We start from the raw sequence: 571837 nt of genomic DNA on the forward strand, positions 1-571837 counted from the left end.
ACAACAACTGACAACCAAATCACATCATAATAACAAACCTTATACAATGGTTATTATGAATTGTTATGCCATAAGGCTCATCAGGTTCATAAGTTAAATAAATATGTGTTGCTAATTAGTGAATATAGTCAATAGACTATTCTGTAATACTACTTTGTAGAGTGGCCTGTACTGTGTATTGAGTTTGCCTATAGGATGCTTCTTTGTCCTTCATGCCTCTCTGGGCCCATTAGATAACTGAAATGATATGTGTGTACCAGGGAATGTCGATGACTGAACTGAGGCTGTTCTCCTTGCTGGGGGCAATGCAGACTGGGTATTGTGATAGAGAGGTACCATAGTGACATGTCATACACTCATTAAGTTCAATATCTCCAAACTTGCCCTAGAAAGTATATCAAACCCTATACTGTTCAATGAATGCCGTTAAATAATACCCTAAAGGTGTCATATTATGTTGTTTTAATAATGAAATTATTTTCCCTGAGGTGAACTTATGATGTAAGTAAAGTTTTTTTTTCCTAGGACCATTTTTCACTCTTTCTCTTACTTAAAACAGTCAATTTTATAAGCAAAAATCCACATTTTACTTATGTTGACATATAATTTTAAATATAGCATCAACTCAAAACTTTCACTTTAATAATAAAATAAAACTAGAAACATCATGCCTGAACAGACAGGAAGAGTATATATATATATATATATATATATATACATATATATATATACATATACATATGTATATATATATATATACACTGTGTGTTTCTGACTTGTCATTCAGTCGAGGTACAGGCTTAGCATCCAATATCTCCAAAGAAGAAGGGGGTTGGAAAGTGATTGTGCGACAATTTACAGCAAAGATGCCAGAACATCAACTTTATTTCCTTTGATTGGGCAGCCTTTCTTTTCACAGCAATCTGGAGCTTCAGTTTCAATGTGGAGCAAATTTAATGCTCTATTTGTGTCATTTTCCCAGGGGCCATTCAATAGTGAGCAGGCTGCGTATCACCCTTCGTTATGGTCGCAGCAAAGATCACAAACCAATTTGTAAAGTTTTTACAAACTCTATCATGACGATCTTTTCTATGTAATAAGTGTGAATGTTTTTAAGAAGGAGGCCAAGTAAAGCCCATAGGAACATATTATAGTGACTTGGTTTTGTAGCAATTAGAATAAAGTGGGATAAAAAGCACATTATTTGTATTTTATATACACACACACACACACACACAGATATATATATATATATATATATATATATATATATATATATATATATATATCCCCCTCTAATGTCCCATGTAAGTACAATAATAGAGAATATATGTACACTGACTTTCTGAACGGAGTACTTCAGTCATAATGACTGGAGCTTAATCCCTTCATAACTGTCCTGACATCGCTATGGATTTGCTCTGGGTCACTTAATCCATGGAGGAGAACGCTAAAGCTCATTGTAATTCTGGGCTGGCTTGAGCATAGAATTGAAAGTGGAGTACATTTTGGCAGCAACGTAACATTAAAGGACAGCCTGTCACCATAATTCACGACTGCGTGCTGTAGAATATAAAGATGTAAATACTCTGTCAATATCACTGAGGAAAGTGGTCATTGTTGCTATGAAGTTAGTAGCTATTATACTCTACGTCTTTGGTTTGAAACACTGGTGCTTTGTTTGGTGATGTGGGGCAGGGGGTGATTAGGAGATTTACTTATGTTACTCATTGTAGGAGTAAATATCTATCATCATAACCAGGACACCATCCGGGTAAAGAACACAGATGACACAGATGAGTGTCATCCAATTGTTTTTGCTGAATCGCCAGAGTGTCTCATTGGACAGATCCGAATATCTTGCAGGAGGGGAAACCCCTGTGCCCCTGCACCAATGGTCTCCTGACCCGTTTTCAGCTCTTCACAACACTGTCCGAAGATCAAAACCGAACCCCAAAATCAGTCCAACTGCATTTTGTCATTATTCTGTTTCGCCACAAAGTCACGTGTTGTGACATTGTGTTCACATGACTCCATCTTCTAGCCAATCGGATGCCACCTTTCAATCTGAGTTAACCAAGAGGATAGGGAAAAAATTATTTTCCCTTTGCCTGTCATTCGGTTTTTATTAATCTTTTCGCAAACGTCGAAAGTGGTGGCCATCTGCTTCCAGTAGCACCAAAGGTAAAGCCTGTTTTCAAGCTTCTATATTTAGGGTTTTCTGAGGTTGTTTTAGTATGATGTTTTGTTTTGAATGTTTATTATGATATGCAATCAAAATTTGAAATAAAATGGAAATTGATAATATGTAACCTACAAATTATGATATTTTTTCTCAGGGTATTTTTGCATTCATTTTGATTGAAAACAAACACACAAATGTTGACATTATACTTAATTTTCACTTATCTTACTATAAATAGCATCACAAAATTATCAAGATGTTGGTTTAAAACACCTTTACCGTATACGCTTTGGAACTAGTTTTGTTTTCTAGGCCGACCGTAGGTCAAACACATCATTAATTCATGAATCGCTACAACTATTGTTTAAACCTTGCTGGACATTGTTCGGAAATGGCTGGATATGATTCATGAGGACATTCCTAAATGAGTCAATACACCTAATTAAACAAATACAAAAGAGCAATATATGTTTGAGAAAAGTGTGGCTATCTCTTGGGAGAACTGGTCAATTAGATGTCCTTTATTTCTTCCTCACTGCTGCCTGAACAACAATATGTACATTTAACTAAGCTTTTGTAGGATAATTTAATTACAGGGTAATTACCACGAGACTTGTCTATGGATATCTGCACCGCCTTTGTATGTGACAGATAGTTGAGGTGGCATTGTGCCGGAATTGACTTTGATCAGAACTGAAAATATCAGGGAAAAAAAGAACTGTACAGCCATTATACAGATTATCATCATCATAAAATGGCTATATCAATTCATTCACTTGGTTTTCTGGGTGATTCACAATCTGATTTAAACCTTAAAGTCATTTTTGGCTATCCATGAGTATGCAACATTTATGCAACATAAAACAATTAAACTAAATAAGTAAGTTAATGCTAAAAGATGTCTTTATGTCTTATATCAGAACCTCCTTAGCAATATTTGCTTAATAGTGCCTATATAGCAGGTAGACAACTACAAAAATCATAATCTGTGAACACTAAATGTTTCCATTATTTTACACAGTTAGAAGCTATCAAACTGAGTGAATGCTTTACAGAGACAGTGACAATGTAAGTAGAACTGCTATCATTCAAGAAAATGTTATGTTTCGTATTTCTTGGATGGATCACAAGTTTCAGAAAATAATTTTGTTTTCTTATTACTGTTCCTGAATTCTAACTAATTAGTTGGTTTATTAAATATAAAACCACCTTTCTAAATGTTGTCTCAGTGTAATTGTGAGTTTGTGTTCAATCAGTAATTACTTGTGTCTTCCTTTGAAGTTCAGTTTACTAAATAATATCTGTTCCCACAGTGGATGGGACAATATTATAAAATGATATGACAATAATATATAAAAATATATATATTATGGCACAATAAATCCCAGAAATCATTCCCCTTCATGCATGTTGCAAGATGACCAAGTTACGATTACAGTTAAAAGTTACAATTAAGGACATTGCATATAATAAAAATAAAGTCTGATTACAGTGGTCTCTTTTTAATGTTTTTCATTGTTAATATCTCCTTCCTGTATTTAATGCAGTTCATGCCTCGGTAGGTTTAAATAAGAGACGTCATTCTTTATTGGAACTAAAACCGTAGTCACATTGCAGAGAGGGAAGACCCTCTTCTACAATACTTTTTTTTTTCTACATTGAACGCAATGCAGAGATGCGCAATGGAAACAGGGGGAGCTTTTTCTGAGCATTGCTCAGCCATGCACAAAGCGTGCTTAATTTAATAGCCGCTACAGAGGAAGAGGCCAGAAGCTCTTTAGTAGAAAGCTTGACCCACTTTCCCAATCAGATGTCATGAGCAGTGCTGCTCTTACAATGCTATATGCACAGGACAAAATCACTGATGGTGCTTCTGAAAATAGTGGGGGTTCTCTGATAGTTAAACTATGTAAGCCATGGTACTTAAGTAGACTGTGAGGTTGAATTTTTAATACGTAATTACTCTACATTCAGCGGTATAATGTCATTACTTGATAAATTGTGCAATAGTATTTAAAAAAAATATTATACAGACATGATATTGCTGTCTTAATATAAAAAAGGATGAAAACCATGAAAAAAAAAAGAATGGTTGAATCAAGCCAGACTTGATTTTTGGGTTGGGTGTAACTAAAATACAAAGTGCCAGTGAAAAACAAAAGAAATGGCCAAGAAGATTGTATAGAAAGAAGCAGTAGAATGTATTTTAAAGAGGAAGATAGTTCTAAGGGCAGCTTATATAATTTTTAATATCAAAACATACTAAATGATTTTCGCCTTTGTTTATTTAAAAAAAAACGATTTAAATAGTACATTTATTGATAGTTTAAATCTAATATATATATTATAATAATTTCATGAATTAATAAGCCTCTGCACATACTGTAAACACAGCAAGAGATAGCAGGTGTCTGCAATCCCTGATACAGAGTCAGCTTTTGCATTTCACTAATCGTTAAGGTTTGGATTTAGCTCTGTGAAACTTTTCTCAGACCAGCAGTTACAGACAACTTTATCCTGGAGCAATAATCGAAAACAATAGGCAGTGAAAACTTCCACCATCAATTATCTATGTGCAAGCTGAGGTCATAAGTGTATGTTGTTGGCATTAAAGCATGCCTTATTTACAACAGCAAATAAGGAAACTGATTTGGAAAATGATTGTGGTGTGTGCGTTAGCTAGTCAGTGAAATCTGCTATGCTAATATATTATTACAACTGTTTTCGCTGAGGGTGATCCTACATCTTTTGATAGTGTTTAGCACCCTCAAGCATTCTGGTAGAACCAGACTGGCTGCATAATGCTGCTTATTTACAATTTAAGTGTGAGTGCTAATGTCTAACTTACTAATAAAAGAAAACAAGAAAGCTGGATTCTGTTTTTTAGTGCATAGACTTTTTCATCAGTGTGTTCATGTGTAGAAACGATGAAATTATGAGTTTGAAAAACAGAATGAGTTTGCTAATTTGAAGCAAACATGCCTCAAATGGTGCCATATGTGGCCATTTTGTTTCTGCACAACCTCATCACATCAGACAGAAGTGAAACTCTAATTAGATAACAATGCAAAAACAAAGCTCCTACACTCTCTTTAGTAGGTGCCTTCCTCAGATGCATTATGCACCCAAAAGTATTTCAGAATCAAAACTGATTCATCTATGATCCCCTTTGCACAAAACAATGCCATCTGTTTTGGCCTGATTGGCCCTTATGAAAGTGTGTTGTGTATAATGCTCACTCATGATTAATGGCTCATCCTACTGTGATTAAAAAAAAAAAATCTTAAAAAAATGTATAATGTTCAACATGCTCTTGAGCTTTCAATATTTGAAATCATCAAGATGTGAATTGTCTCTATGACACGCAACCTCTTTTTTATAACTCAGGAAGTTTATTTGCCATTCGCTTCTAGTCTTCAGGCCTGGCACAGATCGTAGTGGATTTCTGTAGATTATTTTTGCTGTTAAGAGGGACTGGATACCAACCGCTGGATGTTGTTAATCTGGATTAAAGTCTTTGCATAATCTGCCATCCTGTGGGAGATTGGAGGACATCTGGCTAGATCTCATCCATCTCTATCTGTCCCTCTATCTGTCCCTACCACTGCCTGCTGGTCTGAGATGTGCAAAGCATCATTCTCAACATTCTCAATTTGAGACTTGTAGCTTATTTAGATGAATGTCTCTTGTTTTCCGAAAAGCTTTTCTTTTTTATACAGTCTATACTCTATTGTTTGAACTATAAAACGTACTCGGTTACCTAATGTAACCTCGGTTCTCTCTAGAAGAGGGAACGAGTATTGCGTAAGTTGCTTACGCTACGGGAAAGTCTTCTTTCTTCGAGATCTGAAGCCAAAAATTATCCTTAATTTTGTATTCATTGTCAACGCAGTGCGGCAGCCGGCAGACCAAGGCAGGCTGTATAAGCGTGCTCATTGGCTGCTCGGCGGCAACTGCTTAAGCCTATCAGTGAGCCTCGTGAAACGTGGCCTCCAATGAGGGCGCTTCGCGCCCTCCACACCCTTCTAACCGTCAAGATGGGTGTGGCCAGTGTGTATATAACGAGGGCTCACAGGCTGAATATCTGGTTTTCGTAGTCTGAAGCGCAAAAGCTCGTGGCGCGACACGGCAGGTTACGCAATACTCGTTCCCTCTTCTAGAGAGAACCGAGGTTACATTAGGTAACCGAGTACGTTCTCTTACGAGAGGTTCTCTCGTATTGCGTAAGTTGCTTACGCTACGGGAACCCCTTGTCAATGCCGTGCGTGCCGAGCATCCAGCAAATGAATCCCAGGGAGACCGGGGAAAAACATTCTGCTGGAACAGGTGGCCGGTCGGAGAGACGGGCCAACACAGTACAAAGCACTTCACTCAGTGTATAAAATAGAGCGGCGCGGCCGGTCTATAAGTATATATCAGTGCAAAACAGTGGGGCCGGCAGCGCGAGCCCACACAGTACATAAGCACACATTAGGGTAAGAAAAGAGCTACATCATCTGTCTTTTACGAAGAGAATAACCCCCCGCGCAACAGAGTGGAAGACGGGCGGCCAGCAGTGCGGGCCAGCACCGGTAAACAGCACGTAACGGGGAATGAGAAACAGAGCGGCCCAGCCGGTCTGAGTATAAAACACTTCACCCTAAGTACCATACCAGAAATAACGCCAGCATGTGAACGTAGTCTGCACATAAGCGACTGGGCATCCATGTCACTTATACTGACAGCAATTTAGTCTGTAAGGCGGGAACTTCCAGGTTATAAAACCTCACGAATGTCGATGGGGAGGCCCAGCCCGCCGCCATACAAATATTGTGGATAGAAATTCCACTGGACCAGGCCCACGAAGAGGCCATGCCTCTAGTAGAGTGGGCTCTGATACCCAGAGGGCACTGCAGGTGTTTGGAGGCATAAGCTGCTGCAATCGCGTCCACTATCCACCTGGACAGGCTCTGTTTCGAGGCGGCGAGACCCTTGGTGCGTCCGCCGAAGGAAACAAAGAGCTGCTCGGAACGCCTGAAAGTGGCGGAGCGCGTGATGTAAACTCTCAGCGCCCTGACAGGGCATAGGAGGTTATCACTGTCCCCATTATCGGATGCTGGCAGAGCCGAAAGGGAAATGATTTGTGCCCTAAAAGGGGTTCCAATCGCTTTGGGGATGTAACCGTGTCTCGGTCTGAGAATGACTTTCAAGTCGTTCGTTCCGAACTCAAGACATGCAGGGCTAACAGATAGCGCGTGCAAATCCCCCACGCGTTTTACTGAAGACAGAGCTATCAGAAAAACGGTGTTGAGCGACAGGTACTTTAAATCCACGGATTCAAGCGGTTCAAAGGGAAAAGCCTTCAGGGCCTCCAGGACCAAGGACAGATCCCAAATAGGAACCGAGGGGGACCGCGGGGATTCATCCGTCTAGCTCCTCTGAGGAAGCGGATAATAAGCTCGTTCCTTCATATTGCCTGGCCGCGCGTCGTCTCAGCGAACGCTGCAATAGCCGCCACATACACTTTGAGCGTGGAAGGGGACCTGCCCTTGTCCAACAGCTCTTGTAGGAAGGAGAGCACCCGTGGGACCCCACATGCACGTGGATCCAAGCTCTTAGTAGCGCACCATTTAGAAAACACCGACCATTTAGACGCGTAGAGCCGTCTCGTGGAGGGAGCTCTAGACTGCGTGATCGTGTTCACGACCCCTTCTGGCAGGTCAACGGGTATCCGTTGATTACCCATGCATGCAGAGACCATCGTTCTGGATGGGGATGCCAGATCGATCCACCGGCTTGAGAGAGGAGATCCTTTCTCACCGGGATCGGCCATGGGGATGAGTGCGACAGCCTCACTAGCTCTGGGTACCAGGTTTGGTTCTCCCAACGCGGGGCTATAAGAAGCACTGGGTGGTGCGTTTCCCTGATCCTCGTAATGACCTGTGGTAACAGGGAGATCGGGGGAAAAGCGTACAGCGGGAGGCTGGGCCATGTCTGGGACAGCGCGTCCTCGCTTTTCGAGAAAAATTTCGGGCAGTGAGCGTTGTCTCTCGACGCAAAGAGGTCGACCTCCGCTCTGCCGAATAGGCGCCAGAGAAACTGGACTGTCTGGGGGTGCAGGGACCATTCTCCCGGGGGAATGATGTCTCTGGACAGTCTGTCTGGACCGACATTCAGGTGGCCCGGCACGTGCGCGGCTCTCAGCGAGCGCAACGAGCGGTGAGCCCACACGAGAAGGCGTTCTGCTTGCACAGGTTCCTGGATCTGACACCGCCCTGTCGGTTCACATAGGATACCACGGACATGTTGTCCGAGCGAACTAGCACATGGTGATCCTGTATGAATGGGAGGAAGCGCTTGAGCGCGTTCTCGACCGCTATCATCTCCAAACAGTTTATGTGGAGGCATTTCTCCTGGTCTGACCACAGGCCAAAGACCGGTTTGCCCTCGAAAAGAGCGCCCCAACCTGAGGTGGAAGCGTCCGTCGAGATAACTTTGCGGTGTGAGATGGCTCCCATTGTCACTCCCCACTGGTACCAGTCGGCCGCTAACCAGGGCTTCAGTGCTGAAACGCAGCTCTGAGTCACTCTGATTCGAATGCCGCCGGAAGCCCAGGCTCTGTGAGGCACTCGGGCATTCAGCCAGCGTTGTAGCGGGCGCATACGTAACAGACCCAGCTGAAGCACTGCTGCAGCTGAAGCCATACAACCCAGCATCCTCTGAAATGTCTTGAGAGGTGCGGTGCTGCCCGGCTGGAAGGACGCGGCCAGGTGTCGAATGCAGCGCGCGCTGTGTCGACAGGCGGGCCGTCATTGCCACAGTGTCCAGATCCAAACCCAGAAAAGAGGTTGATTGACTGGGCACTAATGAGCTCTTGGTCCAGTTGACCGTGAGCCCCAGGATGTCCAGGTGGCTTAGAAGCACTGTTCTGTGGGCGATGAGTTCGGCCTCTGACTGTGCTAGAATTAGCCAATTGTCCAAGTAGTTCAGAATTCGCATTCCCCGACCCCTCAGGGGAGCGAGAGCCGTGTCCATGCACTTCGTAAATGTACGGGGTGCCAACGACAGGCCGAAAGGCAGGACGGTGTACTGATATACCTGACCGTCGAAGGCGAATCTCAAGAATGGCCTGTGACGGGGTATTATCTGGATCTGAAAGTACGCGTCTTTTAAATCGAGAGATATAAACCAGTCCCTCGGGCGAATTTGCGTGAGAATTTGCCTGGTTGTGAGCATTTTAAACGGTCTTCTCATAAGAGCCTTGTTCAAACGTCTAGATCCAAAATTGGTCTGAGAGCTCCGTCCTTCTTGGGAACGAGGAAATAACGGCTGTAAAAGCCAGACTCGCTCATAGAAGGGGAAACCGGTTCTATAGCCCCTTTGCACAGAAGTGTAGCTATTTCTGCTCGAAGTAGATGTGCTACTTCTCCATTCACTCTCGTCTCGGTACGTGCCTGAAAGCGCAGGGGGCGGCGAGCGAACTGCAGAGTATAGCCCTTTTTTACTGTGCTTAGCACCCATTCTGATGCGCCTGGAATAGCTTCCCACGCTATTGAGTGTGAAGCCAGGGGCAGAATGGCCTCCGGGCTCTGATCGCCGCGCGTCGCGGGCTCAAGAGCTCGAAACGGAGGGGTGGGCGCAGCGCGCGCGCTCTTGGTGCTTAGATACGGCGGATCGCACGCAGCGATAGCTGGCCGTTTTACACACAGTGTCCCGGTGGCTTGGACGGGGAACATATAGTGTGAGGCGCGAGGGCGGCGTCGGGGGCGAAATGTTCGTTAGTATGTGTGAGCGCTCGAGGGCGGGCACAGGACTTACATTTAAAACATGACCGGTCGTGAGAGGCCGTGTGACAGAGCGGGCAGTGAGTAGGTGTGGGCACGGTGAGGTGGACACGTGACCTACTTTTAACACTCGAGCGGCTTCTGCCTGCTTTATGAGAGTGGGCTCTGTGAGAGACACGGGATTTATAGTGCTTGTGTGCAGGGGTGAACACGGAAACGTGGGCACATTCACTGTATTTGAAAACACATACGGCGTGAGCCGTGCAACCAGACATTATGCTCATTTGAGATTTCTCTGGGTCGCCGTGAGAACGGTGGTTGCGCGCAGGCGAGCGGGTAGGTATATCGGCTCGTTGACTGCGAGGTAAACATCTGCAGTAGCCGTGGCAACGGGGACTGACAGAGCGTGAAGCTTTGACAGTGGTCCAGCCGCAGCGGGACTTAACCGTCTTTTCTTCCCTCGTGTTTAGACGCTCATAAATACTCGAGCACCATGAGTAGGAGTGGTACGAGAGGCGGGTTCGTTTTCTGTATGTAAGAAAAACTGGCCGCGAGCTCGGAGAAGCGAACAGCATAAATTTTTATCTGCCGCGAGAGCCGGGATCGAACACAGGTCTCTGTGTTCGATCCCGGATTTCTTGCGCGAAAGCCTATGATTCTGCCACTGAACCACAGGGGAGAACACATTACCTTTTAGTTAGCGTGAGGATATAAGAGAGCGACCTCATGTTTGTTTGCAGGCGTGCGTGTATAAAAACAGGCTCGTTTACTGCAATAGTAATATTTCCAGCCGCCTGAACTTAAGAGGGGACTGAGAAATGTGTGAGAATTGGATAAAACACTCTCTCTCCTCTTTTCGCCGGTGAGTGAGGCGCGCGCTGAACGTTGCTCGTGACCGTCCGCTCTGTTATCCCTTGTGAACGGCGCAATCTGCGCGGCCCAACAAGGGGGAGAGCGGGTTCGCTTTCTGTATGTAAGAAAAGCTGGCCGCGAGCTCGGAGAAGCGAACAGCATAAATTTTTAACTGCCGCGAGAGCCGGGATCGAACACGGGTCTCTGGCGCGAAAGGCTAAGATTCCACCTCTGAGCCACAGGGGAGAATACAATTATAAGAGAGCGTCATCATGTCTTGTGACGGCGTTTGCTTGCAGGCGTGCGTGTATTTATAACAGGCTCGTATACTGCGATATGAACAATTCCAGTCGCCTGAACTTAAGAGGGGACTGAGAAATGTGTGAGAAATGGAGGTAGGTCCGGCCACAGCGGGACGAAAACACTCTGTTCTCCTTTTCGTCGGTGAGTTTCGCGCGAGGACGGAGTAGCTTTCTTGTAACGTAAAGAGAGCTCCAAGACCGCCCGCTTCTGCCATCCCTTGTGAGCGGCGCAGTTTGCGCGGCTCGAACAGAGGGAGAGGAAGCTCGCTCCGAGACCGTCCGCTTCTGCCATCCCTTGTGAGCGGCGCAGTAGCGCGGCTCGAACAGAGGGAGGGTGTCTATCTCATTCGCCTCATCCCCTGACGCGGCGACGGCGCGGGCGAGAGCCGGCGGTTGAGCGGACGGGAGGGGGGGAGGGGGGGAGGGGGGGAGGGGGGGAGGGGGGGGCGGAGGGGGGGCGGAGAGGGCGAGAGAGAAACTCGAGGGAGAGGTTCCGGCGAGCTCCTCAGTCACATCAGTCTCCGGTGGTCTCTGCGAGCGGCGCTTCTTCTTGCGCGGCCCGGCAGGGACAGGCGGAGCGACAGCTTGGTCGACATTGAAAGTTCTTCGCACTCGGGGCAGTCACACTATTCTCACTATTCCTTTTCCCCATTAAAAATAATGTGCCATTCAGCCCTGTGTGATCCACTCTCAATCTTGTCATAACAATTTCCTCACGCCTGTTCTTTTCCATGTAATTCTTTATACTGACATTTTTTTGTATTTTATAAAATCTCCTACCTTTCCTGTCTTCCTCCCATCGTTTCTGCCATATTTCAAGACCTTTCCTTTTAACCACTGCTTTGCCTTCACCTTTTCCTAGTGGAATTGTAATTAGAATTACTTTTAGCAGTGCCTCTTTGGCCAGTTTATCTGCCATCTCGTTCCCTTTAACCCCCTCATGTGCTGGCACCCAACAAAACTGAATATCTATACCACCCCGATGTAATCTAAATAAACTGTTAAAAAGTTCTATTAGTAGATCCTCTCTTATTGATGTTACTGCCTGAATACTTTTAATTACGAATCAGATATTCAGCCTGTGAGCCCTCGTTATATACACACTGGCCACACCCATCTTGACGGTTGGAAGGGTGTGGAGGGCGCAAAGCGCCCTCATTGGAGGCCACGTTTCACGAGGCTCACTGATAGGCTTAAGCAGTTGCCGCCGAGCAGCCAATGAGCACGCTTATACAGCCTGCCTTGGTCTGCCGCACTGCGTTGACAATGAATACAAAATTAAGGATAATTTTTGGCTTCAGATCTCGAAGAAAGAAGACTTTCCCGTAGCGTAAGCAACTTATGCAATACGAGAGAACCTCTCGTAAGAGAACAACATTTTATTTGATACACATATTACCTTTTATTTCATTCAGCCACCTGAGCCATGAAATGATGCAGCCACAAGAAAATGATGTCCTGCTGATAAACTTGGCTAATGGCATACAAAACACACACAATTCCTTAATTAGCGACTATCCTAATCTGTAAGATCAAAGGCTGCTGTAGTAATACTATATCATTATTTCATGATATTAATAGCTTTGCAAAATACATATTTGTGATTTATACATTGTTTGCAAGAAAATTTACAACGCATTACTTTATATTTATGGACATATTTAGTGATTTAGCTTTCACCAGGCACACTCTGAAAAATAAAAGGTTCTAAAAGGAAGTTCTTCACCATCAATGTGTCACAATTATGTTCAGGTAGTTTCACTTTCATGGACTTTTAGGTTGTTTATTGTCTTTTTCCTGTCCCCTTTGTTCTAGTTTTTCTGCCAGTCATTTGTCACTATGGATATTCCTTTAATTATCACAGCTGATCATTATTGAGTTCGTTATCATTGAGTATTTAAGTTCCTCATTTGTTTTCTGTCTTTGTTTGGTATTTGCTATGCATGCTGTCGCAAGTTGTTTGCATCTGTTAATAAACCTTGTTACTATTTTGAAACTTTTAACCTGCCTTCATCATCATCATCATCATCTTTGGCATCTAAACATTACAGAATACCAGACCTAAAAAGGATTATGGCTCAAGCCAAACAGTTTATTGCCCTTGCCCGTGCTGGGCTTCCATTGTTTGAATTTTCACTTTTGCCAGATCACCGAACGGACTTTGATAATGGCACTTTAAAGTCTCTTTTCTTGATTGGGGATCTGATCTGAAGGAGGAAACATGGAGAGAAGCAGTTCTCCAGTGTCTGCAGTGTGCCTACCCCGAACCCAAAGCCCACCACGCAGCCAAGCCCAGAGCCCAGCCAGCCACCCTCCATGCCGCAAACAGATTACAAGCTAGAGCCCATCGCAGATGGGGAGCTTATGTCCGCCACAGACCCTGGGCCAGAGCCAATGCCCACTAAGGAGCCTTGGCCTGCAACCACATCTTCTGTGGAGCCAGAGCCCCAAAGTAAGTCTGACCAGGTGTGTGACAACATCCGTGACAGAGGGGACATTGGTGGAGCTGAACACTGACGAGTGCTTGATAGACTGGGAAATGGAGGTACTGCTTTCCACCCTGCCCTGTTTTATAACTTCTGAATCTTTATCATCGCTGCTGGTCCTGCCCAGCATAATGCCTTTTTCATTGTCTTGTATTGAGATGGAGTTATCATCGCTGATCCTGCCCAGCCTCCCTCTCCCACCTCCACTGCATTATTCAGCAAGTCCGTTGGTTCCCTTCAGCCCATCGACTTCTCCCCTAACACCATCCCATTGTGTGGTTATGCCTCAGGTCTTCCGGTCACCAACTTCATCCAAGCAAGTGGATCCCCTGGCTCCGTCTCCAGCCGCTAATCCTGTCACTCCATCTTGGTCCGCAGTCCTGTCGGTTCCACCTTGGCTCCTCCCTCCCTCGGCTCTTCCAGAGACTGTCGTCCATACGGCTCCACCTTGGTCAGATGTCACCCTGCCTGCGCCACGGACTTTCAAGCCATCTGCTGTGCTCCATCTCTCCACCCCTTCGCCTTCAGCGGACTCTGCCTTCCCTCCGGGTATGCAGCGGCTCCACCTCAGTCTCCTGGACCATCGTGAGTCACGGCCATCCATCCCGATCTTACGGCAATTCGTACAAATTTTACGAGGTGACTAATTCGTACGAATTCATACGACCTCACTCGTACGATTTTTGCTAAATCATAAATATTTTACGTGTTGCCCAATTCGGATGAATTCATACAAATGACCTACCCCTAACCCCGCCCCTAAACCTACCCATCACGTGGGTTTAGACAAATCGTACAAGTGAGGTCATACGAATTCGTACAAATTAGCCACCTTTTATCACTTGTACGAATTGGTCGTGAGATAGTGTTGGGCCATTCCCATCTGCTCTCCGTCTGCACCCTGGACTCCACTTCCTATGGCTTCATCTCTGTTAGTAGTCCCCCGGGTGTCGTCAGCCAAAGCTCCACCATGGCTCCTCCCCCCGTTGATTCCACCTTGGGCAATCGTCCTGGGATGCGTTTCCCGAAAGCATCGTTAGCCAATTATGGTCGCAAGTTTCGTCGTTATCAACATAGTTCAACGAGTCGTGTTTCCCGAAACCATCGTTCTAACGAACATTCACAAACAGCATTGCAAAGTTGTGTGGTTGGAACAACAGCTCTCGATCTGTGGTTAGAAGCATAGTTTCTTGTTTTCATGACATGTGGACTCAATAAATCCTTATCTTGAGCAAAATATGCAAGCTGACATTCAGTGCAATCTGTATCTTTTATTTAGAATACATACAAATGTAATTTGTCGTTTAGTTTGTCAAGAGATTTAAAGCACCGTTTTTGAAGAGTGTGCATGTGCGAACGTGTATGATTCACTATGATTGAATCTGGAAATAAAGCAAAATAACAGAAAAATGAGAGTCCTCAGATGCCATGTCTGTAATTTATAGCAAAACATCTAGCATTAATTCGATCTCAGACAGATTCATTAAAAGAAGTTATTACTCCACCACCTGCATGACATCATTAACCAATGTGGTTGAATGACCAATTTGCGACAATACGGTTTCGGGAAACAGTCGTGACTAGCTACTTGATTTCTTCAATGATGCATCGTACTATGGTAGTTAAGCAGCGAATTACGTTGTTGTATGGGAAACGCACCCCTGGCTGTGCTCTGGTGTACCACCGGGCCACTCCTCCCATACTCACCTCCCTGTGGAGGTCTCAACCCTTGTTCCTTCGAGGAAGGCGTTCAGTCAAGATTTTTTTTCAGTTAGCTTTACTTCATGGACTTTTAATTTGTTTATCGTCTGTTTCCTGTCTCCTTTGTTCTAGTTTTCCTGCCCGTCATCTGTTACCATGGATATTCATTTAATTATCAAAGCTGATCATTGAGTTCCTTATGTGAGCTCCTGTGAAAGTCAGGAAGAAGAGTGGCAGACAAAAAGCACCTTGGAGAAACTCAACAGCAGTGCAAAATATGAGAAGACAATGCAGAAAAGCAGAGCGCATGTGGCGGAAGACAAAACTTGTAGTCCATTATAACATCTACAAAGACAGCATCCATGCTTTCAATATGGAACTAGGCAAAGCTAGACAGACTTTCTTCTCAAATATTATAAACAGCAATTTAAACACACGCACACTTTTTGCTACTGTAGAGAGACTGAGTGAAATGAGAGACTCCCAGTGAAATGCTCTTAGACAGCAAGTGCAGTGAGTTTGCTTCTTTCTTCTCTGAGAAAATCAATAATATCAGAAAGGTGATCAGCACATCCTTGAGTTGCGCTTGGGTCAGACAGATCAGACCACCTGAGAAAGTAGTTACTTTGTCTGATTTCAAAGAAATTGATGGCAAAATTTTGGAAGAAACCGTACAGCACCTTAAAACATCAACCTGCGCTCTTGACACACTTCCCACATCTATTTTCAAAAGTGTGTTAAACAGTTTAGAAGCAGATCTTCTAGAAGTGGTAAATACCTCACTTCTCTCTGGGAGTTTTCCAAACTCCCTGAAAACTGCAGTTGTCAAGCCCCTCCTGAAAAATAGCAATCTGGATAAGACCATATTAAGCAACTATAGACTGATCTCAAATCTTCCTTTCATAGGCAAGATCGTTGAAAAAGTTGTCTTCAATCAGCTGAACAAATTCTTAAGCTCGAATGGATACTTTGACAATTTTCAGTCTGGTTTCCGACCGCACCACAGCACAGAGACAGCACTCATAAAGATAATAAATTATATTTGCTTAAATACTGATACAGGCAAATTATCAGTGCTGGTACTACTCGACCTCAGTGCTGCATTTGACACTGTCGATCACAACATACTTCTTAACAGGCTGGAAAACTGGGTCGGGCTTTCTGGGATAGTCCTAAAATGATTCACGTCATACTTCGGAGGGAGAGGATATTATGTGAGTATAGGAGACCATAAGTCTGAGTGGACATCCATGACATGCGGAGTCCCTCAAGGCTCAATTCTTGCACCACTCCTGAGTCCTGTTCAACCTGTATATGCTCCCAATGAGCCAAATAATGAAAAAGAACAAAATTGCTTACCACAGCTATGCAGACGACACACAGCTCTACTTAGCCCTATCGCCTAATGATTACAGCCCCATTGACTCCCTGTGCCAATGCATCGATGAAGTCAACAGTTGGATGTGCCAAAACTTTCTTCAGTTAAACAAAGACAAAACTGAAGTCATTGCGTTTGGAAACAAAGATGACGTTCTCAAGGTGAACGCATACCTTCACTCTAGGGGTCAAACAACTAAAAATCAAGTCAGGAATCTTGGTGTGTTACTAGAGTCAGACCTTAGTTTCAGTAGTCATGTCAAAGCAATAACTAAATCAGCATACTATCATCTGAAAAATATTGCAAGAATTAGATGCTTTGTTTCCAGACAAGACTTAGAGAAACTTGTTCATGCTTTCATCACCAGCAGGGTGGATTATTGTAATGGACTCCTCACTGGCCTTCCCAAAAAGACCATAAGACAGTTGCAGCTCATACAGAACGCTGCCGCCAGGATTCTGAGCAGAACCAGAAAATATGAACATATCACACCAGTCCTCAGGTCTTTACACTGGCTCCCAGTTAGATTTAGGATTGATTTTAAAGTATTATTACTGGTATATAAATCATTCAATGGCCTAGGACCTCAATACATTGCAGATATGCTCACTGAATATAAACCCAACAGATCACTCAGATCATTAGGATCACATCAGCTAGAAATACCAAGGGTTCACTCTAAGTATGGCGAGTCTGCTTTTAGCTATTATGCCAGCCGCAGCTGGAACCAGCTTCCAAAAGAGATCAGATGCGCTCCTACAATAGTCACATTCAAATCCAGACACAAAACACATCTGTTTAGCTGTGCATTTAATGAATGAGCACTGTGCCACTGTTCGTCCGACTGATTGTACTGTACTGTATTTTATTTTATTTTTCTAAACTGTTTTAATTATTCTTATTTCTTTTTATTATTTTAATTTATTCTATGTAAAGCACTTTGAATTGCCATTGTGTATGAAATGTGCTATATAAATAAACTTGCCTTGCCTTGCCTTATCATTGAGTATTTAAATTTCTCATTTCCTTTTTGCCTTTGTCCGGTATTGTTGGTGTTTGCTATGCACTCTGTCTCGAGTTGTTCATTTCTGTCAATAAACCTTTTTACTATTTTGAAACTCTTGACCTGCCTTCTTCATCTCTGGAATCCAAACGTGACACAGTGCCAATAAAGGACATTTACTTTTAAGAGTGTATTATAAACTCCACTGATGTTAACCAACCAAAACTTGGCCCTGCACTCTTCCATTTTTGGTTCCCCAAAGAACCTTTCAGTTCTAAAATAAAATAACCATTTTCCACTATAAAGAATCTTATGTGCAATGGAAAATGAATGATAAAGGTTCTTCATGGAACCACTAATGCCAGGAAAGCACCTTTATTTTTAAGAAAAATAACATGGGATTTCCCATTTATACATGGGAAGATGTATAAAAATTGACATGACTCAGATGTTACTCTTTTTACTCCATAAAATGCTTGTTTCTCTGATTTCTAATAATACATTTTAATCTGCTTTTGTTTCAAGATGAAAATATTAAAAATGAGCATTTAAGGTTTTGTTTGTGTGTTTGCTTCTTTTGAACTTTTAGGTGACTGTGTGGTGACCACTGGCCCCTGCATTTTTTAACTGCTCCTGTAAGATCCTAAGTCATTCACCCAATCCTAAATCCTCACCATGGAGCCCAACAAAGTGCAGTCTGAAGGAGGGCTCAATGTCACTCTAACTATTAGGCTCCTAATGCACGGCAAGGTAAAAGAACAACATGCACCTAATCTAAAATTTCGATATACAAAATGTACTGCTTCATGTTAATACATCTTCCAGTGATAAAGAACAGATTGTGGACACAGTATGTTTTGTAAGAGGACGAAAAGGCCTTAATATATAGATCTAGATCAAAAATCTGATATGATCTTTGCAATCACAGGAACCTTTTTTAGGGCTCTTTGGTTTTACATATGTGTTTTATGCTCCCCATACATGTGTTAGTTAGGCTGCACAATAATTGGATTGTAAGTTCGTAATTACCAAACACATTCTCTTTTTATCTTGCAGGAGGTTGGCAGCATCATAGGCAAGGTAAATTGCTACATTCAGCAACCAAGTCAATGCTTGCAAACCCTTGAGTTTGTATCATTCAGTTATTAAATTAATGAATGGATTTTAACATGTATTTAGCAAAAATGTCGATTTGTATAATCATTAACAGTCTGTGTTTTATCAATGCATTAAACAATACAACGCACAATTAAACAATGCATTCTTTTCAGAAAGGGGAAACTGTGAAGAAGATGCGTGAGGAAGTAAGTAATGATACAAATAATTTTATGTGCTGTGATAAGTGCAACATGGTTATTAAAAAACTATACAATCTGTTTCTACAGAGTAGTGCACGCATAAATATTTCAGAGGGGAACTGCCCAGAGAGGATAGTTACCATCACAGGACCCACAGATGCCATATTCAAGGCCTTCGCCATGATCGCATACAAGTTTGAAGAAGTATCAGACATCATTTTTGAATTAAAATGTTATATTTACAATTAAAGCCCCAAAATAAGTTAATAAAAACTGTAACAGTAATGGTAACTGATATTTTGGTTGTACCCAGGATATCATTAACTCTATGAGCAACAGCCAGGCCACAAGTAAGCCTCCAGTGACCTTGCGCTTAGTGGTGCCGGCCAGTCAGTGTGGCTCTCTAATTGGGAAGGGGGGATCCAAGATCAAAGAGATGAGGGAGGTATGTTTAAACTTATAACTTCTCTATTATCCACACATTTTATAAAGTGCATTTTATTACAATGCATCCAGTGGTATATCCAAACAATGCCATCATTCTTCAACAACTACAACTTCAAAATTCTAAATGTTACCATGCCTTAGATATACAGGAACGAGTACAGTATGGTACTTTCTGTGTGCTAGGGGTCTCTATCCTGGCTGATTGTGCTGTGCTTTTCTCCAGTCTACAGGGGCTCAGGTGCAAGTGGCTGGAGACATGCTGCCCAATTCCACTGAACGGGCAGTCACGATCTCAGGTGCTCCAGAGGCCATTATCCAGTGTGTGAAGCAGATCTGTGTGGTCATGTTGGAGGTAAGGAAAATACCAATTACAGTGGTTTTGAGGTAGAAGGAATAGTTCACTCAACTCTCGTTGTCATTCCAAACTTGTATGGCTTTCTGTTTTCTGTGGAATACAAAACAAGATATTTTTAAGAATGTTTCAGATGGTTTTGTCAATGGGGTACAAAACTTTCATGCTACAAAAATGAGATAAAAGTACAGTAGTGTGAACATATCGAAATGTAACTCTTATTCATTCTCAAATCAGATCCAAACATTGATCAGTGCACACATAAACAGACTGAATTAAATATTGTGACAGAAAAATCAACTAATGCCAAACCTTATTGGTTCTTGGCCATCATGTTGCCAGACATCATGGAATGCAAGAATCAAAGAGGTTTGATGTTGATGTATGGATTCATTTCACGGTACGGTACATTTCACGATTCATTTCACGGTACTCATCTGTACGGCCTTTTTTGGAATTTGAAAGGTTTGGACCCCATTAACTCCCATAGTATAGACAAAAAAGCTGAAACATTCTTCAGAATAGCTTATTTTGTGTTTTGTGGGGAAAAAAAATCATTAAGGTTTATCGCAACATGAGGGTGAGGAACTGATGACATATTTTTTCATTTTTGGGTGAATTATTCCTCTACAATAGGGAATCTTTTTAGTTTTTTGACACAGATTTACAGTAGATGTTCAGATTGATATTTCAGCATCAAAGAGAGAGTTAATTCATAGTCTCATTTTGGTAACCATGTAGTCTTGTATTACAAATATTCCACTACTTTTTTATCAGCCAAACCCCTTAGATGTAAAAATAAAAATTGACGGACCCCGAGATTATTATTATTATTTTTTTATTTTTTTTCCGAGATATTTCAATAATTTAACAACACATTTGCATGTTTACTGTTTTCTGACATTTGATATAATTAATTATTAGCATTTCAGAAACTCACAAACCCTCTGCAGTTCCCTGAACCCCCTGTTTGGGAATCCCTGATCTATTACATTTCTATTAAACTCTACCCTCACTTTTCTTTTTTCTCAATTTCCATCTTTATTTAACCTCCCCAATCCATGCCAGTCCCCACCCAAAGGTGCTACAATTCCATACAGGCCGAAGCCTGCCACTGCACCAGTCATTTTCTCTGGGGGCCAGGTAAGAGCAGACACACTGACAGCTCCAGCCACAGCCAACCTCAGCTTGTTACTGCAGCATCAGCCTCTGCCTGTAAGTATGGTCAGAATATACACTACGACTACAGACAATTCCAAATTCGTGAGCTTAGAATTATAAGGTTCTATCTCCGTTTAGGGTAGTTCCGAGATATTGAGCATCAAAGTTTTTACATCCCAGCTGGCAAAACTGAGATGGAACCTTTTTATTTTATTAATAACTACTAACAAAATATTTTTTTACAAAAATAACACCACACAGGCATTAATAAACACCTAATGGATCAGATTATGTCAAAAACTCAATTTCGACCAAAAGTGGAGATAGAACCTTATAATTCTAAACTCACGAATTGTAAATAATTCCAAGTTGTAAACAAGTATTCATATTCCTATGGGGCAACAAATGTAACCTGGCAATTGGATTAAATTAAACACTTAAAGAAATTCTGACAAAATACTGTTACATTTTAATGCAATTTGTACACAGAAAGACAAAATCCATGTAGTTGGATTTAATCAACAGATGAAATGTAATGTGAACACTTTTTTGTGCACAAAATCCTAAATCTTCCTTGCATTTCATGTACATAAGTCAAGCCAAGTTATTTATTTATAGTGCTTTATACAATACAGATTGTTTCAAAGCAGCTTCACATTAATAAACTAGAAAATAACAAGTGTTAATGTTGTAAAATTCATTAATTATGAAACAAAATCAAGCTGTAAAACATTCACCCTTCTGTGCACAAAATGGAAGGAACTAAATCCATTGATGACTTCATGACGACTTTATATTTTCAATGCAGACAAAATGTATTAAATTGTAACTTTTTTTGTTATGAAATTTTATATTTCATGTCACATAGTTCATTCAGTCCATGAAATTAATTGCCCCATGCATGTGTTCCACTCATAATATTTAATTATCATTGAACATATAACAAATAATAAAAAAAGTGTATGTTCATTTGTCTATGTACATTGATAATGTTTGAAAATTCTCTTTCCTTTCCATTTCCGTCTAAGACCTACACCATTCAGGGCCAATACGCCATTCCACACCCAGACGTGAGTAAAATGTACCTTCTAATCCTTCATCCCTCTTTAGCGTAACATTCTTGTTACCTTTGCTTTTTCTTTTTCATGACCTGCTTTATTAAAATTCATACAATTGATAGGTCAATTTTTATGTGTTTTCAATAGAAGGCAGTCATACGTGAGATTTCTCACAGCTTCCCCTTGTTAGTTTCTAGATGAGTTTGTAAAGGTCCAAACAGGACTCCTTTATTTAATGATAACTTCTTAGGTGTACTACTGACCCTCCTCCCTCCCCCCGCAGTTGACAAAGCTCCATCAGCTGGCTATGCAGCAAACCCCCTTTACCTCCCTCGGACAGACCACCCCCGCTTTCCCTGGTACGTACCCAACCCTCCCGCTACACACCCTTCACTATATACCTGTAGGTCTTTCATTCACTTTCTTGTTTTTCACTCTTCTCCCCCTGGATGGGTAACTTGACAATCCATCATATACTTTTCATTGCATTTAAGATTTAAATTTACTTAAAGGTACACTATGTAACTTTTTTACAAAAAATTATTTCATAATTTTAATATTTAAATAATGAGTAAATACATCATCAATCCCTTCCAAAACGTGTTTTTGTCTTACCCTGATTCACTATGGTAAGCCTATTATAAGTGTTTATACTTTAGACCTGTCGGGGTGCACTTGCCCGTGCATTTCTCGTCACATCTCTAATAAAAGACATGTTGCTCTAGCTACTTTGACTCAAAGACTTTACATAAACAAAGATGGTGCACTCATTTTACTTTTGAAAGGAAGAAAGTGCAACACACAATATTGCGGAATAAGTCCCGCCTTCTATCTAAAAGAGCCAATTGCCGATCTGTAAAGTCATCGCATCACTGCAGCTGCCAGCTCCAGTCAGTATAGAATCATGCTGCGTCCCAATTTGCCTACTTATACTAGGGTGAACTCAAGTTGATTGGTTGATTGGTTGACAGGTTGACCCAATCAACCTGAATTCACCCCTACGCCCTAAAAGTATGTAGTTTTTGTAAAGAAAAAGTACATACTTTTGAGTGTGTAGTAGTATAGACAAGCTTTGGGACATACTGCTCGTTATAATTGCGTCTTTAACGTATAGCTCTGTCACTTAGTTACGTGCATCCTGTCACTGTGTAAACTGCCCTGTCAATCATCTTGACACAGTTAAAGTCCTCCACATTTAATTTAATTTAATCTCCTATCATTTTGGAGAGAAATGTAGTAGCACAGTGATCTGCCAATCGTGAGTCTTTCATGTGGAGAACTCTCGTCATGTGTTTGCAATTTGCATAATGATGCATTTAAAAGTTAATGACCAAATGTATCTTTACAAACGTTCACAATGCTGTTGCCGATGAAATATAATGTGGATAACATAAATATCTTTTCATCAGGTTAGATACTGATTAATAATCACTCAAACACATTTTTGTAAACCTCTACTTAACAGTCGGACTCACACAATCACCATGTTTGTAGTTTTAATCGAATACTCATCTAATGTGCAATGGGTTGTGGGCAATATTAGCCCTTAGAGTGTGCATGGATCTGCATTTCAGGTTCTAACTGGAAAAAGTAGACCATCTAGGTATCCTTGGAATACTCATTTCAAAATACTACAATTTAAGACACACAAATTCTAATTTCGAATACTATTTAGGACGGATAGTATGCCAATTAGAATACAGAATCAGTGTTCTGAGAAGCGCGTTTAAGACTGCACACACGCATTGGCTAGTCTAGCCCAAAAAATATGCTTATGCTGTCTGAGCATAAGAAACGTCTCGGTTACGTATGTAACCCTCGTTCCCTGAGTAGGGAACGGAGACGTTACGTCGGATGACGACGAATGGGGTTTCGTTTAGAAAGCCTATCACCTTCGAGTATATAAAACGAGCCAATGGCAATGAAATGCCATGGGTCTGCGGAATTTACATAGCTTAACTCCGCCCCACCCTGGGGGTATATAAGGAAGTACGCTGGCAACATGCAGATATGTTTCTTCGCTGAGGAGCCGAGACTGAACTCAGGCGTTCCCAGTGGTACAGCGGAAGTGGCAAGGAGACGTAACGTCTCCGTTCCCTACTCAGGGAACGAGGGTTACATATGTAACCGAGACATTCCCTTTCATGGTCACTCCGAGTTATTTCGGATGACGACGAATGGGGTCCCCAGTCTAATCACGCCACGTCGGCTGTCTTCCAGTGCCCTGGGTAAGTCTGAGCTCCCTGTCATGAGACTAACACGGACGAAGGATTCCTACTTAACAAAGGAATACCAAGGTACACTGGGAAGCACATCTCAGAGGAAATATGCAATTATGCCCAGCCCAAGGGAGGGGGGGGGGGGGTTGGAATACACATATGACCCAGAGGGGCTGCATATGAAGTAACACTGGGGTGTCCAGCCGCAGGTGGAATATTTCAACCCCAGGGGTGGCAAGGTAGCTTGCCGAGGGAAAGACACATGCTCAGAGAGGCTTACAGTGGAAATACACATGTGGGGGTCGCCCAGAGGGGGAACCATGCACATGGAGGCACCTAGACAAGCGCAAAAGCTGCCAGTGGCATAACTCTGGCGTTGACGTAGACAGTGCTGGAGGAGACTCAGGGCTTATTAGGCTCACCTGAGGAAATATCGCACGTATCCCGTCCGTGGAGAGGAATGGCGAGCAAGCGAAGACACCTGAGCAGAATCTAGTACCGGCTAGTTGAAGCGAGTACATGAGAAGAAACTGGCTCCACTCGGAGATTATAGAATCTCGCGAATGTGATGGGTGTCGCCCAGCCTGCAGCTCTATAAATGTCTGTTAGCGAGGCGCCATGCGCTAGAGCCCAAGAGGATGCCACACTCCGGGTGGAGTGGGCTGTCACACCAAGGGGGCATTGTCAACCTTGCTGCTGGTATGCCAAAGCAATGGCGTCCACTATCCAGTGAGACAACCTTTGCTTGGAGAGAGCCTTTCCCTTCAGCTTCCCACCATAACAGACAAAGAGCTGGTCTGAGGTCCTGAAACACCGCGTTCTGTCTACGTAAGCATGGAGGGCGCGTACTGGACAGAGCAGTGCCAAGGCTGGGTCTGCCTCCTCCAAGGGCAGCGCTTGCAGGTTCACCATCTGGTCTCGAAAGGGTGTGGTGGGAACCTTGGGCACATATCCAGGACGGGGTCTCAGGATCACGTGAGAGTTAGCCGGCCCGAATTCCAGGCATGCTTCATCAACCGAAAATGCCTGCAGGTCCCCTACCCTCTTGATGGAGGCCAATGCAACCAGGAGCGCTGTCTTAATTGACAGGAACTTAAGCTCCACTGATTGCAGAGGCTCAAAGGGAGCACTCTGCAGGGCAGTTAAAACCACTGAGAGGTCCCAAGAGGGTACGAGGGGAGGACGAGGAGGATTCAGTCTCCTCGCTCCCCTCAGGAACCTGATGATCAGGTCGTGCTTTCCCAGAGACTTACCATCAACTGCATCGTGATGTGCGGCAATGGCGGCAACATACACTTTCAGGGTGGAGGGAGACAGCCTTCGCTCCAACCCTTCTTGCAGGAAGGAAAGCACGACACTGATCGAGCATTTCGTGGGTTCTTGATGTTTAGAAGAACACCAGTTGACGAAGAGGTTCCACTTCAACGCGTAGGCATGTCTCGTGGACGATGCTCTAGCGGAAGTGATGGTAGCCACCACCGCTGGTGGTAGGGTACACAAACCTGCCTCGTCCCGTCCAGGAGCCACACGTGGAGGTTCCAAAGATCGGGACGAGGGTGCCATAGGGTGCCCCGTCCCTGAGAAAGCAGGTCCTTCCTCAGGGGAATTGGCCAGGGAGGTGCTGTCGCGAGGAGTACTAGTTCTGAGAACCAGGTCCGGTTGTGCCAATACGGGGCAACCAAAATGACCTGCTCCTCGTCCTCCCTGATCTTGCGCAAGGTCTGCGCAAGAAGGCTCACTGGGGGAAACGCATACTTGCGTAGGCCCCGCGGCCAGCTGTGCGCCAGTGCATCCGTGCCGAGCGTGCCCTCGGTCAGGGAATAATACAGGTCGCAGTGGGACGAGTCATGGGAAGCAAACAGATCTACCTGTGCGTCCCCGAACTGATCCCAAATAAGCTGGACCGTCTGGGGATGGAGTCTCCATTCTCCAGCGAGAGGTCGAAGCCGAGACAGCTCGTCGGCCGCAAGGTTCAGGTCTCCTGGGATATAAATGGCTTCGAAGCGACCTCAGATGCTTCTGACTCCATATGAGGAGGTGGCGAGCGAGTTGCGACATACGGCGGGAGCGTAGACCACCTTGATGGTTGATGTACGCTATTGTCGCGGTATTGTCTGATCGGACTAGTACGTGCTGACCCTTGAGCAACGCACGGAAGCGGTGCAGGGCGAGACGTACAGTCAGCAACTCGAGGCAATTGACATGCCAAAGGCGCTGGGGTCCTGTCCAGGAGCCCGCGGCAGCATGTCCATTGCACATGGCGCCCCAGCCCGTGGTGGAGGCATCTGTTGATACAACAAAATGCCGGGAAACTCGTTCTAAGGGCACTCCGGCCCGTAGAAAACTGAGGTTCATCCACAGGGTGAAGGTCTGACGGCAGGCTGGAGTCACTGGGACTTGGAGCGTGCCGTGTTGCCATGCCCACCTCGGACTCGATCGCGATCACCAACGGGGGTCAGCGGCCGCACCCAAAAACAAATCGTCCGTGGACTGTGGACGAATCGGCGGTTTGTTCCACACCGTCACCCTCAGGTCACCCTGGCCACCAGCCGAAGTACAGCCTCTCGGGGAGACCGTAGATCAGGGTGTGGATGAGGGGACTCTCACTCGAATGAGCTCATTGAGTCTCGACCGTAGCGCGGAGATGGTCATGTTCCCACAGTGAGAACATGAGTCATCCACAAGCGCTGCTTTAGTTTATCAATGCCCAAACACACAAACCAGCGATTGTGCCCATCAGAAGAGGAAACATTGCGACCGCAACCAGAAGTGCATGGGCCAGGCATCTTTAAAAAGACGTGCCGCGTGCAATGCTCTTTTGTGAGAGGAAAAACTCCGCGGATGTTGAAGCAACCAGGGAGAAACACACTATCTGTCAGATCACTGACCAGATCAGCAGGGTAATGTGCACTCGCTGGAGATCGCCGTTACACCAACACCGGAGAGTTCGCTCGTCTTGAAGATGAAGAGATATCTCAGGAATCAGGCTTCTATGGAGTGAAGAATAGCTCTCGGCTCCGAAGCGAAAACTTATCTGCATGTTGCCAGCGTACTTCCTTATATACCCCCAGGGTGGGGCGGAGTTACGCTATGCAAATTCCGCAGACCCATGGCATTTCATTGCCATTGGCTCGTTTTATATACTCGAAGGTGATAGGCTTTCTAAGCGAAACCCCATTCGTCGTCATCCGACGTAACTCGGAGTGACCACGAAAGGGAACAACACTTATGAGCCAGTTTCATTGGTGATTTCAAATATGTAATTTAATCGAAAGCTTGGTGAACAGCTTTGGAGAAATAGATTTTTCCCCTTTCAAAGAGATAGGAGTTGTACTTGCATGACTAAAATAGCTGCCCGAGAGGCATTTCAAAGATGGCCACCGAGGGAAATAAACAGAGAGTATGCTGGCAAAAAGAGAAAGCGACAGAGCTCGTAATAAAACGAGAATCAACATTGGCTTGGCATTTCGGAGATGGCGAGAATTGAGGGATTTGAAATGTGTAAAAGTGGAAGTATGCGATTTTGGATGCAGCCATTGTTTTACAATGAACTTTGTTAGAGAGCTACATATCTGTAGTATCGTAATTGTACGTGATGTAGCCTTGTAGATCAGACTAGTGTGGGTGCGCATTTAGAGTGCACACTTTCACTGCGTGATTTAGTCTTTATTTATAATTTATTAATAAATATCACAAGAGTGCAGTTTTTCTCCAAATATAAAAAATGGCTTTATAAAGGTAAAAATGCCTATATTAGGTAAAAATCAATTGAAACATATTGGAAAAAATTATTTCTGTCACTGCTGTGAACTGACCACCACACAGAGTATGAAGAATATCAAAAACTTTAGGAGTCGGCTGTCCACAACAGTCCTAAACCTGCCAAAGTACCCACACAAAAAAACACTCAGCAAAATATTGTCTAATAATCGTTATCGAGAAAATCCCAGAAAATAGATATATATATTTTTTGTCAATATCGCACACCCCTACATGTGAGTAATGTATTTTATTGAACAGATATGTAGCTCTCTAACAAAGTTCATTGTAAAACAATGGCTGCATCCAAAATCGCATACTTCCCTACTGTATATAGTAGGCCAAAAACAGTATGTGAAAAAAAGAAGTATGGCCAAAATTCACAGTACTCATAAAAGAGTAGGCAAAAGTACCCGGATGACCTACTTCTTCCGGCGAGATTTTGAGGTGTGCATAAGATGGATACTCTACAATCCCATGAGGCCACGGGAGAGGATTTATGAATGGCAGTGAAATGAAACAACTGATGCTGGTAGGTCACATCATGGCGAATGTAGTATGTCCAGATTTCATTCATACTGCACACATTCATACTATATAGAACATACTTTTTTATCAGTCGTGAAGTAATTACTTAGTATTTAGGTATTACTAAGTACCTACTCAAGATAGAATGCTATGGCGCAGCCATTATCTATTGTGAAGGGTCGAATTCATCTGCAGTCACGCAGAGCCAAAGCACAACCAAAACAATGTTCTCACGCAAAATGCATGTGGTTTTCTTTATTTATCCATTAGAGGGCCAAAAGTTACATAGTGAACCTTTAAGAAAACTGTGAACAGGCATTACTGCATCCTATAGAGTGGCACTTCTCTTCTCCATAGAGCAAACATCCGTTGGATGAATAGGCAAGTCATTTAACAACATAAGGTAAAACATAAAACCCTAATGTACATAACTGATAAGAAAAAACTGATGAAATGAAAAACCATCATGTGAAGTGTCACTCAGGAAATTGAATGTCAATTTATGGGTTTTCACTGTAAATTATAAGATATGACTTGATTTTTTCCACTACCAAAACTCACGTTAAGTTCCCTTACTATACGGTGATACTATACGGTATTTTTGATACTATACTATACGGTGATACTATACGGTATTTTTCCCACTACCAAAACTCACGTTAAGTTCCCTTACTATACGGGGAAAAATACCGTTAATACTTACCGTTAACCAATTAACAGGTTTTAATCAGTGTGTACGGTTTTAACATGGTTAAGTGCATAAAATGTTCTTTGTGTTTCTCAGTTCTCCCACTCTCTTTCTGTTTCTAGGTGTGGATGCCAGTTCACAGGCCAGTACTCATGAACTCACCATTCCAAATGATGTGAGCATAATTCTTTGTCTTCAGGAACCCCCTCATTGGACAATCGTATCAAAGAAGAATGTAAGGAAGAGTCCTTGACTAGCCAAACTGATTTTAATCTATCTGCTTTATGTTTGCAGCTAATAGGCTGCATAATCGGACGTCAGGGCACCAAAATTAATGAAATCCGTCAGATGTCTGGGGCTCAGATCAAAATAGCTAATGCCATGGAGGGGTCATCAGACCGTCAGATCACCATTACGGGAACACCTGCCAACATCAGCCTGGCACAGTACCTTATAAATGCCAGGTGAGTTTCAAAGCAAGCAATAACATGTAACTAGTAAAAACAGATGAACAAGTTTTTCATTTCTTAATTAGAAAAGAAAAAATAGACAAGAAAAAATATTGTCTGCATACTGAAGTTACAGCTCCATACAATATATATTGTGTATGTATATATATATATATATATATATGTGTATGTATGTATACAGTATATATAAATATGTATATATGAACACTGCAATGTTATTACAGTTTAAAATAACTGTTTTATGTTTTCATTTTACAATTTAATTTTTTTCCTGAAATGGCAAAACTACCATTACTTCAGCCTTCAGTATTACATGATCCGTAAGAAATTATTCTAATATGCTGATTTAATATTCAAGAAATCATTCTTATTATTATAATATGAAAATGCTTGTGGTGCTTAATGAAATGTGGAAGTGTGAAAGAGTTTTTTTTTTAGTTTTTTTTATATAGAAATATTTTGTTGTCTTTACTGTTATTTTTTTATTTAATGTATCCTTGCTGAAAAAAAGTATACATCAGATCATGGCAAGACGAAATGGCGGCCACAAATCCTCTGAAAGTAGCAGGACGTGTGCCTGCTGACAGATTTTCCTGCAGAAACTACAGCACTGAAACAATCTGGCAGTGGACTGGGTCTGCATAATGTATAGTACACCACCTTTCAAAGACGCAGAACTTAAGGGTGAAATGCAGCCATCAATTCGAGGCAATTGATGTGCCAATCGAGATGACGGCCTCTCCTGACCCCTTGGGCTGGACAGCCATCTAAGATCGCACCCCAGCCCGTCAGGGAAGCGTCTGTCGTTTACATCCTGCAACGACAACACGCACCTAGAGTGGGACCCAAGGTGAGGAACAGCGATCTGAGCCACATAGAAAGGGTACGAAGCCCGCTGCGCGTAACCCTTACCATACAGTAAGCTTCGCTCCCAAAAGAAAACCTCAGGAACTTCCTGTGTTGTGGCAGAATTTCTATATGAAAATATGTGTCCATGAGGTCAATTGTGACAAACCAATCTTTGTGTTGAATTTGAGACACAATCATTTTGATTTTCAACATTTTAAACTTGAGTGTTCTGAGGTTCTTGAGTGTTCTTGAGTGAACTTGCAGCACGGGTATAAATACGGAAGTGGAGGCACGCACAACTAGTTTTTCGCTGAGGAGCCAAGCGGAGCCCGGAGTCAGCGGTGGTCCAGCAATAGTGGCGAGGGGACTACGTCTCCGTTCCCTCCTTCAGGGAACAAGGGTTACAGACGTAACCGAGATGTTCCCTTTCAGTCGCTCACGTTCAACGTAATCAATGTGTCGACTGATTGGGATCCCTATTAAAACGCCACTAGTGCTACCACCTTCCAGTGCCTAGACAAAAGCCTCCTGATCCCCCCGCATTATTGAGGCGGAGATAGGACAGGGCTTAGGCCAGGGAAATCACTGCTGTTCCGCAAGACCCACTCAGTCAGACTTGTTAACACTGGGAAAGCGTGCCCTTTTGTTGGAAGGAATACGCTGCGTGAATATAAAGGCAACACACATTTTGAGGGCGGAGGGAGACAGCCCTCGCTCCGACCCATCTTGCAGGAAAGAAAGCACAGAAGTGATCGAACACCTTCGAGGGGGGTCTCCTCTGTGAGAAGAACACCACTCAACGAACAGGTTCCACTTCAGGTGTAAGCAATTCTCATTTCTTTAGAGGGTGCTCTCGCAGAAGTGATGGTATCTACGATCATTTTTGAGGTAGATCACCTAGAACCTCCGCTTTGGAACCAGACATGGAGTTTCCAGTGGTCTGGCGCGGGTGCCAACAGTGCCACGTCCCTGAGATGTCTCAGATGAATGTGTCAGGAAGGGGCTGTCGAGAGGAGCATAAGTTCGAGGGAACTAGGTCCGGTTGGGCCATTATGGGGCAACTCAGGAGACCTGCTCCTTCTCCTTCCTGACTTAGCACAGTGTTGTGCAAGAAGGCTTACTGGGGAAACGCAACTTTGCGTAAGCCCCGGGGCCAGCTGTGTACCAGTGTCTCCGTGCCGAGGGTTTTCCGCTCGGACAGGGAGTAAACAACTGGCAAAGGGACAAGTTCGGAGAGGCAAACAGATGTAACTGTGCAGCCCCGAAGTGATCCCAGAACAGCTGGACCGCCTGGGGATGGAGTCTCCACTCTCCTGGGCCACAGGCTGTCGTGAGGCCTCATCGGCGGCACGGTTGAGCAGGCCAGAAAATTAAGTGGATGAAGCGACCTCAGAAGCTTCTGACTCCATAGGAGGAGGTGGCGGGCAAGTTGTGACATGCGAGGGAAGCGTAGCGCAATGGTCGCAATGTTGTCTGTACAGACCAGTACGGGCTTGCTGAGCAGCAGCGTCTCAAAGCAAGGTGTACTGCTAGCAACTCGAGGCAATTGATGCCAATGCAGTTGGAGGCCCGCCCAGACCCCCGCTACTGCATGCCAGTTGTACGTGGCCCCTCAGCCGGTAATGGTGGACATTTGTTCTAGGGGCGGCTGGCCCGGAGAAACAAAAGGTCTGATCACGGGCTGAGGATTTGGCGGCAGGCCAGGGTGATTGTCACACGGAGCGTGCCGCTCGTCCACGGCCACCTCGGGACTCGGCCCTGAAGCCAGTGCTGAAGCGGTCTTCATATGGAGGAAGCCGTTCTATTGCGGCTGCGTCTGCCATATGCCCCAGGAGCCTCTGAAAAGTTTCAGTGGGACCCTTTCTCACTTCTTAACAGCACCGACCAAAGGGTCAGGAGACGCGTTGGACCGAATCCATCTCCAGACCGGAAAATAGATCCTCATCCCGTGGACGAGTTTACTCTTTTCCCAGTTGGACCTGAAGACCCAACTGGCTATGTAGCACTCGAAGGGTTGGACTTTGTACTGAGACTTCGACCCCTCGAACGCAAGAACACAGGCATGGCCATGACCAATCTCGGGGACAGAGCATTCGAAAAATGCGTTTCTACGTTTACAACTTGAACGGAAGCTTGTAAAGGGCCCGACTTAAGAGACGCAGGTTCAAGATGGCCGTAACTCACCACGTTTTTTGGGTACAATGAAGTACAGGCTTTTTTAGAAGCCGGTCTTCATATCGGCTGGAGGGACCGGCTCAATCGCATCCTTTGCTAGTAGGACTGCGATGACTGTGCACGACAGACGCACATTCGCTGAACACCAAAGTGTAACGAATAGCGCTGAACTTGGGTGGACACCGGCCATAATGAATCGTATAGCCGAGTCTGCTGGTACGGAGGAGCCGCTGGATCGGTTGGGAGCACTTTCTAGGAACCGGCCCAGGGGGACCAACGGTACAGATGTACCCGGGGTGAGGCAGCGAGGTAGAGGTCAGGGATCCGGCTAAAAAAGGCCTGAAGGCGGCCCAAAGCGGGGTCTGAGTGTGTAGTGCAAAACTTACCTGTCTCCATGGGTCGGCAGGGGGGTGCGTGAGAAGGCGTTTGATCAGGTCCTCGAACCGCACCCAGCTGCCGGCTGGCGATACAAGAGGGGGCTGAGGGGTACAAGGATTTACAGGGTCGCACACCACCAGTTTGCCCCTCTTGGAACCCAGGAACAGAGGAATTTGCTCTTTCTTTGACAATTTGGGTACCACTGGACTCCGGGGAGCCAGCGGCGGAATGGTAACCATCTGAAGAGCTTGTTTCCCCATCCCTGGGTGGCCTGTCTCAGGGACGCTAGGTCCGACGCTTGCCACCTGGTTTGGCAGCGCCCAAGATGGGCTGGGCGGCCTGCTTGCGGCCGGCTCCACGCTGAGGCCTGGTTGGAGGCTGCTGCGGTTAGTGGAAGCGGAGGCGGCAGGGGGATGCTCTCGGCGACGAGCAGGCGGAGGATCTGCCACCGGCGGCGGCGTGGAGGCAGCAGCGTTCCGCCGGGGCAGGATGTGCCGGATGGCCTCCGTCTGCACCTGGGCGGCAGAGAACTGTTGGGCGCAGTTCTCTACCGCGTCACCGATCAGCCCAACCTGGGAAATAGGGGAACCGATTTAGGGGATCAATAGTAGTGAGGGGGGGAGGAGCTACTGAGGCAGTTTACGGCAAGTTCCGTCCACGACCTGGTAAGCTCTCCATGCACTTAAGGAAAGAAAGGTATTGGTGCGTCGGGCTGAGAACCACCGCACTCCGATGCTGCAATTGGCATCCTGTCCTCTGGAGGGGCCCCGAAAGAAATGGCTGGTCGATCCATTACAGAGGGACCAGCGCGCTCAACGGGGGGCTCCACCGGCTGCGGTGTGATAGAGGAGTGAGGGGCCCACAGGGATTGGATACCGGGCAGGGAAGCCATAGCTATGATCCTCTGATCACCCATCCCACATGGCACCCTAGGGTGGGGAGTGGTAATGGGGACTCCACCTTTGTGGACAAAGGCGAGTCTCGATCAAAAACACCGCGATAGTCATGTTCTCGCAATGAGTTATCCACAAAAGCTGCTTCAGCATACTGTAATCCCAAATACGTGATGCAACTAATGTGACCGTCAGAGGGGGACAGGGAACGACCGGATCCAGAAACGCACAGGTGGAATGACATCTTGAAAAAACGCAAATGCACCCGTGTTGCTCTTTCAGGAAATGAAAAACTTTCACCAATGCCGGAGCACACAGGGGAATGATCGCGGCAACACTGACAGGGATGGTACAGCCTGTACCAGTGAAGCCCTCAACTGGTCGTCAGACAAACAAACACAAAAAGGAATGCTGTTAAAACAGCAGTTGAGTGCTCAGAAGGCTCGCGACCACCGCTGCACTGGCGCTGTAGAACCACCAGCACCAGGAGAGACTTCCAGAAGAACGTCACGTTGGGGAGAAGTGGAGGAAAGGTAGCCTTAGCCTAGTATTAGAACTATGGAGAATGAGTGGAGAGTTGGTGAAGTGTCCTGGTGAGCTATCATTTAGCAATGCAGCAATGAGCACTGGAGCTAGTCTACGAGCAGCAGTGCACAATAACAACACTTTTTTTTTTTTTACTGTCATTGAATAGCACCGAGTGAAAAATCAATGTTTTCTTTATATCTAGTGGCAGTGATCATGACGTTAGTTCAGATTAGTACCGGTAACCTTTGTCATATTGTCGTAGTACTGGTAAACTTTGTCTTTGTCATCTAGAAATAGAAGGCATCATGCTAGCTATATGGGCGTTTCTAAGCGTTTATCTCTTCCTCCGGTGAAAATGTTGTTGCAAATGTAGCCGCCGCGTGTCTGTCGCTGTGTTTGGCAGGTGCTTGTGTGGGCGGTGCCGTCCCATGGAAACTGCGTTGGAAAGCTTGTGCTGTAGGGAAGTGAGTGCGTTTTGGTCGCTGCTCACCCCGCGACCAGATGTGACGTGCCTCACTCAGCATCCAGGATTTGAGGCATGCTGCCTGAATCCGTTTGTGCTGAAGATAGCATACACCCATATTTCTATCTATTTATCTATCTAGCTGCTAGCTATCTATACTAACGTTATGCTATCTGGCTGTCTGCCTATCTCTCTCTATACTAGCCTATCTATCTATATCTATCTATCTATCTATCTGTCTGTCTATCTATCTATATATCTAGTCTATCTATCTATCTATATCTGTGTATTTATCTATTTATCTATAATCTGCGCTATCTGAATACTCTCGTGTCTCGTCTACTACTCGTCTCTCTAGTTACTCTCAATGCTCTCAAGGCGGGCTTTGGTAAATTCTCTCCCCAAGGTGACGTAATGCAATGCATTGTGGGGGAAAGGAGAATCGTTGCAAACCGCTGTAAGATAGTACCTACTTTTTCGTATTATATTCCGTTTTGTGATACCCAACAACATAAAATACAATGGATAACAGTTTAAATGTTTATTACCAACAAGCAAATTGCACAAATTCGTTGAAAAATTAACCCTGCAACACGGCCTTTAATCAGTAACCATGGAAACAAACTAGTAACAAGATCTTAGGAAAACAGTGACAGGGAACAATGAAAACGAAACCAAAACAGAACATGACTGTGAAAATAGAACCCCGTTGAGCCTTTTTTTTTTTCTTTTTTTTTTAAGTGTGATTACATATTGTTGTTATACTCTCTGCAGGTTCAGAGATGTGGCAGCCATGTGGACTGACCCTTCAACCATGACAACCTCCTGAAGTCACATTATGCCCTGTTTACTCTGGTCTTGAACTGTTTTTGGGCCTCATCAGTTTTCTTAAAACCTGGGAATTATATAGTTTGTTCTTCAGGATTTTTGAATTGCATTTAGTGTAATTCAGACAGTCAATTCAATAATTCTAGAAGAAAAAAAAAGCTTCACCCGAAAGGAGCCTGTTTTTATTGTCTACACTGAAAGTTCTCTTCAGTCTAAAATATTATAATAAGCAACATGTATTTAGGTAATTTTGGAACTGTGTTTGTGTACAATAATATGATGCATTGTCTTATTAACTAGATATAGTTTAGAGTTTTAGCACTGAAACTTAGCATGCTGAATGTCTAGCAGTTGTTATTGCTCTTATTTATTTAAATTAACTGCTTTCTCAATATTTTACGGTATATTAAAAATTGATTCAAGTTATCATACATGTAATGTGAGCAATAAATTGTATTAAAATGCGCTTTATTTAATTTAACTTCCATAAGTGGCAAAACAGGCTGTCATAAATGTTGTGATTTTAGAAAAAGAGAAAACTGATTTCCAATTCATTTTAATTATGAAACAAAACTGTTTTACAGTGAGGATGACACCAGCGTAAATTCATTGTCAGTTTATAATTTATAACACACAATATATTTCACACAGAGTGTGATATCCAATGATTTTTTTGGTGTCACTTTACAACAAGGTTTAATTTGTTAACATTAGTTAACTACATTGGTAGTTACGCAAACTAACAATGAACAATACTACAGCCTTTATTAATCTTATTTAATGTTAACCTCAGCATTTACTAATACATTCAATATAAAAAGTTGTATCTGTTAAAGGGTTCGTTCACCCATAAATTATAAACTTAAGGTTGAGCCACTGTAGTCACTTGGACTATTTTAACGTCTTTAATAGCTTTTCTTGACCGGCAGAATGAAATTGCCTAGAAGCCTATGAAGTAGTGATCCAGCTCTCAGATTTAATCAAAAATATCTTAATTTGTGGTCCGAAGATGAACGGAAGTCTTATGGGGTTGGAACAACATGAGGTTGAGTAATTACTGACAGAATTCTCATTTTTGGGTGAACTAACCCTTTAACATTAATGCACTGTGGACCACCGTGAAAATTTTTACAGTATTAAAACGGTTAATAAATGTGGGGGAAAAAATAAGTGTAACCGAATATATTGTTCATTGTTGGTTCATGTTAGTTAATGCATTAACTAAAATTACCAAATGAGAACTTATTGTAAAGTTTTATCCATTTTTTTTTCTTCTGGTCCTGAAAAAAATGGTCTATTCACCATTTCTTCAATTACAAACCAGGTGAGCTAGTCATGTGTGGTTTAATGATATTGGAGCCTTTTCGAAAATACTGATTGTTTAACTTTTGACATTTTACTTAGCTAAACTTTATTGATGTTGACTGTGCTTCAAGTAATTTTAATAGTTTATGAAGCAATGTACTATTTACATCCTTATTTAATGCTGTGTTGTGCACTGCAATAATGTGAATAATTGAAAGTGTGACACTGTCACATTAATCCAGACAAGACATAGTTAATAAAGTTTAACTAAATCATCAGTGTACCACATCTTCAAGAATCAACACTTTTTGGCAATGCAATTGTGATCATACAGTGAGGGAGCAAGTAATAGAAGTTGATTTGAATGTAATGATGTTTCTTTTTAACAGGTAATTTGCTGTTTAGCTTGTCAAATGCACACCCAGCTCCAGACAGATGTACATACATTTACTCAAGGTCTTTAGGTTTTCTTTTCAACCTTGTTTCAGTAGATAGTGATTACATTGTGAGTTGGATTCATAAGTTGTATCTACTTTATGCTCTATTTTAACAGTTCTCTGTTCAGAATGTTTATTATTTATATCAAAGAAATGGGCTTTGATGAGTTAAAATGTAATGTATAATTATTCCATGTATGCATTTTGGTGTTGACTTGTATTTAAGACTTTGTGATAATTATTATGTGACATAAAATCTAATTTTATTGCATTGCAAGAGTTCTTAATAGGAAGCCAATAAGTTCATGTATGTGAATATGTAACTGTTTCTGTCATTTCTAGTTGCCATATAGACCATTAATTGTGCCACAGTGACACACTGACTTTTGTATATTCATTCCCATATGGTCTGGATTTACAAGCATTGCTATTCTGAATGTCTTGACACTCTTGGCAGTCTTTCTATACAGTATAACATCTGACATAACAGGTTATGACACTGGGCTTTTTTATTTATTTATTTATTTCATTTTATTTTATTTTTTTATTTTTTTTATTTTATGGGGTTTTAAAAACAAGGAAAGTTTTCCATGCTGACTACAGTCTAATATTTCCAACAAAGAAACTTAGGTTTATATGTTTGCTGCTGAATGACTCATGGTTTGACTTGCAGAATGCTTTCATTTGCATATTCTTTTTTTTTTTTTTTAAATAAACTCTCTTGATCTCGCATGAGTGCTGTTTATTTTCTTTGATAGTAATCATTTTTCAATACTATTTAGGTTATTCAGACATTTGTCATAATTAAGTTTACCTAAAAGTCATGCTACAAACTGATGTACAGTAAACCATGTCAAGTGTTCTATAAGATGTTTTCTCACATTAATTATTAATTTCTCAGGGCTTTAGTCACTGTGTATAGTGTGTGATTTAAAGAAAAACTGATATCCGATAATCAAAGTAAAATTGTCAAGAACATCTGTTGTCAGACTCAGGTTAAATCAGTAACAGTATCATATTTGGTTGTTTTAATTTGTGTTTTCACAGAGCATTCGAATGAGAAGTGGAGCATGCGTATGTGACAGCTGTGCAAGGGGAAGCACTCTGTGCTGAACATCACCACCCTGTATCTCATATGATCAGATCCATAACTCACTAGAGAACATTAAATCTTTTATCAACTCCCTTAGCAGTTCTTTACACCATAATATTTTAACATAATAGGGAATACACACTAACAAGAAAAATGCTAACAGCACACTGAATTCAATCCAGACTAAAAAAGTAGCATTTTTTTATATAAACTGTGTAAGGCAAACAGAACCACATGATCTCCTGAGATATGGACAACACAAACGCATACTGCCATTTGTATCCATACCCCATAGAGTGAAGTTGCGGGAAAACTTATTTCCCTCCTGTCCTTCCTTAACATTTGTTCCTTCTCCCCCCACTTCCTTCGCTTTACACATTCTTCTCTTCACTCAGTTCACTTAGAAAGATTATATAAAAATTATAATGTTCTATGTCAATTCAAGTGAATTAACAGTCATGTTTGGTATCATTTAAAATGTCTCAGTGCGACTGGTACAATGGTCTCATCTCCACAGAAGTAAACCAAATGGTAATAATGGTTTAGAGATACTTTGCTTACTGAGTGTGCACCTTTTCCCAGGGTCCTTCATCCAAACTACCTCCAGTTCCTCGACAAGGTGTGAAGTTGAACTCACTGTGTCTATAACTCTAGTCAATGCAAATTCCTATTGTAAGTTCATTCCCCACATTGGGGGATGTTTTAACTTTTGTCTTGGTCTGAGTACTTAAAGAAGTGCCACAAGAGGCTCTGGGCGATTCTGTAGCCAGATCAGCCCGTAATGCTGAATGTCCAGACACTCAGAATTATGTATTTTTCTAATGTCAGGTAGCTTATACATCTTTTCTCTTTATCTCTGAGCATTTGATGTTATTGTATTGATTATCTTTTAATTGATTATGTAATTGGCATGATACATACAACCGGCACATCCGGGAACTTAACTGTCAATTTCGTAACCGCCCCTTTTTAGGGGAAAACAAGCCAGACTTCCCATAGACTTCAATACAAAATAGCGGCACAAAACAACGTCTGTACACAGCCGGCAGACATGTATAACTTCAGAAATCACTTAGATGAAATATGTCGAGCAATTATATGTCCACCCTGCCTTCCATAGAGCGTGAACGATACATTTATTAACTTAATTTGGGCAACTTAAAAACATGTCCCTTTCATTCTACCAGCGTCAAATTGGTCTAACAACCCCACCCATTGGCCAGAAGTGTATTACCCGGACATTTACTCGTACCTCATCGAGTCACCAGGTAGCCAGTGAATGATTTTACTTCGGTTTTAAGAAGTAAACATCTTTAAATGTATAATATTATGTCTTTATATTTAGAGTAGCTACTGAATGCACTTTTCTGTCCAGCCATACAACTAGCCTGATTTAGCTTTCGATAGCATCATCCATAATTCATGATATTTCCATAACAGCAAGATATTGATGATGATGGCAGGCAGAGATGGGCATAAATACATGGAAATGTATTTAAAATAAAATAAAAATACAAAATACTGTGTGGAAATTTTTAATTAAATACAAATACATAATAGGGGTAACGTTAGCCTACTGTGTGAAAAAAAGTTTAAAGGGGAGGTGAAATGCTCATTTTCACTCAATCTCCTGTTAATCTTGAGTACCTATAGAGTAGTATTGCATCCTTCATATCTCCAAAAAGTCTTTAGTTTTATTATATTTATAAAAGAAAGATAGGCTGTACCGAGTCGTTCCGGAAAAAAACGAGCGTCTGGAGGCGGGCCGTGTGGGCGGTGTGCTAAAGCTGTGCTTACGTTACCCGCCGAGCAGAGACATTTGAAGCAGTTTTACTCACCGCCTGCGACCGCAAACCTTTATCATTGTGACTGCTCCATCCTTAAGCATTAGACGATCTGCAAATCCGTCGATCTGGGCTTTGTTTATAAAACAATCATCGTCGAAATGCAGGAAACAAACAGTCTTACACAGCTCCGTTGATGATGCTCTGAAAAAACAAACTCCATCCACTGGTCCCTTAACGCTGGGTTCTTTGGGAATCTGTGCAGGGTTGTCTTGCCCTGGCAACCAAAAACCCACTTCTTTGGTGACATTGACTTCCCAAATTAAGCCGAGCAGAGCGCTTTGATGAGGTACTGCTTTCGCTCTCTTCTCTCTCTGGTCTACGAGTGCGCGCGCGCCCGCGGTCTTCCGGCAGAAGTGCCCTTAGGACCCATATAAGGAAATTCCGCCCATCTCTGCCCATCGACGCCTGCTCTGGGCTCGGACCGCAGCCTGCCGTCCAAGCCCTGCAGGTTCACTGCTCATCAGGCTGACAAGGCATACGGAGCGGCAGGAGAAGCAGTGTCAGCCCTCCACGCGATGGCTGTTCTCCAGGTCCTCCAAGCTAAACTGCTTAAGTCCCTCTGACGCCGCCTCAGTCGACGCTGGCGTCATCCGAGACCTCCGCTCGGCGACGGACCTCGCCCTGATGGCGACCAAACGCTCCGCCCAGGCTGTCGGCCGCGCTATGGGTTTTCTCGTGGTCCTCCACAGACACCTGTGGCTCACCCTCTCCGATGTAAAGGAAGCGGACAGGAAGACGCTGTTAAACGCGCCGATCACCCAGGCCGGCCTTTTCGGGGACGCCGTGGAAAAGGTGACAGAGCGCTACTCGGAGACCCCAAAAGCGCGCGAAGGCCATGAGCCACGTCATCCCGCGCAGGGCAGCGCCGCCTCAGCACCGCTCCCGCTCATCGTCTGCCTCGCGTCGCCCACAGCCCTCAGCCAGTCAGCCAGCGGCACCCCGCGCCGAACCAGATGCTCGCGCGGGACGGAGCGGGCAGTGGCAGGGGCCCGGGAGGAAGAGGCTGAACCAGCGGAGGAGTCCGCGCAGAGGGAAAGTCAACGCGCCCCCCTCGGCTCCCAAGCAGTCGTCCTGACAACCCGGGCAAGAGGGAGAGAGAGTGCCAGGGAGGGCCCTCCCCCAAGCGCCGTGCTCTCATGTTCAACGTCCCTCAGAGTTCTTCGCTGAGCGACGAATGTGTAAATGTTGTGAGTGTTGTTTTCAAACGGAAAATGTTCAATAAAGCATGCTACCACTTCACAAAAAGAGCTCTTTCCCCCTCTTACACCTCACACCGTGTTTCCCGTCCTGCCCGCGAGCAGCACAGGGTCGCGGTTCATACCTATAAGGCCACCTCGCGGATGCGAGGGGTCCCCAATCGTTCACAGCCCACCGGCAGCGGCGATGACCGCAGATCTAGACACGGCCCCGTTGAGTCACTTTCAAGCCACGTGGGCGGCTATTCCGGGCATTTCGCCGTGGGTAATGAACATAATTCGGCACGGGTATACGCTTCAGTTCAAACGCAGACCACCCCGCTTCTGCGGCGTGATTCCGTCATTGACTTTGCCCCAAAACGCCCATGTCCTGAGACAGGAAGTTCGCGGCTTGCTCGAGAAAGGAGCGATAGAACCGGTCCCCCCGAGCGAGAGGGAAAGCGGTTTCTACAGCCGCTACTTTGTGGTGCCGAAGAAAGGAGGAGGTCTCCGTCCTATACTCGATCTGAGACCCGTCAACATAGCGCTCCACAAACGCGCGTTCAGGATGACGACGCTGAAGCAGATCCTGGCACAGGTTCGTCCCGGGGATTGGTTCGCTTCAGTAGACTTAAAGGATGCATACTTTCACATCCAATAGTGAAGCGTCACAGACGCTTCCTAAGATTCGCGTTCGAGAACATGGCTTACCAGTATTCGGTGCTTCCGTTTGGACTGGCTCTAGCCCCCCGCACATTTTTCGAAATGTGTAGATGCGGCGCTTTCTCCCCTCAGGTCGAGCGGAATGCGCATTCTAAACTACCTGGACGACTGGCTGATTCTAGCTCACTCGAAAGAAACGCTGATCGGTCATGTGGAAGCCCTGCTTCACCATCTGAGTACGCTTGGGATGCGGGTAAACGTCCAGAAGAGTGTGCTCACGCCGAGTCAAACCACTACATTTCTGGGGGTGTGTTTCGATTCGGTGAGGATGCGGGCCCGTCTCTCCCCGGAGCGAGTCGAGGCTCTAAGATCATCTCTGGGTCTCTTCAGACTGGGCAGGTCGGTCCCGCTGAAAGATTTTCAGAGACTACTGGGACGGATGGCAGCGGCTTCCTCAGTTTGTCACCTGGGTCTGCTGCATATGAGACCGCTTCAACTCTGGCTGAAAGATCGAGTCCCTCCGAGTGCGTGGTCCTCCGGCCACAAGCGTATCACGGTTACCCACAGCTGCGTTCGCGCTCTGGCGCCATGGAAAAACACGGAGTTATTCAGCTCAGGAGTTCCCCTGGGCATCGTGACGCGAAGCATAGAGGTTTTGACGGATGCGTCGACCTCAGGCTGGGGAGCGGTCTGCCTGGGCGAGCCCGCTTCGGGTCAGTGGTCAGAACTGCAGGAGAAGTGGCACATAAACCGCTTGGAGCTCATGGCGGTTTCCCTAGCCCTCAGAGCTTTTCGGTCTCAGTTGGAACAACGGCACGTGCTGATCCGGACTGACAACACGTCCGTGGTTTCCTATATAAATCGCCAAGGCGGAGTGCATTCCAAAGCCCTTTTCAAGCAGGCGGAGGCTCTCCTGCTATGGGCAGACAGGCACTTTCTCTCCGTGAGAGCAGCGCACATCCCCGGTGTCCTGAACCGCGGGGCGGATATGCTGTCGAGGGACGGGATTCCTCAAGGAGAGTGGAGGCTTCACCCGGGGACGGTCAAACTGATTTGGAACCGTTTCGGCAGAGCAGAGATCGACCTCTTTGCCACGGTCGAGAACACGCACTGTCAGGCGTTCTTCTCGCTGACTCGTTCCCCGCTGGGCAACGCGTTGACTTCGCGCTGGCCGAAGACCAGACTCTATGCCTTTCCTCCGGTGAAAATTCTGCCCACGGTGTTGTGTTGTGATCAGGGAGGAAAAAGCGTCAGTGATCCTTGTAGCTCCCAACTGGCCAAACCAGCCTTGGTTTGCGGACATGAAGGAATTACTAGCGGGAACGCCATGGGAAATTCCTCTCAGGAGGGACCTTTTGTCCCAGGCGAGCGGCACGATCTGGCATCCCAACCCTGGGCTGTGGAACCTCCACGTGTGGCCGCTGCGGGCTCGCTGAGTGGACAGGACGCGCTGCACTCGCGGGTTTTGAACACCATTGCCGAGGCGCGGGCGCCGTCTACCAGACGTTTGTATGCTCTGAAATGGGGTGTTTTCTCTAAATGGTGCCAGGATGTCGACATCGACCCGGGGAACTGTTCCGTGTCAGATGTCCTGCGCTTCCTTCAGCACAGGATGGATAACGGGAGTTCACCGTCCACTCTGAAGGTGTATGTGGCCGCTATTGCAGCGTTTCGCTCCCCGGTCGACGGACGGTCGATCGGTAAGCATGCATCTGTGATCGGTTTCCTTAAGGGAGTTAGGAGATTATTTCCCGCGCGACTGCCTTCGGTACCGCCGTGGGATTTGTCTCTGGTTTTGAAGGCTTTGTCTCTTCCGCCGTTCGAGCCCCTAGCCTCGGTAGCGATCAAGGAACTCTCCATAAAAACGGCTCTTCTTCTAGCTCTCGCTTCGGCGAAGCGGGTCGGAGACTTACAGGCATTCTCGATAAACGACGACTGCATTCGCTTTGGACCGGGAGACTGTAATGTTACGCTTAGACCGAGACCTGGGTATGTCCCTAAGTTGCTCAATACCCCGTTCAGAGCGCAGATTGTTTCCCTGCCTGCCTTATCTGCTGAGCCGTCAGCCTTGGGTGACGCTGATGCTCAGAGTCCTGTTTGCCCGGTCAGAGCGTTACGGACGTACATTGCTCGCTCGGCCGCTTTTCGGCAATCGGACCAGCTGTTTGTGTGCTTTGGCGGGTGTAACAAAGGTCGGGGGGTTTCGAAGCAGAGGCTTGCTCACTGGATTGTAGACGCTATTGCTTTGGCTTACGATCGCATGGGGGAGAAATGCCCCCTTAGCATCAAGGCCCATTCGACGAGAGCGGTTGCCTCTTCATGGGCTTGGGCCAAGGGTATGTCTATTCAGGATTTATGCCTTGCGGCTGGCTGGTCTTCTCACAATACGTTCGCCAGATTTTACAAGTTGGATATACCCTCTGTAGCATCTCAAGTGCTTTCGGTGAGTTAAGATTCCCCTTACACAGTTACAGTTGTTCTACTCTGCGCATTGCTCATGAGTCATCTGTGTTTTACTGTGTTATGCTTAGTGCACTGTCGCCGCTATGCGTTGACTTGTTCTCTATTGAGTTGTGTTGCCCTGAATAACTGTCAGTGCATCCTCCTCCTTATTATTTTGCCTGGGATATGCAAATTCTAGCAAGGTCCAGATGAGCTTGCTATTGGCCAGTTTCGGCCTATCAGGGTAAGGGGCTTGCTATTGGGCAGTCTCGCCCTATCAGATGATCGCATTCCCAGAAGGGCGGTTATTGGTTGTGGGTTCTGTCAGTCTCAAGTGGTATGTTATGCTCCACGGCGGGATTCTATACAGTTCCCATATACGACATCCGTAATGTCGAAGTTCCGCCTTGATAGGGAACGTCTCCGGTTACTTTCGTAACCTCGGTTCCCTGAAAGGCAGGGAACGAGACATTACGCTAGCCGCCGTGTTCGCTTCAGATTTTAGCGTTTTTCGTTATTCTGATGCAATTGGCGCATTTATGCAATTTATACTGCCAGGTGTCTTGTCAGTATTTGCATATTTTGCGTCAATTGGCCAGCTGTGTCAGCTGGCGTTAGCCTATAAGATTTCAGCAGATGTGAAGAAGGAGGGAGTTCCCATATACGACATCCGTAATGTCTCGTTCCCTGCCTTTCAGGGAACCGAGGTTACGAAAGTAACCGGAGACGTTCCCTATCAAGGCGGAACTTCGACATTCGGAGACGTTTTTCAACCACGGAAAGAGGTCAATATAACAGCAGGAGAACAATTATGTCACATAACGTTACATTTACCTCAGGAAAGCCATTTAACGACCATAGCATGTTAATTAAATAGAAAAAATATCTAGAGAGGAGATTTTGCTGAGCACTATATTACATATTTATTATATTTTTACTTATGTCATTAAATAATTGTTATTATAACAAAAACTGCATTATATTTAATTTAATATTATTTTTAACCTTTAATAATACCAGCAGATTGGGCCCTCTATGTTTACAGCATTAGGTGAGATTATTTTTTTAAATAAAATTTAAAATAAACATGTATCCAAAATAGTCAATATTGAATCAAAATCGGAATCAAATCACAAGAATGGAATTGAAATCTTGAAATTTTTGTCAAGCAATAATAAAAACTGTATCCTATACCAGTCATTGTACAATGTAAACTTCATAAAATTCTATTTAGTTACCAAATGTTTTGACAATCACAATTACACTTATTGTGATGCAATATTTGTTTTTACATACCCCCCCCCCCCCCCCACTCGTCAAAAAAAAAAAATCTCACTCCAAGCTAACTCAAAAGTTGGCAGCCCTGAAATTGTTACATTTGGATTTATTCTGACTTACTCTGAAATGATTAACTCTTGCCGATTACGTTAAGTCCATAACACCACAATTCTACGATAAGGTTAGTAAATGGACTGAAATCCAGCTTAGGTGAAGCAGAGGAGCACACCGACTGAAATTTCAGAGATCCGACTAACACATCAGCATTAGTCAATGTATATACTTACTGTAGAGGCTAATAATGGGTTTTCCGTTTAGAACAACAAAGGGCCCTATTTTAACGATCTAAACGCATGGTCTAAAGCGCACGGCGCAAGTGCACTTAAGGTGTGTCTGAATCCACTTTTGCTAGTTTAACGACAGGAAAAATGGTCAGTGCGCCAGGTGCATGGTCTAAAAGGATTGTCCTTACTCTCTTAATGAGTAGTGGGTGTGTTTTGGGCTTTACGTGCAATAAACCAATCAGGGTCTCATCTCCCATTCCCTTTAAATGCCAGTTGCGCTCGTGCCATGGTGGATTCGCTTTTTACATGACGGATTTTGATAGTGGAAAGACTGAATGCATCTCCAGAGAGGAAATGGATCTGCTCATGCGCGAGGTTAAAGCGCGCAAGCAGACCATCAACGGGACAAGCCGGATTCCACCATATCTTTATGTACACAATAATAATCTTTTACATTGTAATCCTTTTATTTTAATATTTGGCTGGTTTGTGTGCTGCTGCGCATCCCTGTGTGTGTAATAAGCAGAGTGTACGCACGTGTTGGACCCGCCTATAGACGCACATTACTAACACGCTTTAATCTTTAAATAACCAAAAAAAATATTGCAGTTGCCTCAAAATAGTAACATTACTAACGCGTATCTTTAAATGACAAAAAAAATATTGCAGTTGCCTCAAAATAGTAACGCGCCAACAATGCGCCTGAACACACCTCGTTTTCAGACCAGCAGGACGTGGTGCAGGACGTGAAAATAATAACTGCGTCGGGCTGAAACTAGCAAAAAACACTTGCGTCGCACCTGGTACTGCATTGGGCCAGGTGTATGATAGGGCCCAGAGTGTTGTTAGACTAATCTAAATAGGGTGAGCCTCAACCTCAAATTATTGTACAGTATTATTCTACGTGGGAAACCACGGCATGATTATTCAAAGTTACCATTATAAGTAGTTAAGTTGGTCAGCTTGGTTCTATGGTAATGGTCGTGGCCTCTGCTTAGATATAATCTTACCTTAATTACGTGTGTTCAGATCTATGGAGACTAAATAATATGTTCTAGAATGAGCAAAATGGAGTACGGCCGTCTAGGATATTAGTCAATCGCCTCTGTCTAATGACCGAGTCTGACGAGTTTGTGATTATGAGATCGTATACCCAGCCGGTGCGAGACTCGAAGTGTTATAGGAATCCGGATGAATGGGGGTAATTTCAATAAAGAGTTAAATATAATAATCAAACATTCACCTAAAGTTAATGATTAACAAATATCACTTAAACCTTTTTAATTTTTGGAGTCAGGTGGAAGAAAGAGGTAATTAAATTAATTTGCCAAGCTGAAAAGACAGTAACGCGCAGAAACCTTCACCCGCTTATCAGGAAACTGTTGTTGGACCGATTGGGCAGTCCTTACAACTGCATAGTCCAAAAAGTGCAATGTGCATGTGAATTAAAAGCTAGACAATCACAAGCAGACGTTGCTTACTTCAGTGCTCACATTACAACATTCACCTTTTCATTGTAGATGACCAATTAGGGACAATAAGCTGAATTCAATTAGCAGCGGAAGGCAAAAACCCGTCCTGGAGTCAGGCATCATTCAGCCGGTTCTGCAGGGTTTCATGGACGACCTAACAATAACAATTGTGACGCATGTCCAAGCGAGATGGATACTGGAAACCCTGGACAACGTAGCCACTTGGGCAAGGTTGTCATTCAAGGCCAGGAAGTCCAGAAGGCTGGTGATCAGGACGGGCAGGGTCATGAGTAAGTTTAGACTCCAAGTTCAAGTCGAGGTCATTCCATCCATTGAGGACAGCCCCATGAAGTGCTTGGGAAAGTGGTTCAATGCATCACTGAAAGATGGTGGCAATGTTGCAGACAGTGTGAAGCAAACTGAAGAATGGTTGAAGAAGATCGACAGGTCTGGACTCCCCGGAAAATTTAAAACCTGGTTGTACCAGCATGGCCTTCTGCCCAGGCTTATTTGGCTCCTCACAGTCTATGAGTTCCCCCATAACAATTGTAGAAGGCATCGAGAGGAATACCAACAAGCACCTCTCAATACCCAGGAACTTCATGTCAGACAAAGAATGTTTGACAAACTTTAAGTGATGATAAATTGGAGATGTGACATCCTGTCTCCACTTGTATGTTGATTCTTGTGTGTAATACACGTGTGGCTTTGCCAACAAATAGCAGTGAACATGAACAAATGATAATATATAAATCACATACTATATGTACTCTCGCAAGTAATTAATTATCCAACCTTGTATGTTTTCAATGTACGAGGATGTGTAAATGATACCGTAAAACATACCGCTGCATGGCGTGATTGACCCAATCAGAATCAAGTATTCCACAGAGCCGTGTGATAACATCAGTTAACTACATTAGTTAACATGAACTAATAATAAACTGCACTTCTAGCATATATTAATCTTTGTTAATGTTAATTTCAGCATTTACTAATACATAAAATCAAAAATTGTATTTGTTAACACTGTGAATTAACAAGAACAAACAGTAAACAGCTGTATTTTTATACAGTAACAAATTTATTGATCATAGTTATTTCATGTTACTTAATACATTAACTAATGTTAACAAATTAAACCTTATTGTAATAATTTTTGTGACTGACAATTACTTTATATGTTCAAAGAGGCAGCTGAGATCACAACAAACTACAAATGTCTCATACTCACTATGGAACTTATAATATGACAAAATTATTTGAATTTGAATTGTGTAAATTTGAATTATTGACAAGTGTAATCTAACAAAATTGAATATTGGAATTTTAAATAGTTCTGAATTTGATTTATTTAAACAAATATTGAACATTTGAAATTTAAATAACTGAAATTATTTCATGGCTGAATTTTAGACATGTATTTTCAAACAGCTATTTTTTTTGTTCTGAATTCTAAGACTGCAAATATCCAGACAAATTCACTTATGGCTAACTCATGTAAGAGAAATATAGGCTAGGCTATTATAAGTGTTTCTTTCATAAATATGAATGTACCTCGCATCTCCCGGACACAAACCATTACTATTACACAAACCATTCTTTGGCCTATTTTGTTTAACTGGCCAACTCAAAATCTGTGTGGAAAAGCTGCGGGATGCACTGGACAGCGCGGGAGACCATGCAGGCTATGACAGCTGTCATTTAGCCTACCCTGCAGCTGATGCAAAGCGTAGGTGAATTTATATCTAAATAGAAGAAAGCCCTGTCTAGGCTCTTCCCCGGTACGGGTTGTGTCGAGCCATTGGTTAGTCTGGTTGTTTGATGAGAAAAAGATGAAATGTATATACATTTTACTACGTAGTTGCAATAAACGCGTTAAGAATCCGTGCAACTGCAGCAGCGGAGGACTATTATTAGAATATTAGAAATCTAATATTCTAGCTGTTTTCTCATTTTTCCAATCTTAATATTAAATCAAAAAACGACTGAACGAATGATACACAGATTATCTTGAACCACCACCACGTTTGTGGCAGAAAACGACACTCGGTTACTAACGTAACCTCGGTTCTCTCTAGAGAGGGAACGAGTGTTGCTTAAGTTTAGCTTGCGCTACGGGAAAACTCCTTTTCTCGAGAATACTGAAGCAAAAAAATTATCCTTAATTTTTGGAATGTAAAACGCATTTGCTGCAGCAGGCAGACCTAGGCGAGACAGCTCGCGCGCCTATTGGCTGCTCTGCGGCAACTGCTGCAACCTATCAGTGCTTCCAGGTTATAGAACCATGTAGACAGTGAGGCCCAGCCTGCTGCCATACAAATGTCATGAGAGAGACCCCACTTGTCCAGGCCCATGACGAGGCCATGCCTTGGACGCATAAGCTGACGCAATAGCGTCTACTATCCATCTGGACAGGGTCTGTTTCGAGATGGCTAGCCCTTTGACGCGACCACCGAACGAAACGAAAAGCTGCTCTGTTTGCCTAAAGGCAGCAGAGCACTCCACATAAATCCTTAAAGCCCTTACTGGGCAAAGGAAGTTAACCCCAGCCTCACTGTCAGACGCAGGGAGGGCCGAAAGGGAAATAACTTGCGCTCTAAAAGGGGTCGCAAGCACCTTTGGGACGTAACCATGCCTTGGTTTGAGGATGACCTTAGAGTCATTAGGCCCAAATTCCAGGCACGTAGCGCTCACCGAGAGCGCGTGTAGGTCGCCCACCCGTTTTACTGAGGCTAGTGCCAACAGAAAAGCGGTTTTGAAGGACAGGTACTTTAGCTCCACCGCGTGTAATGGTTCGAATGGTCCACCTTTCATGGCCTCTAGGACCGTGGAAAAGTCCCAAGCTGGAACCGAGGGTGGCCGAGGAGGATTCAGCCTCCTTGCTCCCCTGAGGAAACGGATTATGAGGTCATTCTTTCCCAGCGACTGGCCATTCACAGGCTTCGTAAAAGCCGTTATAGCCGCCACATATACCTTGAGCGTGGATGGGGTTCTCCCGCTGTCCAACAGCTCTTGTATAAAAGAAAGCACCACCATTACCTCACAATCTAGCGGGTTTAAGTCATGAGCTGAGCACCATTCAGCGAACACTGACCATTTAGACGCATAGAGCCAGTTGCGTGTTTTTAAATCGCAGTTGAAAACACATCTGTTCAGACAAGCTTTTAACACGTAACCTCTGACTCTGACTGATATTTGTGTTTTATTTTCTGTTGTCTATTGATGCTTTTACTGGAAAGCACCTTGTGCACCTTTTGGCTGTTGTAAGGCGCTATAAAAATAAAATTAGATTGATTGATTGATAGAGCCATCTAGTAGACGGAGCTCTAGCCTCTGTGATCGTGTTCAGCACTCCCTCCGGGAGGTGAAATGATGATAGTTGATCGCCCACACATGTAGGGCCCTCAGCTCAGGGTATGGGTGCCAAATTGCACCCTGGGCCTGGGACAACAGGTCCTTCCTCAGCGGAATCGGCCATGGAGCTGTGTTCCCCAGTTCCATCAGTTCTGGGAACCAGACTTGATTCTCCCATAGCGGGGCTACCAGGAGTATCGAGCATTTGCTCTCCCTGACTCGCTTGATTACCTGTGGTAACAAGGCGACCGGGGGAAACGCATAGAGAGGACGCCTGGGCCAGTTTAGGGCCAGCACGTCTCTTTCTTTTGAAAAGAACATTGGGCAGTGAGTGTTGGTTTGCGACGCGAACAGGTCTACCTCTGCTCTGCCGAAAATGTCCCAGATGTTTTGCACCGTCAGGGGATGCAGGGACCACCCCCTGGGGAAAGTTTTGCCCTGGATAGCATATCTGGGCCCACGTTCAGGATGCCCGGCACATGAGCCGCTCTCAGTGAGCACAGATTGTGCTGGCCCCATATGAGGAGGCGATTTGCTATTGCAAGAAGGCTCCGGGACCTGAGGCCGCCCTGGCGATTTATATAGGACACCACCGACGTGTTGTCCGTTCTGACCAGAACGTGGTGGTTCCTTAACGCAGGGAAGAAATACTGAAGGGCATTTTCGACCGCTTTCATCTCTAGACAGTTTATGTGTAGACGCTTCTCCGCGTCTGACCACAGGCCCATAGAAGGTCCCTTCGTATAGGGCGCCACAACCCGTGTTGGAAGCATCTGTCGAGACTACTTTGATTCGTGAGGCGATGCCCAGGTTCACGCCGGACTGGTACCAGCCGGCTTTCATCCACGGTTTCAGAGCTGCTGCACATGTCTGATTCACCGTGAGACGAAGCAAACCTGATGTCCACACTCGCGCTGGCACATGCCTCCTCAGCCACAGCTGAAAAGGGCGCATGTGTAGCAGACCCAGCCGCAGCACCGTTGAGGCTGAAGCCATGAGACCCATCATCCTCTGAAACACTCTGAGGGGGAGATTCCCTACAGTGAATGTCGCTGCTAGGTGCTGGATCGCTGCCGCGCGTTCTCACGTCAGGCGCGCCACCATAGATCTGGAGTCCAACTCTATCCCCAGAAAGGATATTTCCTGGCTGGGGGATAGAATACTTTTGGCCCAGTTGATTCTGAGACCCAACTGTTCCAGATGGGCCAGCAGTAATGCTTTGTGTAACACAAGTTCCTCCTTTGACTGTGCTATAATTAGCCAGTTGTCCAGATAGTTCAGGACTCTCACGCCCCTTCGTCTGAGGGGCGCGAGCGCCGTGTCCAGGGTGCGATTTGCCGGGGGGGATGCGTGGGATTTCCCCCTTTCTGGTCAATGTATCCCTGCCTCTGCTTAATTATTTTTATCAAATTATAAAATTTATCCCCCCCCTCAAAGTGATCAGTGCTACTACACTAGTGGCGATGCGGATCACAAAACTTATCACGGATCCGTGGTTTGATTAAAGTCCATTTTATTTTAAAATGCGCTACTTTGACTGGCTCCGCAGCCTCTCTGTAATCACCACTCTCTGCAGACTTGCTCAATGTCCCGCCCACAGCGCTATATGATTGGTTACACCTAACGAGTAATAGCCTATCAACACTTGCGAGACGGTTGCAGGTCTTTTTTACGCCGCATATTCAAGTGGGAATAAACATCACAATCTGATTATCTGTTTCTATGATGACAAGCAGAGTTAGTGTCCCAGTCACACCACTGAGAATGGCCGAAGTTACACATACGGTGTTTTACTCAACTGAGGCTAAAGCAAAGGTTTTTTGATTACTCACTCACTCTTGAGTGTCTGGCGCGAGTGATTTCAGTGTTAAGTCAATGTAAAGACGCGTTTACGTGCGTCTAGAGGTCCTGCGGCGCGAAGGCGTTTCGCGCGGCGCGGTAGATGCGAAGCCCGAGGCGAATTGACTTTGTCGGCCCGGCCCAAACACATTAACTAATTATGAGCCCGATTTAAACCCGACCATTTTTTAATACGTGGGCCGTTATAACCAGGGGTGGCGCCAGGGAAGTTGAGATGAAGCAAAGATGAAGTTGACGATCGCCATCTCCGTAGTGAATGTGCATATATGGAGAAATGCATGGATTGCATCAGAGAAATTCACTTTAAAGAAAGGCTTTTCTACAAAACAAAACTTAATGAAGTGGTCAAAATCATGTCTGACCCACTCCAAGTCTCCCGATATACTGGACATCCTATCTTACTCGTGCTGTTCACTTTTCATAAATCAACATAGATGGAAAAAAATAACATTATAATATTTTAACAAATATGAAACTAAATGAGCTTATTTAATGGCTACAACACATACAGAATCTCTGTACAAATTTCTGCACATTCATTTACTGAATTTTTGAATTTTCTGAATTTTGCACACATAAGTTGAAAGGCATTTGTTTGTGCATAGTAAAACATATCTGCAACATTTATCAAGTTCACGGATAATTGTGCGTGCATTTATTAATTATTATCTTAATGAATAATGCAACAAGGACAAATCATGTAAACTGCCTTGTTTGTTTATTCAGAATGAAATGGATCGCAAATGGATCCGAATGAAGAAACGTAAAAATAAAAAAAATAAAAAAACGTGAACAATGATGAACACAGAAAATGAACTTTGGAAGAACTTTGGATGGCCTATGAGGAGTAGGCCTAGTAGGCTACAACTCTAATTTAATTCAACAAGGTTTTAGAATATAGAATTTAAAAAAAAAATATATATATTTTTAAAGTTTATTATCCCGGGCCCGGTGTGATGCGTGCGAGCGGAGGAGACGCTGAGCATGACACGTGACATGTTGCATTTTGTAACACAAGTGCTCGATCAAGGGCCCGGCCCGGGTCGGGTCAAGTTCGGGCTCGGGCAGAGAATCTAAGCTCTGATTTATCTGATCCTGTCCATTAGCTTTGATCCATGTACGGCTTTTCAGAATGTCACCAAGTACAAATATTTATGTATTTTTTCAGCGCGAAAACTCTAGCTAGTTAGCTGGGAACAATGAAAAGGGTCCAGAGCAGCAAATGCAGTGAATGAAGTTCATGTTCTCATGATTTATTTTTATGAATAAAAATGTTTCAAAACATCCCCCCCTCTGTTTTTTTCACGAATCGCACCCTGGCCGTGTCCATGCACTTCGTAATGTACGAGGTGCTAAAGACAGGCCGAATGGAAGGACGGTGTACTGATAAGCCTGGCCCTCGAAGTCGAATCTCAAGAATGGCCTGTGACGGGCTGCTATTTGGATCTGAAAATAGGCGTCTTTCAGATCCACTGATATAAACCAGTCCCCCGGTCGAATTCGAGCGAGGATTTGTCTGGTTGTGATCATTTTGAACGAGCGTGTCATCAGCGCTTTGTTCAAACATCTGAGATCTAGTATAGGGCGGAGCCCGCCATCCTTCTTTGGTACTAAGAAGTAACGGCTGTAAAACCCCGACTCGCTCTCGGCCAAGGGGACGGTCTCCACCACCCCTTTTCTCAGCAAATTCGCTATCTCGGTGCGAAGTAGGTGTGCTACTTCCTGATTCACCGAAGTTTCGACCCGGGCTGTGAAGTGCGGCGGTCTGCGAGCGAATTGTAGCAAGTAGCCCTGTTTTACTGTCTTTAGCACCCATTTTGAGACCCCTGGGATCAATTCCCATGCTTTCGCGTGAATGGCCAGGGGTAGAATGAAATCTGGGCTCCGGTCGCTCGGATTCGGGGACCCGGAAACCCAGCCATGATGACGTACTTCGTTCACCACGCTCATTTCGAATGGGGCAGACGGCACTTCGTGCGGTGGCTCTGTAACTGGCACCCCGCCCATAGAAATGGGGAGATGCTTTATTACAGACACAGCTGTGGGGGCTTGCGGGGCGACGCACAGAGTGCTTTTCACAAAGTGTGTGCGCTGAGAGGCGGACACGTGATCTGCACTCGAAACACTGCCAGCTCGAGCTGGGTTCATACGCTGAGGCGTTATGTGTGTGCGTAGCGCAGATACAGTCGTTTTCATAGGCAGGGGTGAGCGCTGTACAGCGGGCACATTTCCTACACTTAAAACATGAACGGCATGAGCCGGTTTGACTGATATGGACCCTGTGGTGGTGTGAGACACTGCGTGGGTAGTGCTTGTGTGTAGGGGTGAACACTGGGGAGTGGGCACTTTTCCTACACTTAGCGGTCGAGCGGCCTGAGCCAGCTTTATTGTTTTCGACCCTGGATGAGTTTGACACACAGAGAGGGTAGTGTTTGTGTGCAGGGGTGGGCACTGGGCAGTCAGCACCTTTCCTACATTTAAAACACCTTCGGCCTGAGCTGGAATATGACCAGACATAATGCTCTTTTCGAGATTTATGTGGGTCGCCGTAAAAACGGCGTTTGTGTGCAGGCGAGCGAGTTGAGTAACTGGCTCGTTGGCTGCTGAATACACTCTTCGAGTCGCCTCTGTTGAGGGAACTGAGAGAGCGGGTCGAGCTGATTTCGATGGCGGTCCGGCCGCAGTGGGACTTAACCATCGGCGCTTTCCTAGGCGCGAGCTTGGGCCTGGGTCCCCGGGAAGGAGGCAGTCTGCGGCGGCTAGTAGAGCGCGAGCGCTGACGTGCATCCCGAGCCTGGCGATGTTGCTGGGCGGGCGGAGGAGACGGTGGGGGCGCTGTTCTTCGAGCGGGCGGCTGCTTCTTAGCGCGGCCTGCTGTAGAGCCGGAGTGCCGCGGCAAAAAGTGTCTCATAGCTTGAGACGTTTTCTGCACCGTAAATCGGTTTTCTGCACCAGTATCGCTCCGTAAAGCCCTTCACCAAGGGACCAAAGAGACCGGCTGGTGAAACAGGAGTGTCTAGAAAGGTGGCACGGTCAGACTCAGACATGTCGGACAGCGTTAGCCACAGGTGACGCTCTGTGACGGTGAGGGAGGCCACGTTGTGGCCAATGGCCTGGGCAGCGGCTTTAGTAGCTCTGAGAGCTAAGTCCGTCGCGCTCCTTAAGTCCGTCACACACTCCTTTGTTGGTCCAGCCTCGTCCAGTGAACGGAGAAGGTTGGCCTGGTAAATTTGCAAAACAGCCATGGTGTGGAGAGCAGATGCGGCTTGACCAGCGGCCGCGTAGGCAGAAAACAGCCATCCAACCTGTTGGCCGTGGGCTCCTCGGGCATAGTCCAGTCAAGGCCGAGGTCCTCCACGGCCTTCGTGAGGAGGTGGAGAAGCTCAGCGTCGACAGAGGCCCTTACGCTGGACTCCTGTGTTTGGCCGGGCGGGGTCAGGGAAGGAACCCGACCATTCCTCACTCCCGGACGTGAGGAGAGAGCAGCTGTCGTCCTCCACAACATCCCACTCCATCCCCTCGGCCGCCGCGGGGCGCTGGCCGTCAGGGAAGGAGACGGGGGACTCCGAGAAGGAGGCTTGCGGGGACGCCGCCGGCGAGTGCTCCTTCACCGAAGCTTCTGGTGGCCTTTGTGAGCGGCGCTTCTTACGGTGCGGCCCGACAGAAGGCATGGGAGAGGCGGACTTGATGGCGAACAAAGCCTGTCGAGGCCGCAGGGTCGAAAGAGGCAATGACTCGCATTCACGGCAGCCGCCGTCGGCGAGCACATGGTCCGCGTGTTCTTTACCCAGGCAGGAAGCGCACAGCACGTGGCGGTCCCCGTCGCTGAGGACGGCTCTGCACGAGCTGCAGAACATGGGAGGCATTTAGAAATGCCCGGCTATTTTAGAGAGAAACGTGTGTGTCGCAGCGGCGAACACACACAGAGCAGTGAAAGGATATAGGCGCCGGATAGCGCAGCAGGTACGGCGAGTGAGGGTGGTGAATATCCATCCTCAGAATAATATCCTCAGAACTCGAGCTCATCCCGCTGAAAGTGCTGTTCGACGGCGTAGCTTCTTCTCTCAGAGATCCAGCGAAGTGTAGTCACTCGCTGAAAGGAGACGAAATCATTGTGCAACCTGGGCGATGGGTATTTATAGGCTAAGGCCACACCCATCTTGGCGGGCCATGACAACAGCGTGAGGCGAGCCTCTCATTGGCGCTGACGTCATGTCTGACGCACTGATAGGTTGCAGCAGTTGCCGCAGAGCAGCCAATAGGCGCGCGAGCTGTCTCGCCTAGGTCTGCCTGCTGCAGCAAATGCGTTTTACATTCTAAAAATTAAGGATAATTTTTTTGCTTCAGTATTCTCGAGAAAAGGAGTTTTCCCGTAGCGTAAGCTAAACTTACGCAACACGAGAGTACTCTCGTAAGAGAACTACAGTGCAGTCAAAATGCTCCGTTTGGCGTTCGACTTTTCTGAGATCCTCTACTCTTCCCTGTGGATGACCTGTGACCTACTCTCTGTACGATCTGAATTTTCTGCAGTTTGAATTTTGGAAAACTGAATTTGAAGTTCCGAATTTCTTCTTCATCTTGAAAACTTGAATCTGTATTTTTTAAAACTGAATATTTGCAGTCTAAGAATTCAGAACAAAAAAATAGCTGTTTAAAAATACATATGTCTATAAAATTCAGCCATATTTCAATTTGTTAAATTTCAAATGTTCAATATTCATTTAAAGTAATCAAATTCAGAACTATTTAAAATTCCACATAATATTCAATTTTGTTAGATTACACTTGTCAATAATTCAAATTTACACAATTCAAATTCAAATCATTTTGTCATATTATAAGCTCCATAGTCCTTATTCACGGCAGCGCCATGTTTGATTTTTAATGGGAATGAAAGTGAGGCTGTGAGGGACAAACATGCATCTCTTCAATGGGCTGTACTGTTATTTAATGTGTTTTTGGATTGTTCTGCTCATGAAACACTGGAAAAATATATTTCCAAGAAATTTCAGTTGACAAAAAACTCCCGCCAATATAAGCTGTGGAAAATTGTAAGTAATCTAGGAGTTTTATACAGCTTTTTACAGCAGATGCCATCCCTCACAGCCTCACTTTCATACCTGCCATGGCGCTGCTCTGAATAAGGTCTATATACTCACTGCTTGGTCCATATTTCACAAGTCATTTGTTGATGGCCTCTTTTTCTGTTTCTCGTAGTCTTTATCAACACCAGTCTATGATCAACACCCAATTGCACCACCTACTGGTTGTGTTTGTAGCAGCATGTGGAGATTGAGGGGACTGCTTTTCCTGCTATTTCAAGCGAATGGTACTAAAGTCATTTCAGGTTTCTAAAAACATAATATTTTGAATGTGAATATTTATTATTGAATTAAATGCTAAAATTATGTGTGATTTTTTTATTGAAATATTTACTGGTTAAATGTGCAAATGTGTGAAATTGCCTTTACAAATAATAAGTAGGATAGTATTTATCGAGATATAACCATTCACCTTATTATTATTATATTATATTATTATAGTTATGAGATATTCATGCGATAAGGACCTTATTTTGACGAATATTATCTACCCATGCTGGTTTTAGCGTTCCTCTCCTGAATCAGCCAATGAAAACAATTAATATAGGCACCGGTCGTGACTGACCAATAGGAATAAGCTAAAATGATTTGCCATTAAAATGATTGGCTGAATTCATTTGAGCCATGTTCACCGTACGTCAGTACGCTACACCAGCGCTGCACGATGGGTGGAATTAAAGAGCTAGTGTTTCTTATTCTATCTTTTTTGTATTTGACATTTGTGAATGGTACTGATGATATTTTGGTAGGCTGTGGGGGTTTTGTCAAGTCAGGCGTGGAAATTAATTACTCTGTCATTGAGGTAAGAAAGACTTGAGATTTAGGGTTAAGAATGGTTAGCTGGCTAGCTAACGCATGCAGTTCCGGAACTGAACTGATTATCTGATCTATATGTCATCTGCTTTCCTAAGAAGTAATGCCTGTAGGTTGTAGATCGCATAATCTGTTGATCCGTCTGTCGTGAATGTAGCAGGTTGCATGACAGCTAACGTTACCTACCTGTCAAGCAATGTCAGCAATTGTTCAAGCATTATTGTTATCACAGATCTGTCTCGGTTAATTCGATTTGCCTTACTCAGGTTAATCACTGAAACTGTCTGAATTAACTGCATATAGGTAGTCAAGCAATCCATGTTGTTCTCAGTATTAGCAAGTGTTTCAGTTTTTTTAAGATTAAGTATGATAGTGTATATTACAATTTTGACGAAAATTGACTGAGATATGTAAATGCAATGGCATTGTAAAAAGTAAAATGAATTTAAAATGAGTTTATGGCCAACCTTGACTATTTATGTGTTCTTTACAGATAAAGTTGTACACTAAGCAGGGCTCTCTGAAATATCAGACTGACTGTGCACCAATCAATGGTTACTTCATGGTCCCCCTCTATGACAAGGTACTGTAACTCTTTAGAATGTCTTGTATTCTGAATCTTTTTCTTGAACATTCAGATTGCCTCACCTAGTAGGGCTACACTATATCTTTCTAGATTTTAAGCCATAAAAAACTGACATCTCCAACATGCATGTTTCCTGTTCATTCTATTTAAAGAACTAAGTAAAAATGACCCTCTTTAAAAAGTGTCATCTAGCATTAATGGAAATAATATGCTTATTTTACATTATGTACTTGTGCAAAATGACATCTACAACATCAATATAAGCAAATTATGTGGAGAGTGGAGCTTTAATTTATTTAACTATTAATTTCTTCTTTACGCTTTTTCTAATTGCATAAATATTTCTTCATATTGCTTATTTATAATTGTTTCAAATTCATTTTAAAAAGTAGGCTTTATGGTTGCAACTAAAACACTTTTGATTAGGCTATAAGATTCAGTACATGTTTAGATTATTTCTGTTAAATCAATTTATCAGATTTTATTTTCTGTACTTCACTGACAAAACGTTTTTCATATCTATCTATGTGTTCTTCTCTAAACAATGCAGAAATTAAAGGCTATAAAAACAAACAAATGTATGAATGCATTCTATACATTGTCTGCAGAAATTAGGCCAAATGTTTGGAAGCTAATTTGGCAGCAAGACTATTTTAAATAACTAAATGATGAATAATATTAAAGAAAAATTATATTTAGTTAACTTATAATTTTTCATATAGCCTATATTTAAGGAAATATTTATTATAGTATTATAAAGATACTTTGGGCAAGCTGAAGTTGCATGACTTTATATTCATTATTCAAATAAGAATATAACAGGAAAATGTAAGTGCACTGGAGGAAAACACCTTGCTACCTTGAAGATAGATGACAGCATCAGGCCAGTTCCCTTGACAGTCCAGCTATCATATGTTAGGGTTAGTTGCAGGTTCTTTACCTGACACGTGCATCACTGCTGCCGCTCAATGCACATAATACCAGAAAACGGGTGCATTTCTAGATGTTTCTCTGCTCTTTTCATCTCCATAACTTTCCGGATTGATGCAGCAAAATCAAATTGCAATGCATATGCAACCCTTATGAGTTAATTTGTAATGCATCATGAATTTCAATATATTGTGCAGCCCTGATCTGCAGAATGGTAAAGTTTCCCAGTGGAATTTAAACTAATCACGTATTGTCATAGGACTCACAAATTGCTGCAAGTTTCTCTAATGGTGTAAATTGGGGCAAAATTCATTTTTGACATGCCCGTCTATTTTTAACTGGAACAGGAGTTGAGCAGGCTGAGGGACCGCCTGCCAGGCTCTTACAATGCAGTATTTCATCCTTATATCTGCAGCTTCATCTTAATTCACACCATCAGAGAAGCAGTTTCCTGTAGAGCTGCACAATTAATCGTTAAAAGATCACGATCCCCATTCAAACACCCACGAGGTCTTATTCCTAAATGACAACGATTCGCCTGTGTCTATTCGCCTGTGTCACAAAATCACACTGGAACATTCAAATCTGTGTTGGCGCTGCCGCTGAGCCAGAGAGCAGTTGTCATAGGTATAGTCATAGGTTTCAACATCACAGTATCGTTATAAATATTCATATTATCTCAGAAAAACTGGGATAAAAGTTTATAGTTCGTATATAAACAAACACTGACGTCTTGTCTTCCGAAGCGATCAAAAGGGAGTAAATCACCTTTTGAAAGTAACATGGTGCTTGTAATAAGTGTGACTGTAACAAGTCCCCCAGTGGTGAAAATCAAGTTTTTAAATGTTGTTTATATGTCTATGTGGTGTTTTTAATGTGCTTTAAGACAAACCATGTGTAAATTCATAAGTCAGCAGCACCATTGCAGAGTATTTTCTCCTTAAAACTGCAGTGAACCTGTAAGGCCTGCCCAATCTGTGCAACGACAGTTCCCGATAAGCGGGTGAAGGTTTACTGCATGTTACTGTCTTTTCCGCGTGGCAAAGTAATTTGATTCCAATTAAGCTTTTAGCTGACTCCATTTTACCACAACCTCAAATTTAAGTTGGAATGCCAATTTGTTATTGGTCATTTACTGTATATAATAGTTTAGCAATACATTTGATTGTTCTATTTAACTCTTTACTCTTATTAATCGTTCATTCGGGTGCCAAAGTCGCACAGGGTCCTCGCACCCGCCGTTAATATATTATGTGGGCCCATGATCACAAACTCGCCAGCTTCGAGTCACTAAACAGAGGTAATTGGCTAATATCTTAGACGGTCGCATTCACGCTTACACAATCAAAGATATTTTTGTATAGCCCCCTCAGTTGTATACACTTAAATTAAAGTAACGTTTTCTTTAGACAGAGGTCATAACCACTACTACAGATATAAGCCGACCAATATACTTCTCTGATAGTAGCTTTGGTTTGGTCATGCCATGGTTTCCCACGTACACTTGACTAAAGTAACATTACATTAAACTGAGGTAAAACTCACCCTATTTAGGTTGGTCGATCAGCAGTTTGCTGTCCTAAACGGAAATTCCCTTTTAGCCTTTACAACCGAGTACACTCTAATTAGTGCCAAATAGTAGCCGGAACTCTAAAATCGCAGTTGGTGTGCCCTAATCTCAGAAAGCAGAGAGTTCCAAAGTTTTGGAGCAAAAGAAGCGAAAGCCCTATCACCCATAGATATCAAACGAGTTAGCAGAACAGTTAAAAGACCAGCTTCAGAGGAGCGGAGATCAAGCAGAGATCAAGCGTTGAGGTGTAGGGGGTTAAGAGCTCTGACAAATATTGTGGAGCCAAACCATGCAAAGCCTTCAAGGTAAGCATGAGAATTTTAAAATCAACACGAAACCTGAGAGAGGGCGAGTGTAAGGACTCCAAGATAGGAGTGATAAGATCCTTTGTCTTGGTCCTAGTAAGGATTCTAGCAGCAGAATTTGTACAAACTGATCAAAACATTAACAAAACAGAATTAAATCATTAATCACAATTATCTGTATGACAATTAATCTGCAGCACAAAGATCATGATCGTAGCTTATGTGTATGTTTGCACTAATCGGGACTACCATCTTTTACAGGGTGATTTTGTTCTAAAGATAGAACCACCGTCAGGATGGAGCTTTGGTAAGAAATCGATATGATTTCATGCGATAAAATCGTGAATAATTCAATCTTCAATAATTCAAGTTCATGTATACTCTTAAATCTGCTCTTTATCAATCCATGGTGTAACTTGTGCTTACCATTCACCTGTGATGTATTGTGTTATGCAGAACCAACAACTGTGGACCTACATGTGGATGGAATTACTGACATCTGCACTAAAGAACAAGACATCAACTTTGTTTTTACAGGGTTTTCAGTCCTGGGAACTGTAAGTTAAAATTCTGTACATCTGACTTTGTAATTCAGTTTTTGGTAAGGTAAAAAAAAAAACTGATAATTTTCTTCACTCATTCAGGTCTTGAGTAAAGGGCATTTGTTGGGGCCTGCTGGTGTTGAAGTAAGTTTGAGAAAAGCAGGAGAAGATGATGTTCTTCAGAGTGTCCTCACCCAAGCTGGAGGCCAGTGAGTAGGGTTTTTTTCTTTTCTTTTTTTCTCTCTTCATAAACTGGTAAGGCACGGTCTGACTAGACACTGATCCTGAAAAAGTTCTTCTGACACAATGGGCTTAATATTGTCTCGCTCTGCACCGCTTTGTCTAAAAAGAAAATTCAACATATAATTGAGCCAAGACAACACCTCGTAATCCCTAGATCATTTAACATCATGCGAATTTGCAAGTTAAAGTTTGAATGCAGCGAAATATGAAACTTTGATCCTTCTTTTTTGATACTTTTGATTTACACTATTGCATGTACAGATTTAATTCATATTTCACTCCACTGGTCTATAGGTTGTGATAAATTATTGTTATGAGTAAAAAAAATATTATGAGTAATTGTTTGAAGTATGCAATGAATTCTTGAAATGATTAAAAATAATATATCCATGACATATAAAATAATTATTAAATTTAACAATACAAACACCAGGTAAAATGACCCCCCATGGCAAACAATGTGCCATGGGGGGTCATTTTACCCCAAGGTTCTCTCTTTAACTTTTCAATTCAAAATAATTTTCAGATTTTTACTAACAAAAACATGTTACCTTATCTATCTTGCTTGTTTTACAGGTATTCTTTTCTCAAGGTGCTTCCAGGAAATTATGACATCACCGCCTCTCATGTCTCATGGACCCTGGAGCAGGTATAAAGTACAAACTAGCTTGTTGACAAAATAGTTCTCAATGACAAATAGGTCAAAACCCAAAGAAAGCTGCCACTACATTTCATACTACTATGTTTGTTCATACATTACATTTATGTCAAAGCATCTCATTTAAATATAAATGCAGTTTTGTGTACTTGGAGTTTATTGTTAAATCAAATCAAATTTATTTATAACGCACTTTTAAAAAAATGGCAAGGTTTACCAAAAGGCTGAATGATAAAAGAGAAAGTAAGATGGTAAAAACAAATAAGAAGGTAAAAGACAGCAGAAGAGTCTAAACTACAAAAACTACAGCCACATATGCTACTATTGTACAGTATAAGCTATTGAAAACAAGTCAGTTTTTAAATGCAGCTTGAACATGTACATCAGTGTTGATGACCTTAAAGGACAACTCCAGTGAAAAATGAACCTAGGGGTAATTAACACATGGTTACCGAGTCGATCTTTCCCTGGGATGCGTTTTCATGAAAATCGAATGTAAAGAGTTTTATCTCTAAAAACAGTTTGGCTTATAACGCTAGTATATGGGGCACAGAGTAAGTAAAAGTAAATCGCTAGTTAATACCACTAACAAGGCTCAAAATAGCCTCACACTAACACGGTAGCATAATGAGGGTCCCTACATGCAAACCGAAGCATTGAGAACTTTGTAAGTGTACAGACAGTTTAATAAGAAAATACTTTATAAAGACAGTACATTACGCGTTTACAGACAGGATCCATCTTGGAAAACAGTCTCGAGACTAATCGAGTCACGAACGCCGTGCTAAGTGAGCTTGTTGATAGGAATTACGTTTGTGAAATCTAACGTAGCACGGCGTTCGTGACTCGATTAGTTGAGACTGTTTTCCAAGATGGATCCTGTCTGTAAACGCGTAATGTACTGTCTTTATAAACTATATTCTTAATAAACTGTCTGTACACTAACAAAGTTCTCAATGCTTCGGTTTGCATGTAGGGACCTTCATTATGCTACCGTGTTAGTGTGAGGCTATTTTGAGCCTTGTTAGTGGTATTAACTAGCGATTTACTTTTACTTACTCTGTGCCCCATATACTAGTGTTATGAGCTAATCTGTTTTTAAAGATAAAACTCTTTACATTCGATTTTCATGAAAACGCATCCCAGGGAAAGATCGACTCGGTAACCATGTGTTAATTACCCCTAGGTTCATTTTTCACTGGAGTTGTCCTTTAAGGACAGTGGTAACCCATTCCACAACCTAGGGGCAGCAACAGCAAAAGCTTGATCACCCTTACATTTTGACCGAGTCCGCAGAATATACAAAAGCAGCTGATTATTCGATCTAAGGGATTCTGAGTAGCAGTATGTATTGATAAGCTCTGAAATATAAACTGGGGCCAAACTGTGAAGAGCTTTAAAACATGCATCATGAATTCTATTCACTGCTTGACAGGCAACCAAAGAGAGGCCAAGACTGGAGGAATATGGTCTCTCTTTCTTGTATTTATTAGCAACCTGGCTGCTGCATTTTGAACAAGCTGTAGACGTAACGATAAAAATCGTATATATGTATACAATATATGTATTATATAAAGCATTACAATAATCGAGGCATCGATCACTTTTTTTTAAGATCAGTAAGAGAAAGAACTGGTTTTAATTTACCGATTGTTGTATTATTATTTTTTTCGACTTTTAAGATCTTTTAAGAAATTTAAGATCAGAGTCAAATATGTCTCCCAATTTTTTTTACTTGACTTTTAACATTCCATGACAGAGGCCCAAGATAGTCCTTCCATGCATTTTTACATGATCACTAGGGCCAAAAGTTATGATTTTCTTATCATTTAACTGGAGAAAATTCAGATTTGATCCAGCTTTTTATATTGTTCTAAGAAATCTTGTTGGTTTACTCTCCCTTCCCCACAGAGCTCAACCACTGTGGTTGTGTCGAATGAAAATGCCCCCGCCGCAGCTCCTCTTGTGGTAAAGGGCTATGATGTCTCTGGAGAGGTGCAGAGTGATAGTGAACCCATGAAGGGAGTCAGTTTCCTCCTTTACTCTGCCAGCGTAACACAGGAGGTAAATGGTTTTATTAGATTCAAAAGCCAACTGTATATGTCATTCTATAATATGATAATGTCGTCACAAATATGCACAGAATCATCATCTATTATCTGGTAAACTTTTCCTAATCAAATTTGTTATTTATCCAGGATATTAATGGCTGCAGTGTGGCTCCTGTGGATAGGGCTTTAATCGGCGACCCCTCCCTTGTGTATTTGTGCAGCTCCCAGTCTCGTGAGGATGGCACTTTCTCCTTTCCCTGTCTTCCCAGTGGTGAATACACTGTGGTAAGAAGCTGTTTTTACTTTTATTGTCACTAATTTCCATATGAAATGTGAATTGTGAGCTACTGGCACACTGAAGCATAATATATAAACACCTGTCTTTTTTTAAAGGTCCCGTTCTTCGTGATCCCATGTTTCAAACTTTAGTTAGTGTGTAATGTTGTTGTTAGAGCATAAATAATATCTGTAAAATTATAAAGCTCAAAGTTCAATGCCAAGCGAGATATTTTATTTAACAGAAGTCGCCTACATCGAACGGCCCGTTTGGACTACATCCCTCTACTTCCTTCTTTAATGATGTCACTAGAACCGTTTTTTGACTAACCTCCGCCCACAGGAATGCTCCCTCAACTCTACCGAAATTCGTTTATGTACTTGCGCACTTCTTATAACTTACTGTGTGTACTCAGCTCTTATGGTGATTTTCTGAAGTAAAACTGACGCTTCATCTTTTGTGTGATGTACAATAAACTTTATTAAACTCATCAGTATATGTTTGATCATCATTCAGACAGCAGACTTGTAGGCTATTAATAAATAATGGATACATACAAGCAGATGACAAATACGTTATAATAACCGTAATTAAACTACTAAACTATACCTGTTTCATCTCTATACAGCACTCTGACTCTGTAGGCATTATTGTCCGACACGAAATGAACACCGTTACTGAGAGTTTCTGATATTATCATCATTCCGTGAGATGAAATTGTCCTGAGAGACTGAGCGCGAGCTCATGAAGCTCCACCCCCTGGGTCGTCCAGCAGCAGCTTATTTGCATTTAAAGGGCACACACTAAAACAGCGCGTTTTTCTGTGCCCCAAAAAATGACAATTTAAACATGCTGTAAAAAATGATCTGTTGGGTATTTTGAGCTGAAACTTCACATACACACTCTGGGGACATCAGAGACTTATTTTACATCTTGTGAAAAGGGGCATAATACGGGACCTTTAATTAAAATAATGTGACATTTATTTCCATCTCATGCTGCCTTTTTTATAAGTTAAATCATTTGTAATGATAAAGCACAAATGTCAGAGATTGTCTCTTCTGGAATTGCAGGTCCCATATTACAGAGGAGAGAGAATTACTTTTGATGTTGCTCCTTCTCGTATGGATTTCAAAGTACAACACAACAGTTTAATGTTGCAGGTGAGTTTCTCAATTCTCTGACTTGTTTAATTATGGTTTAGATACTGTTACTCAGTTTTTTTATTTGCTTTGGTACTATTTTCACAAGTGTACATTTTCAAAACCATTTTCTTGCCACAGAATCATTGTTTCTAAACACAATAAATATCATTGTAATATGTAATGAGAACATTTGGTTTAATCGCCAGAACAAAACAATATGATCTATGATTCAGTACTTTTTACAATCATTTCATTCAGTAGCAAATAATGCAATATATGCAGTATGTTTGAAATAAGCCTTGTTGCTATAACATTGCTGTCAATACAGTACTAAATGACAGAGTCTATAGTGTAGTTAACCCTTTCCGGATGAGTTGCAGTAATTTGTTTGTCTCTACCATGGTAAGCTTTTGGAAATTTACCACTTGCTTGTGAAAATTGAACCAAAGCAATTAAAAGAACTGTAGTAATGCTTACGTACTGTCTTCAAATGGACATTAAATCATTAATGAACAAAACATTTTTAATTAATTAACTCATGCATGAAACAGTTGCTCAGCAGCCTAACCTGTTTTCTAACATGTTTTTCCTATTTTGTCTCTCAGCCAATATTCCGGGTCATGGGATTCTCTGTGATGGGCAGAGTTCTGAATAGCCCCAATGGAGAGGGTGTTGCAGAGGCTGTAGTTACGCTTAACAACCAAATTAAAGGTAACTGTGATGCTACGCTTAAAGGATTAGTTCACCCCAAAATTAAAATTTCCTAATAATTTACTCACCCCAATGCCATCCAAGATATCCATGTCTTTCTTTCCTCCGTGGGAGAGAAATTATGTTTTTTGATGAAAACATTTCTGGATTTTTCTTCTAACAATGGACTTCATTGGTTACCATCGTTTTTAAGTCCAAATCAATGCAGTTTCAAAAGTCTTTGAAGTGTTTAAACGGGCTGTACGCGATCACAGCTGAGGAAGAGGTTGTTATCTAGCGAAACGATAGGTCATTTCATTGAGCTGATCAACAAACGGACAGGGAACTACGTCATCACGTTGAAAGGTCACGCTGGCGCCGGCAGAAGTACCGCCCCACTGTTTACAATGCGACCGTACGTAGGAGGATAGTTCAAATAGTATTGTTTGCTATTATATATATAGTAATAGTATTCAGTGAATATGAATATGAATAGTATATGAATAACATTCTGATGAATATGAATAGTAGTATTGCCGGCGCCGACGTGACCTTTCAACGTGATGACGTAGTTCCCTGTCCGTTTGTTGATCAGCTCAATCCGAACTATTGAAGGTAAAAAGTCTATAAATTATCTTTTTTTTTTAAATGATCTATCGTTTCGCTAGATAACAACCTCTTCCTCAGCTGTGATCGCGTACACAGTTTAAAGGGAGACTTCACCCATTTGCATTAAGCTTTGTATTGTTAGAAACCCAGTCATATATTATAATAAATGTGGATTTTTCATCCATTTTTCCCTGAGATGGGAGAAATAAGGATTTAAGTGTTTTACTTCCTGCTTATTATGACATAAAAATCATCATTTTGCGTCATAATAAGCAGGAAGTCACATTTCATTGAAAAGTGTAGAGACTACAAACACTAGCTCCTCATCTTTCCCAGGGGGCGGGACCCGCTCACGCTACAGACCTATTACAGATCAGTGGGTGGGACTTTACTCTCTGAAACTAAAAGCAATATCCTCCATCTTGTTTGGAAGCTAAGCTAACAGGCGCTGTGGAGCCAGATGTGAAGATATGACAATAGCGGAGGGTAACGTTACTCAATATGATGTAGAAGAAGAGGATTTCGGAAGTCTGATGCTTGAGTCAGGTGTTTGTGGCTACCTTTACAAGCCGCATAGCGAAGAGCAGCCGAGGCAGAAGACCTGCCTGCCGCGGACGAGGAGCCCGGACTGGCTCGAGCTGGGGGCGGACTGGTGGCGCCGGTGATCTCACTATGCAACTACGAACCGCTACGAACACAGAGATAGAGTCCGTCTGCGGCAAAGAATTTCAACAATGACAACTTCTCCTGGATGAAATCTCTGAATCAGACGAGGACACGGACGTTTGTGTTGTGAACTATCCTAGTTTCGCACCGCATCTGACTGAACATCCAGGTACCATGCAATAATTCACCACTTCGAAAGAAATACAAATGAAGAGTAATTCACTAATGAGTTCGCCAACTAACTAGACATTTTGTGTGAAATGAATTTCAAGCTCCGGTGGTAGCTAGCCTTGTAGACGGAAGAGTTATTTCTCTTAGGCAGATATGCGCTTTCTGGATTAGTGGGAGTGGCTTGCGCAGCTGTGCAATGTGGTGCATTGTGGGAGTTGGTGTCTTTCATACAAATGCGTCCTGAAGTTACTTTCTTTCTTTCCTCGGTCAAGAAGGCACCAAATTCAAAATTTATTTTACATTTCGACTACATATATGACCCACTTTCAATAAAGATCAATGTTCCCATGGGTGAAATGCTCCTTTAAACACTTCAAAGACTTTTGAAACTGCATTGATTTGGACTTAAAAACGATGGTAACCAATGAAGTCCATTGTTAGAAGAAAAATCCAGAAATGTTTTCCTCAAAAAACATAATTTCTCTCCCACTGAGGAAAGAAAGACATGGATATCTTGGATGGCATTGGGGTGAGTAAATTATTAGGAAATTTTCATTTTGGGGTGAACTAATCCTTTAAGTAAAATTAACATAGTTAGCCATGGGTATACTCCTAAGAACCCAACAATTCATGCTTAATAAACAAATGTATGCTAAATTAACACATTGCATTTATATTTTGCCTCCTCCCTGGTCTCTTTCACAGTGGAAACTAATGAAGATGGTTCATTCCGATTGGAGAATATGACCACAGGTACTTATACCATCAACACGCACAAGGAGCTGATGTTCTTTGAGCCAGTCACTGTGAAGATTGCTCCCAGCACCCCTCAGCTGCCAGACATCATCACTGCAGGGTGAGTATGCATATAAGAACTGGCCTTAAAGTTGAAGTATGTAATTTCTGTGCACCTAGCGGAATTACAAAAATAAAGCATATTTTCAATGATATATATTGTTACCACTGTATAAAATGTCTACCGTTAGAGATTTTGCTAAATCTTGTATATCGCTGTACGTAAATATATATTAACACATCAGAGTGGGGCAATTCCAGCATTATGGACGTGACATTGCAGTCATAACTTGAAATATAAATTCTCAGAAAATGCATTTAATACCAATATATTGAAACGTCTGTTTATATATCCATAATCCCTTAATAAAGGAGTCCAGACATTCAAAAAAAATCAGTCTACACATGCCTTTTATATTTTAGATGAGGGAAATATAAATGCGTAACGGACGTGACAAAAAAAAGTTTTAGGTGGCAACATATTTTTTATGAATTCTGTGAATTACACTGCGCAAACCAAAAGTAATACTACCCGCCGAATAAAGAAAGGTTGACTCTCCACAGAACATAAAATATTTATTTTATTTTATTTTTCGTGATCGCATTTATGAGGAAAAAACAATGTTACGGGTGTGACAGTTCTCCGTTACGGATGTGACCGCTCTGAGACCTGGAGCAGGCATTTAAACCACCAAATATTGAAATCTGCCATATCAGTATGGTAAGATTGCATAATAATCAACTTTATTATACTAAATCGCTCTATTTCAAATGGTTATGGATTATTTCTCATATTGACAACCGTGTCACCTTGTTGTTCAAGACAATATAGAGACCATGGTTTTCCTACCAACAGAACTGCTTGCTAAAATACATTAACTAATATTAATGTTTATCATATATGAGTTCAAATCGCAGGTTTCCTCCACAGTCAGGTGAACTGATTGACACTTGTCTGTAGGTGTGACTCGCAATCATGTCAGTTTTGTGTCTAAGTGATCGCACTGTTTTCAACCAGTTTGTGCAGTTCAAAGCACAGTCGTGAGTCAAAATGGTCACATTTTATTTTGTCAAAATTATTGCATTATTATTATTATTATTATTATTATTATTATTATTTTGTCAGCTTGATCACGGGATTATAATGAATATTCATGTTTTAACCAAGAGGTGAAAACACAACATCCCTTATGAAAAAGGGTCTCAACTTTCAAATTCAGTTTAATAGATGTCGCTCTTTAATACGATGTGACAGATTTCTGTAGCACCTGAGTGTAAGCGGCAGATCAAGCACACATGGAGCGATCTTCTCTTCCTTTTTGCCAGTTACAGGATGAAATACGAACATCAAAAGGTATAAGACAGTACAACTTACAGAAGAGCATTGTGTCTCATAGGACAGTTAACTGTTGGGTGTAAACCGGATGTGTATCAGTATAATGGATTTGATTTTGTGTGTTTGGTCTTAAAGTGACATCAGCCTAATATACCTACCTGCTGCTCTGTGTCATTAATGTGAATCAAACAAAAGAGAAAATAACTTGCTGCTCTTGACTGAATAACTTTTTTAGCTTTAGTAAGAATACATTTAAATTGAATTCATACAGTGAAGACTATGTGATATTTCATTTTTACATTTGATTATTACATTTCTGTATACTACATGTTAAATAAACCTATTGTACCTGATAAATTTCATTTGTTTAATTAATATTTAATGTATATGTCCTATTGTTTGCAATTTGCTTCTTTTTTATTTTTAATTACAGAAATTAGAGAAAATAACACAAAATAATTATATTATTATGTATAGCGTGATCGTGAAATAAGAATTTGGTCATATTGCCCAGCTCTATTTCCCCCAATTCAAACATCAAAAACACAGATCTTACAAGTGCTTGTAAAGTAGGGCTGCACGATTATTTTATGTGTAGCTTGTCAGTGCAGCATGGCTCTGTGATCAGTAGTAAATGCTGCTCCATCTGAAAGCCAGAGGGCGCTCTCGCGCAAACACTACTTGCCCTGCAGAAGTAGATAACACACATTATTCCAGGAAATCCCTATGGGCATCATACTATCCTGTAACTGAATAAACAGAAGATTGAAGCGCTTTGATTGATTTATTAAACGTTGCCTTTTGTTGGACAAGAGGTTCATAAATGCTTCTAGTGTTTGGAAAGATGTTTGACGTGTGTTGAAATGCATGTTATAAGCGACTCAAACCGCAGTGCTTTCAGATGGATCACAGAGCCGTACGTCACTGACAAGCTGTGCATAAAAAATAATCGCAGCCTTTGCAATTTCATAATCGCAATAAGACTGTTTAAGCGCGATGTCGTACAGCCCTATTAGGAAGGCATGTTTCAACAAGTTAAAGTAGGCAACTTCTTAATAAAAGTTCCAACATGAAAGGAAACATTATAAAAATGGTACATTTGTCTTTCTGAACGGGTGCATAACTATGCTGTATGGTTCATCCATTGTAGCATGTACCATCGCAATGCCCCATTCGCTTTGATGTGGTCATGACCTGTTTAATCGAGAGAGACTAAATGTTTTTTCCCATGTAACACATCAGCCATGGTCCCACACCGGCTAAACACCCTCTGGCTCCGCCTACTACAGTAGCCACTCTCGCTATACTGTAGGTTAAGCTGGAAAGAGACTGACAGATCTGAGTGGACTGCTCTCAATCTTTTGATGGTGCCTGGGAGGCTCAGTGTTTACACTTTTGGGGTAGAAGATAAACCCATGAATGGCATACTAACAGTAGTCAATGAACAATAATCCTGGTTAAGAGAATGTATTTTAACATAAAATATCTTACAAACTTCACCTTTAAAAAGAAGTTCCAGCCAGAAAACTGTGGTCAGAGGAAGAACAAGGACTTCAGGTCTCTGCCCTCTAGTTTGAGGCTTCCGCTTGATCGGATTGATAAAAAAAATCTGCCCCACTTTGTCATTTTCAGGTTCAGCGTGTGTGGTCACATCTTAGTCACCCATCTTCCTGAGACTGTTAAACAGCTTGGGCACTACAAAGTTACTCTCTCGGCCCAGGATCAGGGCTTTTTCCGCACAGTTGAAAGTGATAGTCATGGAGCATTCTGCTTTCAAGTCAAACCAGGGGACTACAGCTTGCAGGTAATGATAATTTCTATTGTAATGCCACTTGACTTTTAAAGTTATTGTAGTTGCACGTTAATTAAATTATGTTGTGTGCTGTACTGCAGGTGACCCTCCCTGAAAGTGACGTAAAAGCTGGGCTCGCTCTTCAGCCATACTCTCTCGATATTTCACTGGTGGACCATCCTATCACCGATCTTCTCTTCACTCAGTTCATAGCATCTGTCTCCGGCTCTGTGTCCTGTCTTGGTGAGAGATTTTTTTCATACCCGCTATCAAATTCGATATGTGTGTTTTCTGTTTTTGTCTCAATGATTGAATTGTGCCATCAGTGGCATGTGGAGATCTGACAGTCACCCTTCAGCCTGTGAGCAGACAGGGAGAGAGGCAGAATCTCCAGTTGTCTGGCAGCAGTGAAACACTCAGCTTTACTTTCAGTAATGTGCTACCCGGCAAGTACAAAGGTAAGCACTGTTTTGCCCTGTTTTGATTTTAATGAGCAATAGAGACTATTAAAATGATTATTAAATATGTATGCAAATAGTTTTAGCCGAGTAAACGTGTTCAGTCACCGTTTGTTGGGCCGTGGAATGTCTGAGAAGCGACATACTGCAATCTGGTGATTTACCTTGTGTTGGTCGAAGTCTGTTGGTGCAGTGTGAATTGGTCTTAAAGGGTTTGTTCACCCAAAAATGAAAATTCTGTAATTAATTACTCACCCTCATGTCATTCTCATACGCGGTTGACGTAGTGTAAACAGTGCAGCACTTCTGGGTTCTACGTCAGAACGTAGGCTCACTATTGGCCGTCGCTGGTTGTGTGTGATGCTGGCCAATAGTCAGTCGACGTTCTGACATAGAACAGATTGTTGAATAAAGTTTTTATTTTAGGGTTTTTTTTGCGCACAAAAAGTATTCTTATCGCTTCATAACATTAAGGTTGAGCTACTGTAGTCACATGGACTATTTTAACGCTGTCTTTGGTAATGTATATATATCACTACACAATTAATTAAAAATTGTAAGAAACTGAAGAAATGTAAACAGAAATTACTATTGAAATATTATTATTGTATAGTAAAATGAAAAAAAAAATGAAAAAAAATAGTGTGGCTCAGTCTGTAGCACTGTTGTCACACAGCAAGAAGTCCCCCACTGTGTGTGTGTGTGCGCGCGTGCGCACTGGGGTTGCACAAGTCAAAAAGGGCATTCGGCGTAAAAGCTCTATTAAATAGATATGCTGATCATTTTGCTGTGGCGACTCCTAACAGGGAGCAGCTGAAAGAGAGTAAAATGAATACGATTATTACATTTTACAGTAATATCTGGTCTAGTTATAGTACTTTATATCAAAATATATGCTAATTTTAAAAATAATAATAGTAGTGATAATTAGCGGTGTGCAGAGAAGCCAATATTTGTATCTGTTGCAATGGCAAAATTATTTGTATCTGTATTCGGATAAAATCAGATGTGGTTTGGCCTTAAACCAGAAGTTTGTCCAAACTATATGAAAAGCCCTTTTTAAATTCCCTTTGTAGTTAACATGCATCCCTTTATAGTTAATGCCTCGTATAATTTATAAAAGTAGTTCTCTTACGAGAGGTTCTCTCGTATTGCGAAAGTCTTCTTTCTTCGAGATCTGAAGCCAAAAATTATCCTTAATTTTGTATTCATTGTCAACGCAGTGGCGGCAGCCGGCAGACCATGGCAGACTGCTGCCGCGTCAGGGGATGAGGCGAATGAGATAGACACCCTCCCTCTGTTCGAGCCGCGCTGCTGCGCCGCTCACAAGGGATGGCAGAAGCGGACGGTCTCGGAGCGAGCTTCCTCTCCCTCTGTTCGAGCCGCGCAAACTGCGCCGCTCACAAGGGATGGCAGAAGCGGACGGTCTTGGAGCTCTCTTTACGTTACAAGAAAGCTACTCCGTCCTCGCGCGTCTTAGGCTTTCGCACCAGAGACCCGTGTTCGATCCCGGCTCTCGCGGCAGTTAAAAATTTATGCTGTTCGCTTCTCCAAGCTCGCGGCCAGCTTTTCTTACATACAGAAAGCGAACCCGCTCTCCCCCTTGTTGGGCCGTGCAGATTGCGCCGTTCACAAGGGATGACAGAGCGGACGGTCACGAGCTACGTTCAGCGCGCGCCCCTCACTCACCGGCGAAAAGAGGAGAGATAGTGTTTTAGTCCCGCTGTGGCCGGACAAACCGCCAATTCTCACACATTTCTCAGTCCCCTCTTAAGTTCAGGCGGCTGGAAATATTACTATTGCAGTAAACGAGCCTGTTTTAATACACGCACGCCTGCAAACAAACATGAGGTCGCTCTCTTATATGCTCGCGCTAACCGAAAGGTAATGTGTTCGCCCCTGTGGTTCAGTGGCAGAATCATAGGCTTCCGTGCCAGAGACCCGTGTTCGATCCCGGCTCTCGTGACAGATAAAAATTTATGCTGTTCGCTTCTCCGAGCTCGCAGCCAGTTTTTCTTACATACAGAAAACGAACCCGCCTCTCGCACCACTCCTACTCATGGTGCTTGAGTATCTAAAGTATGCTTGAGCGTCTAAACACGAGGGAAGAAAAGACGGTTAAGTCCCGCTGCGGCTGGACCACTGTCAAAGCTTCACGCTCTGTCAGTCCCCGTTGCCACGGCTACTGCAGATGTTTACCTCGCAGTCAACGAGCCGGTATATCTACCCGCTCGCCTGCGTGCAACCACCGTTCTCACGGCCACCCAGAGAAATCTCAAATGAGCATAATGTCTGATTGCACGGCTCACGCCATATGTGTTTCAAATGCAATGAATGTGCCCACGTTTCCGTGTTCACCCCTGCACACAAGCACTATAAATCCCGTGTCTCTCACAGAGCCCACTCTCATAAAGCAGACAGAAGCCGCTCGAGTGTTAAAAGTAGGTCACGTGTCCACCTCACCGTGCCCACACCTACTCACTGCCCGCTCTGTCACACGGCCTCTCACGACCGGTCATGTTTTAAATGTAAGTCCTGTGCCCGCCCTCGAGCGCTCACACATACTAACGAACATTTCGCCCCCGACGAAAATTTCGCCCCCGCTGCGCCCACCCCTCCGTTTCGAGCTCTCGATCCCGCGACGCGTGGCGATCAGAGCCCGGAGGCCATTCTGCCCCTGGATGCACACGCAAAAGCGTGGGAAGCTATTCCAGGCCCATCAGAATGGGTGCTAAGCACAGTAAAAAAGGGCTATACTCTGCAGTTCGCTCGCCGCCCCCTGCGCTTTCAGGCGCGTACCGAGACGAGAGTGAATGGAGAAGTAGCAGTCTACTTCGAGCAGAAATAGCGACACTTCTGTGCAAAGGGGCTATAGAACCGGTTTCCCCCTTCTATGAGCGAGTCGGGCTTTTACAGCCGTTATTTCCTCGTTCCCAAGAAGGACAGAGCTCTCAGAACGATTTTGGATCTGAGATATTTGAACAAAGCTCTTATGAGAAGACCGTTCAAAATGCTCACAACCAGGCAGATCCTTGCGCAGATTCGCCCGAGGGACTGGTTTATCTCTCTCGATCTAAAAGATGCGTACTTTCAGATCCAGATAATACCCCGTCACAGGCCATTCTTGAGATTCGCCTTCGACGGTCAGGTATATCAATACACCGTCCTGCCGTTCGGCCTGTCTTTAGCACCCCGTACATTCACGAAGTGCATGGACACGGCTCTCGCTCCCCTGAGAGGTCGGGGAATGCGAATTTTGAACTATTTGGACGATTGGCTGATTCTAGCACAGTCAGAGGCCGAACTCATTGCCCACTGGACAGTGCTTCTCAGCCACCTGGAAAGCCTGGGGCTCACGGTCAACTGGACCAAGAGCTCATTAGTGCCCAGTCAATCAACCTCTTTTCTGGGTTTGGATCTGGACACTGTGGCAATGACGGCCCGCCTGTCGACTCAGCGCGCGCGCGCTGCATTCGACTCCTGGCCGCGTCCTTCCAGCCGGGCAGCACCGCACCTCTCAAGACATTTCAGAGGATGCTGGGTTGTATGGCTTCAGCTGCAGCAGTGCTTCAGCTGGGTCTATCGCGTATGCGCCCGCTACAACGCTGGTTGAACGCCCGAGTGCCTCACAGAGCCTGGGCTTCCGGCGGCATTCGAATCAGAGTGACTCAGAGCTGCGTTTCAGCACTGAAGCCCTGGTTAGCGGCCGACTGGTACCAGCAGGGAGTGACAATGGGAGCCGTCTCACACCGCAAAGTTATCTCGACGGACGCTTCCACCTCAGGTTGGGGCGCTCTTTTCGAGGGCAAACCGGTCTTTGGCCTGTGGTCAGACCAGGAGAAATGCCTCCACATAAACTGTTTGGAGATGATAGCGGTCGAGAACGCGCTCAAGCGCTTTCTCCCATTCATACGTGATCACCATGTGCTAGTCCGCTCGGACAACATGTCCGTGGTGTCCTATGTGAACCGACAGAGCGGTGTCAGGTCCAGGAACCTGTACAAACTGACAGAACACCTTCTCGTGTGGGCTCACCGCTCGTTGCGCTCGCTGAGAGCCGCGCACGTGCCGGGCCACCTGAATGTCGGCCCAGACAGACTGTCCAGAGACAACATTCCCCCGGGAGAATGGTCCCTGCACCCTCAGACAGTCCAGTTCCTCTGGCGCCTATTCGGCAGAGCGGAGGTTGACCTCTTTGCGTCGAAAGACAACGCTCATTGCCCGATATTTTTCTCGAAAAGCGTGGACGCGCTGTCCAAATCTGGCCCAGCCTCCCGCTGTACGCTTTCCCTCCGATCTCCCTGTTACCACAGGTCATAGCGAGGATCAGGGAAACGCACCACCCAGTGCTTCTTATAGCCCCGTGTTGGGAGAACCAAATCTGGTACCCAGAGCTAGTGAGGCTGTCGCACTCACCCCCATGGCTGATCCCGGTGAGGAAGGATCTCCTCTCTCAAGCCGGTGGATCGATCTGGCATCCCCATCCGGAACGATGGTCTCTGCATGCATGGGTAATCAACGGATACCCGTTGACCTGCCAGAAGGGGTCGTGAACACGATCACGCAGTCTAGAGCCCCCTCCACGAGGCGTCTCTATGCGTCTAAATGGTCTGTGTTCTCTAAATGGTGCGCTACTAAGAGCTTGGATCCACGTACATGTGGGGTTCCGCGAGTGCTCTCCTTCCTACAGGAGCTGTTGGATAAGGGCAGGTTCCCTTCCACGCTTGAAGTATATGTGGCGGCTATTGCAGCGTTCGCTGAGACGACGCGCAGCCGAGCAATAGGAAGGAACGAGCTTATTATCCGTTTCCTCAGAGGAGCAAGACGGATGAATCCCCGCGGCTCCCCTCGGTTCCTATTTGGGATCTGTCCTTGGTCCTGGAGGCCCTGAAGGCTTTTCCCTTTGAACCGCTTGAATCCGTGGATCCAAAGTACTTTTCGCTCAAAACCGTTTTTCTGATAGCTCTGTCTTCAGTAAAACGCGTGGGGGATCTGCACGTGCTATCTGTTAGCCCTGCATGTCTTGAGTTCGGACCAAATGACTCTTTTCAGACCGAGACACGGTTACATCCCCAAAGCGATTGGAACCCCCTTTAGGGCACAAATCATCTCCCTTTCGGCTCTGCCAGCATCCGATAACGGGGACAGTGATAACCTCCTATGCCCTGTTAGGGCGCTGAGAGTTTACAACACGCGCTCCGCCGCTTTCAGGCGTTCTGATCAGCCCTTCGTTTCTTTCGGCGGACGCACCAAGGGGCTCGCCGCCTCGAAACAGAGCCTGTCCAGGTGGATAGTGGACGCGATTGCAGCAGCTTACGCCTCCAAACACCTGCAGTGCCCTTTGGGTATCAGAGCTCACTCCACTAGAGGCATGGCCTCTTTGTGGGCCTTGTCCAGCGGAATTTCTATTCACGATATTTGTATGGCGGCGGGCTGGGCCTCCCCATCGACATTCGTGAGGTTTTATAACCTGGAAGTTCCTGCCTTGCAGGCTAAACTGTTATCAGTATAAGTGGCATGTATGCTCTGCCCAGTCGCTCATACGCAGACTACGTTCATATACTGGTGATATTTCTGGTATGGCACCAAGGGAAGGAGTATTTTGCACTCAGACCGGTTATGCCGTTCTGTTCCTTATTCCCCGTTACGCGCTTGTGTACCGGTGCTGGCTGCCCGTCTAATGGTGCGTTCACACCGGACGCGAATAGCGCGTCAGGCGCGAGTGATTTCAATGTTAAGTCAATGCAAAGACGCGTTACGCGCGTAAAAAATTCCTGCGGAGCGAATGAGGCGTTTAGCGCGGCGCGGTAGACGCGAATTCGCCTCATTCGCGCGAATGACGCGAATTGAGCGTCTGGCGCGTTAAGCGCGAATGATTTTAGCGAATTGCTATTTGTGCATTCACGCGTTTGACGCGAATTCGCGTCTGCCGCCCGAGTTGAAAAATCTGAATTTCTGCGTCAATTCGCGCCGCGTTAACCAATCAGGAGCCTGCTTGCATGCTGCTGTCACGTGGTGAAGTAACAGTTTATAATGTTATTTTATGTTTGGCCTCAATAAATTATTTTGTAATATGACTAAAATGCACAATAATGCAAATAAAAACATAAAACTCGATTTCAATATATGAGAGATACTCATTTTGTATTGAATGCTATTTATTCCATATCTATTCTAGATTATATGAAACATTATTAATCTAATGTAAAGACAACAAACACAATTTAGTGTATAAAAACAAACAAAAATCACAGGACAGGTTTCACTTTTGAAGGCTGGCTCCATTTATTATCAAAACAAAAATAAATCACAGATTAGGTGCGGGAGAGGGTGAACCTCGCGCCGGGCTGTACAGCGCGGGCTCGTCAGGCAGCGACCACTCGAGGCCGAGGCTTATACGGCCTACGCTGTCCTCGTCAGCGTCCTCACCGTTAGGTCCACCAAACCTACCTCCTGGAGCAAATTGTGAAACTCCTGAAACTCTCCGGAGGGTTTGGTGGATCCGAGTACAGCGACGATGTCCCCTACGCAGCTGTTTCTGCTCTCCAGAGCATATACGAGCGGTGATTCTCTCGATTAATGCTAATGCTCGATAAACCAAAAAAAGGTTTCGAAACTTTCGCCTCTGACGCGTGGTCAGACCAGGAGTGACGCGCGTAAATTTCGCTTCAAACTTTTGATTTTACGCGCGTCAATTTCGCTCTTGACGTGCGAATGCACACAAAGTGGTCAAGCGTATAAATAGACGCGGCAGGCGCGAATTTGACGCGCTATTCGCGTCCGGTGTGAACGCACAGTTACACTCTGTCGCGCCGGGGATTATTCTCCCCACAAATAGACTGGTAAAGCCGCTCTATTTTTTTCCTAATATGTGCTTATGTACTGTGTGGGCCCGCGCTGCCGGCCGCACTGTTTACATTGATATGTATTGATATTGATATGTACCGGCTGTGCCGCTCTATCTATATACGAAGTGAAGTGCTTTGTACATGTGTTGGCCCGTTTCTCCGACCGGCCACCTGTTTTCAGCGTTATGTTTTCCCCGGTCTCCCTGGGATTCATGTGCTGGATGCTCAGCGCTCACGGCGTTGACAAGGGGTTCCCGATGCGTAAGCAACTTACGCAATACGAGAGAACCTCTCGTAAGAGAACGTACTCGGTTACCTAATGTAACCTCGGTTCTCTCTAGAAGAGGGAACGAGTATTGCGTAACCTGCGTGACGCGCCACGAGCTTTTGCGCTTCAGACTATGAAAACCAGATATTTCAGCCTGTGAGCCCTCCTTATATACACACTGGTCACACCCATCTTGACGGTTAGAGGGGTGTGGAGGGCGCGAAGCGCCCTCATTGGATGTGACGTCACACAGGGCTCACTGGTAGGCTTAAGCAGTTGCCGCTGAGCAGCCAATGAGCACGCTTATACAGCCTGCCATGGTCTGCCGGCTGCCGCACTGCGTTGACAATGAATACAAAATTAAGGATAATTTTTGGCTTCAGATCTCGAAGAAAGAAGACTTTCCCGATGCGTAAGCAACTTACGCAATACTCGTTCCCTCTTCTAGAGAGAACCGAGGTTACATTAGGTAACCGAGTACGTTTTTCATTACAAAATTTCTCTAAATATGTTTTAATGAAAACAATAATACTAAATGTTAAATAAATTAAATTCGCTCTTTAGAAGAGAATGTAATTTGCGTGTGGGACATGTTCCCACCAGTTTTTTGCCAAATTGCAGTTTTGCCCCCACCACTTTTTAAAAGCCATTGGAAAAAAATTGTTTGCGGAATCCATGTACAACACACATCTAACACAAAATACTTTTGTGCCGCTTTTCCATTTTTCATATATGCATATGCTTGTATGTTTATAATTATGTTGAAGTTTTATTATATTGCAATATATTATAGATTAATCGTATTATGGTTTTTGGAAATCGTGCAGCCTTTCAGCAGCATAGACATTCAGTTTAAGAAAAAGATTAACAACCTCTGTTTATCACAGTGTCTATCACCCAAGAAGAGTGGTGCTGGAAGCATAAGTCAGTGGAGATCGATGTACTTGACTCATATGTAGAAGGAGTGGAGTTCAGACAAACTGGATACTTGCTGCGCTGCTCACTGTCCCACGCCATTACTCTGGTGAGGCCTGAAAAAAATCTATATTTAATGATGACTGAACACATAGTTGCCAGAATACGCTGTTACTAGTCTAAAATGGTGATGATTATGATGCATTATTTATTTGTCTATAATTTTAGGAATTTTTCCAAGATGGCAGTTCACCAGAGAACGTTGGCATTTACAATCTGTCCAAAGGAGTCAATCGCTTCTGTCTGTCCAAACCAGGTGAGCTCAGTCTTTCCTTCAGTTTTGTTGGTGAAGTTTATAGAGGCTAAAGTACTTGACATATTTCTTTTCAATCTAAGGTGTTTATAAAGTGACTCCACGTTCCTGTCACCAGTTTGAACAGGATTACTACACCTACAACACGTATGTGACTGCCGGTGCCAAGCTTTTTATTATAATCAAAATAGTTGCCACAGCTTTTTATATCCTTTGATCCGGTTCTTTTGAAGTATGTGCTTGTGGTGTAACATTATTGAAGGAAGTCTAATCCACACTCTTTTTTTTTTTCATCCTGTTCCTTAGGTCTGCTCCAAGCATCTTAACCCTGACTGCTGTCAGACACCACATGACAGGACTAATCACCACTGATAAGATGCTGGATGTCACGGTCACCATCAAGTGAGTGCGGCGGAACATTGTTAATGCATTTCTGAAAGTGTAAAGCAAGTCTGTCTGTTGCTTTCTAACAGGTTAAAGGTTAAATCCCGGTATTCTTTTTTTTATTTTGGCAGATCTTCTATTGAGAGTGAGCCTGCTTTGGTTCTGGGGCCCCTGCGCTCAAACGAGGAAGAGCGAAGAGAGCAGCAGCTTCTGGAAATAGCTGCCCGCAGGAAGGAGAGGGAAGAAAGAGCAGAGGAGAAGAGCCTTCCTGTGGAGGAGAAACCAGATGAACTCCATGAGCCATTCCACTATGAATTCTCCTATTGGGCACGGTAAGATCTTTTGAGGAATGTTTGCTATAATTTTCCACTTCTGTCTACCAGTTTAAAGCCCAGGTATGTTTCATTTTCCAAGTTCCGAGCCTTTCAAAGTATGCTCATTTGGCCGTTAGCATGGAAAGACACGTTCGGCATCTAGTGGACTTTGTTTTCTAGCGCTTGTCGTGGAAATTCTCAATACAAATACAACCTACTAAATCTGACTTCTTCACCGAGGACAATTCAAAAAACTTCCAGTTGTTAATATAATAGTATTCAGCTGAATACTTACAATACAATACTTCCCTGAAGTATGGTGACGGCTTCACTACTATCTATCACTACTTCAATCACACGTGAGCACACAGTTCTTTCGCATCTATACACTCTCACCGTCCTTCTCAGGTGTACGCTGGACCGACACAGGATCATTAATACTAACCCAGAGTATTACAGCCTCACCCCGAGGGCGGCTCTATGGTCTTCCAACACTATCACTGTCTCTACGGTGGTCTTTTGAGCGTAGAATCTTTAGTACTTCTATTCCTCAGCTGCACAGCATATATCTGACACAACTCCCAAGTTGCTCTTTGCAGGAATAAAGTTTTATTCACGGCCGGGGAGTTCTCTGACCACAACAAAAAGATACGTGTGAATTTCAATCTTACAGTTGACTAAAAATCAGTATCACTCAAGTCTTCTTCACTGTGATTTGTTCTGATTAGTTTAAAAATCTAACCATATGACTGTTAGTTCTACTGTGTTAAGTACTTTTTTGGTAAGTCTACATGGTCTTTGACCTGAGCATACTTAGTCTGCATTTTTCTGTACATTTCATGCTGACAATACCCTTTTTACCATTTCTGAGGCCATTACATAAAATATTTCTATCACACGCTCAAGTCACTCGAACGTGCTGTTGTACACGCATCGTCCGTGCGGACACAAAAATCCGGCTGCACGTGGACGGTGTGCGCAGATGTCCACAGACCCTCCTGTCAAATTACATCACACGGACAGTGCACAGACTGTCATGGAACGTGGACGGCCAAAATATACTCTGGGCTTTAGGAAAAAATCGTAAAATCATATGTTCAAAGAAAGTGTATTACCTTGTCTTTTCATACCAGTCATGAATTTCTTGGTATTAATTTTATATCTTGACTGTGTTGGTTATTTCAGGGCTGGGGAGAAGATCACAGTCACACCTTCATCCAAAGAATTTCTGTTTTACCCTCCTGAAGTAGAGGCTACAATCACTGGAGGTTAGAGTGCAATACAAACTTCTGAACCCTTTTTTAAGCTTTTTATATTATGATAATAAATGCATTTTGTGTCCAAGCACTTTCACAACAAATACAAAACAAATTGCAGATAAGTTCTTTTCACACAAAGGACGGAATTAACATTTGTCAAGCTACATCAAAAACAAATCCACACTTATACATAAGCTGACACTGACTGACAACTGAATTCATGGAGTTCATATCGGTACAAAAAATGAGGCAACCTACACATTCAGAAAAAAATAGCAAATTTTTTAGGGGAACAACAGCTTGTCACTGGGGCAGTACCCGTATAGGAACAACTTTATTCCTTATTTACCCCAAAACAGTGCATATTAGTACCTTAAAGGGATAGTTCAGCCAAAAATTTAAATTCTGTCTCAAGTTGTTCCAAACCTGTATTATTATTTTTTTTCTTCTGATGTTTTGAAGAATATGAGTAAATTATGACATGTTTTTTTAATCCCTTTAAGGGTGCATTTTACTAAGAGTAAAGAGTGAGAAACTACGCAAATTCGATTAGCTGGTTCAGGATGTTGTTAGAACTAAACTCTGTAGGAAAATGGCCCTCCTAAAGCAGGTTTGGACAAACCCGATGTAGGCCAAGAACAGGTATAGGGGCTTATGAGAACTATAAATTGTTGTTGATGGTTATAAACCGGGTTACAGTTTTACCCCAGTTTATTACATCTAAACCTGTAATACAATCCTTTGTTCTGACAGAGAACTGTCCTGGTCAAATGGTGGAGATTGCTGGCAGGGCAGGGCTGTTCCTCACGGGGCAGGTGTCGCCTACACTGGAGGGTGTGGAAATCTCCATTAAGGAGAGTGGAGCTACTAACCCTCTCATTACAGTTCTCACGGATGAAACCGGATCCTACAGGTATCTCACTTATTTACGAACATACCGCATTCATTTATTTAATAGCTCTCTTATCTATTTATTTAATAATGCATATTGGCGTAAAAGTATGGTTTAGAAAGTGAATGACTATTGGCATATTTAGAAATTAAGTGCAGTCATTGTGGCTGAAAACGTAAGTGCACTCTAGTGTTCTAATCAATAAAAATTGAAAACTCCTTTTTTCCCTTTGAAACCAGTGTTGGACCCCTACATAGTGACTCTCTGTATGACATCAGTGCCAGTAAAGAGGGCTTTGTCCTGACTCCAGTGGAGGGAAAGACAGGAGACTTCAAAGCGTTTGCCTTGGCAGGGGTCACTTTTGAGGTCAGTGCCATATTAACGTCTTCTCATAAGCTTAGTTGATCACATTTCATCTTGTGTTTTCATTTCTAGGAATCAAATGGTTAATTTTGTTCAAGATTTTTTTTCTTGCCCCTCAGATAAAGGCAGAGGATGGTGTTCCTCTCTCAGGGGTTCTGCTGTCTCTCAGTGGAGCCAGCTTCCGCTCAAACTTACTCACTCAGGACACTGGCCTCCTCACCTTCAACAACCTGGTACTGTCTTTTCAGTGACTATGGGCATCTTTTTGATGTGTCTATCACATTGGTGTAGAAGTTTATACTGAAAAAAAATTACAAATTATAAATAATCATAATTGATTTTTGAATTTGACTTCCGAACAATTATGAAAACAAGATAATCAAGGTAAAATCATTATTGTGCCACTGCCACATTCCATCCAGCGCACCTTCCTTTCATTCACAGTGGTGTGCTTTCGTTCCTCCCTAAAAACCCAAGCTTATCATCTAAATCAGTCAAATATGTGAGTGTTGTAAAATGCAGTCTACTGTTGCTAAACTGCAGGATGGGTTTTATATTAAACCGTGTTATTAAAAGCACATTAAGCTGCAAAAGAGACACTGTTCCCCAGGCGGCTTTCTGTGTGCGTGCTCCGAGTCAGAGCCAAACGCGGATAAGCAAATGAGCTTCGGATACGCGCCTAAACACGTGTGTAACAGTATATTGGATCCGTGCATTAGCTCTTAAAGTGACAGAAGCCTAATATACCTGCTGTAGTCTGTCATTAAAGGGGTCATATGATGCTATTTTCAAAGTTCATTATTTTGTGTACTGGATGTAATATGTTAACATGCTTCACATTTTTCACATACAGTACATTATTGTAGCTCCTCTATGCCCAGTCTTTCTAAAACGTGTCAATTACTACAAAGCCCCTCCTTCCGAAAAGCGTAGTGTGCTCTGATTGGCCAGCTGACCCAGAGCATTGTGATTGGCCGAACACCTCAAGCGTTGTGTCGGAAATGTAATGGTAATCGCAAGCTTCAGCTTCCAAAGCAATTATGAAGACCGTTAATAATGTTGTCAGTTTTATCATAACATCTGATACTTTATGTTGTAACAGTTTTTGTCCATACAATGAAAGTCAGTGGAGTTGAAAACAACATTGACTTTTAATGTATGTTAAAAAAAAAGGAGAATATTTTATATATAAAAATATATATCGAGTTCCACAAAAAATATTGTTAAAATGAAATACCTAGATTTTCTTAATCTCTCCTCCCTCCATCTCAGAGTCCTGGCCAGTACTATTTCAAGCCCATGATGAAGGAGTTCCGCTTTGAGCCCTCAGCACAAATGATCACAGTAGAGGAAGGACAGGTCCTCCATATTCCTATCACTGGCTTCAAAACTGCATACAGGTCAGCAGTTCCAGTTCAGTGTTACAGTATGCACTGGCAGTAAAAATGCTTAGTACAAAGCAGCATATATATATAATTTATTTATATTTATTTATATATATATATATATATATATATATATATATATATATATATATATATTTATATATTTTATATATTATATATATATATTTATTTATATACACACACAAAACGTGACTTTTGCACAGTACTTGAAATATATATTGAAATATTAGCATATAAATATATATATTTATATTTATATGCTAATATTTCAATATATATTTCAAGTACTGTGCAAAAGTCACGTTTTGTGCGTGTAACTGTGCACATTAGTATTTTCACTAGAGGAAAAATTGTTTTAAGCCATTTATTTATCTTTTGCTGTAGTGTGTCAGTAGGAAATATCAGTTTACATTTCCAAACATTCCTTTTGTCATTATTTGTAATAATCCAGTGAGATATTTGTATGCATAATGAGTCTGACAACAGCCGGTATGCTACACAAGGAGATCTTATCTCACCATCATAAAGTCTATCTGTGATTACATGAAAAAAACCCCAGAAAAAACAGAGACTAAATCCAGAAGAACTTCGGCAACGTCTCCAAGACGCTTGAAGAAACCTTCCTGCAAAGATACAATACTGTGAAAAGTTGTAGGCACTTGTGTAAAAATGCTATAAAGTGACGATGCTTTCAAAAATACTGTCATAAATAGTTTTTATTCATCAAATAACTTATCAATAAATAATCAATAAATCAAATCAATATTTGGTGTGACCACCCTTTGCATTTAAAACAGCTTTTGTCCTTGATACACTTGCGCATAGTTTTTCAGGTAGCTTTGCAGTCAGGTTTCTTCAAGCGTCTTGGAGACATTGCCACACTCTATCTCATTTTTTTCCTGTTTCTAAATGTATTTTTCGAAACATGCTCATTCCATTGTGAAGTAAATGTTCCACTTGTATATTTTGACATGTATCTTAGCTGCTATGGAACAGTGCAGTCAATAGGTGGCGATGCGGAGCAGGGTGTTTCCGTGGAGGCAGTGGGGCAGGGAGAGTGTGGCATGTACAGTGAGGACACGGTTACTGATGAAGAGGGACGCTTTAGACTCAGAGGCTTGCGGGTGAGACTTTACTTGAGTAACTCTTCAGATAAACAATACGACTGACAAATGTTCATAAAAACTATGTTTTAAGATTCTAAACAAAGCTTGCCTTTTCTTTGTTCATTGTCAGCCTGGGTGTAACTACAATATTCAGCTGAGAGAAGAAGGAAATGATCACATAGAGAGAGCATTGCCACCACACAAAACCATTGAGGTGAGCATTGGAATTTATTGACCGTATTTTTGTTTTGTTTTTTTACACATTTTATCCATAAATACCCCCAAAAGATCGATTATTTCCACAGCAATAATACGGACGTGTTAAAGGTCCCGTTCTTCGTGATCTCATGTTTCAAACTTTAGTTAGTGTGTAATGTTGTTAGAGTATAAATAATATCTGTAAAATTATAAAGCTCAAAGTTCAATGCCAAGCGAGATATTTTATTTAACAGAAGTCGCCTACATCGAACGGCCCGTTTGGACTACATCCCTCTACTTCCTTCTTTAATGACGTCACTAGAACCGTTTTTTGACTAACCTCCGCCCACAGGAATGCTCCCTCAACTCTACCGAAATGTACTTGCGCACTTCTTATAACTTACTGTGTTTACTCAGCTCTTACGGTGATTTTCTGAAGTAAAACTGACGCTTCATCTTTTGTGTGATGTACAATAAACTTTATTAAACTCATCAGTATATGTTTGATCATCATTCGGACCTGGTCCGAAACAGCAGACTTGTAGGCTATTAATAAATAATGGATACATACAAGCAGATGACAAATACGTTATAATAACCGTAATTAAACTACTAAACTATACCTGTTTCATCTCTATACAGCACTCTGACTCTGTAGGCATTATTGTCCGACTGGAAATGAACATCGTTACTGAGAGTTTCTGATATTATCATCATTCCGTGAGATGAAATTGTCCTGAGAGACTGAGCGCGAGCTCATGAAGCTCCGCCCCCTGTGTCGTCCAGCAGCAGCTTATTTGCATTTTAAGGGCACACACTAAAACAGCGCGTTTTTCTGAGCCCCAAAAAATGACAATTTAAACATGCTGTAAAAAATCTGTTGGGTATTTTGAGCTGAAACTTCACATACACAATCTGGGGACATCAGAGACTTATTTTACATCTTGTGAAAAGGGGCATAATACGGGACCTTTAAATATCACTGTAGTAATATATGTCTGTATTGTACATTGCATTAGTCAAAATTGTTCATTAAACTGAAACATTGAGCGATTTAAAATAATTTTAAGTGATTTCCATCATTTTGACAGACAATAAATATTGTATTTACCTGCTTTAGACACATTCCAGTGAACACTCCTATTAGGGATAAGAAGTGAAATGGGGAGACAAACATTTTAAAGCATCCGGGTGAAAACAAACCTGGAAAGAGACATGAGGATTTGGGGAGAAAAACAAGAGATTCTTTGTGCATTCCAGTGAATTATTCATGGGATATATATCATAAATTAAATCTGAGCACACCATAAATGCGCAGTATATGTTGTCCTTTTTCATACCTTTACAGTGGAATGCAAAAGAAAATAACCAGGAGGAAAAGAATACCAGAGATGAGGGACTCGAGTCACATGACTTGACTCGAGTCAGACTCGAGTCGCAATTTTAAGGACTTGAGACTTGCTTGACTAAATTAAGAAAATGACTCGACTTGACTTTGACTTGAGATCCAGTGACTCGAGACTTGACTTGACTTGAACTGTATGACTCGAGAATGACTTGATATACATTTTTATATAAATCATCGCAACATCAATTGATGAACAAAATGAAAGCAACGGAACCATTGACGCCAGTCATCAGATTCTGCGCAATTGCGTGACGCTGCACAAGCCCAGAAAAAACATAAGCCGTTTCTCAATATGCGTTCTTGTCTGTACTTGTGTTCTTGTGGACTTGTGAAACGTCATCAGTCGCTGCCCAAGTACTGTTCCAATTCAAAGTTCACATCTAGCCAAGTCCAGTTCAAATCCCCGGATGTGTTCTTGATCCGCCCCTTTTACCGAGGATGCATCGAGAGGTGACTTGTGCGGACTTGAGACAGCCAGGTATCCCAGAATGCATCTCACACCAACCAGCAAGCGTCAATAGCGGAGGAGAAACCCCGCGTTATTAAAAATACTGCTGTAATTGTGTCACGAAATGTAGTTTTAAGAGTATTTCAGGCGAGAATGTAGTTGTTTAAAGGTCAAATCTTTGGTTTATTTATAAAGATAGCGCCTATTTGAAAATTTGATCTGACGTTTTCGGAGTTGTGAGAACCAGGCAATCGGACGCTCGGTGCTCATGTACCCCGCCGAGAACAGCCTTTCCTTGGCTAGTGCTGGTGACTTGCCGCTGGCTCGGATGTCTCTAGTCTAGTGGTTTAACATGAGATATAAATCGTCTTTTGTATATCTAACGGACGATTTATTTATTTATTTTATTTGTCTCATTAATCTATAATTTGTTCCCTGGCAAAACGTTAAGCTGAGGGCAAAGTGAAGTTTCATAGCTTTATTTAGTCTATTTAACTTTAACGTTGTAGCAGAGAGCTGACTTGTTTTACTGAATCGTTTGCTTTATTATTGTATAGCTTCTTATACCTTTTAGGCTACTTATACTTTTATAATGGCTATTATTGATCATTAAAACTGACATTTAACAAAAAAGGTTATGTCATTTTATTTTATATATTTAAAACATAAAATATTTTATTATACATGTTGCCTACATTCTATTCACTGTATGTACATGTATAATAAAATAAAATGACACAGCCCTGTCTCTTTTTGCTAAATGTTAGTTTTAATGATCAATATTATAATGTTTTTTATTGATTTTTTTTATTGATTATTTTATTTAAACAAAAAAAGTCAGGGTTGTGCTTTATATTTTGTGTTGTTATAAATATGCAGTGAAGATAATCAATTGCGTTGCCTGAACCACATTTGTGTGGCCATTATGTTTAAGATTTTTTTAAATGAAAATGAAAAGAGGCAGAGTGGTGGTTTATAACATATTTTGTTTTATTTGTAGCCTAGATATACATAAAGAGATAATCGTAGTAGCCAGAGCGAGCTGAGTGCTATCAAGTACGCCGCTGTTCCATTTCAGAATTATCGGACTTGCGTCCTCCCGTCCTCGGGAGTTCGTTCTCCTGAGTCGAACTTGTCAAGTCCGAACTACCAATGACTCAAGTCCGAACTTCGCGTACTTGGTATTGAGAAACGGCTATACATCGCGGTGAGCGCGCTAAATACAAAAACATCTCCCAGCATCGTTTCTTTTTGGATATAAACACTAGAAATTGACCATATTCATACAAGAAGATTTGCTGTACGCATAATAACTGGCAAGGGATATCGGACGACCATCACAACCTCGAACAGTCGAACTTCATTCACCACGTCTAAAAGTAAGCTATGGCTTGTTTAACCTGTTTGTTATAGTTAATTTGACTATCGTTAAATCTAGAGATAATATTGGTCAAAACAGCATGCCTCTTTATACACAATTATGTTTTCAAATGTAGCTTGTTGTCAATATTCAAATGATAATTAATGATGGCATATGTTTTGTATAACATTTGCCACATTTCTTTCAAATCATGCTTTAAAGCCAAATATGTCGTTCTTTCCAATGACAAAAAAACAACATAGAAAACTGTTAATGTTTTGTCATGTTTTATGTTTCTCTTAAGGCAGGGTTAGATGTTATCAGGGGGTTGGGGGCAAAATGCCAGCAGAATTAATACAATGCACCCAAAATTCAAAATGTGGTGGAAAAATTGCCCTAGTATGAGTTATTTTTATAATTATAACATATGATATAAAAAAAATATTTCCATAATATTGGCGCGATTGCAAATGTGATAATGATTTTATAAAACAGTTCAGTAAACAAATAGTGAATATTGTGATGTGACATTTTAGACATAATATTCCAAATATTCTCTGTTTTTGCTCTATTTCTCCAATGACAATAGTTCCAAACAAGCCGCAGAAAGAGTTATGCATGCATATTTGTGATTCAGTCAGTGACCTAGTTGCTTAGTTCCAGACTGAATCTGCCTTTTTGAACAAATCAGTTGAATGAATGCTTCTATGACTCGTACATTAAGACGGTGATTTGGCGCCACCTATTGGCGGTTTTAACTTCATAATTAAAAATATATAACTTGTATAAAGGGGATGCCAGTTTGCCATTGGTGGCATAGGAACCATAATACTTGAATTGTGAATTGTTTAATGCCTTTTAATGGTCTTCTGCAATGTTTGAGGCATATTTATTTTTTTATGCTTTAATGTTGGCCTAATTTCAGTTACATTTACATTTTAGGCTATGTAGTTTGAAATTTTATTTATTTTTTATTTTTTAGATTTTTATTGTAGTAACCACTCAGCTGTATGTGGAAATGCATATTAAAAAAAAAATGTTGCAAATAAAACCATAGTCCACAACTTCTGTAGTTTTAACTTATTTTAATATGTAAATTCATTGAAATCATCAAACGTTTGTATGACTTGCCAGTGACTTGTGACCCAAGCTACGACTTGACTTGACTTGCTTGACATAAAGCAGTGACTTGACTTGACTTGACTTGCTTTTCACAATATTGACTTGGACTTGCTTGAGACTCGAAGGTTAAGACTTGAGACTTACTTGTGACTTGCACATGTGTGACTTACTCCCACCTCTGAAGAATACACAGACTGAAAAGAGCTCTTGCCATAGATATTCTTCTTATACCACATCACATCAAAATACCAATCGTTACGTTATTCTCCTGACATCTGAAGGAGATTTTACAGCTCATTCAGTCAAACTGACGGCTGTTGGCTCGTTAGGAAAAAGGTGGAAATGAAGTTTTCATTCATTTATTTATTTTTTGACTTTTAGGTTGGCAACACTGATATTGAAGGAATAAACATAATCGCCTTTAGACAGATCAACCAGTTTGATCTGAGTGGCAATGTCATCACTTCCCCTGATCATCTTCCCACTCTCTGGGTAGGTACAGTAACTCTAAATCTCCTTTTTCTCATATTTGATGAAATCTTGAAGTCATTGTTGTTCCTCCCTCTCTAAAGGTGAAGCTCTACAAAAGTGACAATCTTGACATTGACAATCCCTTCCAGACTGTGTCTTTAGGCCAGTCCCTGTTCTTCCACTTCGCCCCCCTACCACGTGATGGAGAGGTAGATCATTACTTATCACCTCTATTCCATTTACAATGAGTCTTTTCATCTAAACTACTCCTATTTTTTAGAATCTGTTTCACAACATTCATATTGTTCTGCCAGTACTTTCCACCAGCTTAAAAATTGGTGGTCATTTTCATTTATTAATTTCATTTTATTGTCCTCTTGCAGAGCTATGTGTTGATGCTGCAAACATCACTTTCACAATCCCAGTATGACATCAAACTCCCACAGGTCTCTTTCACGTCCTCTGGTTACCACAAACATGTAACACTAACCTTTAATCCTAAGGTAAGAACCTTTTTGCACAAAACATACATAATTATTTTCTGTTTGGTGATGAAAACATGCCGAATAATTCAATTTGTGTGAATAGATTGTTCATCTACAATTAGTTCATTTGCCATTTGGTAGAGCTGCAGGATTAATCGATAAAAGATGGCGATCTCGATTCCTATATGACAACAATTTGCCTGTCTATTAAACCTTTGACAAAATCACACTGGAACATTCAAATCTGCGTTGGCGCTGCCACTGAGCCAGAGAGAGCAGTTGTCATGGTACAGCTTCATAGACTTTTCAACCACACAGTTTGTTACAAATTAGTTTTTTTGTTACACAGTTTGTTACTTCTGTTCAAAAAACTCAGATTATCACAGAAGTAATAGGATAAAAGAGAGAGCAGTTGTCATGTATAGTATAGGTAAACAGCTTTATTGTCTTTTCAACCACACAGATTCATTATTTCTGTTACAAATATTCATATTATCACAGCAGTAATAAGATAAGTCTATAGTTCAAATATAAACACTGATGTCAAAGGTAGCAATCAAAATAAGAGCGAATAAAGCACCTTTTAAAATGACTTGGCACTTCAAATAATGATTGTATCGATGATGATCGTTACACCAGTAGTATGTATGTATATTTCAATGAACTAAAAGAATTGAAAGTGGGGGGGAAATCACATTATGAAATAAATGCTTTTCTCCAAAACACATTGGCCACAATTATTGGCTCCCTGTTATTAAATACTTTTTGCAACCTCCTTTTGCCAAGATAACAGCTCTGAGTCTTCTCCTATAATACCTGATGAGTTTGGAGAACACCTGACAGGAGATCATAGACCATTCCTCCATACAGAATCTCTCCAGATCCTTCAGATTCACAAGTGCATGTTGGTGCTGCTTCTCCTCAGTTCAGCCCACTCATTTTCTATAGGGGACTTTTTTAGGGGACTGGGACGGTCATGGCAGAAGCTTCATTTTGTGCTCAGTTACCCATTTTTGTGTTGATTTTGATGTTTGTTTTGGATCATTGTCCTGATGGAAGATCCAACCACGGCCCATTATAACATTTCTAGCAGAAGTGGTCTGGTTTTGATTTTTTTATCTGTTGGTATTTGCTAGAATCCATGATGTCATGTATCTGAACAAGATGTCCGGGACCTCCTGCAAAAAAATTGGCCCGCAATATATTTAATAGTACACATTGGGTAAAAATTTTTTATCCCTGTTTGCACCAAACACATCTGGTGGGTTTGCTGCCAAAAAGCCCTTTTTTTGTTTCATCTGACCATAGAAGCCGGTCCCTTTTGAAGTTCCAGTCGTGTCTGACAACTGAATATCTGGAGTTTATTTCTGGAGGAGCAAGGAGGATTTTTCTTGAAACCCTACCAAACAACATGTGGGATGTTGGGGTTGTTTGATCATTTTTTTAGGCTTTCTGTCCCCCAAGACTCAAGTAATCTCTGCAATTCTCCATCTTGGAGAGTCTTTGGCCACTCAAACTATCCTCCTCACCATGCATTAAGACAATATAGACACACGTCCTCTTCCTGGCAGATTCGTCACATCTTTAGTTCATTGGAACTTCTTAATTATTGCCCTGATGGTCAAAATGGGGATTTTCAATTCTTTAGCTATTTTCTTACAGCCACTTTCTATTTTGCGAAGCTCAACAATCTTTTGATGAACATCAGAACTGTATTCTTTGGTTTTACTCATTGTGATGGATGATTAAGGGAATTTGGCCTTTGTGTTTCCTCATATTTAAACTCCTGTGAAGCAAGAAGTCATAGCTAGACTATCATCACCCCTGTGTGCTAAAAAGTAAATATTAATAGGAATATACTTCAGAGATATTTCTAGGGGTGCCAATAATTGTGGCCAACGTGTTTTGGAGAAAAACATTTATTTCAAACATTTATCTCCCCCTTCAATGAAAGGTTATATTTTTGCAAAAAAAAATTTTTAATGAAAGATCAAAAGGATAAACAATGCAGATTTATTTTTTACAGCCATTTTTGATCATATTTACCAGGGGTGCCATTAATTCTGACCACAACTGTAAATATATTTATATCTGATGTATCATTCAGCCCTAATTTGTTTACACTTTTTCGGCTTTCAACAGAGGAAAATGCCAGATCAAGATGTTTCCCAAGGATCTTTCATCGCCCTTCCTCTGACATTACTGCTGTTACTTGCTGTGTATAATCATGAGCGGGTATGCTTTTTTTTTTTTTTTTTTTTTTTTTTTTTTTTTCAGGATGGTTGAAAGCTACTTAGAGATTCTTGTCATTTACAATAGCTGCAGTTCTTAGGACATTATGTAAATAATGATATTTTGTCTTTCCAAGGTGATCCCACTTCTTCTGCAGCTGTTCAATCAGATCCAGGGTGTTCTAGGACTCGCTCAGACAAGCGGGGATGGAATCCCTATGGATGAAGCCAAGCGACAGTCAAAGAGGCCAAAGACAAGACGTACATGAAACCCCAGTATGAGCTAATATGAAGGCAAAGCCAATCGCTGCATTCAGATCTCACAGGCATCCAGTGTCAGACAACACATGAGACCATGTTGGTCTGATCATAAAATCCTTTCATAAAAACAACCTCATTTGGAGTCGCCAAAGTTTTTTGGACATCTTTAATTTTGTTTTGCTGAATCTCAGATGACTTAAGATTCTTTGCCTGTGGTATCCTGGTCACACAGATCCCTATAATTTACAGTCCCTAGCACATGTGAATGTGGCTCTGAGATTGTGTATGTTTGTGAGATTGCTCAGGGAGGACGGCTGATTTAAAAGACTACAAATGTGTGTGTGTGTTTTTTGTTTTGTTTTTCCAGTTGTTTTTTCACTAGTATACAGAGTAAGAACCCTAGGAATTGATTGTTTGATGATTCCGGTAGTGTCCTGAATGACTAGTTTATTAATCCCACACTCCCATAAAAAAATTATCAGTTCAGTTTTTTTTATATAACCTTACTAGAATTTGTAAACACCCTTACATTTTAAAATAGAGATTTGTTTAATAAACATTGATATTGTTTTCACTAAATAATTCATTTTATAAGATTTTTTGGTTTCCTTCATTTGTTTAAATGCAACAAGACATATCCTAAAGATAAAAAATAAATAAAAAATTCCCTACCATTTGATGGATTTAGTACATATTCATTCCACTTCATTAAACAGTAAATAATGTGATAAACGTGTCTGGTTATAGAGAGAACCAAATTAATAAAGTGTTTTGGAATCTACTAAAGTATATATTGTGCTTATTGTGGGTGTGGGGGTGGGGGGGGGGGGGGGATTTATGGGATTGGTGTCATTTATGTAAAAAACTTGATCAAATGTTATATGCAAATGTATGCATTTTGGCAATATTGTTGTAAATATTGGCAGGCAAAACAAATCAGTCAAAGAGATACATCTGAATTACACTATATAATTCTAGGAATTATATTTGTATGTTTATTTGAAGGTTTTGTTATTGCCATAGACTATACATTTTGATAGAATTATTTCACTCAATTGGAAGTTCAGATGGAAAATCAGAATTAATAAGTTGTTAATTCTATAAATGTGTTGAGAGAAGATTTAGTGACATGGTCAAGATGTGTGTGTGGGAAAACATAGGATATAATTAATACCCAATTTTATTGGTTTACTCTCATGAACTGCAATTTGTGAAACGTGTAGTAGCCTACTTACTGTGGCAGCTATAAGCCCTGTCGCGGAGAGATTCATTTTTGTTACATGAGTGTAATTACAAAAGTAATAAACGTACTTACTATGTAAATGTGCTCTTTATTACACTTTTATGGCGTAAATCAGGTAAGCATAGTTTTTGTCAATTACTAAAGTTATTATTACAACACTAAAACGAAACGATAATCTGGTGTTATCCATCAAACCGAAATTAAAAGTAAAGGGAGGTTACACTTTATTTTAAATTGTCAGGATTACAGTGATTATAGCCAACGAGTAAAAATAATCAACTACATCCAGCCTATTAGGTTAGGGTTAGGATGAGAGTTTGGTTTAGGGTTAATTGCATGTAATTGCTATAGTTTGTAGTTATAGTAACTACATGTAACAATGACACTGTAAAATAAAGGGTTTCTGAAAGATTCTTACAAGGAGTTCCCATATATTATTTCTTTAACTGTAACATTTTGGCGGAATTGCCAGTTTGGGTAATAATTTAGCAAATATATATGCAGTATTAATTGTTATATCCTGAATTATGCGCGAAACTCGAGCTTTTAAGACCCAGAGGGGGTCCATCGCTCCTTCTCATTGATTACGTATTTCAAGCCGAATCTTCAAACCGGTGGTCAGCGTCCCTTAATTGACAAGTGGATTTCAGCGCTGCTCCGCGGGGTGGTGTCGACACAAGTCAACACCTGCAGCCATTTTACGATCCGATGTAAAATATCACTGCGATGCCGTGAATCAAATCCATCTCTGAGCAGACCGTCTGCACCCTTGAATCCAGCAGGTCAAAAAATGGTGAAAAGAAAGAGCTTGGATGACAGTGACCAGGAAAACTGCCGGGGAATCCCGTTTCCGATCCAAACCTTCCTATGGAGACAGACCAGGTCAGTGAATTAGTCGTGGTATAACAGGTGTTTTTTCTTGTTTTTTGTTTTTTTTGAGTGATTAGTCTGTTTCTCTTGTACATGGCTCCCGCAGAGCCTTTCTCATTCGTATGCATCTCTCATACCGGTTTCTGAATTGATTTCTGTTGCGCTGGTGTCTCGTGCGTCATCTTTTCATACACCGCCGCACCTTGTGTGTCTTATTATGAACCCCTAAACAAAATTTGCAGAATATTCAATCGAATATTTAACCTTCATAGAGCAATGCTGCTGTCAGTGCCTTACTCAGAGTTCGTCATAATTCAGTTTCAGTTAAAATCATCTGATTGTCCTTGCCAGCTCGACTGTTATTTTATGCAGTTTTATTACAGACATGTAACGTAACTAAATGAAATGTGTATCTGTTTCAGCGCGTTTTTGAGGCCGAAGTTAGGGAAGCAGTATGAAGCCTCCTGTGTGGTGAGTGTAATAATCATAAGTGAACACTGCACCTGTGCTGTGAATAATCTGTCCTCTATCTCGGAAAACAATACCATAAGCCTAAATCAGAGGTTCATCTACATCCATAAGTTTAAACATAAACATAATTTACTGTAAATATTAAGATGTACCTGGAAGGTTGTGAATAATAATAATTAATAAAGTTCCCTAACTGGGTTTTTAAAATTGGGGTTAATAAAAAATAATAAATAAAAAACTACTGAATTGTGCATTGCTCTTTTTTTATTCTGCTTTTTAAAGACTATGCAAGACTGGAAATCATGGAATTAATTGTGAATATTTCGTTTTATTGACAGACGCAGAGTTTTACCAGTAAGAAATAAAGCAAATCTGCATATAGTTTTGTAATAAATAAATAATAATAAATTAGTATATTATTATCATTATTATGCCAGATAACTGACAGTCAGGCTGGTTTATTCTGTTCTCTTCCTTGTGTACAAATAATATTGTAACAGGAATAAGTAATCATTTAATAAGTGCTTTTGGGGATTATGTCTCACGCTTTTAATCCTGGCTAGTCATTTGAGCGGGTGCTGGTGGAGAACAAACTCCATGGGCTCTCTCCAGCCCTCACTGAAGCCATCCAGAGCATCTCTCGCTGGGAGCTGGTTCAGGCTGCTCTACCTCATGTTCTTCACTGCACTTCCATCCTTCTTTCGAACCGCAACAAGCTGGGTAGGAACACTTAAACTTACGGTTGCTAGATTATGTGTGTTTGGGTGAAATCAATTTGTGGCTAATTTTAATTGTCCGCAATCTCTCTTCACCAGGACACCAGGATAAACTCGGGGTAGCTGAAACAAAACTCCTTCACACTCTACATTGGATGCTTCTGGAAGCGGCGCAGGAGTGTCACCAGGAGCCTGGCCTGGGACACGGCTGGTCTGGGGGCAGCAGTGGCGGCAGTAGTGCTTACCTTCAGCCTGTAGGGAACCAGGGTCTCACAGACCGCAATGGCAGCACCACTGAAGAGAATGAGTATGCCCGTGCCAAACTCTACCACAAAAACATGGCCACTGTGGAGCTCTTTGTGTTTCTCTTTGCGCCCCTCATTAACCGGATCAAGGTTGGAACCTTTATTGTTTCGTTTTTTTCGACAGGGCTCAACAATAAGGATGGCCTGCTGAAATTTTGGATTCATTGATAGTTGATGCATTAATTATAGTGTCTTGGTTTTCTATGATATATTATTATTATTATTGTTGTAGAATCTTCTGATTTGTCATTAGATAATGTTATCTAGCTGGCTTACATAGATGAGGTTAGCAGAAGTGTGTTTATGAATTTATGGAGTTACATTACAGCTGTATAATTTCCATCTTAGTTTTTTATTTTTTTTTATAAAAATCTAAATATTTTAATTATTATTTTTGTTATTATTAAATTATTCTAATGAAATAATAATAAAATAATAAAAATATTTTAGTGAGTGAAAAAGCATAGTTAAATTACTGAAAAATGAAAATAATTCTAGCAAAAATAGAATCATAGATCATAGAAATAGATAATTCTTTTGTGGCGGGGCCGATGAAAATTTACAGTACAAAGCAAGTAAAAAATTGAAATCCTCATTGTTGAGCCCTACTTTATCAGTTCAAAATCCATCATAATTTTTTTGACTGTACATATTCCTTTTTTTATTATTAATTAGTTTAAACTGCTAACATTGTTGATATTTTTGGATTTGGCAGGAGTCGGACCTCACCTTTCGACTGGCTGGTGGGCTTGTTATTTGGCAGCCAATGTGGGAGCACCGTCAACCTGATGTTCCTGCTTTTTATGCCCTTGTCAAACCCATGCGTAATATTGTTACAGGTCCGATTTCTGTAAATTCACCTTTCACCTCTGTCCTCAACATCAATGTCATTTTTGATCCATTTTACCAGTGTCATTGTTCTTTATGTGTGCACATCGTTTGTTTCAAACATCTGCTTTCTCTCTCTCTTATATTCTCCACAGCAAAGAGGAATTCTCCAGTGAATAACCAGTGTAGTCCTCATGATACCAGTAACCCATGCCCTGCAGTGAGTATTCAGACTGTGATTTGCAGCCGCACAGCCCCTTGTGGCTCATTCAGTCCAGGCTTAAATTAATTTCCTCTCATAATACATTAACATTATTGTTCTGCTGGGGTCATGTGATTTCCTCTTCTGTCTCGGCTTTCAGGTGGTATGTGAATCAGCCCTGCCTGACTCCTCCTCCCCTTCAGTGACAGGACAGGGCTGTCGTCGTGGCAACTCTGTGGAGAAGGGAGGGTCTTCACAGCAGGCCTTTGAGAGAGGATTTTCACAACAGAAGAAGTGAGTGTTTGTACACACAGGTGGTACATATAGCAGGACTATATCATTCTATGTTGAAATATAGTGGAAAAAACATCAGTATAGAAAACAATCGAATTTCTGGGTGGTTTTCCTCTACACTGAACACAATTTTTTACAATAAGGTTCAATGTTCTGGGTTAATACCTGGGTTAGGCTAATGTTAATCAATTAGTTAATACATTAGCCATCATGAAATAATAATGAAAAAAATACAGCAATTATTATTCTTAATGTTACTTTCTATATATACGAATACAGTTTTCACATATTTAATTCTATAAATTAACATAATTAACTTAAGCATGAACGAACATTAATTACCAATAATACATTTAGAAATATGAATATTAATATATTATAAATAATTAAAAATAATACATTTATAAATTAAAATCAACAGATTAATAAATGATGTTCATAACATTTTGTTCATTGTTTGTTCATGATAACGTATTAACTAAATCATTAGTTAATACGTTATCATTTACTAAACAGGGCCAATTTACTAAAGCTAGATTACTAAAATTAGCGTGAGCACAATTCCAAAAAAGCGCCGATGGGTGTGGAAAGTTATGCTCGTGATCTACTGACGACGTGCAAATGAAAGAACACAGACGCAGCCGTATCATATGATTAATGCATCTACGAAGCGCAGCACAAATTAGCGTCTGGTTTAAGATGTGCTTTTATGGGCAGTAAATTGACTAATCTTAGTAAATCACCTTGCATGATTCATTTAAATACTCTCCTCCCATAGTTTTTGCGCCTGAAAGGGAAACTCCTACAAATGCATATAAGGTCAGCCGCAAAAATAACCCTGTCCACGCCTTTTCAGCGCTAATTTTTCACTGCGTGCTTTTAGTAACTCCCTGACAGTTTTTTTTTTTTTTTAACGCCAAAAGACGGTTTGTGCTTGCGCAAGCTGTTAGTAAATCTTGCCCTTAACGTTATTGTAATGTGTTGGCAGAAAAGTAATTTAAAGTAAATTATAATCTTAAAACTAGAATGATCTTAAAGCAGTTTTTCTTTAAACTCATCCTATGTTGGCTAGATAAACAGCGTCCATTTCCAGCCAGACTCCCATCTGTCACAGTGTTAGTCTGTGCATGTGATCGCAGTGCAGTTGCCAAGCAACGCTTCTCAGCAAACTCAGTCTGAACTTCCGTTCTGTCTGACCATAATTTTCTGTAACAACCTCTGTCTTTCTTTCACCGAAAGTTTCTCAGTCCCAAGTGGCATCTCTGTATCGCAGCGGGCAAGGTATGCCACCTATTTTGACGTTGCAGTGCTGCGTTGCTTGATGCAGCCTCACTGGACAGAAGAAGGTGTGCACTGGGCTCTCATTTTCTACTTGCAGCGGCTGCGTCAGATACTGCAGGAGAAGCCTGAACGCCCCCCCGAGCCCCTGATACCCCCCTTACCACGGCCCCGCAGTAGCTCCATGGTGGCTGCTACCCCATCTTTGGTCAATACTCACAAAACACAGGTAATCCAGCACAGAAACAATCATTAACACGTCAGTTAGCTGACTGTGAGACAGTTTCAGACGGTAATTGGCAGTGGTGCAACTGGGACAGGTCCAGGGTGTGAAATACATACCCTTTAAAGGGGTGCTTGATTATGATTTCACTTTTCTAACTTTAGTTAGTGTGTAATGTTGCTGTTTGAGCATAAACATCTGCAAAGTTAAGTTCAAAGCAAAGGAAGATATTTGCTTTTAAAGAAATTGTTGTTTAAGGACTACAACAAATGGTTGATAGGGACTACACGACACGTAGTCATAGTCCTCCCTGGTTAGTGACATCAACCCTAACCCTAAAATTTACATAAACCCTGCCCCCGGGAACACAGTCCATGTTGAGAAGAGGAAGAGTTGTTGTAGTACAGCTCATTTGTGAGTCTGCTCAAGCTGTCGCATACGTCTTTTCACATGCAATACAGTACGTAACACAAATGCAACAGCATGTCACTTTGTATGCATCTTACAACAGTTCCCACACGAGCGACTTATAGATTATCATGAAAGAATATGCTAATCAATGACTTGAAGATAGTTAACTCCACATCAGGAACATAAATTCATCAACTAACCATTCAGAAACGTCCTGTTGCATTCTACATGTTGTCACTTCTTCTTGAGTGTCTCCATCATTGTCCGACTCCAGTTTAAATATAAAAGGCAGAACAGTTTCTGGCATTTTAGTGCGTTTCTGAGCTGCTCATTTGCATTTAAAGGGACACACACAAAACAAGTGTTTTTACTGACCCTCAAAAGGGAGAATTTTAACATGCTGTAAAAAAAATATCTGTGGGGTATTTTGAGATAAAACTTCACATACACACTCTGGGGACAACAGAGATTTAATTTACATATTGTAAAAATGGGCATTATACCACCCCTTTAAATTTCTGGCTGATATTGATATAAATAAACAGATTATTAGTTTTATGCTATGGTCGATAATACATAAATGGATGATATTAAAATTCCATCCAGGTTTGTCTAAATAAATTGAAAATAATTATTATTATCAGAGCATTGAAATGTACAGTATGAAATCCTTTTAAGACTTCCTAACAATTAGTTTTAACAGTGTTATTACATTATGTTAGGGGGTAACAGTTTAGGACCCAAGGACCAGATGTTTGAAAGAAGACCCGGAGTCAGAATTATAATAAATTGAAGAAAGGTTTTACTGAAGATAGTTAGCAGTTTCTTCAGAAGTCAGCTTCAAGACTCACACATGAGTTCGTAGGCCGCCCCGCTTACAGTTACACAGATCACAGCAGTTATACCCTTCACCAAGGTCTAAGCTACGTCCTTGCTTCAGGTTACAGTTTCTGATTGGCTAAGAAATAGATAAATATAGTAATTTCCCACACATATACATATAGACTGAAGCATATCTCCATCGATTATGCAGCTGACACTCGGACCCTGAAGTTAGGCACGTCTTGACCTTCTAGTTCTCATATTTGGGTTGCTGGGCGCCAGCATGTCCTGAACAACAACTCAGTAAACAACTCTCCAATAATGCCAGTGGTTCCTTAACCTGTAACTAAGAAGACTAACACACACACTGACACACAGCTTTTCCAAGGTTGGATTTGGCCAGGCTCTAACTATAAACAGGAGAGTTTTCTCAAAACATCAAGATAATGTGTTCTATTGGCTTCAATGACCCCTAAATGTTTTAACACGTTGAAGACCTTTCTCAAACACAAAACGAGTCCATATTTTATTTCTGGAAGTCGGGCTAAATAAGCAAGCACTGTTACTGCATTCAGATATTTCAGTAATCACACTGGTAACTTCTATAACAAAGTAAAATCTCCAGAGAAGTCATTCAACTCATTTGATATTTAGAAGGAAAATATTGATTAATACCTTGATTATAATCACTCATTACAAATACATTGAAGCAGCAGTGGATTCCAATCCACCCCCTTCAATTATCAGTGTTTTTAAAGGAACACGCCGACTTTTTGGGACTTTAGCTTATTCACCGTATCCCCCAGAGTTAGATAAGTCCATACATACCCTTTTCATCTCCGTGCGTGCCGTAACTCTGTCTGACGCACCCACCGCTAGCCTAGCTTAGCATAAAGACTGGAGGTAAACGGCTCCAGCTAGCATACTGCTCCCAATAAGTGACAAAATAACGCCAACATTTTCCTATTTACATGTTGTGATTTGTATAGTCACAGCGTGTACAAATAACAAGGTCTCATGAGACACAGCCATCTTCTAACCGTATACATACTGGGAACTATATTCTCAGAAGGCGAAGCACTGCTACTTGGGCGGAGTGATTTGCTCGCAGCACCTGAGAAGCCCCATGGTGAGGAGCAGAGAGTTCGCTCAGAGTTGGAGTAAATCACTCCGCAGAAGTAGCAGTGCTTCGCCTTCTGAGAATATAGTTCCCAGTATGTACATTCTGGTCCAAAATGATTTAACCCTTATTTTTCCTTCCTATTTTTTCCTTCCTAGGATATGACTCTGAAATGTAACGAGGAGAGCAGATCTTTGAGCTCTGAGACCTTCACCAAGGTGTCCATTACTAACCTCAGGAGACAAGCAGTCCCTGATCTATCAGCTGAGATGGGCATGAACATATTTAAAAAGGTTTGCAGATTATTTTATTTATGCATAGTTTAAGAGTGTAAACCAATATGTATATAGATCAAGCAAAACCCCTTTTAAAACATCCTAGTTCTCTAGAAGGGATACCTTTGCTTGAAAGCTAAACATTTTTCTAACTACTTATTAATATAACATGCACTCAGTTCCTGTTTGCCTGTGCTGTTTGTCTATATGGTCATTGATTAAGCAGGTGTTTCTTGTTACGTAAACAATCTGTTAGTGTGTGTTTATAATCCTTCAGTTCATTCTGTTCTTTGTTCCATGTCATCAATGTTTGTGCTAAGTGGTTGTTACGTTAATGCTCCTGTTTGTTCTCTTTGATTAACAAAAGACGGTTTCATTTTGACTACTCATTCGTCGTGTGCTTCCTTGATATAGCCACACTCGTGACAGTTTTATCCTGTTACTGCTTTTTCAGTTGAAGAACCGTAGAGAGGATCGGGAGAGAAAAGGCTCTATCCCATTCCACCATACTGGGAAAAAACGGCAGCGGCGGATGGGTGTACCTTTCCTAATGCATGAGGATCACCTGGACGTCTCACCCACACGCAGCACCTTTTCGTTCGGAAGCTTCTCTGGACTGGGAGATGACCGTCGCACACTGGACCGGGGGGGTTGGCCTTCCACCATCATGGGTATGAAGGGCCCTATGAAATTCGTTATTATTTTTCATCAAAAAGCATGAATTCGTAAAACTAACATTTTTAATAATTTTAGTTTTGTAATATAATTAAAAGTAATATTCTATTGTCATATAATTAAATGTATTGTCATATTGCTCTGTTTTGTTGTGTTGCAGGGAAGTTAACACGTCGTGGAAGCTCAGATACTACTGGAGATGTGGACAGTCTTGGAGCGAAACATTTTCACTCCCACCACAACTTGCCTGAACACTCTAACAGTCACAGTGACAATACCATCAAAGAGGGTGGTAAGCAAATAAGCACTATCACACTATTAGTTCCTAAATCCATAACAGTTATTATTTCATAAAATTCATTAAAAATCATAAAATACAACAGAAGTTTTTTTTTTTTTTAATTGAAGCTACAAGGTGGCATTAGGGGATCCATGGAACATATCAAAGAAATTAGTTTTTGTGTGAAAAGCACTATACAAATAAATAATTATTTTGAATTAAAAATATTATACAGATAATATTTATCACTGATTTTAGCTTTAGAAAAATAAAAACATAAACAGCAAATATTTCGTATACTTTCCTGCAACGCTGCAATCCTGCAACTTGCACAAAAAATCCTGCACAAAAAAAAGTTTGTGTTCGTTTAATTAAGCTAAGAGGCCACATTGTGACGTATCATTCTTCTATTGGTCTCACATCTTCACGTGATACGAATTCAAAGGTCAGAGTTCACCAAACTTAGAACTAAACTTGTGCTTTCGGTCTCTCACATGCATATGCGCAAGAATGGAAGTCAATGGAACGAAAAGTGTAGTGTGACTGCCTCTTTAATCAGTAATGTGGACTGATAGTCTTCTTTTTTTCTCAGTTCGTTCTCAGATCTCCACCATCACTATGGCTACATTTAACACAACTGTGGCTTCCTTTAATGTGGGCTACACAGATTTCTTCACGGAGCACATAAAGAAACTGTGTAACCCCATTCCCATCCCTGAGATGCCATGTGAGCCGTTGGCCTGCTCCAACCTTCCCCGAAGTCTGACAGACTCCTGCATCAACTACACATCCCTGGAGGACCGAGACACCATTGAGGGCACCAACAACTTTATTCTGAAGAATGGCATGCTGGACCTCATGGTAAGGAGTGGAGCCTTGAGCAGAGGGGTTTACTGTCATAGTGATAGATTTGCATATACACTACTGGTAAAATGTTTGGAATAATTGATTTTTTTTTTTTTTAATGTTTTTAAAGGAAGTCTCTCATGCTCACCAAGGCTGCATTTATTTGACCAAACATACAGTAAAATAACGGTCTTCTACTTTAATATATAGTCAAATGTAATAAATTTTTAGCATCATTACACCAGTCTTCAGTGTCACAAGATCCTTCAGAAATCATTCTACTATTCTAATTTGGTGCTCAATTATTTATAATGGTTCTTATTATTATCATTATTATCAATGTTGAAAAGAGTTTTGCTGCTTAATATTTTTGTGGAAAGCATGTTTGTTTTTTTCAGGATTTTTTGATCAATAGAAAGTTCAAAACGCTGCATTTATTTGAAACTTTTTTCTTTACTTTCAGGTTTGATACATTTAATCTCAAACTCAAAGCTTTAAATGGTAGTGCATCACTGTCTCCACAAAAAACACAACTGTTTTCAACTGATAATAATAATACAATTATTATTCTCCAAATCAGTATATTAGAATGATTTCTGAAGGATCATGTGACTGAAGACTGGAGTAATGCCTGCTGAAAATTTAGATTTGCCATCATAGGTATAAAATGCATTTCAAAATATATTAAAATAGAAAATGGTTATTTTCAACTTTAATAATATTTCACAATATATCTGATTCTACTGTAGATCACTTGTTTGTCAAGTAAATGTAGCCTTGGTGAGCATAAGAGACTTCTTTCAAAAACATTAAAACTTTTAACTGGCTAATGTTATGATTGGCCAATAACTTCTGAGGAAAATTTGATTATTTTAGATATAGTTTAAAAGATCTGACCATATCGTTCATAATATTATTAGTGTTACCTTTCTTGTTTACCACTGTGGTGTTTTTCAAGGCTGTTCTACGGGCCCTGTATTCCGTACTCACCCATGACATCAGCTCTCGGATTTGCGATGTGGCGCTCAACATCATCGACTGCCTTCTGCAGCTGGGTGTGGTTCCCAGCATGAGTAAGAAATTCTCCAAACCCGAGGACAAAGAGGCGGAGTGTCCGAAGGAGGGAGCCAGTCAGAGTGTGGGTGGAGCTCAGGGGGAGGCAGCTGGAGGCACAGGACCAGCACCTAATGGAGGTGGTGGAGGTGATGGAGGAGGAGGGGGAGGAGAGAGTCGTGGAGGAAGCAGAGATGATATAAAGAACAAGGACAACAAGGTAAGCCTATTAATATATCTGGTGTAAAGGAATATCTGAGTGTAATTGTCACATGCAAGATTTGCATTTTTTTTAAAAATCATCAACAGGATGAAGACACTTCACTCAGCACTCACAGGTTGGCTCTCACCATGCTTATTAAGATCGTAAAATCGCTCGGCTGCGCGTACGGCTGTGGTGAAGGCCATCGCGGACTCTCTGGAGACCGCCTTCGAATGCAGGTCAATATAGCTGTGCAATACAGTGCAAATTTACCTTTATTTTTCAAGAAGATTAAGCACTGACCTCTGTCACACAGCAATATGTTGATTTACTGTCAGACTAAGTCATATGGTCAGATGATATGGATTTTATAATACATGTAGAATGCATTATATTACGTTTGTTCATAGCAATTATTAGACATGATTAACTAGCTCTCTCTCCAACAAAAGTAAATTACTAGATGCTCTGTCCTATTTTTTTAGGCTCAGAACTGTTTGACTACTATGTACAAGCTGGATAAAGTGCAGTTCCGGCAGACTATGAAAGAATACGTTAACAAGGATTCGCTCAACAACATTGTGGATTTCCTGCACGCCCTACTTGGCTTCTGCATGGAGCCAATCACTGACAGTAAGAGGGCTGAGCTGCACTTATTAAGTGCATGTCTTTAACATGCCCAGGCTTATGTTTTATTCTGAAATAAGATATACAGCATGGGCCCAATTTCCATGCATCAGAAACAGAGATGTATTTGTCTTTTCCTAAAAGAGAGATGAACTTGATTATTTGCAATTTGATTATTAAACGGTGTATTGAACTTTTATTTAAAACTATGAATGCAGTAAAATTCTAAATTTTACATTGAAATAACACTACCCGTCAAAAGTTTGGTTCTTGAAAGAAGTCTCTTATGCTCACCAAAGCAGTACCACCAAATACAGTAAAAACAGGTTTATTGTGAAATTACTACAACTTTTCTATTTTAATATAATTTAGAATGTATTTTATTCCTGCGATGACACTCCAGTCTTCAGCGTCACATGATCCTTCAGAAATCATTCTAATATGCTTATGCTTATAAGCATATTAGTTAATATGCTTATTATTAGTATTAATGTTTAAAAAAGTACTTTTTATTCTAGCAAAGGACCCATTGGAGTAACAGTAAAGACACTTATAATGTTACAAAAGATTTGATTCAAATAAATTTATAGTTCTTCCATGAAACTCTAGATGGTGCAGGCTGATGGGTCCTTGACGCAAGCTGATGATATTCATAGTGTTAACTACTTGGCACAAGCTGATTGGATCATGTCGCATCTGCAGCCAATGAGCTTGCTGGTCAACATTTAAATGGCTGGTTACCATTTTACTATAGCAGTTTGCAGCATGCTTTCAGTGTTTGTCTAAACCCTCCACCTTCCCTAGCTCCAAACAGAACTCTGTACCTTAGGGCAGAAAATAATACTATGTGACAAATAAGCATCAACTGAGCTGCATTTATCACAGAGAGGTGAAATACTTTTCAGTTTATTTTTTGAATAGTGTAGTCTGTGAATAACCTTAAAGTGAACGAGACAGTCTCTAGAATTGGGAGTGTTCATTAATATCCTTTAAACTACTCTGCCAAGTTTCCTCAGGATTGAAAAATGTCCCTTCCCAGCTCTTTTTCCCATTCTTCAAGTCATTTTGTTGAGGGAGAGTTAATGGATTGCAACATGTCATATAATACTAATGACTCAATTTACTTCCTTTACACTGATCAAAACACTTGTCAATAACTGAGGGTGATGTATTATCCAAGGAAGGTGTATGAGCATGTATATAATTCCTTATCAATAAGAACCATTATTAATAATTAATCAGCATATTGGAATGGTTTCTGAAGACTGCTGAAAGTAATGACTGCTGAAAATTCAGCTTTGCAATACAGGAATAAATTACATTTAAAAATTATTAAAATAGAAAACGGCTGTAATAATATATCACAATACATAATGTTTTTACTGTGTTTCTAAACAAACAAATGCAGCCTTGGTGAGCATAAAAGACTTCTTTCAAAGACTAAAAGAAAAAAAAAAATATTAATTTGAGTGAATTCAGAATATGTTAAATGGCTATCTGAAATACTTGATTCCAATTGGTCACTGAGCTGTGAAATATTTTTGTATAATGACCGCTAAACTGTATATTTGACTGTTGTCGATGGCAAGATACCGGTGCTACTTTCATGTCTCTTGTGTAACTTCAGCGTCTGTTTTCATACCAACACAGCTTAGAATAGCTCTTTGTTGCCATCTTGTAACTCAAAACTGGAAGACTTAAATGTTAATTTTAATATATATGGAAAAACCTTTGATAGATGACTAGAAGCAAGAAAAAGCAAGAAAATGAAACCATTGCTTGGAAGAACAACAAACCGATAAGAGACGTAAAGAGCTGGATGAGAGAGAAATTAAAATAGATGAAGACATGTAACATTGTAGCTAATTATGTTAATTAACTAGTCCATAAAAAGTAACTTAGACTTAAGATTAATAATAATACATGACTTAATATTATAATACTGTAGCAGCATTTATTTAGTTGCTGAACTGGTTTTCTTAGTAATATTGAGCTGTTTTCTGTATGTCTTCCTGAGATCCAGAAAAAAGTTTCGTAAATTTATTTATTTAATTTAAAATATATATATAATTTTGTCATTACATTGTTCGGAGCATAAGAAACAAATGGAAAAAATTATATTTTATGCTGTGTCCTCTGTAGAGGACACCAGGACTAATTAGGGAAATGAAAAGACATGTATGGGGAAAAACAATGTTGTTTTGTTTTGTTTTCACTGAAATCGATGCAGTTTCATAATAGAAAGTCGTATTCTGATTTGAAGCTCCATTACGTTTTCCTGAAATGTTTATTCATGAAAAACAATTAGAAAATTAGTAAGATTTAAAGTCCCCCTGTGGTGAAAATCAAGATTTTAGTGTTGTTTATATGTCTATGTGATGTTGTGAATGTGCTTTAAGACTAACCATGTGCAAATTCATAGTCAAAACCATTGCAGAGTATTGTCTCCTTAAAACAGCAGTGAACCAAAAACAGTCTCAAAAACACGATTTTGAAATCGCTGGTGTTTCTGACGTCACAAACCACCTTGTAACCAATCATGTCAATGTGCCGGCTGGCTTTTGGCATATCATTAACAGCAAACTAGCAGGGGAGTTTCAAGAGATGCTTGGTTATCCCAGTATATTTTTTTGTTGATATGAAAATCGGGTAGATTTACTGATATAGCTGATACGATGTTATGATGAAATGTATGCCTTTCTCCACTGACGTTCGGAGTTGTTCATAGCGTTTTTGATGATTGTTAGAAGGCAGACTGAGATGGCGAACGGGAACATAGTTTGTGTAACTTTAGCAACACGTTATTAGCTGTTTGATAAGTGAAGCAAAAGGCTAATCATATTAATTACTGTTATGTGTCCGACGTTGTAAAGAACGATACCATTGTGCAGCGTTTACCTCAGTAAGTTGATCAAGTGAATCTCTGAGCTGGTGTGAGTGGAGGTGGAGCTAATTAGCATATTCATATACCCTCGTATACTAAATGAAGCAAGGGTGTAGAGTTACATTCAAGCTATTTTAAGGCATGAAAGGCATTTTTTTCTTTCTTTTTTCACAGGAAAAATTTTTAATACGTAATTTTGGTGATCAAAGATGAGTTTTAAGGGATTGAATTATTGACTACAGGGGGACTTTAAATGATAATTACAAAATATTATAAAATTTCCATAAGAGTGCTAAAGTTGGTCATTTAGTCAATGTCAGTCATTTATCAGACCAAGGAGAGAGAGTTGCATGGTCAAACCTCCAAACATTTAGTATCTCTGAATGTGCTCTTTACAATACTGTACATCCAGACTTAACCTTGACATGTATGGTCTCACAGAAATTCACTAAAATGTAATGTCCTCTACAATGGACAAAAGTCTGTGGCTGGGTCTCAGGAGGATGTCAAAAGCTTTAAGCTAATGTAGTAAAATAAAATCAATTCATTATTTTATACACGTGTATTTATTTATTTGATAAATAAGCAGGTTAATTCACTGGGCAGATAGCTGGTCATTATAGCTAAACAAATCAGGTTTAAACAGGTGGTATTCGATCCCCTGCCTGGGTTAATGTTGCAAAAATTAGCATTATGCAATCAAGTCTCATTTCTTATAGAAATTAATGGAGTGAGTAGCTTTTCCTATAAACACATTGCCATTTATCAGAACATCTGAATATTTCTGTGTCATACCACACATCCCATGATACACAACAGGAATTATGCTTAACACAGCCATGACCAATCAGAACAGATCATAGCACCTAATATAGCCATTTAGTGTCATAAATCCGGGCTTTTTCATCCCCGTCTTTTCGTTTGTTTATATAATTAACTATTCCACCAAATATATTGCAAATCGAAATAGTTTAGAAGTTGGGTACATCTATCCAACATAGAAAATTTGGTTACAATTTACTTTAAGGTATCTGTTTTACAGAGTAATTATACATTTAACTACTGAGTAATAAGAATTAACTACATGTGCTTACTATAGGGTTAGAGTTAGAGTTTGGTTTAGGGTTAGTGTTACGGGCGGCTCGTGGCCGTAACAATATAGGGAAATCAAAACAAAAAAATTGACATAATGAATAAGATTTATTACATAATTCTAGGGGTTTCACAAAGTGCAATAATACATTTTATGCCATCTGAAATGTCCCAAAATGCCGACAGACGCTAGATCACGTTTTAGCGAGGAAACGTGTCACCTCTCCGTACTCCCTTCCCATGCACGGAACAGAAACACATATATCTCCACCTCCTAATTTGAATCAGGTGTTCCTCATCTCCCCTGCCACCTACAAAACCAAGAGAAATACAAAACCAAAAAAGAAAAAGAAAACAAGACACACCCACACCCATAACAGTTAGTGGCATGTAATTATGCATAGAGTTATTAGTATATAAACTATGTGTAAAAAGGACAGGACTGTAAAATAAAGTGTTACCCAAAATTTGAATTTGGTTTTGGAATGGAAATGCCAGCAATAGCATTTTACAGTTCTATCACAATAATGTCTTATATTCCATTAAAAAGGCTTATATTCCATTAAAAAGGTCATTAATACAAATTATTAAATGAGAAATATAATACAAATGTTACAAAATAATTTGGAGATACAGATTGCCTCTGCATTTTTTTTAATGTCATTCGTTTCTCGCTCCTTGGCCTCTTCTGTCTTCTGCCTTCATGTCTGCCAGTAATATGACCTTCCCTTCCTTCCTTCCTTCCTTCCTTCCTTCCTTCCTTCCTTCCTTGCCCTTCCTAACCCTAACCACCTACCTACATGTCTGCAAGTCAAACTCCACTGTTTGTACCCCAAACGCTCATCACTCATCCTTTCAGCAGACTTGCCAAACATCATATTGACAGTTCCAATTCTTATTGTTTGTATTTTCAATTTTATGGTATCAAAACAAGATAAGCTGAATTTCGATTGATTTCTGGCAAGTTAGTGAACATGAGTGAATGTTATAAAAATGATATCCCTATGTTTTTTTTGGGGGGGTGTCTTTTTTTGCATCTGTGGGTATGTGTCTGTGTGTGGGTGTGTTTTGGAGCGAGTTGGTGTTTCCTGACTTACGAGTACATGTCTGTGCTGGCCTGACACCAATGTTGCCCACCATCTTTTCTCTTTCAGAGTACGGCAGTGCAGGTGAGAGGTCCAGGAGGGCGAATAAAAGAAACATCGGTAGATACTCAATATCTAAAGTTACTGCCAAAACTAGGCATTACACCCATTCCTGCACCCCTCACAATGTCCAGGGTGATGTTCTCGCCTGTAGTAGAGCTAAACAGTGCATAGGCCTTGCCAAATAAACAATCAAAAAATCGGCTTAATAGATCCAGCTAAACAAAACTCAACATTGCTGTGAAATCAGAGCATGACCTGATTGTTAGGTCTATCACTATCTCTCAGGCCACAGTCACTTGCATGTATGCAGACCTTCAAAACCCGCAATCACTTTTTAGGTTTTCCTATCATATGTGCTATTAATTTTCCCCCTTTTCATCTTGTAAACATCAATGCTTCCTGCTTCCCTTATTTTTTGGTGCTTATGGCTAAGCCTCAGTGATTTTGCCCTGACATGGCATCCAGGTCACAGTTTCTCATCTGAGATGACTTGATTGTCTTTGCAGACAAAGCTGGTTTCGGGAACAACTTCACCACTGGAGGAGATAAGTCTCTGGCCCAGAGCATGGAGACTGTGGTGGTGGGCTGCATGTTCAAGTCTCTTATCACAAGATGTGCCTCCACTACACATGAGCTTCACAGTTCTGAGAACTTGGTGAGAGTACTGCTTTAAACTCATGAGTTGACAAAACTTTGGGCTTGAGTTTATATTTGGTGACGCTAATAATGCTGTGTACTAACCAGGCACAATACATTAAGGGGAGACACGGCAGGCAAAAACATTGTTTTTTTTCCGCTGGTCAATTTAGAGATTTTGGGCTATTTGTCTTCAATAACATGTCTTCTTTCAGACTTGTGGTGAAAAAAAGTCCAGAATACACATTTAGGTCTTTATTTTACTACACTTTGTCTATTTGCGTCTGTAGATTTCTCCTAAATTCAACAAAAGTTGGCATTCTAAATCAACATGCAGCTCCGCGATCGCTGTCTGCACCCTGTCATCACATACACCGTTGGAAAGCTCTCTCTCTCCTGTACAATGTTGTCGGATACAAATATGATAATTTCCTTTTTTATCAGCAACCAATCGTGAAAGTACAATGGGGCATTTAACTCTAAAAGCGAAATCTCATTGGCTGATGTCAATTTTAAAGGCCGTTTTCTCAAAATGGTTTTTTTCTCATACTCTGAGCAAGAAATCTCCACTTCAGCAGCACTTACATACACCAAACTTGTATTCCTTGTATTCCTATCTATATTCTTAAGGTTTTTACTGAGGGGTTTGTTCATATATCATTCAGATTCTGATTTATACAATATTTTATACCTAAAAACAGGGCGAAAATTTATTTTTTTATGGCTGTTGACAGTTTTTTCTGATTAATGGAGTGATAAAAAGAGATATCCAAAATCCCCTCTGTAAAAACTTTTGACTTTAATATGTCAACAAAATGAAACAAGAATTTTGAATCTGGCTTTATCCAATGGTCAGATTTCTCTTCTGGAAATATATGCAAATTAGTGCATATTTAATGAGATACTACCTAATTTGCATATTTAAACATAAATATTCTAAAAACTTGTAATACAAAAGATATTTGTCTTAATGTCAGTAATCAACTGGGGACGTTTCATGCTGATATCTATTCATTTTTTTCCCTATTCACCTGGGGTGTCTCCCCTTAAAACAACAAGTGAAAAGGCATCTTTTCTGTTAAATTTGCCATCTGTTTAAGCATAAAGGAAATACGAAAGCCTATTTCCAAATCTGAGTTAAAAAATTAAAGAAAAAAAAGGGGGGAAAAGAAAAACTTAACCCTATCTATTTTCTTAAGGCACATTATTGATCTTATGATCAATAGCATGCCTTCAGTAGATCTGAATGCAAACTAAATACATTCACATTCCAATCTGCCTCCATCCAATCAACAACAGATATATAGAACCAAGTCCCCGTCCTACATTTTTATAAACTTTTTTGATAATCTGTTTCATAATGATGTAGGTCACAATGTGGAAGAAATGATCTGTCGCTACTTCTGTTACATTGCAACTTAAAGTCACACTGTGAGATGTAAAGTTCTGAGAAATTTGCAAATTTGCGAGAAATCTGGATGCAAATTATAAGAAATAAAGTTGCGTGTTGTAAGAATTTTTTTTTGCAAATTGATATAAATATATAGATTTGATATTGGTATAAATTGATATAAAGTCTCAGTTGCAAGTAATAAAGTTATTATGAAATTATGAAATATAAAGTCACAATTACTTTGTGATTATCCATTTCATTTGGATGTAGGTCACAATATGGAAGGGAAAAAATACACGCCATTTTCACATTCGTCTGTACAGAAAAATTGTTGTATTGCATCTGGTTGGGATATGGTATAATAGAAGCACATAAAGTATAACTAGTATGTATATGAATTATGTCAAATGAATAGCTGTTTAGCAGCTTTCAGGTAAAGAACTATATTGTTCAAAGAAGAGTGACCATTTAAATCTATTTTTTTCCATCTCTCTCTTTTCACACATTTCTCTCCTAACATCTAAACACACTCAAATCAGGGTCTGTATTGTGACATACGTCAGCTGGTTCAGTTTATAAAGGAGTCTCATGGAAATGTCTTCCGACGTGTGGCTCTCAGTGCTCTCCTGGACAGCGCAGAAAAACTTAATACCACTAAAAAAACTGACGAAAAGGAGGAAACCAAGCCATCTTCAGCAAAAAAGTACACACACAAATATAACACACATTTTGTAATGCATAAATTAAATATATGCATGGATTGAGTGCATCTGTATCTGTGTATCAGCGAAGAGCAGATTCCAGGAGCTCTTTTAGGAAGGAAAGACTTTTGGAGGAAGATGTTCAAGTCTCAGAGTGCCGCCAGTGATACAAGCAGCCAATCAGAGCAGGACACTTCTGAGTGCACCACTGCCCACTCTGGTACTACCACAGACCGGCGTTCACGATCACGTTCTCGACGGATCTCACTGCGCAAGAAGCTCAAACTGCCCATAGGTATGTATTTGTGAGAGAGAAGTTCTTTACAAACATAACCAGATTTGTCCTATACAAAGCAGATAAATAGAGACTTAACTATGATAAACAACAGTGTGATCAGTATGATCAGCGGATGACATCAGCCTTTGGCTACCAATACTTCCCTTTCTTATCCCTATACTGTTGTTCATCACTGGTATACATGCTATTACCCAGTTTTTCGGAATTTCTTTCATTACAGAATTGCTGTATAAACAGGATTCAGGTTTCATATTAATATTCCATAATAAAGTAGCTTCCTGTGCGTGTGTGAGTCTGTGTGTGTGTATATACTTTGCATTTTACTGGACCCTGCATTTTACATAAGATTTTAATTAAATCGTAATCAAAATCATCCGTAAAATGCAAAGTACAGTAAATACATTTATCTAAACAATTCAATGTAAATCTTTCTGTATACTCAGCCCATTTAGTCTGAACTAGAAAAATATTCTATTTTTCTGAATTGTAAAACCATGATCTTATGCCAAATATGCATGATTGGGAGAATACTCACATTTATTGTGATTTGCTCTCTGTAGACTAAAAACTACAAAATTCAAATTTCCATATACAGAGGATTCACAAAATTAAAATTCTGTCATCATTTACTCACCCTCATGTCGTTTCATTCATCTTTCGAAACACAAATGAAGATTTAGTTTTCCCTTAAATGTGTTAATGTGCATGCCATACATAGGTAAGTTTGTAAACGTTTCGAAAAATTAACTTCTAATATGAGAGTATGTGAAGTTGATATTAGAATTGTTTTTAAATAAACCAATAAACTGAATTTTAAAAAGAGTTTTCACTTCTGATTGGTTCATTGGTGTGTTGGGGATATGAATTTTATGAAAAGTCATTCACTTCTCTGTTCTTTCCTTTTTTGTCACCAGCATGCCATAGGAAAGTTCGCCATCCACTCACTGTCTCCATGTTACGTATGTGTGTTGTGTTTTAGTTATGCAGCCTCATCTTACAGTGTCATTATGGAAGCTTTAGTTTGAAAAAAAAAATGCATTTAAGATTTATCTTTCTTTTTTTCTTTTTTTACTTTTATGTACTTGCTGTGAGATTCAGTGTGTTGTTTTGTCTATTTTTGTGTATAAGCTGTATGAGCCGGAGAACCAGCATGAAATATTCCCTCTTACATTCCTTTTGGCTTGTTTGCACTTCCATTTAAAGGGTACCAGAGTTCAAACATGCTACCAAAATGCTAAATTAACTTTTATTTTTTATTTTTTCATGTAACTATTGAACCTGTGATACAGGTAACTGGCTGAAACGCTCCTCTCTATCTGGACTGGCTGATGGGGTCGAGGACCTGCTGGACATCAGCTCAGTGGACAGACTGTCCTTTATCAGACAGAGCTCCAAGGTGAGGACTCTGAATTTACAGTGTAGTAATGTTAAGATAGTTTGTTAAGAGGGTCGATGACAAATAAGAGTGTCCACAGTAATAAAAATCTTGTAAAAATCTGCAAAGTTCTTAGAAATACATCCATGAAGAGATCACATTTAATGATTTACATTCAATAAAATGTCATGTGGTGTTACCATCAAGTAAAAAGTAATAACGTCTCGGTTACGTATGTAACCCTCGTTCCCTGACGTTACGACGAATGGGGTTTCGCTTAGAAAGCCTATCATCTTTGAGTGTATAAAACGAGCCAATGGCAATGAAATGCCATGGGTCTGCGGAATTTGCATAGCGTAACTCCGCCCTACCCTGGGGGTATATAACGAAGTGCGCTAGCAACATGCAGATATGTCTTCGCTGAGGAGCCGAGACTGAACTCAGGCGTTCCAGCGGTACAGCGGAAGTGGCAGGGAGACGTAACGTCTCCGTTCCCTACTCAGGGAACGAGGGTTACATACGTAACCGAGACGTTCCCTTTCGTAGTCACGAGTTACGTCGGATGACGACGAATGGGGTTCCCAGTGTAATCACGCCACCTCTCGACTGTCTTCCAGTGCCCTGCGTAAGTCTGAGCTCCCTGTCGTGAGACTAGCACGGACGAAGGAGTCCTACTTAACACAGGGATACCAAGGTACACTGGGAAGCATATCTCAGTGGAAATATGCAATTATGCCCAGCCCGAAGGGGGGGACTTGAAATACACATATGACCCCGGGGGGCTGCATATGGAGTATCACTGGGGTGTCCAGCCGCAGGTGGAATATTTCAACCCCAGGGGTGGCAAGGTGGCTTGCCAAGGGAAAGACACATGCTCAGAGAGGCTTACAGTGGAATACACATGTGGGGGTCACCCAGAGGGGGAACCATGCACATGGAAGCACCTAGCCAAGCGCGAAAGCTGCCAGTGGCATAACTCTGGCGTTGACGTCGTCAGTGCTGGAGGAGACTCAGGGCTTATTACGCTTACCTGAGAAGAATATCGCACGTATCCCATCCGTGGAGAGGAATGGCGAGCAAGCGAAGACACCTGAGCAGAATCTCTTACCGGCTAGTTGAAGCGAGTACATGAGAAGAAACTGGCTCCACTCGGAGATTATAGAATCTCGCAAATGTGTTATGTGTCGCCCAGCCTGCAGCTCTGCAGATGTCTGTTAGCGAGGCGCCATGCGCTAGAGCCCAAGAGGATGCCACACTCCGAGTGGAGTGGGCCGTCACACCAAGGGGGCATGGTCGACCTTGCTGCTGGTATGCCAAAGCAATGGCGTCCACTATCCAGTGAGACAACCTTTGCTTGGAGAGAGCCTTTCCCTTCAGCTTCCCACCATGACAGACAAAGAGCTGATCTTAGGTCCTGAAACACTGCGCTCTGTCTACGTAAGTACGGAGTGCACGTACTGGACAGAGCAGTGCCAAGGCTGGGTCTGCCTCCTCCAAGGGCAGCGCTTGCAGGTTCACCACCTGATCTCGAAAGGGAGTGGTGGGAACCTTGGGCACATATCCAGGCCGGGGTCTCAGGATCACGTGAGAGTTAGCCGGTCCGAATTCCAGGCACGCTTCGTCAACCGAAAATGCCTGCAGGTCCCCTACCCTCTTGATGGAGGCCAATGCAACCAGGAGCGCTGTCTTCATTGACAGAAACTTAAGCTCCACTGATTGCAGAGGCTCAAAGGGAGCACTCTGCAGGGCAGTTAGAACCACTGAGAGGTCCCAAGAGGGTACGAGGGGAGGACGAGGAGGATTCAGTCTCCTCGCTCCCCTCAGGAACCTGACGATCAGGTCGTGCTTCCCCAAGGACTTACCATCAACTGCGTCGTGATGTGCGGCAATGGCGGCAACATACACTTTCAGGGTGGAGGGAGACAGCCTTCGCTCCAACCCTTCTTGCAGGAAGGAAAGCACGACACTGATGGGGCATTTTGTGGGTTCTAGATGTTTAGAAGAACACCAGTCGACGAAGAGGTTCCACTTCAACGCATAGGCATGTCTCGTGGACGATGCTCTAGCGGAAGTAATGGTAGCCACCACCGCTGGTGGTAGGGTACTCAAACCTACCTCGTCCCGTCCAGGAGCCACACGTGGAGGTTCCAAAGATCGGGACGAGGGTGCCATAAGGTGCCCCGTCCCTGAGAAAGCAGGTCCTTCCTCAGAGGAATTGGCCAGGGAGGTGCTGTCGGGAGGAGTACTAATTCTGGGAACCAGGTGCTGTTGTGCCAATACGGGGCAACCAATATTACCTGCTCCTCGTCCTCCCTGATCTTGCGCAAAGTCTGCGCAAGAAGGCTCACTGGGGGAAACGCATACTTGCGGAGGCCCCGCGGCCAGCTGTGCGCCAGTGCATCCGTGCCGAGCATGCCCTCGGTCAGGGAATAAAACAGGTCGCAGTGGGACGAGTCGTGGGAGGCAAACAGATCTACCTGTGCGTCCCCGAACTGATCCCAAATCAGCTGAACCGACTGGGGATGGAGTCTCCATTCTCCAGCGAGGTTCAGGTCCCCCGGGATATAAATGGCTCGAAGCGACCTCAGATGCTTCTGACTCCATATGAGGAGGTGGCGGGCGAATTGCGACATACGGCGGGAGCGTAGACCACCTTGACGGTTGATGTACGCTACTGTGGTGGTATTGTCTGATCGGACTAGTACGTGTTGACCCTTGAGCAACGCACGGAAGCGGTGCAGGGCGAGACGTACAGCCAGCAACTCGAGGCAATTGACATGCCAAAGACGCTGGGGTCCTGTCCAGGAGCCCGCAGCATGTCCATTGCACATGGCGCCCCAGCCCGTGGTGGAGGCATCTGTTGATACAACAACATGCCTGGAAACTCGTTCTAAGGGAACTCGTTCTAAGGGCCCGTAGAAAATTGAGGTTCGACCACGAGGAGAAGGTCTGACGGCAGGCTGGAGTCACTGGGACTTGGAGCGTGCCGTGTTGCCATGCCCACCTCGGGACTCGATCGCGAAGCCAAAGCTGAAGCGGTCTCATATGAAGCAATCCGAGCGGCGTTACTGCGGCTGCGGATGCCATATGCCCCAGGAGCCTCTGAAAAAGTTTCAGTGGAACCGCACTCTTGCCCTCGAATTGACGAAGGCAAGTCAGCAGTGACTGCGCGCGCTCGCTCGTAAGCTGCGCGCACATGGCGACCGAGTCGATCTCCATACCGAGAAAAGAGATCCTCTGCACGGGGCAGAGTTTGCTCTTCTCCCAGTTGACCCGAAGGCCCAGACGAGCTAGGTGCCGGAGCACAAGGTCCCTGTGTTCGCAAACCTGGTCTCGAGAGTGAGCTAGGATCAGCCAGTCGTCGAGATAGTTCAGGATGCGAACCCCGTGTTCTCGTAGGGGAACAAGGGCTGCCTCGACGACCTTCGTGAAGACGCGAGGAGACAGGGCTAGCCCGAAAGGGAGAACCGCGTACTGGTATGCCTGCCCCTCGAAAGCAAACCGAAGAAACGGTCTGTGTCGAGGAAGGATGGAGACATGGAAGTTAGCGTCCTTCAGGTTGATCGCTGCAAACCAATCCTGTGGCCGTACGCATTCGAAAAGGCGTTTGGCGTTTAGCGGGGCGCGGGGCGGGAGAGGGCTGTGGCGCCTTCCTGCGGCTTCCTCCACGACGCGACCCGGAAGCAGCGGGCTGCTGGGGCCGATCGGGAGGGGCGGGAGCCGCAGGAGGGCGCCCTCGGCGGCGAGCAGGCTGAGGCACCTGTGCCGACGACTGCGCTGCCGAAGCAGCGGGCCGCCGGGGCAGGACATGTTTTAAAGCCTCAGTCTGCTTCTGGGCAGTCGAGAACTGCTGGGCAAAGTCCTCGACTGCACCGCCGAAGAGGCCAGCCTGGGATATGGGGGTGTCGAGGAACCGGGTCCGCTCGGCCTCCCGCATATCAGCCCGGTTGAGCCACAGGTGTCGCTCCTGGACCACACAAGTGGACATCACCTGGCCCAGCGAGCGTGCGGTCACCTTCGTCGCCCGGAGGGCGAGGTCGGTGGCGGCACGCAACTCATCAAAGAGTGCTGGGTCAGTCCTCCCCTCGTGCATATCACGCAACATCTGGGCCTGGTAGACCTGCAGAGTCGCCATGGCATGCAGTGAGGAGGCCGCCAGCCCCGCAGCTCTATAGGCCTTCGCCACAAGAGTGGAGGAGAACCTACAGGCCTTGGAGGGGTGCTTAGGATCGCCGCGAGAGGAAGCACTCTGAGGACACAACTGCATCGCAACAGAGCGTTCCTTCCGGGGAACCCCAGTGTACCCTTTGGCGGCCGCCTGATCGAGAGGAGGCAAGGCGGAGGAGGTCGCCGAGCGATCACGGGAAGACAATGGTGCCTTCCAGGACCTCGTGACCTCCTCATGCACATCCGGGAAGAAAGGCATTGGGGTTGGGCGCCGACGAGGGTCAGCAGCCGCACCCAAAAACCAATCGTCCAGCCGCGAGCGCACTGGACCAGGTGGCGGGGACCACTCTAGTCCAATGGCCACGGCTGCCCGGGAAAGCATGGCCGTCATCTCGGGATCAGACTCGGGCAATGCTGGGACACCTGAGGGTGGCAGCACAGCCGAATCGTCACTTCCCAAGGACTCCTGCCCACCTTGTGATGCAGCGATCAACATCAAATCTTCCTCTGGAGCGCCGAATGAGACCTGCGGCAAGTCAGTGGACTGTACTGCAGGCTCATTCGGAACACTCACGGGTTGCACAGTGCTAGAGGGGGGTGCGGAGCGTGGAATAGTCGGCGCTTTGTTCCACACCGTAACCCTCAGGTCACCCTGGCCGCCAGCCGAAGTACCAGCTCTCGTGGAGCTCGTAGATCGGGGTGCGGGTGAGGGGACTCTACCACGAAGGTCATTGAGTCTTGACCGCAACCGTGCGATGGGCATGTTCCCGCAATGGGAACATGACTCATCCACAAACGCTGCCTTAGCGTGCTCAACACCCAGACACACAAGACAGCGATTGTGCCCATCAGAGTCAGAAATGAAGAGACCGCAACCAGAAGTGCACGGGCGAGGAATCTTTAAAAAGACGTGCCGCGTGCAATGCTCTTTTGTGAAAGGAGATTTCTCCGCAAGTGTCGAAGCGACCAGGGAGATGAACACACAAACTCTGGCAAATCACTGCACAGATAAGCAGGGAATGTGCACTCGCTGGAACTCGCTGTCACACCAACACTTGGAGAGAGGCTCGTCTCGAAGAGAGTAAAGAGATGAACTCAGAATTGGCTGTGGAGTGAAGAATCAACTTGGCTCCGAAGCGAAAACATATCTGCATGTTGCTAGCGCACTTCCTTATATACCCCCAGGGTAGGGCGGAGTTACGCTATGCAAATTCCGCAGACCCATGGCATTTCATTGCCATTGGCTCGTTTTATACACTCGAAGATGATAGGCTTTCTAAGCGAAACCCCATTCGTCGTCATCCGACGTAACTCGGAGTGACTACGAAAGGGAACATACTTTCCTTACTATGAATGCATGTGAGTGTTCTCTCTTATTGTTCATTACTTAATCATTATATTCAAACAAGATTTCAAATATATATTTTTCGAGGTAAAAAGTATTTTACAAATATTATGTATTGTTAGTTCATATATATTACTAGGTTTTGGAGAGTTGCACCAAAATTTACAACCTGAACTAACCTAAGCATGTCATAAAAAGGTAAAATAATCTGATTTTGTCAGAGACTCATCGCAGGGATCCTCTATATGCTATCATATTTCATATTTTTCTGCATGCTAGATAAACCACATGAATTTGTTGGTTGCACAACTTGACCAATATTAATAAGCAGTGCAGCAGTTTTGTTAAAATATATATTTTTTTCTAAATTATAATAGTAATAATAATAATAATATGCTATTTTCTCCATTATAATATGACTGCAATTGTATCACCTTGGCACAGGGTTATTATCGTTATATAAAAAATAAATAAAATAAACATTTTCATTACTTGAAATAAACTAAACTAACTGAAATCAAATAAAATATAAAATAACCTAAGTTTATTTCATTCCAGCTAGTAATTCAATTTCTAATTTTTGTTTAGTTTAAGTTGAAGTAAATAACTAAAACTAAAACTGAAAACTAAAATATAATGAAAAGAAAATTACAAAAACAAAAAACAACAAAAACTATAATAGTATATCATTGATACTAAAATAACACTGCCTTGACATTTTTAACTTTATGCCCCAAACCATATTCATCTTAGAAGATGAGTATTCTAATCATTGTTTGTATGAATTGCATTTTTGAATAAATTATTAGACTGAGCCAAAAAAACTGCATAATTACATTCACCCAAGAAACAGTTGACCTGATTTATTTTTTATGATTTATACTTAATTTGGTTTTCTTATTCTACAAACAAACAATAATGTTGTAAAACATACACATATTCAATAATTTAAACTAAAACTTTATACAAAGTCACAAACAAAACCAAACAAATGAATTAATTCTAATATTTCATGATCATGTACACACAAAGTGGGAAAAGAGGGTTATAATCATTAGGTCCCACCAGGCAGAAACTATGCCATTGCCATCATTACTGTGATCATTAATGATATAATTTTTCTGCCTCTCCTAATTTCTTTCTTGGGAATAAATCTGAACCAAGAAAATCAGTCTTTGCACTAGAGTTATTAGACATCAAGTCCTTGATCCGAGTCTTTCCTGTAAATCTCAGGTCAAGTTCACCAGTGCCGTGAAGCTGTCGGAGGGTAACGCTATTGAATATGGGCGAGAGGAAGAGGAGAATTTCTTCAAGCGGCTCGGTAAATGGCGGTCTGGTCGGAGGAACCCTTCCAAGATTCACCACACAGAAGAGAAAGATGGTAGAATCCTCGGTGCCGTCCCCCGCCCCCGCCCACAATTCGCTCTGTTTGTTTGTGTGTGTGCCCGTACTTGACGTGTCTTGTGCTTCTGGTACACTCCTCTACCATCTTCCATGCCAGCTCTCTGTGTGTTTGTCCATCTTTGTCAGAACCATCCGCTGGAAGAGGAACTGTGGTTTTCTGACCTATGGCCTGGCACCATGACCCGCCACAGCTTTGTCAGAGTTGTCGTGAACCTTCAGCTCTCCAAGTTAATAGTTAATAGTTATTAGATATATATTTGGGGAAATACACAAGTCATGGTTTGATTTGAACATCTTGTAAGGACAAAAACAGACTTGCATGTTCATTCGATATCACCAGATGCATATTTCACCAGCTATTTTCAGTTGTTAAAACCTTGTCAGATGCTACACTCCTTGTACTGACACTATTCTGTACCACCGACAAGGTTGCCATGGATTCCAGGAGCGCTTGGCTGCCAGCCAGGAGGCCATAAAGAATAAGAATATTGTGAATCTAGGTGCAATCAGACAGGGGATGAAGAGGTTTCAGTTCCTGTTGAACTGCTGTGAGCCGGGAACCATACCAGATGCTTCGATTTTAGCTGCTGCGCTGGACCTGGTCAGTTCGGATTCTTCTGTTTATATACAAAATGGTGTCACATTACTTTTGAAGCATACCTGCTAGACTAAAGAGATAAAATGATAAAATGACAAAACTTGAAACCTGTTATGTCCTTTAAAGGGGTACTGAAATGTATTTTCAGATCTTTGTTATGTGGTTAGCTTTATGAAGTTTTTGCAGCTTGAAATTGAGATCAGTATTTGGATTCTTTCAGAGAAAATAAGGAACTGAACATTGTTATGTTGATTTTGATAAATGTCTCTCCCAGGAAGCCCCTGTGGTGGCAAGGGCCTCGCTTTTTCTGGAGTGTGCCCGTTTTGTGCATCGCTGTAACCGTGGTAACTGGCCAGAGTGGATGAAAGGTCACCATGTGAACATCACTAAGAGAGGGCTGTCTAGAGGACGATCACCTATAGCAGGAAACAAGAGGAACACAAAGCTCCAGTGGAACGCAGCCAAACAATTTTACCAGTGGGGAGATGTGAGTCACATTAATCTGAAAAATATGCAAATTTTTCCTTTCCTGCAGAAAACCTTCTTACATAATGTTTGAGAAATGCATTTGTGGCATTTGGTTGCATCTAATATGTATCCTCAAAAAGGCAATAGGCACTCGGCTGAGTGAAATTTGCCATTCAGACAGTGAGAGTCCAGCCAACATCTTGGGTTTTATCTATGATGAAGAGAGCAAGAGGCGTGTGAAAAAGGAGGATGAGGAGGAAGATTATCTGGATGACAGTAAGAGTGAAAATTACATGAATTCAGATTAAACAAACAGATGATGTTCAAAATCAATATAATACTTCGGCATTTAGCTAATGTTTTTTTTATTTATTTTTTATGATTCTTTCAACAGACACTGTCAACCCTACAAAGTGTGGCTGCCCTTTTGCTCTGAAGATGGCTGCTTGTCAGCTGCTTCTGGAGATTACCACTTTCCTGCGGGAGACTTTTCCCTGTCTCCCCAGACCCCGAACAGAGCCCCTTGTGGTCAGTTTTGGTATTGTCTCCCTCTGACCAGATTCATTCATGTGACATGATTAAAGGGATAGTTCACCCAAAAATTTAAATTCCCTCATCATTTACTCACCCTTATGTCATTACAGATGTATAAGACTTTCTTTCTTCCGATTTTTTAGAAAAATGAGTCCATATAATGCAAAATGATGGTTCCCTCAAAGTTGAGGCTTCAAAAACCACGCAAAACAAACACAATGGTAATCCATATGACCCTAGTTAATATGTCAATGTCTTCTGAAGAGAAACGATAGGTTTGTTGTAGAAAATACTGACATTTTTTAAATATTTTAAACTTATCATAAGCTTATGTTGTGAAGCGTGACATAAGTGTGTTGTGAAATTTGCTCTAGAAGTGATACGGATTCACAGATGATGGTCACTTCTCCATCAAGTAGATGGTCACCGGAGTTTCACCATGCACATACACACCTATCATTTCACTTCAGAAGACATTGATTCATCAACGGGTCGTATGGATTACCGTCGTGTTCATTTGGCATGAGTGTCAACTTTGAGAGACCTATCCACTTGCATTATATGGACTCACAGAGATGGAATATTTTTCTAAAAATCTCAGTTTGTGTTCACCTGAAGAAAGAAAGTCATATACATCTGGGAGGGCATGAGGGTGAGTAAATGATGAGAGAATTTTTGGTCGGAGTATCCCTTTAATTACGAAGCCCCTCATACAGTAAAACATGCAGGGGAAAAAAACAGGATGTTGTGGACACAAATTAGGAATTAAACTGCAGTCACACTAGACTTTGAGCATGCAAAATTCCTACGGACACTGGAATGGTCGCAAAATGTTTGTTTTTTTTAAAACATAATACAGCATATAATACATAATAATCTGCTTCACTTTACTGCAATCCTGCAGATTTAAACTTTGTGTATCAGAAAGATAAAATTACAAAATTTTAATAGAAGGAAATTCAGGGTAATGTATTCTGAGAAATTAAGTAAAAGTTAATTTATTAAATATTATGGAAATGCATATTTCTGTAACACTTTAGTTTAGGGTCCAATTCCCACTATTAACTAGTTGCTTATTATAATGCATATTACTAGGATATTGGCTGTTTATTAGTACTTATATGACCTTATTCTACATTCCTAATCCTACCCAATACCTCAACTTAACAGCTACCTTACTAACTATTCATAAGCAGTAATTAGGAGTTTATTGAGGCAAAAGTCGTAGTTAATAGTTAGTGAATAGTTAGTGGACCCTAATCTAAAGTGTGACCTATGTTTCAAATGCAGGAAATGAATTTGGAATTTAAATCTCTCAATTCTATTCTTAATAGCGCACATCCCTGGTGTATGCGTTTACTTGGCTGATGATTGAATAGTAAGCGGATCTTACATCGCACAGTTAAACAATTGCCAAACCAAGATTGTCTTTTGGCTCCTATAGGATTTAGAGAGCTGCCGCTTGCGTCTGGACCCTGAGCTAGGCCGTCACCGCTATGAGAGGAAGATCAGCTTTGCAGGAATCCTGGATGATGAAGATGGACACGATTCTTTGAACAGCAGCAGCCACACCCTCAAGTCTGACACTGGCTGTGAGGAGAAGAAATCATCACAAGAGCCACTGGGTAAAATGAAAAAGGAAAAATTGTCTGCATGTACATGTTTGATAGAGGCTGAAAATATGATTTATCATTTTTATTTTGTCTCATCTCCTCTCACCAGCTCCGATTAGGAAGATCCGTATTGGTGGCTCTCGTTTGCTACAGATTAAAGGAGCAAGGAGTTTCCGAATAAAGAAAGGAGGCTCTTTGTCTTCTATCCGCCGGGCAGGGAGTCTGAAAAGCACTAAGATGTCCAGACAGGACTCTGAGTCTGAGAATGACGTGGATTCGGAGCGGCTGCTCTCCCAGAGTAGAGATACTGTCACTGATATAGGTCAGACAATGCTTCTCCAGCCCTATATGAAGTTATTTTATTATTACATTTGTAAATGTAGTTATTGGGGAGATGGTCAAAGCAGAATACATTATTTAGAAAGACATTAATAATGGCGTCAATAATAAAATGTATGGGTTAAAAGAAAAAATATTTGTTAGGCTGATCCAACAAACACAAAGGTAATGTTTTTAATAAACATATCTAATCGTACATGTAATGACCTAATGGTCAGTTGTAAAGGTAATATGACTAAAGTGTGAACTTGAGAATACAAGTGAGAATACACAATGGGCCCTATTTTAATGATAAGCGCATTTAATCTAAATGCATGGTCTAAAGCACTGTGCACTTAGGGCGTGTCCGAATCCACTTTTGCTAGTTTAACGATGGGAAAAATGGTTGGCGCATGGTCTAAAAGGGTCCCTATTCTCTTAATGAGTAATGGTGTGTTTTGGGCGTAACTTGCAATAAACCAATCAGAGTCTCATCTCCCATTCCCTTTAAAAGCCAGTTGCGCTTGCACCATGGCGGGTTGCTATTTACATGGTGGAATTTGCAAGCGGAAAGAATGCGTCTCCAGAGAGGAAACGGATCTTCTCGTGCGCGAAGTTAAAGCGTGCAAGCAGACCATCTACGCCTACGGGACAAGCCGGATTCCACCATATCTTTATGTACACAATATTAATCTTTTACATTATAATCCTTTTATTTTTAATATTTGGCTAGTTTGTGTGCTGTTGGGGGTCCCTGTGTGTGTAATAAGGACAGTGTACGCACGTTGTGCACCCGCCTATAGGCGCATGTTACTAACGCGCTCTTGGTTTTTGTTGGTCAATGGCGCAGTCTATTTCAGTTGCCTCAAAATCGCAACACGCCATCAATGCGCCTGAACATACCTCGTTTTCAGACCAGCACGCCCATGGGCGCACAAATGCATTTGCTATTTAAACAACGTGGCGCAGGACATGAAAATGATAACTGCGTCAGGCTGAAACTAGCAAAAAGGTGTGTAAAGGGAGTTCAAATTGGATGGCTATTTTGCAGTCATTTTATTTAATGTGTCTCAGAAATCTAAGCTTGTCAAGAGTTATATTGAACTATGATATCATACATATTTTTTAAATGTTTGTGCTGCTGTTTTAAACCTTCAGAGTGAGAGATATATAGCATATTTCTGTATGCAGTGTATGAGGTAAAGGAGGGGTGAAATTTCAAAAAAAAAAATAATAAAAAAATAAATAAGAGCCATTTCTTTCTAAGTGAAAGCAGTACCCTCAAAAGAAAAGAACAGCCTTCTGTGCTATTATATTTCTGATTCAAGCTAAATCTTTTTTTTTACCAACCTTTGTTTTAGAATTTTTAGCTTGATTTACATACAGATTGCAATAAAAATGAAATAATAAATAATTTAATGAATTATACAAGTCATATTTGGAAAGTAAATGGAGATCAGATACATCTAAAAAGATTTGTCACAGATACTATATAAATTTGCTTATACAGATAATGGCTTTCCTGTACATAAGTAAACAAAAAATGTACAACACATTAAGAAAAGTAGTGTATGCGTAATCTGTTTAGGAAGCCCTTGGAGCGCTAGCGAGCCAAGCATTGAACCTGAAGGTCCTGGCAGCACAGGGGGTGTGGAGGACAACTACCATCGCAACATGTCATGGCTGCACGTAAGAGCCAGCATTCTGACTTTTCCCTGTGTGAACTAAATGTGTGGGGTATTTGTTTATCATGCTCCTCTTTCTCAATTTCCAGATTATGATTCTGCTGTGCAACCAGCAGAGTTTCATCTGCACTCATGTGGATTTCTGCCACCCTCGCTGCTATCAGCACCACAGCCGTTCCTGCGCTCGGCTCGTCCGTGCCATCAAACTTTTATACGGAGAGACGGTGGACAGCCTGAAAGAGAACAGCGCCACTGGCAATATCAGCGGCCGTGCCAAAAAAAGCAAAGAGGTGGTTAAAAATATTCAGTGCGAGGGGGTCCCCAAATACAAACTAGTATTCTACAAACATAAAAAACATTAATCTCCTAACATTATTTATGTAATTGTCATTGCAGTGTAAATATATTCATTCCATATCCAAGTAAATACAGTTCAAGAGCTTTGGCACTGTAGAGTATGTGTTGACTAAAGGTGTACAGGGACAACCTAACTGAGCCCTCTTAAATCAGCTTGCCCAAGTACAGAATATAATTGCTTTTTGGGTTTCACTTTATTTTTGATGGTCCCTTTTGAACATTCTGTTAACTATGTGTAACGTTGTACCTACATGTCTACTGACTCTCATTAGAGTGTTAGTAGAGTATTAGTAGACTGGAAGGGTTAGGGGTTAGAATAAGTTGACATGTAGTTGCAAAGTTACTTATAGTCAGTAGATCATCTATTGAAGGGCCATCACAATAAAGTGTTAGCAGATATTAAGCATGCAGTCTACTAATACTCTAAATAACTTTGCAACAACATGTCAATGAACTCTTGTTATAGTCAACAGAATGTTCAAAAGGGACCATCAAAATAAAGTGTTGCCTGTTTTTGTTTCAGTGTTCAGACAAATCCTGCCTCCGGACCCCATCCATGAAAAGACGCCCCACTGACAGCAGTGCTGAGGGGAAAAAAGACACTGGCATGCTAAAGTACATCCGCAACCAGGTCTCTCCTTTCTGTCCACTACACAGAGAACTTTACTGGTGTACAAGCTGTTGCTATTGTTACATTGTATGCATAAAGACTGTGAGTTAGTAGTGTTAAGTATGCTATGTTCTGTTTTTTTAGGTAATGAGCCTGTCTCCAGCCCCTCTGTCCTTGCTCATAAAAGCAGCCCCTATCCTTACTGAGGACATGTATGGAGACATTCTGCCTGCAGCATGGGAGCTCCTGCTGAGTGTGGATGAGCATATGGCTGCAGCTGCAGGTCTGTCTGGCTCCTCCCTTGCTGGGGAATCTACTCAGAGTTATTAGTTAGTTAGCCTTTGAAATGAAACTGTGACAGCATTTTATAGCTAGGGGATTTTATTCCTATTTAAGGCATTGCAGAACTAATTTTCATTTTGTAATGTTGATTACCATGTTCCAAACCATAGTGGGCAGCCTACTTAGGATGTATTTTGGGCACTATTAAAGTCGCCATGAAAAAAACAAAAACATTTTTGCAATATTTATTATAAACAATTTATCCATGCACATTAATATATTTTTTAATTCATGTGCATTAATAATCTTTAATCAAAATAAATGAATCTCCCTCTTGCAATGACATCCCTTCTCTTCTTTGATGACATGTTTACTGGCACGAGGACGGGACAACCTGTCATTCACATGAAATCACAGCACTAGCAAATGACAACAATCCATTCAATTCTGGTTGGACAAAATCAAGTCCCATCAAACATTTTTTCCTTGTCCGAGAAGGAAATAGGAATAGGAAAGAAAAGACTACCGCAACTTCACTTTCATGCCAACTTTAAATTGTATTATAAATTAAGCTTATGCTATAATATAAGCTTACATGACTAAAGCTTAATTTTAACAATATTTTATATAGGTATTCTCAGTGCTTGGAAAGTATCAGTAGAAATTCGTTATAATTAATTCATTAGTTTAAATTCTATAAGTGCTATACAAATTAAATCAAATTATTCATATAATGTAACTAAATATATTCTAGGACACCTAGGTTCCGTGTATGCCTTTTTTTGTGCTGATAATAAGAGTATCAAATTGTGCTCTTATAATTGTGCTAATTATAAGAGTATCAAATACAGCAACATCAAATTTTGTTGTAATCTGGAACTGTAAGAGTTTGCCACACGTGGCTGTTGACATTTTGGTTAGGATGCTGCCTTAAAAGGATGCTGCCTATATTTAGAATGTAGACAGCCAGACAACTCCCTAGGGTTTGGAAGGGAGCAGGTATATGCTTATCCATACATTTCTTAAATGGAGTCTCTCTCTATAGACATTAATTATTATCATACAAACACACACAGCTGCCCTGTTCCTGCTGTGCGCGGTGAAGGTGCCGGATGGAGTGACCGAGATGATGATGGCTGAATTTCAGCACCAGGAAGCGTGTCAGAGAATTAACTCCATTTTGAAATTCTACACTGTCTGGAGATTCCGTTACCAAGTGTGGCCTCGGATGGAGGAGGGGGCTCAGCAGATTTTTAAGGTATTATTGATGGAAAAACAATTTACAGTGCAATTTACTGCAGTATGCTACTTCTAATTTCTATGCACATTATTCTTTGTTATTATTTTGTTTTACATCCTTACAATATCATTATTGGCAATAGCAAAACTTTTTTCAGTCTCTCTCTCTCTGCGTGCATGTTGTTTCATAGATTCCTCCACCCAGCATTAACTTCACGCTGCCCTCTCCTATCCTGGGAATGCCCTGTGTGCCCATATTTGACCCTCCGTGGGTTCCTGTTAATGCAGGCACTGTTCCGGATGCAATTAGTGAAGATCAGTCTGTAGGTTTTAGTGGCCCACCACACCAAACATATCCTGCCTTAAGGCAAAATGGTCATGCACAGATTTTACAGAAGATATTTCCCTATTAGCCACTCATTAATTTCTTCCTCTGCTCCCTGTACATTTCAGAAATCATTCTCGGCACGTGCAGTGTCTCGCTCTCACCAACGGGCAGAGCACATCCTGAAGAACATGCAGCAGGAGGAAGAGAAGAGGAGGCTCGGTCGTGAGGCCAGCATCATCACGGCCATCCCTATCGCTCAAGAGGCCTGCTATGAGCCTACATGTAGTCCCCCGCCCGAGCAGGAAGAAGAGGGTGTGTTATTTCTGTGCTGTACTAGTTATGGTTATATCATAAGGAATCTAATTTCCCTGATCTTTTCAGATAAAAGAGTAGTCCCACTTTACATTTTTAACTACTATGTACTAACATTTAAATGAATCATTTGATACAATACACTTAATGTGTACATATATGATTTCACACTGTATATATATTTAAAAAACACCTGCATGTAATTACATCTGCAATTAATTGTTGTAATTACATCTATAATGGCACTGTTGACTATTCCCTTACTCCTTAACTAGTCTCGCGCAGCTCAAGGAACGCCCAAGAGGACGTTTGACTGATGTAACGCAATCAGTCACAGTTTGTTTTTGTTCCGCGTCATGTTTAATAATTTAATTGATTAATAAATTATTAAATACTAATAAATTATTCATTCAAGAACGTTGTGCAAGTTTACTACAACAATGGAGCCACAAACTTCACATACTTTTGAAAATCCAGCATTTAGTTGAGCCTGGTAAGCGCTGATTGTCACAGTTGTAAGCACAACGGCTTTCTTCTTCAACGAGGGATTTTGGCGTCACGGCATCTCCTGGACATCCTGTAGAATTCAACCAATTAGATCGCGACTTCAAAAGTGCTTCCAGAAAAGTGTGCCATATGCATCAGACGTTCAGCCAACGGTCTGTGGGCGTGACGTCTGAGGCTGAGACTACCCCTTAACTAACCCTTGAACCTAACCATACCAAACCTGTCCCTAACATTTACCCGTATCCCAAGTCAATTGAGGCAAAAGTGTTTTACGATACAACATGCATAAAAAAACAGGTACAATGCACTTATTGTGTTCAAGTGTGTAGTAGTTAAAGACACCTAATATAAAGTGACAAAAAATGGTTCATTTTACTTGAAAACATACTGTAAGTTTCCATAACTCAAAACCCAGTCCAGAAAAACATTGATTTTAACCAAAGAATGTTAATGTACAAAGACTACAGACTCATATTACTAGGAGAAATAGGAGTAAGTGCAACAGGCAATATGGCGGAACAAGTTCCACCTTCTAAATAAAAGAGCCAGTCGATGATTGGTAAAGTCATAGCATCACTGCAGCTGCCGTCAGAATCTCTGCTCGCCATAGAAACAGTGTTTTGAGTCTCAATGCGCGCTTTGGACATGCGCATTGGCTGGTCCAGCCTGAAAAATTAACTTTTTTTAATGCTTGTTAACAGTTTATGGGACAGTTCATGTCAGATTGTGTTGCTGATTTGAAATATGTTATTTAAATGTGAATTCGACAAGCAGTTATTGAGATTTCAGGATTCCCCCATTCAAGTAGACAGGACTTGGTCTTGAATACCCGAAATAGCCTCTCGGTTTGAAAGTGAATTCTGTTTGAGCAATGCTTTATACAAATTCCCCTGAAATACCTGCAACTCTGCATATAAAGAATCCCAACATTAGAAATGAGCAGCTGAAATTTTTGGTTACACTTTATTTCGATAGTCCACTTTAGACATTCTACTAACTATAAGTAACTTTTAATAAGTAACTCTCATTAGAGTATTAGTAGACTGTTAGGTTAGGGTTAGGTGATAGGGTTCGGGTTAGGAGAATAAGTTGACTTGTAGTTGCCAAGTTACTTATAGTCAGTAGAATGTATGTTGGGGGACCAACAAAATAAAGTGTTAGCAAATATTAAGCAGACAGTCTACTAATCCTCTAATGACAGTTAGTTGATATGTAGCTGCAGAGTTACTTATAGTTAGCAGAGGGTCTAAAGTCGACTATCGAAATAAAGTGTTACCAAATGTTTTAACTAGGTTTAATTTCTGAACTGTTTGAGCACAGATTGTTTACTGGACGATAAAAAACTAAATTAGACTCAACAGCAAACCCGCAGCTTGTGTGTAAATACCGCATGGACACTTCACATGTGAATGTATTTACATAGTCTTAGAATTAAACAAGCCTTTCTTTTTTTTGAGTGCCAGAAAGAGAGTAGAAAGTAGTATAAATACGTATATAATCTATAGATGGACTTCATAAAAATTAAAATAATAAAAAGTAAATAATAAAACAATGAATGACATGACTTCTTTAGATTTTGAAACAATTATTTCACTTTAAGCCCAGTGATCAATCCTGAAATATGGGTTTTCAGAACATGTTCATAGAGATGAGCTAACTATGTGCAAATGTAATTTGTGGTATCCTCTTCTCTGTCAGTAGAAGATGTGATGAACCTGACATCACGTCGTCTGTCCGCCAGCCCTTCCTGTGCCTCCAGTAACTCTCACAGAAACTACTCCTTTCGCAGAGGCTCTGTGTGGTCAGTGCGCTCAGTGGTCAGTGCTGAGGGTAAGCTACGTCACCTTCTCCATATTTACAACAGATTTAGGAGTAAAGTCATTAATCATATTGTTTTTAATTGTTTGCTATTCATGTGGTTTGTTTTACCTTACAAGATGATGAGAACACAACGGAACTCACACCAACACACCACATGCTGCAGCCACCCCAGGCTGTTTTCCCACCATGCATATGTGCTGCCGTGCTGCCCATTGTGCACCTGATGGAAGATGGAGGAGTTCGGGAAGATGGAGTTGCAGGTGAGAGGCAAAGAAGAATCTTCCGACAAACCATTTAATTAACATTTTTACCCACTGTTCTTTTAGACCCTCACATTACTACTTTGTTTCTTTGTTTTGTGTTTCCACAGTATGTGCTGTTGCTCAGCAGGTCTTGTGGAACTGTCTGATTGAAGATCCAGCATTGGTTCTTAGACACTTCCTGGAGAAACTCACAGTCAGTAACAGACAGGTAAGACCACTTAAGTAGTCATTCTTTCAGAGAATAAAAGATGAACGTTTGCTGTTATATGATGAAACATGGTTATTGTTCTCAGGATGAGCTGATGTACATGCTGAGGAAACTGCTTCTTAACATTGGGGATTTGCCTGCACAGACCTCGCACATTCTTTTCAACTATCTGGTGAGACTTTAGCATGAATAAAAGAAAACCAACCAACAGAAAGAACCAAAAAGGGGGTTTTACAGCAATGCCATAGATTAACCATTTTGGATTCCAGAAACCATTTTACTTTGTGCCATAGGGAACCTTATATAATATTATTTTTATAGTGTAAAGCACACTTTTCTATTACAGAAAATGTTAAAGGTTCTTCACACAAAGTACCATTTAAGAATCTTTGTTTGGGATAGTTTACCCAAAATGAAAATTCTGTCATAATTTACTTACCCTCATGTCATTCCAAACCCGGAAGACTTTGGCTATTCTTCAAAACACAAATTAAGATATCTTTAATGAAATTTGAGAGGTTTCTGTCCCTCCATTGAATAAAATTTTAGTTTTGGTTACCTGGACTATCAATGGAGGGACAGAAACCTCTCAAATTTCATTAAAGATATCTTAATTTGTGTTTTGAAGATTAACAAAAGTCTGAAATGACATAAGGGTGAGTAAATAATGACAGAATCTTCCTTTTTAGGTGAACTATCCCTTTTAGAGTGAAGGATGGAGATTCGGGGATCTCATTGTGCAGATCTGGGTGTCATACTAGACAATCTGATATTTTTCTCATTTTTTCCAAGGTGGGCTTGATCATGTATTTCGTAAGGACTCCCTGTGAGTGGGGCATGGATGCCATATCAGCCACATTGACCTTTCTGTGGGAGGTGGTGGGTTATGTAGAAGGGCTCTTTTTCAAAGACCTTAAACAGACTATGAAGAAAGAACAGTGTGAGGTCAAGCTTCTGGTTACTGCCTCCATGCCAGGTTGCATATTTTAGCTATGCTCCATACAGAAAATAAGTTTACTAGTGTCCTGTTCATGTTCATAACTGAAACTGTAATTGTGTGCCTAGGAACCAAAACCCTGGTCGTTCATGGACAGAATGAGTGTGACATTCCTACCCAGTTACCAGTGCACGAAGACACCCAGTTTGAAGCTCTTTTAAAGGTCATTGTAATAGCTGTAGATTTGTTCAATATGGACATGCTATTAAATGATGTTGCTATATTTTCACAATTTAACAACCTTTCCCCTTTGTTTTGCTTAATGTCTTCATGCCAGGAGTGTTTAGAGTTCTTCAATATACCAGAGGCTCGATCTGCTAACTATTTTCTAATGGATAAGCGTTGGAACCTTATCCACTATGCCAAGGTGGGTTATAGTCTTCGAACAAATCTAGACATTTCAAAGGATACATACTGGATATTCTTGGTAGTAAACACTAGAATGTTTGTATTTTGGCTGAAATTTGGTATGCATCTCTACATCAGACCTATGTGCGAGACATCTACCCTTTCAGAAGATCAGTGTCTCCTCAGCTCAACCTGGTTCATATGCTTCCAGAGAAGGGTCAAGAGCTCATTCAGAAACAGGTGTGCTTTATGAATCTCAGTCAAGGGAGAAAGTGTTTCTGCTGAACCATTTAATGGTTCACATAATGGAATTTGTGTCCATTAAGTACTAAAGATCAAGGTCACTTTAGAATTCAGAACTATTGTTGAATCTATATAGTGTACATAACTTGACATAACATTAAAAAAAATTCATTTATAAAATGAAAAATATAGCACAAATTACCAATCATTTGTTATGTTCAGGTGTTTTCCAGAAAGCTGGAAGAGATTGGCCGAGTTTTGTTCATCATCTCGCTTACCCAGCGTATGCCTGCCATGCACAAGCAATCCCACGTCTCCATGCTTCAAGAAGACCTTCTGCGACTGCCATCATTTCCTCGCTCTGCCATTGATGCTGAGTTCACCCTCTTCAATGAGCCTCTAGGTAAATGAGAAAAATAATTTGATCCTCTTTTACGTTAGCTAATAATCTTGGCTAACAGTCCAACAATTTAACCAGTGGTGTCAGTTCGCCAAATATCAGAATATGGCAAGTTCTGATGATTTCATCCATCTTACAATATTACCTGACAATTTCAAAGTCCTGTTCATTTTAATCCTTTCTAACCATAAAAATAGGCATATATAACATCTAATGGTTGACTATAATCTTAAAATATATCCAAGACATCTTTATTCATTCTATTAGAAGGGCGGCTCAATTTGACTAATTCAATATTACAAGACAAGATGCTGAGTTGAATTGTAGAAAAACCGAAGAAAGAAAAAATACACGCATGTTAGTGTTTTAGATTAAAGATCAGGTGGACACATAAGCACTGTAGGAACATAAGCGCTACACACTTACAACATAACGTTATCGCAAGACCCAGACCTACGGAAAAATAAGGGCTTAAATACACAAGGAAGATCATTAACAGAACAGGTGTGTAACTCAATTAGAAACCATAGCAACTAACAATGAACGAGAACTCGAATGAGCAAAACAGGAACAGGGAAAATCATAAGTAACCGTCAATTTTACCCTTCCGGTCAAATATTGCGCTGCAAACATTAATAACAGCTTTAAATTGTTATAATTTGAAACATCATTTCATTTCATTTTAAAATAATTTAGAAAAATGTAATTGTCAATACATTTTGTTTGTTCGTATAGTTTTTTTTTATTTTGTTATTTAAAATAAATGCATACCCCTTGCGCTACAGTCCTGGTTACATTTAAATAATTATGTTCATATTTGTTCATGTTTAGAAAATCTCCTTTACAGTTCTTATGTTAAAAAATGTGTGCATGTTCATATAATACACATTATAATTAATATGTAAATCAATATATTTCCCCCTTCCCAGGCAAAGAGCTTTTTGGTTTGGACACTTTACACAAGGTCCTATGGATTAAACTGCTGGAGGAGATGTTTCTGGGTATGCCCAGTGAATACCCCTGGGGTGATGAGATTATGCTATTTCTGAATGTGTTTAACGGTGCCCTTCTCCTACACCCCGAGGACAGTGCCCTCCTCAGGCAATACAGCGCCACTGCCATCAACACAGCTGTACACTTCAACCACCTCTTCTCTCTCAGTGGCTATCAATGGATCCTTCCCACTATGCTCCAGGTTAGCAGCACACATATTAAGTTATTTTCCTCATTTATTATGATTTAGGAATGTTTTCTCATTTTTTTTATTATGCTTATTCGGTTTTGTGTTGCTGCTTTTCTTTGCTGAAGACATATGCGGATTATGAGAGTAACCCACTGTTGCGTCGAGGGATTGAGTTCTGCTGCAGACAGTTCTATATCCTCCACCGTAAACCATTCATATTGCAGCTCTTTGCTAGTGTGGCCCCACTGCTGGAATTCACTGTAAGAGTTTTAAGAGTTCATGGTTTTAACAACCCTTCATTTATAGATACTGTTATTACAGTGTTATTACAGTATCATTAAACATTGAATGTATGAACTGACTTTTTTACAGACTCGCACTAGTACTGGTCTTTCGAAGGGCGTGTCTTCACAGTGTCTTTTTGACCTGCTGGTATCTTTAGAGGGAGAGACTGCAGATTCACTGGATGCTCTGGAGCTGGTGAAGGCTGAGAAACCTCTCCGCTCTCTGGGTAAGATGGCACACAGGGCTCCTGGAGGATACAGGTCTACCCTCGTCCTCTGTTTTATGTGAACACTATTTGGCTTGGCTATTGCTATTGTTCTGGGTTTTCTTTTTTCAGATTTTTGCTACGGTAATGAGGATCTGGCTTTTTCAATAAGTGAAGGCATTAAGCTGTGTGTCACAGTGGTCGCTTATGCCCCAGAATCCTACCGCAGGTTTGTCACTTGCAGATTTCAATCAAATTCTTTAGAGATGTACTATATATATAGTATATTATTGGTACCATATCCAGTTATAAGCAGATATTAGATGCCCACCGATACTGGATATATATTGTCCAATATTAGATATATAAGTGTACCTAATTTTTACAGTTAGATTATCTTTGACGTTATTTAATGTTGACCTAAAGTTAATTTTTCAAAACATGATTACAGTGAGGAAAATAAGTATTTGAACACCCTGCTATTTTGCAAGTTCTCCCACTTAGAAATCATGGAGGGGTCTGAAATTGTCATCGTAGGTGCATGTCCACTGTGAGAGACATAATCTAAATAAAAAAATCCAGAAATCACAATGTATGATTTTTTAACTATTTATTTGTATGATACAGCTGCAAATAAGTATTTGAACACCTGAGAAAATCAATGTTAATATTTGGTACAGTAGCCTTTGTTTGCAATTACAGAGGTCAAACGTTTCCTGTAGTTTTTCACCAGGTTTGCACACACTGCAGGAGGGATTTTGGCCCACTCCTCCACACAGATCTTCTCTAGATCAGTCAGGTTTCTGGGCTGTCGCTGAAAAAAACGGAGTTTGAGCTCCCTCCAAAGATTCTCTATTGGGTTTAGGTCTGGAGACTGGCTAGGCCACGCCAGAACCTTGATATGCTTCTTACAGAGCCACTCCTTGGTTATCCTGGCTGTGTGCTTCGGGTCATTGTCATGTTGGAAGACCCAGCCTCGACCCATCTTCAATGCTCTAACTGAGGGGAAGGAGGTTGTTCCCCAAAATCTCGCAATACATGGCCCCGGTCATCCTCTCCTTAATACAGTGCAGTTGCCCTGTCCCATGTGCAGAAAAACACCCCCAAAGCATGATGCTACCACCCCCATGCTTCACAGTAGGGATAGTGTTCTTGGGATGGTACTCATCATTCTTCTTCCTCCAAACACGTTTAGTGGAATTATGACCAAAAGGTTCTATTTTGGTCTCATCTGACCACATGACTTTCTCCCATGACTCCTCTGGATCTTCCAAATGGTCATTGGCAAACTTAAGACGGGCCTTGACATGTGCTGGTTTAAGCAGGGGAACCTTCCGTGCCATGCATGATTTCAAACCATGACGTCTTAGTGTATTACCAACAGTAACCTTGGAAACGGTGGTCCCAGCTCTTTTCAGGTCATTGACCAGCTCCTCCCGTGTAGTTCTGGGCTGATTTCTCACCTTTCTTAGGATCATTGAGACCCCACGAGGTGAGATCTTGCATGGAGCCCCAGTCCGAGGGAGATTGACAGTCATGTTTAGCTTCTTCCATTTTCTAATGATTGCTCCAACAGTGGACCTTTTTTCACCAAGCTGCTTGGCAATTTCCCCGTAGCCCTTTCCAGCCTTGTGGAGGTGTATAATTTTGTCTCTAGTGTCTTTGGACAGCTCTTTGGTCTTGGCCATGTTAGTAGTTGGATTCTTACTGATTGTATGGGGTGGACAGGTGTCTTTATGCAGCTAACGACCTCAAACAGGTGCATCTAATTTAGGATAGTGGAGGTGGACATTTTAAAGGCAGACTTACAGGTCTTTGAGGGTCATAATTCTAGCTGATAGACAGGTGTTCAAATACTTATTTGCAGCTGTATCATACAAATAAATAGTTAAAAAATCATATATTGTGATTTCTGGATTTTTTTTTTTTAGATTATGTCTCTCACAGTGGACATGCACCTACGATGACAATTTCAGACCCCTCCATGATTTCCAAGTGGGAGAACTTGCAAAATAGCAGGGTGTTCAAATACTTATTTTCCTCACTGTAATTTAATAACACTGTTAAATGTAATCTTAGAACATTTTTAAATGAGTATCCATTTGTTTAATATTACTTTGTTTGTTTTTTTTGTTTTTTTATGTTGTGGTACCTAATTATGTGATTTACTTGCTTTCACAAGATTTCATTTTATTTTAGTTTTTAATGTTTTATTTTCAATTGATTTAGACAAAATAGTATAATTTTAATATCAGCCGTTTACCAGTTATCAGCAACAACATTCAAATAATTATTGGCTGATAACTGGAGGATCGAAGGATATGAGAAGTCCGCTAGCAGCAAGGCGCATGTTTTTGTTTTCGTAATGACATTAAATGACTGAGGATCAAACACTTTAGTGTATGATGCACATTCGCTTTTCTCTGTAACCATTTAGAAATCCATTAAGATATGAAAAGTCCTGTAGTGTATTCCAACCTTTAATAAACTTGGTTTCTCTGTTTCTTTTGTCAGTCTGCAAATGCTAATGGTTCTGGAGGCTTTGGTTCCATGTTACCTGCAGAAGATGAAGGGTAACACACAGACTCTGGAGTCTGCATCTGCAGCAAGGGATGAGATTGCTGCCATAGCTGCTCTGGCCACCTCTCTGCAGGCTCTGCTCTATAGCGTGGAGGCATTGACACGGTCAGTCCCAGAACACAAGCCTTTACTGTAATTACTTACTGCTCTGAAGTCCTAGATATTCCCTGTGTCATGCATAATTTATTATGGTGTTGTCACATGATTTTGAATTCCTAGACCTATGACCGCACCTCAGATGAGTCGATGTGATCAAGGCCACAAGGGAGCAACTACAGCCAACCACACCATGTCTGGAGGACCAAACACCAGGTGAGGGCAGATATAGTTGGCTTATGATGCGTCTGTGCACCAAAAAACATTATAGTATGAAGAGCATGGTACTGTGTATAAAGTCATGATCAATGTTTGAAGACCGACCATACAGTTTGACATTTCTCAAGTTTCTTCTTTTTATTGGGACATCAGAACTAAATAATAAATTGTCACAGAGAAACTGTCCAATTTTACATTTTTGAGACAAAAAAAAACATATCCCTTCTCCTTCCCAACTTTTTAAAAAAGTTTTAAAGTGTACAATCATGACCTTTATTCAGAGCTTTCTGGTTCGTTTAGGCAAGAAGTTTCAGAGAAAAGAAGAATCAGTTACCATGACAGCAGATCTGCTACATTCTAACTCAAAGCCCTACAAGAGATAAATCTGAAAAACATCTCTTACAATCAGTGATCTTGGTATGGCTAGTAATATCTGCATTAATATGGTTATCAATGAAACGGTATAACTCAAACCATCTGAATCATCCACACAGAAGGGCAGTGCTGAACATATGCATTAGTAACAGAACTTGCATTTTTATGCTACAACCACAGATGTCGTTTGAGAGCCCAGAATTCCGTAGTGAATCATTAATGCCTGTGTGCCTAACCAAATAAATCTTTAAAAGTTCCCCGTTATGCTTTTTTGGATATTACCTTTTATGTAGTGTTTGTGAAGGTAAAAAGTTTGATAAGTTTCAACGATCGAGTGCATAACAAATGTGACCCGTGCTGGCAAATTTTATGTTAATTTAAATTAATGTTAATCAAAAATTGTGGTATCATGGAAAAAAAAGTTGAATTTATATTTTTCCTATAGATATTTGGTTTTGACTTCGGCACGTGCCAAATTTGGTGTCATTACCAGTGATTTTAAGGTATGGTTGCTAGGTGATTTTGTTTTGGAACCTTCAGAAAACTTTAACTTGATTTTTCTCAAAATTTACTTTGTCGACTTTAAAACGGGTGTAGCTCATTCATTTTTTTTTGCCTGATTCCAACAAATCATACATCATTTTAAGTTTTCACTGTGTGCTGAGGAAGCCTCCGGAGCTGAAATTCAAATATGGTAATGGCCATTTTGATTACGACATACGCTGTAAGCGGCATCTGACCAATCAGTGCAGAGTAGGTTCTTGGAAAGGAGGAGTTTAGAGAAACTGAATCCTTTATCGAACCGTTTCAGACAATGAGAAAAGATCTGATGCTGCAATGTATTCTATGATAAAATGAAAGTGTTTTTGACCTTGGATGTATGTAAACCTATTGTAGGAGACCTCCAAAACAAAACTAGGAACCTTTATAGCATAATGGGGGCACTTTGCAAGTTTCACTTGCAGGTTTCATTGCAATAAGTGTCACTCAGCCTCAACTTTATTTCATGAATTAAAAAGGATACCTTCATCAAATAATTGTATTTGGGTCAATTTAACTGAATATCTTATGTTTTGCTCACTCGAAACAACATTCTCATGTCAGCTTCCTACTTCACCCAGTTGCTGTAGAAGAAGGTCACTTGGCACCATGCTGACACCCACTGTATATCGTTACTATAGCAACCCAAGTAATATAGCAGAAAATGACCAAACTTCCTGAACACATATTGTCTATTGATATGGTTTGGAAAAAAAACAGTAATTATTGCTGTAATTTGACTCTTTGCAGGGATAACCTGCACCTGCTGGAGGAGGGTCAGGGTATACTGAGGGAGGAACTGGACGAGCGCATCGCCCGTGAAGAGTTCCGTCGCCCCCGCGAGTCTCTGCTTAACATCTGCACGGAGTTCTACAAGCACTGTGGTCCGCGCCTCAAAATCCTGCAGAACGTGGCAGGAGAACCCAGAGTCACTGCTCTAGAACTGCTGGACATCAAGTCTCATATGAGGTGAAACAAAAGCTACCTAAATAAGTTTGAACATTCAGAAGTAATTAAATTTCCACAGCATTATGGAGCAAGCGAGTCATAGCATGCATCTATAACTATACCCATTATGTTCTACAGACTGGCAGAAATCGCCCACTCCCTTCTCAAATTGGCCCCTTATGACACACTGACCATGGAAAGCCGAGGGCTGCGCCGCTACATTACAGAGATGTTACCCATTACCGATTGGTCGGCAGAGGCCATTCGTCCCGCCCTCATCCTCATTCTGAAGAGGCTGGACCGCATGTTTAACAAGATTCATAAAATGCCCACACTCAGGTGCGTTCACCCTCAGGCTCTGTGCACCAGGTATGTCCTCACACTGATCTCTAGCCCTCCACCATCTGTGTTTCTGTCTGCTCTGGTGGGCCTTATCAGTGGTATCACATCTCTGAGATGTGATGGATGGCTGCTGCTTTTGTGCTTTGGTGTTGTGTTTGTCTTCCATTGTCTCCATTATGGTTAGTGGACTAAATGTTGTAAAGCAACAAGTATGTCTAATTATGCTTTATAAAACGGTTAGTTCCAATCCTTGATTCTGATTGGTCAAAAGCTGTGTTTTATTCACGATAAAACACAGCTATGACCGCTTCACCCAACGGTTCTATGTATCACTACACAACACCCCTAGCAACCACTCTTAGCAACTTAAACATATGTTTGATCCCATTGATATTGTTCATTGAAGCTAGAGTAGAGTGAGAGATTGAGTAAGCGAGTGTACCTGCATTTACAGTAGACATAGCATTTTGCTTCAGGTCAGTCCTATATTCATAATAAAAAAAATCAGTTTGGATGTCCGCTGAGATGTCTCGTCCTTTTAACAGTTAAGGGGTTTTCCCGTGCTCTAGTCATTTGTCAGTTGCGTCTTGCTTTTCCGTGTTCACAAGTTTGAGTCCTTTCAATGTAAAAGTCTTCTCTACTGACTGAAAAAATGTATGTAACTTCTGTTGCTGTTTACGGTCAGGGACTATTTTTTCAAGCGGAAGGAAGGCTTTTAGTGATTTTACTTCATGCTAGTTGCATAGATACATACATACTGTGCAAAAGTCTTAGGCATGTTAATAGCCCCCCACCCCCCAAAAAAATGGTTTTAAGTCAGTTATTTATATCTTTTGCTGTAGTGTGTCAGTAGGAAATATCAGTTTACATTTCCAAACATGCTTTTTGCCATTAATTGTAATAATCCAGTGAGATTTCTGTATGCACAAGGAGTCTGACAACAGCCGGTATGATCTGATCTCACCATCATTAAGTCCGTCTGTGATTACATGAAGAAACAGAAAAAACTGAGACAGACTAAATCCAGAAGAACTGCGGGAACGTCTCCAAGATGCTTGAAGAAACCAAAATATTTTTCGGCTTTAATATTTGTATTGTGTGGTAACCGTTTTATAAAAGCAATAAGGTACGAGAGGCTGTGCTGTATCGTGAATAAGTCACGGCTCAAGGGGTTGCTCCGCTTCGCGCCTAACACCGGCCTTCAGTCGTGACTTATTCACGCTACAGCACAGCCTCTCGTACCTTATTGCTTACGTATCTTGCTTAAGTAATTGTAAATGCTTTTAGTTTGCTTATGTTTGTGAAATGTTGTATTATATTGTTACTTTAGGTGCTCCATAATTCAATGACTAGTGGTAGAAAACATGATACTTTGGTGATTTCTATCTTGTGATCTCTGTGTGTTGTTTTTGCAGGCGGCAGGTGGAATGGGAGGCGGCTAGCAGTCTGATTGAAGGGATTTGTTTGACACTTCATCGGCAGCCAATCATCTCCTTTCTTCCTCACCTGCGATCTCTAATCAACGTCTGTGTCAACCTGGTGAGTCCCAAACACCTGTTGCTGATTATATGCTCTGTGTGTATGTGTTTACATATAGATGTGTGTGTTAAGGTGATGGGGGTTGTGGGGCCGTCTAGCGTGGCAGATGGACTTCCCTTGTTGCATCTGAGTCCGTACCTGTCTCCTCCCCTTCCCTTCAGTACCGCAGTTGTGCGTTTGGTTGCCATGCAGATCCAGGTATAATCTATTCCTTCCTAAGGATATTTCGTTAGCACTTTATTTTACAGTCCTTTTCTGCATGCACATACTATGTACTTATAGTAATTACAAGAACTGGGTAATAACTAGGTACTGAACCTGAACCTACACTTAAACCTGACCGTAACCCATGTTGCCTTTTATTACCGGGTACTTTCTTTGGTACGGAGACGCAAGTGCACGTACTGTAAAATAAAGTGCAACCAATAATTCGAATGTGTATTTCAATTCATTGACATATTTTTTGCCTGCATTCATGGGCATATGTTTAATGTCTTCCTCCAATTCTAGGCTTTAAAGGAGGACTTCCCACTCAGTCATGTGATCTCCCCCTTCACCAATCAGGAGAGACGAGAGGGCATGCTGCTTAACCTCTTGATTCCATTTGTATTGACTGTGGGCTCGGGAAGTAAAGGTCTGCCTCAGAGATCAAACATAACCAGGAACATTTAGGGACAGTTCACATAGAAACAACAGAAAAGCATGTGCAGTGGAATGTAAAAATGCGTTCTATGTAAACATGTTGTAGACATGTGTTTGACCGTTGCTCTCGCGTCTTCTGCCTTTTGCAATGTCTTGTGCATGACACGATGATCTAGAAATGCAGTGCTCATGTTAAAAAGATGATCAACTTTTTTAAAAAACCCGTCTCTAGACATTGCATGTTTTGTTTTTGTTTTTCACTGACCTGCCTCTGCAAAACTTTTAACTGCAAAGTGTACGCATGTGTGAATGGCCCCTTAAATATGCTCAAAGAGATAATGCGATTGGATGAAATTTAGAATATGTTTGTTTGTTTTTCTTTCACAGACAGCCCTCATCTGGAACAACCGGAGGTTTTTCTCCTTTTGCAGACAGTCATTAACATCCTGTTACCTCCACGCATCATCAGCACCTCCCGCAGTAAGAACTTTGTTCTGGACGCATCCCCTGCCCACTGCTCCACCCCAGGGGACACTGGGAAAGACCTGCGTAGAGAGGGACTGGCTGAATCCACCAGCCAGGCAGCTTATCTTGGTACTAGAGCCTTAGAAAGGAAAAATTCCATTTTAAAAATGTGTTTATATATTTTATCTAAATATTTTAAATCTGCTCTCTCTAGCTCTGAAGGTGGTCTTAGTCTGCTTTGAGCGACAGTTGGGTAATCAGTGGTACAAGCTGAGTCTACAGGTCAAGGAAATGGCTCTGCGTAAAGTCGGCGGTCTGGCTTTTTGGGATTTTATTGACTTCATAGTGCGCACACGGATTCCGATCTTCATTCTACTACGTCCTTTCATACAGTGCAAGGTAAGAGATTTTGAGGGTATGCACTACCTTTCTGAAGTTTCTATTAGTGGTTGACCAATACATGTTTTGTAATGGCTGATGCCAATGGGCTATATATATAAATCAAATCAATACTCAGTGTGACAACCTTTGGGTTTAAAACAGCTTTTGTCCTCAGTACACTTACGCATAGTTTTTCAGGTGGCGTTCTAGGAAGGTTTCTTCAGGCGTCTTGGAGATGTTCCTGCAGTTCTTCTGGATTTAGTTTGTCTCAGTTTTTTCTTTTTCTTCATGAATCACAGATAGATGGTGAGATCAGATCTCCGTGTGGATCATACCGGCTGTTGTCAGACTCCTTGAACATACAAAAATCTCACTTGATTATTACAATTAATTCCAAAAAGAATGTTTGGAAATGTAAACTGATATTTCCTACTGACACACTACAGCCAAAGATATAAATAACTGACTTAAAACCTTTTTTTTTGTGAAGATACTAACTAAGACTAAGTACTGTATATACATATATGCATAGTTTTGTCACATGACTGTCGCAAAACATCCATAGAAATGCAGCACAGGCCTGTCAATTTTCAATCTTCAATCTCTTTCGAATTACAGTTTGAAAAACTAAGATATGTAAACAAACTGCAAGTTTTGAGCACTTGCAATCCATAAACACCACCTGCTGCAGAATTTTAATCACTAAAACAGCGAAGTCCTTGCCAGAAATCCACTTCTGCAATGTTTACATAGCTTGTGCAGAATCCCTTCCCTTACACTGCCACCAGCATGAAAACATACAAAAGTACAGATTGTATGAATTTGCAATCTGGGGTGCGTTTCCCACACAACAACATAACTCACAGCTTAACTAGCATAGTATGATGCATCGTTTTTAATGAATCCTTTTGAGATCTAATTAATGCTAGATTTTTTGCTGTGAATTACAGACATGGCATATGAGGACTAATAGCTACTCTTTTTTTTTTTTTTTTTTCTGTTATTTTGCTTTATTTCCAGATTCAATCATAGGCTCGTGCTTACATACTAGAGCATGTACACACATGCGTACTCTTCAAAAACTCAAGATAAGGATTTATTAAGCCCACATGTCATGCAAACCAAGCCTCTAACCACAGTTTGAGAGCTGTCATTACAACCACACAACTTTGTGTCAGAGCAAAAGTGAGTGCTAATTAGCTAATGTTAACTAGCTACCTAATGTTGACCTAACACAGGCTTGGTTAGTGCAAATGACTGAACAACTATCCAACATTTTTGGATAAAAAAAAACCTGGTAAAAATAACTGGCAGGCAGCAGAAGAAAGCCTTGTTTTGCCCTTCAGGTGGACGTTCCTATAAAGATATCAGCCTTGGTGATATGATGGTCAACCACTAGTTAATATCTCTGATCTCTCTGATCTATCTTCTGCCAGTTTTCTTTCTGTGCTTCCATAAAGTTGATGCCCATGAACAAGTCCTCATATCTCTACTTTCAGCTGTTGACCCAGCCGGCTGAGTCTCAGGAGGAGATCACAGCCCGTCACCATATCGCAGAGCAACTAGAGCGTCGTTTCATCCCACGTTCCCTCTGCAAGAGCTCTCTGTTTGCTGAGTTCAGCAACGAGCTCAAGATCCTGAAAGAGGCTGTACACAGCGGCTCCGGTGAGAACTGGCTTAATTGATATACAGTATTACTTATAAATCAAAAGTTTACCTACCCATCTGTCAGGTTTTGTCACACTTTGTTAACCCTGGGTCATCCTTAACCATGGGCTAATCATGTTCCACACTGGTCCTGCGTTTGTAATCAATTTTACCCAGATTTAACCCGGGGTTAAAAAATACATTAACCTAGGATTAAATGTAACGTGAAATGGTTTTCTGTCTATCTCTCCCCCTTTTTTTTTATTCAGCATACCAGGGAAAGACTTCCATCAGTACTGTTGGCACGTCCACCTCTGCATACAGGTTAAGTCTCGCCACCATGTCTCGCTCCAACACTGGTACAGGAACTGTCTGGGAGCAGGAGAGCCAACCCTCACGCCAGCCCTCACAGGATACACTCAGTCGTACCGATGAGGAGGAGGAGGAAAGTGTGTAATTCTTCTTCTTTAGTTTATGCTTAAAGGCCTAGTTCACTCAGAATTTTTTTATTTTATCATCATTAACCCATGTGTCATTACTCATTACAAATCAGATTAACTTTCTTTCTTTGTAAACTATTTCAACCTGTTGATCGAAAAGATGTGACTTAAAAGACCAGTCTCTGTTCATAAATATATATGTGACGTATATATGACTTGTACTGTAATGCACAAGCCAAATTGACTACTTTTAAGGTGCTTTTATGTACCATCCAAATTGTTTGTAGGCTAATTGCATGGAGAGAAAGAAACTTTCCTTCAAAAGAGAGAAAGTCATGTAGGTTTAAAGCAACACAACCATGGGCGTAGCTTGCAGGGAGGTGACTGAAAGATGCTACTATGTAGTTTTACAAATAAATGATTTGTTCAACTCAAAAAGTAAATATGCATATAATGTAGGTATTTTAATACGTTTTGAATTATTTCGTAAATAAATTTCGTAAAGAAAATTTAATAAATAAATCCAGTCAAACTTACTAACTTCTCCCCCAATCTCATTTGTGCAAGTTGTTGTCTTGTGATGAATCTGCATTTTGCTGGATAACAGCCCAGCAGATGTCTGTTTTAAAGCAGAGGGTGAGTAATTCTTGACTCCTTTATTTGCTGAGAAGTGTTTATTGCACGCTAGTTTAACATGGCAAAACAGACTCATGCGTGCTCTCTCCTCTCTCTCACTTAAATATTATTATATATGGAGTTACACGGAGTGTGAATATGTAGGTTTACTATAGAAAAGCTCAAATGTGACTAAAATGGTGACTGACCAAAGCGACTGGCACGGTCTACCCCCAAAAAACCCCGACCCCCCAAGCTCAGATGTCAAGCTATGCCCATGGACACAACGATGAGTAAATAATGGTATGGATGTCAATACTAGTATTTTTGTAATGCCTTCCATTAAATGGCATCATGAAATTCAGTTGTGTTATTGTAAGTAGTGTTACTTGGTTGCCTTTTAATGTAGATTATTTTAATCAAAGGTGTAATTTTAAAACAGTCATAAATGCTAAATTATTTAGCGTGACCTAGCATAAAATAATTATTAGAAATTATTTAATGCAGCATGCTGAGTTTAATGTAAAATTGATGGGTTTCATTGCTGAGGAATTTTAGAAGCACTTAGAAGCCAATGTTACTATTACTGAATGATCCATATTAACTCTTACTCTGTCATTTTCAGATGACTCCATTAGCATCCCCAGCGTGGTAAGTGAGCACGAAGCTTTCCTCCCCAGGCTCATTTCCCAGCGGCGTTTTTCCAGTCACGCCACGGGCTCAGCCGCCACTCAGCCTGAACCAGGCATAAGCACCATGCTGCCCAGTCACAGGTAAACAAGCACCCCACTTCAAAACTAAAGCTCATGTAGACTGAAAGCAACAGAAACTGTCTATAACAACCTTATTTATCCAATCTTACCTTATCTTTCCCTTTAAGAGGGGGCTGATCTACAGCTGGGGGGTTGCATGTCTCTCTTATTATTCCCCTAATCTTGTTCCCTGCCCAACTCTACAGTGAACCCAATGTGCTAGATGAATCCCAGGGGCTTCTGGAGGAGGGTAACCTGTCTAGGTACAGTGTCACGGCCCTGTGTGTGCAGTGTCTCACCGTCTGTGTGCCGGGGCTGGGCCTGCCTTCCCTGTTCATCACATCCAACTTGAATTCTCACTAGGATCTCTCTCTCTCTTTCTCTTCTCATCCTCTCCAAGTCACTGTTTCTTCCTGTCTCTCTCTCTCTCACTCTCTCTCTCTCTCTTGGCAAGAGACAATGATGCCAGTTTACGTATTATCACTCTGTGGTACTCATGTCATCTCCAGTGAGCCTCATGGTGTCATGGTGTCCACTCATGTTTCAGGCTTTTTGCTGCTCAAATTGGAGTTCCTCTTTGGGGGGCCAATCTGTGGGGCTGGGGGGGTTTGGTCTAGCAGGTTTAAAGTGGACAATTAGACATTTAAAAATGCGTTTTCTGATCTGCCATCATATGAAACTCATAAATTCAATTATTGCCAGAAATGGCTTAGTTCAAATGGGGGGTTACGTCCTGCTCACACTGCTATACCAGCTTCTCTATTCCCCTTTGTTTTTTTGTTGATGACATTGCAGGTTCTGACCTGTGATTCATGCTTTCTGATTCGTCCCTGTCCCTGTGTTTGATTGGTGGAGGGCTATGGACTGATGGGGATTTGTGGAAGGGACACATTTCCTCTTAACTCTCCCATTTATTAGGAGGATTTAACAGGGATTGTGTTCAGCTCTCCAAGGAGTTCAAGCTCATCGGCTCTGTTTGTGTGTCTTTCCCTCGGCTTTATTCTGCAGGGTTGCCAGTGTGCAGAGTGAACCAGGACAGCAGAATCTGCTCATTCAGCCGCCTCTCGGTCGGAAGAGAGGACTTAGGCAGGTGAGCTTTCAGTCTTATTTATAATGCTCAGATTTTTTGCATTCGGTGTATTATGTTAAGGCATGAAATTAAGGCGCTGTGTCTTGTAGCTGCGGCGACCCCTGCTGTCTATCCCGAGGGTGCAGGACGAGTCTCGTGGGCGTCAGGGAGCCAGACTCTCAACAACCCGCAGGAGCGTTCAGCCTAAGAATAAACCAATCGACAGAGGTACGTGTTGTTTGTTTGTATGACTACGTGAAAAATGTGCACAACATTTGGCATATTTAACCCTGAAGGCCTGATATATAAAATAATAATCCAGAAAATAGATGTAATCATCTAGTCTATTGAGTCTTTTGACAAAATATATATAGCATGTATAATAATGTAAAAAAACAAACATTATTATGAACAAGAATTGAAATTATTAAAATCTTTACTACAACAATGTTTTTGCTATCATATATTTTTTTAATGACAGAGCAGGCTGCATATATATATAAAAAATACATATCAGTTCCCAATCTAAATAAAAAAATAATACTTTTTTGATATTGTGGTGGGCATAGTATATTTAAAAAACAGAGAAAAATCACATTGAAAATGTACTAAATTACACAGTAGGTATTTGAGGTATAAGCAATGAAATATACCTAATGTCTATAAGTTGTTTAAATACACTTAATATTCATTTTGAGATATCAATATATTGCAATACTTTGTCTGAGCAAAAAGTGAAATAATAAATATGCGAATATACATATTCCAATAAATATGGAAATAATATTAAAAGTTCTTCTACTTCCTGAAGAGCATGAATAATCCACCAGGGGGCAGAAGATATGTAGTAGGTCATATAAAAAAGGTAATTTTGGAAAAGCATTGGTCACATTTAGGATGTAGAGGCCTTAGAAAGCCATGTATCAAATTTAATTAATATGGTCTTGTAGGGTTAATGACATCAGCTCAAATGGCCACTATGAGAATTATATATGGAAGAGTCTGTAGGGCAAACAGTAGTGCTTGCTTGGTGCTAACAACACCAATGTTATGGATTCGATTCCAAGGAAATCGCATGCACTAATAATGTACACCTTGAATGCAATGTGCGTCACTTTGGATAAAGGTGTCTGCCACATGCATAAATGCAAACGAGGCTCAGGGGTGTCTAATGAATCTCTTATTTTTTCCTAAGCACATGGTGACCAAAAGAGGTCTGTGACTTTCACTGAGACCCAGCAGGAAGCAGCGGGCAGATCTCCCACTGCCACTGCCAGCCCCAGCAGTGGCCTAACAGGGGTCACAGAGGTCGGGAAGCTGAGCATTGACTGTCCTTCCACCGCATCCGAGTCCTCATCACCTAGCATCAAAACTGCTCAGCACAAACCAGCATTGCCACAGGTCTGATTAAGAACAGTGTTCAAATGAAAGCTTGCAGAGTTGTTGGGTTACACACATTCTTAGTTTAAAATGACACGTTCATAAGGTCTAGTTTGAAATATACAGTACATGAAAAGTTTGGGTGCATTGAGTGAACTTGACCAGGGTTGGAAATTAACAGTAGCTTGGAGTAAAAAGTGCCATCAAATGTCCCCCAAATTCATGATAAGGGGGAAAAACTGCATCTGTTCAATTATAGGCTCTACTAAATCTATTGTCTGTCGCAACTCGCAATAAAGCGAAATGTGAAAATGAATTAAATGAAAAGTGTCAGTTGCTGCATTACGTTGCTCACATTGCATTAGATTTCTATTTATGCTTATTTTGCAGCGTTGGGAATTAATTATAACCAATCACACACGTTTCTGTTGAGCTTATGGCCAATCATTTAGATTAGTCACTGAAAATTCTGGAGTTTTGTTTCAGTGAGCGCTCCCTGACTTTAATCTGTACTCCTTTGAATTCTCTCATCATAAATGGCAATGTGAATAACCAATGTGAAGTCTTGATTTTATAATACGTAATTATCAAAGTAATTCATAAACGGTTCTTTAACTTTTGTCAGTGTAGCCAGAATATTTTCCCACTTTTAATGTATTCTATTAATCAACAATAATAATCATTATTACATTATAAAGAGCAATAATTGACAGTGTTTTTGTCATAATATTCACCAGAGGCCCCATGATACGATATTATCAATATACTTAAGCCACGATACGACATTATTGTGATTTTAAACATTTTGCGCTATGCTGATAACGTATTGTGATATATTACAAATTGTTTTGACTGTACAATGTCCTCAAAAAATGGGGGAGAATTCCCTTTTTGATTTCAGGGGGGAGATGGGTCATATTTCAGAATTGAAATAATTTCTTTTAATTACAGTTATCTCACCTAAATGTTTAATCACCATGTATTTGTGCACTTGCAATTGATGCAAGAATCTGATGTGCTGAATCATATTTATATTGTTAGAAAGATACTTTGGTTATATTTATATTCAAGTATGTGACATAAAAGAGTATTTAATATTTAATATATATTTAATAAGGTTTAAAAAAAACAAAAAAACACCTGGAAATCAATTCCAGGGGGCAAATATTGGAAAAGTCAATTTCTGACTGTTATGGAGACATTGTGTCTTTAAAATTGAATTTATACCTCTAAATTCAACAGCTTACAACTTGCACTTGCTCTATTTTGACTGTAGGTCTTTCACTATGAGAATAAAGAAAGGAAAGATCAGGAGAGTGTAAGAAGCAGTCTGTCTCCCACCCCCTCTGCCGCCTCCAGCTCTGCTTCTAGAGCCTGTTCCCCTCTTCCTCCTCCCCTCTCTGTCCTGAGTACACCGTCCCGGCTGGTCCCAACACAGATCAGAGAAAGTCCAGAGGATGAGGAGACCTCTGGGCTTCTGCAAAACACTGACACCTCCAATAGTACAGAAGAGGACCGTGGCACGGAGAACCCACTCCTGACCTCGCTGCTCATACCCCATGCCCGCTCTCCGCTCCTCCTGTCCCCTGTTGACCTGGATCTGGACGAGTCTCACGTCTGAGAATGTCCCGCTTCGGGATGTGCAATACTGTGCTAGTATAACAGGAAGTGGCAGGGCTCTCCTGTGATCAGATTTCTTGAATAACTTGAATTTTTCTTTGTCAACTCTGATCAAACATAATAAGCTGATGTGCCATGCTTTGCAATCAATATAAGTATTTATGAAGCACTGTGCTTAAAGGGATAGTTCACCCAAAAATTCAAATTCTGTCATCATTTACTCACCCTCAAGTTTGATGGGCCCTATTGACTTCCATAGTATGGGATTTTCCCATCCTATGGATGTCAATGGGATCCATCAACTGTTTGGTTACCCATATTCTTCAAAATATCTTCTTTTGTGTTCAGCAGAAGAAAGAAATTCATACAGGTTTGTTACAACTTGAGGGTGAGTAAATGATGACAGAATTTTCATTTTTGGGTGAACTATCCCTTTAATTCCTCCAGTCAATGAAAACTGATTAACCTGTGTTGTACCATTCAGTCTTTAGTGAGATAAATTACATAATTTTAAATTAAATAAGTATTCTGTGAAAATCATTAATAATCATATATTAACTACAGATACTCATTGTGTAATTATATAGATGTATTCTAAATATTTGTCATCTCTTAAAGTATTTATTTAGAGGATTATATGAAAATGAGATATTTAGAATAAATATTATAAATACTTTATTTTCAGAAAAAAAACGATGCTTGTATAATATTGATGCCAAGTTTGTTGCCAGATATTTGATAGACATAATAGACATAAGGACAATAAGCAATTCAATATAAAGTATTTAAATAAAATAAATATATTTAAATAGAAAAATTCTAAGCATCTTCCCAGATGTTGTCCTGCTTGTGTTAGTGTTGATTCCTTTGTTCATTGAGGCCCAATTCAACTTTGGTTACACTTTATTTTAAGTTGACGCTGTTATATTGTAATTACTCAATTAAGTACTGCGTGATATTAATTAACTACATGTACTTACTGTAGTGTTATGGTTTGGTTTAGAGTTACTTGTGATTATGCATAATTTACTGTTATTACTATAGTAAGTACCTTAAAATAAAGTGTTACCTCAACTTTTGCTTAATCTGACTCTAAAATACAGTATAACCTTTTTTCAGATACCTTACAAATTCTTCTACATAACGTTCAATGTTAAAATAGAAACTTAATTCACTGAATGTCTCACTCTGTGTTACCTGAATCCCCTCAGAATGTAAAAGCTCAGCAGGTATTGTGTTTCTGTGTGTGCTGATTTGTGGGTATATTGTTTTCTCGTCTAATGTGTTGCTATCTGTTCGATTTGTTCAATAATAAAAATTTAAATCATGACATGTTGGTGTTGTCTTGTTGGATTATTTTAATTAGTATAATTACTAAATTAATTTTATTTGTTGGATTTGTGAGAGTAATACTGACTTTTTGGTAACACTACAACAAGGTTTCATTTGTTAATGTATTAACAAACATGAACTAACCGTGAACCATACATTTGTTACTGTATATGTTCATCTTTGTTAATTTTATACAGTTGTTATTTGTTTGTTCATGTTACTTCACAGTGCATTAACTAATGTTAACAAATACAAATTTTGATTTTAATTACGTATTAGTAAATGTGAAATTAACATTAACAACGATTAATAAATGCTGTAGAAGTGCAGTTCATTATTAGTTCATGTTAACTAATGTAGTTAACCAATGTTAACTAATGAAACCTTATTGTAAAGTTTTACCTATTTTTTTTATATTTTTTTTTATTGTTCAAAAGAACTAGACACATCATGGCAATGCAAAACAGTTTATTAGCAGAAAATAGGCGATTCTTGGAATGTAACTATCAGTAAGTTTTACTTGTTGGCCACAAATGTCTCGAGGACTTTAAAGAGCCTTTCATCTCTAGCATCAGCTTCTCTTTCTCTCCTCTCCTCTCTTTCTCTCCATTCCCTTTCATGTCGTTCTTCTCTAGCCAGCATCTCTTTCTCCCACCGGTCCTCTCTGGCAAACATTTCCCGTTCCCTCCTCTCCTCCCTCTCCAGCACCTGTCCCTCTCTCATTTCTTCTCTCTCTGCAGCCCTTCGATCTCTTTCCACCTCTCTCTCTGCAGCCCGTCGGTCTCGCTCTTCTTCTCTCGCTGCAGCCCGTCTGTCTCTCTCATCCTCCCTCTCCGCCGCTTGTCTCTCTCGTTCCTCCTGTCTCCTCTCCATCTCCCGCAGGATTATCAACCAATCCTCTTCCTTTCTCTGCTTGATGGGAGGAGCGTCCTGAGCAAATGAGGACACTTGGTCCGGCTTGATGAAATGGTTGAGGGGGATCTCGCCACTCAGTGCACCATCCATGATTGCATACCACTTCCAGGTTGCAATTGCTGTGTCTCCTCCCACCATACTGAGGCTTTTGAGGTCCTGCAATAAATAATCAAAGACAAATGAATTGCAGGTACATGTACCGTGTTATTAGAAATGTGCTCTTTGTATTCATGTTGGTTTCATATGGTTTTGAAAGATTTTGAAGATAATATTGATGTAAAGTTTGTTGCCAAATATTTGTTTGCAGAATTCACAGCACCTGCCAATTTCCATCGGAAAAAAAGCAGATGGGAAAAAAAAGTCATTAAATAACAATAATATATTTAAATTGAGACATTCTAACCATCTTCCCATCAGTTGTCCATATTATGTTAGTGTTGATTCGTCTGATTCTTTTATATAATTTTCAAGAAAGGTTTCAATTTATCAGTCAAGTTTTAAGATGTTTTCCTTGCATCTTGAAAGAGAAAAAAGGGGTGTAACGGTACCCTCATGTAACGATTCGATACGTATATCACGATACTGAACTCACGATACGATATTTTTGCGATACTACAAGACATATAGTAAAAGGTGAACAAAAAATGTACTGTCGATTAAAATGCTAAATTTGGTATTACATTGTGGGTGTAAATGAATAGCCTTGGACTTGGTGCTGGTATTTGGTAACCCAATGCACAGGACAATGGTAACACCAGATTAAATATATTTATGATTCTGAAGCTGAAAATACAGAATTATTTTAGACAAATATGCTTGCTCTCTTTCACTGACTAGATATGTTTAAAATAATGTAGGCTACTTTTTACTGGTAACATAAGACATTTGGCATTATCAAATATTCAGCATTGCATTATTATACATTATATATAGTAGTTAAATGTAGTACTGACACTAAAACTCTGAAAACTTGAATTTTTTCCTTACACAGAAATTTTATTTTGGGTGAACTAAACACAATACATATTGTCACTATCCACGATGCATATTGTTGCATTTTTGTATTGCGATATATTGTGATACGATATATTGTTTACACCCCTATGTTTAAATGTTTTTGTTTTTTTTATATATATATATTTTACGTATTTTATAATTTTTGCAATTATCATGGTTTTTTTTTTTTTTTTTTTATAAATAAATTAATAACTAGAGGGACTTACAGCACATGACATTTTACAACCAAAACTACCAACCTTAACTTCTCTGTTAAGAGGATTACTGACCTTGACACTGACACTCTATTACATAATTTAATGTTTATTTATTTATATTTGCATGTTTGGTTGTGGTTGTACCTCATGATTTTGATTTGGCAAGCTTTTTAAAATAATAATAAGCAATGAAGCACTTCGTTTAAAAAAAAAAATGATAAGATTTTCTTATCAATCATTTTTTCATATCAATAAAGTTTTTTTTCTTCGGGACAGTTGTACCCTGACATCTTTGACTTCACACCCATAGATCCAGACAAAAATGTCATGTCATTTAACAGTTACCTTCAAGACGAGTAATTCATTAGTATTTCCATTGTATTTAATTGATTTCTGCAGACATGTGACTTGCAAACAAGCTAAAGAATTAAAGCATGGTGATGAACCTTATACTTTTGTTTTAGATTCTCCCACTTCTTTCGAACCCATGCAGGGGTCACTTTCCCTTCCAGCTGTTTCTCTTTCACATACAGCCTGTAGATGGAAAGATCAACAGCATCAAATAAGTAAAAAGAAGAAGGCATAATAGCACTCAGTAAAGTCAGGACTGGTTTCACTCACTCAAAGGCTTTAATGGCTGCATTTCTTCTGCCTGTAAACAGACTGTTGTTTCTGACTCTCCACACAATCAGATCTGCCGTGTTGGCATCAGTCCCTAAATGCATAGAGACGACTGGTAACGATATTTTGCCTTTTACCACTACTACTTGAAAGGGGAATCAGACATACATTGACAATTTCATGATATCAGCATGTTGTTATTGTTGAAGCATTACGTTTTTTGGAAGTAAAGAAATCAGGCTAATCATAAACCGATACATTCTGACATAAAAAACGTGCTACTTGCATTTAAAGACTCCTTCTTCCGAACCCATTTTATTTGTTTGTTTTGTTTAGCATTGTTTTCTTCTGCTGTTCTTTCTCTCTTGTGGGTGAGAATGAATTACAACATTAGCGCCCCCTATCGTCAAGTGCAACAGACTTGTTTTAGTTGGTTGTTGTTTTCCGTGACTGATTTCAAATAAATCACAATTCAAAAAAACTATATAATATGTTACATGGGCACGATTCGAAAACGATTTTAATTATTTATGCGTTTAATATCAAAGTAAGGAGAAAAGTGGTTTAATGAGACATCAGCTGAGGATCTTCTCCAGCAGGGGCGCTGTAGTGGTTGCGACTGTAGGAAGTGACGCGAGCAGGAACAACTAACGTTAGCAGCGCTTGAAAGAAAGTGTGTAGTCACCGTGTGTTACCCGGTCTGCAGCTATATTTTCTGCATAACATAATCAAATCTTTCAAATAGTTCTTCGTATTAGTGCTTGCTTTACATTTGTCATCATGGTAAGTGAACACGTTTGAAGAAATGATTGCGTTTGCTGAATGCGATCGTATTTATTAGCACTGTAGCTCATTTGCCTTCTCATCTTTACTGGAAGTTGTTATAAAGTAATGTATCCTAACGTTCAAACTACATATCTTAAGTATTTTGTATATATATATATATATATATGAGCATTCCACACGCACAATACTCTTTAGTTATATCGAGTGAGTGCTATTATGCTGAATTATTATTATTATTCCCTAGTCATGTTTAAAACGAAACTAACAGTTGCACTTGGCTGCCTGGGCCAAATATGGATGGTGGATTAATCATGCATAGACGTGCTATATATCATAACTTTCATAATTGTATCGGTATTAGAAGGGAAATTCAGTATTTGAACTTTTTTTTTATTTTATCAAATGATCATTTGTAAACATTTCAGATGTGTAATTGGATAACAATTGCTGTGTTCCTAGTGGTATAATATTATATTATCAAAACTACGTTTTAGTTTTTAATTCTATATAATAAAATGTATATGAGTGTATATAAATTGCAGTTTCTTAATCTTAGTCTTACTGTCTTCTGCCTATAGTCTATTATGTCATATAATGGAGGTGCTGTCATGGCGATGCGGGGAAAGGAATGTGTGGCGATAGCATCAGACCGGAGGTTTGGCATCCAGGCACAGCTGGTTACCACAGACTTCCAGAAGTTATTCCCCATGGGAGATCGCCTCTACATCGGACTGGCAGGTCTTGCCACAGATGTACAGACAGTGTAAGAATACAATTTTAGATGCATTATAATCTTATGATTTTAAACAACACTTGTGATTTGATCTTTAATACTTTTCGGCTTTTACCTTTCCCTTTTATTTTAGATCTCAAAGGCTGAAGTTCCGCTTGAACTTGTATGAACTGAAGGAAGGTCGTCAGATCAAGCCGAAGACCTTCATGAGCATGGTGTCCAATCTTCTGTATGAGAGGAGGTAAAAAATGCACTTATTTTCTTGCTAGCTACTGTTAATTTGCACCAAATACAAAAACTATTTGCTGGAAAATGTAGCAATTAGTTCAACAGCAAATGCATTCAGTGAACAAAACACTGAATAGCAGTAAATAAAGAACTAATATTTTGCTTGGCAATATCCTGCAATGTGGGAAAAATCTGACTTCCTAAATATTTAAATGTGTTGCTAATTGGAATTGAGGAGGACACTTTTCCAAGTTAATTTTGTAGCCACTCACATTGCTAAAATCTTTAAATATTCTAAGACATTGAGGGAGAGAAGTGGAAAAGTTAGACTTATGCAGTAAGATATTATCCACAAAAAGAGAAATGTAATGTTTGGAACCGCCTATAGTGACGGGAGATTATGTGATCCTGACGAATTGCCAGCGCCAGAGGCTCTAATGAAATTGCAAATAGCAATGGTGATAATGGGCACCCTTGTCTTGTGCCTCTACTCAGCTGAAATGCTCTTGAAAAGCATAAACCTGTTGATACCCGTGCAGGAGTTAGTATACAATTTGGATCATGTGAACAAAGCGAGAGCCAAAGACAAAACAAGTTAAAACAGACCATTGGTATCTCCACTCGACCCGGTCGAAGGCTTTCTCAGCCTCTAGTGAGAGGATAGCGCGTTGTTCGTTAGCCAGGTCGGATGCGTCAATCATTTTCTGACGCCGTCGTGCGTTATCCATAGCAAAATGTCCCATGAGAAATCCTGTTTGGTCATAGGGAGCTGGCGACTGTTCCTAAACGTTGGGCTAAAACTTCAGCATATACCTTGGCATCCGTGCTAATTAACGAAATCAGGCTATAGCTTGAACAGCAATGGGGATTCTTCCCTTTTTTCAGAACCAGTAAGATAAGGGCACTAGTATTCTGACCTCTGTGGAAACGACCTGTATCTATTGCAAAGTTTAAGGAGTCGAGAAGGAGTGGTCTAATTAGATCCCATAACGCCAAATACAGCCCCGGGGGTAAACGGTCCAGACCAGGGGCCTTACCCCGTATTCATTGACTCTAGAGACTCCTTTAGTTCTTTAAACTCTATTGGAGAATCGAGAAAAATGTGCTGCTCATCATTTAGGTGAGGAAGATTTAGTTTTGACAGAAATCCAATACCAGGTTGTTTTTCCGCTCCCACCTCTGATCTGTAGAGATGCTCGTAGAATTCCTTAAATATACTGTTCACCTCGCCCGGAGCTGTATGAATTTTGGGTAATTATAAAACGTGCTGGAGATGATTGAAATGCTTTTCGTGTAGTTCATTATACTTATTTTTACGGAATTAAGTGTATTTTGTGGCTTAAATAAATGACATGTTACTCAGACACTGATAAGTTTGGCTTTTCAAAAATGTTACATTCAACTGTCACAGACTTTTAAAAATCAAGTTAATTATTATTATTTATTTATTTATTTTTACCAGGAAAAGGAGTGGTTTTGATTTACAAAGTTGTTTTTATTGTCTCTTTATTATGATACTGTATTTTAAAGATAATTTTGTAAAATCCAAATAAGATTTTCAGATCTTTAATGGAAAGGGTTTAAACTATATTTTTCGCACTTGTTCAGTGAGCCATAAAAAGTTATTGCACATGTACCCGTGGAACGGTCCATAAGACACTAACAGTTTACAGATGATAATGGGCAATTACAATAGCTTAAGACACTAAAGAGTCCTTTCTACTGAAAAACACCTGAAGAAAGATGTCCAGGGTCCCTGATCACCTGTGTGAACATGCTGCAGATGTGGTCAGAGCAATAAACTGTAAATAAAGACAGTGTTACAGAGAGACAGGAAAGACCGCTGTGTCCTTCCAGTGTTTCCAACCCTGTCTCCGGATGCACACCAACAGTACACATTTTGTCTGATCCATCCATTTCATTTCTACTAAGGAGCTGATGGATTGAATCAGGTGTGTTTGATTAGGAAGAGTTGGGAAATGTGTGCTGTTGGTGTGCTTCCAGGCACAGGGAACAGGACACACTGCCCTGATATGTAATGTTTAACACCTTTGTCTTTCTCTGAAATAACATTCCCATGCACACTGTGTACATAATTCCAACCCTTCATGTCCCTTTCTCAGGTTTGGGCCGTATTATATTGAGCCTGTGATTGCTGGTCTAGACCCAAAGACCTTCGAACCCTTCATCTGCTCCCTTGATCTTATTGGATGCCCAATGGTAACAGAAGACTTTGTTGTGAGCGGTACTTGCTCAGAGCAGATGTACGGCATGTGCGAGTCGCTATGGGAACCTGACATGGTAGGTGGAATAGAGCCTGTGTGCATTACTGTATTGGACATGAAGGCTGGTTTATGATCTAGACCTGGTAGTCTCATAGACGTTGCTGTTGATTGTGTTCTCTAGAAACCAGACGATTTGTTTGAGACCATCTCACAGGCCATGCTGAACGCTGTTGACAGAGACGCAGTGTCTGGAATGGGAGTCGTTGTTCATGTCATGTAAGTGTATCATCAAAACATCAACTGAAGTTATAGTATGAAAATCATTAACTTTTAATCAACTGACTTTAAACTGCACAAAACGCATTATGTGAAGATTGTCATATTTTTACTGAACTTAAAACATTAAGACTAAGTTATTAAATTATTTTATTCACTGTATACACTGGGGGTCAAAAGTTTGGAATATTTAAGATTTGTTATGTTTTTGAAAGAAGTCTTCTGCTCTCCAAGGCTGCATTTATTTGATAAAAAACCGTAATAACCGTAATATTACATAATTACATAATACAGTTTAAAAAAACTGTTTTCTACTTTAATGTATTTAAAATTTTAATTTATTACTGGGATGGCAAAGCTGAATTTTCAACAACATTACTCCAGTCTTCAGTGTCACATGATCCTTCAGAAATCATTCTAATATTCTGATTTGCTGCTCAAGAAACATTTCTTATTATTAACAATGTTAAAAACAGTTTGTTGCTTTATATTTTGATGGAAACCATGATGCTACCATTTACAAGTTTAGGGAAAGTAATCTTTTTTTCTTCTTTTTTTTTGTTGATGTTAAAAACGGAAATAAAAATGTATATTTTTATTCAACCAGGACAATTAAATTGATTCAAGTGACAGATATATTTCATAACATTATAAATGTCTTTACTAATTCAAATAGATTCTTTTTCACTTTCAAGCATCAAAGAATTCTTAAAAAAATGATCAGTTTTCACAAAAATATTAAGGAGCAAAACAATGTTTTCAACATTGATAATAATAAGAAACATCATTAATAATTGAGCACTAAAGCAGCATATTAGAATGATTTCTGAAGGATCACGTGACTGAAGACTGGAGTAAATTCAGCTTTGCCATCACAAGAATAAATTACTTTAAAAAAATAATATTCAAATAGAAAACGTTTTTTAAATGTAATGTTTTACAATATGATCAAATAAAATGCAGCCATGGTGAGTATAAGAGACTTATTTATTAACATTAAAAATCTTAGTCATGCCAAATGTTTGACCCCCGGGGGAATTAATTTAGTTTGATTTCTTGAAGTCACACTCTTGAAGTGTGAAGTGTAATGCATGGTACAGATTCAGACTATGAAGTGTTTTTATTTTTACATTTCTAGTTGAATTCAGTGAGTTAATTGGTGTATGTGGTTATTTCACAGCGAGAAGGATAAGATAACCACACGCACCCTGAAGGCCAGAATGGACTAGAGAAAACTACTACTGCTGTGTTTCCTGTCCTGCGACCCCTTTTTTTTTTGTACTGAAATAGCATTTGCCCCTTCCCATTGAATTGAGACAGAAAGATTGAATTGTTCAATAAAAATTTCTGATATTTACTCATTTGCTTGTTATGTGGTCAGAGAGAGAAAAAGCGGTCTAATTCTATGATGTTTTAAAGTATTGGGACAGATTGGGTAATTCATGCCAAACTACCAGAAAGGATTTACCACATAAACAGGGATTTGATTTTTCCCAGAACAATAGTGCCATGAATAATGGAGTTTTATCCTCCTGAGATTGAAAACCAAATTTAGCTGCAGTGTCTACGTGGCCATGGATTTGCAGCGGTCACATGGAAACATCCATTGTAGTCTCAAGATGTTGTTCATCTCAAAAAGTCGGGATCACAGTCATTTGACCACTTTGAGATAAAACTCAATAAAACACAGATCATGTAAAAGAATGGAGTCATATAAAAAGATGCACAACAATAAATTAATGCAAATCCTTGTAGTGTGAGTGATAGGGGATGTGTTAAACTGATCTCAATATCGGCTGGCTGTACTGAGTGGCCAGTGCAAGCTGCAGTAACAGTATTTCCAGGCTGTTGTAATTTTGCGCTGTGTTGCTGACGCTGAGGCTTAGTTTAAATATTTTCTTGACACAATCAGGAAAAAAACCCAGAGTCTGAGCTTATTATAAAAAGCTACGAGTAATTGACTCGGTTGTCAATTCACGTAAAAAAGAAACCGTTTTGTTCTGTTTTCTATAAGCTCGAAGATCTAAAAGTTTGAAAGTAAAGAAAGACTTGTAGAATTCTAGAACTTTAGAATTGTAACTTGCATCGTAAAATCAAATAATTATGAGGCCGATAATTAGACCTATCATATATTCTTTTCTTTTTTTTCTTTTTTTTTACGGAACAGTTGTAATTTACAACAATTATATTTATATCTTCATTTTTAGAATTAGAGTTAAAATAATAATATATTAATAATATTAATAGGCCCTATACTCACAGTCATATATATAAATATTAAAATAAAACCAATTAAAAAAAAACACTTAAAAAAAGTTTGGGCTGATGAGAGGAGTGGTTAAAAGAACAAGCGCTGAGTTGTAGATAGAGAAAAAAAGCTTGTTGATCGCCCACTGGAGGGGAAAGAAGAATGACGAGACTGAGCTGTCCTTTGCTACAACGAAAGAAAATAAATAAAACAATTGAATTTGAAAGGATAAATGGAAAACTGTCAGAGCCGAGCAATGAAGTGTATTAGCTGAGCAGTGAAGATAAAGCAAAATCTTATATCACCTGGTATTCCCAGCCGGTCTCCCATTCAAGTTCAAACCAGGCCCGACCCTGCTTCAAGTGGTAGGCTACTCACTGCAGAGTCAAGACATCCAGCTCCTCCTCTCTGGACGTCTCATGGGGTGGAGGGATAGAGTTGTGGGTAGAGTTAGGGTGTGGTAGGATATTCTAGCTCCAGCCATTAGGCCCAGATTGCATTCGCTCCTCCTCACTGGATGTCTAGTGGGGAGGAGCTAGTGGATTAATTAATATCATTTCAAATTCCATTTATTTAGCTTTTCATCAACTCCACACACAGTTCCCTCATGAACCCCCATTTGGGAAACCCTGAACTAGAACAATCAAATAAATGGATCAATTAGATTCCTATTAACAGTCTGTCAATGAATTCATCATATTTCTACAGATTAAACAGTTGCAAAAATTTGTAAAATTGGATAAATTTACACAGAAAAGCATAGTGAGTCATTTTTTAACACTAAAATCATATTAACAAGCACATTATGTCATGTGGCTTTACTTTTGAAACCGATTAGGCCTACTTAATAGCCTATAAGGCTTACGGATTGCCCCATTACTTCCATCTCACTGTCACGCAGCAAATGCCCGTTCACAAGCAAGGACTGGGCACAACCATGAATGTTGGAGAATTATTTATTGAAGAAAGATAGGGATGAATAGGGAGAGGATGAAGAGGAAGGGGGAAAGGGATGGTAGTCTGGTGTTGGCGGCCCATCTCAGTTAAATGTAGGCAGAGTGATGGCCCCCTGATACAATCTGGAAGGGGAGAGAACGGGGGTTGGTAAAGATGGTTGAATGGATGAGAGAGGGAAGGGTAGTTTGAGAGAACTAGACAAACAGTACTGTAAGGGACGGCCCGATATAAGAAGGTTTCGAGAAGTCAGGTGATTGGTTGAGGCGTGGTCCCGCTCCCGAACCTCAAGTTAACTCCATTGAATTAAAGTTTGTCCATAATTATAGTTGTTCACTCAGGAATCCATACATAACACCATTTCATTTCAATCATAGAGTAGAAAGCGTACAAGGATTAAAGCTTCATTTGTCATCAGAACTCTTATAGTTCCACCTGAGGCAGTTCATATGGGAGGCGCACAGTAGAAAGCAGTTTATAGGCCTACCTTGCTGAATTGGCGGGGCTAATATCTGATTGGATGGAGGGGAGTTTCAATGAAAATTTACATAACTTATTTTTCTCTTCATGCATTGATTTGCTTATTAGTAATAGTGTTTAATCTGTAAAAATATGGTTTAATGACAGAGCTGTTAATTGGATTCTGATTGAACTGTTTATTCCATTGGTCTAGTTCAGGGTTTCTCAAATAGGGGGTTCATGAACTGCAGGTAGTTAGTGAGTCAATGAAAACCTAATAATTAAACAATGTAAAATTACAATAAATGTGGCTGCAGAATTAATCATAATAAAATTAAAGTTCAGACAGTCCTTAGCTGCGATTTAATAGTCTGAGAAACACTGAGTGTTTCAGAGTGAAGAGAAACACTGTTACGCGCTCATCTTACGGTGTTCTCAGTGCACCTCGGTTCACTTCTCACCAACTCCATCTCTGTATGTGCAGTGAATTTAACATGCATTTTGGTAATGCAATATGCACTAGGTTTCCTTTATTTAAACATTTCCAACATTTCTGTGGATTTAAGTTTGCAGCTTTCACCAGTATATGACAAAAGGTAATAGGTGGGTAAATGTGTATGAATTGGAGACACCAAATTGTGTGAATGACATGTGTGGATGTGTGCGTGAGCCCTGTGGTGGACTGGCCATCCGTCCAGGTGTCCCACGTCTGTGGCCATGGCATGTCACAGAGCATAAATCGGTTTGGAGAATGGATGGATGGATGGATGTATATCGGGTTCAAAGAGAAGTGGGTGGGCATTCTGGGCAAGTGATTTAATGCCAGAATAAAACAAAATAATAATGACATCACGTAAGAGGTGTGAAAAGTCTGCAGAGGGAGAACAAAAGGAACATGATAAGAGTGAATGGAAGGTTACAGGAGTTCGATGTATTTTTTTTATTTATAAGGCTTTTAGGTTCTCCGCTAAAGAAATCACATGACATGATCAGAAAATGTATCATAAAATAGTTTGAGGTAACGCCCATATATGAAATGGATCAATGTGAATACACACACAAATACACATATGAAGATGAAGGTAGTCTCTTCTGCACACCAAGGCTGAATTTATTGGATTAAAAATACAGTAAAACAACAATATTGTGAAATATTATTTTTAAATAACTTTTCTATTCTAATATATTTTAAAAGGTAATTTATTCCTGTGATGCAAAGCTGAATTTTCAGCAGCCATGACTCCAGTCTTCAGTCTCACATGATCCTTCAGAAATCATTTTGATATTCTGATTTATAGCTTTATAATACATTATTTAAATGTTTTAGGATTATTTGACTATTAGAATGTTAATAAGAACATGAAGGTATTAGGTAATATGATGCCATAAAGAATCGCATGCGCAGGGTAAGATTTGTAAAGGTGTAAATCGCCTTTCAAGTGTAAGAAAAAAATATTTGCAGCATTTTACTGTTATTCGTAAGTGTAATTCATGTATTGTTAAACTGCAACTTCATGCTAACGCAAAATAAATACGATCTGTATTTTTCTGACTTCCAATTTTTTGCGCTTACACTTTTGGCACGTTTTCTTTTCTTTTTTCGCACAAATACGGCCAAAAGCATTGCAGGCCTGTGAACAGCGAACAGAACTTTTTTTGCCCCATGCACTCTCAACAAGTAATTTAGACATTTACAACAGTTTATTTTTTTACACAAAGGTTTGCTTTACGTGATCAATCTGTTTTGCAGTTCCTGACTGTTTTCGCTTGCAAATTGCTGTTCACAGGCCTGCAATGCTTTTGGCCGTATTTGTGCGGAAAAAAAACGTGCCAAAAGTGTAAGCGTGGAAAAATGGAAGTCAGAAGAATACAGATCGTATTTATTTTGCATTAGCATGAAGTTGCAGTTTCACAATACATGAATTACACTTACGAATAACAGTAAAATGCTGCAAATATTTTTTTTCTTACACTTGAAAGGTGATTTACACCATTACAAATATTTTCTTGTGCATGCAAATTTAATTTGCACTTGCAATCTTATGTAGCCTACACTTTCACAAATCTTACCCTGCGCATGTGATTCTTTATGGCATCATATTACCTTCATAAGAACAGCATTCACCAAAAGATCTTACTTTTAAATGGTAAACTTTAAAATGGTAGTGTAACATGGTTTCCACAAAAATATTAAGCAGCACAACGTTTCAACAGTGAACGTAAGAAGAAATCAGTAGAATGATTTCTGATTGATCATGTGACACTGAAGTATTGGCTACTGAAAATTCAGTTTTGACATCACATTAATAAATTAAATTTTAAAATATATTTAAATAATTATAATAAATATTAATAATATTTCACAATATTTCTTTATTTTTCATAAAATAAATGCAGCCTTGTGAGCATAAGACTTCTTTTAAAAACATAAAAAAATCCTAACTAGCCCCATGAAGCTGTAGTTTAGCGATTCTAAAATCACTTTAAAACATAGCATCACAGATTCTCAAATTGTTCCTACACATAGCTGCCAATGTTTCATAAAATAAGCACACAGCAACACAAATTTATTAATTTATAACAAACAAAAATCTGCCAAGAAATTTAGTTCTTCAGCGGATTGCTAATTAACACACCGAGATCATTACCTGTTCACTTCTTATAACCGGTATAACTGGTATTGCTCGCAGTCCTGTTCTTGCATACGGCAGCTCTCATAAACTGTACTCTCTTCCTGGTTTGAGATATGCCTGGGATATCATTTTCAACTAAATGAATCTAACATATAGGCAAACTCCTTCTTAATGATACGTGCTTGTGAATCATGGGAACTAATAAACTGGGTAATAAGTGAATGTTTATTTCAGACTCATGGAATTTTATTTATTATTCATCAGAAAAGATCTATGAAAGAAGCTCAGCCTCTTGATTTTAATGTCACGTTGCTTCCAAACATTGTTTACATTGTTATCCTTCGAAATATTTGTCAATAGTGGCTAATGAATCAGAATTCTTGAATATTCATAGAAAATATCCTACTTCCACATTGCAAAATACAGTGGATAAGATTAGGGATGTCAAACTCTGTTCCTGAGGACCTCCTTCCTGCAGACTTTACCTCCAACAGTGAACCAATTAACCAAGGTCTTTGGCAGCTGCTGTTAGATTAGGGTTGGTCTGCAGGACTGTATCCTTCCAAAAGCTGAGTTTAACACCTCTGTATGATGATAGTATCTTGCATGAGTCAGAAGTGCATTCACATAGTGTATGAATTATGGCCTCTACTGAGTACAAAAAATATTGCTCCTTAGGTGTTATGTTTTTAACTGTAGCCAAATATATTTCTTTGGAATAAGCTTCTTAAACATTAAAGGTCAGAACAATTAAGTAGTCTAATAATATAAAGCATACCTTCTATCCCAAAAGAACAAGTTAAAGAAATACACAACTTAAGGCTGTGTGTTAGTGGGGTTATACCACAGGTAAAAACACAGATTAGCTGCCTAAAACCCACATAATCATGGTAAAATCACTGTGTGTTTTCAACTGTCTTCTTGCTCTCACAAAATTGCAGAAACCATTAAATAAGAGAGGCCAATGTTCAAAAACACTTTTATTACTAATGAGAATCAGAATAAACAGTTCCTCCACCAAGTGATATTGTTTGTTTACAGTTGCTAAGCAATGTAGCAACTTGGTGCATTAATGTGTGGTTACAGTAATGCTTTTAAGTATTTTACAACAGCTCCGAACATGACTTAAAACTTAATTTAGAGTAGGCTATAATCTTATCCATCTAAATTATTCAAAGACTACCATGTTCTACGAACAGTTCTAGAACCACTAGTCCAAATTTTAAAAGTAACACATTTCTTTGTTTACACGATTTATTTACTACGAAATAAATGTTTTCCAAATTGTATTTGGTGGCACATGCATTTGTGTGGAATAGTTGTAATATTTTGGGGGGTGGTAGGGGGAGACAGAACATATATCCTATGAACTATACAGAAAAGAAAAGAAAAAAAACTTATATTTTACAATAAACATCAGCAAAGTTACTCCATGAATTACTCCAAAGCAGTGGTGATTTTGCTGTTGTAACGTAAAAGGAGTACACGCTCAAAATGTTCATCTGAGAGATGATTTCCTTTTGGGGTCACAGCGTTGGACCCATTGCTGAAGAGCTGTTGTACTGGGGAGCTTGAGGGCAAAGTTGTGTTGAACTTGATGAACACTTTTTTCACACCTGGAAATTCATTTAGGCATTTCAGATCTTTGTTTGTGCCCTGGAGATACAGCCATACCTCTTCTGCTGCTTCCCTCTTACCACTTTTGTTGCCAGAACTTCCAGGTCCATACGAGAAGAATTCATCTTCATGAACAGAGCCTCCATTGGTCTCGGTTTCTTCAGTCCCTTGGTCTACCTGTACCACCTCAGTGATCAACTGTGCCCGAAGAGCTTCCCTCTCATCTTCTGGTAACCACCACAATCTAAATTGTGGCATGGTGGCTGTAGCCAATCTGGCATCAGAACTGTCAAATACCTGCTTGAAGCCAGAGTCAATTGCCTTAACGGTGTCCTCAATGACTTTGGAGAAAAGGCGGGTGTTTGCTGCCTTCTCCTCAAGCTTCCTTTTAAGGGTCAACAACGTTGGTATCACAATGCCAAGGAAACACTTTTCTTCTCCCTGCAAAAGGTCCAGCGCAAAAGCCACTGGTTTGAAGACATCTGTATATTCTGTGAGATACGCAGTTTCATCAGGTGTAAAACTTGAGACACCCAAGGCTTCAGTCAATTCGTTGAGCTGTGAATCAGTAAGTGACATCAGTTTGTTAACGGCATAGTATTCTGAGCTCCACTTATTCAGGCAAGGTACTGTGATTGTCATTTTTGCAATAGATTCCATTGCCTCAGTAGCTTCCGTAGAGGAATGGGTCTTGTGCCATATCGCTGCACATTTTTCAGTTGCGCTACTGTGCAGTTTGCCTGACGGTCCCTTTGAGACAGCATCTGCTAGATCCTTTGATGCAATCAAGTTCAATGTTTGGGCAGCACACCTTTGGTGGGGAGGTAAGAAATAACTCAGAAAGAAGTCTCCACCCATTTCTCCATCACAAAGAATACTGCCCAAATCCTCAAAACGACTGTCCTCCACTTCTTGGTCGTCCTCAGATGAGAACTCTTTAAAAGCCTTCACGAAATTGTTACCATTGTCAGTGACAGTGGCCTGAACTTTGCTCTCAATGTTATAGGAAGAGTGAATTTCTTGAATTTTAGCTATAATGGTTTCACAAGTGTAGCTGATAGGGATTCTTGTGCAGGCAAGAGCAGCAGACTTCCTTTCGAGATTGTCCTCAAGCCAGTGACAAGTCATTCCGAAATAACTTCTGTCCTGCACCGACCATATGTCAGCAGTTGTACACAATGTCTGTACTTTGTCGAGTTTTGCTTTTATCTCCCCTTTCATTTTATCAAATGCTACATCAAGCCTGGTGACAAAAGCGTTTCGGTTCATGACTTTTTTGCCTCTGCTTAATGCTTCAATCAACTTTCTGAAGCCAGGTTGCTCTAGAATTGAAATGGGTTGCACATCCTCCACGATAAAATTAAAAACCAGTGCATTTAGCCTGGATTGTGTTTGATAATAAATGGTGGGATCAGCCTTAGCTTCTTTTGCTTCGGAGGATTCTTCTGTTTGATTTTCCAAAATGCTTGGTCCATAATTGCTTGGTCCATCACTGCTTTGTGCATCCCTTATTCTCTTCCTACACGGCACAGAATGCTTTCTCTGGAGGACAAAGAAAAATTAAAACAAGACATTTATTTTCATTGCTTAAACTTGGTGAAACCAAGACACATGAAACACTTTAAAACATTAACTGATAGGCATGTCTTGCCCTAGAAGATGAAAGATTCATTATTTTTCATTTCAAAAGGAATTTTGGAACTTATTTCTTCTAGACTTGAAAACAAAAATGAATGAATGTCCTTTGAAGGATATGAGTCCTTCTTGAACTTTTTATCCATACAATAAAAGCTCAATTCTGTTTTGGACCCCAGTGGCTTTAATTGTATAGTCAAAACTAGAGATGTCCCGAGCCATCTAAGGATCAGTATCGGAGCGGATTAAGCTTTTTAAATGTTCAGTATAGACTATCTTAAGCCAGATCCTTTATTTTACGTCAGCTGTCATGCAGTAAGTGGCTATATGGACCTTCAAGTGGGTTTGCCAACCGCCATTAAAAGGAAAAGAAGCTCAAATGTGTGTGACACGCAAGAACCAATGAGGTCTGTTCTAGCTAGGGCTGCAACGGTGCCACGACACTCATGCAATGCGCTCTTTTTTCAGGCGCATCTACACCACAACGAGATGAAAAAAATCTAAACTTTTCAGAATCCCGCAAGCGCACCGCAGGTCTTGTGACAAGATGGACGAAAAGCTGGTCATAGCTGTAAGGGGTGGGTTTTTTATTGCACGTCTCCATAAATATATGTAGTAGTAGAGCTAATGCAAGGGCTGGAAATCCATTTATCCTTTGCTGAAACTTCTTCGTCTTCATGGAGAAAGCGGCTTATGATTGCTTAGCAACGGAAGACACCACTGGAGAGCAAGCGCTTTTGAAAAGAGGAGAAAGCGGCTTAGCCGGCGTTTTCCAAGTAGGTATAACTGCAGACCGGAGATCTCCAAAAATGGTGTGTGAACTTCAAAAGTGGACAGAACCTCCAAAATGGGGTGGGGTCTCCAAGCGCAGAGACTTTCACCATTCGGTCCACAATTCGGACTGAAGTTTACTTCCCGCGAGCCGTCTCAGCACAGCACGTGGGAAAGTTTTTACTCTATCACTGTGTTCTAAGCAACGGGGGTGTCCCAGGGCTCGAGATTCGCAGGGAAGGAGGGGGTTGTGACGCTGAGTGCAACTAAAAAGGTCCCATTGTCCGGTGAGGTGGGGAGTTACGGATCTGCCCGGCTCGGCGATCTCATATCACATAAGCTTATTAACTGCCATGCAGTCTATTTCACTAGTTAAGGTTATGGTCAGGTGTAGGGTAGGTTTAGGGGTTAGAATTTGTTGTAGAATAGCATTGTGTAGGAAATCAGCACTGTAGAATCGGCAGTGGGGCGGAGTTTGCGCTAAACTGGATTTGTGGAAAAAATCGTGCATGCATGTCTCATCTGCCAATGAGAGGAAGCCACACCCTATTTTGGAGCTCCCACCCCATTTTGGAGTTCTCACCCCCATTTGGAGATCTCCAGGCTGCAGTTATACCCTTCTCGCGTTTTCCACACGTTTTTAGACGCGACATGTGAACGGCCGTGTGCAATCTGAATGCAGCACGCCTTAATATAGCGCAAGAACAGAACACAGTGGGATTACCAAAAGACATGGAAGAAACAGGTAAGGAGAATTCAGGGCAGGATAAGGACAGAAACAAACAAAAATCAAGATCTGTGGTTTGGGCATATTTTGGATACAGGAGAGATGATGTATCAGAGCCCGGTAAGCCAGGCAACATGTGCAGCACAAGTCTGTCATATAGGCTACATAGGATTATAATGATAAACTACTGCAAAAGAATGTTGTGAATTCTTTGTTCGCCCATGTTTTGTGCTATTACGGGGAAAAGTGCATCCACAACAGAGTTACACCTTCATGACTAGCACATTTACTTGTTCACAAGTTCACTTGTACATTCGCAAAATTTTGTGCAATAGTAAGTTGTAGGCTAATATGTTAATTTTTTGTATGTCTGATTAATCACATATAGGATGCGTTTGGTTAAGTAAATTAACGCTGTGGTAAAGCACTCCAGTTTACCAGTGTGACCACTGATCATCTTTAGCTTCAGCGCACGCAGCTCAACTTGCAATGCACATCAATAATTATGATTGGGACTGTCATATAGCCTACATAACATTATAAAGAGAACACTGTTTTAACAAAACGTTGTGAATTCTTTGTGTCTAGTTGCCATGTTTCAGCATTGTTACGAGAAGAGCACAACAGGATCACACATTCTGACTAGCATGTAAAGTTCACTTGTGCATTTGCATAATTTTGTGCAGATAAGTTATAATATGTTTATGTTGTATAAATATATGATTAATCTCATATAAGACTGTTCATTTAACTCTTCAGGTTGAGCGCACGCAGCTCAAACAGCACTGCTGTTTTTTGAAAAAGTAGTATTAATTTAAGATTAATTAAAAAAAAAACTTTAGCACTTTTTTCTCATTTTATTTTTATGAACAATATGGTTTAATTAAAATAATTTCATTATTGTCTGTGCTTAGGGGCTGTTTACAAGACACCACTTTCAACTAAAATCGTAAAACTTAGGCCTATGCTTTTTGGCCGTTCATTTACAAGCCACTGCGTTTTGGGTGCCTGAAAACGCAAACTTTTGAAAACAGGTTTCAAAGTGCAAGTTTTTGAAAACGGTCTCCATGTAAACAACAAAAACGTGAATCTCTGAAGATGATGACGTCATGCAGATGCATATTACGTGTTCAGTCTATAGTGTCTATAGCAGAATACAGCATTTTAAGTCGTTTCCGCGGATCCGTGTGAATGGGGATCGTTTTGACAATGTCTTGAATCGTCTGTTCGTGGAAAACTTTAAGGAAAAATGTATCTGCTTTAAGCATATCGTTGTCGTGTAAACGTACCCATAGACTATTCCATTATTTATCCATGGCACACCCATTTTCATTTTTTATACGTGTAGTCCAATGACCTGTTTGCATTATTATTATTTTTATAAAGAAATTTGCATTTGCCCCTTTTTACATTTGAGTCCCTGTCCCCGAGAAACTCTCTGCACGGCCCATACATTAGATTGATTTTAATAACTTAAATGTACTGGAAGTTGTACACCAAGCACTAGGAAATTACAAGTATAGGATTGGGACTCTGTATCGGCAGATACTTAATATTCAGTGACTCAGGACATCCCTACTCAAAACATTCTTAAAAATATCTTTTGTGTTTCACAGACAAAAGTAACTTATACAGGTTTGGAACAACATCAGGATGAGTAAATGATGACAATTTTTTGGGGTGAACTATCCTTTAATATGTTGGACAAAGTGGGACAGTAACTTTCAGGCAAGCTGATCTAGAAGTGTAACGGTATGAGATCTTCACGGTACAATATAACACGATTATACTCTTGATATTTTTTTTATGTTGCCCTATAGTAATGTTGCATTTAGGGCTTACAGAATGCACCAACATAAGGTTGACCTACCAAAAAATTATTCATTTCAAAACTTGATGTGTATTCCATTTGCTTATGTATTTTCTAAAAGGCGGTCTATAATTTATTAGTTGGCGATTTATAGTATTGTCACTTACATTCATCTTTGCAAATTCCTTGGGGTGGTGGTCACGGAGATGGTGCATCATGTTTGAAGTGTTGCCCGACCGTGCCGACACTTTTTTCCGACACATTCTACAAACTGGATAACCATCAACAGTGATGGTGCCTCCTGGGTCTTTTAAATACCCAAAATGCTCCCAGACAGCGGACTTCAGCCGCTTGGGTGGGAGAAAAAGAGGCTCAGGCTCCGACATTTCGGTGTGCTGCCGTTTGCGCATCTGGCAAGGTGAGTGACACTTAAATGAAAGAGGAGAAAGTCGCAATTTAGACATTTATGATTCTCTATTAATTAAACGTATAGTAAATAGAAAAAATTCTTATTTTGGTTTTATTCAAAATAAAAACCCTAACTTGTGTTCCAATAACCGTCTTTATTTAAAACCGTGTACCGTAAAACCGTCATACCATTACATTGCTAGTTTGAACAGATAAAGTGCTTTGATGAATAATAATAATCAATCATCATACTGTTAGGAATGAACATGTCACAAACCATGCCATATAGAAATTTTGATATGTCTAAAATCACCCCAATCCCATATATTGTGCATTATTTGGGGTGGAGATTATCCAGTGCACTCATTCAATCCCATAAAGCTCTACTACAGAATGCATGGTTGAAGGGATAGTTCACCTAAAAAATTTAATTCTGTCATTATTTACTCACCCTCAAGTTGTTCCAAAACCATACATTTCTTTCCTTTCCTGATCACAAAACCAGGTATTTTGAAGAATGTCGGTAACCAAACATGTATTGTGACATTGACCTCCATAGTATTTTTTTCCCCATCCTATGGATGTCAATGGGGCCCCATCAACTGTTTGGTTACCCATATTCTTCAAAATATCTTCTTTTGTGTTCAGCAGAAGAAAGACATTAATACAGGTTTGGAACAACTTCAGGGTGAGTAAATGATGAAAATTTTCATTTTTGGGGGAACTATCCCTTTAACTATAGGAACATTTGAATACTGAATTTATTAATTAGGAACAGGGAGGGGGATACATTATACTAATGTATATGAACAATTCTGCAAAGGAATGTTTCATTCCCCTTTTTATAAAGCCTTTTTCTGAATTCACTCTCCAATTTTCATTCACCCCTTTCTAGTGTAGTGGATTATAAGACATTCACTAAAGGGATAGGGGACTATTTTGGACACAACATACAACAAAGTTGTATAAAACACTAGCTAGCCCGCCTTAAAAACATTACTAACCAATCCCACCTTCGAAACTGCAGCCGTCCGCCATTTTCTCAGACGAGCTTTTTCTTTCTTTTTTTAAATAGAAGTCTACCGAGGATATGCATGTTTCTAAGTTTTAGACTATATTTTACAAACATACAGTAAGATGGAGTTGTTGGATATCTTATAATTGTAACGCAAGCGGCATTTTCCTTGTGTAAAGCACAATAAACAAACCGTGAGACGTACACGCGGTATTACCCCTCATTCACAAATGAACACGTATTACGTCAATAACATTTTATAAAGAGTAAACAATAAGCCTTACAAACGTTTTATCAACATTTTAGAGTCGACACTAACTAACGAGTTTGCAAATAGTACATGCGTTGTAACGTTAGAAACATTATAAACAACAGCTCTGCTCACCGTCGCCAAACCGCCAATCGATTTCTAATTAAGCTTTCTTATTCCATGACTGGATATTGTACGTTATTACTAGCGGGTAACTAGTCCTAATTTAGCACCTAATATCTAACTTAACACTTTTTAATAAAATAAATCTGTTGGCTACAAACTCAAAACCACTCCCACTTTTGTTGATTCTGTCCCCACGTTTCGCTTGAAACTTTGCCTGAAAAGCAGTGCCTACCTATATTTATATGTCACATAATTATATTAGCTCGTGCATCCTTGTATTCACATATAGAAATGTAACAAAAGCTTTAATCTGTGCTCGATCGCGAATCTACCAAAACAGTCTACTTTTGCATATTCGCTCCACAAACTCATGACGTTACAGTATAAAAAAAAACAATCTTTGGATGTTAAAATTGAGAAAACACGCAAATGTACCTCCAAATGCTTCTTTAGATTAGACGTAGAGTCCCTCGCAGTGGACAAGATGTTGATCTTTGGAAGGCAGAGGTTGCACTGAACGGTTATGTTTCTCCCTCTTGTATCCCTGAACGTGAAGTGGTGTCTGTGCATCCAGTGGTCAAAAGCTGTTCGAGCCCGCTCCATCTTCACACGAGGCTCCGGCGTGGTCAGCTCTTTTAAAACGAAAGAACAAAAACAGTCAATTATTTTTGCTGTTTACTATTTAATCGTGTAATTAAAAAAATTATATATCCTATTCTATTTGCAGACTCTTGATTTTTGTAATCTAATTACGTAATCCAAATATCGTGTAGTCCGTTACTACCAAACAACAACAGACAAATTTCTTCTCTCTTCCGTTTGCTGTTTCCGGCGGAGGACAAACTAAAATAGTTCATTACCACCACCTTCTGCTAGCATGGAGCAAAGACACTATACCTGGAGCTCAAAGCTCAGTCGCTGAATGTTCTGGCCCTTCTCATGCACAAGCACACACACCACAAACTTCATTGAGAAAAAAATCTATCTCATTTTAAAGGATGTGCTCGCCGCATTTGTCAACCACCTAATTGAAGATGTCTCATTTCAGAAAAATAACCACTGTTATTCTCATGAGTTGTAAATTACACTAATTTCTTTCTTACTTTGGAATATAATGGGTATGCCTACTGTACTTTTTTCTTTTCTTTTTTCTCAAGAAGAAAATTACAATAGTGCAAACACTCATCTCTTAGAAATCTAGAACATTTCCAACATGTACGTATTAAAAAAGTAAAATCATTCTTGCACAATCATAGTACAAAAATGGAAAGAAACAGCAAACAGATATTAATCATGGTACATTAAATATCTCATCATATTTCTTCAAAAAAGAAGTACATTTTCTATTATCAATTATTATTAGTGATTTGATTAAATATTTTACTTCACATAAGAAATCTTTAAAAGTAGGAATTTTCTTAAGAAAGCTTTGTTTGTGAAAGTAAAACTTTGCCACAAGGATAAGGAAGTTAACAGTAGATTCTAAAGATTTGTTTGGGTTTTCAAAAAGACAAATGACATCCTTAATACGTAGAATACCATTCATATTAACTTTAGAAAAACATAAGAGCTCAAATCATTCCAGAAAATTGATGAAACATTATAGAAAAGCAAATGACAGATGTCTTCATTTTCATTCTTACAGAAGGTGCATATATCAGCTAAATCACAGTATTTGGACAAAAGTGCATTTCAAGGGTATATATTATGCAGAATTTTAAAATGCACTTCTCTCATTTTATTGGGTATGCAATATTTAAATGGTAGTAACCATGTTTTCCAGAAATATTTCCCCTTTGGAGTAAATAAATTTCTTGATTGAGAGAGTTGACGAATACATTTATTATTACAATCTTTACTTAAGAGCGATACACCTCCCAAACATAACAAGGATAGTTGTTTAACATGACTCATGGGTCAGGGAAGCTTTCATCAGACATATTAAACCACTGGGAGTAGTCTTTATAACAGAGTTAAATTCTTTAAATGGGACAGGATATTGGTAGATATTCATAAAACTCAAGATAACAGATCACCATTAGAGCTGAATAGGTCAGCAGTAAAAAATATGTTTTTTATTAAACCATTTATCAAAAAAGATTGATCTATTTCTAATTTTAATATCTGAATTATTCCATAAGATGGTTTTGTGGAGGGAAAAGTTGTGGTTGTGGTAGCCCAATTTCCAGGCTAACAGAGCTTAATTTACCAGTGGAGTAATTACATTTCATCAAAAAATAAAGGACACCTACCCTTTTAGATATATTATTAGGGATAAAATTTCACATCGAATCTGACCCAAGAAAGCCTCTCTTCAACCAATTAATTTTGAATATGTTGTTAGTATCATCAAAGTACTTCAAGACCCCCCTCACTCCTTTTGTTTGCTAAAATATATTTCTTCAATTTTTGAGATTTATTTTTCCAAATAAAATCTGGATAATCCATCTGCTTAGGATAAAAAGACTAAAATTGCCTAAAATTGTCAGATCTCTTTGTAGCCAACTATTACAAATATATTTTGTTTTGGATAGTCGTTGAGAAAAATTCAGAAACTGTCTACTAATTACATTTTTCGTTAGATGAATCGCCAAATTTTTCACTTCATTTTTAATTGGTATATTTTCAATTTCATTTTCTACATTGTCAAATAAGCAAATCATTTCACACTTCACTCAAAAAAATAACTCTTTGAATGAACATAAAAAAATCATGGAAATGATTTCCACATGATTAACTTGCTTTATTTCAGCATTATGCAATTCTGTTATTCCAATTTAATGTACTTACGTTGGGTCAACTTAATTTATTAAGGTTGATTCAACTTATTTACTATGGTTGAACACAGCTTAATTTAATAGTGTCAGCCCAACTAATTTACTTAATTTGCATTCAACTTATGTGTTTGTTATTTTCATTCACCCATTCATATTTTATTTATTTTAGTGACACATAATTAAATGAATAGACTATAGCTAGCTATTTGCTAGCAGTAGCACATATTAGCATCTTAAATGCTAAGATTTACATGCTCCTTCAACCAAAGCAGTTAAAAGTAACTAAATCAGTCCACAGCCAAACAAAATGTTCCACACTTCTCCACAATGGTAACCCACTGTATTTTAAATGGTTCTAATAATTCCAACGTAATTGAACATTAAACACAATTACACACTATCAAGTCTTCCCCTTTTTTCATTTTCTCAAAAAAACATAAAATAACACTTAATTTTAACATTTATTCTCTCTTAATTCAACCATATGCAAAGCATGCTGGGAACTAACAAGCACTGCCCAGTTTCAGTTAATGCAACACAAATCATTCATGTAATCCAACACAAACGGATTAAGTAAACTTAAATTTTACATATTAAGCAGATTGAACACAATCAAATTAAGTTAGGGCAAAATGGCAGTTGGCGTCGCACTATACTGCCACCCTCTGGATGTAAGAATTTTTTTACTTAACATAAATGGTTTGTGTTTAGACAACACGTTAGGATTTTGTACTGTTAAGTTGAGACATAATTACGTGGACCTTAATAGAAAAAAACATTTCAAGTCAACAAACACAATTATTACAAGTAAACTAAATATAAATATATTATGTAAAGTGTACAACCTTCCTAGTTCATTTTTTTGAGTGTTGGATAAATTAAGTTTAAGTCCAGATGCATTAGAGAAAGCATTAATTTTAGTTAAGACTGGAGAAACTTGCTCTTTATCTTTTAAGAATAAAATGGTATCATCTGCAAATTGTGAGATTCAAATCTCTCTGTTAAAGACATTAAGACCAACAAAGTTATTATTGCGCAAAATATCAATGGATAATGTTTCAACCAATACAAATAAAAATGGGCTTAAAGGGCAACCCTGTCTTATTCCGCAAAGAGGAAACCTTGGTGATGTTCGTGAATTTAAAATTATACAGCTATCAATATGTTTGTACAACATTTGGACAACATTAATAAAATTGGATGGGAATCCAAAAGCCTCCAAAGAGCTTATAAGGAACTGGTGCTCTACAGTGTCGAATGCCTTATAAAAATCAAGGAATAAGATAATTGCATCAGACTCAATTTCTTCTTTATAATCAATAAGATCCAAAACAAGTCGACATGTCCTTTCGTCCTTTATACGCCTAATATGTCCTTTCATAAAGCCGGTCTGGCCTACTCTACTTTTCTGAAATGAGGCAGCCTTCATGATGTATATGACCCACAAATGCGACCCTATATCAATATTATAGCAAACTATAAAACAATGCTTTAATAAACAAAATCTACATTTGGGTGTTTCTTTAACTACAGGCAATTGGCCTTGTTGTGTTGATTTTAAGAATCAATTTTAAAAAAAAATTGTCCACTAATATGATACTACATCCACTCTGTTAACAATGTACATTCTAGGAACTGTGACAATAGTTGGATTGTGTTACTCCCTATTGTTCAACACTTCCAATAACTGTATCCAACCATAAATATTCGATATTGATTAAAACTTTGCAGATGGTAGAAAAAGCTTTCTGTAATACTCTTTGAGGATTTTTATTTCATTTTAATTTTCTGTTTATTTTTTGGTTGTATGATTTATTTTGATTTATTATACCATTATAACCATTATGATATCCATGATCAGATATCCTTTTCTTGACTATGGTCTATCTTGACTCACATTTGGATCTTTTGAGGCATGAATAATAACATCTGTGTGACTGTGAAGTTATCATATTTTGACCAGAAATACTCGTTAACACTTTATTTTACAGTGTCATATGTTACATTTATGGTTACATACTGTAGGTTACATATGTTACATGTACTTACCGTAGTAATAACAGTCAATTATGCATAATTACATGCAAGTAACCCCTTAACCGAATCCTAATCCTACCCTAACCTTTAGTAAGTACATGTAGTTGCTTAATATTACTCAGTACTTAAATATATAATTACAGTGTAACAATGACACTGTTGAGGCAAAAACAAGTAACTAACAAAACAGCATCAGGCATAAGAGACATCAGGATTCAAATTGTCCTTAAAAGATATTTATTCTTGCAAGAATGTTCCCAGTCCATCCACAGTCCAGCTGCAGGCGGAGTGAGACCCAGAGCAGAGGTTGGCCAGCATTTTTATAGTGTTATCTCTTGTCACCCTTCACAGCACAAGGAACAAAAGGGACCCCCCTTGACCCCTCCCCAGCACGGGAATCTCCTTACCTCTGAAATCTCACACACACACCCTGCAGCTGTATCAATATCATAAAAGAAACTCAAAATACAGCCAAAGAACGCATGGCATTCATTTGTTAAATCATTGAAAATAAAATACAAAGAAAAGATGAATTTTTCCACAACAACACCTTAAAATAAAGTGTAACCAACTCAACCAACGGGTTAAAGTGTAACCCGTCCAAAGTTGGCATTTTCCACTTTCCTTGTTAGGATCTTTTCCTTCTGACCTTTAGAATAACAAAGCATGACATTAGTTGTCGATCTCTTCTACACAAACCCATCCTTTCATTCCTTGACCATGTGGATAAACCCAGCCAAGTTATTCAAATCAGCAAAGCAAATCTTGTAAGCTCAGCCAATAAGCTTTTATCACCATGCATCAACACTTCTGTGAACAATATCATATCAGACACCTGACCTGTGTCCCACGGGGTCCACATGTTCCCTGCATTTCACACCAGTATCGGGGCCCACAGTGGGCTGTCCGTACAGACTGTATCGAATAACAAAATAAGGTTACCGTATTTGCTTACACCTTGGTACAAAATTTATTTGTCTTTTATGTCTTCTTCATGTTTCTTATTATACCATAACCCAAGGAACCTTACAATAGATACCCAATCTAACTTTATTACATTGTCTCAGCACAAACATGCATTTTAGTCTGGGACTTAAGCCTTGTGTGTGAAACCGGGGGAGAATGTTCTGTTTTCTTGCTGTACCAAATAGCCCTATCATCTGCAAACAATGACTTGACAATAGTCCTATGAAATACTGAGAATACATCATGAATCATGATGATGAACAGTAAAACACTTCCTTGAGGAGTTCCATAAAACCGTCTATGTTTGATAGAGATTATGGAGATTTCCCTGCAATAATTGTCAGTATTCCAAAGCTCTCTTTGTGTACGTATTGAACTTTTCCTGTAGCTTTGTTTGTTGTTAAACTGGCAGGACTTGGAGTTGAGGCTTTTTCTGTTTTTTCTTTGTTTGGACACAATGACAAGCATAAACTGATCTTCAAGGCAGTTCTTCAGTTCTTGCATGACACAGTGTTGTATGTGAGAATTTAGTGCAAACTTTGACCTGTGGAGGGCAGTATGCGCTAAGCAGCGTCTACTACCGGAATCCTAGAAGAAGAAGAGATGGGTCAAACCGGTGAGCGAAAAGCCAGGCGGGAAGGAAGTCGACCGGAAGTTGAAGCCGGCCGCGTGCCACCATCTTGTAGCAGAACTTCACCTGCAGTTAGCATCCCATTGACTCCCATTCATTTTGGCGTCACTTTGACAGCGAATAACTTTACATCTGAGGCGTTTGAAGACTCCATTTGTCCATTATTTATTTCTAAAGAAACACGACAATGTATAAAATGCTCCATTACCTTGTAGCTTATGTTATGGCCCCGTAGAAGCAGTTTTTGTAAAAGTAGGCTAACGATTGCGTCATAACCACGCGACTCTCTGTCGCACAGTAGAGAGATTACCGTATGGACGGGAGGAGAAGCTCGCGGGCAATCGGGGGGACGTGGAGGCAAAATGACAATATAATTAATCAGAATACCTAGCAAAAGTTGCTCCTGATCCAAGCTCATGTACAGCTCCTACTCACACTCTCCGTCTCTGCAAGATTCGGAAGGGAATGATTCAGATTTCTCTTGGCACAGCTACTAGAAGACAGACGGGTTGCTCACGTGGTCCGTGTAACGCTTTGCTCGGTTTGAGTCTGCGCGTCAGGAAAGGAAGTGCTAAGAAATCGCTAAAAATGGGCTTCACTTGTCTCAATTGAGATCCAATGAGATGGCTCTGTCCACTGTCTATGCGAAAAGCCTGTGTACGCTTGTTTTCATGCATGCCTGTGTCTGTTCATCATGCCGTCCATCACTTAGAATAGATATTTAATAATAATATTTAACTTTACCGTTGTATGGTTAGACTAGAGCGCTATGTATGTTTGACTGAATTGTTTGCTTTATTTGTATAGCTTCTTGTACCTTTTACTTATACTTTTATAATGGCTAATATTGATAAAACTGAAATTTAACAAAAAGAGACTGGGTTGAGTTTTGTCATTTTAAATTTTAATACAACGAAGATGATCTGTAATGTTGTTTACTGCAAAATCTGTTGTTTAGTACAAATGCACATATTGCCTGGACCATATTAAAATGTTTAATATTTTTATATTATATTTAAAACGAAAAGAGGCGGGTTTGTGTTTTATATTTTGTTTTGTTATAAATAGGCAAACGTTATGTGCAGTGAATATAATCAATACGCGTTGCCTGAACCACATTTGAGTGGCTATAATGTTTAAGATTTCTTTAAATGAAAATGAAAAGAGTTAGTATGGTGTTTTATAACATATTTCGTTGCCTAAAATATACACAGAGATAACCGGAGTAGCAGAGTGAGCTGAGTGACGCGCGCTGCGTCAGAAGGTGGGCGGGGTTAGGATTTTCCAAGATGGCGCCGCCCATACCCCCCATAAACGGCTTCAAAACCAGGCGGGAAGGAAGTCGACCGGAAGTTGAAGCCGGCCGCGTGCCACCATCTTGTAGCAGAACTTCACCTGCAGTTAGCATCCCATTGACTCCCATTCATTTTGGCGTCACTTTGACAGCGAATAACTTTACATCTGAGGCGTTTGAAGACTCCATTTGTCCATTATTTATTTCTAAAGAAACACGACAATGTATGAAATGCTCCATTACCTTGTAGCTTATGTTATGGCCCCGTAGAAGCAGTTTTTGTAAAAGTAGGCTAACGATTGCGTCATAACCACGCGACTCTCTGTCGCACAGTAAAGAGATTACCGTATGGACGGGAGGAGAAGCTCGCGGGCAATCGGGGGGACGTGGAGGCAAAATGACAATATAATTAATCAGAATACCTAGCAAAAGTTGCTCCTGCCCCAAGCTCATGGACAGCCCCAAGCTCATGGACAGGTTTGAGTCTGCGCGTCAGGAAAGGAAGTGCTAAGAAATCGCTAAAAATGGGCTTCACTTGTCTCAATTGAGATCCAATGAGATGGCTGTGTCCACTTCTTATACTGTCTATGTTCAAAACCGTTCTTCAGAAAGTCTATGGGTGACGTCACAGACGCTTTGTCCATATTTGTTACAGTCTATGGCGAAAAGTGGCATTGCAGGGGGACAGACGTCGGAGGGAGATGTCGATTCCCAGGGTGGTTGGCAACAGCTGGACAGTGAATGGACAGGAGTGTGTGGAAGGAAGTGACGGATCAGGAAATGAACCAGGAGAGATGGAAGTAGGTGGCGGGATATATGAAAGCTGGGAGTCGGTTAGGAATAATAAACGGAAAAAGAAAAAGAAAAATAAAACTGATGAAAGTGACTCAGACAGAGGATCAAATATGGAGGAGAAGCGGAGGGAGGAGCATGTAATTTTTGCAAAACTTGTGGATGATGGGGACTCGTTTGGAGGTATGAATCCAATACAACTAACAAAATCGCTAAATAAGGAAATTGGTGAAATAAAGAGTGCCAAAGTACTAAGAAATGGAGCCCTGATGATTGTGTGTAAGGATGAGAAACAGCAAGGGAAAGCAATCAAAATGAACATAATCAATAGAAAGAAAGTGGAATGTTTCAAGACTTACAAGAAATTTACAAAAGGAGTCATTACAGGGATTCCGGTAAACGTATCAGTTGATGATGTGAAAAGAAACATAACAAATGCTAGAGTAAATGAAGTCAGACGTCTAAAAGTGAACAGAAATGGTAATATGCAGGATAGTCTTTCGGTCATGATCAATTTTGATCAGGAAAAACTTCCAGAAAAAGTGTACATTGGCTTTATGTGCTATGATGTAAGGTTATATATTCCCCCTCCAATCAGATGCTTTAAATGTCAAAGATATGGGCATGTAGCGGCGGTGTGTAAGGGAAAGCAGAGATGTGGAAAATGTAGTGGAGAACATGAGTATGGAAAATGCCAGGAGGGTACAAAGCTGAAGTGTTGTAATTGTGGAGGGGAACACAGTTCCGCTTACAGAGGATGTGAGGTTAGTAAGAGGCAGACCGAAGTGCAACGAATCAAGGTTGTTCAAGGAATCAGTTATGCAGAAGCTGCAAAGAAGGTTTCAGAGAATATGACAGTGATCAAGCAATCAGAAATTAGCAGAATAGAAATGAATCAGAGGGCCAAACTGGCGGAGCAGGCCGAGCGCTACGACGACATGGCTGATTCAGGAAAGAAATGTCAAGGATGTAATAAACTGAAGGAGGATACTTTGATAGTGGAAAAGAATGATTTTGTAATGTTCATGGCAGAAATAATAAATTGTTCTGCACAGACAAAAAGCAGAAATGAAAGGATTAAAATAATTGTTAAATCTGCAGAGAAATATCTAGATGTTAAAGGGCTGCAATGGGAGACCATAAGAGACTCCCTTACTGAAGAGAGACAGTCTTCTCAGGCATGTGCTGGATCTTCGTAATGTTATTGACCATACTACAGTGGAATGCAAGGAGTCTAATTGCAAATGGCCAAGAGCTTAAGAAATACATCGATATGTTAACAGAAAAACCTAATGTAATATGTATTCAGGAAACATGGTTAAATCCACAGTTGGATTTTATAATAAATGGTTATAATATAATTAGAAGAGATAGAGAATATGGCAGAGGAGGAGGAATAGCAACATTTATAAAAAATGGAATGAAATATAAGGTAGAACAAATAAATAAAGAATATGAATCAATAATAATTAAGGTATGGACTAAAAGAGGGAGTATAGATATTATTAATTATTATAATCCATGTGAAAAATTAAGTCAAATTATTTTAGAAGCTGTTGTAGGTTCTTTGCATGACAAAGTAGTGTGGTGTGGTGATTTTAATTCCTATAATACATTATGGGGAAGTAATAATACTGATGTGAATGGACAACTAATTGAAGAATTCATTGATGATAATAACTTGGTGTGCATTAATAATGGAGAGGGAACACGATATAACAGTATACAAAATACAGAGACTGCACTTGACCTAACATTTGTGTCTTCTGTAATGGCAGGGATCACTACATGGAATGTAAACAAAGATACTACAATAGGGAGTGATCATTATCCGGTAGTGATTACGGTTGGTACAGAAATATGCTATGAAAAAGGAAAGAGAAGTCCTAGATGGAAGTTGGAAAAGGCAGATTGGGAAGTCTTTCGAGTAATTTGTGAAAATAGATGTATGACTCTGCAAGAAGAATACCAGATGCATGTAAATATATTCAACAGTAAACTAGTTAATGAAATAATTCAGTCGGCTGAACAGACTATACCTAAAACAACAGGAAAAAGACATGTAAAGAATGTACCTTGGTGGAATGATGGTTGTAAAGCAGCTGTAAAAGTAAGGAATAAAGCATTTAAGAAACTTAAAAAGCAGCATTCTATGGATGCTATGATTCAGTATAAAAGAGCCCAGGCAGTTGTAAGGAAAACAATAAAAACACAAAAACTTATTTTTTGGAAGCAGTACTGTGATAGTATTGGAAGAACAGTACATCTGTCAGATGTATGGAATATGATCAGGAAAATGGGGGGGGATTAGAAGGAACTATGAGTTACCAGTGATTATAGGTACAGACAAAATGGCTGTCACCAATTTAGATAAGGCTGAACTTTTGGTAGAAACATTTAAGAAAATTCATAGTTCAGATAATCTTTCAAAAGAAGCAAAGCAGTGTAGGAGTAGCACATTAATGAATTATCTTAATTTGGTGAAGAAAGATGAGATGTCAGATAGTTTATTAGACTTCCCTATAAACATGTTTGAGTTAAAAAGAGCAATCAAAACTGCTCGGCAGACTACTCCAGGAAGAGACGGAGTGTGTTACAAAATGCTGGCAAACATGACAGATAATACGCTGGAAAAAGTATTAAAATTATTTAACCTAGTATGGGAAACTGGTCAACTCCCTTCAATATGGAAACAAGCAATAATAATACCTATTCTTAAACCTGGAAAAAACCCATCAGATCCTTCTAGTTATAGGCCTATTGCACTAACTTCTCAATTATGTAAAACAATGGAAAGAATAATCACAGAAAGAATAACGTATTTTTTAGAGAGTAAAAATCTGATGTCCCCTTATCAGAGTGGATTCCGTAAGGGATGGAATACAATGGACTCTGTATTATGTCTAGAATCAGACATTAGGAAAGCACAGACAAACAAAGAAGTAGTGGTAGCTATCTTCTTTGATGTGGAAAAGGCATATGATATGCTCTGGAAAGAAGGATTATTAATTAAGTTAAAGTCTTTAGGAATTTGTGGTAGAGCATATAACTGGGTTCAGAACTTTTTATTTGACAGAAAAAGTTAAAGTAGGTGAAGAATACTCTATAATGTATACAGTAGAGAATGGAACACCACAAGGTAGTGTATGCAGCCCATTATTATTCAACATAATGATTAATGGCATCTTTTCACAAGTTGAACATAACATTGGAAAATCTTTATATGCAGATGATGGGGCTTTGTGGATTAGAGGTCGCAATATCTTATGTTCATAAAAAAATGCAAAATGCAATAGAGGAAGTTGAAAAGTGGGATAATAAATGGGGGTTTAAATTATCTGTATCAAAAACGCAGGTCATTTGTTTTTCAAGGCGGCTCAAAAGCATACCCCTCTCTTTGAAATTATATGGGAATCCTCTGGAGCAAGTAAAATTTATAAGGTTTCTTGGAGTTTGGTTCGATGAAAAACTTACATGGAAAATTCATCTGGATAAAATTAAGAATAAGTGCAAAAATATTATTAATATTCTTCGGTGTTTATCAGGACGGGAGTGGGGAGCTAGTAGGGCATCCCTACAAAGTATATACTGGGCACTCATGAGATCTAATTATGGATGCATTGCCTATATGTCAGCAGCAGAAACAAACCTCAAACAATTAGATGTACTGCAAGCACAAGCCCTAAGAATCTGCAGTGGATCATTTAAATCATCGCCGGTATCAGCTATGCAGGTGGAGATGGGAGAAATACCGTTAGGTATAAGACGAATGAAGTTAATGTTGGCATATTGGGTTAATATCCAGGGACAAAGTGTTACACATCCTGTAAAAAGTGTACTGACAGACTGTTGGGAACATAATGAAACAAATTTTGAGTTTTGGGTGGATAGGTGATGCAAAGGCGAGGAATATAGGACTAAGTCAAGTACAGTATAGCAACACGGTCTCAATATCCTCCATCCCTCCTTGGTTATTCGCCTTGCCAACTGTTGACCTCAGTATACAACAGGAAATAAAGGATCAATCCAAACAACTTCCAGTGTGGTATATAGTGCGGAATTATATTGAGAGGCATTTCCAAGATTCAGTGTTTTTATTTACGGATGGATCAAAAGACCCGAAGACAGGATATGCCGGTGCAGCCGTGTATATTCCAATGAATGATTCTTACATTAAGAAAAGAGTTTCTAACCATTTATCAGTTTATGCTACAGAACTATTGGCAATTTTAATGGCCCTGCAGTGGACAGAAGAAAAGCGAATGAATAACATAGTTATTGCATCTGATAGCTACTCGGCACTGGAAAGCATAAAATCTGGCAGATCATCTTTTAGGATGGATATAATTAATGAAATATTCCATAAATTGTATAACATAAAGCTTATGGGTATATCAATTCAATTTATTTGGGTTCCTGCTCATGTTGGTGTAGTGGGTAATGAGAAGGTAGATGTTTTGGCTAAACAATCTTTAAAGTTAAAGCAGATAGATTTACAAGTTCCATTAAGTAAAGCAGAAGCTAAAGTGTTCATTAGGAAATATGCACAATCGGTATGGCAGGTACACTGGGATGGTATTGAAACAGGAAGACACTTATATAATATTCAACAACAAGTTGGTGCTGGGAGGAGAGAGAGCAGGAACAGAATTGAAGAGAATATTATAACCCGTCTGAGAATAGGTCACACAGGATTGAATAGCACATTGTTTAAAATTGGCAAGCACCCAACAGGGGAATGTAATCACTGTAGTCAGCAAGAGACAGTTGAACATGTAATACTGGAAATACAACAATGAAAGACGTCATTTTATTCAGTCACTAATTAAAGCTGAGCATAAAGATTATTCTATAATAGGTATACTAAAGGAAAAAGCTATATATGATAGTATTATTAAGTTTATTAAAGAAACGAAATTAAGTAAAAGAATTTAGGCGTTTTTTTTTTTTTTTTTTTTTGTTTCCTCATGAATTCCCATACATATGTCGCATTATGTCAATCCTATTCACCTTATTCCGCCCCGCCCACTTTTACTTCTGTCCAGTACTTCCGTTGTAAACCACCTTCCGGTTTAGCGGACCCTCATTCAATTTCGAGGAGAACTGCAGAGAAGTCTCACTGATAAAATGTCAAAAAAGATGAGCTAATTTGTGCCAAATGTGCTATGTACGTGTGTACCAACAGCACAGCAATGCACTGTTTCTCGGGGTAATTTTTAAACGACTTTTAGGTGTTTATATGACCCGTCTGCCTGTCTGATCGCAGCCCGGCCGATGTGTAGTGTTTAGCCTACATTAGCCACAAACATCTAATGTTGTAATGGTCTCACTACAGGACACATACGCATGCTATACCTTGTTTGAAAGCTATGGTCCTCTAGAATTCAGTCGCTGGATTTATTTTACAGCCATTACTTGTGTTACAGATCAAACCATAAGAAATTGCAGCTAGCAGTTAGCTAAGCTAACGTTACCCTCTTGTTCATCTAGTTGAGGCTCTACTTTCTTTCTACATCAGTTCGTGGCTATTTTTTTTCTCATCTGTTGGCTATACACTGCAAATGTATCTGGTGATTAAGCAAACAAACTGTGGTGTAATAATGTTTCAAACTTTACATGTAGTAGTGTTTGTGCACATCTTCATAACTAAGTAATAGCTATTAGAAAGACACATCTATTAAATAATTTGATTGTGGCATTGTTTCAAAAGCTTCAAGTGAAATGTACTTTAGTACGTTGCAGCAGTTGTTAATAACCATAGGCCAACGCATTTGGCTATAATATTATAGTCTATCTACTTATATCAAGACAGATAACAGATTGGACCAGGGCAAACAAAGCGCTAAGTAGCTAAACCAGGAAGTGAGATTACGCGGATGGCGCCACCCAGTGCTACTTCCGGAATAAGGTGAATAGAGAGCCTAAGTCCCTCCCCTTCCGGTCGACCACCATGGGACCTTATTTCGGAAAAATATTGTATGGTAGTCAATGGCGAGAGACAACAAATATTTTGATCTCGTTTGAATTGTGCCCTGATTTACACATATGATGTTTGTCAATTTAAAAGATACATTTTAAAGTCAAGAAAGTCGCAGCTTGATGTAAACCTGCTGAGGTATAAGACTGTGAAAATACGTAATTACAAAGACTACAAACCCCGAAGGCGCACATGCGACGTCATACCTTTTCTCTCAATGAATGAAGCTAACTTTACTGAAGCTAACGTCTGTCATTTTTTCTATAGTCTTACATTATAATCGTAACGTTACGCCGTCATGCCCGAGTGTTTTGAGCCAGAATACACACATACGAGCAACGGATCTTGTGACGTACATAGTGCGAGACGAGAGATGTAGTTCATTGAGCGATTTTCACATAAAACTAAACGTTACTCTTCTGTTTTATGACAAACTGCGACTTTCTTGACTTTCATAATTACCTTTTAAATTGACAAACATCATATGTGTAGTTGAGGGCACAGTTCAGACGGAATAAAAAGATAAGTTATCTCTCGCCATTGACTTATATTTTTTCCGAAATAAGGTCCCATGAGCCGGAAGCGGAGGGGCGGGACTTAGGCTCTCTATGTCCACACTCCAGTCCAGTCGGTGGCGGTAATGCACCTACAAGTTGGTTTGCCAACCGCCAATAAACACCAAAGAAGAAGAAGAAGAAGAAGACTGGGGCTGTTTCTCAATTCCAAGAACGCAGAGAACGGACTTGTGTTCTCGTGGAGACCGGTCTTGCCAAGCTTCCTTGGAAGAACGAACTCGGAACCGGCCGCAATGACTTCTGGGACACCAGGCGAGTACTAGCTCAAGTCTGCATTCGATGCATCCTCGGTATCAAGAACACATCCGGGTTCTTTCATGCGTCCTCTGTACTTGCGTTCTTGAGAATTGGGTCTGAACTTCGACGGTTAATGATGACGTAAAACGAGAACACAAGGATCTTTCAATTTGTAGCGTTAAGGTCAATAGGCGCAAGCGATTATGACTGAACCATGGCTTTGCCCCACCGTTTTACTGTGCATTTATGGATTTTTCTCCAGCCTCAGACCAGTGGAGCCTTTTCTAACACGGTTTTTGATGGGACCTGACAAAAACCTGACTGAGACAGAGGTAGGTTAAGTTAAGTGCTGTAGGCTGATGAAAGCATGCGGTGAACGATGTAAGATTTCATCACATGCAGGCAGGCAGGTCAACGACAATTTATTTCAATCTCGAAACTGCTAGAATAGAATGAGGCTTCTCGATTTTATGAGAGAGAAATACAATAAATTATGGTAAAATATTAATAAATGTGAACACGTGCGTTAATTTGACACAGCTACATTCTTAGCTACATTCAGAGACTTTCTTTCTCTGAGCACGATTTGAAAGAACATTTAAAGAGAATGAAAAAAATAATTTAATGTGAAGAATATACGGGTGTTGGAAGTAAACTTTTCCCATCAGCTAGTTAGATGGAAAATCTGCCAGCTATTTGTCTAATCCTAGCAGCTTAAAGGACAAATCCAGTGAAAAATGAACCTGGGGTTAATTAACACATGGTTACCGAGTCGATCGTTCCCTGCGATGCGTTTTCATGAAAATCGAATGTAGCCTATAGAGTTTTATCTTTAAAAACAGATTAGCTCATAACACTAGTATATGGGGCACAGAGTAAGTAAAAATAAATCGCTAGTTAATACCACTAACAAGGCTCAAAATAGCCTCACACTAACACGGTAACATAATGAGGGTCCTTACATACAAACCGAAGCATTGAGAACTTTGTAAGTGTACAGACAGTTTAATAAGAAGATACTTTATAAAGACAGTACATTACGCGTTGACATGCAGGAGCCATCTTGGAAAACAGTCTCGACTAATCGAGCCACGAACGCCGTGCTACGTTAGATTTCACAAACGTAATTCCTATCGACCAGCTATCCTATCGACGGCGTTCGTGACTCGATTAGTCGAGACTGTTTTCCAAGATGGCTCCTGCATGTCAACCAAGCGGCAACCTCCCCGTCTCTCTCTTGAAACCAACACGGAAGTGAGTTAAACTGCAATTCGTTGACTGGCCGCTTGAGGCTGTTGTCAGAAGTGAGTCAAATCTGTATCTCTCCCATGTTAAAATGCCAAATTTTACAGCAGAAAAAAATGTGTTTACAGCCTGGTGTCTGTATGTGGTTTTTGTCTCTACAGCTAATTTAGCCCTTCATGACAACTGTGAGGGGGGTGAATTTTTTTATAACTCATCCGTTTAGTTGATTAATATTTAAAGTTCTGCATAATTAAGGGTGCGGCCACTTGAGTGACAGGTGGGTTGTCGCTGTAGCTGATGTCAGTGCTAGCCGTCTGTTGTTACTAGCCGTCACTTCACCTCAGCAAGTGTTAGCTGCTGAACTTGCCTTCTCTGCCGTGTTTTGTGCTTTTTTTCGGGATTATTTCATACAATATAATACACCCATTAAATTAGGCTACTTCGCCCACGGCTAGGATTCCGTCGTTGTCGTCGAGTATCGTTCGAGAAAACAACCAGCGCTGTATTTCAGTTGTTTTCCTCTGTGAACATGCACTAATGGATGTCAGACAATTTCGTTGCTTTTTGGAGTTTTCCGTTTTAAAAACGTCAATAAAGGCTCGTTCGTTCTGCTCTCACGGAACAGATGGATTATAATATGCTTATGTAGCTGCTACCCGTCAGATGAAATCCTGCAGGCGTCGGCGCTTTCTCCGTCCATGCCATAAATGCACATCCACGAATGAGCGCGGATTTTCTAGCGCATTTACTTGCACTTCAAAGGCAATATACTTTAACCCATTTGAGAGGCGGCCAAAATCAGAATTTAAAATGGATTGAATAAACTCTCTACGAACTTGACGAGCGATGCTGCGCTGACAGACCATATAAAAAAAGAGTGACTGACATGTAACGTTGTGCACATACATCACTGTCTCACACACACACTCTCAGAGTAATATAAATAGTTCCTGCATTATACATTTTCAACTAGTAGAATAGTACAGAATCACGATACAGTCTCACATGTAGCAATGTCTTTTAACTATTATAATATTTCGAAGGGCAAAAATAGGAACTTTTAATTGGCTTTACTGTCATCAACTGTCACTTTAGCGCGATGCTTGTTAGATATATGTTTAGAAATAAACATATATCTAACTATGCCCAGCCTGAACTAAAAACTCGATCACGTCGAGCTAGGTGATTTCAGATCAGTTTCAGATACACAGCCAGGCTCCAGCTCACGCCCCGCCTCTGCCCCTCCGGGAGTGACGCAAGGCCAAGATGGCGACGGCCGGGTCCGCCCACTTTAGGCTTCAAAAATGCTCTTCAGAAACCTACGGGTGACGTCACGGATACTACGTCCATATTTTTTTACAGTCTATGATGTCAACGCGTAATGTACTGTCTTTATAAAGTATCTTCTTATTAAACTGTCTGTACGCTTACAAAGTTCTCAATGCTTCTCAATGCTTCAAGGTCCTCAGGATTACTAGAAAATTACAGGCAGGTGATTTTATTCAGGGTTTTTTCAGCTAAACTCTGTAGGACAGTGGCCCTCCAGGACCGAAGTTGCCCATCCCTGCTCTAGATAGTTAGAAAGAAAGAAAGAAGGAAAGAGCGAAAGAAAGAAAAATAAAGAAAGAGCGAAAGAAAGAAAAGAGAGAAAGAAAGAAATAAAGAGAGAAAGAAAGAAAGAAGAAAGAGAGAGAGAGAGATAAAGAAAAGAGAGAAGAGAGAGAAATAAAAAGAGAGAGAGAAAGAAAGATAGAGAGAGAGAGAAAGAAGGTAAGATTAGTTAGAAAGAATTAGTTAAAAATATAGGTATAGGGGCCGGGGGCACACCGGGCGGCACGTCAACATGGTTACAGATGGCAGAGAGATGCGATCTTTCCCCGCCCAGCGAGTGCTTGAAGTGCGTCAGAAACAGAGCGCGCGCGCGATCAGTTGTTGGTAATTTGTTGTGTAGCGTGCGCGACGCCGCATCCATATAGACAGCATTGCTTTTTTTTGAGGGCGCTTAACACACAGGCTCGTAGAAACGGGCCTGGCAGCTCGCGCCAGTTCTAGACGCGGTGAAAGTTTCCTGATTGTGACGGATGGCCGAATTTACATGACACATTATAAATGAGCATTATAGTCTGCGATAGATACAGTGCCAAAAAGAAGAGAAGAGGATAAAAGGGGATAAAGACAGAGGTAAAGTGATGTAGTGAATGAACAGTTTATCTAATTGCATAGGAGTAAGATACTATAATTTCATGGCAGTTATTTTTACCTTAAACTTAAAGGAACTGTATGTAGGATTGTGGCCAAAACTGGTACTGCAATCACTTTAAAAATACTATAGAGCGGTGTATCCCCTCCCCCTCCACCCTGACTGGAGGTTGCCAGATAAGCTGAATTCAGCAGAAACGTAGGCTGCTTCAATGAGCTTCCGACGAGACATACACAGTAAGTTTTTTTCTGTTAATTATGTTTATGCATCATGAGAGATATTTTGATAAGTAATTATGTATTTAAAAAATGTACTAATTGTCATTAGTTAAATATAATCGTAAAGATTTATGCTCGTATGTGACAGTATCGTACGTTAAAGATGTATGCTCGTATGTGACAGTATAATCGTAAAGATGTAACGTTATGCTCGTATGAGACAGACAGAACGGTAGCTGTAAGTCTAACTTGTAACGTTATGTATCTGTCATTAATGTAAGTACAAGCACAAGCCTATGTCACTATGTGTAATACAGCTAACGTTATTCATTTAGCTGATGCTATAAGTGAAAGTGACCAGCTGTATTTTTTTACTTACCCTGCAGCATGCGTCCATAACACGCTAAAATATGTGATGTGAAATACAGGTCAATTTGCAGCATGTGTAACTTAGTCCACGATATACGTGAAGAACGAATGTCGAATCATTTTTTCTGAGGTAAAGTTAGGCTTCTGTCTCAATTACGTTTCAAATTGCCATAATGGGCGTGCTAATGGCGTCTCAGCATAATGACAGAGAAACGGGCTCCTATGCATTGCTAATGTTAGCATACGTCCATGTGAGCTAACGTTACGTTACTTCGCACGAACATGCATAACTTTGTTCGACTTGTCATGAATATATGATATGTGCACTGACAACAAGTACAAGTTAGCCAAGCACAAGTTAGATGAATCTTACCTGTCCAGGAGAAAATTAGCTACGTTGGCGTCTGTGTTCAAATTCTTCTCCGTTTTCAGCTGTCTCCATCTTTCAAAAGCATCTCCTATACAAATTCTGGTTTTATTTCGGACTTTGTCACGATGAATTTCTGAATTATAACGAGGTCTTTTTGATTTAGTAACGTTAGACATTTTTATCCGACTAGAGCTAGGGTAGGTTAGAGCAAAGCTGGCAACCCGGATCCCGAAACACTACTGACTTCGTGATTGGTAGATAGGTGGAGGGAGGCGCTTCAGGCCAAAACACAAAATGACAACATCAACATCAGTTAAGGGCTGCAAGTCCACTTTTTAAATGACAATATCCTAGCCATACTACTGTTGTCAGTGATATAAGTATTTGAAATTAACATGATTTCTTAATGTCTAGTGACACATCAGGGCCATTTTATGATTAATTGAAATAGATTTCTTACATACAGCTCCTTTAATGTTAGCAGTTGTTCTGAGTTCTCCAGACTGTGATTTTGTTACAATCATGTCAGTTTTAAGACGCATTTTTTATTATCACTTTTTTATTAATGTTTTACCCTACAGTTGTGCAGTTTTGGGGGGAATAGTACAGGCCAAAAGTTTGGAAACATTACTATTTTTAATGTTTTTGAAAGAAGTTTCTTCTGCTCATCAAGCCTGCATTTATTTGATCAAAAATACAGATTTTTTTTTTTTATATATATATATTGTGATATATTATTACAATTTAAAATAATTGGTTTTTAATTTATTATACTTTAAATTATAATTTATTTCTGTGAAGCAAAGCTGAATTTTCAGGATCATTACTCCAGTCTTCAGCATGTGACATCCGGTCTATCACATGATCCTTTAGAAATCATTCTAATATTCTGATTTATTATGAGTGTTGGAAACAGTTCTGCTGCCTAAAATATTTGATGAATAAAAGGTTAAAAAGAACTGCATTTATTCAAAATAAAAAAAATATTTTCTAATAATATAAATCTTCTTTACTATCACTTTTTATCAATTTAACACATCCTTGGTGAATAAAAGTATTGATTTATTTCAAAAAAAGAAAGAAAGAAATTACCGAACCCAAATTACTGACCAGTAGTGTATATTGTTACAAAATATTTCTATTTTTTAAAAAAAATTCTCTCTTTTTTTTAATTTTTTTAAAAAAAAAATTATTACTTTTTATTCATCAAAGTATCCTAAAAGTATCACAGGTTATTAAAAAATATTAAGCAGCAGAACTGTTTCCAACTTTGATAATGAATCATCATATTAGAATGATTTCTAAAGGACTGCAGTAATGATCCTGAAAATTCAGCTTTGCATCACAGAAATAAATGATAATTTAAAGTATAGGCTAATAAATGGAAAACCAATTATTTTAAATTGTAATAATATATCACAATATTGCATTTTTTTTGTTATGTTGTTATGTGTCATACTCATGACATAAGTTGGATATTGCACATTAAGCAGTTTAAGTTTGGTGTAAAAAAATTAAAAATATATATTTTTTAAATTCAAATAAGTTGTTGTCATGTGTCATAAAAAGTTGGATGTTGCACATTTAGCAGTATAGGTTTGGTAAAAAGATATTGGTATAAAGATAAGGGGGGGGGGTCTCAGTATATTTTCCTGCTTTTTTGTCCTTAGCCAATCACATGCCTGATAAGTGTGCACCAAAACAATGACAAAATTTGCATTTAGAAGACCAAACCCAACGTTAAAAATGAAAATCAGATTGATTTCAGAATCCAACGCCGGATTGACATTAATCTCCAGCATTGGACAGATGTTGTATTGTGGTTCAAAACGAAAATCGGGTTGATGTCAGAAACCAACATCAGTCGGTTTCTGACGTCAATCAGACTTTCATTTCCAACCAAAATGCAACCAAAATCATACCCTGACTAACATTACTACTTTCTACCCAAGGACCTTGACAGAATTGTAGTGGAGTAAAAAGTATGATATTTGTCTTTCAAATGAAGTGAAGTTAAAGTAAAACGTTTCCAGAAAAAATAATACTTAAGTAAAGTACAGATGCTCAAAAAGTGTACTTAAGTACAGTACTCAAATGTACTTTGTTACTGTCCACCTCTGATAGATAGATAGATAGATAGATAGATAGATAGATAGATAGATAGATAGATAGATAGATAGATAGATAGATAGATAGATAGATAGATAGATAGATTAGAAATAGTACATAGAATGGAAGCTTAAATGAGTCTATAGATATTAGAAATAGTACATAGAATGGAAGCTAATAGCCTAGAGTCTAATGAGCCTCTCCAACTGTCAAAATTTGAATTTAGTTTGGAGTTAGAATGAAAGAAAAATTAATTAGTTAGTAAGAAAGAAAGAAAGAAAGAAAGAAAAGAGAGAAAGGAAGAAAGAGAGAAAGAGAAAGAAGGGAAGATTAGTTAGAATGATTAGTTAAAAAGATAGATAGATAGATAGATAGATAGATAGATAGATAGATAGATAGATAGATAGATAGATAGATAGATAGATTAGAAATAGTACATAGAATGGAAGCTTATTTGAGTCTTGAGATATTAGAAATAGTACATAGAATGTCAGCTAATGCGTCTAATGGGCCTCTCCAACTGTCAAAATTTGAATTTAGACAGTTGAAGTTTGAATAGTCTTGGCTTAATTTGAACATTCCGCAATGAAAGTCTATGGGATTTTTCCGAGTTTTGATCAGCAATTTTAGGAAAACCTTAAAGTCCTATCAGTCTGAAAAGATGAAGCAACTCGAGTCAGAACAGTTTGAAGGTCTATTGTGAGATTGGTGGATGTAGCTTGAACAGTTTAGGAGGAGAAATTTAGTCTAAGAATAATAATAATAATAATCTAAGTACAATATCAATAAGCTTAATTAGTTCAGGTTGTAAAATGTCCCTGAAATTAATTATATACTTTAATTTAAAAAAAAAAAAGATGTTACTATTATATTGTATTTAAATTTACTTCATGTATTGAAGATGTAAGGAAAATATGTGTTACTACTTTTTATTTGATGGTTACACCACATTACATTTTTTGGTGTTCAATTTAAAATGTGGCACATGTTTTAAGCTAGATTTTAAAACAATCTTTTTTTTCACCATAAACACTGTTATCTACAGTACACCATTTGAAGTGGATCAAAACCTTTCATGAATTTTGAACAAAACCCGTTCTTGTCTTACAACAACTTTTTTGATCCGCTTCAAATGTTGACTACTGTATTATTGACTCTTCTAACTACTTTAACTTTTGTCACAGGTTGTGAACGAGATCTATCCATTATGGACATATTCCTACCTTGTCCTGCTTTTTCCTGTTTTCCTGGTCACGGATTACCTCCGCTACAAGCCTGTGCTTATTCTCCAGGCGGCCAGCTTCATAGTGACATATGCTATGCTCATGAAGGCCCAGGGTGTGCGGGCCATGCAGTTATTGGAGTTCTTTTTCGGTTTGGCCACTGCCACTGAAGTTGCGTACTACTCCTACATCTACAGTGTTGTGGAGCCGTCTCATTATCAGAGGGTGTCTGGTTTTTGTCGCAGCGTCACACTGTTGGGCTCGGCCTTTGGCTCACTCATGGGACAGATTCTGGTGTCTGTAGCCCAGGTACCTCTTCTTTACTTGAGCGTCATCACTCTGGTGTCCTCCTGCATAGCTTTTGTTGCCCCTTGGTTCCTACCCATGCCCGGTAAGAGCCTGTTCTTTCATGAGAGAGAGCGCAGCTCTCAGGATGAAGCAGTACTGGAACCCATGAACCGTGGTCAGCTGATCGAGAAGCCAGAGGATCCAGAGTCCCAAATGCAGCTTAGTGCAGATGAAAGAACGGTGAGTAGACTAGTTTTTATGTAATGATAGTAAAATTAAAAAAACGTGTCCGGTTTATTTGTATGCTCTTCCAAAATGTTTGATTATACTATGTTAATCAAAAACATATAGGCTACTTTTAAATTAATAAACAAGTATTCATTACTTCAATGTTTCTGCCTTAAATTATTACATTGTTTAAAAATAATACATTTTTGGCTAACTGTGATTTTGTACATTTCTGAAATGCATAACTTGGACAGTTACCTCTGATAACAGAACACTCTAAATTGTAATGTGGGCTCAAAATATGCATTTTCTGTAAAGCTGCTTTGAAACAGTGTGTGTTGTGAAAAGCGCTATACAAATAAATTTGAACTGAATTAAGATAATTCAGATAATTATTCTTATGTTACGACTGATATCTAGTACGATGTAATTATTGTACATGTTATAATAATAGTATATTTATTATGCACCATACATCTGATCTTTGAACACAATGAGCCCTAGTATTACCTGCTACTATTAAAGGAATAGTTCACCCAAAAATGCAAATTCTGTAATTTACTCACTCTGATGTTGTTCCAAATCCAAAAGATTTTGGTTCATCTTTGAAACCCAAATTAAGATATTTTTATTGAATCCTGAGAGATTTCTGTCCCTCCATTGATAGTCCAGATAACCCAAACTTAGAAGATCCAAAACGGTCATAAAGGCATCGTAAAATAGATCTACGTGAATCAAGCGGTTTGATCCAAATCTTATAAAGATATAAGATCGCTTTATATGATGTAATTTACATAATTTACATTAACAGATGTAATTTACATCAAAGCAGTGATCGAAACATTATACATGGAGCATGTCACATATGGTAAATATGGAAGCTCAAAAGTGCGTGCGGGATTCATGAGGACCAGTGAGGTTTGTTTTAGCATGTGACATGATGTATGTGTGTTTATATGTGAATAAAAGCCTAAATTAAATCTGTTTTTCATATAAAGTGATCATATCTCTTTGCAAGACTTTATTTTACGACGTCTTAAAGACCTTTTTGGATTTTTGGTTGTCTAGAGTAGACTTTCAATGAAGGGACTGAACCATCTCAGGTTTCATTAAAAAACATATATTTGTGTTTCAAAGTTTAACCAAAGTCTTTAAATGATGACTGAATGTTCTTTTTTTAAACATTAAAAAAATGCTAATATTTGCAGATACTGATATGTTCACAGTCATATGCATTATTTGACTCATTTGTTTGATTTTCAGACTCTCAGGGACAACACTAGCAGTAGTAGATTACTGGAAGTGTTAAAAATGCTCTGGGCAGACTTCCTGCAGTGTTACTCCTCCTCTACCCTACTGGCCTGGTCAGTGTGGTGGGCTTTGTCCACGTGTGGTTACTTCCAGGTGATTAATTACGCTCAAGCACTTTGGGAGAAAATCTTGCCTTCCAATGAGTTTGAGATCTACAATGGATATGTGGAGACCATCTCTACCTTGCTTGGTATGGTCATTGGTTTATAATTCATTTTATTATATGCTCATTCTCCAATTACTTTGTTATACGACTTCTGGCTGGATTTTGCCTACCCCACCTTTAAATCATGTAAATGTATTCTAGTAGACCCCAAAAATAAAATGATGAACTTGGAAATTAGTGTAATATGGGCACTTTTAATTACTTATGTTTCTCCCGCCAGGTGCTTTTGCTGCATTTGTTGTAAGCTTTGTGAAAGTGTCCTGGGCAGAGTGGGGAGAACTTGCTCTCTGCATTTTCTCTGTGGTAATTGCAGTGTGTGTGTGCCTCATGGACACCATCAGGAATATCTGGGTTTGCTACACTGCCTATGTTATCTTCAGAGCTACCTACATGCTGCTTATCACCATAGCAACGTAAGTAAAGCTGTCAATATGTATCGATTTTCTTTAGAAATCAGCTTTACGCTGGATAACGTTTAATTTTGTGAAGGTACATTTTGTTCGGACCAAAACGTTCTAAGAACTTACGACAGCGAAAGAAATGAGGATGAAAGAAAATAAAAGAAAAAAGGAGAAATGAGTATTCCAAAGATACCCGGATTGTCTACTCTTTCCGGTTAGAATCCGAAGTGCAGATCCATGCACATTGTAACGGCTAATATTGCCCAGTGCCCACAACCCATTGCGTGTTGGACAAGGATTTGATTAGAACTACAAACACAAATAAAAAAGTGTTAAACTAAAAACATGGCACATGTACAAGTCTGACAGTTAAGTAGAGAGGTTTAGATAAAGGGGTTTGAGTGATTAAAGGGATAGTTCACCCAAAAATGAAAATTCTGTCATTTACTCACCCTCAATTTGTTCCAAACCTGTATGAATTTCTTTTTTCTGTTGAACACAAAAGAAGATATTTTGAAGAATGCCAGTAACCAAACAGTTGATGGGCACCATTGACTTTCATAGTATTTTTTTCGCTAAGTCAATGAGGCCCCATAAACTGTTTGGTTACCCATATTCTTCAAAATATCACAATATTACATTCACTTGGATGTACGTCATTGCTTTCGTTACATGAGTGTAACTACAGGCTGAACCCTTGCAATGGGTTTTTAATGGAACGCTCTTAAGCCCTTGATCACTTGGAATCTGCTATGGAGATATGGATTCAATATATTTATATTATTATTATTTTTATTTTTTTAAATCGAAGATTAAAACGAACTATAATTGTGTAAAAAAAACAAAACAGTCAGCCTAAGGGAGCTACAAGTATGAAATGCGGTTAAATGTCAAAATAACTGTCAATACACTAGAGTTGTGTGGGGTGGGGGTAAATTAAGCGCGGTCTGCTGTGACGTCCCAACCATGGTGCATTGTGGTCTATGGTTCTGCTACATATTGAGTAGACTCGCAACCTCTGTCAAAATCAAAGGGTCGAGTGTCTTTCCATATAAACATCCCTCATCTACTTTACGATGTTTAACACGCTTCAAAATGGCGTTGAGGATTCCTCTGAGGGGAAGTGCTTAGGGAAGTTAGAGTGGAGTTAAACAGTCAAAGAGAGAATACAGAGCACAGCTTGGGCACAACAACAAACCCTTACGGCTTTGGGCGTAACAACAGCAAAATGAACAAAAACTCAAAACTCTTGATTCATTTGATTGCATGACTGAAAGAATTAATTACAAAGCAAGTGCATATTTACACTCTGGAAGATGGGCTAAATGAATAAACACTGTTTCTGCATTCCTAAATCACAGAGAGCCCAAACTCATTCATTGGTTCCATTTCCATCTATATTTGTCAGTGTTTGTTCAATCTTGTTGCTGCAGTACTCCAAATAATCATGTTTAAATCTGAAGTGAGTTTTGAATTAGTGATGTTGCCTTCTAAACTGTAGTCTTTCTGCTCATTTATCTGAAATTCATTTGGCTGTTTCAGTCGAGTTGTCCATGTGCACTTGGACCCTGACAATAATTTCTTTTCTTTAAAAGTCTACTCTTTTTAAAAAAAACTTGTAAAATATTTAAATGCATAACACTTTAAATCGATGTTGGGAAAGGTCAAATTCATTTGTCTTTTTTATATTGCAGGTATCAGATTGCTGCTAACTTAAGCATGAAACGATATGCTTTGGTTTTTGGAGTAAACACTTTCATTGCACTCTTACTGCAGACGCTTCTTACAGTGATTGTAGTAGATTCTGCCGGACTGGGCCTGGACATTTTTCTACAGGTAAAGTACAACATGAATCCAGCCGAGCGAGTACCTAATAATGCTTTTGCATCACTAATGAAAGCTGCTAATATCCTGTGCAATTTTCTGCTTTCCACAGTTTTTGATCTATGCGAGTTACTTTGCTGCAGTAGCAGTGATATTCTTCATTGCTGGGCTGTATAAACTGTTCAAAAGAAGGAGATCTGGAGGACAGAATGAATTACCCACAACAGAGTCCGTTCCAGAGGCATGAAACGCAAGGTTATGGAATAAACCTCTGTCCAACTGAACAGAAAAAAATGTATAAGAAAAAAGATTAGCAGCATCTCCAAATCAGTCATACTTGATTGATCCATCTTTATAGATTTTAAGCACTGATAATTATGATTCTTATTACTGAGTTCTAGGGATGTCCCGATACCACTTTTTCACTTCCGATACCAATATCAATCCGATATTTTTACTTTATTCTTGAACTAATACCAATAATAGTATATAGTCCACAACAGCAATTGATTATGAAAGACTGCCACCCTTTATTCTCTCTCTCTCTCTCTCTCTCTCTCTCTCTCTCTCTCTCTCCGAAAGTAAAAGACAGCCACCCCTCACGGACGACTGCTGTCACATGATAAAACATAAAAAACCACAACATAACTCCAGGCCTGTCCTCTCTCGCTCTTCACTGTCGTCGCTCCTCCTTTATGCTTCTGCTCCTCTGTGAGAGATATGAGACCGGTGCGTCGCGCAGGTGTCGCTCATCAGTAATCATGCCACCGGCCTCGTGCTGCTCTCTCACGGCCCTCGGCCTCGTCCTGCTCTCCACACGAATATTCAAGCTTTTAGGCCATGGTTTAAGCTAGATTTTCCCATGGTCTGTGTTGGATAGGTATCGGATCATATTTTTTTTCTCCCCTCCGATCTCCGATCTAGCGTTCTGGGCTGGTATCGGAACGATACCGATGACGTGGATCGGATCGGGACATCCCTACTGAGTTCACAATTGACCTATGGCTAAGCCACGCCCCCTCCACTCACTCGGACAAACAGTCAACATTCGGTAACAGGCGCTGTCGCAGTAGGAGACATTTCACAGGAGGCAATTGATGATTTTTGATTTTTGGAAAGATTATATATCATCTCAAAGTCACCAAAAGGGCCTTAACTATGCATTGGAGGGTTATATTAATAATTTTATTTTGAGAAGGTCGATGAAAAGCTTCAGCTCCAGACAAAGATTTAACATTAAAGGTCAGTGTGTACTAAACGTTATAGTTTGGTGCTATTTCGCTTCAAACGCTCGCTTTTCATGCGCGTCCTATTCTCTTTGGAGGCGCAAATGGATTCAAAATGTTCAAGCGTCGAAGTAGACACGATACGAGCGAATTTGACGCTCTATTCGCGTTTGGTGTGAACGCAGCATAATGAACAGGCTGCGATGTCAAGATTGCAATGCTGGAATGTGTGTGTCAGAGAGAGAGAGGCGCGGGCGCGATCGAACAATGAAAACATAAAAACATAAGTTACTCCATTTTGTTCATACAGGACATCATTAAAACTGCAAAGTTTTTAGCCTACTTATATTTGTGTAAAATACAACATTGTGCTTTTGTCAAACTGTAACATTACTCTTGTCAAACTGCAACGCAGCTAGAAGCTAACGTTAGGCTAACGTTACATTAGAGATGTTAAAGATAACGTTCAAATACGTTGTTGACTTACCTTAAAACAGATGTAGACATCCTTGTTTAATTTATCCACGTTTAGTTGGTGTTGTGGTCTACCGCATAAATTAATCCAGAGCAGACACTTATCTCGGTTGAGATGTGGCTTGGGAAAGGGTAAAAAATACACACCATCGCCCAGCCTCTCAAGATACCTAGTGTTGGAGTTGAATGTATCCCATGCACACCGTTTGACCATTTTAAACTTAAAATGACAAGAAAAAAACAGATAAAAACGAATGAAAACTGACTAACTGCAATGCATTTCAATGGACGTGGAAGCAGAGAATGTCCGAGTGCATTGGGTTAGCTATGCGCACTGTGATTGGCTCATCGCGTTTGGGGGCGTGGCTTAGCCATAGGTCAATTATACACTGTTAGGCTATGTTCACACTTAGCGTCTTTTTTGACAAGAAAAAGTTGACAACAGCGTTTTTTTAGCAAAAAAAAAAACGCTGGCAGCGTTCGGTTACAAATAGCAGCCGAGCGCGTCTTTTGTTGCTATAACAACAGCTGCAACAGTAGCCTAGTGCTGTGTGATGCAAAAAATGTCGAGAAAGAGAAAGTTGACTCTTGCGTTGGCTTTTGAAGTTACCGGGGAGGAGAATGTCGGTTCACAAAGACGTGTGCTCCGAAACAAGGACGATTAGTTTATCTACCGGCACCGTCTCCATTTTTTCTTGTTGTTCTTGTTGTTATGGAAACGACAGGTCTCGCTACTCGCTTGTCATTGGTCAGCTGTCAAAAAGGCGCTTGACGTAGGGCGTTCTTTTCAGAAAAGTTGAACTTTTTTCAACTTAAAAAGACGCTCTGAGCTGCAGAAAAAGACGCCGGCGGTGGCGTCTAAAAAAGCGCTCAGGACTTTTTTGAAAAAACGGTTTACTCCATAGGGTTATAATGTAGAACAGACGCTGGCAGTTTGAAAAAAGACGCTAAGTGTGAACATAGCCTAAGTGGCCATTGTCAGTCACAGATTATGTAGAAGAAAATGCACTTATTTAAAGGAAACCATTATGATGCCTTATTTTATGGCTGTTGCATGAAACTAAATATTTATTTTATTCATAAAATAAGCACCAGCAACAACAAATATAACGTTATAGCACATTTATTCCTCCGCCAAGCAATGTAGTTCCAAAGAGGTTGCCAAGCGACACATGCAGCTACAAAGAATCGCAAACGGCAGTTGTGCAATGCGCAGTAATACTATGTAATGCGGTCAAAGGTGTATGTTTGAGTAATTTACAACGACTTTGAACGCGGCTCAACCAATCAGAATCAAGGACCGGAAGTATCCATTTTATAATTGAATTTCTAGTCCAGTGGGCGCTGTAACGAATTTACCCGGAACAATGTGTCCCATGAACTTTTTCCCCCCAGACCTGCTGCTGCATTTCCACTGCGGTTAAGTACCGTGAAGATTAAGCAAATTAGTTCGGTGACTGCGCGCACCGCAACAGATTTTTAAAAATGGTGGTTGAAATGAAATGGTGCGTGGAGTCAACCAATCCAAATGCGGCATGAACTCAACCAATCAGCATGCTCAGTGCCCAAGACTCATCCCCGAAAGTACCTGAACTTTGAAAAAGTACTACCTCGCAAGCAGGGACTTTCTGAGGGGAAACACTATTTGGCCTTCATTGACTGTATAAAATGTTTGTTTGTCACCACATTTTGTTGAAGCTGGCACAGACAGCTCTTGTCAGCCCGCTGTTGTTCGGTCTATCCTATGCTGAAAGTCCCCGTGAACCGGAAGTTGCAAACGACTGTGTTGACCAGTGTTGTTGTGATGTATTTCCAAGTGAAACAGAATATTGAACAGAGGGCAGGGTTTTACTATAGCACTTCTCCTCTCCATCTCTGCTCATAGCAGACTAATGCTTTGAGGGGAGTGATTAAGCATTTTCAACCCAAGCCGTCAAACTGACGTCATCAGAAAAGGAACGCCATTCCAGACCGGAAGTAACTTTTCAGATTTTGATTAAAGATTACCACGGCAAACAATTTTTTTCTGTGTATTAACTTGCACGGATTAATTGTTCACCACAAGACTAGTAATATGCGCTAACAAAGTAAATAGGGTCAATTTTGATTTCATGTCGACTTGAAGCGTTTCTTGTCGAAAAAACCTGACGCACGCATAAATTCTCCTTCACATCTGTCACAATCTTTCAATTTGTTTTACCTTTGCAGTTTAAACAAACCATACATCTCACATATTTCAACAAGTCATCTTACTTTATTATTATTATTATTATTATTATTATTTCTTAATGAATTTCTGAAACAACCAAACTTCAACAGCATGAGGGCAGATCCCTTAAGCGCAGCTGGTGACCCTCGAGTGATCAAGAATATTCCAATTTGAAATATTTCCTTCGATTCTTTGTCCTCTTTTCTTGTTTCGTTCCCTTGAATCCTAAGTGGGGTGGAGCTGGGACATGAGGAAAGAAAGGGAGGATGCACAAAAAAAAGAAAAAAAAATGAAAAGCACCCAAAGCCTTTTTGATTCAGATTGCTTTTGTAAAGAAAGAGAGATGTAACATTTTAGTTATTTTTTTGTCTATTCTAAGAAAATCATTCCAAATGAAGCCACAGCAGAATCAATCTTTGCACATCTTTGTGCGACTCAAAGTGGTTGTGTTTTGTTCTGGACTGAACCATTGAAAAGAGAGAATGATTCAAGGACTCAATCAAAAACTTGATTAATGATTGTCACTTGATTAATCAGATATGAGGACTGGAACTAACTGTTGTATAATATTGCAACAATGTGTTATCAATGTGTGCTGCTAGACTTAAATTATTACGTTTCTCCATACAAAAGCTACACGTTTTGTTGAACATCCTATCTGTTTTATTTAATACATTATTTTTTAAAAACATTTCATTATTTACAGATAAAGGGGAGCATGTCTGTGTGTTTGAACACCAGAACATTATTGAACACTAATAGTCCTTGATATATCATGTTACACACAACAGAAGGAAATTAATTATTTAGTTCAAATGTCAGAATAAAAAGATTCAGTATTAACAATTTGTATACAATATTCAGTTGACTACACTAAACAGCGACATAATTTACCATGACCAGCTGAAAGCTGCATTGCACCATCCATTGTACCGTATTTGCAAATACCGGCAAAGATTTATAAATCTTTATCTATGGTCTAGCTTTACAGAAAAATTATACAGTAGAAAGATATTATAGAAATATGCAGTGCATAAGTTACATGCAGTAACGCTGTCATTAGAAATATTTTCATACCTATTCAGCCTTCTTTTAAAAATAACATTTTAAATGTTAAAAAAGCAATAACATATGATTGCCTTTTTTTTTATTTAAGTCTTGTATAGTATTGTGGAAATTTGAGATCAAAACAGGATTGTGCGGGTATTTTGTGTGTGGAATTAACATCTTTAAGGTATATGTTTTATATTGTAAGGTAATTTGATTTTAGTTGGTGTGTGCTCTATGATGTTGTATGATATTCTGAAGTATGATCTTCTAGTGCTTCTATTTTTTTGCTGTATTCTTCTGTAGGGGTTTTCTAAAATAAAATACATTTACAAACCTGATCATATTTTGTGGATCTGTGCATTTCTTTTGGTATGAAATTATTCATTTTAATGTTTTCACATTGCATAATTGCATATACTAATAACACATTTAACATTTAGCCCTTTTTTTTAAAATTCATTTTAAATCATCCATGTCATTAGGCAATGTATGAAAATAATGTTAATTTACTAAGTTGTGTCTCAGTGCATATTTTATTACCCCTGAATGCCCAGTAGAGGGCAGTAGAGAAATTCCAGATAAATTAGCCCATACAAAATGTTCCCAGAATAAAAAATGTTTACTTGTAACTCAATTTATCATCAAAATATATAGATAATTAATGGTGGAACAAAATACACACAAACAAATAACTGATTTTTTTTTTTTTTTTCTTATTAGCAATTAATATTTATTACTGTTAAATTCATAAATGTATAGCTAAAAGAAACTGCATACAAGTACATTCAAATTGTAAAACAAAACATGAATCAAAAACATTAACAGCACTTTAAAATAATTGGCAACTCATTACAATAAGGTTCATTAGTTAATGCATTAAGTAACATGAACTAACAATGAACAAAACATTTGTTACAGTATACTTAAATAAAAAATAAAGCTGTTCATTGTTTGTTCATATTAGTTCACAGTGCATTAACAAACACAACCTTTGATTTTAATAATGTATAAGTAAGTGTTGAAACTGATATTAACTAAGGTTAATAAATGCTGTAGAAGTATTGTTAACTAATGAACCTTATTGTAAAGTGTTCCCAAATCATTCATGACGAGAGCAAATCTAAATATCAGCTTCCACAAAACGGTACATAAAATGAGGAGCTCACTGTACTGTTTAGTAAGAAAACTGCAAAGGCAAAGTCTTCTGTTCTGACATTTAAAACTATTCACACGTTTCCCTGTAGGGAGTGCAAAGGATCAAAGACATCTCCCACTGTTCTTAATAACCGTAACCCCGATGATAGCCCTCATGGTAACCATCATGGTGACTGTAGTCGTCGTCTGGGCAACGCATGCCGAGAGACTGCTGGATGGCCATCTCCTGCCTGCGAAGCTGCATGGAGTCCACCAGCTCGTAAATGATTGACATGGACCACATAGGCGAGGGGTACCAGGATTTCACATTGCCGTCTTTCCCAACAAGCAGCATGGAGAAATACTCGTGGCTGATCTGGAAGTAGTTTCTGATGTCCTGCACCAGCGAGGCAGACAGGTCCTCACGGTCCACTGATGCACTTCCTGCAATACAAATCACAGTTTCCTTGTTTTCTTTGAAGAATAAAACAGCACTACATCTGCATTCCAGCAATAAAAGTGAGTGAGTTTTGTTCACTGCGAAACGAGTCGCTAATCTCACCATTTATGGGGTAAAGCTCCAGGACTCCACTCATGTCATCCAGCGTTTTTCCAGTAATTTTCAGTACAGATATGTGACGCAGCCCTGTGAATTTGGGGAAAAAAGAAAGACTAAACATAATGAGTGTTGACTCATGGATTCAACAGAATTTTCACAGAGATGTTTTTTGAAACATGCATGTGATTTGCATTAAAAATATGTGTTGTTTTTTGTTCTAAAACGGGCCTTCGTTTATGAGGGCATCAATCAAGCTGTCATGCCCCAGAGAGGAAGTGGTCTCTGTTGGATCGCTACGCACGACTCAAACATCCACAGGTCCTCCTGGATTGTAAAGAATGCAGAGAAAGATTCCTAAAAATGTTCCTACTTCCAAAATAGCTAACAAAAGAGCTGTAAATGGACTGCGTCATCCTATTTTTATTAGTGCCATTCCTGGGAGCCATTTGTGATTGAGGGCTCTTGTGCAGATAAGAGCTGGTTCCAATTAAAAAACAAGTATCAATACCATATGTGCATTTCTATAAGCGGGCAGCTCTCTGGAGAATCCTCTGGCATCTGACTTGATGATTTCCTAGTGCAAATAGTTTTTTATGTTAGTTGTCAAATTGGAATTATGGGGTTGTTTGAAGCTCAAGACATCCAGATAGTGTAGAATGCATTTAAGTCATGCATTTTTGATTGGAACGTCCAAACAAATCACAGCTGTTGACATTATCGCATAGGGTGTTGACTGGACCGGACCCCAAAATTTGTTTAGAAATGCTTAACATGGAATTTCAGAAAACAAAAAGTGTCTATTTTCTGACTTACATAAACAGGTGGGAGTGATGTTGATATAGCAAAGCTCTTAGAGCTTTCTGTATACAGTTCACAAAAAAGTACTATACTATTGATAGTTTGAGTGCAGTGTCATATAGTCTCAACTTTCCTGTTTTTTCTTAATCTAGTAAATTCTCAGATTGGCTGGTTTAACACAACTGTGTCATGAACAATTCTACTAATGAAAAATTAAATGATTCCACTGGCTTATTAGAAATCCTAGAAATCCTTTTATGGTGTATGTTGTCTGAACTATATTATGACCATTAAGGTCTTTTACATTATAGGTTACATATAATAGTACAGGGTTTCCCAAATCAGGGGGTTCGCAAACCCCTGGGGGTTCGTGAGTTGATGAAAATCTAATAATTAATGAAATCAAATGTAAAATAATAATTAATTTTAATAATTAAATGGGGATTCACAATTAATCAAAATAAAACAAATTATTAGGCGTTGTTTAATTAAATATAGTCTGTTGAGTTGCGTGTTTTAGAGTGAAGAGCAGCAGTTTTTTACACTCAAGTAGCTTTGATGAGGTGTATCAGTATCTTAAAGCGGTTTGGTTCTGTTTTATGTGCATTTTGAGGATGCTGTGTGCTCTTGGTTCACTTTATTTAGCCTAGACATACAGTTTGAGGATTTGAATGTTTGAAAGTGAAGCATTTAAAACATTTAAATATTGGTAACCTGTGGTTATGGGTATCTGTGTCAGTTTCTATTTTGGGTGGGTTTGTCACATGTTTTAGTTTTCTATGTTACCAATGCTGTGTTCGAAATCGACCCCTATACCTTCATTCACTATTCCCTACATTACTCCACTAATATAGTCCCACTTGAAGGAGTGAATGAAAACGAGTGAATTCGGACACTGAGTGGGCAGAAAGGGCTGCCGCTTTTGCAGTTTGTGCTTGCTGTTTAATAATAAATTGAAACGTAGCAAACTGCTCCAGTAGTAATGAAAATATGTATCCTGCACTCTGCTATGGAAACTAGCATGTATAAACCGTAATTAAACAATTTAATAATCAATTAAAAAGGAATTTCTACCTGTATGATGAAAATGGATGGATGATTGATTTAGCTGCGGTGCCATCTCCTGGCGAGACGCAGGAATTTCTTCAGCACGTGACTCTTACAGTGCATTATGGGTATTCTCTAGCCGTTGAGCGTTCATCAGTTGTACACTCGTTATTGCGGTGCATTGTGGGATTGAATGTGTGCACTCAATATCGTCCACTATGGTTTCGACACCACTACAAATGGCTGTCCCTTCAAATAGTGCCCTATTTAAGGGTATAGGGGGCGATTTCGGACATAGCCCAAGGCTTCTCTTTGATTTGATTAACATGTGCACCTGTTATTCATTTAGTTGATTAGTTTGCCTTGTGTATTTAAACTCTGTCTTAGTTCAGTTCATTGTCTGTTCTCATTTGGGGGTGTTTACACGACAACGATATGCTTAAAACTGAGAAGTTTTTCCTTTGAGTTATCCACGTACAGACGACACCGTTGTCAAAACGATCCCCATTCACACAGATCTACGAAAACAACAAAAAATGCTGTATTCTGCTGCCAGGCCGTTAGATAGCAATGAAACACCATAGACTGAACACGTAATATGCATGTGCATGAAGTCATCGTCTTCAGAGATTCGCGTTTTTGTTGTTTACTCGGAGACTGTTTTCAAAAACTTGCACTTTGAAACCCGTTTTCAAAAGTTAGCATTTTCAGCCAACCAAAACGCCGTTGTCGTGTAAATAAACGGCCAAAATGGATAAAAAGTTTAAAGTTTTTTGTTTAAAACGGCGTCATGTAAACAGACCCTTAGTTACGTTGATTGTTCTGTTTCTGTTTTTGAAGATCTTGCCTGAGCACTTTGTTTCTTTTCAGTTTTTTAAATAAAACTAACTGCCGTGACTAAATCCTGCACTTTATTTTCATAATTTGTAATCACTGACATTTAAAAAAGAAATACAATTTTTCAAATAAAAAATAATCAAAATAAAACATTTTTGGAAAAATGTTCAAATATTTTATCTGTAATTTAATCTGCATGTCATTTGACCATTAACCAACATCAGAAAACCGTGAATATGCGAATTTGAACTAAAATCTGATGGGTACTTCAAGTAAATATTTTACCTCCAAGAGGTTTGGCAGACCAAAACGTTTTTGGACACCTATAATAGTGTATATTACCTACAACAGTGTTTCTAAGTCCTGGGGACGCACATATGTACTAGAATGTTTTAGATATCTCACACATTAAAACACCTGATTCAGCTCATCAGCTTCTTAGGGTACGTTTAAAAACAGAAACGATTTCCTTTGCGTTCTTCACGTACAGACGATAACGTTGATAAAACGATCCTTGTTCACACAGATCAGCCAAAACAACTACAAACGCTGTATTATGCTGCCAGGACAGTAGTTGGCGATATCATTTTGTAAAGAAACACTACTAAGCACCTATAGACTGAACACGTAATAGGGGAGAGCGGGGCACAAAGTAACGCTTTTTGACTTTCTCAGTTTGTGTAAATCTACTTATGGTTCAGAGTATTTATTTTTTCCCACATTAATTTCCCACATGTCTAGTACAATTATGTGTTTTTGTTTTATTAATACAGTATATACTTTTTTCTTGATATACCCCGAAAGAATGGAAGTGAAATGTGACAACATGCCCCATAGGTGGGGTACATTGTAACATGTGTGGGGCACATTGTAACATAACATATGACAGCTTAAAATGTTATCTGATCTAATAAAAAAAATATTCAAAACAAACTAAAATATTTTCTAAATAAAATACAATTAAAAGACTTTTTCATATAAAAAAATGACAATTTTTAATAATTAAATATAAACTCATTTTTGAGTTTTGACTACGAACACATGAAAACACAGCTATACAACATAGTTCAAAACAAATAAATAATTAGTAATTTCTGAACATTGACTCTCAGTCTTTATTCACCTTTTTCTCACGTTTTCTCAATAAAATTAATAAAACTATAGAATATAATAGCATTTTTCTAATAGGGGCACATTGTAACGCAGTGTTACAACATGCCCCCGCCTGCACAACTGGGATTTAAACCCTGCTAGTGTCTTCTGCTAGTTAGCGAAGCATTAAATAACTATCTCAACTGTTAAATAATCTTGGAGATTAAAATAATATCAGATTTGTCTTATTTTAAATAAACACAAAAAATAGAGATGAAAAATTAACTTAAGTAAGAAATTTACTTTTGCTATGGTTTAATAAATGTCTATGGATATCTTCCAAAAAAAATAATAATTTTGGCGGATTTTTTTTTCTATATAGTGTTGATATGGCAACTAGTAAATACACAAAGTTTCGTCATCCTAGCATGTGCGGAAGTATTTAAAACAAGCGTGTTACAACTAGCCCCGTGTTACGTTGTGCCCCGCGCTCCCCTACGCAAGACGTTACTATTTTCACAAATTTGCGTTTTTGTTGCTTAGTGTCTTAAACAGGGAGACACATTTTTGGGAGGTAGGTCCTGAGGACTGGAGTTCAAAAACACTGACCATACACTAGAGATAGTGAAATTGAACATTTCTCATTTTGCATACTTCTGGATTTGTCTATAGCATTTTGTAGTCTGTTGTAAGTAGCGCTAGTAGTACATTCACATTTTAAAGCACATGTTTATTTCACAGTGGAAGATAAACATGCCACTAAGGTTTATCCAAATGATCTCACCTAGATTACAAGCTTGGCTATTAACGACGTAGAGTTGTTGCTGATAGGCCCATTCTTCATCATTAGGGGTGGATATTACAAACAGTCTCCGCCTCCAACGGAATCTTAAAAGACAATGACATGAGAAAGCATGCAGATGAGCACATTCCTTACATTAATGCATTATATAAATTATAAATTCAGACACCGACACTGGTTATTTCGAACCTAGATAGGAAGTCCTCTAGAGATCTTGATTTGTCTTCTTTCTTGCACATAACCGCAAGTTGCCTCTGCTGTTCTATCTCTTTAATGCGAGTTGACAATGTGTCAATGTAATCAAACACTGCTTGCATAACAATCGGGACTTCATATCGTTGCTGTGAAAACAAGGAATGCATAATTTTGTGTAATAAAATTAGGTCAGAAATGATTACATCTACATCTCATATTCACTAACAAACGTTTTTTTACAACACACCTTGACTGTCATGTCAAAGTCAGTCAGCAACATGTTGAAATCATTATAAATCATCCCGAAATGTTTCCGAAATGCAGTGATGAGGTCCTGGTTGATGAGATCACTGTCCGGCAGGCCTCGTAAGGGCTTATCCTGTTCTGTTAAAAAAAGAATGAGGACATTTTGATAGGACATGTTACAAACACACAAAGACTGTACAGCACTGACCTGTCTGGTAGTGTTCAATCTTCATGGTACTGTTTGTGAGGGGCCCAAAGATACTGATGATGGAAATTTTACGCAGGGCCATATCACACACTTGCTCCAGGTACTCATCCCTCTGTTCACTGTACATATGATTCTGCTCATCTGGAGCAGTTATTACCTGCAGACGATTAATAAAACACCCGACATTTTTAGACATTGATTCAGTGCTTGAATGAACCAAAATGCTTCTTAATTTTCAGGAACATAATGAGCAAATAAAGTTTTCAAAAGGGAGGGTTCACATTTTGGTATGAAATTTTTCTTAGTATGAAGAACATTTTAATAAACTTTTTGCAATATATTGAACCTTTTGTGCATAGAAAAGTTCAATAGATATTGGAATGCCATACAGAACCTTTATTTTTAAGAGGGCTCAACAGTAAGGATTTTTCCAAAGGTTTCTTAAATAAATGGAAAATTATTCATTTAAATGTATACATTTATCTATTTTTCATTTTAAATGTATAATATTTACATTTATTATTTAATATTCATTTGAAAATGATTAAAAGTGTTCACACATTGCAGTAATAGATCAAAATGATACATTATATATTTATATATCTATCTGATGAGTTTAAAAAGTCGATAAACAGAATTCCATGTCACCAAATTTCAGAAAAAGTTTGGTGATGAGTAATGTGCAATAAAAAATGTAAGATATAGCGATGACCCATTGGGCATGTGACAGTTTCGACAACTGGCCCGAAACTCTCTCACAACGGGTCATCCTTATCGTTGAGCCCTGAGCTATATCTCTATGTAACTTTTTCCATGTGTCTCAGATACAATACGTACTATGAGCCGTCGTCTTCTCTGAAAGTAACTCAAAAAAGTTTCTAACGATTTCTTGGAATTGGCTGCCTGGTCCACAGCAGCCCTTTCTTCAAAGACATTTGGCTTTTGCGCAGCGTTTTTTATTGGAACACTGACATTTGTCACTTTTGGGCCTTTTTCCCCTCCAGGTATCTTCTTTAAAGGCTTTTCAGGTCTATCCACCTTCTTCCTCCGGTCGGCACTGTCAGCTTTAGTTTTGCCCTTTTGAGTGGTTATAAGTTCTGTCTCTGATTTATTAGCAGTGGGCCTCCGTGTGTCTCGTTCTCTTGTGTGCTGACTAAGCTTTTCACTCCATCCATGTTTTACCACAGGCAGTTTGCCCTTCTGTGTGGATGCTTGTGTTGGTGAGATTGCAGTTGATATCTTTTGCGTGCGGTCTAGGTGTTTTCCTTTATGTTGTTTGTAGAAGTTAGAGGTAACAGCGAGACGAGTATCTGTGTCCCTCAGACGGTTTGGTAGTGAGGGCCGGTAGACCCGCTCAGAGGTATTAGGCACAGCTGTGTTCCAGGGTACGGTTGTGTGTGGATGCGTTTGGACCACTGTGGAGGGTGCATTTGTGGTAATAGTAGTCGTTGTTGAGGGAAAAAAGGTGGTAGTAGGTGCTGTTGTTGTTATAGTAGTTGGAGGTGTTGTGGTTGTAATTTTCAAGGTAGTCGTTGTTGTAGGTTTTTTGGTTGTAGTCATTGTAGTGGTACTGATGGTAGTTGATATTTGTGCCCGAGTTATCTGGGTGGGCTGAGGGACTGGTCTCACCCTGTGCCGCCCAGTATTTTTTGTCGTGTTCACCTGCGGCTGCAAACCAACTGCATTTGAGCCAACAGACTGCACTACCTGGCCCTCAACTCCAGCGGTCTTGCACTTTTGCACAAAGCCCTTTTGCCTGGCCTTCTCCAGTCTACGCATAGGAGTCTGGTCTATCGCTTCATAAATTGCCTCCAGCTGAACAGGGTATGGGTATCTTTCCTCTACCTGAAGGGTCTTTCTTAAAAGCACCATCCCAAACTTACCATCCTCCAGCTTCAGGAAGCCCATCAGTCTGGGCACCAGGGCTGGATCCAACGGCTCCTCCACCAGAGATCCCTGATTGTTAACACGGCTCACCTTGCCTCCCATCTTCCCCTTTTCATGGAACATTATAATCTGTTGCATGTGTCTGTCCGCCATCTCACAGTACACGTCCGGCCTGAGCAAGTTCACCATTAACCTGTAATAGCCATCAGAGTCGTTGGGAGCTGAAATGACCAGAACACGTTTTTTACCTGCAAAACCAGCCAGGATGTTTATGGAGCTAGTTGTGCCCAATGGAGTAGATTGAAAAATAGGTTCTTGAGCAGGAATGCTGTAAGTCACACTGGGTTTCCTGTATGGAACTTGTCTTTGACCTTTCAGGACCCTCCTGGCTGGGGGTCGTGAGGACTCCACATTCTGATCATTTTGACGTTTCCTGAGTATACGTGTGTTTCCAGAGGTGGATAACTGTGCAAATCTTCTACTAGATTGCACATCATTTGTGTACTTTTTGACAAAAGTGTTTGATTCTAATTGTGCATTTCCTCCTTCTGATCCTGTGTAATCCAGGACCAATTCTGATGCTTGAATCCACGTCAGAGTAAACAAAATGGCATGTACCTGATGATTTTTCATTGCAATAATACTGCTAATATGACTACAGCATAAATACAAATCAATCCAAAAATGATGACATTGAATAGGCAAAAAGGTTTGGGTAATTTGATCCAACAGCAGCGAGACACAAACTAACCCTGCATTCCTGCTCAATCGTGTTACATTAATAGTAAACAAAAGACAGATTAATACTTAGAAAAACTGCGTAAAATAGATAAATAAAGAAAACAACTAAAAGTTATTCCGACTCGTCTTCGAGGGAAAAATATAATGTCATAATCCAAAGCGAATGAGTCTGTCAAATGATTGCGAGAAATGCATAATTCCGTATGCATTCCCTCATTACAATATTCAGTTACGTCAAGTAGTTTCCAAGAAAGACAGGCAGAACTCCACAACACTTTGTCAAATTTCTGTATCCTTTAAAGAATGGCGTGAAAAGAGCCTCGTGTCCAATACTTCTCAATGCTCTCTGAGCTCCAGGCACTGACTGAGATCTGGAAGAAAGTTCTCAACAAGCGGGGCTCGCAGCCAGATTGACCACGCCCACTCTCTTCTGATATGTTAATAGCGTGCCTGCCTTGCTAATGTGTTCTACATCAAATTTGCATAACATCATATTGCACAACATTGGATAAAATAGGGTTGTGAAGGGATTTATGTGTCATTTTTTTAAAAGATGAAATACTAAACTTTATTGATCACATACGTAATAGCCTACTATGTATTTTTTGCCATGTAATCAGCTGCTTCTGGTTTTAACGTAGAAAAAAACAACAACTTTATTTGTTTTATTTATTTTTACCATCTTTAGGATCTAGAAAATATTTCTGGGTCAAGAATATTTTATAAAGGCGAGAGAGAGAGAGAGAGAGAGAGAGAGAGAGGACTGCCATCTATTGGTAGCCTACCAGAGAGGATCCAAAAAAGGGGGAAGAATCTACGCTCTTTAACATTTCATTTCATTTTTTTTTTAAACTCTTAAACCTAATGTCTATTTAAATGTGCTTTAAGTAATAATAAAAAAAAACGTCTTCGCACACGAACACCCTCAATTACTCTCTGCTTGATGAGTTAAGCCTCTTACACTAATGCACTCGTTGCTGAGCGAGCACAGGATGGCAACCTCCTCAAGAATATACAGAGATCTAATCAGCCATTACACATGACGATGGCTATTATGACCAGGCTCAGGCTAAAATATTACAGAGAAATAAACATAGTATAAAGTACTTGGGTTGTGTGGATCTTAATAGGCCTACAGAATGTCCGGAGACATTGTGGGAACGTGGGATGTGTCGCTAAGTGATGGGTTTTACCGAATTGAGTTTGAACATGGAACAACAACAGGAAAACGGGTCATTTACATTAATGGGAAGGTGAGATCTAGTCAATTATTTATGTATTTATTATTAAACTATAGGCTATAGCACTGTGTTATATTATTGTCATAATGATATGTGTGAGTGTGTGTGTGTGTGTGTGTGTGTGTGTATATATATATATATATATATATATATATATATATATTACACAAAAAGTATATAAATACATTAATGAAAAAAAACTTGAATGAAAATAAAGCAGAACATGTAGCCCTATTAATGTTTTCTTTATTTTCATTTTGATTCAAGTTTTTATATTTCTGTATAATATTTTTATCTTGAATTTATTCATTTATAAGATAATATCTAATATAAAGATGAATGAGATCTTATCAAATAATTATAATAAGTCTTATCAAGTCTTGTTTTTAAGGAGGTGTTGAGGAGGGATTGGCTGTTCAAACTGGTGGGCAAAGAAACATTCCCTGTTGGAAATACAGACACAAAAGCAACCATACTTATTGAGGCGGTCACTGGGTTTTCCTACGAGTACACACTGGAGATCAACGGAAAAAGTCTCAAAACATTTTTGGACAACCGATCAAAGATTTCCAAAACATGGGTGCTGAAACTGGATGATGCTGATTACAGGATAGTTCTAGGTAAGATTCACAGTGAAAACATTCCTTTTGATTTATGATGCAAAATGATGTTCTTTAAGTTTTTCTGAAAGCCCTTATTCTTCTCAAGGTCATTTATATCCACAGTGTATGCATATCCACAGGGTTTTCAAATTAGGGGGTCAGCAGATAAAAAAGGTCAACTTATACAAATAGGCCTTTTTTATATGAAAATATATAGCTACTTTATATTTTAGGAAGGGGGGTTTTCACAAGTGGGGGTCTGAAGCATCAGTTTGAAAACCCTTATAGACTAAATTATACAGTGTGCATGCAGTACTAAGAGAACGGAAAAGTGATCCTCTTATTTGCTTGTTTGATTTGGCAGGCATCAGACAGTTTAACTGTAATCTCTGAAGTTAAGACAATTAAGACAACATTAGCAAACCATTATGTGTTTTTTTTTTTTCTGTTTCACTAGAGAAAGACACTATGGATGTATGGTGCAATGGACAGAAAATGGAGACCATGGTGAGAACTTTTAATACTGCAGTTCACACTGGCACAGGCCTTTAGATGTGTGAAAGATACACTTTGGTCCATTAAGTCAGCTAATGGAGCAGTTGTGTGACCAGTGACCACTGTGGAAATATGAAACACCATCTTAATCGTTGCACAGCATTCCCATGGCTTGTGCTTATTTAGTTACATGCCTGTGTTTATATTGATTTCTGTGTGCAGGGGGAGTTTACGGAGAATGGAACCGAGACACACTTTGCAGTGGGGAACCGTGAATGCTGCATAAAAGCAACAACTAGTGGAAGGAAACGGAATGGAATAGTTCATTCCCTACTGGTGGATGGAATCAGGATAGAAGAGGCCATTGAGTAAAATGGAGGCTAATAGAATTCAGATGTGCCAGACATTTACCAACAGTCTCCTTTATCAGAATTAGATACAGATGGCACTGAAATGTTTTTCTTTTTCTTTCTGTTCAATAAATCCAGTATGTTGGCATTTGTTCAGAGTATGGGCAAGAACATTTAAAGTTGTTAAAGATCTTAAGTATCGTTAGAAGCACAATCAATCCCATTTAATTAAAATAAATTACACATTTTGTGAAAATGAGAATTTTTTATTATTATCAAGACCAGGGTAAGATGGGGTAAGATGACCTTGAGGCAAGATGACACCCATCCCCACCTTAAAGGGATACTTCACCGATCAGCATTAAACTTTGTATCAGTAGAAACCCAGTAGTATTTTCGAATGACCGTGCTTCCCTCCCTCATGTCCCCCTGAGACGAGAGATTTCTGTATTGTGTATCTGGAATTATTATTTTTTCTCAATATTTACTGTAATTAATAGGGTTATTATTCAGTAAATCCATGAGTTAGATATATTTTAGATGTCTTCACTATTCATTAAAACTATAGGTTAAATAAGTGAAATCATCCAGTTTGATCTGACATATCTTCAATTAAAATATGGGAAATTAAATATGTATATTCATATGCCCAAGCCTTAGAATAAATGTACTTTTCAGATGAATGTCTTATACTGGAATTCTGCTTATGGTTATTCTGTTATTGGTTACTCAATTATTGATCTAAATGATCAAAAACACAATTTAGTTGATTTAGCTAAATTTGAGCTAATTGAGTTTTGAGTTTTAATGTTTTATGGGGGCATTCCAGATTTTTACTGTACAAACTGTATATTCTATCCTCTAAACCTAAACCTACTCCTAAACCCACCCATCACAGAAAACTTCCTGCATTTTTACATGTTCAAAAAACATCACTTAGTATAATAAGCTGTTTACTAAAAATGTTCCCCACAAGGACAGGGATTTTTGATATTGCCATCTTATGGGGACATTTTGACCCAACAACCTATATCACACACGCACACTTAAAGGGGCTGCATTGCATCTACCCTTTAAACCCATGTCAGTTCACCAGTAAAACCAAACCAGCATGTGTTTAACCTTTATTGGATGGTCACACACCCATGTTAGCATAAGACTCTGAGGTCATTTCCGAGTGTGTCACAGAACTGAGACCAACAAGTCATTCTTATGGTTTACATGGTCTAATCAGACGACACATGTGTTCAGGGTAAGATAAGTGCACCCTATAGCGCCCCCATCCAGTGTGTGGCGACCTGTATGCGTTTTTATAACAACGGACTGCGCAGAATTAGCGCAGCTACGACCTTGACGACGGCTCCGAAGCGCCGACGTTTTTTTCCAGTAGGAAGCGTCCAAAGGAAGGAGCAGGCGCAATGATGTTTGAGAGGATACAGACGGGACGGACCTCAGTGCGGGAGAAAAGGGAATGCACCCATCTTTGCGGATAAAACAAGAGAGATACCCGAAAACCCCGGCGATAGTATCTCGTTGAGGTTGGCGCACCTCTATGGTTTTGTGGTTTCGCATCGAGACCGCAGAAAGTGTTTCATTGGTTGTAATGTCAGCATGAGCCGAAGTGAACAACAGGAGAGAGCGAGTTGACTGTGCTGGGAACACAGCAGACATACCGTGTCCAGCTCGTCTGTGCGAACTGTAGTTTCTCGGCGAGTTTGAGTTTTAATAATTTATCTTCGGCTCACCCCTTTTTGCCGCTGAAACTGGTCAGTGTGTATGAAGCACACAGCCGGAGTCGACCATGTGGACTCTTCTCGCCTCGGACTGTAGACCTGAGATGGCCTTCACTTGCCTATTATAGTCCGTAATGACGATGCGTGGTGATTTGGTGGAGCTTCTTTGTTTTTATGCTGTATTTACGAGGATATGGGGCATATGACTGTATCCTGGGATTTCCAATCCGGACAGCTGCAGCTCCTCTCCCTCCAGCGTCTGGACTTCTGTTGTAGTAGCCTACACACATACTCAAATATTACATGCACTGATATCAAAGCCGCTGATAGTCAGTCTCGCATGAAGTGTTAGGTGGTTTAACGCCTAATCATTAGTTCGTTTTGCTGCCATCTGTGATTGCATCCTATGGTAGCCTATGTATACAGTGTACATTTGGAATAATTTGCAGTTTTGGTTTTGACCAAAATCGTTAAGAGCTGACCTCAGACCTCATGTGGACATCTGATCTCACTGCTGTGTTTGCAGCACATCACTGTCCCTAAATCACCTGCAAACACTCTTTAGATAATTGCATATCGGGTTCCATTGTAAGAGATCACATTGCAAACATGAATTATCAGCAGCACCTGGCGAACTCAGCTGCGATCAGAGCTGAGATCCAGAGGTTCGAGTCCGTCCATCCGAACATCTACTCCATCTACGAGCTGCTGGAGCGGGTGGAGGATCCACTGTTGCAGAACCAGATCCGAGAGCACGTCATTGCCATCGAAGGTAAGGGCAACAGGGGCATTTGAATCTCCTTCAAGAGCCAGTTTTCAGAATCTTTAATTGTATGTTTGGTGGCAACGAAAATGGGATGGTACGACAAACCTACATTATAGCATGCCACTTTTATGAAATCTGTGTCCACTCCCAGTGTCATAAAAAAAAAAAAAAAATACACAATGAGTATTATATTACATAATAAATAATGACATTACAAATCAAGCCACTCCAAAGGGTGATTATTAGTTCTCTCTCTTCACATGACGAGTGCACTTTTTCAATCTGAGAAAAAGTTTTGGACCTTTGGCTTCTAGAAATGAGAGGTAGTAAATCTTATTTCCAATGTTTTATTGGTTATTGTAGTTGTTTTTTAAACCATTTAGTTGTCTTCAAGACATCTGAGATTTCAGATTTAGTCATTGTAAGCGTGAGAGAGGTTTGAGTCAAACTTTAAACAGAGAAGTTCCGATTTTAGTCTGCCAGATCTTTCCCATATGTAATTTTTCACTATATAACCAGGTTATATAGATTTACAGTCTGTTCGATAGGTTGTATAGTATTTGATTGATACGTAGGCAGTACAACCCTTTGATCTGCCAGTCACAGCCTCAGTTAATTCATGAAAAATTAATGTAATTTACTCTGAATAAGATCCGTACTGTCTCAAGGAATTGTTGATGGTTTGTGTCAGATGCAGATTTCATTCTTGCTTCTTGTAGAGGATTGAAGGTAGTGTTTATGTATGGTTTGCATGAAGATTTCTTTGCAGGGTGGTGGGAGAGTGGCTGTCATGGCCTGTGAGGTTTAATGCCTTGTCATTGTTTTAATATAGTACTAGGGTTGCGCGATATGCTCCATTTTCATATCGTCCTATCGTCAGCCTGTGAGATCGGCGATACACGATATTATCGTGAGGGGGCGGGGCTTACTTATTTGATTAACTTGCTTATTTACTCATCAATTTGCTTGTTTTATTACTTCGTTTTAAATGAGAATCTTTTTTCTATTTTGCTAGCAAAGGTGGAGTGTTTATTAATAGGCTAAATCAGGTTATTTCCTGGTATAGTGAGGTAAAAAAAGATCCTAATCATTCTTGTATCTGACTCGGAGTATTTCAACATGTCAGCGGGAAATTTACGGACACACATTATCCTCTCATGCCGTTACAGATCTGCAGCATTTTGACTGTTTGACGAGATGTGAACACGTTTTAATTTCTTGATTCAAGAAAGAGTCGGAGTCTGCGATATATGTCCTCCTACCAGTGCTCTCTCTGTCTGGATGCACTTCACATGCGCACCGCACTTCAATAACGCAGGTGTTTTAAATGCCAGGAGAAATCAGAGGCAAAAATCTAAAAGTCGATCGGTTATACGCCGACTTAAACTTATGACTTGACTCTGATAAAGGAAAACGGGTTAATCCGTTTACATGACCACATGCATTGTCAGTTTATTCAGCATAATCGAGTTAATAACGTGCATGTAAACGCGCTCAATCCCTGAAAACGAAAGCAGAAACGGACTGAGCTTTCGCTGCATTAACAGCACGTTCTCTCAGAGTCGACGGTGGATAACGGTAGGCTACAGCAACTATCTTAATTTACTGGCTGAATATTTCTCTTGTGGACTTACATTATTGACAGCGAAAAAATTAGAAGAATATTTCTTGTTAAACAAGTTTGAAGTTGCTTGTGATTTTCACAGATGGCAGAGTTTCACAGATGCTTCGTGAACTAAAGACTTTTATTAGGCCTAGGCGGCCTATATCATTTTATTGATATTATTATTATAATTAATATTTTGTAATTGTATTGTTTTTAGTGTTATTAAATATTTTGTTAATGTGCTATGGAAACAAAATACTGACGAACAACGATGCCGCGTCTTCATCTAGGCTCTGTATAAAAATTATGCGTCTGTTAAAGCACTCTTGACAATTTGTGAATGGATCACCTTGCAATGATATTTCGTTGTGGGATGTAGTTTTTGTTTTGTCTGTTTTAAAAACATTTTCTTTGAGGAGTCCTCATACGCGCGTGATATGGCGCAAGTGTGGTTATGTGGTGATGTCGTTATGAATTTAGGCAAGGCAAATATAATTGTAGTTCCTAATTAATTTAATAACTATACTAGCTTCATAATAATAATAATGATTTAATACATTAATGGAAAAACGAGCCAATTATCGTATTGATATCGGCAAAGGCATCTGCCATCGGCGATATCTCTGTCTATCGTCGATACACGATACTATCGTCTATCGGCACAACCCTATATAGTACTGTAGTTAAGAGATAATCATCATGGTTTTTACACACAAATGCAAATGCTGTCAGTTTTACCTGTAGGTTATGTAATGGCAAAATGAGAAACTGCATTGTGCTTGAAATGAAACTCAGTGTTCCAGTAGATTGCAGTGAGTGTTTTGATAATGAATAAGTGGGCTCTTGGCTGTGTGTGTGGTCAGTGACATGTCTCTGTCAAAGCTGATGTATGAATCTTTGACCCCTTTCAATGAAAGTAAAATGGTTCTTGACTTGCTGAGACATGCACATGGATCAGCCTGACATAGACAAACCTGTCACTCCCTTAGCACACCCCCTCGACAGACCCCGGCCTGTCTAATTCCTTAAGAACCAAGACAGACTTGAGAATGGAGTGTTTACTTGCTTAGTGGAATCAAAAGTGAATCTTTTAAAATCTTGCTATAGTTACTTATAATCCCTTAAATTTAAAGGCATCATAGACCTACATGTTATGTTGCATGTGGTCATGAGTCAGAGTTGGCATTCTAAAAGCAGAACTTGACAGAAGTTATGTTTGTTTTGTTGGTTGACTTCTGGCGTTGCAGTGTTTTACTAATCATGTTCGCTAAGTGCTAACTAACTGCTGTCATTACTAGCTAGGTGTTCTTGGTAGTGAATTTAATGCAAAAAATATGAATATTCCAAAAACAATCTGGAGAATAATCAGGATTTAGGAATTTAATGTGTAATGGTGGATTAAATGTCTACTTTGATGCCACTTTCATTAATTACTCACTGACCCTCTAGTTTAACAGATGGCAAATCTGAGCTGAAAAGCGATACTTAACACGCCCTGTGATCTGAAGCTTGTCTGTCTTCAGATATTAGACTGGTGTTGCATTTATGTTGGTGTGCACTTTACTTCATTTTACACAAATGCCCGCTGACACATCAGGGACGGGTTGGTCTGAGCCTAAGCAGATTGCGCTCTATGCAAGGCATGTTTGTGACACTCTGGCCTCCCTGTTTCTTGCATAAAGGGCATGACATTTATAAGAATGAATAGTGTAGCTTGTGCATAGAAAAGAAGAGTTGTATGAATGTTGGATAAAACAGACCTTCTGAGAATCTAAAATTCAGAAAGCTATCATGCACAATCATATACAAGTATTAAAGTAAATGGTGGTCAGTTTTGATTTCATATTGATTTTATACTCGGTCAAGGCAAACGTGAGCATATGTGCTTTTGTGAGCATTTTATTTGCATATGTTTTATCCAGCATTTGTGATGTAATGCCCCAAAAATGTGCATAAAAATAAAATGGAAAATGTCTTATGCAAATTTGGAGTAATGTTGTGAAATTTGGTACATTGCTTGGGGAAAGTATGACAAGTGTCCGGACCAAGTTTTGAATCTGTAATTTCTACTCTATATTGCCACCAACAGTTGAAATTTGACCTTTCATTTGCTGGTAACTTGTGAACTGAATAGACTAGAAATAATTAGTGCTGGGCGGTATACCGGTTCATACCGAATACCGGTGTTTATTTTTGTTATGATATGAATTTTCTTTATATACCGCTATACCGGTGTATGTCGCTTAAACAACGTTCAGAACGCGGCGCGACACTGTTTGAGAGGGTCCCTTTTCACTTGCACTGTGGTGAGGGCACAGCTGTATGTGTTGCTAAGCGTGACGGTAAAGATGGATAGGTTAAACTATAATTGATAGCTGTCAAATTATATTTGTGTTTCCCATACATTGGTTCACAATATCAACACTGGTCACCACAAATAGATTTTCCAAAAGGCTTGACATCGTTGAATAAACATGAGCACTGCACGTTTCAAAGTCAAAACGCTTCGCGGGTGTTTTTATATGAATGTATCTTTGAAGGGAACTGACTGTCTCTAGAAAAGTTTATATGTTATTTTCATTGAATCTTTCTTTCCTGATAAAGCAGCGCATATGAGCGCCGCGCTGATTTGTGTACAGCCGTTACCAGGGAAACCGCTGTTTCTGCGCTCCTAAAGTGCCTCATGCTGGCACCTCTTTGTAAACAGCATCATTTTGTGGGGCCTTGCAAACCTGTATTAATGCTAGTGTGGAATTTTTCTACAGTATTCACTCATGACAGTAAAATAGGACATTCTAAGTCAATCTACTGCAGTATTTCCTCTCTCAGTCAGTAGAAAATGTGATTAACATCCAGTCATGCGTGGGGGAAAAAAAATACCGTCATATACCGTGAAACCGGAATACTTTTTAAAAATACTGTGATATAAATTTTTGGTCATACCGCCCAGCACTACAAATAATTATTCCTCTTATTCTTTTTAGTGTGAATTGCATCAATTTCTGTCGAATATATTTTAAGACATTTTGATTTTTATATAACTTTCGAAAACTTCTACCTAATTTCATACTTTATTGGCCACACAAAGTTGATACATACCCAGTGTTCCTCAGTAGGGTGGTCCTTATTTTTAAAGTCTCCAATTGTCATGCTCTTAACCCTTCAAATTGTTCCTTTATATAAGAAAATACAGCATGCCAATTTTTATGGCAATAACATAATAATTACTGGTAGCTCAATAGCTTTAAACTTTCTGAGATTTTGAGGATTTTCGTAAAAACAGATAATTTGAATTGGTATTGTACCTGGCTAGTAAAATTCCAAAAAAATCTCCATAAAAGCATCTAATGCACCATATATTCCTAAATATGTATTTTAGATACATATTTTAGATGCATATCTCAGTTTACTTATTGTAGAAACTAAATCCAAATTAATCCATCCATGACCCGGTTTAGCAGATTTACCTTTCCTGGTGGAATCAATACATATTTCTATTGATGATCACCTTGGTTATTGTTTGGGTTTAGAGCACATTTTTTGGTTAAAAAAATTACATTACGTTCCTTGAAATTGACCCGGAACTTTGGCCGAATCAAGCAGATTATCAGGAGACACAGGCAACCATACATGCAATGAAAGTAGTCAATGATCACACCGAGAGAGGAGTGGCTCTGATTCAAGAATACAATGGCTATCTCACACACTCTGAAGAGCAATTGCAGTTTCTCCTTCATGTGGTGGAAGATCACCGACAGATCTATCCAGACTGCAAAAAGTCAACACTGGCTGCTGAGCATCAGAAATGAGGGATTGTTGAAAACTTTGTGCTTTTTTTTTAGATTGTTGTCATTGTTGTCATGTCAGTGTTGCTCTGATTTCAATAAAATGTAGTTAATTTGCAGCAACTTTTAATATTACTTGCATATCACAATAACGCCGCACAGCTTAACATAGGCAATCTTCCATATGATTGAGCTACCTCTAAATATCATTTTTTTGTCAACATTTTTGCATATTTCTAATTTTGAAGTTAAAAGGAACAGTTTGAGAGGTTAAGACACTAACATTTTGCAAAAAAAAAAAATGGACTTGATAAGGACCACCCTATTCCTCAGTTATTAATTTTGTCATAAAATGCTGAGTTTTACCAATTTGGTCTGTTGTCAAGCCGGTTTGAATTTCACTCCTGCAGTTTATCGCAGCTGTTTTCATATAGTACAGCGGTAAATATGATAGCAAAACGTCAAAAAGGAGGATGTCTCTCGGCACCGGTGCTTGGCCCCATAATTGCTGTTTGCAGACATTTTGTCCCTCCTAATTTGCCAATAAAAGTAGCTAAAAAAGCCAGAAAATATTTTATTATAAGCGGACTCACAGTTCTGTTGCTCTCTGAGAAGCTCATTGTGTGTCTGGTTAAATTTTGCCTGTCCATTTTTGCAATGCTGGACAGGTTCCCTGTTGGGATTGTTAGTTAGGAAATATCTGGCAGATCTAATGGCTGGGGTTATTGTGCTAGGGCAACAGTGCTTTTCAACACTCCCCCTCCAAATGAGAGGTCGCAGCATCATGCAGATGTCAGAAACACAGCCCCTCCCATCCAATCTGTGTTGAGGGCACCATTAGGGAGATGTAGTCACAGCCATCCATAAAGTTCGTTAAATGCGTACAGAGGAGCGTGCGTCACCCGGTGGAATGGCAACAAGGTTGGACTGTCAAATTGGTCCATCCTTAAAATTACATCTCACATCCTACTGCTGAGTCATACTCTGCTTTTATGGCCAGTCTGTCTGGCACATTAAAGATTTTGGCCATCTCTTTGGCATTTCTCAGAGCTGTCAGCCACTGTGGTCAGCATTTTACTCAAATTGAACTAAGCATTGGTGCAGTAGAATGCTAACCAGAGCAATGGCTGCAAGGAGACCATATATCTGTTTATATTTAATTAGGAGGCCCTGAAGCACGGCCGTAGAAACTATAGCTAGGAGAGAGGAACGGGGCAGCATATGGGGGGGCCATATGTTGAAAAGCGTGCAAAGTCTAGACTGGTTTCAGGTATTAACAAGCTACCAGTACAGTTGAATTAAATGGCGCAGTGGGGTTCTGAACACAAACAATAAAGAGGCAGATTAGGGGCAGTAACTGTCTCTTCTAGTTATGAGAGTAAGTGGATTACTTGACCGTCACTGGTTCCCACATAGGCTACGTCTACATGAATTTTCATTTCAAAACTCTGTCCACACTGGTGTTTTCCAAAAGTCTCATGTCTACACTGAAAATAAAAATCATCTTACTGTGCATGTGTAAAACTTAACAAAAGCTCACTGAGATGACCAGACATAATAAAGTTCTTATGTTATTCTTCTGGCACAATCATTTTAATAGCAAAATATCCCACCGCTTATTGGTGCATCCAGGTCGAGGTCAATCACCATTCCACGTATGGTCTAAAATGCAATTACTCTGTTTTGACACAGGACAGAAATTGCAAGCAAATTTTCTGTTATCTTAACAGGAATGTAATATGAAGATTTTACAAATCACTCTTTTCCACTGCGTGGTACGCCTCGGCTCGGCTCGGTTTGAATCGGTTTGCTTTTCCACTGCAGTTTAGTTCCGCTTTATAGTGGATGGGATTATAGACTTTTTTTTTTTTTTTGATTTTAAGACTGATCGTTATAGTTGCTGAAAAACGTTTTCATTCCTGGTCGCCACATCCAGCTGTCGCTGGATCCGCTCCTCAGCTACCAACAAGAGGAATGTCTGCACCTCGTCTACTGACCACGATTCAGCCATTTCTTTTTTCAAGTGTATTTTTTTTATTTTTTCAAACAAGTCGATTAAAAAAAATTGTACTGCGTTGGCTGTTGCTCACTATTTAAATCTAGCGGGTTTTGTGTCTCGTGTTGCAAATCCAATGACGCTGGTAGTGACTATTCTCTGTTTTCACGTCACATTTTATTATCGGTACGGCATGCTTGGTACCTCAACAGAGGTGGTACCATTTAAAGCGAGCCAAAGCGAGCCCTACCGAGCCGTACCATGCAGGGGGAGGGGGCAAAGAAGTTCCTCGCCATAGAAAAGCACCTCTTCTGCAGACGGCATCACAAGCTTCTATTGTGAACACGCCGCTCAGCTGCCGTGTTCCAACGAGAAGACGTACAAGAAGCTAACGGTGCGTGTCCACTACTATCAGTCGATCACTACTGATCTGTATAATCAATGAAAGCATCCAAACTGCGATATTTAACATATGTAAATGTATAACAACTGCAAAGCATCCAATCTGTAAACAATATAATTTGCGCACTAAAGCTAGCATAAACTCCGGCCCAACCTGCTTATTTTTTAAACGCTCAAGGCAGACGTCACTACCTGAACCTCACAGCGATTGGCTGCCGACCGCATTTTTCGCTTGATATTTGCATGTCGAAGAATGAAAGAACTGCCCAACCTTTTGACAACGCTCTCAATGCTTTCTCTGGTCCGCTGTCAATCCCACAATGCACCACGTGAGCATGAAGCTCAACTTCCATAGGAATGAATTGAAAAAGCTCACTCTGCTCTGCTCACCCTGCGCCAGTGGGCACAAACCGTAAGCTTGTGAGGCGCTGCTGACAAATTGTTTTTGTTTATTCAAATTAAGTTATGTTCTGATCTATTATTCTCTCTTACTGTTGGGGGGTGGGGTGCCAGAATTATAATTTTAAACCTTTTGTTACAGCTCTTTTGTTATAGCTTCTGTAGCAAGGGTGCTGCCATCTTGCAGTACTATGACCTGTGACGTCACTGGGTTGGTTGTTTTGCCTGAGTTCAACAGACTCAACGGTAGAGAGAACGTTAAAGACCGACAGCAGAGGACAGTGAAAGATAAGGACAGAGACAGTGAAAGATGGAAACTGGAAAGCTACAGGGCATCAGAAGACAAAAGGGAGGCTACTATTGAATTGCTCCTGGATGTAAAAATAAGTTTTACGGTGTTAAAGCAAAGGACAAAAGATTCCGTTTGCATAAATTGCAGCTGAAACGGAGAACATTACTACGCCTCCCAATACACATTCCAGCACAAGACCCACTGCCTCAAGATTTCCATAGTTATACTTGGCTATACAATATGTAGCCAAAATGACTGTCATAAATTAAAATGAACCACAACCATTATAAACACCCGTTTGTCATTCCACAACATGCAGAGATCAAAGCTGATACAAACCGCAATAATATTTCTTATCGTGATTCCACGTTTACCAATCATCAGGACTCCACACGTTGGATAATCTCCAAACATTATCCATAATCCCGTCATCTTCCTTGCCATCTTTTTTGATCCTTTAGCATTTTGTGCAATAAAGTTTTGAACCAACATTTCCTTCACTGCTGGAGTCCTGAATAATTTTTTTTGCCTATTTTTATTTTATTTTTTATATCAGCCTGGAATTGTCTTGCAAATAGCACTGGAGCCCTCTTTTGGTCATCTACTTGGTGATGGATATTATGAGTTTTGTCTATTACTAGTAACGATTATAGCAACTAAGCAGAAAAATCAAAAAACAATCAAAACTAATAATACTCATTAATTGTTACAATTAATGGCGCCATTGTTACAAAAGCTATAACAATATCTTTTTAGTTTAGACAATTTTTGATTAGAGTGGAAATCCATTTACTAAATATAAATAATGTTAACTTGACTGACTGCTTGATTTCCACTTTAATGGGGGGGCAAGCTGTTTTTTGCATTTTTTTTTCTTTTTCTGAGAGTGTTGGTAGAATATGCGTCACATGAAGAAACGTTTTAAAATACCTTTGTTTTCACGGTCCACACTATTATGTGAAAATGGCATTTTTAAATGTATCCATTTTGGAGCGCATCTTCCGAAAGCTCTGCTTTTGCAGGACAAACAGGAAATGTAGAGAAAAATACGCATTTTCAAATGTATCTGGATTAATATAGAGCTGATTTTTCAAGGTGTTTATTTGCTGTTCTCAAAACCAAGATGTTAAATCTTTTGGGGTTTTGGTTCTCTAGCAGTAAGTGGGACAAAACATCAGTAGCATGATGGGTCAGTCCCAAGGGCCTTTTTTTTCTTTGGTGATAGTAGAAGGCAGTAGAGGAAGTTGAGCTCTTCTAAGTCACTTTCAAAGGAAAGAGATGAAACACTGCCACAGGCAAAGCTGTAAAGAGTCTCGAGTCGAGATCAGCTCTCTCTCCATCCCTTTCCCTCTCACTCCCTCGGTTTATCATTTTCTTTCTCAGTGTGGGTGGTGAGTGAGCAAAAGTTCTCAGCTGAATAGCGATTTGTTCTTTCCAGTCTAAAGCGAAAACAACACCCTCATCCCTCTCTTACTGCTTTTATCACTCCACATTGTCATCCTTTCAGCAGACCTGTGCACCCGTGCCCTCTGAAAAAATGTGCTTGGTGATTCACAATGGTTGTCTCATTCCTGTTTGAGCCTTGAATCTGTTTCTGCATTTTTCTCAGATAATAGACCAGATGCCAGATAATAAGAAAGATCAAGATATGGGAATTTAAATGACAAGATATTCAAGTATTGTTACATGTAATTAGTAACTCCACTGTCATCTGCATTGTCCAGAAATGCATTACTCATAAATGGCCAACAATCCTTTCTGCAGTGGCGTTCTCTAGGGCAACACTCAAGTTTTTCTGTCTATCCTTGTGAAACTGGAAGTGGAAAATATTCTGTGCAGTAATGGGAAACTCTTTTAGCCCATCCTCCTCATATAGACTAACCTAGTTCTCAAAGGACATTTGACACTGGAGGAAGTGTCAGGTGTTGGAGTGTTTCTGATTAAAACAGTCAGTTGTTAGATTGTTTAAAACTGATGTATTCAGATGAGCTGGAGGAAGATCCACCTGTTTGTCCAGTTTTGTGGGGAAATCCCTCAGCAGGCACTCTAGATGGAAGTCACTTGCTTCCTCTTTTGCTTTTAATGTATAATGTAGTTATGCTGATCACCATATTTTTGTTCCACCTTGCTGTAGACAAATGTATGTTTATTGTATGTCTATGAATTTCATTACTCAATGCACCTCATAATCATAATTGAGTCAATTATATATGACTATAATGATTTGTGCAAAAATACTGTGCATAAAATGCTAGGGCTGCACGATTAATTGTATTTTAATAGTGATGGCGATTTCTGCTTTAATGAAAAATAATCGTCACAATATTTTCCCTGCTGATTATTTGTCCTGAAAACTTTTTATTTTTTATTTTAGACATTTCCGTTTTTTCCTTGCATTGCTAACCAGTGTTTTACTTCATTTTCTAAATCTAGCAACCATGCGCACACTCCATTGTGAAATTCTGCTTGAATGACAGCACCATACAGCCACTCTTTGTTCCTTCGCGAGACTACGTTTGCCATTTGCTGCTACTAAATCTGAAACTTCTCTGTGAAAAACTTTAATAAATCCAAACATGATTCTTGACCATATTGTTTATGATCATGGTTGGTGAATAAATGGGGTCCATGCACCCTCTGTGCTACAATACAAGGTAAAAATGTAAAATAATTTGGAATTAATATTAGGAATGTTTTAGCTTTTGAGATGATCTAAAGCAGTTGGAAACTACATAGCCACCATCAGTTTGCAGTGTTTAGCCATTTCAAAGATGAACATGGCTGAAAGAAAGAGGAAAAAAGCATCTTTGCGGTCTGTCTGTAGAATGTGCATTTATGGGGCAATTTGAATCTGAGGTTTGTCTCATTTGCAACTGAATTGCAAGTAATGCAATTGCAAGTTAAGTAATGTTCAATTTACTGTTACCCCTTTACACACACACACACACACACACACACACACACACACACACACACACACACACACACACACACACACACACACACACAGCCATGTTTATGTGATTTGTGAGGACATTCCATAGGCGTAATGGTTTTTATACTGTACAAACTGTACATTCTATCCCCCTACACTGCCCCTATCCCTAAACCTACCCATCACAGGAAACATTCTGCATTTTTACATTTAAAAAAAAACACTGCTTAGTATGTTTTTAAAGCCATTTGAAAAATGAGGACCCCCAAAATGTCCTCATAAATCACGTATTTTCCCGAGTGTCCTCATTTGCAGGTGTGTTATCATAAAAATGTCCTCAGTTGTCATGAAAACAAACTCACACACACACACACACACACACACACACACACACACTTTGAACAAAATAATCGTAATCATCAGTTTAACCATTATAGTGCTGCCTTATAAAATGCAATTCTTAAAATAATTTGAATTTAAAAAAACTTCTGTGCACTTCACAGAGAAGTATTCATGTTCATGTTCCGGCTGATACAACTGTTCTGAAATCATAATGAAGAATAAAATCGTATTAAAAGAATGACATTCTTAAAAACACAATTTAGTTTAGCTTAATCGTCCATTATTACTATCAACAAAACCACTTGACTATATATATAGTTTTCATATCAAATGATATTTCATATCATATGTAGTTGCCATATCAAAATAATGTTGTGCGACCAACAAAGTAATGTGATGCAACCAACATGCAGAAACAGGAACATGATATCATATTACCCCCACAGACCCTCATGATGTGTAAAGATCAGTGTCTTAAAATATTACATTATTTGATATTTTTATCACAACAGATTCAGATTGTAAAATGTATTGTGCTGCGACTCCCCAAAAACATTTATGAATTATTAAATCATGACATTTGTAAAAAAAACAAAGATGGCTTGATGGCTACACTGTATTACAAACTCAATGATTATTTAACAAACTAAAAAACTTTTGAAATGTTTTTTTGTTGTTGTTTTTTTTTGAAGAATAAACCTGATAATTTAAGGAAGATTTTTTTTTTTCAACGGGTTGAAATGAAGCCATTCAAACATGAAGCCATAATGAAGCCATTCTTTTCTCTGACATTATCTTAAGACCGATGAAGGACCATGAAGCAGTTTGTTGGCTGCTTTAGTCCTGTGTTGCAGAAATTCCTCAGATTCAGTTCATATTGTTGGCTGAACTGCAGTGATGTTGTAGATCTAGTTTGCCAGTGATATTGGTTAGACTAGAGAATTGGAGCCAATGTGTCACTACTGTCTCTGAAGATCATCATAGAGGAAATACCAGACCGTCGCAGTGAGTGTAATATGGGGACGCTGGTGATGTAATGTCTCTAGAGACACAGGGCTTTGTTGTCATTTTGTCCTCTGCGTGCCTACGCACTCTGCTGATGGGCTGGGTTTGTATCTCTTGTCATAAAAGCAGCTCATCCAGGCAGCTAAAGCTGAATTCTGTTTGTAATACCACACCATGTGATTTACCTGTTTGATGACCTCACACGGCGATACAATTGCTTAATTCCCCTGTCCTCCTCTTTTCTTTATTGGACTGGAATGGTTGTAAATTGGTGTTTTTTCCCCCCAGATGTCATTCACATGTTGTTTTGACATGACCTCATTTGTAAGTTAGTGATTTAGATCAGTGTTTTGTGGGTGAGTCTGCTGTCAGTGATTATAGAACAGCTGCAAACAGAAACCAATGTAGCCAGGACTCTCTCCTGTGACTGTACGGGAAGTGACAGTAATACAGCCACATACATTATATACTACCATTCATATGTTTGAAATCACAATGAACCTTGATGAAACGAAAGTTGCAATAGTCTTTTCTTCACAAGTGAAGCGGCTTCTTGAACAAGAAAACAATGTTGGGCGGGACTTGATTTTGTCCATCGGTAATTGATTGGATCGTTGGATTCTAGTGGTTTGCTATTGCTGTGTTCTGCTAGATGGAGGGGAAGTTGTTTTGTTTAAAGATTATGAGGGCACATGAATAAAAAAATAATTGTGCACTGATAAATAATGGATGATAAAAACTGTAATATTCCATAAAAATAAGACTAGTCAGTTTTTCATAGTGAATTTAAAGTAGCTGAGCCTTTTACTCAATAAGAATGCATTATGTTTGATATATTATCAAAAAGGCATTTATAATGTTACAAAGGACTTTCTATTTGATTCAAATAAATGCTGTATTCTTCACATTCTCTATTCATCAAATAATTCTCCTCTTGCAGCACTGACAGCTTTTTCGACCTTGGGCATTCTAGATTTAAATATTCAGGTAAAGTTTCATTCTATGCTTTTTATCAATAAAATGCTACATTGGCAAACAGAAGCATCAGTGTCTATTGAAAACAAAAGATCTTTATGATTTCAAATGTCTGAACGGCATTGCATTTGTTTTATTTTGAAATATAAAAAAGACAAAACATGAGAAAAATTGTTTTTTACAGGACAAAATGTTTATTTTATACCAAAATTCCTGTAGTCGGTACCAATACCAGTACAATTTTACATTATAACATTATATTATATTATATTAATAGCTTCATTCATTCCTATTGTTCCTAAAAAGTCCACAAAACTAAAAACACCCAGAACCTCATATAAAAAGCATTAATGAATTGTCTGTGCTCAGAACAGAACACTGTAGCCAGACAGGGAAAACAGACTTATTTAAGCTGGTAATTCAAATATTAAAATATCGAATTCTTACTTAATCAAATCTAAAACATTTACATTAAAACAGAAAATTTTAAACTTGGGTGGATTTAATTACACATGTAGCCCATTCTGATTTTCACATTGTTATTATTGTTATTTTTATTTTATTTTTTTTGCAGAACATTTCATGTGTGTTTGAGATTTCAATTTAATCTTTGATTTACTATCAGCCTTATCCAGAAGAAAAAGTTTAATGGGGTAATTTCTCAACATTTAGAGCAGCATAAAGTTTGAAAAAGGCTCCTTCGCATGACTGGAGGGAGGCAGGACTTTGCGTTTCTGTATTTAAAGACAGTCAGAGCTTGAGCACAGCAGAAGTAGCAGCACCTTCTGGCCCTCGTTCTCCTGATATCGCTCATCTTACTGGTCAGGGGGCAGACACCAACCCAAACAATAGCGGTGCTCTGATTCAGATCTCAGGGAGGCAGAAATAGCCTCCTGAGCTGTGGCCTTCCTGCTGCTCACTGTGCTGCTTCCCCCCATTAATGTCTCCAGGGGAGTGATGTCACTTCCTCAGCATCGATCGCTCTGTTGTGGGTCGGGTGGATGTCCTCCAGCTGCAACCTGTCCCGGTGGCTTTGCTGTCAGTCACTTTGTCTTAGTCACATAGACCAATACATTCTTTTTCAGAATTTGACTATAAAAATGTTATGCGGTGTAACCATCAAGTAAAATGTAATACTGTTTACCTTACACCTTGAATACATGTGAGTGTACACATCTTAATCACATAGTTTTTTTAATTAAAATTTGTACTAAAATGTCATAATTTGCAAGTAATTAATAATTTGTAAGTCGCTTTGGACAAAAGCATCTGCTAAAATGACTAAATGCAAGTAAATATCATTCTTTGTGGAGTCACACCAAATTACATTTTACCACCTGACCTAAACTTACCTTGTCATAAAAAGGTCCAAGAAGTTTTTTCTGCATGTTTCTGAATGTTGTAGTGAAGTATTGAAACAGATTTGTATGTTTCTAAATAATAGTTTAAAATATTATTAATAATATTGTTATTAAAATATAATTCAAATATATTATGCCAACCTACTTAATGTTTTCTTGTCAAAGAGTTTTCAAAAATATGTTTTCTTCATTATGACATCGGGACAACCAATTGTAATGCAGAAATAATCTCATTATAGAATAAGCCATATATGTATAAATTGAATTTTACTGTTTCTTTTAAATAAATTAATGCACTTCAGGTCACTGATCCTTTAACAACTTTCAAAATGTTAGCATTCACAGCTGTAGTAGCTCTTCATCTTTGAATGCCTTTGAATACAGTTGAGATTTTCCACAGCCTGTAATGCCCCACCTTTGAGGTGAACTGGGAAATTAAATTAGTTTGAGTCTGTCTTTTTTTCCAGTTTGTTGTTGTTGTTGTTGTTGTTGTTGTTGTTTTTTTTTACTGGAATTCCCATTAATCTTTTTTTGTCACTTGGTCTTAAAATAATTACGCTTCTCCATATGTTGTACATTTAAAAATAACTTTCTAGCTTAAAGACATTGTAGAAAACCAAATGATGGTTTGTTTCTTCTGTAGAAATTCACATAATGGGGTCAATCTATGTTGTGTCCTATATTCGCTGATACAATATTAAAATTGTTCTGTCATTCATTCATCATAACTGCCTAGGGTACATTTGTTTGGTCTGACTATCCGTGTTGTTGGGCATGATTTATTGGTGATGCAGTGGTTTGTGGGGAAGCCTCAGTCAGAGTAGGGAATACTCCAGTTGCACACTTGCTACGCCTGCTCTTAATTTCAGTAGAACGGTGGAAGCACAACGTTACCTGGTCTTTTAAAGTTAAACATTTGTATCCGCAATCAGGCCATCTGCAACCACCCAACCCCCAACTTTGTATGGAAAACAAACGGATTAGTTGAGCCTCTGTCACTACATCTTAGGGTTGCCTCCTTACAATGGGTGAAGCTCACTGGCTGAATTGGCATTGAAAGTGGAAGTGTTGCGTCAATAAGAGGCACTGTTCCCATCTGGCCCCTGTTTAGAAGGGAAGAGGAAAATCAATGGCACTTTCCTTCAGGACCGTCCTCTTGTGTTAGGTCACCATCTGCCAGTTCTAGACCCCGCTTTCAGTGTTAGTGGAGTAATTAATGTCTTCTGCTACACCTCGGGAGTGTGTGTGTGCTAACACAGCCTGTGAGCGTCGATCATGATGTTTGCATAGTTTGTGTAGATAAACAGTTTAATATGTCTTGACTTCATTTCAACCTTTACTACTGGAACATTCAGTCTAAAGGAACTGTTCTTTACTTAAAGTTTCAATACAGTGTTTCCAATGGGAATCTTTAGTAGCCTGGCACCAGCACAATACAGTGTGTACATACCGGTACTCACTTAACCCTTAAAGACCTATACAGCCGCCGGCGGCTAAAAATAACTGTTGTTCTTAAATGTTTAATAACTTTTGAACCACTAATCCAATCTGTATGCAGGTATCGGGTTAATCAAGTTTTGATCAGCATTGATTAATACATAATGCATTTATACATTAATACATGGCAATACATACTATATAGCAAATCTCAAATTCTTGTTTATTTATATTGACGTTACAATGACACATTACACGGTTTGTGTCTTGCTTTGGACTTGACTGACAGACTGGCAATCTGACGCCCCAAGCTTGCTAATCACTATTCAACCTTTTTATTGTATTTAATTCTGCTCACTTTAAATATAAAATACAAGGAGTCTGTAAGTAGTTGCATATTCATAACTGTGACCACACAGTCCGTTTACAAAAGCAATCAAGAACCGTGGACCATGGCTCTCTTAGTGATTGCTAGTGTAATTAAAAATCTACATATGACATATTTAAAAATGTTACATAATTAATTGATGCATGTTTGTCATGTATAATACACAAATCAATTGCGATGTGGTACGAAAAGCTCAAATTTCATGGGAAAATGTGAAGTGGTAATTTCCTGGTCTTTTTCATAAATCAGTTTAAAACTATACAGCCACTGTCTTCATTTTTTTAACAAAGTGAAATGGCTAAAAGGAAAAAAAAAGACAAGTATCATTCTTTAGTCAACTCCAATGGACAGAAGAATTTGTATTTGTGAAACGGTTTGTCTCAGTGTAAACTGACCACTGCTTACCATTAGCACGACTTCTGGTGCTGCATTGTTTTGTCTGTCCGTCCATCCATCCATCCATCCATGTTTTTGCACACGTGTACACCTACCGAGAACCTGCCAGTCTCCTATTGTGAATAAGTTAGCAGCCATATCACCCTGTAGCCCAAGACTGGTTGCCCACTGAAGCTAAGCAGGGTTGAGACTGGTCAGTACCTGGATGGGAGACCTCCTGGGAAAACTAGGTTGCTGCTTGAAGAGGTGTTAGTGAGGCCAGCAGGGGGTGCTCACCCTGTGGTCTGTGTGGGTGCTAACGCCCCAGTATAGTGATGGGGACACTATACTGTCAAAGAGCACCGTCCTTCGGGTGAGACTTTAAACCGAGGTCCTGACCCTCTGTGGTCATTAAATATCCCAGGATGTTTTTTGAAAAAAGTAGAGTAGGGGTGTAAACCCTGTATCCTGGCCAAATTTGGCCATTGGCTTCTGTCCATCATGGCCTCCTAATCATCCCCACATATGCTGATTGGCTTCATCACTCTTGTCTCCTCTTCACCAGTACGCTGGTGTGTGGTGAGTGTTCTAGCGCAATATGGCTGTCGTCGCATCATCCAGTTGGATGCTGCACATTGCTGGTGGTTGAGGAGAGTCCCCCTTCCATGTAAAGCATTTGAGTGCAAAGAAAAGCGCTAAATTTAACAAATTATAATTTATAATTAAATTATAAAAAAAATAATGTATATAATTATAAATATAATTATTTATAATTAAATAATTAATACAATAAATGAAACTTTCCTCTACCCTAATTAAGCTTCACTACACCTTTATTTTCTACACCCTAACACAACACCTAACCCTTCCCTTTATAGACAGCATTTAAAATTTGAAAAATTGTGGAGAGATCTGCCCTCACCAAAAATAAAAAATAAATACTAGTGAGCTACAGAGGTCATGCTTTTTCTTGGCATGTTGCTGGCATCTGGATTACAAAGGTGAGGGAACCGCTGGCAAAGGCTTGCGTTATCCATCAGTGCGATTAAGCCGTTGGGTTCAGTAGGTTATGCGTTCTCAGGTAAACAATGTAAATAATGTAATGTGAGGCAAAAGCCTGCACTGATCCATCTCATCTGTAGTTAGAGATTCCGTTTCTGGAAATTCACCACTGATGTTTAGTCAGCTGTAGACTTGCTCCCCTGGCATCAGAATATAGAATTTCTATTTAAGCCGTTTAGCGTGGACAAGCTGGCACTGAGAGGGATGAGTGTGCAACACACACACACACACACACACACACACACACACACACACACACACACACACACACACACACACACACACACACAGTGCTCAGGTGTGCTGGGGTTGCCATGGTGCTCGAGCTGGGCTAATTAACCCCTGTGGATGCATCTGCCTGCGGGCGGCGGTGGTTCTAGGTCATCTTTGCTGACTGGGAATTGCACCAAAACACTCCAGTCCTCCTTTTACTTCACTTGTTCCAGCTCTTGTCAAGTGTACTTGAGGGGTTTTCATATAAAAGGGTCACATTATGATTTGGTGCAGCAATGGCGGTCTTGTTGAAAAGAGATCCAGCGGTGTGACATTATCACAGTATCACAACTTCCCGCAGACGTTTTAACAATACATAAGTTGCGTGCCAAAAATCTGCCGCAATTGTCTATTATGCGTGGGAGGCCTGAGGGGGAAGCTAGATATTTCAATTGCATATCTGGGTTTTTGTTGAGGCTGTTTAATGTGTAGCAGTGAAGTGAAAGACATGCCATGTAATGATAGCCATTTTCTCACAGAGCGAGAGATGTAGTAACGGCACGTAATTATGATAAGAAAGGCCTGAAGGTGTACAATGTAGCTTGTGTACAGTATATATTTATTAGATTCCATGAAATGGTTTGATATTGGGATGCACTGATACCACTGAACCAAAGTTTTGATATGGAGAAAAGCAGCTTGCATGTGGAATGATCCAGGTTTAATTATGTAAACACTGATTGATGGTGATATATTGCCAGAAAGAGCTTGTGTTAAAGTTGAGACTCATGTGCCTGCTGTGGTCAAAATTCAAACGCACTTGCAAATTCAGTTTATAATTTGTCTAATTTTGCATGCACAGTGTGATGCAATTCCAATATTATAAATATAAAATGTTATGCATATTTAACTTTGCATTAACTTATATACTCCCCTTGCAAATTACTAAAAGTTTTAGTCATCTTGTAGGATTACATTAACAGACATGGACTAATCCTTCAATTTTGATTTCATCTTTTAAAAATGATCCAAAGTTATGGTGTGATATTATTTATAGTAATAGTATGTATATTCAGTACATTATAGTACTGTTTTGAATATGTGGGTGGTGTAGCCTAGTGGTTAAAGACTACTAACCAAAAACTTGCCTGTTTGAACCATCGAGTTAATCAAAGGTTAGTTCACTGTAACCTAAATTGTGATGTTTAGTGTAAAACAACAGTTCCCTTGTTGTATGGTGAAAATGATTGCATTAAGAATTTGATTCTATTTGTAGAGTTTCTCAGGAAGACATTAGCACTTGGGTGTAACAATATGTTGTGTCACAATATTTTGCATTACAAAAAATGCAACAATGTGGATGGCAACCCTCTACACACTGAAGCTCAAGTCGCCATTGGCTAATAAATTTTGTATTTTACTCGCCAGACTTTTGCATGGAATGCAAGAATAAAACAAATGGAAAAATATTTAACATTATTAAAGAGAAGTAAACCGTTTGTAATAAAATAAGAACAAATAATTAAACTACAAGCAATACAACACAATAGAACACAGATACAAATGAAATAAACTGTGCTTTTCAGGGGTTTTTTTCAGGTAGATCTAACAATAGTTATATGCAGATTAGATTAGGTACAGAAATTGAGTAATCAAATGTAAAATAACACTCCATAGTCTTCACTGTATAAATTAAATATAGATGAATTATTATAATTAACGCTACAAAAGTAATTCAATCAAGAGCAGTGAGTAATTTTTTTTATTTTTTGCAGTAAGTCTTTTGTTGTTTAATTAACATTAAAAAATACAGACAGCAGTAGGAATATTAGGCTGCTGTCACTTTAAGACATAATGCTCGAATCCAGTACACTGACACTGTTACACATCCGTTGTCTTTCTCGGCTGTTTATGTTCACTTAAGACATAACTGGCTCTGTTTAGGATACCGTATTTTCCGGACTATAAGTCGCTCCGGAGTATAAGTCGCATCAGTCAAAAAATGCGTCATGAAGAGGAAAAAAACATATATAAGTCGCACTGGACTATAAGTCGCATTTATTTAGAAATTTATTTCACAAAATCCAAGACCAAGAACAGACATTTAATCTGGAAAGGCAAGTTATTCAACTACACAGTAGCACACAGAACAACAGGCTGAGTATGTGTCCGGTGTGTTAACACAACACACTAACAGTTATTCAGCTACACAATAGCATAAAGAACATATACCTGGGAGGCTGAATAGGCTAAATTAACATAAGCCAGTGAGTCCAACAAGCAAGTTACCAGTAAACAAGTTCACCAAGCTCCCGCGATCTCATTCCACATCACTGAATCCATTGAATTTTCTTCATCCTTGGTGTCGCTTCTGAACAACTCCGCCATAGAGCGCCCTCTCGTGGCTGTAGACGGTAATGTTTTCATCTCAGTCTGAATTAATTTTGATATATAAGTCGCACCTTACTATAAGTCGCAGGACCAGCCAAACTATGAAAAAAAGTGCGACTTATAGTCCGGAAAATACGGTACTCGCCAAGACGGGCATTTTGACATAATTTTGTGATATTGTCAGTTCAAGTGCAGGAAGACGTGAAAGAGAACTCAATTCAGTATTCACGTGCTGACAAAATTTCTGAGTACTGAATTAAGTTTTCTTTTGTATCTTCTTGTGCTTGAATGTTTCAATTGGAATGGCTTAAACACGTGCAAATGAAAAACTTTCATGACGATGCAGCACTGGCCCGAACGGGACAGTGACAGTTCTGTCAACTCTTGGCCATCGGGCAGTCCTTATTGTCGAGCCCTGCATTTAGATCTAGCATGTCAATTCTATAAGCCTCTCTCTTTCTCTCGCGTTGAGTGCACGTGTGAGTGAAAGCGACAGAGGGCGCTCTCAGCCAAGCGATGGTGCTCAGCAGCAGGCAATGAAATTTATATCTGAGCTAAATTTATTTTTGGCCTCTTACTCAATCACAGGCAAGTGAAATTAGAGGTCGACCGATAGTGGATTTTACCGATACCGATAACTAGGTTTGACCATACTTGCAGATAACCGATTAATCAACCGGTATTTTTTTAAATGGATACTGGATAAAAAAACAAACATAACACCAAGTAAAACAGTGCTGAACTAGATGTGCTAAATGAAATAAGTGTAGAAATATGAATATATTAAAATGAGAAGTTCTACAAAACGAATTCTACAGAAAATAATCTAAACATTATTTATGTCATTATTTGACAAATATTACAGGTCAAATGTGTTTCTAGCTATAACCTAGAAACATACGTAAATTTCATAGGTAACACTTTGCAAGTCCTATTTGTTAACAAGGATGTATTAGCTAGCTTTCATAAACTATATGCATTATGCAATATACATTTTTACAGCATGTATTAATATTTAAGCAATACAATTGTACCTTGATCATTCATGTTAGTTCATAGTACATTAAGGTTAACAGATAAAATAAAAATTAAAACTCAATTTAAAATGTATTAGTAAATGTAAAAATTAAACTAAAAGTAAACAGTACTACTACAACATTTATTAATCGAAATGTGTAAAATAGAATCTTATTCTAAAGTTACCATTTCATATAAATCCAAAGTATTTCTTAAAGATGGCCATCTTTAAATATATGCAAAGGCCAGATTAAGCATTAAAATTACATAAATGTAAGCCTATATTACATTTATAGTCTCACTTTATTTTGCTTCTATTTTAGAGCACTTGATGATTATCTAATCAAAACAACAATATGTATTGTAGTGATAAAAAGAATTTAAATCAAATGCGTTTCTGATTTATGTTTCTGTCGACTACATGAACATATCAAAGTGGAGAAAGCAATCACGTCACTAGCTTTAAATATGCAGCTTCGCCGGCTAATGAATGCATAAAAGTGACCAGCTGGATATAGCTAATGGAAATAGATGGTAATAATTGCGAACATTAAACATTTGGGTCAGGTTTGCGTGTGTGCCTAGCATGAAATCATATGAGAGTAATTTACTCGCATTGTTGAGGGTTGGATTGCAACAATACATTAGGCCTATATATAGTTACCAAACATTTTTGAATTTAATATTCAAAAATATATTTAATATAATATTAATTAGACACGCAAATGGTGTGTCTTACATGAAGATACAGGCAAGGTGTGGCAAAACTAGGGCATGCTCTTATTACAAAGCTGTCTATTCTGCATGTGCACTTTCAGAACAGTCTAGTTTTATTGTTACATCACACTGCTTACTTGCAGTGTACTATGGTGTGCTATGGTATGGTGTTAAACTACGGTGGCTCAGTCAGTAGTGCACAACACAACAAAATTTAAAAAGCAAACATAACTTCACAACACAACGAAAACAAGCCACAACACACATGTTCGGATGATAGTTGGTAATATCTAGAAAACACATTTTTAATCAAAACTTCTTTTTTTTCATTACACCACATTACCATGAAATGGCATTAATTGTATAAATAGAAATAGACCTTGTGACAACTCAGCCAGTCTTCCCTAAGTGACAGTAAGGTTTAAAATGGGTTAAAGAAAATCAGGAAAAGGATTATTTTGAACTATATTTTGAGCAGAAAAATAACAAAAGTCATTAAATCTTACTGTGAAAGTCATGTGGCTACTCCAAAAAAATGGTTTCAGAGATAACAGCTTATTATTTTTGTTACATTTAAGCCATTTTATTTTTTATAACTATAAAGGCAAGCAGCTGTAATTAGAATAAATACATGATTATTATAAAATTAGGAAGTAAAAAAATCAACAACAAAAATGGTTGTGTATAATGAGCAAAGACTGTTAGTGGTTAACAATGAATGAACCAGATACATATAGCCTACTGTCAAGACAAAACATATACAAAAAATTACACCATGTACTGAATTTTTCTCTGCTTTTCAAAAAATACCTAATGTCTGTTTACTTTATTAAATTTGACCATATTCATGTACCATGGTATTTACAATGTGGTTTTAAAAAACAAACAAAAAAAACATGGTACTTCTGATTATTAGATTCAAGTACCAAATGTTATGTACACTGTGTGTGTGCTAAATGTCCAAATAAAAGTAGTAATTTGCGGTATTAAGTGCTATTTCGTTTAGTATTTCAATTATTTTGTTAGGAAAATGCCTTTACCCAAGTCGTTCAGAAGCCAATGCATGCAAGCGTTGATCTTAATGAAAATGGTCTCATCAATGGCAAACGTTCAGATGCATTTCAGGTTAGATTTCAATAGATTTTAGGTAAATATTTCACTTCATCCAGCATTTTTTGTACTTGCTTTTTATTGTGTTATAGTTTTGTCATGCCAAATGGTTCAGAGCATACACAGACTAAATGATGTTTAAATCATGAACTGAATTAGACCATTTCACTTCTAGTTTATTGGATGGAACCGACTTGAGAGAATCATTTACCTGGTGCTCATTGCTAGTTTAGATTCCAAACCATCAGCAGAAAATCTGGAACACACAAATGGATCACTGACATATTGAAAAAAATACTTTCAGAAGACAGAAACATAACAAAATTATGCAAATGCAGACGTGAGCACTTGCAGACACAAACCTGTATGTATTTTTGGTCTTTTGCAGAACTCAAAAAGAGAAGAAAGTTTCAGCTTTCACTTGAGTAAAATTACAGGCAAGAACTGAATAAAGCAGGTCTGCATGAGATACACCATTATTTAGGTTAATTATAACATTTAGGATGCCATTAAAACTACTAGTCCCCTCTCCATATGAGGCATTTGAGGAGGAGATCTGCCCCCACTTTCAGAACTGCATTTCAGGGTTTCAGGCCCCTGTTCTCTTTTCTGACAGCCAAAACTGGCTCTGTAAATTCCTCAGTGCTCTGCAATTTGAAGGTCCAAAACTCCCCTTTCTCTCCTCTCCCCCTCCACTTTGCTGGCTGCTATCACTTTGCTGACTTAGCGAGAGTTTTCTCAGGAACAACAGTGACTCACTTTTGAGGGAGGGGGTGTGTGAGTGGTCTGGTGACGCAGGATTGACGCCATCTCCCCTCTCGAGTCAGTCATCCAGTTGTGCTTGTTTGAGAGCGAGTGTGTCTGTCATCTTTGTGTGTTGTGGTTACATCTCGCTCGCTGCACTTTCATCTGTGATATGACTGTAAGTACGTTGATGGCGTCTCCCAATCGCCCGTCAGTCATTCTGTCCGCCATCTGTCTGTCATACTGCAGCACTGCGCTCGACTCAGAGGCTGGAACGGTGATCAAGGGGGACAAACTGTGACTATAAATTATACACACGCAGTGGCAGCCATAACTTTGACTCTGATGCCTGTCACATGGTATCCGACCGTTTCCCAGCACTTCTATGTTGAGAGAGTTTTTTCTTCCCTATTGTGACATACAGTTGTGGTCAGAATTATTGGCACCCATGGTAAATATGATCAAAGATGGCTGTAAAAATAAATCTGCATTGTTTATCCTTTTGATTTTTCATTCAAAAAATTTGCAAATATCTAGCCTTTCGTTGAAGTAAAAGATTTGAAAGTGGGGGGTAAATCACATTATGAAATAAATGCTTTTCTCCAAAACACGTTGGCCACAATTATTGGCTCCCTTTTATTAAATACTTTTCTCTAAAAAACAGCTCTGAGTCTTCTTCTTTAATGCCTGATGAGTTTGGAGAACACCTGACAAGAGATCAGAGGCCATTCCTCCATACAGAATCTCTCCAGATCCTTCAGATTCCCAGATCCATGTTGGTGCTGCTTCTCCTCAGTTCATCTCACTCATTTTCTACTGGGTTCAGGTCATGGTGGAACTGAGATGGCCATGGCAGAAGCTTCATTTTGTGCTCAGCAACACATTTTTGTTGATTTTGATGTTTGTTTTGGATCACTGTCCTGATGGAAGATCCAACCACGGCCCATTATAACATTTCTAGCAGAAGTGGTCAGGTTTTGATTTTTTTATCTGTTGGTATTTGCTAGAATCCATGATGTCATGTATCTGAACAAGATGTCCAGGACCTCCAGAAAAAAAAATAGGCAGACAAAATTAAGGATCCAGCAATGTATTTAACCGTAGGCATGGGTTACTTTTTATCCCTGTTTGCACCAAACACATCTGGTGGGTTTGTTGCCAAAAAGCTCTTTTTTGTTTTTGTTTCATCTGCCCATAGACGCCGGTCCCATTTGAAGTTCCAGTCGTGTCTGACAATTGAATATGCTGGAGTTAATATTTTTTGGCTTTCTGACCCCCAAGTCTCAAGTAATCTCTGCAATTCTCCATCTGTGAGTCTTTGGCCACTCAAACTTTCCTCCTCACTGTGCATTAAGACAGTCCTCTTCCTGGCAGATTCGTAACTGAGAACTGCGCCATTCTCCCACGGCCCTCGGCCTCGTCCTCGTCCTGCTCGCCACATACCCCAATTGCCCCTGGCAGGCCGGGGGTACCCACGAGACTGCGTCTACTCCATGGCTCGACACTCCTCTGCCGCCTGGTGGACGGTGACGGCTCCTCCGATATGGGCAGACGGCAGGAGTCGCCTGTTCCCTGCACCTTCACCATCATGGTGAATGGCAGCAGGCTCCGGACTACGGTGAACGGCCGTGACTCCTCCGCTCCCTCACGGATGGCAGCCGCCCCTCCAGCACCCAGGCGTCCGGCAGCGAGCTCGTCCGGCCCTCCGGCAACTCACTCCAGTGCACCGCCTCGAGCGTCCATGGCAACAGACTCTGCTCACCATGCTCGATGGCACCGCGAATTCCCAACAGCAGCGAGGGCTCTTTGACAGCACGTTCCTCCTCCTTCCCGGGTTTTGGCACCAGTGTGACGCAGTTAGATGTTGTGGGAAGAAGGAGGCGGGAACTGGCGAACATTCAACACACAATTTAATAATAAAATAAACATATACAAAACGAAAGTAAAAGACAGCAGTCCCTCACGGACGACTGCTGTCACATATAATAAAACAAACACAACACAAGTCCAGGCCTGACCTCTCTCGATCTTCACTGTCGTCACTCTTCCTTTATGCTTCCGCTCCTCCGTGAGAGATACGAGACCGGTGAGTCGTGCAAGGATATATATATGTTATCGTAGACCATATCTGTATGGAGGAATGGTCTTTATGGACCACTGGTATCGACATCGGCTGATACGCAGAATCGGAATCGGTAAATGAAATGGTGGCATCAGTGCACTGCTATCTAGTACACAGCTACCAGAAGACAGCACCACTGAAAGACACGGACACTTTATGGATTTAATGTCGCTTTATTTCACAAGTTTTTGCTGCTGACCTTGATGATTAAAATTAACTATACTAATGGCATTAGTACAAGGTCATGTCTGTTTTCTATTTTTAATTTTTATTATAATTGTTTTTATTTATTAAATTAGAGCGTTAAACTTACTTCTGATAGCTGTATGGTAGAGCAGAGTGCATTGCTCCATCTGTTTTACCGTGTGAATTTTTTCTTTTTTTACTCCAATAGAGATTTATTTTGCTTTAGGTGTAAATAGACCATACATCTGATTCTTTTAACTTTTTTCACATTGCGTTTGCTATGAAAGGGCCTTAATAGCTAGCAGGGAGACCAGAGGCCATTTGAAAGAAAGCATTTCAGTGATGCCATTATATGATTTTATCCAATTTGAGCCTTGCTGACTGTTCTTTTCCAGCGATACAGACGGAGGAGGTTGACATCTCCTCCTCCTCCTCTTCCTCCTCGTAATAAAATCTCTGGTGCAGTCCAGTTCCCTGCCTCTCTCACAGAGACACATTAAAATTGTGCTTGCGTCACATACATCATGTTTCTTAACTCAATTTGCTGACCAGTGAATAATTGAATTCTGCTTGCATCATTCTTGTCTGAACATGAGTGGAGGGAAAAGACTGAGGATGTGATTTTATCCTGGGATTTTCTTAGAGGATCGAGGTTTTTGTAGAGCCACCCGTTTTTTTTTTCTTTCTGATCTTTGTTAGGAAACTGAACGCAGGTGGCGAGGTTTCTGTGTGTTCAGACATACAAGTATTACCTGGTGACCTCTAGTCATTTGTAATAATTGCGTAGGTTGTCTGTGATCTTAATCCCGTGCGAATCGGCCATGTCTGTAATTTGTAAAGTAAAAATTCCCCCGCAAATGACCTACCAGTTTTTATTAATCATTTATTAGAAATGAATGACATGTAGCATGCGGTAAGGAACATTCTTCCAGGGTTCGTACAAGGTGCTTAAAGTGCTTGAAGTACTTGAATTTGACTTTTTGAAATTTAAGTCCTGGAAAACCCTTGAAAACAGCCAGATTTTTGAAGAGGTACTTGAAAAGTGCTTGAATCATTAAAAATAGGGATGCATCGATACCGAGCTCATGTAATCACACTCGTAAAAATGCTCCGATACCAACAACCGATAGGCCTACCAGCGCGCGAGCTGATAAGAGAAGAACGCGCAGTGGATTGAGCGCGCAGCGGCACAGACGCACGAGCTTGTCGAGCACATCCCTTTAAACAGACATCAGTGGAATGTGTAGTTCAGTCGGATGTCAATGGCAAAGAAAATAAAACGAGGCATGTAGCTTATTATTACCGTTAACTGACGAGAGAGAGAGCACGCACTTCTGTTGAATGCTCTTGATTGCTGATCGTTCACTCAGCACGTGTTATTTGGATGAAAACTAAATCGTATATGTAACTTAAGTAAAGTAAAACATGAACTGTTTTACTTTTATGCACCTGATTTATGCATAATGAGTGGTTCCCTACATTATTACTGGACGTTTGGTTCCATGAACACAAACATCCAAAGAGCGCGTCTCAGCGCGCGAATACTGAATTAAATTGTCTTTCAAGTCTTGCGCTTGTGCGGACGAATTCACACAAAATGATGTAAAAACGCCCGTCTTGGTGAGTATCCTAGTAAACAAAGTCGGTTATATCTCAAGTGAACGTAGCCATGTTCAAATGCGGTCCGTGCGTTCGGTCTTAAAGGGGCAGTCAGTGTGATAAACCTGCTTCTGTGTTTTAATGTTAATCAAACAAAGGACAAAGAAATTACTCACTGCTCTTGACTAAATAGGCTACCCTTTCAACTTTACAAAAATATCCATATATATATAATTTATACAGTAATGAATATGCAATTTTTTCACATTTGATTAGGCTACTTTATTCAAGTTTCTGTGCCTGTTAGATATACCTGAAAAACTCTAAACACTGTTTATTTCATTTGTTGCCTTTCTTTGTTCTATTGTATTTATTTGTCCTATTTGTAATTTGATTATTTGTTCTTATTTTGTTACTGAGTGCTTACTTGTCTTTAATAATGTTTTAAATTCACATTAATTAGACTTTTTGTTGTAGTATCAAAATTGGATTAAATAATTGATATTTCACTGGTGTCTAAACATTTGAACCGCTGACCCGATCCTCAGCACTGAGCCCTGCTGGAGCTGCTCTAAACATGTGCTGTGCTGTTAAATGAAAGATAAAATATGATAGAGCAATAGAATGAACAGTGACAGTAACAGAAGCTCATACAATGCATTTTAGCAGGCTTAATTAAGCATTAAAATAACTGAAATAAATATATATTTGATGAACAAATTAAGCCAACTAATAAGATTTATATTCTTTTGGTTTATCTACTAATACATTTAAAAATTACAAATGCAGTGAAAAATCAGGGATCGGTTACGGTTACCGTATCGGTATCGGCGAGAACCAAAAATGAAAGTATCGGACTCGTTCTGCAAAAAGTGGTATCGGTGCATAACTAGTTAATATTTTTTTTAATTGTTGTTGAAAAAATACAATCATTTCATGTAAAAATTAACGCTGCAGCCCGTCTGAGATATAGAGCTATTTCGCATATGTATAAGTATATGATAAGTATATAATACAACTTTCATTCTTCAGGTCAATCATATATTCATGAAAAAAAAATGGTCAATGGATCAATGCATTGATCTCTATGAAGTGAAACATCAGATACCACCATATGTAATTTGAAAAAAAAAAAAAAAAAAAACTAATAATAAAGATGTCGTTTGATAGGTGTTGATGGAAGTCCTTGAAATCCCAAAAAGTAGTGCTTGAAAAGTCCTTGAAAGTCCTTGAATTTCATTTTACTGAATCTGTACGAACCCTGTTCTTCTGTTTGTTATATCATACAGACCTATAACGACAAGACATTTCCAAGCAATAGCCTATTGACATCATATCTGGGAGATAAGTCAGTAAACTCGAGTAAAATCACAGGCTTTGCTTATCCCGTGCGAATGCGCCACACGAAATTCAGATATGGGTGGGTAATTTCTAAATCACACATGGTCCCCAGATATAATACTAATCCAGTGCGAATGGGGCTATGACACTTCTCTTTACCCCTATTTCTCCCACTCTCTCTGTCTGAGGAAAACGGTGAAATGGCACATTGTTTGCTAGATACACATCACAGTTTCACTTTTAGAAAGGGATAGAGCCAAAGCAGTGGAGAAAAATTGAGAAGGACGTGCACAGGAGGGGGCGAGACATTAGAGGGCTGTCTTGAGTGCTTTGGAGATCTGTGTAGAGGAATGAGTTTAGTCGCCCTTTGTGACCTAAAATACAGTATGCAATTGAATTATGCTGTAAATCGCATCTGGCTGTTCTTCCTCCCAGGAGACGTAGGTTAGCTGTGCGCACAGACCCGTGATTATTCTCCTTTCAGGCTCGCAGAACCCTGTGCTGTTTCTCTGCACTAAATGGGACTCTTTTCTTGCCCAAAAACATGTTCCTATTGAATTCACAATTATCTACTTTCAGTGTAGAGCAGTGGTTCTCACTCTTTTCATTATATAATTATTAAATCCTTTTTATAAATATAATTATTGTGTTATTACTGAAACAACAGAAATTTATTGAACTGTTCTATTGAAGAGGAAATAAATATTATTTTAGTTTATGTCTTTGTTTGTTTTTAGCATTTTCATTTAGTTATTTTAATTTATGATTATAACTTTATTAATTTAATCAATTTATTCATTTGGAAGTTCATATTAATTAGGTTATGTTTTGTTGAAAGGTTTACAGGACATACCACACTGACTTGACCTGGAGGTTAAATATTGAAACAATTATCAAATATTAACTGAACATGTTACTATATTGCTATATTGTAATCTTGTAATCTTGCAAATACATGTGTAGACTCTACATAATGCTGTTTGCGACCAAGAAAATCTATACTGGCTACATCTTTGCTTATTTTAAGGTTTTTTTTTGTCAATCACCATATGACGAATCACTGTGGAACTGCAGGGAAATGATGTTATGACAACGCTGACTCGCTCATGACACCACAAAAACTCACATATTCCCAAACCTTTCACTAGTAGTGACTATCCTGAGCTATGATGTCAAAGGCAGCAGACAGGAAAATAGTCCAAAAAGCTGGTGTCACACAATATATATATCACTATAGTGTGTATATATAACTATAAACTATACTATGATCACAAATTAGCAATATAGGCTACATGTTGCTTAAAAACTTTTGATAGTCAGAATACATGGTTGATTTTGAATAACCAAATGGAGAATGATGTTGTGACAACATCTGGCAGAGGGTTAACGGGGTCATGTTATGGGTCCAGGGACCATTTTTCAGTCCATATTGTGACGTTTATGAGCCTATTCAATGAGAGAGAATGTAGGGCGGGACTTGAATTCATCCATTGGAAATGTATTGGATTTTGAAAAGTGGGTGTTCCATACCATAATAGTATGTTAGACTATTATGGCGATATTTTTATCAGACTGAAAATTATTTTATATAATATTTTTGTCTTTGCTCTGAAATGGCTTAAAAACTGATCTTAAATTCATTTATAATGTTTAATGCCAGAAATAAAATGCAGTAAAAATGCTAAAGACATATCATTAGACAACAGCAAGCATGATATTATATATATATATATATATATATATATATATATATATATATATATATATATAAAATAAATGAATGAATGAATGAATGAATGTTTGTTAATATTTATTTTATATACAGTGAGGAAAATAAGTATTTGAATACCCTGCTATTTTGCAAGTTCACCCACTTAGAAATCATGGAGGGGTCTGAAATTGTCATCGTAGGTGCATGTCCACTGTGAGAGACATAATCTAAAAAAAAAAATCCAGAAATCACAATGTATGATTTTTTTAACTATTTATTTGTATGATACAGCTGCAAATAAGTATTTGAACACCTGAGAAAATCAATGTTAATATTTGGTACAGTAGCCTTTGTTTGCAATTACAGAGGTCAAACGTTTCCTGTAGTTTTTCACCAGGTTTGCACACACTGCAGGAGGGATTTTGGCCCACTCCTCCACACAGATCTTCTCTAGATCAGTCAGGTTTCTGGGCTGTCGCTGAGAAACACGGAGTTTGAGCTCCCTCCAAAGATTCTCTATTGGGTTTAGGTCTGGAGACTGGCTAGGCCACGCCAGAACCTTGATATGCTTCTTACAGAGCCACTCCTTGGTTATCCTGGCTGTGTGCTTCGGGTCATTGTCATGTTGGAAGACCCAGCCTCGACCCATCTTCAATGCTCTAACTGAGGGAAGGAGGCTGTTCCCCAAAATCTCGCAATACATGGCCCTGGTCATCCTCTCCTTAATACAGTGCAATCGCCCTGTCCCATGTGCAGAAAAACACCCCCAAAGCATGATGCTACCACCCCCATGCTTCACAGTAGGGATGGTGTTCTTGGGATGGTACTCATCATTCTTCTTCCTCCAAACACGTTTAGTGGAATTATGACCAAAAAGTTCTATTTTGGTCTCATCTGACCACATGACTTTCTCCCATGACTCCTCTGGATCATCCAAATGGTCATTGGCAAACTTAATACGGGCCTTGACATGTGCTGGTTTAAGCAGGGGAACCTTCATGCATGATTTCAAACCATGACGTCTTAGTGTATTACCAACAGTAACCTTGGAAACGGTGGTCCCAGCTCTTTTCAGGTCATTGACCAGCTCCTCCCGTGTAGTTCTGGGCTGATTTCTCACCTTTCTTAGGATCATTGAGACCCCACGAGGTGAGATCTTGCATGGAGCCCCAGTCCGAGGGAGATTGACAGTCATGTTTAGCTTCTTCCATTTTCTAATGATTGCTCCAACAGTGGACCTTTTTTCACCAAGCTGCTTGGCAATTTCCCCGTAGCCCTTTCCAGCCTTGTGGAGGTGTACAATTTTGTCTCTAGTGTCTTTGGACAGCTCTTTGGTCTTGGCCATGTTAGTAGTTGGATTCTTACTGATTGTATGGGGTGGACAGGTGTCTTTATGCAGCTAACGACCTCAAACAGGTGCATCTAATTTAGGATAATAAATGGAGTGGAGGTGGACATTTTAAAGGCAGACTAACAGGTCTTTGAGGGTCAGAATTCTAGCTGATAGACAGGTGTTCAAATAATTATTTGCAGCTGCATCATACAAATAAATAGTTAAAAAATCATATATTGTGATTTCTGGATTTTTTTTTTTAGATTATGTCTCTCACAGTGGACATGCACCTATGATGACAATTTCAGACCCCTCCATGATTTCCAAGTGGGAGAACTTGCAAAATAGCAGGGTTTTCAAATACTTATTTTCCTCACTGTATATATTTTTTTTATATGAAGCAATATATGATATTTATATGAAGCTACATAACAATAGTAATAAACATCTATTTTTACTTTTTTTTATATAAATTGGACATGTTAACGCATGAAATGTCAGTGAACCCTGTTTCATGTTGGCTCAAACACTTTAAAAACATTCAGGAGTCCTGTGACGTATGAAATTTGCCTTAACATGGAAATTTACCTTAACATGTTTTATTCAAATTAGAGGAAGATGCTGATATCTCAATTAAATTGATGCTTAAAGGTTGTGCTTCCACAGCTGCCATGATGGCTCCATCCACTGCTGTGGTTAAAGTTTTCTATGTGCGATTTGATTTGGCGGAGTCACGAGACTAAATACTCCTCTCTCTCTCTCTCTCTCTCTCTCTCTCTCTCTCTCTCTCTCTCTCTCTCTCTCTCTCTCTCTCTCTCTCTCTCTCTCTCTCTCTCTCTCTCTCTCTCTCTCTCTATCTATCCAATCACATTGATGGATAAAAATAAAAACAAGTATGTAAAGACTACAAATGGAGGGAAAATAGCAGAGTAAAAGTACAGATACATCACTTTAAATGTACACAATTTTTAAACTAGGCTACTTAATTAAGTAACGTGAGTATTTGTAATTCGCTACTTCACACCCCTGCGTAAGATGAATGCAAAAGAACCAGGGTTTGATAGAATCAAGTTTAGTGTGAAACCAGACCAACGCTGTGGGGGAGCACCGGGAACAATTGTTCTCAGATTTGATTGCAGCAAATGTACCCAGTGTGAAAGCCCACTTATACTCATTCACACACATTCACATGCTCTCTCATACTCATTGACTTGACTACAGTGGCATCAACCTTCCTTTCTTGTGACTCTCTGCCTTGCCTGCCTGACTCTTTGACTCCCTGACCTGTGTCATTTTGAATTTTTCTGGCCTGTGTACGCTTGTTTTCATGCGTGCCTGTGTCTGTCCATCATGCCGTCCATCACTTAGAATAGAAATGAGAGCAAAGACGGCCTCTTGCAACCTCATGCTATTTGTGCTCTATGAAGCTGTTATTTGTCGTCATGGTTTTTGTTTGTCTAAAAATGTATTTTTTTCTATATGCTTAAAAGTAGGGCTGGGTAAAAACATTGATTTCTCAATATTAATTGATTCTTATTTTTATGAACCAGTATCGATTCTTAAATCTCAAAAATTGAACTTTGTCAATGCTATTTTCAGTTTATGAATGAACGGAACATTGTAGTGTTTCTACAAATTTCATAAAGTTTCATAAATTGCAGTATAAGTTTGTGTTACTTTCTTTATATGAAACAAAGTCTCAGATTTCAAATTCTGTCAATTTTGTGAATTGGAGTAGAAACATAATTATGTAATTATATAGTTAGTATTAACTTTATTATTATAAAAACTTCAATATTATAGTAATGTAGTACCAACTGACTTCCTGTACAGTTTACAGCACTAGTAGAAAATTTGCCATGTACTACACCTGGTATATATATACAAAATAATCTAAATCGAATGGAATCGGAATCAAATCTCATCGCAAGATTATGAATCGGAATCGAATTGTGAAATTTGTGTCAATGCCCAGCCCTACTTAAGTGTAATTAACCCAAAAAAGAAACTATATATATTGTATATCAGCAAAAAAGATTTCAGGATTCTCTATTTTAAAGATAATTGTGTAAAATCCAAATATTGGAAAGGGTTTAAATAGTGTTTTTCATGGCTGTTCAGTGAACCATAAACAATTACTGCGCATGCACCTGTGGAGCACTTAGTTAGGACACTAAAGAGTCTTTTCTACTAATTTTGAAAAACACCAGAAGAATAGTCCAGGGTCTCTGATCACTTGTGTGAACATGCCATAGACCTGCTGTAGAGGCTTGAGGACTGATAGGGAGGCAGAGACTGACTGCTACTCCTGAACCCCCCTTTGTTCAGGAATTCATTATTCCATTTCTGTTTGTCAATGTCTGTGAAATTTCAGTTTTTTTCTCTCTCTCCAAAAGAGTAAGGGCTTAATTGCAGTAAGATGTTTACATGACACGAGCAAACCTCTTCACTCCCGTTCACGTGCAATTTTCATTATTCTGATAATTACTAATACCCCATACCCCAATGCACATGCTACAGTAGGTTTGGGCCACTGTTGTACGTCAAATGCAAATGGGTGTATTGGATTTTTTTTGGTGACGCGAAAAGCTAAAAAGTTTCACAATAATATTTCAGCAGTTTCATAGTGTATGTTAGGTACAGACATAGTGTTCAAAGAGTAAGATCCCGCACTGCAATAAGTCTATTACTGCCTGCTTCCCATTTTTCCTCCAAATGCCTCATAATATGAAATCAAAACCGTCTCATTCCTGTGTGTGTCTTCATGGGTTTATTTATAGACTTGTAAGGACACACTGTTAGTATGAATACAAATTAGATATGTGGCCTTCAAAATATGCAGCACAAAAGCAGCCTCTGTTCTGATGTGTAGTAGCAAATTCACACCACTATGTGGCAGCAGTGAGCTTTGTTTGCACTCAGCAGTATAGATTCATAAGTATGAAAACCTATAGATATACACTTCACTGTATTCATTTTTTTTCTCCGTTTATTTGTCTTGCCATCCGATCAGCCTCTTCTCTTCGTCCCTTGAGTTTGCAAGTTTGCATACATTAAGGCTTCTTGTGTTCACAATACTGTTTTATAAAAGACAAAGTGCATGTGGTTGTTTTGATGTGGAATCTGACCCTTTCTTTTTCTGTGATACGTGGTTGTTTTGCCTGTTTACACATGCTGAGTGAATCAGTGGGTCTCAGTTTGGCTGCAGGCTCCCGTCTCCCATTATTTGTGCATGCTAAAAGACGGCGCCACATCTCCCATGTTGATACACCGCTGCACCAGGGGTTCTACTGTGGAGCGTGGGGCCCAGCCAATTTACAGTTATTAGCCTAAATTTGTTGGTGCACTGAAAAATCTGTGTGTGTGTTAGGTTGTTTGGTCCCTAGCATTAATGTTTAATAACAGTTTAAATTGTTTATGAATCACTTAGTGTTCTTATAAATAATCATGTTGAAGATACTGATCTTTTTTGGAGATTTCTGTAATACATACATTAATATGGTACAATGAAATAAATCTCATGTTTTTTGGAGTGAGATATGTTAGATAAACAATTATCTAACATACAATTAACATGAAAAGCTGTGTGGTTCACAACTTGGGTGCCTAGGGGAATTATGTTATTTGATTGCATAAAACATAGAAGCAAATTATATTTTCCCCTCAATAAGTATTATTTAAGGCCCCCCTGTAGCCAATAAATCCCTTAAAACTAATCTCTCCAAAATGACATATTTAAACTATTAAACTATATTATTCATGCCTTAAAATAGCTTGAAATCCTAGAAATGCTTTAAACAACTTAGAACGTCAGTCGAGAAAGTAATTTAGTTCATAATAATATCGTAATATACATCATATACATAATTCACCTGCTATATTGCTAAATCTACCCGACTTTCCATATTAAAAGAAAAAATTATACCGGGATAACCTGGCTTCTCTTGAGACTCCCCTGCTTCGCAGTTAATGATATGCTTAAGCCCGCCGGCACGTTGACGTGATTGGTTACAAGGTAGTTTGTGACGTCAGAAACACCAGTGATTTCAAACCGTGTTTTTGAGACTGTCTTTTTTCACTGCAGTTTTAAAGAGAAAATACTCAGCAATAGCTGACTTATGCATTTGTACATGGTTTGTCTTAAAGCACATTAAAAACACCACAAGGACATACAGTTTTTGAAACTTCTGGAATCACAAAATGAATTGTGGTGATTTAAAAAAAAAAAAAAAGTAAAAAAAAAAGAGAGAGAAAAAAAAACTCTTTCACATTTTCTACAATTATTTCAGCACCTCTATTCTTAGTCTGTCTGAAACGCCCTGAAGCCCAGAGTGCTCTGATTGGCCAGCTAACCCAAGCCCCTTTCACACAGAGATTCCGGAAAATACACGGATAAAGTGACCCGGGATTTGACTCGATTTTGGTTCATTCACACTGCCAGTGATTTTCTGGAATCAGAGAGTGTGTTCACACACAACCCCAAAAAATCCTGTAAAGACACGTGACATCGATGTGACCTGTAATGTCTCAGCAGCGTCTTAAGTTTGCTTATGAGCTGCGATTTCTCTCTCGAGAAACCACGCTTGTGCACTTTTTTTTCTCTGATTCGATCATAAACTTGCGCATTGGCCTACGCGTAAACTTGCGCGTTTCACTAGCTGGCGAACGATCCCGGCTTCAGCGTCATCACTACGACACGGCATTATTACGGCTTCACACAGCGCATGTTCCGGGACTGAACACGGCAATGTTACTAGGTCCCCAACCCCACATCGATGCCGGCATCAATCCCGGGTTGTGTTTGCGTTCACACAGAAGGCGTTCTGGCAATTTCCCAGCAATTTGCCGTTATCATTGCGCTGTGTGAAAGGGGCTCCAGTGTGTTGTGATTGGCCAGACACCTCAAGCATGTGTCTGAAATTTAACGTTGCTTACCATAATCTTGAGTTTAAAGGGTTAGTTCACCCTCATGTCATTCCAAACCCATAAAACTTTCGTTCATCTTCGGAAAACAAATGAAGTTATTTTCAATGAAATTTTAGACCTTAATGCCCCTCCATTGACCGCCTACGCAACTGCCACTTTCAAGCCCTAGAAAGTTGCGTAGGCTGTCAACGGAGAGACATAAAATCTCTAAAATTTCATTAAGAATAACTTCATTTGTGTGTTTTTTTTTTTTTTTTGTTTTTTTTTGTGAACTAACACTGTACACACACACACACACACACACACACACACACACACACACACACACACACACACACACACACACACACACACAGAATGATAATATTGCCTCCTAGCTCCCTAATGATGTCTCGAGGGCAGGAGAATGTGTGTGTTTACATAGGATGCTGTTCTTCCTCTCACTGACAGCTCCTTCTTTATTACATTCTTTCTCTCTCTTTGACAAATAGAATATCTAACACTTTTTTTTTTATCCTTCCCTGCCCTCTCATTCTCTCCAACCATGCTTTCCATTGCTCACCCTTGTTCTTTCTGCAGCGGTCACCTTTAGCAAGCACACCATTGCCTGTGTCAGGTACTGTCGGCGTCCCGTTCTGCATTCGTTGTGTGTGTTTATGTAGGTGACAGTGGTGGAATTCTGTTAACATTCAGAACGTCTGGGGCTTGAGTGTGTGTGTGAGAGGCTTTGTTTAATGGGAGGGCCAGACACAAGACTGACAGCTGCTTAATGAGAGTGAAAGTCACTTCAATAAAGCCTTTACTCTTTGTGGGTGTTGGGCTTCCGTGACGGCTGATGTGGAGGGGTCTTAACACAGTGGATGTCATTGTTTTGTTTGCTGTTTTTCCCCAAAAGAATGTGGAAAGGACTTTGAGATAAGTAGCTCTTTGAGAGGAGTCCAGGACATTTTCTTTTAAACTCTTTATGACATAAATCTCTGCTTTCATAAAATGGGGCGCGCATGGACACAAGGGAAAGGTCGCACCAGCCGTCCAAGGTCTTTCTTAAGTTGGGAAATAAAGTGCAGATTAGCGACTTAGTGACTGTTTGTTAGTTAGTTAGTTAGTAACTATCTCCATAAAGTAAAATATAGTCGCATATGACTTCCAAAAAGAAGCCTTGCAAATGATCCTGCAAATGTGTAAAAAAAAGTTATATAAGCAATCATGAAATAAAATAAGTAAATATTAAGAAACCTAAAATTGTGACTGTAAAGACTTTTACATCATTATTAAAAGTGTCTTTCAAAAAAAGTGCTGTTCTTTTGAACTTTCTATTCAGAAAATAATTCAGAAAAATTAAGTATGGTTTCCACAAAAATATTAAGCAGCACAACTCTTTTCAACATTGAGAATAATAAGAATGGTTTATTGAGCACCAAATCAGCATATTACAATGATTTCTGAAGAATTATGTGACACTGAATACTGGAGTATTGGCTTCTGAAAATTCACCACAGGAATAAATTACATTTTACAAAATATTTGTAATTATATTTCACAATATTTTTACTGTATTTTTTTATATTCAGCCTTGGTGAGTATCATAGGCTTCTTTCAAATACATTTTTGAATGGTATTGTATAAACTAATGAACAAACTATGAGAATTAAAATGTACATGTATTTTTAATTAAATTGTTTTGTTTTGACATGCATAAGGAGTTACACAGGGTGATGCACACACTATTTAGTCACATCTTTTATCAGTTTTGTACTGAAGAGTCCGGTATTCACAATGGTCTCACTCTTATGTGTAAATGAGTGTAGAAAAGTCAAATAATTAGATGTGCGTAAGTTTGCAGAGTGCTCATTTATGCAACAACTAGGTGAAGTTGGTGCAACCGGCCCCAGATTCTTAGTAATCTTTTTAGCCAACATTACACAACTGTTGGTCTATACACACATTGTGTCTTATGCTATGAGTGTAGTAATTTTTAAGATGTAGTGACAAGTTAAAAACAATTATGAAAACAAGCTACAGGACCGCTAATTTCTGATACGCTTAAATATGAACAGCACCTTGTCCAGGTGTGCATGAGATGGGCTGAGCGGTCTGTTTAAAAATGTCTTTTTTGTTCTATGATGTTTCATTTCATGTGATTTATAGATGTATTTTGAGGAAAAACCCTCTGCCAGCTTGCATCGCTGACATCTTGAAAGGCTTCCTGTGTTCTAAAGGAATCTGATGGAGTTCAGCCAACTTAATGTCCTGTTTTTCTGAACACCAAGCACTTCCTCTCGCCGCCTCCATGTTTTTTGTGCTCTCTCTTATCTAGAACATGTGAATAATTCAACTGCGATTGCATAGCCAACACTGTTGACTTTTGTACAAGAAGAATTGGATTTTCTACTCCCTGCGTAAATAATTTAGACCAGTGTTTACCAAATTTTAGATGTCTCTGTAAAATAATACACCTGATTCAAACCATTAGCCAACTGACCCTTCGCCAAACCCTGCATTTAAAACGTTACTCACCAGTCCTACCTTAGCAACGCGGTCCCTCCATTTTCTCAGACATTCTTTTTCAAATGTTAATCAAGGGTTCATCAATGGCTAATGAATCGGAAGTTGTGCACATTCATTCCGGGTTCAAAATAAGGTGGATGGATAATACTGACACAAGGTACACACACAGAGAGGATATAAGCAATATTTTGTTCTTCCAACTCTTTAAATAATTATTACGGATTAAAGTATCCCAAATAAAAACGTAAAAACAGTCCCAAATAAACATCTATCAGTAAAAATAGCCACTTTGTAACAAGATAAATGAATGGTACATTTTTGTATTGATACAAATCATTCTAGTAGTAGATGGTCTAGATCAGGGGTCTCCAACCTTTTTTCATTTGAGAGCTACTTTAAAAAAAAAAAAAAAGTGGCCGAGAGCTACTCATGTAATGCAATACTTAAATAATGTCTCATAACTCTCATATTAACAACTATCCAAACTGTTTTAGACCTAAAATAGTTTTTGTAGGCCTATATATGTCACCCTTAAATGTCAAAAAAAGAAGAAAAGAACAGAATCAGAGATAAAAAAAAATTTATAGAAAATTGTACTTTGCATATTATACTGTAAAAACACATAATTATAGTTGATTTTATAGTGCATGACAACTAGAGATGAAATGGCATGAAAATTTCATTTCATGATTATAGTGACCAAAATGATCACGGTTATCACAGAATCCTGTTCAAAAAGTACTAATACTACACAATAAAATCAATTCACCAAGTTTTATGTCGAAAACCAGCAAATAACAAATAAACTTAGCATCAATATGCACTTTTTGTTTACATAAACATTAAAATAATAACATTAAAAATGATGGCCAGATTTTAAAGGAGTGTCTTGCAACATGTTATCTACTAACATGTAGGCTACAAGTTCAAATAAAGTTTTGACAAAAAAGTTTTTATAAAAAGATAAACCTTGCATATTTCAGCCTTTAAATCAGCTTTATAAAAAGAATGAGTCAAAAAAGACAAATTACTGACATTTACAATGCACATTAGCTTATCTTTTATTATTAATAGTAAAATCGGTCCGATTTTCCCGTGGCGTCTGTCGTTGCTATGCAACCATGCGCTCTCCACAACGACAAAGAAGTTTTAATAGCTAATGAATTTCCACCACCGAAAAACGCTTGCTGTAGCTCTGCTACAAGATTTATTTACGGAGAAGAAAAAAAAACACCCGTAGTGTTTGGGTGCACTCCCATCCTTCATGTTGACTCGCTGCGCCTGGAAAAAATGAGCGCTTTGCTTCAATTATTTTAAATAACGAACTTGAGCGCGCAAAAGACGCGATATGTGAACGGCCCTTGGCGAGCTACCTCCAATCAGGCCACGAGCTACTGGTAGCTCGCGAGTGACGTGTTGGAGACCCCTGGTCTAGATAGTGGGTCAATTATGTGATGCTCATTTTAAAATATCAGATGTCATTAGTTGCAACCTCCCAAAAATGTTATAATGTTATATAACACTTTTTAACTTAATTTTAACAGATATTTCAAATGTTTCAAATTTCAGATATTTAAAAAATGAGTAAGATGTGTACATACATTTAATATGTAAGAACAATTTATTACTATTTACAGTTTTTAATCCCTTTATTTAATCCTGCATTTCCCATTTTGCAATGTCACTTCGTTCCTGTCCAATTAATTTGACCACTTTATGAACAGCGTTTACTGAAAATCATGCTATTTATAGAAATCTACTGTTAATTGCTATGAAATGTTCTGTAAAGCTTTTCTGATTTAGCAACAAATACCCAAGAGATTTAGTCAAAACTGTTTTGTCTTCAAAAAATGGAATGGAGCACGTTGTTTTCTCAGTAACGTTGGAGTTTTTAGATGGAATAAGCAGCAATGCCGCAGGACGCAGTGTAATTATAGGCTCCAAACTCACTCAAACAGCCATTTTTTTCCCCATGTTTATATGCAATCCTGAATTTGAAACATTATTGTTAGATTGGTAATGCTTGCCATCTATCTGTTGACAGAAGGAAGTCTGGCAACTGGTGTGCAGATGGATTTAAAGGAGATGAATTGAAGCTTGGCTTTTGTCCCTAACATCTGTGACGGAGCTGTGTTGTGTAGCGACAGCTAGATGGCATCAGCATATTGAGTGACCTGCAGCAGGCTGGACTGTGGGGCTTTGTTTGTTCAGAGTGGCCGGTTTCACAGATTCACCCTGCCATTACTGACATGGATGTTCTAATTCAATTCATATTTAGCCTACTATTGTTCGATATAATTGAAGTGATTTCAATTTAGAAATGTCTGCTAAATGCATATTACTTTTCAGTTCCATTCCTAGAAGGAAGCACTTCAGATCCTGATGAAGGTTTCTTGTCCGGGATTTGGGCTGTAGCTTAGGTTATCTGGTCTAAATCTATTGCTCAATGTCATATCAGCTGTGCGCTGTACAGCTGGCCAAATCCTCTTTAAATTGTGATCACGTCAAGAGGCTTAATCCTACTTCCTGCGTCACCTCATCAGTCCTCTCCTTCGCCTGGCCAGGGTGGCATCTGTAGCACTTTACCCACTGTTAGAGTGTTTTGAAAGTTTTTTTTTTTCAAGCAAAACTGTTTGAATTAGACTAGAATCTGGTATAACAAGCCATTTTAACATTGTTGTTTATGGCAAACAAACAGATTTATATTATGCATCATTTGGCAAAAAACAAAACAAAAAAATATTCGACAAATATGGAATTTGAACTGCAATAGGATAAATTCTTTTTTTTTATATATATTATATTGCTACTACGCAGACATCAGCTATGTTGAATCAGATGTAAAAACTACAAACTTGCCATGGATGCTTTTTGACTCCGAAAAGTTGTTTTGCTTATACATTTGCTAATTTTCTCATACAGTAATAACAACAACAATAACAACAATAATGGCACTTTATTTTACAATGTTATTTTAAACAATACACTTTTATGTTTCGCATTAACATACTAAGTACTTATTGTAGTAATGATACTAACTGGGTAATAACTAGGTACTAACCCTGAACCTGCCGCTAAACTTTAACTTTTGTGGGTAAGTACACTGTAAGTACATTGAAAGTTTTTTAAGGTGTTATTCTAAAAACCTCTAGGCTTTTTTGACAAAATCATTGAAAGGCATTTAATTTCAGTGTGTGACATGTTTGTAAATCATTATAACCATTATTCCAAATCTGGCTACACGCTGTTATATCCCTTTCTGTCTCAAATCAATAACTATCAATACGTTTTTTTACATTTTTCTTTTTTACATTTTTAAAAAAAAATATATTTTGTATTTATTAAATGTTTTAGTAATTATGCAAATTGTAAAATTAAGTGGACCTGATAGCTTTCCATTTACAATGTTATACTATTTGTGACACTGTGGCACATTGCTCTGAGACGTGTTAACAAACAACAAACAGGATATTATAAGCATCACAATACATGGAATAGTAATTCTGTAAGGACTATATATTTATTCAGTTTAAAGGCCAGTTCATGTTTGACATGAAAATTTTGTCTGATTTTTGCATGTGATTTGTCTATTCAGACCAGTGCGTAAATGTGCAATGCGTGAGTCAGGTGGGCTAAATGAACATGCAAATTCAATTTCTGACAAACGAAAAAGTTATATTGCTTTGTCTCCTGGAGGAACCGAGTATTTCTGCTTTTCTAAAAGCACATTGGTTTTAGAAAAGCAGAAATATCCTGGTTACTCCTGGAGACAAGGCACTATGTAACTTTTTTTTTTTTTCTGACACGAGCTTGTCACGGAGAAGAAAGGAAGTCAAACAGTATTTAAATGTTTTCAAACAGTCGTTATGAATTTTTATATCTGTGGTGTTTATCAAATGCAAGATTACAGAGACGAGAGCCAGTTCCGGTTTCTTTCTCTGCTATTCATTGTCGCTTAGCAAAATAGTCTGTTTGTTTGTGGTGTTGTACTCAAGACTGGTCTTTTTTCGAAGGTCTTGGTCACAGACTAAGGGTACATAACATGACAATGATGTACTAAAAATGGAAAAGTTTTTGTCAATGCGATCTCCGTTCACTCGGATCTGCGAAAATGACTAAAAACGTTGTATTATGCTGCCAGGCCAGTAGTTGGCGATGTCACTTTGTAAAGAAACACTACGCACCTATAGACTGAACACGTAATACGCATATGCATGTGCATGACGTCACTGTATATAAGGTTATAAGGTTTCAGGCCCCCAAAACGCTGTTGTCATGTAAATGAACGGCCAAAACATATATATTTTTTTTTTCCTGTTTTTAGTTGAAAATGTTAAATGGCCCCTAAGAGGACTCGGGATTTGGGGATTTTATTTCAAGACCACAACTGCGGGGCCCTGGGGGGATATCACTAAATTGCCGGTGCATTGTCTGATTTATTTGCTAACATCATTACCAATGATTGGATATAAAGCTTCCTGCTTCTAATACAGTAACTTATTTCTAATTTGGTTTATTTTGTGCCGGGTCAGAAATTAAAAGGGGAATTGTGTCAAAATTTGTGGGTGCTCTGAGCATGTGATCAAAAGCGAGACTTTGTCTGCCTAAATTGACACATTAATGGCAAATAAAAAAACAAAATATTTGTCTTGGTGTCAACTGGACTTAATAATTGCACAAGGTCATACAGCAATTTCGACTTTGACTAATTGTGCAGCCCTTTAATTATTAGGCCGATTACATTCCTTCTTGTGTGTAAACTTGCACAAGATTACATTTCTAGAGTGTGAGAGCTGAGTCAGTATTTTGGCAGTGTACAGCTGAGGTTGAACGTGAACCATGAGTGAGTTCAGGATGTTTTTTTTAGGCAGGTTGTTCTTAGAAGGTGGCTTTGAAAGGCAGAATGAGCATATGGTGTGATCTGTGAAGGGTGATTAAGGCTGGATGAAGGCAGGAGCACTGCAGGGATGCCCAGGGGGGTCTTTGCTCAGCTGCTGCCTGTACTGCCACTCTGACAGGAAATGGCATTCTGTTCCTGCCCCACTTTTTGGTTGGCATTGCGGCTGTGCAGTTCTGATAAGATTACCAATATTAGAGAGAAACTCACACATTTACAGTCTGATTCAACTTTGTTGGATAAGCAGAGCAGGATCAGATCACGCACTGTGATGTGCTCTTTTACTCACGGGCAGAAGTGTGTTTGTGAACTTGGCCTCTGTACTCGAGCCCCTTCCTCCACCTGCTCATGAATATGTAATGTGTGTGCTAAATGCCACATTGAAACTACATGGCTCATGAATAATTAATGCATCAATGTAACAACATGACTCAAATGCTAGTCTGAAGCCCTTGAGCTGACCTCAAAGCTCCTATAAACAGACACAAATTGTGAACTTAACTTATGCGCAGAATTGGAATATCGCATTTGCGAATAAAGCACCGTTTCCATCCAGTCATTCAAAGCGAACAAAATCGTTACTTCCTGATAAACTAAGAAAAATGGAAATTGATGCAGTTGGAGAAGCCACTATATAATAATGTTATATATTACCCCCCCAGAGCGTGCAAATGAAATGCAATAACTTGTTTTCAACTTGTTTTCTGAGGCAGATGCAACGCAGTCGTGTAAGACAGTTCTGGGAGGGAATTATACCAAACTTTGACTTTTGTTTTAGGCATTTCAGAATGACCAACACAGCATTTCAGTGGCAACGAGATCGGCCCTCTGGTTGGTCCTGTTATGCCGTCACATGTCTTTTTTTGATCCGCATCGAGGAATTTATTCGATAAACGTGTTTCCATCGTAGTTTATGTGCATGTTTTCTTAGTTATACTCAGTTGAGCACATACATTTTTAGAATTTGTGTATCTTGGTGTTTCCATCCAGTGTTTTTTATGCAATATCCCAAAATGTGCATAAAAATAGGTGATGGAAACATAGCTACTTTTGATCACTATATTAAGACCTAGTTTTACTTATAGCCTTGCCTAGCAAGAAAATAGTGTCTTAAAAGTTGTTTTATAAATGCTTTGTGTATGTGTACAGTATAAATATTGTACACTAATGAATGTTTTTCTTTCTCTTTTATGTAATCTTGGCTTCCTTGTCGTGATCCTCACAGGTAAGAGATGTTTTATTTATTTAAATCAATCAAATATATTATCTCTTTGAGCTATGATTCTCAGAAAGAGCCCCAGAAAACTTCCAGGGAGGCTGCAGGGTGACTTAAAGGGTTAGTTCACCCAAAAATGAAAATTATCCCATAATTTACTCGCCATCAATCCATCCTAGATGTATATGAGTTTTTTTCTTTCAGCTGAACACAATCGGAGTTATGCTAAATAATAGGCTATCTTTGCTGTTCCAAGCTTTATGGGAGTGAATAGTAAATGAGATTCTGAAGCCCCAAAAAAGTGCATCCATCCATCCATAATCTATACGGCTCCAGGAGGTTAATAAAGGCCTTCTGAAGCGAAGCGATGCGTTTTTGTTAGAAACATTTCCATATTTACAACTTTATAAACTAGAATCACTGCCTTCCCTACGCAAGTCTAGTTCCGGCGGAAGAGTGACCTCAGACCCGACACAGGATGTATTGACGAACGCAGAAGCACAGAGGATAGAGCAAAATAAAACACCAGTCACGAATAAGAAGTCTAAAATGAGAATTTTTAAAGAGAAATGTCGGAGAAGCTTAAGTTTGTTGCCGAAACCTTTTTGTTTGAACCGCGAGAGGCGTCTACTCTCACCTAAGCTTACGCTATGCTTACGTCATACGCCAGAACTCAACTCTCTCAGGCGGACGGACATTACCGGAAGCTAGTGATTTAAAGTTTATAAAGTTATTATTATTATTTTCTCATTTGTTGTGATTTATGATTGATTATCACACTATTTATTATTCAGAAACAAATTTCTAATGCTGAAATCTTGTTTTGTGATGACTGCTTACGACACAATGTAAAAAATTGTCTTATTACATGTTATTTCCTTAAAGATTTTAGCCAGTCAGTCTTAATCAGATTTTTGTGCATATCCGATTGGAATCCGATTATATTTAGCAAGTGTGAATGTCAAAAAAATCACAAATAATATAATTTTCACAAATTAGTTTCAAGCTACGTTCATATGTGGTTTGCAGTCCTATTAAAATCACATTTCTGGAAATCCGTTTCAGTCTGATCAGCTCTGCTTTGAATTCGTGTAGCTTTTCTTTCTAAGTCGTAAAACATAAAAGGCTGTAACACAGCAGACTGTTGTCGCCTCACGTCAGCTGCGTCTGGGCCAAAAATCTGCGCTTGAACACACCGCAAAGACTACAGCAGACTGCCAACTAGCATCTGCGTTCTATGCCTGCATGTAAGTAAATTACTGTTTATATCAGCAGGTATCAATAGTCTAAATTTATCTTTCAAAAAAGAAACTGAAAATAGTGCAGATATACAAACCATAAACAAATCAGCGCTTGCTTACCATTTTCACTATAACTCATGTTCATCACTTTCTTCATTCCATGTGGCTCATGTTGTTATGACAATATTAGCATATTAGAATGTTAAGGTAAGATGACGTCAAATTAGAACAGCCTTCTGTCTGTGCCGTCTTGACTTCTTTGCTCAATTTCGTCACTTTTATTCTCATGAACTGACTCGTTCGCTAAACTGAACAGCCAATCAAAAGTGATCTTTCTCACTGACGGCCCCGACGCTGATTCAACATGCTTTATTGGGTGAACCCGCCGCCGACGCGTGGAACACACCGCAGAAACTAGCAGAGGCTCACCGCCGGCTTGGTGTGTCACGGCCCAAACATGTCAGACAATGTTGTAGGAAAATGAATGCAGAAACAAGGTTGTGTTGTTGCAAAGTGCAGGTCGAGCAGAAATACTACTAGTCGGCCTGGTCTACACACCTCTTTGAATTCTGAGACCGGCAGAGCCAGCACCAGGGAATAACATTGTCATGTTGTAAGAAAACATGTAAAACCATCCATGTTGTTGCTGTTGTTTTTTGCCATAGGTATACCAACACAACGTCATTGTGACGCCATTAAAAACCAATTAAGATTTTTCAGAGCACCACAGGATACTCAAATCGGATCTGAGCATTTGCGAGACACATTGTGTCATTCATCAGTCATTCAGATCAGATTCCAATCGGCTACACAAATAATCAGATTTGGACTGACGGTGCGAACGTAACCTCCAAATTGTTGAGCAATAATTACGAAACAAAGTTTCTGTAACGTTGTGGGAATGTTAGTAATTTCTGCTGTTCTGCTTCTAGTATAATCTGATGTTCATATGTTTAGCATTATGCTGCCTCTTCCTGTTATGAGCTTCTATTCCTATGCTTAGTGTTATTATCAGATTTTTCTGTGTTTTTAATATTATCTTTAATTCTTAGCATTATCTGATGTTCATACAGTATATGTAATGTATAGTATTATCTGCATTTCCTTTAGTTTAGTATCATGTTCTGATCTGTTCTTTGACTATTTATAGCTTGCGAGGCATTGCACGAATCTTCTTAATCCCTTTTGTATTTTTTTTAAATTGTGCTTTTGTGTGAATTGTGTACCTACATTCATGCCCATATGCCAGTGTGTGTATGTGTGTATGTGTGTATGTGTGCGTGTGTGTATTCCAGCAGGGGTCTGTACTCTCTGCTAACTGACCCATTTTCCACAGCCTCATGGGGGGGATGAAAGGCAGCGCGGTGCTTCGCTCTTTCAATCTCTCTCTGCATCAAAGAGAGAGTGAGAGCTGCTCAAACGCACCTTATTCACTGTTCAAACCCCTCTATCCCAGCATCCCCACATCAGCTCCAGCACAGCTCTGTTGGTGGCTTCATAACTGTCTTTTAATGTCTAAACAACCTCCGTTTAAAGTTTTTTAACGGGTTTGCGTGAGCTGACACTGAAAAGCCAAGCGTTTCTGCTGTGTTGCAGGGCTGCGATTCATATTTAATGCAATGCGGAGAGTGTGTGAGCGTGTGTCGATGCGTAGGAGGGAAGCTGCAACTGAGGGTATGCTTTTTTTTTTTTTTTGCGTTTTTTTAAATGTCTTTTATATTCCACTGCAGTGTCAATTCCCTTTTGGCTTTGCTAGTTTTCTGATCTCCATTTTAGCAGTGACCTGCAAAAATGCTAACATAGAACGAGTCTCTCACCACCATTTTGTTTCAGTTCCTGAACTGTAGCGTCAAGGCCTGAAAGTAAAATCTGCCCTCAGGCTGCTTATTTTTTTTCTTGTTGCTGCTGTGGACATGGTTTCAATTGACTTGTGTATGCTGTAAGTATTCTGAACTCAGTCTGGAACTACTATTGATTTTATTGTAATAAACAGCTTCTAGTGGTTTCATGTTCATGACAAGCCTATTAAAGTTCAGAACTACAGCATGAAAGCAGACCATGGGGCAGTGGATTTCTTCTGTTTTGTATGGAATTAGCTCTTTATTAGCTTTTTCTGCAAAAAACACAGATACACTGTCAAGTTTTGATTGTTTTTCCATGGCAAATAAACACTGTTTCTCATCCGCAGCCACTGAACACTGTGGGTGGTTTCATTCTCCTTTTATAAAATGTAAACAGTAGATTATGCGTTAATCAGGTCATGACACATATTACATTACAAAAGAGGTTTCTCAAAGGCTTTCCTCACTGAGCCAGCAGGTGGTGTGCACCTACAAGGATTTCTCATGACAACTGACTTAGCAATAAATAAAATAGTTGGTATTATTTATTTTTTTCTTTTCTTGGATTAACATTCACAGTCTGTAACCAGGTAATTTAGTTGACAAAATTTTACTTTTTATATTTATTTAATATTATATATTGTATTTATTATATTACATTTTATTAATAAATTAAATGTGTATAATTATTTATGTTTCCTATTGACACATGTAACACATTTTAACTTTATTTATTAACAAATTAAAACTAATTTTTAAACAATATAATTGGACTTTTAATATATTTGTATTTAATTTTTATTTTATTATTTATTATATCATATTTTAATATATCATGTTATATTATGTGTAATTATATGTTATTTTTAAATAAATATTTATTAATATGTGTTAATAGGAAATGCGCACACACACACACACACACACACACACACACACACACACACACACACACACACACACACACACACACACACACACAGATACATACATAAAAAAATATATATATAATGTAATATAATGCTATGTATATATATATAATGTAATATAATGCTATGTATGTATGTTTCCTTTTAACAAATATTAATACATTTTATTTATAAAAAAAAAAAACATAAACCTTTATTGCAGAGGTAAAATTTCAGTTTATTCGAAAACTTTTGTGAACAATTTTTAATAACTAAAATAATTTAATAATATCATATTTGCTAGCTGACATAATCATATAATGTAAAAACAATCAAATTGAGGTTCACACTGGTTTAAACCACACCAAACCCAACTCTAGACCTATCCGATAGTGTTCACAAAAGATTCTTTGAAGAAAAGAACAGCATTCAAAAGAACAGCACTTATTTGAATCTTTTGTAATTTGTTGTAGACTTTACCGTCATTACTGATCAATTTAAGGATGCATTAACACTCTATGGCATGAATTTTTAATTTTTGGGGGAAAAAATATTTCACCCCATTTTTTAAGAATTAAATTTGTTCCAAAAAATCTTTTTTGTAGTATTTTTGAAATGTAAAAATAGGTGAAATTAGCATACATATTTAAATATACAATATTAACCATTATCAATGAATTAAAATAAACATCTAAAATCATCTACAAACTCTACAAAACACCTAATTTAAATGGCAGAGTTATGTATAGTATAGAACCAAAGGCAAATAGCATTTAAACGTTTTGCATATTTGGACACCGCAGAAGCAGTTTCACAAGGAGCCCATAAAACAACCAACAAACCACAACAGAAGAACTGAAAAGAATGTACTATTCTAATTTGTGTTATGACAGACCTATGACGTAGATGCCCAGTGCCAACTTAACATTCTCAATGAAGGCTCAGGCCTGAGAGAAAACAGGATCCCAGAAACAGGAGTAAGATGGGTGGACAGACAGAAAGAAAATAAGAAGAAATCGAGATGGAAGGAACAGTGAGGGATGTAAAAAACATGCTGACTTTAGCAGGTGTTCTCTAGCCCATTTGCTGCACTTGGAAGGGTTGGCAAGACTCACAGGGGAGAGACTTTCATCTGAGATAAAAGGCTCAGGTGGAAAAGAGCCATGTTTATTGCTGCGCTCCAGTGGCAGGGTGTCGACAGGCCCCATGATTGGCGGGTTTCATCACTCCTGCATCATGTAAGATCCCAAATACAGACCACCGAGCTTCACAGGTGCAGCCCGCACAGAAACTCTGGTCCATGTTATTAGCTAAAGCAGGGGTTTTCAAAGTGTGGGGCGCCAGAGCATGCCAGGGGAGGCGTGGAGAGTGGTAAAAACTATAGCCTAATAATTAGTTTAAATTAATAAATTAAAAAAGTTAAATTGTTATTATTCTGAAAATAAGGCCTCGTTTACACTGCAGGTCTTGATGCCCATTTCTGATTTGTTACCTTTATCTGATTTTTTTTTTTTATCATCCGTTTACACGTTGTTTCAACTGTGACCCATATCCGATTCATGTTTACACTTTCAAATTCTCTTGCACAGATGGATGAACGCGAAATATGCTTGATGCTAGCTCTGTGGTAAATGCAAAGTTCACCAAACATCATGATTTTGAGGCGGAGGACGACGAAAAGTGCCATCATTGCAGCCTGCGCATATGCTTCAGTTACTGTGTGCGAGAGAGATCTCAGGACTGGTGGGAGCATATTGTGTTTAAATATTGGCTTTAACGAGGAGCAGTAGGTCCGAAATTTTAGGATGAGCAAGCCAACCTGTGATATGTTGTCAACGTTAGTCCACACTCCTCTCCTACGACGACACGACGTCTCGAGGCCTGAAACCGATCTCGAAATATCCAAATATATGCGTTTTTTTTCTGTTTACACGTTCATAGAACACATCCAATCTGTGTCACATATGAGCAAAAAATCTGAATTGGGTCACATTTCACTGACAGTGTAATTGTTCATGTTAACAAACAATGATACAAGTGAGGAATTAAGAGTCAGACATTGTTATTGGGTAAGTTGTGTCAAAAGGGAGGCCCACTGTCTTAGACTTTGAAAACCCCTGAGCTAAAGCTTAAAAGGGAAAGAGCCACAGCTCACAATGGGAATGAGCGAGAGAACAAGGATCTGGTCCATGTCTTGATCACTGTTTTACCATCAAGAAACACTTAGAGAATGACAGTGAGAGAAAGAGAAATACTCATTGTTTCAACTAATAGAAAGTAAAGTGCAGTCCACAAGTTAAACACTGATTATATCTGCTTTCATACGTGAATACTGGTTAAGAACAGAACCCGAGTGACAGATTTCCCTTTGGAACAGAGTGGTACGCGATTTTCAAACGTTATAGAGCTATGAGCTACTCTTACCAGACATTTAATTCCAGAACTGCCACGATACGTAGAAAAGCAAACATAATAAAACGCTGCCAGATTCACGTATCACACTCCTCTGTTTCAGATAAAACCGAAAACACTTTTAGCTTTGAAAATGTTGCAGAACGTGCAAGACATAATTTTTGCACAAATGGCACCAGGTATGTTTTTCCAATGAGTTGTGTTAAACACTGAAGACTGGAGTATTGGCTGCTGAAAATTCAACTTTACCATCACAGGGAGAAAATGCTTTTTAAAGTTATTCTAAATTGTAATAATATTTTACTGGATTTTTGATCAAATCAACCCTAAACTTTTGAATACCTTTGCCATCATCTAAAGCTCACTTAAAGTTAATCTTTAAGAACTCTTTAAAAAATCATTTAAAGTTAAACTTCCCTGATTTTCAGCCCGCTTTGTATTGTTACAATGTTGGTATATGTAAATGAAGAATGTTTACTCATTCTCCGTGTTATCTGGACCGAGATATTCACATTTATTTGTCAAAGTCTACAGATTTACATCCTCATTTTTGTATTGTCGCCGACGGACAGTCAGATTGACAGAGGGTTGTTAACAGAACAGTTATTGTAAGAGTAGGTTTAACACAAAAAAAATGTATTGTACATTGTCTACTTTTTAAACAACATTATGGAAAAAATGTAATACTATGGCAACAGTTTTCTTACCTGTATGTGACGCCATTTTGCTTCGGGGAGTTGAGCGGAACTGTAAGAATGGGAACTTTTTTCTCTGTTTTCTCTAAGTAGTTATCACCATTTTTTTTCTGCCTTTTTACTGTATAGGCAGCCAAGTTTTATTGAAAGTCAATTTTAGTACCCATTTATGATAATACCTTCAAAGTATTCTTTAGTAAATAATCATAATAACTCAATTTTTCAATCTGTACAGTTGCAATGCCTAAATTTACTTATTTTAGTTTTGACTTTTAAAGCTTGATTTTGAGTTTTAGTGTTTTTATTATTAATATTTATTAAAATGGTGTGCAATTGTAATATTAACAATTTATTGGTTATCGACCAGAATATGAAAGTAATTATTGGTTTATCATATTTGCCATGGCCCAAATTTTTACATTGTGCGTCCCTAATTGAAATTTCACACATTTAATACTCTCTATGGTTTTTGCTATACAAAGCATTCTGGTTTTAAGGTGAATGTGGGAGATTTACTTGTGTAGTACATTTGAAGCCCAAGGCACTCGCAGAGCTCACTAAAACAGTGTGGGCTCTTTTGGGCCTCCTGAGAAGACAGGTGGTTCTTCACGGAACATCCTCTTCAGACCAGGGATCTCCAAACATAATTTAATTAAAGCAGCTTTCATGGTCTGCACAGCAATTATCTGAAGCCTGTGTTTTTCTTGGCCATGAATAAAAAAAGAACGAGGAGGAAAAAAATCTGATCCAGAATACTCTAGACAATGTTGGCTTTGAAGTAGATATCCAACTCTTTTTGCCAATGCTCTACATTTGCAAGCATGATCTCTAATTGTGTTATTTTAGGATATTACAGTTTGCGCATTCAGATAAGAAACTGATTTTGAAATCATTGATTTGGTGCAGTTGAATTATGCATGTTTTGAAGACGCGTTAGGCAAATTGTCAGTGTTTGTAACTATAAGGCAAGCAGTGCTCCTTTTATTTCATGGCATACAGTGGGAAATCCTACACTGGAGAATTTTTCTGCAATCAGTCAAGCTCCAGGGTCGCCAGCGGTGCCGCATGCCTTTCCAAATAACTGTACCCCATCGTCATTTTTATTCAACTGCATATGATGGTGAAGATAGAAACATGCTTGATGTTCACCTCTGTTATATATTTCATATGTGCCTGTTTTATATTCCATTCTCTGTGTTAAAGTATTCAGGAGGTATGAAGTCATGCAGTCACATTGACGATTGAACACGTGAAGGGCGATGTTGCATCAAGAGCGTATAAGTGCATAGCTAGGCTTTTAAGCTTGCGTCTCTTTATGACAGTCCTGTGGATGTGATGAAAGGACGAGGCTTGTTTGAAGTTGGACTTCTTGTAGAGTGTATAATTTGCCTAAACTGATTTTCTATAGCCTCGCTAGTGCAGAGTTTTGAAGTCCTACGATCAGAGCAATATTGAAGGACCTGGATCACGTTTGGTGTGTGGGTCTATGGCGATGAAGCTGACATGTCCTGTCGATTAATTTATTCAAAAATATATTTAAAATGCTATTCATACATGCACTGACTTGAATACGCCTCTTCTAAGATGATCATGTTTTTAATTTCTGAAGTTAAATTATTTTGTTATTTTTTGGGGGGCATAAAAAAGTTCAGTGTGATACAACTGTCCTGATATCTTAATGAAGAAAAACATTGCGTTACAAGAAGTAACTACAAAAGAAAAGTATTTTGACATGTCTTTTATTATTATGTCTTAATTTTTTTTTTAACAAGACTTTCACTACTTAAATATTAATATTTGAGTGTGTCACAACTTATATTCATATTTCAAAACCATTTGTCCACTAAATCAAAATTATATGGTGCAACCAAAAAATTTGGTAAAACCAACGTGCAGAAAAAATAAATTATTTCATATGATTTATGCGTGTCAAAGTCAATAAGTTAAAAAGAAAGAAGAAAAATGTGACCTTTTATGACAAGATAATGGCGCTTTTCCACTGCATGGTACGGTACGGCTCGGTTCGGTACGGCACGCTTTGGCGCTTTTCCACTGCATGGTACGGTACGGCTCGGTTCGGTACGGCACGCTTTGGCGCTTTTCCACTGCATGGTACGGTACGGCTCGGTTCGGTACGGCTCACTTATGGCGCATTTCCACTGCATGGTACGGTACGGTACGGCTCGCTTCGGCTCGCTTTAAATGGTACCACCTCTGTTGAGGTTCCAAGCGTACCGTACCACGTCAAGCGTACCAGCGTCATTATATTTACGACACGAGACACTAAACCCGCTAGATTTAAATAGCCAGTAGACAACAGCCAACACTGTAGCGCATGTTTTAAAAGTATTTGGTTTAAAAAAAAAAAAAAAAAAAGAGTATAAACTTCAAAAAAAGAAATGGCTGAATCGTGGTCAGTGGACGAGGTGCAGACGTTCCTCTCGTTGGTTGCCGAGGAGTGGATGGGGAAACACGGAATTAAAAATTTGCATTTAATATGATGATGTCATGGCAGTAGAGACGGCAACTATAACGATCAGTCCCACCCACTTTGAAGCGGTACTAACTGCAGTGGAAAAGCAACTGAGCTAAAGCGAACCGAACCGTGCCGTACCGAGTCGAGTCGTACCACGCAGTGGAAAAGCGAAGCGAGCCGAACCGTTCCGCGCCGAGTCGAACCGTACCGAGCCGTACCATGCAGTGGAAAAGCGCCATAAGTTCACAGTAGTTGTAAAGTGTCATGTGGTGCAACTCCCAAAAGCTTATATATATCACCAGATATATATATACGTGCATACATACATACTTATATATATTTGTATTATACATGATTAAGATGTCTACACTTACCTTTATTTGAAATTGAAACTATTCCAGTCATTGGATTTATGTTAAAGGTACAATATGTAAAATTTTTAATAAAATATTCAAAAAACACTTTTACAGTGTGATATATTTCATGCAGTTGTGTATTATCCCAAAAGTTCCCAAGGATTTGTAAATCCAGAGAAATTCCAGTTTTTAAAAATGGCTCATCCCTGGTCATTGTCACCTATCAATGTCGTAATATCCGCGTTATCCTCGGGTTACGCTTATTATCCGCAGCATTAACCCACTAAATAATTTGACAAATAGTCACATATTAATAACAGGCTAATATAGCATTACATTTCACGTTTCTGGCAGCTAATTCATTACGATGACATAACATAGTGTGATCAAACGTACAGGTAATACAAAAACTAATTCATTAGCTGGTATATAATTTATGATTCGTGAATTCTATTCATCTCTGGATGGTGAAAACGACATCTCCCATAGTTCCACTCTCCTTCATAGCGTCATCAAGCTTAGTCTTTGTTGTTGTTTTGAAAATGTGACCTCTGGCGGCGAAAAAAATACATATTGTAGCTTTAATAACTTTTATGGTTTTGACAAAACCGGTTTCACAACATGTATCTCTGTATGTTGTATAATTAAGATGAACAAAATTCGGTCTTTGGGCAGGGGAGTAGACTGCTGGAGTAGATGGAAGCCTCACATAGGCTGGTGGGGCTCCATTGCTGAGTTATGGGGAGGACAGGGGAGAGGTGATGGTGAGAAAAGCTGGACAGAATGGATCCTAATGAGCTGCTTCTAATCCGCCTAAATCTCTGTGAAGATTCCACAAATGTCAGGCCTGGATTGAAGGCGAAAGGAAGACACAGGGATTTGAGCGGCGAGATAAGAGGGGTAATCTTCCACATCCACACCTCCCTCCTCAGAGAGAGACAAGGGGGGTGATGGAGAGGTGGCCCGAGGGCAGATGAAAGTGCTCCTCGACCTCAAGTGTGCTCTGACTGCTTATGAAACGTGATTAGTCCATATATACTACTCTGTTTTATACTGTCACATCATACTATGCATTAAGAGAATATATGGATTTTTAAGTATGTGGAAGTGCAGTGAACTGTTTGATTTAATATTAATAATTGTATAAGTAAACCAAATAAATTATTTAAATGAAAATGTTCCCACTTCCTTTCACATGCAGTGATACTTTTTTTTTAATTATTATTTTTATTTTTTTTACCCTAATTTAGTGCCAAAGCATCAATAAAATTTTTTTTTTTGCTAATGATATTCGTGATTATACACGAATATTCGTGAATTAAAGCGATAACATCTGCACAGAAAACTACTTTGTGCATTGTATCACGCTTCTTCTTTCTTCTGTGAGCCCGGGTGGGTTTAAAGGTTTTGATGGACAGAGAAGTAGAAACCCCACCCCCGCTCGTGCGCTAGATAACGCGGTGTCCCGGAGTGGATCATCCAGCGCAGAAGATTCACTTCAGACTCATATTTACGGGTTTTCTTGACACACCAAAGCAAATATACACGCTTGCATAACAGTTACATTTATTTGAATCACAACTTTTTGTCTCTGGATAGGTTTACTACTATGTAACACATTTATGCGTGCGGGATTTTAAGCAGACCTACATCCTGTGTTTGATATTGCTCTTGGGCACCGATAATAAACATTACAGTAAAATATTGGGTAAGATGAGTTTTTAGCATGGTGATTTAATGTATAATGCTTGTATTTTATAATGATTTATTGCCTTTTCTCCGTATGAGAATTAAATGATGCAAGTCGCATGTAACAGCACTAGTGTGGAATGCGTTTTGGAGTAATCCGTTCCGGGTTTTCCTTCGGCTCTAACTGGATGATTTGTGTGGATACGGAGCACACGGGGCTGATAGAGGAGAGAGACGGGTATGGAACCGTAGCTGTTGCGGCTGTCTGTCTCGTTTCCCGGGACTCTCGTTCTGCGAGCTTCGGGTCGTGCTCGTGCATGTTACATTTGAATGAGAGTAGGAACGCACCGTGGCGGGAAACAAAGGCGCGACCGGTCCTGTGTAAAGGGTGCAAGCTGGCTGCGCGGCGGGGGATGCACGGGCACAATAGGGAAGACCACACTCTTCTGCTTTAGGAGGACGGTGTTGCAATAACATTTCCCCCCAGACAGACAAGCCTCGCAGCGGGAAGCAGGAATTTGAAGCCGGACTTTACTTTTCTGTGAACATGATGACGGGCTTTGCGTTGGACGTTTAGGTGACTTGACGGGGATCCTTTTTTGAAAGCGCAAGTAGTCAGAACGCACCGGCACAGCGAAGGGACATTTATTTGGATTTTTTGCACACCACAGCGATTTTGTAAAAAGCAACTTTTTCAACAGAGAGCTAAGATTATTGTCTTGTTGTTATTATTCTTATTCTTATTATTATTATGTGCTCTGGTAATCACCAACTGTGGGTGGAATCACACTAGAAACGTATTTGACGTTAATTCATTTATTTGGATTTGGTTTCTGAAGAATGTACTTACTTGATTCTAATTACCCGGAAAGGATGGAGCGGGGTACGCCACAAAGAAAAACTGTGTACCGGATATCTTTGACATTAGTGAAGAAAGAAAACCTGCAGGATGGCGGTGGCTCGGCGCACCGGCGGCTGGAGAACCCTAAAGTGAGCGCGTACCGGCGGGAGGGGGTCTCTGAGCCTCAGCGGAGCTCTGCTCTGGAAGAACTCAAAGAAGTGGAGGACGAGACGGATGATTTTTCTACGCACTCATACATGAGGAACTTCAGGACCTTTAGTACTGGACATCTTGAGTTGGGCAGGTTGAAAATCTCAAGGAGGGCGCAGCATTCACTTAAAGACAGAGAATTAAATGAAACGTGCATCCTGCCAGAGAATGGACAGAAGAAGGAAAATGGGGCACCAGTGCAGAAAAGGGCAGAAGATATAGCTGAAAGTGACAGATTGAAACATGATGCAGAGCGTGGAGAAATCTGCAGCACTACTGCTGCTAATGGAGAAAACACAGGCATTAAAAAGAAAGTAATCAAGACCTCCCGGAGCACAGAGGAGACGGTCAGTACGTGGTCAGATGAGACCTCTGAGGAGGCGAAGGGTGGCAGGACGGCCAAGGAGAGCTGCATCTCGTTGCTGGCTAAAGGGAATGGGAAGTCACCCAAGCCTGCGCCTCAAACCCCTCCGGCGAAGAAGCACCCAAGCCTCCTGCGGAGAAGTTTCAGCTTTCGCCACTGGACGGGTGGAGAGTTGATCCGCATACGGGCGCTCTCCAAAGAGAAGCACCACAGCAGCTCGGGCTGCATCGGCCGTAACGGAGAGGAGAGTCAGGCCCAATCCGGCGTGGTTCTGCAAAACATGGCATTCGCAGAGTCAGAGTCCTCTGAGAAGCGAAACACTTTGGATGTGGGTGAGGTTCTGAGCAAAACTGACTCTATGATGGAGCCGGGCCGCAGGGAGAGGATGAAGGGCAAGAATCGCACATTGGACAACAGTGATCTTCTCAAGATGTCGGATAAATCTTTGGTGGACAAGGAGGGATTTATTAGAGGGACGGGCTCCCGTTCCAGCGGGCAGGAACGGAAACTTATTAGATTTTTCAGCGGTATCTTCTCAAAGCGAGATGGGACGTCCACGCCGCTTAGCAGCCCCGGTAATCGAGCTCTCCGGAAGAACGGCCTGCTGGGAACTCAGCGCAGATCTGAAATGGGCTACTCGCAGTCCAGCAGTGAGAGTGTTAATGGATGCCAACCGGACGGTAATAGCTGTTTTTCTTCTCTCTGCTATTTTTTTTTCTACTTCACATGTTATTAGGCAGGAGGATGCTCTGTTTGCTTTTGTGGTCCTAGGACAGGCTAGAGGGATGCATGTTTGTTTTGGCCAGGAAGGTGATGTTTAGCTGGCACTTTGCCGGCCGCCTGTGTTTGTGTTTCATTATGCTGCATGCTTGCAGCTTACTCCGAGATCTGGCAGCCTTGTTTGCAACGGTGTGTGTTTACATTCTTGAATTCTTTTAATTTAGTGCTGTATCGGTTCTGTTAGCCTGCTCTGTTCATTTTGCTGGCAATGCACAATGTCAGAGTGACCGTTTCTCCCATTTGTCTTTTCTTTTTAATGGCTGGAGTTAATATAAGGGGATTGCACTATTCACATTTACACCTTCTTCTCTATTGTTCTGAAGGCATTATCTCACTCTGTTACTGGAGATAGAAGGCCACCACCCTCTCCTGTCACTAATATGGTAATGTAGAGCTGCTGGTAGATACTGTTTCATAGAGATTTTAATGAATTACCTCACCATCTAATGTATGTGAGGTGAACAGATCCTACTGAAAGACAGATTGCCACTCTCTGTAAAACAGGCCTTTTGGTTAAGAGGTTTCAATCTTTTCATCCCTTAACATTGATCCCCTTGCAATGGACCCCCTTCCTAAAATATAATTGCAGCTATGCAATTAAACTATAAAGACAGAATTATACAGTTGTTAACAGTCATACTATAAAGACATGATCAAATATCCCCCAAAATTAAATAATTGGCTATAGCAAATAATTATTTGGTGGTGTTGAGTTGACTTTTTTTTCTAAACCACTATTAGAATAATGTTAAATAATAATAAAATCACATATTTCTTACCTGAGTTGCCAGTAGAAATCTCATGATATTGAAGTAATTTTAAACAAATTTAATTGAAATCTTAAGATTGTTACTTTGACAACCCCCAAAATACTGCAGTTTTTGAAAACCTTGTCATCTTTGTCACACTGTCAGTTCCTGTGGAGATTAATGAATGGTCAAACTTAGACAGGATATTAAACCCAAAAGGAAAATGGTTTTGGACAGTTCCTCTCTGTTTGTAAAGTATTACATTTTGAAATATGTAAGATGATGCTGATGCAGGTTTGAATTAAATTGGAAATATATATATTTTTTTACATTTGTGTCAGAGAGGGAGTTATTTCAGGACAGTGTTAATGATCAGGTCAGCGCTAATGCCCGTAACACGGCATGTAGTAAAACCTTTAGTGTCTGTGGGGTGAGACAGCACCTTAGCTGATTAGCCGTTTCCACATTCCTCACATTCCAGAGGCATTGCGGACTCTTTTGAAGAAATACATTCTTGCCATTTAGATAATAATCTGACATTAGAACAGTGTCATGTTTCCTTTAAATGTGCAGCTTCACCTAGAACTGTTCAATGATGCACCGATCCATCAATTGTTGTTGACTAATATTTGTCTTAAGCATAAGCAGGTAATTCAGGGTTGATATTTTAAATGGCTTCATACAAAATGTATACATATGGAGGGAATGGTTATGAATAATAATAACCATTTCAGTATGTTCTCAGAACCCTGTGAATTATGTACCACTACCAATACTTATTCTCTTATAATGAAGTGAGTGGCCAGAATATTCTTTAAAGTTCTGTCTTCGAGAATCCAGATCAAATCTTTTGTTTTCCACATAATAGGAATTGCAGGTTTGGAATGAAACAAGGGAACTAAGTAATGACAGTTATTACATTTTTGGGTGTTTCTGAGGCCTTACCAGCAAAGTATGTTAATTGAAATAAGTTTATTTTACAGTATCACCTTTTTTTTGTGAAATTAGTTGATTGTTTGTGATTTTTGTTAAAACTAATGACAGGAATCAAATCAAAGTCAAGATTTCTGATTGATTGCATTTGTAGAATGGTTTTCATTTTTGCTTTTATAGCAAAACTATGTGACGCATTAGAACACACCTGCCTCCTTTGAGGTTTATTTTTAGTCAGTTGCTTGTTTCATGACTCGGCGTGTGTGGACGTAGCTCTGACGTTTCCTCGCCATGCAACCTTGGGGTCATTAGTTAATTTCAGTTCAGTTAGCATTGCTGTGTTAGCTTGCAGCCGGATGGGGTATGACTTTCATTCATTTGGCTCTGGTGAGCAGGATGTGAGATGGCACTGCAATGTCAGCGTTATATAGTCCTGCAGGGGATATTCCCAGATGGGTCCTGCATATGGATAAATTTATAGGCGACTGTTGCCCTCATACAACACTTTCTGTCCTATAGCTTGAATGGTACAGCGTTCAATCATTCATAATAAGAGCAGAAATGTGTATTGAAGTAAAAGGGGCAGTTTTGTTTTTTTTAATGCAACTTTAAAGTCCCCCTGTAGTCAATAATTGTATTCCTTAAAACTCATCTTTGATCACCAAAATGACATATTTAAAGTTTTTTGCTTGAAAAAAAAATCTTCATGCCTTAAAATAGTATGAATGTAACTCTACACCCGTGCATCATTTATTATATATGCGTTCTATGAATATGCAAATTAGCCCCGCCTCCACTCACTCACACCAGCTCAGAGATCCACTCGTTGATGATCATACGTTGACGTGATTGGTTACGAAGTAGTTTGTGACGTTCAGAAACGCCAGTGATTTCAAACCGTGTTTTTGAGACTGTCTTTGGTTTTTAAAGAGAAAATTCTCAGCAATGGTGTTGACTTATGAATTTGTACATGGTTTGTCTTAAAGCATAATAAACATAATAAACTTGATTTTCACTTTAAGATTTCAGACCTCTGTTCACAGAACTCTTAATCTAATGCTTATGTTGCAGAAGTTGTATTACCCCATATCATTGATGCTCCCATGTTGAAGTGGCTAGAGGAAGTAATGGATGGCATTTTTTTTTTTTTTTGAGTCATTGGGTGTTTAAATAGAAGTCACTCTCAGTTTCCTCTGGAACAGTGTGATCACTAGGGTGTCTGTTTCAGTGTTCTGCTCAGGTATTCACTGTTGGTAGAGCGAATAATATTGTATGTTATTAGATTTGTATAATATAGGATGGCTGGAGGGTCTGAACTGTGACTATCTGCCCCACTGCTCCACCCTCAACATGAGCCATCTATTGGTGTCAGGTATGAGTGGGTGGGGTTGTGCGTGTGTGTGACCTACATCTGCAGCCATGCAGAAGTAATGCCGGTTGCATGTGGAACTGTGACATGCTGGATGTGATAAGAGCATAGCTGGAGCTTCTCATGGGACTAGTGTCTTGACAGTGGAATGGAAGCAGACTGTCTTAAACACTCACTCATAGACAGAAGTTGGAACGTCTTTTTTCAGACAGTCATTGTCTGACTGAGTCAGACACTGCTCTGATTTTTTTTTAAAGAAGTGTTTAAATATTGTATGAATATTCACTTTTATATTCTTACGGGCCATTTACACAAAGAGATTTTGCATTGAAAAATGGGGCAGTGGAATAAAAAGAAAATGTAGAGTCTTGAGACAAATTGAGCTACTTTTGACTTGGCACCGCATTCTAACAACACAGTGGTTATTCGCAAGAAGATGCGAAAGATGCGAGACATGAGCGCAAAAGTCAAAGAGGTCCGTCTAGTGCATTTTTAATTATAAAAACAGAAAAGAGCTTTCTGTGTGAACATCTCTTTACTCTGTTGATATCATAATGCCACCTTTTTCCTTTTTCTACATTATGCCGTGCCTCACACACTTTCACGCACAAAAAAGACTTTTGTGTAAGGATGGGAATCATAAGGAATGTATTGATTCTGATTAATGGATCCATTAATGAATCTTTTTTTTTTTTTTTGAGATGAATATATAAAATGAATGCAATTCGTATTGCATTTAATGCCCTCAGCAGTCATTCATGATTTTAACAGAGCAGATATAACAAAAATAAATCAATTTAATACAGAAAGAAAGGATTCGAAAGAGAACTTCATTCGGGAATCAGACTTTAATGTTTGCAACGTATGTTTTTGATTCCTGTTCACACCAAAACATGTTGTTTGGCGTGAAAATCTTGTATGGAAGAAAGTAAGCCAAACAATACTTTTGAACAGCCATTCAGATTGCATTGCATTGACGGCATGTGAATGTTTGTGTTGGTCTGAACAGATACTCAAATTAAAATGTTTATCGCACTGAACAATCCTCTTGGTGTGAACAGGCCTTAAGAGTCATTCGTTCAAGAATTGGCCTACACTGGTTGCATTGGATGTTTTGTGGTGCTGCTGAATTGTAGTTCAAGAAACCGTTAAAATATTTCTGTACCGTGATCTGTCCTCATCAGTGGAAGAATCCACATTCAGGAATCATTAGAAGAACCAAAAGTCATGAAAATCCTTTGGCCTGGTTCCTTTTTAATGGTACATAGTTCTAATAAAGAGAAATACATAATGTAAAAGAAATGTAGCTAACTGTGGATTGCAGCCAGAGATGGATTGTTGAGTTGTACTGTATCCATGCAGCTGTCATCAATGCAGTGTGCTGTAGAACATCCACTCCAGAACAAAGACACAGCAGGGACAGACTAAATGTGGCTTTTGTTTCCCATGCGGCACGGGAGTAGGAAGTAAGGGAGAAGGATTGGGCTAAAGTAGTGAATTATTGTGTGTGAGAGGGTCTGTATTCTTAGAAGGTGGAGTGTTGACACATGATTTGGACAGGCATATAGACATAGCAGAGAGCAACTTGGAAAAGCAGGGAGGGACTCACTGCAGGCCAGACCAAACCTGCATCTTCTGGAGGAACATTAGAAAGTTGCACTAACACCGTGTCCTAACTGGACATGATGCTGTGAAACATGTTAAAGGTGTCTTTTCCATGTTAATCAAAGTTTTTGTCCTAACCAGCCACAACGACTGTTTTGGAAACCGTTTCTATTCCTGCAATGGTTGGTACAAAAACATACAAAGTATGACCATGAAATTGAAGGATATTGATTATGTACTACATTTAAAGTCCCCTTGTGGTGAAAATCAAGCTATTTTAAGGCATGAAGATTTTTTTTTTTTTTTTTATGACAACTTTAAATGTCATTTTGGTGAGTTTTTGAGATCAATTATTGTTTTGTGAGATCAATTATTGACTACAGGGGACTTTATGTTAAAATAATTTAATATGAGTTTGAATATCTTGCGTTTATAGCCATACTGAAAGTATAATGGATAATTTACCTTAGTTCTTGAAAATAATTTAAAGGAAACAAGAACAAGATTGTTTCAGTCGCTCACTATGTATTTTGAATAATGTTAAAATGGTGTAGTTTCTATGAATTATGGTACTTACTTATCCATGTTGTTGTGATTGCAGTGCGCTTGCAAAGAGATTCCACCCACACTCTCTTCTGATTGGCTTTGATTTTCGATTGATCTCGTAGCCGTGTTGCATCTGGTGTGGCCAGACAAATTGCTTGTCGCTGGAATCTTTTCGCATCACATCTGGCAAGGACACCGTGCAAGTGTGCGTATACATTTTTGCTGTAGTCCTTTGTGGCTACTCCTGACTTCGTACCACTACGGAAGCAGTGCTGTGTAAAAATAACAAGCCCTAACCGAGTGAGCAGGGATGGGGGGGTGGAGTGGACCGCGTCTGAAACTCAGATGCACTCATCCTGCAGTCTGTGTTTTGTAGGTCAGTCTCTGCCTGCATCCGCAATGTGGTAGTTAGAGCTGCCGTTGTTATGCACAGAATCCTTAAAGTTTAATGAAGTAGTTTAATGCCTCTTACCTTTGAGGTTCAAATTCCCCATATTTGACGGGGGTCACGGAAAGGAGCAAGGTTTACAGAATGAGTGTCGCTTCTGTGCGTTTTAGTGATGCACATTCAAATGGTAGTAGTGTCAGTGTGTGTATTGTGTTTGTGACAGAGGGAGAAAGACTGTTATAGCTGTAGGCAGTAATACTGACCTGACCAGTGGAGCATGGACACTACACAAATACTCACACGCACATGTGCCTTCACTAACTATATGCTGTTTTCTCTGATGAGGGATGAAGAGAACACAAAAATAGATACCTGAAGCAATGCATACACTTTTTTTCCCTCCTTTTTTCCCCATTCTTGCATTTTCTTTTTTTTTTCATGTCAAATTCAGTTTGTTGTGCTTTATTTGTATGACAGACAACTTTACATTTTGTATTGCCGAAAGGTTGCTGCATGAAATGCAAATAAGTGCAGAATAGGGCTGCACGATTTGGGGAAAATGTCATATTGCGATAATTGAGGTCAATATTGCAATTACGATTGCGATATGCGATATAATAAACAAATGGTTTCATGACTCAACTTGCTTGGTTCTCAAAAAATAAATGCACACACAGATTAGTGATAATCTGCCTAAAGAAAAAAGTTATTTATCAAGAGCAGTGAGTGTTTTTCTCTGTTCCCTTTGTTCTTTGATTAACTTTAGCGACAGATATAATTAGTGGCTACTGTGTACTGTCCCTTTAAGATCAGCCGCTGCTTTCAGAGACGCGGATCTCACACGCGCCTCATTCTCTCGCCAGTCATCACAACTCTTCACGTTCATCATAAGACTGCTCATATGTTATGAAGATACTCAACAAAAAGACATTTTGGCATAATTGTGTGTGTTATTGTTCGTTCAAGCTCGACAGAGAACTGTATTCTGGCATGCTGTTTTGTGCGCACGCACGATATTAGCGCGAGTCTTTCTGTCACAGTCAAGACATTCACAGGCAGCGCGTTCATTTTGGCATAGCCTACATGTGTGTTGTTCGTTCTACAGCGAAAGAGAACTTGATACTGGCGCGCTGTCTGTAGCCTACGATACTGGCGCGCGTCTATCTGTGGGGTGTGTGTGTGTGTGTGTCAGAAGGACATTCACTGACAGCGCGTTCTTTTTTGTCTTATCGCGCATGAATGATTTAAAAGCATTTGCATGAATAAGAGCGGGATCATGTAACACTAGCCGAAGGATGCCAAAAATAACAGATGCTGCGTTAATTGCGTTAACAGCGCTAGTTTGTTTATTTAATATAAAATCGCAGCATTTTGCATCATATAATCGCGTAGGCTTGACATCGCGATTGCGATACGATTAATCGTGCAGCACTAGTGCAGAATAATATTAACTAAAATAACACTTTCAAAAGGTAATATTAACAAATAATCAGTATGTACAATAATCCATTTTCTTATGTTCACTGATAACTTCATGGATGTTCATTGATAAATATCATGGAATTTTAAAAATGTGATTTACAGGCCTGAAAAGTCATGGGAATTAATTAGTAGTTGACTGATATGTATTTTTTTGATGGCTGAAGCCCATATCTTGGAGAGCAGGATGACCGATAAAATTGATATAGTCATATATATCACATTATTTCTGTTAGGCTACTAATTTAAAATTAGTTAACACATGCAACGATATGTGATATAATTTTGTATTTATTTTACATAATAGTTACAAAAAATACATTTGAAAATGTGTAAATTAATTTGAACATGGTAGATCAATCTGTGAAATCTTCTTGATTCTGTAAGCCTATTGTATTTTTTCTCAAATAAAGAAGTTGCTTAAGTAAACTGTAGCCAACAGTGTACTCCGTAATGGTGAGTTTGTGTGCTGAAGTTTGCCTGGTTCATGGCATTACATATTTAATAGAAATTCAAAGACTTGCTTACAAATGTGTTTTTACTTAATGTCGACAATATATGAAAAAATGAATATAGCATTTGCATTTCAATTATTAGACAGAACTGTTTAACAAAGACAGTAAACAAATGAAGACTCAGAATGGGAGCTCCTGTGAGTTTTCAGCACTGTCCTAATAAAAGGCTGATGCTGATAATAAAAAAATGGCAAATATTGGTAATATATTGGCCTTGAATAGAGTGATTAAAATCAAAGTCACAGACGAATCATGGAATTTGTAGTGTTAATATTATGGATGGGCAATAAAGAAAAGATATGTCGGATTAATTCAAGCCTCTTACTTCTGAGTTCACGAGTCATTTGCTTGTGAATCAGACTACTCTGGTTGTGCTGTGTTTTTGCATGCAGCAATATGTACAGCAGACCTCTCTCTCTCTCTCTCTCTCTCTCTCTCTCTCTCTCTCTCTCTCTCTCTCTCTCTCTCTCTCTCTCTCTCTCTCTCTCTCGGTCATTAATGCATCCCATTCTAAGGTTCATTACCCTTAGACACCACAGCACGATCCCATTAAACACATGCTGTGTCTGAATACACACCTGCTTGTGTGTGTGAGCCACAACACAAAGCTGTAAGGATGCTTGTTCAGAGATCTCTCTATGATGACTACTGAGTGTCCGGAAGCAGATTACATGTCGTCTTCTCTCTGAGTGTTGATACTCTTATAGACTCTGATGTGATCCAAGCTGGTATTAAGGTCAGTGTGTGTGTTTGTGTCTGAGAGAGAGAGGATAAATCAGAGCTGTGCCACATGCTTGGAGGAAACCAGATGCTAAACAGCGGGAGGGAGTTTTCGCCTCTGTTTGCAGCACTGTTTGTGACCATTGTCGTGATCATTAGCTAGAATTTTATATTGGGGGTTATGTTGTGCGTGTGTGAGACCTTCAGTAGCTGTCATTAGATGTGGTTAGACAGCTGTGTGTGTACAGATGAATGTGATCATGTTGATCACAGAGCTCAGTTCCCATACTGGATGAATCAGGCAGACATTAGTTTCTTTGTCCCCCACCTGACCTCACAACACTTTAGTTTACGGTTAGCACTTATACACCCCTTCTTAAGATCGGAAAGGCATTCTCCTTTTCCACTGATACGGTTTCTGTGCAGGTTCCCAGTCTTTGTTCTCGAACTGTTCGGCGCATTTCATATATAATTTATAATAATGAATATTATGTTTTTATCGCATTATAATGATCATTTAGTCAATATTGCGGCAAATAGAAGAAATTAAACAATTAAAAATCTGTTCTGTATATCGGTTATTGAATACTCATATATAATACTCTATACTCAGACAAAATCTGTTATTGTCTGACAAAACAATATTAGATGAAAAGAAAATGGACTAACGTTAAATTGCTATAGAAATGTAGGATAAGGTCCATTTAATTTGTGTTAAACTGCAAGACTTGACCTGTAGTAAGAAAATGTCCCTCACACACAGAGCCCTTTTCAGTTGCTGCTTTGCATAGGAACCTATAGGAGTTTTTGCCTATCTGTCTGTCGTGTGTGTGGGTGTTGTGAGGGGTCATAGCAAAAAACTAAATACAAGAGTTTTTTTCCATGGTTGTTTGGTTGTTCTCTGTCCTGTTATCTGGGCCTGAAATGGAAAATAAAGGAAGAGAGAGGGACGGAGCGGTGAGATTTTGCCTGGGAATGTGAAACTGGAGGTGGGGGAAGCCCGTCTGGGTGTGCCAGCTGAGATTTGGCTGCCCAAGAGTTTGGAAAATAGATGTAGAGGTGAGGAGAGATAGAGAAAAAGACAGCTGTTCACATCTTGTTCCCAGCAGAAAAATCTTTGTTTATTGTGGCAGTCGTGAGCATTTCACTATCAAAACCAAGATCACTGGTTTCCTCAGAAACAAAAGATGAATACCTTATGCACCAAATGCCGACCAAATGCACTGTAAGTCGCTTTTTGTTGAGTGACTGTCTGCCAAATGCATAAATATTGAAGACCATATATAAGAATAAATAAATGAATGAGTGAATGTGAATGATAAATATGTAATATTCTGAAATAAAAAATAAACAATAAACGCATCAGTAAATAATCCAATATGGTCAAATTAATTAGTTTTTATGTAATTTTGACCTAAATTAATTGTTCAAATAATTTATTATATTTTATTTTAATCATTTATTTGCATTATTTTGCATTTATTTATTTATTTTATATAAAGTTGTTTATTTTATTTATTATATAGGTTATCTAGGTTACTAGAACCCAGTTAATTTTTGTTTGTGATGGCCAGTGCTGCTAATTCCATAGAAAGTGTCTGTTCTGACATTTATGACCAGATAAGTTGATATGTTTGGCCTTTATTATATTATAGGAAAGTAAAGAGTGTTATCATCATTTTATTTAGTCACAAGCTCTAGCTGCATACTTTTAAGCTCTGTCTCTTTTCTGGTCTCACCACGGCTACTCAGTGCTGTGTCTGTCACCTCTGCAGAGAAGGACAGCTGTGGTCTGCCACCTCTCATGCTCATGGTCTGCATCCCTGTAAGTGCCTGCCAGGGCTCTTGTGCCAAGGAATTAGGCCACATCTGCATGTTTTCCCAGTGTGTGTTGCAGCTGCACAGTACAGATAGCAACACCAAAGCATTTCTGTGGCTTACATTCAGATGTGGGTTCACAGCATCTTGTGTGGCTTTAAGAATTCATGGTTCTGTGTGTGGGAGAGCAGTTGGCATATCTTTGCTTTGCTGCAGGTGTCACCTGTTCAGGTTGTCGCCGAGCAAGATAATCGACGGAGAGGACAAGAGACGTGAGCTTAGTGTAGAGTTTTCTGTTTATCTCCATGCCTTTTGTATAATCAGTGTCCTGTCTTGCCTTTCGATCTTGTGCACAGGTGTACTTGGTGGTCAGACTGCTACTGCTACTATCTCACTGAAGTGGACTTCCGGTCAGTTTTGTTGATTTTTTTTGTAGAAACAGCGTCTTTATAAGGGGATGAGATGCTCCCAGGTGGTCAAAAAGTCTAGACTTGATCCTACAAGAAGTGATTAATGAATTGCAACCAAAGGGCGCCCTAAAGCAAAACCCTGTAAAACTGATATCAAAAGTTTGAGCCCAGATTACCCAACAGCTCAAAACATTCATTGAAGCAGGACAGAGAGAAAGGTTAAAGCCAAAGTATACCTTGGTTTTCTGTTTGGTTCTAATTTTGTCACCAATAGGTGTGCGTGTGTGTGGACTGTGCACGTGCAGCCCAGTTTTTGTAACCGTGCGTTTTCCAAAAAGGCAGAAGACAAAGGTGGAAGCAACAATATGAGGAGGCCATAGGGCTGGTTATCGATTCAGGCTTTCCAATTAAGTTTTACTTGATTCTGATTCATATTTCAATTATAATGTCCATTTTGCTTACCGATGAAAGGAATTCTCTGGTACTGTAATAAATGACTCGTATTTGTAACTTTTTATTAAAAGAATGTTCATAAGAGTCAATTGTTTTGGAAATCAGGAATAGTTTTTATTACCCGTCAACCAGACTACGCTGGTTGCGTTGTATGATTGTTTTGTGAGCAGCCTGCTGCCTTTTTTGTGTGCATCTAGATAGATATTGCTTTCTTCATGTTTTTGTTCACCTTCTGAAGAGGTCACATCCTCTTTTAAGCTGCAGTCAGGTTATTACTGCTTGTACAGGTTATGTGTGTTAATTCTCCCTTCTCTGTCAGCGTGTCCCTTCTAATCCTGCCAATGAGCTCATTTTCTACACATTCCTTCCCAAAGAGCCACTGGCTTTCCACTGAGCCAAGCATTTCTGCCATTATCCACCCTGCAACTCTGTTTTCTCATTCTCTTGGTCCCGTTCTTCCTGTCTTTGGCTGCTGTATCTATCTGCAAGCTTTCCATGCTTGGATCTGGATCTGTGCCTGGTAGATTATGGTCGCATTGACCCTGATTGGCCACTAGCAGATGTCTTGATGTCTGCCTGTTCACTATCAGCGGTCACAATGGCTCTACTGTACAAGGAGCATTTCCAGTGGACGACTTTTAGAGTGCCTGTCTTTATGACTCTCATGAATGATTCACTTGCTTTTTCAGAAGCATCTTTGCAGTGTTCCTTTTGCCAGCCCAAGAGAACATGGTCTGCATGAAGACCTTTTTTGTAATGTGCTGGTACAGAACAAATGTCCTCATTGACCCTTTAGAGTGGAATCGAACAACTAAAACGTATGAGGTAATTTCAAACAAAATCTGGCCAAAATGAAGGTTGTTTTGCCATTGCAAACTTTTTAGAAAACTTAAGCTGACTGTTAAACACCTTCAGACTGTCCATGGCGATTGTGTAAATTGTACTCTGGGGCTCCACCTTTTTTGACATGGAAATCTTGGTTACACTTTATTTTAAGGTGTCATTGTTACAGTGTATTTATATATTTAAGTACTGAGTAATTAGGCTATAATTAACTACATGTACTTACTATAGGGTTAGGTTTTGGTTGAGGGTCAATTGCATGTAATAATTATGCATAATTTACTGTTATTACTACGGTAAGTACATGTAACATTTAACAAGGACACTGTAAAATAAAGTGTTACCGAAATCTTTTTAGGTTTTTTCTTCACTCCGGTTGGAAATCACTTGTAATTGATTTTTTTTAACAAAAAAAATACTTCAGTCAATAATCACATTATATTTAAATAATTATGGCGGTTATCTATAACATCAATTAAATAATTGTAACAACTGTAAATAATTCATAAGTTATCCCAACAAATAAAATTATTTTGATCTCAAATCTCAGCACTCTTCTGGTTACCATCACAGTTGATTGATATAATCAATGCGTTGGGAGTGTTTTATGCGTATTTTAATTACAAATGACTTGTGTACAAGTTAGTTTAGCCTGCTCTATTTTTCTGCCGGAAATCATGTGAAAAATGAATTTCATATGATCCTGACTCGCAGTGTTATTGCTAGCAGAGCCAAGTCACTTACAAGCTTCTGATCATTTTTAAACATTCTCTAATGTTTCAGGTACCGACAGCATGTAATTCAGAGTGTTTGAACTCTGAATTGTTTGCGATCTGCCTCGAACTCCATGTTTTCAAATGCTAACAATTGCACAAAAGTTATTGTGATTGCCATTGGAACTCACCTGGTCGTACAGTCAATCCGTGTACCACTGCTTCTGTATGTTTTGTGACTCTCGACTGTAGGAATTCGCACAGTGTGTACACACTCTTATGTTTACAATACTTGCCTCTGAGACGGCAAATAGACGATATCTGAAAGCCACTTTAGGTCTCTATGGTCTCTGCAGACATACTAAACCCATACTAAATTATAAGTAGATAGGCCTAGAATAAGTTATCAGGTTTAAAAACATAGGAATTAACAACAGGGTAATCTTTGCCCCCTGATTTTAAATATCATTTAATTGTCATATTAGATAGCTAGTTTGTCATTTTTGTGTGGCATTTTTGCCCCAACCACTGGTTCAGTTTTGACCTTGGTGGTAAACAAGACTTGCAGGAGCAACCAATGAAAGGGTTCCGCGGTATTGCCGAGATTTTAGATACAGCTGGCTGATTGCTACCCTGGTTGCCCTCCATGAGCTGTCAATCAACAGCTTGTGCAAAACCGCACTCGCCACAATTGATAGCAAACAGCTGGCGAACGCAAACACTCAGGGTGACTGACTGATGAGGATGAATTTACAAACATTTAGAAACATGATTTTGCCCAGCATTAGAAGAAAACGTCCCACACTCAACTCAGATGGAAAGAGGCTGGATAATGATGGGACCCGATAACAGAAATGTGGGGGATGGGGTAATTCTGGGTGGTGTTCCAGTGCAGTTTCAATGACCCGTTACCATTTTCTCTCTGGTTGGGGCTTACAATTAACTGACGGATTGCCCTGGCTCCCTTCTCTCCTCCGGGTGCTGCAGAGTGACCCTTGAGGCTGGTGATATCCACTGTTTGTTTGGCTATTGTTTAGCTGACAATAGGCCGGATCAACAGCTGCAGGCGGCTAACTGATGAAAGCTATTCATGGCGATAAGTCTCGCTTTCGGAAGACACTGCGGAACAAGAAGTCAGCCGGAACTATGGCGTGTGGCGCATGTGTGGAGGGCGGGGCTTTTTAAGCAAACATGAATATTCATAGTGTTTTCTTCCACCATTTGTTGTTGTACATGGAAGTTGTCATTTGTCGACAGATTTTCAACAGAATTTTCTGATATTAATTGTATAAAATGCATTTCTTTTAGCTTTCATGGACCATAGAAAAAATGAATGGCCTGTTCACAGGATATTGCAAGTTTCTGAGGGGTTTCCCCCAAATGTTCTGATGTTTATCTTGGAGACTATGTAAAATAACCAGTCAGACGAGTTACTTGGGCACTATCTGTAGTCTTGTTGAAATTGAAAACATCCTCCCTCTGAACAGGATTATGAGTATTGACTGTGAAGACACTGGTAACAGTTTCATTGAGATGATGAAGTTGACCTTAATTGCTCTGATTGAAACTAATTTTTGGGCTCTTTGTTCGAAGAGTGTCGGTGGCGACACCATTTAATGTGGGGGAAGCTTAATTGTGTATGCGTGAAGAAGGGAGTTGCTTATTTGCATATGGTCGAGGATTATTATTATTCACATATTCAAGTAAAATTGCGTTTTGACTTGTGTATAAACAACTGTGATCTCTTGTAACCCTTCTGCTGAGAGCACAATGAGAAATGAATAGCAGCCAGCAAGGTTTGAGGGGGAGAGGGGGATGAATGAATGAGTGGTTATGGGTTTGATGCCATTTATGAGAAGAGAGGCTGAAGCCAGTGACTATTTGTCATCGTCAGTCTCTCGTTAACCCACCATGAGACACGCACACCTCCCCCCACTGCCGCACACTTCTTAAACACAAGCTGCCCTCAGGACATGGGCCCGACCCTCACCCACACAATGCAAGTGTGTCTGTGTGTACACTTCTCATTATGTATGCAGCGTGCAGTAAAATTGATAATGTTTCCCGGAACACAGAGCAATTAAAGTTTTGTATAATTATTTCATTAATCTGTGAGTCAAGGTTTGGCCTGAGACCTCAGCAGGGGTCTGCCGTCACTTAACCTGTTGTTGGAGTGCTTTCTGTCTCGCTTTACATTTTCTCTCTCTTTCTCTTTCAGGGCATCCCGCTCTGTTTCTTCATTCTGCAATTGTTAAACATTCTTGTTTTTATCTCTGCATCTAAATATGTATAGTATGTATGAGTATACATATGACTGTGCACTTCCTTACTATATGGTATGTAAAAAGCAGTTTGTCAGATGAATAGTATGTGACTCGTTTTTTTATTATTTTATTCAAAAATACATTAAAATGCAGGGTGTATAAAATATGGCAGGGTGATGCAGCTGTTCTGATATCATAATGAAGAAAAAAACTAAAAAAATGTTTTTTTTGATAATCCTTAAGTTTTTTTTTTTTACATAATTTTTAAAAAATACTATGAAATCAACAAAACTGTGTATTAATATTTGCAAAATCATATGGTGCGTCCACAAAGTCATGTGTTGCAACCAACGTGCAAACCCCCCTGCAGTCTTTTAATATAAATAATTTGTCCTTTTTATTACAAGACTAAGTTAGCTCAAAGTTAATTATTAAAATTTATAACAAAATACATGAAAAATGTTTGAATACTTGAAAATAATTGTTAATATTATGTGTAGTCAAATGTATTCAATGTATAAGAGAAATATGTTATTACATTTTACTTGATTACACCACATGATTTTTACAGTCATTAAATCATAAAAAAAAAAAGATATATATATTTTTTCCAAAGCTAAATGGGTAATACAAAGAGTACATTTCTAAGATCTTGGCACACGTTTTAAACTAGATTTATTTACTGCCTGACAGAGGGTGCAGTCTCAGGTGAAGCCGTCTCTGAGTCGAGGACGTGAGGCGCTCTGTGTTTGAGTTTGTCGTCTAAGGATGTGTCGGACTGCCATTGTTGCATGTCCTGGAAAACCCAGTCTTGTACCCCCACCCTTCACCTCTTCACCTCACTCATGGAAAAGAACAAAAAAAAAAAAAGGCCTAGATAATGGCACTCTTACAAACAAACTGTTCCTTCAGTCACTGTGAGCGTGATTGTTCCCGACAGCAGTGTGTCTGTATTTGATGATTAATGTCATGGCTGCTTTGCTTTGTTTTGGACCCTGGAGGTTTAGTTGTTTGCTGGGCATTGATTGCATGAAGAAAAAACACTAGATTTTATACTGCCACATATGTGTGTGTTTACATACTGCGCATTTTCAGGTTTTTCTAATTTTCATTTCCTTTCATTAGTTTCCTCTTCTGCTCATTTTAGCTTTTATCTTGCCATTAGACACCGCAAGCTGGCACAGAGCAGCGGCACGGAAATGGCGCCTTGGCATCTTGGCCTTGCAACAGACCTTCCCACCCGCCGCTCAGACTCCTGCCATGACTGTGGTTCTTATTAATGCTCTCCTCCATGAGTAACAGCACACTGGAACCCGTAAGAGTGTGTGTAAGTGGTTTAGAACGTTTCATGGGGATTATATATTGGAGAGACAGGTGCTTGTGGATTCTTGTAATCATCGTGCACAATTGCAAATCATAGCTGTCTATTGTCTGATTGTCTGTCTGAGACTATTCCTGCAGTTCAGTGTGAGCTCATTGACAGTCTTGCAGTTTTGCAGTCCCTCCGTCGTCTTGGGATGTGCAAAACTACATATTTTGTGTATTTTCCCTAATGACTGAGGGCACTTACAAACTGGAGTGCATCAGATTGATTTCAAAATTGAAAGGAGAACTTTTGATTTAATCCATCGACGAGAATGTCACAGAGGTGGGACCACTTGTACTTTTGAAATTCAATTCACTGTATTCCTGCTTTGTTTGAAATTGACTCTTTCCACTCCTTCAAAGGGACTTTTCATATTCCTGTCTGTCAAATGCTTCTTTAGAGCAAAATGTTGTTAAAGCCCTGTTTAATTTGACTTGTTTCATGTTCACCTGACCTTAATCAGTCAAGTTCTTCGAGATTGTTTACATAAGATTCGTTCTTGTCCCAAAAAGGCAAATTTAATGATATTGATTGATGTACATGTAAAGATGCAACTTAACAGAACCGTTTGTCGTTATGGACATCTTCTGATTCACCTCTAATTTGCAAGATCATTCATACGCTGAACGGACGTGATTCATTACAATGCTCAACCGCTGCACACATAAATAGGATACACTACTGTTGAAAGATATGGGTTGGTATTATTAATGTTTGATTTTATTAATGTTTTTGAAAGAGGGTACTTGTGCTTACTAAGGCTGCATTTATTAGAGAAAAAAAATACAATTTAAAATAATTGTTTTCTATTTTTATATCATTTAAAATGTAATTTTACAATTATCGATACTTCAGCAAAAACTAATCAAGGTTAACTAATGTTAGAAAAAGGTCCACAAAATAATTACATAAGACCAGTAAACAGTCAGCAATACAATATGAACAAAGAAACTAATTACAAACAAAACGGACAAATAAATACAACAGTATGAAAATACAAATAAAATAAACAGTTTTAAGATGTACTAACAGTACTAATAATAGCCTACAAAAGCCTACAACAAAAAATAATAAAAAATGTAAAATGTCTTACTGTACACATTGAATATAGATTAATCCTTATTAACGCTACTTAAGTTATTCAGTCAAGCTCACTGAGTGATTTTTCCTTTGTCATTTGTTGTTTGATTATCATTAATGACAGATTGCAGCTGGTATATTAGGCTTCTGCCACTTTAAGAGCTAATGCACGGATCCTATATACTGTTTTGCAGCTTAATGTGCTTTTAATAGCTCTTTAATGTCAAACACATCCTGCAGTTTAGCAACAGTAGACTGCATTTTACAACGCTCACCTATTTGGCTGATTTGGATGTTAAGTTTGGACTTTTAGGGATGAACGAAAGGAAAGTGCACAATAATCATTTTACCTCGATTATCTTGTTTTCATAATCATTGGAAGCCAAAATTTAAATGAAAAATCAGTTATGTTTAATCACGCAGCCCTACATGATCTTTTATGCTGATTTGGTGCTCAAGAAACATTTCTTATCTATTTAAAAAAAATCTTACTGATCCCAAACTTTGCTTTGAATAAAAGTATCTACTAAATGAATATATGTAAATAGAAAATATTGCAGCAACTGAAGTAGGCCTTAACGGAGCTCTGTACAATTAAACATTGTAAATTGAATCTTTGTTTTTTTGTGCAGCCCAACAAGGGACCAAGAGTTGCTAGCAGTTGGGTTGTCAGATCCAGAGACAACGACACATCTGTGGTAACTAGGGTTGTGCCGATAGACGATAGTATCGTGTATCGACGATAGACAGAGATATCGCCGATGGCAGATGCCTTTGACGATATCAATACGATAATTGGCTCGTTTTTCCATTAATGTATTAAATCATTATTATTATTATGAAGCTAGTATAGTTATTAAATTAATTAGGAACTACAATTATATTTGCCTTGCCTAAATTCATAACGACATCACCACATAACCACACTTGCGCCATATCACGCGCGTATGAGGACTCCTCAAAGAAAATGTTTTTAAAACAGACAAAACAAAAACTACATCCCACAACGAAATTTCATTGCAAGGTGATCCATTCACAAATTGTCAAAAGTGCTTTAACAGACGCATAATTTTTATACAGAGCCAAGATGAAGACGCGGCATCGTTGTTCGTCAGTATTTTGTTTCCATAGCACATTAACAAAATATTTAATGACACGAATAACACTAAAAACAATACAATTACAAAATATTAATTATAATAATAATATCAATAAAATGATATACGCCGCCTAGGCCTAATAAAAGTCTTTAGTTCACGAAGCATCTGTGAAACTCTGCCATCTGTGAAAATCACAAGCAACTTCAAACTTGTTTAACAAGAAATATTCTTCTAATTTTTTCGCTGTCAATAATGTAAGTCCACAAGAGAAATATTCAGCCAGTAAATTAAGATAGTTGCTGTAGCCTACCGTTATCCACCGTCGACTCTGAGAGAACGTGCTGTTAATGCAGCGAAAGCTCAGTCCGTTTCTGCTTTCGTTTTCAGGGATTGAGCGCGTTTACATGCACGTTATTAACTCGATTATGCTGAATAAACTGACAATGCATGTGGTCATGTAACCGATCGACTTTTAGATTTTTGCCTCTGATTTCTCCTGGCATTTAAAACACCTGCGTTATTGAAGTGCGGTGCGCATGTGAAGTGCATCCAGACAGAGAGAGCACTGGTAGGAGGACATATATCGCAGACTCCGACTCTTTCTTGAATCAAGAAATTAAAACGTGTTCACATCTCGTCAAACAGTCAAAATGCTGCAGATCTGTAACGGCATGAGAGGATAATGTGTGTCCGTAAATTTCCCGCTGACATGTTGAAATACTCCGAGTCAGATACAAGAATGATTAGGATCTTTTTTTTTTACCTCACTATACCAGGAAATAACCTGATTTAGCCTATTAATAAACACTCCACCTTTGCTAGCAAAATAGAAAAAAGATTCTCATTTAAAACGAAGTAATAAAACAAGCAAATTGATGAGTAAATAAGCAAGTTAATAATCAAATAAGTAAGCCCCGCCCCCTCACGATAATATCATGTATCGCCGATCTCACAGGCTGACGATAGGACGATATGAAAATGGAGCATATCGCGCAACCCTAGTGGTAACAGAACACCATTGACTTGGACTGATATTGTGTGAATCCTAGTGGTTGCGATGGGTTGTTTGGAGGCTGCCAAGTGTCTCTTTACTGTCTCTTCTCTATTCATTTGTTTTTGTTTCCTGACATTGTGGAGCTTATGTATACGTTTGTGCATACATGTAGTCTGCATTGTTGTGAGCTCCACAAGTGTTTGGTGTGATTGAGCATTTACAGCAGCTTAACCTTTCACAACACAGCTGAGTTTCACTTCTTTTCACATTTCCTTTGTTTTGTCCATGAAACCCTATTGATCTTGTGTTAAATAGCACTCCCCTCGACAGCTTAATTGCAATGTGAATTGCAGCATGCAGCTCAGTCCTACTGTAGGGAATGTCATTTCCAGAACGTTCTGTGTACGAGGACGTTCCAACAACATTTACAGGGCCGACCAGATTGTTTTGTCTTGTGCATTTTGCTTGCACACTCACCCATTGTCGTTGTATCACTGCTTCAGTTTTATATCCATTGTCTTGCTTTCAGTCAAAACAATGAAGGGTGGAGAAGCGTTTTGCGTATGCTCGGTTTATCAGGCTCTCATCTGATCTTCTGTAATAATGGCATTCTGACTGTCTCATCTGTAATGATATCTTGACTGTAACTATGATAATAGTCCTGCAAGTTAATGGTGCATTGTACGTGGGTGGCTTTTTTCCATCAGATGAGTTGCAACATTCTTAAGCTAAAGGGCCCAATGAGGCCCAATGAATATTTCCATTGTAACTGAAAAAGCTGTATGAAAACGTATGGACGTATTTTGACCTCTGATCTCGGCATCTCCGTTTCACTGTCTGCATCTTGCAGAATTTACCTTAAGATGAAAGTACATTCATTCAGCTGTTTATCAAGCAGTTTATGCTTCTTTTTTTTTCCAAGTATTACTTGTGTGGGTTGAGTTTTGGTTGTCTTTTAACAGGAGAAGTTGTGTGAGACTGGGATCTGTTTGGGGCTTTGGGTGCAAAAACCATGAAACACAAGAAGAGTAAATTTCCATGTCTGACTCCAGTCGTTCCTCAAGTTTGTAAACAGAAAAAAAGGATGAATATGTGATCTCCAAGAGTGGTAAAAGGATATCATCACCCAGGTGCATAATAGGTATTTGGGCAAGATTTTTATGTCCTGGTAATTGCTGAAGCTTTTATCATAGTATGTGGTGTATTGCATTACAAAACGGGTTGAAATAACTTTTCTTTTTTTTTTTGTACTTAAAAAATGCTCACCTGCACTTTTTGAAGAGGACTCGCGGAAAGCGGCGGTGCGCGACTGTCGTGTAAGCATCTCAAAATGCTTTTATGATGCGAATTTAATATAAACAGTCAGATGTGTCTTAAGGGATTAAACAGACAGGACAAACATCTTGTCAAAATAGATTGCTCCCACTGTCTATGATGTCATCACTAATAATCAAACAGCAGTAAAGCTGAGAAAGAGAAAAATTACTGCTCTTGACTGAAAAACATTCAGATACTTGAATCACTGTTTGTGTATTGCTTGTAATATGTTTATTTGATCTTCTTTATACCCCCCCCCACCCAAAAATGAAAATTCTATCATTAGTCACCCTCATGTCTTTCAGCTTGACACTGATGCTTCAAAAAGTTTGTAAAACTAATCCATATGAATTGAGCTGTTTAGTCCAAATTTTCTGAAGAGACTCGATCGCTTTATAGATTTAAGAGATTTAATTTAGGCTTAGGAAGCTCAAACATGCTGTGTAACACACGAGAAATGGTTCTTGAGGAAGCTCAAACGTCCTGCTTAACACACGAGAATTGGTTCTTGAGGAAGCTCAAACGTGCTGTGTAACACACAAGAATGAACCTCATTGGTTCTTGCACGTCAAGCAAACATGCTTGAGCTTCCAACTGACGTGTAAGTTTAAATAAATGAATGTTTATATGTGAATAAAAGCCTAAATTCAATCTGTTCATATAAAGCAATCATGTCTCTTTAGAAAATTTTGGACTAAACCGCTCAATTCATATAGATAAGTTTTACAATCTCTTTATGAACTTTTTGAGGTGTCAAAATGTCAGTTGTGTAGCTGTCAATGGAGGGACAGAAAGCTCTCAGATTTAATAAAAAAAATCTTTATTTGTGTTTCGAAGATGAACGAAAGTCTTCTGGGTTTGGAACGACATGTGGGTGAGTAATTAATGAAATTATTGCGTGAAATATCCCTTTAAAACAAAAGGATCAAATATACATATCACTGTCAACACTGCAGAAATGGAGCCAGTTTTTGCAAATTTGCATTTAGCATTTGGAATTCAGATAAGCTGAAAATGATTTCCTTGTGTGTTTTGGCATGTTTTTTTCTTAGCTGCTTTGGTCCTGAATCAGGTGCTTTGTTAGTGTGTCTTTGTACTTTTCCTCTAGTGTTCTGTATCCTGTGATGTTTGTCCTACTTGACAGCGCTGACTCAAAGGTGGCCACAGTATAATAATAGAAGCAGCGAGGGAAAGAATAAAGCGGAAGGAGCAATGCAGAAACTGTGCCAGCAGCGCAGGCTGTCGGAGACAGAATTATGGCAATACGGCTATTTTCCTCTCTTTTTCCCTCATAGTGGTGCTGCCATGTTTTCAGCAGACCACATCACAGACGCAAAGGGAGGGAAGTCTATATAGAGAATGTAAACACTGCACAGGAAGTGGTAAATGCATTATATTTACGTCTCTCCTCCAGTGCATCAGTCTTTAACACCACATTTCTGCTCGGATAATTTATATTATAAACTTACCAAAACGTCATTGCAGATGTTCATTGCAAAAGTCTTTGCACACATAACAGGAACAAAAATTTGTTACAAGCATTGTGCATAGTTCATGTTTATAAACTTTGATCAAAGCCCTCTTTACACCTGATAATAAGATGCGTTTTGGTCGATCGGATCACAAATGGACTACTCTAAATACAGGTGTAAACAGGGTCTAAAAGGTTTTGAGCTTGTCCACTTTCGACCACTTTCTAGAGGTAGGTGAAAACTCATTCGACCGGATTGTTTTCGTAATGTAGATGCTCCTGTGGCAGAATGCATTTGATCAGTCACCAAAGACTGCCTACTCTCTGACTACTTACTTAATGTGTAAACATTATGGGAAGTGCGCTAGCCAGACAAGGATTTAAACTTTGTTGGCTGGTGTTACAAGGGTTTTTCAGGGGAGGAGGCGGCAGGAACCTGTGTTTCTAAAATAAACGAACACAAAACGTAAGTAAACAACACACACAAAAACAAAACACAACGTAAAGTCCAGGCCTGGTCCTCTCTTGTCCTTCACTGTCGTCGCTCCTCCTTTTATGCTCTCGTAGCTCCTCCGTGAGATACCAGGCCGGTGCGGTGCGGAGGTGACGCTCATTATCAATCACGCCACCAGCCTTGCGCCATACTCACGGCCCTTGGCTCCACCCTGCTTGCCACAGCTGGAGACCCAAGTAGAGTTTGAAGACGAAAAACCTACCAAGCACAGTGTTCTCTCACCATTCCCGATTTCTAACACGACCTCAATAGCGTTCGGCGTGGTCTTGTGACCGTTAGAACAGAAACGAAAGCCGCTGCTCTCCGCGTGATTTTTTCCATGTTCTCTGGGCATGCTCGTATGTAAATTGTGCAAGCACTTTCCACATTGAAAGTGGACAAAAGAGACGGAGTAAAATACCAGGTGTAAACGGGAATATGTCTACCTCGTCTACTTGTGATCCAACCGGCCAAAATGCATGTTAGTACCAGGTGTAAACAGGGACCTCAGTTCACTCTCTGGCCATCTTGGAAATGTGTTTGGTCAGCTATTTCCTTTCCAGTACAGCTCCTATTGAATTAAATGGGCCAATACTGAAATCTCAAAAAGTCACATTTTATTAACATATTTTAAATCTGCAAACTGACATGAATTAATTTTTTTTTTAAACATGGTTTCTTACCCTCTCATAAAACAAACAAAAAAGGTATTTCAGGTTGTTCCAAAAATGCGCATGTGCATTGTTGTTCAAATGCTGATTTGCACTTGTTTGTTCTTTTGTTTAGAAGGGGGGACATAGTTTGCTAGAAATGATAAACTAGGCCATTTCAATTTCTCCCGTTCATTGTAATACCAGTGGCCCGTCTCAGTTATATACTAGGGGTGTAACTGTTCTCTGTAAAAAACCGAACCACTTGCTCCACGGTTAATCTCAAATCTGTCAAGGCATCTTATAATATGGTTTGTTGGAAAAAAACAAAAACGCGTAAAACACACAGCTAATGTTTGGATACACGCATGTGTTTCACGTGAGAGTAGTTGTCCTATCTTCTGTTAGTATGTAAACCTGTTGCTGGCATCACAGTTCCTCAGGTGTTGGTGTGTTTCAGTTCAGCATGACAAGTGAAAAAGTGAAAGAGACAAGCCGCTGATAGAGCCACTGCGTGCATCATATAAATGTCTTGTCTGTGAACATTCTGGCTTTCCAATGTTTACAACAGCGATGGTCAAAAAACAAACAAAAACAAAAGTGCGTGGAGTCGTGGACAAAACAGTCACTCTTCGTAAACTTTGTTCGATGCAAGTATTGATGTTAGCCGTATGCTTATTTACGCTGGTGTTGATAGTTCGCGAGCGCAGGTGAGACCAAAACAGTGCACAATGCCGCCTTTGTTTAAACAGGCACTGAGTGCTAATTCGGATGGGCACAAAACGATAACGAAAGGGCTGGGCAGTGCTCGACAATAAGAAATGCGTGATGGCCCGTGAAAGATGCAGTGACTGTTCCGTCAACTGTCCTGATTGGGCCAGTGCTGCATCGTCACAAAAGTTTTACCATTTGCACGTATTTTTAAGCCATTCCAATTTAAACATTCATGCACAAGAAGATGCGAAGGAAGTATGTGAGAAGTTTTGTGTGTGCGTGCTATGCAAGAAGTTAATGTGTGCGCACTCATCCGAAACAGGCACACGTCTCAGCACATGAATACTAAATTGAGTTTGTTTTTAAGTCTTGCGCTTGAATGGACAAATTCACACAAAAATCATGTTACCATGTCCATCTTGACATGCAAACATAGTTGTGCATGTCTTGAGTGAACGTAAACAGTCGAGAAAGATCAGTAATGGATCTGTGCATTTGTGTGTTTAATGTTAATCAAACAACAAAAGGCAAATAAATCTCTCACTGCTCTTGACTTGAATTATTTTTGTAACTTTAAATAAGGATTAATCTTTATTTAATTTACACAGTGAAGACTAAGCAGTGTTGTTTTATATTTGATTATTCAAATACCTGAAATATATACCCTTTTTGTATCTTTGCTTTATTATATTTATTTGTGCTATTCTTTTGATTTATTTGTTCTCATTTTCTTTATTTTTATTACGATACACCTATCTCGATACACGATCCTATCTCCCGATTCGATACTGTCACGATACTTGGGTGCCAATACGATATGTATTGCGATTAAAAAAAATAAATAATAATTATTATTATTATTTTTTTTTTAAGAATTGCAATTCTACAAGTATTCGAATATTCGATTCGATATTGCAATTTTTTAACACTAGACCATCGGGAAAAGTTAAATCATAGACTTATACAGACTATACATGATGAATAAGATGAGTCATATTTACAAAAACAAATCATCACATCTTTCTGACTTTTATTTCAGAAGCATCATACAATACTACATTCTCTTGAATAAATTATTCAATAACAAATACATTTTTTAAGTCACTTGTCGCCACTTAGTGGCGAAACAATGTAATCGATAAATGCGTTATTTTAAGCACTAAGTTTTTATCAAAAGCTGATTTTGTTCATATTTGAACTTTAAAGTTTTATCCAAGTACTTCTATGATAATTTTAACTATTGCATCACAGAAATAATGATACTATGAGGTTGAAAAGACAGTTTGTGAAGCTGTTTCATGACAACTCTCTCCGGGTCAGCGCCAACACCGCTTTGAATGTCAAAGTTTAATTGACAGACGAATTGAAAGATCGCGTGGGTGTTTGAATCGAGATCAGTCTTTTAAAGATGAATCATGCAACTCTGTTGTCTTATCTCTCTCTCAGCATTATGATCAGTCTCGCGTCTCTTCCACGTGTCCACTTGGGATATTACGTCAACACTCAACACTTAACGACACATTTCATCCTCTGTTGGAACGAAAGTGGCTAACTTCTGTCAACCTCATCTACAAACAAGGACAAAAATAAAGCTATTGAATGTGAATTAATATCGATTCTGGAATAAAAAAATCGCGATAGCTAGGTGAATCGATTTTTTTCTCCCAGCCCCAGTAGTCCTATTTTTCCTGAACATACCGAAACATGACACTAAAACCGTGATACAAACTGAAATGTGAGTAATTTGAACCGTTACACCCCTATGCCCGTTCTTCGGTTTGTGCAGCCTCCAAATTTGGGCCTCCAGCCCACCAATAGAAATAGAATAAGTGTCTATAATTACCTAGTATCAGAGGCAATTCTGTGGCTTTTCATTCCTAGTAAGTTTCAATCAGTGTGCATCTTGTTTACTGTGCTGTGCATGAGAATAAGAGCTTTCAAGCATGAAATGGATATGTCCCATGATTGTGATTCCTTATTTATTCTGTTGAACACAAAAGAAGATATTTTAAAGAGTTTTGGTTACCAGTCAGTTTACTGTACTATTTTTTTTCCTACTATAGAAGTCAATGGCTACTGTCAACTGTTTGATTACCAACATTCTTTAAAATATATATATATATATATTGTGTTCAACAAAAGAAAAAAACTTGAAAGGAACAACTTGAGGGTAAGTAAATGACAAAATGTTCATTTTTGGGCGAACTATCCCTTTATAGATACAGATACAAACAGTGCTTTAAGTACAAGTACTATTTTTTTCTGTTGTTGTTTGTTTAACACTGATGCAGACAGCTGCAGGTATATCAGGTTGCTTTCACTGTAAGACCTACAGTAACGTACAGAGCCAATACTGACACACGTCCTAAACTGTTTTTTTCCCAAAATGACTTTTCCCCCCAGACTGTTTGTTCACTTAAAGTCCCCTTGTGGTGAAAATCAAGTTTTTAATGTTGTTTATATGTCTATGTGGTGTTTTTAATGTGCTTTAAGACAAACCATGTGCAAATTCATAAGTCAACACCATTGCTGAGTATTTTCTCTTTAAAACTTGCAGTGATCTAAAGACAGTCTCAAAAACGTGGTTTGCAATCGCTGGTGTTTCTGACGTCACAAACTACTCTGTAACCAATCACGTACGTGCCGGCGGGCTTAAGCATATCATTAACAATGGCCGCTTTGAAGCAGGGGAGTCTCAAGAGAAGCCAGGTTATCCCGGAATATTTTTCTATTGATATGAAAAATCGGGTAGATTTAGTAATATAGCGGGTGTATGATGTATATTACGATTATATGATGAACTATGGGCCTATACCTTTCTTTGTTTGTTGTTCATAGCGTTTCTAAGGATACTGAGGCAGCGGTCAGACTCCGAGATGCAAACGGGAACATGGTTTGTGTAACATTAGCAACACACTATTGGCTTTTTGATAACATAGTCAAGCAAAAGGTCATATTAATTACCATTATGTGTCCGACGTTGTAAAGAGCGATACCATTGTGCAGCGTTTACCTCAGTAAGTTTACCAAGTGAATCTCTGAGCTGGTGTGAGTGGAGGCGGAGTTAATTATCATATTCATAAATCTGTGTATACTAAATGAAGCAAGGGTGTAGAGTTACATTCAAGCTATTTTAAGGCATGAAGACATTTTTTTCACAACAAAAAACTTTTAAATATGTAATTTTGGTGATCAAAGATGATTTTTAAGGGATAGAATTATTGACTACAGGTGGACTTTGACGTAACCACCAAGATGAATATTTTGTGTGTGTATTTTACCATTCACGCACAATAAACCTAGAAAGAGAACACAATTCAGTACTCGCTCGCTGACAGGTGGCAAGCACATGCACGGAAACTGCGGACAGACTGACAACGGTCAGTATGAGTTCTCTTTGGCGGTATGCTGCGCTTTTAATAATTTTTTTTTTTTTTAGTACTATCAAATGTTTAATCGCTTCGTCCGGACCGTGGCACTTATGTGAGACCGCAGAAAGGCTCGCTTTTGCTACGTTTCACAGACTGACACAACATTCATGACATCTGTATCCTCGTAAAAATAATGCATTACAACTTTAAGTAAATTAGGGATAATTTAATTAGATGATTATAATCAATATTTTTGTGAGACCTTATAATTTTTGTGGTTATTTTGCGGTAAAATGGCGAATTATGCAGGATCGCAAAACAATTTACATTTAGTTGATTTTGCGTTATATTCAGTGATCGCGGAATTGAGAAAGAATGGAGGGACTGTTTTTTACGGATAAATCCTGGCAGAGAACAGACTGTGCTTCTGACAGGCAGAGGCAGCCAGGACACAAAACACATGTTCAACTGTGTTACACTGGATAATTCATCTAACACAACTTGAAAATATCACCCCTGCTTATTCCATCACTTGCTGTGTCTTTTTCCCCCAACCCTCTTCCTCTCTCTCTTCCTCTGTGTCATTTTGATGAAGAGCAGACACGTTCTGCTAAACACTCTTATCTCCTGCTGTTTTTGCAGAGGTGACACCCAGAAACACAGCGTGAGCATAGTAGACATTGTCACAGTGTGTGTGTGGATACATTTAAAGCATGGAATCTTGCATGTTCACCTTATGTAACTTGTAAAATCTAGGACACCGACTCAGCTTTTCTTCTGCTTTCTCAGCACATGATGTGCATGTGTGTTGCAGGTTTATGTGCATTAAGAATGTCTTACTGAGTCAGGAAACTTGTGAAGCTTGGTGCATTGCAGGAGACCATGTGGTTGGTACTGAGGAAGTTGAATACAGATTGTTTTAAGTGATGGTTCTTTTGTAGTTTATGAATAACGATAGCAACATCAGCTAAAAAGGAATATTCTGGGTTCAGTTCAAGTGCAAGAGTTGGTTCACCCAAAAATAAAAATTCTGTCATTTAGCCTACAATCTCACGCTCATTTTGTTCCAAACCCATATTTTTTAAAAATCTTTTAATATCCTCTTGCACTTTTTTCAAAAAGCATAAAACATTTGCAAACATTACTAGGTAAAAGTAATCCATGTGAATCGGGCGGTTTAATCAAAGTCTTGATTGCTTTAAATGATGAACAGATTTATTATAGGTTTTATTCATATACATATGGATCAATATTGCATATTTTTGAACCATGAAAAATTATATATTGTTCTTTTTGTTTTTTTAATCAAGGTTTCAGTAAGTGAGGCACTTACAATGGCAGTAAATGGGAATCATGTAAAATGCAAAAGCAAAGTTGTAAAATGGGATGAAACTTAACACTGAAAAGATTTGTGATTCTTTTTTTTTCTTTTTTTTTTACACGGTAAGTGCCTCATTGTAACCCAAACTTTATTTTATTTTTTTATAAAGAAATGAATGAAAATCAAAAATGAATTTTTGTGGTAATTAATTAGCATTATGTGATAATGTCGGTTGAGATGAACTTACATTAAACTCAGAATATTCCTCAACATTGAGTTTTGGCATTGTGTTCAGTCAGTGCATGCAAGCATTAGCATTAAGTTTTCATGATCATGATGATAGTGCCGAAGGGTACTAGCGAGTCACTGAACTGGTTCAATTTGTGTGTGGTTGCACATTGATTTAGCCACTGCAGTGACTCCAGCATGCAGGTCATTGAACTGGTACCACAGTGACCTTGCTGCACTGGGAACACTGGGGAAGATGGAAAATTGAGGCCCCTCCTAGGAAAACAGGAAGCAGCTGTAACAACATCCTGTTTCAGAGTGATGTCCAGGGAGCAGTGGCACATGGGTGAGCCATCAATAGCCCCAGTGCAGCCCAACTGAGGGGCAACAATGCAGCACAGTGTGTCAGAAGAGCAGTGGGGGGCCGACAGACTGGAGTTTTTCCATTCACTTTATTGAGGTCAATGACAAGCATATGCATATTGCCAGAATACAGTTATTTGCTGTTTTTTTGTAGTTGTTGAAGATGATGTTTGATTGTGGGAAGTGGAGAGAGAGAGAATCTTTAAAAGTTAGTGTGTGTGTTTTCGCAAAAACTGCTGGGGAACGTGGCTAATAGGAAGCTATTTCGGGAGATGCAGTGAATGAGGAGGCGAAACATGCTGTTCTCAGTGTCTGGAGGGAATGATGGGGTGAGGTGGGAATTAGACGAGAGAGATCGAGATGAGGAGTGGAAAGTGAGTGGAACGGAGAGAGAGAGAGTGAGGTTATCTAGTGTTTTCCGTCAAATGATCAGAGTGTACAGCAGTAAGACATGTTTCTGACAGATAATTGAATTAAACTGAGGCTCCACAGAACACTGACTCCACATGCACTTCACTGCCTCTCACTGTGTTCTTTACAAGTCTAGAGGTAATTGGATAAGTGCTATGTATGCCTTTTTTGTCTGTGTAATTTCCTCATTTTCAATTCTAATATGGCCCATCTTTGACCTGAACTTGTCAGCATTTTACTTTACAATTTCATGTTGAATCAGACAGATGTAGCCCAGTGTTAAGCTCAGAAAGCACGCCCTCAACCGTTCACACAGTGTCTAAGGTTTTAAAGAGAGAGTTCACCCAAAAATGTAAATTCTGGCATCCTATAATTTATTTCTATCATTAATTCTATCATTTATTTACTCATGTCGTTCCAAAAGTGAGTTAGGTACTTTTGTCTGTGGAACATCAAAAGAGATATTTTGAGAAATGTGTGTGTTTTTTGTCAATACAATAGAAGTCAATGGACTCCAATGTTGTTTGGCTCATGAAAGCATGGTCACAGGGAGTTTTCTTTGGCGACATCCAGTCATTCCAATAGCAATCCACAGGGACTGCAATTTCAGATGAGGGTGAAAAATTTCTCCATGGAGCTTTCATAGAACCCAAAGATTTCCACGACGCAGACAGAATCACGGAATCCAGTCCGAAAAATTGAATTTACAGTATAACCTGTCCCCCATACTGATAGTGGTTCCCTGATGCCTGCAGATTATAGGCCTATATATTGTCGCAAGTTTATACTGGTGTGAACAGTGACATCCTATTTGTCAGACTGATATAAACTGGTAATGATTAATTCAAAGAAGCAGCTCATAAGAGTCATTTGCTCATGAAACAGACTACAGTGGTCACCCTTTTTTATATATTATTTTGAGTGCAACTCAGGAAAAACCTCAACAGCAAGATGATTTCTTGTCAGTATTTTGCTGTACACGGACTGCAATGCATAGGCTAGTACATATGGCGAGAGCTTTTCAAAATCATAAGCTCCAATCTGATGACGACTTCCGTTCTAATTAGGTCAGTTCTTGGCCAGAATAAGCTGCAAAATGTATCAGACTTTTATGACTGTCAAACTTTTGGCTCTAGATGAATATAGATGAGACCAGATATAACCAAGCAATTTGGATCTCATACCAGAGAAATTACATACCCTCACTGTTCTGCAGAAGAGGAAATGCAGCTTCATGAGAGAATTACGCCATGACCGAATGATGATGGATGTCCTTGGGAGTTGTGACTTGCGCCAAGTGCGCCTTTGAGTGCTGTGAAATGGCTAATTGTTGCACGCTACCCGAGTCCCGACACATTCATTATTGGGCTTTGTGTGTTAGTTCCGCTTTCATAAATCCTAATTGAATCTTTGATGGAGCCTCATGCTGTCGATGTTGGGCTGCTCTGGCCTAGTTCTCCAAGTCCCCTCAGGATGCTTACATTGGCTGTGTGGGATTTTAATGATACAGCAGACACTCTTAAAGCTGCACGTTTATAAAGTGAGGGTGAAAGGAGGAAAGCAGAGCTATTTAAAAGGTTGATCTGGCAGACTTGATCTGGGTCAGGCCATCAAAGACTCCAGGACGGCAACCCTGATAACACTAAGCAGAGTTATTGTAAATTGATGTACTTCCAGTAAACATCTTTTCATCTCATTATTCTGTTCTTTCCATCACATCGTCATTTTCTGCCCAACACACAGAGTGGGTGGTGGAAGTCCGCTTCTGTAATCGGTCAGCTCACAGCGAGGGGGTGGAGGGTCCAGGCAGGTCATGGGAAACTGACTGCAAAGAATCAACGTTGAGTGAAATGAGACTCTCACCCTACATACACTTATAAACAAATACATAGAGCATTTAAAAAAGACACATGAGCCTCCCACAGGGCACACAGACACCCCTTCATTAGCCCACCTGCTGGAATACCTTGGCTGTTTCTTGATTTTTATGTCATTTATGACTTTCACAAACTTAAAGATGTGATTGGTGTCTTGCTGAAGTAACTGTGTGCTTACTACACCATCAAACGCAGAAGAGATGGAAACTCGAGTTTGCTACTAGGGCTACTTTTGCACACACACACACACACAAAAAAAAGACTTGTGACTTGACTTGGACTCATTTATGACTTGACTTGGACTTTGTTGTAGGTTTATGCTGTTCTTTTTTTTACTGTACCTTCTTAATTTCAATTTATTGTGTGTATAGTCTTGTTTAATCTATTGTATAGTCTTGTACAAATATCCCTATGTACTTGTACTGGCTGTACAGATACAAATGGCAAATGAAACTTCAATCAATCATGAACCACTATTCTTGACTTGAACTTGAAGACAGACTTGTGAAAAACAAGTAATTTTGGTATGGTGTTCCCAATTACCTTCTCTTTTTATTACCCCACATGACAGCATGAAACACTACATTTTACTATTCATTCATTCCCTTTCTATGTGCTGCAGCTGCAAATATCACAATTCATTGCGCGTGACTCATCTGAAGGCATACATATTCATCACTCACAACAAACAGTAACAATATAGGCAAGTCTTACCTTGTATTAATCTTCGCGTCATTTAATTTGAAAAGCAAACAATTAATCCAAAGGGGAGCTGCGATGTTGCACATCTGTCAAGAGGCTTGCTTGCTGTCTAAACAAGAAGTACATGTTTCTGTGTCCTTTAATTTTTTCCCCCCAAGTATTTGTTACCATAGGCATATAATATCCAGATTTACCAAGTTAACTTGCATCTGGACTGGATGGACACTTCCACGTGCATTTTTTGCTCGTGTCCGACTCTGTGATTTCCACAGATTGGTTTGTTGAGTCGGGGTGTGTTATATCACACGACACACAGATGGAATGTTGTTCTTTGTGTTGTTTACTGTAACATTTGTCTATACACAGGGGTTTTGTTACCTCCGGCGCTCATCAGAAGACTGCATTACCCATCATTTCTTGAGAACGACAGGAAACTACGGCAACTCAAATAGCTCAAAATATATATAAAAAAATACATATAATGATTTTCTTTAAAAGCTCTAGCAGTGTCTTTTATTACTGTTTTTATCGAGGCTGCACTAAGCTTTATAAATAACCATGCTTTTGACTTCCATAATGAGAAAGCATCTAGCAAGTCTATTTAAATTGAAGAGGTGAGACAAGGATGACAAGGGCTTTGGCTGTAATGGATCATCACCGGTCTGTCACTCCCATCACGTCTCCTGTGATGTTACGGATTGTCGTTTTGAATGAGTCACAGTATCGCAGACACAGCTGTCATACCGCTGTGTTGATTGGTTCCATCTGTGCACCGCATGCCCATTAGAGGAAAGATATCAAATAAGTCCAATCTTATAAAAACAATATGAATAATATGTGATTGCAACATCAAATGTACAATTAGTCCTTATTTTTCCTTTAACACCCAGTCAGTTGTGGGTAGCAGACTGTGTTAACCTTTCTCAGATTTCAGACACTGTGGCCTTTTGTGGGTCACCCAGTGGAATATATGAAGCAACCCCCCAAAGGCTCTTGCTTTCTTTCTATACTTCATCTGCTATCTTATCAAAAAGTGCCAATGGAGACAATCCCCAAGGGTTATGCATATATGTTAGCATTAGTGTGTGTTTAGTATGGGTCTCTTGAGAAATTATAGACTGTTTTTATCTGACATCAGTGAAATAGATGATGGCAGCATAGCACCCATTGCTTTGTGCGTGAAGATAGAAACATGAAGAACAAAGAATTGTTCCAGAATAAATCTAGTGACCTGCCCAGCTAGACAACATTTTAAGACATTATATACACACACTCAATGTGAAAACTGTTTCTAAAAGTAAGTTGTGTTGTTTTTGAAAAAATGCAAGGCAGTATTACATGTATCCTTTTGAGGACAAGGCTCAAATTCATCCAAGATGGTGGACAGGTTTAGACAAATGATTTGTGAATATGCTTATTTCATTGAATACCTAAGTATTGCAATGGTGCAGCCTAAATAGAACTACTAGCATTTGTGTGTGCTCTGTATTTATGCTAAGTAATCACATTGTTAGCATAGCAACATGCAGTGGTTTTCTCAACCTTTTGAACTTTTTCCTGTTCATTTATCTCTACCCCACCTTAAAATAACACTAAAACTGAGCATGTATTTCAAACAGTGTAAAAACAGGAAAATGGTAGTGCCGTAAAAGGTCAAATACATGATATCCATTCAGATTACCTCATCTTTTGCAGTCAAAACTGACTGCATCCACACAAGCGAGTCTGCTGCCTTGGCAAATTGCGCTACATTACTGCCGTTCTCAATAACAATGTACATTTGTAAAAGTGGGGTTTTAGCACTTGCTAGCATGAAGAGCAAATATAGACACAAACTGTGCATAGAGATTGATTTAAGACTCAAACGGTCTTCGATACAGAGGGCTGCCAACTCTCACGCATTCAGCGTGAGACTCGCGCAATTGACACTTTTCACACGCTCTCACGCAGAGAAAACTCACAAAGCAAAGAGGACACTGACACCTACAGAAAAGACAGAGCAGGTTACTTTTGATATGAAACAAATTCTCACCTCTCAGATTCTGTCAATTTTATTACAAAATTCAAAGAATAAATACCGTTTTGGCGCTAGTGACGTGACAAATCTCTTTAGTGCCTCCAGTTCAATAAACGCGAATGAACATTTGTTGAAAGATACAGTACAACTTATATACCAATATATACCAGTACAACCAATATATATATATATATATATACATAATCTTTAATAATACTACCAGCTGAGGGCTCTCCGTATGTTTACAGCATTAGGTGAGATATATAGTTTTTTTCTTGAGAATCAAATGAATCAATATTAAATCAAGATCACAAGAATTCGTGAAATTTGTGTCAAGCTATAATAAAAACAGTAGCTTACCAGTCATTGTAACATGTTGTCACTAAACCTAATAAAATTATGTTTAGTTACTAAATCTTTTGACAATCACAATACACTTATTGTGATTATTATTATTATTTTTATTTTATTTTTTACATCCCCCAATCCAACCCATTGGCATTACTTTAATAGGGGTTATGCGGAACGCCCAACGTTCGAACCGGAAAACAGGTATAAACATTTCCGGTTTGCATTACCGTACGCATCTGCAGCGGTAGGTGATCTCTGAGGTAACTTATTTTGCGCTTTTTTTAGAATACAATTCTTATTTCTGTTTTAATTAAAATGTCACGAATGCTTAAGTATCAGAAAAATTTTTTTTATAAAAAAATAAAACGCAGTCTTCATTTGATTGTTTTAATCGTCTGCAAGCAAATATAAAAGGTTAAACTACTATGATAGCATACAAGTCTAAACTAACTTACTGATAGTTAGCTAACTCTACATCGGGTGCCATTAGCAAAAGCTACATATACTAACTTACATACCTTCATAATCATGAATAAATGAGGAGGCGTAAAAACTTAAATCCTTTATCTAACGGAGTACTCGGGGCTCTGGAAGTCCGTTTGGCAATACGATGTACATCTGAAATGGATAGAATGGGTAGCTCCTGTAAACACCGGCTATAAAAGGTCGCCATTCCTACGCTGTGTTTACCTCAGTAGCTGACGACCGGAAGTAGTTATATCTGTTTTGTAGAACCCGGAAGTATGTTGCGCATAACCCCTATTGGGACATTTAAGTGGCTTTTATAAATGTGCTTTAGAAAAAAAAAAAACATATTACTGTTGTGCATCTTTTTAAGATAGGAATAGGCTTAAGTCTCGTCTGTGAAACTGGGGAAGCTGGAGTCATGGACTTGCAGGCTTATTTGCTGGTTGTCCTCTGAGCGTTTGAGCCCACTGTGCACCTGCAGCCACTATTGTTCTATTGTAATGTGAAACGTGTCGTGCAGCTGAGCGTGGGGGCCGTGAAGGCATCATAGGCTCCAATTAACACATTGGATATTCGCTCTGCTGAAAAAAAAAAGACCTAAAATAAACACAAACATGTTTTGTGCTGTAGTGTAGTTGTAGAGTAGTATGTTAATTTTGGTTAAGTGTCAGTGGAAAGGATTTTGTTCCACTTTGGTCTGTTTGACTGTGTGCTTTTCATCTGCTTTTTGTATTGATCAGTGAGCCGCACACCTAGAACTGTTCTTTAAATAAGTTTCAACTGAAGTGCATGCCCACATTTATGATGTCCTCTCTCTTTTTCTGTTACAGATGCTTTTGTCAACAGTCAGGAATGGACGCTCAGTCGCGCAGTACCGGAGCTCAAAGTGGTGAGTCCACACACCTTTAAAAAATAAAATAAAATAATAATAATTATTCATAATAGAAGCTTTTCAGTGTTTCTTAGAAAATAAACTTGCTTAAAGTCTCTTTTGACACTCTTTTTTAATTGTCGGTTCACTAATAATAGACATACATTCATTCCCTTCACAGTGTCATTCCCTCTACATCTCAAATTATGTCTTGCTTGATAACATTCTGGAAAATGATGAGGGTGAAAATGACATTGTGCCAGTTTTAAAATAAAATGGCTGACATATTTTGCTGAGGCTAGTCCTATAATTACCATTTAATGAATCCAAAAGTCAAAGAAACAATATTTTAATGAATTTTGCATAATTAAAAAAAAGTACAGCTTGTTTGGAAATGACCATATTAGGTTACCTTATTTACCTCAGTTTTAATTTTCTTTTAACATAGCCTAACATCTCATATTTCATCCTTGGAAAACAAGTGCAATAACTTTATTAAAAAAACATTATAAGGGTCAATGAATTGAAAAGAACTCTTCAAACATGGGACAGTCAAAACTTTTTGAAAAATGTAATGTTTCTTTTTATATAATTTTCTTTTTTATAGTTTCAGATTTCAAGGATAAACAATACAATGTATAGAAGTTATTTGAAAAGAAGCAAACATTTGTAACAAAGGCTTGATAGTTGTAATGTGGTCTTCATATAACAAAAAGGATAAAAATAAAATCTGTTAGTTATAATAAAACTCAAACCCCCCTCTTTTTTTTCTTCTTTTTTTTTAACATTTAGATGCTCAGCACTCAGCAAAGGTTATAAAACCATGTTAACTATGTTTAGTCCCACAATCATCTGGAATCACCCCATGGAATTATGATTATTAGGACTATGTATAATCTGAGACAGTTTATTTGCAAGCCAAAATATCACATAGTAAGGGACCCCTAATAATACTGTGTTTGTTTGTGTGCAGGGCATTGTGGGTAACTTGGCTAGTGGGAAGTCTGCACTGGTTCACCGGTATCTGACAGGGACGTATGTGCAGGAAGAAAGCCCTGAAGGTAGGTAGCTTCAAATGGTGAAATACAGAGACCCTTTAAAAGCCTTTTTACTCTTAGGTTTTAAATCTGTGCACAAGCGATATTATGAACACAGTTTATAGTACTCCCTTTGATGCTTTTGAAAGACTATACTATGGCGTACATGCCATTCTGTTTTTAAAGTTATGTGTAAATACAGTTAATATTCCTCTGTTTTCAGTACTACCGAGGCATAGGCTAGACACACTTCTTATTTCTACTTTCAGCTTTCTCCTTCTCTTATTCCCTCTCTCCGCACACCTGCTGTTAGTATGTTAGTACGGTACAGTTGTGCCGTAGGACTCTGCCATACTCCCCATGTATAATTGAGAACATTCAAGGCACGCCGCCAGACCACCACAATATGCTCTCTTCCCCGAGCGAGGATCTACTTTCAAAAGCTCCCCGTGTCAATATTTCATGTCCTTTATGGCTGTTATTATGTAGTCATGTTAAACTGGCCTTTCAAATGGCTGCCTCACAAAGCAGGGTTTGTATAGTTTAGGTATTCATTTGAAAATCAGGGCTTTTCTTTAAAGATCGAAATTTGTTTAAGCTGTGTTTAGTACAATTGGGCTTAAGTGCAGTAATCTGAATGCCTGAGGGTCTCGTAGAGAGCATGAGGTCACAGGAGAGGAAATTTGGTGGACCGACGGGCACTAATCATGTCTCGTCCTCTCCTTTGCACTTCACCGTATAAAACTCAAGCCGCTGCATACCAGCGGTCAACCAGGAAATCACCCTGCAAGAAAAAAAACCCTCAGAAATGTCAATTGCCTGTTTGCTGCAATGGATTATAGCACAGAGTGCCAAAAGAAACTTAGTGCGACATCAGAGACCGTTGAAGTGTGTGCCTTGCTAAGCTTAAGCGACACGGTCGAATTTTTCACGTTTGAGGCCAGCACGTCATCTTATGTTAGAAGTGCCGCTAAACTCAAATTTGCAGTGACGTTTTGTCACATTTCCGCAACAGAAAACTGATTTGAATTTCCAAATTTAGATTCCAGTAAAACCACCATGCCCCTAAAATGTTTTCCTACTCTTCTGTTTTTGAAGTTTCACTATTCTGGGTTTAAAAATAGTGTTTCCTAGCTTTGGTAGAGTAACCCCAACCTCAAAACCACTAAGTAGAGCTGGAGCAGATTTTTACAGAGCACTCTGCAGAGAAAGCAGGCGGCCGCATGGGTTCTGCTCTGTCCCTCCCTTCTATCACACATACTACATGAATAGACACATTCTGAGAACTCATTAGGAGATATTATCACAAGGCCAATTGTGTGAATGTGTGTGTGTTTACACAAGAAGGAAGAAAAATCCCTACAGGCTTTGTGGTCTCGACACAGACCCAGCCTTTACCATTTCAAAACCCAGCACCCCTATATGGGTAAATAACTGAGTTTTTGCTTATGCCGCCACAATCATGTTTGATTTAGAAACGCAGCTCTGCTGGGATCAGCAGTTTGGTGCAATTGTGCAGACCAGTCCCTCTGGCATGGGAAAAACAACACTTATATCAATGTAAAATATCAAATTTAGACTTTAAATCTTTTCCAAGTGGGGTTTTACCCTGCAAACCATTAAATCTAGATAGATAAACTGGTTCACTATCATGACCCATTTCTACTCTGCATGCTTTATCTTTTTGTTAAATTTGTTAGTGGCAAATAAATATATTTAAAAAATCTATCTTAAAACACATGCGCCAAGTTCTTAGAAACTTTTCAAGAAAGGTTTAAATTCATCTAACTAAAAATGCCATGTGGTGTAACCTTTAAGTATAACGTAATATTTTCCTCACACCTTGAATGTGTGTCAGTGTTTTTACAAATATCTTAAATGATTAATTCATAAATATAAAATTTTTTCACAAATGACAACTTTTTTTGTGGAGGCAGACCATGTGCCATTTTAAAACCTTGCGTTGTCATAAAAAGGTCTAATTATGTAATATTTTAGGGGTCTTCTCAATTATTTAATTTCCTGTTTGTTTGTTTGTTTGTTTGTTTGTTTTTCCCCTGCATGGTTCTGCATGTTGGTTGCACCACATGAACATGACTATAATTTGGCACACAAAAGAATTATTTTTTTTAATGTAAATAATATTTTAACAACTGCTTCACTGCTTTTCTCTAAGAAATAATAATAAAAGATTTTGCCAAACTACTAATGATTTTATTCAAGAATTATTATTATTATTATTTTCTTAATTATGAAATCAGAACAGTCGTGAAACTTAGTTCACTGTCAGTCCAATCCGATTTTTTGTGCAAATCAGATTTAGCAAGTGTGAACGGCCAATATAAATGCTTTTCAAGCTACATTCATATGTGGTTTGAAATCCTATTCAAATCGCATTTCTGGAAATCCGTTTCAGTCTGACTGCTCTGATTGGATTTTGCGTGGATTATGTGACGTGACACGTAAAACGTAAACGTCAGACGTTTTTATAGGAAACATGCTGACAGTCGCTGCAGAAATAAGGTTGCGTTGTTGCGAAGTGCCGGGCGAGCAGAAAATGACAATATAACAAAGACATTTTTTGAAATCGATGGAGACGACAGCACGGAATAAAGCTGCTCATACCAGCCTCTTACGTTTCTTCCAGCGCAGCGGCTACACACTGTCATGTTGTAAATAAGACAACAAATGTATTGCAAACCCCTCCATGTTGCGGTTGTTGTTGTTTTTGGTGTATACCTACCAAACGCAACATCATTGCCACATAAATCAATGCAGATATTCCGGAAAGTGAAAGGGCGGCATGTGACGCACACATCCGATCTGAACAGTTGCGATACACTGTGGACAGTCAATAATTTTAGATACACAAATATGAAATAGTGAATTGCATTTGGAATGTATTTTTGAATGAACTAATAGATTTCGAGTTGCGTCATTGACCTCAATGCTCAGCTGGCATGCATTACATGAGCGTGTGCGATAGTATGTGCCCTTTTCAGCTGCATTGACCTGACTGTGTCCTCAGGACAGATGTGTTTGATCTGTTCAGATACACACATACTCACAGAAGCACCTTGACATTAGATAAGATTGTGATGAATGAATGAAAGTTATGCTTATTTTTCTCTCTCTCAGTCTCTCTCTCTCTCTTTCATTCTCTTTGTCCTGCTGTGTTTCATTTCTGAACTGTGACTGTGCATGTTTAGCTTGGCTGCTTTTTGATTTGAGTTTTGTTTATTCTCTCTTTCCTTGGTCTCTTCTTTAACTAGCTGACGTGGACGCAGGTAACTATTCACTCTCTTTTTCAACGTCTGATATTTTCTTCTTGGGGAAGGTGTTTTGTAGTGCAAGAGAGTTGAACAGGTGGACTCTCCCCTCTGTGGCTTGTGTAACAGCACATTCTTCATCATGTTTCCATTTACATGCATTGTTTTGCTCACAAACAATCTGCATCATATTTAAAGTCTTGAAGTAGAGACGTATCCGTTCCACACGGCCTCTCTTTACTCATCACAAAGCTTTAAACAGATCAAGCCACAGAACAGGAGGTTCCACTCCACTCCTCTCATGATGCCACTGTAGTTTTGCCATCTTCCATTTCATTCATTTCCTTAATGAACCACCAATGACACCACTGCACTAAGCGTTATAGGTCACTGTACATCAAGACTGGATGTCAAACTGTTGTTGCACTGTGCGTTCTTTTCACACGAGTTTGTCGAGATGAGCTATCAGAGACACGAAACTCAAGTGTGTTTTTACTCAACTGACGTCGACTCCATGGAGAAAGAACCCAGAGTGTAATTAACCGATGGGTGTGTATCTTCCAGTCACTGTGCACTTCTCTCTCGCTCTATATTTTCAACAAATATATAAATAACTGGGTCCAGACTATATGCTGAGTATTAGCTGTCCTGACGCTGGTCCTCTTCCTCTTCCTTTATAGCACAAACAGTCAAACAGTGTCGTTATGGAAAAGCTTGTCATCCTCTCCAGCCGTACCGCCATACCCCAACAGACTAACCCAATCTTCTTTTTCAACCTGCCGACTTTTGTAAAGCGCATGAACTTTGGCTTTCATATTATTGTCCACGTTTGGTTCAGCAGAAGAGCAGAGTTTAAACACTTTATCCAGACAGAGGGAAAATGGAAACTGAGGCTATAACTGTATTTTGAATATCTTCCCTTTAGTGTTATAATTGTTATCTTTTTTAGAGATAATGATTTTATTGCTGCTGTGTCTGATTACTGATATGCAGAACTGATATTTAATAATAATTTTAATTAACATATATATGTTTTGGTACAGTTATTACTAAATCATGGGTTTTCCAACTTTTTTTTCCAACTATGATCTCATTGCTAAGGCCCCCTACTAAAAAACACTCTTTTATACTGTGTGAGGAAAAATAGTGTGATACTGTAAAGACAAGATTTTGTTTCAAAATAAAAATAATTTGCATTGATACATTGAAGACATTATTTAAATGTGGTTAGTACATGTATAAAAATATTTTAAATAATTATTAAAATGTATTTGTATAGTGCTTTTCACAATATTGTGATATAATTATTTTTTGTAAATATGTCAATATTTAGACTTTTTCTTTTCTTCTGAAATGTTCCCTTAGTAGCCCATTGTGACCCCCACCCATTAAATAATCCTTAAAAATCCTTAAAGCTTAGCACAGTGTTTCTCAAAGTGTGCCAGATTTTTTGAGTGGAGTTTAAAGAAGGTTTAAAGGGAGGCATGATTAAAAAAATTGAGAACCACTGGCTTGGAACAATAAATGTATAACATTTCTGTAACATATTACTTGAGCATAAATGGCTATCAAAAAAAAAAAAAAGACATTATTACAACAATTACAATATAACAATTTGACATTATTTGCTGCTTTTAAATTAGTTATTTTACTTGAGAAGACCACTGTTCCCCGTTAGACCTGATTAAAAAATTAAGTAAAAAAGTATAAATATTTAAAATATTGGTTCAACCAGTTATTGGTCCATCTCAAATCTCTCTGTGTATGATTGATCGTCTTTGCTGGTTATCATGGTGATGCATAGTTGGAGGTCCGAGGTGAAGGGTGAAAGTTTAATAGAATAGTCGAGTGGCCATATCTCCAGATGACCATGGAATGTCCTTTTAGGATATGAAGTGAGAGTGAGGCTCTCTCAAGCCTTCGGTACACAATCCGATTAGCCATGTAGAGCTGTGATAAGGTTAAGAAGACCCTCTAACATCTCCAGGAATCCCCTCTGATCCTCTTATGTTTAAGCAAACCAACCAACCAACAGTTGCCCTCCCCTCTTCCCCTGAGAGAAAGGTAGAGAGAAGTCTCTGTCACACTCTGTCCTCTGATCTCTGACCTCCGCTCTCTCACCTCAGATGGGACGGTTTGACCTTTAACATTCTCTATCGTCAGACTGGATGTTTGAAAACGAATTGTTTTAGTTGACACCTAATTACTCCATGGGTTCAAATACTTTATTTGGCTGAACCCTGTGGGCAGAAAAATTAAGCTATGCATTTAGCGTTTGTCCAGGCTGCATATTATATTGTGAGGAAAACCCCACGTTAACAAGGTTTAGACCAGTGGTTCTCAACGTTTTTTTTAATTGGCCACCTTCATTGTCAAACACAATATTCAAAGGCTCCTCATTCAAGATACAGTGTGACACTTCCTCTGGTATATTCTGCTGAAATGACCACAAAGCTGCTTTTTCAATTTTTTTTTAATTAACTTAACTGAAACTGGGATTGCCAATATATTACATTAATGAACCACAATTTTGGGAAAATTAACCACAACTACAGTTGTTGAGTAGAAAATAATAATAATAATAATAATAATAATAATTTAAAACAACTTTATTTAAATAATTTTAATTGAATGAATGTCTGAATAAAATTCTGGGATTTAATCAATATGCTAACTTGTGAATAATAGTTCCTGAATGGTTCCGTTAATGATTAAATGATTAAAAAAAGCAATTTCATTGTTAAATTGAGAGGATTTCTCTAAGAATTTCTATTTAAACAATTCTGACGGAAGGTGTTTTTACACTAACTTTTAAGTCTCTTTAGAGGTGGCATAAATGCAATCCACGAATGGGCTTTAACTATATAATAAATATCAGTATTAAACAAACAAAAAATGTGGTAACATGTTCCATTTATTAATTTATTTTTATGAATTACTACTGTAAAAATTCATAAATGTGTGCCTACGAATTGGCCATTTCTCAGTACGAGTTCTCGTACATCATCGACCGTCAAAGGACAGATCCAGTACTCAAGAACGCAAGTACAGAGAAGGCAGGAAAGTAACCGGATGTGTTCTTTACCTGAGATAATTAAACCATATCTTTTTGATTGGCATAATTTCAATAAAGTTATAAATACCTGGAGAAAGTCTTCAGTGCTTATTAATTGGCATATTTACAAGAATCTTAAGGTTAATAAAGCGTAACATTATACAGTACAAACTCATTTACACATACTAATTTAAAACAAAAAGTAATTTTTGTAAAAAAATATTTTAATAGGTTATGACATCTGTGATGTTCTGTTTAATTTATTGTGCATTGGATGGTGCTGTCCTACTGCCTATTATGTCGTGAATGGTCAGTTCACAGCACATCTCAATTCTCACAAAGATGCATTCTGTGTCCTCGTGTCCTTCAGAGTTCGTTCTTTCAAGGTAGCCTGGCAAGAGCGGTCTCCACAAGAGCGCAAGTCTGTTCTTTGCATTCTTAGAATTGAGAAACAGCCATTGTCATATGAACAACCAGTCAGTAAGTACACTGTGAGCGTGAGCAAATTTTACGAGCGTGAAGCACAACATGACACAGTATGTTCAATGCTGTGTGATTTTGATTCACTAAATTAACCCAGCTTGTACATGAAGAATCAGCTCTTTGGAAATAAAAAAAAGAGATTTTGTATGAATATATATAACAAAATAATCTTATACAGGAATACCAAAACTCTTGAAATCCTTTACAGTTTTTACAGGAAGAATAGAATTATAATGGAGAGAAGTTGCAAAAAAGCAGTGTAGCGCATCATGTATTTAATAAATTGTTTCAGTACTCGCTTTTTGAATATTAACTCTGATTTTTAGATCAAATTATTTACCCAATAAAGTAATTAGAAATTAACAAGATGATACACATACCCTTCTCCGTTTCCATGTCAATCAACAGTCCACCAATCATCTCATTTTAGAAGTAGTAAATGTATTTGCATCATCAGGCTCTTTAAATTGATTGGCTGCTTCTGTTGGACAGGAGGGCGTTTTAAAAAGGAGATCGTGGTGGATGGACAAAGTTACCTCCTCCTAATCCGGGATGAAGGGGGACCTCCGGAGGCTCAGGTAGGAAGTACAGCGGATGTTCTGATTTACAATGTTGTGCCTGAACTGTGGATGGCGTAGCTAAAACAATAGATTAGTTTTGTTTTACAGTGGAAACCATGATGTAAAAGATTTACATGAGGTTGATCACGTTTATTTAGACCAACTGATTTTCTGTTAGTCATAAAATGCAAACAGGAAGTCACTTTGGCTGCTTTCTCATGGTCGGTGAATTATGAATTTTATGGTGCGTCTCAATCCACTTCCTAGTTCAGTAAGTGCACTGTAGACTTTAAACCGTAGAAATCCTGTGAGCATTGGTTGCTCCATGGATTCACTTACCTGAAATGTGAAGTCTATCAAAAAGTATGAAAATGTATGAAGACAAACTGACAAAGCCTTATTTTTCTGTTCTTAAAAGGTAAGATGGTATTTTTCATCTTAAAAAAATAAATTAAATAATAATCTGCAAAATAAAAAAAACCCTACATGAATTATTTTAATATTTTTTGTTTTCATGTTAATTTTAGTTTAAATTGTTTGTTATTTCATCATGTGCTTTTGTAATTTTATAGTTTTTTATTTTATTTATTTAATTGTATTTTGGTTTAATTTATTTTTATTTCAGTTTTTATTTATTTCCAGTTAATAATTGTAATGCTTATTTAACTTAAGTTTACTCCCAAGGCAACATTTATAATATTCGTTTTCCATCTAATATTTTTATTTGGCATAATGGCCATGTTGTTGATAATTGATAAATACCCCCTCTAATTTAATGTATGGCTTTTTAATAATTTTGTAGGTAAGAGTCATCTGTGTCCCATTTGTGTAGTGGTTCAAAGCCCATGCTAGTACAAAAGTTCACATTCACAATAATCACATCGCAGGGAATGGGGAGCGGAATGAGACGCAGCCTACGATTCTATGATGAAATATAAGTGCAGCCTATTTTTAACAATGTTACTTGAAGAATATTTCTCTCTCACTTTCAAAATTGTTCCCACTCTCTCAATCATTCTCTCTCAGTTTGCATTGTGGGTGGATGCGGTGATATTTGTGTTCAGTCTGGAAGATGAGATCAGCTTTCAGACGGTCTACCACTACTATAGTCGGATGGCCAACTACCGCAACACGGCCGAGGTGCCCCTGGTGCTTGTGGGAACTCAGGGTAAGTGTAGGCACACTTGGAGAAAAATATATATCATATGACAACAACTCATACTCAAATTCCAAGGCCATATTCTTTAGTGGTTTGCCAACAAATTTAAAGACCACAGTTTGACTAGACAGAATTTTTAAGAGTTTTAAAGAGTTTTTAATTATTATTACGATTAACACAAACACCTCAGATGCATTAAGCTATAACTGTGTGGGTAAGCATTATTTATAGATCTTTTTATATATACACTACCGCTCAAAAGTTTAGGGTTGATTTTTTTTTTTTTTTTTTTTTGTTTGGAAAGTCTCATATGCTCACCAAGACTGCATGTATTTGATCAAAAATACAGCTAAAACAGTAATATTGTGAAATATTATCACAATTTAAAATAAAGTTTTTCTATTTTAAAGCTGCAGTCTGTAACTTTTTTTGTGTTTAAAATTTAATTTAAAGAATACAAATATTCTATAATGAGCGAGTAAATCATGAATCCATTTTCTAAAGTGTGTTTTTGTCTTATCCTGAATCACTACGGTACACCTATAATGAGTGTTTATACTCAGACTATTCAGACTGGTTCTGCGTGACTTGTCATAGACATAAACAGAGAGAAGTAGCTCCGGCTACAATGTTCTTCCACAAGACGCATGCAGTTCTGTTTATTAACCGCTATAGTGCGAGTAAAAGTTACGGACTGCAGCTTTAAGATATTTTAAAACAATATAGTATCCTGTGATGTAGGGATGTGCCTGAAGCCAAATTCAGAAAGAATTTAACGGATTCTATGGATTATATAGTTCCACGATTATATAGTTGGGTAATTGTATTGTATATAATTTGCGGGCAAAATAAATTACTTTTAAATGCACACTAGCTTCTTGCTTTCGCTTTTGAATTCGTGATCTCGCGTGCTCTGTTTATAGTGAGCGGCGGTACTGACCACACATTTTACAAGATCAGATATTTGTCAATGACACTCAGGATCTGTTGCTCACCTAATCCTCCGACATGGTCTTGTCAGCCATTTGTCCTTATCTTCACATGATAAGTGAAATCATGTGTCATCACTTATTAGTTTTATGGAAAAACTATTACATGTTTTTTGTTTTTTTTCAGGGTTATAAACAGAATTTATTAAAATAGAAATTTTTTGTAATATTATAAATGTTTTACTACAACTTTTGATCAATTGCTTGATGAAAATATTAATTTCCCGATTGTTTTTTAAAGTCTTACTTACCTTTTAAAGACAAATATATATATTTAAAATATTAAGCAATGACAAAAATGATACCCTATACACTACTTGTGTTTTCAGTATATGAACACTAGGGGGTGCCACACTATAATTAATGGAAGATTGTTCTTAAATGTGTCCACAAATTAATTTGATGCATTTGAAGCCTCTCACATTTGATGAAAGGATTTTCTTAAACATGAATTATTTTCACCAGTGTTAGTTTAAAAAACATTTTTTGTCTCATCCTATCTATTTACAGATGCAATCAGTGCAGCTAACCCTCGTGTCATCGACGACACACGTGCTCGCAAACTGTCCAATGACCTGAAGAGGTGCACGTATTACGAGACCTGTGCTACCTACGGCCTCAATGTGGAGCGTGTCTTCCAGGATGGTGAGTCTCTTCATACTGTCTTAAATAGGTTAATGTGAGCTTTAGGTGTTTAAAGTGTTTGAATTTACTGGCAAAGTTGTCAAATAAATGTTTAAACACCTAAACAAACACAAGGTCATCAATGGTGGTTTTAATTCATTGTTCAAAAGTGTCAATTGTATGTCACCTCTGTTAGATCAGATTGTTTGCAGCACCAAGTTGTAACAGCGCATGATTGGATAACCGTTACATTCACATTATGTAGGTTACAGCATACGAAAATGGAGGCAGAAACTGCAAGGTGACTTTGCTGTTGAATAGCTGGCTCAATCCGGCTTAATCGGCTCTTAATTACAAGCTAAATGGCCCATCTCATCTTGCGTGGCTCTGTGTGGTGTACAGATAGCTGTGGTGTTCTGTGTGCTGACGTTTGCTTGGACACTTTGAGAATAGAATGATTTAAGTGCTTCGTTAAACATTTTGGAAGTTATTTTGTTTATTTTCTCACTAAACTGTTGAGATCAGTGAGAACAAAATATTCTAGGACAGATAAAGTGAGGATGAAGTTGTGAGATCTGTGCTCTAGGGGGCGCAAGATGTTAAGAAATGAGGCACATTTCACAGAAGATTTTTTTTGGATGTGCTTATGGGTTTTCCTTGTTGGAAAATTGGAATTGGAATTTTGTTTATAGTCTGTTTTGACAGACTTGATGTTCCATTTATACTACATATAATATCATGCTGGGAATTTTAACAAGACATTTATATGTATGCTCCTGGCAATGGCTTTGTTACAAAAATAGCTTTCAAGTGTTTTTGAGTGCATATTATGTAAACTACTTGTACCGTAAAGTTAAAATGCAACATATAAAGTTGAAAAAGGAAACCTGTGTTTAAAACAAGACATTCCCAAGTAATTAATTTCAATTTGAAGTACCATCACTATAGCCAGCAAAGTATTACTTTTGGATCAACTTCACCACATTAAAAAGTACATATGGTTTAAAGTTTGGGGTCAGGTGTTTGAAAGAAACTCTTTTATTCAGCAAGGAGACGTTAAAGAGACAGTAAATACTTTGACATTGTTACTGTTTTAAGTAATTGCAGTTTTTTTTAAAATACTTTCTATTCATGTCATGTGACACTGAAGACTGGAGTAGTGATGCTGAAAATTCAGCTTTGCCCTCACTTGAATAAATTATATTTTAAAATAAATTGAAATAGAAAACAGTCATTTTAATTTGTAGTAATATTTCACAGGATTACTGATTTTCCTTTATTTTCCTTTAAAGCATGAAAAAATCCCCAATTTATTTTTCTTAAACCAGCACATCCCTAATAACAGGTGAAGTAAATATTATTTGTTTGATTTATTAGGAAATAAGGATAAGTCACATGAATGAAGTAATTTTTTCTTATCTCGATTTGAGAAAACAAAATACAGTGACTGCTGGAGCCACAGTGCAGAACATGTAAAAAGACTTTGACGAACGATACGTGGTAGCAGTAAATACTAACATTTTAAGTGTTTGTTCACACTTGTAGTTTGGTTCTTTTGGTCTGGACCAAAAAAAGAAAATAATACATTTAGTCCTGGTTCACTTAGCATTCACACTGTCATTTTGTAACACTGAACCTAAGGATACAACAACAACAACAACAACAACAAAAAACTGCTTATATGATGTATATGTATGTGTACAATGCTGTGTGCTGGGCTTATATGCTCATGTATGTGCATACTGATTCAGATGATGGTAATTTACCAGCCGAGAACTTGTGAAGAGCTTACAAAATGTGTAAAGGAGTCAAAACAGCGCCAGGAATTCCTCTGGTGCACACAAACGAAGATCTGCTGCAAAGAGACGCGGTTCCGACGCCTGTGCTGAACTGTAATGGGCAGTAATGAGCTCTTAAGACGAGAATAAAATGCTTGAGCATTTTCGCATCTTGTGACAACACATCCTCTTTTTGGTTCATTTAGATGTCTTTGGTCTGTGTTGCGTTCATATTTCGCACCAGATTTCATTTGAAAGCGGACTGAGACCGACCTTTTCAGGGATCTTGGTCCACTTGTTTGGTGCGCACCAGGGTTCGGATGGCAGCGTTCACACTTATTCAAATGAACCACGCTAACAGAGCAATCGCACCAGAGTCTGTTTTAATCGAACCAAACCTGGCAAGTGTGAGGACACCCTAAATGTACAATACATACAAGTGGCAAACTTGTATTACATACATTTATGAACGCTTCAATGTGAGTGTTAGTCCTCAGTAGTGAACCTTTAAGGTATTTCTTAAGTTGTTAGAATGTAAATGGTTCTTCTGTCCTCACCGAGGAACAAGAAAGAAGACATTTTTGGGTCTGGTTAAGTGAACCCATCATGTAGAGAGCTGAGAGAGCTAGATGACTGCTGTAGCAAGGCTTGGTCTGAGATGCGATGATGGCTTGGGGATGGTGGTGGGGGCCATTAGAAACAATGCTAACAAAGTTGATCTTGCCAGCTACAAGCTCCATTGTATAGACCTGAGGAAACTTGAGAGATTGAGAAAAGAAATAGAAATCCAATAAAACCTTTCATTCAAAACGACACTATTTCTAACCTTTCCCTGAAGTCGCTCTTCCATATTGATATACAGTGAATGTTTGTCGTTGTGATGTTTGTGTTTTTCTGTGTAACTCTGTTGTGTTTGTATGTCTGTGTTGTTTGCATGCGGCTTTACGTGGGTGTTGTGTATTTGCACATGCAGATGTGTGTGTGTGTGTGTGTGTGTGGCTGGGCGGCAGATGCATGCAGCTCTTCAAGGCTGAACCGTTCAGTGCTCCGTCCAGGAGGGAGATTTACACTCTAAACGCTCAGCTATTATCTTCTTAATTATTACACCGTTGGCTGCAGCCAAGACTGCTGTAATTGAACTGTGTGTGTAAAAAGAGTGGCTGCATGTCTGTGTGATGGCCAAGCTCATCAGCAGCACTAAATGAGAGCAAGAAAAGGCTAAATTCCTGATCATTACTGACGCTGTCTCTTCGCATCTCTCATTTCATTATCCTCAATTAATCATGCATTCTAATTATCCACTGTAGTGGAATTTATTGATGAGTACCAAAATGATTATTTTAATGTTTTGTGTTGCAGTGATAGCATAGCAACTACCCAGCGGTGTGTGTGTGTGCGCGCCACTCATTCCATTTTGTTTGCCTGATTTGGGCTTATTTTTGTCATTACTACTCATGTGACAATAATTAAAGAGTTTTAATCATTGGCACACTGCATATTTACAGGCTCTGTATGATTATGTGAGGGAACTGGACAATAGCTGTTGATATTTAAGATCATCTCAAATTAGAAACAGTATGGATGGAACTTAAGTCTGTTTGACTCCATAATCATATCACACTGGAACAATGTATATTTTTGTGCGTGTCATTCTAGTATTTAATGAGAGAAAGAAAAGTATCCTATCTGGCTTCGTTAAAATACAATTGAATATAACGTATTGTAATATAATATAGGTTAATATAATACAACCTAACATAATTTAACAACATATCTGTTTTATCAAAAAGTGTGCCTGTTCTTCTTCATCATATAAAATGAAAATAAAAGTAAAATATATTTTTTCAGACTTTTTATTTTGTTACTTAATTTTTCAACGTGAAATAAATATTGTGATACCAGGTACATTTTTCTTGAAGCAGTTCTGCTTTGTTAGTTTTCTCGATTGATTTGAGAGATTCAGCGGAGTATAAATGTACAGTAAGTGCAGTTTATCAGGAAAATTGTTTTTTTTTTATAAAGAAGCATCATCATGCCCATTGATTTGCACTGCAGTTTTATGCATGTTTGATCACCTTGGGTTACTTTCTGTCACAATCAATTATTACTCACTCGAAATTCATAATTCCTAATGGGACAAAAGTCTATATATACAAGTTTGCTCATGTTTAAGAACAGGGCTCAAGCTCCTCGTGGCCTTTTGCCTCTAATAAATGATAATTGTCTTTGGTTGAGCATGCAGTAATATAATGACCTGAATTGCCATAAATCAAATAATGCAGGCGAGCGAGTTGCATTACTTTCCCAGAATCATAGAGATGCCAACACGCAAATAACAAGAACATTAACCATTAAAAATAATTGGTGCACTAGTTATCTGCATTAGATTTATGTAACGAAGTGTTTACGAGATGGCCAGTGGAGAAATAAAGTGAGGCAATTTATTCAGTCAGGGTCAGCTGAGGGTTTACCCGAGTAGTAGTTTATTTTTGTAGTGCTTTCCTAAATGCGCCCACCACGGTTCTGAGCGCGCATCTGGACGTGGGTACGTGTGTATTTCTACGCCTACAGAGTGTGTGTATGTGTTTGTCTGTGGTACTTGGGTAGAGGAGAGGGGTCCTGACAGTTCCCCAGCCTGCGTCCATCAGCGTGCTAATTTAATTATCCTAATTACGCCCCCCCCCCCCCAATCCTTCCCCTCGCGCGCGCTGGCTTGTCACATTGTCAGAGTGAGGATGTAGAGCTTTGTTAGCGTACGCTAACAGCTAACGAGGTCTGCTGTGCGCTTCCTCTCTCTTCATTCCCACTATTTATATCTTCATCTCTTTCATAGGCCCCTGTGGTTTGACCATTACTTCATTGTCATTTTGTCATATATTTTGGATTGGGGTTATTAGTTAAGTTGTTGTTGTTGCTGTTTGTCACCAAAAGTGTTAAGGACCATGGTGGCACATGTGGGTTATTTGTAGAATATTTGCTAATACTATATCGGTAGTTTTTTTTTTATTTGATTAGTGTATTAAAACGGAAATGTTCAATAACAAATAGACAAACAATGACATTATGATTTATAAATGTCCAAAATATCATTAGTTTCAATTGTTGTGCTTATTTTTTTAACATGCAAGCTCTCTTTAACTCTTACACATTGGTTTGAGGCTGCAATCAGTTTTGCTGACTTATTTAAGTGCTTACCGTAAATGAACTTTTGATTTGTTTATTTTGATAACTTCGTCCATATAATTCATCTGCTTCTGTCAGTCCTGGGATTCTGTGGATCGGCTACTAGTTCACAACATGTGTGATCTAGTAGTTTTGAGAACCAGGGGTTCTGGCTCTTAGTCTGCCGTTACTTTACAATAACGTTCATTTCATTAACATTAGTTAGGGAACACAAACTAGCTTGTATTAATCTTGATTAATGTATTTTCAGCAGACATTACTCAAGTGTCACGTGACCCTTCAGAAATCATTATAATATGCTGATTTGCTGCTCAAGAAACGTATCATATTATCAATGTTTAAAACAGTTGTGCTGCTTAATATATTTGTATTATATATCATCCAGATATATCATCTTTTGTTTTGTCTGGGATATTGGACTGGGATGGTCTATTTTTTTCTGTCATATTTAGTGCATTTTTATCACAGTCCTCAGAACAGTCTTCATTTGGGCAGAGACAACACTACAGTTCTCTCGCATCTACGTGAGGACCCAGTCAGGACTCAAAGCTGTCCAATCAGATCAGTTTTGCTGTGTACATTTGTGATGGATGGAGAGAGAAAAAAGCTGTCAGCATGTCATAACTATCACTGTTACACCTGTGGCTTAATTCCCTGCATGCGGCACGTAAACGGTTGGGGTTTTGTGTGGATGCGAGTCTGTGTTTACTCGAGTGTGTATTTTGTCTTGTGTAGCAGGTCTAATTACTGAACAGTAAGTGCAGGAGCTCTTCGACCTTTATACAAGATTCCTGGCGGGTGGTTCATCTGCCCTGCTCTCCTCCAACTCATTAGCTAATATTTATAGCACACTGCTACTTACGGCTCTAACAGCAGCCTGATAAACATACCTGTGTCTTTATTTAGTCTGACTTACCGGTTCAGTCCATTCTCCCTTTGCACGTTGTGGTCTCTTTTTCTCTTTGCTCATTTCTCTCTGGGGGTCGAGGATAAAGGTCAGTCTGTTGTATCAGCTCAGCGTTTAGAAGAGAGGTCACAACCTGTGTTGCGGAGTCGGGGGTCCAGGTCTTTGTTCAGCAGGATTCTCTGATCTGTTGACCTCAAGGTAGTGTAATTGAGTGAATAAATAAACACAGCAACATGGCCGATAAATTAGAGCAATATAATGGTTGTGAAATTAATAGTAGAGCTGCACGATTCTGAATAAAATGTGACCCTGGATCTCAAAACCAGCCACAAGTCGCACGGGTATATTTGTGGCAATAGCCAACAATACATTGTCTGGGTCAAAATTATTGATTTTTCTTTTATGCCAAAAATCATTAGGATATTAAATAACGATCATGTTCCATGAAGATGTTTTGTAAATTTCCTACCGTAAATATATAAAACATTTATTTTTGTGAGTGAATGCAGCACAATCGCGAACATAACTGGACAACTTTAAAAGCGATTTTCTCAATGTTTTTTCACCCTCGGATTCTCAGATTTTCGGGACATTATCTCGGCCAACTATTATCCTATCCTAACAAACCATACATCAATGGAAAGCTTATTTGTATGATGTATAAATCTCAATTTCAAAAAATTTACCCATGTGACTGCTTTTGTGGCCCAGGGTCACAAATGAGAATCATGATTTTTTTCGTTTAAAATAGAGATTACGATTCTCTCACGATTCTGAAAAGGCAACTAAACAGAAGTCTATTAGAAAATATTTATTTAATTTGAATTAATAAAAAAAAAAGTTCGAATGAATAATTCAATGACTCACTCATAAAGACTTCACTTGTTTCATTACTGCATGAATCAGCGTTTGAATGAATGATTCATTGACAAATAAAATTAAGTCACTTGTCGCCACCTACTGGTGTAACAATGTAATTGATACAATCATGATTTGAAACGTCAAGTGCGAAAGAGCTGCGATTTACACCTTTGCATTTAGAGATCAGCCGACAATCGGTTTTACTAATATCTTTCATGATATTTAAGCATTTTTCCATAATCTGATATAGTTTTTTAAAATATCAGATTCACTGATAACTTGGCACTAAAAAATAGTCACATAAACCGCTATAATTCTGAATAATACGTAAACCGCACTAACTCTGATTAATTGTGATGATGTGTTCGTTAATTCGTTTATTTTTCTGTCAATGTATGTGTATTCCAGTGAATTTTCCAGCAGATTCCGTTCTCTTAATTTTTTTTGCAAATTACTGATTAGTCTGATCATATTTTCCTCTTAGATTAAATTATTAATTCATGTTTTTTTATTTTATTATTTGCATCTGGACTTTATTTGGTAAAGTGTTTTCTTCATAGTTTATGCTCATGTCTGCTTACTGAATAAACATTAGTTTCTATGTGCATTGTGGAAATGTTATTTATATCACAGAGTTTACATTCAGTATTTTATAATCAGAAATCCCTGATTTGTATAATTATACTTATGTGGAAAGCAACCTCACTATTGATGTGCACTTTGTCCCAACTGCAGCAGAAATGTATTCTAACAGGATTTACAAAAGCAATAGCAGTGTTTTATAAGTGTGCAAATGTATAAATAACTACTGACAGATGTCATCAATGTATTATATAGCCGAGAATATTTTTATTGGCTTTAATAGAAGGCACAATCCTCTAAAATCTGAAGAAAAGAGAAGCTCCAGTGGAGTGAATGTTCCTACTCTATGATGGCTATGCTTCTGCTTCTCAGACCTCCTGCCATAAATCTGATCAAACGCGAAATGTTTCCGGCAGGATAAATGGCTGCCTCTCACAGGGGAGCCAAGATTGATAGTCAAAGTTAAATTGTATTAGCTGTGCAGTTTAAATATTTAACCCAGTCTTATCATAACTGCTCTTAACACTTAAAGTAAAATACAGCAGGGGTGTCTGGAGAGGGATCTGTGGACATATATCTCTCACCACCTCCATGCTCCTGCAGTGCTATTGTCCAATAATACTTAAATGGCTTGACTTATTATGAATGGTCATTATAAAGCTCTCTAGAAGATTCGGGGTAATAACAGAGTTAAGTGTTTTCATGGAGGCCACTGCGGGTTTGTGAGCTGCATTGCTGTTAACATAAGGGTCAATGACATAATGCTCTATTTGTTTTGTACAAATCTATTCGTTTAAATCCCTATCGGTCTATGTAACGCGTCAAAATGTCAGTGTCATACATACATTATTGCCATTATATCAAGATGAAAAAGCCTCATTAAAAGAATAAAAGTAAAAAAATGTTTTTACAAAAAAAGTTAACAAAACTGATTTGTGTGTGTGTCTATATTCTCTATAAATTGTGGGGTGTATATATATATATATATATATATATATATATATATATATATATATATATATATATATATATATATATATATATATATATATAATATATATATATATATATATAAAAAAAAACAAAATCGAACATAAAATATCAGATATGACCCCCCCAAAAAGTTTATATTTATTAATTCATTGTGACATGCTTTTTACCTTAACAAAAATTATTATTCAAAAATATATTTATAACGCTTTCCCTGCCATTGACATAATTTTCTGTCATTTATAATGCAACGCTTCCCCGCCATTGACGGAATTTTCTGGTGTTCCGTTTTACCTTTGGGGGGACTATTACACATCTTCATCTCCGGATCAAAACAAACAGCAGAAACAAGCAATGGAAGCATTGCTAAAGCGATCATCAAACATTAAATAGCATGTAAATCAAAACGGCCTAACGTTACCGAATGAAATGTCGAACCCATGAAGAGTTGTAGGACTGTGCAAGCTTTGGGTGTGTTGATGGACGTGATCTACACGGTCTATGTTTTGATCATCATTCTGAGTCCGATCTGGAACGTGATTTTTTTCTCAGCTTTTTCTTTTTTTCTTTTTTTTTTAATGAAACTTACCCACATTCAAGTGTTGATAAAAAATGTATGCATGAAGCTAGCTATTTTTTAAAGTAAAGGCTCTGTTCTTTCTTTTGATTATATTGTATGTTCCGATATAACACAACAAAATATTCTCTAGGCCATGAAAGTTTTGTGAAAATGATCAAAAATGCTGGTGCTGGCTGGAAACTTTTTAGAAAACTATTGGCGGGGAAACAGTTAAGATGCGTACACGCATACAAGGTGAAAATTACAGTATTAATGTAATTAATGTATTTACTTTCCTTGAAAATTCTATAGTAAAAATTCATCATTAGAAAATTCTATAATTTTATGCTTTCCTTGAAAAATTCTAGGTTTTTCAAAACCATATAAAAGCAACATGAACACAAAGAGTGCATTTCTAAGAACTCGTTTTAACCTAGATTTTTAAAAGATTTTTCCTTTGCTTTATTGTGGATGTTTGTAACAGTTTGTCACAATAGTGCTGTTGCGGCTTCGACAAATGAGAGGAGCTGCTCGTTTATGATTATAATTAGCCGATTAGCGTGGTAGCGTGTCACGACGAGTCTAAATAAACACAGCTGCACAGCTTTTCTCTTGGAGCGGCAGATGGGACAGGGAGAGCATGAGACTATTGCGTCGAGAGAATGTTTTAGCAGAGTAGCATGCCGTTTGCCCTTGGACAGTGATCTGATCTCTCACCTGAAGGTAAATGTTTATGACGGAATCATAATTAAAACTCAGACGTTTAATAGGTTCAATTAAAACAATGACTTCATTTACAGCGGAATGAGAGCCGGCCCTATTTATTGGGAAGTGGAGTAATTGAGTTCTGGGCACTTGGACCGTTAACTCCCTCCTGCCTCCTGAGAGCCACTTCAGTTTCAGGGATTGAGGAAGTTTCTGAACACTAGAGGGCGAATGTTTTGTGCTCAAGGGAAAATGAATCTAATCACCATTATGTTTGGAGGAGTGTTTAATCAGAGAATTTCATTTTTGCATTGACAGTTCACAACTTGAGAGTTACTGTTAAGTTCTGAGAGGGAATAAAAAGCCACTCTCTACACTTCTTTCCTCAGCGTGTGTCTGCTTTACGGGATTAATGGGTTAAAGAATGAGCGGTTCTCCGTAAGCTTCTCTCCACATGATGGGATCAATGTCGTTAGCCGCGAGATGACGAAGCGGTAGAATATTTCTCCGTGGGCCGAGCGCTAGATTGCCACAGGGGCCGTCAACTGATCGATAGGGACAGAGGCGAGCGATTGACTGACACCGCCCTTTTCCTGGCACGGGCAGAGCATCGGGGGGAAAGAGAAATGGCCGAGGGAGGGGAAATGTTGAAATAATGGGCCTTGGAGGCTTTGAGTGCAGGGCGAGTGCTTGCCTGTGGAGGAGAGTGATGGGCAAATTAGGAGCGTCCTGGGTTAGCGATTCTCCACACACACACACACACACACACACTCTCTCTCTCTCTCATGAGGGGTAATAAAGTAGACCACTTTACCCATCTAACTACAGACTAAACTGGCGTTGTGTTCTCTGCACACTTGTTGTTGGTCCTTCTCCATAATGCATAAACTCCCTCTGACCTTTTCCATTTCTTTGTAATTTCAGTGGCTCAGAAAATAGTTGCATCACGGAAGAAACAACAACTCTCAATCGGACCCTGTAAGTCACTGCCCAATTCTCCAAGCCACTCCTCCGTCTGCGCAGCGCCTGTGTCTGCAGTGCATATCAGTCAGGTGAGTCTCACACACTTAACCTTCCTGTTGGCTTGGGTTGGGTTGTGACCTGTTCGATTTGAAACGTTTATTAAATTATTTCTTGAAATGTTGTGAACGATTTCTTTTTTCTTATTATTTAGGGTTATGAGTGTGCATTCAAAGTGTTTGGATGTGTTTGGAAAGGCTGGACAAATTGTGTCCAATTGACCCAATTGGTTTCCATGCGAAACCAGTATGGTGTAAAAAAAAAAACCCAAAAAACTTTATTGTAGCTTGTCAAACACTCAAATATGTAAAATACGTGAGAACTTGTTAAATTTAAGACTCAAATTTTAGTCTCCTGAATAATCCACTGAAGAATTCACTGTTTCTTTATCTATGCTTTATCCCCCTGCTGACAGTAATCTTCTTCCACATGGCTCAGTCCTCATTGATTTCTCATTAGCAGTGTACAAGTGAGCCTGTGTATGTGCAGCCAAGTTTAGAGAGGCTTAGGTGAAGCTTAGAAAAAAGGAGGCCTATGGTGTTTCTTTGTAACATGAGATTATTTTCTTGCTTTTCTTGCTAAGTCATTCTCGCTCTGTGTGTGCGTTACAGACCAGTAATGGTGGAGGCAGTTTGAGCGATTACTCTTCTTCCGTTCCCTCCACTCCCAGTACCAGTCAGAAGGAACTGCGTATCGATGTACCCCAAACTGCCAACACCCCTACACCCGTCCGCAAACAGTCCAAACGACGCTCCAACCTCTTTACGGTCAGTCTGCTCTCCCATTAGACATATAGACGTGATTATAATTGTTAATTAGTTTCTTAACTTTGTAAGTAAAATTACAAAACTACAATAACAGCAGTTCATTTAATTTCATTTGTTACAAACTGAATACAACATCAACAAAAATAAAATAAAATGATAAATATATATATTTTTGATTTGTTTTATTTATATATGAAGAGTTCAGATGCAAAAGCCTCTAAGTGCCATCTGAAATTTTCGGTAACACTTTACTTGAAGGAGTGTGCATAAGACATGTCATGAATATGAAGGTGGTTTTATGCATGTTTATGACAACTGTTATTAAGTGTCATTCGCTCAATTATGACATTTTTAATGCAAATATGACATTGTGTGAGATGTCTTTGTTATGGCAACTTGACATTACTAAGACAACACAACACAAAGCTGAATTTTCAACATCACTCCAGTCTTCACTGTCACATGATCCTTCAGAAATCATTCTAATATGATGATTTTATGCTCAAAAAACATTCATTATTATTTTCAATGTTGAAAACAGTTGTGTACAATTTTTTTCCAAAATTCTTTGATGAATAGAAAGTTCAAAAGAACAGCATTTATTTAAAGCATATATTTTCTAACATTATAAATGTCTTTACTGTAACTTTTGATCAGTTTAACTCATCCTTGATGAATAAAAGTATTGATTTATTTTATTTCTTTCCCCCAAAAATAAAATAAAAATTCTTACTGACCCCAAACTTTTGAACGATAGTGTTTAATGTTACAAAAGCTTTAGATCTCAGATCAATGCTGTTCTTTTCAACTTTCTATTCATCATAGCATCATGAAATAAAAATGTAAAAAACTGTTTTCAACATTGATAATAATCATAAATGTTTCTTGAGCATCAAGTCATCATATTAGAGCAGGGTTCACCAATCTCGGTCCTGGAGGGCCGCTGTCCCTGCAGAGTTTAGCTCCAACCAGCTCCAACACACCTGTTTGAAAGTTTCTAGTATGCCTAGTGAGACCTTGATTCAGGTGTGTTTAATTGGGGTTGGAGCTAAACTCTGCAGGACAGCGGCCCTCCAGGACCGAGATTGGTGAACCCTGTATTAGAGTGATTTCTGAAGGATCATGTGACACTGAAGACTGGAGTAATGATGCTGAAAATTCAGCTTTGATCACAGGAATAAATTACACTTAACTATATATTCACATAGAAAACAGCTGTTTTAAATTGTAATAATATTAAACAATATGACTGGTTTTGTTTGTATTTTTAATCAAATAAATGCAGCCTTGGTGAGCAGAAGAGACTTCTTTTAAAAAACATGTGTATATATATATACATACACATTTTATATGGTCAGTAACCCCTTTAAATTGACAGCCATTCTTCCGGTGTTGTAAGCTCTTTAGTAGTGCACATGTACCACGTCTTGCTTTCAAGAAGTTGGGGGGGTGGGGTCACGTCAAGGTCAAGTTGACCCCTCCCACACCCCCTTGACTTTTGAAGTCAAGAGTGTGCCCTGCACTCCAAACTGGATCTGGTCTGAAGTAAGGCTTAATTAGCAGCTATCTCGCCTTTGACTAAAATGATGTCTTCTCCCCCACAGTCTCGGAAGGGAAGCGAACCAGACAGGGAGAAGAAAGGGATGGATGGCCGCGCAGACAGCATTGGAAGTGGCCGCGCTATCCCAATTAAACAGGTAGGATCTGGCCGGCCGTCTGGGCTGGTATAATTGGAGTCCAACAGCGGGGTATTGTGGACGAAGGGGCCTCAGATCAGTACTCAGACCCGCGAGAAGCCCGTTTGATGCCATCTTCTTGATTAACAGTGAAAGCACGCACTTGACATCAATTAGAGCCAGGCTCTCCCGTGTGTTGAAATGAGATCATTAGGATAAGATGTGGGAAGGGATTTTTCTCTCCTCAATGCACTATACCCCCCCCCCCCACCCACCCCCCCCCCCCCCACCCCCCCCACCACTGCCAAAACCCCTACACCATCTCACTCGTCCACCTTCTTTTTCCCTGTCAAGCGTGGGGATAGAAAAAAAGCTAAGAGGAGCCTAATGAAGTGCAGTCTACCAATCTGCATATGGGCCCATCTTTCCCATCAGCCCTCCCTGACAAGTGGTGTGTTTGGGGGGGGGAATGAAAAGCAGAATGTGATGTGAAGATGACCCCCCCTCGTCTACACTGTGGGAGAGATAGTTTGACTTGGCCTTAATTTGTCACAAACAAGGGTGTGTAGTGAGAGAGTAAAGAAAAGCGCTAGCTAGCGTGGGGGTAGGGGGGCGAGATCATCCTCTGCGCATCTCAGCTGGAGTGAAAGAATCAGGTAATTAGCGGCACTAATCGTGCCCTCTCATGTCAGCGCCGTGGCCTTGTTTGTAATTTTCTAATGAACAAATTGCATCTCTGATTAAAGCTGCCTTTAAGTGAGATCTGTGTTTATTAGCGTGCCACAGCGGAGAAGCGCTTCCACCGTACAGCGCAGCTGGCGTTCAAGAGCGAAGCTGCAGACCTTTTGGATGTGTGGGTTGCGTTCGGAACCCGCTGGGTTCACATTGAGAGGCTCCATAGGAGGCCAGGACATTTGCACAAGACTCCTGGGCAACGAAGCGACGCTGTAATCGGCCCCTCTTTTCTGCAAATTAGACATCGGAGAATACATTGCGTCTTCGCTGACATGTGTGGCATTGTAATACTAAAATCCTGCTTAGTACAATCATAATGCGAATGTCGAAATATGAGCTATGGATCAATGATGTGATTTTTTTCCCCCATGCATTAAAATACATTAAAATGCAAGTTATACATGCAATCACTTGAACTCTTCGATGATTCTATGATTTAAAAAAAATTACAATTCATTTAAATATTTTTTATTAAATTTACATTTTATTAAAAATGTCAGGATGATATAACTGTTCTGATATCATAATGAAGAAGAAAATAATCATTAAAGGAATGCAATTCTTGAAAAAAAAAAAAGTAGTTTATTAGGTAGTTAAGTAGTTTAGGCATAGTATTTTATTACTATTTCTTACAAAAAACATACTTTAAAAAAAAATGCTCTTAAAATTTGAAAAACATTTATCCGCCACATGTTAAGTGGTGGGACATTCATGAATTAAACCGTTAATAACTATATATTATATAGAGCACCCTCATGCAATAGGATTTAAAAAAGAAAAGAAATTAATACTTTTATTCAGACATTACCTAGGTGGAAAATAGCTGCCCGGAAGCGTTACCTAAATGGCCGCTGAGCGAATTGCCTTAAAGGGACTTTGGAGGTACTTCTTTTTGGAGGCACACAAGCGAGTGCTAATGCTGCCAGCAGTGATCTCTCACCTCCTGCGGCTCTATTTGCATAAATCCTGTTAAAGTCAGTGGCGGTTAATGAAGAAGAAATGAGGCTGGCCGGCTACAGCGGTGCTGAGAGCAGGGCGCCGCACTAGTGGCAGATGGGAAGGCTGAGCTATAGCAGGCAGCTGTGCGGAGAAGAGAGCAGCACAGGGTTCTGGCTATAATCTGACTCTCTTCCGACTGGGCTTGCGCTGGGATCATTTGTATGTGCGATGCCAAGAGCAATCAAGACGATAACGCGTGTTCTCAAGAGAGAGGGGTGGCTGCTGTTCCCCAACATGTAGAACAACCGTGTTATCCTGTCTTCTGAAGACACACAATCGGCTTATATGATGAACAGTTTGAATCTAAACATTGATCAGCAAACACAGAGCACTCAAATATGGTAAACGGAAGCTCAACCGTGCTTGACACGTGAGAACAAACCTTATTGGTTCTTGCGGAAGCTTGAACCTTATTGGTTCTCGGGCATCAAGCAAGCATGTTTGAGCTTTTGTATACCAAATTTGAGTGCTTTATGTACGTTCTCTGATCAATGTTTATATATGAGTAAAAGCCTAAATTAAATCTGTTCATCTTCATTAGACTTGGATTAAATCACTTGTTTTATATGGATTTCTTTTACAATCTCTTAATGAACGTTTTGAAGCATCTGCGTTTTGGGTGAATAGACTTTCAATGGAGGGACTCCAAGTTTTATGTTGAATTATAATAGGGAATCCTCATTATGTGCTCTTGTTTTATAGGTACTGAAAGAAAAGTTTTATTTAAATGTTGCATGTATTAGAGAGCCTGCAGTATAGTGAGGCATTAGCGGATAGATAGAGAGTGTCTCACGGGTGGCCTGGCGCAGAGCCATATCTCTGAAGCATCTCTCAGCCTCTTGACACTGCAGGTACATAAATGAGGGATTAATTTCCTTGGTGTCAGACAGAACCTGCCCCACACTTACACACACACTTACGCACACACTCTTGCGCTGATCAGAGGCTCCAGTGGTGTCCCTCATCTCATGAGGAGATCAATCAGAGCTCCCCAGCCTCTGCAGTGCACAGTGTTTCAGTTCTCCCTGCTGTCCTCTCGCTCACTCACTGGTGCTTCAGCTTCATGTTAATCCTTATTGAATCCCACTGGCTGGCCCAAAGGCACTGTTTTGCATTTTCTATGCTGATTTTGATTTTATATATTTAAAATGTGTATATATATACACTTATATTCTGCATTTGGGATTTGAACTGTGATATGATAAATGTTTATTGCTTAGAAATCAAGGCAAAATGACAACTCGTGTGGTCACGTACCTAGACTTGAATCTTTTTTCAGTTCGCTTTTCAGTTGTGATATCTTATTCTACCTTAAATTCACAATTTTTTGGAACACAATCAACATGAATATTAACAAAATATTAGTAATAATATTTTAATAACTCTAATGATAAACATAGACATAATAATATACATATTATTATATTATTAGAATAGTATATTTGAAAAATAAGTCTATTATTATTATTATATTGAACAATAATAATTAAATTATACATTATTATATCGCTCAGATACATTTATTTTTATTTTAATATTATTATTATTATTAGTAGTAGTAGTAGTAGTAGTAGTAGTAGTAGTAGTAGTGGTAGTAGTTTTTCACTTTTTCACATTTTTTTTTTAATTATAGTTCTTATTTTCTTAATAATAGTAGTTGTTATTATAATATCTAATATTATGAAAGACATATTTCTATGGTTGTATAAAATGTAATATTTTTTTTAAATGTTACTTTTGTTACTACTAATGTTACTACTATTTTTTTATACATTATTAGCTAACTGTGTAATTTGTCTATGTACATTTCTGAAATGCATAACTTGGACACCATCACCTCTGATAACAGATTACACTAAATTGTAATGTCAACATGCATTTAAGCGCTATACAAATAAATGAGAATTGAATTGAATTGGTTGAAAATTGAAAAAAAAAAACCTTCTATAATAAGTTTCAATAATTATATCAAGTCATATCACAATTTTGATTATACTTTAATTAATTAATTGTGCAGAACTAGACGCTGCAGAAGTTAATAGATGTTTGTTCAGATCCTGCAGACTTCTGTGGGACTTCTGTGGACGCCCATTTTATGTGGGACTCTTCATTGGTCCTTTAATCAAACTTTGTTTGATTTATAATATCCTTTTGACCCGTGACATCTTCGAATCTCCTCGGAAAGAGACTCACAGAGAGACAGACACCGCAGACAAGCATCCGTGACCACAATCCCTCCATCAGATCAGTGACTGCGTCTGCTGCTGTGGCATTTTCCATCTAATTGGGCGCTACGTTCAGGCGATGAGTGTTTCACCAACAGTACGAAAGCGGCCCGGGCACATCCCCTCACAGATGATAACGCAGCCGAGCAGTTTGCGCTCAGAGGCACGGGGCAGAGCTTCGTTTAGGAATTGGATGTTAATTGATTTGATAATTCCCTGTGGTCTTTCCTCTTACATGCTCGCGTCTCTCTCGATCTTCCTCCTCGCCTCTCACTAGCCACTGCCGGCTGCTGGGCGTTAGACCTGCTCTCCAATTAGCGTGTGCTTCCCGAGTCTACCTGCCTCGCATTAACACCTCTTCAGTGACCTCTTTTGGTCCAGGAATGTGATTTTTATAGATTTCACCAGAAATCCCTCACTCACGGCACGGCATCAATCTCTGGGATGAACTTTTGTGGGCTGGCTCTCAGCTGCACATCGTCGCCGTATGTTGATGAGGGACGTCAACTTGTAATCTCTTTGGCAGATGTCTGAGTGTATTAGATTTATGGTTCAGCTGTTCCTTGAAGGTACGGCCGTAATTGTTAGTGAGTTACTCACACACAGATGAGTCCTGAACTAAATCGATCGCTTTTGATGCTTTGGATTTTCTGTTTCACTCAACACTCTAAAAATAAAAATTAAGTTTCCAAAAGGGGGTTTTCGCAAGTGATGCCATAGGAAAACCTGTTTGGATTCCCCAAAACATTTGTTGGTGAATTTTTAAATGCTTGTCCAGTTGGCTTTTCATAACGTGTTGTTTTTAGGTTATATTGGAAAGAAAACATCCAAAATAACTTTGTGTTAATTTATTGAACTTTATCTATTTGCTTCTGTGGATTTCAAATACAGTGCATATCCTTGCAGTTCTCTGCAGTTCCCAGAACATCTCCACTTCAGTGGCACTTACATACACCAAACCTTACAGTTTTAAATATTCGGGCTAGAGAAATTCTATAATGTACAATTATATATATTCTATAGATTTTTACAGAGGGGTTTGTTCATGTATTATTTGCCTGATTTTAGACATTTTATTCATTTAAATCTTTTTACTTTTTCTGGCTATTGACCGTATTTTTGAAAGAGTGATTGAAAGAGATATCCAAAATCCCCTCTGTAAAAACCTTTGAGTCTACAAAATGAAACAAGAATTTTGAACTGGGCTTCATCCAATGTTCAGATGTCTGTTCTAAATGTATGCAAATTAGTGCATATTTAGTTAGATAATGCATCATTTGCATATTTAATCATAACATTTCAGAAAACAAAAATAGTTGTTTTTTTGTTTTTGTTTTTTTTTGCAATTCCTAAAGGGGTCATATGTTGCTTTTTAATGTTTTCCTTTTCCTTTAGTGTTATAAAGTATCAGTTTGTGCATGTGTAAGATCTGCAAAGTTACAAAGCTCATAGTCTCCCTCAAAGGGATTTATTCTCTCTAACTGAGAACACTGATCCAGACCTGCTTAAAACGGCGAAGTCCTGATATTGCTTCCTCAAGCATCTGCGTCACAATGTGAAATATTAGTATAATGCCCACCTAAAGGCATAAGCAAAGAAAGAAGACGAGACTTCAATGAATTGTTGTCTTGTCGTCTTGTTTGCGGAGGCACTGTGTGTTTGGATGCAACTGATTTGTTAGGAATCAGTGGTTAAGATTTATTTATAATGCTGTTCCTGAGCAGTACAACCCAAAAGTTTGCTTGTGTACAGCATATTTTAAAGAGGACAGCTTCTTGAACCTGGGAGAGTACAAGGCTTGCTATATACAACAGACTACTTACCACTGTGAAATGTTCTCCTGAAGTTGTGCTTGAAAAGTTGGTTCTAATCTATCGGCTTGATCATCCGCATTTTCAGAATCCGACTCGGGCTCGAAGTCGAACTGGTACGTTAATACCGTTGACATTATTAACTGTTTGTAATTGTTTAAAGCTTTGGAAGATGAATGCTTGAGGTGTTTGGCCAATCAGAGGCTTTTTTGGAAGTAGAGGCTTTGTAGTAATCAGCACGTTTCAGACAGGTACTGCAATGTACAGTAAATTAAAAATAATGTTTCTTGAGCATTTAAGCATGGTATCCTATTCTGTTACACCCAATAAACAAAATACTAAACTTTTAAAATAGCTTCATTTGACCAGTTGTTGAATCAATCAACTGGGCAACTTTCTTTTTTTTTTAAATCCTATCTTGCTTGAAAACAGTCCATTCATGCTCCTGGAAGGCCACTGTCCTGTAGAGTTTAGCTCCACCCCAATTAAACACATCTGAACCAGCTATTCAAAGTCTTACTTGGTATTCTAGAAACTTCCAGGCAAGTTGAAGCTAAAGGAGCAGGACAGTGGCCCTCCAGGAGCAGATTTGGACACCCCTGCCTTAAAAGAAATCTGAAGAACCTTTTTTCCACTATACTTTACGTCATCCGCTCTTTTTCCAGTTGACTGCCGCCATCTTGAGTACCTACCGAGTACTGTCTATGGTACTGACAAGCATTAACTAGCTAGCTTTCTACTATTTACAGCTTCGTACGGATACAGCAAATGGCTACGAAAGACAACATTTCGCACCTCGACTGCCATGAAAAGAAACGCTACTTTCAAAAAATAATATCGTTAGGGTGTGATCCCTACGCGATACCTGATGTGTACTTCCAGCCTCTGTCCGCTGCTACAGAACTACCAGTCCTGGCATTCAATTATATTATATGTTGATCCGACTATTTTAAGCGTGTATTTAAATGGTCCAGGGGCAGAACTTTTGCCAAGCGTGTCAGAGGTTCTGGGTTCTAATCTGCACTCATAGTTTTTTTTTTCTCATCAAAACCAATTATGTTTATCAGTGGTTGTATATCAGGCAGGGACACGTTTGTGTGCAGTTTGTTTTGTAATTTCACCGGAACGAATAGAGAGTCTCTCCACATTGAAGTGCGCGTCCAAGTGAAGACTGTGCGCGAGCCACAAACAAACACAGTATCCGCGCCACTGATCGCAGGGGCAACGAGCACTTTGATCACTTCATTTCAGAAACAACACATTTCAGTGCTAGATCGCCTCTTATTTAACAAACGAACGAAATGCATGCTCTGCTAGTTAATGTTTTGTTTATTTGTATTGGTACATTCGTGCCGCGAGATGTTTCAAAAGTGGTGGGGACATGTCCCACCCGCAAATTACGGCGTCTTTTTTCATCCTGAGGTAGCCTGTAAAAGGATATTTTGGGGTCTCCTTTTTTGTTGTTGCACCCCACCGCACAACATATTGAAGGCATAGCTAGCTAGTTCCTTTGCGACTGACGTGAATCAGGTACTCAAGATGGCGGCAGACAAGTTTTAGAAGTGAGTGACATCAGTGAGGAGACGTTGGTGACATCATCTGATATTCATCTATAAAGAACCTTTTGTGCTTTGGAAATGTTCCATGGATATTCCATGTTCTTTATTTAACCATAAATGCAAAGAACGAAAAAACGAAAAGGCTTGGTTGATTTCTGTGTTTTAACGTTGACACATAATTCTTCCTCTTAATTACAGAATTGCACAAAAACAAAGACACAAAACTGGTGTGAACTCATTCAGTAGTGTTTTTTTTTACTGTGAATGTGCACATGCTTAAGGTAGTTTTATTCTCTCTTAGACCTTGTCGCAGTTTATTTGCCATTCGCTGTGATCTCATTACGAAGGTTATTGTCCTGACTCCTGAGCTGAAGGTTACGCTCTCAACATGGCTCTCAGCTACAATAAAACCTTTGTAAAAACGCCTTCATTAGAACATGCTCCTCATTAAAACACGCAGACGGCTTGGTGGAGCGTAATGAGGCTGGGGTGGGCTCGCACTCTCCAGCAATTAGACGGCTAAAGAGGAGCGTTTTCAGCGCCGTCTCCCTGTGGAGGGCTTCAAACTGGCCTCTCTGAGCCCTCAGAGTGGGTGTGGTGAGGTCAGACGTGTCACCTGAATTTGCCATGACAGCTCTCGCATCTGCCAATCACAGCCTCCTTTGACCCTCTGCCTTGTTATTAATACGACTGTTTGTCCAATCACCTCAGAGATCCCGGTTGTTTTGACATCTATTATATATTATGACTATATTATGGTGTTTGTTTTGACTGGTGGTCATTTTTAATGGCTTTTAGTGTTTTTTATTTCTTTCTATTTTTTAAATGGCTCATTTAAATTTGTCAGAGGTCACGCTGAACTGCAATTATAATGCTGAAACTGTTGAAACTTGGCGAGGTTTTTGGATTGTCTGTAAAAAATTGTTTTGTTTGATAGAGTTGTTTATGGCTTTGTTCAGAAACTAATGTTACTCTAATGATCGCCAGCTTTGTTTACTGACCCTGTGCAGCCCGGAGTCTGTCGACATCTGTTCCACGTTCTTAATTAGCCGATTACCGTGCACACACACACACACACACACACATCTTTGTTAACTGTTCGGAAAGGCAGTTTGACACAAGCTTTAATACAAATTAATTTTCAGAAGTGGCTAAGACTTATGTTTTCCTCATCCTCATGTCAGTGTACCTCTAGGTCTGTGGTGTTAAATTTTATTGCATAGGGTTGGGAATATTAAACAATGTTAAAAAAAAGTTTCTTATTCATTTGAATGATTTCAGTTTTGTATAATTATTCTTGTGAGGTAAAACATATTTGAAAAACAATTGATAATTCAGATAAATTTAAAACAGTTCTTGCAAAAATTGTTTAAACACCGATGTTTAAATGACTTAAAGGGGACCTATTATGCAAAATTCACTTTTACATGGTGTTTGAACATAAATGTGTGTCTGCAGTATGTGTACACAACCACCCTATAATGGTAAAAAAAAATCCACCCACTTCTCTTTTTTTTTTTAATTCTCATAAATCATATGCAGTCTCTCAGAACAGGCCGTTTGCAGTTTCTGTGCAATGTGACATCACATTGTACAGGCCCCGCCCATGACTGCTGACAGACTCCGCCCTATTAGCATAGACCCCGCCCTGAGCGATCTATACACAGTCCGCCATGTTTATCTCCTCGCCAGAGCATTTAACAGCAGCATTCATGTAAGAAAGTTATTCGTATTAAAGCTGGTAAGTTATTCAATTAAAACCAGTGAGTGGTTTTCTGTTTTTCTTTTGTTGTTTGATTCATATTAACAGCATATATAGCAGTAAGCACTGTATATTACGCTGCTTTCACTTTAATACACAGATCTAATATATTCATGTGATTTCTTTCCCTGCTGTTTACACTCACAGACTGTTTTTATGTGAACTTTTGTGTGTTTTGGACATAATCTTGTGTGTATTTGACAGTTTAAGCGCAATAACACGTGAAAGAGAACTTAGTTTAGTACTCGCAGGACGCGCCGTCTGGCAGCTCTCTGTGCGCGTGCTTCGGGTGTGCACTCAGAAAACCATAAATCAGAAGTTTAGACTGAAAAGGCTTTAAAACGCATGCAGATAAAAAACTTTCATGATGATGAAGAACTGCAGTGTCATGCGAGCGTGACCGCGATAGAGATGATAATCAAAACCAAACAGATGTTTTAGTTTTTGGCCGAGTATCCGAGACATGAGCTGTAGGCTCAGCCTTCTTCTGGAAAACGGGGAGGGGAACAGCAGCATTTGCTGCTCATTTGCATTTAAAGATACATGCACGAAAACAGCATGTTTTTCCTTTTGCACAAAAATGTTAATTTATTTGTATAAAATACTGCTGACAAAATCATAATGTGTGTCTTTAACTACACACCAGTCAGGAACTATACTGATTTAAGTCTAACAAACTAGGTAGGCCTACAACAAAATGCTACAGTAAGGGTAAAATAAAAACAAAACAAAAAACCTGGATCATAATAGTCATTTGTTCAGGAAATAGACTACAATGGTCACTTTGTATGGTTTTTTTTTTTTTTTTTTTTTTTTTTTTTTTTTTTCCTCATTTGAAAGAATCTGCTCATAAGAGTCAGTTAGTGACTGGCTAGACATCACTGATCACCCTACCCTGTATGTATGGTTTTGATTCACTAAAAAGAACCGGCTCATAAGAGTAATTTGTTTGGGAATCAGACTACACTGATCATGCTGTGTGTTTTTGATCCACTAGAAAGAACTGGCTCATATGGGCCATTTGTTCAGAATCGGACTACACTGATTACTTTGTGTTTCATGTTGTAAATCATTTGGTTCAAATATTTATCTATATATAGGCTATATCTATTATTATCTTTAATTTCCATCACAGTTGTTTTCCCACAGTGCCTGATTTATTGAATATCTGCTTGTCACCCTAGCCGATGTGTTCCCATTGCTCAAGATTAAACAACATTTTGACCTTTTTCCATGTTTGGTGGTGCAGTGAAACTTTTCACACGTTACGTTTTACCGTGCATTGCTCTCTTAAAATTTCCTTTTAAGAAATACAATGGCACTGAAACGTCTCTCCTCATCATAAAGGGAAATTAGTATCATGGTTGTAATTGCATGTTCTGGTGCGTAGATGAGCACTGAGCTGTGCATGTTTGACGAAGTTCTGCCCCCTCGGAGCAGGGGTGCTTTGTAAGGAGTTAAATTGGATGGTTAATTCGGGTGTTATTTACCCTGTAATTCATTAGCTTGGCCCTGCCATTGGCAGCGGGCAGGCTGTAATTTCACGCTTCGCAATAAAAGATGTCTCATAATCTGCTTCATTTAGCACCGAAAGAATTTAATGAAATTAACTGCAGCCCTAATTAAGACGGTGAATATTAAAGACCTGCTATCAAGCCTTTAACGAGTGTGACATGATCCGCCTTCTGTGGGATTGGAAAAATATCATTTCCCAGGGAAAGGTTGTCGCTGCTCCGAGCCATTTTGGCCAAGATGGCATTTTTGTCATGCACACTAACCTCCCGCAAATTAGATTTTTTTTTTTCTTCTTTTCCCTGTATAATTTTAGCTTGAAAATAATTTAACCAAATACATAAACATCAATCAGTGCTCTCTGTTTAGATTTGGCTAATCTCTTGTTGCCAGTATCCACTGGCTTCGATTGGTTTAAGCTTTCAGGGGAGTGTTTTAACCACTCATTAAGCTCCTTGATGACCTTGACGTGTTATTGTTTAAAGCTGAGAGCTACAATGAACCTCACAATACCGACTTTACTGTCTGTTCATCAATATCGGACTCCTGAGTGAGTATTTAACATGGTCAGGAGTGTAGTTATGAAGACATTGATTTAAGAAAAATAACTCTCTCCTAGATGTCATTTATTTTCATTATCAGACAAGAAACTCGATTGAAACTATATGTATCCCCAAGTCTCAGTTAAAATGTTCTACTCAATATATTGTCTATACAGAAACATTTCTGTTTCATAGGTTTAACAAAGCAAAATGTAACCTGTTTGGGAATCACTGTGCTAGAGAACATGGATAATTCTATACTAATGAGTGTCTAATGAAGTATTCCCATTTCTAGCCTGATTCAGGTGTGTTTGTCAGCGGGAGAGAATGTGCCTGTCGTTAAATGATAAATGTCTTTTGGGGGGGGGTGTCCTCTCACTGCCTGCACTGGCCAGATCAGATGGCCGCAGCGATATGAGACCTCCAGCTTTCACGCCGTGTCACTCACGTGGCCCCACTTCCCTCGCACACACACGCGTACACATTCAGTCACAGTGACAGGGCCGGAGGCGAGCCAGTGTTGGGATGACACACTTAATTTAGCGCCCTTCTCTCTGGAGCGCCCAAGAACAATAAGGCCAGTGTGGGCAAACACCCAAGCCTTTTGTTAAGCGGCTGTCCGAAGCGGACTCATAGGAGACGGATCCTGTCCACCATACTGACTCTGTCCACACCCATGCCACAGTCCGCATTCATCTCCCGGTTAACCTCTCCTTTTGTTATCAAAGAATGGGCGAAATGAGAAGAGCTGAAAGAAGAGGATAACACACTGATAAGAGCACATCGGCTTCTTTTAATGGAAGAGTGCGCAGATTAGAGGCTTTTGTTTGTTCGTGAAGTTTATTTGTAATGGACGCTCACCCTGTTCCGGTTGTTTTCCTTCCAGGAAAAGAATGGGAATATACATTTTCTGACTTTGCATTGTCTTATATTGGCTTGACAAAGACAACTTACTGATGTACTATTTAAGTTTTTTTTTTTTTTTTTTTGAAGATCTATGACCACCAACTTATCTATGCATCTATATATGTATCTATCTATCTATCTATCTATCTATCTATCTATCTATCTATCTATGTATCTATCTATCTGTATGTCTGTCTGTCTGTCTGTCTAATTCCATCCACCCATCCATCCATATTTTGTCATTGAAAATATTCGACCAAATTAATTTTCTGATCTTCAGTTTGATGAATAGATCTTTAAGTCTATACTGTTTTCAGTTAATGCGTGAAGAAAACTTCTCTACACATTATTTGTAGATTTTATTATTCATTTGTTACAAAATTCAAATTCTCCTCTAGAGAGGAACATTTTGCTAAATACATCCACTATATTACACATTCAGTATATTTTTTCTGAAACTGTTGTCTTCATTATTTAATGTATGTTAGAATAAATTTGTCATGAAGATATTTCTTTTTAATTTTTAGTTTTTTTTATTGTAGCCACCATTTAATTGTTTATATTTTAACAATGAATTTGAGTAGACAGTTGCTGCAGTTGCTGGCTTGTAGTGAGTAGGAAATGTCTGCGTGAGATTTATTTTTTTGGCCCCTGTTTTGCAACATTACAAGACCTTGCAGGTTGTCAACCAGGGGAGGGTAAAATAGGGGCAAGCAGGGTGTCACCGGCCCGAGCCTTAAATAATGAACGATTACTCCCATCAGAGAAGCGACGTGGTGTTCAATTAGCCTCTCCTGCTGAATGATCGCTTGTCACCTTCCCGATGGATGTGCAAAATTAATATACCTAGATCCAAACCAGGCCGAGGTAGAAGACATAACAGCTACCTGCTCAACACAACATGCCTGGAGAGACCACACACACACACCGTCATTAAAAGATCATCTTGTTTCTCTCTCAATCTGTCCCTTCCTTTCTTTCTCTCCCTCTTTTCCCCTCTTTCATTCTTGCTCTTTTTTTTCTCCCTGAGACACACACACACACCTCAGTCTTAGTTAATGAAGTAATGGATATTCACCCTATGTGACAGATGGGCCGCTAGCGGCTGCACCCTTGTTATAACTCGTCAACTTGTGTTTACCACTCAGCAGGAGAGCCCGTTTTATTTTACCCAGGAAGCGCTCTTCTCTTGTCTTGAACACTGGGTTTAGGGTGTACAGAGATGTGGACTGGCCTAAGGGAACATCCTCCCACATGTATAGCTCCATCAGCCAGGGCCCAACTGATCTCAGAACAGACACAGGCCTCATTACATTATTATTATAATAATAATAAAAAATAATAATGCGCTACATTTATATAGTGCTTTTCTAGTTACCCAAAGCGCTTTTACATATGGAAGGAGGAATCTCCTCAACCACCACCAATATGCAGCATCCACCTGGATGATGCGACGACAGACATATTGCGCCAGAACGCTCATCACACACCAACTTATTGGTGGAGAGGAGACAGAGTGATGAAGCCAATCCGTATATGTGGGGATGATTAGGTAGCCATGATGGACAGAGGTCAATGGGCAAATTTGGCCAGGATGCCGGGGTTAAACCCCTACTCTTTTTCCAAAGGACATCCTGGGATTTTTAATGACCACAGAGAGTCAGGATCTCGGTTTAACGTCTCATCCGATGGACGGTGCTCTTTGACAGTATATTATCACCATCACTATACTGGGGCATCAGGACCCACACAGACCACAGGGTGAGCACCCCCTGCTGGCCTCACTAACACCTCTTCAAGCAGCAACCTAGTTTTCCCAGGAGGTCTCCCATCCAGGTACTGACCAGACTCAACCCTGCTTAGCTTCAGTGGGCAACCAGTCTTGGGCTACAGGGTGATATGGCTGCTGGCTAGATAATTATGGCTGCTGGATAATTACTGAAAAGTGTGCAAACAAGTCTAAATAGCAATATATATATATATATATATATATATATATATATATATATATTAAAAAAAAAAACGTGTAAATGTGTGTTGACAAGTATGTTCATTCTAGTTTTAGCTAATTTGAAACTCCATTATGTTTAGTTTTTAACGTAAACCTGCTTTCAGATGGTGATACACAAATATGGACATGTCCACATTCAGGCATTTCATACTATGGGCTTAAACAGCTCATCCTTTTACAGCAGATATAGTTCACAAACAACTGACAATCGTGACCTAAATATGATTTTCATTTACAATAATAAATCCTAAAATTCAGCATTAGTAACTCAGTTCGCACACACTCAAGCGGGGATCTTCCATTCTTCGCTCATTTTGAGTCAGGCTTGTGAATTCAGTGAACTGTTACCTGGAGACTCGCTCTGAGTGGATCATTTGAATCAGTGAGTTGTTGACTCAAGAACAGATGCAATCGGATCGGTCCAATCCACAAATGAATTCTTCAGTGCGATTTGCGAAACGATTTAACAGGTTCATTAAAAAAAGAATCAGCTCATTCACGAATTGGACACCGCTATCGCATCTCTGAGCGGGTGACGATTCCTTCAGTTCAAAATAACGTTAATGAATTAATAAATAATGTTTTTATTAACTAGTAAAAAGTACAACATTATGCTTTAGAATGGAGTGAAGTAAAAGTTTCCCAAAATAAAAAGTGAAATAAAAATACAATAAAGTGTATTTTTATTTTATATCTTTTATTTGATCCCAAATCCCAAGGGTCTTGGTTCAACCCGTCAGTTTTTGATTGGATGGGGTAAGATCTGAATGCAAGTTTGCAGTTGATTGTAATAAAGGGGCGGGGTTTATGATGACTAAATGATTAGAGAAGTCCGGCATACGTCACCAGAGAGAAGCCTGTCATTGACGTTTTAATTCAAAATTACAAGGTCAAGAAAAAATAATAAAAAAAATAAACAAACTTATGCAAAAATGAATTGTTAACAATAAGATCAACAACATTCATTTAGGGAATTTTTTTATAAAAATAATTTTTTTAATAAAAATTCTGTTTGTAATATTGTTACTAAAAATGATTTTTTTTATAAATTAATTCTTATTTCATTCTCTGCTAAAAAGCAAAACAAAATCAAGCAAAATACTCAATGTATTTTGAAGATTGACAAAGTGAAGTTTATTATTTACAGGTTTTCCGCTTCAGAAACTAAATTTGTCAAATACACTTTACTGTCAGTCCTCTCAGTAAATCCTTTTTTTTTTTTTCTTCAGACTGTTTGGATACCAATTACCACATAATTAGGCCAGTTTAACAGTGTGTGACAGTTAGGGATCGTGGCATTTTTTTATGAAAATTCAGGCTGTGGAGTGACAAAGAAAAACAACAAGAAGTGAAATAGGCAGAGAGTGACAGAAACTTGTCGGCTCTGATGTCGCACGCTCCGTGGCAGCCAGAGCAAGAAATCTATTATTATCCGTCCTGTCTGCACGTTAATTTTTAACAAGTCCAGCGAAGTGACACGCCGCCGCTGCAGCGTAATTGCTAATCAACGGACAGTTTTATTCCCTTCTTGCCTAATGAATTTGGCTGAAATGAGGTGTGGGCGTCCGGACCCTTAACGGGCAGTCAGCCGCCACTGATGTGCGTAGGAGAGGAAGGTTAGTGCTCGTGTCATAGTGCTAATGTGCTCGCTAACACTCCAAGGGGAATGTAGCTCACGGTGCACTTTTTTTTCTCGCTCTCCTCAAAGTGTGCAAATAAACTGTCCGTCCACTTGAGTACAATATAACAGTGTGTTTTTTTTGTGTCAGTGGGAGATTTTTTATGAACCACTGACAGTTTTAGCCCTCTCTTGCAACTCCTAAACAATTTTTCAGACAAACATGTTTTATTGTATGAAAGAAATGAATAAATGAATACTTCAACAAGTGTTTATTTTTGGTAATGAAGGTTAAACTGTGCATCTCTGTTTTGTTTTTTTGTCTCTCAGGGCATGTTGTTGAAAAGAAGCGGCAAGTCACTGAACAAAGAGTGGAAGAAGAAATATGTCACGCTTTGTGACAACGGAGTCCTCACGTATCATCCCAGTCTGCATGTAAGTGCCAACACACACACACACGCGGCCTGTACACGTGTATTGCATCTGCCTTTCTCCTCATCCTATTGGTCCTGCCCTGTTAATATTGTTCTCTATTCGCCCATCACTGCAACATCCTGTTTTTTTATGTCCTTTTCACTGACGTTTAACGGATTATCGTGTCCACTTCAGTAAGCATGGTGTCTGATGACACGGTCTTGTCCTTAATTACTGCCTCATCTGTTTGCACACGGCTGATGCTGTTGATGTGTAATATAACGCTGTAATGGCTTGTCATAATCACCAGCTTTGACGACCTGTTTGCCCACACACCAATGGAAATGGCCGTCTTTTATTGGTTGTTTTCCTCTCTGGGGTTTTTTTTTTTGGACTGCAACCAGACCTTATTGTTAGCACTAATCAATCCCAGAGTAATTCTACAAATCACAGATGCAAATGAAAAAAAACTATAGAATGGATTGATGAAGACATGGATAGCATATAGTCATAGGTCAGTTCTTGTACAATTTAACATAGTAAGACTTTTGTGAGCTGTCGCATATTATATAATAATTATCCTTGGGCAGCTAACGGATTGTGTTTCAGGACCCAGATTTAACATTGGAATGATCCAAGTGGCAACCCGACACAGTATCAAAATTGTTTATTGTACAAAAGTAAACACAAATGTTCCTTAAAATGTTTTCAGAAACTTTTCAATACATTTTCATGGTTACATGCTCCCTGCGGCTGTTTTCTTTTTTGTCATTTACTGAATTTGAAAAACTTTGACTGGTCATTTAAGATGCTTTCCGTCATTTTGAGAGGAAAAAAATATGCATCTGGACAAAATAATAAAATAACGTGTCAGGTCTATAATATTTTAGCAGATCGCAAGCGCACAGTGTCTGTTCTTTCTCACAATATAGCCCTATTCTGACGGGATTAACTTTACAAGGGTAGATGGAGTAATGTCATTTTACCACAGGACGTCTGTAATATTAATGGCCAATTCGCACGGATAAGAAATTCAGCAAAACTAGCAGAAGTGGGAGGGATAACTCGATTTGCGCATCGCCGTCACCCTCCTGTCATCATGTGCATATTATGTTGCTTCCTGATATCACGTGCGCAAACACGTATAACCTATATATATATATATAACAGTTATGTCCGGTCGTACGATGTATTAACTTCAGATTGGATTGTGTTGGTAATAGGCACTTACCTAACACTAAAATATGTTCCGTGCCTCTAACAGGTGCTTTCGAACTTCTTTCTGATCTGAATGGTATGTAAACACTTGAGTTTGGCCACAGACGTGTCCCAGCATCTAGAACGCAATTGAATGCTTTGTCAAGCGCCTCCATACTTGGAAAACCGCGGAAAACTACTTTTAAACAGGATTTGACAAAATATTTACATTCATATTTACAGCGGGTCTATTCGCACGGGATTAGTATTACCTGAGGTAATTTTTCCGGACCTTTTTACTGAAGGTAAAAGTCACCGTAATCTTTATGGGACTAAAACCACAGAAGCTCTGGTGATAATTACTTCACCCCACCTCTCCATGTCCCATCCAAATAGGGCTTATGAAAGCAAAAAAAACAAAAAAACAATTGTGAACATGTAATACTTTCGTTTATCTTTGAAGCACAAGTAACAATATTTTTAATCTTCTCTCATAATTTTTTTCCCCTCATTTTTGTCCACCCAAACCACTCAATTCATATGATTTGCATTTACGCTTCATTTGCGTTTTTGAAGCTTGAAAATGTTAAAGAACAATTCCGGTGAAAAAATGAACCTAGGGGTAATTAACACATGGTTACCGAGTTGATCGTTCCCTGGGATGCGTTTTCATGAAAATCGAATGTAAAGAGTTTTATCTCTAAAAACAGATTAGCTTATAACGCTAGTATATGGGGCACAGAGTAAGTAAAAGTAAATCGCTAGTTAATACCACTAACAAGGCTCAAAATAGCCTCACACTAACACGGTAGCATAATGAAGGTCCCTACATGCAAACCGAAGCATTGAGAACTTTGTAAGTGTACAGACAGTTTAATAAGAAGATACTTTATAAAGACAGAACATTGCACGTTTACAGGCAGGCGTCATCTTGGAAAACAGTCTCAACTAATCGAGTCACGAACGCCGTGCTAAGTGAGCTGGTCGATAGGAATTACGCATAGTGAAATCTAACGTAGCACGGCGTTCGTGACTCGATTAGTTGAGACTGTTTTCCAAGATGCCTGCTGCCTGTTAACGCGTAATGTACTGTCTTTCTAAAGTCTCTTCTTATTAAACTGTCTGTACACTTACAAAGTTCTCAATGCTTCGGTATATACTAGTGTTATGAGCTAATCTGTTTTTAGAATAAAACTCTTTACATTCGATTTTCATGCAAACGCATCCCAGGGAACAATCGACTCGGTAACCATGTGTTAATTACCCCTAGGTTCATTTTTCACCGGAATTGTCCTTTAAATGGATGCTAAATGATGAAATTTTTCTGGTAAAGTAACCTTTTAATGTAAACTAGGTTTGTTCATTGTTAGAGGATGAGATAAAAAAAAAAGTTGTCACAATTTGTGTCAAAAAAACAGTTTTGGATATGGATATTTAAAGGTGGATGAACCTTTTTACTTTTATATCCTAACTTTGCATAAGTATGGTTAATTACATTTATATTATTTGTTTTTAGATTTTTTTTTCTTTCGAACCCTTAAGAATAGACTGGGTTAAATGCCCTCCTAAGATTTTAGACCTGCAACTTTTTTTATTTTTTTCTCTTATTCCCCTTCTTTATTTCCAGTTATCTTAGATACTGAGCCCATGGATTTTAGATGAGTACAAAGGGGCCACACTTTTAAATATAAAATAAAATAAAATAAAATAGTTTGTCAAATTTACTGAACATAATTTAAACTCGCATGCATTAATTCCCTAATTAACAACCTCATCAGGGTGAATTAGAGGAATTGTGCGTCATCATATTCCGTCCCCCTCCTCCCTTTGACTGTGAACAGGTTCCTCTCATCAGCAGGTGTCTGCTACACAGGCATCAATTAGAGTGTTTGCGGAGGCTAATAGGATGAAACTCAATCAGGGCTCTTAATTGCTTAACTATGTGAAAAAGAAATCACATTAATGCAGCTGATTAAGTGGATGGCAATAGATGCAGCCTAATTTGTGAGGGGAAAAATATCCCAAATAGCTCATCCATGTTCACATCCATTATAACCACAACTTTTTTTTTGGCACATAACTATTGTGCGTTGATTAAACTTGCACTGTTTTGTTAAACATTACGCGATTATGCTTTAGCGCAGTACGGTTTGATAGATTAATCTATGCAGAGCATCAATTTTAAATGCACATCTGCCCCTGAAGTGGCCAGATGATGGTCTTTTTACCAACCGTTAACATTTGAGCACTCCAACTCCCTAAACGAAATCCCTCAAGTGGTTTGCCCGTCCTTTATTTTAAATCGAGAGTTACTTATGGACCAGTCCCCGGAGTGTATGTCCGACATGGAACACAATAACATACGTTCTTCAATAGAGCAGCTACGTGGGGTGTTTGGCCTTAATGAGCAGGGGCAAGGCTTTGAGAGGGAGCGTGTACCACCCGGAACTGCCATACATCAGCTGAGTGCCAATCAAATAACACAAAGACCTGAAGACTCTCTGTGTATGTGTGCTGTACCGAGCAATTTACGGCAAGAGTATAACATGTCCATCCCTCACTAGAGGCCAACAAAAGGGCAATTCAAAGCCAAGCGCTCTCAACACGGTTTAACAAGCCACAGGAGAGCCCTTCAGGAGTGGCGGGCCAACAGCTTGCGGCTGGTAATTGCATCCCTATTAGCATTGAGTAACTTTCATCATCAACGCAAGCAAAGCCGCGCGCAAATCCAGACAACGCAGTTAGAATCCAAACACATGCTGCGATGGCATGCTGTGATCTGCGGAAAAGGAAAAAGAGATTTAACATGTGCTCTAAAAAGCATTAGCTGATTTTCTGCATACAAGCGTGCATTTCTTCACCATGAATTTCAATTATGTTGATATTGATTTCTTCACCTCCAGAGGGTGGGAAGGATTAACTGTATGCTGACAAAATAAATTTAGTTGACACTTTTCATCCAAAGTGTCCAGTGCTGTTGGAGTAATCTTTTTGTCATTTTTACCTATAGGATTATATGCAGAATGTTCATGGGAAGGAGATCGACCTGCTTCGGACTACAGTGAAGGTTCCAGGGAAGAGGCCCCCCAGAGCCATCTCCACATGTGCGGCCCCCAGTCCCAAAACCAACGGGTTGACCAAGGACATGAGCAACCTGCAGCTTGGACAGGCACCAGGTAACGTGATCATGCTTTTTTTTTTTTTTTTTGCTTTGCTTTGCTTTTTGTTTTATTTTGCTTTTCACTTTGCTTAGTTTTATATACATTTTTCCTATTTAATATAAAATATATATTGGCCATCCTTCCAGAAAATATGAGCATGCTTGATTTTTTTTGATTTTTTTATATATACTATATAAAAATACAATACAATATATATATATTAATATGACAAAATAAATAACCAATTTTATTTGATAGAATAAAATGTATACTGGCCATTCTTTCAGGGTGGTTTTCTGCCTATGGCCTGAGAAGAGACCCTGTAATAAAATATATAAAATTGAATATATATTCATAACAATTATTTATAATACATATTCAAAATAATGTAATACATTTCCTAGAAAACAAATGTATTAATGTGTCTTAATGTCATTATAATGGGCCTCAGAAGTGCACAGTCTTCATTAGTAGAGAATTAAACAATTAAGTTATTGTTTAGTTATTCGTATACACACTCATTGGATCAACAATCCTTAAGCCCCCCAAGGAGTGTTAAAGACCCTGCTCAGGCACATACACACACACATACAGCACCAGAAGGACCAAACTAATAGCATGAATATTCAGTGACCCATAATACATGTACTAATTATTGTCATGAATATTAATGCAATCAGCGCTCGTTCTCCAGTCAGGCAAGTCCGAAATGAACACTAATGAGAGGGAGAGAGAGAGAGAGAGAATGAGGGAAGGAGGGAGGCTGCGGTAGAGGAGAAAAGAGAGATATTTCACAGTGTTAAGGCAGTGAAAGCTTTTGTAAGTCGAGTATTTGACTGTAGGGCTGGATCACATGCACCTCTTATTCCTTTGGTCTTAACATCTCTTTATGTGAAAGCTGCCATTATCCACCGAATCCATTATAGCATATCTTCACACACTGCTTTTCTTGCACTGTGTGTGCGTAAACTTTGCTCTGCCCTCACACATGCATAGTGTTTATTTTTTTTCTTCCAGATGGCCAAGGATGTAAAAATGTAGTTTATCAGGCCTCTCCTGAAGTACGCTCAGATTTTGCCATTTACCCAAAGGTGCTGCCGTCTGATTTATCCGCTACAATGGAGATTAAATTGAGTCATGACATTTCATTCAGTCGAGTTTGCAACGGGCCATTGGAGGCCCGTGGGTACACCTTTTTCCAACAACATATTAAAAACCAGAAAAGAAATATTTACTGAACCCTTTTTTTTTTGGACTACATCAAGTGTTTTGTGTGCACTGACTGTAGCTAGGGCAAATAACAAGTATCATCACATCAGCGTTATTTACATTATGTTTGCTGCTATTGGACAAACTGTTAAAGGGTTAGATCACCATGTCGTTCCAAACCCATAAGACTTTCGCTCATCTTCGGAACGCAAATCTTTTTGATGAAATCTGAGGGCTTTTTGTCCCTCCATAGACAGCCTACGCAACTGCAGCTGTACCAATGAGGTTCGTTCTCGTGTGTTACGCAGCACGTTTGAGCTTCCGCGAGAGGTTTGTTCTCACGTGTCATTTAGGTTCGGTTGAGCTTTTGTTTGTTTGCTGATCAATGTTTATATGTAAGTAAAAGCCTAAATTAAATATGTTCATCATAAAAAGTGATCGAGTCTCTTCAGAAAATCTAAACCGCTCAATTCATATGGATTAGTTTTCCGATCTCTTTATGAACTTTTTGATGCGTCAAAGTTGCAGTTGCGTAGGCTGACTATGGCTGATTTAATCAAAAAGATCTTAATTTGCGTTCCTACGATCAACAAAAGTCTTAAGGGTTTGGAACGACATGAGGGTGAGTAATTAATGACAGAATTTTCATTTTTGGGTGAACTGACCCTTCAAATGGTCATAGTTGAATTTCATCTGTTGGTAAGCCCAGCAGCCTTATGGTTGATTTGTGTTTGAGTCAGTATTTGCACGTCATATAATATCTTTCTCACATTTGTTTGTGCTCAGTTGTGCTGTTATCTTATTAGTGCGATTAGATATGACTTCCTATGATGTCCACTTTAATTTCCATGCGAGTCAGACAAACCTCTCCCACAGACTCACGGTGGTGATAATTAACCTTTAAGTAATCTGATGTCACTATTTATGCTCCTTGACGAGAACAAATAAAGAAGTTTGGTGCATGTGTGTTAGTTATGCTTATTATTATTGTCGGACTTGTTACCAAAACTATTATGAAGGCAACAGCTAATTAGGGATGCCTTTATATTACACCTCTGATCGATTTCAGTAAGATAATCTTTATTCTCTTGATGTGGATGGTATTAAAATTACATACTGTTTTGTTTAAATAAATAAATAAATAAAAATAATAATTTGAAATGCTTCAAGTGAATTTAATCATCACAACAATATGGTGTACGGTGTACATGTACGATATAAAAATAGATTTGCTAAATATTACATTTAACGGGGGATAATTCACCTAAAAATTAAAATCATTGGTTACTCATATCACATTTACTCATGTCATCTCAAACCAAGACCTTCATTCGTCCATCTTCGGGACACAAATGAAGACATTGTAAAAGTAATCCAAACAAATTGAGCTGTTTAATCCAAGTCTTCTCAAGAAGACACTTTAATTCAGGATTTTATTCACATTGATGAATACATTGATAATTGAATTTAAATTTTGTTGCATGAAACTATCTCTAGAATTATTAATTTTTTTAAGATGAACTTTGAGCAATAAATGACGGCAAAGGTCATTTAAATGTAAAATTACCATACACAATTAAATATCCAATATCGACCGATACCACTTAATTAAAATAAAATACAAATTCTAATATCGGCTGATAACCAATATCGTGCCTACTTATTGTAAAAAATAAAAAAAAATCATTAACTGGAGTTTGCAAAAGAATGAAATCAATACATTATAACATGAACAAAAACTAAATGGCATTACAGATAATTTTCAATCAAATTTTGAAACAGGATGAGTAACAACTCTGTAAGCGCATTGGGTATATTATAACAATGGTGTGTTAATTATCATGCATCTTTCACACAGGATCTGTGACCAGTAGTTCTTCAGCGTCTCAGATGGCGAGTGGCATCAGTCTGGTGTCGTTTAACAGTCGGCCAGACGGGATGCATCAGCGCTCATATTCTGTATCCAGCGCTGACCAATGGAGTGATGCCACAGTCATCGCCAACTCAGGAATCAGCACGGGTAAGTGTCGGACATGTGATGCCTCCTCAAACTGCCGGGGGGAGGGGGGCTTTTGGGTTGTGTATTTGTACACATATTGTTGTCTTAAAGGTTTTTTTCAGAACAGAGAACAGAACCTTAAACAGCGATTTGTTATCGTATAGTTGTAAACACACACATACACCCACTCCACCTTTCATTGATCCTTGTGTCAAGCTCTAATGCTGCTTTAACTGTTTATCAAAGTAATGGCCACTCAGGAGAAGCACATTACCAAAGGCCCATCTGTTGACGGCGAGACGCTAGCAGAAGAGAAATGTTTGGAGCATGATGTTTATCAGTCTGTCACCTTTCTGTTGTCATATATAATTCCATACTTGGCTATTTTTATGAAATCTCTCATGTCTGCAAAGCCACAGTGGGAAATGGGAACACACAGATGAAAGTCACTGTTGGACTGACAGCTGTCAGACTCCATGTGTATGTGTGTGCTGATGAACTGCAATGACATGGTGTGACTTGTTTAAGCTTGTCGTTTGACCCTTGTCTGTAGTTGCCTCTGTGTTTATCCCTGATAACGATTAAAGCTGTGAAAAGCTTAAACGGGCTGCGCAGTGGGGCACTACACGCGCACAGCTGAGCCACAGAACCACCACACATGACGTCAACAACAGAACTTGTAGTGTGGTACTCGAAATACATCAGTCGTGTACACACACACAGACACACACACACACACACACACACACACACACACACTACCAGTCAAAAGTTTTGGATCTGTAAGTCTCTTCTGCTCACCAAGGCTGCATTTATTGGATTAAAAAAACAAAAAAACAAACACTAATATTGTTAAATATTATGACAATTTAAACAGCATCATTACTCCAGTCTTCAGTGTCACATGATCCTTCAGAAATCATTCTTATATGCAGATTTAATGCTCAAAAAAACGTTATTATCAATAATATCAATACACAATTTGTGTACAATTTTTCTTCAGGATTCTTTGAAAAAAAATGTTAGTAACTGTTTTCAACATTGATAATAATGAGAAATGTTTCTTGAGCATCAAATCATCATATTAGAATGATTTCAGAAGGATCATGTGACACTGAAGACTGGAGTAATGATGCTGAAAATTCAGCTTTGATCACAGGAGTAAATTACACTTTACTATATATTCACATAGAAAACAGCTGTTTTAAATTGTAATAATATTTCACAATTTGACTGGTTTTGTTTTGTTGTTTGTTTTTATCAAATAAATGCAGAAGAGACTTCTTTTAAAATCATTAAAAATCTTACGATCCAAAACTTTTGACTGGTAAGGGCTGTCAACAATAACGTGATTAAAATTATGTGAAATTAACGTTTTATATAGTTGATTGGTGATGAACATGAAGCAGGGCAACAGCTCACTGCATGTTGGAGCCTATAGAATGCAGTTGAAATGTCCATAAAATTCAAGATATTGGGGCAAAAATGCCCCTGTATGTGTTTTTGTTTCATATTTATATAAGTTAAGCAAAATCATACGAGTGCTCTTTTTCTTCCTAATAGCATGCGTGCAAATGTGACATTGACTAACAACAGTTCAATAAATAAGTTAATATTGTGGTATCTTTTAAACATATTATTGTCTGTTTTAGCTACATTTTGTTTGATTTTCAAGTCGATCACACCTGGTGTTTCATTTCTGAATGAATTTGCGTATTGAGCGAATCAATCGGGTGAACCAATGATTCAATGGCCCATTCATAAAGAGAGCCATTTACTTCATTCCTGAATGAATCAGCCATTTGAACAAATTGAATGAATGAATTACTCAGTGACTCATTTAGACATTTACTGCCACTTTTTTTGTGTCGTTTTTTTTTTTTGCATACGCGAACTGAGACTAATTTCTGGCCTACTGCATTTAACATTTCCTTTAATAATGGCCATTAATGATAAAATAATCTAAAGTAAGCAGAACTAGGACTGTGTATTGGCAACAAAGTCAAAAATATGATACGTTTCCCAATGCAGAGGCCACAATAAAATATATATCACGATACGGGTCTACACTAAATTTTACCTTAGCAGAATTTAGTATAACAGCTGTTTATTAAACACTGCATACTGTAAGGCCATTGCTAACTAATTTGCTAACACAAACTAACACTCTCTACATTTTAGAGAGCTCTAAAAATTAGAAGCGTTCTAAACTAATCCGCTTTCTTCACTCTAGCTCACGCACTCACATTCAGACAGTCACTCACATAGAAACATTCAGCAACACAGAAACTTAACGCTGCCCTGCTATTCTTTATTAATAAGATAGCTTCACCACTGAAGAGCTACATTATCTTTCTCAGCAAGGAGTTAGTAACATCACTGTTTTTGAATCAATTAAACTCACTGCTTCACTGTGAGAGAAACGCAGCACAGACTGAGGTAATTCATACATGCACATTCTTTCTCGCTCTCTCAATGACTTGATGTATTACACTTTTTTCTGTGAATAGAATATTAAACTGAAGATCGCTAAACTGCCAGCTTATCGGTGTTTTCAGAAATCTAATTTGCATGAGCAGGCAGACCATATTTACTTCCAAATAGTAATTAATCCACACTGAACAGAATTCAAATACATAGTGTAGTAACTACTTAAAAGTATGGATTCAGTCAGACTTGGTAAGTAGAAAGTACTGTTTGTATTCCTGTCACTTTGTGTGGAATAATTGCGAAAACATTTGCTTTATAGTGCATTGTCAACATTTTCAGAGTTCAGCATGCTGTTTGCAGCAAAAATAGGTTTAACGGCGAAACACTTCATCTCAATTCTTCTGGTACACAGCACTACATAAATATATGTGCTGTGGGAAAAAGCCTATTGGTACTGTGCCTTTAAGAGTTCAGTGCAAATTCCCTTTTCACATGTGAAATGAAAAGCACTCAAACTTTTGGTTTGCTGTAAAGCTTATTGTTTGCATTGCCCCATCTGTCAACAGCCTTTTTGCAAAGGCTGCATTACATTTGTGAACAGTATTCAAAATACAGTCTGTACTGAAATGTGAAAAAAAAAAAAAAAAAAAAAATCATTCTGAAAAGCCTATTTTCACAAAGTGATCCATTTAAGGGGTTTGTATAATACTTTCATAATTAATATTAATTTATTTCTGTGACAAAATGGTCATAGTTTTCAAAAGACCAGAAACAAAAACATAAATATCCACTATAGTATGAGCTTGTTTACATTATTAAAAGCAAGCAAGCAAGAAAAAAAATACAAATGTTAGCATACATTGATAAATAAGCCTCTCTTTAACATAACTGAAAGCGTATGAATCCCTCTCTGTGCGTATCACCATGTACATCAGTGGCTTCAGCAGTGGAGTTAGTGATTATCACGGCTTCTGTGATATTCAGGAGGGATGTTCGGACACTGCGGCGCTCCGGAGGGCTCTGTTGTGAGGTTATGTGAGTGCTCGTATCCTTCCCCCCAGGAATCTCTTAAAAATAACCTTTCTGCTGGCTTAATGATGTGTCTGTCCACGGCCTGACTGGATCAGATCTGATGTCTGGATGACGGTAGTGCCGGACGCTGACTGCTTGTCACCTCTCGCCCCCAGGAGCTGGCGGGAATGAGATCTTGTCTTTCTCCTGAGAGAAATGGAGAGAGATAAGTGGTAGCAAAGTAATTAACTGATGTTCCTTGCACTGCACTGAGAGGGAGAGACTGTTAACTAACCTTTAACCTTTTGTTTAGTCTCTTGTTTTTGTTTATCCTGGAAGCTTAATTATTAATTTATTTTCTTAACTATTATTATTTCCTGCTTTTAGAATATTCTGATTTTTGTTATTGTGTCCACACATCAAACAGAATATTAAACAAAGATATTTTCATATCCATTTCTGGTGGTCTATAAGCTTGCTTATTCATTTCCCACAATGTAGTACTTGGCACTAAACGGAGACTTAAAGTATAAGTATAAATTTAAGATCATAAAAAGCCTTAAACAGGGTTGTACATTAACTTTATTTGCACATAGCTCTGGTGCTACAGAGGTTGAAAGTTTTGTAGCGCAGGACGCACAGGCCACACAATTGTAGTACAGGTACGTACAAAACGTCTGTTACCATCTCTGAAAACAACCAGAAGTTGCGCAGTTAATTTTCCTGTCATCATCTAACTCGCTCGATTAGCTGAGGGAAATGGCATATCGAGGAAAGTGCATCAGAATTATGGAAGTGTTCCCTTAAAATGATAAAAACCACCAGGTTTGTTGTGCTTGTTTTTAGGGCTACATTTTGGCTAAAATATTGTTTTTATATATTAATATGACTAATAATCATCATCAATAATAATAATTACCATATAATATTTTTTAAATAAAATATTGTTATATCTTATAATAATATTTTTATAAATATATTAAACAAAATAATAAATATCACTATTGTAATAACTATTTATAAATCATTAGAGAGGTCTAAAATTATATTATAAAATATTCGGTTATTATTAAAGTATGTGACATTTAATTTCTTAATTTTTGTCACGAAATCTGAGAAAAAAAAAAAAAACGGCTGTACACTTCTCTACACTGGAGAAAGACGTATGGATTTGCATGTTTACTTCAAGCTTCTCAAACGTGGATTGCCTTGTGCTCAGCTATGGCATATGACACAGTGCTGCCCACAAGGCTATTGCCGCTACATAACAGCTTATTTTTATCAGTTCATTTATTTTATTTTTATTTATTTTTTTCTCACAGATTTCTGCTCGTTCTAAATTAGATACAGATAAAGTAGCACAGTAAAGACAACATTTAAATAAATGCATTAGAAAGAGAGCGATTGCATGTGAATTCATTCTACCTAGCTTCTTTGTGCGTTACAATGCAGCAGCGCATTAGCTTAACTTGCGCGTACAATAAGCTGTTTAAAACGTGCATTCACACGATCGATTTTTGAGCATCCAGATGGTATAATCAAGCATGTCATGTGAAGCGCTCTCGGAATATGCATTTATTTGTCATTTTAACTGTTAGAAACAGAGCATAAATGTGAACTTCAAAGATTTCTTATCCTGTTGCACCCCTCTATAGGCTATGATCAGCGACTAGTCAACGTCAAAATTAAAGCGTCATGGCAGAGCATTAAAGTTGTCTAGTCTGTACACACATGTAATGTACAGTAAGTGCCCTCGTGCAGAAAGTCCACAAGTGAGACTCGTCTTTCCATTCTTTAGAGCCGTGGCTCTGCTGTTATTGTTGCCTACTATAGTAACTTTTATGTGTCTCATGTTTTAAATACAAATCTGTGTTCGTGGTGATCATCCCTGTATGCCTGTCACTCAGACATACATTTTTTTTGGACAGATAGTGAAACTAAAGTGCTTCTCCTCATCCAGGTGATCCATTTTTGATGATTGACATCACAGAGTTTATTTTCGTACTGATGTGTTAGTGGTATCTTACCAGTAAAAAGACGGAGCTCTTTCTTGTGTGAACAGCACATTTGTGCATTTTCAGGAAAAGTAGTTCTGGTAATTTTACTGTAATGTACCGGGATTACTGTTTGAAAGAAGCTAATCTTTACCTTATGGTGTTTATATCAAACCTATGGAAGCTTGTTTCCGCCACAGAATAAAACATTTTAAAAGATAATTGCAACTTTTTATCTCACAATTGCGGGTTTACATCTCACATTTCTGACTTTATTTCTCGGAATTGCGAGATATAAATTCAGAATTGCGTGATTTAAAGTCACAATTGTGTGTTGTAAAGTCAGAATTGCAAGATATAGGTTAAACTATAAAAATAAACTCGCAATTCAGACTTTTTTTCTCGCAATTGTGAGTTTATATCTCGCAATTCTGACATATTTTCTCAGAATTGTGAGATATAAACTCGCAATTGCGAGTTATAAAGTCCAATTCTAAGGAAAAAAAGACTGACTTTTTTCCTCATAATTGCGACTTTATATCTCACAATTCTGACTTTATAACGCAATTGTGACTTTATATAATGCAATTCTGACTTAATAAAACAATTGCGACTTTATATCACACAATTTTGACTTTATAACACACAATTCTGACATAAAAAGTCAGAATTGCGAGATGTGAACTCGCAATTGTGAGAAAAAAAGTAAAAATTGTATTTTATTTTGTATGTGTTTTATTCTGTGGCGGAAACAAGCTTCCATACAAACCTGCAAACTCAATGCCTTTCTAAAAAGCACAACTGTGTTGTATTCAGGGGTTACCAGGGTAACTGCTATATTTTTGCTGTTCCATAAGTGCCACCTACTGTCAGAGAATGAAGCTGCATTTTTATTTGGCTGGTAGATCGAAAAGAAGCTAATGTGCATTCAAAAAATCTGAACAATTAGGATAAGATCATTTTATAAAAAAAAATAAAAAAAATGTCTTTGTCAAAACCGGTTTCATTTTAACTGTAAAGTTGTTTAAATTGTCATTTTATGGTTTATATGTTACCATAGACATTGCTCTACCCCACCCATATGGTATTAGTTTTATTTGTACAGGTCTTAAAAAGCCTTACATTTTTGCAGATGCCTGCCCTGTGCTTTTTATGCAGAATATACTGAACCAAGCTGTTTTGACCTGAGATCATTTAGATATACAGATGCCTTTAAAGTGTAATTGTAAGAGAGGGTCAAAGTTGAAAAGAGTTGACACTCGGCTGTGTGCTGTCTGAATGAGTTGGACCACATCAGAGCAGACTCGTTCTGACTGGACATGGCTGCCATTTGAGAAACTCAGCCTCAGTAATGAGCTCTTTTATTCCAGAAGAAACAAAGCCAAGTCCGTTTAAAGGAGATTAGATCCCCCTCCAGTGATCGTTCTCTCTGTGTCTTTTTGTCCCACTCCATGTTGTCTTGAGGGCATGGGAAAGGCAGAGACATCCTCTCAGTCTCTTTACCTGGAGCATCCTTTGCCCCAAGCAGACAGTTGTGCACAAAAATACCCCCTCTGTCCCTCCCTCCGTGGCTACAATGAGTGTAATGAGTGTCTCTTTGATTACATCTGCTGTGTTTAGGTGCTCTGGGGGTACATGCTTTTGGTCTGACTTGCCTTAAGATAAATGCTTGGCTGTTCTCATATCAGGTCACCCAACTTGTTGAGTTATGCACCCGTGGTTTTTTTTTCTTTTCTTTTTTTCCTTTTTTTTTTTCCTTCTCTTATCTGTTCCCTTTGACTGCCCTAAATGTTTCCTTGCTCTCTCTCACTCACTGCATCATACTCCTGGTTTACCCCTTTACTTTTATTTTTAGTTCTTTAGGGCTCTTTTGACTTGGCCCAGTAAGCAACCATGTAGAAACCACCAAGATTGAGCTAGTATATCAAAGAAAATGGATGTGGCAAGTTCCTACATTTTTTTTTGTTGTTGTTGTTGTTGCTTTCACATTTATGCTACCGTATAGGTTGGCAAGAATTTTAAAAATGTTTTGAAGTCACTTCTGCTCACCAAGGATGCATTTATTTGATTAAGAATACAGTTAAACAGTAATATTGTGAAATATTACCATTTTAAATTACTAATTAATTTCTATGATGGCAAAGCTTGAAATTTCAGCATCATTACTCCATTGTTCAGTGTCACATGATCCTTCAGAAATCATTCAATATGCTGATTTGGTGCTGAAGAAAAATTTCTTATCATCAATGTTGAAAATAATTGTGCTGCTTTAATATTTCATATTTGTTTGAGATTCTTTGAAGGACATGTATTTGAAATGTTCACACTTCACTTGTCTTTGCTGTCTCTTTTGATCAAATTAATGCATCATTCCTGAATAAAAATCATAACAAAAAATGTAGTGGTAGTGTATGTTACATGAATAAAACAAAGTGAAAAGGCCCTTTCACACCGAGCCCGATGCACCATCCTACACCACAATCCTACACCAGGAACACAAACTATCTATAATGCTTTCGAATTTTTTCAAAAAATACATCATAAAATCACAGATGAGTAACAAATGTCAAGCTACACTTCACAAAAGAGATTTTTACTATGTTTTTGCTCAAAACCCACTTTAAACCATCATCGAGTGCTTGTAATGACTAACGCTTGCGGTCTAAAGTTCTTTTTGACCATATAATGGACAGACATGTAGTGTTTTATAATGGACTGAACGTTTCGCTACACCTGCTTACCATTTCTCATGTAAACATATTTTATGGTTGTAAAAATAGCCTGAACCGCATGAAAAACACACACAGCTCTGTATGCTGTTTCAAGCTCATCATATCGCATAATTCAGGGGAAAATTTATAGAAATTATATACTGTATAAAGAAACATATATGATAATAAATCTGTTCTCAGACACCAGTGATAACAATAACTCAACATCCATCTCTTCTCTCTTAAAGAACACTTTTCTTGTGTTTACACACTGGTTTTCAAAACAGCACCACCAATCTGGACCAGCGGCTCCGGGCATGTGATCTTAAAGTCCCCCTGTAGTCAATCATTTTATCCCTTAAAACTCTTAAAAATCTATGATCACCAAAATGACATATTTAAATACGAGGTTGATTCCAGCGCCTTTTTTTCCAGCTCCTTATTTGTCGAACTAATAGTTCCACCTTAAAAATGTTGGTTTTTAAGGTGGAACTTAAAAACCCTCCCCCTCAGTGCTTTTGGATGTATTTAAAAAAAAAAAATCTAGCAATGTCTGACAAAAATCTGACAATGAGCCTGGTGTGAATAGCTCCATAGGGATCTGCTTTTTCGATAAAAGAGCGACATTGCGTCGTACATTCGCGTCGCACAATCGTGCTCAGTGCGAAAGGCCCTAAAAAAATTAAGTAATTTAATACATGCGAGTATATCAAATTTAATCAATTATTTTCAAAAAAGTTTTTCAATATATTTAAGGTAAAAAACATAAATTATTGTTTTTTTCATTATGATGTTAGAGACATTTTTACCCCCACCTCAAAAAAAAAAAAAATCTAAATGGATTCAGAAGTGAAAAACACTTATCATAGATGAGGTGTTTTAAAGCAACACTAAGGAACATTTTTTACCTTAAAATAATGTTTCCAAAATCGTATCAGTGTTTCATCAAGTCGTAACAGGGTGAAAGGCACTTCTGCATTCGCTTTGCAGCCCTATATCTGCTATAACCACACTATGCAAGTTTGACAAACCAGGTCGCGTTTCTGTAGTTCGAATGAGACATAAGAAAACTACAAATTTGACTTGCTTTACGTCAAGCGTTACAATAGTCATTATTTAGTTTTCCTTCGTTTCTGATGTCGCAATACATCATACTTTCATGAAATCATGCAACATACCTTGTCAGTGGACATCGTTCATTCCAAAGCCGGTGCTAGATAAACAGCGAGTGTGCGTGCGACAGTAGGCTGCGGGCGGCGAAATTATTTACGACAGCGGTAATGGACAATTCCCTTCCAACCTGTAGGGCGACCAAAGAGGAAAAGTTCCTTAGTGTTGCTTTAATCTCTGCATAAATAATAGAAAATGAGTTCCATGTCATTGATCCCAAAACACTATATCGCAATGACCTGTCAGCCACCCAGGTTTACTTACTAGTTTGTCGTTCTACATAAAAGATGACAGACATTTAGCCTTTGCCTTGAAGTGAAATATTCCATGATAATGTATGTGGTGTTGTGGTGTTGCCTCTTCACTCCTCTAAACTAACAAAATCTAGAAGCAAACTCTGTTACTGACTGTCTGCTAGAATTATACCAGACTAATAAATGACCTTTGAGAAAGCACTGAGCTTGAAAAGAAAAGGATGGAGAATATGAGGAAGAGGAAAAAGGTGTATTTGACGTTGAAGTGTGTGTGTGTGTGTGTGTGTGTGTGTGTGTGTGTGTGTGAGTGAGAGAGAGAGAGAGAGGGCTGGACAAAAGGGGCTGTTAGAACGAGGTGGTTAATTGTTCACTTTGGGATGGCATCTTGTCAGCAGAGATAAGTTGTCACGTTTTCCACTTGAGCTGAGACTAAACGATTGTAAAATAAGTTACGGCCGTCCTTGGGGCTGTGTGCTGATGCAGGGCGCTGGGAGCATGCTCAGTGCCAGCCTGAACACCCCCCGTCCCCTCCCCACATCAGCGCTTTCACTCGGCCTGAAATTGATGTGAACTGAATGTTATTTTATTCTGCCGCTAGTCACAGCTGTCAGTGCCGCTTATGAAAAGTGAAGCAGCCCCTCTGATAGCCTGAGCTGGAGGATCCAGCCAAACGCCAGTCAGAACTGGCCTCACACGAACACGCGTGCTCGATCATTTAAACCAGAGTAGACACCACGGAATGTTCTACACTCTAAAAAATGTCTGTGAAAATAGGGCCCGATGTACGGTTAATTTGAAGGAATTTTCTGTATTGATTTTACACAAGTGCTTTTTCTGTATTTTGAATGACGCATTACATTGTGTTGTGTTTTAGGTTTAACCCTCTGCGGTCTTAGGTGGGGGTTTTTGGACCCTGGAGGTGTTTTGACAATTGCGCTTGTTTCAGTTACTTATAACATTTTCTTGGCTATAGTCTGATATGTAAACTTAAAAGATTTTCTTTTTCTATAGTTATATATAAGTTTTTATAAGTTTTCCTATAGATTTTTCTTACAGTCTGTGCATGTGTGGCGGAGTTGCATTCTGAATAAATTGAGAATCAAGATTTTTTTTTTGTTTAAAATAGAGATCACCATTCTGAATAGACATCTAAACAAAATAACAGGTAATTTACTAGAGGTTCTGACAAATGTTAATTGCTGCAGTCTATTTAAAATATTTAATTTGAATTATTTAAAAGAAAAATCAGTTTAAATGGAATGATTCAATGACTCACTCAAAGACTTCACTTGTTTAATTTCTGGATAAATCAGCGTTTTTGAATGAATCTATTGAATGAATGATTCAATGACAAATGCATTTTTTTCACCTTCTGGTGTAACAAATTTACTCTGTTTTGATCACTACTGTAGACATCATTGTTTAAATCCAAACTATAAACTTCCCCAGTAATCTGTGATCATTTGAGTTATTGTAATATAAATTTTGATACTGTGTGGTTTAAAAAATGTTTCATACCATGACAACTGCTCTCTGGGTCAGCGGCAGCGCCAACGTAGATTTACAGTAAATGTTCTGCTGTTATTGTACTTGTCAAGGTTTAATAGACAATTGAATCATTGTCATTTAGGGATAAGATCGCATGGGTGTTTGAATGGAGATCGTGCTCTTTTAACAATGAATCGCAGCTCTAGTGTGTGGTAAAATAGGGCTGAACGTCAGTCTCTCTCTGTGTGTGCAGATACCAGTATGGGAGATTCTGTGTGCTCCAGTCCTAGCATATCCAGTACCACCAGTCCAAAGATGGATCCGCCCCCATCGCCCCACGCCAACCGCAAAAAACACAGGAGGAAGAAGAGTACCAGTAACTTCAAGGTGGACGGCTTCTCTGGAACTGCAGAAGGTACTTCCTGTCTCTGTCCCACACAATCTGTTCAGATCTCTACTGAACATCTTTTGGTCTGCACATTCAGCCACGTTCCTAAGAACAGCTGTAAAGCACTGGTTCTTAAATGGTCTTTATACATTCTCCCGTATCTTTGTCTGAGCTTCTGCAGTGCCATTGATATTTTACAGGGAGAGTCAAATGAGGGTGAGTTTGCTTTGTGAGAAAACATTGCACAAAAGACACGCTGAAATATTTGGATTTTAAACTCTATTTAAACCTGGAAACACAAAATTGTCAGGTCAATAATCAAATTAGCATTGGCAGGATGCCAAAATTTCAGTAGTCAGTAACAGTACCTGTGAATTTTAATAAGCAAAGACTAATTTGCATTAACACACTATTTGACTATTTAGCTTTTTTAAGTATTTTAAAGTTAATCATTATAAATAAATATTAATTAATAATTAAAATAAATGCATTAAATGCATGACATGTAGCCTTTTTGTTTAAGCATTGCTTGAAAACAAGTATAGACAAGTGAAAAGTAATTGATAAAATAAACAAACAAAAATCCTTTGCAAGCAATAGAACGCAGTTATTGATGTTTTTCATTTTCTTACTGTATAGAGGGGTTATTAAAGCTGCTAAAGCTATCCAGACAAGAACCGTGACTGTTATATTTCATATTATTTTCATTTTATTATAAAATTATCTCAAGAAGTAACTCACAGAGCTATTTTAATATAAAATTGTTGGTCCTCTATGTCCTTTTGACAAGTAATTTTTTTATTTGTAAAATTGACCACATGAACTCCTTTAAATGAACTGTCAGAAATCCAACTTTCTCTTTGAAACATTTCTTAAATCACACTGGATAACATCTTTAATATTTACTAAACATGTTGAGTTCATGCCATTTGAATACTGCTGTCATAAAAACAAAACGGGGACAAAGTTAATTCATGTACTTTTTCATTCAAATATTGAATAAATAATAACATTCACATGCAGACAATTTGTACTTTTCATTAGAATCAAAGAAGCCTTCCCATATACCATCATGTATAAAAGCACATATGCTGCATACACTGCTGCTGTCACACACACACACAAACGCAAGTGAGCACACACCGTCATGCAGTGAAGTTGCAGTCGAACAGATGTTTCTGAGCAGCAGATGTGTAATATGTTTCCTGCCATCAGTATGGATCAGGCGGCTGACAGGCCTGCGTGGAGCAAGAGAAATATGCTGAGTGATTATTACAATCTCACACAGACAAGCCGGTTAAACGCCGTCTGTCACTCACACACGCATAGACTCCACTCATCACTGCAGCCACCATTATGACACCGTGGATATATATTTGTATTTATTTTTCTAGAATTGAAGCTTAAAGTGATCTAATTAATATTTTATTTAACTACACTTACAGTGTTGTTTGGACAAAACTTTGCTAGAGGCCTACATAGGTTTACATGTGAATGTAATGTCAATGCAGATCTACAATTTACAAAATGATCTAACAAATTTTACCAAAAGTTACAGTAACACACTACCATTCAGCAGTTTTGGGTGAGTATGTTTTTTTTCTAAAGAAACGAATACGTTTTATTCAGCAAGGATGCATTAAATTGATTATAAATGACAGTAAAGATCGATTTTAATGAAATGCTGTTCAGTTGAACTTTCTGTTTATCAAAGAATCCACAAAAAATGTTAAGCAGCAACTGTTTTCAACATCAGTAATATTAAGTGTTTAAGTACCAAATCAGCATATTAGAATGATTTCTGAATGATCATGTGACACTGAAGACTGAAGTATTGGCTGCTGAAAATTCAGCTTTGCATCATAAGAATAAATTACATTATAAAATGTATTAAAATAGAAAACATTTTTTGTAAATCATAATAATATTTTACAATAGTACTGTTTTTACTGTTGTTGATCAAATAAACACAGCCTTGGTGTGCGTAAATGCATGAAAAAGGTCACTGACAAAATGAGAATGTGCCCCACCAACTGCTTCTGTTAGTTTCAAACATAGCAGAGGATAATTTCCAACTGGAAATCAACTGAAAATCTCATAGTAAGGCTTAAATTACTATACTGAAATATTTATAAGCAAAATTTGCATCAAAAGTGTCTAATACCAAACTTTTATTAACTTTTTAAAGAAGATTTGGATATTTAAATTAACCACAAAAAAAAAAAGAAGAAATTGCTAGATCACAATATATTTGTGAATCTCATGATATGCCTTGTTACATTTTCAAAATCTTATTGTGCATGTTTGTCTACACTTAATGCGAATGAGTTCTCAGTTTACTGTAAGTAGTTTATAACCTCTTGTCAGGGTGAGAATACAGTTCTAAAGTGTTATAAGGTCATCTGTGTGTGTGCGTGTGTGTGTGTGTGTGAGAGAGAGACGGTGAGCATGTAGGAATGATGGATGAGTGTGTGTCAGCTCAGAGAGTGTGTGATTAATTAGACTGGGCTTGTGTGGGTGGCCACGGCCTCTTGAGAGCGGAGGATCAGTGCTTGTTTAAAATGTTCCCAATCAACCCTTATTGATCCTTTCCCAAAGGGGGCCAATATATTGTCAGTGAGGGAAGAGTGTGTGTATATACATCCATGTGTCATGTGCTACAGTATTTGCTTCAGAATTAAATGTACTCATTGTGTTTCTAACACTACTATATTACATATATTTATGCATTCAGATGCTCTCAACTAGGGGTTGTGACCCATAAATGGGCCACAGGTCTGTTCAGATTGTGGACAGAACAGAAAAACAATGTTAGGTCCAAATAACAAAATGATACTGGTCATCTAATTGTGCATAGGTAAAATGGCAAAAAATAAATATGCATCAGACAGTATTTGAGTGTAAATTCAGGTGGTTGAAGCAATTAAAATTAGACATGCTACCATGAATAGGTTTCATGACAGGTTTCAAACTATGTAAATAAAAGGAAACAAAACTGGCAAGGATATAAACTAATTACAATGATAATTTGCAGTGTGACCACAATGTGTTTTGTGCACTGAATGAGTATATTATAATTTGTATTTTTATTATTAAATAAATTATTAAATTGCGTACACTACTACTCAAAAGTTTGTGGTCTGCTGATTTTTAAAAAAAAAAGAAACAAATTAATTATATTCAGCAATTCAGGATAAAGTCATTTATACTGTTACAAAAAATTTCAAATAAAATCAACTTTCTATTTATCAAAGAATCGCAGTTTCCACCAAAATCATTGCATTATAAGTCCAACTGTTTTCAACATTGTTAATAATAAGAAATGTTTCTTGAGCACCAAAATCAGCATATTAGAATGATTTGTGAAGGATCATGTGACACTGAAGACTAGAGTAATGGCTGCTGAAAATTCACAGGAATAAATAAGTTAAAAAATATATTAAAATAGATAACAAATATTTTAAGTTGTAATAATATTTCAGAATATTAATGCTTTGCTTTTAATTAATTTTCCTTAAATAAATATAGCCTTGGTGGGCATAAGAGACTTCTTATAAAAACATTATTAAAAATCTTGCCGACTCCAAATTTTTGAACAACATTGTCAATATGCACAATCATTTTTGTACTTAATTCATTCTTTTTTTCCCTTTTTTTTTTTAACCTGTATTGGGTTGCCATTTGATGGCCAATGTAAAACCAGTTGAGAACCTCTCATCTGATGCACCATGACTCTACCATGACCTTAGCATTTGAGAGTTTTGAGTGGCCATCTGTTCCACTTAATTCTCTCTATGGTGCCACCATGTGGTCATGGAAGAGTGGAATCATGGGAAATGAGGCCCCTGATAATCCTTAGATTGTAGTAGGCATATACATGACCATTGTTCCAAGATTATATTCAGTCTTTGATGATAAATCTCTGAACCTTATGTTTTATTTTGCAATTTATCCCATCTGGAGTTCTGTAAAAAAAAAAAAAAAAAAAAAAAAAACATTTATATTGATCAATCCATTTATTATGAGTGATTATTACGATTGATACTTCAGTGTCTAATAAAAATAATTTCTATGTCTTCCTCTTCTGTGGTGGACCACATTTAAAATTTGCAAATTTAACATTCTGGAAGAGGATTCTGGATTTGTAAGTGTTGAAACAAAGAGATTTTTCTTGTAGTTTCTGACCTGTAGGGGTCTTCTGTGAGAAATGGGGTTGCATTAATGTACCTCACTCACCCCCTCTTTATTTCTTGCCTTCACTATCTTTCTTTCACTCTTTACCCATTCTCCCTCCCCCTTTCCTTTTTCCTAACCCTGGAGAGCCACTTTGTCTTGCCCTGATTCACGTTTTTTGAAAAGGTTGACCGTTGTCAGATGCCGCCCGGGCCTCTTCCCCAGCCCCCATTCGTCAGGCAGGCACTTAAGTGAAATATTATAAATAATCTACAGTATTGAAATCTTTTATCAGCTGTGTCACTTTCATTATTCAATAAGCGATTAGTAACAGTCTCCCAATTTAGCCATTAAGCACTTGTGCGTGGGGCCGGGGAGTGCTGTCACACCGCGGGCCTTCTGAGGGATAAGGCTGTCAGCTCCTCTGTTATTCATGAGCTCCACCAGCCAGGTACTGCGTCCATAGTGTTTTATATATCACACACTGTCACGGTCAGGTACTGCACTCAGTGTGTCTTATAGAACACTCACACACAAGCCGCGTTTCCATCACCCTTCAAATTGCGCAAATTGAAATTGCGAATTGAAAATACACCCAATGGAAACACAGTGGTTTTTCAGGCAATTCGAAAAAGGAATATTTCGCAAAACTGCAATGGAAACAGTTTTTGTGCATTTACAGGTCACCGGACGTAGATGGTGCGGTATGTTTTGACAGAGAACGAGACAGTTCTTTATTAAAATCCATAAAAGACAAAAGACTTATGGGAATACTGGATTCTAAACCACAAAGAAATGCCACAATCAAGACCTCGAAGCAGATATGAGGGAGAAACACCCAGAAATACCTCATACGTGGCCGCTCCCAAGTATAAGGGGCTTTCCTTGCCATTAATGCTTGAATAACATGCCTACGTCTCCTTCGATTAAAAATAATGGCTAGTGCGGTGGCTGGGATATATGGAAACCTACCAACATCCGTTGGCATTCTTTATGGAATGACTTATCGCGAGAGGATACGTTTCAGTCACATAACATCGGTTAATGGAAACGATGTCATTTCGCAATAGTTTTGTATCGGCATTTAGAAAATATCGCAAAAGTTTTGCACAAATCTGTAATGGAAACACGGCTATACTTACATGCACTCTGATGGCAAGATGCTACTTGAACAGTGTGTTTGGCTAACATCTCATGTGACACAAAACCAGCTAAAAACATGTTTGGTTCATATTTCACTCCAAAATCAGTCATGTATTACTGAAAGAAGATGAACCTTATTTTAGAACCATCAAGAATGTTTGCATTGTGACATTATTTGCATGTTAAATATTTTCCTTCTGAATTATCGTTATAATAATTTATTGAAAATGTTACTGTATTGCAAAACTGTTTCTTTATACATCACAGTCATTTTTGTTGTACTTTATGCTTAAGGTAATACAGTTTAATACAATATATTAGTTTTGCATATAATACAGTAAAAACAAAATTCTTTCATTATTTACTCATCATTGCGTCATTCCAAACTGCATGACTGCCTTTCTTCTATGAAACAACAACAAAAGAAGATATTTCTAATAATGATCTGATCATTATCTTCCATACAATTACACTTAATGAGGCTTGGAGTCTAAAAAGAATGCAACATCACCACCAAATAATCATAAAATTTGTCTATATGATTCAAAAACTATATTCCATGTCTTAACTCGCTCAAAATCTTGAGATCTGCTCTAACTCTCCTTGCAGAGCAAAGCAAAATTATTTTTGAGTCTTTTCAATGATTAGACTGACCTGGATTTTCAAAACCAGCCTGAATAATTTGTTCATGAAATTGGATTGATCCAGTTCTCAAGTTCAACACACTGCTGAAGTCTTCTGGTCGCCAGCTTACTGTATTGGAGAAAATAAATGTGAATAATGACTTGTATTTGTATAGAGAAATGTAATTGAAAAGAGCTTGTAACAATCACTATAATGTGACTGTATACAGTGGATTCATTTCTATGTTATAAAGACAGCCTAAAGGTGTCTAAGTTCCTTCATCTTAAATGCTTGATGTGTTTCTGAACACACACAATCTCAAAAGTGCTGGTAGATGATGTCATAGGGTCTTTCTATAATTTTAGCTCACCTGCTCTTCTTCTTTCTCTGAAACAAAGTCTTCTCACACACATTCCTCTTTCATCCCCCTACACACCCACACGAAGATCAATCCATCCCAGCATGCCGTGCATTTTTACACTCCTCGCATCCCCCCCACAGTGGGCCGCTGAAAGCTCACCACTCAAATGGCAAACTTGCTGCACGGACGATCACAGTTTATCAATTACCGCTGAGCTATAGGGCCCTAAGTGGCCCTTGTTAAGTAATTACTACGTTTGATGCGAGCAGGAGAATGCGAGAGCCTTTGAAACCGGATCAGGCAGACGGCGTGGGTTCTGCGCTGCACAGGGACAGCGGGAGGCTCATGAATGCCTTGATGGTCGCACAAAGAGAACGATACCTCAGGAAGGCGAGACGTTTTAAGAAACGGCCAGAAAGAGAAAGACATTCCAGAGGATGGCGTGGGTTCACAGGTGTCCTCAGCTGGAATCGGTCTGGCACGTGTTCGCAACGTTTAATTAAAGCATTCTGCAGGTGAACGGCTCTGCACTATTACTCTCAGGAACAAAGTGAAGATGGTCTTATGGCTTCCTAATGGTATGGAAAAAGGACCATTCGCCATCTCAAACTGAAAGTTGCTGTCTGTGATCAACAAAAGCCATTTTGAAGTGTCTTTTAAGACCTGCAAATGAGATAGAGACATGTTAAGAGCAGACATTCATGGAATTTATGTTATTAGTTTGCGTGAAGGACCAAGCGTGGCACGTAGACAATAGGAGAGTCAATCTATGCTATACAGATTCTAGAGTCTATTGTGTGGAAAATAGCTTGATACTGTGAACACGTTATTGTAGTTTTTGCTTCTGATGCTGTGCACTGGGAAGGGACTGGATGGGATAGTTTTTTTTTACCCCAGGATTACTGTTGTGTAAAAATGTCCCCTTTGGCCTAAGGGGAAACGAGTGAGACTGCACTGAGCCGGAGTGACTTCAGGTCAGTTGTCAGCACAGCTGGGAAATGAACAGTTATTTAAAGAGTCGAGACTAGACCTGTGTTAATACAGACAGTGAACTGAAAATGAAATGACTTAAACAGCATTTTGCATAGCGCAGTGATTTTAGTGTAATTTGTTTTCTTTAAGGGTGTTTCTTCTACGGACACTTATGTCCCATGGGTTGAATTTTATTTATGAAAAATATCAGATTTCAACTTTTTCATTGTTATGTGAAAGTCAAAATAAACTTCTTTTTTTTACCATGACTTTATCTTTTTTTAAATGCTTTTACTTCTCAAATGCTTTTTAGATTTTTGATTTGCCCTTGTCATAGATCCAATCTTAAAAATGAAATTTCATCATAAAAATGCAACCAAAAAAAATTACATTTAAACGAAGGTTGAAATAAACATTTTTTTCAAAAAAAATTTACACAGTTGTGGCGTAATTTCCACCACACTGAACTCAACTCCAAGAAGATGACTTTGTCAGTAAAAATACTTAACTTGAGATGAAATATGAACAAAGAAAAAGTAAATATCACATGTGAATCGGAGATTTTTGTGAATATTTCCAATCAGGCTATCATTTTGACAAAAAAAGTTACAAAACCATTGTTTCTGTAACAGAATGCTATTAAACACAATACATAATTTGGTGTGGTGGAATTGCACAGTGGTGGGACATTAAGAACAATTTGAAAGAGAATCATGTGATATATTTGTATACTGTTGGACATTGTTTTTGGATAAATTAAACACAGGGCCAAAAGTGCCATAGTTGACGAAACACCCTTTATTCCAAAGTTATGAAATGCACAGACTGATCTTTATTTTTCATTTAGACACTTTGCATGATAACATGGACATAACCTGTTTTGTCTTGCAGTTTTCCACTCAAGCAGAGCATTATTATGCATTTTTTTTAAACTAATGCAATGTGTTTTCAACCCTGCTTCATACCCAGTGACTTCATTAGCTTACTTTCTTAATTTCTATATCATTCTCATTTGAAGGAATATCTGCACTTTTGCCTGCTGACTGATGTTCATCCTTTGTTTTCAACCCTGATTTTCTCTGTAAATTGTATTTCATTGCTTTGACATTTCCTGTTTATTTCCCAAATATCTTTTTGGCTGTTCCAGTTTCTCCACTCCTATCATTTCCTTTTTCGTCTTTTTTTTCTTTCTCTCCGCTTATTCCTGTGCCTGCCGTCGGATGCAGCCAAACTTAGGGCATGGAAACTAATTCGCGTCAGTAGTCTTCGCAACATTTACAGCAGTGCCTCCAACGTTGAAGGTAACTAGCTCCAGAAAACAAAGTGAGGGGGAAGTCAGTGTACCCCTGTTTTTTAGACAAGCCCCTCACACATACGGTGAGACCCTGTGATTATGCTTTATCCTTCAGTCCTCCCCGATGCACTGTTAACCCCTGAAACACTCCCTGCACGGCACTTACGGTTCTTAGAGCATGTAACAATTGTAAAGGTACAGTATGCTTTGCTTCCGTGATCGTGTTTGTATGTGTTAAAGTGTCGTGTTTGAGTTTTAATTATTTAGTGATGGTAAATTGGATGATGTAATTTGGTGATATTGAACACATTGTGGGAGCTTTGGCTCCTCCTCTTTGCACGCCCCCTTTCCCACGACTCCACCCCTCCTCTGCTTTATTTATTTGTTCACATTTTTCCCTGGATGTGAATAACTCCTGTAATATGTGCCAGGTTATTAATGCTGGATGCTTGAAAGGAGAGGGGATAATATGGGAATTAATGACCTGTGTCACAAAGCAATACTGTGTGCTTTGACATTTCGCTCGGTTAATTTGTGTTTCCAAGCATTCAACTCTTCCACTGTACCCCCAAGCACTGCCGTCTGGGCCGTGTGGAGGTAACACCCCCACCCTAGCCTGCCTCATTTCTGTGCATGCTGCATCTTTTGCTCTCCGAGTTGATTGTGTGCCGTTTGTTGGTAAAGGTTGCCTGTGTCAGAGTTCACAAATTTCCTTGCCTCTGCAATATGCCTGAACATCAAACCACAAGAATAGAAAAGTGCATGAATGATTGGATACTTTCGGTCTAAATTGCACTGAAAGTAATTATCGTCATATTAGTAGCTTGTGGAATATGGAGATCAGTACCAGGCACCAGATGAATGATAGCTGCCCCATTTTGAAGTTTAAGGGCGAAATAGAGGGGAGGGTTGGCTGCCTGATGCCCTGTCATCGCAGTTTTTGTATTACACAATTGTTTTCTTATTAATTGTGTGCTAAGGGGAGGAGGCGGAGCCAATCTTCATATTTGCCTCTGAATATCATCTTTCTGCATTGTTGCTTTTCATAATTGTCAAATACCGCCCTCTCCCCAACAGCACTGCAATTTAATTAGGGTGAGAACATTGCTGCTGACCCCAGAGGGCCCGGTGCCTTTGAAGGGTGGGTCCAATCTAGGCTGGGATGCTCCAGTGATCCCACCAACCCCCAAACCTTGCAAATTTTAATAATAAAAAAAAAAAACTTAAAATGAATAAATAATAGGCCCAGACTCCCCAGTCACTTTTTGTTGATGTTTTGAGTTTGACTTTTGCTGTAAATGAGCAAATGATCTAATGTATGCTTGTTCTTTTGATCCAGAACAGGAAAGATCTCTTTCCTTCCCTTTTCTGAGTTTGGAGAGTGGAGAGGTTTAAGCATTCTGTCTACCAAGCATGTCTTTCTGTAAGGGAGGAATTTGGGGATTTAAACACAAGGCTCTTTTAAAGCAGTGAGGGTGGCTCATGGCCCTGCGGGACCTTTAATATGACTTGTATGATAGGAGTTCAATTAGGCCTGTGATTGACTGAAGGAGAGGAAATGGTGTGACTGCACAGATTTCCCGCTGATTAAACTTGTGAAATGGCCTCACAGGGAGATGATTCGAAAAGCTGTCTTAGAACATAGTATAGCCAGAGGAGAAGCCTCATAGACAAATTGGTTTGAATGCTTATTTATAGTAGAGGTCGACCGATAGTGGATTTTACTGATATTTAGGTTTGACCATACGTGCTGATAACCGATTAATCAACCGATATTTTTAAAATGGATACTGGATAAAAAAAAAAACATAACACTCCAAGTAAACCAGTGCTGAACTGAAATGTGCTAAATGAAATAAATGTATAAATATGGATATATTAAAATGAGAAGTTCTACAGAACGAATTATTTAAACATTAAAATATTACAGGTTTCTTTAGCTATAAGCTAGAAACATAAGTAAATTTCATAGGTAACACGTTGCAAGTCTCATTTGTTAACAAGGATGTATTATCTAGCTTTCATGTACTATGTATTATGGAATATAATTTTTTTTACAGCATACATTAATATTTGAGCAATACAATTGTACCTTGATCATTCATTTTAGTTCATAGTACATTAACTAAGGTTAACAGATAAAATAAAAATAAAAACTCTATTACTATTAGTAAATGTTGAAATTAACAAACTAACAATGGATAATACTACAACATTTATTTACCTTAGTTAATGCTAAAAATGTAATCTTATTGTAAAGTGTTACCATTTCATATAAATCCAAAGAGTCTGCTATGCTTAAAGATGGCCAAGACCAGAGCATTAAAATTGCATAAATGTATATTACATGTATAGTCTCACACTTTATTTGCTTCTAGATTAGAACACTTGATTATCTAATCAAAATAACAATATGTATTGTAGTGATAAAAAATAATTAAATTGAATGCGTTTCTGATTTGTTTGTTTCTGTCGGCTACATGAACATATCAATGTTGAGAAAGCAATCACGTCACTAGCTTTAAATATGCAGCTTCGCCGGCTAATGAATGCATACAAGTGACCAGCTGGATATAGCTAATGGAAATAGATGGTAATAATTGCGAACATTAAACATTTGGGTGAGGTTTGCGTGTGTTTCTGTCACATTGTTTTAACCCTTCAGGTACTATTGTTAGTCCTCTCAGCCTCGACGGCAAACATACTGCTGTTCTTTCTCTGCTAATGCAGCATCTAGTCAACAAATCAATTACTTTATAATGATATGGCAATATGTACTGTAGTGTTCTGTATTCATACCGTTTCGCATACCGTGATCTGAAGTGTCAGCGCTCTCCGTGCAGCTTGTGATCTCTCTGTGCTGCGCGCAACCTCACGTGTTACAATAAACAACACATGGTCCCGCTCTCGCTCTGTATAATGCCAGCAGTCTCTTCTCAGTGCTCTCGTACTGTGTAATGACAGCGCACCCTTCTCAGGCGCTCCAGCAACGCACACAACCCGGAAAAAACTATTTTTGCCGATAACGATAGTTCCACCAATCAACTATTGGTTATTGGTACCGATATATCGGTAAAACCGATATACAAACAAAATGACAACTGTTGCACCATTTTACCGTTTCTGTATTTTAAAATGAGCAGCACGTCAAAACAACGGAGCGGTTCGCGCCACAAGCACTCAGGGTCGTTTATGGTAATGATCTTTCGGCACTATATCCTCTGATACTTCTATCTAGAGCAAAAAGTGCTTCATTCAAGCCTTTTTTGTTTCATGTGCGTTGCTTCTCTCTCCTGCTGAAGACACTACAGCACCACAAGAGCTTCAGATAACACGGTTATTTTAACAACAGTAGAGAAACAGTGAACAACAATCTAGATTCATAAAACACTGCAGAAAATGAGAATGCACGTATATAATATTTTTATCATATATGACTCCGACCATTTTTTTATCATCTATATTATGCATTATTATGTTATGAGCATTTCAGAATAAATTATATTATAATTGGAAAAATTATTTATAGACAACTAAAACCTTGAAATAACTAGTTAAATTTGTTTTCTGTTCATGATGAGGTCATTTTGATTATGTACTTTCTTTGTTTATTGTAGATACTTATTTTAAGAAAATCAAAAAAATTGTCCAGACTTGAAGAGGAAAACCCTGAACCCCCACACAGTAGCTTCTTAGAAACCAATGCTTCGACTCTGAGGCCCAACATACTCATCTTTGAGGACCATTTTGATTGTTTAGGTTTTTGTTGTTGTTTTTTACAAAGTACTACTGCTGCCCAGATGGAAATCTATCCAAAAAAGGGTAACACTTTACAATAAGGTTCATTAGTTAACTACATTAGTTAACATTAACTAATAATGAACTGCACTTATACAGCATTTGTTCATCTTTGTTAATGTTAATTTCAACATTTACTAATACTTTATTAAAATCTTGTTAACATCAGGTAATGCACTGTGAACTAACATGAACAAACAATGAACAGCTTTATTTTCATTAACTAACATTAACAAAGATTAACAAAAACAGTAGTAAATGTATTGCTCATTGTTAGTTCATGTTTGTTAATACATTTACTAATGTTTAATAAAGGAACCTTATTGTAAAGTGTTACCCAAAAAAGTATTGTCCGGACCTCTGCTGGGAAGGAAATATGGAGACCGGACCTCTTGGAACTTTAATTGAATATCCCTGATAGAGCATTTAAAGCAGCAGATACCTGCAGCCCACCTCAACATAAACAGAACATTATCTATTGGTGTGGACACTAATATAACATGCCTTTATCATTATTTCCTGTCTCTTGTTGTTCTCATTTTTGTGCGTATCGTCTCCTTAATTTGAGCTACATGCACACAGTCCCTTGTCACTGATGATACTTTCATCTTCAGACAGGAAGAGGCTTTCTTTCTTTCAAAGATACAATGTTTAGTTAGTGACTCCAACTGAATCCCAACGTTAGCCAATCAGTTGTTCTAGGCATTTTTGTGTAAAAAGCATCATGAGTTCATGAGTATGCCATCTGAGGTTGAAATGAGTTTGTCTGTCAGGGATACCAGCCATCCGTGAGGGATTAGATTGTTCGAGTTTCCAGGTTGTTTCCTGTTCTCATTGGCCTGCAGATGCTATGGAGTGCATGGGTCTTTCCACTTCAAATGGCATTTTGGCCTTAGGGATGCGTGTGTGTGTGTGCGCGTTTGTGTGTGTGTGTGTGTGGAAGGGTATTACTTCCCTGATTGCTTCTTCATTATGTAATTGCCCACTCCAGAGTAAATTATAAACAGAATGTGTAAAGTGTGTGATCTCTTACTGGCTCAGATCGTGTTTCGGGGGGGCGGGGGTGGTGGTCCCCTTTGATTGTGACACACCAACACATCTCATCAATGCAGGTTCTCTGTTCAAGCCATCTGCTTGCCCCTTCCATTGCTGTCCCATCTGATCACCCAGTCAATGGCCTTTTGTTCCTAACACTTTCCAAATGTTGACCCTCAGTGCCGCTAAATAACCTCCCTCCATTTCTCTGTACTCAAACTCTTGAGATAAACTCCTGAAAAGGGGGCTCTCACTCTATCTTTCTCACTCACTCACTGACTCACTCACTCTCACACACACAGATTTTCCTAATTGTCTCGTGATTGGCCTATTAACCTAACCAGGGCCCTGGATAGCAGATCCATATGTCACTTTGCCTAGGGAGTGTTGTGGACAGGACCAGCAGCACGGTTGGAAAGATCATGATGCTGGTCTGGTCTGGTCTGTAATTAGTGGCATATCCTGACCAGGGTCGCGGGGCAAGCCCTCCAGGTCAGGGGTTGTAGAGTGTGTCCTGCAGCTAACAGGTGCTCCACAGGGGCGAGAATCCTTCCTGGTGATTTTTATCCCAGAACAGTACAACCAAAGTGTTTGAGTTAAGCATTCATATAAGCTGCACTCAGAAAACATCACATTTATAAAATGTTCATAAGTTTCTTTAAAACAAACAAAAATGACAAAAATATAAAAAAAAATGACATGCATCACTTTAATAAACATTCTGTTTCTCTGCTGTTGTAGCTGTTGATTAGTAATCATCCTGACTGTTTTCTCCCATCTGGTCTAGAACAAGAGGACAACTTTGAGTTCATCATTGTTTCTCTGACGGGACAGACTTGGAATTTTGAGGCAACATCCTATGAGGAGCGGGACGCATGGGTTCAGGCCATTGAGAGCCAGATCCTGGCGAGCTTGCAGTCCTGTGAGAGCAGCAAACAGAAGGTAGAAAACAGATTCAAAGCTCTAAAACAGTGTGTTTCACTTGAATACACCCCTTCAATGAGGGGAGTGTTTTCAATTTCTGAATAAAAATGTAATTTTAATTAATTGGGGGCATAAAATAAGCCTCATTACATAATTTGATTTTTAAAAAGTATTAAAAAAATTATATAAAAAAAGCCTCACTGCTTCTTAATAAAAAAACACCTGTTTTCCAACAAAGTAATGTGATTCAACCAACATGCAGAGTACTGAATTGTAAAAAAAAAGTGTGTGTATATATATATATATACACACACACACACACACACACACACACACACACACACACACAAACAGGTACACACATCTTTGTGGGGACTCTCCATAGACTTAATGTTTTTTATACTGTACAAACTGTATATTCTATCTCTTTACACTAAACCTACCCATCACAGAAAACTTTCTGCATTTTTACATTTTCAAAAAAATATAATTTAGTATGTTTATTAACCCATTTCCCTCGTGGGGACCGCTGGCTGGTCCCCACAATGGAGGTGATCTCATGTTTTACTATCCTTGTGGGGACATTTGGTTCCCACAATGTAATATAAACCAAAACACACACACACACACACACACACACACACATATATATATATATATATATATACGTATATATATATATATATATATATATGTATATGTATGTATGTGTGTGTGTGTGTATTATATATGTATATATAGAGAGAGAGTAGACAATGTGCTGCTTGTATAGCAGTATATATTTACTGTCCTCTGAAAACAACTCAACATACAGCCATTATTGTCAAAATAGCTGGCAACAAAAGTGAGTACACCCTAAGTGATAATAGCTGTACGTTGTTTAACCATGTAAAGCCACATTTCCTATTCATCATTTTCATGTTTTGTCTGCTTGACAGGACCATACAAATTTGTGTATCTTGTATTAGAGCAGTTAAAATTTGTGCTTTGAGTACAATTCTCTCATACTGACCACTGGATGTTCAACATGGCACCTCATGGCAAAGAACTCTTAAGGATTTAAGAATTAGAATTGTTGCTCTCCACAAAGTTGACCTAGGCTATAAGAAGATTGGTAACAACCTGAAACTTAGTTACAGTACAGGCCAGGGTCATACAGAGGTTTTCCAAGACGGGTTCCACTCGGAACAAGCCGTGCAAGGGTCAAGAGTCCTCGTACTGAGCGTAAGGTGCAAAAGCTGGCTTCAAAAAACAGAAGCATTAGTGCTGCCAGCATTGCTTTAGAGGTTGCAGAAGCGTAAGGTCATCCAGCAGCTCCGTGATGTCATTATGGTGGAGTGGTAGAGGATCCCAGCAACAACCTGTGCAGCTCTGGTGAATTCCATGCCTAGGAGGGTTAAGGCAGTGCTAGATAACAATGGTGCTCACACAAAATATTGACACTTTGGACACAGTTTTGACATGTTCACTTAGGGTGTACTCACTTTTGTTGCCAACTATTTTGACAATAATGGCTATATATATATATATATATATATATATATATATATATTCCATAGATCCCCTATAGCCATTTTGGACCCCTGTTTAAAAAACCCATATTTAAATGATTGTAGTCAATGTTATTGGCTGACGTCCTTTCTTGTCAAAGAGTTGGTGTTTTATCAAGTGCATAAGATAATTAAAATTGCCCCACCTTCTTGTTACGTGTGTGTGTGTGTGTATATATGTATATATATATAGCCATGTAACAAGAAGGTGGGGCAATTTTATTTATATATATATATATATATATATATATATATATGTATGTATATATATATATATATATATATATATATATATATATATGTATATATATATATATATATATATATATATATATATATATATATATATATATATATATATATATATATATATATATATATATATGTGTATGTGTGTGTGTGTGTGTGTGTGTGTGTGTGTATATATATTTATATTACACGTTCATGCCCATGTTTAGAAATTGTAATTACTTTCATTCTAATATTACCCTCCTGCAGTCTTACATGCCAGTTTCATAGCTACAATTTTAACTCTCAACCCTCTGTGTGTTTATGCCTCAGGCCAGGGCAAATTGCATTTCCCTGGACCTTCTACAGAGTGCCTCTATTCTTTTTATTTAGCTCCGCTTGTTTCCCCACTTTGGAATCTCATTTCAGCATAAAATGCTGGGTGTTTGCAATGTTGCTGTGTAGTCAGAATTGTCTAATGATGCTTTATAATATGCTTCATGAGAGTCATTACCTTTGAAACAAACTTTAACTTACTTATGTGCCCGTAGTCTCGTCTGAGCAGCCAATCAGAGGCCATCGCGCTGCAGTCTGTCAGGAACATGAGAGGAAACACACGCTGTGTGGATTGTGAAGCTCAGAGTGAGTTTTGACCTCAATAAATTTGTTATATTCTGAGATCTGTGTTTACATTTCGTATTATGTACTGATCATTATATATTGGTCTGGCTAAATGATGCAACAAACAGAATGATCCTTCTATATGGACATGGAATTAGGGTTATATATGCCATATATACATGGTTATGCCATGTATATATGTGTATATATATATATATATATATAAACTTATGGACTCTGTCTTATTTTTTCTGTCTGTCTTTTTTGCCTTTTTCAGATCCTGATTGGGCCAGTCTGAACCTAGGGGCTTTGATCTGTATAGAATGTTCAGGCATTCATCGGAACCTGGGTACTCACCTGTCCCGTGTTCGCTCTTTGGACCTGGACGAGTGGCCCCTGGAGCTCATCAAGGTCATGTCTGCCATCGGCAATGAGCTGGCTAATAGTGTGTGGGAGGCCAATGCTCAAGGACGCCTAAAGCCTGCTCCTGATGCCAGCAGGTACACATTTGCATTATTTCCTCTTTCTATCTGTTTGAGCTTTTCACATAACCAATCATTTCACTTTGTGGGTATAATATCTATCATTATTTCCACTTAATGTAAACAAGGTGCTGATTATATTTTCCTACTTTATATTTCCCAACTATACACATTTTTTTACAGCAACGGAGTAGTATGTATGAATACATAGTATTCAAAAAACGGTACTCAAAAAGTACACGGATAACCTTCTACTTCCACCGAGATTCTGCAGTGCGCATTCGATGGAAACTTTAATATCTCATGGTTATCCCATTAATAACCAATGGAGGTGAAGCTATGCAACTGACGCCTTTATAGCATATGTGTGTGGAGTTCTGTGGAAAAACCTAAAATCAGACTTTTTCCTTTTCCTTGCTCTTCCATCTTTAGCAGCGTAATTATCGGCAGAGAGGCTTTATTCCCACCAGCCATCATAACAAATTAGTGCTGACTGCTGGCCGCCAAAATATCGACTTCCCATTCCACGCCGGCCTCATTAGTCACCTGAAGCACCTTTTAATTACTCCCCTCCTCTCTGAAAATCTTTCGATATGGATCCGCCATTTTCTGCCGTCCGTTGTCGATGTGCTAATGCGATTATAGTTCCTCATGTAGCTGTTTATTTATGTATGTTGAAGGCATGTGGCCCCCTGAGTGGGAAGAGGAGATTAAAGAGAGGGTCAATATTATCTCAATTAACCTCAGTCACTGGACACAGTCATCTCTCTACTCACCCTCAATACTCCTGCTGAAATAGACAGAGTGTAATCCAGTGTGATTCCCTCATGTTTTTGACTGGACCTGGCTTTTACTTGGTGACATTGAAAGTTGATGTGAAATATATTTGTAGGCTAAGCTGACAAGATTCATCTGAAGTAAAAACATGCATTTTACTGTACATCAAGAATATTAAGAATATAGTAGCTGACAATGGGGGTCCTTGTTTTTTTGTTACCTGAGATAATCCTGTAATCCAATTAATTTACTTGAAATATCCCGCTAAATAATTTCTTAAGAATAACTTCATCTTAAAATCATCTTTAAAAAAAAAATGATTTCAAAATCACATATACATATTAGCACTATCAACGTTAATGCATTGACACATGCGTTAAAATAATAGCGCAAATAAAATTACTGAAGCATCTGATATTGCCTCATTAACGTAATTCACATCACGCATTCAGATTATCACACAGTACATCTACAATGGTACAAGCATATGTGGACATTTCTATTCTAACCCTTTAACCCGATTTTTTGCAATCAGATCATTTAAATTCGTTAAACTCCGGGAAAGTTTTCAGTCCAATGATCCAGTAAGCAAATTCTTTCAAGCAACTGGTCCAAAACAGTGCTAATGTAAATAAAATCAGGCTGATTACATCAGAGATGGCAGAGAGAGTAGAGACTTGCGTTGCGTTTTCAGTGTGTTTCGCTTTAAAACACAAGCTCTGTCATATTCTGTGATTGCTATATGCTTAATTTCATGATAAGTGTGCAATTAATCACAATTAAAACATTATTCTTTTGACAGCCCTGGTCCCACTTTATATTAAAGTCCCCATGAAATCAAAATGGAAGTTTTTTGGCTTTTAGTATAAATGTATTAACCCTAATCCTATTAACTAACCCTTAAAAAAAATTATTAAAAAAATTGAGTGATTGTCAAAACATTTGGTAATTAAACAGAATTTTATTTTTTTAAGTAATAAGTACTTAAAAATAGTAAGTATTGTAATAAGAAAATTTATATTAAGTTTAGTGACAACACAATGTTTACATGGTACAATGACTGGTATGCTACTGTTTTTATTATTGCTTTCACAATTTCAATTCAATTCTTGTGATTTGATTCTGATCTTGATTCAATATCGATTCCTTTGGATACATTTTAGGTACAGTTGATACGTGTTAATTTTTCTCAACAAAAAAAACCTCACCTAATGCTGTAAACATACAGAGCCCTGTCAGCTGGTATTATTATTAAAGGTTAAAAATAACATCTCAAATTAAATATAATGCATTTTTTTATAATAACAACATTATAATATTTTAATGATATAGATAAAAATAGAATTAATATGTAATATAGTTATCATATTTAGCAAAATACTCCTCTCTATAGCAATTTTTTAAGTCCAACTAACGTGCTGTGGTCATTAAATGGCTTTCCTGAGGTAACGTTAAATGTAACGTTACGTGACATATTGTTCTCCAGCTGTTTTATGGACCTCTTTCCGCGGTTGAAAAACACTGATCGATTGATTTATTTCATTTCGGTAAGTTGAACTGCATCTTTCAAATTACCTATTGATCATTTGTGTTTATTTAGCCTACTATTAACTAGTAGTAAAGAGTAACAGATGATCGGTTCACGTGCCGCTTGAACTCTGTCAGAGATCTGTCACGTCACATTTACAAGCACCAAAACGGTGTTTATTGTTTGAATTTCGCAATTAAATTGACAGAATCTGAGAGCTGAGAATTTGTTTCATTGCAATAGTAACCTTCTCTATCTTGTCTGTCGGTGTCAGTGTCCTCTTTGCTTCACGATTTTTCTCTGCGTGAGGAAATGCATGTGTGGCGTGAGAGCGTGTAAAAAGTGACAATTGCGTGAGTCTCACGGTGAATTCGTGAGAGTTGGGAGCCCTGCGGATTCAGTTTGTAAATGTTTGTAAGACTTTTTTTTTTTTAGCGGGTGTGCTTGTGCTGCCGCGGTCTTGTTCATTTGCCATGTTGTTTGTGTATCTCTATGGCAAACACGCGCGGGGGAGGGCTGAGCCTGTTCGGAACTACGGGAGCCCAGAGGGAAGCGTCGGCGGATGTTAAAGAGAAAACCGATTTTCATTCAAACAAATCGACGTAAACTACACATTCGAGTTAATCGATAAAACCGATTTATCGCCCAGCCCTACCGGTGCCATGCATGCACCAACATAAATTTCTAAACTATACATCTACACAAACTACACTTGCTCACCATAATTATGTTCACTGTTTTGCTTTAGTAACAGTTGTCTAAATCTAAAAGGGGAGTCTATTAGACTGTGGCTGTCATAAGCTATAAAATGCAGCTTTGCCAAGCTCAACAGCTCTGTCCGAGCTGTGATATAAACTAAACGCTATTGGCTATTTCAAAAGGGGGTGGGGCTGTTCGATATGTCCCGCCCTGTTTTCCTGTTTCAGTGGATATTACGTCAACACATTGAATAATGCTGCGTGTTTCAGGGCACTTCAGTGAACCTTTAAGTGTCTTTAACTACTGTGTACTAACATTTAAATTAATGATTTGATACAATTCACTTATTGTGTACAAACATGTTTTTACATTGTACGTATATTATTATAATTACCTGCATTTAATTATATCTGTTAGAATTTCTGTATTTACAGCTATAATTACACTGTTGACTCTTTCCTTTTAACCCACCCTGAAACCTACACATACCACTTAACCTGTCCCTAACCTTATACCCGTATCCCACCTCAATAGCAGCACAAGTGTTTTGCAATCCATTAACAAAATAAGTACATTGTACTTAATTTTTGTGCAAGTACATAGTAGTTAAAGACAAGTGTAATTTATGAAAAGTACTATTATTATTTAATTATTTTTTATTTTATATATATTCTTTATATATGTATTATATCATTAAAATGAAAATTGTTATGCCTTTTAATTGAATTCAGAATTGCATTTCTATCAGAATCTTACAAACTTCAGTTCCCTCATGAAATTCTAGGGGTTAATGAAGCCTGGTTGGGAAACCCGATAAAAGCCATAAAAAGCCATAAAATCGCTGAGAATCTTGTAGAATTTGACTTACATTTTAAAGACTACTTGGCCACCCCGTGATTGTGTGCGCATGTGATTTTGTCAGTGCTCTGTTGCGTGTAATTTGCTACCTTCCCATCCTTTACTGGACGTTTGAATTGATTTAGCTTGTAACCTCCAAATGGATTCAGTCTGACTGGAAAAAGCACGTTTGACTGTAGTGAGTGTGTCAAATCTAAAAACCAACTATAGTCTAATGTATACTCTATACGTGGAAAATTAAGTTCTGTTGATATGATTTGCATTTGACGTGTGTGAAGTTCATGGTTTTCCTTATTAGCATGTCTCAGTCTTGAGACATTTTTGAAGCGCTGTCTTGTCGCTAAATGCTGATACTCAGCAAGCTTGTGTCCTGGTGAACAGCTCAGGCATTGGTGTGTGCGCTCTGCATCCAGGATTGGTGGCTGATAAATGAAAACCCTCCCTCGTGGTCTCTCAAGTGAGTAATAGAGCTCGAAATTTCATTTTGCAAGCGACTGATTTAATGATCCAAAGGGTAATTAATGGGCTGATTATCTTAATGTTAAATATGGCCAGCAGCAATTAGACTGACCTCCCGCCTGTCAAGGTCTGGGCTACTCTCGTCTTTCAATTAGGGGCCTGTTTGGGGGGTGTGAGCTGGAGGTAAGGGGGAAGAGACGTGTTGTCTTCCATACCTCTTTTTCCACATGCATCATTCCTCGTTCTCCAGGCTGGAATTATGTTTTAGAGTGATCACACCCAGACAGCCCACCTGGATCCGACTAGAGAAATAGTATGCCATTTTCAGCCTCTCTCTTTTTTCCTTTTTCTTCTTGACCCACCTATTTCTATAAGGTTTTGTTTAGCATTTAGCCTCAGCAACCTCTGCCTCTTCTTCCAGCCTTCACTGTTAATCGTCTTTTAAGAGAATGTCAAGAGTTGAATTAATGGTGCTGTATGTTAGCTGTTCTAAAACTATACTTGCTGATTTGGACACGCCCCCCCTTTCTAAAACCCCGCCCTACAAGAATACTATTGCATTTTAAGCACTGTTTAACCACAGCGTCTGTCTTGAGGAAATTAGGAAAAAAAAAAATGGTCAAGCAACCTCCACTGGACCACTTGAGATAAACTGACCCTAATGCCTAAAACTGTTTGTAGCATTTACAATTTGTTTGACTTTTTAGTCTTTTAGCTTTAATTCATTCGAACAAAACAATGTCGAATTTTAATGTTGACCATTTATCGGTTATTGGATTTAGGGCAAACATTAAAAAACATTTTTTTTAAATCTGTTTAAAAATCCTTTTTTGTAGTTTATTGATCCTTGGACTGTTATAATTCAGGACACTTAAATCAGTGATATCTGTCAGTTAATAGGGCTATTATATTGAGCCATTAAAACATGTTCTCTGTATTTAGCTGTTTGCTTTAAAGCAAACGGAAAGTTTCTTCCTGTTGCCTCATGGGCTGCTTGGCCGTTATGTGCGATTGAGCCCGAGAGAACCTCTAAATATACCCATTAACCTTTTACTGCCTGGGATAAATTCACACCTTCTCTGCCTCCAAAACTCTATGAGGTCGCTCATAGACACCGCTATGGGCTTATTTTTGGGATTGTTTGTGACCACACACACGCATTCACACACACTCCCTCATAGGCGATAGGTTTTGGCATGAGTGCTCTTTGTTGGCAGCTAGGCCATGTTGCAGTCTCATTTTTTTAATTAGTGTGGTGCTGCCATGGACACCAGAGCCCCCTCTCCCCTTCCTCACACACTAGGTGCCGGACTGTATTAGCGGGCCAGGCAGGGTAGGAATGACAGCTCTGCTAATTGCGCCTCGTGGTGACTTATTGGGAGGGTGGCGCTCGCTGGCATCTCACACTGCCAACCCTCAGCAACACTCTAACGTTTCGCAGCCTGTCACCAAGCGTGAATCTTAAAGTGTGAAATACATGCATTGTGTGCGTTTCACACACCCCTTTGTTCCAAGTGCATGTTAGTGATATACTTGTTTTCTCATGTTATCTGAGTGTAATCAATAGCAGGAAACACTATTTGATTTTTACTGATTATAGTGGAATGCTACAGAAGTTACGTTTTTTTGTAGGCGGGACATGGAAACGATTGTTTTAGCACCTCTGGTTCCATCGTCCTGAAGTCAATGTTTTTTTTTAATGGGTTTTTGGTTAAATTCCTGAAATAAGGTTTGTGGTGAACACAAGTTCAAGGTATTTTTCACATTTTATTCTGAGACATAAAATGTATCAGTAATACCTCCTGTGAATTATTATTATTATTATTATTATTATTATTATTATTTTATTTTTTTTAATCCTTTTGCTTGTCTTGAAAAAGGCGTTTTCTAACAAGTGAATGAGAGAGACTAAATAGGTTATTGGGTATATGAAACGTCATCACACTGATAAGGGGGGACTCGTCTAATCACTTGTTGTGTTTATAATCATGTTATTCTAACTCAGACTTTTTTTTTAAATAATGAAATGAAAGAGTTGCCTACAGCTTAATGGTGGTGACATTGAAGTCATGTGATCATGGTGTAGTTTGTTTATAGCCGGTGGTGAGTGTATTTAGGCTTCAAAATTCATGAAAGTTGTTTTCATTTGTGAAGATTGTTATAATGAACCAAACGTGTCAGGGCTTATAAGCACCGTGCTTATTTTTTGGCAATAAAAAAAAAAAAATGCAAAGATAAAGTACAACACCATGATAACTGAGCTTTAACAACACAACTAAGACCTTAATGTAAAGCAAACCAGCTAACTTACTAACAAACTAACTCTCTTGTCTCTACCATGGCACAATCTGCTTGATGATGGGTGGGTGAAGGTGGGTGAAGGTAGGTGTTGATTTGCAGACTAGGGTGTCTAACATCTGTTTTATGGAATCCAAGAAACTTCCATCAGACAGCTGAGATATTGAGCTCCACAAACCGCCTGACTCCCGTAGCCACATGCGTCATCATGAGCAATGTCTGGCCTATAATAATTCAGCAGTAAGTGGCTAAAAAAGAGCCTCTTTATGGCCAGATATCGGTCTCTGAAAGGGCAGAGCTAACAGATTTCAAATTAGACCCGGCTCTTAATCTGGGCTGGGGTGCAGGTGTGCGTCCCCAAAGCTGAGATCAGATTGGGCCCTGGGGACGGATGAGGGGGGTGATTTGGGGAGGCCTGCTGGGCTTCATTCTTCCTCCGATCCAGACGTAGACGGAGAGCGACGTACTATTAATGTCCCATGAGTTACTCGCATAATGTTACTCGTTGAACTTGATCTCTTAGTGGAAAAGGAAAGAAGAATAATCACATTTTAAATTTCAACATGTGCTGCGCACCTTCTTTCTGTATGTACCTGTCCTTATCGTTTTCCTGTCAGTGCGGGCAGGCATTCAAGGAGGTCCATTTCTTCAGCATTAACTGGCTGATCCTGCATCGGTCAGCCTCTGACCTCTTCCCAGTGTGAAGACCGGTGATATGAGCCAACTCATGGCCTGCATGTTAAACAGCTCTCGTGTCGTTATCTTTCTCCTCTCTTTTTCTCTTTCACTGACAGAAAGCACTGCGCAAATGTTTCAAATAATTGGCTGCCCCATTCTAATTCATCTGTAAAAGGACTTCTTGATTAGATTAGTCTAATAGACATTATTTTTTACATGACTGCCTGCCATTGCCTGTAATCATGTCCCAACTAGGTTAACAAGCCTTCCAATTTACTATTGACATTAAACTGGCTGACAAGAGCCAATCAGAGCACGGCGTATTATGAAGAGGACTGATAATGTGAAGCAAGAGGGCATTTAATGCCTGAATCATCACATTGTCTACCTTTTTGTCCAATTTAATACAGGATAAATAATGTTTATGTATTTGTGTGGGTTTTTTCCTCCCTTTCTCTCGCTCTGTCAGTGAATTTTCTTTTGGAGTTTTCATGGTTTTTTTTTTTATTCAGGTCAGGAAAAACTATATATAAATGTCACATTTCATTATTTCTTGTTTAAATACCTCTTTTTGAACTGTTAAATCTGTTCATGTGAAAGCCAGACGAGAATGTCAGCTTTTCGAAGCCTTTGTTCTTGTGCAGGTTCGAATATGGGTTTGAATCCAGCCTGTGTCACATCCTGATTCTGCACTTCTCCCATCATACATGGATCTGATGGGAGCATAGTGAGTACAGATAAAGATCAAGCCCTTTGCGGTTTTACGGATGCTTAGCACATTTCTTTTCCGTCTCTCTCTCGCACATACACTTTTTTTTTTTGTCTCTCTTTGCCCTTTGGCCCCCATTTACATGCTGCCACTGAAGCGTTCTGATCCAGTTAATGGAACCTCGTATGAGTGTGGCCCATTGCCTCCAGTGGGACTGATTTGAGTGTGGCGCAGGCCAGAGCTCAGTCAGAATCAGAAACGCTAAGTGCCCGTAATATTAAAAGAAGCGCTGAGCTTAATTATCTGTGTCTATCCAAGGGCAGCTAACGACTAGACTAGAGAGGATAATTGATTTCAGGCCCTTGTTTTTTCCTTGTTAGAAAAGGGGGTGGGAGGAGGGGGGGGGGCAGGAACAGAGCAGCTCTTGGAGTAAAATTGTCCTTTTGTGGCCTTATTCACCTCATGAATTCTCTGTCATTGACGTTTAGTTTTTTTTTGTTTAGTTTTTTTTTAGGGTGGGGGTTTTCCATTTAGAATGTGAATATGGATTAGAATTGAAGAAAATTGAGATTTTTTTACAGCACTCTCTTTGGGTAGAAAGACATAAGAAACAATATTCCAAGTGTAAAAGCCAAAAATATACTTCGGCTATCTGCGTTCTGCAATGGGTTGTGCGCTATCCGTGTGACTGAATTTTTGTCATAAGGTGGGTACGCGGACGTCCGCGTGCAGCCCAGTTTTGTGTCCGCGCGGACAACTTGAGCGCGTGACTTGAGCGCAAAGTCCACTAGATGTGCACCAAACGTGTCTTTCCACACTCACGACTGTATACGTGGAGAGGAATATTGTTGTTTTAAAACAACATAGAATGATTTCTGAAGGATCATGTGACACTGAAGACTGGAGTAATGCTGAAAATACAGCTTTGATCACAGGAGTAAATTACATTTTAAAATATATTAAAATAGAAAAGTTATTTCAAATTGTCATAATTTTTGTATTTTTAATCAATTAAACGCAGCCTTGGTGAGCAGAAGAGACTTCTTTTAAATACATAAAAAATCTTACCGATCCCAGACTTTTGTACGGCAGTGTATATAAGAAACTATTGTAATCAAATCCCACCGCTTAACAAAATCTGATATCTTACTACTGATTGGACACAGGAGGCTTATTCAAGACATGTAAAAGGGCTTGAGATTTGTGTGTGCCTCTGTAAGTAAGGGTTAAAGCACTGAGATGAATGAGCTTGTGTGTGTCTGCTTCTGCGCATGTGCAGGTAAATGTGCACTGCTGTCTGTTTGACAGATTTAGCCTGTCAGAGTTCATTACCTGTGAGTCAGTAGGACACTAATGAGCTGAATTAGTGGTATAATTAGCCTGAAAGAAAAGAGCATCAACGTCGATCTCTTCTCTATGAATTTCTCTCTCTTTTGTTTTACTCGGCCAAACCTGGAATTTGGTGATCTCAGTTGCACAAGGTAGTTCGCATCTGATATGTGGTCTGTGTGAACTTTGGCAGAAGTTCAGAGGTGTGTGTTTAGGGTAGGGGATCTCTGGGGGCTGTGGCAGCTGGAGGGCTGTCCTTTCACGGGACGCTGCATTAGCCGACGCCTGTCAGTGTTGGGTAAACAGCCGCTGGCTTTGAGCTGGACAGGAAGTGCTGGCAAGTGGGTAAACACAAGCCCACAAAGTGATCGTCCAGGAAGAACACAAAGCGCATTTGCACTCACAAACAGGAAACCGTCCTTACGAGGGATTGATGTAGACTCCCGATAATTCCCCCATGACCCAGCCTGTTGCATTCCAACGTCGAGGCTACTGTCTCACCTCCCACCTTCCCCTCAGGTAAATGTTCCAAAACGGCAATGCAACACACTAATGAAGCTATCACGCAAACAGTTTTACAAACACAGTATCTGCAGTTTCCGTCAAAATAACACTGACTGCACGTATTGTCACTGTTATTTAATCACTTTTAAAAAACAATTAAAATAAAGATTTTAAAGATTAGTACATGTTTTAATGGAGATAACATATTCATTTATGATTTTACAGTATCATAGTCAATGACATGTACATTTTTATTAATCTATTAATTTTTTCAAAAAATGCATTAAACATTCAATTCATACATACATTGACTTGAATACACCTGTGATGAACTTGATTTAATTTCTGAATTAAAATTCATTTTGATAATTTTGGGGGCATAAAGTTTAAAATATGAATGATTGTTCCAACTGCACAATGATGAAAAACTCATTAAATGGATGAAATTCTTGGGACGAAAACACAAGGTATTTTGATTTTATTATTATGGGGTAAAAAAAGCAATATAAAAACAAAAAAAAACAAATATATCATAAATATCTTAATACGTGTTTGCCAAATCATGACCAACAGCAGGAATAAACAGAAAATTATGTTACAGAAATGTCAATAAGTATGTTGACAATTCAGATTTGATAGTCAGTGTTAGCTTTTGGTAAAATGTCTTATGACACTACCCCCAGAAAAAATAAAGATACTAAAAATATTTAAAAAAATTATTTAAAAAAATACTTTTTCCTTAAAAATAGAAATGTACACTTACACTGATGATATTCAAGATGTAAGGACAATATGTTTTTACTTTTGGTTTAATAGTTATACCACATGACATATTTAGTAATTTAATTGAAATTTTGTTCAAATTTAGTTTTTGAAAGTCATTATGAAACCAATATGAATACGAAGAGTACATTTGTACGAGCTTTGTACATGCATTTTAAACTATATATATATATTTTAAAATACGGTTTCTTTATCTTAGAAAATCGTATTTGTCACTGACCTAGAAACTATGGTTGTCATGGTCAGTTTTTGCACACATGTTCTCAAAGGGCCTGATTGAGGGAATTATACACTATGTTCAGACTTGACTCATTGCAGACAGACAGTTTGGATCTAACTTGAATGGCCAGTAAATTTTAATTAAACTCATGCTGAAACCTGCAGTCTGCTAGTAGCATTTCTTCCCCTGTAGGTCTATAGACACTCACACACACATAATGATACATGGTCATGGAACAGAACTGCTAATTAATTAAATTAGTCGTATTCCCATTTAAGGACAAATTCCCAAAGATTCAGATGAGGTACTAATGATTTGGTGTGTGTGCGTGTGCGTGTGTGTGCGCGTATGTGCGTGTGCGTGTGTGTGCGCGTATGTGTGTGCACGTGCGCGTTGAAGCACGACGCCCATCCTCTCCCCTTACACTTGTCACCATGACTCCTGAACCCTGTTTTTGTTGTCTTTGCAACCATGTCACACCCATTTACACTTCCATTTATGTGTGTATAAGTGTGTTTGTACATGTTTAGAGAGACCTAAAGTCAAACGATAAACGCTATTGTCTTCCTCAAGGTTTATAGATTGAGCAGTATTTCAAATCAAAACTGATGTTAACCCAAAACAGTCCCAAAAAAGCTACCAGCTACATTTGTTTTCATATATAATTGACAATGTTTTTAGTGTTTTTAAGAGGTTAACTGCTAAAAGTTTAGACTTTTTTTTTTTTTTTTTTTGCCAGCCGGGCTTGGCCCTTAGCAACGCTGCTAACTGGGGAAGGCATGCGTTTCAGAGGGCAGTGAAGTGCTCCACATTTCCTCTAGACACAGAGAGGCAGAGGGGCAGTGGGGAGATCCTGCCGAGCCTCTTCCTCTCTCTTTTCCCCTCCTCTATCTCCCTCCTCCATGGCTCCCAGGATGCTTTGTGTGGGGGCTGTGGTCCGTGGCCCTCGTGCCAGCCCTCTCACTCACCCTGGGCTGACCGTCAGCACCCGGAACATTCCGTGCTGCTAGACCCCCCTCTCAAAACACACACAGTTAATAAAATTCTTCAACTTTCCCACAGATGCTGTGGCTTTTCTCTCCTCCTCCTGTCTCCTCTCTTCCCTGTCTCTCCTTCCTGCTCTTTCATCCCATCTGTTTTTTCTTTACTTGTCCTACTGTGAATCAAATGTTCAATGCTGGAAATTCTGTAAGAACTTTCTCAGTTTCTTGATACTGCTATATATATATATTAGGGCTGCACAATATATAGAAAAATTAACGTTATCGCGATAATAGTATATGCGATATCCGTATCGCAGAGAGGTGCGATAAATTGCATTTATTTTATGTGCCAAGCATTGTTTGATGCATGCATGCATAGGTTGTTTATCCAAATTCGACCAATCAAATGGGGCCTTACTATCTTTATACCCGCCTCCCCAGTAGGTGCTATTATGCTATTGGCTAGATCGGGCCCAAAGGGGAACCTAGTGGCTCAGAGCAGAGAGTGGAAAATAAAAACTAATGGCGGGAGTAGAGACAAGCGAGGAAAATGACAACAGCAAAGAACCTGGGCCTAAAAAGAACTGTACGTCTGAAATATGGCAATATTATAGAGAAGACGTGTCATAAATGCAGGTACTGTGTAAGGGGCCGTTAACATATCGCGTCTAAAAACGCATGGAAAGCACGGCTGCGCCGCTATCTCCTCCTTTCCACAAGCTCTTGCGTCTGTCGTTGCTATGCAACCATGACCTGCGTGAGCTTGCGGAATTCTGAAAAGTTCAGATGTTCTCATCTCGTCGCGCATAGGCGGGCCTGGAAAAATGTGCTTCCATTTTGAGCGCGCTTGCCACGCGCTGCATTTGAAATATTGAGTTTGCACGCGCAAAAAACGCGATATGTGAACATAAGTGACGGTGTCACTAAGTAGTGCCGGAAAATTTTGGCTACATCGAGAGGAAACTAATCTCCAGTCCACAGTCATCTGGAACGCAACCTCAGGGAGTTATATGAAGAAAGTGTAAGCCCAAATCTACCAAAACTGCTAACGAAATGCCAAGTAACGTTAACAATAACAGAGTCTCACAGACAACTATTAATCAAAGTGTTGCATGTGTAATGTTAACACGTTAAAAAAAACTGAGATATTCTTCAGAAGAATATCTATTAGCCTACCTGTTTATTTTAGTATGATCATTACATATATAAATGATAAAAATAAAATAAAAATAGCATTTCTCTAGGGAAATGTTATATTGCAAGAAATATCGTTATCGCAATACTCAACAACAATGTCGCATATCACATACTTTCCCAGTATCGTGCAGCCCTAATATATCACGCTGAATTGTAAAGTCCTAACTTACGTGCTGTATTAACATTTGGGATCATCATTATGTATGTGTGTGTGTGTGTGTGTGTGTGTGTTCACTTTAAGACTAATTCATTTGCAAAGACTAATCACTTTCTTAAGGGACAAGTCTTGCCATTTTTTTGTGTAAAAGATACTTTTTTTGTTTTATATATATCTATTAGTCTTAACAAATTGCTTGGACAGCCCCTTCCTGTTATGTTCAGTGTCTCTTGATTAGAATAAACTGCAAAGTGAACTAGGCTTGGGCGGTATCCAAATTTTGATACCGTCAAACCTCCTCCCTATTTTACCGGGGTATACGGTATTACCGTGACTAATTAAAAATTATGACATAAGGCTCAGACAGCGTCACCAAACTGTTGGCTTGTGCCTACACCGTTCAGAAACTGAATACCAGATCGGGCCCAAAAAAAATCAAGCTCAACCCTTGCACGTTGTGTCCGAGCCCGGCTGGCGGCATTAAATGTACTTATGAGCCCGAGCCCGATTAGACTTGACTATTTTTAATACGTGGGCCATTATAATATGGCGGCGCCAAATATTTTTTTAACACAGGTGCTGAGGGGGTGATAGATATAAATACTATTAATAAATGAGCAAAAATGGGACACTTAATATATAATATTTAATTATTTTAATTATCACAATTAAAGTATTAATTTTATTAAATTAAACAAGCACAACATTCAACATTCAATCAAATATTATTAAAGATTTATTATTATTAATAATTTTTTTTCAACATAATATCTCATTATTTTGAAATGTGTGCGTGCAACAAGCAAGAAGTGCATTTGTAAATCCGGTGACACGCGTCCATTGATTTTTATTAATACAACTTTTCTGTCAACGTCTGCTAAGTTGACGATCGCCATCTCCTAGTGAACGCGCATATATAGAGAGAAATGCAAATCATGGATTACATAATCAGAAGGTATAGGCTAGCCTTTTTCTTTTCGTTTTGAATTGTTTCGTTTAAAGAAATTGACGATCAGCATCTCCGTAGTGAACGCGCCTATAGAGAGAAATGCACATCATGGATTAATCAGAGATGCTGCCTATATTTCTTTTTGTTTTGAATTGTTTCGTTTAAAGAAATTGACGATCGCCATCTCCATAGTGAACGATAGAGAGAAATGCACATCATGGATTACATAATCAGAGAGTAGGCTAGCCTATTTCTTTTCGTTTTGAATAGTTTCGTTTAATGAATTTGATGATCGCCATCTCCGTATGAACGCGCATAGAGAGAAATGCACATCATGGATTAAATAATCAGCAAGTGGCCTATTTCTTTTCGTTTTGAATTGTTTCGTTTAATGAAATTTCAAGCTTTATTTAGATATAGGCCTATCTGTCATGTCTGTGAGGCATACACTGAGTTTCGGTTAATTTATGATGAGATTTCAATGCAAGTGACCGCGGCATATGACATGTCATGATTATATTGTCTGCTATATATTTGATTCTTATTTATTAAATCCAGGCAATTGTTTGATGAAAAATTTATTAAAATGAAGATACAATTTATACAAAACGAAATTCACTTTAAAGAAAGGCCTTTTACAAAACAAAACTTAATTAAGTGGTTAAAATGTCTGACTCCCGATGCATCCCATCTTACTCGTGCTGTTCACTTTTCATTATCAACATAGATGAAAAAAATAACATAATATTTTAACAAATATGAACTAATGCGCTTATTTAATGAACTCGGGGCAAAATGCATCCTCGCATCCTCGGGTGGTTGTTTCAGAGATGCGACATTAGGTTAGAGGTGTTTCCATCTCTCGCGGTCACCTTTTTATTGCACAATTTACAAATTGCCTCGTCACGTCAGTATTTACCGCCTCTCCCTTCTCTCTCTCTCTCTTTTTCCTCCACACTGTCACTTGATGACAACCACACAAGCATTTTTAGGCATTAAATAAATTATATTTATATATTATATATAAGTGCCGGTAATGACGGTATTGAAACTGATACCGTTGCTATTTTAAGACCCCGCGGTATACGATATTACCGTAATACCGCCCAACCCTAAAGTGAACCAGACTTTATGCTGCTAATCAAATGTCTGGCTGTAGTTTGACATCAACAGGTGATTGTTACTTGTCTTTTTCCCATGTGTGCCATGTTTGTGCGTGCGCGTGTTTGTGACTGTGAGCCGTGATGCTAGCTGTGACTTTAGACAGATAATCTTTGAGTGTGCTGTGGGGGGTTCAGGTCCGTCAGCATGGCTTTGCTGCTTTGATTAAGAAGGATGTCACTAAACCATCGATCCCCTGGGCTATTGATTACCTATTTTCATCCATCTGCCTCTCTGATAAAATGTTATCTCCTCTGCACTCTGGCCCCTGACATCCATACAAGGCTAATTTGTAATCGGGGTGTCCGAGTTTAACCCTTTGAGACACACTTGAGTTCATCTTTCAAAGCCCATCATGGCTGTGGTTTCCTCTATTACAAGCAGTGGATAGAAAATATCAACTTGGAATTAAACAAATTGGGCAGTTTTTATAACTTTAAGCATAATATTTAAAATGTATTTTAATATTTAATTTTTTGTTTATTTAAAATAATCTGTGGTTTCTAATACATTTAAAATGATAGATCAGATTCACACACTAGTGCAATGGTTCAAAACCTTTTTGACTCTAAGGCCTCCAATCTCCAAGACAATATGAAGGACCTCTAGTCTAAGCTGAGATGTATCTCTGGTTACACATATTTAGGGCCCAAGCGCCAAGGTGTGAGGACCCTCTTGGAATTTCTGTTTATTATTTGTATAATTATTTGTAACACTTATTGGGGCCCCCACTGAAGTTTGCCGAGGCCCCCTGTTTTAGAACCATTGTGTTGGTGGTTGATCTATATGGGGTTTTTTAATGGCCAATAGACAATATAATTCCGTAATATACACATGAATACAATTAAATGTAAATTAATGTTTAATCTAAAATGAATTATTTTTTAGATTTATTTACTTATTTTACTTTTTACTTTTTACTTTTTATTTTACTAAATTTCAATGAAATCTTTTACTTAAATTGTGTCAATATTTACTCAACATATTATAAAATACATTTCTGGTAGTTAACATTAACTTGAAAGATTGGCCTATTAACTTTATTGTACATCATATTTAATTGGACAGAAATTAAAACTAGGTTGTGAGGTATACTGTCGTGGTCAGAATTATTGGCACCATTGGTAAATATGATCAAAGAAGGCTGTAAAAATAAAAATAAGTGCATTGTTTATCCTTTTAATCTTTCATTCAAAAAATCACAAAAATCTAACCTTTCATTGAAGTAAAACTACTGAATGTGTGGGGAAATCAAAATGATCAAAATAAATATTTTTCTCTAATACACGTTGGCCACAATTATTGGTAGGCCTACGCCTAGAAATTCTTATGAGTAAAATATATCTATATGTATATTCCCCTTCATATTTACAATTTTAACACACACCATTGGTCTAGGAACATGAAATTATCTAGCCATGAGTACCTGTTTAACAACAGTATAAATACGAGGCAACACACAGACCAAAGAGGACGTGTGTCTATATTGTCTTAAGTGAAGACACACCAGGTGAATAAAAAAAAAAAAAAAGTAGATATCAGCATGAAACGTCCCCAGTTGATTACTGACATTAAAACAAATATCTTTTGTATTACAAGTTTTTAGAATATTTATGCAAATTAGGTATTACCTCATTAAATATGTGCTAATTTGCATACATTTCCAAAAGAGAAATCTGAACATTGGATAAAGCCAGATTCAAAATTCTTGTTTAATTTTGTTGACATATTAGAGTCAAAGAGGGGATTTTGGATATCTCTTTTTATCACTCCATTAATCAGAAAAAACTGTCAACAGCCATAAAAAATCCATTTTCGCCCTGTTTTTAGGAATAAATTGTTGTATAAATCATAATCTGAATGATGTATGAACAAACCCCTCTGTAAAAACCTTAAGAACATAGGTAGGAAAACAACTAGAAAGTTTGGTGTATGTAAGTGCTGCTGAAGTGGAGATTTCTGGCTCAGAGTATGAGAAAAAACCCATTTTGAGAAAACGGCCTTTAAAGATTTGTATTGTAAAAATTCATACTTTTTTAGTGGAAACAACTATTTACAGACACAATATCTCATCAAATCATTAGCAATCAACAATACAAACCACCTCAAACACATCAAAACGTATAACACAGCATTTATGGCCTTCAACTGAACAGAACCCCAGTCAAAAACACACTCTGGAAATGTCAGAGCACGTCACGTGATGCATCTGAACGAATCACGTTGTCAGAAATTGACATCAGCCAATGAGATTTCGCTTTTAGAGTTAAATGCCCCATTGTACTTTCACGATTGGTTGCTGATAAGAAGGAAATGACCATATTTGTATCCGACAACGTTGTACAGGAGAGAGAGAGCTTTCCAACTGTGTATGTGATGACAGGGTGCAGACAGCGATCGCGGAGCTGCATGTTGATTTAGAATGCCAACTTTTGTTGAATTTAGGAGAAATCTACAGACGCAAATAGACAAAGTGTAGTAAAATAAAGACCTAAATGTGTATTCTGGACTTTTTGTTCACCTCAAGTCTGAAAGAAGACATGTTATTGAAGACAAATAGCCCAAAATCTCAAAATTGACCAGTGAAAAAAAAAAAAAAAGATGGTTTTACCTGCCGTGTCTCCCCATCCTCTGGTCTCATCCAACTCCGGCACATTCAGTTGTCAGACACGACTGGAACTTCAAACGGGACCGGGTTCTATGGTCAGATGAAACTTTTTTTTTTTTTTTTTTTTAAATAGCTTTTTGGCAGCAAACCCACCAGATGGGTTTGGTGCACACAGGGATTAAAAACATTTACCCAATGTGTACGATTAAATATATTACTGGATCTTTAATGTTGTGGGCCTATTTTGGACATCTTGGACATTTTGTTCAGATGGATAATATCATGGATTCTATCAAATACCAACAGATAAAAAATCAAAACCTGTCTGCCTCTGCTAGAAATCTTATAATGGGCCGTGGTTTGATCCTTCACCAGGACAATGATCCAAAACAAACTTAAAGATCAACACAAAAATGGGTCACTGAGCACAAAATGAAGGTTCTGTAATGGCCATTACAGTCCCCTGACCTGAATCCTATAGAAAACTGAAGAGGAGAGTGTATCAACATGGACTTGGGATTTTAATTGTCTGGAGAGATTCTGTATGGAGGAATGGTCTCTGATCTCTTGTCAGGTGTTCTCCAAATGCATCAGGCATTATAGGAGAAGACTCAGAGCTGTTATCCTGGCAAAAGAACAAAAGGAGGTTGCAAAAAGTATTTAATAAAAGGGTGCCAATTATTGTGGCCAATGTGTATTAGAGAAAAACATTTATTTCATAATGAGATTTCCTCCCATTTTTATTTTTACTTCAATGAAAGGTTAGATTTTTATTTTTTATTAAAGGTCAAAAGTATTAATGCAGATTTATTTTCACAGGCTTCTTATTTCATATTTACCAATGGTACCTATAGCTCTGACCAAGACTGTAGAAGTACAGTCCATTCAGTATGTCGTACATTTGTGTGCCTGTTCCTGGAATTGTGTGTTGATCATTCAAATGAAACATTGAAAATTCATGTTTCATCACAACGTCATTTTCATTTATATCAAATTAAATGTGATTTCAGTTTGTCAAAACCTGAAAATGGAAGTGACTCCATTGGTGTGTTAAATCAGACTTTAGTCCTGACATCTCTAATCATCGTGTGTACACTTTGTTCCTGTCCAGATGCTCCTGGTGAGGAGGAATTGTGACAGTAGGATGTCTGTTCTTTGGTCTCATGGGTTGGGACTCCCCGATGGGCAACTGTGTTTTAGGGAACAGCTCAATATCCTCTGCCCAACTCCCTTCCCCTCCCCAGGGGTATCTGAACTCCCTCTTCCCCTCAGATAGGAGCTGAAGCTGAACTAATCCTGAGTTGTCTGAGAAAGGCTGTTTACTCTGTGGGGATTAACAGAGATTAAGTGCTATCATTGCACAGTTTGAGGAGGGGTGCTGTAAACGATCCAACCATTTCTGATGGCCCTCTCCTGTTTGCTTTTGCTTGGTTAACTTGTCAAACACACACTCACATTCTTAAGGCCCCAATATGCTGTATTCACGGCAAAGTTCTTGTTTGTTCTTCATTTAGGTGTCAAAATAAGTTTGAAATTCCTTTGCAGTGGTATAGTGTTAGCGAACATCCCGATGCCACCCTTGCTGCTGGAAGCGGCATTTAGATGAATATGTTAATATGTGCTGCTCACTTTTTCTCTCAATAAACAATTAAACAAAACAGCAGTTAATAAAACAACGGATCATATCAACATGGATATGTTTGAATGAACGATAGATTGCTTTAAAGCAAGCAGCTTTACAGCATTAAAAATTGGATAGTGTCGTATTCAATTATAAGTAACTTCAGTTCATCTCTGTGTAGGCGTTCGTGTGTGTTGTGCATGGCATTTTTTTGTAACTGCGCAGCTCTGCTTCCGAATAATCGAGCCGATTCTGGCCGAGCAGGTACATCTGTACCATCTTACAGGCACCCAGTTTGCGCTTGTCTTTTTATTAGTCTTTAAATTAATTGCTTCCATTTATAAAATTAGCCTACAATAGCAGAAATGAGCCTTTTTGAAATGAAAATAAAGGTCCATGTTTAATACAAATTTCATGAAATTAATTAAAATTTAAATTGAAAATATTTAGGTTCTAATATTTTGTTATAATGTCACAAGTAATAAGCTCAAGGTTTACTGGATTTTACACGATTCTTTGGTTCTTTAGTAGCGTGGGTTTGGCGATAAGTGTAATAAAAAAACAAACATTGTCACGTGTGTACCTTACTACTTCTCACCGCTGCTTCCTGATGGTTTAGAGAACACTGCGAGTCGGCCCCTGATGTTTCAAAGAGTAGTGTGATGGTGAGCGCGACAAAAATAAACGCCTCGTCCGTTTGGGGAGGAGCGTGCGCAGTTAGCGGAGGCTCACGGTGCGGAGCCAGGCGAAAGTATAAACGAGGCTTTACACACGTACATTTACACAAACACACAGAGCAACCATTCAAAATGTGGAGGTATTGTTTCTGTACTGCTCAGTATAATTTTTTTTTTTGTGTGTGTAGTAAAGTCTAGATGCTGTTGTGTGTAATGGAGATGTGAGTGCTAGTAAATGTTTGGCGCTGTGCTAGAAATGAAATCGAAAAGCAGTACACGAATCCCATCAAATTTTAAATGTCATTTGGAATGAGAGCCAGATCAAAACATGCCACCGGTGCAAACCGCGTGTTGACGGCCCCGCGTTAATTCAATCTTGAGCCTAACTGTAGATTCTGTGTGTGTGTTGTTTCAGAGAGGAACGTGAGCGCTGGATCAGGGCCAAATACGAGCAGAAGTTGTTTTTGGCATCGCTGGCGTGCACAGAGCTGTCTCTAGGACAGCAGCTACTGCGGGCCACAGCGGAGGAAGACCTGCGCTTCGTGGTCATACTGCTGGCCAACGGCTCAAGAGATGAGGTCAACGAAACCTGCGGGGAAGGTGACGGCCGGACAGCCCTGCACCTGGCCAGCCGCAAGGGGAATGTTGTGATCACGCAACTGCTCATATGGGTAAGAGCTACAGCACACACTCGTTTTATCACAGCCAACTACTGGCCAGGATGTGTTTGAGTAAAGACCTTTTCACACCAAACGTGAAACCTAAAAGCTCAACTGATCACAAATGAATGGTCTTTCTACACCAAGGGTGAATATTAGCAGAGACAATTTATATAAGAGACATACCACTTCCTCAATCCTCAATAGAACTATATAAGGAAAACCCGTAACGGCAAAGATGGCGGTTGTATGAACATGTCCCGCCCCTCCCGCTGGAAAGCCAATCATCTGCTTTTAACAGTCAAGCCGGGAAACATTTAAACCTATCGTCTGGTTCCACTGACGCATGCGCACAGTTGAGGTTTTGCGACAGCGGAGAGAGAGAGAGAGCGAGCGAGCGAGCCCCGGTCGCGCGCACTCTCGCTCTCTCTTCGGAGCCAGGCGAAAGTGTAAACAAGACTTCACCGTCTCCAAATGATGCGCCTTGCTCTCTCTCCCGCACGAAAATTAATCAAAATAAAACGACATTATGGTAAAAGGTCGGAAGACCAAAGTTTCATGTGGAGCATCCGGAGATTTTGTTTTTCCTGAATTACCGCTGGGTGTGAATTGTGCTAAAATACGTTGCCTTATGTTATCTTCCGCACATTCAGCTGACATAAAATTACTCTCTAAATAAACGAAAAAACCTATCCAGTGATGTATTGTTTTCTGTGTTGACACTAACCTTGTGGGATGTCCATGTCCTAACTGCTGGGATAATCACACAACCATATGGCACATCCAATTCGCGAACTAATGACTCTTTTGAACCGATTCATGTTAATGAATAGTTAAAACAACTGATCTATAAAACATTGTTATTACTGATAAAAGTGCAAACCTGCTTATATTTTAATAATGGAGAACAATATTGACATTGATTATTGCACAACACCGGCATTCTGGATAGAGACGTAAATGAAGTTGGTGTCGTGAACCCTTGCGCATGCGTAGTAAAGTATAACCTGTGGGGAAAAAGGCGTTTTAAACCTTATTTTGGGGCAAAGTCATCAAACTTTTTCAGCGATTTTTATCATATTTTACTGCTGTTTCTATACATGCAGTTTTTATGTCCCGGTGACAAGTGAAAGTGCAGTTCTGACTCTCTGCCCATTCATTTAGATAGGAGCCTGGTCTTGTTAGTCCGAAATAGCTGCCCGGAGGCGTTGCCAAGATGGCGGCCGAGTGGCACGACTTGCCTAAAAGGACTTTGATATTAGTCTGGTGCAGTGTGCATCACTCCTGTCTGATGTTTAACACTTCAACAATTTCCGCAGTAAGAAAATGGAACAAAAATAAAATAAAATTAAAAAAAATATTTTTTCTTTCAATGATGGAATTGAGTCCATAAAGTGTTTAATAATTAAATAATTATTGGTCAGTATTTGTGTTTTCCTGTTTTGATTCATTCTGAAAAACATAATGTATCTTGTGTTTGAATGAGAGAAGTAAAGATAACTATTGCATAAATATACCTGACAGTAAGCCCATAAAAGCTCTATTCAAGAATTTGACATATTTCTAGTGAAGACATTAAGCAGTAATGTGCAGATGGAAATGATGGATAACCGATAAGGGTTTTTGAAAAACAGATTAACAAATCAAGACAAGATAAGCCATTCTGCCATTATCATCCTAATCAGACCAATTTTAATCATTTGGAGTCATATATTTTAATCATTTGGAATCATATATAATACTTATTACATGGCTTGGTTGAATTCCAATGTAGAATGCGGTCTGTTATTTCTTGATAACAGACCACTGCGAAGTATAACACACTGTTGCCATGAAAAACAGAGCGTTGCTATGGACGCAGGATTCTAACCGTAGAGACGGAACGGACTATTTTCTTTAGCGGAAGTAATACAATCGTTTTTAAATCAATAAACTCCTTTTTAAATCAATATTTTGTGTCAAATTATTGATTTATTTGGTGGGTAGCCATGTAATAAGCGGGATAATGTAGAGCGAGGCGGTTGTTATAGCGAATACAACCCCTTCAGGCTGATTCCCGATCAGCCTGTCAGGGTTGTATTCGCTATAACAACCGCCTCGCTCTACATTATCCCTTACATCACCCTGAGGTCCATTTAAAACGTAAGGAATATTTTTGCAATAAAAATCCATTTTCAAACAATAATTTCTGCTGGACAAAATCAAGTCCCGCCCTCATTTTTTTCTTGTTCGAGAAGCTGTTTCACTCGGATATACGTCACAATAGAGAAGAAAAGACTTGCAACTTCTGTTTCATGTCGACTTTAAAGTCTTTTTAATACTATTGTACTGCCTTTCTCTTATCAGAGTGCTCAAATATAGTTTTTAACTACATTCTTCAATAACGGTCTCTTTGCTCAAGGTGTTAAAACAGGGACCTTATTTAAATAATAAAATAATATAATAATCTAAAATAAAACAATAATTATATATTAATAATAATAATTACAAAGCATTTTTATGAAGGATATTAGTGATAGGTGTTACACACAGCCAGGAACAGCAGAGGATTTGTCTGACTTTATGTTCAGGTGTTCTCTTGCTAACTCTCTTCATCTGTCTCTCTGTAGTACGGCGTGGACATCATGGCACGGGATGCTCACGGCAATACGGCATTGGCGTACGCACGGCAAGCTAACAGTCAGGAGTGTATGGACATCCTCCTTCAGTACGGCTGTCCCGATGAGCGTTACCCACTCATGGCCACTCCCAACCTGTCCCGCAGGAACAATAATCGCAATAACAGCTGCAGCAGCATGAACAGTGCAGTTATATGAGGAATAAAACACATACACATGAACATACACTCTGGTCAGCACTCCTCCTCCCTCTCTATACACACCTTCATATGTACAGCTCCACCACTGCATCAGAATCATGAAACTATAGCAGACTCAAGGGAATGATGATGATGATGATGAAGCATGAGAAGAGCTACTGTGTTTGCACTCACGGCCTCCCCTTGCCTCTTGTGAAACGATCCGCACCCTGACTCTGCAATCCCTCTAGTTGGAAACGTTGTCATGGCAAGGTCTTGGCCAGTCGTGTCTTCTATTTTTTTGGGAGAGTACCCTCGTCCAGTGTCTCGCTGCATCGTGGAACAAAAATGAAAACAACCCTGGATTCTGCTTTTCTGACTGTGCCAGTTGAAGCTACCAAGTGCATGATGGGAGAAAAGGGTGTGTATGTATTTGGTAACTGGTGACGCATCTTATAAGCCTCTTTTCTGTGGAGTCCAATAGGAAATGATGGGATACTTTTACACCGAATCTTCAAAATGACCCAGAAGTCCCAGAGAACTTCACTTGGCCACCATGCGTGTCTGGACTTTCATCTCACCCCTTTGACACTGGTTTTTCTGTCTGTTCTCTCTCTCCCTCAGACTTTTTCTTTGCATCTGTTCTGACTCTTTTTCAGTCAGTATGTCCATTATGTCTTCTTTTCTTCTTTATTTTAAAGGAATGTGAAAGGATGTAATTTGACATTTACGGAAAACACCCAAATGTTGAGTCTTACATTTGAAGTTTGAAAATCTGACATGGTCTTTTAAACCTTTTTTGTTTTAACATTGTTGAGTAGCATTTGTCTTAGTGCTCATTACTGGACCAATGGAGGATTCTTAAAAAGGTGTTTAAAGATTTATGTTTCTCAGATGTAAAAAGGGAATTACATTTTTTACTTTCACCAGCTTTTATTTAGCCAATTTTTAATCTTTCTACACGTCAAACTAGCCTTATATGTTGCCCATTGCCCATGTTCATCATCCCCCAAAAAAAATGCACCGCTATGCTTTTCCTCGTTTTAATGAAAGTAATACCACAGGTAGGTTGCTTCGTCTCTCAGCACAGAATATCATGAAATGCAGGACTTTTTTTGTAATGCAGTCTGCTCATGGTGGCCGTTGCTTTCGTACAGTGGCGTGCCTCTCTCAGGTCATCTCTGTCTGTTGCTGTTCACACACTTTACACTGCAGAGTCCGAAACCTCATGCATCTCAGTGAAGAGAAGGGCTCTCTGGGTCTTCAATCCCAATCTGTACATACTTCTTCCTTCTCTTTCATTCTATTTTTTCTCTAAGTAGTGTACTATATTGAAAGTATTTGAAGAAAACACCCCCTCTGGCATAAGCCTTTATTATTATATTTTTACCAGCCCCTTTTCTTGTTTCAGTGCAGGTTTTGGTGTCTGAAAGTGTGCCTGTTTGAGTCGAGTTCCCTCTTTCCGCTCCCTATTCCTCTGAATTGTTCTTCAGAGCTTATTTTTCCTCTTTGCCTTTATCTTCTTCCTTTATTGTGTGTCAAGGAGTATTAAAGCAATACGAAGCCAAAATTCCGCCAGGTAGACACACAAGTAATAATTTCTCGCAGCGTTCTTGAACGTCACCCCGGCGGTCCGAGCTACCATTGTTATTGAGAGATGTAAAGCCGATGTAAGACTCTGTCTCAGGTCGTATATCATTACAGAAGATCCCATGCAGGGTTTGATATTGACTTACTCCATAATATGATTTAATGGGCTTTGATCATTTAATCTCAGCTTCCATTGATTTTACTCTTCGCTAGGTAGTAGAAATGTGAAGGTACTTGGCTTGGGGTTGGAGATGCGAGAGGCTCTGTGTTGTAGAATTGATATTCTGCAATACAAACAATCTGGAAAGTCTTCAAGCTTGTTGATAGACATTTTGGGAATATGTAGAGAAACTTAGATAGTTTAGAAAACAGTGAGAGTTGAAAAGCTTTAGTGAAGGATGTGAGGATGTAAACTATGAGAGAAATATTGAGGTATGTTGATTTTCAGCTCAAAAGGGTGCAGTTTTCGCCTTGTATATAACGTAGCAGGCCTTTAGAGGCTTTACCACAATAACCATTATTTATGACTAAATGCACTACAGAACACCGATCACTTGTTGTGAAGAACCCACAATATAATGTCCACTTTGAATCCTTTCTGTGAAAAAAGTCGTTTTTCTTTTTTTTTCTTTTTGCATGAACGGATGTAAATGTTCTCTTCCTTGTGTAAATGTCTTCGTCTTCATAAAATGAGTGTACCCTGACAGGTGACGCTAAAGAGTCTGCCATTTTAATATGAAAAAAACCCTTATGAACAACTTGTGAACTTTTTTTTTCTTTTTCTTTTTTTGTCAGTCCTCCCATCTCCTCCTTTTGTAATCCATCCCTTTGAGCAAAACTTCTTTTTTGATCATCTGTCTATCTGTAACTGAATAAAGAAAGCATGAATGAGCAAAAGAGACAAAAATCCAACCAATACCATGACAGCAACCAAAGGATCATGCCAGCCCTTGTGAGCAGATAATGCAGACAGTTGGGGGCTTTATCAGTACGTTCCAAGTTGCTTGAACATATCCTCGTTTTTTTTTCTTTCAGTTTCCATTCACCGGTCGTCGTTTTGTGTAAATAGATGTAAAAATGGAGAAACCTGTAGTGTTTGTTTACTTTGTTTTCGTTTGTGTTCGTTACCTCATTTCATCAACAGTCTCCGTGTTATGTTCAAACCCAAGAGACCCGTTTAATTATTTATGAATATGCTAATCTGAAAGGGGAGGAGCTCTCTCACACTACTTGGGTTTTGCATTTGTTCCTTTATTCAGTCCATTGACATCACTACTATCATTCTGATTCGAATTATCGGTGTTGTATTTCTAATTATTGTTGTTATTATATTGAGTTTGTGTCAGCTGTACAGTACTGTGTTGAAAATTATACCTGATGCAGAGTCTTATACTGTAATGTCTCTTTTCAATAAAAAGCTTCTTAATATAATGTTCTCTCCTCGATTTTGTACCCTTTTAATTTATTTACTAGTGTGTGTGTGTGTGTGTGTGTATATATTTATATATATATATATATATATATATATATTATATATAATGTATGTAAGACTTATAAATAAGTGGTTGTTTTGATTTAAATAGGCAAATGCTCAAGACTCTGATTGGATCATTATTGCAGTGATTATTATGTTATAGCATGTTATATGTTTGGTAACAGTTACTCTAACCCTAATTGATGGTGTGTGTAGCTTTTCCTTTCTTAAACAACCATGTAGGAAGACACATCTTGGCCATATTCCAGGATGACAATGTCAAGATTCATCAAGCTCAAATTGTGAAAGAATGGTTGGGAGAAGAATATTTTTCACCCATGAATTCAGACCTTAAATTCATTGAAAGTCTTTGGGATGTGCTGGATACACATTGATATTAATATCAATATATTAAAAGTGTTCTTTTCAGCATATGCTTCATTCTTCTTCCTCCAGACATACCGCTGATCCATAGGGCCGAAAAGTTCCAATTTTGTTTCATCGCTCCACAGAACAGAATCCCAAAACGTCTGTGGCTTATTTATATGATTTTGAGCACTTTTCCTGTGCTTTTGGGTCATCAGTGGTGTACGTCTTGGAGTTCTGGCTTGGAAACCATCTGCGTTTCGTACGGGCCGTACTGTGCAAGCTGAAACATCAGTGCCTGTTGCCACAAAGTCTTGCTGCAGGTCTTTTGCAGTCACTCAAGGGTTTTTCTGAACCTACCTTCTCAGAAATCTGGTTACAGTCGTTGATAGCTTCCTTTTTCTGCTCCGTCCAGGTAGTGTAACCACTGTTCTTTCAACTTTGAACTTGCACACTATGCTTCCAACAGTGTCTCTAGGAACATTTAGTGCCTTTGCTATATTTTTGTATCCTGTCCCATGTTTGTGAAGGGTGATGATATCCTTCTATTAACTTTTTGGACCATTCTTTTGACTTGGCCATATTTGAAGTCAATTGTAACACTCAACAAACCTAGCCAGTTCAGGTATTTCATGTGTTCTAGCTCAAATACACCTGCTGCAACTAATGAAGCCCTTGATTAGTTGCATCAGGTGTGCTTGTGACAACACCTGTTTTGCTGATTTGTGATGATGTGGGGGATTCTATTCAGGGGGTTGAATAATTTTGAGACTGCAGAAGTCATTAAAAGTTGCATTTTCAGTTGAATTTGGGGAAACCACTTGAAACATTTGATGTGTAGAGCTATTTCAATTACTTTTGTTTAATTTGTTCATTGCAAACAGCTAGGCCTAAAAGTCTGTAAAATTTGTGAATAAACAGTGGGGGGTTGAATAATTACATATACAACTGTATATATAGTATTATTTATTATATATACACGGTATGTTACTTTATAATATATATATATATATATATATATATATATTATAATATACTTTATAATATATATACTGATTCATAATATTTACAGTGTGTGTATATATATATATATATATATATATACATATACATATATATACACACACACACACACACACACACACACATATATATATAAATATATATATATATATATAAATAAATGTATACATATTGGCATTTACTTCACAGATCTTAAACCCAAATCAACTGTGTGTCAGGAAGTATTAAGCTAATCGAAACACGATTGTTTTGTGTGTTTTGTGCTTCTCGCATGTCCGCAGCCTGAACGCCTAGTTTGGGTTTCTCAGCGGGTGCGATCCTCTCTCCGGCCTCCGCGGTGCAGATGAAGGCGTTAAAGCCGGGTCCTGCCGACTCACTGTGTCTCTAATGAGATAAAGATCCTCTAATCCCCTTCTCATCCTTTCCTTCGCAGGAAGAGAGCCACTGCTCCACAAAGCACCCAAGGAGGGGATGCGGGGCTTGAATCTGCCCCCTGACCGGGAGGACAAAAGAGGCCTCAGCAGCCCAGGAAAACAGATGTAATTAAAGAGATTAGACAAGGCAGAGAGAGAGAAAAGAGCAATCTATAGAAAGAGGAAATGTTTCGTGGTTGAGAGGGGAAGTAGGAGCGTGATTATGAGTGACTGACAGGAAGTGTGTTTGTTTTCTTATAATTCCTTTCACAAACATTTGCAGCTTGTAAGCTGTTGAAGGTTGACAGGCTAAAGGAGCCATGGGAAATGAATCCTTAAAATGTCAGTGGTGGTCCAGAACCACAAAACCCTGAAGCATCTTGTCCAGATCTAGTCTGATCATCTCTCATCATAAATCAGTTCCACTTAGAAATCCAATGAGGCACAGCACTGGTTCAGTGCATTAACAGAGCTGTTCATCTATCATGATATGTGTGTGTGTCCCTCTCACACACACAATAATGGCATTAGAAATGCTAGAGAAGCCCTGAAATGAGGCGTGAGCTGCACCATCATGTTGTGATGATAATCCAAATGTTCAGAGAGAAAGAGCTGGAAAATCACACTCTCTAATCCTGCCGTACTGAGACGGGTGTGTTGTTATGCATTCTGTTTAACTGCTGTGACTCAGTGTCTTATCTTTGATGTAATCCTAAATTTCTCTGCTACAAATTATAGTTAATAAATCTACTACTCATGCTTAAATTGTGTGAATTAATGTCAAGTGCAAAGAGTGCTGTACTTAATCATCCGTTTCGAGGTGGGGTGAAACACTAATAGAAAACATGGACGTTTTAAAATGCATGCATAAATTCATACTGTCATAACCATCATCACCCCATCTTCATTTTACTGTAAACACTTTCCTTCTAAATGGCCAATTATAGGAAATTCAATGAAAATAGCAAATAAAATAAGTGCATAAAACGGGTGTGTGTGTATGTGTGTGAGAGTGAGGTCCTGGTTAACCTTATGTTATGGGGACAAAATGTCTCCACAAAGATGGCAATATCTGAAATCCTTGTCCTTGTGTGGACATTTTTTTGGTCCACATGAGGAAAACAGCTTATGAATCATACAAAACACTGGTGACTTTTGGAAAATTTTAAAATGATGAAAGTTTTCTGTGATGGGTAGGTTTAGGGTTAGGGGATAGAATATACAGTTTGTATAGTATAAAAAACATTGTCTATGGAATGCCCCTTTAAAACATGAACACTCAATGTGTGTGTGTGTGTGTGTGTGTGTGTGTGTGTGTGTGTTCTTGTTTAACCTACATTGAGAGGACCAAATGTCCCCACAAAGATAGTAAAATGTGAACATTTTGACATTATGGGGCCATTTGGTCAGGCCCCTCAAGGAAAACAAAAAACAAATCATACCAAATGATGACCAAGTTTTCTGTGATGGAAGGTTTAGTGTAAGGGGATAGAACGTGTGTGTGTGTGTGTGTGTATTAGTCTCTCGCAATTGTCAAATATATCCTACTGTCCTGTTTTGTGCAAAATGCTTATTCCCTGTTTTTTGTTTTGTTTTTTCGGCCAGGCCATGAAACTTTTAAAAAATGTATTTAATATATGATATATATATATAATTTGTTATATAGCAAGTTGAACAAGAATCAGATGACACCTGTTCTGTCATTTAACATGAATTAATATGATCTCAACTCCAATTATAACCCAGACATGAAATTGTACTTACCTTAAAATCTGTTTTGTCTTGTAATCCTTTTTTATTTCAGAATCTGTAAATATTATACATATGTGTGTATGATTTGTAAGTGATTTCATCCCTGTAGCTCTTTTCAAATTGGTTAAACTGGTGGTATTATAACTCACCCGCTCTCCTTTACATACACAAACTGACTGCTTGATGCTCATTGAAAAAACATGCTTAATTATTAATAGCAGTTATGATTGTTAATATAAAATCATAATATTGGAATTTTTAGATCTATTCGAAAAATCTAAACTAAAAGGGAAAATCAGCAACAATGAACGACTGCTTTGTTGTGATAAATCTCACATAAAGCACTAAAATTGTTTGTGCTTTATACTGGTAAAAGATTGAATACATTTCAGAAATTAGATATTTTTTTGCATGGAGGTGTGTTTGTCAATATGCAAATCTATAAATGAAAAAAAAAACTTTAATCTTAATCTCTCATTGATTACAATTATGTTGGTCATAATTTAAAATGGTTTTATTTAATAAAATAAAATGTTTAAAATTACTTTGAGTAATGTTTCATGTTACAAAAAAATCAAAAAAAAAATCAAATGTGTCTTTGTCCTTCTCTCATTAGTGTTATCTTTGTTGTTGAACACAGAAAGTTCCAGCATATGTGTGTGTTTCAGTGCTCTCACTGGTTCTGCAGCCAGTGCTCTCCGTCAGGATTAATCATTGGAGGTTCATTTGACGCTGTTAATTTAGTGCAGGAGGGACAAGCTGGAGTGAAAAGCTGCGGCCTGAGCCGATCCCCGCGGGCCCATTTATCTGTCAGACACTACGGACAGCCTTGATTACAATTTGCACAAAAATTCATTAGAGTTTAGGTAATTGTCAGATCTCTCTTTCTCTCTCTCATCACGGTTCCTTATGAAATGCCTTTCTGCCCAGTTTTCTGCCCAGTTTTCATGTCAATGGACATGAAAGCATTGTCTATTTTCCAACATCATTCAGACCAGCACATTTCAATTGTCTACACTGCTGTGTGTGTGTGTGTGTGTGTGTGTGTGTGTGTGTGAGTGATGAGGCACTGATGATGTCTGATCTATTGCGATGCTCAGGACTTGCACTTGCATACAACAATAAATCTACTACCAACAATAATTCAATTTCTCTAGGAAGAAAAATTAGAATTCCAGTTTAAATATGAAACTTGAGTCTATTAACCACTGCAGTCATAATAATGTCTTTTTGTTTCACGTTACATTTTTCATGTTACTTTATATATATAGAAAGGTACATGCTGATTACTACAAAAAAGTAGCTACTTAATGTGCAATGATTTTGCACAGCAGACTGTAATTAAACTGTTTTTGTTATTATTAAAGTAATCAATTATAATTACATATTGCTTGTAACATGGACACAGTAAGAATGTAAATAGAATATTTTATTTTCTCATTTACCAAGTATTTACTAATTTCTACTTGATTTTAAAAATAAAATTAATCGTATTAATAATAGATAAATAAATGTTTTCTAAATTAATAAAAATATACTTATTACAAATTCTACTTATATTAATTATATGTCAATAAATTATTTTCTTAAATGACTGTAATTAATGTGTAAAGTTTGGAGAAAATAACAGGGTTAAAGTTTGCTGTAAAAAAAAACAAAATCGTTATTAATCTGTCGAATTTGGAAACTATGAACCTGTAGGCTGTATATGTTTGTTGAGAATAATGTATATTTCGACAAGCTTGCATGCAGACACAAATGCAAAATTATATAGCTAATATTATATGATCATATTGATAAATAAAGTATTGACATTGGTGTAGGCTACTTTTTTAAAAAAGAGGTTTGAATTGGCCTATGAGCAATTTGTCGAAATGAGTATGGAAAAAATATGTGCATGAAATATAGAAATTTCAAGAGCTGCGAGGTTTAAATTATTGTATTATGATCAATTGCATATACAGCAGAGCTGTTTGCGAAATTATTTTTGATTTACATTTGCGTCTCAATCTTTCCCGACGTGCCCCGTTGTGTGACGAATAGGCTCGTTACTTTTCGTCGTATAAAATAAGGCAGGTCAACGCCGGCTGGAGATCAAGGCTGACACGAGGTTGTGTCTCTCATCATGACCCTGACATCTATTCATGAACCACACCCTCCTGTCCCAACACCCGATTCAAACCTGACACGGTTAGATGATTTCAGATCATCTGTACTAACAGAGCAGAGACTGCGCGGAACAGACGGCGCAAGCGGAAGACCGTTGTGCAGGTGCAATAAAATAACATTATTAGCAGTAATTATTATTAACTTATGTTTAAAATATAGCTACAAATTATAAATCAAAAGTAATAAAGACAAAAGTTACACAAATAATGTAAAAAAAAAACAAGTCTAACCCATTCAATGTTTTTGAATTGATGATGTAGTTTGTTATTTCCCCCTCACGCGCACTTCAGTGAATATAGTGACTTACGTGTTGCATTTAAAAAAATTAAAAAAGGACAATTTTTTTTAAACAATTATTTATGGTCCAGCTTTAATCCACACAATATTCTGAAGTCAGTAAACTCATGAAACGTTAGCATGTTTTTTCTTCTTCTCACAATATTAAATAAATTAGCAACGTGCCCGTGACGTCTGAAAAGGTTACAGAAAAAGGGAAATGAATGCAAGAAAAAAAAATTAAATAAAGGCTATTTACCATAAAAAATAAAAAGCACATATTTGACAGGTTGTTTTATAAATTCGAGGGAATGGTGTTAATTTTACTATTAATTGAATTATTGTGTTCTTCGGCAGAGACCAGAAGTGCTCCTTTTAGGATAATATTCATCTCTGCCAAAAACACTTGAACTAGACAGTCACACAAAACTAAACATAAAACTGATTAAGTTTTTAAATACATCGTGGAAATTCAAGAACTAAAATTTGTACGTGATTTGGTCCAAAGTTGGAAATAAAACAGCAGTTTCTCCCTTCCAATAGGTCTTAGTTTGAACCTTTTCGTTCAAACTGAGTCTGTTGCTTTCTTTCCCCCCGTTTGCACAACTCTGTAGTTTAAACGAAAACTATATATATATATAGGTTGCGTCGTGTCCTGGGTTCCTCAAGAACAGTTTGGTTATATTTAGATTTCTCAGAATTGTCTTGGTCTTCTAGCGTATCAAGGTCTGGCCTGTTCTAACTGTTGGTGTTGGCTGCGTATTGCAAACCGACTAACATGCACCGGAATGGGCACCACAATTTTCGGGTTTCTGGAGGGCTCTCCGGTTTTGGAGTTCACGTTTCCCGCTTTGACACGTTTCCACTTGGCTCTCCGGTTCTGAAACCAGATCTTGACTTGCACCTCGCTGAGCTTTAAGGCATGGGCGATCTGTGAGCGTTCTGTGAGTGATAGGTATTTCTTACAGTGAAACTCCTTTTCCAGTTCTAAGAGCTGCTCGCTCGTAAAAGCCGTCCTCCTCCTCCGATTTTTCCCGGTGGACGTGGTGTTTCCCGCCCCATTCCCACCGTGGACGCCATCGTCCAGTCCTCCGTTGCCGTCTCCATCTTCCTTCTGACACATCGCGTTCCCGGGCCCGTTGTCGTCGGAGCTGTAATCTAAATCACTGTCCATGGAGAAGCTCTCATCTTTCCGGTGACACTCATCCTCCTTCGCGTCGTCTTTGCTGTGACCTCGCACTATGGGAATAAAATAAAAAGCAGAATTACTTTGAGAACTGTTATCAGAAGAAAACATCTAAATGTAAGCATCTGCTGTGAGGTAATTTGTGTTTTTAGTTTTGACTAGTGTGGTCGGGGAAAAAAAGTTGTGTGTTTTCTGAATGTGACCTAGTCTTGTCTCGCAACACATTCTTCCTGTTTATTGCTGCCACTTTTACGCGCAATTACGCACGGTGATGGATCTCTTAGGAAAGTAGTTTGCACACCTCAAAACAAACCGGCCTAAAGGTTCTCCCCCTTCTACATCTCTTGAGATCTTTTTTTTTTTTTTTTTTTTTTTTGTGAACATGCATTATTTTTTCATAATTTCAGATTTCAATATCAAAATTGTCCCTTCAGCTAATGTCATTTTTCTTTACGTTGCAGACATGGTAGGCTACATTACAATAATGCGGGACTACATTTATTTTACTCTGCCTACATATCCAGGCGAAAGTGAATTTTGCTTACAGTTTTATGGACATTTAAACACCGCTGGCCCTCCGATCCCTCAATTAAAATGAGCTAATTTAGTCCTTGATGGCAGCTCGGCCTCAGGCACTATTCCCTGGAAAACTTGATTTGGGCCTTTAATTCACGTGTGTGTCACTGAAATTCCACAATCATGACATTTTATTTCCGGGAGATTTTATATAATTATTTCAGTCCCACATTTCTCGGTGCAACTCGGTAAACTGAATTTTAAGTGACAAAACAAATTTTAGCGTATAGGCCTAAAGCAGACATACACAATTTGCTTCTTAGGAAGCAGAAAGAATAAAACGCATGACATGGGAATAATAAATATTTATAATTATTTAAAGTTTTTTTAAAGTATATTTAAAAATTTGAGAACACAACAATCAGTAACAACTATGGGACTATCAGTAATTTTACTTTTATTTAACATGCATGGCATGATCAGTTTTGCTCTTCAAATATCATTTTTAAAGACTTCTCAAACAATAAGGACTTAGTTCAATGCAACCCTCCTCTGAAAGTGTGAAGAGTTCTGAAGGCTGGCTTTATCTCACCTGTAGAGGTGTGCACGGACTGCGAGTCGTGAAATGACGGAAGGGTCGTTGAATCTTTCGTTGGAAACGTTTTCCCATCCTCTCCATCCAAACGAATATCCTGAGATTTATCAAACATGGCGTGAATGGACTGAGAGCTCAGCTTCCTCGCCGCGTCCTGGTGCTGCTGAGACGGCGAGCTGGAGAAGCCGCCGGGTAACGTGGCCATTAGCGTGGATGTGAGCGCCATACCCTGCGCCAGACTGGAGCAGAACCCGCTGGGTAAGCCCGGGATCGGGTGGTGCGGATGGGTCGCGGGGAGCGCGCTCTGAGGAAGAGTTGGAGGAGGTGGAGGTGGCGGAGGAGGTAGCACCACTGACCGGTAGGGCATAAACATGGGATAGCCCGTGTACACGAAGTGTCCCGGACTGGGCTGCGGTGGACCTCCGATGAGCGAGTCAATGCTGAATGCAGTGGTGCTTCCCACCGGACGCTGCATCATCATGAACGGTGTACTGTAAGCTGCACTCATATGATCGTATATGGCTAATTTATAAAGTCCTGAAGTCTGTGGGAGCAGCTGTCTCCCCTGTGCTTCTCAGATGAGGATCTCACTGCTGGACAGTGTCATACACTGACACTCTCTGAGGTTTTGGTAATCCTGCGAATGTCTCTCTGTATGCGCAGTTCGTAAAACCGTTGCATCTGTTTCGACTTAGTTCAGAGCCAAACTGATTTTTTTCGTTGTAAGAATAGAGCGAGACAAGTGCATTAAAACACAAACAAACGACGCAAATCCCTTGCTGAGAAATGTCTGGACGAGAAAAAGGTCGAGCATCTCAGATGAGCTTTATCGTCCTCCCTTGAGTTATTTCAGCGTCCTTGTCCCTTCTGCTTGGCCGCTTTTCATTCCGACCTGATGGAAGTCACAATAAATCGCTCCTCGCACTCGCAGTATCAGCTGTGATCATCTACTGAAGTGTGAGTTTGAATTACGCTCCTTCGGTTTAAGCGTCTCCACCATGCGCTCTGGCCACGCCCACCGTTACTCTGCGCTTGCTATTGGTCCAGTTTCATCCGTTTATGTGGAACTGTCCTGACGCGCCTGAGCCGCGAGCGCTGGCTGCTGTCTCTTAAATTAGAACGTCACCAACACAGTCTCACATTCCAAAATAGTCAAAACAAGAATCATGTGAGATGTGATCTGATGTGTATTTTGGCATCTAATGGTCTTGCTGAATTATTATAAAAAAAAAAATTGTATTTTTTTTTTTTTTGTATTCCAGTTAATGAAAACCATCCTTTTGGCCACACTGCATGCATATTCTGAGATGTAATTTTGTAAATGTAAAATAAATATTTTACCGTTCCAGGAGCCCCTAGAATCAACCCCGCTACAGCGACTTACCCTGCAGATGAGACTGACATTGGCCTGTTCATAATGACATGAGACTCTGCCCTTTATAGCAGTCAGTCATTTCAGACACCTTATAATCTGTGAATAATAATCCTCATACACTGTGTTCTTTACATCCGTAAACAATCTGCTCTGCATAAATACATAGTGAAGTATGAAAATGAAAACCTATAGGTTAATTCTCTGACGTTTCTTCAGATAAAGCTTTCATACATGTTAAATCATGCACCAGTAGGCAGGCATAATTCCAAAACCCTGAATAAAAAACAAAACAAAAAAAACAATAATGGAATTGTCAATGTTTAATGGGGGAGGGGGATTAAATAATGAATTATTCAGTGGAATTGCTGATCAATAAATGTGTCTCCATATTTGTAAAATCTTTGTCCATGTGAGCATCATTTGGTCCACATAATTAAAAGGAATGCGCCCGTTTTCTCCGTTCATGCTGGTGATTAGTCCTAATCTTTGGGGACATTCGTGCACCCTAAAAACCTTGACCCGAGCCCCCACCTCTGCCTCCATGCCAAATCAAGGGCAATCCCCTCACCCCCTCCCCAGGGTCACAAGGACACGGTCTCATTAAAGACAGGCTGATCCGCAACTGCAATGCAGACATTAAATAGCAGTATTTTTCAATTAACGCTGACAAATTCAATCAAAATTCCATAGATTAGGATGAAATGAGGCATGGGTCATTTACAAGGGGATTTAATTGCACCACCATTAGACAAATAGTACAGCAGTCACCGTTCCATTATCAATCATGTGAAGGCATCAATAGTACAGGGAGAGGATGGGGGATGGGGGGTGCTTTCTAATACGCCGCACCGCAGAGCAGCTAATAAATACCCTCTTTTGTACTTATAAATTATCCAGTTTAATTAACAACATGGATTATGATTGGAATATGATTTAATTAAACCTTTCCTGCATGGTGGAGTGCAGAATCATCCATTATGTAGAAGCGAAGGGGAGCGTTACCGTGGGCTAAATTAAGAAAGGCCCAGAAACACTGACAGACCCCGAAGACCTTCTGAACGGGACAATAACTGCAGATAACATGCAGAGGAGTTCTGTTTTAAACAGGAGGCTGCGCCAGCCCAATACATGCTTTTAATTGTGTAGCATACAGACGGAGGCCCGGAGAAAATGCCCCGCATCTAAGAAAGGTTTACTCAGTGGGCAAACCAATTAAAGACCTCTTATTGCTACTCGCTGCAGTTTTGCAGGGGAAATGGATTTTGAAATGTTGCCTGCAGCATTTGACCATTCAACATTATTTAGTTACTGTGTCTCAGGCTCAACCTTTTCATCAAGATCCAAATGTCAGCTATAATTTATTCGGCACAGTTCGCTTCTCCCAATGAAAACATGAGTCGCTGTTTCCCTCTCTCTGATCCAGTCGCATTAGGAAAGGGCATAGGCTCACTTTCATATATATGTTTAATTTGCTCTCAAATTGTTTTGGTCATAGACAAACGGCTATTAAAAGCCTGACCTTCGATTTCAAATTATGAGATCTATTTGAAATCAATTGATTAACCTTTAAATGATCCCCTGATGATAGCAGATCAGAGCCATTCAAGGTCTGGTCATGCGTGACCGGTGGGGAGTGCTGGTTCTCCCTGAGGCTCGGGACTAAGCACAAAGATTGATCTATCTCAGCCAACCAGGGCTCCACACTATACCAGTCAATAACCACTGAGTTAAGGCTGCTCTGTATCCTTACACTCACCGCAAAAGGTCTAGACATGTATTATATATAGCCTACTGTGTAACATGTACTGATAGGTTACAACAAGAACTTGAGAAAGTACATGATCATCACATTTCTTTATGTTTATGGAGAAACAGAATTTGTTAATAAGAAATAGCAGCACAATATTTAAATGCATAATTAATTCATAACCAGTTTTCTGTCCATGTAATCATGTGTGGCATCTCAAGTATTTTATAAGAACTGTGCATTTTGTTTTCAGCACAGTACTGTGCAACAGAGCTGCATTGTTGCTATTTCCCTAATGACTCTCCATTGCGCAATGTGAGCACACTCTGCACATCCTCCACAACAAATCTATTCCTTCCCAATTATAGAAAACAATCAGTTGCACTACAGGTATTTTGCATTTGCCTCTTTTGCCTCAAACTGCCTAAAACCTAACAGCAGTTTTGATGATTTATTTTGGGCGCAGTGAATCATTTAGTCCCTTTAACTGAGCCTTTTACACCTAATTCTATCCTTACACCTGTTTAAAAGTTACTGAAACAAAATTTGAAATCATCGTAAATACTTGTCTCAAAATATCTTATTAGCTACACATACAACTATAAAGATCAAATTAACAGCAATGAACCTGGTCATTGTGCACAATGCCGTCGTGGATCAGGAAACTCTTGCAGTGCATTGAGACGAACAGGTGTTTACCCTTGTGAAAAAGAAGATGCATACTTTTAAAAAGTGTACTTATTATAGAAAAAATATACTATAAAATAATCCTTAAGTGTGAACTGGATGTAATGTTTTCAGACATTTAATTGCTTATTACATTAAATATTGAAATATGAAAATGTATTGTATAAAAAATTATTTTAAATGCAATGATTTGAACTATATATTTTTTACATATAGGACTTAAGTACATCTTTATATGTAATTTCATAGTTACTGCTGTTGTCTTTGAAATATGGTTAAAATCTGCTGCCGAATGTACTGACAAGCATACATTGTAAACTAAAATATACTTTAATGTCATTTCTATTGAAACTTATATGTGTATTATTAGGTGTGTTAAGAAACACTTAATTACACTTAAAGGCTTAGTTCACAAAAAAATAATACAAAATTGTCATCAATTACTCACCCTCATGTTGTTCCAAACCCGTAAGACTTTTTTTCATCTTAAAAAATACAAATGAAGATATTTTAAATGAAATCTGAAAGATTTGTCTTCCTCCATTGACAGTCCACACAACTACCACTGTCGCTTCAAAAAGTTCATAAAGAGATCATAAAATGATCATATGAACATCCATATGAATTAAATTTTCTGAAGAGACTGGATCACTTTAGATGAACAGATTAGCTTAAATGTAGGCCTTTATTCACATATAAATATTGATCAGCGAACATGAACAGAAGCTCTGAACCTTCTTGATGCGCGAGAACAAACCTCATTGGTTCTTGCGCGAGCTCAAACGTGCTGCGTAACACGAGAATTAACCTCATTGGTTCTCGCTGAAGCTCAAACGAGCTGCGTAACACGAGAATGAACCTCATTGGTTCTCGCACGTCAAGCGAACATTCTATAGAGCTTCTGTTTATCATAACTGATGTGTGAGTTGATGAATGTTTATACAGTGCTGGTCAGAATTATTTGCCCCCTTGGTAAATATGATCAACAACAATCGATAAAAAAATTAAATACTCTGCTGTATCTTTAATGCTGTGGGCCTAATTTTCTGCCAGAGATCCTGGACATCTTGTTCAGATACATGGCATCATGGATTCCATCAAATACCAACAGATAAAAAATCTAAACCTGACAGCCTGTGTTAGAAATCTTATAACGGGCCATGTTTGGATCTCCCAACAGGACAGTGATCCAAAAACAAACATCAAAATCAAAACAAAAATGGGTCACTGAGCACAAAACCAAGCATCTGCAATGGCCATCCCAGTCCCAGACCTGAACCCTATAGAAAATGAGTGGGCTGAACTGAAGAGAAGCGCCAACATGGATCTGGGAATCTGAAGGATCTGGAGAGATTCTGTATGGAGGAATGGTCTCTGATCTCTTGTCAGGTGTTCTCCAAACTCATCAGGCATTATAGGAGAAGACTCAGAGCTGTTGTCTTGGAAAAAGGAGGTTGCAAAAAGTATTTAATAAAAGGGGGCAAATAATTGTTCCCAACGTGTTTTGGAGAAAAACATTTATTTCATAATGTGATTTCCCCCCCACTTTCAATTATTTTACTTCAATGAAAGGTTAGATTTTTGCATTTTTTTTAAATAAAATATCAAAAGGATTAACAATGCAGATTTACTTTTTACAGCCATCTTTACAGGGGGCAAATAATTCTTATGTGAATAAATGCCTAAATTCAATATGTTCATCATATAATGCGATCGAGTCTCTTCAGAAAATTTGGACTTAACCATATGGATTAGTTTTATGATCTCTGTGAACTTTTTGAAGTGTCAAAGTGGTAGTTGAGTAACTGTCAATGGAGGGACAGAAAGCTCTCAGATTTCATCAAAAAGATCTTAATTTGTGTTCCAAAGATGAATGAAAGTATTATTAGTTTAATTAACTAATGACAATTTTCATTTTTGGGTGAACTCATTTAAATGACCGTCTATATTATATATTATCTTCAAGTACAGTTTTAAAAAAACAAACTTTTACGATTTGAAGTACACTACAATTGCACATTAAATACAATAAAGAATACTTCTCTTTCAGAAAAATAGGAAATTGCTGTGGTTGTTTTTGTTGCTATAGTGTTCTGGGAGAAAAACACTCAAAAAGGGGCCTTTAGCCCCATTGTATCCTACTTGCTCCTTCTGAATACTGGTTATTACATTGCTTTACATCAATCACAATATAGCTGACAAGAATTCCATTCAAGTCTATGCAGACAGAAGCAATAACACAAACACTGTCTGGCAAGTGCAGACAGAATGGAGTGTAAAAGGCAGGTCAGTGTCATAACTACACTAGGCATGTGCTTTACGCCTGTTCAGACTCCCACTTGATTATGTCATCTGGCTTTGTGAGACATATACTTCTATATCAGGACACATTTTCATTGCCACTTATACATGGTAAATAGGCACAGAACTCAACACAATACTCATAATAAAGCGTTATTCAAATCATCATTCCATTTTTAATATGCCCCACATTAAAGGGATCACACCACGACACAAGTGTGTGCCATGGTCCAATTCATCTTGCTTTATTAAAGCGAGGAAATGAGGTGAGGCATCAGTGCTTTGCACCCCCAGGGCACGTTCAAGACAGATGAACAACAGGGGCAAGCACAATGATAGCACAGGATTAGCACCCCACACACACTGGAGCTCTGTTCAAACGCACAAAGCAGCAGAGAATGGCTTTACAAATCCTCAAAAGCAACATTCTGATACTGTCACAAGCACCTCGAACATGCAGTGTTGTACGGCTCAAGGAAATCAATACTGCTATAAGTGCATCTATAAAAGACCACCATAAACATGCCAGCTCATTCAGCCCAGTCACTGGACTCTATGGAACTAAGAATTGACAGTATGCTGCTCCCTTATTTATTACGAGTTCTCTTTGTCCATAAATATATTTTCAGCAAATTATGTCATTAAAATAGAATTTATAATAACAAATATTTCCATTTATTGACAACTGCGTAAACAACAAGGAAAAGAAGTTGTAAAACTTCACATCTAATTTGATCTGTGTTCATGTTAATCAATGTTAATTGACAGAAAGAAAATAAATATCATGGCTGACCAGATGTGGAGGGTTGTAACACTTTCAAAGTTGACCCACAAAAATGGCCATATACACTGTAAAATATGTTTTTACATTGCTTTAACTCATCAAAATATGTTAAGCAATTTTCTATTTTTTCTGTAAGTTATATAAGATTCAACCCATTTTAAAGTAAGTTTAATGTAATTTAAGTTGAAATGACTTAAACATCCAGTTGATTGTACTTAAAAATTTAAGGCAGCAACTTTTTTTAACAGTGTGTTAATAAAACACACGACTGTTATGTTTTTAGAATCATTAGTTTTGAATATGTTTTCTGTATTTGTTTTATATTAGTGTATTTTCTTCTGTTTCCCATTTTAATTCTTTTTTAATTAAAAAGCTTAACATGAAATGAAAAAGAATATTGATGGAAGACAACAATTCCAGTAAATTTGTCCACAATAATTCTACAATAAATTCATGAGTAAAAACAGGTCAACTTTTTTTTATTTTTTTTTTACTCACTCTAGAAGTAGGCCTACGTTTGTAACATTACCACTTTTTGTACTTTTTACAGATATTTAGGCTACACAGTATGGATACTTTGTGAATGAACACACCGTTTTAACCATATATTTAAGAGATATTATATCAAAGAAATATTACTCTTAATTGAGTAACAATATGTGTTACAACACTGGTCGTCTTTCCTACTATACAGTACACAGAAGTTCCAATCAGTCACATTAATCGACAGCGCCGCCTGCAGGACATAATTAAAACTACAAACTTGTTTCAGACAGTTCAACGTGTCGAAGACGAAATTAACTCTTTGAGTAAAATAGTATTATTTGACAGAAAATATGTTTAATTATAAACAAGATTCACGGTACATCCAGGCACATACAGAACATCTACAGTTAGCCTAGTGCACAATACATACTCTCACATGAACACAATTTGTACATTTTAAAGAGCTATGAGGAATTAGATTAAGAACAGAAACGAGAACCTTGAAAACACAAATTAAATATCCTTAATTGTCTTGCCCCTACCATCAACTCCAAGCAAAACCACCAGACACGTCAATCACAAGCAACTTCTAAACGCCCATGAAAGGGAAATCCAGATGTGCTCTAATTATAGTCATTTCAAAAGCATCAACAGCCTTCACTCTCTACAGACCTCCAGAAACAGACATCATGCTCCACGACTAGACATCAAATTATTGCCGTTAACAAACTGAATTAAAGCCGATTTGGTTCAAGACATTCACGGGATCATCTGTCCAGACGGTCAACATTCCTATGCTCTGCTCACTAACGTATCGAAATTAAATTTCCTGAAAGTTGACTTCAGACGGCTCTCTGACACGTCCCAAAGCACATTTATTCAATCGCAATACGCATACTAACACCTATAAATGCTAGTCAAAATAAATAAATAAATAAACACATAAAGCGTTTTCTGACGCTGGATGGAGTTGGCCTAGACCCAATTCATTTTCTCTCTCAGTTAAAGAGCAGCAGTTTGATTAACATTAGTAGGCTACGCGGGACTTGTCTTGTTATTGCTTAGAGTAGACAGACATGAAGTGTTCATGTGCCCATGAAAACAACTACATTAGAACATACACTCATGTTCTCATTTATAACTTAACTATGATCTTCCACTTCTGTATGAAATATGAACTTTAAAAACCTTAGAAGTCAATGTGAAAGTAAACATAATCTATAAAAACGTGGTTAACATTGATTGTCTTTACAGTGTCTGAATAATGGTAGCTTCATGGGGCTGTTTCTGACAACTCTGAGAAAGAGCTTTGATGGATTTAAGAGCAACCTTACTGCCACCATTCAGTTCAGCCTCATCAGTGGAGGTAAGGAAGAATAAAAAACTCTAGGTGACACACAAAATCACCTTCATGCGTTAAATAGATAGATAGGTAATTTTTCTCCCAAATGAAATAGACAACAAGATTCAGACTGTGCGTGTGTGTGTGTGTGTGTGTGTGTGTGTGTGTGAGAGAGAGAGAGAGAGAGAGAGTGAGTCAACTGTGGAGTTAACCCTACAGATAAGTGTACCGTTTGATAAAGTGTAAAGTGTATTCAATGATAGTGGATGCAACATCATTATGAGAAAAGGGCCACAGTTTGCTTAGACCTCCAGAGCTTTAATGAGTCTTTCTTTGCTAATTAGTCTGATACGAGCTCAACTATACAGCACCCAGACCTTTCACTGCTAAAGTACAAGCCTGCGAAACACACAGAGATTCCCAGAGCACTGTGGCACACATGAAGCAATTTGTTTCTTGTATGTTTACAAGGTTAAGTGGCGTTTATTCAAAAATGCAATTCAGCATGATTAGCATGTTTTTAATTTCGGAATTAAGTTCATTTAAAAAAGAAAAATCACATTGATAATCAGAGTGATACAACTGTCCTAAAATCATATTAAGGAAAAGGCCTCATTAATGGAATGAAATCCCAGAAAATAAAATCATCTGAACTAGTGACTTTTATTCACAACTGATTCATCTTTTATAATGTTGTAGTAAAAAAAATTAACAGTAGCCCTGTAGTGCTTCACTTCTCATTAATATTTGAAAATGTTTTGTCCATCGTCAAAAAGTCATGTGGTGCAGCAAGCCAGCAACATTCAGAAATATGCAGTAAAAAGCGTACAACAGGAAATTGTATAGAGAGGAGCCATGCAGACCCTCATGACAGTGTGTCAAGGTCATTAGTCTCTTAAAAATTCGGATAAATTCAGTTACGCTACATGAACAAAGATATATTGAGACATGTTTTTTTGTCAATAATGGAAGGTAATGGTAACCAAAATCACAAGTGTTCTGCAAAATATCTTCTTTTGTGTTCCGTGGAAGAAATAAAGTTTTCACAGCGATGCAACAGAATAACCATTTTTTGGTTCCTCAAAGAAACATTCAGTGAACAGTTCTTAAAAGAACATTTTTTTTCTTAGTGTGAAGAACATTTTAAAAATCTAAAGAACATTTTCTCACTGTAAAGAACCTTTTGTGGAATAGAACAGTTCCATGGATGTTAAAGGTTCTTCATGGAACCATTGATGCCAATAAAGAACCTTTGATTTTATGAAATCAGTGTGAGTATTTTTTTTTTCCTTTTGATGTTTACACACATGTATTCAACCTTAATGTCTATTGACATTTAAAGTTTTCTTATAAATGGTATAAAAGCTTTTCGAAAAACAACATGAATACATGAGTACAAGAGTACATTTCTAAAAACTTGGCACATATGTTTTAATTTATTTTTATTTTTTATTTTATTTTCATTTAGTGTGGACACTTGTATTTGACATTAACACTCAATCATTGAAGGCCGAGATTTGGATTTACAGATAGCTTCCATTTCCTCTAAAATGTTTCTGTTTTCAATTTGAATGTTTGACGGGTAAATGGATTTAAATATGGTAAAACGTGTTAATTGGAGCAGAATGTATTACACTGAAATTATAATCATATTAGCCAAATTCACTAATAAATGAGCAGGATGTACTGTTAGTAGAAGTTTGTGAATGATGAGCAATTTTGTGGAAATCTGCAGAGCTCTCTATGGCCACATATTCAGCGTAGGGTTGGTCATAACTACATATGCTGGTTACTTCTGCATGTCTGCACTTGCAACATAATGGATGAATCTTCCCTCTTGCCCTAATGTTCTTCTATAATGTTCTCCTCCTAAAGACCATCTAAATGTTGTGTCTCCTTTCTGCCGACATGCATCATCCCTTTATGACCTCTTACTTACAGAAGGATATATGGGGGATTTAAATGTGTTTTTTTTTGTGTATGAACATTTGCTTGGAAACATATGAGAATATGTGTGTAGACGTGTGTGTAAGTGCTGGTGTGTGAGTGAGCAGAAGGGGGAGTGTTATGGGCTTTTCTAATGTAGCTCTGCTGACAAGGGGGTGTGGATTCTGAATGGCTGTGGTTTGCAAGGTCACTGTGTCAGATTGGGTTCTATAATGTTTCCATGATCATAATAACAAATCCTCAAGGTTACAGAGCGTTGCTCTTGATCACGAGGGAGCGCAGGGGTGGAATACATTCAGAGGCCCAATATGCCACTCAGTTCAGAATATGCAACCATCCACATTCCGTATGTTAACCGCTGTCCTTGAGCGTTCTACTCCCCAAAAATAGATGTTCTTGAATGGTGGGACGTTAACGTGTGGAACCTTCTGCACCCTCAGGATAGAGCTGGTCACATGGAAAAACTGTTTTTAACATTAAATGGCATACATGAATCTTGTTGTGAAACTACATGGGTCTATTTATAAATTCCAGATATACAGAAACAAGTCAAGTTTAAGGTGCATGACTGTAGTGGGCCAGTTGTTATCTAGGCAAGGAGAAATGAGACGGGCGTAGCGCCTTTACCCCTAGATTACATTTCAGGATTGGATCTAATAACTAAAATGATACAAAAGCACAGATAAAATAGAGCCATGTAAATATTAACTTGTTCCTCATTAGGGGTAAGTTGAACTATGTGGAGTAAATTGAATATACAAAGTTCTGTCATGAAACTCTAGATGGCCCAGGCTGATGGTCCTTTACTCATTCTGCTTGCAATCACATCATTCTCTGTAGGGCACAGCTGATTGGTTCCTGCTGTTTTAGTAGCCAATGAGCTCGCTACGCAACCTTCAAATACTTGGTCAGCTTTGATGTAGCAGTTGCAGCGCGCTTTCAGAAACCCTCCATCTTCCCCAGCTCCACCTATATAGATCAGCTATGGGTAATTCATGCCTGCCATATTGTAACGCAGCAGCGTGTCATGTAGGCTATGTAATGGCAGTAGCAAGTGCCATAGCACCAGCAGCAATAACAGCAGGAGCAGCGTAGCAAATTTCCGTTGTCATATCCATTAAGGCCCTTAATTACTTCAAATCAATGAACGAACTGATGTGTAGCCATTCCGAATAAAACAGGCCAAAACAAAGTTTGTTTGGAGTCCTTTTTGAAAGATCAAAACAGCTTTCTGGAAAAGTTCTCTCTGGCTGGTAAACACCTTTGTACTACCATTGGTCCGTGGCGATTACGTACTAGGTAGTTGTGCTCTGAAGCTTCGCCTTCTTTGACGTGGAAAATTCATTTCTTCTGTCCTGTCTGTCAAGGTCAGACAGTGAAAACGAGTGAAAACATGAACACACTGGGAAGTCGTGCTATAAGTGCTATATACTGTAAATAAACATGATGTGACTTTACTAGAGTGCCGAATTGCAGAGCTTGTGCAAACATATCCGCGTATGATCAGATTCTTATGCTTTATTTAACAAAAATGCTTGCTATTTTCTCATTTTGTTGTGTGATTATTTTGTCATTGTGAGGAAAGTGCGCAGCACATATTTACATATATTCATCTAAACACCACTCTCAGCAGTGTGGGTGGCGTCGGGATGTTCGCAAACAGTATATCGATGCCCACATATTTCGAACTTCTTTTTACCCCTAAGCGAATAACAAAAACGAACTTCGCCATGAGTATATCGGGGCCTTTACCATGCCAAACACTCAGAGAGTTGTCATGATAGAAATATATTTAAGGTTTAAAGAAGTCTATTATGCTCACCAAGGCTCGATTTATTAGATAAAAAATATAGTAATACAGTAATATTGTGAAATATTATTAGTTTTAAATAGGCAAATGCTCAAGACTCTATGATTGGATCATTATTGCAGTGATTATTATGTTTCTAGCATGTTATATGTTTGGTAACAGTTACTCTAACCCTAATTGATGGTGTGTGTAGCTTTTCCTTTCTTAAACAACCATGTAGGAAGACACATCTTGGCCATATTCCAGGATGACAATGCCAAGATTCATCAAGCTCAAATTGTGAAAGAATGGTTGGGAGGGAGCATGAAGAATCCTTTTCACCCATGAATCGGCACCTTCCTTACGAAAAAGAAGTATACTTCAAGTTAATTTTATGAAGTATACTTAAGTAATGTTCAAGTATATTTTTAAGTATACATTATGTAGTAAGTATACTAATCTCAATATGTACTAGTAGTAAACTTGTAAGTGTACTATTTTAATACCGCTTGGGACTAAATTGGCCCACTTTTAGTATATAAAAGTATATGTTTAAGTGTACTATAAGTGTAACAGTAGTAAACTTTAAGTGCACAACTAGTTCATAATTATGTTTCTCATTTGTACTGCAAGTGAACTTATGGGTATACTAGTAGTTTACTATTTTAATACTTGTAGCATCTTTGAAGTATACTCTCAGTAAACTACTAGTAGTTTTATACTACAAGTTTTCTTTAAGTGAACTTAACATCATTCTTATAGTTTATCATTTATATATTATTTTTGCTCTTTTACTGTACTCTCAGTAAACTAATAGTTTAGTAGTTTTATACCTCAAGTTTTCTTTAAGTGAACTTAACATTATACTTATAGTTTACTATTTATATATATTTTTTGCACTTGCAGTAGGCCTATACTACTATGTTCAAATGTTATTTTTTATACTTGAAAAATACTTTTAACTGTATACTTTAATTTGAAAAACATTTTATTAGCTTCATGCATCATTTTTTTATCAACACTTGAATGTTGGTAAGTTTCATAAATAAAGGCAACATTTTAAACAAAAAAATATGAGAAAATCTCATTTTTGTCAAAGATACGCCTTGATCAGATTCAGAAAAATGATCAAAACACAGATGGAGTAGATCAAGTCCAACACCCCCACAGCTTCACAGTCGTTTTCTCTTCATGGGTTACGCAATATTATTATATTATTATTGTTACGTTATCAATATTTTAAATCAATATTTTCAAACAATGTAAGTTTCTGTATATGAAAAACTATGTAAAAAAAGTATATTTAATAGGCTACTCGATCAAAAGAATTAACACAACTACAAGCCAAGTATACTTTGAATTATTAAACTTTTAAGTAAATCTCGATCAAAAGATTGAGTACAAGTATAGGCCAAATATACTTGGACTTTTCTCTCAATATAAGTCAAGTACACTTAAGTGTAATTAAGTATATTTCTGAGAAGTACATAAAGTATATTTTTGAGAAGTATATAAAATGTAGACTGAAAGTATGCTTCTTTTTAGTTGAAAAGAAGTATAGTAATAGAACACTTGAATAAACTTCTTTTTCGTAAGGGAATTATTATCGCTGTGTACAAGATCAGGTTCAGTTCCATGCATATTTTATTTACTCTATAAGCTATTCCACCCGAAAGCTTGTTACTATATAAACTTGAACATGTTAGTTTATAAGAAAAAGTATTTCATAAGCTGCTCAATCAAAATAGTAAACACAAGTACAAGCCATTAATACGTAGAATACTTAATTATACTTTTAAGTATATCTCGATCAACAAGAGGCCAAATATACTTACACTTTTCTGTCAAGTATACTTAAGTGGAATGTGAAGTATATTTCTGAGAAGTACATAAAGTATATTTCTGAGAAGAACATAAAAAGTAGACTGAAAGTATACTTTCTTATTTTTAGTTTAAAAGAAGTATACTAATACCACGCTTGAATAAACTTCTTTTTCGTAAGGGTTATTTTATTTTTCTTTACTATGTCCAGCACTTTGGATAGCTCTGCTATGTTGAAATGTGCTTTATAAATAAAATTTACTTACATACTTACTTACTTACTTACTTACTTACTAATAGCACACTTGAATAAACTTATTTTTCGTAAGGGCTCTGAGTCCATTCATTGAAAGTCTTTGGGATGTGCTGGAGTAGACTTTACAGAGTGCTGGGGCATGTTCAAGTTCAAAACGGTGCGCAACGTTTTGTCGTTTTGCGCAACGTTCTGTACGCATTTTCAGTACAAGATCTTGACCAAAAATGTATGCACCTCTTGATGGAAATAAATGTTGTGATGTTATTTCCAATTTTTTAACTGTTGCTAAACATAGGCTGCACTGTATGTCTATGTGGTGTTTTTAATATGAAACCATGTAATATAAACCATTTAATATAAATCATGTACAAATGTTTAAGTCAACACCATTCCTGCTTAAAACTGCAGCGAACCAAAGACATTCTCAAAAACACGGTTTGAAATCACTGGTGTTTCTGACATTCTGACATCACAAACTACCTTGTCACGTCAACGTGTGATCGTCAATGAGTGGATCTCTGAGCTGGTGTGAGTGAGTAGAGGCGGGGCTAATTTGCAGATTCATAGAACCATGTATACTAAATGAGGCAAGGGTTGTAGAGTTACATTCAAGCTATTTTAAAGTCCCCATGAAATCAAAATTGACCCTATTTACTTTGTTAGCGCATATTACTAGTCTTGTGGTGAACAATTAATCCGTGCAAGAAAATATTGAAAACAATTTTTTTTTACCATGGTAATCTTTAATCAAAATCTGAAAATGCCCCTCCCCTCTGCATTGGAGGACCTTCTCTGATGACGTAGGTTTGAGGAATTGGTTTGGGCAACGCTTAACCACTCCCCTCAAACCGTTAGTCTGCTATGAGCAGAGATGGAGAGGAGGAGCGCTAGAGTAAAACCCTGCCCTCTGTTCAATATTCCTTTTCACTGGGAAATACGTCATAACACTGGAGAAAAGTCGTTTGCAACTTCCGGTTCACGGGGACTTTAAGGCATGAAGAATTTTATTCAAGGAAAAAAACGGTTAAATATGTCATTTTGGTGATCAAAGATGGGTTTTAAGTGATACAGTTATTGACTACAGGGGGACTTTAAGTGAATGCACACACAATATAATCACATGATCTGTGCGTGCATTCGGTCTTAAAGTGACAGCATCATAATAATCCTGATACTGTCTGCGTCAAGCAGCAATCTTCTGGTCTCCCTCTTGAAGTGAATTAAACTGCAATTCATGGCCGCTAGAGACAGGCTCCAAAAGAGAGTCAATCCCATTGGGGGTGAATTCTTTTTTCTAACTTATCCATTTAAATTATATTAAGCCTTAAAGTTCTGCATAATGAAGGGAGTGGCCACTTGAGTGACTAATCCCAGCTAATCCCGTCTCTTTGCGCATTTTCGATTATCTGGGAGTGACGAGTGGTGACGCGCTGCCAAGATGGTGACAGCCGGTTCCGCCCACGTTGGGCTTCAAAAATGCTCTTCAGAAATCACAGGTGACGTCACGGACACTACGTCCATTGTTTTATTCAGTCTATGTTCTGCATTTTTAATGTTAACCAAACAACAAAGGACAAAGGAAAAAAGAAAAAAACTCACTGCTTGATCTTTAAAAAGGATATGAAGACTATGCAGTGTTATTTATTTGATTAGCCTACTTCGGTACCTGAAAACTATTAGACCTGCCTGAAGAGCACTGTTTATTTCATTTGTATGTTTTTATTGTATGTAAATATATTGTATTTATTTGTGCTTTTGCCTTTAATTTGAGTGTTTGTTCTTTTTTTATTACTGACTGTTAACTTGTCTTTAAAAATGTAGGCTATTAAATGTATATTAGTAAAGATAGTAGTTTAGCTGTGGTATTAAATTGGAATAGAGAAATTGTGAATTTGTGAACTCATTTTTTATGCAAATTACCCACTGGCACATCTTACCCAAATCTTCCCTATTAATAATGTGCTACTCTTGTCTGTGCTTTAACTCTGCAGCTATTGACGTGGGCCACTACTCAGTCTCAATGCTGGTCTGGCAAAGAAGAAAACTTAAAATTGAATAAAGAGTTATGTGGATAATCACTTGTACTTCTGTTTCTCAAGGGCGTAAAAGAGTCATGTTAGGGCTTTCCCACCCCTGTCCAAAAAGGCGGCAGCAGTGGCCTGTGATTTCCCAGATTCCCCTGCTGGAGCTTCTGACTGGGCAGGCTGGTTGGTCATTATGTGACAGGGCAGTGGTGTAATTGAGATGAAGCACACCTGGACTGTAATTGCTCACTCACCTGGTTCAGCAGCCCCTCTTTGTAAGTAGCACTGCCTACCCTGTCACTCTCACTCTAAAACTGAGCAGCAGCATAAACAGCTCTGACATACAGACATTAGTTGACCTTTTAAAGTAGTCATAAAGGTGTAACCAGTCTGCTCTCCTTCCCAGGTAACTCTTGTATGAGTAATGATTATCTGAAATGCCTGAGTAGCCAGGCCTCTCTCATCCGCACACATAGCCTAATTTCTAGACACAGTTTTACACTGTAAACACTATGTAAAACAGGTTGAAGCTGAATTAAACCCATGCTGTGCAGCTCTGCAGTTTTTTTTTAAATACTAGAATATGTTTAAATTAATCACTCTTGATTTGCTGCATTAAAAAGTCAGACTAATTAACAAATGATTAGCAAATGATAAAGGATTACTTGATGTTGGGCTAATTAACATAACATGAATTGCTTTGTTTTATAATACCCAGCTGGCTAATTGTTCTTTCTCTCTGTTCTCCATAATTATTCCATAAAGGAGGTGACTGGAGTTTTCTCTCCTCCCCACTGAGGGGAAGCTCACAGTTAGCTACCTTTATATTAAGTATTTATATGAGGATGATACTGCCCAGTAGCGGCTCCATGACTGTAAATTTAGGTAGGGCAGATTCTGGGTCTTAGTGCTAGTTTATGATGATAGACATTTTGTAAGCTTTATATTGTAATCTCTGAACACACACAACACTTCAGCCGGAGGGTGGCGCTCCAATGTTGATTGACAGGCTTTAAAGGGTTAGTTCAACCAAAAATGAAAATTCTGTCATTAATTACTCACCCTCCTTACCACCAGCTCCTCCTCTCGTCCAGTCAGTATTTGGCATTCTGATTCCCCCTGAATCAGAATAAATTCTCGAATGATGTTGTATTTTAAAATCTTGAATTAATGATATCTGCAACACATTCATGTTGGTTCTGTTCTGTTAACCCTGGTTATTGCTGCTATCCCTGCTCTTATCCATGCTAGGCTGCATGGATGCGCAGGGAGTTATTGCCCAAATCAGAACCATACCGCCAATCCTAACTGTATGCTAATTGTCAATCGTATTTGACGATAGTGGTCCTGACAGAAATAAACATTTATCAACTCACACATCACTTATGATAAGCAGAAGCTCAAGATTGTTCGCTTGACGTATGAGAACCAATGAGGTTCATTTTCATGTGTTAAGCAGCACGTTTGAGCTTCCTCAAGAACCAATGAGGTTTGTTCTCGCGCATCAAGCAGGTTCAGTTGAGCTTCTGTTTATGTTCGCTGATCAATGTTTATATGTGAATAAAAGACTAAATTAAATCTGTTCATCATATAAAGCTTTCGTGTCTCTTCAGAAATTTTGGACTAAACCGCTCAATTCATATGGATTAGTTTTACAATCTCTTTATGAACTTTTTGAAGTGACAAAGTGGTAGTTGAGTAACTGTCAACTGGGACAGAAAGCTCTTGGAATTCATCAAAATGATCTTCATTTGTCTTCCGAAGATGAACGAAAGTCTTATGGGTTTGGAACAACATGAGGGTGAGTATTCAATGTTAATGAAATTAATGAAAGTATAAATACTTTGGTTTAAATGTGCTCATGTCATGTGAATAGCCTTTTTGTACATCTGTGGTGTTTGTTTTATGTTTGAGAATAGACATGGCTTTCTTTTCCTCACTCGAACTCCTCCACAACTTGTAATATTTTAAAACAACATTCAGAGGCAATAAATACATTAAGGCAATTCTAAGATAGCATTCTATGCGTGTGTTAAATGTGCGAGAACCAATGAGGTTCATTATCGTGTGTTACGCAGCACGTTTGAGCCTCTGCAAGAACCAGTGAGGTTTGTTCTTGTGTGTCAAGCAGGTTCAGAGCTTCTGTTTATATTCGCTAATCAATGTTTATATGTGAATAAAGGGACAGAATTCACATTACTCACCCTCTGTTCTAAATTTAATCTGTTCATCACATGAAGCTTTCGTGTCTCTATTGTGTGAATCTCACAGAGTGAATCTGACTAGCTACACCAAGTCGCAGAAAAAAGTCCTACAAGATGTGAAAACATTTTGTCTGAGCAAGAGTAAGTGGCATTTTTGCTGCCATAAACTTAAATGCTTAAATTATAAATCATTGTAGGCTTACCATAGTTTATCAGGGTAGAGAACAAATTGAACACTGTTTGTTAAGTAATATTGTGAAATATTATTATAATTTAAAAAAAGTTTTTTAAAAATATATATTTTCAACATTTATTATCCTCTCTGATGATCTCATCTTCTCTAGAGCAACACTGTAAGCCACCAATTCTTCATTTAATAAAATCTCAAGCCATTACAAAACAGCACTCTATCTCATATACATTCCCAATGAGCAAACTGTGCACTCTGCACACAGGGATGTAGTCAAATGTGACAGCATAAGAGAGGCTATCCTGTGGGTCAGTTTCCCAGATATATCTCCTGTCATGTGGCCTATTTGGAAGGCTCACTTTAAAAAACTCCATTAAATCAGGGACAACTTCTTAATGGCTCTGTCTCACCCTTCCGCCCCTAGGCCAAACCTAGGGTTACTAAAAAGGCACGGGCAGGCTGCATCACTATAAACAGTACTTCAGAGGTCAGCGCTTGCTGCAGGAAAGGCAGTGCTGCATAAGAAAGCCCTGGACCCTGGAGCAACAGGACATGGAAATAAATAGTAATTGCAAAACAATGGTTAAAAGGCTCCTTAAAATGAAGGAGTTGCTATACTTTATTTTACATCAACGGCCACAGGGCGAGAAAGGACTAGCGCTCAGGTCTCAGTGAGACAAAAAGATACATCTGACTAATCCAATCTGAATAATGTTTAATTATTAGCACTCCTGAAGGGGAGAAGTGTATAGGGGGAATGACCTATGAGAATAATGTACAGTCAAACGAGGCATTTAATTAAAAACAGTATGAAGAGCACTGCGGGAAAAGATTACTTCAAATCATCTTTTTATTTTCGGTAATTAGGTGTGCAAATATAAGCCAGTGCACTTGGGCACGTGCATATCAACATCTCGCATTTAAATTAGCAAGTCAAGGGGAAAAAAATACTCCTCTTAACATGTCACCCAGCTTTAGGGCTCTTTTTGTTCTTCGGGATAGATGTTGCTTACACACACACACACACACACACACACACACACACACACACACACACACACACACACCTGATTAATTCAATTAGATGTGAGCTGAAGCTACAAAGAGCACATTGAGGTGACTGTGTTTGTCATGCCCTATAAACCTGGTGAGGAGGAGGAGGGGATCCGGTAAGATCAGTCGAGTCGAAGAGTGGGATAAAGATAGAACAAGCCCCCCCCCACAACATTTTTTTTACCAAGAACGACCTCAGATTAGCTGTGAGGGAGTCGATGATGTTGCAAACAAGGGGTTGGAGACATTACAGAGAATGAAGGAATTTAAAATAGACATAGCTCCCATGGGAAGATTCTAAAGGAAGAAGGGAAATGGGTCAGCTGCTTGGCAGAGCAGGCTGTCTCATAAGCAACCTGGGCAGAGATGTCGCACTGCAGCCCGGATGGCAAACACAGTTTGGCTGAAGATTACATGGGACAATAAGCTCTCTGATACTGAGAGTTTCCATATGATTCCGTGGAACCTACACTATTATATGGTTATACTATATCTCTATAATTGTATTATATTATAGCAGTTTGTGGCGCTTGTCATAGACGAGACCAGACACTGAAGGGAAGGGATTGGTGAAAAATAAAGGGTGTGTGATGATGAGGTGCAGGTGATCAGAATTCAGGTGATAATGATCGAGTGGGCGGAGTGTCGTGATCTGGTGTTGATGATAGTTGGTTCCGTTGACTCCGTGACAGTTCAAAGGTATTTTGTCCTAATTTGAAACTGGATATCTATTTTTATACACATTTCTTTTTCCGAAAATGTTTTTTTGCATGCAAAGTGTGCTCGTACTGTTTTTCTCTAAAATAATTGCACCTGGTTTCTATACCATATATTGTTATCCAATGCAATTACATTTATACATTTTTAAGTTTGCAAACATGTTTATGGCCTACTGAGTCTGAATGCGCATCATTTCGGGACATTGACAAGAGAGAAGATTTCAGGTTCATGTTTTGTCCTTTAATGGCTGTCTGGCTTCAATTCAGGTTCAACAATGACATTTTAATAGATCAAAATAAATATGAAACAACACACCCATCTTTGTGCTTCCTCTCTGCACAGTGATAAAGTTGAAGGTAATCCAATCTAAACAGTTTGGGACAGTGTCCAAGCTATTGTATAAATTGTGAGAAGCTTCAGTTGTTAGAGGTATAATATTTTATGTTCTCAGTACTAAAAGGGTCTACTAGTCTGACTCTATCATCACAAAACTATTTTTTTCCCCAATGGGGAATTCCTAATTCAAGTAAGAAATATCATAATTAGCCAAAAACACACATGATACTTAGAAAGCACACAGATGAAAACCAAGATAATCCAAACTGGTTCTGGAATGAGTAGAATTAATTAGTATAAGAGTTTTTTTCCAAAACAAAACAAAACAAACAAAAAATACCATGAAAAAGTACTAGTTGAGAAACAATGGAAAGGATTTAAGTAGACTTTACATTGGGAGATGTACTGATGCTCTCTGCTGGCCAGAAGATGAAATGCAACTGTATTTTTCACTTCTTTTTCTTTCTCTTTTTATTCTTCCCCTCCTTCCCTTTTGTTTGTAATTTTCCTAATTTTGTTTTCCCTTTCTTGAGATCTGCCTCCTCCTCACTGGCCCTGGCCGCTCGTGCCCTTTTTTTGCCCAGAGGTGTCCGGCTGTACCACGTCTATCAATGCAGAAAATACAAACATAATCTACAGTCAGTATGCATACGTATAGCTGGGTTCAACACATGCGCCCCTCCAGAAAGCATCCTAAAAAACTGACCTTAAAGGCCTCCTCCTCTTCTTTGTAGACCGGGTCTAGCCTTGCAAGAGGTGGGATGAACTCCACAGCAGTGAGGGGTCTTTTGATCTGCTGGTTGAGGCGGTGAGAGTTTAGGACAGTTTGGATCGCCTGAAGAATGTGCCCCTGAGTGTAACCATCTGTAACTTTAGCTAGAGAGCTCAGGTCCAGCTTAGGGCCCAACTGAGCACCACCTGCTTGGAGCAGCTCCTTCCACAGAGCTAAACATAAAAGATCAATTAATATACACAATAATCTAAATAAAATAAAAAAAGACATGATGTATAGAAATGCAAACTGTAATTTTAAAGAACGATAAATGTGTTAATAACTTAATGTGAAATCGATTTCAGTATGAAACTTATATTAAACACAAACATAGATGATTACTTACTAAATCTTGAAGCATAATCTGGTCTAGGGATCAAAATGATTTTCTTGTAAACTTTACAGAGAGGTTTGATGTCTGCATCAAAAGGTCTGCGTGTTGTTCCCACCACTAACACACGGTCCTCTGGTTTAATAGATTTTAGGACCTTCGGCAGGTTTTTCTTTAGTCTTTTGGGTTCCATCTAGAAATGAAAAGAATTAAGAAACATCTGAGCTGGAGAAAACAATAGAGTCCTGCATGGATGACACATTTTTGTACATAATTTTAGCACTTCCATCGTCCCAATTCCTGTCAATGTTTTTTTTTTTTTTTTTTTAATGCTTGAAATATGGTCTGTGGTTAACACAAGCTTAAGATATTTCCATGTTTTATTGTATGACATCAATAATACCAAATGATATGTGAAACGGCAGTTGTTAATAACAAGTGGCTAAATGGGACTACAGAGGTTGTCGGGACATTAAATGTCATCATTCGAACAGGTAAACTCATCTACTTACAAGTTCCCTTTCACAGCCTCATTGTGTTTATAATCACGTTCTTGCAAACTATTCTAACTCAAACTTTGAGGAAAAATGTTTTCAAATTAAGGCTGAAAGAGTTGTTGGAAGCGCAATGGAACAAAACATGCAAGAATCATAAACTTTCATCACTGCAGCAGCACTCATGTTAGCACAGTATATCTACATCTTTAACCACAAGAGGACAGCAGAGTCCACCACCTCACAGTGACAATGGCTTTAAAAAAGAGGTTTTTACTTATTATTCACTGGATTTTGTGAATGAAGGGCTAAACAAATGAAGAATAATATCACAGTTTATGGTCTGGTATTAGACTTGTATGTATGTTTATTTAGTAAGTGTTCTAATGACTGTGAGTGTGCGACAAACCTCTTTCTCCAGCTTTGGAACTTTCTTGTAGAATGTTTTCTCAGCGTCGCCAATCCAAATGACTGAGGGCTGCAGCTGGCGAGCCACCTGCCAAAACACGACAATGTTCCTCCAACGCAAGCCAAACGGTAAAACAACCCAAACAATCATCAGCTCACACAAACAATCACTTATCAGCCAGAGCAAAAACAACACTTTAAAAAAAAATGGTACCACATTAGTGAAGTGAGTGTATGCTTTAATATTATTTGACTGAAAACAATGCCTTCAGTTCACTAATGTTTAACAGTAATTTCTGTAAACCACAGACTCCCACAAATTACGTTCCTGCAAATTATGTTTCTGATCAAAAACATGCAGACCATTTAAGCACAAACACCTCATGTACCACAATTTTGTTTATACAGAAATTCTATAAAATACTACTAAAACTAATACATAAAAAAACACATTTTACACAGTAGCTAAAATCAAAAACAAAAATATATATTGCAAATATTTAGCCTATCTGGATGAATTTAACAATTGAGAGTGTTCTATGGGGTCTGTGGAAAATTTGAGACATAAAATATTGAAATATTGTGTTTTTATTATTATGTATTCTCTTTTTCTAGGACTGTTGCTGTAAAAATGTGTAAAATTGGTCTGGAGGAATACATATTTAAAAAAAATGAAATGAAATGAAAATGAATGTGAAAAGTGAAAAGTTTCTTTTTCGGTTTATACATCTAAAAGAAGATGCACGTCAATATTTTCTAGATAATATTTTAGCGAATTTTATATTTTTATACATTTTATTTTATTTCACACAGTACTGTATATATATATATCAAATATTTACACATATCTAGCTGCCTTCATATTTTAAAAGGGGGAATCCCTCACGAGGGGATCATCATATTTGGGGGTCTTTGGCATCAAAACGGTTGAGAACCACTGGCCTATAAGGTCGTTCTGTTATGCTGCATGCATAAAATCTGCATACTATGCATTGTATACACTCTAGTAAGATAGTAGTATAGTAGAATGCTTTTGCCTCAGTCTCGGTTTCCTGAGAAAAGTCAAGCATGGCCTTGAGTTTGGAAACAGTCAGTAAATTTGAACTCCCTTTATTAACCGCTAAGAACTTGAAATCTCTGTCGGCTTCTGTTTTATGATGCAGTCCATAGCGAATTAATCAGCACTGCATATTTCCACACACGATTTCTCAGATTCAGTTCCATAATGAAAATCAATGGATAAGTAGCTGTAATTCAAGAAAACACTAGCTCTTTTCCCACATATTTGAGTTAACCTTCTGGATTTGCGGATTTGTTTTAGTCGGATTTGTTTTGGCCTCCACGGGAGCAACATCAGATGTATGCAGTTGTACAGATTAGAGGGAACAGTAACAAACTAACTTCCCTAAATTATTGTAAATAAAAGCTTTCTCCAATGTTTGTAACAGAGAGTGCATTGAGAGTGCAGAGAGTAACAGAGAGTTACAGTGCACAGGAAAGTGGAGGAGTGATTCATCTCAAAACGGCTTAGTGAGCAGGAAATCATGCTGGCACCTGGTTTTATTCCCAGCATGCATTAGGAGAGGTGCTGAAAGACTACCATCCAACACAATGCTGAGCGCAGAATCTCAGAATCCCCCTGCCTCATCCTGCCTTGTTTATCTGCTGTGCCAGATGCTCTCAGGAACAGTTCTTCAAGTAAAACCTCCAAATATGGCCACAATAAACTATACTGGTGGGCAACAGCACAAATTTCATAGCCCTTTATTGATATGACCTTTCCATTATTTGTGATGTATTACTAAAGCTTCATTAAAAAAGGGAAGAGGCGATATGGGGATACAATTTGGCCTCCTAGGTTAAACACGCAAGTTTATTTATGAACAGTACTAAACACTTCTTGAAATGTTAAACAGCAAGTAAACAACATCTCTCTAGAAGTATTTTGTTGTCACATTGAGACAGGGAGAAAGGTTTCCATTTTCATTAGTGTTTATGTTTGGAAGTCATGCCAGAATATTTCTCATAAACAGAAAAACCATCACGCAAAGCCTGACGTTTCACTCCATTTTAGAAGACGAATTGATGATCCTGACGATAACTCTTGACGCAACCTAAAGTATGCATAGCAATCAATCAATTATGTTGATCCTATCAGTTTTTATGATATGTGAAGCTAAAAGAAGCTTAAGGAATTCCAACATTTCACCATCTTAGAATCTTGGCTTTCTGTATTCCCAGAAGGTATTTTCAGAGAGGGCTCAGATAGTTTCTCCTCACCTTGAAGACTATGTGCAGGAGGAATTGCAGTCCGCTTTTGCCTGGATATTTGCCAGCTAGTGTTGAAGGGGAGAGGTCGAATAAGTTTGCACCAGTTTCGTTGCACAAGGCATGGACCAACATCTTCTTCCCAACCCCTGCCGGCCCCGTAAGCAGCACAGCCCGGATCAGGGGCCCTCTCTCATGGACGCACTGAGAGCCTATGGAGACCAGAAGAGGAAGCAGTGAGTTTTCCTTTTGAAGGCGATATACTTCAAGCGAAATCAAAGAAAGAACAGGTGTGATATCATTTAAAAAAAAAATCAGGCCAAAACAAAGTTTAACATTCGTTTCGGGAGTTCAAAACAGCTTGCCACACACTGGAGAGCTGCTTTATAGTAGAAATTGAAGTTGTAATTCTTATTGAAAGTGACACTGATATTTCAAAGAGATATTTATTTTTACCCCTAAGTGAATAAGAAAAAAAGAACTTCGCCGTGAGTATATAGGGAGCAGCGAATCGCTGCACGATTATGACAAAAAACATAATTGTCGATTATTCCCTTGAATTGTAATTGCGATTATCACAATTTCCACTGAATGATGTTTTGATTAGCTTTACGCCATTGTTTGAAGCGACTGCATGCCATATTGTTATATCAAAATAAACACGCTGAAAACAATCTTCCTGAAAAACTTTTATTGCTTTTCTATAGCATTAAACCTTAAATGTCAAATATACTTTTTTATTTATTTAAAGAAACCAAACCAAAGTAAAAATATGGATGGTCTTATAATGTTATGCTAAAACTAAAATGAAAACAATGGGAAAAAAACTCTTAAGAAAAAAAAAAACACATCTTAAGCACACAGAATAATGTAAGTGGACTTTTTTTTTTGTAATAACTTTGAATGATTACATAATTGTGGCATCCGTATAATTGTAATTACGACTACAAACTCGATTTATTGTGCTGCCCTAATATAGGGGCCATAATATCTTTTGTGTTCTATCCCTATGTTCTTATTATCAATCTTGACCTCCTACACTTTTGTCTTTACTCTGCCGTCCTCATTTATCCTCATTAATTTTCCTGACTTTATACTGCAGTATATCAGATAACCATCAGTATACATCGGTTGAATAAGAGTAACTGTTTAAGTCATCTCAAGATAATTGTCAGATAATTTGTTATAATATAACATTGCTCTAACAAAGAAGCAAAATCCCCTTTGACTCCAGCTGTTTAAACTCTAATGCACCCCACCCAATCATTCATCTTTAAAGACCGGGAGGAACTCCCTGCAAACTTTATACTTATTTGATTAGGAAGTCAGATGTCAGAAAAGGTTGATTGCTCTGGCTGCCGGTGCTCAGTAACAGAAGAACAATAGTTGAATGGCTCTCTGGGGCTAAGCCACAGGTGGTGTGAGATTCCTCTCATGGATGCTGTAGTAAAAGGGCTCCAACTGGACAGAGCTCAGGATGCAGTGAGCTGGCATGGATGTGAGACCACACAGACACACAAACAGAAGCATACACAAATATACGTCTACTAGTGCGCACACAAACATCCGGCCACACACACACATTCACACAAACAAACATGTCTGCCCAGAAGGGAGGCTTACACATAACAGGTGCAGCACAATATCACGTCTCTGTTCTCAATGAGTCCCAAAAGTGCTATAAAAGTATACTTGTGGTTCTTATTCGATATCTTTATATTTAAGTCATTATTCACTGAAAATCTTGGCATCCACCCATCTCTCTGTAGCCTACTGCGTTCATTAGAATTCATTAAAGTAACAATGTCTGATTCATTCATTTGAGTTGGCTATTTTCAGTGAATAAGTTGGTTCAGTTCACAAAACTGCTCTAAATGATTAATTCACAAATCAGAATTGAACAAGTTCTCAAGTTCAAATCACTGACTAAAAAATGCTCAGTGGAGGGGAAATTAATAACTTAAATTTCTCTTTGCTCATCACACAACATTATTGTAAATATTAAAGTAAATAATATGAATATTAATAATATTATAAATGCTTTATACAGCGCAGTTGTATGGGATACTTTCATGGTGCTTAAGTATACTTTTTGAAACTTGAAGGTCTCACGCTGCATCTGAAATTAAATACTTCCCTACTATATAGTATGCGAAAAAAGTATGCCAAAAGAGTAGTACCGTATGTCCGAATACATAGTACTTGAAAAACAGTAGGTGAAAAGTACCTGGATGTCCTACTTCCAACCGAGATTCTGGTGCGCATTCGATGGACAATTTACTATCCCATGAGGCCACAGGAGAGGGTTTGTGAATGGAAGTGGTAACGCTGGTAGGTCACGTGACAGTAACAACATAGCGGATGTAGTACATCTGAACTTCATTCATACCACCCATATTCATAAAACGTACTTTAATGTTCGCAAAGTAATCCAAATGCAGTTCCTACACAGACAGTATGTGATTTTGAACGCACCGTTGGTCCCTATTTATTGTAATAACATAGAGCAGGACAATTGTGACCCTGGATCACAAAACCAGTCACAAGTCGCACGGGGTCAAAATTATAGATTTTTCTTTTATGCCAAAAATCATTAGGATATTAAGTAAAGATCATGTTCCATGAAGATATTTTGTAAATTTCCTACCGTAAATATATAAAACATTTATTTTTGTGAGTGAATGCAGCACAATCGCGAACATAAATGGACAACTTTAAAAGTGATTTTCTCAATGTTTCGATTTTTTTGCACCCTCAGATTCCAGATTTTCAAATAGTTGTATCTTGGCCAAATATTGTCCTATACTGACAAACCATACATAAATAGAAAGCATATTTATTCAGCTTTCAGGTGATGTATATATCTCAATTTAAACAAAATTGTCCAGGGTCACAATTCTTCAAAATTCTACGGAAGAAAGAAATTCATATGGGTTTCAAATGACATGATGGTGCGTAAATTATGTCAGAATTCTCGTTGAAAGTATTCCTTGAAGTGAAAATAAAGTATGTGTAACATACAGTTTTAGATTAAAAAAGGCAGACAGCTCTCCAGCTCTTTGTCATCTCAGTAATAACTTTACAAGTATAAACCAACCTTTACACTTTAAGGACTATAAGCAGCAGGGGGCGATATAAATAGAAAAATCACATTGTGCTAGCTGTGTTTGTATGAGTAGGGCATAGGCTACATCCTAATTCAAATATTATCCTAAATAATATACAAGAATTAAAGTGTCTGAAATCATAGTAGGCTGAAATCAGTAAAAGTGCCAGCATGGTATATTTTTTTGTGTGATTTTTATTTTTATTTTTCAGAGTGTGCATGCTTTTTGTGCTATTACCCACAATCCCTTGCACATTGGAAAAGGATGAGTTTGTGATGTTGTACTTTTTTGTAGTTGAAAAGTGTCAAGGGTGCAAGGCCAAAGCTGCTGTTGCATTTGGTATTTAAACCTAAAACTTAAGAAATTATTTATTTAAATTATCAATTAGCTTACTGCTATCAGGATACAGCACATGAATAATTTTACCATGTGTTCCATTTGTACTCAGAAATTCCCAGTAGGAAGTTTTAACTGGAATGTTCCAACTTGGAAACTCGGAGGAACGCTCACAACCCTGACTTGAGTATCCAAAATGGCTGCTCAGCACCTCAACAGTGGTGAAATTAATATATTGTTTATTAGCACTTCTGTTTGTCTTTGTCTCAATACAAACATTACTTGCCAACCTCTATCTGTGGACATTATTTGTGCAAAATGTTGCTTTTTAATGCACAACAAAGGTTTGCTGGACGCATCCATCTTGGTTTTCCAGCTTGTGTACACTCGGGTGTGATTTCATTCACAGCTCCAAAATCCGACTTCCAAGATAAACATACCATAAGCACCAGATTAGCACAAACAGGCCTCAACTGGATAGTAAGGTTGGATCACAGTTATTTGTGAATATTTATAGAAATTTTATTCTAAATGTATCTCGGGTATGAATCATTGTATTTAATCATTTGAACCAAATAACTGTACAAACGGTTCCAGTAAAAAAAAGTATTTTTTGTAGAAAAAAAAAAGTAGTTTTGAGTTTTGCATGTGGTTCAATGGAGAGATGTAAGCACCCCCTGAGGAAGCCCACTTGTGTCACATAGAAAAGGTTTCATAGGTTATTAGCTGACAAAATTTCCCACCCATTGCTTCACAATCAAAAGTATGTACTTTACCATCACCAGCGAAGTGCATACTTTTATTGCGCACTGTAAGCAAGCAGATTGGAGCACAGCCTGTGTATGTTTATGCGTGAATGAATGTGTATCTGCGTGTACACTTCACTAGCCCCACGGTTTAAACTTGATTATCCAAAATTTAATTACACTTTAATCTCACCCAACAGCTCTGTTAAAAGGGCCATTGTGTTATGGAGGAAGTTCACTTGACCTCAGAATTTGCAATGTTTATCAAGTATAAAATGGTTTACAGAAAAGCACAATGAGGAACACTGTGAGAAACTTGTGCTTTTCTGCAACCACTTACAAGGTAGTTGTACTAACCATGGTTCATAGTTCATGAATTCCACACTGTCCCAGTTAACAGCTGCTGGCTTTGATGTTCAAATCAGATTTACACTAGTCCGCCCTGTAAAATGGTGGGAGTGATTATATTTCTAGGGATGGGTAGGTAAGAACTCAAGAAAGAAAATAACAGAAATGCAAGAAAATCTAATCTATTGGGGTAGATCTAACAAAACTTGATCTCTGCAGTGAGAACACAGAGAAACATACCTCAGGCCAGGGCAGCATTAATCACTTTTAAAGAGGGGAAATCATCAAAAACAGTGATTATGATTATGGTGGGAGTGATTATATTTCTAGGGATGGGTAGATAAGAACTCAAGGAAGAAAATAACAGAAATGCAAGAAAATCTAATCTTGTGGTGTAGATCTAACAAAACTTGATCTCTGCAGTGAGACCACAGAGAAACATACCTCAGTCCAGGGCAGCATTTATCACTTTTAAAGAGGGGCAATCATCAAAAACACACTGAAAACTAGGATTTATGTCACGGCACACAGAGTAGGAAATTAGAAAGTGGAATAATGACTATCCCTTTTTTAAACCCCTATCTTTCCTTTCTCTCTTTGTCCCTCTTTTGTGTTGAAAAGACCAGTTTATACCAAAACGAATTTATATGTTGGCTTATGCTGGTTTGTTTATTTGATCTATAGATCAGTAGTTCTCAACTTGTTTTGCTTCAAGGACAATAAAAAAGTCCTTAAAATCAAACATTGAAAGTTTACCATTAAAATTGATTCAGAATGAATTTGTGTCAAAATACTGCTAAGTTTGATGAGGCACAGTCTTTGACTTTGAAAGTTGATTTTTTTTGCTCTGCGTTTGCTGTATTGGGAGCAATCTAGTTTTGATTTGCAATTGCAGTGTTACTCTCCTCTGGGAATGTCGTGATGACAGACCTCTGGAGAGACATCACACACTCTCATACCACAGAGATCTTTAGGGATGTAGACGTCCTGACTCCTTTGTGTGATTGTTTTGCTGCTGCTGACTGAGGTGTCTTTGTTTTAGCACTGAGCTCTGTTTATGTGGTAACCCTTTTCTGCCTAGGGCCACGAATCACTGAGGGACAATCTAACTCTCCCTGCAAAGAGTTGTTAAGGTTACAGCCCACCAGGGCAGCGTGTGTATGATCTGGCCTGATCCTTGTGCTGATCCCATTGAGCCCATGGCTGGGTTATTAAATGAGAAGTGAGTGTATAGAGTGAATGTTGGTGTTGATACTGTGATACGGGACACCAGGCCTTGCTAGGCAATGAAGCGTTCGCTCCAGAAAAAGTTACAAAAGACCATGAGCTGCTTAGTAGGGTCAAGTACAGTTCAGAAGGGCAGACAGGGTGCATTCTATTACCTGCACTAACACACACACACAAATGTGCGCATGGATCTAATAGTGCTGCTCCTGAAAAATTTATGTGAGCCACTATAAAATTCCCTAGAGAGGCTCTTGAGCGCAATGGTGGTGTTTTTATCCGCAAAAATTTGTTCGCAGCTTCAAGTTGTTTGGAGCTTCATAATGCATTTGGGTCTGTTTTGACCCAGAAGAGATGCATAGAAAATAAAAATAAATGCATATTTTTTTGTACAGGAACCAAACTTTGCAGATGAGCCAAGACTATCAAAATACATGTAATTATTATTATTTTTTTACAAACATCTATGAGTTATATGTCTCAAAATTATTTTGTAAAATATATTTATCCTATTTCCTATATCTCAAACACAGTATTGGGACAACATTTTGTTGATAAACATGAATATGCACACACCTATTGATGAACCACTGCAGCATGAACAAATTATCTTTTTTTTCATTGAAAAGTAAAAGTGTGATTTTTTTGGTGTTATTTTATAAATTGATGTTTTGTTTCAGGATTCATACATTTAGACCATTTTTGTTAATACCGGTAATTCTCAGGTTATATGTTCTTATAAATTTCATATAATGATGTAAAATGATTTTTGATTTAATTTTTTTCTGTAGGTCATGTAAATTTGAAATGTAAAATAATTGCTACATTTTTTTTCATTAATAAAAAGGATAGATATAGTAATAACATGGTAACATTTAAAACTAATTTTTTTTTTGCATTCACTAATTCACTTCCAACAGACCCAGAAATGCAAAAATCGTATCAGATTTTTTATGCATTATGAGGAATAAATATTTAACTCTCATTTTAACAGTTTAGCAGAACATACTTCATTATAGTGACATCATCAGAGTAATGCCAGATGTTATCAGGTGTTTTTGAATGATGTATTATGACTAAAACAAAGAGAAGCACAGTTGACTAGGTCTGACTAGTCAGAGCTGGTTACACTCACCCAAAGGGAGAATGCCATAAAGTGCGATGAGCTGTCTTACGTCAGAGAGAGATGGCATAGGCTCAATATCTGCTTGCCGCAGTGTTGTGCCCAAGTAACTGTATTCACCTAGAGAGACAGGGAAAAATATATGCCATACTGCTTTAAATATGATAACAAACATCAGACATTAATGGCTGCTTGCCAGGTTTCCTGGTTTCCATGGAACGCAAAAAACAATGTTAGAGTAACAAAGTTGTTCCGACACATAGCAGTCAATGTGGTTTTCTATACTTTAAACGCCACACCCTGTTCCCGAAAAACAAACTAAAACGAAACTGAAATTTTAAGGCTTCACATTTCGTGTCATTTTAGAGCAACATTAGGTTGCTATGCTGTGCAGTTGAATCATTGATGAGTCATAAAATCCATTGTGGTGCACACACACGTTCACAGGGGTGTGATTCAGCACCGTGCATGTGTCTGTGATCAAGTCGCTTTAGCAGTAAAGCCCAGTCTGAAACCCTGTGCAATGCATTTATCATAAAACTAATTCACTTGATTCAAACTCGGAAAACTTGATGCTTGTGCTTGTGAGATGTAACAAATGGAACCACTGAACCACTAAAACCACTGAAAACAGTGTTCTAGGTAAAATCAATGTACACTTAATGTTCACATCAAAGCTATAGCTCTGACACTGCACTATGCACTTTATGTGATTAAGCTGAACTAATTAAGTCCAAGAATTATCAACATAAATACTGAAATGTTTAGCAAACAAATGATTTCAGAATCAGTTTGGAGCCCTCATAAGTGTGACTCTGTTTGCATGTGGCATTACACTGTGGCAGGAGAAAAGAGGCTGATTTCAGCAAGTGTAACATGTTCCTGGATCAACATCTTTGTTGATTCTGGAACATCATTCCAATCAACCAATCAGATCTGAGGGGCAAGTTTACAGTTTATGTCAAGTTCAGGCTTACAGCCAGGGTTAGGTGCTTCTACATCAGTGTTATTCACCTATCATTTCCCTCTGATTTTAGGGATGACTTATGGGTAGGGTTAGGGTTAGGTTTAGGGGTAGGGATAGGATAGGATTAAATTTTCGGACAGGTATGTTGCCTTTAACTCGCAAAATCAGGATGTGCTGAACTTCTTGTGCCAAACTAAGATCTAGTGAACTATTAGGTCTGAAAAATAATAATAATAATAATAAATAAAATATAATCATTATAATTATAATAATAATAATAAAGAGTGACAGTGAAACATAAAAAATAATAAATTCATAAATTTAAATAAATTATACAATTGTCCCCAAAATGTTTTTTGTTTTTTTTATATGCTTAACTTTTTTTAAATATAATTTTTTTTTTTTTTTTTTTTTTAAGTGTGATAATCTTTAATTTTATTTAATAACTTTTTAATTTTAATTTTATGTAATATTTTTTCCGGAATTTTAAATATAAAGTTATACTTTATTTTGATAGTCCACTTTAGACATTTTACTAACTATAAGTAACTTTGCAACTATATGTCAACTAACTCTCAGAGTATTAGTAGACTATTAGATTATGGTGAATAAAGTGTTAGCAGATATTAAGCAGACAGTCTACTAATAATCTAACGACTGGTAGTTGACATGTAGTTGCAAAGATACTTATAGTTAGTAGAATGTCTTAATTGATTTAAAGTGTTACCTAAAATATTTTCAACATTTAAAGATAATTCAATTGGAAATACATTTTTCATACAACTGAAATGTGTACATCTTCAAAAATAATTAAATATATTTTTGAGTGTAATGTTTAAGCATTAATGCAGAATTAAGGAAGTGAAACAAATTATGGGGTTAAGAAGACAGATTACAGAATGATAAAAACTAAAAAGACGTGACATTTATCTCAGTGGTGTTTAGTTTTTACCTATGTAATCTGACAACTTGACGTTCATTGGCCTGATTATGAAGCCTTCCAGAACAAGCTCCTCATATAGAGATTCTATGGTCCTAGAGGGAAGACAGAAAAAGCATTGCAAACAAGAGATCAAACTGATCAGTCATGCTGTGTATCTGACGCAAACTTCTATTACATCACAGCGTTCAGAGCCAGCCATGAATTCTTGTGCTCCACATGGACATTCGCCAGGCACCCCCTGAGCTCCAAACCCTGACACTCACTTGAGCACTTTCCAGAAGCACAATCCCTCTATTCCAGAACTCTCACAGTGCACTGGTGTTTAACGTATGACCTACATCTCTCAGTTGCAAACAGTGCCATGGGTCAAATCTGCTCTTTTAGCAATGATTAAACTACATTATAATATTCTTGAGAAATAGACTTTGCATTTTAAACCAGTTTATTTATTCAGACCTGTCAGCTGTGAGGTCCTTCTCTTTCTTCTTCTTTTTTCCAGTCTTCCGTCCTTTCTTTTTTTTCTAAAGCAAAGAAAATGTGTTTTTAGTTATGGACAACAATACATGAAAATAATTCTGAATCAAGAATGACAGGGGAAGGAAAGTATGTGTCGTAGATAGTACCGATATTATATTTTTCCTTTCTGGTTTTTAGATTGAAATAAGTCTTAACATGAATCAAAGTGTGATTAGATTAGTGTCAGACTGTAAAGGAAGTTTATTTTCCTTTTAACACCAAGGCATATCTACATGTCTGTTTCAGTATATTGAATCTTCCAACCCTACAATGTAACATGTTAATAACAGGTGTGTTGGATATGCGCTTGCATCCAAAATGTAGAAATCCTGAAAAACCTCTAGTGACTTGACATAAACAATCACTGTGTGGGATCAAGTGATGGTCTGCACGTGTGTGTTTCCCTGATTATCTAGACTGTACTCTCAGTACAACCGTTTTTATGCAGCCTACTAGAGACACCTTGGAACTTGCTGTAATTCAGGGCTTTTCCAAACCACAAATGAACTAGACTAGCAGGACTAGCAACCAGGAATTTCCACGAATGATATGTTACCAAATGTTCTAAATATTTGTTCGGTGAGTAATAGAAACCCACTTACTTCATTTTCTCAGAAACTTGGATAGAACATACTGTGATTCCCCAAAATATTATTATGGAGAATCTTGGATCATTTTTTGGCAGGTCTGAGTATGTCAGTGAAATTAAGATAAAAAAACTTTTCTCCTGCATTTATATAACAGACATGATGAACTCCAGCATTAGCTCAGCTTGGGCGTTGCATGTTCATTTAACAAACAAACCCTCCCTGTTGCATAATGTTCAATTTGATGTTCCCAAATTGTATGGGTTATAAAATTCACTGAATGTGTTTTAAAATTCCAACAAAGTTCAATGTGCAAACCAACTTAGATGAATTAACAGCTGGAATTCAGTCTTACACCAGCAGAGCTGAATGGGGTATGCGTGTGCCTGCATTTGCAGAATGATTAATGATAAAAAACATCTTTGTGTATAAATTACACACATCAGACAGACAGCGTCTGTGACCGATTTAGCTGTCAAAACCTCTCAGCGTAAAGCAACTCAAGCAGGGTGCCAAAAATGTTGTTGAGGAATTCTAGCTCTTGTGCAGGCATGCAATGAGGCCTTTTTCTATGCTTCTTGTTTTGGAGAAGACACAATAGTGACTGATTGCAAGAAATATAGGTCTCCTATATATTCCCATATATTTATAGGTCACAGTTAAACAGAGCCACACACATATTCACATACATACACAAAAATCTTTTTATATGTACATTATTCTGTCTAAATATTGCCGGCATAGTAATGGATGTCTTTACTTTGCAAATATAAATGTCAAGAATCTGCCTTCAAGATGTATCAACACTCCGATAATACTGCTTTCAGGTCAGCTTTTTTTTGTTTCATGAGAAACAAAGCTCCAATTGCAAAATTTTAAGTCATATTGTGAAATAAAGTCAGTTGTGAGAAGTAAAGTTGGAGATAAAGTTTCAATTTTATGAAAAACATAGCAGCAATTGCAAAACAAATAATCCCATTGTTTTTTGCTCTGTGGCAAAAACAGGATTTATATAGTTCTAGAATATGCTTTGACATGAAAATATACATTTAACTATACATTTACATGTCTATGACTCTACAGACATTATGTACTTTACCATATGTCTTGGTCCTCTCGTCATATATTACCATATATTGTGTGTGTGTATGTGTATGTGGTTCAGGTATACTCTACGTTACCAGGACAAAATGTCCCCACAAAGATGGCAATATTCGAAATCCTTGTCCTTGTGGGGAGATTCTTTGGTCCCCATGAGGAAAACAATTTATAAATCATACTAAGTGACGTTTTTTGAAAATTAAAAATGCTTTTAGTTTTCTGTGATGGGTAGGTTATAGGGTAAGGGTTCATGGATAGAATTTACAGTTTGTACAGTATTAAATTAATAATGCCTATGGGATGTCCCCATAAAACATGGAAACTCAACATGTGTGTGTGTTTGTGTGTACCTGGTATTCCCTACGTTATGGGGACCAAATATCCCACAAGGATAATCATACTGGTAAATTTTGACCTTATGGGGACATGACGAAAACAGCTAAATCATACTAAACTAAAAAATGCAGAAAGTTTTCTGTGATGGATAGGTTGAGGGGTTAGTGTAGGGAGATATAATATACAGTTTGTACAGTAAAAAAATCATTGCGTCTAAGTAGATCCCATAAAACATTGAAACCAGTGCGTGTGTGTGTGCGTGTGTGTGTGTGGTAGAGAAGGCAGGAACAGGGGCCCTATCAAAACACAAGCTGACGAGGGCAGGACACCTTTACTAATTCTCTGTCCAGACCACATTCCTGGTCATGAGGGCAGATCACTGTATGACCCCAGGGCCCCTCACACAAGGTGCATAAACAGAGGACAGAGAGTATATCTCAAGATCTGGATTCATCCAGACTAAAAGACACATTACAGGGTTTTACAGGCCACTCACCATCTATAATCTGAGGAACATCAGGGAGCACTGAGCATCTGTACACTGTCACTCATGCAGAGAATTTAAAATGTGCTTAAGGTCTTATCTCAAAGGAAGAAGTATGCATGTCTGCCATTCACCTTTTTACTACTTTTCTTGACTTTTTTCTTTTTCTTTCCCTTGTCTCTGTCCACCACCAGTTTAAGGTTCTTCAGTTCCTGCCTCATCAGCTCGTCCACCTGAGACAAATATAAAAACAAAGATGGAGAAAGAGGGAAAAAATGTGATGGAATGAATTGAGCCACAAGGGAAGCGAAAGAGCTTAAGTGTTTTGTTTTCATAGAGTGTTATGACTTTCATAAAATGTAGTGCAGAAAGAGTGTTGATTTCTTTACTCCAAACCAGGATTTGAATTCATGAGTGTCCGAGACAAAATTATGAAGCTGAGGGCCCCACTTCGCATACTATTGGCAGGTTAAAGATGTGTTTACTGGGACCACTTCATCACAGGCCCCTGGCCCCCCCCCCTGCCCCCGATGACAGCTCTGCTCCCACCTGAACTCTGAGCTCCTCTTCAACTTCCAATCTCTTCTCCTCTCGCACCAACTGAGCATCGAAACTTTGAAGGAAGTTCTGTTTTTCATCTCGGTAATGCCAAACCTCTGCAACGCACAACAAATCCACAGAAGATTTATGAAAAACTAAATTTCAACAACAGTGATAATATGATCATACCACAGGGAAACCGCCATGGTCATTGACAATACATCTAAAACGACAGAACATACAGACATTCTCTGACATGTGAAAACAAATTTGAGTTGGACACAAAGCATCAAAGTATAGTCAGGAGAACATCAGTCAGCACTGTGTGTAAAAGAGGAAACAATTCTGAGAGTGGGTCTGGAGGGCCTCAGTCGGACCTCCTGTGTGTGGAGCGTAGAGGAAGCACAGGTGCTGTAGTCTGGGTGAGAACGCAGCGTCTGACTGTACTCCGTGCTGCGCTCTCACGCGCCACATCCTGACAGGAAGTCCATTTCCACCCACTTCCTGTCCTGGCTAAAGGCAGTGCGCCAGGTTGATTTGGAAACTGGAAGAGGACTGAATGGCAGGGTCTGACCTCACAATGAGTCTGAAGTTGTTTTTCCCTGTTTTGTTCATTTGCATATCATAGAGATAAAAAACAGCAAACTTAATCTAAACTGGCCAAGACAAACATTTATGAACGTGTGTTAAATATTACACTTGGCAGATGATTTTACTCAAAGCAACTAGCAGTGAATTCAAGGTTTATATTTTTATCAGTTCATGTATTTACCTGAAAATCAAATCCATAACATTGGTGCTTGCGCTACAGTTCTTGTAACAAAGCCTCATAAACAGCGGGGTTGTGCACCTTTTAAAATTGAATACGTTTGAATACATTTTTTAAATTCAAATTCCAGTTTCAGTTGTTCAGGTGTCAGTCAAATTTCAGTTTCTAAATTTCAAATGAGGTAGCAAATAGGAACTAGACCCAAAATTAAAATTGAGCGAGTACATAAAAAAATCTGTGTTCAAATCTGCCCCTGCCTTAGCCTCATTCACTACACTATTTTAATTTAATTTAATTTACTGGGCAAATCAGCGTGAGAGCGCAATTCCAAAAAAGCACAGATGGGAGTGGAAAGTTCTGCGCAGAGAAGCAGTGCAAATTAGCATCTGGTTTAAGACATGCTTTTTTGGGCGATAAATAATGACTAGCACAAACCCTTAGTAAATCACCTTGAAGGATTCATTTAAAATACTCTCCTCCCATAAATGTTGCATCTGAAAGGGAAACTTCTACAAATGCACATGCAATAAAGTCAGCCGCAAAAATAACCCTGTCCACGCCATTTCAGCGCAAATTTTTCACCGTGTGTCTTTAGTAAATCCCGACAGTAGTTTTTGGGATAAAAGAGGGTTTGCGCTGGTGCAAGATGTTAATAAATGACCCTATGTCTATAATAATGATGCAAACTCGTAATACGCATTTGCACGCCATCAGCGTTCTCACGGGTTCGCGTTTTTGAAGTTTGCACAGAAAGAACTTACGAGTTTTCTGTTAAAACGGTGTTGTGTTAGCGGCCCCTAAGTTAATAACTAATGATCGTTGCGACGGAAGTGAATCAATCAAAACTAACTTTAGCTGGACAATAACTTTAGAGCTGCTATAAGGCCAAAACAATCTTTACTTTACTTTAATTTCCTATTATCAATGTAAAGCCGCTTTGGAATAATCTACATTGTTAAAAGCGCTATATAAATGAAGATGACTTAAATTTTGAGCAATTGGGACCGATTTGGTGGCAAATTCCAGGTTTACGCCATTTGTTCTTGTATGTTTATGTCGTGTCCGTAAACACACACAGCTACTATATACAGATCAGCTCTGATATGATCACCGGTAACATTGCGCTTCCTCAAACAAAAAGCTGTGTCGAAGAACATATGACTGCTCTGCAGTCATGCAATTTCAACCACAGAATGACGATAGAGAGGCCAAAATTCTGTACTGCATGAAGCACAAGTAAATGAAGCACAAGTAAAATTAAATTGATACTGAATTGGGTAACACTTTATTTTGATGGTTTTTATTTTGACTACATGTCAAATAACTCTCATTTGAGTGTTAGTAGACTGTCTGCTTAATATCTGCTGACTCTTTATTGTGATGGTCCTCCAACAGACATTCTTCTGACTATAAGTAACTTTGCAACTACATGTCAACTTATTCGAACCCTAACCCTTCCAGTCTACTAATACTAACACTCTAATGAGAGTTAGTAAACATATAGGTGCAAAGTTACTTATAGTCAACAGAATGTGTTAAAGGGACCATCAAAATAAAGTAAAAATCATAACCCTAATAAGTGTAAGTTTTAACACGGAAAAAGAAAGACTGTCAAGACAGACTCTGAATGTTGGCTTCACAATCTTTTTTGAAAGTTTCTATTAAAAAAAGTTTAAAAGTCACTAGACGGACGTTGTTGGTGGCTTTTTGACTGATTGAGCATGTTGAATCAGTGTTGGACAGTCTTTGAGAGAGATCAATCTGATTGGCTGTTCAGCTTATTGAACCAATGTTCAAGAATTATAGTTGAACTGATTGTGTAAGAAGTGATTGTTTAATGATAAGTCATTGCGTAATGATTGTGCAAATGTGTAATATGGTGACGTAGCTAAGCTAATAATAGCAGGACTACAAACAAGCCATTTCAGGCAAAGTGTTTACTTTTGGAAAAATTAACTTCCTTTTGTGTGGACCTTGTGCTTTGCAAATCTGCAGATCATTTACATGCACAAACATCTATATTACACACTAATGGAAAGGTGAAATAAAAAAGCATAATAGGTGCCCTTTAGATTCTGAATTTCAAACAACACTAATAAGCAGTGCTGTCAAGTTCACACAGGGGTCAAAGGGCACTGATTTTAAAACTCACTCTGGTGGAACCTAAAAATAAGCATCGAACTTTGAAATGAGATCCCTTGCTGAGGTCAGAGGTCAAACTGCCGTCCACAAAGCCTCCTTTTCAAAGTCACATTTTCAAAACATCCCGGGGCAATACGATCCATATAATTGCCTAGTTCCTTCAGAGGGATGCATTCACATAGCCTGGCCTGTTTGTTTAAAGACAACATCCACCTAACTCTCCTGAAAACACATGACTGTTAGGGGTCAGCATTTTAAACCTACTTTATTGGGGCTGAAGACTTCTGAGAATGGTCCAACCCCACACAGTGCAAGAACAACAGACACTACTGTGGATGAACAGAAAAGCAACAACATTTCTCGTGACACGGCAGCCAGTTTTGTGGGAAGGGGGCGGCCACACACATCTGCTCTGAACATGGTGTATATACAGCACATTTGCCACCCACCATATGGGGATTGAGTGAAAAAACACTTCAGGGGCTGGAGGGCGGTCAGCTGTATCTACTCTGCTAGGCTCCGTGGCGGCCTGTTATCTTCACGGTATGGTCCTTTGTACCATTTGTGAAGATTTGTATGCTGGTCAGTATATGACGATGGAGCTGCACTCATTCTGAAAGCCTGTTTTGCCTGTTTGTCCCGGTCATTCAGCTAACAGTGAGAAACAGACACTTCCTTAACACAGCTCTCTTCTGCCAAGAGACTGAAATTAAATCAATCGGTCACATCCAGCAAGTGTGGCATGACGTTGGGATGCAGGAAGGAAAGTAGGGGGAAGGAGGGGGAGGGGAGGGGGTGGAGTGAGAGGGAAGCAAGCGCCAGACAAGACCAAACAGGCAATCTCAATCTCACTACAAATGACTTCCGTGGCCTCCCTATAAGCCACTCTCAACTGTCGTGCAAATGACTTTCCCAACAGAGCTTGTCCCTCTGGGGATCATGCTGGCTATAGTCTGATTCTGGGTAAATATGGTGCTCACCTTTCCGCCTCATTACAACTAAATAAACCCACCACATGATCATATCCCAATTAAAGACAGCTGATAAAACAGTGTGCTGCCGATTAACTCGCGCAGCAAAGACCCTCGACTCTAATTAGCTGTCTCACAGGCAGGATGTGGGACATGGACTTAACCATGTTGGTCTGCTGAACACATCATACAAGAGTTCAGAATTGCTGATCACATTGTTTACTGTGACAAGGCTGTTTTTCAAGTTAGGAGAAAGAAGAACATTGTGAAAAAGAAGTATAATTTCACATGCTTTTAAAGAGTACTTACTATGGAGATATCATTTGAAAGAAAAACATGAACTGAATGCAATGTCTTCAGTCAGTTAATTGCATGTTAATTGCATGTAAATTAAAACATATTATAGATTAAATTAAACGCAATTAGCTGAACTGCTTTTAGTAGTACAATTTTATGCATCATTTCCTAATTACTTCTATGGTCTTTGAAATATGGTTAAAGTTTAAAGTGCCAGATGTACTGACAAGCATTTAGGGTAAAATAAAACATAGGCTACTTTAATATATTTTTTTATTGAAACTTGTTTGAAATGTATTTCAATTTATTTGTAATAATACATTTGTAATGGCGATTTACATATATTAACTATATATAATATCAATATAATATAATATAATATCAAATAACACTACAGTTAAAACTATAATCAAGCACTATACATGCACTTTGTCACACACCTCAACGGCACTACATTTCCCAGCATTCCTAATGATTCCCACCTGCACTCTATCAGCCATCACCTGATCACCTGCCATCATCACTGTGTATTTAAGTTCCTCCTTCTGTTCACTTCTTTGTCCGGTATTGTTTGTGTTTAGCACACTGTCTTGCATTATTGGCTCTTTTGTTAGTATGTTGATCAGCACATCAAAATAAGTTTACTTCTTTAAAGCACAACAAAAAAATTATTAAAACCTAATGATTTAAATTGTTCTTTAAAACTTTCAATTTAACATTTTACAAAGCGCATTTTTAAAAAGTGTACTAAATTGCCCTTCAGAAACAGTCATGAAAGTGTATTCTCTAAGTACACTTACGTAGCCTTTTATTACAGTTTTAATTAAAATATATACTTTTAAGATTTGAACTACACTACAAGTGCATTTATTACAATTAGCTGAATTCCTTTTTTTACAAGAGGAGACAATACAATTAATAGTTTTCACTTACATATTAAAATGTAATTTAAAGGTACTGTATTCTATCGACAATGCTGTTGCCAGCAGTTTGGTTGATCAATATAACGGATATAACCAACACATTGTGAGACGGACATCGCTATTCACTAACCCATGTCAAATATTTAGGAGGTAAGCTCTGATCTCTGCTTTTCATTACACCTTTAAGCTTCATTCCTCAGGAATGTAACCCTTTGCTCCACAGACTGAGCACTGTGACATTTGGAGGAAAATCTTAATGAAAAAAATTAAGCAGCTTTGACTGGGCATATAATTGCTTCCTGTAAGGTTACAGCTGCTAGTTGGCTGAAATATTTTCCAGTCAAAATGGCATTTCCACGTGCACACACTCACACATGTACATCACACTTTTAACATGCCATGCTCTCACTTGTAGCATATTTAAGTATTTACATATCCAATAAATATCCTGTACAAAAAATCGTAAATTAAATCGGGCACAGTACAACAGCAGTACTGAAAACGGCACTTCTACTGTATCAGAATGACATATTAAATATTAAATTATATATTATATTTGAAATGTTTTATGCACACAGTGTTTCATCTGCTTGCTGAAAAAAATCATAAAATGTACTTATACAATAGCATCAACTAAATTAATAAAAAAGTAGGCCTATAAACTCAGTATACTAAGCTACCTCTATGAAAAGCTTTATAGCTGAATACAGTGCTGTATGACACCTGCAACAGTATACATGCCAATTGTATACATGCCAATGCAGCTGTTGTCCAGTTACTGCAGTTGCAAGTGCAGCTGTCAGTCAAACCAGTTGTTGCACTGATCTGAAGTATATCCTACTATCGAATTGAGCTTTACTTGTATTGTACTACATTAACTACAGGTATGCAGTTGTGCTGCAGAGTATTTTTAACCACTATACAGTTTATCATTGTGCAGCACAGCATCATTTTACTCTACAAAACTTGTCACTGCATAGATTGCAGTAATAAACTCCTGAGAAAAACAGAGGCCAAGGCAAAAATGGCAAAATATTTAGTAGTCTTTTAATGGTCTTAACCAATTTAATCACAGATCACTGGTCAGGAAATTTGCAAGAATTGCACAAACACTAGATAAAGTAGCTTAGCACAGAATAGACTTCCCCTTTGTTTTCTGTGAATGATTAAGCCGTGTGTTTAAACTTGCAGACAGCTTTTTACAGAAGAAAGAGTCAGTGCTGTCCCACTCAATGTTAATGGCTTCAAACAGTTCATAAGCAGTTGAAAAATACTCCCAGTTAGTTTGAGTTTAATGTGAGAGCAAATATTCACTATAGGGTTCAAATCAGGACTCTGACCAGGCCAAAATATGGACTTGTTCTCAAGCCGTTTCTTGTTTGTCTTTGCAATGTGAGCAGGAGCATTCTGTTGAAAAATAACATCTGATCATTCCTAGATAGATTAGATAACAGCTTTTCATTTGTGGGAAGCAAGCCATTCTGCAATAGTCTCCTGTACTCCAAAGCATTAAATGACTTTTCACAGTGAAGTAGCTCAACAATACCAGCAGCTGAAAAGGCTCCCCACAGAATGACACCTCTTCCTCCATGCTTTACTGTGGTAGAGATGGATTTATTATTATATTTCTCACCAGATTTTCGGAGACACCGTTCTTGAGCATCACCATGCAACTCGTGTTTTCTTGTGATTCATCACTCCACATATAGCTTCTCATATTCTGCCAAAAATGTTATTCCATCTTTGGCGTTTTTCTGAGAAATCAGTGTCTTATTTCAATAGTGCATTTGCTTAAATTATGCCAATTTCCTGACCAATAATTTGAGATTAAGACAAATAAAATTGGAGAGTTTTAAAATTGAGTTTTGTACAATCATACTGCAGTTTTACTGAAGTTCATTTCTGTAAGGGAGAGATTAAGCATCAAAGACCTGCAACTGACGTGACTTGACGTCAGCGTGTCTTGTGATGAATACATGTGGAGGGTCTGAGAACAGAAAGAACTTTAGCAGATGTGAAGTGAGTGATGCGCTTTAGTGAACCTCTATGTTCTATAAAGAATGATAGACTCATTCAGAGTTGCATGCTAAAAGCACAGCTGTGAGATAAATGTGAGATTCTGTGACTTAAAAGACAGTTTTCCTTATCAGATGTTGACTTTAAAAGACACCTCAGACCTCCCTCAGGTAACAGGAAGTAAATGAGACTAGCAGGAGCGGAAGAAAAAGAAATCGAACAATATGTGGCTGACCCGAGATGGTCTGTAATGGACCGGACCACAGCTAAAAAAGGGGTTGCCCATGCTAATTCCCCACTGGTGTGTAATGAACAGTGCAGTCTATTGATGGAAGTTTTCTAATCACTGAACACAGGCAACAGTGCAGGATGTTGTCATAGCAATTTATCCTGGAAATTCTAGACTGACATGTTCAGAATGGGTTTTCGCAGACCTCTGGTTCACCTGCTCCCTACTGACACAAACATTCACAGACATGCAGGGCGCACAAAAACATTCAAATGGTTCTGAAAGATCTAAGATCTAGCTTTCTACCCTGCCTTCACGGATCACTGAAACTCAGAAGTGCAGTCCAGTCTTCTCATTTCCTGTTGAGAGACCTTAAATCTCTACAAAAACAGGAAGTAGTGTCTCAGTCATTAACATGCTTGTCTTGTCAAGAGGTTTCAGGGGTGACTTGATTGATTTGCTGCTCAACAGGCAATGTTGAGGTTGGGTTATGGCTCCTAAACACACAATCTCCGCACACATTACAGAATAAGACCCAAGTGAAGCATCAGGTCAAATATGACATATAGCCTAATGTGTTAAAGCCATTTGTGTGAATGGAAATTTTTTTATTTTTATGTTATTTTCTCTGTTCAAATAAATGGCCAGATTTTACATTACAACCACAATATATTGAAGTAAAATGATAAATGCAGTGTATGGTAAAAATTTAAGATAATAGATATACTTTTAGAGCAGAACATTGTTAAAACCGTTTGGGTTTTTTTGTAGTAAAAATTTGGTAAAAAAAAAAACAGCATCTGTTATTTTCTGTCATCCGTTGGCTGCGTTACATTATATGATCACACTTATTCATGCAAATGCTTTTAAACCATTCAAGCGCGACAAAAGAGAGCGCGCTGTCTGTGAATGTCCTGACACACACACAACGCACAGAAAGACGCACGCCAGTATCGTGCTCACAGACAACGCGACAGAATCGAGTTCTCTTTCGCGCTCGAACAAACAACAACATAAACACAATTATGCCAAACTGTCCATTTTGTCAAGAATCCTCATAAGACCAGTCTTAAATGAACGTAAAGAGTTGTGAGAAAATGGGACGTGTGTGAGATGTGCAGCAGCGGCAGGTATAAAAGTGACAGAAGCCACTAATTCTCTGTCATTAATGTTAATCAAAGAAACAAAGGTAACAAAGAAAATTACTCACTGCTCGTAACTAAAGAACTTGTGTAGCTTTAATAAGGATTAATCTATATTTCATTTATAATTTATGCAGAGCAGACTGTTTGATAACTTTATTCAATTTCTGTATATTTCCTACCTGTTAGACAGGAAGGGCACAGGTAAATATGCCATTTATTATGTGAGGATTGTTTTAAGTTCACTTAAATTAAAAGTTGTTATATTTTTTGAAGCCTAATTAATGTTAAAAAAATTTGACAGCTTTCAATTACACTGTAATTCTGAATGGCTATAATTAATGTTTAAAATAAATTAAAATTAATCAATAATTCAACAAAAAAATCATTGAGACATCAGTACTGTAGCTGTATTAGTATCTGATACTGGCCTTCATTCATAAAAAAGATGCCATTAAACAATAAATGCCATTAAATAATAATAAACAATAATTAACAATAAATATTAAACAATAATAAATGCCATTAAACAATAAAATCTTTTAAAGTCTTTGTTGTTTCTACACTGATTTGGAGATTAATTGACATAATTACATTATAAAATATTAAAACTTATAAAAACTTATATTAAAAATGTAATTTCTTTTAATTGTGATTAATCGTGATTAATTAAAGAAAAATATTCTAGTTTTTTTTTTTAATCGATTGACAGCACTAGTTTTTAGTACAGTATATGGAACACCTTTTTATTGTTGTTCATGATGATGTGACCATTATTTTTTTTACTAACAGAAAAGAGTTTAAACTTTTTTTTAGTACACAATATCAGTACATGTTTTCTTGTTACAATTTCGTTTATAAATAAATTATGTTTACTCAAATTTGGTAAACATATGGATTAGTTTTATAATCTCTTTTTGAACTTTTTGATGCATCAAAGTGGTAGTTGCGTTGACTGTCAATGGAGGGACAGAAATCTCTCAGATTTCATAAAATATTTTCACTTGTGGTCCGAAGATGAACAAAAGTCTTACAGGTTTGGAACGACATGAAGGTGAGTAAATGATGACATAATTTTGGGTGAAATAGTCCAAGTACAAGTGACTAGCTCAACCTTAAGTTCATCAAGCGACGAGAATACTTTTTTTGTGCAAAGAAAACAAAAATAACAACTTAATTCAACTATTCATTTTCTTCTGTGTGGGCCTCTGATGTGAGTTCACGAGAACGCCACAACGCACGCATGCGCGAGAACTGAGAAGATGACGCTCACGATCATTTGATGGGAAAGTGTGAAAGGTAAGCCATTCATTTTGCGGCATTGGTAAGGCACTTTTACGTTTTCTCGTTGGTTTCTCACGATTCGGACATCCAGGGAATGCACACAGACCCATCTGCGTCATCTCAGTTCTCGTGCATACGTCGTGACGCTCTCGGCAGGATGAAATTGCCTAGAAGCCTATGAAGGAGTCAGCCAGCTCTCAGATTTCATCAAAAATATCTTAATTTGTGTTCTGAAGATGAACAAAAGTCTTACGGGGTTGGGACAACATGAGGGTGAGTAATTACTGACAGAATTAAAATTTTTGGGTGAACTATTTTAGTTTAACACTATGTCAATTAATGGACTAAACAGTTATGAATTGAATGCCTCTAGTAAGTTATGCCTCCAGTAAGGCCTAAAACACTGTCTTTTTACAGTGAATGCCTGGCAAATAGGCTGGCAAATAATTTTGTACCGTATAGAACATAGTCTGTTTTACAGTGTACACTTGTTTGGAGAAAATTGGATGAACGGCTATCACTTCACAAACAAATGTAGTTAGATACACGGCCTGTGAAAACTGTCCTTGCCGTGAAACCAAGGCAACTGGGGAGTTGACAGACGACTGCTGTTGATTATAGAACGAGGAGGAGCTGGACTTCAATGTGGCGTCAGGAGACTCCGTTTTAATGAGAGGGCAAGAAAACTTATCTGTAGTCACAAAAGAAGGGGGAAGGAAAAAGACGTATAGAGAGAGAGAGAAAAGGAAAGACGCTCCATGTGGGGTGGGGAACCATCTGGAGCGGTCTTGACCTGAGAACTGACATGGCCCTATCATTATTGGTTACTTAGACGTATTCCAGACACATCTCATGTCACAACTGTGATGAAAGCTCCCTCGCTCATTGACCTCACACAAACACTGTTGACATTGTTGAGAATTAGTCATTTGGTCAGGGAAAAGCTGCATAAATTATCGATGACAGACACGCAGACTCTTGCGTGTCTGTCATCCCACTTACCTTTGTACAGTTTGGCTCCCTCGACTACCGTAGGAAGGAAATTACTGGGAGTCATCTTCCATCCCTTCTCTTCTTCCTGCAAAACAGACAGTTATCAAGGTGGGTCCTTCATAAGCACAGCGTCACTGTTTTCCTGTAAAATGAACTTCTCTGAAAGTTCTCTGAAATAATGTAAGTCAAGTTATGGATAAATCAGCCAAGACTGAGATTCCACACGTGTGATCAAAGCTCTTCCCAGGGCGATGTGCTTGCATGCTGCTCTGGTGTGGGGTCACTCTCAGCACTGGCATTTTAATGATGTGAATACACAACAGGGGCTGAACGCGATGCTGCGAGTATGATTTACGGTGCCTCCTGTTTTCCTTTCTCTCAACTAGGGGTCGCACATTAAAAGTAAATCAACGTCCTCGCATACTCATGCGAATGTTTGGCTTGCGTGTCACAAGCACACATTTAGACCGCAGAGTGTGTCTGCTCAGGAGCAGAGCTTTTTAAAAGGAATAAGCCAAATGGAGGCTGTATATTTTATGGGTTGTCTTCCTTTAAACACATTTCTCCATTAGCAACTAATGACCCCCAAAAGAGACAGAAATCCATCTGAAAATATGAAAGGCACTTAAGTGCCTGGGAGCAGTGATTTATGATTATTCATGTGGAATTAGACAGAACTTCCAAATGGATCTAGCAGCTTATATCAAAGAACCCTGTGACCAGGTCAGGAGTAAAATGAATTCATGCCAGGTTTAATATAATTTAGCTCCAACTGAATTTGTCAGGTAATAAAAAATTTGCAACAGCCTATGGCAAATATATATATATAATTTCAGATATATTTTTAAATATGTTTAAATATTTTTAACTATGTATTTGTATATATATATATATATTGCTTTGCTAATACAGCTTTTAAGATGTAGGCCTACTCACACAAATATATTTTTATAAGTTTTAGTTACTTATATTTTTTGGCCATTTTTTATATATATTTTCAATCTGTATCGTCCAAAATATATATATAAAAAAAATGTTTGCTTTTACTCTTTTTCTTAAGATAAGACATTTTCTGGTAACACTTTACAATAAGTTTCCATTTGTTGAGATTAGTTAACATGAACTAACAATGAAAAATACTTTAATGAAGATTAATAAATTATTATTATTATAATGTTAATTTCAACATTTACTAATAAATTATAAAAAACTGAAAGTTGCACCTATTTCATGCATTAACTAATGTTAGCATCTTGAAGTACACAGTTTACAGCATATATTTGAAATATATTTTGGCCATATGGTAAGCATTGGTGGAATATATTAAATATTTACTAATCACAGTTTTATAAACATAATTTTCTTTGTAAACTATGTATTTGCTATGTTTTTTTTCTTTAACGAGGAGCCTTTGAGTAGCACTTGAAAATTTAAACTAGGCCTAAACTAGGCCAACTTAAGAGCTTTGACAAAAAAGTCTTAATTAACTATTGAAAGGCTCAGCTTTCACACAGGATGTGAGCATTTGAAAAAGGTCAGATTGGTCTTTCGGCCTCATTGTGAGCAGATATCAGTGGTTTGGCTGTCCAATGAGGATTACAGGTGCTCTTATGAAGGAAAGCCTGAACAAAGGCTCCATTCTAGATCTCCGGAACGCAGCCAATCAGCGTGAGCGGGCATTTTTATCGCTTGACTGGTTCACAGTAATCACTGGTCAGCATATGACGTTCAGAGGTCAAATCACAGAACATAAAACCTCACATGAACCTAAATCACTTTGGACATGAAAGATTGCTGTCTGCCACACCTAAGCTTTAATACATCATTTGTCAGGTTCAACTCTTTGTTAAAATAAAATGTAGGAACACAGGAAATCAGGATGTCATAGTAGAGAAAACAGAACCTCTATCTATGTTTAACAAGAGGAAGAATACTGAATAGAGAGCAAGAGGTTATCAAGGATACAGTGAAACTGCCTTGCTGAAATCACAGATATTTCCGGAGACTGTGGATGAGTTTAACAAACTAACATCCTCACCATTCATTCCTCATCTTAATCTACCCTGAACAGAACACAAGCAGGGATATTCAGGAACATTTACAATGTGTAATTATGCATGAGAATATGAGTGTACTGAGTATGTTAAATGTCTTTTCTAAGATGGAACAATGCAAGTGCTGGTGTAAATGTCATAATTCTCTCATCTATGACTCTTTTAACTTAACAGTGAAACTTCAGACCTTCTCACCTAAGGGAAATCTGTCAAATAAAACTCCCTAACACAGATGTTGATAGGAATGCTTGTAAACTCACTTTCATCTAACTGCAATGCAAAAAAGCCTATAGGTTAGAGGAACTTGCCTGTAATGGAGATGTCAATGTCTTATTGCATCCTATACTAGTCTTGTTAAAAGGACAAGGAAACACTAAACTGGAAAGTACAATGAAAAACCAAGTGATTTTTCTTTAAAACCTGCTCTGTAATCAAATTATCCACGCTCCATGCAGTTCAACCAATGAAGTGTCGTTCATTGTGTGTGGGCCTGACCAGAGAGGTCATCGGAGTCACTAGATAGCCTACTCAAATATGTGCCACATCAGCTGATTTAATTCTGCAGACAAATACTTTAAAAAGCCTTTATTGATTTCTGTGCAACTGTGATACGGTGTTATGATGGCATGGCCTTACCTCTGTATCTCCTTTCCCCTTTTTTCCTTTCATCTTCCCTTTTTTCTCTTTCTTCTTCTTTTTGCGGTCATTCCCCTTTTTGTCCTTATCTTCCTTCGATTTTTTCTTCTTCTCCCTCTCTTCTTCCTTAGCAGCAAATTCAGCAGCAACCTTTAAAACATTTATTGTATGTAAACATTCTTAAACAAAAATCAATGAAAAAAAGAACAGTATCAAGAAGCAGTATACATCTGAAATTAAATATTTCTTAGTAATAGTACAGTAATTGGGTCTGTAACTGTAATTCTGGATGGATTTAATAGACTGATTTATAACCTGCTCTGGTGTCTTCTGAGCAAATATGGAAGCAGATCCTCCATCTTCAGGGCTTGGGAAGTCAGGGAACTTCCCAGTGGCATCTCTGAAACACAATAAATATATATATATATATATTTTGCCCTTTATTTAACCAGATAAAACTTTCTGAGATTAAAAATCTCAACATCCAATGTTATCATCCAGAATAAAGAGAACAAATATAAAACTGTCTATTGAGGGACTGAGACCTACAGAAACACCAATAACTCATAAACGTATTTCAAATTTCCCTCCCAACTTTTTTTTTTCCAGAATTCCCTCCCAAAGCAGAACATATATGTGTGAGAAAAACAATTTTCTTAAAGATTTTTTAAAGATGAGGTAAGGCAGACTTCACGTCTGTGTGAGCATATAGATAAACAAAGCAGATCGCGTGAACAAAGGCAAATCAATCATATTTGAACTGTGAACTTCACACATGGGGAGGATACATTAGCCAGGTCCAGCGCTGACTCTCAGGGGAACTAGGGCAGGTTTAGAATAACAGGGTAAAAGTGTCAGTCAGGGCCCGGCCTGAGCTCTCTGCTCTAGCTAACTTAATCAGTAGCACACAGCTGAAACTCACTTCCAATGTGGTAGCACATGCTGAAAGCTCTACTACTTTAATGCAGAGGGACTGAAGTTCATCTAAATCTGCTCACTAAAAGAAAACCAGATTCACTTAATTTTTTTAAATAAACAACTTATTCAAAAACCCTCAATGAAGGGATTGTACAAAGAAACTGTTCATTTCTTTCTCAGCTAGAGTGTAGATTGCATTAGTGCCTGTCAACTTTTTCAGTGGCGTTGATTCTGGAAGTATTTTTTCCATTCATTTTCCCCATTTGGATTTCATAAAAAGTCTTTATTAAGTTGTTATAAGCCATGAAATCAGCCAGCCAGCTATGAGGTGAATCATAGCATTACAAACTTTTATTTGAAGCAAAAAAGTATCTGAAAATCAGAAAAAAAGACAAAAGAAGTACAAGACTTAACAGTTTAAGGGAAAGAACTACAATCCCATGAACCACTACAAATAATCAAATTAAAATATGGCTAAATTTAAAATTATTAATTTAGAGTTGTCAATTATGCCTTTAGGAACTATATTTTAAGTTTATTGCAAAATATGCATATATTTGCTAATATTTAAGTTTTAACTGCATAGCAAGACTCAATTACATCATTTGCAGTGCTTCTTGGACGTGTTTTTCTCGTCACGACTCTCTAATTGGTGGATTTGTCTGTACAGAACCATGGGTAATGTAGTTTTTCAACACAAATTCAACTGTAAAACACGATGAAATAATGCGAACGGATGGCTTCAACAAAATCATATCCGATTGATTCCAAACAACCTCAGAACTCAAAGTAGGTCTGTCATTAAAAATCAATTTCCCTATCAAGAAAATGAATTCATATTTTACTTCTGGAACCCGACTGCTGCACTCTGTTAAGAGAGTGAAATTTTTTATAATGGTGAGACGTGTATATGTTTTACAGCAAACGTCTGGCTGGCTGCTCAAATACTCCACCTTCACTTCAACAGCACATGGAAACCACGCCAACATACTTCACCTTGCGGGTCCTGACCCGGTATCCCATACATCCCTTATACAACAAGCAGGGACCAAGCAAGGTCACTGGAAGGGGCCAGAGAAAGGGGCCTCTAAACGGAGACAAAGCTACTGAAAGCTACCCCCCCCCCCCCCCCAACCACAATGTGTTGTCCAACTGAGATGACTTATGACTGTTGTCTCGGCATTAATGGACAGCAGCATGCACTGGCAGGCCGTAAATCAGGCTGGAATGCACTAATAAGCCCAGTCTCACTCTACACCGTCCACACTTGAAAATATCACATGCATTAGGTAAGCATAAATAGCCCTGGGTAAAAGTGACCATCGCTTTGACTGCTTACATTCCAGCCTCTGCACAAAAGGAAGAGATGAAGGACCAGGAATGTACTTTACAATTAAGAGTGAAATAATGGGTTGAGAGAATGGAGAAAAGCAAGGAAAAGCTCTTGTGAGTTTAGAAGCAAATTTTCAGATTATCTAAAGGGGAAGTCTGAGTGGTAGAAGCTTACATAGAAGTGATTAGTTCCAGAGATTCTGAGAAAGTAATTGAGGGAATGCTGAGAAACAAAAAGTCTTTATTTCAAGTGGAAAAATATTATTGAACTTTTTTCACAATTTGCTAGTTACTTATAAAGAAATGATAAAAAAACAAAAACAATTTTAAAACATATGTGCCAAGTTCCTATACATGTATTATTTTTATCAATATTGGTTTCATATGGTTTTGAAAAACCTTAATACCATTTTCACAAAAAGTTTCAATTAAAAAAATGTCATGTGGTGTAACCATCAAGTAAAAAGTATTTTCCTTATTAAATACATGTGTGTAAACATCCTAATAATTTTTGTAAATATAAATATTTTTCAAGATAAAAGTATTTTTCATCATTAAGAATAATTAATTTAATAACTTTTTTGGGGGAGTCACACCACATAATGTCAAATTATCTGCCTTTTTAAGAGACTATTGACAGTAGGGATTTTATAGTCAATTTTGTAGTATTTTTTAAATATTAATATGCAGTTGCTAAATTAAATATTATATTTTTTACTTCTAAGAAATAATAATAAAAGATTAAACTACTTAACAAGGGGTTATTTTCAAAAATGTTATTCTTTTTTTTTTTTTTTGCAGAAATTGAATCATAGATGGATTATATTTATGAACTGGATTATACATTTATTCCGAAATAAATAGGAAATGCATCATGTCTTTGACCCACCTATCATCTTTAATGTAATTATAATTTTTTTAAGCTAAAATGTAATCCAACTTAAACTGGAGACAGTATCTGTGATTTTTGTGTATGGCTTACCGACACTCAATAAACCACTGCCTTATTTGTTCTTGCAGGCTTTCTTTAATATCTGGGCCATCCACACATTGCACTGACTCTTTGATGTTGGCAAGTGCCCTCTGGTATTCAGCCTCATGCTCCTCCTGCATGCCATGCCTCCTACTTTCCAGCTGCTGGGCATGCAATTGGGCAGGGGTAGGTGTTGGTTGCTGGGCTGGTATCTGGAAATAGGGCACCAGGAGAAAAGAGATGAAAAAAATGACAATGAAGGGTACAAAAAGTTCAGAATGTGGTTTGACCAAAAATAGCAGAAGTTATGTACAAAACATCAAAATTCATGAAGAGACTTGCTTTTCACGAACAGTAAATTCCCAGCTAACAAAAATATATTCTAAGATTTTTTTGCTAACGTTCCCATTAAGTTATGAAAACGTTATTTCTGAATGCTCCCTGAATGTTTTTCTTGGTTATACAAATTTTAATGGAACATTCTATTTTATATTTTGCAGATATTTTGGGAACGCTACCTTTTAAAGTTCTCTGAATGTTCTGAAACAAGTATTAACATTTAAAGGCATAGTTCACCAAAAAATGAAAATTGTCATAATTTACATGTTCCAGACCTGAATGAATTTATTTCTTCTGCTGAACTCAAAAGAAGTCGATCAAGTCAATGCAAAGTCGAAGTCAATGGTGCTGAATGAATTTCAGAAAGAAATTCATTCAGATTTGGAACAACTTGAGGGTGTGTAAATGACAGAATTTTCATTTTTGGGTGGACTATCCCTTTAAGTAATGTTAGACGAACGTCAAACTAAAACGTTTCAGAAAAATACATTTATAGGCCGGGTAATACACTGGAAGAACGTTTGCCAAAAATCTGAGAACATTCCCTGTTAGCTGAATTTGGCAGAGCAACCTGGTGTTTACCATTCCCAAAAATATCATCTCCTCTAGACACTCCTTTTTGACCCTCCTCCTGTCTCGATACCCCCGCCAAACCTAGAAGATGATGAAGAAAAAACACATGATAATGGCAGGAAATATGAAAAACTAAAGCTGAAGACACATACCAGAAATGATGCTATCATAGTCAATTTGAGATCAAGAACATTCATCTGTTCTTGTGTTATCTGGTGAAAACAATCTACAGTCTTCTTGCATTCACTGTGGACTTTTAGATGAGAGGAATGCACAACAGCAACCGAAATTCTAATCTGACAAACAGAATTTCCTCATTCAGTTTGTCAGTGAGAATGTGAGGATATTTATATCACCTCAACATTAAATCGCAAATCAATCTCAAGTCTCAGCTTATAGTCCATAAATGCAGGCAAGGGTTTTCAATTATTTTCTATATAACTTTTAATGAATCCTCTTTTTTAGTTTGAACAACAATGATGCTAAAACAACAATAGCCAACTGAAGAGAGAGGATTATGTTTCCAGGGTTTCACATAAATCTACTTTGCTGTGAGCTACAGAATGAGAAAGGATTAGACCTTGTAAAAGGAGACCATGTGTGAGAGTTCAAAATCTCTGTTTATCACCTCCTGTAATCATATTTAATGGCATTCAAACACAGTACAATCAGTGCTTGTTGGATGAGCTAGGCCTACAGTATTTGAAAATTAATTACCCATTAGCTACAATGTTTTGACTCCTTATAGGTGTCACGGGTGGCTGAGTACAAACATACAACGAAGGAGAATATCTAAACACAAAACTGTCTTTATTAAATCCAAAGGAGAATAAGGTAAACACAATCACTTTACATCAACAAGAACAAGGACCTGAACAGAACAGGGAGTAATATATATACCAGACTAAACCAGGGAACTAATGAGTTGATTAATCAACAACAGGTGAGCTGAATCAAACAGGCACAGACATGGAAATTAGGTCAACTTAGAATGACAGAACCAAACACAAATATAGCTGCAAGCAGCAATTATCGGAACCAAGCACAAAGAAGACGATAAGACATGCCAACATGGCTGGGAGTGTCAGACCAACTGCAACAATGAGCAATTAAAGACATATAAAGATGATTTTAGGCAAAATGGCTGAAAAATCATATATACAGTAACTAAAAATATGATTTAATGGATTATCACTTTAGACCAATAGGTGGCGTAGTTACAAAATTGATGTGGTGTGGTCAGCGTGAGGTGACAATGACACATACAAAGTTTGGCGTCAATATGTCAAGGCATTGCAGAGATTAAGCCTGAATAGTCATTTTGGCATCATACCTCAACCTTTGCTGCTGCGGTATATGAAAATGGTTTTGTCTAACTTTTAGTCGGCACGATCTAGAGATGATACGATTCGACTTTGGTGAAAATCGGACAAACAGTCTAGGAGGAGTTCGAAAAGTAGCTACTGAATGAAAATCAAGAAGGCGGACATGAAGTTCGGCCAAATATGGCAAACTTGGTATCTATGTTCTCGACCTGACCCAAGAGATCTATTGAGACCAGTTTCATTGCAATAGGCTAATTTATTCAAAATGTATTATCATTTTTGTAAATTTCAATATAACTTTTGACCAAAAGGTGGTGCTGCCCCGAAACATTTTGAGTACTTTCAGGCCATGGTGCCGCAGACACATACCAAGTTTCGTAATGGTACACAAATGCATTTGTAAAGTGTAGCATTTAATATCATGATATTATATTGTAATTAATTGCAATAAAATTGCAATTTCCTTGTTTTGTTCTATTATAGCACCACCAAGTGGCGCAGTTCCACCGCTTTGTTTTATGTGTTCTCAGAGTGAGCCCACACATGTGTGTGTCAAATTTGGTGAAAATATCTAATTTTGTTTTGGAGTTATAGACATTTATATGTATGAGCGCATACAATTTTTTTGTACATTTGCTCAATCGGACTAACAGTTTCGAAGATATTCGCAAAAAAAAAAAAAGTAAGCGCCAAATCCCAACTTTGCACTAACCGTAAGGCAAAACCTAGCATGTTTGGTATTGCTGTACTCTGCAAGGATTCAGGAATCTAAGGAGATGGAAAATAAGTCGACCACATCCAGAGTTATCGTGGCGTAATAATCTGTTTGGTTGTAGAATGTATTACCTGAATGAAATGAAATCGAATGTATCGTCCTGTGGAATCATTCATTCACAGACAGCATACAAACATGTTCAACTAATAAAGATCTTCATCGCTGGCAGACAGTATGATGCATTTGCAGATTTGCTTTCACTTGACTGTAGGTCCACGGCCACTTCGTCCAACGCTCTTGATGTTCTTAAATCTTCCAGTTACGACTCCGAGTATGAAACAGCTTCAGACAATTGAGTGCATGAAGGAAACTGAACAAATCATTCAAACTGATTTGCGAACCAATTTAGACAGTTCTGCCAACTTATTTGATGAAGTCTTTGAACAGAATCGACTCAAAAGAGTGGTTAATTTGTGAATTGAGCATCGCTCATGCCCCAGAAAAAAGATACAGCGTGCTTGGAATAAACTACGCATTTAACAACATGTATTGCATTAAAATAATGTAACGAGAGGAACGTCGCCCAACGTAACAAAGTAAAAGTACAGTTTTTCCATTAGAAATGTACTCGAGTTAAAGTAAAAGTACCCACATTTAAACCTACTCTTTAAAAGTAAAATCTTTCCAAAAAAATACTCAAGTAAATGTAACAAAGTAAATGTACTTTGTTACTACCCACCTCTGCCGACGCTCAAAATAGCCTATATGGATCAAATTGGATATCATTCGACTTGGCATGATGCCCCAAATCTAACTAGACCACTTTTATGATTTTTGGACAAACAGCTCAGAAGTTATTTAGCAAAAATAGCCATTTTTGGTATCTCCGGATCAGTAGGTGGCGCTGCGCCGTAACGCTGCATGTCGCCTCAGGTCATGCTTGTGATGACATGTACCAAGTTTGGTCTGAATACGCTAAAGCGTTGCGGAGATACAGCCTTACGTATGTTTTCGCAAGCGATACGTACAATTTGTTTGCGCGGTATTCGAGAACATTTTGACAAATCAACTTGAATTCCATAACTTTTTATTGCCATGGTCTGAAGATGATCTGGTTCCATTTTCATGAAAATTGGAGCAACCGTCTAGGACGAGTTCGAAAAAGTAATTTTTTCTGAAAATTCTAAATTTCATAACTTTCCTGCAAGAGGTTCTATGGGCTGCCATAGACTTCCAGAGCGGAAGAAGAAGAAGAAACGGAAGAAGAAGAAGAAGAAGAAGAAGAACGCCAACGATTTAAATAGGTGCCTATGCACTTTCAGTGTTTGGCCCCTAATAAACAGAACATAATCCTGACAACAGGGACCTTCGTCTATGTTTTTCTGTACTATTTCACTCAGCAATGTCAGTTTCACACCTGCACTGTAAAAAAATTTCAGATCTCCAAAATCATATCTGCAATCTCTTTCAGGCTACATCTATGTCTGAGTTCACCAACCGTAGCGAACACTCGCTCAAAAAGACGTCAGGATACATGAGCTCAGATTTCATGATTAGGATGGCACTGAAAAATAACACCCAAAATCCAGGAATTCTTTCCTTTTCTCATCTCTCAGCACTCCAATGCTAATCTCCCTCCTCCTGCCAAAGGGCCTACAAGCACATTATTCCCACAGATGAGGTGGACATATATCTTTTATGCTTGGATGGGATCACATGTCATTCATAGTCCTTTGTGAGCGGACGATGTCAAATGTGACAACTGATGAGTGTGAAAGGAGATGGCCTGACCTCTACATTTGAGTTCATGCACAGGTAGGGCAGCAGACATTGCCTCCCTTGCGTATGATGCTAGAACATCACAAATCAATCTATATAATGATATATTTACTGATGTAATGTTATGATTTATGTATCATCTTGGGGGCCATAACAGATATTTATTTTATTTCCTTGATAGCCAATTAGCTTACTCTGATGACATAGAATAGTTTGTACTCGTAACTTTACTCAAAACAATAATCCTATAAGAACCGCATAATTTATTCATGCTGCAGTGCATGCTGAGACAACATTGCACAATATGAAATTATTTACTACTGTTTGTGACTAGTTGGGACAACGTTTGAGTGAGTTTTATTGATTAAATATGGGTTTTGTACAAGTAACTCACATTTCTTAGTATTTGTGACTCGTTTGAGCTGTCTTAACTGAAAGCAACTTGCACTGGCATATCTTAAAATATGCAGTGCCATTGTTTTGTCTCAAGATGCACACCAGTTATGCTTTCTAAGGCACGTTTAAAAAAGCTGCTTAAATGTCCTAATTGAACAAGGGCCTAATCCTGGCTTAAAGGTCCAAAATGTCCCATTTAATGGAAAATATGTAGGTTTTTTTCTTTACAGAGTTGTTTTTCTTTTGCAGAACACAAATGATATTACAAAGATTGTTTCAGATATTTTTTCCATGTTCTCAAAGCCAATGGGATCCAAAACTTTCAAGCTCAAACTTGGACATAAAGCATACAATTAATCCATACAACCCGACTGGTATATTCCAAATTTTCTGGTTTGTGTTACCATTTTCTATGTAGTATGTGCAACCATGCATTGATTGAGTAAATTCATTTGATTCAAGAGTGAATGAGGGCTTAAATATAATCTGTTCATCTTACAAAGTGATCATCTCGCTTGGAATAAACTTGGTAAAAACTTGGAATATACCAGTCAAAACATTAATTGCACTCCAGGTTTATGTCCTTTTGGATAAAAACAGCTCTTCAAAATATTTTCTTGAAAACATGAAAGTTAGTAAATAATGACAGCATTGTCATATTTGTGTGAACTATTCCTATTCCAGTCATTGTAATATAAAAGAAGTAGTAACATTTATGATTTCCTTTCCTTTGTTTTGCCAATTTCAAACCCATTCATGCAATGCATCAGTGATTTCACTGGAATGCAAACTCACTGTTGAAAATCAAGTGATTTCCTGATACCTTCTGAATGCAGGTGGCTGCCCGGTCAGGGTCCAGTATGCTAGAGCTTGAACTATGAAGTCTTCTTTGTTCCTCCTGCCGAATCGTCTTCATGAAGTGAGCTCTCAGTCTTCCCTGCCGTGCTCGCTCACTGACCTGTAGCAGCCACATTGCCCGCTCTATAGACATGGACTGAACTGGCACCTGCTAAATGAGAAACCAGAACCACACACATGAAGTGTATACTGCATTTGGTACAACCATTATTTGAACTTGCGTTGCATGTTTTTGTATTGAGAGAATATATATATTTTTACATAATGATATACTCACAGTGTTCTCTTCCTGACGTCCTCCTTTAGCCAAAATATGGGCCAACATCTTCTCCCTCTCTTTTAGTGCCCTCATCTTCTCCCTTACAAAATAGCGTGGGATAGGCACCTCAAGATCCTCCTAAAAACAAATTTCAAACTATTTTCAGCCCTGAACAGTGCAGGTCATATGTAAAAGTGGCTGTGCACTAGTGACCCCAATTAGCATCCACTAAATTCAGTGGAAAAACAAGAGGCTTATAGTCTGCTAAAATCCACTTTGACATTGAGCACTTAAATCTTCCCCAAACCCAAATCTTCCAAATTCCCCCTAGGCCCACTCTTCTGAATCTTACAGACCAAAACATTCCCAGCATTTTGTACCTGCAAGTGTATTTTATTATCTCACTCACAGGTGTCATTTTGAGGTCCTGCAATATGTCATCAAAGTAGTGAAACTCTGAGTACTCCAGCTCCACCATCTCATTCTTCAGCTCTACAAGACGTCCCATCACCCCCTCAAGAACCTGGTGCACAACCCGTCTCTTCTGGGGGTGAACAAGCTGATCATAAACCTCCTCCAGGGCACGGAATATCTTCAGGTAGCGCAGATAGAAAGTGGCCAATGTCTGAAAAACCTGCATGCGGTCCTTTTGAGGATGGAGTTGCATTGTGGGATATTCATCCTCCAAAAGGTACTCCAAAGCTCCCTGAGCAGCATCCCACATTCGGCCATATGAACTGGGTAAAAGAAAAATATTATATTTAGGTAATAATGATAGCTTAATGAGATAATAGTTCTGTAAATCTTACATTTTAACATATTTCCTTTGTTTTATTAACAGTTTATTTGGATAAAACAAAGATTATATTTTCTCGTGTACTTATTAATGGTCCACAGCTTTGTATTTATGCATTGAAAAGTCAAGGTATTTTATCGAAAAGCAGTTCATTTTATTATTTTATTTGTTTTTATAAATGCTGAGTTATGTGGCGTTTTCTATATTTTAACATTTCCATGGCCTTCCATGACAACCTGTCTTTGAAATGCAATCAACAGAGACACGTAAATCTGCGATAGTACCTGTTAACGGGCCCCAATTACACCTGTTGAGAGCACCTGCCCTCTGGGAAAGTTTTCCCGACCCTCAGGCCAAAATTAGCACCGCCAATGCCTGACTGTGCAAACTGAATGTGGGAAACCACAGAATGCACACTGAATTCACCCCAAGTCAGCATATTAAGCCACATAATGGAAAAAATCCCCTGACAAACATTTCTCCATTCTTCGTTTTCTAAAGTTGAATACGCATGAATTCCACAGATGTCCTCTGACCTCTCTGACTCCCTTGCGTGTGGGTGCCCCCTTTGTGATTGTTGAAAGAGTTCATGGCGAGGGTGAAACCACCTTCTTTTCTTATTCTGATGGGCCCATACAGTATTGTTCCCCTCTGGGCATTAACACAGCCAAGAGCTACTCAAATTGTAGGGATGGCAAAATCAAAGGAGGGGATGGGATAGTTAGAGTGGGAGGGGGGCAGGGGAGGAGTTGTGGGAGGAGGTTAGAAGGGAGGTTGTAAAAGAACATTTACAATAAAATAGAGAGGCGCCTCTTAGAGATATCTAGATATATTATGGCAGACAACAAAGGCAGAAGTACTGCAATTCACTTGAAATCTGCAGTAAATAATGAATGTCCTGAAAGTGAACTACCTGAAAGTAGTGCTTGATGAGGAAAATTACTTTATGTTATTTCTGAGGAATTTAAAATGTACTTTTGACATACAGTACTACTAAATGAAGTGATTTGCTTTAGAAAAATAACTGTTGAAGGTTACTAAAAAAAAGCATGCACCACACACCAAAGCTGATCTCTGAATAGCTCCAACTGAGGACAAAAATACTGGTTCTCAGTAGTTTTGCTCTATGTTGTCATAGGAACTGCAATACAATGTGGACTTTCTCCTAGTAGGCGTTTGTTCCCAAACTTTTGTTTTCAGAGAACACTTTCTTTTGCACCTTCCTTTTTTTTCTTTCTCAGAAGTCTTGCATATGTCTTATAATATAAACAAAATATTCTGCTCGTTACAGATGTAGGCAAGTATCTGTTCACTGCGTAGGCTACATAACACATATTACAGTTTTCACATAGACATTACACGGTTTTCGTTAATAATAAACACTATGGTATTTTTTGGCATCACATTAACATTCCCGTTTCGCACTAAAGTGCACAAGGTAAAAGGGCAGTTATACTCACCTCTGCGACATCTTTAGTGATTCCACGCGCTACAGAGTTTAGTTTAGAACGTGCTGTAGGCTATTTGAATATCAGAGGGAAAACATAATTGCAAGCCGCCGCTTTCGAAACTAAAATAGTTAAACGAAGCGAAGTAAGGCACCCAAGCAGTAAGTCTTGATTATTAATTAGTTAACCATTTTTTTAACTAGAGTTGGACAAGTCTCGCGCCAGACAGGCTGCGGTTTGCGCTGAGCTTCTGACAGCTGCCATGGCAACGAGATCAAAGCCTCTTCACTGCTTCTGAGACAGAGCAGGGGGCATTTCTGCAACCAGTTAAAAGCAGAATACAATACTCTATCAACTTAACTATAACACACAATGCGATTCTAACACATTATGAGAGCTCTAGCCGGTCATTTTCATCGTTTTCTTATCTTATCCGATAAGCATGTCAAGTCTCTGTTACTAACAAGCTTTAGTTTGGCATCCCGCTATGCAAAACAACACAACACCACGCTTGCGTTGCTGAGCTCATTCAATGTATGAATGCTATTCGGCCATTTGTTAACAAAGCTATTAAGAGGAGTCTTTCTGACGCAGCATGTTTTGAAATAATTGTTGTCATTTTTGATGTGAGCTATATTCGTTTGCTTGTATGTCTGGTCTACGACATATTGTTTGAATTCAATAGCCAAGTCAAAAGGACCATGTGGGCAGGTGTAAACGCAGACTGCGGAAGGGCAGTGATGTATTTATCAATGGATGCATCATTTGTCCTTGTCTCCCTACCTTCCTGGTGGTCCTACCATGGATAATAGTTTTAAAAAGAGTGTTATTTCCCATCTAACAAAAATATGTTCTAAGAACGTTTTGCTTAATTAAGTTATGAAAACGTTATTTCAAAGGCCTACGTTTACACGACAACGTAGCGGAAAGCGGGGCAACCTAACCCACTAAACATTGGACGTTGGATAGACATGCAGATCATGTCTATATTGGGTCCGTCGGTCCATGACCAATTCTGGACATAGATCTATTCGACGTCCAAACTAGGTCCACTATTTTGACGTCCAACCATGGCCCAACTTGGACGTCATGACGTTCAACATTGGACCTTTGAACTGGGTAATTTTTTTGGACGTCATTTGGACGTCTATGACAGGTGCAGGAAATTTACATGATTACTATGTAATAGTTTTATTTATTTACACATTTCAACATTGTTATTATCAACATGATTAATACATATGAATACAGATTAACAGTAATATATTCTCTAGAGCATATAGGTGCTTATAACGCTAAGATCACGGGTTCGATACCCAGGGAAAGCAAGAAGTGTGTGTGTGTGTGTGTGTGTGTGTGTGTGAACCTAAAGTAGCCGCTGTTTTGTTTGAGCGCACTGAGCACGATTATTGTTTGGAAAAGACTTATCTAATAAAACACACGATCCACAGCAAGCCGATCCCGTCTCCTTCCTTCTTCCCACAAACGAACTTTTGTGGACGGACGTCCACATTAGACGTGCGGAAGACGTCGAAAAAAGACGTCGCCTGGCGTCACAAAACAACCCCTTCAGTGGACCGAATTTGGACGTCCAAAAATGACATGAAAATTACGTCACTCCGACGACACATTGCGCAGTGGGAACGCTTTTTGACTTTCTCCATTATTGCAAACCTACTTTGGGTTCAGAGTATTTATTTTCCCCACATTAATTTCCCACATGTCTAGTACAATTATTTGGTTTTGTTTCATTAATACAGCATACACTTTTTTTTATTTACCCTGAAAGATTGGAAGTGAAATGTGACAACACGCCCCATAGGTGGGGTACAATGTAACATGTGAGGGGAACATTGTAACATGACTATATTACAGGTTAAAATGTACTGATCTAATAAAAAAATATACAAGAAATATTAAAATATTTTCTCAATAAAATACGATTATTAAGTTTTTCATATAAAATAATGGCATTTTTTAATAATTAAAAATAAACACATTTTTGAGTTTGACAACAAACACCGCAAATTACAGCACTAATTACAGCACATAAGCCTGCTCGTTTGTGTCCTGATGTGCCTGTTTGCAGTCAGTTGCTTACTGGAAATTATGTCACATAAAATTTGATGAAAGTGATGCTTTTGAAAACATATTTCTGACAATAAATGAAAGATTTTTGGCATGTCTATTTTGTCTCGGCGGAGCTGAGATGAGAACAATCGGAACACGGCTATATTGTTCAGCTGCTTAATCTCATTGTCAGTCGACCATGATCGCGAACCGCTCGCGCATGGCATGCGCATCTAGGTAGGCTACTATTCAGAACTCCGACACAATCAGTCAGCCAATTTTGCCGGGGCTTCAGCCCCGAATGTATTTTGAAAAGTTGACTGACAAATATGAAACCATAGGACAATAGCCTATGTAAACCCCCGAAATCATAAGTTGCCTTATTTCATTGTGCTTTGGCTTTGTTGCTGTCTCTGACTGGTGATTGTTGAAATCTCTCACACAGAGAAACACCACGTGAGTGATTTCAGCCTATCCTAGAATATCTACAGGATTTGCGCGCAACAGCAAACAATCTCACAGCAATTAAAAAAATAAAAATAAAATAACAGTCAGCACCGCCGCACAGTCCTCTGTCAGATGAGATGTTTTCAGGCTATATGTAGGGGCGTTTCTAGGGTTTAAAAACATCAGGGGCTGAGCCCGAAACGTCAGGGTCTCGGGTTATAAGATAACATGATCCGATACAGAGAATAATATTGTAGGCCTATATGCAGGGACGTTTCTAGGTTTTAAAAACATCAGGGGCTGAGCCCGAAACGTCAGGGGCTGGGGTTATAATATAACATGATTAATTCAGCCCTGGCACTGTAGCCACACCAGCCCACAAAGTTGGTTTCAGCAACTTTTTTCTTTCTTGAGTTAATCAATGTTTTTGGCACTAATCAAAGAAGAAAACCAAATTTTTCTAACTTCTAACTTTTAAAAAGATAAAAGTTGCTGAAACCAATCTTTAATGCTAATATATAAATTGCTCATTTGCCTCTGGACACAAAAATATTGCACTGGTGTTTGATTGAAATGTAACATCTAGGCCTATGCAAAATAATCCTTGAAAGATTTCTCATTTAAGGCCATTCCTGTTTGGAATATGTGATTGTGTATTGTCAACAATAAGCAGAAATAATTCTGCATTTCCATTTTGTACTTTGGATCATTCATTTCAACATTTATCCTCATTCTCATGGTTATGAATCTGTTATCTGCTTGACAAATAATTTATGCTACTGCCCACTGACAGGCTTTTAAAGCTATTGTTATCCAATTTTTTTGGCCTTCAAACACCTTAAAATGCACATATGGAGGTCCGAGAAATCCAAATTTTAGAACCCCCCTAATACCTCACATTTCAATGCGCGTGTTTGTGTGGTAATGTGGGCTGGTGTGGCTACAGTGCCAGGGCTGAATTAATCATGTTATCTTATAATCCCAGACCCTGACGTTTCGGGCTCAGCCCCTGATGTTTTTAAAACCTAGAAACGCCCCTGGACACGGATAAATGTACGCAGCAATATATAATGAATGACGTGACACAATTTTGTTTTTAACTTTTAGGTGGCAAAATATTTTTTTGCAATTCTGTGAATTACACTGCGCAAACCAAAAGTGATACTACCCACTGGATGAAGAAGGGTTGGCTCTCCACAGAACATAATATATTCATTTTATTTTACTTTTCGTGTTCGCATTTATGAGGAAAAAACAATGTTACGGAGAGCGCTCTGAAAGCGGCACTAAAAGACTGTTTAAAACTTTCACTCCTCAAACAGAAAGCACAAAGCCTTTCTTTAAAATGAATTTCGTTTTGTATTAATTGTTTCTTAATTTCAATCAATGTTTCATCAACCAATTGCCTGGATTTAATAAATAAGAAGTAATGTTGATCGTTACTGAAGGCCCTGACTGAAACCCCACGGTACGGTACTGCAAGTACAGATACGTGAAAAATGTACTTAAGTAAAGTAACAAAGTATTTGTACTTCGTTACATTCCACCACTGCTGATTAACAGTAATGTAAATGCTAAATGTCCTAATACCTGTTGATACTACAACAATGCAAAGTATATGCTCTTAACCTTGCAGTTTTTCACATATCATGTAAGACTCAATTTCTCCATTTCTTTGCACAAAACTCTACAGAAAATGCCAATTAATGGTCTATTTTTCAAAAAACAATTCACGGGGGAGCGTACCCCCAGACCCCCCCACATAATAAATCCCAATTTAACCCCTGCCTATAACTGTACTAAATGGTCACGTACAAGACTTGTGTGATAGCCTACGATCCGCAGCTCTGCCTAGCCAGCGCCACGGCCAGACAGAAGACGACAATAAAGAGTGACATTACGGTGCAATTTTAATGATGTGAATATTTTCTAGAAATAAAAATTCCAGATACAGCATATTCATTTTTTAACTATGTATTTGATTACACTTTCTTACCAGGTTCTTCAAAAAGTCTAGTCACAATCAATCAAAACAATGTATACAATCATAGATGATTAACAAATAATCACAATCATTTAGAAAACATTATGCGATAAAATTTCAAATTGGAGCCTGTACGCCGTCAATTCTTGCACCCAACAACACATCAAGATGACATTTAATAACAATAATAATAATTTAAGGTCCTTATTATGTAGCCGAATCTGTGCTGGTTTGTATTGGCCGCCTCCAGTTTTTCGTTTGTTTTGCCTCCAGCTAACCCTGTGACGTAATTGTGACGTCGGCGCAAAAGGGGTCTATAGGGGCACATTGTAACGCAGTGTTACAACATGCCCCACCTGCGCAACTGGGATTTAAACCCGGCCAGTGTCTTCTGCTGGATAGATCAGCATTAAACAACCATCTCAACTTTTAAATAAAAAATTGGAGATTAAAATAATATCAGATATGTCTAATTTTAAATAAAAACCAAACACAGAGATGAAAAATGAACATAAGTAAAATTTTAACTTTTGCTATGGTTAAATAAATGTTCAGTGATATTTTCCAAAGATTTCTGAATTTTGGCACATTTTTTTCTGTATATAGTGTTGATATGGCAACTAGTAAATACACTAAGTTTCATTATGCTATAGAATGTGTGGAAAAAACAAGTGTGTCACAACTAACCCTGCGTTAGGTTGTGCCCCGCTCTCCCCTACTACGGAAAAGTTTTTCTTTGGCATTTTTCGCATACAGACGACAACGTTTTTAAAACGATCCCCGTTCACCCGAATCCACGAAAAACGATTAAAACACTGTATTATGCTGCCAGGCCAGTAGTTGGCGATGTCACTTTGTAAAGAAAAACTACTCGCCTATAGCCTGAACACGTAATGCACCGTTTTCACAAATTTCCGTTTTTGAAGTGTACACGGAGAAGATAACGATATCGTTTTTAAAAACTTGCACTTTAAAACCCATGTTTAAAAGTTTGCGTTTTCAGGCCCCCAAAACGCAGTTGTCGTGTAAATGAACGGTCAAAACGCATACATAGTTTTTTGTTTCTAGTTGAAAACAGTGTTGTGTAAACGGCCCCTAAATGTTCTCAGAACGTTCAAAGTGTCAATTTTTTTAATGTTTTAAAAAAATGTTTTTTTCTTGGTTATTGCAAACGTTAGAGAAAACATTAAGGGAACGTTCTATTTTATCATTAAGCAAATATTTTGTGAAAGTTACTTTAGAATGTAAGGCAATATGTTAGATGAATGTCCAACTAAAAACGCTCAATGTATAAATAACATACATTAAAGACCAGATCATTTGAAAAACATTAATTTTACTGCAGAACATTTGTTCATCTAGGCCTATAGAGAGAACCATGCTAGAACGTTAGCCAAAGTTCTGAGAATCTTCCATGTTTGCGGGGATGATCCCTTACATGCATGATGGGAAGTGAACAGCTACAGTATTTGCAGCTGATAGTAGTTTGTTAATAAAGCTGTCAACAATGAGGTTGTCAAGAAATTTTGTTATATGTTTGTTTTATAGACACCCCATAAGCATTCTAATCCAAAACCAGTGTTCTTGAAAACCTTTCCTTTCCAGACACAAAAAACAGACTCTAATGAAAACTTAATAAGATGGAAAGACCATTTTAACAATCTTTAATTTGGAACATGTCTCAGTTTACCAGCCTACGCCCCTAACTAAAACCAAATGTCTTTCAACTGCTGATGGTTTCCACCCTGCATGGTCAGAATCTTCAAACAGAGAGCATTGATCTATCAATTGTTATTGAGTCTGGTGTGAAGTTGCTTTTAATGTGGAAACTGTTATGCTTGAAAGTGTATTTCCCCATTTCAGGGGTGCTCCACAAATTATGTGTATTGTTCAGGCAGGTGTTCCAACTGATTTCATATGTTTACATGCATAAGCAAGCACATTGATCCATCTCCATCCAAATTATTATCGCATGCAATCAAAAAATAATGCTGGCAAAGTCTTTACACTTTCCATGTTGTGATTACAGTTGCATTCATCTGGCTTATCTCTTTTCCAGGAAGTCAAATTATGTTTAGCAGTTGGATCAATGCACTATTAGTGTTTATGCTTCTACAATCAAATGCATCACTTCACTCCATATACCCCTGAACAATTTATCTCATCAAGATTTCATTGATATTGTTAAGCATGCTTAATTTCAGTTTCCACTTTTCCAAGCAACATACAATAGGGACTGGCCATTATCCAGAAAATATAAAGCTAAACAGAGGCCAGCTGGATATTCAGAACAGGTGAGCTTCCTCATTTCTAAATTTAGCAAACTGCTTGGAAGTCTTTGAGGGATTGCCAAGAGGATGCAAAAAGAATGGAACACAGGAAAAACAACAAAACAACATTCACCTGCTACTACTTACAGCATGGTGCAAGCTACATTTTATAAAAGACTTACCCTGAAGCAACTAAAAATCAAACGTTTAAAATTAAATTAAAAATTAAATCAATTTTATATGACTGTTAGGGCACTATCCTTTTACCGGTAATATGATATAATAATTGTATTATAATAGCCTAATTTATAATTAGTCATTAGCTAACAAACCATAGCTAATGCTTAACAGATCAGTTGGTAGGCTACATTCCAATTTGAATATAGGCTATTAGGCTATTCTATACGATATTTTAAACTCTTTGAATGGAATGATAAGATAGGAAACGATATGTTAGCAATATAGAATATTAATTGTTACAGCATTAATGATAGTTATAAAGTGTTACCTTGAATAGTGCAAAGAATGTTTATACAAAAATCTTGAGAATATATTAGGCTACATGAAGCACATTTCAGCCTGTGAAACTGTGGAAGTCCTCAATGAAACTTTCGCATGCAGGCTTCTTTGATTTCTCTAAACAACTCTCATGCGAAAACAAAACACAAAGGCGTATTTTTATATTCGAACAGTCTTTTTTGTTTATATTGCTGTTTAAAATGGGAGTGGAAATCCGATGTGTCGCACGTCCGCTATTCACATTGTTGTTGGACAGAAACTTGAAGTGATTCACTTTTCCGATAGCGTTCGGTAGGCGTTGCTCGCAGCACTATATATCAGCAAGTGCAGTCAGAGCGCAGAGGGACAATCACGCCATCCTCTCGTACGGATAACCACAAGACTTTAACATTTTCTCCAGGCATCGGAATCTCGATACCAAAGTTCTACGTTTAAAAGTCTAGGAGCACCAAATCAGACCACAAGGATTGTAAGTTAATTTGTACGTCTTGTTTGTGTGTGCAAAGTTTGTAGTTTTTAAATGCAGCCTTTTTCATAGCTTACTCGTACCGGACCATGATAGGCTACACTTAAAACTAATTTAAGGTGTTACAAGATATCAGTTTTAAATGCGGTCTTAAAACCTCAAGTAACCTTCTCTAATTCTACACTTAGAAAGTTAAGGTAGCCGACTTAAAAATATCTCTCTTAACAAATTTACCGAGCCCGAAACTCTCAGATGGTGGCGTGGATTAGAAGTGTCCAATCCCGCGGATTTGTCACTGTAAGGCTACCAACGTGAAATCCGATTATATTTAGGCTAATGTAACAAACAAATGAATGCTGTTTTAGAATAAATGAATTTAAATGCACATTTTAAGAGTAGGATATGCATTATTGTGTCTACAGGGTCAGGTAAAGCGACACTTTTTGTTTCTCATCTCTTCGAGACGCTTTCGGTCTTTTTTGTTTTGTGGAGCAAGAATCAGTTCCTGTGAATCCATTAATTCATTATTATTATTTTTTTATTTTTTTGAATTTGGGAACAAAGGGTTTAAATAATGCAGTATTTAGCTACTTAAACTGAAACTATTTAATAAATATTAATTATGAATAATATTAACTATTTAATAAATACTTAAAAACTAAGTATTTAGCTTAAATTTAGCTACTTAAACTGATTTTCAGACTCCCCTTCTGAAAATGTTGACTCAGGCTTCTTACATTATTTTATTTAGCATTATTCTGTCTATTTATGAACAGAAACATATTAATATTTATATAAAAACATATTTCTGTTTTTTTTATTCAGTCCACACTTACAGTACTCGTTATGTAATGTGGGACTAATTTATTTAAATTCCCATGGTATAGTTTCCTTCCAGTTTCATGATCAGCATGTTTTCAAGGGATTTGTTTTACTCCTTGTAGTTGTTACTTTTCCCTGCACTCACATTCAGTACAATACTGAGTTTCAAGGGAACTTTAAGACTTAAAGAGAGAGAGAGAGAGAGAGAGAAGGGGAAGGAGGGGGCAGCACGGAGAGTCGCTGTGTCCGCACAGCTAAGTCTTTGTGCGGGCAAGTGTGCTTGATGCCTGGGGCCGTGAGATCAGGTGAGGGGGCCGCTGTGTTTGAGCAGTGTAAACGCAACAGTTTTACAAGGCTGGGGGACGTGATGGTGGTGCTTGGGGCCGTCTGTAATGGACCATCACATTTTATGGCACCTGATTTTTTCAATTGCACCTGGTAATCAGGTCAGAGGTTTACGCTGCCCTCTCTGTCTCCCTAGTCTAATGATATGAGAGTGGAAGCTATAAAATAAGTCTTTGTTTTGGAGGCGATTGAGGATCTTGCAGTAAGGATCACACGATGCATTAAGAGCAGCTGTGTCTCTTCTCATATTTCTTTTAATGAAATTAAGGTCAGGCGCTAACCGTGTTCAAGGGTCAGAACCAGTTGATTTGGAATGAAAATAAACAAGCCTAAACTCATTCTATCACTTGATGGTTCTTTAGCAAAACACATGTTTATAGTTGTATCTTTTTTTTTTTTTTTACACCAGGCCAATTGTAAACAGATATTTTGTTTAATATTCTCCATCTTTACTTAATAAATGTGAAAGAGCATAACTGTGTTTATCATTCCTGCTTCACTGCACAACGTTTTAGTTTTAAAAAGCATGCTTAAGTGTGCCAGTGTTTTGTTTCTATTCTGCAAACCCTGGGGGTTGAAGATCAAAACTGTGTGATTAGAGATGTGTGTACATCTGTGTTTGAGAATGTGTAAATGGTAAAACTTTGACACAGCGCCAGTCTGGTGGTTCTCTGTTCTCTTTAGCTTTTGTCAGTTCAAAGCCTGGCATCCAGTCCTCAAGCTGAGCATATCATTTTGAGAAAAGAACCTTTCACCCCTCTGTGTCGCAGAGGGAGCAGCAGCCGCCCATCCTCCCCTCTGTCTATGACTTATCTCACTTCTAACAGGCATTAGTCTCTCTCTGATGCCTTCAGGAGAGTTACACTCTGCTCTCTATCATTGTACTCACTCGTCTGGCCTGTTGGTTGTGCTGAACTTTTTTGTAGATCCTTAATGCCTCCCATTTGCCATGGATAACTACTTAGCTTTTCACTAGGTCACTTCATGACAACTGAGGTCTGCCAGTAAGCTTTTGCTCAACCGTCTGAGTATTGCTGCCAGGCATTTAATCCTTATGTTCAGCAAAGCAGTACTGCTTAGTCTTTGATCACTGAATCACGTTTGCTTTTTTGTCAGTCTAGTCTGATATTATTACAGTCAATACAATGAAGGAACACTAAAACAAATTCTGAACAAAACTGCTTCACGGCTCAATGTTATTTGCAAAACCTTTGTCTGCTAAATCAGTCATAGAGAGCGTGGTGCAGCCAATGTGCAGAAACATGGACGTGCAGATGTTCATGACTGTATGTTTAAGGTCAATACATTTCTTAAATATCAGAAAATTTGACTTTTTTAAGACAAGACAAGGGTGGATCATATTGTACAATGTCATGTGGTGCGACTCCCCAAAAAGATAATATTTGTGAATAAGATATCCCTAATATTTGATACACTGAGAATTATATTTAGAACAGTTTTTGAAAATAATGATTAAGATGTGTACAATTACATGTATTCAAGATGAAAGAAAAATGTTATTACCTTTTGCTTGATGGTTACACTACATTACATTTTTAGTCATTAAATTGAAAGTTTTCATGAATAAGCACATTTCTAAGAATTTGGAACATATTTTAAATATATATTTTCCTTTTATTAAATGTGGACACCCTTATTTGACTCATTGTCCCTTCCCTCTTTGATTTTGTGACCATTTAAATTTATTCTTAAATTAAGCGCAATCCAGTAAGCCTGGGAAATAAACCCATGCACTGAATTATTTTAAAAAAAAAAAAAAAAATTCTCTTAAACAGTACAAGGTCCTGTTCTCTGACAAGGGATCCTGGTGTGTTCGACATGTTTCAGATTATGTGTGTTTTATAAATAAACGTTCTTTGTTTTACATTTTTCTGTCCCTCTGAGTTTAATTGGTCCCGTTCGTGTATTTTTTCTGTCTACATGTCATAACAGTGGCTCTCTTTTTGTTTCAGGTCACAGCCGTTGCGTCCCAGTAGTGGCAATAACAAAGACGTGGCAAGATGAGTGTGAACGTCAATGACTTCAGTGACATTTTGGATGCACTGGGCGACCTAAACTTCTCAACTCTTGACGATAATGTCTCCCACGTGGAAGTGTGTCACAGCACCTTCAGCCAGAAGGCGTTGCTCTACGCCCTCTCTGTGCTCTACATCTTCCTCTTCATCATCGGCCTCGCCGCCAATGCTCTGGTGGTGTGGGTGAACGTGCGATCTGGGAGGAAACGTTACGAGACTCACCTGTATATCCTCAACCTAGCCATCGCTGACCTCTGCGTAGTGGCCACTCTTCCGGTCTCCATTAGTTCTCTGCTTCAACTCGGCCACTGGCCTTTTGGTGATGCCATGTGCAAAATTACACACCTGATCTTCAGTGTCAACCTTTTTAGCAGTATCTTTTTCCTTACATGCATGAGTGTGGACCGCTACCTGTCTGTGAAACTTTTTGGAGACGGTCCCAGTCAGAGGAAGAGAAGGACCAGACAGCTAATCTGTGTGGGCGTTTGGCTGCTGGCACTCTTTGCCGCCCTCCCTGAAACATACTTCCTTCAGGCTGAGAAATCCAAGTATTCAGACAGCATCGTATGTAAGTCTGTTTTCCCAGCAGACACCACTAACGAGTGGACAGTTGGCATCCAATTGAGTTTCTTCATGCTCGGCTTTGCCATTCCCTTCCCTATAATTGCTGTGTTCTACGTCCTCTTGGCCGGTACCATCCAACCCACAGCTGACCAGGAACGTCGCATCAGCCGTCGCCTCGTCTTCACCTACATTGTGGTCTTTCTAGTGTGTTGGGTGCCATACCATGGAGCTCTACTGCTTGACACGCTAGTCTTTCTCAACGTGCTGCCCTTCAACTGCACTCTAGAGAACGCTCTCTATGCAGCACTGCATCTCACCCAGTGGTTCTCCCTCCTTCACTGCTGCTTGAACCCCATCATCTACAACTTCATCAACAAGAACTACCGCTACGACCTCATGAAAGCCTTCATCTTCAAGTACTCTACCAAAACTGGCCTTGCTAGGCTCATCGATGCCTCGCATGTGTCTGAGACTGAATACTCCGCTGTGGAGAACCAGGGACCATTATGAACGTTCTATGATGGTGTTGATCAACACCAGCTCTGCAAAGCTCAGAGATAAACAGGGAACCGTCATGTAAATCTCTCTGTACTTTGAGTTCTTGAGGCATAGCAAAATTTGAGGTTTTGTAAAATAGTGGAACAACTTTGTACACATACAGTTTGCTTAATCTTTATAAACAGATGAATGTTTATGCTTTTTGTACATTATTATTACAGTTATAAATGTATTGAGAAAGCACTTGTATTGATTTGATTTGTAAGCGTATTAGCCTTGTAAGTCTAGCTAGGCTTTTGTGTCAGTGAAATTGGTGGAAAAGGTCCCTCCCTGTCCTGGAGCCACAGAGAGACTCATATAATCCGTTCTCCACTTATCAGTGGCTTTCGTACATCTGCCGGAAAGACTAAAGATCACATACACAATGTGTAATGTACAGTTATGTCTGGTAAAATGGAGGGGGATGTTGAAAACCCACACATTTGAGTGGAGAGAAGCAAGTCCAAATCAAGATTAGATGTAGCTATTGTAAACTGATGTTATGCTGTTTGCTATGCTTGTGGGAAATGATACACTTTTTTTAATAAGTTGTACATTTCAAGAACAATGCTAGCTGCATTTGTAAATGTTTTGTAAATAAAATTATATTTATATACTCAGTGTGTATGTTCAGTGTTTTGTAATATTGTCTGACAAAAATGTGCCGTTGAAATAAAATCTATATAAATTCTTTTGGAATTCTCTTGAATAGTTTTGTTTTGTTTGATTACAAATGAACCCATAAGCATGTTAACATGATGTTTGTTCATAATACATCAACTAATGTTAATTTATACAAATTTAAATGTTATAATGTATTAATAATAAATTTATTACTAATAATGTATTACTGATTTTGAAGATTAATGAACATTAGTTAATATATTATGAGCAAACATCAAATTAACCAATATTAGGATCATGGATTATTTCATAATACATGACGCATTAATTCATTTTAATGAATTAAACCTTACTAGAAAGTCTTATCAAATCATAATATTTGGTCTAGTTGTATGAATTTCTAAAGTAAACCATATGCATTTATAATTTTTACTTAATTTAGAACTACATTCAGACCTACACATGATCAAAGTAAAGATGTTGAGTATTTACAACTGACCATATGGCTTATATTGCCATGATGAGCAGACATTACTCATTGAGCCTATGGGCATGCTTCATATGGGTACGGTTGCGTATGCGTTCATATGTGCGAGTGTGTGTACTTAAATCTCCAGGGGGGTCTGGCTCGTTCTGTATCTTCAGTGAGTTCAGTTCAGAGAGAAGGGAAGTTTGTTTAATCCATACCAACTGTTTCAGGAGCCCGTTTTCTCTGCTTCGCCTTTGTAGTTCTGAAGAAGTTCCAGGTGTTTGTTTCAAATATAGCCTACCCTGTGTAATTCCCTGTGACTGGGTTTCTAGACAGTGCAAATTTGAGAAGGCATTATTATTCTTCCCTTGGAAAGTTCTCAGAAAATGACAAGGCTTATTCTCTCCCATAAAACAAATGAAATGAAGCACCAATTTATGATTTTCACAAAACCTTTAATGTTTTGGAAGAAGAATAACATAACTTGGGAATCCCCTGCATCAAAATAAATTATGTATCATAACCTGACATGTTTATGCGCTCAAGTCTGTGATTTGAGCAGTATTGCTTAATAAATGTAATGAAAAGACGGAAGGGTCTTGGTGCAGACACATTTTTCTGGTCCAGACTTATTTCAGAATCCCACGTATCTCACTTGGAGGTTTAACTGTTATCACAAAATTATCTTATAGATTTCTAGTGAGTTTTTCTCCTGTTGTCAGTGCTACAAAAATGTTTTAATGGCATGTTAAATTAGTATGACATTAATCTCATAATGCTATGAATTCTTCAAATTTTGAGTTTATTTTAAAAATAAAATCAATAATTCTTTATTCCGAAAATCTTTATGATATTATTATTTTAACTACGCCTTCAGGCTATCCAGACTAACATTTATCAATTGCTTTAAACTTAGGTAAGATAAGGATTCTGTTCTTTTGTACAGTCAAACTCTGTTGCTGTCTGGACTTCAGTTTCTGCTGAGTGATACAGGAGAACACCTCTCCAAAGGTCAGACTAATTGAGAATGTGTATGTTTTTCTGTCAATACTGTGATTTATCACATGGGATATTCCCTAAGCTCCTCTTAATCAGAGAAATGTGGCAATGGTAACACTTTGCCAAAGAGAATGGCACAAGTGAGACAGAGAGAGAGAGTGATACAGAGAGCCCTGAGAATCAGACAATAGAGTTGCTTTCGGTGGATCAGTTTACAGGTAGAGAGAAAGTGAAGACTGAAAGGTCATTAGCACTCTAAGGTCATTAATAAACCCTGCTGGGAACCACCCTGAGAGAAGCTAATGGGCCATTCAACCACTACACTGTGTTTGGCCTGTAACGCTGCACTGACTCTCGCTTGAATCCTATTGTTTGGTAATGAGACCACAAGTTCAATTTCACATGGTTTGTGTGCGGGCCGAGTTTTTGCTGATTGGGCCGAGATGCTGAACCAATCAAAGTTGAGAGACAGGGGGAGATGGAGAGGACAGATTAATCTGGAAGGATGCGGGCAAAAGCGGATATGGAGGTCCACATCATTTTCAGTCCTTGCTGAAAAGAGAAGGGTTGTTTTGGCAGAAGAACAATGATGGGAAGAAATTCATTACAATGAATTATTTTTCTCTGGGCATCAGATACACTTACAGCAACATACAATAAAGGAGATGACGCACAAGTTCCTTTCCTTGGTTATTTATACAAAATTTGCATGCAACCACAGTATCAGTTACTATGTAGTTTCACTCTGTTTAGGCGTTTTAAATGAGGAACAAGGAAGAATGAACTGTGGAGAATGAGGATTAAAAAGAAAATGGAATAAAGAGAAATCGAATATGAGACATGAAAAAAGAGTGAGACACTATTCCCCCCTAGGGTTTTTAAGCAGTGGATGTGGAAACAAGTCATTTCTCTTCCCCAACAGTTTTAACCTTTGATACAATAATAACTCTCCGCTACACTGATTTCCCCAGTAGAAAAATTTTGATGAAAATGAACATTACAGAAAAGGTGCGGTAACATTTACTATTAGTTTTGCTAGCAAAATACAGTCATTCCAATAAGAATCTTTGCGATCGTGAGTTTGTGTGAGTCAAAAAATGTTCCCCATAGAACTCCCTCATTTTCAATTTGGCCAAGTAAATTCACCTGACCAACAAAAAATCACTGTTTTGAAAGCTATTGACAATTGAAAAAGGACCTTTTTTTTTTTGCCTGTGAAATGTCACTGAAATTTGTGACCACACCTTAAAGAGGACCTATTATGCCCTTGATTTTGTTTTTGGGGGTCTACTAGAATAGGATTTCGTGCTTGAATATTAAAAAAAGTTCACATATTGTACATTATTGCAGCACCTCTTTAGCTACAGTAGTCTGTCTGTAAATCTCTGTTTAGTTCCAGTCTCCATGAAGCCCCTCCGAAAAGCACAATGTTCTCTGATTGGTCGGCTGGACCAGTGTGTTGTGATTGGTCTACCGCTTCGAGCGTGTTTTTAGAAATGTTACGCTTCTTACCATAACCGCAAGTTTCAATACACTACTATTACAACCAGGCCTCGTCCCCTTTTTTTCTATGCATTGGGTAGGAATTATTTAAATGAGGAATATTGTAACATTTACAATCCCCGAAGAAAACTCAAGGCTGCAATCGAGCGTTTTCAGGTAGTTCAGAAACAATGCTTACTGATATAGAGAATAACTCCCTTTGGAGTGTTCTTTGTACTTTATAACTTTGCAGACCCTTTTCATGCTCAAACTGCAAAATTACATGCTAAAGAAAGTTGAATATGTAAAAAAGCATAATAGGATCCCTTTAAGAAATGTAGAAAACTCCTGACTTCTGGATGTTGACATAAGAATTTCTTCACACTTTGAATGATTTGCACCAACACGCTTGGCCATGATTCTGACATACTGTCTAATATGCACTGATGATCTCATTTTTGAAAACAGAATACAAATTTGACCCAGCAGCTGAACAGCAACATAAAACATGATCAGACATTCATTTATGGTTCATTTATGTCACAATTCTGCACTTAACCATTTCCTCTGAATTACTCAGCATTCACAGTACTAATGAATATAAGCAGCAGGCTTTGAGCACTGAGACTGTTCTCTGAGTATGTGCCTAGATGTATAAAAGGAAAGCGGGGGCTGCTCATGTCGCTGACAGACATGTGGGTGGAGTCTGAGTTTGAGTGAAGGGCAGGGGCACTGCTGTTGTTGTGTGGAGAAAAAGAGTTCACAGCTTGAGCCTTTGAAAAAAAAAAAAAAAAAACACGGCTGAATTTTAGCATGAGGAAAAGGACTTACTCTGGCCTCCAAGACACGGTTCATTTGTGTTCTGAAAGCTCAAGACATAGTCTGAGATTTTTTCTGTCTCCGCATGGTTTAAATGCAGCCACGGATTTCATTCATATTGAAATGATCCAATGTATGATACAATGGGCAGTAAATCCATCGTCGCACACCCAAACAGCCACTCACAACCAAGTATAGGATATAGACAGCTAAAAACATAATATAACATGGGTTATATAACATGAGAGTGGTTGGTATTATATTTCCGGTTACAGTTTGCAATGAGCTTCTATACATTAACATTAGTTAATGAATAGTTAGCACCATATAATAATGAACCATACTTTTAAAGCATTTATTATCTTTGTTATTGTTTGTTATTATCTACATTATATTACATGTTTTAAGATTGTGAACATGAGTTAATGTATTATCAATGAACTTTAATGAGCAGTAGTATATAACTTATCATTAATGTAGATTGTTGTCCATTGTTAATTCATCATTCATGTATGTCAATTAAAATTTAACATGAGAAGGTTTTTCTGATGAATATTAGAACTTCTCATGATAGCCCCACACCTTTTCCTTTGTTTTTTGCATTCTTCTTAATACAATCATACATTACGTCAGAGAGAGGAATCACTGGTAATGCTGAAAAGCTCACGTATTAACTTGGAACTATTCATCGCCCAAACTTTACACACATCCTCATCCGTAAATAACACTCTGGCCAACTGTCAAACCCTCAGATTTCTGCTTTCACAAGCATCACAGTTATTTAAGGAGACAGGTTTAAAGTTCATTTGATACTACTTATACTATTGTGTCCTTCCTGGTCTCTTACTCACTAACTGAACACTCAGTATCTTAAAGGACAAACTGTTTCAAGACAGAAAGAAAAATAGGTGAAAGTTTCATACTTAATGACGCATGTAACACATTTAGTTTCTTACATATCCTTTTACAACACTCTCTCTTGTTCAGTGTCACACAGCATTAAGGAAACATTACACCGCCAAATCTCCTATAAGGCCAGTTAAACTGGCTTATTCAGGTTCAACGGTTCTTCATTGGCATGCCACCTTTCTTAAAATCTTCTCTTACTATTCTAGCCCTCATTGTAAGAGGGGGGATGGGGGCTTTTGTCTGGATTCCACTTTGTTATCTGGGATTGTTTGTGTCCCATCAGGTTTAACTGCTGCTCAGGCTGGCTTATCAGCATTTGGGTATGGTGAGACTCATGTTTAGAGCAGTGGGCAATTGTGATTCCATTGTGGCTGTTCAGCCTCTGCCAAGTGTGCAGGATTGTATGCAATGCCATTGAGAATCGCTCTCTAATGCTTCGCTAACTCGCTGGCACTCTGAGAGGCAGCGTGATAAGGGGACAGAAAGAGAAACAGTGTGAAAAGTGTGGGCACATTCAATTCAAAACAGCATGGCATGTGAATGAAGAACAGGGTTTTGACCTTGACCTATTGCTGTTATTGCAGACTGCTTAGCAAAACTTGATAAAAGTCCACAGGAAAGGGCCACAAAAATGCTAAAGGCTCCGATATAATCACGGCAAAGTTCTTTTTCATTCTTCATTTAGCGATAAAAAAAGTTACAAAGGATACCTTTGAAGTGGTATACTGTTAGCGAACATCCCAACATCCCCATGCTGCTGGAAGCGGTATTTATATGAATATGTAAATATACGTGCTGTGCACTTTCCTCTCAATATCGAAATAAACACACAACGAAAATGACAGTGGTGAGAAAACAGTAGTAAAGAAAGCATCTGATCATAATATATTGCCCTAAAGCATTTCTGCAGTATTAAAAATGAAAAAACGGTGTCAGTGTCAATTCCTATTACAACTTTTCTACTATAAAGCAGCTCCAAGAGCATTTCCACGTCAAAGAAAGTGGAGCTTCAGAGAACACCTATTACATAAACGCCATCGACCAATGGTATTTCAAAGGTGTTTACCAGACTTTTCTGGAAAGTTCGCTTTGGCAAGCTGTCCAAACAAAGTTTGTTTTGGCCTGATTTTGTTAGAAATAACGTCACCCAGTTCATTCTATGATTTAGCTTGAAGTATGTCAGGGCTTAATGTTAATCAGCAAGCCTTTATGAACAGTTAGTGTTCTAAAATGTTTAAATAAATGATTTGTTTGTGTGATCTATTTACAAGACAATAAAATTAACATTCTATTCAATTTCCACATCTAACATTGTAGCTAGATGCATGCTAACCTTAAAGGGATAGTTCACTCAAAAATGAAAATTCTGTCATCATTTACTCATCCTCATGTTGTTCCAAATCTGTATGAATTTCTTTCTTCTTCTGAACACAAAAGAACATATTTTGAAGACTATGGGTATAACCAAACAGTTTCATAGTATGGACTTTTTTTTTTATTTGGAAGTCAATGGGTCCCATCAACTGTTTTCTGTTTCCTTTCTCGACATTCTTCAATGAGGGTGAGTAAATGATGACAATTCCTTTTAAACCTGCTAGCTTACCACAACATTCTTGCTATGCTAATGAATGCATTTACGGATGGACTGTTGAACCTGGTAATGAGTGACCTTGTACTAGAGACAGGACCTGCAGACTGATTCTCTAAGGAGACTACACCTCAGATCAGGTGTAAGAAATCTGTTGCCCCAAGCAATCTGTGGACATTCAACACCAAATCCCAGCACCTGGACATCTCATTCTCTCTCTTTCCTCCACTCTCAATCTTGGTTTCTATTTTTTTCCTGTTCTTCTCAGGTTTAAGATCTGCCTACAGCTATTGAAATGCAGCAATATCCCATCACATTCTAAAGCCCTGTTTCATTTTTAAAAGACAGTCATTGACCTTTGGGATCCCACATAAAGCTTCTTGTGTTAACTTTGCATTTCAAGATTGGTATATATGTGATTTCTTGTGCAAATATGATCAATGTATGTTGTAATATGAATCATAATCATGCAATTATTGTTTTGTGTTCCCAAATTTTGTGGCACCAGTGTTGTTTTACTATTATTTATATACTACTATTGTATTTTTTAATATTTTGAATTAGCCTTTATTATGTTTTCAGTTTTCATTGGTATTTTAGTTTAAGTGTCAGTAATTTTGCTATGTGCTTTCGTCATTTTAGTAATTTTTCTAATATTTCTATTTAACTATAATTTTTTTCTTTTTTTTTTCTTTCAGTTTTAGTCATTTTAGTACTTCAACAAACTTTATTTCAGTTTCTAATTTTCATTTTCAGTTTTTTTAGGTTTAAATTTTCCATCAAATATTTTATTTTATTTTAGCTTCAATTAGCCTACTGAAAATCATTTGTAATAATTTTAGAGTCAGCTTTAATTAACAATAACATCACTGTGTAGCACAAGTTCACATGAGTGTTATTGTTAACAAAAGCAAAAATGAAATCTAAAACAAAAACTAAATGAAAACATTTTTGTTCATTAAAATCTATAAAGCACTTAAAAAAGGATAGATGCTACATCCCAATTCGCATACTATCCGTCCTAAACAGTATTCAAATTTAAAATTAGTGTTTTCCCAAATCGTAGTATGTTGAAAGATACCCAGATGGTCTACTTTTTCCTGTTAGAATTTGAAGTGCAAATGCATGCACACTCTAATTGCTAATATTGCGAGTTGGATGAGGATTCGATTAGAACTAGAAACACGAAGGGGTTTGAGTGATTAATAATCAGTATCTAATCTGACGAAAAGATATTTATTCAATTTTATCCAAATTATATTTAATCTGCAACAGCATTGTGAACTTTTGTAAAAATGCGTTTGGTCATTAACTTTTAAATGCATCATTATGCAAATTGCGAACACACAAGGAGAGTCTCTGCATGGAAGGCCCACGATTGGCAGATCAACATGCTATTATATTTCTCTCCGAAACAGGAGGAAATTTAATTTAATTTAATGAGGAGGATTTTAACTGTGACAAGATGATTGACGTGGCAGTTTAAACAGTGACAGGATTTTTATTCTGGTGTCACCATTGTCCTGTGCATTGGGTTACCAGTACCAGTACCAAGTCCAAGCCTATTAATTTACACCCACAATGTAATACCAAATTTAGCATTTTAATCAACAGTACATTTTTTGTTAACCTTTAACCACATGTCTTGGAGTATCGCAATAATATCGTATCGTATCGTGAGTTCAGTATCGTGATATGTATCAAATCATGACATGAGGGTTTCGTTTCACCCATATGACGAAGTAGTAGTCTATGTCCCAAAGCGTGCCTACTATTCTGCTACACACTCAAAAGTATGTACCTTTTCTTTACAAACACAGTAGGGCATAGTATAAGTGGGCGAATTGGGACACAGTGAGAGTAAAATATAACAAACACTAAACTAAACTGAGTGAAAAAGTGTGAAAAGTGTGCTTGCATAAAATGCATTCCCACAAGAATTCAGTAGAACAACATTTGGTTAAACTGAATTCTGGGGTAATTCAAACAACTCCAGCCAGTTGGCACAATCTTGAAAGCTATTATTGCTTGAAGGTATGTAAGTCAGCTAAGCTCATTCAAATCAATTGAAATTGCTAGAATATGTTATTAAAATAACTAAATGCCAAAGCACAAACACATGCCATGTGATATATGTTTTGCTTTAGAGTTGTTTTTACAGTATTGGCTGACACATTCAGAGTAATGATGATTTACGTGATTGATGTGTTCCTTAAACCTCTACAGGAAAACGTATCCCTCACTTTCCACAAAAACTGAGCTCAAATGCAAAGTGTGTTCTTTCAAAAGACTAATGAATGCAAGACCTTCAGTGGCTGTACAGACCTCACCTGAGTGCTGAGAGACGGGTGGACTAACCTGGGAGGTCTGTGGTCAGGCCCAGGCTGGGTTTACTAAAGGCAGGTGTTGGATTAGTGAGGCAGGGAGCCCACACATTCCTTCGCAAGAGACGCTGAGGGTCAACTTTAAGACATGCTCCACAGCACACAAACGGCCCCATCCTCCATCCTACACACGGAGACCCAGACTAAACGACTCCGTGGCACTGGGGTGAGAGCACATACACGTGCTCTCATGCACACACACACACACACACGCGCGCACACACACGCACACGCACACACACACACACACACACACACACACACACACACACACACACACACACACACACACACACACACACACACACACACACACACACACACACACGCACACACACACTTCGAGAGACAGAGCAGGGCAGAAAAAGAAACTGAGGGAGAAGACACTGTACTTCTTTTCACTGTCTGTTTTATTTGCTTAGCGAGGTGCAAATAAATAGCTATGTCAAAGCACATTCCATGAGTTTTTATTTGTCAGTCAAGCTCTCAGTCTTTGTACTACCACAAAATAAGACTGCAAATAATCAGGTGATGTGATCAATGATATACTGTATGTTGTAATACGAATGATAATCTACATGGACTTTTTGTTTTGTGTTCTTATTGCCTCATTGGCACATAAATTGTGTTGCATCAATGTTATTTTAGTATTATTTGCAATTATAGTATTTTTTTAATTATTCTTTTGAATTATTCTTTATTTTTGTTAAAAATATTTATTGCTCAGTTGCTTTTCCTAAGCTCATGAAACTTATTTGTGATTCTTATGTATCAACAGTGTCTCTGTTCAGTGCCTAAAATTCCTTAGGAGAAATAAAAGTAGAGACAAATGAGACCTGAGAAATATCTGAGAGAAATTGAGTCAAAATTGAGAATGCAGTGGAAGAAACATAGAACATCTCTTTATTGTCTTGCTGTAATCTATTTCAAGATTTCATAATATTTTATTGCTCAGAGGTTGCTCTTTCTAAGCTCAGGAGACTTAGTTGAGATTCTCAAATATTTCTTATTTTATCAACAGTGTCTCAGATGTTTCTCCTAAAATTCCTTAGGAAAAATAAAAGTAGAGACAAATGAGACGAGAAATATCTGAGATAAAATATGTCAAAACTGAGAATGTTGTGGAAAAACATAAACCATATCTATTGTCTTGCTGTAATCCCTTTCAAGAGGAACATTTTAACATTTTTAAAGTTGACAAAACTGAGATCGTCCAAAATGAGAATGGGCGGTGATAAACATGGGAGGTCTCTTAATTGTCTTACTATAATCTCTTTAAAGACTATAAGAGGTTGCTCTTTCATTTATTCTTTCTTTCTTTTTTTTAAATTACAAATCAAAATCAAAAATTAAACTTCTATCTCAAATGTTTCTCCTAGGTTACATTAACATCAAATGGAGACTTTAGCTTGAGTCTCCTGCTTCTCACACTGGTCTCCCATCTAACACTCTCACAATGGTCTCCTTTAAAGTTGTATAAGAGACCTCTACAACATCACACACTGTGCACATATTTTTCTCCTAAAGACTCTGGTGATTTCACATTTGTCACCTCTAAAGTTTCAGGATAGACCTCAACAACATAACATACTGTGTTTAGATTTTTCTTCTGAAGATTCTAGCAAAGTAAAAGCATATTGAGATACTTCCAGCTCAATTTGTTCATTAGGAATGGTTGCGTGTGGAGTGAGGGGTTGGCTGGCGTTTTTTCTCTTTTAAGCTCAGTTTCATCAGGCTCGGCTTTGCGGTGGCAGGAACACATCTATCAGGGTAGAAAGGAGTGCAGTGGGAGGCAAAATGAGGTTCTCTCTTGCTCTTTCCGTGATGGATAAGGAAGAGTTTTAAAAGGAATCCACAATCCTGACATCACCTTCATCACTATTATTATTATTTCATACATAAGGCCTTTTAATAGTTGCAAAGTTCAGTCTGAGATTAAAAGAGGGTATGTATACCGGTCAAAAGTTTGGAATAATTCAGAATTTTTGAAAAAAGTCTCTTATGCTCACCAATGCTGCATTTATTTAACCAAAATTACAGCAATATTGTGAAATATTATTACAATTTAAAGGAAGTGTTTTCTATTTTAATATATTTTATGTATTTTATGAATACATTTAGGCTAAATATATTTTATTATTTTATTAGATCCTTCAGAAATCATTCTAATATGCTCATTTGGTGCTCAGTTATTATCAATAATTATTGTTGCTCAATTATAATTAAATGTTAAAAATTAAATGTTTAATGTTAAAAACTGCTGCCTAATTTTTTTGTGGTAACAATGAACTTTGTCCAGGATTCTTTGATGAATAGAAAGTTCAACGAACAGTATTGATTTGAAATAGAAATCTTTTGTAACATTATACATGTCTTTAATGTAAATTTTGATCAATTAATGCATATTTACTAAATAAAAGTATTTTAAAACTTTTTAATGGTAGAGTATTACGGTTTACATAAAAATATTAAGCGGCAACATTTTTTTTTTTTTTTTTACATTGATAATAAGTAATGTTTCTTAAGGACCAAATCAGCATATTATAATGATTTCTGAAGGATAATGTGACACTGAAGACTGCAGTAATGATGCTGAGCTTTGCCATCACAGGAATAAATTGCATTTTAAAATATATATAAATTTTGCAATATTATTTTTTTGCACTGTTGATCAAATAAATACAGACTTGGTGAGCATAAAACACCTAAAAAATCTATACTAAACGACTCTCTTTTGTTGAAAAGCAACATATTTGAAGAGTGTCTGTAGATAAGAATGTCAGTAAGAATGTCAACATTTGCAATTCTATATAGAGTAGCATTGAAAAGGTCTGAATTGAGACCCAGACACTCCACAAATGCTATTATCTGAAAATCCTTCTCTATATAGTTACTTCTCAATACAATTATCATATTTCACCCTGCAGTCAGATGTGTGGTATGCTTGACACTGTTACTAAGGGAAACTGGTTAAATAGACAGAACGGCCTACACCCTACAGGGCATTTTATTGGTGGCCTGTAATATAAGAGCAAATGGAGCCTTTGAGGAGAAGGCAATGAGACTTGTTTATTCAGTGGAGTCTTTTCAGGAGGCCACAGATGGCCATAAAGCAAGAAAGAAGAGAGAAGTGCTCTCATCACCTGCTGTAGTGTTATTTTGTGTGTGAGTGAGTGTAAAGGAGAGAGAAAGAAAGACAGATATACAGAGAGAGAGAGAGAGTGAGAGAGAGAGAGAGAGAGAGAGAGAGAGAGAGAGAGAGAGAGAGAGAGAGAGAGAGAGAGAGAGAGAGAGAGAGCGGTTCTACTCTGAATATATACAGTTATTGATGGCTATTAAACATGACACAAGCTGACAGAAAAGCTGAGAGAGAATAATTAGAGAAAATAAATTAAAAACGTGCAGGAGACAGAAAATGAGAAAGAAAAGGAAGCAAATGAGAACTGAAATTAAGAGAGAACTGAGAAAAACAAAGAAATGTGTCGATCAAAACAGCTTGTAAATTGAGAAAATTGGGGAGACGCAGAGAGACAGAAACATTGAGATAAAGAAATCAAGAGAGAGAGAGAGAGAGAGAGAGAGAGCAGGGGACAACTAAAATGTGTGACAGAAAGAGAGTGATGTATGGGGGTCTGAAACACGTCACTCCACACTCCTCTTGTTCAGGGAAGCTCAATACATCAGGATTTAACCCCAGGCCTCCCCCTTTTGTGGGCTGCTGTCAAACAGAGACAAATATGCAAACATGATATGAGCCCACTGATACTGTCACCGCCTAACAAATAAGTCTTTCACCAACCCGGCTGCATGTTGACAGAGCACCGCTGAGATGTTCACATTTCCTGCGGTCTGGGGATACGACAAAAGCCTTCTTTTAATCAAGGATCATTTGTGCCCTCTATATAGTGCCAGACAAACGTATCTGGAAAACAGTGTCAGACATCCATCTATCTATCTATCTATCTATCTATCTATCTATCTATCTATCTATCTATCTATCTATCTATCTATCTATCTATCTATCTATCTATCTATCTATCTATCTATCTATCTATCTATCTATCTATCTATCTATCTATCTATCTATCTATCTATCTATCTATCTATCTATCTATCTATCTATCTATCTATCTATCTATCTATCAAAACTACAGTAAAACAGTAATATTGTGAAATATTTTTACAATTGAAAACAACTGCAATCTATTATAATATATTTATGTATTTCTGTGATGGAAAAGCTGTATTTTCAGCAGCCATTACTCCAGTCTTCAGTGTCACATGATCCATCAGAATGTCGACACATATTCTGATATGCTGATTTGATGCTCAAGTAACATTTCTTGGTAAAACTTTACAATAAGGTTTCATTGACATGAGTTAACATGAACTAACAATAAACTGCACGTCTACAGCATTTATTAATCTTTGTTAATGTTAATTTCAACATTTACTAATACATTATTAAAATAAAAAGTTATTGTTAAAGGAATAGTTCACTTTAAAATGAAAATTCTGTCATCATACACTCACCCTCATGTTGTTTCAAACCTGTATGAATTTCTTTCTTCTGCTGAACACAAAGGAAGATATTTAGAAGAATGTCAGTAACCAGACAGTTTCTGGGTCCCATTGACTTCCATAGTATATATTTTTTCCTACTATGGAAGTCAATTTTTTTTAACAGTGCATACATTATTTTTGGACTGTTTTTTTTCTGGGCGGAAGCAAAGACAGACCAGCAGGTTTTCTCCTTTCTTTTCTCCACACCAACCGTAAGAATCCACTTAATCATTCTCAAATGAGTGAGCAATACTTCACTAAATCTCTTCAGTGGTGAAGCCCTGCCAAAACATCTAACGCTTGATTAGCTCTTTTCCTTACTTCTCCCTCATACCACACAGCACAAATTCATTACTTATGTTCACAATCTAAATATATCACTCCATCTCTGCTGTTAGATGGATCTGGATTGGATTTGATTATAATAGCCTACCATGCCCCTTTTTTTGGCAGCAGTCTGCGGTCCATTGAGAGGGAGATCAAAGGTGCCTGGTAGCCAGAGCCAAAAAAGTGCCAGATAGTGAGGAGAGGGAGGCCCCATACTTAATCTCATACACTGAAGGAAAGTGACCTGCATTCGCTTTTCCTCTGAACCTTCCATACATGTTCGCATGGGGTTTGCCACAGGGAGATTGGTGGGCATTGTGTTCTGACTGCTGAGAAACAGAGAGCTCCTTCACCACTCTTCTGCAAGTCATCACAATCCACTCTGACTTTCTCTCATGTCTTCTAAATGCTGGAAAATGAACTGTGAGGCACCCGGCCTCCGCTTCCACTCGAATGCTGTGAAAGAGACTTGAACAAGATCAAAAGTCTGAACCTCGGTCATTCCCACTGCTGTAACCACAATGAATTTACAGCTGTCTCTTTACCACACAATCCTTTGAAGGACAGGTATACTCTCAAGAGGCTCTCGAACATGTGGGCGAAGTGGTTGTTTCATGACATATGACTTAAACCATGAAAACACTGTGACTCATTGGAACAGGTTCAAATGTGATGAACTGAGACATGACATGTTAACATAAGGGAAAATCATTAAAGCGCAAAAGCTTCTGGATCAGATGGCTGTGATTCTGACGATGAAGTGTTGATATGAATAAAATATTTTCCACTGCAGGAACGACTTCCTTGAATTGTGTTACAGCTATACAATTAAGTGAAACACGCAACTCTCCACAGAACCCTGACCCAGGGCAACCTAAAGCAATTTAACATATAGTCGGCCAAAAGACGTGCATTAGGCAAACATGGATATATAAAACATTTAAAGAAATTCAAGACTGTGTTTTGATTGCAATGGAACTGCAGACCACAACTTATATTGACCTTGGCAATCTCTCTAGATATTTATGGAGTAAATTGCTCTTTAAGATTAAAATGCACAGACAGTTTATTGGTCTAAACGATTTCATTTAAAAAAAAATCCCACAGTATTTATTGCACAGCAGACTCCAGGCTGGATATAATCATCTTTCTTTCTGAACCGGGAATAATCAAGTGAACAAAAAGTTCTGACATGGGTGTAACACCTACAGTTAAGATGTAAATGCAAAGTAAAAATGAAAGTCAGGCAAGCACCAATCCAGATGTAAAATAATCTAGACATGTTATTTGGGTCTTACATGGTGAAGTCATACATTCATTCAGTCTAGTTATGAATAGAGCCAATATGGGCAATTAGTTTGCCATTACAAATTCAATCAACTGATTCATTCACTTTCACATAGAAACCAGAAACCATAATTCCTTAAAATACATATAATACAATATACATATACAATACAATACTGTATTATTTGCCACTCCGAGTGGTTTTATCTTCAAAATGCCTATGTTAAATAAATGTTGATCATTTATTGTATAAAACACCCAGAAAATAAAAATAAATAATAATAAAAAAATCAAACTCATTCTATATTGAACTGAATTAAATAAACCGTCAAGTGTCATTTAAGTAAATCATTTATTTTTTTCAGATTCAGATATACTGAACTGATAAGCTGAATATTACAGCAAATAAATAATAATATTTTGTAGCATTTTTATATTGTAGTATTTTATTTAAGACACTATCCCAGACACTTACGGCTTCACTTCCTCAAGTGACAAAACATTTTGTGTGGACAACTTGTGTAACTTGTAAAATATGTTTTTTTTTTTTGTTTTTTTTTTTTGCACAATGTCCCTTATATATGAAAGATAACACATATGTTATAACTTCTGTGGGAAATTGGTGCTGATGTAATAAGTGTTTTCCCATTTTAATATCTTTAATTTAATTTCTAATCTTATCTGCAAAAGACTGTTTTGTGTACTGATCTGGGAACAGAAAGATCGTGGATCAAATTACAGTTGTGGCAGAGATTGGTGCTACCCTAATAACTACATTCCTCAATGACAAATTCAATGAATTTATCTCTCAAGTTCATTATTTTGGTCCAACGTTCAAGTCAACCAGGAAAGTGCTTCCGTCAGCTCTGAATTTATGAGAAAAAGAATTCAGTTCAATGAATGTAGTTTTTCTGCACTTCATTAAATCTGGATTTATTTTTATTTTTATGTTGCATATTTCTAAACTGGTACTTTTTACCATGTGGGATATTCCAGTTAGATTTTTCCTTCCTTATTTCATAACCTGTAACTCAAAGAAACCAGATTGTACAAATGATGAAGATTAAACAAGGTTATTTTTCCCAGCGCAATATTCAATAAATTGCTCTCACTCATCTGTTATCATGGGCTGTAATTAATAACTCTTTGCTAATGGGGTCTTAGTCAGACCCATTCATAACTGTCTGCTTTACCCACCAGCCCTTGCAGTGCTGTGAATCTATAAAAAGCATGTGACTTCAGGCCATGCAAACCCCATTCATCTTCACACCCACACAGACTTACGTATTCTATGGCATAACCTGTCCATCCCTCATCAGAAAGGAACCTGATACAGCATTGCATTTACTGAAACAACATCCCTCCCTGGGTCCAATTGCTGCATTTGCCAAATATGATGCTGAACGACATAGCCATTTATGCAACCAAAAACACTTTTCCTAATGACACTGCAGAATATAAACATTCTCTGCTGGTTTCAGTCACACTAACCTGTCAGTTTCAGCCAAACACATTTAGCTCTATGTGTGCATTTGTGTCAGGTAGAATATGGGTTTACAGCCTATGGATGTCTCTCAACAGTTACGATGTTTGAAGTTTTACTCAAGGTTCCTTCCTTGGTGTTCCTTCCTCTGGTAAGGTTCCAGAATTGGGTAAATATTAGGCCAAGGAGATGAAAAAGACCAGAGGCCACTATGAACACACAAAATGGGGCCAGATCCTGGGATAAAGGCAGCTTAGCTGTCAGTATACTATATAGAATCCTGACCTTCATTCTCTCCTCTGACATCTACTAGACTTTAGGCAACAAGGATGTGGAGTCAATTTCAAATAAACCCTGAGGGTGCTTTAATACTTTTGATAGACAGAGACACAGAAAACTGTCAATCATGGATGCTTTATCTGCTTCCCAAAACAAAAAGATGACCAAAACAAAACTTAAGCAGACGAAGTCCAGTTCCTTCTTTTCTGTTTTTCTCAATAGTTTTATAATGTTTATAACTGTGTCAATGGTATATTAATTCACAGTATCTGTTAGTTTATCACTAAGAAATAAGCATAAAAATGAATTATACAGTAATGTTTTTTAATTTATTTTAGTGTAAAATGAATGAATGAATGAATGAATGCCTTGCTGTCTAGAGCAATGCTATAATTGAGCTCCAATTAGGATGAAAAAGAAATCAAAATAAATTCTCGTTGATATCAGATTTATCCAAGTTTTCCGGAGCTTGTATCTAACCCAGGTTTTCACCATGGTCAGATCACCCAATATGGATGTTAAAACCTGAGACATCGTTTGTTCTGATTTAAGTAGCTCAATACAACTGACAACATGTTTCTGATAGTAACCCAGACAAAGAATGCAACATTACAAAAGATTCCATTTCCTTGAGTAATGGAAATATTCAGTCTGTCATCACCTGTTATGAACCATCTCAGGCCTATCAGAGAGTCTGCACAATTGATTTGTCAACTGTGTTACAGTATGAACCAGGATAGAATTTACAGCATTGTAAATCACTGAAAAGACTCACAGGAGGTCTTACATCATACTGTTGGCCAATCATTTTGTCTAAGCTGAATTGTACCATGACAGCCAATTCATCTGTAAAGCGAGGGAGGGTTAATATTCTAATAAAATGTAATTCTATTGAAACACTAGCCAAGTGGATACAGTTTGGAAGATATTACTCTCCCGTTATGCTTTCCTCTAGGGCATTATTCATTTGAGGTCAAGGAAGAATTTTACGGTACATGGAACAAAATAACATAGAGATCCATAGTGAAGATATGGTGAAATGCACACCTGTTTTTAAGCATTAAATCTTCTGTAGATTCAAGACAGAATGTTGGTTTCAGAACATTTGTGGATCACTTCTTCTGCTACCACCTCAATCAGTAGTCTCACAAGAGTCCATATCCTTTTTGAAAGTTTGTTGGCTAATAGCTACATTCAGTTATAGGGGGAAGAGTGAGGGTAGGGTCAAAGATCTCATTTCCCCCCATTGATTAATAGTTTGATTATGTGCTAAGGTGCATGCAGTATGTGCATGCATAATTGACCTGGCTTTGTTTCACAGTGCCATAAAGAGATTCCTGTCTGCTGATTGCATGAACACCATTATGTACTGTACACGTTTGTGTAATCATTGCTCACAAGAGAGCCGAAGCCTGCAGTTTCAGGTAATTTTTTTCATGTCCAAAACATGTATAGAGAGAGTTCACTTGAAGTAATAGCACATCCAATAAAACTTTTGTCAACACACCTTCATATCCTTCCAAACTTGGATGACTTTTTTTTCTTCTATACAACATAATATAATTTTTTTTAAAGAATCCTTAAGCTGTAACATTAGACCCCATTGACTCTCATTATGTGGACAATAAAACACTGAGATCTGTTGTGTTCTACAGAAGAAAGAAAGTCATACAGTGAGTCGAATTTTAATTTGTGCATGAACTATTCCATCTCCTAAAGGAAAAGGAGATGGACAGGGTCTATGTAGGTCATTATTTCAAAATCTGAGTGATAGTGCCAAACGTTGCTGTGTGAAACTTGCACAAATCTCTTCTTTCAGGGCTTTGCTGGAAAGCAATTTGGTTTAAGGGCAAACAAATAAATAAAGTCAAAGGAAGATTTCTTCCACTCCAAGTTTGGCTCGCTTTGTTGTTGACAGCCTTCCATGACTGTGGAAATATTCTTAATCCTATTATTATATGAACCTTGTGTAATCAAATGGAAACAAATATGCTGCCTTTGTATTTGGGATAGTGATACATCATGGTTACATTCAGGGATAATTATCTCCTGTGGAATAAAGCCATTATGTGCCGTAATGCAGATGGCCTTAATTCTCCTCTGTTTAGAATACCACAGACAGATAATAGCAAACAAGTCCAGGCCTCTCTATAAAACACAGACTTAATGAAGCCTCAGAACTCCTGTCTTTCGGACTAATGTGAGGGAGATAAACAAGGTGAAAATGCTGTGCTTCACTCTGTGGCGCCGGGTACTGGAAAAAGTGGCGTGTTTTAGACTTGAGGAAGGGATGTGGAGGCATAAATACTCTCCTGTCCTTCTCCCCCACTAAGCAGAAGACCATTGCCATGTCTTTGAGCAGATAAGAATCAGCAAACATATGGGCTGAGACTCAATCAGAGAGATCATAAAGCACTTCCTCACTATTATATCTAGAGTCTGGTTTTGTCCTCCCCCGACACAGTTCAAAGACGCTTGGGTAGAGAAAAGACACTTCACAAATAAGCACATCTTGAGGAGAGTTTGCTTGAGGTGCATACCAGCAAAAAAACCCCTTGAACTATGGCTTTGGTCCACCGTCTGTGCGCTGACCTACAGAAAATGGTTTAATTGCAGCACTGTTGACCCTGCACTGACCCACTTCCTTCTCAGATACAAAACATCCCAATTAGAAGAGCTACAACCTTGGAATTATCAGGGGAGGCTTTATGGTGAATAATTAAACCTCAAGCACAGTGCAGTGGTGCAGATGTTTTCGATGAAGATTAATTAGATTGGCACACCATTAATTATGTTTTGGTTGAAAGCTTCATTCTTTTACCTCGTGAAATTTCCTAAAATGTTCCCAGTAGTAGCATAAGAACTATAAGTTGATGCAGTGGATTTTTGATTTTTATTTAAAAAAAACAAAACAAAACATTTTTAACCCGTAAGGCACTTTTCCAATTCAGTTCCGAGACATCATTAATAAATACAAGGAGACAAGCTGAGGAAATACTGAAGTTATATTTAGCTATGCTGTGTATGGGAAATAAGGCTCAACGCCCTCATTTAGATCTTGTGACTTAAAAAATGAAAGGGATTTAGTAAAGAGAGAGGAATTTTGCCACCTAAAAGAGGTTATCTTTGGCATGGACTCTTCTTAAAACAACATCTCACCGACGCTCAATCTGAGATGGGAGCTCTTGGATAAGAAGCAAGCTTAAAGACAAAAGAAAAGCAAATAAATGTGAAGTCTCATACCTGTTTTGACCTGTATTGTGGCTAGCTGGACCTGTTCCAGATTCAATTAGAGATTAACTGGGTCCCTAAGCCTCTGCCAGGGATCCCTGAATCCATCTAAGGGAGCTGACCAGGGTAAAGCAACATAGAGGTCAAGCTACACTCTGGGTAATTTTATGGCTATTTGGTGGAAATCAAACTCTACAGCTGTCCCTCAGAGCAGAGCTCATATTCTTTTAGACAGCCATGGGAAAAGTAGCCTACACTGGTAGATAATCCGAACCACACTTTGATAAACCATAAGATTGTTATAAATTAAAAACATTTCTATATTTCAGTTGTGAGAGTTCATTGAGTTAAATTTCAAGCATCAAAATCAAAACAGACAAATCTCTTTTCTTCATCTAAAATATTTCACTGTAGAAGAAGCATAGCAAAATACTATTTATGCAACAATTCCGGTCCCTGAATTTGGCGTTTGTATAGAGTTCTGATCACAGTCCAACAGCACTTCACTTTTTGTATCACTCCTTTTGTCTTTGTCCATTTTAGACCATCTGTTCATTAGTGGTGGGAAATTACATCGACATGCCAGTAGGTGGCAACAAGTGACAGTCCCTTTCACACATAAAGTCTTTACTAGCAAATTACCTATAAAGAGATTATGCATGAACAGGACCTTTTCAAAAATACCAGTAAATCAGTTCTGGCAATTTCCTGGCATAGTGTGTGAACAAAGAATGAAGATTACATTCATGAGCATGTACGAGATCAGAAAGCGCTGACGTAAGAACTTTACTTTGGGCCAATCATAAAGCTCTGTCAGAGGTGTTTACTGTGAGCTCTGCTGTATTTAATTGTTTTCTATGTAAATATGCACTAAACATCTGACCATTGCGCTGTTGCTCATGTTTTTAAGAGCAAAAACTTATGCCTGTCCCTCAGAAGTAAAACATAAATAAATAAATAAATAAATAAAATTAAACTAAAGTGCTTTCTCTCATCTGGTGGATGAAGAAAACGGCTCAGCATTTAAAGGTCATATCCGATTATTGACATTAGAGAGCTTTCCGGTATTTTGGTACTGATGTGTGAATGGTGTCTTACTGGGAAAAAAGACAGAACACTGTTGCTTGTGTGAACAGCACATTTGTGCATTTTAAGGTATTTTTATGGTAATATACCAGGACTGCTGTGTGAAAGGGACTACTGTCCTTGTGAGTGAGTGAGTCAAGACATTAGATAGATGTCTACTGCGTAGTCTAATGTGAACATTGAGGGTGCATAACTGTCACAAATGGGGTTAACATTAGCACCCAAAATCAGGAATGGTACACCCTGTGGCACGTGTCAAACTCCGCTCCTGGAGGGTCACTGTCCTTGCAGAGTTTAGCTTCAACCAGCTCCAAAACATCTGCTTAGAGGTTTCTAGTATACTGAATACCTTGATTAGCTGGTTCAGGTTCATTAGGGTTGGAGTTAAACTGCAGGACAGTGGCCCTTCAGGAACTAAGTTTGAGTATGTCATGGCCAATATGCTTTTGGCAACGTACTTCTTCATTCTTCTCTCAAGGGTAAACAAGTTCAAAATAACTGAGCAACAGTATAGGCCTACTGTTTGCGGACATTACAACCACCACCATGCTGCTATGTGCGGTAGATGAGTATTTAAAAATTGCTGTGGGCAATACTTTCAGCATCGGATTTGTTAGATTATATTTTTTATTTGTATTTTGTCTTAACGCCTTAATTTATTATACCTCTATAACACCTTAATTTCCCTTTTGGGGATTAATAAAGTCGTGTTGTATTGTAATAACACAAAAAAACAAATGATTAAAATGACCAAAAAAGAGCATTTTATCATATGGATGTGAATGTTTGTACTAGCTCTGCATTTCAGTTTGTGTCAGACTGAGAGAAGGAAATGAACCTGATTTCCACGTCAAAGAGCGTGGTCCCCCAGAGCATCATGTATTCGTCAACCAATGGCAGTTTGACAGTGTTTCACAGCTGGTGTTTATTTATAAAACTCTGTGTATGGCCATGTTCATGAAAATGAACACTTTTTACAAGTCAGAATATAGAAGTTACAGTAACATGACGTGACATGAACGCAATGCACTGTAAGTTTTATTTGGAACTATTTTTATTGTCAGAGCAAAATTAGACAGCATAACTGGCAATATTCTGTATAAAATATATGATACTCATTATGTTCTATAACATAATGAATGTAATGAATATAACAATAGTTATAATTACCTGCGATAAAATGCCGCTGTAATCACAATCATGCTCATAGTAGTAACAACAGATCTTATGCTCATGTAATATTGCTCATTTATATTCAGTTGTAAATGTTATGCTTTCTTTTTTGATAACAGGCCAAATTACACTGATCAGTCTTGTAAAAAATCAGTGTTGTGAAAAATGTGTTGTGCAAAAGCATGGCTGAGCTCCAAATGTTCTTGATCTGATGAAGACCACAGATCTCACAAGGCTGTGTGACACATGTATAACTCTGGTTTCCAGTGACATCATAAACCAGTAATGTCTGTCACACTAGCCCCTCTCCATACCAGAAAAAGCCCAAAACCTGTTAAAAGTAAAGTCACAGTCACACTACCACCACCATAAATGTCACAGAGAATGTATTAAGGCTCCAAATGAAACCAAGAAAAATAAAAGAAGACCACTAGGAGCCCTTAATCCATCTAGCAAATACTTCTAAGAACAATAGTAAGCCCAAAGCCAAGCAGATACTGTTAGAGTGTACCGTCACAGGATTGTGTACACTACATCAATGTATACCTCCATCCTGGACATTAAATATGGTAAAAGACCTTGAAAATTTGCATTAGGTAGGCAAACAGCACATTCATTTACAATCCAATGGTGTTTAGTGAATAATGCCTTTAACCCAAGATACTGCAAGCGAGAATAATCTTTTGTTTACATCGGTGGGCTTTTCTCTCTCTTGCTGAGAGGGCGCAGAAACTTCAGTAATCTGCTTTTAATCTGACCACATCTTCCTGTTTGGAAAGACAGTCTTCCACTCTCCCATTCTGTGGTGAATGATGTTGATGGATATGATCTTTCTCTTTCTTACTGTCCTCTTCGTTCGACCCATTTCCTCTCCCACTTATAGAAATTCCTTTAACTCTATTGGCCAATTCTAAATGATTATGTTCTGCTGTTATCGTATACTCGATTAAAAAGTCAAGCACCACTTTGTGGGACTGTGGGAAAGAAACTATTCTCAGACTGAAATATCTGGTGTTTTATTGTGGCAGTGCTGCTTAGGGTTAGACTAAAATACAGCCTGTATGTTTATTAATAATTTAACAATTTGAATGAAGTAATAGACTCAAATTTATACTCATTGTGTCCTTCTGTTTTTAGTTTTAATGTAAACCTTCTGGAAACTATTTTGGAAGTCATAAATGAAGAAATGACTGGCACTTCTTTGAAATCACACTCCACCCATGACCTCAAAAAAAAAAAAAGAAAAAGAAAAAAAAAAGAGTCTATTTTAGGTACATGCTGGGCGAATATGTCGAAACTAGCCACATCTGTATGGATGCCAGCATTCAAACAAAGTCAGTCTATGGTCACTCCTAATGCTGGTGTTAAAATGGGCAGTGGGCTTCTAAAACAGAGGTGAGGGATCAAACATAGGGAAATTACGAACAATACCACCCTGCTCTTTCATTTTCTCACGCACTCCAACTGGGCGCACTGCAGCTAAACAGAGACATGGCTCAACTGGGAATTCCTGCCTCATTGTCCTTGGCAATCTTTTCAGTAAAGAAACCCTTTAGTTGAACAAATAAACATGAAAAAAAGTCTCAGAGATCAACGTTTTTGATATGAGGACTTGACCATCAGGTACTGTGTAATTGGATGGAAAGCATATGCCCCAGTGCTGGGGCTTTCAAACTTGGGAACACCAAATATGAGGATGCCTTCTTAAGATATAAAAGTTGTTATATATTTTACACATACTGTATAACTGGTCACTGGTATGGATACAAAATCCTGTTTATACTGTGTATAGTAAGCGTGATATAATTTATAAAAAAAAAAAAAAAAAAATGCATTAAATAATTGACTTTTATATTGTCATTGTTCCTAAGCCAAAATTATTAAAATGATATCTGGAAAATATTTACTTTATAGTAAGTTAATGGCGTATCTGTCACAGTTATGTTCAGTTTGTTTGCCTGCATGCACCTGTGACAGATGACCGGACCACCAAGTGTATATGCAACGAGGTTTGTTCGGTTTTTTACTTACACCGAACAGTTTCGTCATCTTGCCATCATCTCTTCCTTCTATGACGAGACCCTGAAGTCGTTGTTCTGGATCGGGGACAACTACCACCACCCTATAGACCTCCCAGACATCCCAGGCTGTCATCAGGTGTCTGGAGAGCGTCCTGCCCGTTCCCAGAGCACAACCAGACCCAGAACCGGGTTTCCACCTTCGACTGCTGAGAATTTGCGGAAGCCCCCCACAGACGTAGAGGGACCACCTGCTGCGACGAGTGAGCCAGAGCCCGAGAACAAGAGGACAGCACTTACCATTGCTCTGGAAGAGGTTCCCCAGAGTGAGTCTGACCAGGGGTGTGAGCCTGAGACACCAGCGGCCGAGGGAACAGAAACAGAGGACTGGCTGATAGACTTCAGTGAGGAGGTATTGATTCCCACCCTATTCCACCCAGTACCTGATTCATTCGAAAAACTTTATAGACTGCAATTTTTTCTGTTAAGCCTTCATCATCGCTGCTTCCAGACAACATTATGGACTATTTGGACTGTGATTTATTAATTTCATCGACCTGCATGGACTGTGTCATTCTCACTGTGGTCCTGTCCGTCACAGCAAAGTTCAGCCAGTCCTCTAGCCCAGCTGCTGCCGGAGGTTAACAGCCCAGTGCAAGAGGATCCTGCGGCTCTGCCTCCGGCCTCTGATCCCTTCGCTCCATCTCGGCCCGTAGACCTGTCAGCTCTGCCTTGGCTCCTCTCACCTTCGGCTCCACCAGAGACCATCGGCCTTGCGGCTCCCTTGTCCCACCGGTCCCTTGGTCAGTCATCACTCTACTTCCATCACGGCCTTACAGGCTGTCCACCCCTATGGCTGCAGCAGCTTCCTCCTTCCCTTCGGCATCGCCTCTGTCCTCTGTCACAACGGCTCCACCTCATCCCTCGGGTACTCTGGCTCCGCCTCCGACGCTCGTCACCGCGGCATCGCCTGGGTCTCTATTGTCAGCGATGTCGCTCAGTTCCATCAGCCCTCCATCTGCGCCTATGGATCCATCAGCCTCAACTCCTGCGGTCGTCCCCCAGATGTTGGCAGCCACAGCAACATCTTGGCTCCTCCCTAATAATTTAAGTAGCTTTAAAAAAATTAAATAATAATAATTACTGGTGTGCATCTTGAGACAAAACAATGGGACTGATATATTTTAAGATATGTCAGTTAAAACAGCTCAAACATGCATTTTAGTCTGGGACTATAGGCTTAAGCCTTGTCTGTGAAACTGGGGGTTATACATGTAAACTCAAAGAGAAACGCTTTCAGTTAATTTTTATTAATTTGTATAACACTTTTCACAATAAATATTGTTCGAAAGCAGCTTTAGAGATATTATTGCCCACCATGAAAGCTAAAAGTGAAAGTAGAGAAGAAAACATCTTACAAAGATACTGCGCAAGTACAAAATATTCTTGGCAATATGTATATTGAAAGGAAAGTGTAATTTTTTCCCCAAAAACTATATGCAGAATTTGTTTGCTGTTAACAAATGATTGTAAATAGAAAAAGGGTTTATCTCATGATTTCTGACAATTCTTTATAAGTAATAAAAAAAAAAGTAAAAAAAAAAAAGTGATTGTAACTGCAAATGTAACCAGATTTCTTCCAAACCCAGTTTTATTCACTAAAAGACAAGTATAGACTTGAACACCTGCAGATTTTTATGTGGCCCACTGGCATGTCTTGTCGGGGTCTTTTGCTTTCAACTTTATCTGGAAGAAACCTAACAGTTCTAGTCCCAGAAGGTTCTCATTAGTCTATCTTCCAGCGGGAAGATTTGAGTATTATAGGTGATGAGAGAAGCCTGCATGTGTTCCGTCTGCCTGTGGAAACCACAAGAACAATGATTAATCTAGACAGAGATTTATAGAGTGTACAACCAAGGTCCCTGTCTGGACATCTTCCTTCACACATTCCTCCATTCTGTGACTCCCGACACATGTGTCTTTTCTCAGGAGCACGAAAAAGTATAGCTTTAATTATTTTTTATCTCTGACAAATTTGTGGCCGTTCAGAGTGGAGGCGGTCAGAGACATAGTCACATGGCACCAGAATAGTGTGATTTAAAGCATGTATAGGGCTCTAATAAGTTTTCTCAGAACAACAATGAAGATTTTGACTTCAGAGAATTTGATGTACATTGTTAAAATGTGTCATATTTTTCTTTAACTTTATAAGATTAAATTGTAGCAGATTTTTTGGCTAAAAGTTCACTGATCAACAGCTGTCAGGAGGTGAGAGAAAATCTTAGCAGCAATAGGAAGCTGACCTTTGCTGACCTGGTCTGAACTTAGTGAGATAACACTTAACCCTCTCTTTGCCAAAATGAGTAGATCACCAGCTTTGAGAAACTGTTGGAATAACATAACAAGCAGCTCATATCATATCACTCATATCAAACAGCTCATTCAAGGAAAGAAACCATTAGAATAGCTTCTTGTTTTGGAATTATTTTTAGGTTTCATGTCTTGCCAGTTACGAGAAGGATCATTGCACATTACATTTTATAAGTACGCTAGTTATTAATAATGTTTTTGCTGGCATTTCAATTTCTTAAAGCGTGGGAAAATTTATATCAGCGTTGTTGTTGACTGTGCCATTGTACCAAACACACTGCCTTATTTATGGCCATTTGACATCCTCTGAGTGGCGGAAGTTAAACACACAGTCAAGAACAGGAACGTCGTCTGCACGCCATGTCGTATCTGGCACATTTGACATGGCACGGAATTCTGCACCACGGCCTTACAGAGTGAATCACGTCAGAATAGGCTTGCTACAAGTCATTCAAATCATTGTGTCTCTCGTACACACAGCCACAATGAACTCATATTGTAGACTTGTGGACACAAAGATGGTTCTGTTGATAGGGGTCAAACTGGCTCCAGTCAGGAAATGTACATTCATCTGTTATCTTTGATTGTGGCCCCAAAACAAATAATTGGTCTCCAGTGATCACATACACTGTAGGAAACACTTTTGTTGGAGAGGCGACACATTCTCACAGACATAAGAACTGCGTGCATTATGGTTGCGACTTTAAATCTGCTCACTCACATGGCATAGACTGAACCAATAATTTAAAATTTGAACTAAAGCAAAAGTGAAAAGAGCTTGTCTGAGACAGTTTGTAAATGAGGTGTTGAAAAAAATTGGTATATTATGCCATCTAGTGGATACTTTTTAGTCTTTAAAATACAGATAAAACTCAGAGCCTTTTCACATTAAATGTTCACTTATTTTTTATTTGTCAGCTAAATATGTTAGTAATAGTAACAAATAGATATTAATGTAAATTAAAAGACATTTATGTATTTATACTTACATATATATATATATATATATATATATATATATATATATATATATATATATATATCATTTTTATTTTTATATATATACTATATATATATTAACATTTACAAATATGTTTTTTAAATAATATTTTTTATTTATTCGTTTTCTGAAAGTCCACTACACTTTAATTTCCACCACATGTGCATGTGTTGTGTTTAATGAAAATGACAGCAGTGAAAATAATCATTTTTCTTGTTTGAGAGCGTTCATTTATTTTTGTTTAATTAGAGAGGAAAAGCTTTATATTTGATCTCTTTCCTCACATTGTGCTAATTGTATTGATTGCGATAACACAGATGTCACTTTGAAGATTTTTTAGAATAACCCATGACAAGAAAATGATCTGGTGATTTGATCCAGTCTCTGTCATTTATTCCTCACGTTGAACCAAGATAGTGTCTTCCAGGAACATGCGTCACTGCCAAAACACACACAAAATATTAAAACAACCCACAAACATCCATTTGAAGTCATTTGAACAGTATACATACATATTTTAAAATTCACTTTTAAGAGTTGTGTCCATGAGTTGCATAAGTGTCTCTGCAGGTGTCAGTTTGCATCTGGCTCCCACACTTGTTTATATTTACATGGATGATATACATGGTGACAGGGCCAACAAACTGTCCTCGATTACTTTTCATAAAGGTTACACAAAGCTCTAGATTTGGGATGTCAAACTCAGTTACTGACCAATTTGCTGCCCTATTTACCTGATGCTCTTTGCATCTCAGCCAATTCCACCACTGATCAATGTGTTCACTCACACAGAAACTGCATAGCTTTATTTCTTGATATAGGTTGTATCTAAATATGTATACAGTGTGTGTGTGTGTGTGTGTCTATATCAAGCGGCAACCTCCCCGTCTCTCTCTTGAAACCAATACGGAAGTGAGTTAAACTGCAATTCATTGACTGGCCGCTTGGCCTGGCTGCAGAAGTGAGTCAAATCTGTATCTCCCTCATGTTCAAATTACCAACTTTACAGCAGAAAAAAATATGTTTACAGCCTGGATCTCTATGTGGCTTTGGTCTATACAGCTAATTTTGCCCTTCATAACAACTGTGAGGGGGGTGAATTATTTTATAACTCGTCCGTTTAGTTGATTAATATTTAAATTTAAGGGTGTGGCCAGTGGCCACTTGAGTGACAGATGGATTGCCGCTGTCAGTGCTAGCCGTTTGTCTGCTGTTACTAGCCGTCACTTCACCTCAGCAAATGTTGCTGCTGAACTTGCCATCTCTGCAGTGTTTGTGCTTTTTTTCGGGATTAATTCATACAATTTAATACTTGGGTACAAAGCCCACGTCTTTGGATTCCGTCGTTATCGTTCGAGAGAACAACCAGCGCTGTATTTCAGTTGTTTTCCTCCGTGAACCTGCACTAATGGATGTCTGACAATTTCGTTGCTTTTTGGGGTTTTCAAATTTAAAACGTCAATAAATACTCGTTCGTTCTGCTCCCATGGAACAGATGGATTATAATATGCTTGTTTCATCAGATGAAATCCTGCAGGCGTCGGCGCTTTCTCCGTCCATGCAATAAATGCACATGAATGAGCGCGGATTTTCTAGCGCATTTACCTGAACTTCAAAGGCAATATATCTATGGTTTAACCCATTTGAGAGACGGCCAAAATCAGAATTTAAAATGGACTGAATAAGCTCTCTACGAACTTGAGCGATGCCGCGCTGACGGACCATGAAAGAGTGACGGACATGTATGCACATAAATCACTGTCACACACAAACACTCTCGAAGTAATACACAGTCTCAGCCATGCCTTTTAACTATTATAATATTTCGAAGGGCAAAAATAGGAACGTTTAATTGGCTTTACATCATCAGCTAACTCGATCACGTCGAGCTAGGTGATTTCAGATAGCCAGGTCAGCTCCACTCACGCCCCGCCTGTTTGCCTATTTTCTGTTATCCGGGAGTGACGCAAGGCCAAGATGGCGACGGCCGGCTCCGCCCACTTTAGGCTTCAAAAATGCTCTTCAGAAACCTACGGGTGACGTCACGGACACTACGTCCATATTTTTTTACAGTCTATGGTCTATATATATATATATATATATATATAATTTTAAATTATCTTTTATTTAATTTCAGTTTAAGTTTTTGTAATTTTTTTTTTGTTAAGTGCTTTTGACAATTTTAATAGCTTTTTAGCTTATTTAAGTTTAAAATAATATATAACTTCTAACTTTTTATTTCAGGTAGTTGCCAAGATAATATTTCAAAGTTTTTCTTTTAGATTTTATTTAATGTTATCAATTAGCAAAAACAATTTTTAACAATGTTAGTTACAATGTTAGAACAAGAACAAGAACAACAAAAACAACAACAACAACACTGATTTGTTTTTCTACATGTTGTTTGCACCACAGGAATTGTGTTGGTCATTTCACATGACGTTGATTTGGTGGACAGTGGTTTTCAAATACTAATGCCAGGACACAATTAAGGACTAGCTGAAACATTCTAAGACTGAACTGAACACTTACTGTTTCCAATGACTGGGGCAGATTTTAAACACCAACTGAACGCAACTGTCTCTGACTCTGCGCGTTTGGGCATGGTCAGTCCTAAGTATCAAATTAGATTCATAATCAGCCTTACAGTCGTTAAATGTGTCCCCGGCTTAACAAGCAGTGAAGCAGCATATACAGTTGAAAATACATTGACCACTTATAATAATTAAACACTTAACATACTGTATATTGTACATGTTTTTGTCACTTGAAAACATAAAAAATTTTATCGATAATTTTTTTTGCTCCAAATAACCTTTGATGGGCACATACTGGTCTGAACATGTTGTTTCAGTGCATATGTGCGTGAGATGATTCTGCAACACTACATACTGTACATAAATATGCTTTACATATGTACTGCAGTGTCCACCTGTTGTTTTGGAGGGGAGGGGACAATGACACCTTCAGCGTGATATTGCTCAAGATGACGAGGGGTGGCATGGCTGTCGACCATATGACTTTTGTTTGTTTACAAATTCACTGTGCTGAGGTTGTGAAATCTGTCATCTTGAACTGCCTATGCACACCAACCATCTGATCTCTCTTCTAGAACCATACAGACGAATGTTGGTGGCAAGCGTCCATCAGTACTACATCAGGGGTGAAGGACAATAGAGCTTAAAACAGTTTATGTGGTACACAACTCACCCCTTGCTCAATTGTCCTAAAAATCCTCCTGACCTGCCATGTTGTTGTGCAGTCAGGAAAGGTCTGGATGTCTACATGCCAACAGCTATCACATGGGTCTTGTTTGGCCTGACTTTGTGATTCGCCTACACATTTCTACTGCAGATGGAGAGTTTGGAAAGGGAGGGGGTCGTGTTGCTAAGTTTGGCATGTGACTTGTTCTTTAGTGGGTTGTGTTGGAGGGCAGCATGTTTTTTCGAATCAAGCCGCACAAACAAGTGGTGGGAGCAATCTTGTCACAGCCGCCTCACAGATCAAGTGTCACAGGCAGCTGGACAGTATATAAGCCCTGAGTGCGTTCTGCCTCGACAGATCAAATAAGCCTCAGTAAAGGAAGAAGCAACCAGAAAAGCTCAAGCTCAACCAAAAGGCAAAGCAGTGAAGGTTATAAGGACTTTACCTCAAACAACAGAAATGGACATCAGAACGGGTCAAATAGTCCGGGCTCCGAGTCCCATGGAGAGCCTAGAGAAGCAGCTGAGCTGCCCCATCTGCCTGGACATGTTCACAAAGCCAGTTGTCATTCTACCATGCCAGCATAATCTGTGCCGCGGCTGCGCCAGTGACCTCTACGACTCCAAAAACCCATACCACTACTCTGGAGGTATCTTCAGATGCCCTACCTGCCGCTTTGAGGTGGTTCTGGACCGCCACGGTGTCTATGGTCTTCAGAGGAACCTTCTGGTGGAGAACATCATTGACATCTACAAGCAGCAGTTGGAGAAAGGAGGTAATGCCCTTGAACCCCCATTGAAAACCAAAGAAACAAAAGAGCCTATGTGCGAGGTACACGAAGATGAAAAAATTAACATCTACTGCATAACCTGCCAGACACCCACCTGCTCCATGTGCAAGGTATTCGGTCAGCACAAGGACTGTGAGGTTTCCACTCTAAAAGTTGTTTATGAAGCACAGAAGTCTGAACTTCAAAATGCAATCGACCTTCTAGGCGCCAGCAACAGCTGCCTAAAGGCGATGTTAACGCAGATGGAGGAAAACAGCAAAATGGTGGAAGCAAACAGCCAAGTGCAGAAGCAGAAGCTTGGGGAAAAGTTTGACCTACTCTATGCCATCCTAGAAGACCGCAAGACCCACCTCCTAGAGAAGATCGCTCAAGAACAGGATGAGAAGGTAGCTGTGGTGCGATCTCTAGTTCAGCAGTACAATGAACACCTGCAGGCCAGCATCAAGCTGATGGATAAAGCCTCCCAGACAATAGACAACAGCAATACAGCAGAGTTCCTCATCGCTGCTAAGCAGCTTATCACTGAAGCCAAGGATACATCCAAAAACTCACAACTAGAGAGGCCAGAGCCAGGCTTTGAGAGTATGGACCACTTCACGCTCTTCACTGAAGACGCAGAGGTCATGCTTGCAAAACTGGACTTTGGAGTCAGTGGCAATGATGATGAGGAAGAGGAAGAGGAAGAGGAAGAGGAAGAGGAAGAAGAGGAATAAGCAATGATAGACTTTAGAAAAAAGACTTTGTGGGGAAAAAGAGATGACAGCAGATACAAACCTCAGTCATAAGGACAATAATCTAGCTGCTTTTGATAACTGTGAGACAAGGGAAGTGCAATCTTAAAGCAGTTTTAGTACAAATTGTACAAATTGCACCATTTGTAATGTCTTTTCCACTTGATTTTTGTACTTTTTTTATTAATATGGATGTTAATATTTAATTATGTTTTTTATATTTTTATTAGAATGTAGAAGTTTATGTTTTGTTTGCTAAATTAAAGCTAGATTACATGCTGTAGAATACAGCTCTGCCAATTTACTTTAGAGTGTCATGTGAGATCCAAATGTTTGAATACTTGAAATATTAAATGCACTTGACTGATGAACTGCAATGTAATGTCCATTTTCATTGGATAATTTGGTGGAAATAAAAGGACTTACAAGAAAAAGTGTCACTTATTTAAATTATTCATTTGTTGAAGTGCACACACCTTCAGATGACCTTAAAATTCTTAACATTTGACCCCTTTTAACTGTGTGGCTATATCTGCATTCTCTCCAACCTATCCTTGTGAGGCATTGAGCTACACAGTTGGAGTGGGTGGTTATTTTAGCTTGGTGAGAATGAGAGAAGCCGCATGACTCCAGGAATAGACTCACAGTAGGATGCAGGCCTCATATTTCCAACCCTGACAATTACAGCTGCTGGTAGGCATGTTTGACAAAGTTATGGGCCAGAGGTTAACACTGACTCTTCTATCAACCACAAAAACAGTTGCTATGGCCCTAAAACAAACCCTAACAGAGGATTTGAATAACAATGTTGTACATGTCAAGCAACCAGTAAACAGCCATTAAAATGAATGCCATTCAAGGTTATATATAAGCTAGCTTTAGTGAGTGAACAATACCTTATTTTATCAGGATTGAAAAATAAACTATAAATATTAAATTACTATTACATTTCCCTTAAAAATAAAAGCACTGAGACTGGAGAGATAAACCATGTCAACACATCTACACAGCATTTAGATGTTAAACTTAACTATTGCTTGTCAAACAATCATTTAAATGACAACGGCAATACTGCAAACCTTTCCACATAACTCTTTTTTTGATTGTTCTTTTTATTGTATTAATGATTATTAAAATGTAGTTGTACTCTACATTTAAATATTCAAACTTTAATTCACAAATTTGTCAAAATATAAAACAAAAATATTTTTCAATACATGTTTTGTAGAACCAGTCAAACTAATCTAAACATGTCATTCTTCTACTTGTACCTGGCTATGAACCCAGTGCCCTGTGGGCAAGATCCAGCATGCTGAACTACAATATGAGGACTGGCTTACCCCATTGGCTTACTCAGCATACTTTAATATGTCCATTAACAAATTCAGACTCAAATCTTTACATTTAACTATTACAGAGACATATATACATTTATAGAGACATATAGAAAACAAAAACTTAAGCGACAATAACAATTATGTGCCCATTTAAGAGAAAAATGTGGTATTGAACAAAAGAATCAGCTGTTTACAGGGTTGACCTGTTGATTTAAAATTCTCAAAGAATATTGGTCTGAGCTGTTGTGAATAGTATCGTGCATGTCTGTCATGTATATTTATCTGTTTAGTTTGAGGCTCAGCTTTCCTGTTTCTAAAATGCTGGAGCTGAAGTACACACTGGCACGGGATGAAGTGTGTGCACGTGTGTATCAATACCTTCTTGGTCCAGAAACTAATTTAAAAATGTTCCTCCAAGATTTGCCATAAAGACATGAATAATTCATACAACTATAATTTTTAAGTACTATAATTATATTCTATTTATAATTGTAGTTTATTTATTAAATTCTATTTCTAATTATAATCTTTTTAAGTAATATAAATATACATTATTTTCCATTAGGAAATGAGCCACAGGCAATACTTTAACTCCAGCATGAAACAATTTTGCCCACATTAAAGTGATTTCTATTATGGCTCCGTTTACAGCTTTCCTTTTACAGTGTCAGTCTCATACTTTTCCATTTAACCACATTTATTCTTGAGAAACTCTTTAGATCATTTTAGTTCCCACTTTACAGCTCATCAGTGAAACACTCAACCAGTGTGTGCAAAGATCCATTTGGTACATTTGAAAAGTCACTGAAAGCTCAGCAATGCTTCCCTAAATAAGAGCAGGACTTCCCCTAGCCATCACCTAAAGCAAGGGCAGTGCATAGGAGCTAATTTTAGAGTATTGAATCAGCCTGCCCTTAGTCTAGACCCAATGCACTAAAGGGCAACTCTCATTCAACCTCCTACCCTACAGCATGAATTAGGACAAATCTTTTACCTGAACCACAGCCCTAGAGATGGGCTTTTCTGTTGATCACTAAGGTAGAGACAGTTCCAGACCAGGGAATGCATTGTTTAGCTATTAAATTCCAGGAGAGAATTTGCTGTGTCATTTTGCACAAGACATGACACATTACTGACTGCGCTATGGTGTGTAAAATTATCCCAGATTCATTTTTAGCCACCTCAGACATTGCCTGTAGATGGGCGTACAGTAAATAGAAACTTTCACTCTGTCATCTTGCCATATGCCTCATAAGCTCTACTGTAATGTGGAAGTCAAAAGGTTGAACATGGCAGGTGGCAAATTCTATCCTTGCAGTTTTCCCAATGTAAGAAATGCATTTACTGTATGTACAAGGAAACGTGATGTTGTGCTGAATATCAACATGTCTGTCATTCGACTTTTATACTGTACAAAAGTTCATTATACAAGTTATTCATATACAGTAACTTATATTTCAGGTAAAAACTGGCCAGTTAGTTTATATACTATAGGGTTGTCACGGTACCAAAATTCCAGTAGTCAGTACCAATAACAGTAACATTTCAGTTCCCTTTCGTGGTCACTACGAGTTACGTCAGTGACGACAAAATGGGGGTTTCGCATAGAAAGCCTATCACCTTCGAGATATAGAAAACAAGCCAATGGCAATGGAAATGCCTTGGGTCTGCGGGTTTTGCATGCATAACTCCGCCCCACCTCGTGGGTATATAAGGAAGTATGCCGGCATAGCGCAGTATGTTTTCGCTTCGGAGCCAAGATCATCTCTTCACTCCACAAGCCATTCCTGAGTTTTTTCATCCTCTTTCTCAGCACTCTTCGAGAGGAGCGACTCTCCGATGTTGGTGTGACGGCGATTTCAGTGAGTTCACATTGCCTGCTGATCTGTGCAGTGATCTGCCAGTGAGTGTGTTCTCCCTGTGCGCTTCAACATCCGCAGAGTTTTCCTCTCACAAAAAGAGCTTGCATGCGGCACGTCTTTTTAAAGATGCCTCGCCCATGCACTTCTGGTTGCGGTCGGACAATTTCTGAATCTGATGGGCACAATTGCTGTCTTGCATGTTTGGGCATTGATCATGCTAAGGCAGAGTTTGTGGATGAGTCATGTTCCCACTGCGGGAACATGACCATCGCAACATTACGGTCGAGACTCAATGACCTCTCACGAGGTAGAGCCCCTCATCCACACCCCAATCTACGGTCTCCTCTGGAGGTCATACTTCGGCTGGTGGCCGGGGTGGCCTGAGGGTGACGGTGTGGACTAATACGCCGACAATTCGTCCTCGGCCCACATCCCCCTCTCCAGTGTTGCAACCAGTGAGCGCTCCGACTGAGCGCGGTGGTCTCTTTCGGCGCTCCAGAGGAAGATGCTATGTCGATTGCAGCATCACAAGGTGGGCATGAGTCCTCGGGAAGTGAGGATTCGGCTGTGCTGCCACCCTCGGTCGTGCCAGCATTGCCCGAGTCTGATCCCGAGCTGACAGCCATGCTTTCCCAGGCCGCCGCGAGCATTGGGTTAGAGTGGAACCCTCCGCCCTGTCCTCAGCACTCGCGGTTGGATGATTGGTTTTTGGGTGTGGCCGCTGATCAACGTCAGCGTCCAACCCCAATGCCATTCTTCCCGGACGTGCATGAGGAGGTCTCAAGGTCCTGGAAGGCACCACTGTCTTCCTGCGATCGCTCGTCGGCCTTCTCCGCCTTTCCTCCCCTCGATGGGGCCGCTGCCAATGGGTACACTGGGGTTCCCCCGCTTAAACGTTCTGTTGCGATGCAGCTGTGTCCTCAGAGCGCTTCTTCTTGCGTTGACCCTAAGCACCCTTCCAAAGCCTGTAGATTTTCGTCCACTCTCGTGGTGAAATCCTACAGAGCCGCGGGACAGGCAGCCGCCTCACTGCATGCCATGGCCACTCTGCAGGTCTACCAGGCCCAGATGCTCAGGGACATGCACGAGGGTAGGATTGACCCTGGGCTCTTCGATGAGCTGCGTGCTGCCACTGACCTCGCACTCCGGGCGACAAAAGTGACCGCACGCTCCCTGGGTCAGGTGATGGCCACTAACGTGGTACAGGAGAGACACCTGTGGCTGAACCTGGCCGATATGCGGGATGCCGAGCGGACCCGGTTCCTAGAACACCCCCATATCCCAGGCCGGCCACTTAGGCAGTGCGGTTGAGGACTTCGCCCAACAGTTCTCAACCGCTCAGAAGCAGACAGAGGCGTTAAAGCACATCCTGCCCCGACGGTCCGCTGCTGCCTCCACCCAGCCATCGGCACAGGTTCCTCAGTCTGCTCGCCTCCGAGGGCGCCCTCCCGTGGCTCCTGCCCCTCCGGCAGGGTCCCAGCAGCAGCCTCCACCCGGACCGCGTCATGGAGGAAGCCGCAGGAAGGCGCCCCAGCCCTCTCCAGCCCCGCGCCCCGCTAAACGCCAGGCCAAGCGGTGCTCCTGAGACGGGCAGCTCAGGGATGACTGTCAGTTTTTCACAGGAGGTGGTAGCAGGACCACTCCTTCCCCCGGTGGAGGGCCGGAGGAGAATCTCCCCTTGGCACTGCTCTGTCCAGTACACGCCCTCCGTGCTTATGTAGACAGAATGCAGTACCAGGACCTCAGACCAGCTCTTTGACTGTCATGGTGGGAAGCTGAAGGGAAAGGCTCTCTCCAAGCAAAGGTTGTCTCACTGGATAGTGGACGCCATTGCTTTGGCATACCAGCAGCAAGGTCGACCGTGCCCCCTTGGTGTGACGGCCCACTCCACCCGGAGTGTGGCCTCCTCTTGGGCTCTTGCGCATGGCGCATCGCCGACAGACATTTGCAGAGCTGCAGGCTGGGCGACACCTAACACATTTGCGAGATTCTACAATCTCCGAGTGGAGCCAGTTTCTTCTCATGTACTCGCTTCAACCAGCCGGTACTAGATTCTGCTCAGGTGTCTTCGCTTGCTCGCCAATCCTCTCCACAGATGGGATACGTGCGATATTCTCCTCAGGTGAGCCTAATAAGCCCTGAGTTTCCTCCAGCGCTGTTGACGTCAACGCCAGAGTTATGCCACCGGCAGCTTTCGCGTTGGCCAGGTCCCTCCATGTGCATGGTTCCCCCTCTGGGCAACCCCCACATGTGTATTTCCACTGTAAGCCTCTCTGAGCATGTGTCTTTCCCTCGGCAAGCCACCTTGCCACCCCGGGGGTTGAAATATTCCACCTGCGGCTGGACACCCCAGTGATTCTCCATATGTAGCCCCCTCCGGGTCATATGTGTATTCTTAAGTCCCCCCGCCCTCGGGCAGGCACTGATTGCATATTTCCACTGAGATATGCTTCCCAGTGTACCTTGGTATTCCTGTGTTAAGTAGGAGTCCTTCGTCCGTGCTAGTCTCACGACAGGGAGCTCAGACTTACGCAGGGCACTGGAAGACAGACGAGAGGTGGCGTGATTAGACTGGGAACCCCCATTTCGTCGTCACTGACGTAACTCGTAGTGACCACGAAAGGGAACGTCTCGGGTTACGTATGTAACCCTCGTTCCCTGAGTGGGAACGGAGACGTTACGTCTCCCTGCCACTTCCACTGTACTGCTGGAAACGCCTGAGTTCAGTCTCGGCTCCTCAGCGAGAAAACATACTGCACTATGCCGGTGTACTTCCTTATATACCCACGAGGTGGGGCGGAGTTACGCATGCAAAACCCGCAGACCCAAGGCATTTCCATTGCCACTGGCTTGTTTTCTATATCTCGAAGGTGATAGGCTTTCTATGCGAAACCCCCATTTCGTCGTCACTGACATAACGAAGGGAACGAGGGTTACATACGTAACCGAGACGTTCTCGGTAACAGTTACCATAGCAAAAACGGTTGGAATCACTGTATTTTACTGTTTTAATTATTGTATTTATGTATTTATTTTATTCAATGATGAGTTTATTATTTATATTTATGTAAATAATACATTTAAACAGCATGTAGCCTTCAAATGTGTATTCGTAAACATACGTAAATGATGACCTAATTTTCATTTATGGTGAAAAATATCACCGTATCACTTTAAATACAGCTGTAAATCCAGAAACATTGCAGTGTACTGAGCAGCATGAAAAACAAAACTTGTATTCAAATTGTATGGGTTATAAACAAAAAACAATGAATCTCTTGTTCCCTTTCAGTCGGTCATGTTCTACGTCATGTCGGAACATCACCGACGTATTGGGACGTTCCGACGTGACGTCTCCGTTCCCTCCTTCAGGGATCGAGGGTTACATACGTAACCGAGACCTTTTTTTAGCAGGGAGTCAGTGTTTTGGAATACTTACATGTAATTTATACACATATAACATGATATCAGGTCAAATATTTTACAAGAGAACAAAACGTTACGGTTGTTTAAACCAATGAGTGGTGTGTCACCAAGTCGTTTCCCAAAAAACTACTTTAAATAGACAAAAAAATAATTTAAAGGAAGTGTAATTAAAAATTATGTGATCTCGGACATTTATACAGTGTGTGCCAGTGTAATGCTGCTAGCTGTGCCAGTTACAGTAGCATAACAACTGCACCACAGCGGTGGTAGAGCCAATAGTATAATCTTGCAATACTGGAGACTGCAGTTTCAGGACTGCATTTCAAGGACCCTAGTTCTTTAAGACATCGCAACCTACCGAATTGGATCACCACACTTATACAAGATGGACGTCAATCAAGTACTGAATGTGAATACATTTTTTTAATGTTAGAAACAATGCAAAGTTAATGTAGCCGAAGTGAGAGCTGCTAACTGTGAATTAAGAATTAATTCCCATGTATTGTAATCGTTCCTGCGTTTAATTAATTCGTTCCCGCGTTTTTAATCCGTTCCCTAGTTTTAGTTAAATCATGGACAAGAATTTGTTTCGCCGACTTCCTTCATTTTATTAAATGCATGTGTTAAAGCAACACTATGGAACTTTTCCTCTGCGGTCCCCCTACAGGTTGGAAGTGGAATTGTCCATTACCGCTGTCGTAAATCATTTAGCCTACCACAGCCTACTGTCGCACGCACGGCCACTGTTTAAAATATGATGTATTGCGACATCAGAAACAAAGAAAAACAAAATAACTATTGTAACTCTTGCCGTAAAGCAAGATAAATTTGTAGTTTTCTTATGTCTCATTAGAACTACAGAAACATGACCCGATCTGGCAATCTTACAAAGTGTGGTTATAGCAGATAAAGGACCGCAAAGCGGAGGCATAAGTGCCTTTCACCCTGTTACGACTTGATGAACCACTGAAACGATTTTGGAAACATTATTTTAAGGTAAAAAATGTTACATAGTGTTGCTTTAAATTGTTTGTATTATTTGTACTAATTTGTTCTCTAATTTTGATTTAAATGTAATGAGTGACGATTTAGTAAAATGACGGAACATATTCGTATGCGTGTCCACGATATATACACAGCATGGAGATCATGAAGGAAAAGGAAGGGTCATGGGGGAAGGGCGGCTATATCCTGACAGAAACCGCTCGTCCAACCTACCACGAGCGACTTACCGTTTTTCACGCCCCCAAGTCAGATCCAATCTGGCTGTGGCACGGGCAATGATGTCAATTAAATTCCCTGAATGCAGGGCAGTACAAATACTGTCCTTGGCCTCTTCAGCCACATCTGCCTCCTCTTAGCTGTATGGCACCAGTATGATATCTGCTGGATCGGATGACTCGAGAGACAGCACATCCTGATCCAACAGATCGCTCGAGTCCATGACCAAGGAGCGTAAATGGGCCAAACCTTTCTCAAACTCCTCTGCTAGCTTGTTCTGCGATCCCCATGACCTAAGCCTCTGCTATGCCTCGGCAACAGCGGGGCTTGAGCCGCGAGGCACAGACGCTTTTCCTACATCCCTCGAGAATAAGGAGAAACACGAACTGAGCTTTCTCATTGAGAATTTCTCACAATGAGCCCATTCAGAACCCTTGAGAACTGAACCTGCATGCTCCTCACCTAGACAATAAACACACAGTACACGCATGTCCTTAGGTGTCAAATATCTGGTACACAGAGGCACACACTTCTGGATGCTGCCTTCACCACGTGCTAACTATACAAACTGCTGATGACGTGTACTTAAGGGGGCTCTGCTTATGATGCTCCAATGAAATTAGACACAGGTCACGGTCACCCTGGCATCCCCATAGCTTTGATCCAAGATGCAGTGTAGAGTTCCACTTTGAAAGGGAACAAGGATGCACAAACAAGAAATGTGAAGCACACCAAGAATGGACCATTTTAATGGACTGTGGTGATGCTTTTCCACAGTTACCAACATCGCAAATCTAGTAAAATGTTTCATATTTTCATTGCTATAATATCACAATGCTAAATCGCTAAAAAAAAATAACTAATGTTGCTGTGACTGTGAGGATGTTTCTAATACAAAGGCTGAGGAATGACAGACAATTTGACAGTTTTCTCTCTTCTGACTGCTGTAATGAATCTCTCTATATTTTTCCCTCTTTTGGACGGTCCTGGAAACAATATCACAGATTTTTTTTTTTCATTTGCTTTTAGCTTACAGCAAATGCAAATACTAAAATGATATTTGCTGTTGTCTCCCATTCCCCGCAGAAGTTTACCCAACTATGACGACTCCCGCTTTTGAGAACCCCATGTTGAAAAGATGTCCTTCATTCGTGTGATATTCAAAGGTATTTCTAAATGGCAAAATAGCACAAGTACATCTCGAAGACATCTATTTGATGTCTGCATTTACATGAGTGTTTGCTCATCTGCAATACGTCTCTAGGATGTTTCCTGTTAGATGTCATATAGACATTTAGAAGATATCTTTAAAATGTTTAAGATTCACACAGTTGCGTATGTGACTGTGATCAGTGTGACTGATTTTAACAGTTCAACAAACAAAAAAGGTAGGTCATATACCATGATGTGACTTTTAAACAGTATTGTCAATATTGTTTGCTGTATTAAAATAATAGTTCCAACCAGAGCAGTTGAAAAACAGAGTTACGACAAACAGAGTTACGAGTAATGCGTGTTGTGAAGCAACCAATAGTTCCAGCTGTTACATGTTAGCATTCAGGCAGGCAAAAGAGCAGGCTGAGAATCAGATCCATATGCAGTTAGATATTTATTAAAATAATCCTCAAGGTTGAAAATACAGGGAGGGGGCAAAAACAAGACAAGCCAGGATACAATCAACATTTAACGACTGACAAAAACAAGTAAAACACAAGGGCTGTTTATACACAAGACAAGCTTAACAAGGGAGTGAGAGGGTGTGAGAGGGTGTGGTTAATTGTCATGGGAACACCTGAGGGTAACTATGGTAACCAACAAGAAGCAGCAGGGAAACATGAAGGGAACAATGCAACAAAGGATACACAGAGACAGACACTGGAAACACAGGCAGGAATCGTGACACCAGCATTGAATCCCATTAATTTCAGTGTTTCTCAAGCACATTCACTGGCAAGTTAATTACAGCATTTTCTGACATTTTATCACATTAGTTGACCTCTCAGGAATCTTTCCAGTGGCGGTATTTTATGTAGCGCTCTTTAGTTAGGCTAATCTTTAGATAATAGATAGGCTAGTTATAATATAATTGTAGTTAGATAATGTGAGCAATACTTCAGTTGTATACAGTATATATATATTTAACAGTTTTTAGTCTTTCTGCAATCTTTCTCTCCCTGTAGTATAGGTCAAATAAATTTCTATGAAGACTATGAAGGAATAAATTATCTAGCGCCTCACTGGATATACTGTTTAACTAGAACATAACGATATAAGCTGCAAAAAAAAAAAAAAAAAAAAAAAAAACAGAGATAATGGTCAGAATAAAAAGTCCCAGTTCTGTTGGACTTTCTGTTGTATAAAAGTTTGTTTATTTATTTATTTATTTATTTATTTATTTATTTCAGAACTAAAGAAGCTTTGCTCTGTCAATGTAAAATATAAACAAACAAACAAAAAAAAAGTAAAAAAATAAAATAAAATAAAAATTTTAACCAACTGTTTATTATAGAAGAAATTGAACCAGAAAGAATCAACAAGATACAAGTAAAGGATAAAATACAACTAAAATCTCTCTTCACATAACAATTATTTTAATCTGCCAGGAAACAAACAAACAAAAAAACATTCATTTATATTTCAAGCGTGGAAAGGGTGGAGCTTTCTCTGCATTTCATTTGAAAAACTAGACATGTGATTAAGACTGCCATACCTCTGACTATTCTCACATTATCTGCCTCATCCTGAGAGACTTGGCAAGAGCAGCTACGTGTCTGCATGCAAGGTAAACTAAATCTTCATTATCACTTATGAAACTAAGTGTAAAGTCTGATTTTTAAATAATTGGTAAATAATTTGAATAGGTTTAATGTTAAGTATATTCCTCTTGCTGCTATTAAGGCTAGCAATGTGAAGAGTTCATGCATGTTGTCACTGTGATTATACAATAATTTCTAACGACTGCATCAGGTATCTGTCCGACTTTATTCAATTCCTGGGTTTAATTACTTATAACACTCTGGCTGAAATCATTATGATCTCATCATGAGAGGAGCCATGGCAATCAATGCACTATGAATTAGAATGACACCAGCTCCACATTTACACACAGTAGTGTTGTTATTGGGCCATCATCCAATCTTTAATGAAATGCATCCATCACTTTCTTTTAAATGTAATGTAGTTGTTGTGTTAGTACTAATTTTATTAATCAGTAGTTAATGCCTCTTTCATACTGGAATTCACAAACTTGATTTGAATTACTGATGTTACAGATGTTTACAGACTAATCTATACTGAATTATTTTGAAAATGTTTTAAGAGACATTTTAAATGTACCTTTATTTAAAGTAGCTGCCTAGACTTGGGAATGAAAAGGGTCACATCCAGTGGATGGATCCTTGATTATAATGACTGTGGTGCTTCATATGAATTTGTATGTCCAGGTAGCCCATATTGAAAACCTGTTATCTCTCTAGAGGATAAAGAGGTAGAATGATGAAAGAGTCACATTATCCTTAGACTTCTTGTAGCCTTGTACTTGAGTAATTTTTCTTGTTATTTAGTAAAAAATACAAAAACCAACTAAGCTCTGATTATGGATAAGAAGTTGGACCTGTCCAGACTATCAGAAGAGGAGGCCAAACATGTGTGGGACGTCATTCAGAGAGACTTCGTCCTCAGGAAGAAGGAAGAGGAGAGGCTTGGGTGAGAACTTTAAATTGCATGATTACCACTTACCACTTATCCAGCTAACAGGGAATGTTCTCAGAACCTTGGCTAATGTTCTGGCAAGGTTCTCTCTCTCTCAAAATTTCTTCCAGTATCATTAACATAATAGAATGTTTTTTTTTTTTTTTTTTTAAGTTTTAGTTGGAAATTTGTCAAACCTTTGTTAATGCAAACAAAACTTGTTTCAGAGAACATTCAAAAGTAACTTTCCCATAATTATTGCAAAATTATAAAATGGAACTTTCCCTTAAAGCTTTCATAACAAAAAAACAACAACATTAAAACATTAAAAAATGTCCCTTTTGAACATTCAGAGAACATTCAAAAATAACATTTTCTTAACTAAATGGGAATGTTAGTAAAATGTTCTTAAAACATATTTTTTGTTAGCAAATCTTACATTTACATTGGTAAATTTGTTAACGTTTGTGATCTGTCAGTGGAGCCAACCAGCACATTGTGTATTGTGAGGTCTATCCATAATGCATAATTTCTTCCATATTTCTCTATATATCATACACACCAGAAAAACAAGTTTATGAGAAAGGGCATACAGTTTGAAAGGACACTATTGTAAAGACATCATGATGATCATGGTATAGTCACAAGGCCTGATCACACCATTCCACTGGGTGGGAAAACAAGATGCCCCAGAGCTCTATTCTCTATTCACAAGGAGGTCTCTGTTTGCCTATTGAATTCTTATTTGCTTGAGTTGGAAGATTATGTTCTTTTCTATTTCCTGGCAAGGACAGTTATTTAGTGTATGTCTTGAATTCAAGTTAAATTCTTGATATGACTATTTTACGACATCCATTATGTGTTCTAGTGCTGAATTATTCTATTATCATGATAGTGAAAAAATCAGTGCAAGTTTGTTTGACTGTTTAGAAAGGATTCCATTTCAAATGTTCACTGACACTAATAAACTCTATGAGTTTTGATATAAAAATAGACATGCACTGACATTAAAATTCTGGCAGAGTTGATAATCTGATCATTGTTATGGTAATGTTGGATAAACAATAATTCTATATTGTTTTGTTTAAATCATAAATGGAAAACTATAAACTATAAATGTAAAATCAGTATTTTTAAATGTTGCCAATTGTTATTAAAGTCAATTTAGGCATCACAACATTATTTATAGCAAATATTATTTGTAGCAAATCACAAGGTGATTATTAATTTTTCACTGTACACATATCAAGCGTAGCGTTAGTTCTGGCAGGTCAGAACGGAACCATTCTGCCAATCCAAACTGTATGCTAATTGTCAATCATATTTGACGGTAGTGGTCCTGACAGAAATCACACTAATAATTTACAATCCATGTTAAACATAATTTTTTAGCAAATAATTTGCTGATAAATATTTAACATGTTTTTTTAATTATTAGTGTGTGTAGCTGTGTACAGTGAAAGAGTAGCCACTTCTCATTAGCACAAGCTTGACAAAATTGATAAACTTCTCTCGAGGACCGTTAATAGGCAGGGAAACGTCTCAGGCTACGACTGTAACCATAGTTCCCTGAGGAGGGAACGAGACGCTGCGTGATTGCGTCTGAAGCACATATGTCAACTAGTCCAATGGTGAGAGTGAAGCGTCACTTCAGAGTGTAAAGTTTCCTCGTAGCTGGAGCTCTGGAGTTGTAAGATGATCTCTACAACCTCAGTTGAGAGACCAGCATCTATGAGTTGGGCCCCCTCAGAGGCCAAACTCACAGGTTCCAAATCTCTGGGCAGGGGTGAAGGATTGTGCCCCCCGCCTGAGACAGAAGGTCTCTCCTGACCGGAATCTCCAAGGGAGAGCCTTCGAGGAGATATATAAGGTCCCCAGGGGGGCTGGATGTGTGAGGGAAAACCAAAGTGGACAGTGTATCATGTGCTGCGACGCAAACAGATCCACTTCTGCTTGGCCGTAAACTTCCCATATATACTCCACCACCTCGGGGTGGAGTCTCCAATCCCTTGGTCTCAGCCCCTGCCTGGACAGGATGTCTGCTCCTATATTCTGGCAGCCTGGGATATACACTACCCTCAGGGAGAGTATCTTCCCTAGGGACCACAGGAGAATCTGGTGCGCCAGTTTGCATAGTGGACGTGACCGCAGAGCCCCTCAGGTCTGGGAAATGTCTCAAAGCATTGAAGACCGCCATCATCTCCAGGCAATTTATGTGGCACGAAATATGATGACGGCCTTCCATTACCGCTCCCCAGCCAGTGAGGGAAGCATCTGTCGAGAGCGCAACTCAATGTCAAAGAGCTCCTAACACTGGACCCTTGGATAGGAACCAAGGTTTCCTCCATATAACCAAGGCGCGGAGACACCGCTGCGTGATCTTGATCATACAAAGTGGGTTTCCCCTCGGGGAAAACCCTCTGGTCCTGAGCCACCACTGCAAAGGTCTCATGTACAGCAGGCCAAAGGGTATCACATTGGATGCCGCTGCCATGAGGCCTAGCAGTCTCTCGAACTGTGCCGTGACTGGCTGAGCTTTAACTCTTTCGTGGCTGTGAGGATAGCAGCTACACGAGAGGGCGATAGGACGGCTCGCATTGTGACTGAATCCCAGGCCACACCAAGGAAAGTGGTTATCTGTAGTGGAGAAAGCACACTCTTCATGGCATTGAGTCTCAACCCCATTTCTGCACGTGTGCGAGGACGACATCCCGATGCCGAACCGCCCACTGCTCTGATTCCACTAGAATCAGCCAGTCGTCTATATAGTTCAGAATGCGTATGCCCTGCAGCCTGAGCGGGGCCAGAGCTGCATCTACGCACTTCTTGAACGTGCGGGGTGATAGCGCTAGACCGAATGGAAGCACCCGATATTGGTATTCTTTGCCCCCGAAAGAAAACCTCAGGAACTTCCTGTGCTGAGCGAGGATGGAGACATGGAAGTATGCAACTTTTAGATCTATCGTGACAAACCAGTCCTCGGACCTGATTTGAGTCACGACCTGTTTTGAGTGTCAGCATCTTGAACTTGAGTTTCGTGACTGTACGATTCAACTGACGAAGATCTAGTATAGGACGCAACTCCCCATCCTTTTTTGTAACAATGAAGTAGGGGCTATAAAGTACACCTGCTCTATAGCTTCCTTCGCTAACAGAGCTTTCACCTCTTGCTCCATTACCAGAGCCTGCTCAGGATGCACTAACGTGAGCAACTCCTTGATGTAGCGTGGCAGACGAGAACCGAACTGGATTCTGTATCCTCTTTCTACTATCTGCTGGACCCACTGAGATATGTTTGACAGATTATTCTATTCTGTCAGATAATCTACTAAGGGTACCAGCCTCTCGAGACTGGCCTCTGGTATAACTGGAACAGCCACTTCAGTGGCCTGAAGCATACTGGCAGGAACCGACCGAACTGACAGTTTTTGAACCCCCCTCATAGGGTGTAAGTTTGATGCAGCGTCGAGTTGACACTGAGCCATGTGCTCGCTGGAGCTCACGCCCAGCAGCCCCAGGGAGTTGGGTACAGAGAGGGAGATATTCTTTAAATGCCTCAGATTGTCTTTTGGCCTCCTGAAACCTCTTGACGACCGTATTCACAGAGTCGCCGAAGAGGCCAGGAGGCTTTAACTGGGCATCTAATAAAAAGGCTCTGTCTTTGTCCTTTATTTCGGCCAGGTGTAGCCAAAGGGGCCTCTCAGTGGCCACCAGGGCTGCCATAGACCGCCCTATTGCTCTGGCGGTCTCCTTGGTGGCCCTGAGAGACAGATATGTGGCCCGACGCAGTTCTCGAACTTCGTAGAGTCCTACCCCCTCGCTCTTATCAAAATCCCCCAGCAGATCAGCCTGATATGCCTGTAACACTGCCATTGTACTGTATGTAGGCATCCGTATAGGATTTACCCACTAAATTAGATGTAGATTTGAGTGGCTTAGTGGGTAGCACTGGTGCCTTCAGGGAAGATGCTGAACCAGGGGACAGATAGCTAGCTAGTGTCTTTTCAGCCCTGGGCATCGCCTCATATTCTTTCAGCCCCCTTATCGAAATATAGTAATCACCTCCACCAGCTCCTCATATGCTGGGGAAAGAGGTGGCGAATCCTCTTCCCCCTTATTGTCACTTTCAACACTCAATACATCTAGTTCCTTAGAACTAGAGCACTGAAGCATTGGGCGGGCTTCTGACACCGTTGAGAGAGTGCTGGATCCCTCGGGTAAGGGAAGAAAAAGGGCGGGGCCCATCTCTAACCCTGCCGAGAGATCCATTTGCGATCCCCAAGAATGCCTTCTCCGTGCTGCCTCAGTAGCAGCGGGTCCGGATCCCTGAGGATCGCTTGCCTGGCCACTTTACTCGAAAAGTGACAGGCGAGAGCGGAGCGTGCGAAGCGGACGGAGTGTGCAAACCCCCTCGAAGGCTGACATAGCATGCTCCGCTCCCAAACACATTACACATAGATCAGGTGTATCCCCACCCATAAAATAGCGCAGACAGGGAGAAGCACACAACTTGTATAAATCTTTCGCCATGATATAGATATAAATGCTTGTGACAAGACAACAATAAATAGACAGACAGTTTCAACACAGAGCGCTTGCTGAGGCATGTGCTTTCATCCTTTCCTGGTCGTGACGTCACCCGCCTGTGATGGTCACTCTCGCCATTAGACTAGTTGACATACGTGCTTCAGACGCAATCACGCAGGGGCGTTCCCAAAGCGTCATTGACACAGCGCGAGTTCCCTCGAAAGGGAACATAACAGTTTACTTGTTCAGTAGCATAAAGACAAAACAGGACACTGAACTGCAAACTAAAGAGGGGTTTAAATAGACAGAATAATAAGGGATAAAACAAGGCACAGGTGGGTACTAATCAATCAGCTAATGAGTAACCATAACAACAATCTAGAAATGATGGGAACAAAAGAAAACAGGAACAAAAAGAAGGGAGTGCAAACTACAAAGGGCCACTTGTGGTCTTTGCTCTTGACCACTTGTCTACTCACATGACGTATTTCCTGTATTTGGCCCAAGTAGACATCAATAACGCAGGTGTAGAACTTTTTGTAGAACATATTGTCGTAAAAATGCAAGTGTATACAGAGCTTTATTTTGATTTTCAATACTTTGCATTTTAAAATAAACTTTTAATTGTCTGTTCCAATTGTACTTCTAAATGTAGACCCTATGTAACAGATGAAAATTTTCTTCTAATTAAGTGATAAAAAAGCAGTTGCAAATGTTGTGCATGGGAGCATCAAATGGCACAATGTCTTGCAAAAGGCATAAAAACAACTGATATTTAGCAAAAACTGAATAGAGAATGTTGAACTGTCATAAGAGTGAACTACACAGGGGGGGCTACACCCACTGTAAATGTTTCTCTTTGCAAGCTTTGGTTAGAGGTGGCTGAAATGCAACTTTATGGACAACTGCTAGCCTGCATGGAGAGGTTCTTGGGACTCCAAAGACACAAGCAGCTTCAAATACCTGTTTGCTGCTCAACAGTGGCTTTTTGTTATAGTTTCCCTATTAATACAGTTATTTAGATTGACAGAAACTTTTTTTAATAAGCCTTAAATTACAGAGTTCTTCTCTGCTCTAAATCACTCACAAATCTTTTGACAGTTCGATAATCTCTAGTCAGTTTATGCAAAATATTAGTTGTTTTCATGCCTTTTACAAGACATTGCACTATTTTTTATATGCTTTTCATAAGAAAGATCTTACTTCCTCCCCATATTGCAGAACTGTGACTTGCTTAATGTGGAAAAACCTCTTTAAAATAAAGAAGAGGAACGTCACCCAGTGAAACGAAGTAAAAGTTCATATTCTTTTCATTAGAAATCTACTTGAGTTAAAGTAAAAGTTTACCCACATAATCTTATCTCATTTTAACTAATGTTTTTGCTTCTTTTATTGTTATTTATTTATTTATTTATTATTAATTGTTTTATGGTGGCTATTTTTTTTCTTCTTCTGTAAAGCACTTTGAAATACCACAGTGTATGAAATGTGCTATATAAATAAACTTGCCTTGCCACCCTGATAGTGGGGAAGGTTGCAACAACATCACTTATTGTGCTTAACATTAACTTTCACATTTTAAGGACAAGTTGTAGATTTCAAAACAACTAATTTGTAGCAGAGAAATGTGAAAATGATATCAACGCTTGAGATACATAACACACTTAAGTTACAGATGGTAAAAGCAAACAATTTTACAATCATCCCTGTCTCAATCCCCACATGATCTCCCCTACATAGTTTTGATAAAACAAACCATCTCCTTGAATTTTGTTCTTCTATAGACCTTACAATCAAAGATGAATAATCAAACGTGAAACACAATCAAACATGAGTAATATGACTATATGCCCTGGATAACCATCAATAGGATTTCGGATTACTTTTAAGAGTGGCGCGTCATGCAAATATATATATATTTTAACTATATATATATATTATAACTTCATAACTACTTACCAGCCATCAACCACTCAAGATGAGTAAAATAAATCATGCTCATTTCGCGTCTGTTCACAGAATATATTATTGGCCACTTTTTCATATGTGTCCAGATGCTTGTCCAGCAGAGCTTTGTAGTGCTTCTCAGGATGGCCGTCCATATTCTCCACCTTCCAATTGTAGGATGCATTATTTTGAGGTGTTTTGAGATTTTTACCCAGCCACATCCAGAGTCTGGCGCAGGGCAGAAGACCCACAGCAAAGTCCAGTGGATCTTCCACTAGTTCTCTGTAGAACGACAGATACTTTGTCATTGCTGGAGTTTGCTGAATGGTAGGCGCATCCTGTTGAAATGAGAGTATAAAGCATCTTCAATAAATTCAGACAAATTTGGAAGGTTTAGTCTTTGTTTTCTGTTCTTACCTTAAAAGAAAATATTTCAAGCATTAAGTATATTTTTTATAACTTAAGTATCTGCCTTTAATGAAGTCCCTGAGGTCATCAGGCTGGATTTCTTTTTCGCTCGTTTCCTTCAACATTTTCTGAATGACATCATAAACATCATCTGAATGTTTACTGTATAAAATCCTAATGATATTTCACTTGCATAATAATTGTGCATCCCTATGAACATTGTCCTGCACAAGAATCAGAGTTTGTTTGTCAATGATTTATATTTAGTTATTTGTTATATTTTTAGTTGAGGGCTAAACTAACCCTGGTTTATAGAAAACAGTCCGATTCTCACAGTCAAAGCCATAAAGCTTATTTCAGCTGAAAAGCTTATTCTTTAGTCATGTATGTCATTATGCTGAGACATTCTGAAAGGCTCTGTCTATTTATATTACATTGCAGGGAGCTTAAATCCAAGATTGAGAAGGAGGAAACAAAGAGGGAACTCCTGGGATCTCAGTCAAATCTGGGTGACTCTCACTGTATCCGCTGCCTGCAGCCCTTTAAGTTCCTGGTGAACAGTAAACGGCAGTGTATGGACTGCAAACTCTACACCTGCAAGACCTGCAGCCGCTACAACAAGAAAGAGCGTGGCTGGGTATGCGACCCCTGCCGCATGACCAGGTTAGAAAATGTTTTCTTTTCTAGAGCTTATACACTTAGTACACTTACTTCTATAAAATAATATGAATATTTAATCACTTATAAATAAAATCTATACATAGCACCTTTTTTTATTTTTTTTTATCCAGGGTCCTAAAAATTGGAACCTTGGGGTGGTACCATGACAATGTACACTCTCGCTTCAAGCGTTTTGGCAGTGCAAAAGTAATGAGGTCACTGTACAAGAGATTAAATGAAAATGGTGAGTGCTATTTAAGCCCCCTGATAACCTTTATTGTCACATTGCGGTCACATCATCATACTGGTTCAGTATCACCAGTCATTTTAAGTGGTTGTGCGAGCAAGGGAGTGTTAAGTAAGAGATAATGTACAGTCAGCCAGTTATTATCGCAAAATAAACCTTGGCATGGTGATTGGGCCTCAGAGGGCTCTTGTCTCATCCTGAAAGGGTTTATTTTGCAATAATGACTGGCTGACTGTTCATTATCCCACTTAGTACACAGCTCCTCTCTAAATAAACAAATGTGTGGATATGAAATATTGATTTCAGTTTAACATATTGTATACAGTAATTTTAACTGTATAGTCGGTCACACTTTAGATTAGGGTCCAATTTCTACGAATTCTGCCTCAATAAACTCCTAATTATTGCTTAGTAATAGTTAGTATAGTATTGGGTAAGGTAAGCTATTGGGTAGTTAGTAAGGTAGTATTTGGGTAAGGTAAGGTATTGGGTAGTTTGTAAGGTATTGGGTAAGGTGAGGTATTGGGTAGCTAGTAAGGTAGTATTGGGTAAGGTATTGGGTAGGATTAAGGAATAGAATAAGGCATTATCATGTGCTTTATAAATCCTAAACTGAAGTGTTACCTTATAGTCACATCGGATAAAAGCACCTGCTAAATGAAGAAATGTAAAAAAAAAAAAATAAATCTTCATGATCAATAATTAGTATAACATATAGTAAATATGTAAAGCATGTATATACTGCTTTTCAGATGAACAAGAGACAGCAAATAGTTAGACCATGTGTAATCGTTGTTATGTCTATGTGTATTTAGTTACCAAAAGGATTTGTTGATCAGTCTTTTGAATTCAAAGAACTCTGTCCAGAGACTGTGTCCCAGCAGTGCTGAGGCCACAACTGGGTCACATGCTGTGTCTGGGGCGCTGTATGACTTGTTGATGTTGTTTATAGCCTTGCGCGACAGGACATGTTAAACAGAAAAATGGAGGCATAGATTATTTATCCCAAGGTTAAAGATGACTTAAGTGACATCTGTCTTTGGTTTACAGCTGTAAAACTGTTTATGTTCTTTGTTTACAGTTATAAAGCTTCATTATAGTTGTTTTTTTTATTATAGTTTTGTTGTGGGATTATGTACAACAACTTCAATGCAAAAGTGATTACTCAAATATCTAATTTGCTGAAAAATTTGGCAATAATTCCACATATTGTAATCTGTCTGAGTGCCTGAGTTAAATAGTCCTTTTTTAAATAGTCAGATTTTCCCTTTGTGTTACACAAGACCAGCATTTACATTGTCGTCCTTTATTTATTTAGGGCAACGTGATGATGACACACAGAGCATGCCTGATGTGCGCAGTGAGTACAAAACACATTCATGGCGTTGTGAAGAAAACAGGAAGTATATAGTTGGTGTTGTCACAGAGTAGAGCTGAGGGCATTTGACCAAGCATTGTTGAAGGATCCCTATTGAAACCATGTAATCCCTTTTGATAGTGCACCACTGAAATATATAATGTGTTTTATTCTTAGATGTGTGTAATGGTCATGATGAAGAAAATATGGACGCTGCTGAAGCTCAACGTTATAAGCAGGTAGATTAAATTGTTAGGTATTTGAATTCACATTTCAGTATGAATTTCAGTAGCATTTTTCGAGGCTTTCACAAGGTGAAATAAAGTATGATTTTTTAAAAAAAACTCTTTTTAACAACTTAGTAAATCATTGTTTTTGTGCTTAGTGTGTTAGTCTAGCCGCTAGACAATGTCAACTAACTCTCGTTAATTTGCAACTACATGTCAATTAACTCTCATTAGAGTATTAGTAGACTGTTAGGTTAGTGTTAGGGTTAGTAGAATAAGTTAACATGTAGTTGCAAAGTTTCTTATAGTCAGTAGAATGTCTGTTGGAAGACCATCACAATAAAGTGTTAGTAGATATTGAGCAGACAGTCTACTAATACTCCAATGACTGGTAGATGACATGTAGTTACAAAGCTCCTTAGAATGTCTAAAGTGGACTATTAAAATAGTGTTGCCAACTTTGACATTATGATATACTAATTATGAGATAAAAAGTTGGAATTGTGATACGAATTTATGACATATTAAGGAAAAAATTATTAAGACAAAAACTTTTTAATGTCATAATTTTGACTTTTTACATCAATTATGGTGTATCAAAGATTTTATTTTTGTGTGGTGGAAATGGCCTTCCTTACTATACTGACTTAAATAGTATATTCTTAGTATGCCATAATATATAGGCCTATATATTTTATGTAATATATATTTTAAGTATTTTTTATACTTAAATATATAAAGGGGATTTCTGCCACAGAGTTTTAGACAAACTTTTTTTTAAGTCTACAACTTAATTAATGAAGATACTTTTTTTCATTCAAAATCCACTTTGTTCATAAATCTGAGGTGGCACAAATGGGCATGATGCTTCCGTTTCAGTTGAATGCTATTACATTACTATACATTATTATACATTACTGTATATTTCATAAATCCCTGGGAGTATTTTAGAATCATTATGTAAAAGCAATGGGAATATCTTAAATTGTGCAATTACGATAACCAAAGTCTCTTAAACCAGTATTCTGTTACTCATATTATCTTCTATGAACTTGTTGTGACTTCCTCTCAGATGCGAAAGACCAAGCGTCTACTCTCTGTCCACCCCATGGATCTTGACATGGACGACTATGCCACTCACTCTCGCAGACAGTCTGTCCAGGTATTGATATGGTTCTCGCTATTGTTATCAACATCCACATTTTTAAGGGGTACTCAGGCATTATAAACACTTTTCTCTCTTCTCCAGTACATCCATGAAGATAGAGGTCAGCGGAATGATCTAGAATATAATTCTGACATGTACCATCACCATCACCATCGCATGAACCGCAGGAAAAGTCTCGACAGGATTTCACGCCCAGGTGAAGAAAGCACGTTCTGTTTGTACATTTCGATCTCTCTTTCTTTCTTTAGGCTACCTTTCTTTCTCTTCTTTTTCATAAATAGACACATTCACACAAACTGCTGCTGGATGGAGTAAATAAACTGATCACATATCAGGGACTTCATCATATTTCATCATAAAAGAATTTGCAAATTCACAAAGTTTTCAGATTACACATAAAGAATATTAATGTTGTCTATGTCTATATAATATTATAATTCTAAAATAATCAGTGTCTCAGAATGTACACAGAATGTATTTTAATATATTTTATTTATTCTAAGTAAATGTGTAACACGGGTAAGCTCAAAAACGAGGGAATGTTGGATCCATATGCAGGGAACAGAATGAGCTCTTCAAAACATACAGCCATGAAGGACAAGACTCGACAAAGAACACAAGAAACACTGAGGTATAAATACTAGAGGAGCAATAGGAAAACAAGACACACGTGGGAATGATTGCAGAACTAATCTACTAGAAAAACTACAAAGAACTACAAAACATGGAGAAGAACAGGAAGTAACATAAAAGTACAAACAAGACCAATGGAGCACAGGCCAGGTTCATGACTATATGTTAAATCTTTCTTATGAAATATATTTACATTTTTTTTATGTATTTTAAATGTGTAGTTTACCCCATACACATAATTTTTTAAAGAAACCACATGTATGCAATTTTGCATGTTTCTACTGAATTATTATTATTTTTTTGTAGCCTAATCCAGCATCTGTGGATCACTGACATAACATTTTGAAAATAACATTTGTAATTATGTTGTGCATAATGTTGATCAAGTGATCAAGGTCAAGGTTAAGTGGGTTAAGAGGTTTAAGTATTACAAATCATATATTGTTTTTTGATATCTGTTCAAATACGTGTTGTATAACATAGGATGCACTGCGTGGACAGTCACCAGGAGAACTTAAATGGAGTTTCAGCATTAAGCAAATTAACTAATTTGTCCTCTTCATTTTTGTTGTAGATGATGGACTGTATTCTGAACACAGAATGGTACGCGCTCGCTCTCTCTCTAAAATCAACTCTTCCGTGGCTCCGCGCCAGGTCTACCTGGACACTTCAGAGGAGGAAGATATGTTCCGTTACCCTGTCTACCAGCTGCCCCCGCGACGCCGCAGTCGAGCATCATCTCAGGAAAACATTCATCAGGGACCACCACCGGTATGATTAAAAGACTTTTAAGAGGCATCTGAAATATAGTTATAGCCTACTTAAAAGTGCATAAATGGTTTCAGATGCCTTGTAAAAAATGCACTATTCACAATTAGAGGAAGTATTCAAGGTTAGGGAGGTTACTGAGACAAAATTAGTTGTTTTCAGCTGGTCATGTGATGGGGTCATGAGGTCATGACCTGGTTCTTCACCTCATGTGGATGTACATGATTTAAAACATATACTATCATTTAAAAGTTTGGAGTCAGTTTTTTTTTTCTTTTTTTTTTTTCTTTAAAGAAATTAATACTTTTATTCAGCAAGGGCAAATTTAATTGATTAAAAGAAGCAGTTAAGAATCGTTAGAAATATTTCTATTTCAAATAAATGCTGTTCTTTTGAACCTTCTGTTCAACAAAGAATCCTGAAAACAATGCATCCATGGTTTCACACAAAAAAAATATTAAGCAGCACAACCATTTATAGCTGTGATAATAATAAGAAATATTACTTGAGCACAAAATTAGCATATTGATTTCTGAAGGATCATGTGACACTAAAGACTGGAGTAATGGCTGCTGAAAATTCTGCTTTTGCCATTACAGGTGTTGTGATTTGGATGTAGACAGCACTGAGCACAATGAAAGAAGATCCAACTGCAGTTTTATTTGTAGCACAATCCAAAGTCGTATAGTCCATTAAACAGGCAGAAGATCAGAGCACCGTAAATCAGTCAAAAAAAAAAAAAAAAAAAATCCAGAGTGCAAGACAGGAACGAGAAAACCAGGACACAGGCAGATTTCAAAAACCAGGAACATGGAAACACTCAGTAATGCTGTATAGACAAGACTTTGCCACAATACAAACAACTGTACAGGTATAAACAGGCAAATAGACAAAGAGAGGTGATGAGGAACAGCTTCCCATGATTAAACTGATGGACAAACAAAGCACTGTGGGAAATTGAGTCCATTAAAGTGGTAGAGTGAACGGTAAGAGTGCCCTCTGCTGGCGTTCAAGGGCACTCGCAGTTGGTGGGTGTGACAACAGGAATGAATTACATTTTGTTATATATTAAAATGGAAACCTGTATTTTAAATTGTAATAATATTTCACTTTTTTACTGTATTTATGAGCATGAGACTTCTTTCAGAAACACTAAAAAATCTTATCGATCCTAAACTTTTGAACAGTAGCTTATCTTTTAAAAGTACTGTTTTTATTGCACCTTTTAACCATTTATTACTGTAGATGAGTTTCAGTTACTTCCTGTTTGTCTGTATTTGTAGAAAGATTTATTTCAGATGTCACATAAAACAAGGATCTCTGTCTTCTTACTATTTAAGATGAGTTAGACAAAAGTATGGTTAGGAGTGACCTGCAATCAATCTGCATATTAAAGTCAACTTAACCTTGACCCCCCCCCCCCCCCCCTCTCTCTCCTTTATTTCAAATGTTGCTGTGAGGTAGATCAATGAACTGAGCAAGAGAATGTCTGCCATTGAGAGTCTTTTGAATCGACTGGAAGTGAAAATGACTTTGCCTTCTGATCAGGTATGAATAAAGTCTCAAAACAGAAATGTAGCTCCAGTATTTCTTATTATTCTAAAGGTTTCATGTAGGTCCGTATCTCATGATTTTAATAAAAAAAACTGTTCATTTTGTATGTTTGTAGCCTGTTCAGCCCACAGCAGGACAGGTGGACGAGGAGAAGCTTAGGCGAAAACTAGATGAGCTGTTGAGCGACAAGGCGCTTTCCTCTGATGAAGATGAGCCGAAGAGACCTCCTAAGTCCAAAGGGTCCGCTGTGAGGGGGGACCAGGCACCGATGGCCCCTGTGTCCCAAGAACCCTTGAGCTCCTCCAGTGATGAAATGCCCACTGAAGCACAAAAGGTGAGTACACAGACAATACACATATCCATAGAGTCTAAAAATCTATGGGAGAGGCTGTTTTTGTCCAAGGTAAGGTTTTCCTGAGAAGCATCTCTGATAAAAAAAAGAATAATAAAAAAGCCTTACAATAATTATTTTTTTTATAGAACAGCTAAAGCAGATTCAAATGTTATCAGACTATTAGTGGAATACCAGATGGTATTAAAAGTCAGTATTAAAAGAAGAAGAAAATTCTGTCATCACCCCTCATATCATTTCAAACCCATAAGACTTTGGTAAATCTTCGGAAAGCAAATTAAGATATTTTTAATGAAACCCGAGATGTTACTGTCTCTCCATTGAAAGTCCTGGTTAATCCAAGTCTTGTTAATTGCTTTATATGATGAAGGTTTGGTTACCTGGACTTTCAACGGAGGGACAGAAACCTTTCAGGTCTTATGGGTTTGGAATGACATGAGGATGAGTAAAATGATGACAGAATTTAAAATTTTGGGTTAACTACCTCCTAATAATCTTAAAATACTGAGTTTAGCTCTAGCATTTTTATTAGTATAGCCAAAGAAACATCTGAAAGACGTTCGTAGTTCCCCTGAGTTATTTTAACAACTAATCCTTATCTTATCCAAAGACCATACAACACTTATGCCTCATTTAGCTATAATCTCAGCAATGCTAATACCTCTCTACAGTCATTTTATTACGGTTTTAATGCTGAGGAGGCTTCTCTCCTCTCGGTTAATTACTGTTCCCTCTACATGGCTTTCAGAGATCCACCGCGGCGGCCCTATGCGACATCACAACTGAGATTCTAAGAACAATTAATGCCACTGAAAGCGCTATGAACGAGTTGGCCCACTCAAATCCTAATGACAGACTTCAGTTAGCGGGCACAGATGTTAAGCAGGCTGATGATGCGTACAGGGAACTTGAGGAAAATGTAAGCTTATCCCTCTTATAGATACTGTTATGTTTGTTTGAAGGAGAGAGATTAGACTCTTCGACCAATCGGTTTTATATCACTCGATTTGTTAAGATTTGTTCAGAACTGAATTTTGCTGTAGTTTTTCTTTCTTTCTTTCTTGTTACTGCAGGTGTACATGACTGCAGGGAAGTCCTTTGATATGGCAAAAAAATTGCAAAAGATTGAACAGAATGCCAACAATCACTACAGCGGCCCACTTATTGATTCAGAACTCTCTGAACTGGAGGACCAGGTTTCTTTGGCAGCCACTATAGTTCAGAGCACAGAAAGTGAGGTGAGCTACATTCCAAAAAAAAATCTATCTATCTATCTATCTATCTATCTATCTATCTATCTATCTATCTATCTATCTATCTATCTATCTATCTATCTATCTATCTATCTAGACTGTCTGTCTATTTATCTGTATGCAGATATTAATTAATTATTTATCTATCTATCAGGTCTCAGACATTGAGAACAAGATAGCTGCTCTAAGTGCTAAAGGATTATCAATTGATAAAGCCAAGAAAAAGGTGAACTGATAAAAAATAACCTTGGTAAAATTAAACTTTTAAACTAAATTTATTGCAGATTTGCAACTAATTAGATGTTTTTGTTAATATTTTATTTCAGGCTCTGAGTATACAGCAAAAAAGGAAGTTTTCCCAAGACATTCCTTCAAACAGAGTACACTTCTGAGTGTAAACAGGACATCGCTTTAACTTCTCTGTTGCTCTGCATTAATCAGCCCTTAATCCATCAGTAGCCTACATTTGCCTCTTATATCCATACATGCATTCAGTTTTGCAAATCATCAGAAGACAGAAGAGCCCTAAAGGATTAAACAGTATTTTTCCATATACAACATTTAATTGTGTGAATTATGTTGTTTCAGAATGCATGAGAATCATTATGTGTTTTTTTTTTTTTTTTTTCAGTGGTACAAACTGGATCACTTACTAGGAATAACATTTCTCTTATACACAAATGCAATTTAGACCACTGTCACTGAGGTTATCACATATTGCTAATGACATGCCCTATGTGAATGTGAATTACTCTGTAATGTCATGACTTATCTAATATCCATCTGATCTTGACTTGGCACTAGTCAACTTTGTGTCTCCTGTGTAAATAATCAGGTGACTTGATCAAACTCCGACTTTAACTAAAATCATTCTTAGTTAAATGAGGTAATGGTTCTAATGACAAAAGATGTCAAGTATCCATGCCAAGAAAAATAGGAATAATTGCTATTGCTTTTCCTTGCTGGCTTTGTTCCTCAAATTGCCTTTACAACTTTGAGATTTTAATAATAAATATTTTTTTCTTTATTGCATTATTGGTCTTTTTTTAGATGGGCCTACACTAAACCTGTCACTTATCTTTAAGTTATAAATGTTGATTTATTAGAAATGTAGGCTTAACCTGGAAAATTCTTTGTAAAATGGAACATGTTTATTTTGTTTTCCCTGCTTGAAGAAAAAAAAAAATTAAATCATGCTCAACTGGATTGCTGGTCTTATTGCCTGGTCATGGTCTGTTGACTAGTTTGGAAAGCATTTGGGCAAAACAACAGCTTTGCGACCATCTTAAAGCAGTTACGGCACTTCTAACAACAGCTTAGGGCAAATGTTTCTTTATGTTAAGCATGAAGAAAGCTATCTCATTCAAGTACTTTCACTAGCTACTATCCTGAGCGAAAGTTTAAGGCAGCAGACAAGGAAAAGTTCGTTTCATACTGACAGGCTTGATCAAAGAGTATAGAAGCCCAAGAGGCGAAACTCTGTTGTGTTATGGGTAACAGTCTGTAGATGGCGCTGCGGAGGCGCGTCCGCCATTATGGACTGAAAGCTGCTGAAATCGTTAGCGCCAGTCAATGGCAAAATCCATTTTAGCAGGTGTTTATAGTTCATGTGTGCACTTGCTAGATTGCACATCTTTTTTGTACCTTTCCGCCTGTAATAGGACATTCATAGATTTTTTTTCTTGCCATTTAAACGTTCACTGTGAGCACTTTCACTGAAGATGTTGAAAAAACAAGTTGTTAATATTTTTGTGATATTAATTCTATGTAAAATATTAACTGTCTTTAGAAATGTTCATTTATAATTTTATTTATTTATTTTTCCAAATCATATATATGGTGATGTTCACTAATTTGAACATTTCAATAAATATCTTATTACTTATATCTAATTACTGTGTGTCTGCCTATAGCCTATATTATTTCATGAATTTCTGTTAGTCATATAACAAGGAAAATGCATAATAAAACATAAATATTGATAGATTAAAGTTTTGCAGTAATTTTATAATTGTATCTTTGCAAACCGTAAGTGGTAGGCTAATGAAGCCGATTCGTAAAAATTACTATAGGAATCTTATAGTATTTTGGGACAAAATATTATAGTAATCTTATAGGAATACTATAATAATTTGGGACATACTACAGAAGTACGATAAGACTACTATATAAAAACTATAGCAGCTTAAAAATATTATAGAGGTATTACAGAACATCACAGACGTATGTTATGTTCTGTAATACCTCTATAATATCCTAGAGCCGCTATAGTATTTCTATAGTAGTCTTATAGTACTTCTATAGTAATATTTTGTCCCAAAATACTATTTTCCTAAGGGTAATTAGGCCATGTATAACCAACACATAGACGTATATTTTCTGTCATTTAACGTCATTTAACGTCGGTCATCCTCATTGATGTATTTTAAATTGTTTTCATATTTAGATATGACGGCCAGAAAAAATTAAGTTATGTTAAGTTTTTGTTATGTTAAGTTTTTCAGTGCGTTTTCCTTCAGTTTTCAGTCCATAATGGCGGCCGCGCCGTCACGTCATGGGGGCAACTGTTGCTATGGAGCGTTCTATTGAGTTTCGCCTCTTGGGCTTCTATACTCTTTGGCTTGATTACGAGCAGGGGATACTTGTTAAATGCCACCGAGCCAAAGCTTGACCCCATTATTGCATTCGCATCCACTTGGTGTCCATTGTTGAGGAGTGCGCTGCCCTCTAGTGGACATTTAAAGAAAGCTAACACTTTTATAGGTTTTTTTCAATCGCTTCGGCTCTATTCTCAAATTAGACCTTTTTTTTCTCTCAAAAAATAGGTTCAGATCTCTGAACAATTAATTTCTTGTTCACATCAGATTTGAATTTCTTATTGATTTAAGCAAAGCACATGCAATTTGTATATATGGAGTTTGCTGACAGCACGATCACCACCATTTTTGAACATGGAGGAGCATCACATCTCTGAACAGCACCAGTTACATCAGTACTGTATAAATACATTTGTATAAAATTTTTTTCTAGAAGTAAACTAGTAAACTAAAAATTGTCATGGAAGAGCAATAGGAAGATATCTAACTAAGAGGATATGTACTGTTAGTGAAAGACATAATAGAGTGTGTAAAAATGAACAAGCAACTGAGAATGTTCAGTTGACATGTAACCCATTGCTGCAAAAATAAATGAACTGTAAAAAATACAAATGTTAATTTTCTTTTTTGTGTACAGTGTTGACTTTTCCCAGTCATCTGAATCTGTATTTACACAGACAAAACTGACATTCTTGTACAGTATAGAAAGCAAAAAAAACAAAAAAAAAAAGAAAAAGTTTTGAAGTATGAATTAAATGTTTTGCGTGAGTTATGTTTTGCAGACATGCCACAGAGTTCTGATGTTCCAGCAAACAGTTTAGAGAATGTTAAAGGATTAGTTCACCCAAAATGAAAATTTCCTAATAATTTACTCACCCCAATGCCATCCAAGATATCCATGTCTTTCTTTCCTCAGTGGGAGAGAAATTATGTTTTTTGAGGAAAACGTTTCTGGATTTTTCTTCTAACAATGGACTTCATTGGTTACCATCGTTTTTAAGTCCAAATCAATGCAGTTTCAAAAGTCTTTGAAGTGTTTAAACGGGCTGTACGCGATCACAGCTGAATAAGAGGTTGTTATCTAGTGAAACGATAGGTCATTTTTATTTATAATTTATAGACTTTTTACCTTCAATAGATCGGATTGAGCTGATCAACAAACGGACAGGGAACTACACCATCACGTTGAAAGGTCACGCCGGCGCCGGCAGAAGTACCGCCCCACTGTTTACAATGCGACCGTACGTAGGAGGATAGTTCAAATAGTATTGTTTGCTATTATATATATATAGTAATAGTATTCAGTGAATATGAATAGTATATGAATAACATTCTGATGAATATGAATAGTAGTTCAAATAGTATTGCCGGCAGTTCAATACTATTTGAACTACTATTCATATTCATCAGAATGTTATTCATATACTATTCATATTCATTGGATACTATTACTATATATATAATAGCAATGCCATCCATTTGATGTAACTGTATCTTGCCCAAAATGAAAATGCATGCAATTCATAAAACTCATTTTGTGTCTTCTGGATATAGCGTGTAATGGAATTGGAAGCAAGTGAACCACCGCACAGCTTCATCTACATGGATGAGGCTGGCTTCAACCTAACGGAACGCAGGAGGCGTGGGCGAAATATCATCGGCCACAGAGCTACAGTTGTAGTGCCAGGCCAACGGGGTGGGAACATAACCATGGGTGCTGCTATCTCTGAGAATGGTGTGCTAACGCATATTCCCATTATTGGTCCATACAATACAGAGCGTCTTGTCACCTTTTTAGACCTCATCCCTGAACAAGAGAGGGGTCAGACTGGAGATGACCTGCCAAAG

General features: G+C 38.6%; 15 protein-coding genes across 27 annotated transcripts; 10 read left to right on the forward strand and 5 right to left on the reverse strand.

Moving 5' to 3' along the window:
- Nucleotides 1-1923: 1923 nt before the first annotated feature.
- On the forward strand, nt 1924-37776 carry LOC311092511 (poly(rC)-binding protein 3; the record flags this gene model as incomplete). 3 transcript variants are annotated; one of them, XM_084129276.1, is made up of 13 exons in its annotated part: nt 1924-2184; nt 18260-18420; nt 18727-18750; nt 18942-18974; nt 19056-19172; nt 19282-19413; nt 19639-19767; nt 20836-20982; nt 21957-21998; nt 22270-22345; nt 29303-29355; nt 29475-29644; nt 35711-37776. In XM_084129276.1, exons 2-13 carry the CDS (start codon nt 18346-18348, stop codon nt 35763-35765), a joined length of 1053 nt encoding a protein of 350 aa, XP_083985402.1. In that variant the 5' UTR covers nt 1924-2184; nt 18260-18345. The 3 variants fall into 3 exon arrangements, with proteins under 3 accessions (XP_083985402.1, XP_083985403.1, XP_083985404.1); XM_084129277.1 differs by lacking the exon at nt 35711-37776 and having other exon boundaries at nt 2060-2184; nt 29475-29648; XM_084129278.1 differs by lacking the exons at nt 22270-22345; nt 35711-37776 and having other exon boundaries at nt 2060-2184; nt 29475-29609.
- A 20933-nt stretch (nt 37777-58709) lies between these two features.
- nomo (nodal modulator) lies at nt 58710-96554 on the forward strand. Its single transcript, XM_084128951.1, has 31 exons — nt 58710-58881; nt 59386-59475; nt 62545-62590; nt 62740-62840; nt 62928-63034; nt 63645-63717; nt 65638-65790; nt 65925-66062; nt 67128-67217; nt 67805-67910; nt 70041-70191; nt 73099-73270; nt 73360-73501; nt 73585-73716; nt 81720-81856; nt 81976-82063; nt 82144-82207; nt 82367-82462; nt 82576-82776; nt 83944-84026; nt 84771-84930; nt 85149-85275; nt 85392-85505; nt 86545-86672; nt 87661-87802; nt 87915-87998; nt 92702-92812; nt 92893-93000; nt 93175-93294; nt 95419-95511; nt 95645-96554. Exons 1-31 carry the CDS (start codon nt 58744-58746, stop codon nt 95774-95776), a joined length of 3627 nt encoding a protein of 1208 aa, XP_083985077.1. The 5' UTR covers nt 58710-58743; the 3' UTR covers nt 95777-96554.
- A 1080-nt stretch (nt 96555-97634) lies between these two features.
- On the forward strand, nt 97635-156736 carry unc80 (unc-80 homolog (C. elegans)). The gene is made up of 64 exons (XM_084128764.1): nt 97635-97893; nt 98304-98352; nt 98916-99072; nt 99168-99463; nt 100089-100212; nt 100357-100421; nt 100564-100697; nt 101937-102204; nt 104710-104844; nt 105281-105497; nt 105662-105793; nt 106374-106642; nt 107586-107900; nt 107990-108121; nt 108368-108515; nt 113640-113690; nt 114140-114288; nt 116202-116365; nt 116450-116658; nt 117951-118057; nt 124782-124929; nt 125381-125553; nt 125825-126037; nt 126159-126294; nt 126413-126546; nt 127997-128177; nt 128275-128487; nt 130072-130172; nt 130258-130458; nt 131049-131156; nt 131280-131418; nt 132494-132675; nt 132848-132979; nt 133110-133296; nt 135502-135633; nt 135741-135884; nt 135995-136095; nt 136181-136267; nt 136888-137071; nt 137161-137255; nt 137370-137459; nt 137579-137680; nt 137906-138086; nt 139013-139278; nt 139392-139526; nt 139639-139777; nt 139889-139985; nt 142271-142441; nt 142556-142648; nt 144317-144535; nt 144653-144853; nt 146272-146395; nt 146468-146593; nt 146906-147029; nt 147425-147631; nt 147717-147901; nt 149383-149548; nt 149800-149979; nt 151211-151358; nt 151544-151600; nt 152346-152427; nt 152517-152634; nt 153602-153807; nt 155063-156736. The coding sequence occupies exons 1-64, from the start codon at nt 97802-97804 to the stop codon at nt 155405-155407; spliced, it is 9966 nt and encodes a 3321-aa protein (XP_083984890.1). The 5' UTR covers nt 97635-97801; the 3' UTR covers nt 155408-156736.
- A 455-nt stretch (nt 156737-157191) lies between these two features.
- On the reverse strand, nt 157192-159894 carry LOC311092241 (uncharacterized protein). Its single transcript, XM_084128765.1, has 4 exons — nt 159775-159894; nt 159489-159582; nt 159314-159401; nt 157192-157809 (listed from the first exon to the last, which is right to left on the reverse strand). Exons 1-4 carry the CDS (start codon nt 159800-159802, stop codon nt 157255-157257), a joined length of 765 nt encoding a protein of 254 aa, XP_083984891.1. The 5' UTR covers nt 159803-159894; the 3' UTR covers nt 157192-157254.
- Nucleotides 159895-160108: 214 nt separating this feature from the next.
- On the forward strand, nt 160109-165097 carry psmb3 (proteasome 20S subunit beta 3). Its single transcript, XM_084128766.1, has 6 exons — nt 160109-160271; nt 160853-161037; nt 161141-161248; nt 163359-163536; nt 163642-163736; nt 164917-165097. The coding sequence occupies exons 1-6, from the start codon at nt 160269-160271 to the stop codon at nt 164963-164965; spliced, it is 618 nt and encodes a 205-aa protein (XP_083984892.1). The 5' UTR covers nt 160109-160268; the 3' UTR covers nt 164966-165097.
- A 5895-nt stretch (nt 165098-170992) lies between these two features.
- Nucleotides 170993-179214, reverse strand: zbedx (zinc finger BED-type containing X). The gene is made up of 4 exons (XM_084129529.1): nt 179174-179214; nt 178825-179021; nt 176758-177018; nt 170993-173189 (listed from the first exon to the last, which is right to left on the reverse strand). Exons 2-4 carry the CDS (start codon nt 178990-178992, stop codon nt 171468-171470), a joined length of 2151 nt encoding a protein of 716 aa, XP_083985655.1. The 5' UTR covers nt 178993-179021; nt 179174-179214; the 3' UTR covers nt 170993-171467.
- Nucleotides 179215-193526: 14312 nt separating this feature from the next.
- On the forward strand, nt 193527-210924 carry slc19a2 (solute carrier family 19 member 2). 3 transcript variants are annotated; one of them, XM_084128456.1, is made up of 6 exons: nt 193527-194007; nt 201371-201937; nt 203189-203426; nt 203623-203815; nt 205498-205639; nt 205740-210924. In XM_084128456.1, the coding sequence occupies exons 1-6, from the start codon at nt 193879-193881 to the stop codon at nt 205872-205874; spliced, it is 1404 nt and encodes a 467-aa protein (XP_083984582.1). In that variant the 5' UTR covers nt 193527-193878; the 3' UTR covers nt 205875-210924. The 3 variants fall into 3 exon arrangements, with proteins under 3 accessions (XP_083984582.1, XP_083984583.1, XP_083984584.1); XM_084128457.1 differs by having other exon boundaries at nt 193530-193690; XM_084128458.1 differs by lacking the exon at nt 193527-194007 and adding an exon at nt 194014-197356.
- Nucleotides 210925-211304: 380 nt separating this feature from the next.
- Nucleotides 211305-220161, reverse strand: ccdc80l1 (coiled-coil domain containing 80 like 1). The gene is made up of 7 exons (XM_084129905.1): nt 218342-220161; nt 217505-217661; nt 217298-217434; nt 217045-217196; nt 216838-216941; nt 212283-212366; nt 211305-212164 (listed from the first exon to the last, which is right to left on the reverse strand). The coding sequence occupies exons 1-7, from the start codon at nt 220022-220024 to the stop codon at nt 211866-211868; spliced, it is 2616 nt and encodes an 871-aa protein (XP_083986031.1). The 5' UTR covers nt 220025-220161; the 3' UTR covers nt 211305-211865.
- Nucleotides 220162-221091: 930 nt separating this feature from the next.
- faimb (Fas apoptotic inhibitory molecule b) lies at nt 221092-223503 on the forward strand. Its single transcript, XM_084129915.1, has 4 exons — nt 221092-221385; nt 221765-221993; nt 222433-222482; nt 222693-223503. The coding sequence occupies exons 1-4, from the start codon at nt 221272-221274 to the stop codon at nt 222840-222842; spliced, it is 543 nt and encodes a 180-aa protein (XP_083986041.1). The 5' UTR covers nt 221092-221271; the 3' UTR covers nt 222843-223503.
- A 631-nt stretch (nt 223504-224134) lies between these two features.
- Nucleotides 224135-424680, forward strand: agap1 (ArfGAP with GTPase domain, ankyrin repeat and PH domain 1). 7 transcript variants are annotated; one of them, XM_084129540.1, is made up of 20 exons: nt 225031-225325; nt 274548-274625; nt 321453-321511; nt 322467-322554; nt 325803-325817; nt 329830-329915; nt 330924-331065; nt 332556-332690; nt 343159-343286; nt 343866-344021; nt 345626-345718; nt 361708-361812; nt 365999-366164; nt 369217-369378; nt 380669-380830; nt 394991-395145; nt 397457-397547; nt 397804-398026; nt 418619-418874; nt 421472-424680. In XM_084129540.1, the coding sequence occupies exons 1-20, from the start codon at nt 225163-225165 to the stop codon at nt 421676-421678; spliced, it is 2670 nt and encodes an 889-aa protein (XP_083985666.1). In that variant the 5' UTR covers nt 225031-225162; the 3' UTR covers nt 421679-424680. The 7 variants fall into 7 exon arrangements, with proteins under 7 accessions (XP_083985668.1, XP_083985667.1, XP_083985666.1 ...); XM_084129541.1 differs by lacking the exon at nt 274548-274625 and having other exon boundaries at nt 224206-225325; XM_084129543.1 differs by lacking the exons at nt 225031-225325; nt 274548-274625 and adding an exon at nt 283329-283347.
- A 6113-nt stretch (nt 424681-430793) lies between these two features.
- On the reverse strand, nt 430794-433978 carry gbx2 (gastrulation brain homeobox 2). The gene is made up of 2 exons (XM_084129989.1): nt 433017-433978; nt 430794-431961 (listed from the first exon to the last, which is right to left on the reverse strand). Exons 1-2 carry the CDS (start codon nt 433525-433527, stop codon nt 431444-431446), a joined length of 1029 nt encoding a protein of 342 aa, XP_083986115.1. The 5' UTR covers nt 433528-433978; the 3' UTR covers nt 430794-431443.
- Nucleotides 433979-454031: 20053 nt separating this feature from the next.
- drc11 (dynein regulatory complex subunit 11) lies at nt 454032-496169 on the reverse strand. Of its 2 annotated transcripts, none has more exons than XM_084129948.1 (19): nt 495892-496169; nt 494045-494372; nt 493654-493773; nt 493342-493524; nt 488313-488384; nt 487401-487603; nt 484484-484568; nt 484169-484318; nt 481488-481563; nt 470722-470828; nt 470307-470405; nt 467605-467669; nt 467158-467240; nt 465251-465358; nt 458367-458566; nt 456088-456174; nt 455200-455377; nt 454788-455026; nt 454032-454686 (listed from the first exon to the last, which is right to left on the reverse strand). In XM_084129948.1, the coding sequence occupies exons 1-19, from the start codon at nt 495900-495902 to the stop codon at nt 454531-454533; spliced, it is 2550 nt and encodes an 849-aa protein (XP_083986074.1). In that variant the 5' UTR covers nt 495903-496169; the 3' UTR covers nt 454032-454530. The 2 variants fall into 2 exon arrangements, with proteins under 2 accessions (XP_083986074.1, XP_083986073.1); XM_084129947.1 differs by having other exon boundaries at nt 493342-493527; nt 495892-496121.
- A 7251-nt stretch (nt 496170-503420) lies between these two features.
- Nucleotides 503421-508643, forward strand: ackr3b (atypical chemokine receptor 3b). Its single transcript, XM_084128221.1, has 2 exons — nt 503421-503638; nt 506776-508643. The coding sequence occupies exon 2, from the start codon at nt 506824-506826 to the stop codon at nt 507910-507912; it is 1089 nt and encodes a 362-aa protein (XP_083984347.1). The 5' UTR covers nt 503421-503638; nt 506776-506823; the 3' UTR covers nt 507913-508643.
- A 30928-nt stretch (nt 508644-539571) lies between these two features.
- On the forward strand, nt 539572-541196 carry trim63a (tripartite motif containing 63a). Its single transcript, XM_084129530.1, has one exon. The coding sequence runs from the start codon at nt 539694-539696 to the stop codon at nt 540735-540737; it is 1044 nt and encodes a 347-aa protein (XP_083985656.1). The 5' UTR covers nt 539572-539693; the 3' UTR covers nt 540738-541196.
- A 10108-nt stretch (nt 541197-551304) lies between these two features.
- Nucleotides 551305-568424, forward strand: mlpha (melanophilin a). 2 transcript variants are annotated; one of them, XM_084129422.1, is made up of 15 exons: nt 551305-551383; nt 552165-552306; nt 559615-559836; nt 559965-560077; nt 561399-561440; nt 561615-561676; nt 562737-562826; nt 562914-563028; nt 564040-564236; nt 565698-565781; nt 565903-566121; nt 566888-567058; nt 567213-567377; nt 567547-567618; nt 567719-568424. In XM_084129422.1, exons 2-15 carry the CDS (start codon nt 552197-552199, stop codon nt 567782-567784), a joined length of 1728 nt encoding a protein of 575 aa, XP_083985548.1. In that variant the 5' UTR covers nt 551305-551383; nt 552165-552196; the 3' UTR covers nt 567785-568424. The 2 variants fall into 2 exon arrangements, with proteins under 2 accessions (XP_083985548.1, XP_083985549.1); XM_084129423.1 differs by lacking the exon at nt 566888-567058 and having other exon boundaries at nt 551310-551383.
- Nucleotides 568425-571837: the final 3413 nt, after the last annotated feature.

The sequence above is a fragment of the Abramis brama genome (assembly GCF_963993115.1).
Source record: "Abramis brama genome assembly, chromosome: 11".
Taxonomy (NCBI): Eukaryota; Metazoa; Chordata; class Actinopteri; order Cypriniformes; family Leuciscidae; genus Abramis; species Abramis brama.

Coding starts and splice junctions, on each gene's coding strand:
- nomo (XM_084128951.1), top strand. CDS start 58,744: ATGGGTGGAATTAAAGAGCTAGTGTTTCTTATTCTATCTTTTTTGTAT. Junction 67,218..67,804: donor ACAACAGTTTAATGTTGCAG/GTGAGTTTCTCA, acceptor TTTGTCTCTCAG/CCAATATTCCGGGTCATGGG. Junction 92,813..92,892: donor ATCATCTTCCCACTCTCTGG/GTAGGTACAGTA, acceptor CCCTCTCTAAAG/GTGAAGCTCTACAAAAGTGA.
- unc80 (XM_084128764.1), top strand. CDS start 97,802: ATGGTGAAAAGAAAGAGCTTGGATGACAGTGACCAGGAAAACTGCCGG. Junction 142,442..142,555: donor AGCGTGGAGGCATTGACACG/GTCAGTCCCAGA, acceptor TTGAATTCCTAG/ACCTATGACCGCACCTCAGA. Junction 152,635..153,601: donor GAATAAACCAATCGACAGAG/GTACGTGTTGTT, acceptor TTTTTTCCTAAG/CACATGGTGACCAAAAGAGG.
- LOC311092241 (XM_084128765.1), bottom strand. CDS start 159,802: ATGGGTTCGGAAGAAGGAGTCTTTAAAT. Junction 159,583..159,774: donor GGAAGAAGGAGTCTTTAAAT/GCAAGTAGCACG, acceptor CTATGCATTTAG/GGACTGATGCCAACACGGCA. Junction 157,810..159,313: donor ATCTAAAACAAAAGTATAAG/GTTCATCACCAT, acceptor TATTTATTGCAG/GACCTCAAAAGCCTCAGTAT.
- psmb3 (XM_084128766.1), top strand. Junction 161,038..161,140: donor GCCACAGATGTACAGACAGT/GTAAGAATACAA, acceptor CTTTTATTTTAG/ATCTCAAAGGCTGAAGTTCC. Junction 161,249..163,358: donor AATCTTCTGTATGAGAGGAG/GTAAAAAATGCA, acceptor TCCCTTTCTCAG/GTTTGGGCCGTATTATATTG.
- zbedx (XM_084129529.1), bottom strand. CDS start 178,992: ATGGAGCGGGCTCGAACAGCTTTTGACCACTGGATGCACAGACACCAC. Junction 177,019..178,824: donor ATCTAAAGAAGCATTTGGAG/GTACATTTGCGT, acceptor CTTTCATTTAAG/TGTCACTCACCTTGCCAGAT. Junction 173,190..176,757: donor AGGAATTTGCAAAGATGAAT/GTAAGTGACAAT, acceptor TTTGTCCTCCAG/AGAAAGCATTCTGTGCCGTG.
- slc19a2 (XM_084128456.1), top strand. CDS start 193,879: ATGACTGAACCATGGCTTTGCCCCACCGTTTTACTGTGCATTTATGGA. Junction 194,008..201,370: donor AAAACCTGACTGAGACAGAG/GTAGGTTAAGTT, acceptor CTTTTGTCACAG/GTTGTGAACGAGATCTATCC. Junction 203,427..203,622: donor GACCATCTCTACCTTGCTTG/GTATGGTCATTG, acceptor TTCTCCCGCCAG/GTGCTTTTGCTGCATTTGTT.
- ccdc80l1 (XM_084129905.1), bottom strand. CDS start 220,024: ATGAAAAATCATCAGGTACATGCCATTTTGTTTACTCTGACGTGGATT. Junction 212,367..216,837: donor TAGCCAAGCTTGTAATCTAG/GTGAGATCATTT, acceptor CCAAATTCACAG/GGCTGCGTCACATATCTGTA. Junction 212,165..212,282: donor GGAGCTTTACCCCATAAATG/GTGAGATTAGCG, acceptor TTTGTATTGCAG/GAAGTGCATCAGTGGACCGT.
- faimb (XM_084129915.1), top strand. CDS start 221,272: ATGTCCGGAGACATTGTGGGAACGTGGGATGTGTCGCTAAGTGATGGG. Junction 221,386..221,764: donor TCATTTACATTAATGGGAAG/GTGAGATCTAGT, acceptor CTTGTTTTTAAG/GAGGTGTTGAGGAGGGATTG. Junction 221,994..222,432: donor TGATTACAGGATAGTTCTAG/GTAAGATTCACA, acceptor CTGTTTCACTAG/AGAAAGACACTATGGATGTA.
- agap1 (XM_084129538.1), top strand. CDS start 284,169: ATGTACTTACTTGATTCTAATTACCCGGAAAGGATGGAGCGGGGTACG. Junction 380,831..394,990: donor CTTCTCTGGAACTGCAGAAG/GTACTTCCTGTC, acceptor CATCTGGTCTAG/AACAAGAGGACAACTTTGAG. Junction 418,875..421,471: donor TCACGCAACTGCTCATATGG/GTAAGAGCTACA, acceptor GTCTCTCTGTAG/TACGGCGTGGACATCATGGC.
- gbx2 (XM_084129989.1), bottom strand. CDS start 433,527: ATGAGTGCAGCTTACAGTACACCGTTCATGATGATGCAGCGTCCGGTG. Junction 431,962..433,016: donor GTCCGTGCACACCTCTACAG/GTGAGATAAAGC, acceptor TTATTCCCATAG/TGCGAGGTCACAGCAAAGAC.
- drc11 (XM_084129947.1), bottom strand. Junction 484,319..484,483: donor CTCAGAAGACACCAGAGCAG/GTTATAAATCAG, acceptor AATGTTTTAAAG/GTTGCTGCTGAATTTGCTGC. Junction 454,687..454,787: donor AAGAGGAGGAGGCCTTTAAG/GTCAGTTTTTTA, acceptor CTGCATTGATAG/ACGTGGTACAGCCGGACACC.
- ackr3b (XM_084128221.1), top strand. CDS start 506,824: ATGAGTGTGAACGTCAATGACTTCAGTGACATTTTGGATGCACTGGGC.
- trim63a (XM_084129530.1), top strand. CDS start 539,694: ATGGACATCAGAACGGGTCAAATAGTCCGGGCTCCGAGTCCCATGGAG.
- mlpha (XM_084129422.1), top strand. CDS start 552,197: ATGGATAAGAAGTTGGACCTGTCCAGACTATCAGAAGAGGAGGCCAAA. Junction 564,237..565,697: donor TTCATCAGGGACCACCACCG/GTATGATTAAAA, acceptor GCTGTGAGGTAG/ATCAATGAACTGAGCAAGAG. Junction 567,619..567,718: donor TTGATAAAGCCAAGAAAAAG/GTGAACTGATAA, acceptor ATTTTATTTCAG/GCTCTGAGTATACAGCAAAA.